Raw genomic sequence first — 548,161 nt, 5'->3', positions numbered from 1 at the left:
AGAAGAGAAAATTAGACCCTGTGTGATGACGCATGCTCAGTGACCCACTAGCCAAGTCCCAGTCTCCCGTGCCCAGTCGATGATGCTTGACATGTTGGTAAAAGTCAGCATCCTGCTGGGGAGCCAGCTGAGCAGAGTATCCTCTCCTTGGGGCTCCCACGGAAGCCTCTTCACCTCCTTCACTGTGGGCCCTGGGCACACCGTTACCAGCTCTGTCCTGCTCACTGCTGTTAGCCTTCAAACATTGTATCCCCTGACTTCGAACAGGGCCCTTCTTTATTGTATAAAATCCCATCTCGTCTGAGAGTGGCAAAACCAAGAGAAGGAATGACATCCACTCTGTAGCCCCAGTGCCTCACTCCATAGCTCCTGTAATGGGGAGCCGTCCTCGGCGGATCCTTTCCAGTGTTTAATTCCAAACGTGTCCTCCTGTCCCTCCGTTCTGGGTTATCCTGCCCTGTAAGCACATTTTTGTCTGCATTCCAGGCTGACTGTGTCTCCATGGTGGGAGACGGCTCACCCTGGGTCGGTAATTGAGTAAAGGGCTGGACTAGAGACCCCTAGGAGGATACATGCTTCCTGGGCAGGACTGGGTTTGGAAAGTTCACGGTGATCACAGTTCTTGGCATGGTGCTAAGATGCTGAAGAATGTAAATTGGAGAAAAGGTGGATTATACCCACGGAGTGTCATTGCATTTTATTCAATGCAGGAAACAATGATATGCCACCGCTGCTCGACTCTAATGTGAGAGGGGAGTGCAAAATACAGAAAACGAGGAAGAGCCTAAAGGGAAAATTCTGAATCAGGATGTCATTCATAAGCATTTGTACGAACCACAAAGGCAACATTTAAATGCTGTACATAGGACGCCATTAGGAATTTTAGAAGAGAACGTAATACTTCACTTGCAAACCTTTTGTGAATCTGCAGAGAATACCCTTAACTAAATGCTAAACCTTAATACCCTTCACATTGTTTTTGTTCTTTTTCATATGAAGGATGAGTTTCAAAAATTGGAGCAGGTTTTGCCTCCCTGTCAGAAATGAAATGTAAGGGAGAGTGTCTTCTCCAGACTTTCTTTTTGTCACTGGCCAAGGGACAGATGCTGCCCTGGAGTCCTGAGGAAGGGGGAGCTGTGTCAGCCAGAGAACAGAGGCAGGGTCCCCTGGGGGCGGGATGAGGAAGTGAGAGGCTGGGCCAGAAGTGTCATTGGAACCCTCTAGTTGGAGGTGAGCAAGTGTGAAGTCAAAGTGAACACTAAAGAAGAGGATTCTGGGAAAAAAAAAAGAGGATTTGGAGTGAGCAGAGTATAAGCGGAAGGCTGGAAGTCCTGGGCAGGAGTCTTCTAGGCTGAGTTCTTAAGAATCCCACAGAACACCCGCAGGATAGAGAATCAGCGGAAAGCATTGTCCTTCATTGTGTGTGAATTTAAAGTCAGGCGTGTCCAGTAGGTATGTTGATTTCGGAGCAGGAGATATACTCAACGAACGGTAGCTCAGAGTAAGCATTAGCCTCCCCCAAATCAAAGGGACTACAGACCAAGGCACTGGAGCCGTCTCCCAAAGAATCTTAAAAAGAAACCCATGGGACAGATAAAGTTTGGCCCAAATAACTCCATTTATGAGTGGCTTCAGGAAAAAATGTTTAGGAATGTCTGGAAAACAGTCAGTCACGCTCATACGTCCTACAGACCAGCCTTACGTGCCTTTTAGGAAATGAATAAGGAGCTATTTGCAAATCTTGAGATGTCACGGTAACTGAAGTGGTCAATGCAAAATGTTTTTAACCCTTTAAAATTATCAGTAGCACACTGGCTTCTTACTAAAAGCAGCTAATATTTGCTCCAGAAAAGAGTTCATTTTAAATTGACACAAGCATGCATTGGAGGGCGATCATGGGATTATCTATCTCTCACGCAGAATTCAGTGAGCAGAATTTCCCAATTGCGTGGCATAGTGCATCCATTTGGTGATTTGCTGTTAAATCTTCCATGCTGAGGAGAGCTGTGATGAATCCCGATATCCTCAATTCAGGAAGGCAGTCAGTCCTTTTGGGATGTAGTTTCAGAAATGCATACATGGTCAACCAGATCCTGGGCAAAATGAGAAATAACCCTTCCTTAGAAAGCTGAAGTTGAAATAATACAGTATTTACCATTTACTTTATTCAACTGTGCCCAGTAAGATTTCAGATATGTGTCTTTAATACATTTAAAGTTTTCCATGTACTGATGTATTATTTTCCAAGAGTTTTACTTTATGAAAATTTGGTACATCCAAGCTTTCTGTATGAGGCAAAACATGAGATTGTTTGCTGAAGACAATATTCAAAACATCTCACTTATCTAATAATGTGCTGTCAGATAACCTCAGCTTTCTTTTTTTTTTTTTTTTTTTTTGCGGTACGCGGGCCTCTCACTGTTGTGGCCTCTCCCGACTCGGAGCACAGGCTCAGGACGCGCAGGCTCAGCAGCCATGGCTCACGGGCCCAGCCGCTCTGCGGCATGTGGGATCTTCCTGGACCGGGGCACGAACCCGTGTCCCCTGCACCGGCAGGCGGACTCTCAACCACTGCGCCACCGGGAAGCCCCAACCTCAGCTTTCTAAAATGCAATAATGAACCCAGAAGTAAATAAAAAGGATTTTAAGTATTTTTCCCAGCCTGACAGTCAAGTACGTTTAATAAATAAGCCCCCTCTTGGCTTCCCTCAGAGCTTATACTTACTTTGCACACAGGTCTCAAAAAATTACTGCTCTGATTTCCCAACCCACAGAAAATAAACGCGCGTGCTGCTTCCCAACAGTTCCTAGACTTTCCATGTTATAATTTTTGGTGGCAGAGTACAAAAAAAAAAAATTGTCTCAAGACGCAAGTTGGAAGTAATGACCATGTAGTTGCTTGGGCAGCTTTAAATGAGCAGTTTCTCTGTTCTGGTAAAAGCATCCATGGTGCCTGCACCATCCCCTTGGCCTCCTGTGCTCCGCATCGGGGAAGAAGAGTTTACTTCCTGACCCCTCTAGCGTACTCAGGAGGAAAATCGTGAGATGCTCCAGGAACGCAACAACTGTTATTCACAGCAAGCTGGATCCATTCTAAGCCAAACGGCAGGACATGCTCAGGTCGATATGATTGTAAAAGTATAAATTTGTGGCAAAAATGGACTTTCCACGTGGATAAAAATTTGCTTGGCCACTTGTGTGTGGTTTGTGGATCTGAGTGTATTGCCACCCCGGCTGAGAACCTTGTGTTAACCACTGGTAAGTCCACCAAGGAGAGCAGGCTTCTGGGAGCCTGACATGAGGGACAGACCCAGATGAAGAAGAAAAGACCTGCCCTCTGAAACCTTCACAGGCTGAGGCAAATAGTTCCCGGGATGGCACGGTATTTTTATTGATGTTATTTCAGTTACACAATTTTCATAACAATGTTAAACTCTGTTTGATATGCTCTGTTTAAGGAGATAAAAGAAAATGTATTTCCATACAAAATGATTAGAATTCGTTTTTAAGAGCCTTGCTTTTGAAGTGATCATTTCCACTGTCTAGGAAATTCCCTTAGACTAAGCATCTCACTTTCCAACAGGAGGTAGCGTGGTAACGAATGTATAGCCTCGCTGCCATTGACATGTGAAGATGAGACCACTGCTTACATCTTCTGTAAATAAATTATGTATCTATTATGTATTTTTAGTTGAAGAAACTGAGTTTTGAGAGTTTTTATATATAATTATATGTACATCTATCATATAACTCAGCACCTAATTTCCATTTCTTAGCAGTGGCTAGAAACCCAGAGCCCATCAGCCATGAGGTATTTAACCTTCTGATGAAGGTTAAATAGATGCTCAAAGACATCAGCATAATTTACCTGAAACTCCTGCGTTAACTTTGTTCGTGCTCTGTGTAAACACTGTTCCCTCAAATTGCTGCATTCTTGGGAAAAGTGTCCTTTTATTCATGTGCTCGTTGCATAATGAACGCTTTCCTCTGTGCAGGTGTTCCCAACTTGGCACATGGTGTAATGACTGCAGTTTAGGACAGTGTGACCTTAAAACTGGGACTAAGCTTATTTCCAGCCATTAAGCAGTGACCAAGCTAGATTTTAAGGGTCACTGTAATTATTTTTTTTTATTGGAGTATAGTCGATTTACAATGTTGTGTTAATTTCTGCTGTACAGCAAAGTGATTCAGTTGTACACATTCTTTTTCATATTCTTTTCGATTATGGTTTATCACAGGATATTGAATATAGTTCTCTGTGCTGTACAGTAGGACCTTGTTGTTTATCCACTCTATATATAATAGTTTGCATCTGCTCATCCCAAACTCCCAATCCTTCCCTCCCCAACCCCCTTCCCTTTGGGAACCACAGTCTGTTCTCTATGTCTGTGAATCTGTTTCGGTTTCATAGATGAGTTCATTTGTGTCCTATTTTAGATACCACATATAAGTGATATGGTATGCTATTTGTCTTTCTCTGTCTGACTTACTTCACTTAGCATGATCATCTCTAGGTCCATCCATGTTGCTACAAATGGCATTATTTCGTTCTTTTTTATGGCTGAGTAATAGTCCATTGTATATATGTACCACATCTTCTTTTTTTTTTTTTTGCGGTACGCGGGCCTCTCAGTGTTGTGGCCTCTCCCGTTGCGGAGCACAGACTCCAGACGCGCAGGCTCAGCGGCCATGGCTCACGGGCCCAGCCGCTCTGCGCCATGTGGGATCTTCCCGGACCGGGGCACGAACCCACGTCCCCTAGCATCAGCAAGCAGACTCTCAACCACTGCACCACCAGAGAAGCCCAGCCCTCTGTCAGCTTTTAAAACCACATCGTTTCCTTTCTATTGCAAGAACTTGGAATGGCTGTGGCATCTGCCAAAGGGTGTTTGATAAGGTCAGCCTGTAACCTCCACTCCTCGTGCTTCTGGAGACCTGGGGGCTAATCCTGGACGTTGTGAACCCACTTTGTTGGCCAACGGAGGGGACTCCAAACACTGCCTGGTCACTGCAGATTATTTCTGCAGCTCAGAGATGTAGAAATGGGGCTGTCAGACCACCTTCCCTTAACTCTGCTCCTGACTCAAGCCAAAGGGGCCTAAAGTGGGGGGCAAATCTCATCAAAATTATCAAAACCCAGAGAGGCCTTTTAGGACCAATGGGCAGACAAAGCCTGGGTGGAAGATATGCTTGTGCTGTGGATATAAGTAAGCTGAAAGGTTAGATGTAAGGGAGATGCTAAAGGCAGTCGGAGGGCTTTGAGATGCTGAATCGCTCCCCTCGTGACCTGTCTTCAGTGTTGGCTTCTGATTAAATAGAGCATTAACCGTAAGTTCGATTTCTTCAACATGGATGGAATCCATTTAGCAGCTCGGCTTCCTCAAAACTTTTGATGTGACTTTCTCTCCTCAAATTTAGGCTGTCTCACCACCTACTGAGAAGGTCTGACACTTTCACAATGACAAGAGTGACTTAATTCAAAATGAGGCAGAATCCTAAGACAATGTGAATTCTTGGCAGGCTCCACGGGGGGCCTTGGGCAATCAGTCTCACTATTTAAGTTTCATTTCCCTCATTGCCAGCTTTGCCTTCCCTTCTCCACCTTTTTTTTTAAATTGAAATATGTTTGACATATAACATTGTGTAAGTTTAAGGTGTGCAATGCGTTGATCTGATACATTTATAGGTTGCAATTTGATTGCAATTGTAGCGATAGTTGGAACTTCTATCATATCACATAATTATCATTTCTTTTTTTGTGGTGGGAATAATTAAGATCTAGCCTCTTCATATATCCAGACAAAACTATAATTCAAAAAGAAACATGCGCCCTATGTTCATAGCAGCACTATTTACAATAGCCAAGACATGGAAGCAACCTAAATGTCCATTGACAGAGGAATGGATAAAGAAGATGTGGTACATATATGCAGTGGAATATTACTCAGCCATAAAAAGAATGAAATAATGCCATTTGCAGCAACATGGTTGGACCTAGAGATGATCATACTAAGTGAAGTAAATCAGAAAGAGAAAGACAAATACCATATGACATCACTTATATGTGGAATCTAAAATAGGACACAAATGAACTGATCTACAAAACAGACCTCACAGACATAGAGAACAGACCTGTGGTTGCCAAGGGGGTGGGGGGACGGGGAAGGAAGGAGTGGGAGTTTGGGATTAGCAGATGCTAGTATATATAGGATGGATAAATGACAAGGTCCTATTGTATAGCACAGAGAACTATATTCAATATCCTGTGATAAACCATAATGGAAAAGAATATGTAAGAGAATATATATATACATATATATATGAATCACTTTGCTGTACAGCAGAAATTAACACAACATTGTAAATCAACTATACTTCAATAAAATTAAAAATAAAAAAGATCTAGCCTCTTGGCAAGTCAAAGTAATTAGAATTCTGCATCTTGAAAGATGGAGTAGAGGTACTTTCCCTACTCCTCCCGTTAATTCAACCCTGCACATTATGTGTAAGATAAACACGAGAAGAGTGAAAAGTGGAACAATGAAAGCCTACCAGCTATGGAACTCAGGGTCCAAGAAAGACACACCACAGAAAAAACTCGTCCCACCACATTCATGGCAGCAAAGACAGAGTGGGGAGCATAGACTTCTACCCTCGCTAGGCTATATAACAAGGCACCCCAATGCCCTGACTCAGGTGGTGTCAGAAAAAGCCAAGCAGGGGCTATGGACTGTCCGTCAAAGAGAGAAAGCCTCCACTTGTGCCCACTCACCCCGCCATACACACAGCATCAGCAGAACTAAGACACATCAGTTCTTCGGTGTTGGGAAATAACTCTCCGTGGGCATTTACATATCCATACACAAAGCCTTCTGAGCAAAGCTTATTGGCAACCTGGGTTAAAGGATGATTGAATGGCAAACATGCTTTGGAACTGAGATCCTGTTTATTGCTGTGGAGGAATTTGAAGTCTTATCTCATCTGGAGATATTTGCTTACATTCAAAAGAGTGAAAAAAAAAAAAAGCAGGGCGGGGGCAACTTCCTCTCCCTAGAGAGTATCTGTTTACAATGCAAAGCAAAGGCCTTTCTCTCTCTCCTCCCAACCCTCTTACCCTCACCCACGCTGCCCAGAGAGGAAAGGCAGGGCAGATGCGCCAGCCAACTATATAAGCTCCGAGTTTCATAGCTTGGAGGGTCCTCTCCTGTGGTACAACCCTGCACGTGCAGGTGTATCACTCCACAGAAGCCGGTCCTGCTGCAGCGCTCTGTGAGAGCAAAGGTCTATTCTGTGATCCAGAGACCTCGTGTTTCCTGTCCAAATAAATTAATATATATATATAAAAACTTGACAGACAGGTTCTCTTGCAAGGCAAGTCTTACCTTCCGAGAGCAAGGCTTTTTAAATTTTTTTTAAATTTTTTTCCAAAGTTGAGGGTTAGCAATGAAATTCCCTACCAAGTGGCACGTTCCCATTCATCATGCATTGCAGATTTCCTACCCTCCTCCCGTTTCTTTGAAGCTTTGACACACTTGTCTGTGATTCATCTCACACAACAGATCTGCCCCTAGAGAGCCCTGTTACCCATACAGAGCCATCCTATTACAGGGTTCTGCTGTTCCTATAGAAACTGCTCCGTGTCTGGCATCCCCAAAAGAACCGTCGTTTCATCTTTTGTTTACTCCTTCTAGGTATTTAGGGGAAGTATGTGCCTGATGATGCGGCAGGAAGAACAGGCCATGTAAACCCTTCAGCTCTATGTCTTATCAACAAAGTTCCGGGTCCCCTGCCTAGCTCGGTCCCTGCCACATAGGGAGGACTTGCTGCCACGTTACTATCGAATGCTTAGCTGCATGAATGAATGGGTCTAGGCTACATGTTCATCCTTCTAACTCGACTTTTACTGCCACTTCCGTTTCCTCTTGCTTCCCGTTTTATTTGCTGCCATCGCTGGCTCCAGCTCGGTGCCCATTTGTCCTGACCGCAATCCGCTGGTGTTCTAATGGCCTCATCCTGCGCTACTGCCAGCCTTCACCTCAGTGTCTGTGCCGGTGCCAGTTACAGCTCTGTCCCTGCAGTTTCTAATTTTCTCTTCCTCCTCTTTTCTACTTCACCCCCTGCTATGTACCAATATGGCATTCATTTCTAGATTCTTCTGTTGTTGTTTCAAAACTGTTCCCGTGAGCCATGCTGTTGAGTCCCAATATTTTCTCTTAGCCCCTTCCCCTCCATGGTTTGGCGACATGTCGCACTCTATCTTCTTTTTTCTCCCAGATGGATTAAGTGATTTTGTCAGGCCATTGGACGGGTGCCATGGCTAATTCTGCCTTATTTCTAGTGTCTTGCAGGCAAGTTACGTGGGGAGCAGAAACTTCTTAATGCTTCGTTTATAGTGAGTAAAAAAGTGGAAGTGAGGATAGGGAACTGACATTTATTTTATCAACACTTTTGTCTTCAGTTCTTACAATGCAGCAGGCACAGTTCTAGGTACTCGGGACACATCAAGGAACAGAAGACAAAAATATTGCCCCTCAAATACTTGCCCTTAAAAGAGCTAACATATAAGAAGTCACTTACTCAGCACCAGGCCCCATTGAGAGAATTACGTATATTATTTCATTTTATTCTCACAGCGACCCCGTAAGCCAGGTACCGTGCCCAAAATGGCATTGGGAATATCCTTTTGAATGTCTTTGTTCTCTCATCTGTGAAAAGTGGTGCATGCCCGTCTCATAAGGTAAATGTTAGGCGAGGACACTAATAATTGTTGAGCGCCTACTGTGTGCTGGGCATTTTTTTCTAGTTACTTTGTAAGCTTTTCCTCACCAACTCTATGAAATGAATAGTCATGTCTCAATTTCCAGATTAAAAACTCTCAATTTCCAGAATAATAGAACAATTTGCTTATGAAAAAGAATATATATACATATACATGTATAACTGAATCACTTTGCTGTACACCAGAAACTAACACAACATTGTAAATCAACTACACTTCTATACTATATGTCTATACAACTATAAAAAGAAAAAAAAGGAACTCAGGAGGAAGTTATTGTTTATTGAGTATCTTTTATGTAAAAAGTAATAATACAGTGCCAAGCTAGGTTAAAACTGCAGAAATTAAGTTCCTGCCATAAATAACTTTACAACCTATTGAGGAGATGTTTCATCAGCTGTTACAATTAAAGCAATTTATGAGACTACGGGAAGGTACGATAGAACCAGATAAGTTGATTTAGGACATGGGGAGATCTGTCTTCCATTCTGGGCCTGATGCGTCTTGGTTTTAGGGATCCTTGGGACATTTACTAGTCGATGGCCAAAAGGCATGCGGTTGTAGGTCTCAGACAGGAGATCTAGGCAGAGCTGTAGCTATGGGCATTGGAGCTGTGAAGTGGATGGAATTGTCCTGGACAAGACAGTACAGTAGTGAGAAAAGAGGCTGGCCCAGACTGGAGAACCCAAGGAACGCCTGCATTCAGGGCAGTGGTCCTCAAACTTGACGGTGCATACAGATTACTTTGGGCGCTGCTTCCCACTTCTGTCCCCTCTTGGCATCCACAGAAATGATTCTATTGATAAGAAACCTGGGATAAACGAATGAAGCCATTCATGTAGGAGGACAGCCAGCCCAGAGCCTATGCCTTCCTTTGCCACCAGCCCCTAGAAAGCTGGGGGCAGAGGCAGCACCTACATCTTGTTTAATTCATCTGTGGCTCACTGGTTGGGAAGTTCAGACTTACAATGCATGCTAAAATTTGAGATTCTCAACCCATCTCCCCTGCGATTCTGGTTTAGTAGGTCCGGCACTCTAGATTTTTCATTAGCACCTGCCATGATTCTGATCCAGGTAGGCTGACGATCTTTCTTTAAGAAACATGATTCTCAGGGTCACACGGACGGGGGATGGCCAGTTCTCTGAAAACCATGTCCAGAAAAGGAAGAAAAAAAAAAAAAGAAACAACTAGAGGGATGTGCTGTCATAAGAGCCAAGCAAAGAGTGTTCCAAAATGGAAGGAGAGGCCTGATGCTGCCAGGAAGCCCAGGAAGGTATGAGCTGGAAAGGTGCACTCAGTTAAAAGCCAAGGGTAGGGACGGTGCGTTTGGCGATCTCAAGGGGGCAGTGAGCCAAACGTAGAACAGAGAAGAAGAGACAGTGGAGGGAGGTGTAAGGTTGAGGAGACAGTTTTTTAATTGTCTTTAAAGATGGAAGACACTTGAACACATTAGATGCTTGAGAAGGAACCAGTAAAGGGGAAGAGGTTATCATTTATGAGAACGATGGGATAATTTGATCTCTACCAGTCTCCTAGGGGGATGAGAGATGGAGGCAGGTAAAGGGCCTTAATCTCAGAGAACAGCTATAATCATTTCAGGAGTGCTGTGTTCAAAGTTGGACTTTTCCCCAAATGCATAATCACCAGAATTACTAGGGAATGTAAAAAAGATCAAAGTTCTCCCCTTCTCCCCACCTCTGGAGAGCCTAATTTAATAAATACGGAGATTTCAGTATAACAAAAAACACAATAACTTATATTTTTTAAAAGCCCTCCAAGGAAATCTGATAATTAGCCAGGCTTTAAAACTACTGGCTTTTAATGTTCATTAACTCATGAAAAATCGCTTTCCCTTAGTCCTCCCCAGAAAATAAAGACTGGAACACTTCACTGAAGTAAAAACAAAATATTCTGGGTTTGAGTATTTGAAGGTTGAGAGCAGGTTCAGTTAACCATTCAAGCAACATGCAAAGACCAAGGTTAACCTCTTTCCAAAATATAGTAACAGCTTTTCATTATTTGGAGCGCCAAGGACCATGAGCATGTTTTTATTTGGTCATTTACAGCGGTGGGAGTGCAAGAGATTAGAAAACTCAGTCTCAGAAATTACAGCATGGGGATAGGTTTACCCTTAATTTCACTTTAGAAACACAAATGGGGCCTAGGGATTGGACAGTGACAATAGGGAAATCAAACAGCCAAGGGCTTGAGCATTTGGGGCAAAGGACCAGGGCTGCCACTGTAGAGAGCTGGTTCCATTGCCAGTTCTATCAGTATCTGCATGTGCCATTAGGTGCCACACATCAGTTTTCTGATCTACGAAACTGTGGGTAATAGTTCCAGCCCCTAACTGCCTTTTGGGAAGGTCCTAGCATTAAAATGACGTAATCGATGTAGTGGCATTTGGCATAAACATGCCGTATAGACACAGCTATTGTGCTGGTCAATGGTCTCATTGAAAAATGTGTCACTCTAAACAGTTTGTCTGAGAAACTGGGCTATAAATTGTGAAGGAACTTGGCTTTCTACATGACACACTAATTCCATCTACTTCCTACCAGAATGAAAATAAGGTAGCAGAATTTTCTGACACTTTAACAGTTTACTGATTATGGTGACATGATATACGTATGACATAAAAATATGTATAAAATTGCAATGTTAACCTTATTCAATTTTTTTTAAGCTATCAATTTCAGAGATCCCTGGTTCCCCGATAGACATGGAACAAAAGCCTTTTTATGTCTTGAGTTTTAAATGAGTATTAAATCCCCTTTTAACCCTCCTCCTCTTAGCTGCCACTTCAAATGTACGATAGGTCTAAAATGGACGTCTTGGCAACCCCAGAGCCTCTCCTATCTCAGTTCCAAAGCATGTTTGCCACTCAATCATCCTTTAATCCAGGTTGCCAGTAAGTCTTGCTCAGAAGGCTCTGACTGTGTATGGATGTAAAAATGCCCACGGAGAGTTATTTCCCAACACTGAAGAACTGATGGTCTCAATTCTGCCCGTACTCTGTGTTTGGCGGGTGAGTGGGCAGAAACGGAGGCTTATTTCCATATTGGATCTATTCCTTTAGCTCTAACTTTTGTTGCTGTTTTGTGCTCTGTTGTGCTGAGTCATGCTGGCTCTGCAGCTTTTATAAAAGAATGTTGCCTATAGCATGAAATATACACAATAGCCCTTTCTTAATGTTCTCCCTCCCAGGCTTGACCTTTAAAGGTAGTAAAATACTTTTCCATTCAACAGAGATAAAAAGTTGTAGAACAGAAAATATGAAGGTTTACAGGAACCTCGTGACCAGACATATAGGGACAGCTGCAAGAACAAAGGATTCAGGCACCAGGGAGTCTGCACCGACCAGTCACGCCGAGCCCCCGACCCCTTTTAGTATAAAAGAAGCCTGAATCCTAATTCAGGTAAGATGGTTCTTTAGGACACTAGTCCACCTTCTTCTCGGTCTGCTGGCTTTCTGAATAAAGTCGCTATTCCTTGTCCCAACAACTCATCTCTCCGTGTGTTTGCCTGTTGTACAGCAAGCAGTATGAGCTTGAACTCAGACTCAGTAACAGTGTGTTAGTGTAAAGAAAAAATATCACCCACCATTCCAGTTCTACAAGGATCAAGTCATTAGCCATTGCAACTGCCCACTGACACTGCACCCTGAGGGGAATTCAGTATAGAAAAGACAGGAAACATTCTGTGCTTTGGATAAATGGGCCCCTGGATGGTTAAGATGCTTATCTAAGGAAGAATTTCAATGACCTTAGATCCTTGCATCTTCCCATACGTAGAAGAGCACTAAAATCATTAACTTGACGTATTTGTTCTTTGTGATTATCAGTAATCTTTTTATGCTTGACTACATGTATTTCCCAGCCCCAAAACTCATATATATACTGGTTTTTCCCTTACTTCTGCAGAACAGTTCCTCAGAGCTATCTAAGAGACTGTCTCCCAGGCTATAATCCTCAGTAAGGTCCCCAAATAAAACTGAATCTCACTGCTCTTACATATGTTTTTAAATTCAGTAACAGTTTTGGTGACCATGAAGGGATGCAGGGCATCTTCCCCACCACCTGAACTCTACAAAGGTCTGGAGCCTTGGTACCAACAAGGGACCTCATGCCTGTTCACCTTCTCAGCAAGCCCTGACGAATTTGTTTGAGTCTCTCCCGGTCTCGGGTCACCCATCACTGGGTGACAATCTTGAGTTTTATTCAGTGGTGGATAAACTCCTCTCTGTGAGGATTAGGTTTTCTTTGAGATTACGTTCAAAAAGGGGTACCTGTATTCCTCAACTGGGAGACATTGGGAGATTTTTCTCAGTTGAGAGACACTGAGCTGGTTGGATTGGGTGATTAGGTAGGAGGCTGACCTGACATCTTTCCTCGGTTTGGATACCTTAAAAGAGTTTGTCAGAATAAAAGCAAAGGTACCATAGGAGACCTCTTAACTCCGAAGATAAGGGACACAGCTTTTCCCAGCTGGTAACGGCTTTCTCCGGCAACTAAGAAATTTACAAGAGTGGTGGAGGCGAGTTCTCATAACCGTGCAGTGGCCCCATAGGGAAAACCACTTATTGCTTTAAAGAAACTCATCCACCTGTGGACACACACACACACACACACACACACACACACACACACACACAGAGGTTTGGCCATCCAGGGCTCCGAGTGCCCTTGGCGGTGTCAGACTGCGTGAGGGAGAAACACAAAAGAGAGCTGAAATGACTCTATGGCGACACCTAGAGGAATTAAGCTCAAAAACAGTACACTGGCTCACCACACAATTTCATTAGCAATTTTACTGACAAACCAACTTTTAAATGGGTAACAGAGTTTCCCAAACAGAGAAACAAGGGATGTCAGCTAACCTCTGACAACACCCCAGATGGGTTTATGGAATTTACACTTGCAAGCACTTAATATTTGGAATTAAAGAAATCTCACCCTAAAAATGGCCAAGATGAGGGTCTTTGACATTCCAAAATTGGTTTTTGTGTATGCAGTTAGAGAAAACCAGATTGATAAAACATCTTTTCAAAATTCTGACCCTAAGGGAACAAAAGCCCTTCTAGGAGCAACTTGCATTTTTTTCCCTGTGCCTTTGAGATGTAAATGTTCTAACAGGGCTCTCTCAGGAACTCTTATCTTACTCTTATCTAGACCAGCTCCAATTCCTGAGACTGAGAAGAAAAAAAAGAGAAAAGAGGTCTTTTTAAATTCAAATGAGTAAACTTAATTTATTCCAACTGTTCTTTTTAAACTAGCAAGTTTTGTATTGTAATACCTGATTCATGACTAAATTTTAAAATGAAACTGAAAGATTTCTGGCTGTGTCTGTTTATAGCCCATGTGTATGTTTTAGATACCTCTGGATGGCATTTCCAAAATTAATTTGTAAAAGAGATCTATTTGGTTGGCTTAAAGAAAAATTAAGTGCTTACATAACTTCTCAGAAATAAAAATAAATAAATAAAAATTTTCAAAAACGAACCCAAATGAATTTCAGGTTCCTGTAATCTGGGAAATATTCAGTATTAAATTAATATCTGGTATTAAAGTTAGCTTAAATGTGTTGGTTCAGTTAATACAGACATGTCTTTAGAGTCATCAGCATTAAGTATAATACTTTTATTGTACCTAGGTTTACTGGAAGTCAAATAAGAGCCTATCTCTGTTACAAAATTTGTCAGCAAGAAAATGAAATTGGTATGATGGAATTTTTATAAGTAAATTAAATATAAATGAGATTTTTTAGGTGAACTCTTTAGGAGTAATTATGTTTCACGGCATGTCTACTTCAAAATAGTTGCCCCAGATTTTTAGTAACTTAAAACTTTGAAGTTTTGCTAAATTAAGTTAGACAATGAAAGTTTATTGATGATCTAGATCATTCTGAAACAGGAGGGAACGGGGCAGGGCACAACCTTTAAAAGAATGACATAGGCTGAGGACACGACATAAACTGATTAGAACCAAATGGGTCCAAGATGGCGGACGAGTCGACTTCCACTAGACCTTGAGCCTCAGTATACGCTCACTGTAACACATCAGCAAAGCTAAATGACACACCCACAGGCGCCATGACAGTTCCAAGAGCGACCACAAGGGTCAAAAAGAGGGCGGTGGCCCAGTTCCTGGAAATCCCCGCCCCTTCCCCCAAACAGCTGGAATACTCCTACCACTCATTAGCCTGTGAAATGACCCACCCCTATAAAAACGGACAACCCCAGACCCTGGTGCCACTCTCGCCTTCTGAGATGGCCAATGCTCTGTGGGTGGAGTGTGTGTCTCTCTGAATAAATCTACTTCTTACATATCACTTTGTCTCTCACTGAGTTCTTTCTGTGATGAGACATCCAGAACCTGTGCTTCGTTAAGTCCTGAGACCACATGTGTGATCTCGATTAAAAGACCATGGGTTCGGGCTTCCCTGGTGGCGCAGTGGTTGAGGGTCCGCCTGCCGATGCGGGGGACGTGGGTTCGTGCCCCGGTCTGGGAGGATTCCACATGCCGCGGAGCGGCTGGGCCCGTGAGCCGTGGCCGCTGAGCCTGCGCGTCCGGAGCCTGTGCTCTGCAACGGGAAAGACCACAACAGTGAGAGGCCCGCGTACCGCAAAAAGAAAAGAAAAAAAAAAAAAAAAGACCGTGGGTTCAAGTCCCAACCTGAGCTGCATGGCTTCAATTCCCAGCCAAACACATCCAGAATTCCTGAGAAGCAGGGTCCCAGCTACAAGGTGAAGTGTCGAGAAACTGGGAAGCAGGACCAGCCCTTGTGCAGACCGGCATTAAATGACTGGACTGGGGCTGAAGACGGAAGATCCAGGAAGGAAAGGAACATTCCTCGCTGTCTCAACTGAGGTAGGGAAGCCGAGAGGGGTGGAAATAAGGCCTCCTTATAAACCAGCAAAACGTGATGGCACAAGTGTCCTTCCTGCAAGGTTCATGAAGATGTCTCTTCCTCAAAAGAAAACTCAGTTTCCAAATTCCTTAGAGTGAGCGCTCCATGGAGACAAGGTTGCAGGCCTCTCATCCTTGCGGCTTTAACCCATGGTGTGGAGTCAGCCCTCCCCAGTTCCCTGTGTTCCACCAGCCACATGGACAGCTGCGAGCATCCCAGGACCCCCAGGCTGCAGCGGCTGCTGCCAGCCGAGAGATGCATGTTTCTTGCCTTGCTGACCTGTTTCTCTCTGAGTCATTTTGAGTCCTATGAAATGTGAACATATGTCACATTTGAAAGGAAAATGCCCTGGGAATCTTGCCACGTGTGAAGACCAGCAAATGGTGCCGAGCCTGTGTGAACCACCTGAGAACGCAGACCGTTGGCAGGTTACACCCCGAGTTTACTCACCGTCCATTCGCACCCCAACCCACCAAAGCCTGCTGCCGAGAAGTGCTGATTCTCACCCCCTAGGTCCCCTGCTTCAAGGGCTTCCAGCTCTTGGAGGTTTTCCTAACAAAACCACATGCCAAGAAGATGTAGCACATATATACAATGGAATATTACTCAGCCATTAAAAGAAACGAAATTGAGCTATTTGTAATGAGGTGGATGGACCTAGAGTCTGTCATACAGAGTGAAGTAAGTCAGAAAGAGAAAGACAAATACCGTATGCTAACACATATATATGGAATTTAAGAAAAAAAATGTCATGAAGAACCTAGGGGTAAGACAGGACTAAAGACACAGACCTACTAGAGAATGGACTTGAGGATATGGGGAGGGGGAAGGGTGAGCTGTGACAAAGCAAGAGAGAGGCATGGACATATATACACTACAAAACGTAAGGTAGATAGCTAGTGGGAAGCAGCCGCATAGCACAGGGAGATCAGCTCGGTGCTTTGCGACCGCCTGGAGGGGTGGGATAGGGAGGGTGGGAGGGAGGGAGACGCAAGAGGGAAGAGATATGGGAACATATGTATATGTATAACTGATTTACTTTGTTATAAAGCAGAAACTAACACACCATTGTAAAGCAATTATACCCCAATAAAGATGTTAAAAAAACAACAAAAAAACCCCCAAAAAAACACATGCCAATGTTGCCCTCTCTAAGTAGAGGAAAGCAACTCAAGCCTCATTTTTTTTTTTCAGGTGATGACATTTCTTCACACCCCATGAGCTATTCTGACTCAGTCTTTCACTCTCCTGTTTTACTCTGACATTTAAAGTAAAATGCTGTCATACTCACAGATGTGGAGAACAGGCTTGTGGTTGCCAAGGGGGAAGGGTTTGGGGGAGGGATAGACTGGGAGTTTGGGATTAGCAGCTGCAAACTATTACATAAAGGATGGATAAACAACAAGGTCCTACAGTATAGCACAGGGAACTGTATTCACTATCTTATGACAAACCATAATGGAAAAGAATATTAAAAAAAAAGACTGTATATATATATATATATATATATGTATAACTGAATCACTTTGCTGTACAGCAGAAATTAACATAACACTGTAAATCACCTATACTTCAATTAAAAAATAAATATGAATTTGTAAATGGAAAAAAAATTTTTTAAATAAAGTGAAAAATAAATTGCTGTGAAAACAAGTGGAGGCCCAGAATGGAGAAGGGAACAGTCATCTTGACCAGAAGTTTCACCCGAGGGTTGGCAGGGATGCAACAGCTGCTCTAGGCTCTGGCTACAGAGGATGTGTTTTTACATAAAATTGAACGGAGAACCTGCTCCTTGTGGCTGAATCCCAGCGCTGAAGGAAGCAGATGGAGTCCAGCGGTGCTGGGAGAAGCTCTGGCTCCTGTGGGATCCTTCACTTGGCCCTTAGCTCTGCCCTGCACGCAGCCCAAATGGGGTCTCCCCCGGTTACAGTGGTGCTGGCACTGCTGCGGCCCCAGCAAGATCTTTCATTACGTGGAATATAAAAACCTCGTGTTCCTGACTTCCCTGCCACGGCACTCCTGGTACCCAGGAGCCACTGGGCAGGACACCCTAAAGCCTGGATCCGGCACTGCTCTCCAGGCAGAGTGGCCCCTTAAAGGCAGGCTCTGACCAGCCTAGGTCCTGGATACTCATTAATAAATTGTACGGTTACTGTTTCGAATAAGTCATATGTGAATGAGTCATTTCTCTACAAAACTCATCACTCCCCTGTATCAGCAAGGCAGACGGCAGGAGGAGGGCTGGCCAAGGGCACAGAGCACTGGCTGATACGGGGCCTTTTGCTTAATGAAGAAGGTGGCCCAGGTGAGTCAGGAGCATAATAGTCTGCACTCCTGGCCTGGCTGCGTAACAAGAGGCCTCTCCAGGCACCAGTGACCGGCCAGGGGGACCGGGTGAGTGCACTGCTCTTCTGGCAGCCGCTCTGCAGCCGTGAACCAAGGTCACACCGCACAACCTAGATGTCCTGTGTAATTGTGAAAGGAAGTAGGAAGGCTGGGCAGATGCATCAGCCACCTGCACCTCCTGGTTTGTTTCCTGCTGCGTCTTCGATAGACTAAGATCACGAGAATAAGGAGGTTGGAGGTGTGTAAAGGGAAGGGTCTTGCTCTTGACAAAGAAGTGGAGTTGATTCCAGGACCAGACAGACAGCCTGTGAGGCCAGACAGAGTGCAGGGAGCACCTGGCCGTCCTGCCCTGGGACAACAGGCTGGCATTTTGGTGGCTTGTCACACACTGGTGGACCTATGCTCTAGATCACAAAGCTAACGGCCTCACAGGTGTGCCCACCTGGAGTCCTCTTGAACAGGTAACCCCCCTGCCCACGGGAGGGCTAGCTGCTCCTCTGGACGTGGTCCTGTCTTCAGCCAGATGAAGACCCCAGAATTGTCCTCGGAAACTTCCCATGAGTCTCCAATTACTCTGGCTGTTGTTCTCCAGACCAGACAATGCCTTCGGCAGGTCTTTTCTCGGAGTCCTGTCCCTCCTCATTCCCCAACCTTAAAATGCAAATTTTAAGATGTTACCCTCCAGCTCAGAAGACCTCTGGGCTCGGGACTTTCCTGGTGACACAGTGGTTAAGAATCCACCTGCCAATGAAGGGGACATGGGTTCGAGCCCTGGTCCGGGAAGATCCCACATGCCGTGGAGCAACTAAGCCCGTGTGCCACAACTACTGAGCCTGCGCTCTAGAGCCCGAGAGCCACAACTACTGAGCCCGTGTGCCGCAACTACTGAAGCCCGCGAGCCTAGAGCCCCTGCTCCACAACAATAGAAGCCACCGCAATGAGAAGCCCGCGCACCGAAATGAAGAGTAGCCCCTGCTCGCTGCAACTAGAGAAAGCCCGTGCACAGCACTGAAGGCCCAACGCAGCCAAAAAATAAATATATTTTTAAAAATTAAAATTAAAAATAAATTAATTAATTTAAAAAAAAAAGAAAAAGAAAACCTCTGGGCTCCGCAGACCCTGGTGCACAAGCCTGCTGAGAGCTCAGACCACCTAGCCTCACCTCCTCAGGTCTGCTGCCCACCCACCATAACCAACGACAGCAGGCGTCCAGGCACAGCAAAGGACAGACCCGTCCCTCCACGTGGGTTCTCGAACCTGGATGACGAGGCCTCTGATGGAGCTGAATCTGTGGTTGTGCTCTGGTAAACTGGGAACCAGGAAGATGCCCAAAGATCTCTTCTCTCCCTGACACACAGGAAACATGTACTGTCTCCAGTGTCGACAGCTTCGTTTGTGTAACAAACCCAGTCTCCTTTTTTGAGCCCTGAGCTCCTGAATTGTTTTTCCCCTACTGTCCAAAGAGCGGGAAAAATCCTTCCAGGGACTTCCACATTGAAACCCAACATGAGGTGACCAGTTCTGTCAGTCATGAAGAAATGGCTTTCTACTGCTCGGAAACAAATTATTGGAAGTCTCCCAGTAATGAGGTATCAATGGAATGATACTATTTTTGGAAACAGAAGTTTGCTGTAACAATACCACTCTTACTTAAACCTGGTTCAGATGGAAAATCCATCCCTGAAATGGATTATATAAGTACAGAAAAAATTAGTTGATACGGAAATGAAATATACTTTTGAATATATATATATATATATATAATGGTTTCAACCAAGTTGTTAAGTAGGAAACTTTCCTCATGATGCGTTCTTATTCTAATTCCTTCTTTAAAATCTTAAATTCTTCAAAATTTTAAATTTCAATTTAATTATTTTCCAAAAGATCCCAAATGTTTGTGGCTTGAGGTGTTCTGTGCTTGCTGTTTTTACAATGCTTCAAAATTGAAACTTAAAAAGTAATATCCTAGCATTGAAAACCCCCAAATGGATGCGTCTTGATATTACAAGGTGGGATTCTCAAAGCTCATTCATCTAGAAATTCCTGGAATGTAGATTTGAAAATGCAAAACCATTTAAGTGAAGCCCCAGAGAAATGGTAGTTTCCTTATAAACATTAATCATTTCCTGTACAAGATGTAAACCTGGAGCGGAGTTCAGCAGAAGGAACACAGCAGGGCAAGAGGCGTCCGCTTGGCTGCAGTCATCCTGGGAGCCCTGTGGAGCTTCCTGATCTGTCCAGAGACTGAAGCCAGGGTGGTGTGATTCTGAAGTCACTCGTTAGAGCTTTGGCTTCCTGATTCCCCAGCTTCCTGGCTGTGGCAGAGTTAGCAATTATCTGGGGTGTTGTTCTGAGGGTCCTGCCAGCAATTCTGTAAGCACTTTGCTACTTGTATTAAACCCCTTTTGATTAAAATACCTGGAGTGGTTTGGAATTGCCTTGTGACTAACACAATGCTAATCCTTCCCTTTATATCATAAGGTAGATATTATTTCCCTTTTTTTTTTTTTTTTTGCGGTACGCGGGCCTCTCACCATCGTGGCCTCTCCCGCTGCGGAGCACAGGCTCCGGACGCACAGGCTCAGCGGCCATGGCTCACGGGCCCAGCCGCTCCGCGGCATGTGGGATCTTCCCGGACCGGGGCACGAACCCGTGTTCCCTGCATCGGCAGGCGGACTCTCAACCACTGCGCCCCCAGGGAAGCCCTATGTCCCCTATTTTATAGGTGAGGAATGTGAGGTTTCCTGATCATTTGTTTCAAAGTGTTATTCTTGCTTCTCTTACCCTCTTACCTTAAGGAAAAGTACTCATGGTTATATGAGACATTATGGCTTATCACTGTGGGAAGTATACTTAATCACGGTTAAGAAAATATGTGAGATGCTTATTAAATAAATTGAAGAAAGCAGCCTTGGACTTCAAAAAAGATTGGCAACAGAAGGCATAAACTACTCCAAAGAAGGTAAATTAGAGACATTCCGAGGGCCAGGCTCAGATACAGTCATTAAAATAGCAAGATTAGAGTGTGCATTTAAATACTAAATACTAATGGTGTTCCTAAGAAATGCATCTCCTTTATTAAGCTTAAGATCTACATATTTGTAAGATAATCATACCTGCCAAAGCCATGATGCAGGAATCGTTTTTGCTATATGTTGAGGCAGAGCAATTGTACATAGCACGGGCCGTGAGAATACATGTCGCAGATCTCCAATCACAGGGAGTTTAACTGAGCAAAGGCTCTGGCTGTGGTGCTCTGAAATCTATCACGGCATTTGCCCTGAAGCCGTGATGAAGTCAATGAGTGAGAGCAACAGGGTCCATAAAGCGGGCCATTCCCAGGAGCCCCTGGACTTCCTGACATCTGATTTGGCTTGAGGGCCTCCTGATGGTCCAGCAGAACCTTCCTCACGTGGCACCCGGCACCTGTGATGGACGCTTCCATGAACCATGCCCTTCTCTCTCCTTCTCTTGTTCTTGACTGTCCTAGGCCTGCAGCGGCTTGAAGCAGGATTTCAGGTCCCCATCCATAGACTGACGTCAGGCCCTGGCAGCGAGAGCACCGAATCCTAGTCACTAGACCACCAGGGACCAGCGGCCAGTGACAAGAGCCCTGGCCCGTCGACTTTGTAGAAATGAATTCCCACAAAGAGGCGAAAGAAGTGAAACAAGTAAAGTGTTTCTTAGGAGGAAAAAGGGTTCATGTGAATAGACTTACACGGGCAGACGCAGAGAAAGAGTCGTGCCCCCATGGTAGTTTGAATCACTTATATGGGACATGTCTTCCGGGTATCCTCTGGCCAATCATCTTGCTTTGCCTGGCTCTGAGTCTGTATTTGGTTTGTCTCAGGGTCCTCCCCTGGGTGTGCACACATCTCGTAGCCAAGATGGATTCTAGCGAAGAGGCCTGTGGGTAGGTTGACATCACCTCCTATGGAGTGGCGCGCCCTCCCTTTTTGACCTCCCAGGAGCTTTTCTGTGCATGTGTAGTCGGGAAGGTCTCCTTGACCTCGAGAATGAGAAATATGTGGTCTCTCTATCTCTTATCTGGGCAGAGCTCAGCTTCTCCTCCCTCCTGCTATTCTGGAGTATCCGTCCACAGGGGACGAACTCCAGCAGCTCAGCCTGGGGCCCATCTATCTCCTGCCTCGTACTCAGCGTCAGCTTTGCATCAAGGTCCAGCAGCCTTCCTGGACCTCCCCATTTACTCTTTATTAGAAGCTATAGCAGAGGTATAGCTTCTAATAAAGTCATTGGTGTTTAATCCCACCCTGGCATCAGCTTCCCAAAGGACCTGGATTAACACAAACGCGAAGTACCAAAGGAATACAATCTCATTCTCTGCAGCTGAGCCCAGGGAGTAAGGACACACTCCTACAATGAACTATATTTCATGGGCCATACGTACTCGTGGGAGGCACCTTAAAATGCCTTATACTTGGCACCAGGCACCGAGATAAAATGTTTTTTAATATTTGTAGTGAGGTCATAGTTTCACTAAGGCTGCAATTCAGATAGGCAGAATCCCTCTACTATTTTAGTCTTTCTATTGAGCCCTACATACCAAGCATAAATAAAAATTTAACTTTCTTCATGTTTTAAAGCTTAGACTGATCTGACACTAGTATAGTCCCATAAGTGCCTAATTTTTCTTGCATTAAAAGAATGTTCTTTCTCTAATAGCGTGTCCCATTCCCTGCCTCCGGGCCTGAAATGGTGGCCAGGCACACGGAAGGGATGTCGTAAGGGAGCCTGTGGAGGAGGCATAGACTATGGGTTCTCAGCTGTCTGATCTCTCCCTGCTTGTTCAGAATCCCACGGTGCCAGCAGTGGCCGGTTTGTCCTCATCTTGGTTTCTGCAGTGCTGGTTCCGAAGTCTCTGTCACATCCTCCATCCAGCCCCTGAGCCTGACAGTCCGTTGCCAGTGTCTGCCATGGGGTCCCCTGGCCCCGCCACTGCTGGCATCACGGTCAGACATCTGGCTCTCATCTCACTGTCTGTACTCTCTGTGGGGACTGAGAGTGGCTGCAGCAGGTAATACTCCCATGGTGACGTGGCCATGCCCCAGCGGGTGAAGAGGCACTTTGAGAGATGATGACTTAGCAGAGCTTGAGTGGGGACAGAGGCATCAATACCTCCATTCCCACCCTCTGCGTAAGTTTCACCTCCCTGAAACCCCCCACCCTCACACAGACACACACACACACACACACAGTTTCCCAAGGCCCCGAGGGGGAATGTCTACCTTTCCTCCTCCTTTGTTCCCTTCTTTCACTATCTCCCCAAGCTTTCTCTCACATTATATCCTTTTCAGACCTCACTGAAGTTCCACTAAGCCTTAATGGAGAGCAGGGAACCCCGACTTCAGAATGTACATGCTGGGGAAGCAGGGTGCAGGGTGTCCATTCTGCTGTGCAGGTCAGGGCAGAGGTAGAGTGTTTGTGGAACCAGCAACCGCTAATTCCTCAATTCCTCAGACAGCCTCCTGGTTCTTACAGCTCCCTACTATGTCAGGGGACACTCTTCACAGAAGCTCAGGTAGAGTCAGTTCTTCCACCAGTGATTTTGTAAACCACGTAACGCCCTGAAATAAGTCTCCTCCCACTTAAGGTAGCAGTAGTGGATTCTGTTATCTGCTGCCGAACACTGACCAGAGCAGCACCACACGGAAACTGCTTACTTGTCCGTCTTCCTCACTTCGCTGTGGAGTTCCTTGAAGACAAGGACAGTGCTGGCATTTCTGCAGCCCCAGGGATGAGCACCACACCTGGGCCCTAGTAGGAACAAGAAACAATTCTTCCTAAGGGGGCGATACCATGCGGATGTGGAGTGCAGTCAACTAGCAACTTTGCATCAGTCTTGAACTTTTCATTCTTCATTCCGGGCCACCGGGATCACTGGGCCTCCTGTTCATACTTTTCCTTTAGCACTTTATCATTAACTGTCTTTGTTCTGGCCATCGTCTTGTGGGTAAAAAATCTAATAAACTGTGTTATTTGCATGCGATGTATTTTGCCTATCATATTTCCTTAGTTTTGTGAATGTATGGTGCTTGTAAATAGATACTTCATGTCTTTATATGAACTCATTTTGTCTTCTTTCATGTCTTTTGTGGATTTGTTCAACTTGTCTGTATCAAATATTGATCATTCTCCCAAGAAACGTCAAACTCAGATGAACAAACATGGTAAGAATTTCATATGATGTAGATTTCTACAGAAACAGTCTGATACATTCTGAATTGTTATTAGTATCAAATGAAGTTGTTCTCAAGTTTTCTTGGAACGAGAGAGTTGCTTTCCTAGAGATTTTCTCTTTCTTAGTGAAGGATACAAAGGTCAGTCTTCTAAGGGGTGGTCTAGTGTAATGTTTTCAAAACACTCAGTCTTGAAGAAGAACGTTTATTTGTTCTAAAGCTCTATAACAATAATCTTATAACTTTAATCCTAAATCACTAGCTTTTAATCAAGAAAAAATTCTCTGCCCAGAGGGCAATATTAAACCACCTTTCATGCTGCAATTTCAGATTTCTCCATTGTCTTGGGATTAAATCCGTGTTACTGTGCTAATGGATTTAAAGGTTTTAGAAGAGGGAGAGAAAAAGGAAAACGTATTATAAAATTATTAATAACTTCTTGGTCTCCTTGACCACACAATTCATGGTGCTAATCCCCTGACTACAAGCATAGTGGTCGCTAGAATGGTCTTATTGATACCTGCCTAATGTCAAGGAGGATAACTGAGTTTGCTGTGTTTCTGTAGAGGAATTGATGATACTTGTGTCAGATTACACACAATATGTTTACACACTCAGTCACGGAACATCCACAGCCCTCTCCCCTCCTTCCCTCCCTCTTCTCTGCCCACCTCCTCTTCCTTGCTTTCTTTTTTCTTTCTAGCCTATTTTTATTACAAAATACGATTTTACTAAACCCCCTTAGGTCCTCAAACTCAGCAAGTTAAATTTTGTCATCTTCATAATTTTGCTTACTCTCTGCCATTGATCAACAAAAAACTTTATAAAAAGGCATATTTGCATGTATATTAAAAACTAAACCCATAGAAGAGTGTTCAGTGAAAAAAACCCCAAGTCTTTCTCCATGCTTCCTGGCTCTCTCAATATCACTTACCAGAAATACCATTATTCACTTAAAAAAATATATTGTATATATATATATGTATAGATTAGATATATATTTGTGTGTTTGTATATGTCTATGTAGGTAAGGATAGATTTCAATTGTGTGTGTGTATATAGATAGGTACAGATATAGATGTAGATCTACCATGTGTATGTTAAGGATAGATGTATATTTTAAATAGTCATGATTGTTATTATATAGCCTTGATGTTTTCATCTAGCACTACATTTTGGACTCCTTTTAATTCTTCATAATTGCTACATAGTATCATTGTATAAATATACCATAATATGGGCTTCTCTTTTTTTTTAATTAAGTGTTTTTTCCTGTTTTCAAAAGTCATTTAAGTTTATTATTGAAAATTATTAACAATTTTTAGCTATCAAAGACATTTTCTTCAAACTCTCAGAATTATGCTTGATTGCATTCATTATTAATTCATTGCAGAGGTTATATCCCAGTTAATGATCTATTATTCTGAGTGCTGCAGGGGTTATACTTTGTTCTTTTCATGCAGTGGACTGTATCGAACAGAAATTCTATCACCTGCTTAGTAAGTAACCTGTATGCTACTAGTGAAATCAAATCTATAAATCCTGTAACTATGTTATTTTAGAACTTACTCTTGATTTGTGAAGGATATTATCCAGGCTGAAATTGTACAACATCATGATATTTTGGCTTGTATGTCAATGTGCTTTCAAATTAATAGACCAATTTTGAGAGTGCCTTATATTTTCTGCAGGCTGGCTGAACACACAGTATGCGGAAGAGAAGAGCTACAGGAGACCCACGTCCACACACATCATGCCTGAGTTATTTTACAACAGTGTCATATGAGACAATAGACTCCTTTTCTTCTTTCCTGGCCCACCGTCCTTCCCAACCCAATTATCAGATGTGGGAAAGAGGAGGAGGAAGTTGTTAAGCTTAAGAAGACGAGGGACTTCCTCGGTGGTCTGGTGGTTAAGACTCCACGTTTCCAATGCAGGTAGTGCAGGTTCTATCCCTGGTCAGGGAACTAAGATCCCACATGCTGCGTGGCGTGGCCAAATAAATAAATTAATTTTAAAAAAAGAAGATGGGGGCTTCTGGGGGCTTCCCTGGTGGCGCAGTGGTTGAGAGTCCGCCTGCCGATGCAGGGGACGCAGGTTTGTGCCCCGGTCCGGGAGGATCCCACATGCCGCGGAGCGGCTGGGCCCGTGAGCCATGGCTGCTGAGCCTGCGCGTCCGGAGCCTGTGCTCTGCAACGGGAGAGGCCACAACAGTGAGAGGCCCACGTACCGCAAAAAAAAAAAAAAAAAAAAAAAAAATGCAGCAGAACTGATATCCCAGCTCCAAGTTAGATCTCAAAAGGCCTCGTGTGCTCTGTTCTCTCTCTCACAACTCTGCCGGCTGCCACGTGAGCCAGTTTGGGTGGACCTGCTGGAGGATGAGAGTACATGGACCACAGATGAGCCTTTCCAACTGAGGCCCACCTTGACCGGTCATCTCTAGCTGAGCCACCAGCTGATCAGAGATATAGGAGTGAGTCCAGCCAAGACCAGCTGAGCCCAGCCCAGATCACCAGAACTGCCCAGTTGCCACACAGACCCATGAACTCAGTATGCTTGGTCCTTCACCCACTAATTTTGGTGGTGGTTTGTTACGCAGAAATAACTAGCTGATACAAAAACTGGTACCTAGAAGTAAGGTGCTGCCGTGATAAAAATCTAGATTGGCTTGGCTACTGAGGGACAGGCCAATGATCACATTGTAACTCTTGGTATGTGGCAGTAGAAGAGGCTGGGCCCTGGAAATTGGAAAAATAAGTTACTGCCTCTGCATCCCTAACTGTCCTCAACAAAATCTTCTTCTAGAACTTATTATGATCACCGATAACTCATACTTCAAAGGAATCAGGAGTTGGGAGGATGAATTAAAAAAAAAAAAAACCTTTGGAGTCACAAAGTTTAAAAGCAGCTACCTTTGAGACTTCCCTGGTGGTCCAGTGGCTAAGACTCTGTGCTCCCAACGCAGGGAGCCCAGATTCAATTTCTGGTCAGGGAACTAGATCCCACCTGCCGCAACTCAAGATCTCACGTGCCACAGTGAAGATCCCATGTGCTGCAACTAAGACCCGGTGCAGCCAAATAAATAAATAAATATGTTAACAAATGAATAAAAGCAACTACTTTTTCAGGATACTGTAACAATGGATTTTGATTACATTATTTTCCTAACATATAATATAAAGATGCAGTGTGGCTAGGTCAGACCTGGACGGGACGCGGCAGTGAAAGGAGGAAGAGGTTGAACAGCCAGAGAGCGACGGTACTGCACCAGCGGTAAGTAAGGAGGAGTGTATTGAGGTGACCAGGAAACGGGGAACTCCGGAATGGCACACTTGCATGTGTGTACACACGTGCACACACCCTTGGGGGGACATGCCATAGATTCAGGCATTTTTCGCATCCCACCTGCTCTCCCTGAACCATCTAGCCCTGCTTATTCCATCTGGACCGGTGAGATGCCCATATGGGGACTACGGACCGTCCTTGGAGAGCTGTCTACGTGATGCTATTTAACCGGAAGCCAGACTGGTAGACAAAGAGAAACCATGAGCCCAGGAATTCTTCGTGCAACTCTGCACACTATAGGTTGGCAGAACTTGTGCTTAGAGGAATTTACTTTAAAATGAGGTCATCAGAAATAAATTTTCTCTGATAGCAAGAATTGCTTTGCTCTCCTAAAAGTGTTATCATGGGAATCACCCTCTAAGCTGCTTATTTGCTCTTCCTTGAGGTTTTCATTAAAAAATTTTAGATTCATCTCTGTAATCTACAAAAAAGTATGACTCAATTTTGTCAAATGTGCGTCTGTGGAATCTATCCTTTGAGGAGAGTCCTGAACGACTGGCAACTAACTTTGTCCATGTGCCCCGAAGCCCTTCAAGATAGGAAAGGAATTAAGACCTTCCACTGAAACAGCATCAGCTAGGGAACAAAACTGTTCGATTCCAATCACGTATTTCTTGTGTCTGGCCTCTGGGCACGTCTTGCAGCAATCTCTGCTATGACTTCGTGCTTCACTTACTTGAATGAAATTGGCCATTTCCAAGAGAGAGCTAAGCCCAAGGCTGGCTCAGAGCTTTAAGAATGAACCTGCAATGACATACCAGGCAAAACTCAGCAAAAATGAAGCATCCTGCTGGTCTGTTTTTCACTGACTGCATTTTTAATTACTTCCATTTTGCATCTGGTCCAAGTGGAGAGGAGATGAAAATAAAATATAAATCACACGAGCGTAGTTTCAGGAATTAGAAGAAATAGCAGCAGTAGACCTCTGTGTCTGTAAGAAGAGCAAATTCTCCCAGACCAGAGACATTGTGATGGCTTTGACGCTGTCAAATGATAAATGATAATGACCTAGAGAAAAATTTGAGTGAAGCTCAGTTATGCTGTTCTTGCTAGAGGATCAATGTGTCAGAGTAAAACTATAAAATGGATTTAAAATGATAAAAATCTATGTGAAAAAACTTAGTTCGGTGTTGTTATTTTAAATGTAATACTTCTTTGAATTCCTATCAATTCAAATGGACAAATCCACAAACCAGCCAAAGTCCAAATTTGTGTTTAAAAATCTACCCTCATTCTAATGATGGCTGGTTTCTGAAGGTTTTTTTTTTATGCGGTACGCGGGCCTCTCACTGTTGTGGCCTCTCCCGTTGCGGAGCACAGGCTCCGGACGCGCAGGCTCAGCGGCCATGGCTCACGGGCCCAGCCGCTCCGCGACATGTGGGATCTTCCCGGACCGGGGCACGAACCCGTGTCCCCTGCATCGGCAGGCGGACTCTCAACCACTGCGCCACCAGGGAAGGGAAGCCCCTGTGAAGGTTTTTAAACATGGAATGCTTGACGTATTTACCCCTAATACTTTGTTCCTAATAATGGGAATAAATACAAGTTACATTTATTATGTTAATATTCTCAGACAGTACTATCTTAATACTTAACAGCTTTACTGAGATATAATTCACATACCATACAATTCACCCATCTGAAGTACGTCAGTCAATGATTTTTAGTATGGTCACAGCTTTGCGACCATCGCTGCGATCTAATTTTAGAATGTTTTTATCAGCCAGAAAGAAACTCAGTACCCAGGAGCAGCCAGTCCACGGCGTCATCTCCGATCCTCCCCACTCTGGTCCTAGGCAGTCGCTAATCTGCTTTCTGTCGCTATAGATTTGCCTGTTCTGGACATTTCGTGTAAAAGGAATCATATAACATGTGGTCTTTTGTGACTTGTTTCTTTCACATAGCATCATTTATTGAAGGTTCATCCATGTTGTAGCGTAAATCAGTGCTTGATTCCATTGTCTGGCTGAATAATCTTCTGTTGTTTTGATGTACCATATTTTATTTATCCATTCATCAGCTGATGGACATTTGGGTTGTTTCCAGTTTTTGGCTATTAGGAATAAATGTGCCATGAACATTATCATTTGAACATGCTTTTTATCTTTTGGTATACGCCTAGGAGTGGAACTGCTGGATCATACGGTCCCTCCATGTTTCACATTGCGAGGACCTGCCAAAATGTTTTTCACAACAGCTGCACCATTTTACAGTTCCACCAACAGTGTATGAAGGTTCTGATTTCTCCATAGCCTGGCCAACACTATTGTCTGTCTTTTAATTATAGGCCTTCTAAAGGGAGCAAAATGATATCTAATTATGCTTTTGATTTGTGGTTCCCTAATGTCTAATGATGCTAAGTATTTTTTCATGTGTTTATTGGCCATTTGTATATCTTCTTTGAAGAAATGTCTGTTGATACACTTTACCCACTTTTTTGTATACTAGTCTTTTTTATAATTTATTTATTTTTTAATTGAAGTATAGTTGATATGCAATGCTGGGTTAATTTCTATTGCACAGCAAATTGGGTTATCCTTTTGTTATTGAGTTTTATAAGTTTTTTACGTATTCTGGATACAAATCCCTTATCAGAAACATAGTTAGCAAATATTTTCCCTCATTCTGTGAGCTGTCCTTTCACTTTCTTGATGATATCATTTGCAGAAAAGTTTTTAATTTTTATAAAGTCTAACTTGTCTATTTTTTTCTTTCATTACTTCTGTTTTTGTTTACTTGTGCCTGTTTCAAGTTCATGAAGGTTTACTTCTATATTTTTGTCAGAGTTTTAAGTTTTAACTCTTACATGATGTCTGTGATCCATTTTGAGTTAATTTTTGTGTACGGTGTGAGGAAAGTGTCCAATGTTATTCTTTCGCATGTAGATATCCACTTGTCCCAGAATAACTTGCTTGAATGACTATTCGTTCCCCATTGAATTGTCTTGGCATCCTTGTCAAAAATCAATTGACCACAAATGTAAGGGTATATTTCTGGACTCTCAATTCTATTACAATGGTCTATGTTTCTATTCTTAGGCCACACCATGTAATCTTGGTAACTGTAGTTTTGTAGTAAGTTTTGAAATCCGGAAGTGTGAGTCCTCCAAATTTGTTCTTTTTAAAGGTAGTTTTGGCTTTCCTGGGTCCCTTAAATTTCTACATGAAATTGAGGATCCTATATGAAACTTAGGATCAGCTTGTGTCCATCAACAGGATGGACACAATTTTAGAAATTCTTATTTGATTTCACTGTATTATGTAATTCACATTCCTGCTAGAGTTAAGATATCGACAGAATAGACTGGATTATGTAGAATGCATCTATAGGATGTTGAGCTAGTTTTCTAAAATTATGGAAATTTTCTATCCATGCTGACAGCTTGTGGAATATCACTGTAGTCAAAATATTACCTAAGAGTGCATTTCGTACACTAAATTTATTGTTACTGCTAGATCTATTAACATATTACAATATAAAGTCGTTGAGGACCTTGCCGTTGATTTCCTGAAAAAATCTAACAAGATGGTTTTTTGCATGTATATAAATTTTGACTTAATTGGTTTTCTTTTAAGTAGTACTTGTGGATGTGCATTTGTATACAATTGATATTACTCTCTAAAGGGCTCTAATGGTGGAAAATTTTGAGAGCTTTTCTTTTGGGTTTAGATCAGAAATTTAGTTGAATAAATCTAGCCCTTTGAGCCTATTAACAAAACAAAAAACAGGAGATTTGTTGTAAATTCACACTGTGGAACACTGCTTACCATAAATTGGAAGGGACTGCTACGTGCAACAATAGGATGAATGTCAGAAACTTTCTGAGCGAAACAGTGCTTCCTGTATGATTCTATTTGTATGAATTTCTAGAATAGGCAAAACTATTGTATGAAAAAAATCAGAACTTTGAGGGAATGGAGACGTTGAGTTACTTGGAAGGGGTACAAATGACCTTTCCGAGGTGAAGATAATGCACTGTATCTTACAGGGGTTTGAGTTTCAAGTGATATATTTAAAAGATTTGTACATTTTATTTACTTCAGTTTAACTCGAAAGAAAAAATCTATCAGCAAATACGGAATTCTAATTGTATACAGCATGCATGCTGGAGTTTTTTCAGGTGTGTCTGATGTCTTCAACTTACTTTGAAATGCATAAAAATAAGATGGATGATGGTTGGATAGACTGATAGAGAGATGGATACACATGTAATAAGTCAAGTACAGAAACTGTAATGGTTCAGTCTAGGCGGTAGGTATATGCGTGTTCAATGTGAAGTTATTTCACCTTTTCTGTATGTTTAAACTTTTTATAATACAATAGAAGACATTGGGTGAGGGTATCACACCACTCTGGTATTTAATATAAAAGGTAAATGTAACTGTTTTGTCTTAAAATGACAATATGTACAATACTCAGAAATTATCATCTTTGCAACCGTATAAACTTAAGATAAAAAATTTTGTCGTCAACCTCACAACATGCTAGGTGATAGATTTTACATATCTTTCGGGAGCCCGCAGGCAAAAGAACTTTGAAGACAGGTGCACTAATATTCCCCGAGGCTAACAGTCTGTGTGGCATTGCACCTGGACCTGCTTATTCTCTGCGGGCTTTCATATTGGGGTGTCTCTCACTTCCTCCCCATTTCCACCTCAGATCTGACCATTTCTGCCCAATTTCTATTACGTCAGGGATGCGTGCTCTAATATAGCAGTTCATGTGTTCAATACATGAATTCGTGCCAAGCTGTTCGTTCTCCGTCATTTCCAGGTAACGTGTCAGTTTTGCAGTGATGCTCTGAAGAAAGTATATTAATTCAAGCTAGTGATTCTAAGGGTGAACAGTTAAGGTCTCTTGGAATCCAGTTGGGGAGATCCTTTGGGCCAGATGGGCAAATATTGTTGATAAAAAATCCAATTAATGTATACAATGGGCACAGACAGGGCTGCGATGGCTGTGCTCCTCAGCGTGGTGACCGGGAGGTGCCCAAGGCTTCAGGTAGGGACAGCAAGGTCAGGGAAACTCACTGCACTCTGCACCTCTGTCCCGACCACAGCTGAACGGAACCTCTGCTTACACAGTCCCCTGCCCCTCTCCTCTACTCCAGACTTGACCATGCCTATCGATATCATATTTGAATATCCAGAAGTAAATGAATCCCTTGAAAGTTTGATAGAAGTTAAGCTTCTCACAGAGATATACTATTTTGAATATAATGGCAGAGGTTTCCCCAGAAGGTCATCTGTGCACCCCTGGAAGGTCATGTGGAACCCCAGATCTAAACTTCCCTTCCATCTGAGTGTGGCTGCCTGCCTATCAAATACACATGCGGGGCTTCCCTGGTGGCACAGTTGTTGAGAGTCCGCCTGCCGATGCAGGGGACGCGGGTTCGTGCCCTGGTCCGGGAGGATCCCACATGCCACGGAGCGGCTGGGTCCATGAGCCATGGCCGCTGAGCCTGCGCGTCCGGAGCCTGTGCTCCGCAACGGGAGAGGCCACAATAGTGAGAGGCTCGCGTACCGCAAAACAAAACAAAACAAAACAAAACAAAACAAAACAAAACAAGAAATACACATGCGAACACTTACTGTTCCCCAAGTGTCAAATCCTCCTGATTATCTTGACCCTAAAACTGATCACCAGATGGATTGAATTGCAAGGTTTTATTTTTGAAGGTTTTATAATAATAATAATTTATTATTATTATATATTTTATTTATTTATATTTATTATATTTGTTTAATATTATATTTATCCTTATTTAATTATTATGCTTATTTAATGCTATTATATTTATTATTATTTAGTTATTCTATTGTTTAATGTTATATTTATTTAATATATATATTTATTATTATTTTATTATTTTATTTATTATTATTAATTTTTTATTTTATTTTTGAAGGTTTTGTTTTTGTCATTTCACACTGTGATTCTCTATTTCCACAGGTTCGTTAGGGGAAATTAAGAGTAATTATGCAGAAGTTCAGCCCGGAAATACACGACAGCTTGTAATCAGATGTAGTCCTAGCAGTCAGAGCCTTGAACTTAATAACCGTTCTCTTATTATGAATTTTTATAATGTGCATTTGGACATCCTTTTAAAAACACCTATGCTCTAAGGTTATATGTGTTTTTACCCTTTCTTCAGCAATAGTATATCTCAGGATTGATCTCAAAGGCATATTGATAAAAACTGCTAAAGATGTCACAAGTCTATTCATTGCAGCTGTATCTGTAATAGCAAGAGTAGGTACAACCAAAGTGTCCGTCAACAGAAGATTAGTTGACTAAATGGTGGCACATCCACACAATGGCGTACTCTGTAGCTATTGAAAGGAGTGAGAGCTATCTCTAGAAAGCCCTGTGGAGTGATCTCAAGGGTACTGTTCTTTCAGCTTTTTTGAAGTATAATTTGTATACAAAACCTTCCTGTATTAATGTATACAATGTGATGAGTTTGGACAAGTGCGTACATCCATGTTACCATCTCCACAATCAAGGTAATAAACATATCCAACACCTCCAAATAAAAATAATAAAAATAAATAAAAAATAATAACATCTGCGCTTTACTTTTGTGCTACTTGTATTGAGTTGGGTTTTTCTTTACTGCATCTGTCACTAGTATTAGTAACCAGGGCACACGAACTACTGATCTTCTAAGAATTTATTTACTGCGATAATATACTAACGTAACTGTGTTACTGTGCCTGAATAATGATCACATTGCCAAAATGCATGCTAAAGGCAGGCTGCTCCTCAATTTCTCTATTTGTACCTCTAGACAAACAAGGTTGACTCAACTTTCAGGAGAATTGATTAAATCACGGTTTAACGTCCAGACTTCACTTTCTGGCCAAATCAAGGAAAGTCTAATTTACAGAAACGAACTAATTATGATAAAGTAAAACCTTAATCATTTTCCATGTTATACATCTGTCTCGAAAGTTGAAAGTTATACATCTCTCTTGAAAGTTTTTCTCTATGAGCACATTGGGAACTGCAGAGAAACAAGAGACTAAATGAATTCATTTTCCATGTTATACATCTCTCTTGAAAGTTGAGAGTTATACATCTCTCTTGAAAATTTTTCTCTGTGAGCACATTGGGAACTGCAGAGAAACAAGAGACTAAATGAATTCTGTCTGAACACTGTAAAGCAACGCAGAGCCAGATGGTGTTCAGACTTCAATATGGGGTTTGCCTTAGGAACAGAGGCAGAACAAAGACTCTACCGTTTACTGACCAGCCTTCTAAGGTGATTACGTAAAGTTGGGGAGGAGCAGGGACAGGTGTGGGAGTGGATGCTACCGTGATTGGTGCTATGGAAGGTTCAACGTTTTTCCTTCTGTCCTCCCTTTCTTTGGAAATACAAGAATTTCAAGAGTCACAGTAATAATATGCTTTGAAGGATATGGAATAGATAACGATAACCTTTCTAGAACTGAAATGTGTCTTTCACATGAAAAAGGAAGAGGGGACTTCCCTAGCGGTCCAGTGGTTAGGACTCCGCGCTTCCGCTGCAGGGGGCATGGGTTCGATCCCTGGTTGGGTAACTGAGATCTCACATGCTGTGCGGCACAGCCAAAAAAAGAAAGAAAGAAAGAAAGAATCCCCTTGTAGACTACACAATGTGCAACGTGTATCCTCAAGAGTTCAATTGGCAACACCGACAACTCTTTCTCACAGAAGAATGAATCCAGAGAAAAAGTGTAATTGTTGTCAATGGTCTCTTAAAACATACCTCACAGGATGTATTCCTGGAGCGTTTAGAGAAAAGCTTTGGTTCTTTTTCACTTTCAAAACAACAAAACTACTCTCATTGTATAATATGAGTCACCACAAAATTGTTAGACAAGGAAAAACTTTAGCTTCAGTTCATGAATACCAATGAGTACGTGCTTTACATGCTAAAATCTAAAGGAAATAACAGTAGATTAAGTTTTGGCCTTCATACAAGCGCTTGGTCCATGCACGGACTGTTCTAAGACCTATCAAGTGTTTGCCTTGTTAATATTTTTTAGGTGCAAAAATGACATTGTGGTTAGGTTCTCTTTTTTGAAAAAAATCTTATCTTTTAGAGGTATACACTGAAATGTTGAAAGATGAACTAATACAACATCTAGGATTTGGTTCCAAATACTCTGAAGGGGAGGGCAGACAGCGTTGATGGGGGACACTTTGGCCATGAGTTGATAACTGTCAAAGCAGGGTGATGTGCACATGGGGTTCATTATACTGTTTTCTCTACTTCTGCTTATATTTGAAATTTTCCATAATCAGAAGATTTTCTTTAGAGTATTTTCTTGGAGACCTATAACTAGTAACAACTAACTCATAAAGCACATACAGAATGTCAAGCATTGTTCTAAGCACATCATCTATTTAATATTTACAGGGACCCCAGTGAGATAAGTACTGTTATTAGGCCCATGTTATATCTGGGGAACTGTAGGCGCAGAAAGCTATATAATTTGCCAAGGGCAGCATAGTTATTAAGTGGAAGAGCAGAGGTTGGAATCTTGGCCGTCCAGCTCCAGAGTCTGAGTGTTTTAGCCACTTGGTAAAGAAACACGTCTTATTTGGGCCCATGATGGAGAGGCAAAGAGCCCAGCTGTAGACGTTACAGTCTGCTAGGCAAGTCCATGCCCGAAGTTTTCCCCCTGAGGTTTTCCACTCCCGAATCCCTCCTTGTGATAAACTTCTAGTTTAAGAAAACATTTTGAAATGCTCATTTCCAAGGATTTTGTATTTTTATGGGTTTTCTGCTTATTTTCTTTACTATGAATTTTTTGATAAATAAATCTTCTATAGCCTTGGGTTTGTGTTTGGGTTGGTACATTCTCTACTTATCCAACCTTACCATATATCTGTCTCATCTTCATGATTCCTAATTTTAAAAAAATTTTGCCTTTTTGGTTATCATGTTCTGCCTTTGCCCTTTTAAAGTTTATTTGTAAAGTTTAAATTTCTTCTTTTATTTCATTATTATTATTATTTTTTCCTATTCTGCTTAGGAGGTTTTGCCATTCTTCTCCTTTATTTTTAAATTCTAGGGAATTCCCTAGCAGTCCAGTGGTTAGACTCCGGGCTTCCATGGCAGGGGGCCCAAGTTTGATCCTAGGCTGGGGAGCTAAGACCCCACAAGTTGCAGCGTGGCCAAAAAAAAAAAAAATCTATTTATAGAAATAATACTGACTTTGAATTTCTTTATGTAAAATAATATTTATTTTAAATTTTATTCATTTTGAAAATTTCGAAGACTCCGTTTTTTAAACTTTTATTTATTATTCTACTTTCTTAATCGTTTTATTGTTCTGGACATCATGGGAAACTAAGTTTGCTGACTTTCCTGGATCTAAACCCTGAAGATGACAGAAACAACAGGCATGTAAATACAGACCTGAGAAATGGATGCAGAGACTGGGAGAAACCCCGGGGGCACAGGAGGTGGCCGGTGAGAACTTTGTCCACAAAGCCCTTACTCACTCTCTGACACTGCATGGGGAGGTACACGGTCACCCCGCTGTTACTGAAATACAGCATCTACACCAGCCGGCAGAGAGATGCGTGAGACCAGCCCCTGTGCTTTTCTGTGATAAGCAGAAAATCATTGCCATAGGCAGCCGAGTGCGGGCTTGGGGAAAATATGAGTCACCCAGTTAGACCTAAATTTTCCTTTTTTGTGGAGTCTGTTGAGTATCTGAGGTGTAACTCTTTTAGGTCACGGCTGGCTAAGCTCTTAAAACAAACATCTCAATTGTTGGCCTTTTAGATGTGAAGGGTGATGAGAAGTTGTCAAAGACAGTTCTGAAGTCTGAAGTCTGGATGATTAAAGGAAATGAAGAAAGAGTCCTACAAGAGCCTAGGGTTTTGTTTTGTTTTGTTTTGTCTTGTTTTTGAGGGTGGGAGATGTCGTGTATGAGCTCAGTATTGAATTTGAGGAGATGCTGGCCATCAGGTGTGGTCCCGAGGGGGCAAGGCAAATCTGGGACTCAGGGGAGACAGTGCCAGGCTGCAGATGCAGAGGAGGAGGGATGGCGGGCAGAGGTAGAGAAAGGATGCCTTACAGCCCAAAGATGGGGAAAAGGCACCGTGATGAGGACGAAATGGAGAAGACAGGGCAAAGGTTAGGTTCAAGGAGAAGCCAGAGTGTTTATTACAGAGAGAGAGGCTGGTGGACAACAGACCACAAAGGGAGCCTGTGTCAGGTGACCTTAGTGATTTAGGAAATTCCATGTGGAAATTGTCAGCTTAGAGGCAGAGTTGATACTGGGGACTTAAAGGGTGAGGGGCTCGTGTACAGCAGCCCCTGTGACAGCTTCAGTAGAAACAAGCAATAAATCGAAGAGAACCAAATGGAAGCAAAGGCAACAAGATCAACAGAGAAAGGACTTCTTGAGTGTCCATCACAGCAGTGGCCACACTTCCTCTGCCCTTTGGATGTGTCTCATCTTTGGCTCTCCTGGTCCTGCGAAGCATCTGATGAGATTTCACTGATGTCTGCCTCCAGCGTTTCTTTCTGCCTTTATGCCCCGCGGTTTGAGCCATTTCAGAATCTCTTGTCCGATGATCTAGCCTCCGTTGTAGGCAGAATAATCACAGCCTCTGCTCCCTCTTCCTCCACACAATCGCCTCCAGCCAGCATTTCCTCTTCTGATGACTCTCCGCCCTCACTTGCAGCCATCCTCAACTGTCCTAGCATCCTCCAACATCTGACAGATTTGGAGCAAACTCACAGGTGCAGTTTGGAGAGATGCTGTTAGTTAGGATGATACAAAGGGAGTGAAAAGCCCCATCATGTCCTGTGTGGTTCCACAGCCATTACCTGCCCTGATCCACAAATTAGTAGAAAGAAGTGATACTGCTGTAAATGAAAAAACGACACCTCCCAAAGCCCAAGTCACATAACCACTTAGCAATAGATCGGAACCTAGAAACATCAGGTAGCCTGGCTCCTTGTGTTACGTCTTTGTTTTTATTTTATATTTTATTTTGTTGTCACACAAAAAGGACCATTTGAATTTGAGGTAGAGGAATCATGTTCACAAAAATCATTGCTCCCAGAGCCAAAATTTAACGTTTTTGAGCGTGAGCTGGATAGGAACGGTTAGATCCTATCCCGACCGGGAGCATCAGGGTTTGCTCTCCTCCAAGCTGCTAAAAATTATGATACACGACACAGCGCCGATTTGCATTTACACAGCTACCCCGTCCTCTGGGGACCTCAGAGTTCGTTGCAAACACTCAGTTACCTATTTCCATGTCGAGACAGACAATGCCCCTCTTCTGAGGTGCCCAACGCAGGTGGCATATATTCATCTGTCCAGCCAACACTGTAGCAGGTTTGGGAGTTAGGGAAATCGATCCCAAGCCGGCTCACAGGTAGGGGTCATCTGATCCTATAATATAAGCAGACTCTCAAGCCAAACATGGGGTAGATTTTTATAAATGGGGTTACCCAGGACCCAAGATTGTCATCCAGCTCCGTGTCACTCAAAGTGGGCTCAGGGAACCACCCAGCCGAGAACTACTTGGGTGCTTCGTAAAAATGCAGTTTCTTTGTCTCCAGCTCAGACCTACTGCATCAGGATCTCTCTAACTTTTAACAAGCTCGTCCTCGAGCTACTTCAACGAGAATGCATCCGGTTCATGATTCTACTCTGAAGGTGATAAAAACACTGCCCAGGGAGGTGAAAAGACCCACCTAAGGTCACACAGCCAGCTCACGGCAGAGCCGGGGCTGAATCCCAGGACCCTAAGCCAGCCAAACACTGTTTTCTTGCAAAATCCCCCACGAGCTTCAGAGCCGTGTCTTTGCGATCCCCCAGCTCTCATCTGACAGTCCTCGGTGGACATCCTCCACCCGACAAACAGGTGCGCTCTATTCTACAACTGTGCTCACACCTCAGGCGTTGAGCCTCACCACACTCTGGATGAGAAAAGGTTGGCAATCGAGGTTTATTCCAATTACGGGTAATTATTAGGACTTAGTATTGAGAGCTGTCTCCACTGGTGGTCTCCACTGGGCTTCCTCACTTTGTGTGTCTGATCCCACTTAAGGTTCACAAGAATTCACAAATCCCTTAATGAGGCAGGGAGAGGTTCATGGATTTACCCCAGGACATGTGACTGCTTAGGGAGCAGCTGGGGTTCCCATGCGGAAGGGAACCTCTGTACCTCTCAGACTCAGCATCACCCCGTAGGAGACCAGATCTGCCCACGAACCTGACCACTCCATTAGCAGGATCTCTCATCGGTGGCCACTGAGCACTTTGACTTTGTCACTGAGGTCATCCCTGATCCTCTAGCTAAAGCAGCCACCCCTACACACACACGCACACGCACACACACGCATGCACACGCACGCACACACACGCACACGCACACGCGCACACACACCCCAGCCCTCCTCATTTGCTTTTGTCTCCCTGTCTCATTTTCTTCCGGGAATCGGCCGCTAACAGGAATGCATTGGCTTATTCCCGTGCTCTCGTCTGTCTCCCACTGGAATTCAGGTACCAGGATGCAGGGATCTCGCAGTTCTTCCTCACCTAGGTATCGTCTACACCCAGGACAGTGCCAGGCACACACAAGGGCCTTGGTGAATATCTCTCCCATCAACCCATGAAAGAATGCTTCACCTTTGGTCTCAGCGTCTGCCCAGCGTTTGTAGAAAAACTTCGTCGTGCTGGACTCCATCTGCTACTTCTAAAAAGGTGTCTTTGGACCCACTTTTCATCCCTGATCCCCTAGGAGAAGTGTCGTGCGGCAGTTAAGAAAGCCCGTGTGCGTATGACCGTTACCAGCCCTTACTTCTGACCTCTAGTCTTCTGCCTCCTGGAACCCTTTGGTGAATCAGGTACAACTCCCTGTTCGTCCCTTGTCCCTGTGTTTACCAGGTCTACATAGGCTAGATGGCAGCATCCTTGCTGGGCTCTGGGACCACCTTTAGGTCTAGGTAAGAGGATTCCCTAGCTTGGGCCTCAAGGTAGAGAGGCCCCTTCACTCTGTCTCCTCTGGCTATGCCGCTCCCATTGAATGAGGAGTCTGCAGGGCCAGTGGGGCATGCCCTCTGGGACCCCCATGCCATCCCCTCTAGACTATGCTCCATGTATTTAAAACCTGGGAATTCCCCGCCCAAATGGCCCAACCCCACAGGGGTGATGGGACCTGCATAGGCCTCTACCCTGGGTCCACTCCACTGCTGCTGCATACACCCCCATGTGCACCCAGGCCCCAAGGTCAAGTCCCTGCCAGAGGGTGTGAATGGAACATGGCTGTGTTACCGAGGCAGGGGGTCTGCACGCACATGTAAGGACCTTGCAGGGCAGATCAGAACCACAGGTGGGAAGAAAAAGGGGTGGGTTTTCCCTGCCCTATCAGCTTCTAGCTGTGGGCGTTGAACATCCTCAGGACCAGCCTGGTCTTCAGATTACCATGAAGGTATATGTGGTGACTAGGATGAGAAAACGTATGTCAGTTAAGTTTGCTGACCTGGTTCTAAACAGTAGGTGGCCTCTACTGGTGCCCTTGCCTGGGTCCTGCCCTGAGCAATATTCAAGTGTTCCATGTATGTATCTCACCTCTCAGCTTAACTTTCAGGGTTTTTTTTTTTTTTTACGTCTCTTCTTGCCTTAGTTATGCCTAACACCTTCATACTTACGAACACTTCTGCAAAAAGAGCAGATCAATGTCCGGATAAACAAGAGAGTCAAACCCATGGTGATCTGGTGATCTGGAAACTGGCGTTCTCCTTTCCAGACTCCCAGCCCAGGGTGGACATGCTCCACTAGTGTGAATTTTTACACAACTTAAGGCAGAGCCTGCAAGAATCCAACAGTTCGCACGCCCAATGCACAGTGAGGCCAAACAATACCAAAACATCAGAGTTTGGAGCAGAGAAAGGTTTACTGCGGGGCTCAGCAGGGAGAATGGGTGGCTCGTGCCCCAGAAGCTCCAAACTCCTCAAAGGGTTTCAGCAAAGCATTTTTAAAGGCCAGGTGAGGGATGGGGGGTTGCAGGGTATGTGATCAGCTCATGCACAATTCTCTGATTGGCTGACGGTGAGGTAACAGGGTGGTGTCATGGGGGTCCTTAGGTGCCAGTAGGTCTGGGGGCTCCTGATCATCGAGTAGTGAATTTCTTCCATTTGGTGGTGTTTTTAGTATCTGTAAAACAACCCAGGAAATGTGCATCAAATACTGTTATCTAGGTACTTCAGAGAGAAGCTAAAGCAGAGGATATGGGGGACGGTCTGTCCCAGGGAGACCTCGTAGGGTCCCACTTGGTTACACAACCATGTTTGTGTGCTGCCTTTACTTACACCTGCTTAGACACCTGTGTCATTTGCAGCAAATTTCTTGTTCTAAACTTTTCAATCATTCTCATTATGTAGATGGAAGTGATTTCAAGAATTCATGTCCTAACTGCATATGCAGCCCTCTCAACACAGATACATTTGTTTTTTTTGTTTTTTTGGCCATGCTGTGCAGCTTGTGAGATTTTTAGTTCCCTGATCAGGGATCGAATCTGGGCCCTCAGCAATGAGAGCATGGAACTCTAACCACTGGACTGTCAGGGAATTCCCTCTACTTATTTTTAAATGTTTTAAAGGGTATTTTTGCGTTGACAAATCAAGCAGTTTAAGGAACATCATGCAGGTGTCTACTTACAAACCCTCAGGTGCTGCTATACAGCAATGCTGTTTGGAAGAAAAAGGTGGTTATCTAGGAGGAGCCGTATCACCTCTAACTGGACCAAGTTTGCTTTAAAAGTTTATGTGTCAGTGACCGATAGAGATCAAAACATAAATAGTCCGCCCCCCTCTGGGAATGTGCTGATGCCTTATTTACCACTGAAATAGCTTTTGGGGATGGAAAAATGTTCCATTAACCTTTAGATTTATAATATCGTAAAGACATTATAATCTTTTAAATTTATTATTCAGAAAAGTGAGATAAAACCAAACTGAACCCTTAGATACAGAGAACAGATGAGTGGTTGCCAGAGGCGGGGGAGAGGGTATGAAATGGATCTAGGGGGTCAGAAGGAACAAACTCCCAGTTATAAAATAAATAAGTCCTGAGGATGTAATGTACAGCCCGGTGACTATAGTTAACAATTCTCTATTGCATATTTGAAAGTTGTTAAGAGAGTTGATCTTAAAAGTTCTCATCACAAGACAAAAAAACCTGTAACAATGATGATGGATGTTAACTAGACTTACTGCGGTGATCATTTTGCTACATACAAATATTGAATCATTATGTTATACACCTGAAACTAATATAATGTTATATGTCAATAATATCTCAATAAAAAAAGAAAAGGAAAGAGATATGAAAAGAGGGTTAAACAGTCTCAAACACAAAGAGGCTGCTTTCTCTGGGATTTATAATTTATGTCATTTCTGGCCCAGCCGGACCTGTGACTGGTTCCTTCTCAACCTCTCAGAAATAACTTGTTATTTCCCATATAAGTTTCCTAAAGCGGTGGAAATATAAGTGATTCCTTAGTGGATATCCCAGAACACAAAACAATAATTGTTACACCTTTAAATATGTAAAATCTCATCGACAGGAGTTTGAAAGCAATGACCAGAACTGAGGTGATCAACATTTACTGAGGACCTACAAAATAGATAAAATTCTGCCCCATTGCCCTCTGCTACGTTTTGTCTGGATTTGGAGAAACGAGGCCTGGACACAGGCTTGTGAGTCCTGACCATGGAAGACACACATGCAGTTAATTGACTGATCTGATGCTCTCTAGCCACCGAGACAAGCTCTCTGCAATACTTGAATCTCTGGAGCAGTCCAAGCTTTCTCTGCTTTTATTTTTACTAGCTTTATTGAGATATAATTTACATACAGTAAAATTCAACTACTTTAAGCATTAAGTTTGATGAATTTAGAAAATATATAGAGTCATGTTATCACCACCATAATCCAAATACACAATGTTTCTGTCACCCCTAAAAGTTGCCCTGGGCCCCTTGCTTTCCTCTGTTGAAAGACAAGATAACCATTCAGCCTTAATCAGTGTTAAGGTTCAAATGAAGCCACAGACCGCCATTGCTGGTTATTTGCACATCTTGCCAGCGAGAAAGGAGATATCACTTCTTTACACTCAAAATTTCTTTCTTTTCTTTGATAAAATAAACATTAAAATCCCAGAAAGCTAACATTTGGTTGTTGTGTGTGGATATCAAAGTTCACTTGCAGCGCCTGAAATTGAACATTCCCGAGGTGATCTGAAGCCACGTGTATGCAGTAGGCCCACGGGATGCTTTACTGCTTGAAGCAGAGTTATTTACATCAGCTCGGTCCCTCCAGAGCACACTGGGGATGAGGTTTAGAGGCGGCAGACTGAGCACAGACCTCTGGAGTCGGACAGATCTGGATTTCAATCCAAGGCGTCCAGTTTCCTCTCTCTGTGACCTTGAGAAACGTACTTAACCCCTCGGTTTTCTCCTCTGTAAAGCAATAATAAAAACGTCATCTCATGGGAATACTGAGGGTTAAAAACAATTGATGTGGGGTTTCCCTGGTAGTGCAGTGGTTAAGAATCCACCTGCCAATGCAGGGGACACGGGTTCGAGCCCTGGTCCGGGAAGATCCCACATGCCACGGAGCAACTAAGCCCGTGTGCCACAACTACTGAGCCCGCGAGCCACAACTACTGAAGCCTGCTCGCCTAGAGCCTGTGCTCTGCAACAAGAGAAGCCACTGCAATGAGAAGCCCGCACAGTGCAACGAAGAGTAGCCCCTGTTCGCCGCAAATGGAGAAAGCCCGCGTAGCAACGAAGACCCAACGCAGCCAAAAATAAATAAATAAAATAAATAAATGTATAAAAAAGGAAGAAGAGTGTGACAATTCTGGGGGCAGTTTTGCAACATGGCAGTTACTTTATTAAGAGAGTCACCTGAAGATGCGCTATGTTCACCTCATCAACTGGCGATGTCAGAGGAGACATTCCAAAAAACACTTTGATCCAGAGCAATTACTGTGAGCACGTTTATACATGAAGGATATTATCCTGTGGACAGAGCACGCATAAGAAATCACAGCTTGGTATTCACACCGCTGTGTAATTAATGGGTAAAACATCATAGAGGCAGACAGAAAGTGCATGTTACGGGCAGGTCAGAGGGGAGGTCCATGTTCACATGAGAACTAGTAATAAAACAGAACTCCATGTGGTGACGACAGCATTCTACCCTCACCTGTGTCTCCTATTCTGTATTTTTTTTACATTCTTTTTTTTATATTGTTTTCTGTTACGGTTTATCACAGGATATTGAATATAGTTCCCTGTGCTCTACAGTAGGACCTTGTTGTTTATCCATCCTATATATCATAGTTTGCATCTGCTAATCCCAAACTCCCAATCCATCCCCCCCTCCCCCCCGCTTGGCAACCACAAGTCTGTTCTCTATGTCTGTGAGTCTGTTTCTGTTTCCTAGATATGGTCATTTGTGTCCTATTTTAGATTCCATATGTAAGTGATATCATATGGTATTTGTCTTTCTCTTTCTGACTTACTTCACTTAGTATGATAATGTCTAGTTGCATCCATGTTGCTGCAAATGGCATTATTTCATTCTTTTTTACGGCTGAGCAATATTCCATTGTATATATGTAGCACATCTTCCTTATCCATTCCTCTGTCGATGGACATTTAGGTTGTTTCCATGTCTGGGCTGTTGTGAACAGTGCTGCTATGAACATGGGGTGCGTTATAGTTTTGTCCATCTCCTATCCTGCATTTTTTAATGTCCCATTGCCTGACAGTTATGACGGTACTACATCTCCAAGCGTGTCACGTAGCCTTCATTTTTTTCTTCTCTCACCTTATTATTCTATTACAGTGTTTCTCAGCCTTTTTCCATTATTGCTCCAACTAAAGGGAAAAAAATTAATTGAACTTAAATTTTAATGACATATTTATTGATTATATTTATTTAAATTTAATTTCCTTGTAATGAGAGAAATTAAATACTAAAGAATAAGACTCTGTTGGGTAGAGGGGAGCTTTGGAGGGCCACAGACTATTATAATATATAAGACCTTTTAACCCTCCAAGCACCAGTTTTCATCCCGTTGGTGGTGATATCATCCCCAATGAGAATGCATATTCTCTTGAGTGTATGTGGGTATATAAATAAATGCATGCATATTTTATCATAAGCCATCCTGAATCTGTCTAGGAGTAACTTCAGTATAAATTATAAACACCATTTATGACACAGATGCAGTAAGCTTTCATAAAGTAGAAACTGAATAGGAGATACTAAACCTAGCCTAGGAACTCATTTAAAAGGGGAACATCAGTCTGTGAATGATTGATTACCCAAGGGGGAATGTGGACCTTTATTTTTTAATTGCTCCTATACAAAATGTTCTGGGCCTTCCAAAGAGTATCACATAAAAATTTTAAATGGCAGTGCCATTTAATAGAGAAACCTGGAATGATGTGTACAAGCCATAGGGCAACAGGAGCTGCTGATTCCAGGCGTTGGCCTGAAATTTAGTAAAGAGAAAGAAGAGAAATAATGACTTAATGAGAAATTCCAAGGCGTTATAATAGATGAAATTTGAGTTGAGATTATTCAACTCCAAGAAAAAAACAAATGAAGCTTCTCTGCCATATGAAATCCAAGACATAATTTAGTCCCAAAGTCCCTGGACATGATACTTGGGGACTTTAACCAAAGAGCCTCAGTGAAGAGATTTTTCTCTGCAGACTAAAGGAAGTCTGCTTCGCTTATTTTCCTTTTCTTTTTTTCATAATTAGCCTTCAGTTTTCTTTGAAAATTAAAAAAAAAAGCACACAGCCTCTGTAGTTTTATGAAAAAAGAATATTATACGTATAGAAGAAACTTAAACATAATTTTGAATTGGCCTCTTATAGACAACTACTACAAACATCTTGTTAGATTTGCTTCCCTCTTTTCTTATATTTAAATGTATAGATTTTCAAAATAAAACTGGGATAATACTGGTAGAGTTTTGAACTCTATTTTAAACAATCATGTTGTCAGCATTTCCTCATGGATTTAAACAATGTTTAATCAAGATTTTCAGTGGTTGCATAGTAATCTGTCATCTAGAGGTACAATATTTTACGTTTGTACATTTATTTTGTTTCTAGTTTTTTATTAGGATAGATAACACTAAAATAAATATCCTTGCAATAAATATTCGTTTGCATGCCTGATTCATTCCCTTAGAAATGAAATTTTATGTCAAAAACATGTGGATGAACTTTTAAAAATGTCTTTGATATGAGATAGAAATCAAACTTGATGCTTTCCGATCTTTCTTCCTCATTCTCTTACATTTACACACACACACACACACACACACACACACACACACACACACACGGGGAACTATCTACATTGCATTTCCAACATTTTATATAGCATTTACAATGTATTACATTGTATTAGTAATCTAGATTTAAAGTATTCGGGGAATGGCGAATACTATGCCATTTTATATAAGGGGTTTAGGGACTTGAACATCTTCAGATTTTGGTATCCCCAGGGGGTGGGTCCTGGATCCTTCGATATTTTAGTGTAAATATTCCAAATTTTCCTTCAAAAATTTTAAACCAATTTGCTCTCTTACTAATGAAGTATTAAAGCAGCTATTTCACAGGGTAACTGGTTGCGGATCACAGGCTCCGGATGCGCAGGCTCAGCGGCCATGGCTCACGGGCCCAGCCGCTCCGCGGCATGTGGGATCTTCCCGGACCGGGGCACGAACCCGTGTCCCCTGCATCGGCTGGCAGACTCTCAACCACTGTGCCACCAGGGAAGCCCGGGGTAACATATTTTAATTGGAGCTTCTTTTATTCCTAGTGAGTTTATTCTTTCAGATCATTAATTCCTTATATTACTCTTTCTTTGAAGCATTTGGATGTAATATTTTTTCTTATTTATTTTTAAAATGTCAAACAGGTTGCAAATGTTCTTTCTCGGTTTTTTGCACACATATACAGTTTGACCAAATTTTTCTTATTGTGGTAAAATATGCATAACATGACATTTACCATCGTAACCATTTTAAAGTGTACAGTTCAGCGATACTAAGCATCTTCATATTGTGCAACCATCACCACCATCCATCCCAGAGCTCTTTCCATCTTGCAAAACTGAAACTTTGTCTCCATTAAACAATAATTCCCCTTCCCCCTTTCCCTCAGCCCCTGGAAACCACCATTCTACTCTGTTACTATGAGTTCATGGTGTATGTAGATATCACCTACCAATGAGGTCACCCAGGATTTGTCTTCTGTATCTATAATGTCCAGGTCAATCCATGTTGTCACAAGTAGCAGGATTTTCTTCTTTTTTAAGGCTGAACAGTATTCCACTGTGTGTATATATAACTCATTCATCTGCCTAGAGACATTTAGTTTATCATTTCCATAAATTGGTTATTGTGAATAACACTGTAATGAACATGGGGGTGCAGATGTCTCTTCAAGATAGTGATTTTATTTCCTTTTCATGTATATCCAGAAGTGGGATTGCTGATTTTTTGAGGAACTGTTTTCCATAGTGGCTGCACCAATGGGCATTCACACCAACAGTGCACAGGGGTTCCCTTTTCTTTGCATCCTCACCAACACTTGTTATTTCTGGTCTTTTTTATAATAGCCGTCCTAATAGTGTGAGGCGATATCTCATTGTGGTTTTGATTTGCATTTCCCCGATGATGAGTGACGTTGAGCATATTTTCACGTATTTATTGGTCATCTCTATGTCTGCTTTGGAAATATGAACTGTTTTTTAACATAGAAAATTTAGATACTTTTCATTAATTTTATTAATCTTTACCTCTATGCTTTCTTTCCCCTAAGATAATATATATATATACTTTTTCTGCATATTTTCATTTTTTAATGTTAAATACTGACTTATTTGGAAATTTATTTTTTTTAATTATGTGAGCTGGACTCTAATTTTATATTATATTAATGCAAATACTTTCTGTAAAAAGTAAGCATTTCCCCTAAATCTAACTATTCTCTTTCCCAACTCTGCTCTTTCAACTGTCAAGATTTTTAGTTCTGTTACTTTTCGAATTGGCTATTAGTATTTGTAATTGAGTAAATTAAGTTCTATGTAATGTTATACCTCTCCCATTTAAGATTCGAGCTCCAGATAATGGTTTAACCTATGATGTAGATGTCTTCTTTGTTTGAAATGACTTGTATTATTTTTCTCCAGGTAAATATCAAGAAAACCAGACTTGGCCAAACCAGTGGTCCATTCACTTCATCCTTGAAAATCTTTCCAAGGGGTAGCTTTGAAAGACTATAGCCTTTAAAGGTTGTGTGATTAAAAAGTATAGTCTTTATCATATAGTCCTTCTAAGTTGTTGGGTTTCTGGAGAAAAATTTCAGTACCTCCTAATAACACATTAGATCCATGTGACTTGGCGCATGTTTCTTAACTACTCTGCACCTCAGTTTTTTCACTTGCGAAATGGGGATAATAAGAAATAAGAATACCTACCTTATACTGTTGTGACGACTAAGTGTGTTAACATGCAGAAAGCATTTAGTACTGGGTCTGGTTGTTAGCCATTATTATTATTAATGCTTATCAAATTTCAAAATTACCTATAAATTAATCTTTATGCTTAATTAAGGTCTTTGTAATCTCTATGTTCCCATGATACTAAGCTACCTGCAATTTCTCCAATGTATTCATTCTTTCACATCTCACTCAGCATCTTTGGACATGCTCCTCCCTTTGCCTACAATGTTCCATCCTACTGCCACCTCATCTTCCCTAATCCCCTGCCTTCCAGCCATCCTTCAGGCCTCCTCCTCCCCAAATCCCCCCAACACCTTCTCTCTCCACCCCTCCTTTCATGATTCTTCAGCACCCTGTACTTTCTTCTATCATAACATTCATTCACTCACTCACTCTTTCATTTATTCATTTATTAAACATTTGTTGAGTGGTTACCACACACCAAAAACTTCCTACACTACTGAATTATCAGGGCATGGTTTCCAACAGGCATATAGTAAAATCTCAATAAATAATGATGAAATTAAGAAATGCCTTCCAATGTGTGTGCTGCCCTTAACCTTTATTTTCTGGGCTCCTTTCTCAAGCCTCAAAATCCTTCTGGGGAATTCTAAAGTAGTCAGCAGTATAATCTGAGTCTAAGAAAGGAAGGATCCTCCTTACTAGAAAACAGATCAGAAAGTGATAATGTACCTTGGACATTCTCTTTTCTTCCTGGGAGAAATAAATTACTTACCAGTTTTACCACATGAGTGTGGACTGTATTTTCTATGAGCTGAGTTAAAATAAAATTAAAAAGGCTTTCCTGCTGCTACCCTCACTGGAAAACACTTTCTGGTTATTAGGATTCAGATGTTTCCCAGCTCCTGATCTAGTAGGATACCTTGGAAAGATTTTGCACAGAGAATCTGCCTATGGCCCTACACACACACACACACACACACACACACACACACACACACCTCTCTATACCACCCCTCTCTCCATGGGGGCTTGCCTGGATTCCTCGTCAGAGAACCCACAACCCGACCCCACCCAAGGAAGGCAAGTTGGAAACTGACTGAGGGCTTCTTGCGGTCTGTGCATTTCTGGATGCCCTTGTCCTAAAGCTCTTTAACCAGGATCAAGATGCTCTCTCCTGTCTGCTCTTGGTGTTCCTGGAGTTTCCAGGAACAAAGGACACTCGGACAGTGAAACGCTGCTCTCCCGTATTATGATTTTGTTTCCAGTTCATTCAGTATTTTTGCAGAACAGATACCAAGATGGAAGCATGGATATCGTGTCCTAAATTCCGCTGCAAGCGTCCTCAAAGGTGCCAGAGTTCTGGGGACCAGGCACGTTCGTTAGCTTGTGCGCCCTCTAGTGGCCGTGCAGGAGCACAACACAGAAATTCAGATAGAGCCATAGGTGACAGGCTTCAGGGTTCCGCACTTTGTTTTCCTTAAGAGTTAGGGGTGGGCCTCTTTTAAATTGTCATTTATTTCAAATATTCGGGACAATAGTCGGAAAACCCTACTTTGCTATTTAACATGAAAGAAGAGTCAAATTTGGTGTTTAATCTTCCTTCTTGTATTTTAAAGAATATTTCACTTGAAAAAAAAAAGTTGTAATTGGAACATAATGCAAACGGGAATGCAAAACTCGAATTCATACCCTTATCTTTGAATTTCCAGTTGATCCAAACTAGAGTAGAATATAACAGGCTTACGTTTTAAGCTTCTGAATAAAACATGACAAGCGGGGCGGCGGCTGCCCTTTTGTGCCTTGGTTGGTGCTGTAATTTTCAGCGCGGCCGGCAGAACGAGAGCACATCACATACGGACAGTGAAGTTTCAATCTGTGCTTGGCCAGAGCTGCGCTAATGCTCTGCAGAGTCCGGCAGCAAGTTTTGTGTCTCTCCACACGTCACATGCTGCAGAATCTATATTGCCTTAAAGGCAGCCTGGCCACGTGTCCTGGAGGCCTCCTGGCACGGACGGTTATCAGCCAGCAAGGCCAGCAACGGCGCCACGCCATGAGGTGGCTTATGTTACAGGCTCAGCCCTCCTCGCTGCAGTGTGATTCCTTCAGCTCCATGCACTGTGGAGTGGCTTGCGCCTTCGTTACTTAGCAGAGGTTTGAAAATGATCTCCGCCCCGAGCCGTTTGCCACTGCACAGATGGCTAACCCAATCGTGTGCCTTTTGGCAGGGTTTAAGCCGTGCTCACACCACCTATGGGAGGGCTAATTTTATGTGTCAACTGGACTGGGTTGGGATGCCCAGACAGCTGGTGAAACCTGATTGCTGAGTATGACGGCGAGGGTGTTTCCAGAGGAGATTAGCGTTTGAATGGGTAGATTGAGTAAAGAAGATCGCCCTCACCAATGTGAGGGAGCATCACCCCAATCCACTGAGGCCCCAGTAGAACAAGAAGGCAGAGGAAGGGTGAATTACAGTAAGTCCCCTACATACGAGCCTTCCAGTTGCGCACTTTCAAAGATGCGAACGTGTGTTCGCATGTCCAATCACGTAAGTTAGTTCACGTGTCTGGTGTACATTGTCACGTGTGTGCAGCCTCTACAAGTGGTTGTGCTTTTGTGTACTTTACTACAGTACTGTGGAGAGTACGGCAGTACAGTATCTTTATTTCTTGCTTGTTCACTCGATGCCAGCCCCTGTATGCCAGCTGTTGTCCTGGACTACTGCACTTTTCAAGGTACTGTACTGTAAGATTAAAAACGTTTTCTTTATTTTTTTGTGTTTGTTTTTTAATGTATTATTTGTGTGAAAAGTATTATAAACCTATTACAGTACAGTCCTGGGTAGCCGATTGTGTCATTGGGTACCTAGGCTAACTTTGTTGGACTTACAAACAAATTGGACTTACGAAAGCGCTCTTGTAGCAGAACTCATTCGTATATAGGGGACTTACTGTATCTCTCTTGCTTCTTGAGATGAGATGACTGTTTTCTCCTGTCCTCAGATATCAGGGCTCCTGGCTCTTGGGCCTTGGGGCTCAGACTGGGACTCACACCATTGCCCCCCCCCCCTTGTTCTCAGGACTTCAGACTCAAACTGAATTACACCACAGCTTTTCTGGGTCTCCCACTTTCGGACGGTAGATGGTGGGACGTCTCAGCCCTTATAATCATGTGAGCCAATTCTTGTAATCCATCTCATTTTATCTGGATCTCTCTGTACCTTATTGGTTCTGTTCCTCTGGAGGACCCTGGCTGATACACCCCACAACATCCATATTTTCCGGGTGTCCTGAGTCCTTCCTTAAATGTCTTGTGTTGGGGTCCCTCTTTAAGGTACTTTCTAAAGAAATAGATCAGGTAATTGAGCAAAGACATCAGGCAATGGGACCAGTTTGCCAAAAAGCATCTATTGAAATCCAGTCAAAAACAACAAAAACTGGGGAAACTGGGGTTTTGAGAAATTGGACCTAAGAGAGTTGGGTCAGGGAAGGCCCGTTCAGGGCAGCTAAAAGGACACAGGTGACAGAGATAAAGGGACCTGTCTCATGAGTTCTGAGATGCTAGAGCAATGCCCACTTCCTCACCTGCTTCCTCTCATACCCTCAGCCTCTTTCTGAATCACAAACTGAAATTAGGCCTGAATGGAAGACAGTGAGAGTTGTTTTATTTAATTATTCATCATCATCATTGTTTTGTTCTCAGCCAGCTTCCCCTCTCCTCCAGCACTCACCTCCAACATAGCTGTTTCTTCTTCTGTGGACTTAGTGGGATACCAGGGGCTGAGAGAGCCCAGTCAACAGTTTAGAGGGTCCTAAAAAGTATGGAAATATTATCAGATATAAAATATGAAAGTATTATAATATTCATTAAAAACTTTTCTTTACAAAGCAGCAGTGACTTTGGTAATTTAGCCTAAGCCCTTTGGAAAAGGTGAGTGTCACTTTGTAGAATAGAATGTCTTAGACACACTGGGTTGTCTTCTAAGACTTGCTGGTATTGGTGGTGTTGTAACTAGACAGGACCTTATGGGCTCTTCCCAGAACAAACCACCCCCCCCCCATGTCCTCTGCCTGCCTCTTGTCTGTAGAGAAACTTTAGCCTCTGGGTCCTTCCCCTAGTTCCAAAGGTAAATTTAATCAGAGAAGTGAGAAAATGCAGAAAGAAAGGAAAACAGTCAAGGAATACAAAATAATAAGAGTTCAGCCATTAAACAAAATCAAGGACCTTTCGTTCCTCCTCAAGGGATACAGATAATATTCTGAGCCACGTCCTTTGAGCACTTTGGCAGAGACTGAAACCCTCACCAGGTGGAAGAAGTTAACTGTTTGCTGCTGACAAGCACCTAGACCCCAGACCGGTTGGAACTAGAAGGATGATGAGGCTGACCTCCGATTACCTCACCACCAACCAATCAGAAGAATGTCCACGAGCTGATCACACACCCCATAAGCCCTCTCCCTCCCCCTGTCTTTATAAACCTTCCCCTGAAAGCCTCGGGGGGTTCAGGCCTTTTAAGCACTAGGCTACCTCAGCTCCTTGCTTGGCGCCTGCAATAGACGCTGCGCTTCCCTTCACCACCACCAGGTGTCAGTAGACTGGCTTTACTTCTTGGGCAAGCGGACCCAAGCCTGGTTTGGGAACAGTGTCGGTGGCCTCTTATTCAAATCCCTGTGTGAAAGGGTCAGTTAGAACGAAAGCCCGTGTTGGTAGTAGCAGTATTAGCAGCACTTGCTGAGAGCTTACACTCTGCCTGACGCTGCTTTCAGTGCATTAACCAATGCAGTTAACAGGCCCACAAGCTGGGGACTGTTACTGGCCTCATTTCACAGGAGGAACCTGAGGCTCCGAGGCGTTGGCCTCAAGGTCACACGGGGGCAGATCCTGAGTTTTTTTGGGTTTTTTTTTAATATATATATATTTTTTAAATTTATTTATTTATTTTTGGCTGTGCTGGGTCTTCGTGTCTGTGCGAGGGCTTTCTCCAGTTGCGGCGAGCGGGGGCCACTCTTCATCGCGGTGCGCGGGCCTCTCACTATCGCGGCCTCTTGTTACGGAGCACAGGCTCCAGACGCGCAGGCTCAGTAGCTGTGGCTCACGGGACTAGTTGCTCCACGGCATGTGGGATCCTCCCAGACCAGAGCTCGAACCCACGTCCCCTGCATCGGCAGGCGGACTCTCAACCACTGTGCCACCAGGGAAGCCCAGGTTCTGAGTTTTGAATACAGGCTGTCTGATCCCAGATCCTGTGCTCTGAACCACAGCCCGCCTCTCCACCACCGTGTGCCCTCTCACAGGACAGGGCGGAAATCACCGGACTGGGTGCGGTGAGGGCATGCAGTCCACTTTCTCAGAGACCAGGGCAAGAATTATTTTCAGTTTACTCCCCAATATCGTCAGGTCTTGGTTTGTGAGCCCCACTGTCTGGGCTTCTGCAATTTTTCTTCTTGATGTTGGTACTAGGAAAATCTTAAAGCATTTTCTCACTCAATTATGGCTCTTTTCTCATGTGTGGCAGAGAGCAATAGATGGGTAATGGTACATGCAGGAATCTGCGGGCTTGTCCAGGTTGCATCGTCCAGGGAACTGAGACATCGTGACTGCCAGGTGAGTGTAGACTTCATCCAGCAGACATGGCACAGAATAAGATGTGTCCGGCCTTGGTCCATTTCATTCCTCTGTGAAGAAAAGAGCTATAGTAGATGTGTTCTCAGAGCAAGACGTAGCCTGAGAGAGTGAAAAGGACTTTGAAGTTAGTCAGTCTTTGGTCCACATTTCAACCCTTCCATCTGCAGGACTAGGCGACACCAGCAAAAGTGTTAGCCTCTGTGAGCCCAAGTTCCTCAGAACCGGGTATTACCGTGGCCCTGGTTGCTCTATATGGGCCTGGGCCTCACACATGGGAGGTGCTCAGTGAATATTTGCAGAAGGAAGGAAGGGAGGGGGCCACGGAGGAAGGACATGGTCAGTATAAGATGCTTGGCAGGAACAGGGGGCAGTCAGCAGACCTTCCGTCCTCCCCCTCTCTGGTGTCGCCTTCCCCGGGCACCTGAGGCCACCTGCCCCTGTCGGGGGTTGGTAGCGGCTGCACAGACATTCAGAGGTGCTCATTCCTACTGAAAGGGTGGGTCAGGCACAGGGACCCACCATCCTAGCTGAGGAGCTACAGAGAGGCCAAAGACAGGCGCTACCATCCCTGTCCTTTAGCAGGTCACCCAGGCTCCTGGTTTGGGTAAGGATTTGTCTGCCGAGAAGATGAAAACCATCCCTGAGTCCCTGCTAGGCAGCTCTCCCAACAAGGACACCGAAAGCTGTGTTTCCACCCCACAGAAGAAGTGGCCTGGGAGGGCCATGCTTGCAGGGTGTCCAGTGAAGGGGCGGGAGTGAGATCTCTGCTGGGCAGCTTTCATGCCCTCCAGCACCCCCCCCAGCAGCACCTGGACTGGCTCCGAAGGCTGCTGCTGCCTTTGGAGAGCGCACGTCTGCTCTGACTTCCTTCCAAGCTGGTGCATCGTCCCAAGAAGACAGAGCACGGCGAGGCCCGTGGTTGGTGTGGAGGAAACACTGTGAGCAGTTGTGGGATGAATGGCGGGTGAGTCAGGATCCCCGATGCCCCATCTCCACCCTCCATCAATGCCACTGGTCACAATATGCACAGTGAAGAAAGGAAAAGAGCCATGCTCGCCCAGATAGCTCCTCTGTGTCTCCAGGAATGTCAGAGACACGCCTTACAAAATACTCAGGGCTGCTTTAGGGAAATGCGCCCGGGGCTCTTTCCACATAACTGTAGGATTTGGGAGAATTTATTTCAGCGATGCAAATTTCAACATCTCACGCCCACCCTGGCCCCAGGGCCAATAAGTTAGAAGAGCCTCAGACGGAATCATTGAAATTCGAAATAAAACACCTCCCGGGTTTTTCTCAGACTTCTGCTGCCCTTCCTGCCACATCTGTCTTCTGTACATCACTCTTTAGGGCCACCATCGCAGTGGCTGCTCCCAGAGGTGGGGTGACGCCCATGGCAGCATCTGAAATCACCTGCACGTTTCCGCAGCTCAATCCTGAGTCCCTCCTTGACCTTTTTTTCCTTCTTCCTTTCAAGTCTTCCTGTCACACGTAGCATCAAAGAAAAGGTACCTTCACTTCCTCAGCTTTGAAAATGCTTCTCTCTCTAATGTGTTCTCTCCTGCCCTTTTTCTCCCTTTTTCCAGGTTCTTTAATCATCCCAAAGGGCAAGACTGGCCGTATGTAGCTTTGCCAGGGTTGGTGCCTTTCATATAAGGGTAGAACCTAAAGGTCTAAGAGTGAGATTTTGCGCTGCCTAGAGTGATCACGAGATGGGCTGCGAGATGGACAGATCCCATCATGGGGGCAATTCCTGCGTCTTCTAAGGCTGGATGACTTCCCAGGAAAGGGGATAGCTGGTTCAGGGCTCCACAACTGTTCTCGCTCTCCATGTGTTTCCCTGTACCAACCACAGGTACATGGGCTCTTCAGAACCTGTGATGTTGGACACCAACCCCATACTCTGGTTCATAATACTTCCCGTTATCTGCAGTGACATCATAAAACCACAACAGCCAGAGTAATTCTCTCAGCGAATTAGAGCAGTGGTTGGTAAATGGGCTCCAGGTCTTAGACAAAAGGGACCGCAGTTTGGCAAATCTGAGAGTCAGCCCATTTTCGGGGAGCAACCCTGAGTTCACTCAAAGCTCTGCGTGGTCACGGGAGCGAAGTGGGATGTGATTGCCCTGTGACTGGGATCAAGACAGATTTATTAGTCCACTGAGTTTTAGAACATTAAGAATACTAGGCCTTCCTCTGAATTACATAATATATTTGGTTCTTTGTGGGAGTAAGGAGCATATAATAAATTCCACAGTAAGATGGGTTGTTTAGGGGAAGTTTTCATGCAAAATTGCTATTTTCTTCTTTCTTAGGTAAATAAGGCAAAAGAATATCAGAACGGGCTGATTTGCCTTGTAACAGTGATATCAAGATAGTGAAAGGCCCCCTTCCCGACATCCCTACCTCTGCAGGGGTACAGCTTACATGAGAAAGTGTTCATGTTTCAGAAACAGGCATGTACTTACGGTTTGTGTAGAAACCAAACTTATGGCACCAAAAGGGAAAGGGGGGCTTCCCTGGTGGCGCAGTGGTTGAGAGTCCGCCTGCCGATGCAGGGGACACGGGTTCGTGCCCCGGTCCGGGAGGATCCCACATGCCGCGGAGCGGCTGGGCCCGTGAGCCATGGCCGCTGAGCCTGCACGTCCGGAGCCTGTGCTCCGCAACGGGAGAGGCCGCAACAGTGAGAGGCCCCCGTACCTCAAAAAAAAAAAAAAAAGAGGGAAAGGGGATGGGGGAGGGATAAATTAGGAGTTTGGGATTAGCAGATACAAACTACTGTATATAAAATAAACAGCAGGGACCTACTGTAGAGCACAGGGAACTATGCTCAATATCCTGTAAGAAACCATGAAAAAGAATGTATAGATATGTTTAACTGAATCACTTTGCTGTACACCCGAAACTAACATTATAAATCAACTGTACCTCAGTTAAAAAAAGAAAGTGTTAAAAAAAGACACGATCAGTACAATTGTTGAGTGAGAACCTTGTCAGCGTTTCTGGCATCTTCCCCAAAGCATCTGTCAGAAGCACATGTATTGACTCATACTAGCTTTTCAGTCTCAAAGCCAAGTCTTAATTATCTGCTTCAAGGGGGAAGATGGATTATCGAGAGGGTTGGTACGTAATCCAACGTTCCTCTCTTTTTTTTTTAATTCTCCTTAAGGAAATCCCCACCTACCCTTCAATATGCAGTTCAACTGTCACTTTCTCTGTGAAACTCTCTCAGATCTCAAGGCAAAGAATTTTTTTTTTGCACACCTATTCTCAAATGCAACTTTGTCCTCGCACTTTTAATATTCCATTGAAATTATGTGTGTTCAGGTTGTCCCCCATCAAAGGCAAAGATGCTGCATTGTTCATATCTACGGCTCTACCAGCTTGGCACGAGTAGAAACTGACTTAGATTAATGAGTAAAACAGTACAAATTATTATGAGGGCCTAGGTAACAGATTTTATCCTCATCTGACCATTCTCTTCTCTTTACGCCTCAGTTACAAACTATGCCTCTGTCCCTCGTCACATGCTTAAGCTTAGCAAGTGTCCAATAGGCAAGTCATCCTTCGTAAGAGACTGAGGACCTTTCACTTGAGAATCTGTCATCGCTGCTAAAAAGCATCACAACAGACAGACAACAACAATAACCACAAAACCCAATAACAACAGCAACCACAAAAATGCCAAGTGAATGTCCTCTAATGACAGATCCACAGCCCCCTCCTTATAGAAGCAGAAGAGGTTGTATTATTTATTTAAACGGTCAAGTAATATTTCCTCAGTCTGAGTGATCCTGGGTTTTTCGGGATCCCCGCCTGTGCATAAATTATTCATTGACATTTGACTACCTTCTGCCTAACTCACACACCTGGACAGCCCTCTTCTCAAAGTCCCACGAGGCAGGAATTGAGGTCTCTAAACGCATCTCCCCCTTCAGGCCCCTTGCTTAGGTCCACATAGGTAGAGACCCTGAGAGCCATCTACAGGCTGCACTGCTGCAGGGCCGTTCGTGGGGTGGGTGCTGACTCTCCAGCCAAGGGCTGGTCCTCTGAGGCCACCAGCGGCAAACCCAGTGTCCAGGCAAGGCCACACTCACCGTGGGGGGCCGCACCCAACGGAGAGTCTTCCCCCTTGCTGCATGAAGCATCCCACCTCGGTCCCTGTGACCTTGACTGCCTGCTCCCCTCTCCCCACCGGGCGCATGAAAGAGTTCGCGGAGGGGATTAGCACATGCAGAGAGAGGTACGTTTCCTCCCCAGGTCTCACCTCTGCCAATGAGACTCACATCCAACCCTCATTTTGACAAGACTTCTAATGCCAAAAAATAAACAGATTTCTTTGGGCTGCTGCCATGTCTGAATCCCAGTGTTGTCTCTATAAAAACTCCCATGACAGACAGAAAGCTTACTGAGTGTTTCCATTTGAACATATGGATCTGATAGTCTTAATCATCATAACCCATACGGAAGCAGCTTAGAGCTGGTCCAGCCTGGAGACAAGGGTCTCCATGGGAAGCACCTAGAAAAACCCCACAAAACAGACTTGAGAAGATCACCGAGGACGGACCCTCACCCACGATACTTCACGAGGATGAAAGAGAGCGTTTCTGTTGCACGTCACCCAACAAGACTTCCAGGGAATCCTCCTGAGGCCTCTCCCCGTCCCCCAACGTTCTCTTCCAAGCAGAAGCAGTTTTCTTCCCCGAAGTTTCCAGTCGCTTGGTGAGGGTGCTGAGGTTGCGGGGGGGGGGGGGGGCGGGGGGGGAGCGCCACCCAGCGCAGACTGGCTCTTTCAGCAGGCTCATGTGCTTTGACATCAGCAAATGAGGGGAACCAAATTCCCCTTTCCAAAGAAATCTTGGTAAGACAATCCATCTCTTAAAACGATTCATTTGTTCTCGTAAACTCCACCACTTAAGTGGAAAGCTGGTGAATTTTTTTTAATCCTAAATTTCAATAACACAAAGTATGGTGTGACTACTCTATATAAAATAGGTAATCCAGGGCTTCCCTAGTGGCGCAGTGGTTGAGAGTCCGCCTGCCGATGCAGGGGACACGGGTTCGTGCCCCGGTCCGGGAAGATCCCACATGCCGTGGAGCGGCTGGGCCTGTGAGCCATGGCTGCTGAGCCTGCGCGTCCGGAGCCTGTGCTCCGCAATGGGAGAGGCCACAACAGTGAGAGGCCCCCGTACCACACACAAAAAAGGTAATCCACAAGGACCTACTATATAGCACAGGGAACTCTACCCAATACTTTGTAAAAAGCTATATGGGAAAAGAATCTGAAAAAAGAATAGATATATGTATATGTATAACTGAATCCCTTTGCTGTACACCTGAAACTAACACAACCTTGTTAATCAACCATACTCCAATATAAAATTAAAAAAATGTTTACAAATAATAATTTAAAAAGGGATGGGGTATGCCATCCCTATCCAAGATATCCAAACAATGTTCACATATAACGAACATGAACTAATACAAATTTACATACCAACGCTGGATGGCTGTCTTGGGAATAAAACACCGTGGGAGTTTCCACGGGGTACTGTGGGTGTCTCTCCCAGGTCCCAGGGTCTAATGTTTCTGTTAGAGGAGAAAGATGGGGTTTTCACAGAGTTCTCTCCTCATGGGCACAGACTGCCCCCAGGTGTTTCTCATCATCAAAACCCTGCCCAGTGCAAGGATATATGGATTGCTTCAAGTCCTAAGTGGTGTTCAGGTTTTCTAACCACTTCCATCACCTGAAAGCAAATCAGAGGCATCCTATATGATCCAAACCAGATGACTGAGGGGCAGGATACAGGTGGGGGGAGGCCCTGATGAGGGTTAGGAAACACATTTATGACCACTTACTGGGTCCCTACTTGCAGCAGACTGAGTCACGTATACGGCGCTTCCCGCCCCCTCCCACGTCTCCAATGCCAATTTTGGTCCTGGCGTTATTTGGTCTTGTTTTCTGAGCACAGGCATTGCCACATCCTTCTAAATTAGTTTTGCTAGTTTCTAGAATTCATATGGCTTCTGGAGAAGTTTAAGTTTTTAAAGTAACTCCCGGCTACAAATTCCTCCTACAGTGACGCAATGGAGCCACATAGGTTCTACACCCGCGTGAGCCTATGACACCAGGGCAGCGCAGCAATTGTCCCGTAGGGACATCTCTCCCCTTCCTACAGAACTGTATCTCCCCAGAATTCGAGCCAAACACTCATTCCCAGCCTGCGAACTTGTGAGAAACTTTCTCAGGCTTTCCCTCTCACAGAGGGGGAGATCCATGCAAAGGTTGGGTTTCCATGGGATAGATACAGACTCCCAGTGCTTTCTCCCCAAAACCGTAATTCTGAACTCAAGAGTCATTTCCTTCACTTCTGTTCATCACAGATGGTGCTTGTTACACCCTGAGCCCCTCACAGCACCGGTCCAGTACCTTGGCAGTTGTGGTGAAATCACTCTGATGACCCAGTTCTAGGCTGGGATTTCAACCAAGGTATGGTTGGGTACATTGGCCTCCATTCCCAGTTGGCAGTCCACCAGACAAACAAAACCATGAAACAGGCCCCTTTGCTCCTACCTTGAATAGCACAGCACCCAGCAGACGCAAAACCCAGCACCACAAAAGCGCTGCAAAGCAATGCAGGTCTTTTCTGAAAGTTTACTGGGGAAGTGTAGAGAGCGTGAGGGAGAGGTGGGCGTTTACATCCTACAGCACATGGAAAGACTTACGAAAAACCTGTTTTGGACATCTCTCTTTCCCAAAGCATCACTTGTCCCCAGGACTGTCCCCAAGTCCTGCTGCCTGCTGCCTCCAGACATTCCCAAGTCACGTCACTGTCTTCTCACTGCCCTTCTACTTTGGCCAAGCTCTCTCAGCCCTCCACACCTTTCAAGTTGTTGTTGTTGTTGTTATTATTATTTGCTCCAGGAATCTGTCTTGATGACCTTCCTCTTACAGACCATTCAGCCTTCCTCATTTTCTCCAGATCTGTATCTCCACATCTAACACTATTCAGGGAAAACCGTTCACCCACCCTAGTTGGGGAATGGGGAAACCATGGGTTCTCCTTTGAAAGACTGGTTGGGGATGGGGGAGAAGCCACCAACAACCAGCATTTCTGTTCCTGTTACACTGAGTTAAGCATTGAAGACCCAGTGGAAGGTTTATAAAAAAACACTCACTGGGGCTTTCCTAGTGGCGCAGTGGTTAAGAATCTGCCTGCCAATGCAGGGGACGCGGGTTCGAGCCCTGGTCCGGGAAGATCCCATGTGCCGCGGAGCAACTAAGCCCGTGCACCACAACTACAGAAGCCTGTGTGCCTAGAGCCCGTGCACCGCAACAAAGAGTGGCCCCCGCTCGCCGCAGCTAGAGAAAATCCTGTGCACAGCAACGAAGACCCAACACAGCCAAAAAAAAAACAAGTAGACATGTCAATCTAACTTTAAAAAAACAAAACAAAACACTCGCAAGCTTTTCGTTCCTGGGCTGCTGAGTCTCTCTGGCTCTGTTTAGCAGATGAGAAGTACCATCTTTCCCACACTAATGAGAGAAACTTGCCGAAACGGGCACACTTAGCAGCTCCCAGCTTGCTTCCCGCTGCACACAGTACCTGTCGATGAAGGACATAATTAAGTGTTTTGGTTGAGAGATGGATTGTGGAAACGCCTTCCTCTCTCTTTTCCACAGGGATGGAAACATCCGTGCTCCTTGAGAAGCGGAGTTGGTAAAGTCACATGGGAGCTGAGAACAGAGGCGAGGGAAGAAATTGTAGGAGTGGAGAGTTGCATATTTCAGTCAGTGCAGCTGGGAGGCTGGAGGGATCCCTTTAATGAGGGCTCATTGGGTATTCGTTTGGGACGTCTTCGTGGAAGAGCGTTTTGATCAGCATTTCAAAGAAAGCAAGGTCGTGTTTTTAAAGAAAGAGGTAGAAAACAAGTTTCCAGGATACATGCACCCCCCCTACCCCCAGGAATACTCTGTGTGAAAGCTCCCCACCTCACAGAATGACTGACACACCGCAGATGCAAGGGGGCGATCATAAAGGGAAATGATGCAGTACCTGAGATTACACGTGGCTTCCTGAGCGTTCAAAGCTGCTTCTGGAGCTGACAGGGTCACACGAGGGAAAGAAGAGCAACCCGGTATGGGGACAAATGAAGAGGTGTTTGTGGAGGGACTTCTGATAACCGTTATTGGGTCCAATCCTGTGTCAGGGAGCTTCTAAATTAAACACGGGACCTGTTTGTTCACCTCAGAGGGATATGGACACTTCCTTGCTCTTGTCTGTAACTACTGAATTCTTAATTTTCTAGGTTTCAAGACAAATATTTTTTAAAGGAATACTGTTTAAGAGGTACATAACAGAGATGGGGGTTCGTGCCCCGGTCCGGGAAGATCCCACGTGCCGCGTTGCGGCTGGGCCCGTGAGCCATGGCCGCTGAGCCTGCGCGTCCGGAGCCTGTGCTCCGCAACGGGAGAGGCCACAACAGTGACAGGCCCGCGTACTAAAAAAAACAAAAAAACAAAAAAACAGAGATGGAAATGAGTGAAAGATCGTTGGGAGGGGGTGGGCTTGGGTGGGAGCAGAGCATAGGGGGAGTTAGGTAAGAAAGACCATATGGGTGTCTCATGTAGAAACTCAAAATTATAAGCTACTTGTACGTTTCCTCCTGGCTCCCTCTGGAATTTTAGTGTAAGCGCTGTGTGAATACAGCTACTACTTTATAAAGAGCAGAAGAAGAAAGTGTTTGTTTAGACCAATTTTGTTTGTCTTCGTTTCCTTTGCTGCGCTCTAACATCTAGAATATTTCAAGCATTGATAAGGTGATTGATAATGTTACACTTCCGTGCATATAATAATTTTAGAGGCAATTATAAAGGATCATAAGATTGCCTATGGGTAAGGGAGAAGAGAAGTAAAAGATGTATTGCTAGACGTTAAACTAGAATCTGTGTGTGTGTGTGTGTGTGTGTGTGTGTGTGTGTAGTTTATAAATGCACACGCATGTCAGCTGACATGTGGCTAATTTTCAAGGAGAAATATTATTCCTGTGGTTAGAGTGGTCAGTGACTGGTTTTCCTTTTCTTTCCACTTTCTTATTCACTTATTGCTTAACAGGGGATAAAATTCTTTCCCCTTCACCTCATCCTTTATACCAAATAGAGAACAAAAATCTACGTCTATACCTATACTATCTACATCTATACCTATACTACCTATACCTTGCTGCTATGCCTCACAAGAAAAACTTTTTTTCAAAGATGAGAATGCTATCTTGTCTTCTCCTATTTCTAAAGAGTTATCCAAAACCAATCGTCTTGCCCTAACTCAGTCCTTTTAAACAAATTAAGCTATTTATTGTTCACTCTCAAGACCATGCCAAGGGAAGAGCTAAGAAGACAAAATCTGGAGCTGAGCGCTTGAGGCCACAGATTGAAGCTGGTGGGTCTGAACAGCAGGGTGGCGATGAATGGAGACCCACCAGATGGAAAAGTGAAGGCTGTTTGTCATTCAGAGCTTGCTGGAGCAAAGGAGTCAGACACCATCACTGGGAGACGCTGAAGGGCCGACAGAGGAGAGGGAAAGCTTCACAGCGGAACAAAGGAAGGTTCCAGGTGTGACTGGAGGCTCTTGGCCTGGAGAAGCTGGAGGCGGGGTAACTAGAGCATCCGATGTGATTGGTTAGGGGAGCATATCTGGCTTCTTCTGATTGGTTAGATTTCTCTGGTTGGAAACAGGGACAAAAATTAGGGAAGCTGTTTTTTTGTTGTTGTTGTTTTGGTTTTGGGGTTTTTTTTTTTGCGGTACGCGGACCTCTCACTGTTGTGGCCTCTCCCGTTGCAGAGCACAGGCTCCAGACGCGCAGGCTCAGCGGCCATGGCTCACGGGCCCAGCCGCTCCGTGGCATGTGGGATCTTCCCGGACCGGGGCACGAACCCGTGTCCCCTGCATCGGCAGGCGGACTCTCAACCACCGCGCCACCAGGGAAGCCCCAAATTAATTTTAAAAAAACTGCTAGATCATTTCCACCAGCCTCACAGTTAGAATGCTCTTTATTTCATGATTGCTTGATAAGGCTTTGGATCATAAAACAGAGGCAGTTTTAGAGTTAGAAACGTGCTTAGTTGTAAATAAGGACATAGTAAATGTGTGCTGACTTCCCAGATACTTCTGAGTTTTCCCCAAATTTGTAGTCTTCAACATGGTTTTGTATAAATACATGTGTATGCACACGTGTCAGTGTGTAGTACTGAACACAGCCCATGATGTAATTCTGACCCCCAAACTTCCCCACGGACAACCACTATTACGAAATGTATAACCAAAAAAGTCCTAAGATGTATATTTTGAATATATATATGTATCAGTGACATGTGTAAAGTCCCTCAATAAGTGGTAATTGAGTAAATTGCAGTGTAAAATGCAGCATCATAGAAAATAATTTCAATGTTCATGAAAACATTCATTTTTATAGCTCCTCCTACTGGAGGAGCTACTGGAGGTCCCATCATGCTCATCACCAGCTTGACACTTCGTTAGCTCTGTGATGCAAGGGACCAGGTCTCTACTGACAAGTATGTACCCAGAGCCTAGCCCTGCATCTGGCCTGTCCAGCATGACTGCCAGGTTTCTGGTTTGGGAGTCTAATTGGATGGTGATGACAAATAAGAATAGAAAGTGTACTCTAGGGACAGAAAGAGTGAGGAAAAAGCCATGAATCTGAGACAGCTATGGGAATATAAAGAATGGAGTATTCCACAGAGTTGAATGCCGTCAAGAGAGCAAATATGAAAGGGCTACAGAGTGAAGGTCATCACTCTGGTGATCTTCATCAGAAGAGATTGTTGGTTACCATGGCAGGAACAATTTCAGGGGAGTGATGAAACGGAATCCAGCTCCACACTGTCCCCCGAGATTCAGGCACAACCTAAATGTTCTCCCAAGATGTACTTTCCTCCACAGCGCTTATCACCTTCTAGCCCACTATATGCCTTTTTCTCTATTTTGTTTATTGCTTGTCCCTCAATGGAGTCCAGCGGAACTGTGAATGGCTATGTGAGCTAGCTCTTCGTTGCCTGGACACAAGCCAGCTGGGACCAGAGGCTACTCATTCCCCTAGCTGGAGGGACTACACATGAACTCATCTCTTTAGGGGACCAGGGATCCCAAGGTCTTGAAGTGCAGAGCAGCAGGCGTTTTCCAGTCCTCACCTAAATAGCTGGTAGCTAAGCTCAGATGCTTATTCTCTTGTGCAAGGTTACTCTCATTTCTACCTGATAAAAAGGAGATCAACGAGGGTTGGGGTGTCTCTGTTGGAACACAGTCCCATATCACATCAGCTGTGATCTGTCTAGAAATACCTGTCTGTAGATGCTGTGAGGATGAGGGAGGGGGTGACTATGGCCCTTCTGCCTGTGAGTTCCAGATGGTACCAAGCGATAGCTCAAGTCACAGTATGACAGAGGGGCTGCTGAAGGGGGGACAGAAGCCACTGTGCCCCCAGAGCCTGGCAGAAGACTGACTAGACCACCTCAAGATGCTTTCATCACACACATCCCATTGGTGGCAAGGGGAGGTCGCTGGGAAGGTCAGCTGTTGGCAGGGGAGATCTCATTGACTACGTCTGCAGGCTCTCCTGGCTAAGCTTGGTGATGTGGTTTCCAGGGGCCACTAAGAGCCTGGGAGTGAAGAGGTCCCTGGGGGACCAGGAGTCCATGATTACCTTGTCTCATGAAGTGAAGTGGCCACTATGGAAGCCTCAGGGTAGGGGAGCTACTGAGCAGGTTCTTGGGCCACTAAAGCCCAAAGGCAACTGGATCCCTCAGAAACGTGAGAGCAGCACTTTCTCCGTGGAAAAGGAATCTGGGCTGAAGAGGAGACTGACGATTAGGAGGGGCAGGTGTACCGAGCCTGTTCTTGAGTTGGGGAATCTGAGTTCATTAGGAACAAGGAGAGGAGACCGTCAGGCGGTCCTAACTACAGGGTGAAGGCCCCCTGTAGCGCCTGCAGCAGGGGACGCCCCTGGTACTCCCTTCAAAGCTGTTGTAAGACAATTAGACCATCAGCTCCATGACAACAGCAGGGACTGTGTCTTTGTGTCACCACTGCATCTCCGGTATCTAGAACACGTCCTGGCACGTGGTAACTGCCCGATAAATATTGGTTGAATGAAATGAATGAATGAGGTTCTGTGTTGAGGAACAAGCGAGGCATAGAGAGGTGAAGTTATAGAGACGTTCAGCCCCTGCACAAGAAAAGGAACACAGTTCCTTTGGCTGACCACGCTATTGGCTTAGCAGTGGGGTTGTAAGGCTGTATAGTGGGTGTGTCACTCAACAGTGTCACTTTGTGGTTCCTTCTCAGAGTTCACCTTCTCCTTTTCGTGACCTGACCTTACAGAATGGAGCTGAGTATATCCCTTACTCCATGGAAGTCCTCCACTTCCTTCTGTATTACCTGTTCAGCTCTCATTCCCTCCCCAGCTAGACCCACTCAGGGATGAGCATGGAATGTCCTCACCATACACTTCTAGGTGTCTATTGGTATGTTTATCTGGGCTGACACACAATTGGCACACATGGGCTCAGAACCTCAGAAGAAGCTCATTCTGATTGGGTGGGGCCCATGCCACACCTATTTTTTTAAATAGATTTTAATGAGTTATTTTATTTTTTATTTATTTTTGGCTGCGTTGGGTCTTCGTTGCTGCCACGGGCTTTCTCTAGTTGTGGCGAGCGGGGGCTACTCTTCATTGTGGTGCGCTGGCTTCTCATCGTGGTGGCTTCTCTTGTTGCAGAGCATGGGCTCTAGGCGCGCGGGCTTCAGGAGTTGTGGCACGCGGGCTCAGTAGTTGTGGCTTGTGGGCTCTAGAGCACAGGCTCAGTAGTTATGGCGCACGGGCTTAGTTGCTCCCCGGCATGTGGGATCTTCCCGGGCCAGGGCTTGAACCCGTGTCCCCTGCATTGGTAGGCGGATTCTTAACCACTGTGCCACCAGGGAAGCCCCCATCATAGCTTTTAAACCGATTTATTCTAGCAGTGCACTGTGTCTCCACGCAGGAGGAGGGCAGTTTGGGGATGTAGAAGGAGCCTCTGCTGACTGTGGTCATTCACTGGTTGGCTGTCCTTGGACAAGACGCATCAGCTCTCCCAGCCCCACTTCTTCATCTACAGATTAGGGGGTTGTACTGTTCAGATCTGCACACTTTGCTCTCTAGGGCCCCCTGGAGAGAGGGAGGTGGGGTCCAGGTCCTCCCTCTGCCTCAACCCAAGAAGCTACATTTTGGGCCCCCATGCCAGCTTAGATATGCTTGCATAGCGTGTTTGGGGCTTAAATTTAAAAAAATAGGGGACTTCCCTGCTGGCACAATGGTTAGGAACCCTCCTGCCAATGCAGGGGATGTGGGTTTGAGCCCTGGTCCGGGAAGATCCCACATGTCATGGAGCAACTAAGCCCCTGCGCTATAGAGCCCGTGAGCCACAACTACTGAGCCCACATGCCTAGAGCCTGTACTCCATAACAAGAGAAGCCACTGCAATAAGAAGCCTTGGCTCACCGCAACTAGAGAAAGCCTGCGCAGCAAAGAAGACCCAACGTGACCAAAAATAAATAAATAAATTTATTTTTAGAAATTTAAAAATAAAAATTAAAAAAAATCACAAGCCATCACTGTGGACATTCCTAAGGCTCTCTCGCCCCAGTTCTAAATGTTACAGGAGTCTAAGGGGTACTGCAGAGAAAAGGGAAGGGTGGGTCTCAAAAGTCAGAGAAAAACTCAGAAAATCAAGCAAGTACTGACGCTGACCATCAGATTCTGCCCACGAAGCCTTATTTGCTCCTCTTTCCACGAGCTTTATTTTCCTCTTGTGGGTATAATAGGATGTGCTTCCTTTCCAAGTGGTGAAATATTCTGCCAAAAGAAAGTGCTCTGGGAATGCTAATGAAGTTTTATGAGAGCAGATTTGGGGGTAGAGGCTGGACAGAGAAGAGAGAATTTACAGGCAGCCCAGGGCAGAGCTTAGCTGGAGCCCGAGACATTTTTTCAAACAGCATTTCTGTGTCCAGGTTATTGAATGCTTTGCTACTTCAAATATGAAAGGCTCATCAGCTACAGAAGTTTCCTTTCTTGTTTTCTACACTCAGTGCATTTTCAGGAGCTAGAATTCTGTTCCTCAAAGCTGGATCCACATGCCAATTTCCTGGGAAGCTTCTAAACGATACTGATGCAAAGCCCTTGTTCCTAGGGGTTGTGATTTGATTGATGTGAGGTGAGGTCTAGGCATTAGGTTTTTTTTAAGCTTCCAGGTTCTTCTAATGTGCAGCTCCAACTGAGGACCACCTAGGATGTGTGCAGATCTATCCTGGTGCTGAGGAAGAACTGCCAACCTGCTCCATGTGCCCCAGGGGTGCCATGCACTCACACCTCCCTCCTGAGATGGAGGAGAATGGCCTCCGCTCAGCACCAAGGCCAGTTGCAACAGTGTGCAGTGGGTTCCATCCCTCCCTCCTTTACAGCATCATACTTTCTCCCCTGGTTCCATCTACATGCGAGCATGCTGATACCAGTCCCCATCAGCATGAGGTTGATTCCACGTCCCGCGATGGACCAGTTGGTCCCACATCCAAGTTTAACTGCTGCCCAAGTTCCCTGCAGTCTCTTAGATTCAAGTTTAAGAGTTCTCTCAACTTGAGATTATATATCTTTACCTCCCAGTCCTTTTTTTCATTTTTCTTATGATATATGTCATACCCAAAAAGAACAAATGCAACGTATGTGTAATTTATGAAACCTCGTAAGATGAATACTTGTGATCCTACCGTCAAATTAAAGATTATGATATTACAACACCATGTTTGCTTACCATTCACTCGTTTTTATTTTTAAATTAATTTGAAAGAAGTTGAGTAGGGACAAAAGATTGTCTATAATATTGTGCCAGGTAAAGAGATATAAAGAATAACAAGAAAGTGAGCATTCATGGACCTGCTCTCCTCTGAGCTCCAATATGAGTATCCAACAGCCTCTTTGACATCTCACTTTGATATCTAATTTAATATTAGCATATAATTCTTTGTTTTTCTTACCCAACTGCTTCTCTCCAAGTCTCTCCTATCTCAGGAAATGGCAACAGCATTCTGCCAGTTACTTAAGCCAAAATTCCTGGAGTCATTCTCAAATCCTCTTTTTCTCTCAAATATCACATCTATGGCGGACCCTGTGAGCTCGGTCTTTGGAATCCATCCTGAGTCCGCCCACTTCTCACTTCCTTCACCATCATCCTAGTGAGAGCACCTTTCGTGTCTTGCCTGGATCCTGCAAGAGCAGCCCATCTGGTCTCTTTTTTCCCCATCTCGCTTGTCCTCTGCCCACTCCCACCCCAGTTAATTCTCTACACCCCAAGTAGAATGATCACTTAAAAGCATCTATCAGACGAGGCTCTCCCCTACTCTAAGCCCTCCATGGCTTCCCATCACCCTACAATCCGAATCCAGGCCCTATGGGACATGGCACCAGGTTTCCTTACCAACCCCACTGCCACCTCACTTTTCCTTGCTTACTCCAGAGTGAGGAAGGGCTCACTCCCGGACACTCTGGGTTCACTCCCAGCCACTCTGGCTTCTGTTCCTCACACGCCAAACACGTTCCCATCTCAGAAACTTTGCCTTTATCATTCTTTTGCCTTCGGCATCAATGTCTACTCCCTAACCTCTGTCAGGTTTCTATTTAAATATCTTCTTCTCAGAGAGCCCTTCCCTGACCATCCTGTCTATTGTAGCACATTCTGACATAAGCATTTTCAATATCGTGTTCACTATGGTGTTCTAGGCTCCTACACCAGTGTTTGGTACATAGTAGGTGCTTATTAAATATTAGTTGAATGAATGAATGAATGAAATAAAGTGACATATTTCTTACTGTTAAGGTCTTGCAATGGAGTTGGGGGAAGGAGCCATGCCTTCATTCTACTTATTAGGAATTCTGTTTCAAAGCTACATAAACATATTAGAGCCAATTTACACAGAAAAGGGGAGCTCATCACAGATGTAGGACTATATCTTTGAAGCCAGTGTTTTGAAATATCTCGATAAATAGGGTATACCTGGACTTTGTTTGATTTGTAAGCCAATTTTAATATGAAATTTTAATTTCTTCACATATAGTTTCATTGATAAGCTTTAACTTATTCCTCTCATTTTATTTTTTCTATTTTCTTATCTATTATCTTTTTTTGTTTGTTTGTTTATTTTTTGCGGTACGCGGGCCTCTCACTGTTGTGGCCTCTCCCGTTGCGGAGCACAGGCTCCGGACGCGCAGGCTCAGCGGCCATGGCTCACGGGCCCAGCCGCTCTGCGGCATGTGGGATCTTCCCGGACCAGGGCACGAACCCGCGTCCCCTGCATCGGCAGGCGGACTCTCAACCACTGCGCCACCAGGGAAGCCCAGCATTTTTTTTTTTTGTAGCTCTCTTTTGTCATTTAAAAAATTTTCAGATGGTACCAGTGACATGTGCAAATCTAAATGCTCGTTTTATCCAATCTTACGTCTATTTTATGAAACAAAATGTATCCTTGACTCGGGCAGAACACTTGGAATATGATTTAGTAAGATATCAACTATTTCTTAATAATTAACATGTATTTTAGTGGAAAATTCAGTTGATTTTCCATAAGAGTTCAGGGTTTTGTATACGGTTATTCTTTGATATTTTCTTTGATACTCTTAAACTACCTCATTTCATGAACTGCTTTAAACTCTCTGCTTCTTATAGGGATGAACTGTAGTCACGTTTGCCCTAAATACTCATTTCAGGATTACTCATGCTTTTTCTTCCCTTTAAACACACATCCTAATTCCAAAATAATTGGTCACAACTATTTTTCCTCTCTCCATACGCCTGTGTATAATGTGGTCTTCAAAGGGAAATAACCATGTACATAAAATGTTTATTGTCATTGTTTTCATATTATAGCTGTTCAATAAATATTTGTTGCCTAAAAAAGTACAATTCTCTGCTTTTGTCTAAACCCCTGCTTTACAAGGTTAAAATATATATACAGTTGATTCTCGAACAATACATGTTTGAACTACGTGGGTCCACTTACATGCAGATTTTTTAAATACTACAGTACTGTACAACCTGGGGTTGGTTGAATCCATGGATGAAGAACTGCTGATACAGAGGAACTTCATAGAGGGCTGACTCTACACAGATTTTCAACTGCACAAAGGGTCAGCACCCCTAACCTCTGCGTTGTTCAAGGGCACAAAGATTTGAGGTTTTCATAACGCAATAAAAGCATTTTCCTGGGAGACACGCATGAGCATTAAGCTGTGTTGCTGTCCCACTCTCATGGAGATCACCATGGTAAGAAAGAAGAGAAACAGGACTTCCCTGGCGGTCCAGTGGCTAAGACTCCACACTCCCAACGCAGGGGGCCCGGGTTTGATTCCCGGTCAGGGAACTAGATCCCGCACGCGCGAAAACGAAGATCCCGCAAGCCACAGCTAAGACCTGACGCAGCCAAGTAAATAAATATTTTTAAAAAAAGAAGAAAGAAGAGAAAGGATTTCCCAATTCTCATCCAAGGAAGCGGAAATCATTTTGTTATTCTTCTTTCTCAGGCAGTCAGCAGAAGGATGTTTGGCTATAGTTAACAACTGAGCATAGAGTTATAGCAGATAGATCATTGGAACAGTGAATTTGTCGAGCAAGTGTGTTTAAACCTGGTGAGGATGTGCGATGCTGTGTATACCTGTAGTAATGTCGGCTGAATAGGAAAGCCGTGGCCTTCACTTATCATTGGAACCACACTGAAGAGGCATGGTGACGTGCATGTGGGTCACAGCCTTTGCCCCCAGATTGCCCTCCGTAATGTGGGTGGGCCTTGTCCAATCAGTTGAAGGCCTGTGTAAAACAAAAGGTTGACCCTACCCCTAGTAAGGGAGAATTCTTCAGCCTGCCAGCTTTCGGACTCAAACTGGATGTCTATATGCTATATATACGTATAGGCTCTCTCTATATATGACCTTAAGTCATTACGCTTTCATGTCTGTTTTGTGGTGAAATCAGACTTGAGGCTCCAGAGCAGTGGGTAACAATAATGAAGGTAGGATGTCTGTACAACATTCCTCCTAGTGGGCATGAAACAGCGGCACCCTAGGGAAGCAGTATGTGAAGATCCGTCCCAGTGTAACCAAGCAGGATGCCATGGGGCCTTCTCGAGACAGACCGTTGCCCTCCACGTCCTTCCTCTTGTCTGTAGAGAAACTTCCGCCTCTTAGGCCTTCCCGAGCTGCAAAGAATAAACTTAATCATAGAGGTGAAAAAAGAAAGAAAGAAAGAAAAACTGTTAAGCAAGACAAAATAATAATAGTTTAGCCATTAAACAAAGTCAAGGACCTTTAGTTCTTCCTCAAGGGCTATGGATAATATTCTGAGCCATGTCCTTTGAGCTGTTTTGCAGAGACTGAAACCCTCACCAGGTGGAAGAAGTTAACTGCCCACAAGCATGGAGGCCCCAAGCCAGTTGGAACCAGAAAGTTGATGATGCTGACTTCCAATTACCTCACCACCAACCAATCAGAAGAAGGTCCACGAGCTGATCACACACCCCACAAGCCCCCTCCCTCACCCCGTCTTTATAAACCTTTCCCCGAAAACCATCGGGGAGTTTTGGCCTTTTGAGCAGTAGCTGCCTGGACTCTTTGCTTGATACCTGCAATGAACACTGCATTTTCCTTCACCACGACTGGGTGTCAGTAGATTGGCTTTACTGGGCGTGGGCAAGCAGACCCAAACTTTGTTCCATAACACCAGTGTCCCAGTGCCCCAGGATGGGGCGTTTAGTCTTGCAATGAGAGTATAAATAGCTTTTAAGTAATGGAGGACGTTGTTCAGGTGCCACCCATAAGCTCTTCCTCTTCCACTATCGGCCATGGGACTTCTTGACTGCTTCCCGTATAGAGAAGGAGAGAGGCTTGTTCCAGAAAATTGGGTCAGATATAGGAACAGAAATAGATGGGGATCTCGCAATGCAATTAACCATAGACTTGGTACTGGAAAGTCTAAACGTTCGGTCATTGCACAAATTCTCCCAGAAATCTCTGTAATTAATTAGCATATGGGAAATGACACCAGAGTGACCAGACAGAGGTGGACTCGTGAGGATTAGCAGGAAACGTGGACTGGAGTAGGGTTCAGAAAAGGATTCTGGAAGCACGTGCAAAGAGGGAGAGGCTTGGGCGGGATCATTTTTCTGGACACTCTTGGCTGCAGGTTTCATCAGTGCCTGATAACATATGATACAGAGTTAGAACTTAAAATATTTTAATTCGATGCACAGGTATAAATATATATTAATGTATGTTTATATCCTTAAATTAACAGTTACGTTATGCCATTCTCAAGTTATCCTTCTTTTCCTTGCCTCTATGAGGTCTAGAATAACAAGAACCCCTTTTGCTGTTATTAGATGTTCCAAATCCAAGCGGGCTCAGGAGACAATGGCAGGAGGGCGGAGGTGGTTGAGTGAGCAGCGCCCCTTGTGGCGAAGTGCTGGAGCACATGAAGAGGACTGAAGGCTGCGCTAATATGGTCCTCCAGCTGCGACCTCAGGACTGTCACAGGTGATAAAGCTGCTTGAGCTGGTGGGACCCAGACAGGAAGACGAAGTTGCCTCCTTTGAAATTCCCTTTTTTTGAAATATTCATTTTATTTACTTACTTATTCATTTCTTTATTTTGGCTGCGTTGGTTCTTCATTGCTGCGCATGGGCTTTCTCTAGTTACAGCGAGCGGGGCTGCTCTTCATTGCAGTGCACGGGCTTCTCATTGCAGTGGCTTCTCTTGTTGTGGAGCACAGGCTCTAGGTGCACGGACTTCAGTAGTTGTGGCACGCGGGCTCAGTAGTCGTGGAGCACGGGCTTAGTTGCTCCGTGGTATGTGGGAATCTTCCCGGACCAGGGCTCGAACCCGTGTCACCTGCATTGGCAGGCGGATTCTTAACCACTGTGCCACCCTGAAATTCCCTTTTATCTATTCCTTTTACAGAAGTCAGAGTCAAGAATGACAGGACCTCTGTGGCCTTGAATAGATGCTACCCTGGGGGATGCTTCCGCTTGTGAAGCAACTTTAAGAAAATTCTCTGGGATAATTCTAATTGTTAATCCTTCTCAAGGTTATCTTCCTTTCCAGAACCTGACCCTCTTCTCCACGCTTGGTATTTGCATTCTAAGAGTGTGATGTGCAGAGATCTTTCTCTACAGCTACCCTCGGGCAGGATGAATCATTACTATTGCCAATTCTGTGCAACTCCCAGCAACTTTACCAAAGTTCCCCGACCTTCTGTCAACTTTGAAAATGAGATCGACTCACAGTGTTAGCTCTATAGCCAGAGTCACCCAAACGTCATGCCATTGTAAGACGAAAGCTACTCTGAGAAATACCGTTGAGCCCTGGTTCCATAGAGCGGAGGGTCTATGACCCAGTGTGAAATGCAAACCCAGCAGTACGTTCTCCTACCTTCTGACTGGTGCCAGTTCGTATCATTCACGTCAGTTGTTTACTGATCCTCAGCCTTTCCGTCCAGGCCATGGACATAAAGACACATTACATAAAAATCAGTTAATGTGTGTGAAGATATTTAATGAGATTAAAGATTGGGCTCAATGTTTGTGAATTCTAACCCGAGCTCTGCAGCTAAGGTGTGACTGTCTCCAGGCAACTTGTTTACCCTCTGGAAATGAGTCTTTTTCTTTATAAGGGTAATGGACGTTCTGTTCATCAAAAGGTCTTAATTATTCAGAAGCTAATTATTCTGCCTCTGCACTGTCTTGGTTATTCTTCCTCTTCGCTGACTGTCTCTGGCAGTCTTTTCTCTCATGATTAGTAGGGTTTTCCATTCTGCCCTCAGTGGTGCAAAGAAAATTGGCTTTTGCAATTATCTACCCTCTTTTCCAACTCACTGGATAGTGGGGAAACTTCAACGAGCCCATTAACAACATATCTGTCTTTTTCCAGTTTAAAGGGTCTCCTTTCGTATTAAAACAATTGCTTTCATAATTGTATACCTTCTCCTTCTCCTCCAAGGAAGTATCTTAGTGTTGACAGTTGAGACTGTCCTGGATCAATGCAGGGTTCCCTGGATCCCTTCTGGTCTCTGTTGTGGAGTAGTTGGTTGGGCTGGGAACAGTATCTTCTGAAGTGCAACTGGTCCCTCTGGCCTTTTGGTGTGTGATGGCATCTGTTGCCACTGACCACTGGCTTGCCTTGCCCCTAACCATTGGGAGTCCCCTGCACAGTGGTTTTGTCTGGCAGACCTTAGGATTGTGCCAATACTGTGGTCTTCTCATCAGTGGGGCATGTGGCCAAAACTGGGAAGGAAGAGGCTAATGCACTCTCTGTCTCTGTCCCTGTCCCTGTCCCTGTCTGTCTGTCTCTCTCTGGCTCCTTTATCGAGAAGTAGCTTCTAAGTCTGGAAGTAGCACACATACCTTCTACCCACCTTCTCACTGGCTGCCAGAAGGACCAAAGTCATGTCATCTCCTCTATCAGGAATCCACAGCCTGTCTTTCTTCTGCCCAGGGAAACACGCCACAAGCCCCGATGTTCTGGGTGTCCTCGAGACTTACCAAGAAGTTTCTACAGCACCTTGACCCCGCCCTTGGAGATGTAGCCTCAACTCTGGGACAAATGGGAAACTTGCCTTCCAACTTCTTGGCTCTAATTTGGTCTCTGTCTCTCATCTCCCACAATCCAGATGGGAGTTTCCTTTCTTCTCTCTATTTAGGCAAGACGTCCCTGACAGCACACTCTCCCCCTCCTGCCCTCGGCAACGTCAGCCCTCACCCCCATCCCCAGAGCTCTGGCACAATGGCTGCCAGAGAGTAGTCACTTACAGAGAGAGGAATGTGCAACACACTGGTTAAAGTTATCAAAGGGTCATCTTTACTACATCAAATTTCTATCAGACACAAGGGAAGAGGAAAAGAGATAAGACCCCCAAATTTGGTTATTTACTGGCAGTTCTGTTGAATGATTTGATGAGGTATTAATCAAAACTGTTGGTTTAAATGAATGATGTGGGAATCCTATTATATACGCATGATCTATTTCCTCTCCTCTGGATCACTGAGGGTTGGTTACAACGGCTGTTCTAAAGAAATCATTATTAAAATAGATCCTTGGGAGGCTGGAAGATGACTCGTCAATGACGGTAGCAAGGAAGTGGAAGCAGAAGTGGACAAAGGGGTGTGCCTAACGCTGAGCCAACCCCTGGATTTAAGTGGATTCGGCCCACGGAGAACATACTGCTGTGACACAGGAAAAGCCCATCACAGCAACGCTCTTAATTCCTGTTATTTGCCCGGACACCCTCCCGCTTTTCTGTGCGAATCCACTGACGTTTGAATCTTTGCCCTTACGGTTCTGCATCTTAACTTCAGAAACGTGCCTCGGTTCCCTTCCTCGGAAGCTCCCTTTTGGTCCTCTTCTCTGACACTCAGAGGCTTTTCTCTCTGGGACGTGACTTTGCTTTCATCCACCTACACCTGCGTTCAAGAATAAGAGCTTCCTCCCCACGCCATGCCAGCTGGACCAGCTGCCTGGCCTTTACAGCAGTTGGTAGAACGGAAAAAAATTACAAAGTCAAGTGCCGATCAACTCCAGCAGTGACAAACTATCTCCAATGAAAAACATTCCAGACGTTCTTGCCGGTCTCCTAACTACCAAGAAACTTTGAATAAGCAAGCAGGAAACGCACACAAAATTCAAATCACTTCGCGTAGCATCATAAAAAGAAAATTGGAATAGATCTTAAAGTCCTCTAGTACAATGCTCCCTTCTGTTTAAGAGGACACTGAGACGTTTTTAGAAGTTAATGGAATTTCCACCGAAGATCACACAGCTATTTATCATGTATCAATCTCATTAACTTCATCACGTACAGGGTGGCAAGGATGTGATGATGAAAGACTGAACGTAACAGCCTTGCTGTTGCGGGATGTTTTCACAGAGCCCCTCAATAGTCACAATGAAGACCGCTTGGCTGCAATCCATCTCGTCTCACTAGAAGCACATTTAACCACCATTATACATCAGAGACTTCTCTATATTACTACCGTATAATCCAGCAATCTCACTCCTGGCTATATATCCAGAAAAGACAAAAACACTAATTTGAAAAGATACATGTGCCCCAATGTTCATAGTAGCACTATTCACCATAGCCAAGACATGGGAGCAACCCAAGTGTCCTTCAATACACCATCGGCTTAAGAAGATGTAATACATATATACAATGGAATAGTACTCAGCCATAAAAGAGAATGAAATATTGCCATTTGCAGCAACACAGATGGACCCAGAGAATAGCATACTTAGTGAAGTAAGTCAGACAAAGACAAATATCATATGATATCACTTATATGTGAAATCTAGAAAAATAATATGAATGAATCTATGTACAAAACAGAAACAGGCTCACAGACATAGAAAACAAACTTCTGGTTACCAAAGGGGGGGAGGTGGATAAATTAGGAGTATGGGATTAACAGATACGAACTACTATACATAAAATAGACAAGCAACAAGGATTCACTATACAGCACAGGGAACTATATTCGACAGCTTGTAATAACCTATAATGGAAGGTGATCTGAAAAAAAAGTCTCTCTCTCTATAACTGAATCACTTTGCTGCACACCTGAAACTAACACCATATTGTAAATCAACTATACTTTAATAAAAAAGAAGAAAACTTGCTCTATTAAAATTGAGTGTGTGTCTACTTCCCCTTGAGGGAGTGTGTCCTTGTGTGTACCGTGCTTTCTTCTCGTCTGACTAATGCCCAGTGCTGTGTTTGACCAGAGTCCGTGCTCAGTAAGTTCTTGGTAATTTGAACTGCATGCTAGGAGTCAGTCACTCAGCTCTGTAGTAAGGCTCAGAGTCTTAACTTGAGGTGCATAGGTCCTCTTCAGGTCTGTGAATTTCTTAAAGTGATACTCAAAATCATATGGATGTGTGTTCGTGCCCCCCTACACATCCCCCCAGACCCCTGGGGGATATTTCAGTGTTTGGCAGCAGCATCTTAAAGAGATTAAAGGGCCAGTGTAACAGAGGACAAACTGTGCTGTGCTGAGCGCATCGGTCACCAGTCCCCCCTTGGGTCTCCACCTCCCTGGAAGGGCACGTGGGTCTGAGCAGATAGAAACTGGAAACGCTTCAAACAGAGCTTTGGCATCACTGGAAGAGTATGAAATGGTTCAGGGTGATCATCATGGAGTGGATGTAACGCCCCAGGACCTACTGGATAAAAAAACAAAGATAAATCAAGAGCAAAGCCACGAGTAGGAGGCACCAGGGTCAAGCACCTCTATCCTTGAGCAGAGGGGCTGTGGACAAATATCTATAGCTTCCCTCATTCCTTTGTGGTTTTTTTTCTATGTAGGTATTCTTTTCTTTCAACTCCATATAACAACCCTTTCTCAATGAAGAAGTATTAGAAATAACAAAAGAGTTGAAGAACCAATGAATCAATGAAGAATTATTTGAAGTAAAAGCAAAGAAGAGTGGACTGGAGTTCAAAATGAAAGTGATCTATCTGCTTAGATTGATAAAAGTGGAGCTGGGTTTTAAGTTGTCCATCAGCAGGAAAACCTTCTTTGGAAGTCACGAGATCCCAGACACTGGGGATACTTAAGCAGAGACTAGATTTCTCCCTCTTAGAGATGTCACAGAAGAGATTTCTCACTGAAAAGGCAGCAGAAGTAGCTAATTACTCAAGTCTTTTTAGAAAACTTAAATTTATTTAGTTGTTAGGAATCTTACATTGATTACCAGCGCATATAGAGGGCAAAGTCACTAAGTATGTAATACCTAAAGAACTTATGTTTGTCTGTGGGCTCTGTTTTTGAAATCAGTTTTCTGTACCCACCAATATCTGTCTTGGTTAAAACTGGAATTGATTTAATCCCCAAAGCTCACATACACTGACAGGAGTTGACAGTTCTCATGTATGCTGGGTGAAGAATTTAAAATCTGAAGCAGATAAACTGTATGTCCAGGTGATAAATAATTAGGAATGGAGGGAGGGGCATATTCATCATTTCTTAAAAATCAGGGCCATGGGTTTATCTGCATTTAATTTGCAGTATAGGAAGTAATCACTGGTTCCTCCAAATTCTTACAGAACTCTGTGTCTAACTTAAGCAGCTTGTACTTTTTACCTTTTATTTTAGGCATCTGTGCATGTGTCTTGTTTCCTACTGCTCTGACATTCCTTGAGGGCATAGCTTTCAACTGTACATCATTCAGAGTGCCTAAAAATCTTGGAAAGATACAAGTGGGTTATGTTTCTCCGGAAGCTAATCTTTTTTTCTTTTTGGTTTTCTGTGATTAAACAAAGGTGCCAAATGCAAGAACTCTGTAGCTAAGAGGAAGTATAGGGCCAAGTAAAAGGGGAGAGGAGAACCAGTGAATTCGTGGTGGTGCACTGTATTTGCCAAGGCAAGCAAGTCAGGACGATTCTTCTATGCTGCGGTGACAGAGACACGCGCAAATGTCCATGGGTTAGCACACATACAACGTTTATGCTTATTTTTATTTTAATACAATTAAAGTTTTGCTTTTTGCTCATGAAATGTCCCAAAGGGATGTTGCTGGTTGGGTGGTTCTCCACGACAGCTCTCCTCCAACTGGACACTCTGAGACCCAGGCTTCTTGTACCTAGTGGCACCATCATTCCCTAGCGCCAAAGCAAATAGAGAACTCGTAAAGTATTTCTCAAGAAATTTTAGGGGTCAAGTCTGGAAGTAGTACACATGACTTCTACCTACATTCCATTAAGAAGAACGTACCAGATGGCTTCACTTTTAAAGGAGGCTGAGACATGTGGTCTTTCTATATGCCCTTGTTAGGGCATAAAGTGTCGGCGAAATAGGTTTGGCAAACGTGAAGCACTGTCTCTGCCACAGTGACCAAATATCCATTTCATCACTCTGTGAGCGTCTAGAATATGCTCACCCTTTCCCTTAAGAAAACAACTCAAAGTTCCATCAAGTCACTGCCTGTAGATGTCCAGGACCTCCCAGTGATGTATGAATTTTAAAATTTTCCTCTTCCTCAAATTCAAATGTGACTGTTTAAAGCAATCTTTGAGTAGAAAGACAAGTTATCTGGTTCCCTAAGTGCACTCAAGACACAGTAGCGGAATAGGGACAGGATGACAGTAACACATACTTCCTGGAGAAAGGGAAAGGACGGGTAATATACAGAAGTCATTGGTCCACAGCAGTAATGAAATCCTATAGGGCAGGCATTGGGATGGCTTCCTACCCTATTGGGGCGAGGCAGGGAAAATTCTTTGATTAAATCCTGATTCTGATTTTCAGGAGGGAATCACTTCTCCATTGTTTCCTTTAATATAGGGATGGTGTCTTCCATTTATTTCTCTTATAGTTCAATGATTAAGTGAATCCTGTTGTTGGATTAACCAATAACAGGCAGAAAGACAAGTAGATTTCTAACGTTGTACAATGTGCAGTAGGAAGGAGGTCTTTACTCTGATCCCGCAGACATCTGACCAGACCAGCTAAGATATCCTTAGCCAGGATTATGACACTTTGACTGTAGTAAAGACAATGTGCTGTGTTTCAAAGTATTCCTCTGCGTTAGCTACTATCATCTGTGTTGGGCAAGGCGTTATAGAAAGAGATGAACTCAAGAGAGAAAGTTTGTTTATAAGAGGAAAAGAAACACAACAGATGCAGTCCAGAAATTTGGAGCCTTGCAGGACTGGAAAAGTCAATTGCCGCTAGACCCCGAAGAAGAATAAATGGGACTTTACAGGCTCTGGAAAAAGAAGACTGAGTGAATCTTCTCAGATTAACATATGTGGTATTCCCAACTCTGAGAGCCTCAGGGTAGTTGCCATTAAGTAGAGAGAGAGAAAGATGTGGATGAAGAAGCAAAGATGCAAGGGAGACATGAAAACTATGTTTAGGAAAGAATTCTAGGCATGGTATACACTCAATACATGTTTAATTAATTGTAAAATAAACATATACCTTAATATCATAAGTATTTCAAGGTACTTGGACCTTTTGTGAAGAATACATCTTTCTCATGTCAAACAGCATGCTTTTAGTAAAGTAATATTTAAAAGTTAATGAGGCCGACTTCATTTACTGATTGAACAGTTAAGCTATAGAAACATATTTGCAGAATATATCCCTTACTAACAAGCAGCAGTTGATTAGCTTGGCTTGTAACGCACCACCCATTTTGATGAACTTACTAACTGAGGTTTTATTATGGGCAGAAAATGAAAAATACATAACCTCGCTCAGGTTAAAAAATTAGTAGGATTTCTTCTGACACAGCATGCAGATATACAGACTCCCATTTCAGTCACAGAACTGAAATTATTCAGAAACGAATAAAATACCAACTAAGCAAGATGAAGCCAGCACACGATCATTTCCGTCCCTGACCGCTTTCCTTCAAATTAACCCAGGAGCCAAAGGGAAGCCAACTGAAAAAAAAAAAAAAAAGAGAATGTTAACATAGCAAATTTATGAGGGTAGCTTGATAAAATGTGTTAGCTTTGATATAAGTACATGATTGCTTTAAAAAATGAAAAATACCCATCTATAAAAATAAGTATCAGGAAGACATCTACATTCAGGTAGGATGTACCGGGTGTTGGCAGATCACCAGTTTCATTGCAACAACTTGAAAAGTAAATAATGTTGGTGGGGCAGCAGGTGACAATCATTGCTATTGCTACTATTTATTGAGTACCAAGCCCAGGCTCTCCACTGAGCTAAATTCTCAATATACTTGAATTTAGTTAATCTTTGTAATAACTATTTGAGGTAGATATGAAAAAATGAAGCTTGGAGGAGTTAAATTAGGTTCCCAAGGTTATCTGGCTGGTGAGTGGAGAAGCCAGTATTTAAGGCATTTTATCTGACTCTAAATCCCACGCTAGGGGCTTCCCTGGTGGCTCAGTGGTTAAGAATCTGCCAATGCAGGGGACACGGGTTCAAGCCCTGGTCCGGGAAGATCCCACATGCCGTGGAGCAACTAAGCCTGTGTGCCACAACTACTGAGCCCGCGTCCCACAACTACTGAAGCCTGTGTGCCTAGAGCCTGTGCTCCGCAACAAGAGAAGCCGCCGCAATGAGAAGCCCGTGCGCTGCAACGAAGAGTAGCCTCTGCTCGCTGCAACTAGAGAGAGCCCGTGCACAGCAACGAAGACCCAATGCAGCCAAAAATAAATAAATAAATAAATTTAAAAAATAAAATAAATTCCATGCTATTTATTTAAAAAAAAAAAAGAGGGGAGTGATGTGGCTTAGCAACTGCACGTGTAAAAATTATGTAGACAATTTAGGCAATAAACGTGGATATGAGTCAACAGTATGATGTGGCTGTCAAAAAAATATAATCAATTCAACCTTTTGCTGCATTGCTAATAATAGTAGCTCATATCTTTTAAGTGCTGGCCCTGGCCATGTGCTAGGCCTTATTCTAAATACCTTACATGCATTAACTCATTTTATCTTCACAACGATCTTACAAGGTCATCTCTTTTATACAGTTGAAGGGACTGAGGCTCAGGAAGGTCAAAGACCTTGCGCAGGGTTACAGTAGCCAGAATGTGGTGACTGAATGAAGAGAGACCCCGCTTTTCTTCTGGCTGTGCCCAGATCTTTCCTTGGGGTTAGTATTTGTGTCTGTAAAAGCAAGGTGCAGGATTCTGAGTTCATGAAACTTCACCTCCTATTTACATGAGTGGTTCTGAGCGTGCCTAGGGCCCATCCAGGGAATCGGTGGCATGGAGAGCTCCATGCCCACACTCAGAGGCGATCATTCAGAATCAGCATTTTAAACAACATTCCTGAGTGATTCTGACATCACATGGTCCTCTGAGGATGCTCCAGAAACACCAGTTCATGGCAGTCCAAGACCAGCTTAAGATGAGATAGGTCAGGTACAAGGGAAAAAGAAGGGTTGTTTCAAGTCTCAGAAGAAGAGATTAAGAAGAAAGTCTTCAGGGACTTCCCTGGTGGTCCTGTGGTTAAGACTTCACCTTCCAATGCAGGGGGTGTGGGTTCCATCCCTGGTTGGAGAGCTAAGATCCCACATGTCTCACAGCCAAGAAACCATAACATAAAACAGAAGCAATAGTGTAACAAATTCAATAAAGACTTTAAAAATAAATGGTCCACATCAAAAAAATCTTTAAAAAAATAAAAAAAGAAGAAAGTCTTCACACACAAACACACGGGGTGTGGGGGGAGGGAGAGAGAAGTGTCTCGTTCCTAAGTCTCTCACACACACAGATTAAAAAATATGTACAAAGATAGTAACTTTTAAAATTTATATACCTGATATTACTTGTTACTTTATTTTATTATGGCTTTGTTGCTTTTATGATCATAACAGTCATAAAAGTTAAAATGCATCCAGTAAATCAATCTTTTAGAAGAATATTATGACACTGGAAAGCTGAAAAATACAAATTTTAATTCAATAGACTTTGTTTCTTAGAGCAATTTTGGGTTCACAGCAAAATTGAGAGGCAAATAAAGAGAGGTCCCAAATTCCTGCCACCCCCATGTACACACACAGCCTCCCCACCAATGATCAACGTCCTGCGTTAGTGTGGTATGTTTCTTACAGTCAGGGAACTGACACTGACACATCATTATCAACCAAAGTCTATATTAGGGTTTACTCTTGGTTTTGTATAATCTATGGATTTTGACAAATGTCAAATGACATGGATCCACCATTATAGTATCATACAAAAGAGTTTCACTGCTCTAAAAATCCCCTGTGCTCACTGTTTCATTCCCCCGCCACCCTACTTATCCCTGCACATGCCAGGAACCCCTGGCAACCACTGATCTTTTAACTGTCTCCGTAACTTTGCCTCTTCCACAATGCCATATAAGTGGAATCATATACTATATAGCCTTTAAGATTGGCTCCTTTCACTTCGCAGCATACATTGAAGGTCCCCTCTTGTCTTTTCATGACTTGATAGTTCATTAGTTTTTGTCACTGAATAATATATCATTATATGGATGCATCATCCTTTATCCATTCACCTATTGAAGAACATATTGGTTGTTTCCATATTTTGGCAATTATGAATAAAGCTTCTATAAATATTTGTGTGCAGGTTTTTGTGTGGACCTAAGTTTTCAACTCAATGTAGATAATACCAAGTTATGCAACTGGTGGATTATGTGGTAAAAATATATCTGGTTGTGTAAGAAACTGCAACTCTGTCTTCCAAAGTGACTGTACCGTTTTGCATTTCCACTGGCCATGAATGAGAGTTCCTGTGGCTCCACACCCTCGTCAGCATTTGATGTTGTCAGTGTGTTGTGACTGTATCCATTCTAGCAGGTGTGTAGTGGTATCTCACTCATTGTTTTAATTTGTAACCCCCTAAAGACATATGATGTTGAACATTGTTTCACATGCTTTTTGATGGTCCTTATATCATCTCTGGTGATATATCTGTGTTATCTTGCCAATTTTTTAATTGGATTGTTCACTTTCTTATAGTTGAGTTCAAGAGTTCTTACTTTGTATATTAGCCCTTTATCAGAGATGTCTTTCACTCATATTTTCTGTCAGGCTGTGGCTTTTCATCTCATCATCTTGGCAGAAGTTTTTACTTTTAATGAAGTCCAACTTACCGATTTTTTCTACCATGGAACATACTTTTGGTCTTCTATCTAAAAAGACATCACCAAATCCAAAGTTATCTAGATTTTCTCCTATGTTATATTCCAGAGTTTTCTGGTTTTGTGTTTTATATTTAGGCCTATGATCATTTTTTTGCAAATGGATGTCCAGTTGTTCCAGCACCATTTATTGAAAATACTATCCTTTCTCCATTGAATTGACTTTGCTCATTTGTCAAAGATCACATGACTATATTTGTATGACTATTTCTGGGCTCTCTATTCTGTTCCATTTACCTATTTGTTTATTCTTTCCCCAATACCACACTGTATTGTTTACTGTAACTTTATAGTAAGTCTTGAAGTCTAGTAGTGTCGGTCCTCCAACTTTGTTCTTCTCCTTCAATATTGTGTTGCCTATTCCGGGTCTTTTGCCTCTTCATATAAACTTTAGAATCACTTACTTGATAGCCACAAAATAGCTTGCTGAGGTTTTGATTGGGATTACAATGAACCTATACATTAAGTTGGAAAAAACTACATCCTAAAAATATTGAGTCTTCCTACCAATGAACCTGAACTATCTCTCCATTTATCTAGTTCATCTACGATTTCTTTCCTCAAAGTTTTGTAGTTTTCCTCATACAGATCTCGTATCTATTATATTCTATTCATACCTGAATACTTCATTTTTGTGTGCTAATGTAGGTGGTATTACATTTTCTGTTTCAAATTACAATGGCCTATTGCTGATGTATGGGAAGTTGACTGACTTTTGTATATTTACGTTGTATACTGCAACCTTGCTATGATTCATATCTGTTCCAGGTCAAGTTTGGGCCGATTCTTCGAGGTTTTCTACTTAGACGATCATGTCATCTGTGAACAAAGATAGTTTTATTTCTTTCTCCCCAGTAGATAAACTTTTTTTTTTTTTTTTTTTTTTTTTTTTTTTTTTTTTGCTGTACGCGGGCCTCACACTGTTGTGGCCTCTCCCGTTGCGGAGCACAGGCTCCGGACGCGCAGGCTCAGCGGCCATGGCTCACGGGCCCAGCCGCTCCGCGGCATGTGGGATCTTCCCAGACCGGGCAACGAACCCGTGTCCCCTGCATCGGCAGGCGGACTCTCAACCACTGCGCCACCAGGGAAGCCCCGGGTAGATAAACTTTTAAATTTCCTTTTCTTATCTGATTGCATTAGCTAGGACTTGCAGTAGAATATTGAAAAGGAGTGGTGAGAGAGACATCCTTGCCTTGCTTCTGACCTAAGTAAGGAAGTTTCTAGTTTCTTTCCATTCAGTATGAATGTAGGTTTTTGTAGATGTCTTTTTATTAATATGAGGAAGTCCCCTCTATTCCTAGTTTGCTTAGACACAATATAATTTTAATATAAACAAGTACCCAAAATAGTGTGTACAGTTTGATCCTGATTTCGTGAAAAAGGTATTTTACATTGAAAAAAAAGAGAAAAAAAAAAGAGTGGAAGGACTACTTTGTGGACTACTTAATTCAAAGTAGTCATTTTTGGCTGGAAAATGGGTATTTTCTTTATATATTTCTGTATTTTCTAAATTCTCCCCAATTCACCTATATGTATTTTGTATAACAGAAAAATAACATTATGAAAAATGATTAAGTGTTCTAGAAAGAATGACTTGCAGACAGAAAAAAAAATTAGAGGCCAAATAAAATGGAAATCTAAGAGAGAACTGATGTAGTGACCAGGTCAGCAACGAGAATGTAAGCTCTCTGAGGGCCAGGTGTGACCGAAGTACGCCCACAGCGCAATAAATCAAGTCACCTTGCGTCTCAGCTTTGACTATGAAATGCCGTTTATGTATTTGGCATTCTGAGCATGGTTTTGGAACCAGGTTTGGAACCAGGTTTCTGTCTTTCCAGGTGGTTTTGCTCATTATTTTAGAATGTGGAGACAGAGGAGGAGAGAGAGAGAGAGAGAGAGAGAGAGAAACTGAACTGAACTACTGAACCAGGAACAGAATGATCTGATAGGTCCTAAGAGAGGGGAGGAGGAGCGCGCCCACAGCCCCAGGGTCGCGGGGCGGAGCGCGGGTGCCGCGTGCCGCACGCTGGCGGCGGGAAGGGGGCAGCAGCGACCCCGCCTGGTTCCCGCGCTCGGGGTCCGGGCAAGTCCCGCCCGCCCAGGTGCCTCGAGAGCGCACTCCGCGGCCGGCGTTCTACCGGATTCGGCGGCTCCCGCGCCTGCCGTGTGCCGGGGCGGCGGCGGCGGCGGCGGCGGCGGCGGCGGCGGCGGCGGCGGCGGCGGCGCAGGCGAGGGGCGTGGCGCCCACTGACCTGCGGCCGGCAGGCTGCAGCGAGCGCCGCGGACCGGCTGGAGCCGGGCTGAGCCGCCGCGCCGGCCTCCCGCCGCACACCGCGGGGGCGCTCGGGGACCGCCGCGCGGGCGCGCACGGGCGGCGCGGGGACCCTCGCCCGGCCTCGCGCCCACCTTCCTAGGGGCCGCGGCCGCGGGCAGCTAAGGCCCGCAGCCCCTCCGCCTCCAGTCTGGGAGCTCCCGGTCCCACTCTGCCATTGCCTATGGGGATCCGAGAGTTTCCCGGCGGCGCACCCGGGGGCAAAAGCATCGCCATGTGAGTAGCGCCCCGCGTGCGGGTGCGCGAGCGGGCGGCCGGGGGCTCTCGGCAGCCGGGACGCCGGGCGGTCTGGGGCTCGGGAGGGGGCGGCGCGCGCGGTGGAGCTGCTCGGGAAGTTTAGGGCATCCTCTCCCTTTCCACTCGTCCCAACCTGCTCTGCCCCGAAGCTCCCGGCGCCGGGCTCCGGAGACGGGACCCGACGCCCAGGGTGCGGAGGGAGCTGGGGTGCGGTGGGAGCGGGGAAGCGCCGGCCCTGCGGCCGCACCTGACCCTGACGGGACCAGGCTGCGCCCCTGCTCGCCCTCCGATCTCACTGTCCTTCTCTCCCTCCCCGCCCACCTGCCCGCGGCCTCAGTGGTATGAGGAGGTCACCGGACGTCAGCCCCAGGAGACTGTCCGACATCAGCCCCCAGCTCCGGCAGCTCAAGTATTTGGTGGTGGACGAGGCGATTAAGGAGGATCTGAAATGGTCGCGCTCGGTGGAGGACCTCACCAGCGGGCCCGTGGGGCTCACGTCCATCGAGGAGCGGATCCTGCGCATCACCGGCTACTACGGCTACCAGCCCTGGGCGGCGAGCTACAAAAGTAAGACCCCCTCGCCTCATTTCCCCGGTCCGCCGGCGCATCTCCCCCTGCGGCTGGCACGGCGGCCTCGGGGAGCGCGCGCAGCCCCGCGACCAGCCGCCCCGCTCCCACCCGCTGCCCTGACCGCAGACACCGACCCGGGCTTGCACGTTTTAGGAATAGGCCCGGAGACGGTTCTCCGGGACCTTTGGGAATATCTGATCCATTTTCTTAAATCCCCTTTCCTTCCCACAGACACCTCTCTGTCTTTATCCCCTTGCGTTTGAGATGTCACAATAAGGAGACAGATTGGGAACTCAGTGTATCCTGCACTGTGTGACTTCTCTGTGGCTACGAACGTGTCAGTCGCCCCGGGTCGGGGCTCAGCTGGCTTGGTTAGAGACGACAGACTTAGCACGCCTGGATTTTAACTCTTCCCTGGGTCCCCTAGGCCCCGATGATGGAGGACGATTCTCGGGGCCTTCATTTTAGATGTCATTCACTCCCTTTGCCCCAGGTCTTTAGCTGTCCTCACTGTGGAGGTTCTATATGGATCATTCTAGCTATTGGCATTTGGTCCCTGAGAGATAAACGGTCGGTGCCAGGTGGAACAGCTGAGACTTTTCTTTGCCAGTGGGCCCCAGCGGATGGCTCTGGCAATGCTGTGATCAGTTATACAGATATTACCTGTGTGACCAGGACTAATGTGGTGGACATTTCTTTCTCTCATTTTGGAAGGGAGAAGTTGGCTATAACAAATTCCAGAACCTATAACTGTAAGCCACAATTCGGTGGCCTCACCACTGTCGTTTGACAAGCAGAAAGAGAGCCGTTTATCACCTCAGTCAGTCAAAGAATTGAGTATTGCTTCGTTCCATATGTAATCAAGACTAACAGCTTAATGATTTTGAGATATGGTTTCACCCTTCATGGCTTGAAATTGGAGCATATTTTATTGGTCCTTAGGAACAAAAAATCAGGCTTTTGTAAATTAGTCATATTGAGTTCTAAAAATACGTCTCCCTTTAGTTTTTTTATAAAACCCTGGATTCCAAGCCGAAGGTCAGTGGTATGCTAGCAGTTAGCTGGTTACTTTTATTTGCAGGAAGAAACATTAGATTTTAGTGTTTTGTTTCATGCCTTTACTTGTTTTTAAAGGACGGTGGTGATTGCCTTTAACTCTGTATCAACCTTTAAAAGGTTATCTGCCTTTCCTCTAATCTGTTTCTGCTGCTAAAATTGTAGCTGATAAATTGGCGTTGGATCCCGGAAGGGAGACAAGGGACCGTGTTTTCTTTTCAGCTGAGAAACGTCAGGTATAGGATAAAAGAATGAAAACCCATTGGAAACCATTTCTCTTATAGATAGGGGTAGGACACTCAGTTTCTATTTACACTTTCTAAATTTCGTTTAGAAATGGTCTGTTTCTTATTTCTCTTCTTAGCTTTCTTAGTAAGAAATTAGAATTGTCTAAAGACAGTTGTACAAATTACAGCCTTCATAGAGTCGTCTGTTTAGCCCCTGGAATCATAAGGTTTATCATTGTATAATTCTGAATATTTGCAACTGGCCCCATGAGCTTTATAGAAATTTTCACCAAGGCTTGTGACTCTGCAGGGTTGGCGGGGAGCTTTCAGCAGTGATTGACTGTGTTTGCTACAAACACACTTTATAATTAAGGCAGGGGGAAGGCCTGGAAAATGAGTCCCTTGTACCACCAGTGGTATTCTTAAATACCCTCTCTCTGAGGCTTCATTGAAGGAATAAAGAGCAGTAGGCAAGGGTACAGTGGTCATTGTAATCAGAAGAAAATCATCTCACTCCCCCCTCTATTCCTGTGAAGATTCTTCTTTATTCCAAGAGATTTCCTTTTTACTAAGATGCTTTAGGTGACACCTGACGTTTTGATGAATGAATTGGACTTTAAATTTAGAGAAGCTTATGTTTTATTAATGTAGCCAAAGATGTTTTAAGGTAGTACTTTGGCTGTTTGCTATTTCTACCCAAGTAGAAAAAAATAATAAAGAGGCTTATCTATCTGTTGGTATCAGTGAGTTATTTTGTTTGTCGGTTACTAATCACACTCAGGTAACTGGGAGAGATGATGATTATGAAATAAATATTCTTCTCAGGGTCTCCAGAGTAAGTTACGAGATGTTCCAAGCTTCATCCTTGACATCGTTGTGTCACCTTTGAGTCATCTTTCAAAGTGGCTTCTCTGTGTCCCCACTGAGGGAGTTGACAGTGAGAGTGTCTGGATTAGTTGAGAGTGTAAGTTAGCTGCCTTTGTAGCAGCAGAAATTATTTGAATGACCAAATACTCACTGTTATCCTCTTAAGTTTTAGACTTTGTTTGGGGTGGTGAAGATAAATGAGGTAATTGCAAACAGTGCAGAAATGATCTTTGTTTGGGATTCTCAGCCCAATCAGTGAGTTGAACAGATTTTACGCTCGACAAGTGACTTCTTGTGAGGAATTGTTTTAAAAAATCCTAAAGACCCCTGGGTCTGAGAGAGGGTCGGTTTGTATGTAACATTCAACTGAGAATTAAGCTGTTGGTACAAACAAGCAGGTGGGAGGGTTGAATTCCTCTTCTCAGTAGCCACAGTCCTCCGATTCCACATTGCCTGTTTTTGAACCAAACCCCTGGGCAGTTTTCCTGCAGATTCCTTGGCTTCCCAGCTGCGAGTGTACCCAGAGCCCAGGAGGCACATGGTCCACGGTAGTTGCTCAGTTAATATTGGGTTTTTTAAAAAATAGATTAAAAATTTTTTTTTATTGTGGTAAAAATCCCGTAACATAAAACATTACTTTAACCCTATTTAACTGTACATTTCAGTGGCACTAAGTACATTCATTGTTGTGCAACTCTCACCGTCATTCATCTCCCAAATTTTTCACCTTCCTGAACTGAAACTCTGTTCCCATTAAACACTAACTCCCTATTTCCCCTGCCCACCTCCACCCCCGGCCCCTGGCATCTACCAGTGTACCTTCCGAGTCTATGAATTTGACCGTTCTAGGTATCTCGTATAACTGGAATCAAACAGTATTTGTCTGCACCTAATGTATATTGGAATTCATTTTTAAAGTTAACTTTAATAAATGTCCTGCAAACAGATTGTACCTTCCTTTTTTTCCCCCCCGCTGTACTGTAAGTTGGCCCTCATCAGCCATCTACTTGTACATAGTAGTGTACATACGTCAATCCATCCTACCTGCCCCTACCCCCTTGGTGTCCATATGTTTCTTTCCTACGTCTGTGTCTCTATTTCTGCTTTGCAACTAGGTTCATCTGTACCATTTTTCTAAATTCCACATATATGCATTAATATAGGATATTTGTTTTTCTCTTTCTGACTCACTGCGCTCTGTATGAGAGTCTCTAGGTCTATCCACGTCTCTGCAGATAGCGAAGTTTTGTTCCTTTTTATGGCCGAGTGATATTCCATTGTATATATGTACACCACGTATTCTTTATCCATTCCTCCGTTGATGGACATTTAGGTTGCTTCCATATCCTGGCTAGTTGCTCAGTTAATATTTGTTGAATGAGTGAGTGGATGTGGCCTGAAACATCGACCTCTGGAAGAGAGAACCTTTGAAGGTACCTTCATAGGGATCTGTATTATTTAATTCTCTTTTTTGGCTGCTCTGCACGGCTTGCAGGATATTAGTTTCCCGACCAGGGATTGAACCCGGGCCCTCGGCAGTGAAAGCGTGGAGTCCTAACCACTGGACAACCAGGGAATTCCCTATTACTGAATTCTTTATGCAGACTTATGTTAGGTTGGAATTGCTTTGCCCTTTCCTTATTCTTCCATGGTAAGTGTCATCCTTGGCTTTCTGAACCATAGACTACACCAGAATCCTTTTTATTTTTTGAATTGTCTAATTTATTTAAATATAATGAATTACGTTGACTGATTTTCTAATATTAAATAATCGGGCATGCCTACAGCAAACCCTTATGATGTTTTTGTGTGTTTTTTTTTTTAATTGAAGTATAGTTGATTTACAATGTTGTGTTAGTTTCTGGTGTATAGTAAAGGGATTCAGTTATACATATATCCTTTTTCATATTCTTTTCCATTATGGTTTATTACAGGATATTGAATAGAGTTCCCTGTGCTATACAGTAGGACCTTGTTGTTTATCCATCTTATGTATAATAGTTTGCATCTGCTAATCCCAAACTCCCACTCCAGTCCAACCCTCCCCCCCTCCCCTTCCTCCTTGGCAACCACAATAGGCCAGAATTCTCCATGGCAAGCTTTGAGTTAGCTCAGGGTTTCTCACCTTCAGCATTACTGACACTTTTTTTTTTTTTTTAACATCTTTATTGGAGTATAATTGCTTTACAGTGGTGTGTTAGTTTCTGCTTTATAACAAAGTGAATCAGTTATACATATACATATGTTCCCATATCTCTTCCCTCTTAAGTCTCCCTCCCTCCCACCCTCCCTACCCCACCCCTCTAGGTGGTCACAAAGCACCGAGGTGATCTCCCTGTGCTATGCGGCTGCTTCCCACTAGCTATCTACCTTACGTTTGGTAGTGTATATATGTCCATGCCTCTCTCGCTTTGTCACAGCTTACCCTTCCCCCTCCCCATGTCCTCAAGTGCATTCTCTAGTAGGTCTGTGTCTTTATTCCTGTCTTGCCTCTAGGTCCTTCATGACATTTTTTTTCTTAAATTCCATATATATGTGTTAGCATGCGGTATTCGCCTTTCTCTTCCTGACTTAAATCCTTTATTATGGGGAGAGGGGATCCTCAACGTGGGAGGGTGTTTAGCAGCACCCCTGGCCTCTAGTTCACACCCCCCCAAGTTGTGACAACCAAAAGTGTTTTCAAACAATGCCAGATGTCCCGTAGGAGTGATGAGAAGCCTTCATTTAGGCTCACCCCAAATTTCTGCTGCAAATGAACTGTCTTCCGTGGAGCAGTAGTGCTAACTGAGCAGGCCTGCCTTTGAATTCTGGGCCTTCTCTTCTCTTCCTTCTTCCTGAACCGCTGATTGGGTTTCCAGGAGGGGCCAGGCTAGAATAAACAGCTTTCTGAAAGAGCCCGGTTGCTTGTGCAGTGAACATGATTCCACACCCACTCACTGTAAATTGATAGAAGGTGCTTCAGAACTCAGAAGAGTTTGGAAAGCTTTTCTAGTGATTTCCTTTCCCCTCCCACCTGTGCCACAGCAGAAGAGAAATGACTGGCTGGAATCTCTTCTGCCTCCCCCTTCCTTTCTTATTCCTCTGGGATAGATCGCAGTTGGGGAGGAGATGGCTGTGGAGAGGAAGGGATGCTTGAAGTAGTGGGTCTTGGAGATCCCAGACACAGGTTCTTATGCAGGATGAAAGGACATCTATATATGCTCCTTTATTTTCATTTATTCATTTAGCAAAGTTTTTGAGAACATTTATGATGCCCATGGCTGAGGAGTGCCCTTGCCGAGAAACAGAAATCCACAGACACATTGTTCACAGTTAGCAGGGATGCGTTACTTAGCAAAAGGTTTCCCTAAAGGACGTTTTCAAACAGTGAGCTCACAAACTTCTCTAGTAAAGAAACTTCCTAGGAATAGCTTTTGGAGCTATACACTTGACTCCTGAGTGGGCTTACTAGTACTTCATGGTGCTGGTATGTGCAAATACAAATGATTTTTTTTTTTTTTTAAATGCTGATGGGTTTCGTTTGTAAGTCACTTTTAGAGTAGACGGTAGGCTAATCCCAAATGGCCACCCCATCTCCAGCCTATCCCACCGGGCCTGCCGTTGGCGACTTGAATCAAGGTTAAGAGCCTGAGGATTACTGAGCAAAACCCAGTTTATTTCGGGGGAGGTTTCATAGTTCAAGCGGAGAAAACGGGAGGGCATTGAATAGCTCACCTAGTGACAAGGAAATCGCATGTTTCAGGATCCTCCAGGTTGCCAGTGTTAGGAAGGGTTTGTGAGGTGAGGGGGGGAGGTTTATGGAGAAGGACAGTCTTGCTACTTCTGTGTGCCCTTTCAGACCAGACCATGAGTAGATGTTGCTTATGTGGTTTCCAGTGATAACTGGAACAGTGGCTCGTAGTATAATTGAATTCATGGTGAGCAACTTCTGTTTGATCCTCCCAAGATAGTAAAGGTCAGGTCAGCAATTCAAAAATGACCCACTTGGAAGAGCTGTATAATTTGGTTGTAAAAGTTTATTCTAGAATGGAATTCTTTTTCATAATCTTTTGCATTATGGTTTATTACAGGATATTGAATATAGTTCCCTGATATTGAATATAGTTTATTATAGGATATTGAATATAGTTTCTGTTACGGTTTATTATAGGATATTGAATATAGTAAGACCTTGTTGTTTATCCATCCTATATATAATAGTTTGCATCTTCTAATCCCAAACTCCCAATCCATCCCTCTTCCACCCCCTCTCCTCCTTGGCAACCACAAGTCTGTTCTCTATGTCTGTGAATCTGTTTCTGTTTCATAGATAAGTTCATTTGTGTCATATTTTAGGTTCCACATGTAAGTGATATCATATGATATTTGTCCCTTTCTGTCTGACTTACTCCACTTAGTATGATAATCTCTAGGTCCATCCATGTTGCTGCAAATGGCATTATAGATTGAAAAGATTTTAAAAGGAAAAACGTTGGAGGGGGTGGGGGTAGGGTGGGGAAGGCATAGAGCATAACATTTTCTGATGTCTCAGAGCATCAGTTTTATTCATGAATATGAATCCGTGCTAACAATTTAGTAAATAGCTTTCTGAGATTTGAGAAGATTACAATGCAGAACTCTTCTTTTTGAAGGGAGCACATTTCTCCCCAGTACACTCAGATCATTGACCGGGAGTTATAAGCCCTTTGCAAATGGTCCAGATTCTCACCTCCAGGAAAAGCCTAGTCTTCCTGGCTTTGGAAGAGGCTTGGGCAAAGAGATGTCTCACTGTTCTTCACAAGTCTATCCTGAGTGTCTACAAAGTGCCTAGTCTGAAATAAAACACTCCAGTGTTGAGTGTTTCTCCTTTTCTTAAGCAGCTGGAAAAAATCAGGTGAGTTGCATTAAAACAATGAATCCACATGTGTATGAGCCATTGAACTCTGTTAAGTGTTTCACTGAGCGTTGATAAGGATGCTGACTGAATCGTAGCCTCTCATGAAGGAGGGGACCACTGCAGTTTTTTTCTGTGTTGTCGGGAGAAGCAGAGGGAATAGAATCCACACGGGGAGCTCTCTTCACATCCCAGCAATGTCTCTGCTGGCAAGTTACTCACCTCTGTGAGCCTCTGTTTTCTCATCTACAAAATGGGGGCGAATATAACTGCTTTTCAGGATGGTCATGAGGATGAAATGAAATAATGAATATCTAGCATCTAGCCCTTTGCCTGGCATCCATAAATGCGCCTTTATTTTCATTTATTCACTTTGCAAACTTTTTGAGCATGTACCAGGTGCCAGAATATACAGATAAGTGATGGGGGACAAGACTTCTTTTTTTTTTTCTTTATTAAGTAGGAAATGTGGAGTAATCTGTTATTCATAAATTTCAGTATTTATAAGACATTCTAAAAAAGAAAAGCAAGAATAGAAAGACAAGAAGATTCTTAAAAATTTCTTAGCCGGGCTTCCCTGGTGGCACAGTGGTTGAGAGTCCGCCTGCCGATGCAGGGGACACGGGTTCGTGCCCCGGTCCGGGAAGATCCCACGTGCCGCGGAGCGGCTGTGCCCGTGAGCCATGGCTGCTGAGCCTGCGCGTCTGGAGCCTGTGCTCCGCAATGGGAGGGGCCACATCAGTGAGAGGCCCGCGTACCGCAAAAAAAAAAAAAAATTTCTTAGCCTACTTTTTAATAGGATTGAATCTTCTGAATCTGCAGGAAAACACAGAAGAAATTAATAATAAACTTCAGTCTGACATATTTTCTAATTCTATGCAAAAATGAGAAAAGTCTAAAATACCATTTGATACTGTGCATGAATTACTACAAGACAGTGTACAAATTATTTGTATTGGGAAACGGGTTCTTGCCTTCAAGTCTTACAGACTGGAGGGAGAGGAAAGTGAAATAATATGGCTCTGGAGTGGTGAGTTTCAGGTCAGAAGCTGGAGGAGTAATAAACCACAGGAAGTGGGTGGAGGGGAGGTTTGCATTTCAGGCAAAGGCACAGTATAAGCACAGCAATGTACACGAGCTGTTACTGGAAGGTCATCCAGCTTGACTGGAACATAGCGTCATAGAAATGTACAAGATGAAGTTGGACTGTGAATGGAAACTGACATTATGCTCTGGTCATTTGACGTGTGTCATCAGGAGGGCCATTAATGCAGAAATGCCACCTTACTCATCCAAGGCCCAGTCTGAGCGTCACTTCTCCCAGGGAGCCTCCCTGACCGCGTTGGATCCGGTGAGGTGTCCTTGCTTGGGCTCCCATGGTGCTGTCACTTCCCATACATATTGTCATGGCTGGTTTAATCGTGTGGCTGAAACCTACAGGTGGAAAGCTCTGCGAGGGCAGGGCTCTTTCCCATGTCGCCAGCCCCTCAGTGTGGTTCTTGGAACGTAGAACTGTGATGATTCTATCCCCAGATCACAGAGTGTCCCTGGCACCTAAATCGATAAACATTTGTTAAATGTACTAACGGAAGGCCATTTACACGCACACAGAAACAGTTCCTAAGCATCTCCATTTCTGTGGGGGTCTTCCAGAATTATCCTGCATAGAATACTTCTGATTGCCTTTCGCAGTCAAGAAGTGGGACGCCCACTGCTTGGTCACCTAAAAACACTGACAAGCAATCTCACTGCTAGAGCTTAATTCGTCAGTCTCACGTCAGAGTGTTTTGCCTCATTCTGATAACCTCACTTTAAAAGCAGTTTGGGGGCTTCCCTGGTGGTGCAGTGGTTGAGAGTCCGCCTGCCGATGCAGGGGACACGGGTTCGTGCCCCGGTCCAGAAAGATCCCACATGCCACGGAGTGGCTGGGCCCGTGAGCCATGGCCGCTGAGCCTGCGCGTCCGGAGCCTGTGCTCCGCAACGGGAGAGGCCACAACAGTGAGAGGCCAGCGTACTGCAAAAAAAAAAAAAGCAATTTGGAATAAATGAACAGGGAAGAAGAGAAAATGGATCAGTGGGATTTAAAAACATGTTCTATAGGCAAGGTTTAAATATTGGGGGAGAGAGAGGTGAATCAGGCAACAGCATGTCTTTATGAGAACAATTGGAGTGGACGCCTTCCCAGCTCACTGTAACCCCCTTAACTGCCCTGCACCGTGTCTTCAGGGTGTGCCCTTAGCATCACCTTCCTCCTGGACACCATAGATTAGATTGGGGTGGACCCTTGACCCACAGTCACTTGATCAATATCTCCCTCCTGGAATTTGAGATTAAAACCAGGAGATTGTGGTCTAGTTGGTGTGGTCTTTTAAGTGGAGGAGAAGCTATGAGGGAGCTAGCCTGGCTTTCGTGTGGAGGGAGAGGCAGAGAAAGCTGGTCCACGTAGAGGGAAGAATAGAGCAGGTGTGTAAGCAACCCAGAGAGGGCCTTGACGTTTTCCTGCACTCCACGCTGGGTACCGTTTCCCTCCAACGTCAAGATCTTGCTGTAGTGCCTCCTCCGAGCTCCAGGAGACACCACTGTTGCAAGGGAACAGTCCCTTCCTGTGAAGTGAGCGGAAGCTAAGTTTTGTCCCGTGCAACTGCAGACTCCTAGCTGAGGAAGATTTCTGAGCCACTTCTGCTCAGGCCCACGTAGGACAGAACAAGGATGTACATAAACAAAGAATTTTTCATTGGAAATGAGAAATCCCTTCCTGACTGCTGAGATAAAGAAGGTCCTGGAGCCTCCGTCACTGGGGAGCTGCAAAAAGAGGTGGACACCCAGCACCCCAGGTGCATTGAGTATTTCCTTACCCTGTGTCAGGGAATTGAAGTCAATTTTTTTTAAATACATGATGTCTTTTGGTTCAATTCTTCGGTGAATGTGCATTGATCAGTAGAGTAATAGACCAGTTTTGTTTTCTTATCTTATTGCAAAGCCTAGAAAGGGACTGGGGCAATTAGGAATCTGGTCAGTTCTTTTGGTTAATGATGGTGACAAGCCCTTGAACAATTGCCTGGGACGTGGGCACATTTTTCTCTTATGCAGCTGGAGGTAGCCTTAATTTATGACAGCCTTCGAGATGGTAGGAAATAAATTGCTTCTCTCAGGTGATTTGCAGCCCCGAAGGCTCAAGGCTGTTACGGAGCCCTGAGACAGAGAGAGATTCAGTGTAACCTCTCAGAACCGTTTTCCAGTTGTGATACGTGTTTTCTGTGACGTTCACGTTTGCTGCTTGTCAGTCTGCTGCACATCACCCATAGTACTTGACTAGATAAGAATTTCTTAGGAGAGTTATTTTTATCCTTTTTCATCATCGAGTTTGTACCCATGTAGTGTTGTAAAAACTTGCATATATCCTCAGAGTTTTATTCAGAAGGGCCAGAAGAAAGATGCTACTTAATGAATACCATCTTTCCTTCCTTCATTTTCTTTTTAGAAATTGTTTGCTCATTTTCAGTGAATGTATATGAAGATGTCCTGTCCTTAAAGAAAATATATAATTATGATCGTAGGTATGAAACAGTTCGGTTTTGTTTGTGCAGTGTTCGTCTCACGCCATGCACGTGTGAGAGTTTAAGAAACACTCTTTATCGACAAGTGCGTTATGCTGGCGTTCGATACCGAGGAAGGACTTGAACTTCCCACCTCTATACCATTTTTTTAAGAGAAAGAATGAAATCGTTTGAAGACCGTTTAAATGCCATAACCCAGAGCAACAGATTTCAAGGGTTTATCCAAACTCTTTCCTTTGAAGTCAGCATTTGGTTTTATTAAATCTTTAACGTGAACATTTTTGGTAGGTGTATCTGATTTTATGCTGTCGGTGTGTTTTCAGTTCCATGTCAGTGAAATTTATGTAATTCGAATTTATTCTAAAAACACTAGGAAAACTAGTAGTGGTGCATGTGTCATTGCGTTTGTTCTGTCTGTAATCTGCATGTGTCTTGTGTTTCTCTCAGAATACATGGAAGAGTTTCAGTATGGTGGCTGGAAGGTAGAGAGAGGAACACCTTCAGACCAGACCCCACTGCCACAATTCTCTCTCTTGAGGAGCCTGTAGGCCAGGCAGGGGCTTCAGAAAACACCGTATGAAGTTTCAAACACTACTCATGGAAGGGTTCATTGGCCAGTGGTTTGGAAACAGATCAAACAATGGAACCTGCTGTGAGTGCATATTTGTTGATTCATTCATCCACCCATCCATCCCTCCAGTCACTCACTCGCTCACTCATTCATTCAAATAGTTCACTGCTTCTAATAGGCAGTAAATATTTTCACTGCTAAGATAAACATACACTCCATATATGGCGTATTTCCTAGGAAATTACAGAGCAGGGAGACAAGACAGACATCTCCTCCTCCATGAAGTCCCATACTTTCCTTGTTTCGGGGCCATCTCACAGGTGGATGACATGTTTCTTTTTGGTGCCTCCCCAGCTAAACATCTTGGGGTATTTTGGGTGCACGTTGACCAGCCTTACACTAAACTCTATTATATACGTATTATTGTGTAATATTTTATGACAGGCACCGTGAACAGCTAGTTAGCGTCAGGATAGGGTCTGAGCCTCAGGGAAGTTGTTTTTCTCTTCCTTTGGAAACTTGAGTTCTGCTGTTGTAGTGAGAGTTCTAATTTGTTCTTTTGTTTTAGCCCAGGCATGAAACATTTTTTCTTTTTCTTGTAATCATGCAACAACAAAGATTTTTGACTGAGTTGATGAGATTAAGCTACTAAGCCCACACGTTGTTTTTTCCCTAATGTTTTCTGCTGCAGGCATTCCGTTTCTTTCCAGCTCTGAACAAAGCTAGCCTGAGACCTGAGACGTTTTTCTTCCTCTCACTAGGGTCCTAACAGAAATAGCAGTAGACTGGATTTCAAGGGAGTGGGGATTTGCTTCCAGCTCTGCGTGTTCTATCCCGTGTTGCTGCCTGTTCTGCTTATATGCTGTTGCTCCAGTTCCTTTAAGAGAAGATCCCCGTGTCCGTAGAAATACTCCTTTAAAGCTGTTCTCTTGGTTGTTCAGCTTAAGAGTCATAACACTGTCCAGTTCTTCTAGATGTGAAGGGAGTGATATTTCTAAGAGGCATCTCTACTTTTCTCTGTTAATAAAAATCAAAACGGGGCTTCCCTGGTGGCGCAGTGGTTGGGAGTCTGCCTGCCGATGCAGGGGACGCGGGTTCGTGCCCCGGTCCGGGAAGATCCCACATGCTGCGGAGCGGCTGGGCCCGTGGGCCATGGCCGCTGAGCCTGTGCGTCTGGAGCCTGTGCTCCGCAACAGGAGAGGCCACAGCAGTGAGAGGCCCGCGTACAGCAAAAAAAAAAAAAAAAAAATCAAAACGTCCTGATTTACGTGCCTGTTACTTTGAATATACATATATGTATATATGTATTTTATTGAAATATAGTTGATTTACAATGTTGTGATAGTTTCAGGTGTCCAGCAAAGTGATTCAATCATATATATTATATATATATATATATATATATATATTTTTTGTTTTGTTTTGTTTTCAGATTCTTTTCCCTTATAGGCTATTACAAAACATTGAGTATAGTTCTATGTGCTATACAGTAGGTCCTTGTCGGCTATCTGTTTTATACATAGTAGTGTGTTTATGTCAATTCCAAATTCCTAATCTGTCCCCTGATCCAGTCGTAAGTTTGTCCTCTATGTCTGTGGGTCTGTCTCTATTCTGTATACAAGTTCATCTGCATCATTTTTTTTTTAGATTCCACATATAAGTGACATCATACGATATTTGTCTTTCTCTATCTGGCTTACTTCACTCAGTATGATAATCTCTAGGTCCATCCACTCTGCTGCAAATGGCATTATTTCATTCCTTTTTATGGCTGAGTAGTATTCTGTTGTATAAATATACCACATCTTCTTTATCCATTCATCTGTCAATGAACTAAATTTAGGTTGCTTCCATGTCCTGGCTATTGTGAATGGTCTGCAGCGAATGTTGGGGTGCATGTATCTTTTCGAATTATGGCTTTCTCCAGATATATGCCCAGGAGTGGGATTGCTGGATCATATGGTAGCTCTGTTTTCAGTTTCTTAAGGAACCTCCATGCTGTTCTCCATAGCGGCTACACCAACTTACATTCCCACCAACGGTGTATGAGGGTTCCTTTTTCTCCACACCCTCTCCGGCACTCATTATCTGTAGACTTTTTGATGATGGCCATTCTGGCTGGTGCTAGGTGATCCTGGAACCACTTCCCCGTGTGTGGATGAGTCTAAGACTCAGGGATGAGTTTGCACTAAAATATAGGATGAGGTTGAGTTGTTGGAGGACAGTGTCTAGCTCCCTCCTCCTTTCCTGTCTTGCTCGCCTCCTTCCTAGGCCCCCACCTTCTCTTTGAACTGCACACATGGAAGTCTGAGCGTGGACAGGAGGCTGTGCGTCTTTGAACTGATGCTTCCTAATGGTCAGCAGGTGACCAAAAGTCCCTCGAATCAGTGCCTGGGGACCTGGATTTCTCTACTGTTTTCTGTTGCTGTGGCTTCTGTAGGGGAGGGAGGTGGCTCAGTCAGCCGGGGTCCCTTGGCCACCTTGTCCTTGATGAAAGGCCAGGAGGTGACAAGATAATAGTTATCTTCTAGTGGCTTCCATCTCTGGTCCCAAGGCCTCAGCAGCATACTGAGACTGCCTCATTTTCTGTGTAGAGGTGTCTGTGTTGCTTTGGGGGAAACAGAATAAAGAGAAAACACACTGTTGTTTTCCTTTACAGTTTACTCTCTGAATAGTACCTCACTTCTGACATTTCTGGTCGCCCAATGTGTGGTAGTTTTTCCCACACCAGACAATTCTGTGACACCAACTGGGTGTGCTACAATTTAGCTCATTTCTGACACTGTCTATCTGGAGATGGCATCAGATCCCACAGGCTAAGGGCTCTGTCCCACAAGACTGCCCCTCACTTCAGATGCCAATCACTAGTAGAGGTTCCTACAGTCCCCTCCTTGGGTTCATTTAAGTTGCTAAAGTGGCTCACAGAACTCAGGAAAACAATTTACCTACTAGAGCATCTGTGTATCATGAAAGGATGTAACTTAAGAACAGCCCAGAGGAAAGATGCTTAGAGCAAGGGATGTGGGAAGGGGCACAGAGCTTCCATGCCCGCTCTGGGTGCACCACCCTCCCAGCATCTCCACATGCTATGTCCGTCAGTCTGGAACTTGCCAAACTCCCTCCTCTCGGGTTATTTTGGAAGCCCCATTACCTAGGTGTGACTGATTAAATCATTGGCCAGTGGTGGTTGATTCACCCTCCAGTCCCTCTCCTCTCCTGGAGATGGGGGTAGGTGGGACAGAAAGTAAGAACCCTCTAATGAATTGGTTCCCCTGGCAACCAGCCCCCATCCTTAGGGGCTTTCCAAAAGTCACTTCATTAACATAAACTCAGGTGTGGTTGAAAGAGGCTTGCTGTGAATAACAAAAACATGTTTCCTGTTTTCATCACTTAGGAAATTCCAAGGGGTTTAGGAGCTCAGTGCCAGAAATGGGGATGAAAACCAAATACATATTTTTTACTATAAATCACAATATCACCCATAGGTATGAAAGACATTTTGGAGGCAATTGGAGGAAATTTGAATGCCTACAGTTTATTAAATTATTTTATGGAATATTGTTATTTTTCTTGGGCTTAATAATATTAGCGTGGTCACATAGGAGGATGTCCTTATTCCTAAGAGATACTGAAGTATTTAGGGATAGAGTGTTGTTATGTTTGTCATGTACTTTAAGTAGTTCAACAAAATCAATTATAGATCGATAGTTAGATTGAATGACAGATGAACAGAATGTGGCGAAATTGTAATTTTTGGTGAATCTGAATAATAGATATATGTGTGTTCATTGGACTGTTTTCTCAGCCTTTCGGTAAATGTGAACATTTTTGAAATAAAAATGTCGTTGTTTCAGCCAATGGCATAGCATAGCCCAGGCCTTAAAGGGTTAGTTATTGTAACCGAGACCGTACCTTACGGGGCCTCCCCAGGACAGACCCCTCCCCCATATCCTCTGCTGTAGCTCCTCTCTGAAGCACCCAAATAATACTACCTCATGCATATTTCCTGAGTAGTTCTACAGATGCTAAAACCACCACCAAATGGAAGAAATTCACTACTCAATGATCAGGAGCCCCCAGACCTACTGGCACCTAAAGACCCCTGTGACACCACCCTGTTACCTCACCATCAGCCAATCAGAGAATTGTGCACAAGCTGATCACATACCCTGCAACCCCCCATTCCTTCACCTGGCCTTCAAAAATGCTTTGCTGAAACCCTTTGGGGAGCTTGGGGCTTTTGGGGCGTGAGCCATCCGTTCTCCTTGCTCGGCCCTGCTACAGACCTTTCTCTGCTCCAAACTCTGATGTTTCGGTTTTTTTAGCCTTGCTGTGCATTGGGCACAGGGACTTGTAACATTATTATATCAGAATTTATCCAAAAAGCAGGGAGAATTGTGTGCACTCTGACACGTTGTCTCAGGGAAGGTGGAGGTTCTACACTTCCCAGGCAGCGCTGTCACTGGTTCCCTCCAGCATTTCAGTGCTTGTGCCGTCTTCCAGGTAGGACTGAACCCAAGTGTTATGGTCTGAGTGTTTTTGTCCCCGGAAAATGTGCATGTTGAAGTCCTAACCCCCAGTGTGATGGAATAAGGAGGTGGGCCTTTGGGAGGTCATTAGGTCATGAGGTGGTGCCTTCATGAATAGGGTTAGTGCCTTTCTAAGAAGAGTGCAGAGAGCTAGGTCACTCTCTTTCTACCATGTGAGGACACAATGAGAAGATGGCCATCTACAGCCCGGAAGAGGGCTTTCACCAGAACCCAACTGTGCTGGCATCCTCATGTCAGACTTCCAGCCTCCAGAACCGTGGGAAATGAATTTCTGCCGCTTAGTCTGTGGCACCTGTGATAGCAGCCCGAACTGACCAAGACCCTCAGGGGCATCTGCCTTGGTCCCCATCCCCCACCTCTGGCCACATCAGTGTCCCCCAAACATGCTCTTCAGCGGGATGTGTTTGTGGCATAGATCGTTTTCATCAATGTATACCTATCCCCAAACTCATCCATTTGTATACGTGAAATATGTGTGGCTTTTTGTATGTTAATCATACCTCAATATAAAGTGTGTTTTTTTTAACCTTTAATTTAATTTTAAAAATTTTTTGGCTGCACTGGGTCTTCATTGCTGTGTGCGGGCTTTCTCTAGTTGTGGTGAGCGGGGGCTGCTCTTCGTTGAGGTGCTCGGGCTTCTCCTTGGGGTGGCTTATCTTGTTGCAGAGCACGGGCTCTAGGCCCGCGGGCTCAGTAGTTGTGGTGCACGGGCTTAGTTGCTTTGCGGCATGTGGGATCTTCCTGGACCAGGGATTGAACCCATGTCCCCTGCATTGGCAGACTGATTCTTAATCACTGCACCAGAGAAGTCCTGCGCTCTTGTTTCTTGACTCTTCCGCCCTTGTCTCTGCATTCCCTCTCTTCCCTGATTAGCAACTGTTTGAACCTGCTCCTTGGAACTCAGAGAAGGTCTTAGAGGCGGAATGAAGCCTATTTCCTGTAATCAAGAAATGGGGGACACAGAAAGGCTTTTGTGCCCAGGAGCCCCCCAGGGTTCTGTTCGGTTTCAGCCACTCAGGGATCATATTACTTCTGCCTCAAGGTGAATGCATGAGAATTAAAGGCATTATTATAAGTTATGGGGGGGGGTTCCCTTGTTAAAAAAGGGAAGATCTTCTCCTTAAGAATAAGAAAAAGGGAGACTTTTGGAATCCTCAATGGAACAGAGAAAGCAGAAATGCTAAAGTGTATTAAGGCCAAGGCTCCTTGAGCTGGGGGTGGGAGAGATTGATTGGTTTCAGAATCAAGTCTGCTTGCGAGGTTGCAGGAAGAGTATTGAGTGGGAGGCAAGAGTGGGGTTTGAATCTCAAACAGTTTTTATGAGAAGAAGCCTGTGTGAAGGTGCTAAGCTGAGGGAGGAGCGGTGACAGGTACCTTATAGAGCTGCTGCGGACATCTTTGTAGTTGTGTTAGAAGAATACTGGCCCCCATTTCTTTTGGATATATATCCAGGAGGGGAATCCCAGGGTTGTAGTGTCATGGCAGACAAACTTGAAGATGTTCCGCATTGATGCCCGCTTCTGATGTTCAGCCCTTGAGTAATTCCCTCCTTCTGAGTGTGGGTGGGACCTGTGACTTGGTTCTAACCAATAGAATGTGACAGGTGATGGGATATCCCTTCTGTGATCATGTTGTGTTACGTGAGATTCCATTTTGCCAGCAAACTTGCTTTAGATCTTCTCTCTCCAGCCTTGATGAAAGGATTGGCCATATTGGGAGGCCTGTGTGACAAAGAACTGCAGGTGACCTTTAATACTAGAGGATGGCCTCTGGCTGGCAAAATGGAAGCTCTCAGCCTTACAGCCACAAGGAGCTGAAGGCTGCCCTACAGCCATACGAGTGGAAAAGCAAATCTTTCCCCTAGCTGAGCCTTGAGGTGAGAACCAGTCCTGGACCAAATCTTTGATTAATTATGTTGAACACTCAACCATGGTAGATTCAGCGTTTGCATTTCAAAGCTTGGCAGATAAGAGAAAAAGCAATTCCAGTTTCTAACGCAGCTTTTAAAGAAAATGAGGATTTCCTTTTGGGCCACAGGAGTACCCAGTCCTGGGGTCACACTTCTTAGGGAGCAGAATAGGTGACCAGGAGACTTAACGTGGCTTTCACTGCATTGTTTCTGTAAGACAGTTTTTAGGGCTTTTTTCCTTGCAGCCTTTGTGATGAGCAGCTCTGCAGAGATGGTGCCGACAGATTAAATCTGGTGGGGAGCTTTTCTTGGGGGTGAGAGAGGAAATAGAAGTGGAGAAAATTTGAGAGGTTGTTGAGAGGACCAGCTCTGGGGAGTCGCCCCTTTAAGAGCAATTGATAAGGGAAGCTCCTGCCCCCCAGACAGAAAGTGCTTTATTCTACCACTGCCAGTTTCTCCTGTACGCAGTCGTCCCTGGGAGCAGCTGATCAGAGGGGGAAGGACCCAGCTGTCCTTGGTCTTCATCCCCCTCTGCCAGGGCAGCAAGAGTTTCCTTTGATTTCTGGCGGGAAAGTGAGGTATGATTGGCTTTTCGATTTTTTTTTTTCTCTTCTCGCTGCAAAGAGGTGTTATAATTTCCCACCTGGCCAGCTGTGGAAGCCAGAAGTCTGGGACAAGGACCGTTGAACAACCCACTCATAGAACCCTCGTACTTTTATGTGGTTCTCTGAGTACCTTTGAAATTGGTAAGCTTTGCAACAGAGGATTATTCCAACACGTACTGTATGATTCCATCTATATAAAGTTCAAAAGCTGGCACAGCTACTCTGTGGCGATGAAGTTTGGAAGAGTGGTTACACTTAGGGTTTATGGGCTGGGAAGGGGCGTTAGGGAGCCTTCTTTCTGGTGTGGTGCAAATACTCCAAGTGGGAATCTGGGTGGCAGGGTATATGTGTGTAAAAGGGTCTATGGGTGTAAAAGTGTATCACGTGCTTTGCCGTTTGTGTTATAACACCGTAAACATCTCTTTTAAAAAGGTGGTCACTGGGGGGAGGGGACTAGTCTCTATGGAGACGTTGGTGCCTGGATGGATCAGGTTGTCTATAGGGGATGGTGACCGTTGAGGACCTCTGGAAATCAGAACTGGAAATTACAGCTCTGGCTCTGCTGTTGTCATTGTCATGGTTCCACTGAAATCCTGAATAGCAGGGCCGCTCTAAAACATAGTCCCACTTGTCTTGGACATCTAGATGTTTGTAAATAGAAGCAGGTCTCATTTTTCCCTTCTTAAAGGAAGGCCACTTTTCTTCTCTTCTTTGCAAAGTCAGCTCACAGATTTAGATACTGCTTTAGTGCAGTGGAAGTTCTGAAGAAGTGTGTGCCTAAGGAAAACCATAGGTTTTGACTCTTTTTTTTTTTTTTTTTTTTTCCTGTACGCAGGCCTCTCACTGCTGTGGCCTCTCTCGTTGCGGAGCACAGGCTCCGGACGCTCAGGCTCAGCGGCCATGGCTCACGGGCCTAGCGGCTCCGCGGCACGTGGGATCCTCCCGGACCGGGGCATGAACCCGTGTCCCCTGCATCGGCAGGCGGACTCTCAGCCACTGCGCCACCAGGGAAGCCCTGGCTCTTTAAGTAATGGCGAGGCCATAGTAAAAATAATTGGGACTTTGGATATGACCCTTTGTGCCGTACCTCACCATCATTTTACTACTTACTAGTTTTCCCCGAGGAGATGACAGAGGTTGGTGAAGCACAAATTGCTTCCCTTAAAAGTTTTATCCATGTTAATTGCGAATTGTTTATAGAAGAAGCAGCTAAAGCTAAGGGTTGAGGGCTTTTCTTTGTTTAAATTTCTGTGCTTCAGTTAACTCCAGCCAACTTATTGTTGGCTATAATTTTGGATACCATTTTCTCTGTGAATTCTGGTCTTCAGAAAATTGCACACGCAAAGTGGAAGTTTGCAAAATGTAGTCTAAACGCCTGTTATCGAAAGAATCAGGTCCTGTTGCTCACCGCTTACAAAATTAATACGCACAGAAAGGAAAAGTGCCTTTAATCGGAATGTCGGCAATCTGGGGAGGTGGTGGACTCGGTGTCCCCCCAAAGCTACCTCCCAAGATTCTGCTCGGCCATGAAAGCTTTTAAAGGGAAACAGGGAGGTCATCTCAGTGGATCATTGAGAATAGGGGGTCAGAGTCGTCGCCATACCCCACTGCATGCAGGCGTGTGTGCAGGCTTGTTGACGTCTTGTGATTTTCCCTAGATGTTATCTTGTTCACACAGTTTGGCGACACAGTTTGTTCGCAACATTACTGAAGGGGAAGCTAGGGAAGAGATCCGGCCATCTGTTCATTACTTATTCTTCATTTCCACTTTGACCTGCAGAAAGAACCGACAAGTTAGGCAAAGTAACGTGTGATTTAAAGATTTGAAAGCTGTGCTTGGGCAGGAGATGAGTAGAGCATGGGGGTGCCGTGTTTAAAAGTTAGTTACCATATAGCTTTGCTAAAGTGACAAGAAAAGGGGCTTCCTGCTGAGGGTGGTTTCCTGCAAAGAGCTGCTAACAAGCCTGTGATTTTTTAAAAAATTGCAAAATATACTCAATATACTTAGAGCCATACTTTTAATACTATTCTTTACATGTTAAGAAGGATGATAGAGGATATCAATTATTCATCTAAGGAGTTGAAGTATGTCCTCAGGTTCAGATGTGCCCAGGCTATAGAATGGATACATATTTTATCCTGTGAATCACAAGTGGCCTCTATCCATGGGAGCTTCCCTGAGTAAAGTTTTTTTGCGGTACGCGGGCCTCTCACTGCTGTGGTCTCTCCCGTTGCGGAGCACAGGCTCCGGCCGCGCAGGCTCAGCGGCCATGGCTCACGGGCCCAGCCGCTCCGCGGCATGTGGGATCTTCCCGGACTGGGGCACGAACCCCTGTCCCCTGCATCGGCAGGCGGACTCTCAACCACTGCGCCTCCAGGGAAGCTCCCCAAGACATTTTTGCTGCTTGTGTTTCCATTACGTTTGCTACTAGATCTTTTCTATGCACTTGACTTCCTTATTCTTTTATTTATTTATTTATTTATTTATTTGTGGTACGCGGGCCTCACACAGTTGTGGCCTCTCCCGTTGCGGAGCACAGGCTCCGGACGCGCAGGCTCAGCGGCCATGGCTCACAGGCCCAGCCGCTCCGCGGCATGTGGGATCTTCCCGGACTGGGGCACGAACCCGTGTCCCCTGCATCGGCAGGCAGATTCTCAACCACTGCGCCACCAGGGAAGCCCGACTTCCTTATTCTTAAAAGAAGTCTTTATAAAGCCACTTATGTCATCCAGATAATTTCCCTGATACTAACTGGTCAGCTAGATGGGTTACACTATTGAGTTACACAGCCCATATGTATTTAAGTTGCTTTTAAAAAAACTACCATCAGGCAAGATAAAAATTAAAATTCTACCAGGAATATTTTAATGAGCTGTTTAAAAAAGTTTTTAAAATTTTTTATCTTATATTGGAGTCTAGTTGATTTACAGTGTTGTGTTAGTTTCAGGTGTACAGCAGAGTGATTCAGTTATACATATACATGTATCTGTTCTTTTTCAGATTCTTTTCCCATATAGATGATTACAGAACATTGAGTAGAGTTCCCTGTGCTCTACTGAAAATGAGCTATTTTAAAAAGACATTCTCTGGAATTCCCTGGTGGTCCAGTGGTTAGGACTCCGCGTTTTCACTGCCTAGGGCCCGGGTTCGATCTCTCTTCTGGGAGCTAAGATGTCACAAGCCGCGCAGTCAAAAAAAAAAAAAAAAAAAGGCATTCTCATTGAAGCAACATATCCATAATGACATGAGTGTCAGTTTCAAGTGTATAGCTCGATGGATGAATCTTTACCAAACGAATATACTCGTGTTTTCCGTATCCGGATCAAGACACAGAATGTTATAGGCACGTAGACTGTTTATTTTTGTGACACCTGCATGGGTGCTCTCCTCAATTTTAAAGTGATCAAAAAAGCCACAAGCTTTCATTCTGTTGCGAAGGTGGCTTCCTGCAGACGTGAAAGATGTTTTGATGAAAATCTGGCTGTATCCTGTCCTTTATAAGGAAGCCTTTTGTCTAGCACTGATATTTGCTGCAATGATCAAGGAAGGCATCTTTCATACATTGTAATATGAGCATCATATGAAAAACGGGATCCCATCACGCTCCTTGGAAGCTCTAGGTTTACTTTGTAATGTTAATGCCCCTTTGGAAGTGCTGTCATCCAGGCACATCTCTCTGCTGAAATTCCTATCTGTTCATGCATGTTTGCCCACCTGTTCCATTAGATGCCTTGACATTTTAATCATAGTTATTGAAACAAAGTTCCTCTCTGACAGAACCAGTGTCTGGTAGTCTTTGTATCTGGTTCTATTGATTGCTTTATTTCTTGATAGCGGGTTGTTTTTCCCTTGCTTTTTTGTGTATCTGGTAATAGCTGATTGAATACTAAATACTGTGTGGATGAGGACAAAAGAGCCCGGGTTATAGATGATGGACGTCCAGAAACGTGCACACATTTTCCTGTGTCAGGCCATGAGCATGGGGAGTTGAGCCAATCTGGCTGGGAACTGATCTGGGTTTGGGTTTTTTTGCGGGGGCGGGGGTTCCATTTTAACCCTCTCTCTCCCCCTGTGGCAGTGGCAGTGGATCTTTGCTTGTGTCCTGGGGTCCAGAGGATTTCCTACGTCACCCCCAGAGTGAGCTGGCTTTGTTCCTCCTTCTGCCCTAGAAGCAAGAGATTGTTTTTCTTGGCGCTGGCATAAGAGAGTTTGCTGCCCAGTGGCTTAAGACTTTTTCTTTGTATGAGAGGAGGGATGGGGAAGTGGACAGGGGGCTTCGTGCCTGTCTCCCGGTAGCCCCTGGTCGCCTCCTAGGAGCCATTGCTGCCCTGAAAGGCTCTCTCTGTCTCCTGCCTGCCCCTAGTGCTTCTAGAGAGCTACTTGGTAGAGGCTCAGGGAACAAACTCCCCTTGTGTCTGAGACTCCCAGCTCTTCCAAATTGATACACCAGTCTGTGTTTTTCCTTTAAGAATTCATTAAACATTGAGGTGATTTCTTGTTACCCACTGGTATGGAAGCCTCCTCTTTCTTCCATGCTGTGCAAAAGGTGAAACAGGTGGTGTTTTCATGTCAGCTTTGAGGCACTTGTCCCCCTTCGGAAATCAGTTTACCTGCTTCCTACCTCTGCTGTCTGCTGGGCTCAATAAATAGTATAATTTGTATATTATCCAACTCTTTGTTGTTGTTTGGTTAGAATAACGTTCTCTTGAATCTTTCTGCATTTTGAGGAGAAGTAAAACTTAGTTCTAAGTTTTAAATGAATATTAATTATGTATTTTCCATCTTTCGAAGATTTTTTTTTGATGTGGACCACTTTTAAAGTCTATTGAATTTGTTACAGTATTGCTTCTGTTTTATGTTTTTTGTGTTTTTGGCCACGAGGCATGTGGGATCTTAGCTCTCCGACCAGGGATCGAACCTGCGCCCCCTGCATTGGAAGGTGAAGTTTTAACCACTGGACTGCCGGGGAAGTCCCTATATAGTTTGTGTTTGGTCTTGGTGAATATCACCAACTTACCGAGAGGTGAGGGATGATGAGTATTACTACACATCCTTCCTTCTAGGTTGCTGTGACCTCTCTGCAGTCCCTAGTGTTAGCCTAGTGAAGACAGAGATACATCTTAGGAAACGTTATTGACCTTTTGATAATTGTTTGTAAAAGGGGAGCAGACAAAGTGACATCTTCAGCTCAGGTCAAAGGAGTAAGCTTTTCCTGGGTTGGTAAATTTTTATAGGTTACTTACTGTCTGGTCTGTATCCTGTCTTTGCTACATGTCTTGTAGTCCATGCCTGTCATTATCAAAACTTACATCTCAGACCAAGACAGGAAGGGCTGGGGGGGCATTTGGTGCTTTCTTTCCTGATTCCCATCCAGAGCCTTGTTGTAGAGTTTTGTGAGAGCAAGACTTGCCGCTTAGCACTGAATGATCCCTCTCTCTCCTCCCATCTACCCCCATGAAGCCAGCAGTTCACAACGTTTGGCACCAAATGCTTCCGCCACATCAAAATGAGACACTCCCAGAAGTTTCATAGAAAGGGAAAAAGATAAAGAACACCACCTTCACGCAGTAGGAGGCAAGGAAAAGCCTTTCGGTGAATTAGAAGGCCGTGTATGTGAGGACCTAGCCTTAGAAAAGGAGATGAAGGGCATTTTAGAAAGTGATTATCTTTGATAAAGGCTTTAGCCAGGATACAAAATGATCTGAACGTAAACTGAGTGGGTAAAGAGGGTTTAAACATTCAAGATGGGATATACCTTTTTGATTTAAAAAAAAAAGAAAGAGTAAGGAGAAAAATTGTCCAGGGCTGTCTGTCCGTAGATCTCCGCCCAGTAAAGATAATCCCAGCCCGTCGGATCAGCTCTCTGTTTATGCTTGCCCATTATTATGAAAATTAAGACTTTTCCTATGAATTTCAAGATATCAGTTATTTTATATTAACACTAAAGTGCCCTGTTGCAATCGTCTAACGTTTGGAAAAACAGGTTTGAGGTTCTCTGATGTCGGCAAAGAAGAGCCTTTGAAGTGTTTGGAAAAGGGAAGTGATAGGATCCTATGTGCGTTTAAGAAAGTCCACTTAACCAGCACGGAGACTGGGCTGAAAGCATTGCCCGGTTAGGAAGCTTACAATGCTGTAATTTAGGCAGAAGAAAATAAACATCACAACTAAGGCCAGGTCACTAGGGATGAGGAGAGGCTGACGTTCAAATTTCTGACTGGGGTGACCGGGTGATCTTCAGGTAATGAACAGCCATTAATTAGTTGGAGGTAGTTTGCAGAATTCAGAAGAGAGGTTTGGGTCGACTCTTGTTACCAAACTACAGGTGACTAGAGATAAATGAAGTGTATCAGTGCCACTGCTCTTATGGATTAGTTGGTGTTCTTGGTCACAAGCAACAGATATCCAATCTGTCAATCATATGCAAAGAGGTACTTTCTGGAAGAGCACTGAAGACTCATATAAACCAAAGGTGATCAAATGGCCAAGCCTGAAAAACGGAAGTGATGCTGGGTCTCCAGATACTAGGAAGCAGAGACCACAGCAAAGTCCATACCCAAGAAGAAGGCCTGCAACTGATAAATCTGATCTCCAGTTGGTCCCTCTGTCTTTGCTTCACTTGCGCAAGATTTACAGACATCTGATTGGCTGAATCTGGGTCAGGGCATCTTCCTCTGGCTGTACCAGGAGGTAAGATGTTGAAGAATCTTGGGGCCCTAGCTTAGGTGGTTGGAAGATGCATCGAGAGTCACGCTCAGAATATTGCCTTCTGTCAAGATGATAGGCACTGAGAATTTCCCCCCAAATGGATTTTGGGATACTAATAGAGGGAATGGCTTTCAGAAAACAACAAAAGGGCCATTATAACTAAGGAAGGTACGGCCAAAGAGGAAAGAAAAGCTAAAACCAGGGTGGATGGATGGATGGATGGATGGAAGGATGGATGGATGGATGGGTGGCTGGGTGGGTGGCTGGACCGATGGATGTATAGACATACCGAGGTAAAGGAACTCATGTAGGCAAATGGAGTCAGAAAGACGGAAGGAGAACAGATAAAAGAATATAGGCTCATGGAAGCCAGGAAAGGAAAAGGTGATAAGGAGGCAGGACTGGTTAATAACATTAAATGCAATGTGGCATTGAAGGAAGATGAGGGCTAAAAAGCATCCGTTTGGTTTATTAGTAGATTATGGAACCTCAGAGCACCCACTCGCCGTTATCGACTGTAGGATTTGGAATGGCAAAGCCTATCTCTTCTTCCCAGTCTTTTTTAGGATGCTTCAGTTTCTTTCAAGTTACCAGGATCTCAAAAGTGGTAGCTAGTGCTTGGAACACTGAGCTAAGTGCATAAATCCTACTTCACATCTAATTGGCTTCGATAATAGTACAAGTTAAGTATTGTTGGGAACTTTGGGAATCTCTATTTGCAAAGACGAGGTGATGTCTCAGGTTGTGTTGGAAATGTCTTTATAACATCGAAGAGTAATGAGATGCGTGTGTCACAGAGAGTTGAAGAGCATCATTGCCACAGCTGGGAGGTGTCAGAGTGCCTGAATCACAGTCATGGCTCAGTCCTGCTCTGACACTTACGGCTTCACTTGTGGGAGAACCACTTACAGAAATCAGCGTGAATCCCATTTAGAAGAATGGTTCTTCACTTAGACTCTCTTGGGACCGAACATTTTTTGAAGCAAGGCCGAGCATGACATTCAGGGAGGAAGAAGCTGAGGAGTTCTAGAAACCACCAAAAGCTCAGAGGTCAAAGGCCACAGTGGCCTGTTTCCATATTTTAAAAATATTTTAGGGCTTCCCTGGTGGCGCAGTGGTTGAAAGTCCGCCTGCCGATGCAGGGCACACGGGTTCGTGCCCCGGTCCGGGAAGATCCCACGTGCCGTGGAGCGGCTGGGCCCGTGAGCCATGGCCGCTGAGCCTGCGTGTCCAGAGCCTGTGCTCCGCAACGGGAGAGGCCACAACGGCGAGAGGCCCGTGTACCGAAAAAAAAAAAAAAAAATTTTAAAGACCATCAAAGTATTCTATTAAATTTAAGCAGTGCACACAAGGAATAACATAAATAAGTTCCCTGCCCAATTTTCTGAAACTGCTCCCAAGAGGTGACCACTGTTTATATATTGATGGGAGCCTAACTCATTTATCATAGGCGTTTACACTCATATGCATGTATTCACACCTGTATTTTTTTAGAATGGGATCATAATTGGCACATTGTTGTGCTTTTTGTTCACCTAATAACACACACACACACACACACACACACACACACACACACACACACACACACACACACACACACACACACGATAACGCTAGTACCTATCAACCATATGGTGAAAGAGCATCCTGTGCATACTGAACTTATTTCCATTTAATTGTTTGGGCTTAACAGAAGGAGACCCAGAAAAAGACAAAGAGGTGCAGAGATGCCTGCACGGAGATTTAGGTGGTTGGGCTGATGCTTCCCCGCTGCTCTATCCGCTCTCCACTCTCCCCCCCCCCCCCCACCCTACCCGCCATGCCCACCAGGGCTCAGGCCCCGCATCCCTGCTGCGGGCGTTCGGCCACACTGAGCCCGAGTCTCCCTTCCTGAGGATCCCTAAGCAGGATCCCTAAGCAGGCTTCCTAAGCACAGACCAACTCCTGCCTTTCCTACTCACCCGAGGAAACAGCCATCAGAGATCATTTTGACTAAGTCAAACCTCACTCCTATGGAAGGTGTATTGCCTCGGTCCCCCTGTTGGCAGGGGACTGTCGTTGATTTAAGCCTGTCCCCGGTGAGGGACAGTCGTTTCCAGTTGTTGTTTTTTTGTTAACTATTATTAAAATTTCTGCAGTCACCATCCTTGCACGTTTATCTTGTGGATTTGTCTTTGGTGTTTGCATGAGACAGATACATAGGAACGCAATTACTGGGTTGAAGGGAATGCATGTTAATATTTACCAATAAGATGCTATCACTGCGGAATGCCTTCCAGAAAGCGTGTCCAGATTTACAATGCTTGCACTAAGTGTCCATGAGGATGCCCAGTTCCTTGGGTACTGGATAGGCCATAGCTTCTTTTTCTTTCTTTTTCCTCCATAAGGATTCTTGCCACCATAACAATCGCTCGACTGGCTGCTGCACCGTGCCTGCATTTAGCGTAGGTGGCTGGAGCAGTTAAGGGAATGAGCTGTTCTCTTTCCACGCACCTTGTATGGATGTAGCTAAGGTGCCGAGTCCCAGGAAGCACGCCTTTCTCTCATCTTTGTAACTACGGTATTTCTGTCCCTCCGTGATTCTACTGATGTTTTCATTATTCTTCACAGCACATCAGGGCCTTTTTCTGGAAAACTATTTAATTGGAGCTGTTGTGATCTTAACCTCATAACTCTGTTACTGGAATAAGTACAAGCTTTAAAATCTCATAACAGTTTGCTGGGAAGAGGGAAGAGGTGTGTCTTTAAAGCTACTATAGAAAAACTGCTGCTGAATGACTGTTTATTTGATGTGACTCTCTCCCATTAGACCAGCCCCATTTGAGGACCCTCCGGAAAGGCAGGGATCACCTTGCTGTGCATTTTTGTACCCCGGCAGCTAGAACAGTGCTTGACAGATGGTCTGTGCTCACAGCATCTTGGTGGAATAAATTAATCAAATCAATTAAAGCGTTGTGGGTTTTGAAAAACCAATTATTCTACAAATTGGACACCCAGATGACTATCACAGCTACATGGTGGTCAAGTTGAGATCCACCCCTAATTATATCTGTGCTGCCAGTACTCAGACTATTTTTAGAACCCTTTGAAGGGAATTTCCTTGATAAATTGCATCACAGGAATACTCTTCTTTTGATTATCCTCGGGATGGCAAATCATTAACCTTTGAGGGTAGATTTTTTTTGACAGCTTTACTGAGGTATAGTTGATATTCAAAAAATTGCGCACATCTAGTGTGTACAATCTGATGGGTTTGGATATATGCATATAGCTATGAAACCATCCCCTTATCAAGGTACTGGACATAATCCATCACCCCCAAAAGCTTCCTTGTGCCTCTTTGTTTTGTTTTGTGATTAGAACCCTTAATATGAAATCTACTCTCTTAAATTTTTTAAAAAAATTTATTTATTTATTGCTGTGCTGGGTCTTCATTTCTGTGCGAGGGCTTTCTCTAGTTGTGGCAAGCGGGGGCCACTCTTCATCGCGGTGCGCGGGCCTCTCACTATCGCGGCCTCTCTTGTTGCGGAGCACAGGCTCCAGACGCGCAGGCTCAGTAGTTGTGGGTCACGGGCCTAGTTGCTCCGCGGCATGTGGGATCTTCCCGGACCAGGGCTCGAACCCGTGTCCCCTGCATCGGCAGGCGGACTCTCAACCACAGCGCCACCAGGGAAGCCCCTCTCTTAAATTTTTAAGTGCACCATACAGTATTGTTAACCGTAGATACTGTGTTGTACAGCAGACCTCTAGATCTTACTAATCTTGTATAACTGAGACTTGAACAACCTCTAATTTCTTTCCCCTTCCAGCTCCGGGCAACCACCATTCTATTCTTTGCTTCTATAAGTACTATTTCAGGTACTTCATATAAGTGGAATCATATAGTATTTGCCCTTCTGTGTCTGGCTTATTTCTCTTAGCATAATGTCCTCCTAGTTCATCCATGTAGTTACAATTGGCAGGATTTCCTGTTATTCACAGAAGCCATCATATGGAAACAACCCAAATGTCCATTGACAGGAGAATGGAGGCTAAATTTGGTTTTAGAAAATAGCCAAACATTGTTCTGAGGTAATTCAGGTGACGAAAATGGGAGACCATAGTGGATAAGGCTCTTTGACATTTGAAACAGACCTTGCTTACAAAGCTAGAAGACTATTGATCTCATTTGGAGTCTATAGATCTCTATCAATCATCAGTAGTCCAAGGGGAATTTGGTAGTTATCTGAGTGAAAAATGGTGAAATAATCTTTTTCACAGATATTTTCCCAATTTGAAGAGTAAGATTGCACATGATTTTTCCATGGTCTCATTAAATGATTAATTATTTTGTTTTTTAAAGCTTGGTTAGCTGATAACACAAATCATGTTTAGTTAACAGAATGAAAGTAGATTTGGCTAGTATGTTTATGTGTCATTTTCCTGTTACTATTTCTACTAAGTTTGCATTTTTCATTGTTTCAGTTGTATCCCTGATACTAAAAAACGGATAAGTGATGCAACTCTGGTTCATCGAAGTGTAAAAGCATGGTTAAAGGAATAACATAAATACTATGGTTTTAGGATAATCTGTTGAATTTAAAGAATGCAGAAGACCCCAGTGCAAATGTAGAACAAATTTATATGGGCTGGGCCATGTATATCTGTTAAGGTGATAACTTTACATAAGCAAATGAAAGGAAAAGTGTAAAAAGATGAACCTTGATGAATAGCTAAAAATTGAAATTTGTTGGATAACCAATCCATTTGCCTCTAGGCTGAAGTGTGTCATGATAAAACTTTACAAATATTGGGATACATACATTTTTTAAAAATTCAGCATCAATTTTAATTGCTTCCTTAATTTGGGGGAGGTTCCTGCCATAGTTGTTTTATAGTTGTTTTTTGTTTTTGTTTCAGCTTCCTGGGTTGAACACTTGCTTCATCTATTTCTAAAAGTGATTCTGTTTAAAAATATGTATCTAAGGCGCTAAGTACCAATCTAATTACATTCTGTGTTTTGCTCTATGATGCTTATGTGGGCATTCAGTTGTAAATATTAGCCAATTACCTAATTTCTGTTGTGATTTCCAGTTTTCACTTTAGTTTCTGGGTCAGGGCTTCCACATTGAGTAGGAAGCGTGACACCTTGAACCTCACGTCTGGGAAAGAGCAGGTTCCAGTCCTTGGGGTTGACTTTGGTGACACCCAGGGTCTGGGGCAGGCATCTAGAGTCTGTTGTTGGTCAGTTTCAAGCAAAGTCCATTGACCTGCTGTAAATCAGTCCTTTCCAGAGAAGCACAGAGTACGTTTTTTCCACCGCGAGAGGGTTGAATTTTGTTGCTAATGGCAGAGAGCTAAGGAAGGAAGCATCCATCGTTAGTGGCCTCCTCATGGCAGAAACACATACAAGTCGTCCCACTGCCGAGGAGCTTGTAAAACCAGCTACAAAGCTAGTGATAAATTATGTTTTTATGACTGTGGCGAGAATAGAAGGAACTATGCCAGAACTCCTTAGTTAAAGGACACCGTTGGAACTTGGATGATACGCACCACATCTAATTGGAAGAACAGTTGCTATTGGTTGTGTATCCTTGGAGGTATTTTGCTTTCACTGGGATGAAACCACGTATATGCAGAGTATGAGTTAATATACTCGCACACGTATAGGAGGGGCAAAGGCTTGGTGGGATTTGGTGGTTCTGTTCAAAATTGAAAACCTATACAAGTAGAAGAGGTTTGGGGGGTATAAATTAGGAGTCTGGGATTAACATATGTATAAAACAGATAAGCAACAAGGACCTACTGTATAGCCCAGGGAACTGTACTCCATATCTTGTAATAACCTATAATGGAAAAGAATCTGAAAAAGAATCTATGTATGTATAACTGAATCACTTTGCTGTGCAGTAGAAATTAACACAACATTGTAAATCAACTATATTTCAATACAAATTTTAGAAAAAGAAGAGGAGGTTTCCATTTGGTTAGTGATTACGTTGCGAACTCTGATGTAGACCTGAGAAGGCGGTTCAAGGTCAGTACTGATGTAGCGCCGCTGAAATGCGCAAGCTGCAAGGGCACTGCTGTAAAAGCCGGTTACCCGCCCGTTACCCCTCCCTGTCCCGCCCCCCGGCAGCCTGGCTTCACGCAGCCTTATTCATAAGAGCACAGACTGTGGTCCACAGAAGGCCTCTGGAATGTGATTCAGCAAGAAGGAAAGAGGGAAAATGACCAGTTCAGTTACCTCATGAGCAGTAAGTGTACTGCTTTTCTGAGGATGTGTAGGAAGAAATAGGAAGCAGGTACAAAACTATTCTTCCATGATGAGGGCTGGGCTATCCTTCCAGTACACAGGCAAGATGGGTGGTATTGAGACTCTCGGGACTGTCCATGGCATTGTGAGTAAAAACTCTTCAACTTTAATATTTGCAACTAATGAAGGCTTTTAAAAAATACTATAAAAAACTTAGCCGAAAAGAACACTTCCGTGAGCTGGATGCTTCTGGAGATCTGCCAACTTCTGTTTTTTGGTAAGTAATTTAACGTCTGTTCCAACACAAATAAATATTTAATCTATGAAAATTGATCTGCTTAGTCAACTAGGCCTCATGTGACCTGAATTTTAACGTGTCCCATGGGGTGTGTGTCCACACTCCTTTGAGCAGTAAAAAAAAAAAACAAAAAAAAAACTAAGAGAATATGAAGATCTGCCACTTGATTCTTCCAGCTCCATTTTTCTTTCTCGGGATTCCTTTGGTTATTCGGGGTCTTTTGTGTTTCCATACAAAGTAAAAAATTTTTTGTTCTAGTTCTGTGGAAAATGCCATTGGTGATTTGATAGGGATTGCATTGAGTCTGTAGATTGCCTTGGGTAGTACAGTCATTTTGACAAGATTGATTCTTCCAATCCAAGAACGTGGTATATCTTTTCATCAGTTTGTGTCATTTTCGATTTCTCTCATCAGCGTCCTATACTTTTTGGAGTGCAGGTCTTTTGCCTCCTTAGGTAGGTTTATTCCTAGGTATTTTATTCTTTTTGATGCGATGGTAAATGGGAGTGTTTCCTTAATTTCTCTTTCTGATTTTCGTTGTCAGTGTGGAAATGCAGCAGATTTCTGTGTATTAATTTTGTATCCTCAAGATTCTGTAATAACCTATATGGCAAAAGAATCTGAAAAGATCTGTCGCTTGAAAACAAGTATAAACAAGTAGCAAGATGACATATTCTCAGGGCGAAGAGCCAAACAAAGAGAAATCTTAGTGCATCACTCTCTGAATGTGTTCTTCCTCCAGTGCCATCTTAGGTTCTCTTTGCCCCCCCATCCCCTGAGGAAGGGGCCATTTCCGTGTTAACCTCTGTGGTTTGCAGTCGAGGTCAGTGTCTTGGGAAGTCAACAGCTCAGATGGGCATCACAGTAGTTAAAATGTAAAGGAAGAAACTTTAGAGGAACGATTGCAGCCTAGGCTAGGAAGAGGCAGAAATTTAGTTAAGGCGCTTCCCAGTTAGTCTTGCCTGAATACAAATACAGCCCCAGCTTAGATGCTTTCTCAGAGGGGAGGAGCTGGCTGAGGACACCCAGCTCGTGGTGGAACCAGCCCTAGAGCCTTCAACCCACCCCCCCCGCGGCTCCAGGACCCCTTCCATTGGCGTTAATGTGACCCTCATCCAGAAATTCTGCCCTTTACCCCACTCTGCCCTGTAGACCCGCTGATGGCTGGCTTGTTTTCTCATAATCTGTGTTTCAGACTAAACTTAACGAGAACCAAGAAGGTCCAACATCAGGGAACCTAAGCTGCTGCTCGTGGTGAGGCAGCCCCCAACCAGATGTTGCCAAGGAAGCACTGTAAGACCCAAAGGGCACACAGCAGTCCCCAGGCAGAGGTGCAGACAGCAAGGCTGTTCTTCAGAAGCAGAGGCGGTCTCTAGTCAGACCTGGTTGGAAACAGTCTGTTAGTCCCAAGTTGGTTTTCTCAGACACCTCTGCACACGAGGTACGAAAGCCTGTGAACATCAGACAGCCAGCCGTCTGGTTCCATTGTATTGATCAGTTCTCAGAGGGAACACTCCACGGAGGGAAAGGAGAAAATAAGCTAGAAAACGGACACCAGTCAAGAAATGTTTCCTTCCGTCCCTCCCTCCTTGTGTTAAAGGGCACCTCAAACCAAAAACTGCACAGAAAACAGGTTTTTCTAGGAAAAAAAAAAGTCTAAAAGAGCATCCCCTATTATGCTCTATCCCTTTACCTCGCCTTATTTTTTCCTCATTGGACTTTGCCCTTGATGTTATATATTTTTAGTTGTTTATCTGTCGTCTACCTTACCTCCCTAGAATGGTAACTTTTGTTTGTTCTCTGCAGTATCTAGAATAGTGTCTGATTTTAAGGACACTCTGGACAAACCTAGCTTTTAGAGTAGTAAGCTCTAACGATAGTAACCCCAAATGAGGAAATAGGAAAGATTTCTTTTTAAAAAATTTTTATTGAAATATAGTTGATTTACCATATCGTGTGAATTTCTGCTGTGCAGCAGAGTGATTCAGGTGTACACATACAAACACACACACATATTCTTGTCCATTATGGTTTATCACAGGATACTGAATATAGTTCCCTGTGCTCCACAGTAGGACCTTGCTGTTTATCCATTTTCTGTAAAATAGTTTGCATCTGCTAATCCCAAAGTCCCAATCCTTCCCTCCCCGCAACTCCCACCCCCCGGCAACCGCAAGTCAGTTCTCTATGTCTGTGAGTCTGTTTCTGTTTCATAGATGAGTTCACTTGTGTTATATTTTAGGTTCCACATATCACTGATATATGGCATTTGTCTTTCTCTTTCTGAGTTACTTCACTTAGTATGATCATCTCTAGGTCCATCCCTGTTGCTGCAGATGGCATTATTTCGTTCTTTTTATGGCTGAGTAATAGTCCATTGTATATATGTACCGCATCTTCTTTATCCATTCATCTGTCGATGGACATCCAGGTTGCTTCCATGTCTTGGCTATTGTGAATAGTGCTGCTGTGAACACAGGGGTCCATGTAGCTTTTTGAATTATAGTTTTGTCTGGATATATGCCCAGGAGTTGGATTGCTCGATCATATGGTAGCTCTATTTTTAGTTCTTTTGAGGAACCTCCATACTGTCTTCCATAGTGGCTGCACCAGTTTACATTCCCACCAACAGTATAGGAGGGTTCCCTTTTAGAAAAGATTTCTAATAGACACATTTCTCCCTGGACAGTTTGAGGTGGGAGGAAGAAGGGAGAGTTGAGGCAGAGAAATGCTTTTCTTTTCTTTTCTTTTTTTTTTTTTTTTGCGGTACGCGGGCCTCTCACTGTTGTGGCCTCTCCCGTTGCGGAGCACAGGCTCCGGACGCACAGGCTCAGTGGCCATGGCTCACGGGCCCAGCAGTTCCACGGCATGTGGGATCTTCCCGGACCGGGGCACGAACCCGCGTCCCCTGCATCGGCAGGCGGACTCTCAACCACTGCGCCACCGGGGAAGCCCGAGAAATGCTTTTCATGTACAGTGTACATCCTTGTTCTTGGCAATATGTGATGCCATGTCTCTTAGAGCAGGTGTGTCTAGCTGTGGTAGCTGAGGGCTTTGAAGGAATATAGTTCTGAAAGACAAGGCATCCATTAGCGTAAGCACGAGGTATAAGGTGTTTCATGCTGCAGCATGCCCTGGGTATCTGAGCAGGGACTTTTGTGGCGCTACTTCTAAAATGCCCCATTGTGAATGGGGCATTCCCTGTTCCATAAAAACAGTGAACTCTCAAAGTATAGGAAGACATGGGCTGTTAAGGTCATCGTTTCCAAGAGGGGGGTAATCAAGAGGGGCAGCTCCATCACACAGGACAAGTTGGCCTTGCTTCCATCTTCTCCAAATCCTAGGAGAAGGATGGGCTCTAGGATTACACACTGCACGAGTCTGAGGGGTTGAGACAGAGTCACGAAAAACCTTGGACTGCGTGTCAGGAGACCTGGGTTCTGATTCTGTCTGTGCTCATTCAGGGTCTGACCTGGAGCAGGTCACCTGGCTTCACTATCTCTGTTACCTTGACTGTCCTGTACCTGTCCCTCTGTGGTACCACAGTTTAGCGCTAGGTGTGTTCGTTTCCTGTGGCTGCCATAACAGGTGACCACAAACCTGGTGGCATAAAACAACAGAAATGGATTCTCTCGCAGTTCCGGAGGCCGGAAGATCAACATGCGTTTCACTGGGCTGGAATCAAGGTGCTGGCACAGCTGTGCTCCGTCTGTGCTCAAGGGGAAAGTCTGTTCCTTCCTTCTTCCAGCCTCTGGTGGCTGCTGGCAGTCCTTGGCTTGTTGCACTACTCCAGTGTCTGCCTCTGTGGTCACATTGTCTTGTCTTGTGTGTGGTATCTCATCTCCTTCCACGTCTCTTATAAGGACACACAGGGCTCACCCAGATCATTTAGCATAACTTCTTCATCTTAGAATTCTTAATTTAATCACATGTGCAGAATCTTTACTATAAAAGGGAACATTCAGAGGTTCCAGGACTTTGGGAGCTATTAACGGCCCCGCCCACCAGGATCATCTCAGTCTCAAACTAGGAAACATTTTTGATGTTCTGCTCCATGCAAGGTACTGTGCTGGGTTTAATGGAGAAACAAAGGTATATGAATACAGTCCCACCCTCAAGAGAATACAGTGCGGTTGGGGAACAAAGACATGTATAAACGACTAAGAAGAAGGAGAGAATGAAAAAATGATTGTAAGTGCTAAGGGTGAATCAGAACAGACAGTAGAGCTTCAGGAGTTTATAAAGGAGGGAGCTCTGAGGCTGAGGTGGTCAGTGAAAGCTTCAGGGATCATTGAGATGAATCTGGGAGGCTGGGTACCTTCACATAGACAAAGGAGAGGAAATCACAGCTTAGAGAAAGATACCCAGAAGCTTGGAAGCCAGATTCTAGGTAAGTTAAGAGGGCAGTAATTAGAGCATCCTGGTGCAAGCCAGTGTACCATAAAGCAGGGTGGAGAGAAGTAATTCTAGGCAGGAAACCTGTAGCCAGAGTGGAGATGGCTTTCCATTTCAGAGTGAGCACTTGAAAAAATGAGTTATTAATCGAATACGTAATACATTCATGTAGCTCAAAAATTTTTTTTTGTTTAAATTTATATTTTTTTTATTGAAGTATAGTTGAGTTACAGTGTTATGTTAGTTTCTGGTGTATAACAAAGTGATTCATATATATATATATTCTTTTTCATATTCTTTTCCATTATGGTTCATTACAGGATATTGAATATAGTTCCCTGTGCTCTACAGTAAGACCTTGTTGCTTGTCTATTTTATATATGGTAGTTTGTATCTCACATAGCTCAAAATTTTAAACGAACAAGAGAGCATACAGTACTGTTAATGTTACCTGGTTTTTATTTAGCCTACCAAAGAAATGGTTGTGTGTATACCTCTCTCTCTCTCGCGCGCTCTCTCTCTCTCTCTCTCTCTCTCTCTCTCTCTCTCTCTCTCTCTCTCTCTCACACACGCACACACAGTGGTACATGCATCTGTACGTAATTAATCCCCCCATTCGTTTTTATCGCCGGATCATATTTGCTGTATGCCAGAACCATAATCTGTTGAACCAGCCCGTACTGAAGAACAGTTGGACCATTTACAATCTTGCGTTAACGCAAGCGAGGCTGTAAAGAATAGCCAGTACACACCCTGTTCCCACGTTTCTATCTGTTAAGATGTATTCCTAGAAGTGAGATTGCTGGTCAAAGAGTATGCGTTGGTGGTGGCGATAGGTACTGCCAGATTGTTCTCAATAAAGGTTATATCAGTTGGCACTCCTACTAGAAGTGTATGAGAGTGCCTTTCCCCCATACCACTGTCAAAGTAGTGATATCTAACTATTTTTTTTCTTTTTCTTTCTTTCTTTATTTTTCATTAATTTATTTATTTTTGGCTGTGTTGGGTCTTGGTTTCTGTGCAAGGGCTTTCTCTAGTTGCGGCGAGCGGGGGCCACTCTTCATCGCGGTGCGCGGGCCTCTCACTATCGCCGCCTCTCTTGTTGCGGAGCACAGGCTCCAGACGCGCAGGCTCAGTAATTGTGGCTCACAGGCCCAGTTGCTCCACGGCATGTGGGATCCTCCCAGACCAGGGCTCGAACCCGTGTCCCCTGCATTAGCAGGCAGATTCTCAACCACTGTACTACCAGGGAAGCCCCTAACTAAATTTTGACAATCTGGTGAAACATAGAACCTTTGGTGGAATTTAATCTTCTTTTCTCCCTTGATGATTGAGTTTAAGTATGTTTTTATATATTTAAGAGCTATTTGAATTTCCTTTCTGCGAGTTCTTTCTTTGTATCTATTGCCCTTTCAGTCGATTGCTTTTTTAAAATTTGATTCACAGGCATTATTAAAGTTATCTATCAAATGTGTGATGGGATTAAAAATGCCTCCATGGGCTTCCCTGGTGGCGCAGTGGTTGAGAGTCCGCCTGCCGATGCAGGGGACACGAGTTCGTGCCCCGGTCCGGGAGGATCCCACATGCCGCGGAGCGGCTGGGCCCGTGAGCCATGGCTGCTGAGCCTGCGCATCCGGAGCCTGTGCTCCGCAACGGGAGAGGCCACAGCGGTGAGAGGCCCGCGAACCGCAAAAAAACAAAACAAAACAAAACAAAACAAAACAAAAAATGCCTCCACGTTCCATGCAGCGTTTTCCATCTGTTTCCATGCTTTGAACTGGGCCTGGTTTTGTGACTTGCTCTGACCAGTGGATTGTGGAAGGAAGTGATATTGTTTGAATTCTAAGCAAGGCCTCAAGAGAACTTCTCTCTCATCCCTTGCTGCCTTCAGAGAGAACTGGGCTAGCTTCTTCCAGGACGAGCGATGACAAGGTACTGCCAACTATGAGGCCTGTGAGTGAGGTCACCTTGGCCATCCAGCCATTCTCCCCACCAGCTGACTGTGATTGTGTATAAGTGAACCCAGAAGACACCAGCAGGAGAACTGCTTAGCTGAGCCCAGCCTGAATTGCCAACTCAAGGAAAGCGAGCAAATAAATGGTTAACGGCTAAGCCATTAATTTGTGGCCTTTCCCACTCCTCCCCCACAAAAAAAGAAACAAAACCCCCAAAATACTAATTTGTAATAAAAATAATAAATAATTTTCTCAGTTGGTCATTTGCTTTTGACTATATTTTGGTGCTTTGGCCATGAAGACTTTTTTAAAAATTTTATTTTATTTATTTATTTTTGGCTGCATTGGGTCTTCATTGCTGCGCGAGACTTTCTCTCGTTGCAGCGCACGGGCTTCTCATCAGTGGCTTCTCTTGTTGCGGAGCAAGGGCTCTAGGCACGCAGGCTTCAGAAGTTGTGGCTCTCGGGCTCTGGAGCACAGGCTCAGTAGTTGTGGCTCACGGGCTTAACTGCTCCGCGGCATGTGGGATCTTCCCAGACCAGGGCTCGAACCCGTGTCCCCTGCATTGGCAGGCGGATTCTTAACCACCACGCCACCAGGGAAGCCCAGCAGTGTGGTTTTTCACAGTGAAGTGTCTCTTTTCCCCACTGCAGCCTCATTCCTGTGTCTTCTCCTTTGACCTGCCCATTTCCACGCCTGGCCCAGGGTCTGCCATACGCCACACCGCTGCTGCAGCACACACAGCCTTTAGGTTTTGCACCTCCAGAAACGCCCCTTGACGTTGAGAATGATGCCTTCTCAGCTCTTTTTAGTCCTCAGCCTCTGATTCTTCTCTCCTCTTCTTCTCACGTGGACTCCTGTTCATTTGCCATTGATTCGAGGTAGACTTTCCACCAGTTTTTGGAATTGGGGATGTTAACTCTTCATTTCACCAGAAATGGAGTTTTGTCCTCATTTGGGGGGGCTGCTTTTGGATGATTTCCAGGAGGATAAGGAGAAAGCACTAACTTTATGCCACCCAAAACAGTGGTCCTCACAAGTGGAGGGCTTTGCCCTTTAGCCCGTGATGATGGATAGCCATTAAAACACTTGAATAGTGAAACAAAATGGAAGAAAAGCTTGAGGATGAACGCTGTGGTTGGATTGTGAAGTATCAGTTCAAAGTAAGAAACACTAGAGCCTGGGCGAGAAGCCTGAAATCTAAGGTAGCAGCATCCTGGTGTGAGACGGTAATGGCCGAGCCGAGTCAGGGGTGATGGGATTGCCACGGAGAGAAAAATACAAGAAATAGCGAGACGGAAACATCAATAATGCTTGAAGGCGTATTAGGTTTGATGGGGGAAAGAGGAGTTAAGAATGATTTCAAGTTTGAACCTAAGGGAGAAATAGAATAAATGAGCCTGTGGCATAATCGCTGGGATTTCACTGAGGCTTAGTACTTTTGGATAAAAGAAATAAGATTACCCTCTGAGAGTGGAGTTAAAGTCAACACAAAAGTAATCATCGTGGAGCCGTACAATTACCTTAAAATGATAGATCAGAGAGACACAGATGTCCTTCAGTCGCATTCCAGAGGAGAGCAGTCTTGGTGGGCCATCCATCGTGGCTCTGTTGGCACTGTCATCCCTGTGGAGGAGATCGATGCCCTGCACTGCCTTGGCTGGTGGCCTCTGTCTCAGCAGGAGCGAGATTTAGGAGAGAGGCGACAACGGCACAAATACAGGTGATGAGGAATCCATGAAGTTTCACAGGCTAGGATGAGAGAGAAAATCAGCGACTAATGATAGCTCTTTTCGGAGCAATGATATTTGCAGAATGGCAGGAGGAAGAGGACCTGGATCAGAGCCAAGTCAGAGAGGCAGGAACAGTATTAGAAAGGTGCAACATCAAAAAGAGAAAGAAGTGCAAACCACGTGAGCCAGTTGGAAGATGCATCTTGCTGAGAAAGCTAAGGCAGGGCCAGGCTGCATCACTGAAGGTGGCATTTCCAGGCAATCATGATAGATAGTAAACCCATTGTATTTCTTCAGTGCTAGGCTGCATCTGAACATAGCTCCAAAACTTAGAACCTCTTTTAAAGAAAGGCACTGAAATTCTGACCACATAGGGTGTGCCAGAAAGGGGTAGGAGCAGGGACCAGACGGTGAGCCCTGCCCTGTGCAGAAGTTAGGTCAGGAGAAGAGAGTATCAGGGAAGAGGTGCTAGAAGGAGTCTCAGAAAACTGAAGGGCCTTTCTGGCTGACCTGGCTCTTTTCCATACTGGCAAGCAACTCAATCTCTAAGCATCCTTTGTGGCTCAGGGTGGCTGCCGTAGTTTTGGGCAGTGAAATACCCATGGGAATGCCTGGGAGGGGAGTCCCTTACCAGATAAAAAGAAGCCTTTCTAAGAGAAAGTGCTGTGTCCTTTGCCCTCCCACCTCCATCCACCCTGCTGAGATTTGGACCCAGTGCAGTAGCCCTCTTGCAACCACGAGGATGAAAGCTCCCTGAGGATGATGCATACTGGGAAGGTGGAAGCAGTCTGGGTCTTTGCTGACATCCATAAACAGCCACACCAGCCTGGGACTGTGCATCTCCAGTCCTATTCCTACCTGAGAAAAATCGACCATGTCTGTTTCAGCCAATGTTGGCTGGCTTTCTGTTATTTGCGACTGAATTCATTTTTAACTGAGACAGGTATCCTATTCTGAATTGCAGGAAGAAAGATTTAAGTTCAATCAAGAAGGCCTTTCTATTGATTGGGGTAGTTCAGCGATCGAATGGACTTCCTGTATCTTTTTCTCTGAAACAGCTCTTCCCCCCCTGTAACTCCCACCTTGTATCCCCACTTGATGAATGTCCCCACCAGCTATCTGGTCGACCAGGCCAGAAACTAGGAGTCAACCATCGCTCCCTCTCCTACAACCTGCAAATCTAATTGTGGACTTAGGTTGAACTTATCTCTGTAATGTTTGCGAGGTTGTGATGGAAAGTATACACACGATGATGACATGTATGAAGTGCATGACATTATTTTCAGGTCACCCCGTTGTCCCTCTTCTCGCTGCCTTGGTCCAGGCTCTTACCATCTCTTACGTGTGCGACTAAAGGACATTTCTAACTGACTCCCAGCCTCTAATCCTTCACATTAATGTTAAGAAACTTCCACATCTGTTTCTGTTATATCTCTGCTTAAAAATCCTACAGAGTACATCTCCCCCACCCAAACTATTAAGTTTGTTTAAAAGTCAAAAGTTGAGTATAACTTTTTGTGTTTCCCTGGAATTGGCAGCAGAGTCTGTACTTTAAACAAAGTCAGCAAACATTGGAGCCAGAGCACCCCGCTTGCCCACACGCAGCCAACCAGGTGTCACTAAGGAAGCAACAGAAGTGGCCCTGCTACCATCACGTCCCCCCAGCCCACAGCAGTTATAGAGGAAGAGGAGAAGGCTGTGCCTTGTAGATGTAGCTGTTATTGGGCCCGGGGGAAGGGCGGTGTTTGTATCGAGACTTCCCTTCCCTCCTTCGGGTTCTTCCTCTCTCCGGAGGCCACAGGAGGGGAGACAAGTGCCAGTAGAAGAGGAGAGTGGACATCTACTCATGCACTGGGCCCATCTGAGCAGGAAGATGAATCGGAAGGAAGTGGCAGGGCAGAGAGAGAGGGCGGCAGGGAACAGCCCTCATGCACCACACACAGAGTTGATGATGTGTGAGTTTTCCACGGAAGGTAACTAGATTGGAGACCTCTTACCAGTGCCCCACCAAGGAGGCTGCCCACCAGGGAGGGCACTCCAGCAGCAAGCTGTGGGTGAAATGCCTGGGGGATGGAGTGTGGAAGCGATGGAGAGAAGCCTGAACTTCCCCATCAGGGGTATTTGCAGTGGGGAGGCTTCCAGGGCCCCCAGGGACCCTCGTGTACGGAGGGCATCACCCACCTCTGTCAGCTGTGGTCACTAACCAGGAATGGAGGACAACTGCCCCCAGTTAAATGAAGGGGCCTTTGCCTGTTCCGCTGTCCTGTTGTTACCCCGAAGAACCAAGAAGCTCAGAGCGTCAGGTGGGAGGGGCATAAAAGAGCCCCCATGCCTGCTCCAAGACTTCCTGTCCACAGTCTGGCCTCCTGAGCAGGTAGAGATGGTGTTGTATCCGATATGAAATTGGAGTTTTAAGCCGGACTAGTTCACTAATGAAAGGAGGCTGAAGGGTAAAGGAAGATTAAGCACACACAGCTAGGAGTGACAGGCGGAAGTGAGACCACTGTGTCTTCATTCCACTAACTGGTGTTCTCGGTCCTGCTAGATCTGGGCTTGTCCCCCTCTAGCCTCCATACTTTCCTTCTTTCAGGATACTCCATATTCTAGCCTTACTATATAGTGTGAAGTTTTCTGAACATCTCAGTTATCTATTGCTGCATGACCGGCCCGGCCACATCTAAACCGCGTGGCATGAAAGCAGCCACCGTTTGATTGTTGTTTGTGGCTTATGGGTTGACTGGGCTCTGCTGGGTGGTTCTTCTGGTGGTAGTTCTCGAGTCTCTTGCGGTTGTGGTCAGGTGGAGGCTGGGACTAAACACATCTGGAAGCTCAGCTAGGATGCTGGGGAGACCGGATCTCTTCCAATTTGAGGACCTCTCACTCCACGTGGCCTCTTCATGGAGCATCTCCACATGGCTCTTCCAGTATCCCAAAGGGAGGAAATAGAAACTGCCGCTTAGAGGCTAGTTCACGATGGGCACAGTATCCCTACTGCTGAATTCCTCCTGCTGAGGACCCTCCTCTATTTTAGGTTTCTGAGTTTTGGCTTGTAATAATCCTTCTGGCTGACACATCCTACCTGGTCCCTAAGTCTTCTCTGAATAACACTTATCAACTCAACTCAGGTCTGGTAACCTTTTTTTTTTTTTTAATTTTTTTTTTTTTACATCTTTATTGGAGTATAATTGCTTTACAATGGTGTGTTAGTTTCTGCTTTATAACAAAGTGAATCAGTTATGCATATACATATGTTCCCATATCTCTTCCCTCTTGTGTCTTCCTCCCTCCCACCTCCCTATCCCACGCCTCCAGGCGGTCACAAAGCACCGAGCTGATCTCCCTGTGCTATGCGGCTGCTTCCCACTGGCTATCTGCCTTACGTTTGGTAGTGTATATATGTCCATGCCTCTCTCTCGCTTTGTCACAGCTTACCCTTCCCCCTCCCCATAACCTTTTGTGCCCTGAACATAGATTTTGGTTTCATTGCCACTTTCTCCCTGGTTAGACTATAATCTCCCGAATGGTTCTGACTTTCTCACTCTGGACACACTGTAGGCATGTATTAAGTGTTGAATGAATGAGTGAATGAGCCCATTCATACCTGTGAGGCCTGTTCCAGTAGGGGAGATAGGACCATCACGAGGGTTTTTTGTAGGATGTACCCCTGCATGTTTGACCAAGTGACGTTTGAGGTCCTTTCCAACTTAAAGATTTCATGGATCTTGGTCAAGAGAGAGTTTCAAGACAAGAGTGAGGCAATATATTACATGTAATAATACAGGAGGAAATACTTTTAAAATTACACAATATAAAAGCAAAATGCTCTGTGGTTGTGAATTTCAGTATACCCATTGATAGCTATACTCCAGGGCATAAATCCAAAGTTACTCCAGAATTTTTGGATGGGGAGAGAGTTAAAGATTAGTTCCAAGTTACAACATATAAAATAAGAAAATACAAGCAGGTTCTTTCAAACTGGCTCACGTTTTACTTGACCTTTGAAGACTCAAGAAACGCATGAGCTCTTGCCCCAGCCCTTACCCTTTTTTCCATGGTAGAAAGTAGAAAAACATCTCAAACAACTGTTTATATTGTTTTTTTATTTTTGAACTATGGATATGATCAGGTACCTCCAAAATGAACAAAAATAATGAGAAAAAAAAAAAGCAACCTTGCTTCCCAAGGGAGCACGGTTTACTTTCCATTTGCCAGACATCTCTAGAGGCTATTATAAAATTATAATACACATTTGAACAGCCAGTTAAATGGTTTTTAATGGCATTTGCATGTACGGCTAACGCTAATGGTTATTCTTATTTTCTAATGACCTAAGTTATTCCCCAATACAGTAGTTATGCATCAGTTACTTATCACTTATTTAGGTTTTTGTTTTTGTTTTTAAGAAGGCAGCTTAGTCTTATCTGCAGTTCCAGCATTGAATATTTTGACAGCCAGATATTTCAAAATACTTAAGGACTTTTTGCCTGCAGCTGTTGCGGAGAAGAAAAACATGCAGTAAGTACACATAATGGAAATCTCTCCCCAGTGGCCTTTCCATTTCCTCTCTGCCCAGGAGGGAAGTCACTGGGGAGCAGAAATAGGGAGGGTTTGCAGCCAGCAGTATTAAAGGGTGAAAAAAGATACAATTTTTTTCAGTAAAGGGTCACCCTGGGAAACTAATGGAATTCTGTGGTTTGATCCCTGTAAGTACTATGGGTGTCAGTCAAATTTTAAGACTAAATGAGTAGAAATAACTGCAAGCTTTAAAAGTTTCGTGGAACAATGGAATGTTTATTGCTGAAGGAGACCCTACAGATGGGTCTTTCTTGGGTCCAGCGACTTGACCTGGGTTGTTTAGTTGGTAGCGGGGCTAGATCCACACGTCCCACCTCTGCCTGCACCTTGCAGTCAAGTGGGAGTTTCAGCAGTCCTGATGCCTGGGTCCACCCCAGACATTCTTAGTTAGTTGGTCGGGGGTGACCTGCACATTGGGGGACCTGCATCACCAGCCTTCCTTTGCAGTTTGTTTTCCTGGCATCGTCTGTTCTGTGCAGGATTTTGTGGTTGGCAGGACGTATATTTCTTCCCTTCATACAGACACATGTCTGCTCCCATATCCCGTTTTCATATCCCTACAGACTCGTCTCTGGGTCTCAGGCCTGAACAAGATCATTAAAATTGGGATCACAGCTGGTCTTTCTGGGGGTGGGTCCCCCTATTTATTTATTTTTTAGCTGTACGCGGGCCTCTCACTGTTGTGGCCTCTCCTGTTGCGGAGCACAGGCTCCGGACGCGCAGGCTCAGCGGCCATGGCTCACGGGCCCAGCCGCTCCACAGCATGTGGGATCTTCCCGGACCGGGGCACGAACCCGCGTCCCCTGCATCGGCAGGCGGACTCTCAACCACTGCGCCACCAGGGAAGCCCCCAAACTGTGTATTTTGTGTGCTGATTGGTACCTGCAGCTTCACTCTTGCTCTCCTTCCCTCACCTGTGTGAACAGCCGTACCTTCTTACTACTTCCCCCTCACCCGCGACCTTGCCAGGAGATGACGGAGTACGGAAGTGCCTCTGCGACCTTCAGGTGAGGCAGTTAAACGCCTGTCTCTTTTTTCTTTATGTTCCAGTACAGAGGACCATTTTTCTCCCCAGGCAGGTAACCCCGTGTCCCTTTGAAACCCAGAATTTAGAGTTGGAAAGGGCTTTGAAGATCATTGATGTCTTGCTGGGCAGAAGTTCTCTCTCTGCACGCCTGGCGGATAGCTCTCCGGCTCAGGCTTGGATGCCCGCAGAGAAAGGAGTCGTTTCTCCCAGCGCGGCCTAGTCAGCTGTTGGATGACGCTAGTTATCAGTGGTCCTTCTTAGGTTAGATCATTTCTCACGTTGCCCCAGCAGACTCCCCTCGTTATAAATTCCACATTAGGTCCTAGTTCGCTCTGTTTCCTGAGGGAAGGCATGTTTGGAAAAGCGGCCAGAACAGAGACCCACTGCTGGCATCCCCTTAAGGCACGGGTACAGTGGGCTGCTTGATAAGCTCTAAGTTCCTTCGACCTTGACCTCGGGTAAAACTCACTTTCTCCATCCGCCTGGCCTGGGAGCAACAGCTGCTTCCTGTCCCAGGGCCAGCTTGCTAGAAGGCTGAAGGGAGCTCTGTGCCCCCCGGGTCTTCCATGCCGCCTCGTCGCTATCTTAGCCTGGACCAGAGTGAGATTTTCACTGATTGTGTTACTGCTCACCCATGTCGTCGTTGCTGGAAATTCAGTGTTTTTCTTTCCAGCCCTCCTCCCGTATAAGTAACACTGTGTTCATCATTCATGTCCGCGAATCTCTGGGAACACGGCACGTGGATCGAGTTCCTACTGAACCTGAAGCTGCTAATTACTTATTGGCAGAGAGTTCGTAGTAAAATGAATTGAGTGCTTTGGTAGTTTCTACAGAGGGTCGGAGTTGGTATGCTGATATTCTACCCTGTGTGTTTGTGTGTGTTTTTCTTCCTTGAGAAGCTGCTTCTTCTGAGGTTTCACAGGTGACACAGCCCTTCATTGCTAAAGTAGACAACATTGATAACAATTTATCCTTGAGCATCCAATGGTTAATGACTCAGACAGAACCTAAACATTACGTTTTCAGGATGTTCTCAGACCTCTCCAGCGCATCCCTTTTCATAGTTGAGCCTAGTGACTTAGAAGGCCCTGGAAGAGGAATATGGCATCTGGGGGCCTGGCGGTGAAGAATTCATTGACACTGCTCTCACAGGACTCATAACAAAGAAAGCTGTTACTTGCATAGTAAAATAGCTTAGCATTTTGGAAGAGTGAATTTTGTGCGTAACTGCAAGGTGTTTCAACAGCGATGAGGATGTTGTCCGAATTCCTCAACTGTGAGCCCTCCTGGGGCACAGAGGCAGACATCAGGCAGATGGCTCTTGGGAGCTCTCTGTGGCCGTCTCCACTTTTGCTCTTGCAAACTTGCATTGGTATCACTGGGACTTCTCTCTCCACATCTTAAGTGATGGACAGCTCAGCTCATAACAGTGTCTTTCACGTACCCGACTCACTTTGCCCACTCTGTCTGTCCCCAGTGTGGAGAGCCTTTTGGGATGGTGAGGGCTCCTGCCAGCTGCTTGGGCACCCTTTAATCCATGTCAGCTCCTATCAGAGAAAGTGCAGAGAAAGTGCAGAGTTTCACAGGCTAACAGAGGCACCTTGTAAGCTGTCTGACCTTGTAGATTCAGGAGGTGAAGGTCTTACTCTGCCACTTGCCGGTGACAAATCTAGAACCGTGTTGGAATATCTTACTGCAAAGCTGTATTCGGTCATTTACTGTAACCCAGTTACTACCCCAGCTTTGCGCTTAAGGTTTGCTCTCCAGGTCAGCTGGAGATGCTCCGGGTTTGAACCTCATTTCCTCCCGGAATCAGGTTGGCTGATACCCATGTGGACCCGTACCCCAGATCTGGGCTTCCCTACCCTGAGGAGGGCTTTACCCACTCAGAGCAGGTTGAAAGAGTTGTCATCATTTCTAAAGAGTTCAACACAAACCAAGGCCACTTTCTATATAAATATGGCAGTTAAAACTTATCAGACTGCTCCTGGACACATCTGTGTCACCAAAACTTTCTAACGTTCTGAGTTATTGCCCCCGACTTTCACATCTAGTAAAGCTGGGCTCCAGCCCCGTGAGCTAAGAAGAGATTTGCCTTGGACCGCACTTGGGCCACTATGAACTGTTTCACGTTTTGTTAAAGGGCGAAAATCATGTTTCTCATCTCCCAGAGGAGAAAACCACGTCAGAAGACAGATGTGGGATGTGACTTGAAGCAGGTGCATCGACCCTTAGAAGCTGCTATCGGCCCTTCTTTCTGAAGTGGCCAGGAGTGGAACGAAGGCTCTGGTCCACTTGTTCATTCATCCAAAAATACTCACCGGAGCCTCCGAAGTGCCAGGCGCGTCGTCAGCATCAAGGACCCGATCGTGCATGAGGCAATGTGGAGTGAGTCCAATGACGTATGACAGCGTAAATGAGGGAGGAGATTGCTTCCAGGACCAAGGTCAGTGCTGTGAAGGAAGCGAACCAGGGGGATGAGACTGACCAGAGGGCTGCTTTGGCGCATGTGTTCAGGGAAACCTCTCCAAGGAGCTGAATTCAAGTCAAGACCTGGACAACAAGAGAAGCCAGCCAGTTGTACCCAGGGTCAGAGGACATGTTCCAGACAGAGGGGCCAACAAGTGAAACAGCTGTGCAGGAGGCAGCAGCTTGATGTGGTCCTGATGGTGCGCCCTGTGTCGTGCTCACGAGCTCCTCCCAGCCTGGCTGCCACCATTGCTTGTCCTGCCGTTGCCCCGACCGTGATGTTTCCCCACTGAGGACATGGTACCCACCACTGCCGTGGAGAATTAGGAAGACCACACCATCGTTAGAGGAGCTCAGGGTACACCACCCTCTTGTGGAAGTGGAAGGAAATTGATCTGGACCAAGATTTTTATCAGTAAAATTGTCCCCAGCCCTCTGCCTTCCTGATGTCACCAAGTTGATATTACTGTTAGACTCTGAACACTGGGGTCTAAAGAAAAGTAATTCCAGTAATTGTTTTTGATAAAACCTTTACCTATAGCCTGGTTCCTTTTAAACCAATTTAGGCTTTGGGTCTGTGGTCCTTCTGAAAATGTGCAACTAAAGAAGTTCTCTAAGAGTTGGTACTTTTAGAGGGACAGTACATGGTGGTTGTTCAGATATGTGACTCAGAGAAGCAAGACACCAAAGATATACACACACTCTTTAGAATTGCTACTTGTGCTTGGGATCCACAGTGAGATGTCTCAGCAGCTCCCCAGGCTCACAGCTTGAGGGCTGAGCACCTCATTCTTCCTGTTTCTCATCCCTTCGTCTGGTCCCCTCCCCTGAGTCTGGGTGAGAGCTGTGCCTTGCTTCTAACCAGTACAGTATGGCAGACATGATGGGCTCTCACTCCTGCGGTCACGTTACATTATATGAAACTCTGTTTTGCTTGCAGACGCTAGAGAGGCTGTCCTTGTTGATGTGATGAAGCAAGTGACCATGTTGAGAAGCCCACATGACAAGGAACTAAAGGTGGCCTCTAGGAGCTGAGGACAGCCTCCAGCCACAGCCAGCCAGAAGCCAGGGCCCTCATTCTTCCAACCCCAGGGAAATAAAGTCTGCCAATAACCTGAGTGAGCTTGGGAGTGGATTCTAACCCAGTCGAGTCTCCAGATGAGCACATGCCCTGGACCCAAGCCCTGGACCCCAGCTGGGTTGCAATGGAAGATCCCATTAAGCTGTGCCCAGATTCCTGACCCATAGAACTGTGCTAATAAATGTACGAACCTTTAAATACGTAGTAGTTTGTTTAGTTTGTTATGCAGTAGCAGGAAGAGTTGGGGAAGTTTTCAGTAAACAGAAATGGATCTGGACTCCGTCAGACCTAATCTGGATGGGGGTGCTCACTTGGTACCACTATTTGACCAGCAAAATAGCCTCAAGACTGCCCACATCAAGAATCTCTAAGGATTCTTTGAAAAAAACAACAAAAGTAGAGAAACAGTCTCTGGTACTCTTAGAAGAGAACCAGAAGTCATCCATTTAAAGAATGACTTTAGCGTTTCCTAAGTCATAGAAAGCCTTCCTCCTCTCACATGCTAATTTTGCTGAGGGTCAAAGACAGATTTATGGGGGTGGTTCTAGGAATTTGATAGAAAAGCAAAGGAAACTCTTGATTATATTTTAGTTCCTTTGTTTTCTTTGGAGAGAAATCATCAATGCCGGCCTTGAATGAACAAGGATCAACAGACCTCCAGCTCTGTATGACGTGGTACTGAGATTGGCTTTTCCTGGATTAAAAGCTCCTTTCCATCAGTGGAATTTGCCTATGGCAGGGACTCAGCTTTCCATCTATACTTTCAAAGTAGGGTTGCTCGATTTAGCATATAAAAATATAAGACACCCAGGTGTATTTGAATTTCAGATCAACAGCAAATCATGTCTTCGTATAATGGTGTCAGATATTACGTGGGACATCCTTATTCTGAAAAAAACTCACTGTCGATCTGAAATTCAAATTTCATTGAGCATCCTGTATTTGATCTGGCAATCCTATTGTAGAGTCATTTCATCTGAAAATTGGAGCCCTGCCTCAGACATATATTTTAAGCAACCTTTTAGAAATACCATTCCACTTTAAAGGCTGTAAAAAGGGAAGCAGGATCATTGGTAAGGAATTCTGTGTATCCATATGTAGTTTTAATTTTATTTTATTAGGTAAGAATGATTTTAAAAAAATTTATTTATATTTATTTTTGGCTGTGTTGGGTCTTCGTTGCAGCGCACAGGCTTTCTCTAGTTGCGGCGAGCAGGGGCTACTCTTCGTTGTGGTGCGCGGGCTTCTCGTTGCGGTGGCTTCTCTTGTTGCCGAGGCTTCTCTTGTTGCGGAGCACGGACTCTAGGTGCACGGGCTTCAGTAGTTGTGGCGCCCGGGCTTAGTTGCTCTGCTGCATGTGGGATCTTCTGGGACCAGGGCCTGAACCCGTATCCCCTGCATTGTCAGGCGGATTCTTAACCTCTGCGCCACCAGGGAAGCCCGAGAATGATTCATAATATCTTTTCCTCAATCTTTGTTTACATAAGAAGGAAATGTAAAATTTGACGTTGAACTTCAGTATTACTGCATTCTGTACAATATGGGAACCTTGTTTTAATGATCATGTTTATGCTAATTAGTTAATGTGATAGCATCTTATGAGGAGACCAATATGGAACCGAATCAGAAGAAATTTTATACTAGAAACTACATGCAGGTGACTTTTCATTAAAAGAATCGTTTTAAAGCAGATTTAAGTGAGTCTGAAAAACTCCAGCCCATGCCTCCATCAGTTTTTCTGCTCTGGAGTATTGAAAGGCATTTATTTATTCTGAAGCCTAAGATAGATTTAATTACCATCGGGAAAAAACTAAGTTCTTTGATGTTTTAATGTTAAATTAGGTCTTTTGATTTAAAAAGGGGGAAAAAAAAGAGAAAACCTTGCCTCCAAACTGAAGCTACAATTTCTCCACTGAATGGAAAGTTTTAGGAATATAGGATGAATTTTTTCCCCTAGGGCTGCTGCAACAAAGTACAGCAAACAAGGTGGCTTAAAATAGCACAAATTTATTTTCTCATTCATCTGGTGGTTAGACGACTCAAATCAAGGTGTCGGCAGGGTGGGTTCCTTCTGGAGGCTCTGAGAAGAATCTGTGCCAGACCTCCCTTGTAGACCCTGCAGGGGTTGCCAGCAATCCTTGGTGGTCTCGGCTTCTAGACGCATCACTCCAGCCCTGCCCCCATCTTCCCATGGCGTCCTCCCTGTGTTGCTGTGTCTTCACATGGCTGTCTTCTCATAAGGACACCAGGCATGTTGGATTAGGGGCCCACCCTACTCCAGTATGACCTTACCTTCAATAATTCATCTGCACAATGACCCTACCTCCAAATAAGGTCACATTCTGAGGTTCTGGGGTTTAGGACCTCAATGTATCTTTTGTGTGTGTGTGTGTGTGTGTGTGTGTGTGTGTGTATATATATATATATACACACACACACACACACACACACACACATATACATATATATGTGTATATATATTATTTATTTATTTGTTTATTTATTTATTTATGGCTGCGTTGGGTCCTCGTTGCTGCGTGCGGGCTTTTTCTAGTTGTAGCGAGCGGGAGTTACTCTTCGTTGCAGTGCGCGGGCTTCTCATTGCGGTGGCTTCTCTTGTTGCATAAGCACAGGCTCTAGGCATGTGGGCTTCAGTAGTTATGGCTCACGGGCTCAGTAGTTGCAGCTTGCAGGCTCTAGAGTGCAGGCTCAGTAGTTATGGCGCATGGGCTTAGTTGCTCCGTGACGTGTGGGATCTTCCTGGACCGTTGCTTGAACCCGTATGCCCTGTGTTGGCAGGCGGATTCTCAGTCACCGCACCACCAGGGAGGTCCTGACGTATCTTTCTTGGGGACACATTTCAACCCATCACATAGAGTATGCATGTTGCAATCAGAGAAAACTTAGGCAATGTTATCACATTTTCCCTTCTTTCTGCAATTCTCAGGTTTTCAGATGGCTGTGTATGTGGCTCTCCTGTGCTCTCCTGGAATGTTTACCCTTCCGTGAGCGTTGTCAATTCAGAGGGGCTGTAGGGAGGGCTGGTTTTCAGTGGCCCACTCTCTCCTGCACTAGGACAGAGTTCCTTGTGGCAGCCATGAGTGTGGTCATCAGTGGCGCTGCCCACAGAGAGGTGATCTGGTTTCCATCAGGAGGCCTGACTCGAAGGCTGGCCTGGACGCCGGTGTGGTCAGGCCCCCCAGCATGGCTGTTCTCTTGCTCTCTGTACAACCCCTGCTTGGACAGTCCGTGCCTCACCCACACCCCACTCCCATGACTGACCTTCTTAATCAGTAAATGCGTCCAGCCCCTCCAGTTATTGTTCTGACCTCTAGATCGGAATGGCTCCACCATCAGAGGGGTGGTGTGAGGGGCGTGCTCCTCTGCTGGTCTCCCTGGTAACTGATGAGCCAACCTGACATCAGTTCCCCTATAACTGGTAACCTCCCTCTCCCCCTGGTAGCAAAGACTGCCACACCCTGCCCGCCGTCTGCTGTACGTGGTGGCACGGCGTGTTCCCCCAGGGCTTTGCTTCAGACCTGTAAGCTCCCCCATCCTCTAAGGCAGTGATGTCTCTGTTGCTGACTCGAGCGCTTCCTTTGGTCTCAAGGCTGGGCAGGTATAGGGCTCGAAGGCCTGTGGGTGCTGCCCAACAACGCTGCCTCCTACATGTGGCATTGCTCTCTGGTTGCCCTTCCTCCTTCCTTTCTCCTCCCCTGTGCCCTTCCTGCCGCTCTGCTCTCCTGGTGTCCCTGCACCCCACGTTTGACAGTGAGAGGCAGATTAACTGGGTGAGGCTTCTCTCTGCAGCATCCCTGATTCTTCAGAGACAAACTGTCACATGAAAGCCACAACTAATTAAGTCCTGAGTGTGGACTGTGGCGCACGCCTAGTGTCAGAGGCAAGTTCTCTTTAACGGCTTTGTTAAGAGACCAGAAATAGTCCCTAAAAAAAAAAAAAAAAAGATAGGTATCTGTCTTCTGTTACTTAACGTGAGTTCCAGAAATACACAGAGCTAGTGAGATGGTGCACAAACGGAGCAGGACCCGGTGGGGCTCCTGGGCACAGAAGGCTTTCCGTGTCGCCTGTTTCTTGTTTGTAGGGAACAGACTCCAGCCTCCATGACCTTCCCTGAGTCCCAAGGGCAGATTCAAACAGTTGCTAATCAGGGAAGGGAGGGGTTGCAGAGACAAGGGAGAAGCGTCCAGAAACAATAGTGCAGCCTTGGGGCAGGGTCCTGGTTCCCCCTCAAGGCGACACACATAACAATATCTTTGAGCTCTTTATAGAACTAAAACTCCCAACAAAAGGAAGATGTCAGCATTCTTCATTCCAGAGAAGCCACCTGAGGCCAGATGAAAGGAACCAGAGGAGCTCATCAAGAGATTACCTGAGACCAGATTAAAGGAGTGCAGGCCTTGCACACACCTTAATCTTAGCAGCAGCCCTACCCTTGAACCATTGCTATAAAACTCACCAAATCCTCCTGGGTTGGGACACACAGTTTTGAGGGGCAGGATCCCACTGTGTCCCCCTTTGCCCAGCAAAACAATAAAGCTTTTCTCTTCTACTTCACCCAAAACTCTTGTCTCTGAGATTTGATTTGGCACTGGTGCACAGAGGCCAAGTTTTTGGCATCAGTGCCATGAGACCATGAGAGACTTGGGTCCTCTTGCTTTTCTGCTCCACCTTCATTGAGGCTGGCTTCTGTTATCAAGTCATGGGATCTTTGCTCGAAGCAGGAGCAATGAAGGAGGTGGAGGGGAAGGGGACTCTCTCCTCCCCGAGGTTGACCCCCTTACAGAGCTCTCCTGGGCTTCCAATCTCATTGAACACCCCCCCTCCCCTTACAGGAAGCTTGGAAATATATTTCTTGTGGAGCAGGTTACTACCTTTCACCAACACAGGGGTCCTGTTAGTGAGAAGAGGGGAGAGGAGGTGATGGGTAGATGCTGGTGGCCTCTGCCACAGCGAGCATGGCCCAGGCTTGCAGTGACCCTGGGGACCAGCTGTACCACAGAGCCTCTTCCTTCTCCTGTCTGCTGAGTGTACATCATAGTTAGAACCCAGCCACCCTCTAGGGGTGTTGGAAAGGGGCTAGTGGCGAACAATCAGTAAGAGCTTTCTAAGAAGCTACACGCTTCCAGGGTCTATGACGCAAAGAAAGATAAGACCTGTGGCCTTAGGATGAACCATACCGCAAGTCTCCCCCAGATCTGATTTAGATGAGATTTAGATGCGATTTAGTTGATGCTGCAATGGATGAAGACTTTGGGGCTTTGGGGATGGGACTGAAAGCTTTTTGCATGTGAGAAGGACATGAATTTTGCGGGCACAATGGGCAGTGTTTTGGGCTAAATTGTGGCCTCCCGCAAATTCATACGTTGAAGTCCTAACCCCCAGTACCTCGGAGTGTGATGGTATTTGGAGATGAGGTCTTTAAAGAGTAAGTTCAAATGAGGTTAGTAGGGTGGGCCCTAACCCAATCTAGCCCAAGAAGAGGGGTTTGTACTATATTCAGTTCCTAAACTTGCCTGATAATCTTCAGCTGGGCTTGTTCAATGGCACATGAACAGCAAGAGTGGTTTTGTTTTTCTTTTTATGTCTGTGGCTATTCTCTTCACTCATATCTAGACCCTGGTTCAGAGGCAGCATGTCTAAATCCAGGGCACTTCCAGATACAGGGCACTCGAAGCTGACATGCAGAATTTGACTGCTGAGCACGTTTGAATAACACTGGTGTCCATGGCACCTTCTCCAGTCACAGACTTGTTAGCTGTATGGAGGAAGGATTGGATGCCCAGAGAGAAGAGATGCCCCTTTCCCATACCCACCTCGTCAGAGTTCTCTCTGACCAAAACTCAACATCGTTACAAAGAGGAAAGACCATTTCCAAGAGACATTGGCAAACAAAAGTTTAATGTATCATCTGGTGACAGCAATAAAAGAATGGAGAAAAAAATCATCATTCAGGTCAAATCCTACGATAATGAGTAGGGTTATCAGAAGATGTCCAGGTCTCTTCTGCTGGCTCGCTTGTTGTAAGCAAGGAGGCCACAGTTAGTCTTGGACCAGGCCTCGTTGGTGTGGGTACCGGCTGGATGAGAAGAGACACAGAGCCATCCTGGAAAGGACCAAACATCCACATAAGCCCTGGGTGTCCCAGGTCTGTCACCTGGTGGGAATGGATATCTCCCGCGGCCCCAAGGGCTTGGCCGGGGCCCCTTGGCCACGCAAGCCTCACCCTGAGTCAGTGGCCTTCAGGGAGTAGTGACCGTAAATACAAGATGCTCCCGACATCCATCACTCTCCTCCCAGCCGTGCCTCCAGACGTGTTGGGGAGGTATTTGAAGCATTGCGTTAAGGCAGTTTGGCCGTTAATTGCCAACATTGCTGGCTCCAAATGTGTGGCTGAGCATTTGCTGTGGAGGCAGTGTGGGGGGTGGTAAAGCCCAGGAGCTTTGGCCCTTGACTGCTAGGCTTCACATACTGCCTTGGCTTCCCCAGGATCATGCTGGTAAATTTAAAGGACTTGTCTGAGTCTTAAACAGCATAACATTTCTAAAAGCATTTTACACAATGTCTGACACATTATAAACAGTCATTGTGAGCTCTTTGTTATGATTTTACTTCCCCCTTTTTCCAAGGAGGGGGTAAAAATGAAGGTAGTGATTAAGGGCACAGTCAGGTTTGAATTCCGGCTCCCCCACCTGTAGCTGTGCGACCTTCTCTACACCTCAGCTTCCTCGTCTTGAAAACGCGGGTGATGCTCATAACTATCTCATGGCTGTTTAGAGGAGTAAACGGGCCAAACATGCAGAGCTTGGTGAGCTCAAGACATCATGCTTGTCACCATCATTGTCATCATCACCATCACCATTACTGTCATCATCATCATCATCATCATCATCACTATCATCACCATCACCATCATTATCATCACCATCATCACTATCATCATGACCATCATCATCATCATCATGACTGTCACCATCATCATCATCACTGTCATCACCATCATTATCATCACCATTACCATCATCATCATCACTATCATCATGACCATCATCATCATCATCACTGTCACCATCACCATCATTATCATCATCATCATCTTCATCATCACTATCATCACCATTACCATCATCATCATGACCATCTCTATCATCACCATCACCATTACCATCATCACCACCATCATCATGACCATCATCATCATCATCACTATCATCATCACCATCATTATCATCATCATCATCACTGTCATCACCACCATCATGATCATAATCACCATCATTGTTGTCACAAAAGAGTAACAGGAGAGGTCAAGATGTACAGCGACCATTTTTTTCTTGTTTCTACGTTCAAATGCGTTACTGGGGTTATTGAACAAGGCATCCTGGTGACTTACACAGCTGGTATGATTGCATCGCTGCTAAATGGTTAGCTGTTGGCTACCTTATTTTAGAGAAGAGAGAAGTAAGATTCAGGTGTGTCACAAATTGACAGAGCGACCTGCCTCACTGCCCCGTGAGCTGCCCTGACACCTTGGTCTCCACTGTGACCGCAAGACAGATCTTGGACTCATCATGTCTCCGTGTCCAGACCTCACCATTCTTGTCCCTGGCAATGAATGGATGTCCGTTAGGGCCTAAAGACATGGTCACCATGGGTAACAATAGAGCTGTGTGGCTCGGGGCCACATCTGCAGTCCCCTCTGTCATTGGAGACGTGACTCCAATGTCTCCTGTGAAGTCTAGAGTAATATCTTCTCTTGGTGCTGAAACTGACCATCCTGATAGTGCCAGGTTGAGAAGCAGAGCCGTAGGACTTGAGGTCACAGTCGGGGCACCTCCAACTGAGGGGAGGTGCCGTGGAGAAGTGAGCAGTTACCAGGAGAAGTTACAGATGCTCTGTATCCCCTGAGCATGGTCCTGGGGCACCACGTCGGTGCAGGTGAGGTGGACCACCAACCCCTCCAACTTGCACATCACGGGGTCGACCCTGATTATAAACTGACCTTCAGAAGTGCTCAGACATTTATAGATCTTCTCTTACATCCCAGGGTCTTGGGAGGAGTTGAGGATTCAAATTCCTGTTTGGAATGTGTGTTTCCTGTTGTTGAGAAGCTTGTGATATAGAAGGGAGACTGAGGACAAAGGACATGGTTGTTATGCAGACAGGGAAGCCCAGAAGGATGGAGCGCAGGCCGCCGTAGCCACGTGGATGGGGAAGCAGGGTGGAGGCCCTCCTCCCCTGGATGCGGAAAGAGGGTGGGTTCAAATGCACGTAGGCAAACTGGCTTCATGGAAGAGCTAAGGCAGTTTTTGCTTTGGCTCTTTTTCTTTTCTTTTTTTTTAAACCAGTGCAGACTGTCCTTTTATTACAAGGCTGATGGCTGGTACAACATTTTTCAGAAGTCTGAACAGACCTGGCTAGACAGTCGACTCTGAAGAAACCTTTTAATCCCTCTAACACCTTCATACTGATTTTTAATTTTTTTCCAGGCCTCTGGCTAAACTGAAATCCTTGCTGATGACTTGGTGTGTTTGCTCATTATAGAGACCCTCTCTGACGGCAGTTTTCTCTTAGAAAGCTAGTTTTTCAGGAAAAAGCTAAATACATTCCAGAGGCAGGTGATTATAACTTTGCAGGATCTATTTCCATTTGGTTTCGAATAAAGCTAATTTGATTGGTGACCCTATGACCATGTTGGGTTCTTCCCCTTTACACAAAATCAGGGTGCCTCAGAAGAGTTCAGTCCCTTTATTTGATCTACCATCCCCCTTTACTCAGTGTTCAGTTCTAATAAAAAGTATGCATGCATTTGCTGTTTCGTATTGCTTTGCTCTCCTTGATTTCTGGAATTACTTTCCGTATTTTTTGAGCACTGACTTTGTTTTCTAGCAACAGGGCAGTGACAGTAACAGATTGAACATCCAGCAAAGGCCCCTGAGTTTCCTCAGAAGCCACAGTTTAGTTCATTCTGTGTCTCAGATAAATGTGATGACACAGATAGGGGTTTGTACTACGCACAAGAGTTGTAGAGCTTAATTATTTTGAGACTGTAATACTTGAGGAGACATAACTACATAAAATAACTAGTGTCAGAGACATCCGTGTCATCAGATCCTAATCTGTGCATTACAGATGCACATGCCAGACAGTTCAGAGAGGAGGACAGACACCAGGAGGGGCTGCGGAAGCTGTGGACAGAGCCCAGAGGCGTGGAAGGCGAGCCAGGCTGCGAGCAGAGGCTTTGAACATGTGAAGCACATCATTTATAGAAAAGCTGAAATGAAGATTTCCAGGCCCCATTCCCAGAGATTGGGAGTCAGGAAGTCAGGGCTGGGACCTAAGAATCTGCATTGTAATGCCTGCCCCCTGTCCTTCTGCTATAGGTGGTCCATAAACCGTAGTTTGAGAAATAATGCTTTAAAAAACAGTGAGAGAGTCTCTGTAAATGAAGAAGGTAGAGGAAGGCACTTTGATGTTAAAAGCAAAGCACTCTGCTGGGAAATCGTAGCTACCTGGCAGTTGTGCCGGCCTGTGTCTGCGTCATTGGGGATGTCACCTGCTGATGGGACCCTCCGGGTTGTGAGTTGGGATCTTGTAAAAATGATCTTACCGTGTAATATCTGTGCCGTGCACCGCCTCTAAGAAGCTAGAATAACCTTTGCAGGTCACAGTCCCGTGCGTTTGGAGGATTGCTGGCAGAGAATGAAGGCAGAAGTTTCTCTCTCTCCCATTTGACAAACGAGGAAATCACCGTGCCAGAAGGGGCCACCATTACTGTCCATTAGTGATGGACTCGGCGTCAGTAATGGGACCCAGAAAGAGCCCGGCCATGGAAGGGCCCCAGGCTCTTCCTCTTGAGCCGCCGTGGGCAGGGTGACGGTTGGAAGGGGAACCAGAAGCCATCCGTCGAGGATGTAGTCAGCCAGAAACTCGAGCAGACGCATGAAGGATTGGGGGTTCTCCCTGGCCAAGCTCACATGTTCATTTGGGGGTACACGTTGCTGGCATGGAGGAGGGCTGTGGCATCTTTTATCCCTGGGTATCCCGGCTTCTGCCTTGTGTATGGTAGTCCTGTCTCTTTCCAAAAAGGCTTTGGGGTGTGCGTGGATAAATGACATGGATGTGTCGTGTTCATGGTGAGTGTTTCCAATGTGTGTGGTATAGAGATAGACTGTCAGAGTCATGGGAAAGGGAAGAAAATCAGGTAACTGTGAGAGCTCAGGCCTTTACCGTAAAGGAGCCAGGGGCAAAGAAGAAAATATCTTGGTTGTGTAATTTTTCTTATCTTAAAACAAAATGAGAGAAGGAGAAGGGGAGAGGGGAAGGGAGAAGAAGAAAAAAATGTATAACAGTACTTCAAAATCTAGGTTTGTGGCACACATTTTTAAAGTAGCCTGGTTTCTTCTTATAGAACATAATAGTCTTGTAGAAAATTTTGAAACTGCATATAAACAAGAAAAAATAGAAATCATCACTAATCCTACTACCCAATATTAAACACAGTTGGCATTTCATTGCATGGCAGATTACTTTGTTCTTTTTAACTTTTTATTCTGGAAAATTTCAGACGTAAGGCAGAAATAGAGAGCAGAGTAGTGATTTCTCATGTATCATTACCGGTGTTCTGCTGTGCTCTGACAGCTTTTTAAGCTCCAGACTATATATCAAGATGCAAAAAAAAAAAAAAAAAAAAAAGATGCACCTCTTGTTTTCTCAATTGATTTCCGATTGTGAGTTTATTTTTACTGCCATGTCATTGAAAAATTTTTTTAAAACATAATGTGTAATGTTGTGCCTTATTTCATGGTATGGTTGGCATTAAATTTTAAAAACAAGGTATCACCCAGGTGTGATCCTGGTAACGTTTTGACAGTTGATCTGACAGTGGGTTTACAGCAAATGCAGGAGCCACCTCCCTGAGACCTTTCCCAAAGCATCCTTGTTGAAGGCAAAGGCGATAACATTCAAATATCGCTTGGCGGACGGGATCCTGTGCCCGCCCCGTGGTTAGCCCGGCTGTGTCTCGTCCACCTCCTCCCTGCCGGTCTGAGAGCTGGGCTTCTACTTGGCATCCTGGAGCCAGGCATCCCTCTGGGCTTGTGTTTCGCAGCCTTACGTAGTTGCAAGGATTCTTTTCTCTTCCCACAATAGCTGTTCCTGGCAAGTAACTTCATTGGAGGTTTGAGCAAATCACCCACCTCCATGTGCCCATGGAATTACAAAGTTGCGGTTTTGGCTTTAGAGGAGAAAATTCACAGTGAAGATAGACCTTCCTAGGGAAGTACGCTACACGGTAGGGCCGCTGCTGGTGGATTTCTTTTTCTGCTGCAATAATGACCTGCCTGCATTCATAATACTGACTGAGGGCTGCTCCCTATCGTATATGTCCGGCACTGTGGCTCTGTGCTGATAATCACATGAATAGCATCATCAGTCGTGAAGCCTTTTGGGCCAGTTGCCTGTGTAAGTTACGGCACCAAGCCTGTCCTTGCTTTACACTCACTATAGCAGTTCGGTTCCTCCGTCACTGAGTGCCCACCGTTTTGCGGGCACTGGATGCAGGTACAGGTCTTACCACACTAGGCAAGATCTGCGATGGTCAAGCCAGGATGCTTAGGCTGGGTCAGTGAATGCTGTCCGTTTCACAGTGAAAACGAGAAGGGACTCTGATGACCTCAGTTGGCAGGAAGGGGCTGCACGTGTGCGTTCTGCAGGTTCAGAGACGAGAAATGATAGTGACCCTTAGGTCCCCTTCTCAGCTGTAAGTCAGGGGTCCCACAGGACGTGGACACGTCTAGTCACTGTTTCTGCAGGTGGCTGAGAGGTCGCAGGTGCTAGGTTCCAGGGAGGCTGATCACAGTGACTAGAGGCTAGGAGGTGTCTGCCAGCCAACAAGCTAAACCTCTGAAGCAGGAGAGAGGTGGGGAAGGGAGGGGCCGGGACAGAGCAGAGGAGCTGGGTGCACGGTGGTTGGTTGGACCAAGCACACCTCGCTCCTTCTCGGCCACTGTCCATCTGCGTGACCCCTCCCATAGAGATTGGAGGTGGCTTGTGTATTTGGAAGCACGGCTTCCTTCATCAATGCAGAGATGGCAGCCTTCTTATTTTGAAAAGAAGCCTTCCTAAAAAAAATATGTAAGGGGATGAGGGCATGAGTGGTCGTCTTCTGCATAGATTGTGGCTAGAATAGATTCGTCTTCAAAAGAACCTGGTTATTACCTAAAGCCATTCCTTAGTGCAAGACAGTGAGACACAGAATGACTCTGTAAATAGCTAGGCTTCCTGGACAAAACCTCAGTGATGCAGGGACTGCAGCTGCACAGAGATCAGGGGCCCTGTGGAGGGAGCATCTAGGGCTCCTGAGCGTGGGTGTGTGAATTACTTTACGTCACTGCTCAGCGCCCGGGGTCTCACCTCGTCGTTCTGTCCGTGACGGAGTGTGGTATCCGTGATGTTTATGGAACATCGCCTCTGTTGACTTCATGCAGGAGGTAGAGGGAAGAGGGCCGATCTGTGTGGTGTGGTTAGTAAGAAATAAATGAAGTGGATGGTGTGATTCAGGGCAGAGATCACAGGGCGCAGTTTCGGAGGACTTGGGTTTGAATCCTGACTCACCTGTTCCACCCTGAGTGCCAGAAGATCCGACCTTCCAGCCTCAGTGTTCTCATCTGTAAAGTGGAGGAAGTGATTCCACATGGACTTCAAGTCTCCCTGCCCAGTAGGAGGTTTTTAACTCCCCCAAATGATTAGAAAAGCAACTTGAGTCAGAAAGCCCACGGGAATAATAACAACAAACATATGGTGAATTATTCAGGCCACACAGGACCCACGCCTGTCAGGCAGCGTGACTGGAAGAAGGTCGTTGTGTCCTGATGTCTGGCAGCCTGTCTTTGCTCCCTGACTTCGACAAATGACCGCAGAGGCTCATTCATCTTGCGGAGGCCTGACCAAGGTGGCCCGATGTTAAATAGCTCGTGCTCTGTGCCCAGATGCGCTGTCTTGTCATCGGTGAGCTGGCCGAGGTACCAGAGCAGAAAGGAGCAGCCTGGCTCGATGCACTGAGATGCTGACTGTCATGCTTTGCTTGTGGGGGTGATACATCTGGACCACCTGCTCCTGTGGGTGGGTCGTCGTGGGTTCTGCATGGGCCGCGCCATCTAAAATGGAAGGATAATGAGAAGATTGAGGGAATCTCATCGACAGGGTCTTGTTCTGTAGTTTGACAGGTGAGGAATCTAGTGGCAGCAGGGGCTGTCTTGTCACCATCAACTTCTGCTGACCCAGCGAGGCTTAGGTGGGCTCACAGAGCAAGCAGGAGTGTCACCTGCACACCTGGTCCGCACCAGCTGTGCCTTCTACCATGTAGCTCAGCTTCCTGGCAGGGACAGGGAGGGCGTGTGTGTGTGTGCGTGTGTGTGTGTGTGTGTGTGTGTGTGTGAGAGAGTTCCAGCTCCATGATTTACCTTTAAGGATGGGTAGGACTTCGCCAGTTGGAAGCAACACGGGCGGCATTACCCAGCCTCGATTCAGCCAGTGTTTACTTTGTACTCACTACATGCCAGACCCTCTGTTGGGTTCTAGGGATTCAAGAGTGGCCAGCCTAGCCCACAGGACAGCAGCGGGGCGGGCGGGGGGGGGGGGGGCGCTTAGAAGTAGGATAGATCAGCGGCCAGCTGGGACTTGGCCTTGGTCTCTTTTCACCACATCATGCTACCCGCTGAGGGCCTGTGGCTCCCAAGCCTGCATCCCCTGAAGATTCTTTCTGACCTTCCTGAGGGGAGGAAAGGGACAAGACCAAAGACTGAGGGCGGGCGGTGGATTCCCAGCCTATTTCAGCCCAGAATTTCCAAATGGAATGAAATGGTATTTTCATCATCGTACTTTTGTGAAACCACATTTTTTCGTAATGACTGTGATTTGGGGTAATATACTGAAATAAGGTGGAAATTTGAGCTCCCTTCACGTTGTACCATCAACTGTAATAATGATAATTCTGATTATTATCATCAAATGATAGCAGCTGGCATTCACTGGCACTTAGTTTGTGCCAAGCATTGTCTTAGCATCTTCTTACGCATTAGCCAGTAGGTCATATTATTTCCCCCATTTCAAAAGTGAAGAAAGGATCGCATAGATCAGTCATTTTTTCCCCCTCTCCTAAACTCACATAGCTGGAAGGGGGCAGAGATAGGATTTGAACCCAGGCAGTCTGGGGAATCCTGTCTTGTCTTCTTTTAGGTCTGGCCGGAGATAAATTTAAGAACAGAGAAACACTTTATGCTATCGCTTATATGTGGAATCTAAAAAATACAGAAAACTAATGAATATAATGAAACAGCAACAGACTCACAGATACAAACTAGTGCTTACCAGTGGGGAGAGGGAAGGAGGGAGGGACGAGATAAGGGGTATGGGAGTGAGAGGTGTACATACTGCTATATATAAAATAAATAAGCTACAAGGATATATTGTACAGCACAGGGAATATAACCAATGTTTTATAGTAACTATGAATGGAATATAACCTTTAAAAATTGTGAATCACTATGTTGTACCCCTGAAACTTGTATAATATTGTCCATCAGCTATACCTCAATTTAAAAAAAAGATGACCTCACTCTAAATATTGAAACTGACAGAAGTCAAGAAAAAATGTAACATGGAAAGTAATATTCTGAAATAAAATTTTATTTTGCCTGCATCTTTTAAAATCATATCCTTTAAAACAATGTAAAATTGCTAACTGTCTTTTTTGGAGAAGGGCTATCCTTTCTTCTGAGATCTTGTCCTTCCCACATTTTTTATGTTAATTTTTTTTCTTTTGTTAATGTATAGTCATTGTAGATGGTCCTGGGTATTTCAGATATCTTACTTGGCCTAATGAAATGATGGAGAACATAGTTTTTAAAAAATTTTATTGAAGTGTAGTTGATTTACAATGTTGTTAATTTCTGCTGTACAGCAAAGTGATTCAGTTATACATATGTAGATATTCTTTTCCATTATGGTTTATCACAGGATATTGAATATAGTCCCCTGTGTTATACAGTAGGACCTTGTTTATCCATCCTATAGATAATAGTTTGTATCTGCTAACCCCAAACTCCCAATCCATCCCTCCCTCCGCCCCCCCCTTGGCAGCCACAAATCTGTTCTCTATATTTGTGAGTCTGTTTTTTTTTCGTAGGTATGTTCATTTCTGTCGTATTTTAGATTCTACATATAAGTGATATCATATGATATTTGTCTTTCTGTTTCGAACTTACTTCACTTAGTATGATAATCTCTAGGTCCATCCATGTTGCTGTGAATAGCATTATTTCATTCTTTTTTTAGAATGAGTAATATTCCATTGTGTATATGTACCACATCTTCTTTATCCATTCATCTGTCAATGGACATTTAGACTGTTTCCATGTCTTGGCTATTGTGAATAGTGCTGCTATGAACATAGGGGTGCATGTATCTTTTTGAATTGTAGCGTTGTTTGGATATATGCCTAGGAGTGGGATTATAGGATCATTTGGTAGCTCTGTTTTTAGTTTTCTGAGGAACCTCCGTACTGTTCTCCATAGTGGCTGCACCAATTTACATTCCCACCAACAGTGTAAGAGAGTCCCTTTTCATTGAGAGCATATGTTGATACCCAACATTTTGGGAGAAATTTGGTCTGGGAACCCTAAGCCATGGGTCTCCATCATGGGGGCTAAGGTTGGTGTACCAGTAATCAAGATCAATAATACAGTCAATTCTTGTTACTCACAGTAATTATGTTCTATAAAGTTGCTGCGAACACTGAGTCTGTGAATAGTGAACGATGTTCCCAGGGGAAGTATAGGGTTAGGCCCCTGAGAGCCTCTGGTCACAGTACATTTATCCATCAATACATAATCCCGTTCTGTGTGTGTTTCTCTTTAATGACACCTTATTTAATGTATTACGTTTATTCATTAACACTGAACTCACAGCCAACAGCTCTGGAACTCATGCCTGAGTAAAGCTTATCTAACATGTATTTTTTCCATAAGGCACATTGCAGCCTTTTGCACTTAGGAACACCAGACAGCACTTTAAGATCATGCTGGGGACTATTTTGAACAGCAAAATCACCGTTACAGAACACAAAAATGTGAAAAATGTGGCACTGAGTAGATCACAAAGAGGACACCTGAGAACCAAAGTTTCATCCCCAGCTGGGAACCTGAGCCTTTGGGGCTTTCAATCTGTCGCCCCCTGCACGTGCCCACAAATGACCCTGAAACTTGCAGGTTTTGATTTTGAGGTTTCACATACATTTAGTAAGTAGGCAAACTCACAAATGTGTAATCTGCAAATAATGAGGATGGACTGTATTTTGATGCAATATTTTAAAGAATCAGAGTTAATACCAAAAAATCCAGGATGAATAAAATAGAAAATTTTCAGTCAAGAGAGGATTAGAGTGACTGAGTTCTCCTCTTGCCCTAGACTCCCATGTGGCTCATATGGCCCCTGCTTATTGACTCTGCCCCCAGCCATCTCCTGAGTCCCTGCCAGGCCCTCTTTTCTAGGGCCTGGCATGTCCTCACCCTCATCCTGCTTTAAAGTTTTTTATCCTTATAAAACCATGATGGGGTCACCTCTAAGGGTGTCCAAATAATTTGCCACGCCCCCGGGCCCTCCTAAATGTGAAAGATGTTGCTAAACATCGTTACAGGTGTTAATTGATGTTCCCTTGAAGTACGCTGAGGTGCACTGAGGTATGGGGCCACCTTACTTAGCCTGAGCCCTTGGGCTTTGACTGCCTCTACCCAGAGGTACTGGTGCCCGTGCCGGTTGAGCCCAAGCTCAGCACATCCTTGGGAGCACGTTTAATCTCATGGTAAAGCCTGTGTCCTCATCTGCATTCATGCTCCCACCAGCTTCCTGCTTCACCCAGGAAACCCTGTTTTGTGTACCCTCGCATGCAAGCCCCCGTGGCTCACCAGGGATACTGCTTTCCCTCTGAGCCTGCGGTTTCCCTCTCTACGTTCATTGTGCTCAGCTCTTTTTACCTTTTTATTTTGAAATAGTTAAACATGGACAGGAAGGTGCAGAAGGAGAACAGAGAGATCCTGTACAACCTTTGCCCAGTTTCCCATGCTGGTAACATCATGCATAACTATAGTACTGTATCATAACCAGGAAATGGACATTGATACCATCCCCAGACCTTAATCAGATCCCACCAGTTTTGTGTGTGTGTGTGTGTGTGTGTGTGTGTGTGTAGATCTGTGTAATCACCACCACACTTAAGATACAGAACAAGTCCCTCACCACAAAGGTCTCCCTCATGCTACCACTTCCTAATCATATTCAGTCATATCCACCTCCTGCCATCCCTAACCCCTGACCATCACTGACCTCTGCCGCATCTCTGTAATTCTGTCATTTCGGGAATGCGGTACAAATGGCCTTCATGACCTTTTGAGATCAGCTTCTTTCACTCATCAGAATGCGCTGGAGATGCATCCAGGTGGCTGTGTGTTGCATGTTCGTTCCTTTTTCTCGCTGAGTAAGACTCCGTGGTATGGCTGTGTCAGGTCATCTGACCTTTCACCTGCTTGAGAACGTTTGAGTCATTATCCGTTTGGGGCTGTTATGAATAAAGCCGCTGTGAACATTAATGTACAGGGTTTTATGTGGACAGATTTTTTTCTTTTCAGAAAAATGCAGAAATGCAAATGTTGGGTTATATGGCAAATACATATTTAGTTGTTGAAGAAACTACCAAACCATCTTCCAGAGTGGCAGTATCCTTTTATATTCCCAGCAGCAATGTGTGAGTGATCCGATTTCTTTTTTTTTGCGGTACGCGGGCCTCTCACCATTGCGGCCTCTCCCGTTGCGGAGCACAGGCTCCGGACGCGCAGGCTCAGTGGCCATGGCTTATGGGCCCAGCCGCTCCGCGGCATGTGGGATCTTCCCGGACCGGGGCGCGAACCCGTGTCCCCTGCATCGGCAGGCGGACTCTCAACCACTGTGCCACCAGGGGAGCCCGAGTGATTGATTTCTTTGCATCTTCATCAGCATTTGATGTAAAGTCACCTTTTTAAACAGTTGTTCTGATAGGTACATAGTAATACTCATCATGGTTTTACTTTGCATTTTCCTGATGACAATGATGTTGAACATCTTCTCATGTGCTTAGTTGGATTCAGATATCCTCTTTGAGGAAGTATGTGTTCATCTCTTTTGTCCATCTTCTAATTGGATTGTTTTCTTTCTTTCTTGTTTTTAGTGTTCAGTTTGAGAGCTCTTTATATAGTCTAGATATGAGTCCTTTGTCAGGTACCCACATTCATTTTTATTGAGAGCTGACTACATGTAAGGACCTGGGGATTCAGCAATGAACAGATGGTCTTTCTCTCTGCCCACGGAGAGCTTCTACTCTAGTGGGGAGGGAGACATTAACAACTGCTTATTACACTGTTAGAGATTTTTAGCTGTGGTCATGAAGGGTCACGAAGGGGTACCTGAGAACGGGAAGTGGCTAGAGGGACGTCACCTGACCTGGGGGCTGGGGAGTCCAGGAACTGAACCAAGAACTGAAGGAGGAGGAGGTGACCTGGAACAGGTGTGAGTTGGGTAGGTAGGGGTGGGGTTCCTCCAGGTGACTTTGCATCTTCCCCTGCTCTTGCCTGGAACTGATTTTTAGTCCCCAGTGAAGAAATGCATACACAGCAGTAAAGAAACCCCAGAACTATGTCTTCCTTCACCTCTGAGATCAGATCGCCCTTCCCCCTCCCTGTCTGTAACTGCTCAGCCATCAGAAAGTACACTTCACATCTTTTGCCATCGTGAAACTTGCGATACTAAGATAAAAAATGTGACAACAGGCTGACCAAGCCAAAAGAACTACTGTTTTGTTCTTTTTACGACCCGGTCCTTAGTTGAATTTGGGAGCAAGTGCCCTAGTACAGGGGAAAGGTGATCATTTCCTGTAGAACAGAACTGGATTCATAAATAATATACCTCATGCAACTTTAGTGTTTGAAAATTGAGTGATTTCACCAAACATCTAGAGTCTACTTCTGCTCAGTACCTCCACAGAAGCTTAGCGAGCTTCAGGAGTGTAAAATTTGAAGAACTTTGACCTCGATGCACACTATTTCTTAACTTATCTCTTTGTTTACAGGTAGAATTGCTCACAGCGTGTTCTCTCTTGTCTCCAGGGTTGCTGACTTCATACTCCCCTTGCTAGCAATCCTCACCAACTGACTCCTTTAGAAACCACTTCAACAGCATTTAAGAGGGTCTGGATCCAATATGCGTAGTTTCAAATTAAAGTGAAAACCCCCCACTGGTTCCCTCACAGTCATAAGCGATACACAGGGCCCATTTCTCGCAATTGGAATTTTAGAAGCAAGTAGAAGAATCCCAGAGGTGGAATATCTAAGCATGTGTGGATTTCCTTTAGATTTGGAGACAGCGCTTCCTGAGCTGAAATCAGACCGCGTGGCCTGACACCAAGACACAATACAGGCAGACCTTGGAGATATTGTGCGTTGGGTCGCAGACCATCGCAGTAGAATGAATATTGCAATACAGCGAGTCACACGAAATTTTGGTTTCCCAGTGCATAAAGAAGTTAGGTTTGCTGTAGTCTATTAAGTGTGCAGTAGCATTCTGTTTCAACAGTGTACACACTTTAATTAAAAATACTTTATTGCCAAAAAATGCTGTCATCTGACAATGCAGGGTTGCCACAAACCTTCAATTTGTATAAAACACAGTATCTGTGAAATGCAGTCAGTCAGTGCAGTAGAAGGAGGTTTGTCTGTGACAGTTCAGGAAACGGGGTGCCCGTACTCAAGGCCTTTGACGTGCTCTTCTCTGTTACTCTGATGCACCCTGCATTGTCCCCCCCTTGCCTCCGCTCGGGCCCTTCCCCTTCCATGTCCCCAAGAGAAGTTAGATCGAGAGCTGGTCCCCGGATGCTTGGTGGCTAAGCCGTGGTGCTCTCTTTCCTGAGGTCAGGAGTTCAGAAAGCCCCGTGACTCTCTCTCCTGGGCTGCTGAGCAGACTCACGGTGGGCATTTCTCTGTGTCCCTGCCACCGCTCTGTAGAACTGCACAAGAACCCAAGAAGAGCAACACGTATTTTGAAAAGTGTACAGTGGGGTGTGAAAGCCTGTTAATGATGACGGCTCTCCTGGTATGAGGCCCACTCAGAGGCGCTTGAAGGATAGGAAGAATTCCCGTGAATTCATCCAGCTCCCTCTCCTAGCAAATCAATAAGACCCCGCAATGACATATGACATCATGATTCCAGAGGAGCCTCTGCCTCTCCGAAATAACAACATTTACCAAACAGCGCTCAGGATGGTTTACAGAGAAAAATCGACCCAGTGAGGCTTTTCATGCCATTTCTCTTTGTGCTCCGTGAGGATTCTTTGAGTCATGTCAGTTAAATATTATATTAATCATGCAGTCATGTTTGCTTTTCTCTGGTCGTCCCACCATGATTGAATCTGTATTGGAAGAATCTATCAGCTGCTTCCAAACCTAGACATATGGAAGACTGATTTGTCTGTATTTTCTTAATATTTCGTGTGGGTGTGCAGTGCTTTTGAGACCACACAGTTTTTCTTCCCCTTCGTTCTCTTTACAATTACTGGTACGTCGTGTAAGTTAATGAGGGTGTGTGTTGAGCACAGCCCTTAGCAGTCTGCCTTTCTGTAGATATTCTAGGGGTGCTTTATTAGGTCTTTTTATTTATTTATTTTTATATAGTTTTTATTTTTTGGCTGTGTTGGGTCTTCGTTTCTGCGCGAGGGCTTTCTCTAGTTGTGGCAAGTGGGGGCCACTCTTCATCGCGGTGCGCGGGCCTCTCACTATCGCGGCCTCTCTTGTTGCGGAGCACAGGCTCCAGACACGCAGGCTCAGTAGTTGTGGCTCACGGGCCTAGTTGTTCCGCGGCACGTGGGATCTTCCCGGACCAGGGCTCGAACCCGTGTCCCCTGCATCGGCAGGCGGATTCTCAGCCACTGCGCCACCAGGGAAGCCCCTGTTAGGCCTTTTACATGGCTGTGTTGGATAATTCACTAAGCTAAAATCATGCATAAAAGTATAAGGCAGAGAATATTGGAACCACAGCTGCTCACCCATCTATGTGTGGGCACAGACCCAGAACCGTTCTCGGAGAAAACTCCGGCTTGCAGGAACCCCTTGCAGAGGTGGATGGACTTGTAATCAGACAAACGTTCACAGTCTGCCTTTTAAATATCTTGCACTTCAGTATAGCAGAGTGGTTACCAGTGCAGGCACTGGAGCCATGCTGTGTGGGTTAAAGTTCTGCTTTTACTGCTTCCTAACTGGGCAACCTTGGGCAAGTCACTTAGGATCTGTAAGCCTTAGTGTCCTGGTCTGAAAATGGGTCTTATGATAATAAGGCTTTCCTCATTGGGTGGTGGGGCTTAGAAAATACGTAAATATCTGAAAAGTGCTTCAAAGATGTGTGCGGTATATGTTAGCTATTATCCTTTCATATAGCCCTTAATATTCTTTTTGCTTTTCTTTTGATTTAATTTTTATTATCAAAATAATACAAGTACCTTAAATCCGTGGAAGTTTTTGAGGCTTATGTTTCACCCACCTTCTCTCCACCTCAAGTTTCCCACTTATGAGAGGCGGCCGCCTTCAACTCTTGTCTTTTTGTCTTGTTAATTACTTCCATTCTGAACATTTTCCCAGTTTTTAAAATGACTGTTTGATTTCCAAATATAGAAAATAAGGAGTTGGCTTCATAGTCCTTGCATCCCCTAGATATTAAATCAGTATTTAGAGTAGCTTTTGTGTTGGTTGGCTATCATATACATATGTCCGAGTCATCTTTTTTTTTTTAAAGATTTAATTTTATTTTAATGTTTTTGGCTGCGTTGGGTCTTCGTCGCTGCCTGCGGGCTTCAGTAGTTGGGACGCACAGGCTTACTTGCTCTGTGGCATGTGGGATCTTCCCCGACCGGGGACCGGACCCATGTCCTCTGCATTGGCAGGCAGATTCTTATCCACTGCACCACCCGGGAAGTCCCCGAGTCATCTTGTGTAATATGGGTGTATTTTCTTTTTCCCTTGAGGTTTATAATTGAATAATTTTAATGGTTACTTATTTTTTGTTTACATATTACTAACTGAGCCCACACTCTCCAACAGACATGAAAATCTCCCCTTGATGGGTTCAAACGTCTAGAATTATCTCTTGGTTTTACCTTTTTTCTTGCAGACTTCCCTTCCAGAGCCCTTGTTTTGCTCCAGCCTGGGCCGATTACTCTCCAGGCCTCCTGGAATTCTCCATCATCATCCTCCTCCTGGGAATTCCCTATATCTCCCTTGTTCTTCTTTTTTTTTTTTTAAAATAAGTTTATTTATTTATTTGTTTTTATTTTTGGCTGTGTTGGGTCTTCGTTGCTACACATGGGCTTTCTCTAGTTGCACTGAGCGGGGGCTACTCTTCGTTGCAGTGCGCGGGCTTCTCATTGTCGTGGCTTCTCTTGTTGCGGAGCACGGGCTCTAGGCGTGCGGGCCTCAGTAGTTGTGGCACACGGCCTCAGTAGTTGTGGCTCGCGGGTTCTAGAGTGCAGGCTCAGTAGCTGTGGCGCATGGGCTTAGTTGCTCCGCGGCATGTGGGATCTTCCCGGACCAGGGCTCGAACCCGTGTCCCCTGCATTGGCAGGCAGATTCTTAACCACTGCGCCACTAGGGAAGCCCTGTACCTCCCTTCTGTATTGGATCCCCTGTTTCCTGGGCTCATTTTTCCCTTTCTCTTTTCTTCCTTATTTTGTTGAACCATGTCCTTTAGTAGCTTCTTGAGAAATCATGTGAGATTGGTACAATTTTTGTGAACTTGGGTGTATGAAAATGCCTTTCTGTGAACCTCTTCTTGACTGAAAGATTCGCTAAGGATGGGATTCTAGGTAGCATACCATTTTCTGCCTGAATTTTGAAGGCATTGTCCATTGTGTTTTAGTTGGATTTCACTGTTGCTAATGGGATGTCTGAAACTATTGTGACACCCCCATCTTTTGATTTTTTAAAAATTGAAGTGTAGTTGATTTACAATGTTGTGTTGGTTTCAGGTGTACAGCAGAGTGATTCAGTTATACACACACACACACACACACATATACACTCCATACTTTGATTTACATTTTCTCTCTGGCAGCTTTTAGGATATTACTTTTATCTCTGATACTTTGACACCTTTCAATAATATGTCTTGGTTGTAAGATTTTTAAAAATTTATTTCAGATTTGGGAAATAATCTTAGTAGTATTTTTGATAATTTCTCCCCCTGTAATTTTCTCTCTTTTCTTCTTTTGGGTCACCTGTTACTCAGATGTTAGACCTCCTGGGTTAATCTTATAATCTAATCTTTTTACATTTTATCTCATTTTCCAAATATCTATCTTTTATGAAGGTATCTGCAAATTTATCTTTTAACTCTCCTATTAATTTCTTTCCTCCTGAGATCATATTTTAATTTTAAAGAGCTCTTTTATATTGTTGCTTCAGTTTCTTCCCGTCTCTCAAGTGTTGAAGCTTTCTAGTTATAGAAATAGCTTTTAAGCTTTCTTCTGCTCCTCCATTGATTCTGTTTCTTCCAAATTCTTTGTTGGTTTGATCTAATCTCTGTCTTTTAGGTCAGAATATGTCCTCTCATGTTTGATGACTTGCTGGTCATTCAGATTAAAGCAGAAGCACACAAAGTCTGTGTACAAGGAGCTCCAAGTGCAAGGGTCGTCTTTTAGCAAGCGGTGAGCTTCATTTTGGGGTTAGTAGCTAAGGATCAGGTGGTGTCATTGGAGGACTCCAAGCTGTCAGTAGCTGGGAATTTCATCTCTTGATTGTATCAGTTTCTCCAGAGAGCAGTCATTCAGTTCTTTGCCTGAAAAATACGGATCCGGCTGCTGTTTTTTAAGGAAATGAGTGGGGAGGGAGGCCGAGCAGGGTCTTACCGTTGGATATGTAAACTTGAACTTCATTGCATACTTCCAGTTGAGCAAGCTGAACTTGGCATCCAGAGGTCTTGCCTAGCTGCACGATGATCTAGGGTCTGACTGCTTCTTATACAGAGTTTCTACCAGTTCCCCTGTTTTCTTTGCCATCTGTATGTACCCTTGCTGATAAAGATGGAGCTCTTCAGAGGTCCTGTCACTCAAACATACTTGCTTCCTGGTTTACTTCCCTCCCTACACACACTTTGTTGGGTCTGCTAAGTCAGTTACCATTTATCCATCTGCTTTTCTGCTTCTAAAATTATATGGCCGTCTCTTGACCGTTACGGGTGTCTCTCCTATTCTCTCTGTCCTTGTGGACTTCTGCCCTTGTTATCCTGTTACTATCATTTAAGTGTGATTCCAGAGTAATTGAGGTTGAACAGGGATTTACTCTGCCAATTCTTACCAGAAGTCTCCCTTTAATTTTCACAGGAGAATTTCAGCTCTGCCCTTTGCCTGGTTGATGGTCAGAGTAGGCTGTAGTGGTGCTTGGGGGGCTGTAAGACATCATGGTCTAGAGCAGTGGTCTCCGATCGTATCATTGGCATTAGGAAGATATTAGAATTTCCATTTATATTTTTAATCGAAAAATGAAAAGAATTTAAGCTTTGCTAATACTGTTAATATTATAAACTTTTTCTGATTTGATGTATTTGTCAAGATGGTCATGAATTACCCGTGGTGCACAGGACTTCCTTATAACAAAGGAGTCTAGGCAAAGTGGACAGTGGGCCCCTTTCATTCTCATTTGGAATATCGAAATATATTGCCCTTATAGTGCTACAGGTTTTCTGGATCTGGTTAATTTTATAAAAACAGGACTGGCATAGTATATTTACACTGCACTTTATAATGAGGTTGAGAATCACTATGGAAATCTTTTGTTCCATACTAAGAGTCTTTGGTCATAACAAAGTACTTAAAAATATTACTGAACTTAAGGATGTTGTACATTTTTTTGTTTTACAAGAAGGCAAAAAATATAAACGGTGGCCTTCTCTGTTACAAGAGGCGCTGTGGGAATACAATGCTAAGCAAATATTGCAAACAAACAAACACAGGCATCTGTCTCTAAGGCAGAGGTGATGTTTTAACACTGAGTGAGAAAATAATATAATTTTAAAAGGAACTGGTGGTCTTTAGTGAGCATTTTGAAACTCAGTGTTTTATTTATTTTTGGATTCTTTTCTTATTTTATTTTTAATTGAAGTATAGTTGATTTACAATGTCGCATTAGTTTCAGGTGTACAGTGCAGTGATTCAGAGAAATATATATATATATATATATATATATATTCTTTTGCAGATTCTTTTCCCTTATAGGTTGTTACAAAATATATATATATATTTTTTTGGTACGCGGGCCTCTCACTGTTGTGGCCTCTCCCGTTGGGGAGTACAGGCTCCGGACGCGCAGGCTCAGTGGCCATGGCTCACGGGCCCAGCCACTCTGCGGCATGTGGGATCTTCCCGGACCAGGGCACGAACCCGTGTCCCCAGCATCGGCAGGCGGACTCTCAACCACTGCGCCACCAGGGAAGCCCTGTTACAAAATATTTAGTTTAGTTCCTTGTGCTATACAGTAGGTCCTTGTTGGTTATGAAACTCAATGTTTTAAATGTGTCTGGAATTATGTAAATGTTTTTGTTGAAAACAATATTTCACATGTTTAAACTCATGCCTACATACTTTAAAAAAAAAACTTGGTAACAGATTTTCTAACCAGTTTAAGGATATTCCAAATGAAGAGTGTCAGTAGCTTTTGAAACTATGAAAAATACAAAAACATCTTTCCTTGTGATTAGTTCACAGCTGAGTTCAAGAAAAAATGGAAATTTTCTAGTTGAATTATGGCAAAAGTCTTTCCCTAGTTGGTGGCAAAGATTGAAAAATGAATGTCATTTAATAAGAACAAAGACGTACTGCATTTTTATCACCATATTTTAGTGGTGAGTATCTGTCAAAGTAAACTCGTAATCAGATCTTGGATTATGGCGTCATAAAGTAGTAAACCAACACTTAAAAAAAAATGATATATTGTTCACAATGTTAGTGACAGCGAAATATTGTACTGGTAATAAATTTTTGAAAACTTAAATGTTTATTTCATCTTTAGCCTTAAAATATATGTTTTAGCAGTTTTACAATGGACATAATTATTCATTTATTAACATATAAATTTGTAAGTGATATGCATATCATGGGAGGGCATGCTCAAATTGCATTTTTAGTGTTAGGGGTATCTGAACTGAATTAAAAAATGAAGACTGAGTTTAAAGCCAAGGGTTGGGAGGAGACTGACCTAGATTCAGATCTCAGCTCTGTTACTTACTAGCAGTGTGAAGGTGGGAAAATTAGCATGCAGTTTTCTGTTTCCTCAACCCAAATAATATATACACAGTATATTAAAGTATTTAATTAAATGCCTAGAAAAGTGCTCAGTAACTGACATCTATTAATAATTATGAAATGTTGATGGTGATAATGGTGACATGGCATGTGGACCCGGTTACATGTGGTAAAACTGGACACCTGGTAGCTTGAACTCTCGGATGCCCTACTTTTTCAAAAGCTGAGTTGTGTTAAATAATGTGGCTCTCCCAAAGAGAGAAGACAAATGTCCCACCTCTTACCCTAAACTCATGTTGGAGAGCTGTGCCCTTCTTTCTTGGGAACAGAGCCCTATCATGGCCTTGGAATCCTCTGGGAACCACTAGAGTGAGCTGAAGAGGTAGAATTTTGTTGCCAACTTTGACCCAAAGAGTATTCAGTTGCTCTTTCATCCCTGGGTTGTGCTCTCCCGTCGGAAAGCTATGGACTTTGCCACACCATTCAGCTTCCTTATAAATAGAATATCTTTAAGGAAACGTTGGGCTGACTTGTTTTTTACTTTTAGACTCTATGAATCTTTTAACTAATTATACTTTCTCCTTTTGCTCTGGCCACCAGGAAGCTCAGCAACTAACGTCATCCATATTTTATAACCCTCTGGGAACCTTCTTTCAGCATGCATTTGGAGGAATAAACCTTGCCTGTAGCTACTTAAAAAATATATTATTACTATTTTCTCATTGCTTTAATCACCATATCTATCTAATATTATACTACTGCATTATATATTTTAATGAAATACTTCAAATTCTTTTTTTGGAGAACCAGATTGAAGGAAATAAAGTCTATCTGTTCATTCTCCCGATAGGAAGAAAAACAACAGCTCTTCCCTTTAAATGTTTAATGGCTAATTGCTAAAGCTTTCATTGTACTGATAAGAGCTGGGACTACTGAGGAGAGTAAAGGAAGGAATTGGTAAAGTCTAGGGAAGACCAGAAGTGGACATTTCACTCACAGGAAGGTGAGGGACCTTCCTGACACAGGAGGCCAGGGTGCTTTTTGGACAAAAATGTGAAAGGACTGGTCTGTGGACAAAAGGCAGAGGGCAGGAGGAAGGTCCCCTCTTCCACTCACTTCCCTCGAGAATTGTTCACTGCATCACTTTGTAAAAACAATAAGTAAAATACTGTTTTATTTGGTATAGGAGCCCATCTTGGACAATCCAGTTATGCAGCTATTCTTACAAGAGTCTGGATAGGTGGACAGCATAGCAAGGGGGTTGCAAGAGCTTCTTAGAAAACAGGGCATGTGGGGTGGGGCTGGGGCAACGGAGAGAAGAGAAGGAAGGAAGGAAGGTGAGAGGGAGGCTTGTCTGGGCTCCTGTGGAAGCGCCGAGAATATTTCCCACAGCTTCGCTCCCCGTGCAGTAGGGGTGTTCACTAATACACTTCGACATTCGAGCACGTTTGACATGCCCGTGCCCTGTCTGCTGCGCCCTTTGCTATTCACCCGGGGAGTTGTTAGCTCGTCAAAGCCTGCCACTAACTTCAAAGGAAAGAAAAAGAAAGTCCAGAGGATACAATTGATCCTGTCACCCAACTCGAGTGAGCGCAGCTTGATCCGTCTTTCTGGACTGGTGGTAGAGGTCAGAGTCCGCCCTGGAAGAGGACGAAATGTGATGGATTTGAAGATCTCCCATCTTCAACCTTGTGGGGAACCTGCTTTGAAGCCCCGACCCACTAGCTAAAAGTCATGCGTTTGTTTATAATAGGTTGATCAAAAATCTCTTTTAAATCTGAAGGGCATCCTTTGTAAGGGAATGGGTTTTTCCCATGCAAATAGTCGTTGTTATTTAATCACAGAGATCGAGGGCTAAGAGGCTCTTTGAGAGGTTCTCTGCCTTTTTTGGTAGCTTACTTTACTTTTATTTTTTTATGATTATTTTTTTTTTTGCCGCACCATGTGGCATGTGGGATCTTAGTTCCCTGAGCAGGGATCGAACCTGGGCCCCCAGCACTGGGAGCACGAGGTCTTAACCACTGGACTGCCAGGGAAGTCCCAAGAGGTTCTCTACTTTAACACCCTTGTTTCACAGGTAAGGAAACGGAGACCGAGGCCATTAAATGACTTGTCTAGGACCATATGTCTCGGTGTGGGGCAGAGCCAGTCTTTTGAAGTTTGGTCCAGCGTTCATTCTCAAAAACACACCACCTCCTGAAAAGCTCTACTCCTAGGCCCCGGGACCGCGTGGAGTTCATGTGCACTGGGCATTCTGCCTCTGTTCTCAGCTTAGCCTAATACCTGGGGAATGATGAGTGGTTCTGCTAAAAACCATGGTCCCTAATTGTACCTCTGAGGAAGTACAGATGACTCAGCTGCCCAACTGGCTGCCTGCTAAAATGAATCAGAGTGAAGCATTTGCAACATGTTTATTGTGTAAAAAGACTGTCAGTTGCCTGGTTACCAGAGTGACAAACGCAAAGTAATTGTGCTTCTCTGTGGCCATGGGGGCGCAGGGTATTTAATTGTCACCATGAATTTGGGGAAGTGGAGTCAGAGGCCACATCCCTGACAGATGGGAAACACTTGCTGCTTCCGGTGGGTTTATCTTGCCGCGGTATCAGCACCTATTCCCAGTGCCATTGCAGAGACAGGCCACCGAGACAGGACTAAGTGAGAGACAGGCCAGTGGAGAAGTTAGTAGTAATGCTATTCATAGTAATGATGGATAAACTTTGATGGGCCCTCACTGTGGACCAGGCCTGATCTTTGAAACTTTATAAGAGCGTTTTGTGGCATGTACTCTTATATCCCCATTTTACAGACGAGAAAACTGAGGACGAGGACGGTTATCCAAGATGGCAGATGTCATAAGAGGTAGGGTAAGAATTTACACTCAGGTTGATGTAACTCTGGCATGCAAACCCTTAACCACAATACTCGTCAGCCTCTCTATAAATATAGCAGAATGTGGTGTGGATTAGTTAACCCTCATGGGCACACGGCCCATTTTCTGAGACCACTAGACACTGGTTAAGTTGTGATCCGGAACAGAAACAGTCTGCCTTACTCCTTTCTTGGCTTTCGTTTGAAGAGACGGCTCAGCCCCAAGGGGAATTCATCAGACCTCTTTAGCTTTCTTTCTCTTCTTCCCACGATGCAGTCAAATAGTGTGGCTGGAGAGTCTTCCTGGTATAAAGTAAAAAGTACCTCGTGGGAACCAAGTGACTGGGTTGTAGCCCAGGCTCGACCACTGCCTCCCTTGTGACTTTGGAAAAGACAGTTCCCTGGGCCTCAATTTCCTTATCTCTGAAATGGAAGATTTTCAAAGAGGTGATTTCTAAGGTCCTTCAAGCTCTTACAAAAACCCTCCAATTATAAAAGCACTTCAAGCTAACGGGAAGAAAGCCAGCTCTGGAGACAGCTCCCCTTGGTTTGGGTCCCTGTGCTTTCACTTTCTAATGTGTGCTCTTGTGCAGATTCCTTCATCTCTACAGACCTCACATGTGTAAGAATAGAGGGGTCTACCTCACAGAGTCCTTGGGGGGATTAAACAAGCTAATACGCATAGCACAGTACCAGCCACACAATAAACGCCCAATAAATATTACCCATTATCGCTATCATCATCATCGTTACCATCACCATCACCATCATCACCACTGTCATCATCACGACTAATGGACAATGTTAGATAAAAAATAGTGTAGCGCTCAATACTAAAAATATATCTAAAACATTCCCATGTACACATTTTTTTCTACAGGACAGAGCCAGATACACAGGTTAGTGTAGTAAGGATTTGCAACTAGCGTTTCTGACAACAGAGGATGGTTTGGTGAGAAGGAGACGGAGGGAGAATCAGGCAGTGGGTCACAGTGTGCTTGAAAACTGTGGGCATAGGAGCGGGGAGCCCCTGATGAGAAGGGTGAAGCTGTGCCTGGCTGGAGCAGCAGCCTGCATATACATGAACGCTGTTTATTTGAGATGAGCTGTTGGCAGTGCCCGGACCCTCCACTTGTGTGAAGACTGATCACCGATCTTTAATGGGGAAGCTGCTTTGGTCTGATAAAGCCAGCCAGGCAGTCATCACCTGAGTTGCTTTTAAATACTTTGTGATGCCCTGAGAATGGAGGCTTTGCTTAGACAAGTCTCGGGGTACCAACAGCAGAAGAGAAGGGAACGTGAAGCCTCCCTGCTCATCCCTGGTGAGTAGCACACGTGTAACGGCAAGCAGCCGGGCACGCCATTGCTCACATGCTCACCAGCCTCACAGAGTCTAGAAGTCACGGGAGGGGCCTTGTGTGTGACCGGCATCCCCCCGCCCCCAGCAAGGAGGCAGGGCTGGGATTCAGGAGGCAGATGGGACCCCTGCCTCTGCTGACATCCAGCATCTGCAGCCTCTTGGTAAAAGCCCATTGTAGTACATTTTTCTAGTACGTCTTTCTGGGTACTTTAGGAAGAGCATAGCCTGAGAGACGGGGTAGGTGAACGAAGTTTTTCTTATCTGGACTCTACTGTGGATGCCTGCACAGAGTTTCAGCGAACTAAATTGAATTGTCTTCACTTGCGGGCATTTTACTGTCATCTTTGAGCACGTGGAACATTTTATCAGAGATACACACACACACACACACACACACACACACACACACACACACACTTTCTGTTCTAATGCTGAACTCATCAAGGGTGAATTTGGAAGGATAGTTCAGCTGACAAACAGTGAGCTAGGAGAGGTCCTCTGGGAGGACAAGGACTTGGTGGACTCCCCGGAGCCCTCACACTGGTTATCAAAACGTTCCCTTTCTGGGGCTTCCCTGGTGACGCAGTGGTTGGGAGTCCGCCTGCCGATGCAGGGGACGCGGGTTCGTGCCCAGGTCTGGGAAGATCCCACATGCCGTGGAGCGGCTGGGCCCGTGAGCCATGGCCGCTGAGCCTGCGCGTCCGGAGCCTGTGCTCCGCAACGGGAGAGGCCACTGCAGTGAGAGGCCCGTGTACCGCAAAAAAAAAAAAAAAAAAAGAAATTCCCTTTCTGGCAAGTGCCGCTGAAGGCATTTATCGGCTCCTGTGATGAGCATCTCAGTGCCCTGCACTGTGTTCATCCACATGTGGAGTGTGTCTGAGGACACCCCATGCTACAGTGATTAATACGGATTCACATCACTAGGGGCTGGTGGGGGTCCATGCCCTGTGCCGAGTGGTACTTCTTTGCATCCTCTCATTTGATACTGACAGCAAGCAGGTAATCGCATCCCCTTTCCATAAGGTGAAGAAACTGAAGCTTGACTTCGTTAAGACACTTGTCAAAACTTGGTAAGCGGTGGAATGAGCTGTGACCCTCTGTGGGGTAACCCTGCAATCCAGGGTCATACGTCTAAGTCCTCCTGCTTTTCTGGGTTGTGGCTCTGCTTCTCCTGGCCATGATTATTCCCTAATCTTTGGGGGCTTCAGGGTTTTTTTTTCCCAGTGAAATACAAAGGCTGTGTGTTTTTAACATGTAAACTCACAGAACACCATGTAAATGCTAAGCTTCCGGAGAGCAAGGCCCACACTTGCATTCAGTTACTTAGCTTCCCAGGGATGTCTGTTCCTAGGGAAGCCCTGGGACTTCATATAAAGACCCAGGGCATGTTTTTCATAATTCCTCTATTTTAACTACTTGGGAAGGACATGATTCCATCCCATGTAAAGCACTCTGTTTGCCACAAAGCTCTATTAAACATTTGCTATGAACGAGGTGCTGAATGAGACTCACTGCATCCGAAGATGAATAAGAAAACAGCAGAGGAGGATAAATTGCTCCCGGGGTAAATGAGTGCGTTGGTACCCTCTCTCCTGACTGCTGCACAGGGATGCATTTTGCCAAAACTCGTGTCCTTATGGTGCCTCTTTTGACACCTGGGACCCCCCTTCCCCCTTCCCTTTGTTGTGTTCCTGGAGTAAAAGATGGTCCTTGCCCCCAGGGAGCTCACCGCCTAGTAGATAGACAGATGGCATCAGAATAGCAAATGTGATATAAGTACAATTTTAAAGATACCGTTATCAGTCTGGTGCAGTCAGGAGATGGAAACCACACAGTGATTTCAACAGAGAAGTTTAATGTAAGCATTTATTAAGCTGTGATGAAAGAGTAAGTATAAGGTGTAAGAGAGCTCTACAGGGTACCTTGGGGCTGAGAGAGACTACCCAGGGAAGGACAAACTTGGATGGAGGCCCCCTCTCCAAGGCTGGAAGGCTCACCCTACTGGAAAAGGTTTGGTAGCCTCCCCCCAGGCAGCAGAGAAGTGTCCTGGTTTGCTAGGGCTAGAGGTGGTCTGCAAGCAAAAAGCAGCCCTGCAAGGCTCAGGTGAATGGAGCTTGTGTGGTGTGCAGAGGTTGTGAGGGCACCAGGGTGGGCGGGAGGCCTGGGGCACCCAGTGTCTGTGCAGGTAGGGCCATGGGAGACCGACTTCCTGGATGGGGGCAGGTGGACACAGGGAGTCAGGGCGCTGGTACAGGTGGGTCTGCACTGAGCGGTCTGCGGGAAAGGTCCCCAGGCTGGGCCAGTGCCGTGAGGTTTCAGGGGGACCTTGAGTTCTGGGGTACGCCTGGGACAGAGCACCCCGACCCTCCGTGTCCTCATGGCCACATCGCTGGCTGCTGGCACAGCCCTGGAATCAGGCAGAGAAGTCCCTGCTTCCTGCAGGCTCCCTTAGCATCCTCCACTGGGAAACTGTAACCTTGTGCTCATGCCAACAGACAGATACCTAAATGAATCCATTCCGCTCACTGCCACGGAGCAGAGGAAGGGGGCATTTGGAGCTGAGAGGTCATACCTGGCCTAACCATCTGGAGGTGCATTCAGAAACAGCTTGGCAGTAACATTTGAGAGGAGCCTTGAAGAACTCTCTGAGCACATCCACCAGTGCCTCGCAGCTTTGCTCTCCTTGCCGGTCGGCTCTGGCCTTTCTGACTCTCTTTCTGACTCTCCAGTTGGCTAGACTGTCCTGTGACTGCTCACAGGAGCAGAGAGGGACTCTCTCAATAGTCTTTCTAGAAAGACCCTGCAGCAGATGGTCTTCAGTGTAACGGTCCTGCCATCCTACAGCCCCAAATGCCTCAGTGGCTCCCCACTGCCCGCAGGGGAAGGGACTGGATGGTTAGTGGTGTGTTTAAGCTCTCCAGTGACCCAGCTGCTACGTGCCTCTGCAATGTCTGTCTCCACCGCCCAGCTCTCTGCTTTGCTTCCATCCAGACCAAACTGCTTTGGGGTTTCCCGAAACACCACTGCCTCTTCCTACGCCTCATTTTTGTCCTGGTGTTTGTTCCCACGTGACTTATCTTCAGCGATTCATCCCTCGTGTCACCTCCCCTTCAAGCCTCTCTGGATGCCCCTGCTCTCCCCTCCTGTTCTGCACGTGCTCCCTCCTTCATTCACCGGAACACTGATTCTTTTCTTTTCTCTTTTTTCTGTGCTCCTTCGCTTCCTTCTTTGATTTTGTGTCATGTAATAAGTAGTCTCAGTTGGGATGCACAACTGCTCACATGTTCGTATTTGCTTCAGGGCTATCTTTAATGAAACACAAAAACATTCTGGGTAGATGAGTATATCTACAAACATCATATGCTATTGCTCTGTGTCTTTAAATTTTATTAATTTATTATTTTATTAATATTATTTTATTATTAATATTTATTTTATTAAAATTTAATTTAAAATTTTATAGATTCTATTAACCTTATTTAAAATGGATTCATGTCTCCACCACAGCAGAAATATTGTTCCGTGATTTAATTATTCCCCTCCATGTTTTGATTGTATGACCTACCCATGTTGACGTGTGTCATTCTGGTTCAGTCATGTACACTGCTCCTGTGGTATTCTGTGCTATGAATATGCCACGATTCAGTCATTCTCTGACGGAGGTGGTTTCCATATTTCAGATATCAATCGTTTGTCATGTATGTTGGAACTATGACAACATCTAATTATATTTCGTCAAGCTCTTCTTCTTCTTTTAGGCTGTAACTCCTTCAGGGCAGAAATCATGTTGGACTTTGGTTTGTGTCCTCTGCACTTAATGAGTATTATACCTGATGGAGAAGAGATGCAGAACAATTGCTTGTTGAAATTCTACAGTGTCACTGGGGTGTAGAATGTGGAGGGCTCTTCAGAGGAGGTGGTCTGCCTGACTAGGGCAATGACTTTCTACCTGGGAAGGTTTTTCTCCTAGGAAATCGTCTGAGGTTATAGAGCAGTGCTGTCTAAAAGAACTTTCTGCAGTAATGAAAGTGTTCCCTATCTGCACTGCCCAGCTCGGCAGTCACTGGTCGTATGTGACTACCGAACACTTAAAATGTGGCTGGTTTTATTGAGAAACTGAGTTTTAAATTTAATTTCATCTTAATGACTTTCAATAGCCCCATACGGCTAGCGGCTATTGTATTGGACAGTTTTAGAAGCAGGACTTAAAGGAACATCTAATCACAGGAAGACGAATACTGAGTGGTATCGCTTATACGTAGAATCTAAGAGAGCTGAACTTGGAAAAGCAGAGAGTAGAATGGTTATTGTAGGGGGGCTGGGTGGTGTGGGACATGGGGGGACGTCGGTCAGAGGGGACGAAGTTTTCGTTCTGCAGGCTAAGTTCTGCAGATCTGATCTACAGCGTGGTGACTATAGTTAATAATACTGTATCATATACTTGAAATTTGCTAGGAGAGTAGTTCTTAAGTGTTCTCCACACACACACACACAGGTAGCTATGTGAGGTGATCAAAATGTTAATTAACTTGGTTGTGGTAATCATTTCACAATGTACACATATGACAAAACATCTGCATCTTCAATATATACAGTTTTTGTCAGTGATATATCTCAGTAGAGCTGGAAAAAATAAATAAAAATTTTAACTCAATATTTGCTGATAGTGGAAAAGACTGTGTTTTTGTTGATGTGTCCCTAAATGACCAGTTTTGCTGACCGCTGAGTAATTTGACAGATATTTAGCAAGTGTCAGCCTACTGGATGCCAGGTAGATTCTTTGTCTGTAGAACAGGGCCTGTGATGCCTGCTTTCTAGGACTATGATAGAGGCAAAGCCTTTCAGCCTGGTGTCCATGAAAGATGCAGCTCTTCGTCTTCTTGTCATTCCATTATTACCTTACAGTGGGCACTAGAGATTTGGATGTGACTTATAGTTCCTGGCCTCAGGTCTGGGAGGGAAGACAGATGGGGTAGACACGAGCCATGGTTCCCCCTTGGTCTGTGTTCCTGCACAAGTTGGGGTGATGTCACTTTTTCCATTCTGCGTCCTGTGTACCCACTGGCTTAGAGTGTGGACCCCAGGGTACTTTAACACCAATTCCTATTTATTTTGAAGTACAGTTGATTTACAGTGTTGTGTTACAGCTATACAGCAGTGATTCAGATACACACACACACACACACACACACACACACACACACACATTTTTTCTTTACATGCTTTTCCATTACGTTTTATCACAGGATAGTGAATATAGTTCTCTGTGCTGTACAGTAGGACCTTGTTGTTTATCCATCCTATATATAATAGTTTGCATCTGCTAATCCCAAACTCCCAATCCTTCCCTCCCCCAGGCCCCTCCCACTTGGCAAGCACAAGTCTGTTCTCTATGTCTGTGAGTCTGTTTCTGTTTCATAGGTAAGGTTCGTTTGTGTCCTATTTTAGATTCCATATATAAGTGATCTCATATGGTATTTGTCTTTCTCTGTCTGACTGAGCTCACTTAGTCTGATAATCTCTAGGTGCGTCCATGTTGCTGCAGATGGCATTATTTCATTCTCTTTTTATGGCTGAGTAGTATGCCATTGTATGTATGTACCGCATCTTCTTTATCCGTTCATCTGTCCATAGACCCTTAGGTTGCTTCCATGTCTTGGCTCTTGTAAACAGTGCTGCAGTGAACATAGGGGTTTAGCACCAATTCTGGATGCCCATTCATAGCAGAGATTCGGGACAGTCTTCCTCTTCTCTGCCTTCTTTTTCATGCGTTTTGGGACTTGTTGCCCTGTGTGCCTCTCTCACCTGCCCCCACCCATCCTTTAGACATTTTGCAAGAACAGCAGCTATGACCGTGTTCCTTCATGCTCCTCTCCCCCCTTTGCTTACTCTGCTTCTTGTCTGCAGCACCTGTTCTGTTCTGGCTGCCACAGTGCCCGTCTCTCTCCTGCCTACTGAGACTCTGTGCCCCTGTGCCCAGCTCGGAGGCTGCCCCTGAGAGGCAGGTGCTGGGACCTCATATGCTCCCCTCCCACGCGCCTTCATACCTCTGTTTGTGTGTCTGTACTGCCTCACAGCATTTGTATTTGCATACATTTCCTTTCTAGACTTTAAAATCCACAAAGACAGGGCTGATGTCTTTATCTCTCTGTGTTCCTCACAGTATCACCATACCAAACCCAAAAGATGTTAAAGATTAATGAAAATGAATGAATAAATGAATGAGGATAGTTCAACATTTACGATATGATATGATTCCTCTTCTAAAGCAGTCCTTTTATAATGAGAATTACCCCAGGCACTCACTCACAGTGGGACCCTCTTCCTAGGAAAGCCCTTTGTTTATAAAATCACAAAGTACATCCTCTTCATCACAGGAAGTCTGATCTCTATGTAGTTAGGATATTTGAAGATTTTTAAAATGAATATGAACACTGCCGGTGAATGACAAAGGGTCTAACTCAGGGAGGAATTCATGTATGCATTTAGTAGAAAACATGGACTGCTTTCATTTCTTTGGTGAATAACCAGCTTCCTATTCCTGGTGTAATAAGCATATATGTAGTTAATTAGGAGTGCATGCAGTTAGAAAAACCATTTCTAACTCAGAAGCTAGAGATGGATTCAAAGTCTTTGCCTTTCACTTTGATTTAGATTTAGGTTTGGTTTTGTCATTAATGTGAAAATAGCCTACTTTTGTTCCCAATTTTAGGCCTGGCAGGGGGACATATTGCTGGTTAGCAAGCCTATCTGAAATTGACAGTGTATTCATGACATCCTGGTGGGTGTGACCTGGTACTAGGGGCCATAAAGAATCGTTAAGAAAGACCCAGGAGCACCCATCATGTCAGACAGGAGATGGTTTTATAAGCCATTGTTACGTCTGAGGGTGCTGTTGATAGCTGGATTAGAGTCCAGAAGCAACTGTGGAGTGCCCCTCTGTGACCAAAACCAGTAATGGAACAGAAGCCAAGAAAGATCTGAATTCACTGCAAATGGAAATTTAAAAATCCAGCTGTTTCTGATTTTTAGAGTGGAAAGGGAATTAGCACATGATCGAGCTTAGAAATGAAGCTTCTCAGTTAGACCTTTGCCAGAGCCTGGAGGGGGGGGCCAGGCCAGAATGGATGTGTTGTCGTGGAAGCTAATTTCTTTATTCAGGGTGAGCTCTGCTTCCTCGGGCGATTTTTGCTGTAAGTGGCATCTAGAGAGGGTGGCTGCTACTGCTTAACGGTGACAGGGACATTCCCCTTGAGGGGCTAATACTTGAATTTAGGGAGAGACAAAAGGAGCAAGTCTTAAGCCTGGAGGCAGGAGTTCAGAGAATTTGATCCTTGCAGAGGCTGGTTTCTTGAAAATCAAACCCAGATTGGAGAGTTGGACCCTAAAACGTGTGGCCACGTGACAAAGCCCTGGATAAAACCATTTTCTTTGGGGTGATGCCTGCGGTTGGCCTGTTCGATCAAGATGGGCAGCAAGGAAGAAATCTGCCAACCTCAAAGGGTTTTGCACTATCAGAGGTGGAATCCTGCTTGGCGACATAGCAGGATCTTAAATTCATGATCATTTTCTTAATGAAACGGGGAAGCCAGTAATGCATGTGGTATCCCTCTCCTCAGACACCACTTGCTAAACAAGCAACACTTTCTGGATAAGCTCCAGGAAATATAGATAAGGCAGGACTACATGCTGTTCCTCTATCAAGCCACAGGTATTGGAAATTGGATTTCCAGTATTGAATGAATGGCTCTTGGCATCATTTTTGCCAGTCACGCCATTGAAAGTTTTCATTTGTTTTGTACTTTATCAGACTCCAGTGTCTTTACCTCAATAGTCCCTCTTTTCTCACAGTCACCATGGCAGATAAACGAGGTGGGTACCATCCCCATTTTACACTCAAGAGAATTGAGCCTTACAGAGGTTTTCACGAGTATGACTGATGCAATAAAGATATTATTACTTCTGGTAGTCAGTTTTCTCTAGGTCCTACAGTTTAAGAAATCTTTCTTCCATTCAGTGGAAAAGAAAAGAGTTTAGCAAGGAAGATGGCAGAACCATAGCTTGGTTACATTCTGCGTGCGGCTGTATGTATTGAAATGTCCTGAATCAATCCCCTGATCCCCCATCGTGGGGGAGATAATCCCTGCCTGATTGTCCGTTTTGGTGTGTCCATCATCTGCCCTGCTGGCTGTCATCAATCATCAAGCTGTCCTAAATTTCTAAAGGCTTGGTAAGAGCAGTGGGAGGGTGGCAAACCACTTTAAATGAGTTTGCTCCAAGTGCAGAGAAGCAGGCATTGTCTCTTTCTGTAGGAGGACCAGCCTCTGCCTGGGGACCAGTTGGGCTCCTGGCCGTAGGGTTTTCAGACCTGCCTGTCAGTGACGTCTGCATGAAAAGATAGTCTCGTATCTCTCCATCTTACTTACATAAGCATTTTATTTTGGAAGAGTTTGAGATTTACAGAAAAATTGTGCAGTATACAGAGTTCTAATAGCCCCCGTTTCTCCTATGAGTAACACCCTACATTAGTGTGTTACGTCAGTCACAATGATGAACCAGTACAGACACTTTATTATTAATATTAAGTCCATACTTTATTCATGTTTCCTTAGTTCTACTCAAATGTCCTTTTTCTGTCCTGGGATCCCATCCAAGACACCACGTTACCTTTAGTTGTCACGTCTCCTTAAGACTCTTCTTGGCTGTGACAGTTTCTTGAACCTTCCTTGTTTTTGGTGACCTGCACAGTTTTGAGGACGACCAGGCAGGTATTTTGTAGACTGCCCCTCAGTGGGAATCTCTCTAATGTTTTTCTCATGATTAGACTGGGGCTGTGGGTTTGGAGAAGACCATACATGCCATTTCCATCACATCATGAGGACATGCCACCAACATAACATTGCCCTGTATATATTGGCCTTGGTCACCTGGCCGAGGTAGTGTTGATCACATTTCCCCTGTGCAGAGTTGCCCCTCACCCCATCTCCGTACCAGCCTCTTTGGAAAGACATCACCATGCTTAGCCCTCACGTATGTAGTGGGGAGTTGTGTTCCATCTCCCTGAAGGCTGAGTGTCTGCATAAATCATTTGGGTTTCTTCTTCAAGGCAGAATGGTCTCTCGTCCCCTGTTTGTTTATTTATTCAGTCAGTTATGAATGGACTCGGATATTTATTTTATCCTTTGGGTTACAATCCAGCACTCTATAGGCTTGCCCAGATTGTTGCACTTGGTCCATCAGGAGTTCCTTCAGGCAGTCTCTGTGTCACTTTGACTCACCTCCGTCTTGTGGGTGGGATTTTTGTTATTGTTTTGTTTTGACTGTTTCCTTCCTTCCTGATACTACAAGACACCCCAGGGCACATTTCATATGTTTCCTGCCCTAGTCCTAGAATTAGCCATTTCCTCAGACAGGTGCTGAGGAAGTTTCCAGCCTAACTTGGAGGAGTGGCTGGCAGTGCCACCTTTGCCCACTCCTGTGAGCTCCCGAGGATGGCCCTGGCTTCTGCAACCACTGCTGGCTGTCACCCAGCACCTGTAGGAGTCCTTCTGTCAGATCTGCTCCCAGCCATCTCCCAACTCTGACTCCAGACTCCTGAAATCTGCCTGGTAAATTTCTCTTCCCAGTTTCTGATGACAAGATGGGGAGGGGATAGGAAGAAAACCTTCATTTAGTTCTTAACGGAGGTAAAAGGGTAAAAGTTTATTTTTGAATATCATATCACTTGCCTATACTGTTTACCTAAGGTAAATATTCTAAACAGTATTTGTCTTTGTTTTAACATCACTGTTGTCTATGTGCTACTGAAATTCACTGAAACATGGGTCTCTTTCTGTAGGGGTCCCCACATTCCTGTCTGTTGAACAAAAGCACCCCAGAACCATTCCATTTAATTTTTGAAGGAAGGGGAGGCATTTGAATAGGAAATGACACAGGTTTCCTCTCTTTTATTTTTTTAGATGTGTTTTGCAAAACACTCCAGCCTTCCAAGCTAGATGCCACTGGCGACTCTGTGCTTGCAGATGCTTGTGGAATTTAATTTTCTTAGATACTTGTTATCAATTTAGTTCACCTTCAAGTTGATTCAAGCGGCACACTCATAATTCCATTCAGTTGGTGACTGTTCCCACACCGGCTAAGAGCGGAGCATGCCATCATCCTGGGCTCCTCTAAACCAGAATTTTCTTTCAATTTGCTTATCCCAATCTAAAATTGCTTTCTGCCCTTTTCATCAGGGCAAAGAAATTAACACTCACTCCCTGGTCTGCCTCTGGGGGGTGTAACGTCCTTCCCAGCTGCCTTCTCCAGCTTTGCTGAATAATTATACACATGAGCACCAGAATTGTGCAATTTACTGACCAGCCCTCCCTTTTAGGGGTTCAGCTACATGAGGAATTCGTGGTACTCTGTGAGATTTCTGTTAATTTCATATGCGAGGCAGTTCACAGAAACGGCTGCCCTTCACAAATCAGTCTTCATTGTGAGAAATTGATAAGAAATTGGAGTTACCATAGTGAGCTGAGATCATTGGCACAAATGTTTGTTTGTTTATGAGTTTGCGTACAGATACGGTCAACCCTCTGAACTGTGTGTGTATAGCCTGAGGTGCTTTTCTTCCCTTACATCCAGAAGGAAGGATGTAGTGACTTTTGGCTTCCTTCCTGCTGCATACTTGCTGCTATTCCAGAAATACTTCTCAGATCCTACAAGTCAAATATCTATGAAATCCCACCAAGCCCACTCGCTCAATCCATTTTATTCTTTCACACCTTGTGCTGTAAATGAAGGGGCAGAGGATTGAGAGGGCGCTAGACAGAAACTATTCTATTACCTGACGGACTAGTAAAGATAGAAGAAATGATTTCTAAGCCAAAAAAACTTCCATACACTGCCGGCTGTTAGCCACCTTCCTCAATCAGATCTGACTTTGGCTGGTGCAGGGAACCTCAACCAAGGCATCCGTGGAAAGAATTCATGGGAAAAGGGAACCTGCATTGGGCGGGAGTTGGAAGACAGGATCTATTTTGCCAAATTCAGACTAAAATTTAGTATTTCCTTCATTTTGGTTGTTTGCAGACACTACATTGGAATGCACAGCGGCCATGGCTTTGTTACCAACAGAAATAACGTTTTCATATCACATTATATTAGTTGAAGGTATTTTTTATATTAATCAATACTCCAAAATTGGAGTCCTTATGGGGGCCTCTGCAAGACCTTATTGTTGAATGCATTCATAAATAAGTACATATATGATTGTGCTCTAGAACTTTTTAGTAATTTGATCAGTGAATTTCAATAAGATGGATTTCTTTTATACTCCTATGTGCTTTCTTTCAAGAGGTTAAAAACTTTATTCCAGAAAGGAGTCCATAGGCTTTCTCAGTCTGCCAAAGGCGTCTGTGGCACAGGAGTTAAGAAGCCCCAGCCTGGTGTCTCTGAAGCCACAACTACTCCACCTCGTCTGTTCCGCTGGCTCTCAGGGGTGTGTGGCCAGAAACACAGGAAACAGTAGTGGAAGAGATCCTCCTGATTTCTCTTTGCTGGCTGTCTCCCGTCTCTCCTACCCGTGTATTCTCGCTCTTCTCCTTCTTCTTTCTTTCCTTGCCTCCACACTTCTTACCATGTGCAAGGGTCAGCTTAGTGTGATAGTGGATGCAAAGACCCCACGACATTGCCCCTTCCGTCCAGGGATTACTGTACCAGGTACTGGGAAGGTAGAGAAATACCAGCAGCCATGGGACTGGTGCAAACACACCACTGAATCTGGTCAGAGATCTCTAGATCCATCCTTGCGACCTCGCCTTTCCGTGTCTGTTCATAAGGTCAGTCATAAGAAGCAGTGATACAGCATCTCTGCCCAAAATTCATTTTAGTTCACCTTTCCTTGACACAGAACTTACGCTGGCAGTACGGTCCAGGGTGTCATTTGGGAAATAAAATTTTTTTCTGTCCATTTATTTAAGGTTCTATTGTTTTTCTTTCTAATATAATTTCCTCATTGGCCTACAGTGATTACATGCTGTCTTTCTGGAGAGGGGTCAGTTGCATGCATCAGTTCCATTGGTCATTCAAGGAATAGCAGCTAGATCTTTGAAGATGAAAGAAGATCAGAATCGGCTTCCATCTGGTTCATGTTCCAACCTGACCAGGTGGGAGCAGGCTTCCACTTGGCCCAGAGGAACTGCCCGGCGCGCGTCTGCCAGAACTGGAATCGAGACCAAATGACAGGGAGGTACTTCACCAAGTCTAAGAGGAAACCTTCTTGACAGCTCCTCCAGAATTCATGAGGTGGTGACTTCTCTGTTACTAGGGTTTTCAGGCAGAGGTCAAGATGGTCAGGAAAGATGTAGTTTCCTAAACTGTTTAGTTACAAGATTGAGGGGATGAGGTGTGGTTATTCCCTGTATTAGTCAAGGTTCTCTAGAGAAACAGAACCAATAGGATATGCATATGTAAGGATGTGTGTGTATCTGTGTGTGTGTGTGTGTGTGTAGAGAGAGAGAGACAGAGACTGACAGAGAGACAGAGACAGATTTAATTTAAGGAGCTGGCTCCTGAGATTATGGAAGCTGACAAGTCCCAAATCTACAGGACACAGACGGGCAGACTGGAGGCCCAGGGAAGAGTGGTTGTTCAAGTCCAAAGGCCATCTGCTGGCAGAATTCCTGCTTGCTCAGGGGAGCTCAGTCTTTTTTCTACTAAAGCTTTCAGCTGCTTGGATGAGACCCACCCATATTGTGGAGGGCAATCTACTTGACTCAGAGTCTACAGATAAAAGTTAATCACATCTGAAAAATACTTCACAGCAACATCTAGACTGGTGTTTGACTGAACAACTGGGTACCATAGCCTAGTCAAGTGGGCACTTAACCATCATATTTCCTCCCTCACTAGATGTCTTCAGACCCATCTGTAGCTCAGCAAATGTGATGAAAATTCAAGCCTCAGGGGAAAAAAAAAAGCCATGCATTTCCACCGTCTTAAGCATTTAGGAACTCCTGCTGGATTGGGTGGCTAAAATGACAACTGTGAAATCCGTAAATGCCGAGAGCCAGGGGTTAATCCGTTGACACATTCTGATGGTCCATTCAAGGGCAGTCTGAGATGCAGCGTGGCCTCGTAACTATTGCTCCGAGAAGCTCAGGAGCGAGAAGATGTATGTTTAGGTTGGTGATAGCAAGTTAGACAACAGGGTTGAAAATGGGACTCTGGATCGTTGCAGGGATTCCTGAGGCCACGTGGGTAAGCTCTTGCATACCATTCTGTCTCCCGCAGAAGTTTGGAAAACCGGTTTTGAAGAAGTAGTTACTCTATTGTTATCTTAGGGGATTGCGTCCTGTTGTAGCGTCAACCATTCTGACCAATTTTTTAAATGTTTTTGGTTCCTATTCATTATTTATTGGCTTTAAAAGATTTCGCCTTCCTCTGTAGTTAGTTATTTACCCTTGGGTGGATTCTCTAGTATGATACATTTCCATTCTCATTGTAACAAAGTGCTCTCTTTGTCCTTAGAAATCTAGCTAAATCCATGGGCAGAAGCAGGCTGTTCCTGTAACCTTGTTCTTCCTGAAGTTAGCAGTCAGATATTCTGGCCGTAGGATACCCTCCCTTTCTTTCTTCCCCTCCCTTCCTTCCTTTTCTCTTTTAGATTGTGCGTTATGTGTGTTCTAAACTGGCAGTAGGAGGACTAGCTTGCTAGAAGTTGGCTTGAATCCAGACTGCTCTTTCGAAGTTCATTCTTTCTCTTAGTAACGCCCAGGAACATTAGGTTGTAGAAGATTGTCATTAGCAGAGGAATTCATTGGGTGCTACATAATTTTTTCTATTGTGAGTTATTTTCTTTCTTCTGAAGAAAGAAAGAGCCCAACATGGTAGGCTGGGAAATGACTTCGGAAGTTGAGCACAGGTCTCCGACCCTCCCTGAACCCTGCAAATTCACCACACTGTTCCTAGGTTTGGGCTCCTTTCAGAGTTCGCTCCTCAGAGGTCCCATTAGCACATGGCCCCAGGGTATTCAGCTGCTGCTTCAGGATCCTAGGAATGCAAGCTGGCTGCAGTAAAGGAGCAGCTCGTTCTCAGAAAGCCTCCTAAAGGCATAGCTATGGAGAATTTAGATTTGGGAAAGACCCCCTATCCATCCTTTACTTTTGTAGCGAGGAAGTTGAGGTTGCCCGTGGGATACATCAGGCCACCTGGCCTGCAAGGCAGAATGGGTCTTGTACACAGGTCTTCTGATGCCAAGACAGAGCTTGTGACCCTACAAGATACTGCCCCGTCCACAGTATCCCCAGGACTTTGAACACGAAGATCACCTCTGGGGCCGGCAAATCACCCTAAGTTGGTGCTCTGATAAGATGTGTTCTGGTACTGCGCAGTAATGTAAGGAAGCAGACAGCAAGGGTGAAGGAAGCGATTCTGCTGTTGGATTCTAGAATAGGCTTCTTGTCTTCTAGATGGGCGTACCCACCATCACTCATGCAAAATCGTTAATCCCACATATTATCATTTCTTTGAAAGGAAAAAGTAGAAGAGCTTCCCAAGGGCTCTCTACATTTTGAAATAGTTTTATCTACCCACTGGATTTATTGAGTGACTAGTTATTGCCTCACTGTTCATCCGTCAAAGCCATACGTAACTGTGTTTAACAACTATTGACCAGTGTGATATCCAGGCCTGCCACCCAGAGCGTTATAACCTGGCAAGATGCAGACACTTAATGATGTAATGAGGCTATGCTGTCTGCCAGGTTGTTGAAACTACGGGAAAGAGCTTGAGGACTCTCATGCTGCCTTTGGGAATCTTGTCAGGTCCGGAACCACCTGTTGGTCACCACTGGCCTTGCTCTTTCATACACCATTCAGACTTTTATTCTTGGTTAAGTGTCATTTTCTCAAACTTTTATCTACCAGAAAAATTAAAAAAGAAAACTGTTGCTGGTGACATGTAGTGGGATTCGCCTCAGATTTGTACCGTCCGAAGAGGATGTTTTATGCCCAGCTTTCCTCCCATCATACAGCACCCTGGCTTGATTCTTAGTTTAAGCAAATTCATTAGTTCGTAGCTCAGGCATTTCTGGGACGTGCTTCTAGGGATGACGTTGTTCACTAGTCTCAACAAGGTCCATGAAGAGCATCAAAGTATTTAGTTAGGCATTTATGAATGCATTTGCCAAAAGAAATATCTAGTGGTAGGGCCTTTCTGAGTCGGACTCTTTCTTAGAAGCTGAAAACAGAGTCTGTGCCCAAAGGCAGCTCAGCCAGTGGAGGAGTCAAACAAATGGACTTCAGTACAATGCAGTGCAAAAGGGGCTCGTGTGACAGCAGAGCAGGACCCAACCCTCCACCTTGGAGGGAAGGCAGAGAGGTTTCCCTGTTAAAAGAGGTACCTGCACTGAGCCTTGAAGATAATGAAGACTTATTTCGCAGGGAAGAGGGACGGAGCAGGGAGTAGGGGTTCCGAGAGAGGCGGCCCGCGAAGGAAGCACGGAGGAAGAAGACCACTGGGTGGGCGCAGTGCACGCGTCTTCATTTCCAGTACCCTTCTCCAGTAAGAGGAACCAAGACTCCCTGGAGACATGCTGGGTTTAGGGCTGGGGCAGCAATATGCAGCTGAGCCTGGAATGTCTTGTCACGCCAAGAACATGAACTAAGGATGTGCTTAACAAAATGATGGGGGTATGGCTTAGGGGCAGAGGAACCCATGGAAAGAGCTTCCAGTGGACAAAGTTGCAGCAAGTGAACAACGGAATAAACAAAGCAGTATTTGATCATAACACAAAGTATAAAATAAATATGCACGAATTCCTACTGATACAGATAAACAGTTGAATAAATTAATAAATGAGGGAGAAGGCAAATCTCCCTTGGAGAAAAATTCCAGATAATTTTTGTAGACACTCTGCCTTAAGGAGGTGTCTTAGTGATGTCCACAGTGATGTCCTTCTGAAGAGGAGAGTTAAGGAGGAGAGGAGAGTGGAGTAGTGACTTTACAGTAGAGAAACCACACAAACACGACCTTAGCCAAGTGATCAGGGTCATTATCACAGTAAGTCATGTTGGTAGCATGTACCCTTGATAAGATGTGATGAGAAGGGCACTTTATCTCTGTGGTCTTCCTTCCCCAAACCCATAACCCCAGTCTAATCATGAGAAAAACATCAGACAGGTCCCAGCTGAGAGACACTGCAACACCTGGCCAGTACATCTTAAGATCATCAAAACCTAGGAAAGCCTGAGAAACTATTACAGCCAAGAGTTGTCTAAGGAGACGTGAAAACTAATTGTACTCTGGGATCTGGATGGGATCCTGAAGCAGAAAAAGGACGTTAGGTAAAACGAAGGAAACCTGAATAATGCGTGGATGTTAGTTAGTAATATATCAGTATGGATTCATTAACTGTGATAAATGTATCCAAGTAATGTAAGATGTTAATAGTTAGAGAAACTATGTGAAGCCTGTGTGCAGATATACAGATATATCTGTACTATCTTTTCAACTTTTCTGTAAATTGAAACTATTCTCAAGTAAAAAGTTAATTTTTTAAAAAAGAAGCATGGAATATTTGAGCAATGCAGATCGTTCGATTTAACTGGAGCAGAGAGAGGATGAGGTAGAAAGTGGTGCGGGAGGGTGCCGAGAAAAAGAACAGGCCCAGGTCACAGAGGACCTTTCTCTTTTTCTTACATCTTTATTGGAGTATAATTGCTTTACAGTGTTATGTTAGCTTCTGCTGTATGACAAAGTGAATCAGCTATACGTATACATATATCCCCATATCCCCTCCCTCTTGCATCTCCCTCCCTCCCACGCTCCCTATCCCACCCCTCTAGGTGGTCACAAAGCACTGAGCTGATCTCCCTGTGCTATGCGGCTGCTTCCCACTAGCTAGCTGTTTTATGTTTGATAGTGTATATATGTCAGTGCTACTGTCTCACTTCATCCCAGCTTCCCCGCCCGTGTCCTCAAGTCCTCTCTCTACGTCTGCATCTTTATTCCTGTCCTGCCCCTAGGTTCATTAGAACCATTTTTCAGAGGGCCTTTTATACCACGTTCAGGGCATCAGATCTTGCCTAGTATAGACCATGGGGAGTCCTGGGAAAGCTCTAAGCAGAGCAGTGACATGGTTAGTTTTGTGTTTCAGTCCATCTGGTGGTGATGTAGAGAAGGGAGGATAGAGTGTTAGGGCAGCCATAGGTAGACCAGAAGGCTGTTTTCTCACCTAAGCAAGAAAAAGTGTGGGCTGGAACTAATGTGGTCACAGATGACGGAGAGGAAGGAACACGTGGGAGAGATATTTAAGAAATACAGTTGGTACAACTTGCTGACCAGTTCTTTGGATGAAGAGAAGGACATTTTGTTTGTTTGTTCATTTATTCACTCATTTAACAAAATTTTATTGGGAACCTACCATGTTTTAGCACTAGGTATTTAGCAGGAGAGAAAAAAGCTAGTATTCCCACACTCAGAGCTTGCATTCTAAGGAGAAGAGACAGATAATAAAAGAATAAGCTAATATAAAAGCAAGATAATTTCGGATGGTGAAAGCAAGCGGGTTGATTAGCAAAGCAGCATCAGGTAGCAGGTGGGAAGGAGAAAGTGCCTGCAGGTACCCATGGGAAAACACCACAACTTCTGTAATAATAACCCCCAATTCTCAATGGCTTACTGCATTAAAGGTTGGTTTCTTACTCTTATCACTGTCTGATGTGAATCCAGTGGGTCTACTTGGTCTTTCTCCTCCATGTTCTTTGGGGATCCATGCTTCTTCCATCTTGAACTGAAGACCTTTGGCACATGGTCTACACGGAAGGGAAAGAAGAATGTTTTTCCAGACCTTGAAATGGCATACATCCCTGTCACCTAATTTCACTGGCCAGAATCCAGTAACATGCTCCCAGCTTAACTGCAAAGGAGACTGAAGGTGCAATGTAATCTTGCTTGTCCAGGAAGAGAAAATGAGATTTGAAAGCATATATTGAGCTATCCATCCAGTCTGTCTATCTGCCTATCTATCTATCTGTCTGTCTATCTATCATCTGTCTACATACACACACACACACGCACACACACAGCAGACTAAACGGTAGCGTGTTTTACAGTTATTCTTGTAAATGCTCTTCTAGTCCTGTGCCCATTTTATAGCAGAAGTTTTGTTTGCAAACCAAAGCACCATTACAGCTTATCTGAAGGTGAATGAGGTTATATTCTGTTACAACTAAATGATTCCTGTGAAGCCTCGGTTTCCAGTACAAGTACATCGTACCCAGCACAGTGCAAAAACATACAGGTGTTCAGTAATCATATTGATGAGTAGATCCTTGGATGGGATGATGAGTAGACTGAACAAAGCAGAATATTTTTTTTTTTGCTTTGGAGGAGTTAAAGGACTTTCCCTGCGGTGAGTGTTGTTAATACAGAGTTCTGTCAAACGGCCTGTCTTTCATCAGTTTCCCTTCACTGGCGACAAGAATTGGATTCAGTGCACATGTGCCTTTAACACTTTTATTTTGCCTGGCTCCTTCGAGTAGATTGCGTACTATACCCCCAAACTCATGTCTACTTGGAATCTCAGAATGTGATCTGATTTGGAAATACCATCTCTGCAGATACAGTTAATTAAGGATCTTGAGATGAAATCATCCTCGATTTAGTGTGGACCGTATGTCCAATGACTACTAGTGTCCTTATAGGAAAAGAGGACACAGAGAAAAAGGTCAGGGGACAAAGGAGGCAGAGATTGAAGTGATGCAGCTATAAGCCAAGGAATGCTGGCAGCAATAGAAGCCAGGAGAGGGTGGAACGGATTCTCCCTCGGAACCTCCAGAAGGAGCCAACCTTGCTGACACCTGGATTTTGGACTTTTCACCTCTGGAACTTAAGAGAATAATTTCTGTTATTTTAAGCTACCTAATTAGTGGTAATTTGTCTTGACAGTCCTAGGAAACTGATACACCCCTGGATCACCCACTGAATGTTCCTTTTTCCTCAAAAAGTATTTACTTATGATTCCATATGTAGAAATTCTTTTCTTCATTTTTTCATCTAACCTGGCCGCAGCATAGGCATGGTCCTTTCAACTTTGCCCAAATAGAGCCTTTGTCTCCACCTTTTGGGAGACTTCCGTGAAACTGCCTTCCCTTAGTTTATCTCCTACCCTGGAAGTTGTTCTTTAGATGCTCCATACTAAAGACAAAGCAAAACCTCCTAGACCCTTCCTTGGTCACTGCTTCTCATGATGCACGGGAAGGGGTGCTGGTCAGTGCGCTCTGTGCTCAAGCCATCATCTTTACGGACATGCGTGTCCACCTTGACTGCTTCGGTCCAGCCCGTGAATATAGAGCCAGGCCAGCTGCCTGGTAAATTCCTCTCTCTCACTGCCAGACTCCAGGGATTCTGCTTTTATCCAGCAAACAACTGTTAGACTGACAGAGTCAGAGGAAGTGGTACGCCATAAAAAGCACAGTAGGGCTTCCCTGGTGGCGCAGTGGTTGAGAGTCCACCTGCCGATGGAGGGGACACGGGTTCGTGCCCCGGTCCGGGAAGATCCCACATGCCGCGGAGCGGCTGGGCCCGTGAGCCATGGCCGCTGAGCCTGCGCGTCCGGAGCCTGTGCTCCGCAACGGGAGAGGCCACAACAGTGAGAGGCCCGCGTACCGAAAAAAAAGAAAAAAAAAAAAAAAGTATTCCCAATGACCCATATCTTACTATCTAATTATCAAGCTAGATACATCTAACAATTACTATCTCCAAAGTGTTTATACCTATCTGAGTTTACACTGGAAATATGTAAAAGGAGTATAAGGGTGAATGTAGAGGATTATTCTATATCCTTACTAATATTTGATATTGAAGACTGGATATTTTGCCAATCTGATGCTTATGAAATAGATGGTATTTTATAGATTTAATTAGCAATTTCTTCCTTACTAGTGAGGGTGACTGTATTTCATATGCTTATTGGCCATTTGGATGTCCTCTTTGGCAAATTGCTATGTTTACTTTTCAATTAAGTTGTCTTTTCTGTATTGATTTGTAATTCTTTATATAGTCTGGGTAAGTCCTTTGTCAGTTATCTGCATTGCAAAATAATTTTTTGTATTGTGAGGTTTTTGTGGGTTTTATTTGTACTTTGTTTATAGGGTCTTTTTTTTTTTTTTTTTTGCGGTACGTGGGCCTCTCACTGTTGTGGCCCCTCCCGTTGCGGAGCAACAGCCTCCGGACGCGCAGGCTCAGCGGCCATGGCTCACGGGCCCAGCCGCTCCGCGGCATGTGGGACCCTCCCGGACCGGGGCACGAACCCGCGTCCCCTGCATCAGCAGGCGAGCTCTCAACCACTGCGCCACCAGGGAAGCCCTATAGGGTCTTTTTTATTTGTATACGTTCACATTTATGAATACTTTCATTTGTGGTTTATCAATACATGTTTCTTGTCTAAGAAATAATTCAGTCCCCTGAGATTATAAAAATATGCTTCTACATATTTTGAAAATGTTAAGCACTTCTCTGGCCATGAACCTGCATCATAATGCTGTTACTGCTGCAATAGATGTTTCTCTTTTTCTATTCTCAGCTTTTAGCATCAGTGTGTACAAAGAGCTAGAGAGGCATGGCTGTACCTGCAGGTCAGAATGTAAATGTCACTAGACTTGACATGTTAATAGTACAAGTGTGGTCTGGCAGAGGGGGGTGGGAAAGAGGGAGCAAAGGATGGGGGCTTGAATGTCCTCATCCTACATGGTAGGAATCAGGAAGTCAGACGAAAACTGACGGGATCAAATGTAAGTGTGGGTATATTATTTAAAATTAATAAAGAAATCATTATTTATATATATGTATAAATAATTTATGTACATATATATATATACACACACACATATATACATTGAAAGAAGAAAGGGGAAGTATAAATGAATCAGACGCCCATCTTTCAAATTGAAGGAACAATAGATAATCTAAGGCTGATTACTCTAGAAACAGAATTTTGGCCAGGACAAATCTGTGAGTTCATGCTTTGAAACACTTCCTATATTAATCATGTTTCTGTTTTCTGTATGATGTTTTGACATCTTAAAACACCTTTCTGGGGGCTTCCGTGGTGGCGCAGTGGTTAAGAATCTGCCTGCCAATTCAGGGACATGGGTTCGAGCCCTGGCTCGGGAAGATCCCACATGCCGCGGAGCAACTAAGCCCGTGTGCCACAACTACTGAGCATGTGTTCTAGAGCCCACGAGCCTCAACTACTGAGCCCACGTGCCACAACTACTGAAGCCTGCGCACCTAGAGCCTGTGCTCCGCAACAAGAGAAGCCACCGCAATGGGAAGCCCACGCACCGCAACGAAGACCCAACACAGACAAAAAAATAAAAATAAACCTTTCTGGCTGGGCAGAGACTGGCCAGCCAGTCTTCAGAGATTGCGGAGGGCTCAGCCCCAGCGGGTCCTTGGTCTGCAGACTCACCAATCCAGAGTCACACCTCCTCAACCTGGTGCCAACAGCAGAAGAGGCACTGTTCTTTTATTTATTTGTTTTTAATGTATTTTATTGCAGTACAGTTGATTTACAAGGTTGTGTTAATTTCTCCTGTACAGCAGTGTGATTCCGTTATACATACATATACATTCTTTTTCATACTCTTTTCCATTATGGTTTATCACAGGATATTGAATCTAGTTCCCTGTGTTATCCAGTAAGACCTTGTTGTTTATCCATCCTATATACAATAGTTTGCACCTGCTGACCCCAAACTCCCAATCCATCCCTTCCCCACGGCCCTCCCCCCTGGCAACCACAAGTCTGTTCTCTGTCTCTGTGAGTCTGTTTCTGTTTTGTAGATGAGTTCATTTGTGTCCTATTTTAGATTCCACATAGAAGTGATCTCATATGGTATTTGTCTTTCTCTGACTGACTTCACTTAGTATGATCATCTCTAGGTCCATCCACGTTGCTGCAGATGGCATTATTTCGTCCTTTTTGATGGCTGAGTAGTACTCCATTGTGTATATGTACCACACCTTCTTTGTCCATTCCTCTGTGGACGGACACCTAAGTTGTCACTACTGTGAATAGAGGAGTCAACTGTTCTTAATCATCCCTGGACCAGGGACCAGGCAACTGAGGACACCCCCCAGAGCTTAGAGCCTTCAAAATTGTTCAAACGAGCCAGTCCTAAACCATTTACTCTGCCCTGCCCTGCCTTTCCCACAGAGACCCCAGTAAAGGCTCTGCCTAAACCAGTCGCTCACTCCTGCTTCTGCTTCCTGACCAAAACCTGGTGCCCTCCCATGGCCCTGCCTGGTGACCTGTTCCTCCCGTGCCAAGGGGACTGTGAGTGATGTAAACTTTCCTTTCGATGCCATTGACCTCACTGTTCTCATTCGGTGGCCTTCATAAATGAAGACCCAGCTACAGAACATTCCTTTGCTCCAAAGTCATGCCAGCAACAGCTGAAATTGGAAAGAGCTGGCTGAAATAGGAAGATTGCGCTCAGAATGTGCTAAACAGCTCTGTGGTCCAGAAATGGAATGGAAACTCAAGGTGATGGGTGGAACTGATGCCACAGGTACACGGTGCACAGAGCCCAGTGCAGGACCCAGGGCGGGCAGTGAGAGAGGGATCTTGGCTTTTGCGGGGTGAGGAAGAAGAAACTGTTTTGCTCAATAAGGAAGAAAAGAGTAAGGCTTACAGCTTAAAGCCAGATCCTGGGTAAAGAAGATATTATATTATATTTTATATATATATATATATATATATATATATGGTGATGTAGTGTATGTGTGTATATATGTGTGTGTGTGTATAGTGAACTCATAGAAACAGAATGGTAGGTACCAGAGGTTGGGGGTGAGGAAAGTGGGGAGATGTTGATCAGTGAGTACAGACTTCCAGCTGTGAGATTAAGTTCTGGGGATCTGACACACAGCATTGTGATTGTAGTTAACAATGTTGTATTAAATACTTGAAAGGTGCTAAGAGAGTAGAGCTTAAATCTCACTATGGAAAAGAAATGGTAATTACGTAAAGTGTTGAAGGTGTTAGCTAACACGATGCTGGTAATCATATTGTAGTACGTCAGTGTATCAGATCACCACATCGTACACCTTAAACTCACACAATATTGTGTGTCAATTATATCTCAGTAAATCTGGAAAAAGAAAAGCAAGATACTGGGATGGGGAGGTTCAACCCCTTGCCCATGAAAGGAAAAACAAGGTAGTAAACTTATTGCCAAGAGCTGAGTCAGAAAATGTGTGGGCCAGCGGCTGGGAGGGGTGGTGGTCAGATACTTAACCTCCTGACAAGGAGCTGCATCAGGCCACATGTTGGCTGGTAATAAAATACACTGGAGCAGAAAACTCTGAAAAGTCATTATAAGATCTGATTATGGATTAAATGCCAAAGGGCCACACAGAACATCTCACTAAAATACAGGAAAGAAGAAAGTGAAAATAGTGCAAAAACTAAACAAACAAGGAAAAACCCTTCCCTTTCTAAGTTGGCATGCCAATCGAAAGAGCAAAATACATGGGCAAATCTAATGGTACAAGAGCAAAGACAGCGATAAGAATATGAATTCACTCCAAATGGAATTAATTTTCTAGAGTAGAAAAACAAAGACTTTAAAATAAATTTAAAGTTGCTAAAGATAAAGACAGAAGCTCCATCTAAAAAGCACAAGAGGGCTTCCTTGGTGGCACAGTGGTTAAGAATCTGCCTGCCAATCCAGGGGACAGGGGACATGGGTTTGAGCCCTGGTCCAGGAAGATCCCACGTGCCACAGAGCAACTAAGCCCGTGTGCCACAACTACTGAAGCCCGTGTGCCACAACTACTGAAGCCCATGTGCCACAGCTACTGAAGCCCGCATGCCACAACTACTGAAACCCATGCACCGAGAGCCCGTGCTCAAGAGAAGCCACCGCAATGAGAAGCCCACTCGCTGCAACTAGAGAAAGCCCGTGCTCAGCAAGAAGACCTAACGCAGCCAAAAATAAATAAAATAAATTTATTAAAAAAATAAATAAAAAGCCCAAGAAATTATAGGGAAAATAGGAAGAGAGAAAATAAGAACAGGTAGATATCTAATTATAAATTTTAGAAAAAATTCTGTCATTGCGATAGGTAAATGCTATAGATGAGAAGTTCTCTCGACTAGATACAACTGAAGATGATTAGTAATATGAAGGTAGTACTGAAAAGCACCTGAAAAGCAGAAAGAAAAAACAATTTTTTAAAAACTAGAAATAATAGTTAAAAGACAAGGAGAACAGATCAAGGAGAAAATTCACCATTCAATTATAACAGAAGTTCCAGAAGAATAGAATAAAGGGAATAACAGAGGAACAATATTTAAAGAGAAAATAGCTGAGAGTTGTTCAGAGTTGAAGACAGAGGAGTTCTCAGATTGGAAATGCACCCTAAGTAGTGAACAGACCCACGTGGAGATGGATCAAAGCAAAGCTGCAGAGGATAATGTCTCAGCTGCCAGAAAGAAAACACAGATTTTTCTTGTCTAAAAATATATATATTTTTATTTTACATTAACAGATATTTGGATATAGAATTTAGGTTAGGAAATTATTTTTCTTCAGACTTTGAAGGGAGTTGTCCATTTTTCGTCTGTCATTCAGTTCTGTAGATTCCAGGATGATATGTCTCCTTCTGAAGTGACTTTTTTTTTAATCTCTGTGGCAGCTTTTTAGGATCTTTCTCCTGACATAAGATTACGTAGACTTACAGGTTTTGTCTTCTGAGTCTTGTTTTGTTTATTTCTTTGAATTCTTTGTGCTAGGAATTCGGTGAGCCTGTTACTCTGAAAGGCTGTGTACTTTAGCTCTGGGGAAAATGTTCTTCTTTCTTTCTTTCTCCCCCTATTTCCTCTGTTCTTTCACTTGCTGACCCCTATTAGTTCAAAATTGGGTCTCCTGAATTGATTCACGTATCTCTTTTATTATTTTTTTTAATGTTTTCTTTCCCTTGTGTTTTGCCCAAGACTCTAAGTATTAATTTATTCTCCACTTTATTGATTCATTTTATTTTTAAAAACTTTTTCATCCATTCTCTTTTATTACAGTATATTCTTATTTAACAGATATATAATATTTATGAATCCCCAGAGTTTATTAAATCTCTTTGAGCACATTGATCACAATTAATTTTTAAAATTTTCTGTTTCTTGAAACATCTGGGTTTTCTTTTAACAGTTTTTTGAGATATAATTCACATATACAATTTGCCAAAGGGTATAATGCAGTAGTTTTTAGTACATTCACAGATATATGCAACCACCACTACAGTCCATTTTAGAACATTTTCATGACCTCAGAAAGAACACTTTACCCTTTAGCCTTACCCTCTTCCCCACTCTATCTACCAGCACTAAGCAAACACTGTTTTCTGTCTCTATAGATTTGAGTGTTGTGGAAGTTTCATTTAAATGGAATCAAGTAATACGTGATGTTTTATGAGTGACTTCTTTCACTTAGCATAATGTTTTAAAGTTTCATCCAATGTATGTTTTTTCTTTTGCTGCTCATGCTTTTGGTGTCAAATCTAAGAATGCTTTGCCAAATTCAGAGTCATGAAGATTTACTCCTATGTTTTCTTCTAAAAGTTTTATAGTTTTAGCTCTTATATTTTGGTCTTTGATCCATTTTGATTTAATGTCATATATGGTGTGAGGTAAGGGTCCAGCATCATCCTTTTTCATGTGGCTATCCAGTTATCCTGGTACCTTTCTCTGTTGGATGATCTGGGCACGCTTGTTGAAAAGCAGTCAATCGTAGACGTATGGGTTTCTGTCTGGACTCCCAATTCTATTCCTTTTTTTTGGCCACCCTGCGCGGCATGTGGGACCTTAGTTCCCCGACCAGGGATCGAACCAGTGCCCCCTGCATTAGAAGCGCAGAGTCTTAACCACTGGACCACCAGGGAAGTCCCATTGATTCTATTCCCTTGATTGATATGTTTATTGTAATGCCATTACCATGATGTCTTGGTGATAGTTTCTTCGTAGTAACCTCTGACATCAGGAAGTCTGACTTTTAAAATTTTGTTCTTCTTTTTGAAGATTATTTTGAGCATTTGGGTTCCTGCTATTCAATCTGAATTTTATAATCAGTTTGTCAATATCTGTAAAGAGGTCAGCAGGGATTACTATAGGAATTACATTGAATACGTGGATCCATTTAGGGAATGTTGCCATTTAACGATATTAAGATTTCTGATCCAGGAACATGGGATGTCTTTCTATTTAGGTGTTCTTGAATTTCTTTCAACAGTGTTTTGTAGTTTTCAGAGTATAACTTTTGGATGTATTTTGTTAAATTTATTACTGAGTATTTTTTGTGCTACTGCAAAAGGATGTGTTTTCTTTTTTTTTGCGGTACGCAGGCCTCTCACTGTTGTGGCCTCTCCCGTTGCGGAGCACAGGCTCCGGACACGCATGCTCAGCGGCCATGGCTCACGGGCCCAGCCGCTGTGCAGCATGTGGGATCTTCCCAGACCGGGGCACGAACCCGTGTCCCCTGCATCGGCAGGTGGACTCTCAACCACTGCGCCACCAGGGAAGCCCCAAGGATGTGTTTTCTTAATTTCATTTTCTGATTATTGTTTACAAGTGCAAAAAAAGATTTTTATGTATAGGGCTTATATCCTGCAAAACTGCTGAACTCATTTATTAGATCTAATAGTTTATTTTTAAGGACTTAATTTTTTTAGAGCGGTTTTAGGTTCCCAACAAAAGTGAGAGTTAGGCTCAGGGATTTCCCATATAACCCCTGCCGCACTGCCACACGCACAGTCTCTCCCATTATTAACATCCCTCACCAGAATGGTGCCTTTGTTACAATTGATGAACCTATATTGGCAGATCATAATCGCCCAAAGTCCATAGTTTATTATATTAGGGTTCACGCTTGGTGTTGTATGTTCTATGGGTTTGGACAAATGTATAAAGACATATATCCATCAATTATAATATTACATGGACTATTCTCACTGCCCTTAAAAAAAAAGTGGCTGTACTATTTTGTACTCCTACCAGCAGTTACTGAGAGTCCCTGTTGTTCCGCACGCTCTCCACCCCTTGGTTTTGTCAGTGCTCCAGATTTTGGCAGTTCCAGTAGGTGTGCAGTGGCATCTCATTGTTGTTTTAGTTTGCATTTCCCTGATGACATATGATGTGGAGCATCTTTTCATATGTTTCTTTGCCATCTGTGTATCTTCATCGGTGAGATGTCTGTTAAAGTCTTTGACCCATTTTTTAATCATTTTTGCTTGTTTTCTTAGTGTGGAGTTTTAAGAGGTTTTTGTATATTTTGGATAACAGTCCTTTATCAGATATGTCGTTTGCAAATATTTTTTCTCAGTCCTTGGATTGTCTTCTAATTCTCTTGACATTGTCTCTGACAGAGAAATTTTAAATTTTAATGAAGTCCAGCTTATTGACTATATTTTTCCTGGATTGTGCCTTCGGTGTTGTAACTAAAAAGTCATTGCTATAATCAAGTCATGTAAGTTTTCTAGTGTATTACCTTCTAGGAGTGTTACAGTTTTGCATTTTACACTTAGGTGTACGATTCACTTTGAGTTTATTTTTGGGAAGGATGTAGGGTCTGTGTCTAGATTCATTTTCTTGCATACGGATGTCCAGTTGTTCCAGCACCGTTTGTTGAAAAACCTATCTTTGCTCTATTGTATTGCCTTTGCTCCTTTATAAAAAATTAGTGACAATATTTATGGGTCTGTTTCTGGGCTCTGTGTTCAGTTCCATTTATCCATTCTTCTGTCAGTACCGTACTACCTTGATTACTGTAGCTTTATAGTACGTCTTGAAGTCAATTAGTGTCAGACCTCCAACTTTGTTATTTTCCTTCAGTATTGTGTTGGCTATACTGCCTCTTTTGCCTCTTTATAAAAACTGTAGAATCAGTTTGTCCATATCTACAAAACAGTTTTGCTGTGATTTTGATTGGGATTGCATGAAAGCTATAGATATTGTTGGGAAGAATGACATGTTGACAATATTGAGTCTTCTTAACTACAATCATGGAGTCTCTCTCAATTTATTTATCTAACTTATCCATATTTTTTGGTGGATTTCTCAGGATTTTCGGTAGACAAGCTCAAATCATCTGTGAATAGAGATAGTTTTACCTCTTCCTTCCCCAGTATGGATGCCTTTTGTTTCTTTTTCTTACCTAATTGCCTTGGCTAAAACCTCCAGTGTGATGTTAACTAGAAGTGGTGAGAGTGATCTGGATCTGTGTCCTGTGTCTGATCATAGCCAGAAAGCATCCATTTTTTTCACCATTAAATATGACGTTAGCGATGGAATTTCATGGGTGCCTTTATGAGGATGAGGAAGTTCCCTTGTATTTCTAGTTTACTGAGTGCTTTTATCATGAAAGAGTATTAGATTTTGTGAATTTTTTTTCACCTATTGAGATGATCATGTGGTTTTTGTTTTTTATTCCATCGATATGGTATATTATAGCAATTACTTTTGATATTAAACTAACCTTGCATTCCCAGACTAAATCCCACTTAGCAATGGTGTATGATGCTTTTTGTATCTACTGCTGAATTTCGTTTCCTAGTATTTTGTTGACTCTTTTGCCCTCATCTTCACTAGAAGTATTCGTCTGTAGTTGTCTTGTGATGTATTTGTCCTGTTTTAGTATGAGGGGGTAATGCTGGCCTCATGGAATGAGTTGGGAAGTGTTCCTCCCCTTCTGTTTTTGGAAGAATTTGTGAATAATTGTATTTAGTAGAATTCAGCAGTTAAGCTATTTGGTCCTGAGCTTTTCTTTGTGGATAGTTTTTAGGGTTTTTTGTTTCTTTTTACTCATTCAGTCTCTTTATTCCTTATAGTTCTATTCAGATCGTCTGTTTCTTCTTAAGTCAGTTTCAGTAGTTTTTGTCTTTCTGGGAATTTTTCCATTTCATCTAAGTTACCTAATTTATTGACATACAACTGTTCATAGTATATTTTATGATCTTTTTTCCTGTAAGTTTATTTGTAATGTGCCTTCTTTCATTTCTAATTCTACTAATTGAGTTTTCTCTCCTTTTCTTCTTGGACAATCTAGCTAAATGTTTGTCAGTTTTGTTGGCCTCTTCAAAGAAACAGCTTTTGGTTTCATTGATTTTTCTCTATCTTTTTTTTGTTCTGTATATCATTAAATTTCACTCTCATCTTTTTTATTCCCTTCCTTCTGCTTGTTTTAGGTTTAGTTTGTTCAGCTCTGCCCACTGTCTCATGGTGGAAGGTTAGGTTACTGATTTGATATCTGTCTTCTTCCTTAACAAAGGCATTTACAACTATCAACTTCCTTCTAGACACTGCTTTACCTGCGTCCTATACAGTTTTGTAAGTTGCGTCTTACAAAATTGTCATTCATCTCAAAGTATTTTCTAATTTCCCTTTTGATTGCTTCTTTGACTTATGGTTATATAGAAGTGTTTTAACTTCCATTTATTTGTGAGTTTCCCCAATTCATTTTTTGTTATTGATTTCTGATTTATAACTTCATTCCACTGTGTTTAGAGAATATACTTTGTATTATTTCAATACTTTAAACTTTGTTAAGATTTATTTTATAGCCTAGCATGTGGTCTGTCCTGGAAATGTTCCATGTGTACTTGAGAAGAATGTGTATTGTGTTACTGTTGGACATCCTATAGATATCTTAGGTGTAGCTGGTTTTCAGAGTTCATTTCTTCTGCTTCCTTGTTTTCGTTTGCCTAGTTTTTGTATCTATTATTAAAAGTGGGGTATTGAGGTCTCCACTTATTATTGTTGAATTGTCTGTTTCTCCCTCCATTTCTTTCAGTGTCTCCATCACGTATTAATATTCTGGTGCTCTGTGGTTGGGTGGGACTTTTTACTGGGAAATTGTTGGGGTTTGGAGCTCCAAGTGTTCGCCTGAGAGGGGCTTTATTCAGAGGTTAGTTTAACATTCAACAGATCAAAAAAAAGTATCTTGTTCTAATTTTCATTTATTTTTCGGGGTTTTAGAAAGTTCTTCTGAGCTCTTTTACAGCTATTATATTCCACGATTCAGTAAAGTCGTCATGATTCTGCTCCAAGATTGTAAGTAAGTCCTACATGTTTTCTCCCAGCAGGTTGTGTCACATGACAAAACTGCAGATACTCCCCCGGGGACCCAAGGCTCACCGTGACACACTTAGTCACATGTGATATCTTTCTGTGTAATTGTGGTGCTGTGGCTAATTCTGTTCATTTTACAGAATTAATTCCATAGGATTTTCACGTGTGCTCTTAAATCAAGTTAAAACATGAAAATTGTTTGACCTAACTGTCTGAAAATACCGTGTCCAAACAAACCCCAGGGTGAGTCATGTATAGTTTAGGCATTGTAGTATCTGGGGACATGGATTCTTTATTACCAAAGCTGCTTCTTCTCTTAGGGGATCCTGGTGCCTTTATCCCTGAGAGTTTGGGAAGCAGACCCTCAAAGCCAGAGTAGGATATATTAGAAGATTCAGCATCAAAACACTGAAGCCTTTATTTTTGTAAAATTTTACTTTATTTTATTTTAGAATAACTTAAAAAGAAGACAAGGAAAAAGAATGCCAGTTGCCTCAAGTAACCTGAAAGCAACAAAAAACATGGAGCATTTCTATGATGAGAGAAAGAATAGTAGCGCACTTGGCGTGTGTCTTTGAAAGGGTTGATTGTGTGATCCCAGTGCTTGCAGTCTTGGGTGTGGGAAGGGAGAATGTGAAAGGGATATGAGATCTGCTGATAAAATGTGCTTCTTTTTAAAAGAAATAGGCTCCTGGTTTGACATTTACATTTTCAGGTCTCGGAAGATTCAGGACTTGAGGATGGAAAATGGGTTTTTATAGACATCTCCTTTCATTGTTGTTTTAGAATAAGGTTTATGTATCGTAATATATAAGTCTACTGTGAGTGCTGTGAAGAAAATAGACCATGTCCTCCTTTGATGGGTGTGTAAATTTAACATAAACGTTTAAGAACTCTAGGTATGACCTTCTGGGTGTTTTGGCTTGACCACACCTTCACTATAGTCCGTTTCCTGCGGCTCTCCACGAGCATAACTTTTTACTTCCAAAACTGACCGTTCCTCTTGATGAATGAGAGTTTAGCTAAGTGCGCTCCTGTTTCAGGAAATCCAGTGAATGAAAAATTAAAACAAATTAATACAGTCAAGATTCACCATCTGTGGGGTCCAGGAATTTCAGTGACGTAAGACGTGCGCTTGCATTATTAAGAGGTCAATGAAACCACCTAGCGAGCCCAGCTCCTGCAGCAAAGCCGTGATGGGCGGTCCCGGGTCCTCTGAGGCCAGAGCTAGATCCATCCCGACCTGGTGGCAATCTCCTGCTTTGCTTAAATGTCAGTGGGAATGATTTCGGGGTGGGTCCTGTATCGGGCTGCTTAAGGACTTAGAAAGAGAAACATTGTGAGTTGCTGGGACCATGGTTTTACCTCCAGCTACCAGTTCCCCAGGCCTTTCCTCATCACTGCGGCTGTCAGGTAAGGTCCATCCTCTACCGTGGCTCCCATCTCACTGCCGCAGAGTCTCCAAGGCTTTCAGATCTGCCTCCCCGACTCCTGGGACAAGGGTGGGAAGTCTGCTCTCCCATCTCCAGCCCTGGGCCTCACCAGCACACCTTCCACCCGGCTCAAGAGGGAGAACCCAACCAGCTGAGGAACAAGGACATGCCGGCCTCTTCAGTGTGCTCTGAGCAGGTGTAAAGAGTCCCTCTGGACTGGCCAGTTCCCCTGTGCCTGTGGTACCCAGATGATCGAAACAGGCTGAGGAGGGCCAGAAAAACTGGAATGCTGCCGGAGGAGGTATCTGCAGCTGAGGGATGTTTTTGCCAGATGCAAACATGTTAGCTAAGGCCGATGCTCGCTCCACCAGCTCTGTGCAAGCGGTGGACCACCCAGGCGACAGGCGGGCGGGGCAGCAGAGTTTCCTGTGCACAGACCTGCAGTCATGTGCGTTCAGCTGTCAGGTCAGACTCCCAGGAGGGCCGGTCAAGCTGGGGTCTCCTCTGTCTCATTTCCTGCAGTGCGAACTTGCGTTTGCCTCTCGGAGCTGAGTCTTTGCCCAGAATTTGGTTCTCTCTGTTAATAGCAGCAACTTCCACTTCAGAGAACTTATTAGAAGCCTATTATTTTTTAAAATTAATTAATTAATTAATTTATTTTTGGCTGCGTTGGGTCTTTGTTGCTGTGCGCGGGCTCTCTCTAGTGGCGGCCAGCAGGGGCTACTCTTCGTTGCGGTGCGCAGGCTTCTCACTGCAGTGGCTTCTCTTGTTGCGGAGCATGGGCTCTAGGCTCGTGGGCTCAGTAGTTGTGGCTTGTGGGCTTCAGTAGTTTTGGTGCGTGGGCTTCAGTAGTTGTGGCATTCAGGTTCAGTAGTTGTGGCACACGGGCCTCAGTAGTTCTGGCTCGTGGGCTCAGTAGTTGTGGTTTGCAGGCTCTAGAGCACAGGCTCAGTAGTTGTGGCGCATGGGCTTAGTTGCTCTGCGGCATGTGGGATCTTCCCAGACCAGGGCTCGAACCCGTGTCCCCTGCATTGGCAGACGGATTCTTAACCACTGTCCCACCAGGGAAGCCCCCAGAAGCCTGTTATTTTTAAGACAAATGAAGGAGTCTATGCTCATCCCTCCTCTGCCTCCATTTTTAGAGGGAGGCCAGCTAAATGATACTCAGCTTCAGAATCCAACTGGAACTGGTAGGAAATTGATTTGCCTTTTAAATCCTCTGAGTCCGTGCTTCATGCAGTGATTTGAAGCTGGGCCTCAGATGGTAGAAGCACCAAGTGCTCATGGCTGAGTTTCTTAAGCCTGCTCTGCATCAGAGGAAAGATGCCCTGCTATCAGAGAGGCTGTTTGGGTGCTACAGGCAATTCTCAGTTGATGCCTGACTGTGTTAGTAGTTTCCATAGAAACAGCATGTAACTGATGGTCGTTTATGGGGACAGCGCTACCTAACCCTTAAAGGAACTGTGCACTGATCCAGAGCCCCAGGGTTTGAGGGCCACTAATTTCCAAATGCCTCTCTGTTTCATCCGTTTCTGAATCTCATGGCAGCATGGGAGTTGGGGGTGATGGAACATCAGGGAGGCTTGGTGGTGAAACCGAGTGGGACCCTGTGGGGCTCCTGGGCACAGATGCCTTTTCCGTGTCGCCTGTTTCTTCTTTGTAGGGAACAGACTCCAGCCTCCATGAACTTCCCAGAGTTCCAAAGGGCAGATTTGAACAGTGGCTAATCAGAGAAGGGAGGGGATGCAGAGACAAGGGAGAAACAGCCGAGAAACAATAGCGCAGCCTTGGGGCAGGTCCTGGTTCCGCCTCAAGGGATACACAGAACAATATCTTTGAGCTCTTTATAGAACTAAAACCCTCAACAAATTGAAGATGTCAGCATTCTTCATTCCAGAGAAGCCGCCTGAGGTCAGCTTAAAGGAACCAGAGAAGCTCATCAAGAGATTACCTGAGACCAGATTAAAGGAGTGCAGGCTCTGCACATGCCCTGATCTTATCAGCAAGCCCACTGTTGCTATAAAAACTCCTCACCAAATCCCCCCAGGTTGGGACACACAGTTTTGAGGGCCCGAGCTCCCTGTGTCCCCCTTTGCCTGGCAAAGCAATAAAGCAGTTCTTTTCTACTTCACCCAGAACTCTGTCTCTGAGATTTGATCTGACACAGGTGCACAGAGGCCGCGTTTTCGACAGCCTCAGGGACTCTGGTGGCTCCAGTGGCAATTGTGGAAGTAGATTTTTATCTAAAGGGGCAGGTATGGCAAGTGATGGCTTAAAATGGCAGGGGGGTGAACAGCTCTTTCACTCTATCTATCTACATGGATATACACACCTGTACATTTATGTAACCGTATGTATCTCCATCCATACATGAAAGAGACAGGGAAGAAGCATGCCTGCTTACCTGCTACACTAACTGGTCAGAAGGCCATTGTTGGTGTTACAACTTCCTCCTTACACTGTACGTCATGACCTTTACCCTCAGCCAGGTACTTGGCTGGTTGGGGTGTTTTATCTGATGGCGTATCTTAAACCTTCATTCCTGAAAGGCCTGCATTGTCAGTGGTGCCGCCTTTTTCAGGTATCATTTTCCATGAATTTTACTATTGGACCTGAAATTACCCCCAGAGAAGGGAGCAAACCATCTAAGCTTAGCAAACTATAGCAAGATTGCAGGAAAGCACCAAGGGCCCACATGAAGTTGATGGTCATTCACTTCAAGCAGGCCAGCCAGTATGGCCGTGTACTGTGTGATTAACCAGATTGGGGCTTTTCCTTGGTGAGTGTGAAGGTGGGACTATATCTAAGAACACGTGCATATGATGACGAGCCGTGTGGTCCAAGCTGGATGAGGGGAGGGCAGGCGTGAAAAGGGAACAGAGTGTGAATTAGTTAAGACTGATTGACTCAAAGCCAGGAGAAGCGATGTGACTTGACGTGTGTTATTCTGCAGGTGGCTTGCACTCCTTATAAGTCAGTACTAGTGATTTGGAGACCATATGAATTTCTTAGGCACACTCTATTTAAATGAGAGAGGATTTGATGTGTCAGAACGTGGGAATCGGTATTCTGAAGGGAAGCAAGTTGTCATAAGTTGATAAGGGCTTTCCCTGGAGCCCAGCTGCCTGGAGGCCAGTGATGGATCTGCCACTTACCCACTGGAGGAATTTGGCAGGTTGTTCAACTTCTCTGCGCGTTAGTCTTCTTATCTGTGAAATGGGAATAGTAACAGTAACTCTCATAGGGAGGTGGTGAGGACGAAGGAGTTTATGGGTGTAAAGCACTTAGAAACGTGCTTGGTACATCATGAATACTCAGGAAGTATTAGCTATCACTCTTGTAATCAGAGGATCCTTTTTTTTTTTTTTTTTTTTTTTTTGCGGTACGCGGGCCTCTCACTGTTGTGGCCTCTCCCGTTGCGGAGCGCAGGCTCAGCGGCCATAGCTCACGGGCCCAGCCTCTCCGCGGCATGTGGGATCTTCCCGGACCAGGGCACGAACCCGTGTCCCCTGCATCGGCAGGCGGACTCTCAACCACTGCGCCACCAGGGAAGCCCCAGAGGATACTTTGATACCGTGTAATGAGGGAGTAGATTTAATCCTAGTGTGTGGAACAAAGCTGATGTCCAGTAACTGTTGGATGACCAAAGGAACAAATAGGGAAACATCCGAGCGGAATGTAAAATGGAAACGTTTTGCACCTTTGAGTTGATGTGAATTTGTTATCACAAACCTGATTTAGAAATAGCCACTGAGTTCACAGCCCAGAGCATCCTACAACGCTATTAACAGAGTTAATACAAAGAAAGTTCTTAGAGTGTCAGTGTGCTTTGACTGACAGTTGCTTTCTGTAATACACAGCAGTCGTAGGACATGAAGACCCAGTGTATTCTAAATGATTGGGTGCGTGGATCTTACTTCTTAATGAAGTAAATATAAACTAGGTTTTGTGGTGTTCATGAAACATGGCAGCTAAATAACACTCAAAAGAAGAGAAAGAAACAAAATGAGAACAAGGGAACGGCATGATCACCACCATCGCACGCTAGCTTTCCCTAAACAACGGTTACCTTTGGGTCACAGTTCCGAATAAAACCTTCCTGGAAAGAAGCAGACCTTCTCAGATACTTCTTCCTGCAGCACCCCTCAAAGGAAGCAGCCCCTCCGCCTCTGCTGCAGCATCTCCAGTAACGGTTACAATGGATAGCGTTATGTATATGCACCCACAGTACCCTCTCGTTTTCTCTATGTTGTTCCTCAAGGGGTATTTTTGTGTGAAACCCACTCTGAAAAGTAAAAGGGCTCCCAGGAAGCTGGTGTCGCCTAATAGATAATTAAAGAGGATTGCTGAGTCGTCCCCTTTGGAATCCCTGGGAGATTTTGGTCAATCCCTCTATATGTTTCTCAAAGAAATGTTCGGAATCTTCCCTAAATCTGTTTGTCGTTCTAATGCATCCAAACAGCCCTGGAGCAACTTGGTGCTCTAACTTGGAAATAAATAGAGTGAAAGTGTGGACACATGTGCACATTCCTACTCTGTGGGAGGGAGACAAGAAGTGGGGAGAAGGAGGGGGGGGTCCTTTCATCTCTGCCTGACACGATGAACTCTAAGTCAAGTGCGGTCTTCCCAGGGAGCCCAAAATTGGTGCCTTGGACTATGGATGTGTTTCTTCCTCCAGAACATGTAACTTCTGCCAGAAAGGGCACTGCCAGGATGGGGCAGGGACCTGAGCTAAGCCACTCTGTTATTCATGCCCTTTGTTACATATCCTCAGAGTTTTCTAGAGCTCTTCTTTGGTGGTGACCAGTCTCGTGAGCCTCCCTTCTTATCCCTCTTCATTTCACCAACTATACTTCAACCTCTTGGGTCTTCTTTTAGTCCCCAGAGCATGAGCAACTTCCCATCAGAAGGTCTCCACCCATGCCTTGCCCTCTGCTGGGAATGCTTTTTAGTCTAACCTTTCCATCGCAGATGAGCTAAACTCCTCCTGCCCTGGAAGGGCTCAGAGAAGACATCCATCCCCGAGCCACCAAGGCAGCCAGGTACCCTTGGGACAGCCTCAGCCTCGGAACTTCCCAGCAACTCCCTGCAGTGGTCATTCATTCAGCAGTTGGGTGTGCCTTCCTTCGCACACTCTGAGCTCCACGTGGGCAGACAGCCTCCCTTTCTCACTCAGTAAATGCTCTTATTCAGTGAATACTGCCTGTTGATTGCCTGTGTACAAGAAACATGCAGAGTCGATTAACTGGGCAAAGCATTTGATTTTTGTTGTGGCAATACCTAGATAAGCTTACAATTGGCCACATGCATTTTCTGCCTCGGATTCAAGAAGCCAGTGGTTGAGAGTCCGCCTGCCGATGCAGGGGACACGGGTTCGTGCCCCGGTCCGGGAAGATCCCACATGCCGCGGAGCAGCTGGGCCCGTGAGCCATGGCCGCTGAGCCTGCGCGTCTGGAGCCTGTGCTCCGCAACGGGAGAGGCCACAACGGTGAGGAAAAAAAAAAAAAAAAAAAAAAAGCCTAAAACATAGGTTGGAGGAGGCCCCTTCTGCTCACCAGAGAGGAGAATGCCTTAACGCCACATGGCTTTTCACCGGAGGAGTGCGGGACTGCCATGCCACACGTAACTGCTGTGGAAGTTTCTGGGTCCAGCTTCCAGCCCTTCAGAAAGCATCAGTACCGAATCTGAAAAAGCATGGATATGTGTACATGTATAATTGAATCACTTTGCTGTACACCTGAAACTAACACAATATTGTACATCAACTATACTCCGATATAAAATAAAAAGAAAAAAAAAGAGAAAGTATCAGTACCAATAGTTATGTAGAATGAATTTATGACTCTTCCCTTCTTCATGTGGGAAGAAAAGAGGAACCTCATAGCTTCTGTTTCCTGGGAACGCTTCAGAAAAGAGATGCCCTGTCTGTCGAATAAAAGCTTGAGGTTTTTTTTTTAAATTTTTATTTAAAAAAAATTTTTATTGGAATACAGTTGATTTACAATGTTGTGTTAATATGATGTTTATAATGTTGTATTAATATATATTCTTTTATTACCTTCTCTTTCATTATAGGTTATTACAAGATTTTGAGTAGAGTTCCCTGTGCTGTACAGTAGGTCCCTGTTGGTTATTTATTTTATATAGAATAGTGTGTATATAGAAGCTTGTGTTTTGAGGCCAGATCTGCCCTTGCATTCTTGGAAGCTTGAGAACAGGATCTCAGCCCAGATTCTTATATGGCTCAGTTTTGTTTGGGAAGATTTGTCGTTATTGTTGCTGTTGTTTGTTTCTTATCTTGATTCCTTGTTTGGGAGAAGACAGAAAAGCAAGGTTAGGGTTGTGTCTTGGATTGTCTGAGCGGGGAAGGGGATGGAAGGCCTTTTCTAGAAGAATCCAGCCTTATGCAAGATCCAGCCTTTCAGCACATGTGCTAATTTCCTAGTCTGTAAACTGTGAACATTACATCCTCCCCAGGGTGGATAAAAGACGAGAGAGTGAGTGAGGGCCTGGGCTGCGACATGTTTCGTTGCCTGGGAGTTGAGAATCAAACTGGGGTGAAAAACACAGAAACCCAAGATGTCGGCCCAGCTGTGACTGCTGCCTGTGACGTAACATCTTCAGGTCCCTCCATGTCCCCTCTCATTCCGTCTGCAATTAGACACCCCAGTAAACACGCCCAAGAGTCAGGCTGCTCGAGCAGCTGTCGGCTTTCCACGCGAAGGTTCCAAACCACAGCAGCTGAAGTCTGAACTTCTGAAAAAGTTTGGCAGGAAACACCCACAGATGGCTCAACAAGCCCATTTATTTGCTTGTAACTGAAACAGAAGCCAGACACATGGGAGAGAAGCAAGAGTGGACGGGGCAGAGCCTGGGAAACTCACTGATGGCAGTGTTATCTGCCTAAATCCACATCGTGCAAAGTGACATGTCACTCTCTACACGCATTCAAGTGCTTTGGGAGAATAAAAACAAACAAAATATACATGTAAGATTAGACTCACCATAAAATACATGGAAGTTGGAGGAGAAGGCACAAAAGATGAATGCAGCTTTCTGGGCAACATTTGTAACCCAGCCTTCTGGTTAATATGTGAGAGAGACAGCAGTGCGTTATTTCAGCCTGCCTGTCCGTGTGTCTGTGGAAAGGTGACGCAGGAAAGGATGTGCATTCATCTGCCTTGGTAACTTCTCACTCCCACCCCTTCTCAACGCTTCCCCGATGTTGCCTTGGCAATTCCATTTCATTATTATTCATGAGAGAAATGCACTGCATCTGAGAGCATCTGCCTCTGATCACAGCTACATCTGGCCCTCAAGGCCACCCTCGGAGGCCGAGGATCGTAGAGCTTGTGGGTAGGGGGAGAGGGGGCCCGATCTTCAGGGCTGTACTTAAGCAAAAGTTATCAAGGACTGTGTCTTCCGAGTGATGGGCTATGGAACGGTTACTCACACGCATCAGCAGGCTTGGTCATGGCCACAGGTGTGTAGGTACAACATGGGATGTCCGACACCATAGCAGCAGACTTTCCACTTGGGGAAGTTTTAGTAATAGCTCTTAGAATGATCAAATCCAAGCTGAAATACTGAGTCCAGTGTCTCTGTTTAGGCAAGACCCTCCGATCTGGGGCAGATTCCACTTGCCCAACAGCTGTTCCCTCTTTGTTAACAGAAACATCCTGCTAGGCTGCATGATTGTTTCCAGATATGCACTGTCCTTCCTTTGGGAGAGGACTCTACTTCCCCGCTCATTGACGGCAGCTTGGCCGTGGACCTGCTCTAGCCAGTGAAGTGTGAGCAGAAGTGATGGGTGTCACTTCTGAACAGAAGCGAGGAAAGCACACGTGTGGGCCACCATGTCACTTTCCCTCAGCCATGAGATTGGCAACATTTCAGAGAGAGAAGTTCCATCAGCCGAGGTTACAGAATGAAGTCAACACGGAGCCCAGTCACAGCTGACCCACCAGAAACATGTAACTTGGTTTTTTTTTAGCCACTGACATTTGGCTGTAACCTTGCCTACCCCAATAACTGGCCCCGGACATGGACAGCGTTGGCTTTGGTTCTGGGAAGTGGGTACAGAGGGAACTAACTGTAAGAAGGTGGAAGGATGACAACCTGTGTTGTGCAGTGGGGAAAAATTAGGTCAAGTTCTCACCTGAAATACCTTGGAAGGCAGATAATGTCCTTAATGTGTCTGTGGCTTTAGGCGAAAAGGTGGGAAAACAACGTTAATAGCAAATTTTCACGGCTCTTGGGTGTAGTTAGCAAAGTACAAGAAAGAAACGATCAGAAAAGGACGAACTGCTCTGTCTGCAAACGGGATTGAAAGGGAATAGAGTGCCCGGAAGTTCAGGGACGTGTACCGTGAAATGATGCAAATGATAAATGGTCAGACTGGGTAGGCTTTCAAATGACAATGGCCAGTTAAAAGTCAGCCTTGAGCTGAGGCCCACATCAGTGAGTAGCCATGGTGCCCTTGGGTAAAACACCTGAATTCATCGAGATGACCTCTAGTAAATATATTCCTTTGAGCAAAATGGTTCAAGTGAAAGGGACTAAGGGCACGGCTGTGCCAGTCTCAGGGCACGATCCGTTACGTCTAGGGAGACCGCACATCTCAAAAAACAAAATGTAGGCATGGTGACCAGCGTGTGGCGTTGACTAAGACTCAGATTGGTATAATACAGACACTGGAATACTGCTCAGCCATAAAAGAAGAGTGAAATGATGCCATTTGCAGCAACATGGATGGACCTAGAGGTGATCATACTACGTGAAGTGAGTCAGACAAATATCCTATGATATCACTTCTATGTGGAATCTAAAAAAGGATACAAATGAACTTATTTACAAACCAGAAAGAGAGTCACAGATGTAGAAAGCGAACTTACGGTTACCAAGGGGGAAAGCAGGGGAGGGATAAATTGGGAAATTTGGACTGACATATACACACTACTATATATAAAATAGATTACTAATAAGGACCTACTGTGTAGCACAGGGAACTCTACTCAATACTCTGTAATGGCCTATATGGGAAAAGAATCTAAAAAAGAGCGGATGTATGTATATGTATAACTGATTCACTTTGCTGTGCAGCAGAAACTAACACGACATTGTAAATCAACTGTACTCCAATAAAAAACTTTTTAAAAGAATCAAATTGGTACAAATATGACTAAGTGCTGAGAAAGTGACACTGACCAATGAACCACCAGCCTGGACTGCGGAGTTCGTGTCATTCCAAATTTAAAACAACCCTTGGGCAGGGCGTGATATAAGCATGACTGTGGCATAGGACACCCCAAATTTTCCCCCCTTCGACAGCAAAAATTTGGCATCCATCCACAAACAGAAACGTTTGAGAGTCGTGGGGACCCAGCAACATGTGCCAAGGGGCCCAGGACGAATCTCGCCCACCAGTGCACTGGGTGATGGGCAGATGGATTTTGTTATGGGCTGTGGTCCCTGCAGGAGACTGTGAACCAGCTCCGGCCCCTCTGGGCTGTGGTCCAGGAGCGCCTGCAGAGCACTGAGTTGGGCGGTCACCTGTGGACGAGTGAGCCTTTGTGGAAGCCCAGGTTCCCAGAGAAGTCCCAGCACCTCACTGGAGGAAAAAAAAGAAGAGTTTGGACACAGCGTGAATGTACCAGCAGCACCTCCCTCCCAAGACAGCACACTTAGGGCTAATAAACGAGACAGCCTGTGACTCTCCTGCGGGAGGAAGGGAGGGCCAGTGAGAAAGCCCCGCTCCTCCAGTTTGGCAGGATGCTGCCAGAGGGACTCATTTCTATCTCTCACAGCGTCGCTATTGAATTAGGAGCTCTGTGGCTGCGGAGAGGGAGGACATTGGGAGAGCAGCATTTAAGATTTCTGGAGGGCAATAAAGGAAATGGTTCCTGCTGACAGCCTTCTGGGTACCATCAGGAAGCCAGCTCATGAGCTGTGGGGAAAATCTCACCCACACATCTCCCCAGCTGGCCTTGCGCACCCCCAGCACACCATGTGCCAAGCCCACAGCTCCCCACTTCGCAGCCCGGCTCCCTGTGTGAGGGCCCCAGGGCAGCGGCAGGAATGAGCCCTGGTGGACCTGGAACACAGGCAGAAAGCTGGCGGAGTCCTCCGGCAAGGGAGAAGCCACAAACTTGAGTCGCAGCGCCACCTTCAGGAAGACAAAGGAAAGGCGGCCAGCAGCCCACCTGGTGCATTGTAGGAGGGAGAGAAGACCCTCAAGCTTACGAATTCTGCCGGAGAGGGAGCGGAAACTTGGAGCAGGTGTATGCATACGCGGTCTGAGAAAGCCTCAGCATCTGGAGCAGGGCTGACAAAAGGTATTTTACCCCGAAGGCACTTAGTACAAATTAGACGACGTGACTGCTACCCCAAATATGAAAACAAGGGGACTTCCCTGGCGGGCCAGTGGCTAGGACTCGGGGCTCTCACTGCCCAGGGCCTGGGTTCAGGCCCTGGTCGGGGAGCTAAGATCCCACAAGCCAAGTGGCGCAGACAGCAAAAACAGCAACAAAATGAAAACAACAACGCAAAACTCCAAGGACGGTGAAAAACCAAGGAAACGTGACATCACCAAAAGATCACAGTAATCTTCCAGTCATCGAACCCAAAGACATGCAGGTCTGCAATTTACCCAATAAAGAATTTGCAGCAGCTCTTTTCAGGAAACTCGGTGAGCTACAAGAAAACACAGAAAGACAGGTCAATGAGATCAGGAAAACAATACACAATCAAAATGAGAAATTTAACAAAGAAACGGTAATCAGGATAAAGAACCAAACAGATTCCAGAGCTGAAGAATTTAGTGAATGAAGTGAAAAATGCGATAGAAGGAATCAACATTACGTAGATTAAATAGAAGAAAACAGGCAGTGACGTAGAGAATGGGGGCTTTGAAATAACCCTGTTTGAGGAGAAAGAAGGATGAAGAGCAGGGAAGAAAGCCTACGTGATCTACCAGACAATATTAAGAAAACCAATAACTAAATCATTGGAATTCCAGAAGAGATGGAGAAGGGGATAGGGCACTAATTCAAAGAAGTAATGGCCGGGTGCTTCCCAAACCCAGGAACAGGTTTGTATTCCAAGTTCATGAAGCTAATAGATCATCCTATTATTTCAAACCAAAACAATCTTTTCTAAGACACATTATAATAAAACTGTCAAAAATCAAAGACGAAGAGAGAACCCTAAAGGCGGTAATAGAAAAGGTTATAATGTACGAAGAAACCCCTCCTAGGCTATCAGCAGATTTCTCAGCAGAAACCTGAGAAGATGATATTTTCAAAGGGCTGAAAGAAAAAAATGGCAAGCAAGAATACTCTGTTCAGCAAAGTTATCTTTCAGAAATAAAGGATAAAGACTTTTCAAACAAAAGCTGAAGGAATCCATCACCACTAGACCTGCCTTAAGAGAAATGCTAATTCAAAAAGACACATGCACCCCTATGTTCATAGCTGCACTATTTACAATAGCCAAGACATGGAAACAACCTAAATGTCCATCAACAGAGGAATGGCTAAAGAAGATGTGGTACATATATACAATGGAATATTACTCAGCTGTAAAAAAGAATGAAATAATGCCAATTGCAGTAACCTGGATGGACCTAGAGATGATCGTACTAAGTGAAGTAACTCAGAAAGAGAAAGACAAATATCATATGATATCACTTACATGTGGAATCTAAAATAGGACACAAATGAACTTATCTACAAAACAGAAACAGACTCACAGACATAAAAAAGAAACTTATGGTTACCAAAGGGGAGAAGCAGGGGGAAGGATAAATAAGCAATTTGTGATTAAAAAATACACACTACTATATATAAAATATATAAACAATAAGGACCTCCTGTATAGCACAAGGAACTATATTCAATATCTTGTAATGAACTGTAATATAAAAGAATCTGAAAAAGAATATATGTATAACTGAATTACTTCACTATACAGCAGAAATTAACACAACATTGTAAATCAACTATACTTCAATAAAATACATTTGAAAAAGAAAAGGGAAAAAAGACTCTTTTTTAAAAATAGAGGAGACAATAAAATGGGGCTTCCAAGACATAGTGAGACATTTAGGGAGAGGCTGACCTTGTCTCTCTGTGTCCTATGGAACCCCTGTCAGGACTCTGGGGGAATCGGTAGTCACTCACCCTTGCAGTGGAGCGGGGAGAGTTCAATGCAGGCCATCCTTTCTGCAGCACCTCGGGTCTGCTCCGATCCTTGCCATGGCTGCCTGGTTTAATCTGTGCTGAGACACACAGAAGTGTATTCTTACCATTAAAGCAATGCTCAGGGCTTCCCTGGTGGCGCAGTGGTTGAGAGTCCGCCTGCCGATGCAGGGGACACGGGTTCGTGCCCCGGTCCGGGAAGATCCCACATGCTGCGGAGCGGCTAGGCCCGTGAGCCATGGCCGCTGAGCCTGCGCGTCCGGAGCCTGTGCTCCGCAACGGGAGAGGCCACAGCAGTGAGAGGCCCGTGTACCACAAAAAAAAAAAAAAAGAAAAAAGCAATGCTCAGAACACCCTGCTCCCCCTCTTCTCTCAGAAAAATCATATATCAGAATTTATCTTCTACCCCCTATTTCCAAAAGAAATCTCAAACAACCACTCTTTTTTAAAAAAAATTTATTTTATTGTAGCATAGTTGATTGACAACGCTGCATTAATTTCTTCTGTACAGCAAAGTGATTCATCTATATATCTCTATATATCTCTATCTCTATCTCTATATCTATATATACTTTCTTTTTTTATATTCTTTTCCATTGTGGTTTATCATAGGATATTGAATATAGTTCCCTGTGCTCTACAGTAGGACCTTGTTGTTTATCCATCCTATACGTAATAGTTTGCATCTGCTAACCCCAAACTCCTAATCCATCCCTCCCCCACCCCCTCTCCCCCTTGGCAACCACAAGTCTGTTTTCTATGTCAGCGAGTCTGTTTCTGTTTTGTAGATAAGTTCATTTGTGTCCTATTTTAGATTCCACATATAAGTGATATCATATGATATTTGTCTTTCTCTTTCTGAGTTACTTCACTTAGTACGATCATCTCTAGGTCCATCCAGGTTACTGCAATTGGCATTATTTCATTCTTTTTTAGAGCTGAGTAATATTCCATTGTATATATGTACCACATCTTCTTTAGCCATTCATCTGTTGATGGACATTTAGGTTGTTTCCATGTTTTGGCTATTGTGAATAGTGCTGCTATGAACACTGGGGTGCATGTATCTGTTTGAATTATAGTTTTGTCCAGATATATGCCCAGGAGTGGGATTGCTGGGTCATATGGTAATTCTGTTTTTAGCTCTTTTGAGGAACCTCCATACTGTTCTCCACAGTGGCCTCACCAATTTACATTCCCACCAGCAGTGTAGGAGGGTTCCCTTTTCTCCACACCCCCTCCAGCATTAAACAGCAACTCCTTTGCACCGTACTACTTGGGAATTCTACCCAGTCTTAGGGAGAAGTTTATAACTTGCCTTCTTAATGGCTGGTTCCAGGAATAATGATATCAAAATAAAGTTTCTCAGGGAAGCAAAGACGTCTTGTAAGCCTCTGCTGGTTCCCACATGTATCCTCTGTGCCCAGCTACAGGTATAATTGCCATGGTCATGAAAACAAGCTCTGGGACTGAGGCCCAGGACACAAAAGAAGTAGGATGGGACCAGTGAAAACCTCGGAGCCCTTCAGGAGATCCCTGGAACATTTGCTTTTTGCTTGCCTTTCCAGGATATTTGATTTTGGGGGGAAAGCTCTGAATATACTTGCTACAGGTTGATACTTATGGTCTTTTATGATTCACGTTGAGAAAAGATGATAGAGGAGGAGGGAGCTGATCTGTGTAGATACAGTGTTGGAGGGTATCATTGGGATTAAAGATATTTAACTGTTTGATTATAATATACCCTGGCATGAAGTCTTTCTCTTTTCCTTGGCTTTATTAATTCGTGGCACATGGTGACATGTAAGATGACTTCTCGCCAGAGCACGCAGGCTGGTGCGGGTGTTCTCTTGCCCGCCTGGTGCAGTGACGCATTGGTAAATGTTTCACAGCCAGATCTCCCCGAGTGGAGGGGGAGCTCTGCTTCGTAGCGTTCGGCAATTTCCGCAGCAGCAATGCTGCCACCATAGATGATTTCAAACGTCCAGTGTGACGTCGCCAAATGTGTGTTTGGGAAAAGCTGTACACAGTGGTCTCACGAACCAGCAGGAATTAGCTCGAACACATCACTGCAAACCATTAATAGATGTCTACTGTTATGTGGAAGGTTATAGGGTGTGTCTTCATTGCTGATAGAAATATACTGAGTTTTTGCTTAAGTATGGAAGAAAACAAATTTGAAAATGTGCACTTGAATCACTTGAATTTCTGTGAAAGGCTTATAATTCTTTTTTTTTTTAAGATTACTTATTTGCTCCTTTAGATGTGAGAAAAGGAAAGTGAACAAAACTACATATTTAATGTGGCTGATTTATCTCTAATTATAAACTGACATATTTAGGAGAGGTTCCGTTTTAATGGAGGACTCTTAGTTTAAGGGGAGAATTGCAAAATACTGTATGGTAGTTAAAATATTTGTGAGGCATGAATGATTTTGTTTTGTTATCCTGCTTTGTACAGAACCATCAATCTCTCCTTGGTTTCATGTACACTTGACATTGAAAATGATGTCCTTGTTTATTGAGAATATAGATCTGATTGTTTTTAATCTGTTTTTTTTTTTTTTTTCCTAATTCAGCCTCAGAACAAGAGATTTAAACACCTAGCAGAATTTTAGGTTGGCCTGAGAAGGAATGTCCTTTCTTGGACCTTTCGGGGGAGAATTGGGAAGAGAAATTTTTCGTCACGTAAATGCAGACACAAGATGGTGCTAAAGGAGTGTCTTTAAGCATGGTTCTCTTGTTTTAAAAGAGTATTTAGAAATGAGTAGTTTTAAGATGTGATCTACGTGTCACTGTGTGTGTGTGTGTTTTAAGGATCTTTAAAGAGGAGATTGGTACTGGGTCAATATAAAAATTGCTGGAAAAGAATTCATAAAGTCTGTGAAATGAGCAGATGAATGTGAGGAGGGCTAAAGGCTCTGCTTCTGTCCCCCGACTTCCCTTCCCTGCAGAGAAGCACATTCATCTTTCCTGCTATTGCTTGCAGTTGACTAAGAGCTCAGGTTGGTTTCTGCTCCAGGAAGGAAGCGTGTCAGAATCTCCTGGAAGGACCTTGATGTGCAAGGTTTCTCTCTGCCTTGGGGAGGACTTCTTAGTCTGACCACCCATCCCGTCTTTACTTGTTCATATCTCTGCCCCTTTTGCCCACTGCTGCCCATATGTCTGTTTATGTGGATGCCTGCACTTGAGGTGCTTTGGGAATCTGTGGTTTTCATTTCTGTCTCTCTTTGTCATCTGGTCCCTGTATGCACTTACATATGCGCTGCTCAGAGGACCAAACGTCCTGGCTGCTTTCTGATTGCCAACCCAAAGCCTTTCCCTGGGACTGTTCTACTCCCGTGTTTACCCTGTGCTTCGCTTTCAGTTTTGTCTCAGGGCTTAGGACCCCAATTTGTTGCCCTAAATTACAACCCATTTCTGAAGCCCAAATGATGGAGAATAAGGTAAACCCAAGATCTAGTTACTAAACCCCACTTTACATGTCAAATTATTTTGAGATAATTTGAGACTTAGAAAAGAAGTTGCAGGGCTTCCCTGGTGGCGCAGTGGTTGAGAGTCCGCCTGCCGATGCAGGGGACACGGGTTCGTGCCCCGGCCCGGGAGGATCCCACGTGCCGCGGAGCGGCTGGGCCCATGAGCCATGGCCGCTGAGCCTGCGCGTCCGGAGCCTGTGCTCCGCAACGGGAGAGGCCACAACAGTGAGAGGCCCGCGTACCGCAAATAAAAAAAAAAAAAAAAAATGCTGCATAGAGGGAACCATACAAGATGCAACCGTCTGGGATTGGCTTTTTTCTCTCAGCATAATTCCCGGGAGACTCGTCCAAGTTGTTGTGGGTATTCATACTTTGTTCCCTTTTATTGCTGCCTACTCATCGTTGAAGGCTTCATGACCCCATCTCAGGGCCCCCGAGTGGAATTAATCACTTGTTCTGTGCTCGCTTCCCAACCTTGAATACTTCTCTGTGATTCAAAGCTCTATAATAGCCAGGTTTTATATTTGCATGACTCTTCAGGGTTTTAGAGGTATTTCTGCATTTCGCGTCATTTCCTATAAAAGCCTCTCTCGTGCCATTGTGCGCGTCTTGATACAGAAGAGCTGTGCCCTCTCCTGGCTTTGTGAATGTCAAGGGCAGCGCCTCTCCTGGTAGGCCCCCAGTAACTGCTAATGGTGAGACTCTTTGAGACGTATTTTGTGTATGAAGCCATCTCCTGGTATGATTCAAGAAGACTCAATAATCCTGTCATTCGGGTACAGCTGAAGGAGCAGATGTTTTTTAAAAAAGGAAGCTGATATCATAAATACACTGATTTAAAAGCTCCTTTGGGGGATGACAGCTTAGGTGTTGTGATGTACAAGTATTACCATAGTGAAAGCAGAGTATTAAAAATACGACGCCCCAGGTTGTCTTTGAAGGGAATCAATTGAACACCGGTTTAGAGCAGAAGAGATTAGTAAGCGTGGCCGTGTTCCTTTTTAGCATACATCTGGAACGATGATATGTTGCCTACGAATGCACTGGAAGTGTCAACATGAAAATATACTTAAACATCATGTATGCATACATAACCCCCCCACACACACATTTAGGGCTGAGGTCCTCACAGGGCATGAGTCAGCTATGCCTGGTGATTTACCACATGCATTCGAGCACCATCTGTCCATTGCTCCATCTAGAGGACCAGGGCACACTGTGCAGGCCGGACATCAGGTTGGGGTCCCGGGAGGGCTCAGAGAGGCAAGATGGTTAACAGAAGTCAGCAGAGCCAAAGGGCAAGTGCTAGCCAGCTGTTTCCTCAAAGTGGCGAGAGCAAAACCGGAGAAAATGAATTGGCATCATGATCGTAAAGGAGAGTCAAGTCTAGAAAGGTCAGGAAGGAAGTGTGTTCAGAAACACAGTAGGAGTCAGGAAGAAAGCGAGAAGATTCAAGGAACTGACTCTTCAGGGAGCCGTTGTGTCTGGGGTGCGTCGTGATTTCATTTCCAACTGTTGGATGCAAATGCACAGCAGGGCCATGTTCTACCCTTCACTCTCTCTCTCCACCTGGCTAAGGAGATCGGAAAGGCCAGCCCTGAAAGCCACCATCATTGTGGATTGAGTTCTCCAGGAGGAGGCTAGTCAGGGGAGAGGCACATCCTCGGGGTCTCTGGGGTGGAAGGTGCTGACTCCGAAAGTCAGGACCTTGGATGGTGGGATGAGGGATGAGAATCAGGGTAGACTTAACAGAGAGCTGGAGAAAAACTGTAAATGGACAAGAGATACAGCTGAGAACCTACTTCAGTGGGGAAATATACGAAGAAGAGGGGATATTTGAGCTTAATTTTGAAAGATAAGTAGAGATCAAGTGGAAAGGGCATTCTAGACAAAGAAGGAACTTCCGAAAAGACGGTATGGAAAAGGCAGGTTATGTTCAGGGCATTATAATAGTTCCTTGGTGCTGTAATGTGGAATCTGTTTCCTTACCTAAATTTTGAGAGTCTGGAGATCAAGGATTGCACCTCACACCTTTTTTGTTTTATCATAAACTCTGGGACATCTCAGTAGACTCATAACGTAGGGGACGGGCTCCGAAGGCAGTGTGCAAGGGAAAAATTAGAGGTTAAAGTTGCTCTTGAAAAACTCTCTGAAGATGTCCATAAAATGCTGTGAATTCAGCACAAACATGTTTTCCTCCAGCCTTGGAAGATGTCAGTATTTCTGCAGCTGAACACGGAGTGAAGTGGTGGGTTTGAACTGCTGCTCGTCAGGAGAGTAAAGAGGTAAGCGACAGAGCAGAAGAAGATATTTGCAACATGTATACCCTAAAAATGGCCTGTGTTCAGAATATATAAAGAATCCCTGCAAATAAAGAAGAAAAACGCAGACCGTTTTTGTTGACATGACCTAAAAACATCAACAAGCACTTTGCAAGAGGAGCTCCATTGGTTAATACACATGAAAAGGTGCCCAACCTCAACTGGTCATCAGGGGAATACAAGTCAAAACCAAAATGATATACCAGTACCTCCATCCAGTGGTCATAGTTTAAAAGAAAGTAATAATACAACAGACCCCCAAGCCACCAAATACGTAGGCATAAATAGAGCAAATAAAAGATGTACAAGACTTTCTGATGAAAACCATAAGACATTGCTGAGAAGTACTAGAGAAGACCTAAATAAATGGAAAGATAACATCATGTTTCTGTTATGACATCAACATTAAGATGTCGGTTCCCCAAAATTGCTTCATAGAGTCGGTGAAATCTCAATCAAAGTCCTTGAGAACTTTTTAGAAATTGACAGACATTATAAAATTTATAGCAGAAAATCTAGACCAGCAAAGAACAACTTTAGAAAACTAGACCACCAGATTCTAAAAATTATGATGCTACACTGATTAAGAGTATAGAATTGGTATTAGGATAAACAAATAGATAATAGAAAAGAACACAGAGGTCATAAATACAGCCAACCCCCAAAGCTGCTTGATTTTTCATGAAGACGCCAATGGCACAATAATATGAAAAAGAGGGTCTTCTCAATAAATGATGCTGAAACAACTGAATACCCATGAGGGGGGAAAAATAAACTTTGACCTGTACCTCTCACCATAAACAAAAATTCCTTCTAGATGAATCCTAGGCTTAAACGAAAAAGCTAAAACTATAAAACCTCTAGAAGAAAGGATAGAAAAATATCTTTATTACCTTGAGGTAATGTTTCTCAGAAAGGGCACAAAAAGCACTAACATGAAAGAAAAAAGTGATAAATTCATGTCACCAAATATAAAAACTTGACGACCATTAAGCGAAACCAACCACAAACTGCAAAATATATTTACAGTGTGTCCATCTGAACAAGAAATTCCCCGGTATATAAATAAGGCTTTAAATTAATGATAAGAATTCAAACAACCTGGTTTTTTTAAATGGGCAAGAGACTTGAATAGGCATTTTACAAAATTACGTAAATGGACAGTAAACGTATGAAAAGTTGTTCGGCGTCATTGCTCTCAGATAACCGTGTATTAAAGTCACAGTTTATAAGAAAAAGGCTCACAGACGTAGAAGACAAACTAGGGTTACCAGAGAGGATAGTGGGAGGGGCGGGGGAGATAAATTAGGAGCTGGGGTTTATCATGTACGCACTGCTATATATAAAATAGGTGAACAACAAGGACCTACTGTACAGCACAGGGAACTATACTCAATGTCTTGTAATAATCTATAATGGAAAAGAATCTGAAAAAGAATATATATGTATATAAAACTATATATAACTGAATCACTGTGTTGTACACCTGCAACTAACACGACATTGTAACCTATACCTCAATAATAATAATAAAAAAACACAGCTTATACCACCTAGCGATTCTGCACCCAAATCCAGTGTGGTTTTTTTTTTTTTTTTTTTTGCGGTACGCGGGCCTCTCACTGCTGTGGCCTCTCCCGTTGCGGAGCACAGGCTCCGGACGCGCAGGCTCAGCGGCCATGGCTCACGGGCCCAGCCGCTCCGCGGCATGTGGGATCTTCCCGGACCGGGGCACGAACCCGTGTCCCCTGCCTCGGCAAGGGACTCTCAACCACTGTGCCACCAGGGAAGCCCCGGTGTGGTTTTTTTTTTACACACCACCAAGCAATAAACTCAATTCTGACACTATCTACCTGGAGAAAGCATCATACCCAACAGGTTAAGGGCTCAGTCCTACCAAACTGTCCCCCAACCCCCCTACTTGAAGACACCAATCACAAGTCCAGGTTGTCACCCATGCTTCTGACTGACTGGCTATAGATGGGAAGTTTCAGTGACCCCCTCTTAGGTTTAATTTGCTAGAGTGGTTCACAGAACCTGGAAAAATATGAGTATTTTGCCAACTAGATCACCAGTTCACATCCACACACACCCACTCAATAATTTAAATTATTAAAATTTAATTTAATTTTTATTTTATATTGGAGTATAATCCATTTACAATGTGGTGTTAGTTTCAGGTGTACAGCAAAGTGATGCGGTTATACATACATATATATTTTTCAGATTCTTTTCCCTTATAGGTTATTACAGAATATTGAGTATAGGTCCCTGTGCTCTACAGTAGGTCCTTGTTGGTTATCTGTTTTACATATAGTAGTGCGTATGTGTTAATCCCAACCTTCTAATTTACCTCTCCCCCCCACCTTTCCCTTTTGGTAACAATAAGTTTGTTTTCAAAGTCTGTGAGTCTGTTTTATAAATAAGTTCATTAGTATCATTTCTTTTTGGATTCCACATGTAAGTGATATCGTATGATATTTGTCTTTCTCTGTCTGACTTACTTCACATAGTATGATCATCTGTAGGTCTACCCATCTTGCTGCAAATGGCATTATTTCCTTCTTTTTATGGCTGAGTAATATTCCATTGTATATTACCTACCACGTCTTCTTTATCCATTTGTCTGTTGATGGACATTTAGTTTGCTTCCGTGTCTTGGCTATTGTGTTAAAGGACGCATTTAAACTCTCTTTTTCTAAGTATCTTACCAGGTATTTAAAATTTAATTCAAATTTTCAAAGATTCTCAATACCAAGTGTTGGCAAGCCTGTGGAGCAAGTGAAACTCACATACTGCTGGTGGGAGTGTCAGTTGATAACAGTCACTTTGTAAAAAATGTGGGACAGTATCACAAACGTTGAAGATGCCAAATGACCCAGCACTTCCATTCTGAAGCTTAATCCACTAGAGATGCAGGCGCAAGTGGACCAAAAAACCTATGTAAAAGGCAGTACTCATGACAGCTGAAACATGGAAGCCACCCAAATGTTTAGCAACAATCTAATGGGTAAATAAATTGTGGTCTATTCATACACTGGAATACCACACATGAAAATGAAGAAACATGGTTAAATGAAACATGAAAAAAAAAATCTCTCGGACAAAAGCATGTGGTACCATTTTATGTTTATATAGTTCAAAAAGAGGCAAAACGAATCTCTAGGCTTAGAAACTGTGGGAAATAGTTAACTGAATATTTTCATGTCCTTTGTTTTTTTTATCACAGATTCGCTCTTGATTAATTTTATTTATTTTTCTATACAGCAGGTTCTTATTAGTTATCCATTTTATACATATTAGTGTAGACATGTCAATCCCAATCTCCCAATTCATCCCACCACCACCACCGCCATCCCCGCCGCTTTCCCCCCTTGGTGTCCATACGTCTGTTCTCTACTTCTGTGTCTCTGTTTCTGCCCTGCAAACCGGTTCATGCATGTCTTATTTGCACATCTATCTTTCTGGTTTTCCACTGTGGGAGGAGAGTCAGAAAGGCTGTTTGCTGCTCCCACCACCTATCTGGCTTCAAGCACGTGAACCATCCTCCCCTGCCCTGTCTCAGCAGCAGCTATTCCCTTGCTTGACATCCTCATGGAGTATTTATGGACACCGTGTGAATTCATAAATTAAGCCAAGGTCAAAAGCAAGCCAGATCTGGAACTAGGGTTGAAGACTATCAGCGTCATACATCACATCGGTCTAAGCTCATGGTTGTGGAGAGAAGGGATCCAGCCCGACATCCATCAGCGTCCGTGTTGGCGGGCACATCATTTCCCAACTGGAATCTGTAACAGATTCAACCATGCCGTCTTCCTTCTGATTGGAGAGAGGAGTCTGGAGGGGAAGAGCTTTTAATAGACCCCAGACTAGAAAGCAGTTGGCAGGTGGCTGTGTTGCTGAGAGCCAGGCACTTATTAGTCAGCCTAATTTAGAACAGATCGCTCGTCTCTTTTTATAAAGAACTGTTTTTTGGGTTTTTTTACATCTTTATTGGAGTATAATTGCTTTATAATGGTGTGTTAGTTTCTGCTTTATAACAAAGTGAATCAGTTATACATATACATATGTTCCCATATCCCCTCCCTCTTGCGTCTCCCTCCCTCCCACCCTCCCTATCCCACCCCTCCAGGCGGTCACAAAGCACCGAGCTGATCTCCCTGTGCTATGCGGCTGCTTCCCACTAGCTATCTACCTTACGTTTTGTAGTGTATATATGTCCATGCCTCTCTCTCGCTTTGTCACAGCTTACCCTTCCCCCTCCCCATAACCTCAAGTCCATTCTCTAGTAGGTCTGTGTCTTTAGTCCTGTCTTACCCTTAGGTTCTTCATGACATTTTTTTTCTTAAATTCCATATATATGTGTTAGCATACGGTATCTGTCTTTCTCTTTCTGACTTACTTCACTCTGTATGACGGACTCTAGGTCTATCCACCTCATTACAAACAACTCAATTTCGTTTCTTTTTATGGCTGAGTAATATTCCATTGTATATATGTGCCACATCTTCTTTATCCATTCATCCGATGATGGACACTTAGGTTGTTTCCATCTCCGGGCTATTGTAAATAGAGCTGCAGTGTTGATGTTTAGCAAATAATAAGTAATAATAATAAGGCTGTCTTGTGCAAACAACTTTTTTGTTTATTCTAGACTATAGATCAGCTCGGGGGATTGAGGCGGAGGAGAGGCTGCCCCCCTAGTTCTTTTTCCCTAGAAGCAGCTGAGATTGGGAACATCACAAACATTGCCAGGACACAGAGGTCAGAAAGAAAATACTAGGAAGGGGTTTTGGAGCGCGTGGAGCATGAACTTACTTCATCTAACAAGGTGGGGGTCAGAGAGGACTGCTGTCCTGCTGCCTTCCTGTCTCTGTCTGTCTGTCTCTCTTTCCCTCTCTCTCTGGGGGTGTGCATCTTGTTACTTCTTGCCTATCACAAAATTAATTCATGCCCACTAGAGAACATTTAAGACAAACAAAAAGAAAAAAGGCACCTACCATGTGATTGCTCAGAGAGCACCACTGTTTGTTTTTCCAGTATTTCTTTCTGTTTGCATATGCCTTTTAAGAAAAATTTGCTGTTGTGTAATCCTGTCTTTTAATTGCGTTCATTACTGAAAAATATGTTTTGAACATCTCACATTGTAGCATAACCCACTTCAACACCATTTGTAATTGCTGTCTAATAAATTGCTAATTTAAACAATCTCCCTTTGTTATATATTTAGGTTATTTAAACTGTTTCATTGCACTTAGCAGTGCTGTGATGAGTATACATTGGTATACGTCCATAGTTATTTTCCTAAGACACTTTCTGGAAGTGGATTTGTTAACTCTAAGAATATGCAGATTTAAAAAATTTTTGGCCTTATGGCCAAGTTGGCATCTGAGGTTGTAATTCCTAACAGCAGTGTGTGAGCACGCCAGTTTCCTTGCCCTCTTGACAACATTGTAAATTAACGTTTCATCTGATCTTTGCAATTTGATTTGATGGAGGAAATATTGTATGTTGTGATGTAAATATTTATCTTTTTATGATACTTTTTCACATTTTGACCACAGTTTTCATTTAAGAATTAAGTTTCTCAATCTTTTACCCATTTTATCATGGTGTTAATTTTTTTATTATTATTGATAGGTTGGAGCTTTTTACATATTAAGAATCTCATCCTATGCTACAAATTTTTTTCTTTACTTTGCATTTGTCTTTGAATTTTATTCATGGTGGTTCATGATTTCAATCTGTTTTGTCATACTTAGAAACAGTAATCCCATTCTAATATTATATGACTATTCACACATATTTCTTTTAGAACTTTTATGTTTTAATTTTCACACTAAATTTCTAGTGATAGCCAACAGCTATTAAGTGCTAACTTTGTGCTGGGCACTGTTGGGAGTGCTTTACATGTACGTAATCATTTAACCCTCCTTACTATCTATGAGGTAGTCTATTATTATTGTGCCCATTTTATAGATGAGTAAACTGTGGCAGAGAATGGTTAAGTAACTTGTCTAGGGTCCAAAGCTAGTAAGTAACGAAGCTGGAATTTTAATGTAGTAAGTCTGCGCATGATATTCTCTCTTTCAGTTTTTTCCTGGGAGTGCCTTTTCAAAGAATTATAGCAACTTCCTTTTGTATTTAATGAAAACTCATCCCAAAATAGCTGGAATAATTTGGAATAAGGTCATTTTTTTTGAAAGCATAAAAATCTCCAAATCCACTCTACAACAAGAAAAACAATGTAAATTTTTGAGACGCAGAGAAGTGAAATGTCACTTGGATTCCTGAGGCAGCTTTCCTTTGACTCGTCTGAAGAGGCATCCGGAGACCTAAGGGAAGATCTTCCACGCTCTGGAGGACCAGCTGCACTGAGGAAACATCCTCCACCAAAGGGTCCCCAGCTCTTCAGAATTCAGATTCCCTGTTGCACGTGAAACACAGAGAAATTTGTCACGGGATTAGTGTTGGAACTACCACTAAGACCTCTTGGAAGACTCATAATTTTCCATTTTCTACACCAGGGTCTCAAACCTGGCCCAGCTGATCAAGAGTTGAATGTAGGAGGGCTTCCCTGGTGGTGCAGTGGTTGAGAGTCTGCCTGCCGATGCAGGGGACGCGGGTTCGTGCCCCCGTCCGGGAAGATCCCACATGCCGCGGAGCGGCTGGGCCCGTGAGCCATGGCCGCTGAGCCTGCGCGTCCGGAGCCTGTGCTCCGCAACGGCAGAGGCCACGACAGTGAGAGGCCCGCGTACCGCAAAAAAAAAAAAAAAAAAGTTGAATGTAGGAGAAAAGAAAGCAGGCATTGGACAGGGATGTCAGGCATGTAGCAATCGATCGGGGTTCCAAGTTAGGAATAAGATAGTGGCTGTAACCTTCTCTTCTGGTAAGCTGTTCCTTCAGCGGCTTAATTGAAACCAGTGGCTTAATCCAGTGGCTGAATTGTCCTTTCTCTGAAATGTCATTGACTTTCTGGATCCAGAACACATTCAGTGCAATCCACAGGCGGGACCCCTGCTTTGAACAAGGCAGCATCCTCAGTGAGCCGTGGGAGACGGATCTCCTGTCTCGTGGAGGAGGTGGATGGGTATGTGCCCAGGTGGGTCCAGTGTGGAGAGACCGGGATGAATATGAAAAATGAGGGGAGCCAATATAGCCCATGATACATGGAGTATATTTGAGAGAAGAGAATGAGAAAGGCGGGATAAGCTGGCTTTTTCAGATCACAGAGAGCTCTGAATGCCACACCAGAGGATAATTTATTCTTTAAGATATTTATTATTCTTAATAAATTAAGATATTTATTCTTACTTTATTCTTTCATTTGAAAACTATTTACTGAGCATTCACTGGATGACAGATACCATTCTAGGCACCAAGGAAATAGCAGTGAAAAAAAAAAAAAAGACCAAATTTCTGCTCTTACAAAAAGTATTTTCTAGTGGGGAAGACAGACAAAATTTTTTAAAATTATAAATATAATTTATCAGGTAACACAAAGTACGATGAAGGAAAATAAAATAGGATAAAGAGAGAGAGCCGTGGTCCTCAGCCTCAACCCTGCCCGCACACTGGAATCTTCCAGAGAGGTTTGGAAAACAGTGATGCCCAGATCCCTGCCTGAGGACAAGGGGATTAAAACCTCCGGGGTGGACCCTGGAGGTGACATTTTCTAATGTGCAGCCAGGGTGAGAAGCACCAAGTCAGAGAATGAGGACAGTGCCCTTTAGAAGGGCTGGTCAGAGAGGGCCTCTCTGTTTGAGCAGAGACTAGGGTGGAGGAACAGGCCACGCGGATATCCAGGAAAGCTGTGTTGCCAGCATCCGGCCCGACATCCGGCACTTAGGAGTCATGGAAGAGTGAATGAACGAATGGACAGACTGCATCAGTATATGGGGTGGTGTCAGCGAAGCTTGTTTGGAGAGGATTAAATTAACTGGGCACCTTAGGTTGGGGGTTGCCAAGTCCACCCCAAGATTCCATGATTTCCTAGGAGGACTCACTGTATGGTCGTACGCAGGACTGAGGTTTCTTACAGCAAAAGGATACAAAGCAAAATCAGCAAAGGGGGAAAACACATGGTGTGAGATCTAGGGGAACTGGCTGCAAGTTTCTGAGAGGCTTCCCTCCGTGGAGTCACACAGGACACGCTTAAGACCTGGAGGGACAAGTCGTGACAACACGTGTGAAATGCCATCCACCAGGGAATCTCGTGCGACACAGTGCCCGGGGTCTTTCTTGGGGGCTGGTCCTGTAGGCGCCCTCGCCTGACATACCAAGATTCCAGACTCCCAGAAGGAAAGCAGGTGTTCAGTAGAAACCACTTGTTTGTGATCTCTCTGAAACCTGAGTCCCCAGACGCCGGCCTTTCTCAGGAGAGCAGTCTCAGGCCTGCTGTGTTAACCCTTTTTCTGCACGGTGCCAGGTACCAAGGGTCAGATGGGTTCTCTGTGTCTTATAACAACCCTATGTAATTCCCAGAGGGACCATTTTTCAAAGTTTCACAAGACTGAAATCCGTTACCGCATGGCTACGTACAGTTCCAAATTTTTCCCTCCTTGAGATATTAGGACAGTTTTAGAGAAATGTGATATGTCACCTCTGATATCTATTCCAGTTCAGGGTCTGATTCAGGTTCCTGTGTAAGACGTAGGAGCCTCAAATGGACAGCGAACCATAGTTCTTCTTCTTGCGGAAACAGTGCTGTATGGTCCCCAAAGATAGGTACGTTACCCTTAAAAAAACCCAGCCCTCCAGGTAAAGGCACTCTGTAATATTCTATAGAAATATCATATAGGACATACAGCTTTTATATCACCCTTTTATATTAATTCATCCTTTTTTCAATGAATAAAAAGATAAATGAATAAAAAGCTAATAGATAAATAAAAATTTAAAAAAAAGAAAAATGAGATACTGCCCTCAGAAATACTTGTAAGAGAACGAAATGAGTCCACTCCACTGAATTGCTTTTCCCCGTCCTTTCTAGAATGTAGGCTTTAGTAAATCATACAGAAGTTCAGAAATGACAGGTGAGCCCTCAGTAAGATGTTCATAGTAGAAATTCAGCCGTGGAAACAATCTGATGTGTTGGCATACTCGTTCCTCCTTTATCTCTGCTTTGGGTTCAGGGAGCATTACTGAGCCATCTTGCTTTATCTAAAAAATAAGATTAATAAGATTGACCTGGTCTGTCTCACATCCTTTTCCCTGTCGGTTTTGCCCAAAGGCAATTTGATTTACGCCTGGAGCTGTTGCCCAGGGATCCCAGTTCTCCTGGGTCGACAGAACGTTTCACTGCAGGGTAATTAGCTCCTTAGAATCCTTGACGGGTGGGCCTGAAACTTCAAAGAGGGAAGGATGACAAGGGATGTGGCAGCTATTAATGGGACTAGATGGAATTTATCACGGGGCATTTTGCACAGGGTGGCAGTTCAATTATGCAGTGGCCGTGCGGTTCACAGAAGCCATTTTTCAGGGCAGTCACTGAGGCTGGGCCTGGCAGGACAGTCAGCGTCCTCTTGTTTGATATGTTGGTGGTGTCACTTCCCTGGCTTCTTCCTGGATAATGTACTGCCAAAAGAAGGCCTCTAATAAATGAAGAAGTAAAACTCGAGATAATAACAGAGCATTATAAGCTGTTGAGCGACGTCCTTTCTAAAGCCTTTCGGGTGTTCATTGCGTCTCCTGCTGCATCTGGTGTAGGTGGAAACCCAGGTCCTGGGCCCGGCACTGCCCCTTTGCTGGTCCCACGTGATGAGCAGCTCACCTCACCTCTGTTTGTCCTTCGGTGGCCCCACGATGCCTTTCAGATCAATTCCAAACCAGTCCACGAGGGTCTTTACACCCGCCAGCTCTTCTCTGAAGAAACCCCTCTTTGTATCCAAGTTCCACGCAGTGAACCACTTGCTAAATTCTCTGGAATTCCCAGACCATCGGCCATGGTGAGCCCTTGCCTGAAACACTGCTCTCTAGCTCCCCCCTCCATCCTGTCAGCCCCAGGATAACACCTACTCATCCTTCAGACGTGTGCCGGGTACCATTTCCTCCCATCCCCATCCTCCTGGGAGCCCCTGCAGCGGCCTCAGCCCCTCTCTATCCTAGCACTTGCTTCACCGTATCGTGGTGATCTTCGCCCCCATCAGACGTAAGCCAAATCACTTCAAAGACCACATCTGGGGCTTCCCTGGTGGCGCAGTGGTTGAGAGTCCACCTGCCATTGCAGGGGATGCGGGTTCGTGCCCCGGTCCGGGAAGATCCCACATGCCGCGGAGCGGCTGGGCCCATGAGCCATGGCCGCTGAGCCTGCGCGTCCAGAGCCTGTGCTCCGCAACGGGAGAGGCCACAACAGTGAGAGGCCCGCGAACCACACACACACACACACACACACAAAAGACCACATCTGCCTTACTCACCACTCTGTCCCTCACAGCCTTCCACAGAGCCTGGTCACAGTCACCCCTCAGCAAATATGTAGTGAATAAAGGTAGCTAATCAAGAATAAGCTGACGCTACTAGAAGGCAGCCTTAAGAAATGCTTGCACCTGTGACTCTGTTTCTGTTTTGTAGATAAGTTCATTTGTACCCTTTTTTAGATTGCATATGTAAGCGATAGCGTATGATATTTGTCTTTCTCTCTCTGACTTACAGATGTAAAAAACGAACTTATGGTTACCAGCGGGTGGCAGGGAGGGATACATTGGGAGATTGGGATTGACATATACACACTACTATATATAAAGTAGATAAATAATAAGGACCTACTGTATAGCACAGGGAACTCTCCTCAATATTATGTAATAACCTATATGGGAAAAGAATCTGAAAAAGAATGGGTATACATATATATGTATTCTTTCAAGTTTCAGCTAATTGTCTGCATTTAAATTTCGCTCAAACCTAAGGGGTAATTATCTGTACTTCCTGAGGCAGAATATGTGTGAATGGAAACTCACTGTAAATAGATCAACCAATTTTCTTTGAGTTTCTTAAGGGCTAGCCTTATTTGATGACCTAGCTGGAGGGAAAGATGCTATTGGTCTTCAGACTGTGGGGTAGGAAGGACTGGTGACCGTGGCTTTCTCTGGGCTTCTCTTTATCTCCCGACAGTGCTGTACCACCATCTTATACATTTTTGTCAGGTCCATGAGTCGATACTTTGTCTGCTCCTGTGCTGTCTAGGCATACTTAAAGACCTCTATGCGATCCCAAGATTATTTTTCTAGATGCGTGTTCACCTTCTTTTTCATCCTTCTCCCCTCCCATATCTTACCTTGTTGGATAATCTCATCAGAATATATCCCATTGAAATCTGCCAGTGATTATCTAAAGGTTGGCCAGGTGTGGAGAAGATTCCAGGAAGATGGTAGCAGTGACAGTGTAGTTTTTCTGTCTGTCTGCATCCCTGACAGAGGAATGGATAAAGAAGATGTGGTACATATATACAATGGAATACTACTCAGCCATAAAAAAGAATGCCATGCCATTTGCAGCAATATGGATGGACCTAGAGATGATCATACTAAGTGAAGTAAGTCAGGAAGAGAAAGACAAATACCACAGGGTATCACTTACATGTGGAATCTAAAAAAATGGTACAAATGGACTTATTTACGAAACAGAAACAGACTCACAGACTTTGAAAACAGACTTATGGCTACCAGAGGGGAAAGGTGGTGGGAGGGATAAGCTAGGAGTTTGGGATTAACACATACACACAACTATATATGAAATAGATAACCAACAGGGACCTACTGTAGAGCACAGGGAACTCTGCTCAATATTCTGTGATAACCTCTATGGGAAAAGAATCTGAAAAAGAATGGGTATATGTATATGTATAACTGAATCACTTTGCTGTACACCTGAAGCTAATACAACACTGTAAATCAACTAGACTCCAATATAAAATAAAAATTAAATTAAACTTTTAAAATAAATAAAATAAAATAACTAGATAGCAAAGACAAAAGCCCATGGGAATTTGTAACAAAACGAAATGAAAAGATATCCCAGGTCCCCAGAATACAGGTGGGTAGAGACCGACGATCAACAAGCCACGGGTCCTGCCTGGTCCTGGCACCTGTGACGGGAAGAAAGAAGCGATGGGCAGCTGCTGCTGAATGCGAGAACAAGGGGACTGCAAATAGCCAACAGGCATTCTCCGGAAGGAGCAGGCCATTTTAAGAACCTCCCTAACACTGAATGGGGCTTTGCCTTTTCTGATACCAAGTCAGTGTAGGGGGCCCAGGGCCAGGAAGACTGAAGGGGCTGGAGCCAGAGCCCCTGTGGATACTGGAGACGACCCCCCTCAGCTCCCTCCTAAGACGAAACTCACAAGGAGGGGCTGCTGGGAGGGGTCAAGATTGAACACGATGGGGACAAACAGGAAGGAAGAAAAGAAATTCCAGAGCACAGCCGGGGAGGGGGACAGAGCCAGGACAACCCAGAGACGAGCTGCCATATATATAAACTACACACAAAAACGAAGCCCTGTAGAGCTAGAGAAGCTTTTCCAAATCCCATCTCATTCTAAAAGTTCAGGGAACAGGGCTTCCCTGGTGGCGCATTGGTTAAAAATCCGCCTGTCATTGCAGGGGACATGGGTTGGGGCCCTGGCTCGGGAAGATCCCACATGCTGCAGAGCAACTAAGTCCGTGCGCCACAACTACTGAGCCTGCGCTCTAGAGTCCACGAGCCACAACTACTGAAGCCCACGCACCTAGGGCCCGTGCTCCGCAACAAGAGAAGCCACCACAATGAGAAGCCTACTCGCCACAACTAGAGAAAACCCATGCAGCAACGAAGACCCAATGCAGCCAAAAATAAATAAAAGTAAATAAATTTATTTTTTAAAAAGTTCAGGGAACAAAAAACAATTTCACATCAAAATGAACAACAGAAAAATAATCAAATCCCACACAGAGTTATTATAAGAAAAAAAGAGACTAAGGAGCAGAATAAAAACCCTACACAATAAAAGCATGATGGAAAGACATGCTCACAAACAGAATAACAGTGTCACCTAGAATTTCAAAATAGTGGGAAATTCTATAAGATATGAAAGAAATAACATAAGTCAGAATTAGCCAAACTCAGAAAGGAGGTGACACACAACTCAGGAAAGAATGAGAAATAAAAGGAAAAGTCATTTCAGAGATTACCATCAATCTAGAAGGAACACAGGAACAAACAAACCTAACACGATGCCGTAAAAGGAATAGAAGGTAAAAAAGGGAAAAATGTTACAATCAAAAAGAAATGAAGAGACGAAAAGAATTTGAAAATTGCAGGTATGGAAGATGGACAAAAAAAGATCAAACTTATGGCTAACAGGAGTTCCTTAAGAGAAAAACCAAAGCGATGGAACAAAGTATTTCAGAACAAATACTGAAGATTATAATTGAAGAAAACTTTCCCAAAATAAAGAAAAATTGAAACTACATGTGAAAAAAGCATGATGTGTGTCTAAGAAGAATGATCCCAGAATGGCCAACACCAAGACTTTGTCTTGTATCAATAAAACAACTGGATTTTAGACACAAAGAAAATAAATCCCTTGGCACTTAGGAGAAAAAGAATACATAATGTAAGAGGGAAAGAAAAATTGCTTATCACCAGTTTTTCAACAGAAATCCCAGAAAAAAATGGAATAACATATTTATCTACTCAAGTGAAAAAAAGTGTGACCCAAGGGTTTTATATCACGTATAAAGGACAAAAACTCTTATCAGCATGAGAGAACTCAGGGCACATTGTTTCCATGAACACTTCCTGTGGAATCTTCTAGAACACTGGCTTCAGACAACCAAATGACGAGCAAGACGTTGATGTAAGGACTGGTGTGGAGCGTTAATCTAAGTTGAGGTGAGCTCAGAGTGTTGGGGTGATGCTCTGACAGTGCAGGTAGAACCCAACTAAGAAAAGGGGGAAGGCTGGGAAGAACACATTCAAAACCTGAGTATTTTCAGCAATCACGTGGGAGGTCGTATCAGACCGTTATTCAGAGACTGTTGTGTGTGTACTATTAGATGAAACAAGTGAGTGATTATGATAGGCTGTATTTTAATTCTGTCATCCCCTGTAGTCTTGGAAAGCCCACCTTCTGTGTGTGCAAGAAGGGACATCAGGTACAGCAGGGGATGGTAAGTAAGAGCCCTGAATCTTGCACGTGACTTGGAAGTCTCAGTAAGAACTCATGAGGTATTTCACAGATGTGTTGTCCAGTATGTCTCCATATGGATACTTACCAGTTCACTGGCCAACCCACGAGCAGTGAGCATCTCTCACTCATTAATAGAAACCAGGGATTCTTGCAGGAATAGCCGATTCCAGGTCTGGGCAGGAAAGATACAGAATGAACCTGGATTCTCTTGGAATAGCAGATAGTGAGGAAGCCGTCAGAAATCACAGTCATACTCTGCTGTCACTAAAAGCATAAAAACCATCAATGAGAATGAATATGGGTGGCAGTAAATGGACTTTATTTCATTTTCTGGACAATCAAGGTTTCACTGAGAAAGCATGAAGCAAAGCATGGTCATGCAGGGGCACCTAAAGCAAATTCGAGGAGAACAAATTAGATGTTTGACATTGTTCCCCCCGCTGCCCCCAAATCAAAGTAGCCATCAAAACTAAAATTTTAAAAATCAGATCTTTGTCAGATTTCCTTACACTTCCTTTCATGTCAGCAAAATTTATTTAATACATGGGCACAGAATGCCCTCATAAGCATTTTTAGTGCTTGGTATTCTAAAGGTTTTAATCCAGCCTCCTTCAGCCTGCCAAGAGCCCTGATCCACCGCTTAGAGGGGCCCCTGCCTGCTGTAATGACAAAAGAAATCCAGCAGGGGGCAATATAAGCAAGTACAGGCAGAATTCGTTTCCTTGTTTTTGTTTCTTTGGTTTTGCTTTAAGGCAACTTTACTTCAGGGAGAAATATTACTTGGGGACAGATTGTCTACTGAAGGTTTCTGTCATGACTAGTTCCTTGTCCCCTTCTTTTAAAGAGTCTTGATAAATGTCCCTGTCTTTCTAAGTGAAAACTGCTGTTCGCTTGATTATTAGCTTACATGTTGAATCAGATAGCTGGCTGACCCCTAGGCTTTATCAATTACGAACACAAACACTCCCAAAACATCCAAGGCAACTGATCGGAATTTAAATTGGAGTCATTTCATTGGAAGCACGTTCCATCACCGATATTAACAGATTTTGAAAATTGTTAGTTTCTCATTCTTATGCCGAGTCAGTTCTTCATTGTAAGGTTTCAAAGGATTTCCTTTCTTTTTATTAGCAGTCCCCCCAAACCTCGTTCATGTCCTTCTGTCTACTTTAAGAGGTCAGATCTTCATATCCACATAGTTGATTGACCTTGGGCCTGCATGCCGTTCTGCAGCCTGCTTTGTCCTGAGTACCAGGGGGTCAAGAGCACATCTTCCCACCATGTGAGGTTGTCATCCATCTCTTTAGAAGTAAGGCCTAAAATTATGTGTTTTCAGAAGTTCTCCAGGCAGTGAACCCGAGGCACAGCCAGATTTAGAGACCCCTGACCAGGTTCCATGTCTGGGCTGGAGGATGCCATGAACGTCTTAGTCGGCTGTTGACGTGTGTGTATGCGCATGTGCACAGCTTTTCAGGCAGCAGGAGCCGTGGTTGGCAACACATGCTCAAGAGAGCCTGCAGCCCACAAAGGGGCACCAGCCACTGCTGTAGCAGGAGTGCCTCGATCGTGGAGTCCCCGCGCCTGCAGCAGAGGATCAGTCACCATGGCGATGACAAAGTGCTTCCCTCTTCAATTGAATTCTACCAATTAAAGTTTCAGTGCCTCATGCAGGACCCTTGAGTGGACACAGGCTTCCGGTTAATAAAGGCTGCAGCCAAACAGGCACTCTTGATGGCAGAAAACCAGGAGGCGTGAAGAGGTTTGCCAGCCTCTGGCCTGGGGCATGCTCTCTGGGGGGCTTGCCTGACTCCAGAAGATGCTTCAAGAAAACATCGAGCGTTCGCATGTCTGCATTTCATACTCATTCAGCTGAGCAGCTCGTGTACTCTGAGGAGTCGACAGGTTCTTGATTGTAATTAATCTGTGAATATCAATGAGGTGCCTAGCTTGGACAGGGTTTGGTAATGATTTTGACTGTGTTAATAACTGTCAGAAAGCTGATGGTAATGAATAGGAGTCCAGTTTCTGAGTGGCTAAGGTGGTCTAGAATCCCAGCTTCATCCAGATTACTTTTCCTGGGCACACGGGATCTGTAAGTCTCGGTTCTAAATTACGGCAAATGCTGCTGGACGGCGCTGGCTTGCGATGAATGTCACTTCCCTTCTCCTCCAGACAGCTGAGCTGTAGACCAAGGCCTCTCCTCATGGGGCAGGAAATGCCAGGGTTAGAATGGACTGGGACAGTGGAAAGGGCACAACTACCTAAGCCACCACCCATCCTGATGAGCCTAGCCTGAGAGAGAAAACATAAAACAAACCTGTGAGAAAGATAGATGTAAACAGCAAGAGGTCCCACCTCATGCCATTCATGGAAGGCAGCTGTGCTCACCACTGTACCACCAATGCCGATTCACACCAGTCAGAATGGCCGTTATTAAAAAGTCTACAATAATAAGTGCTGGAGACGGTGTGGAGAAAAGGGAACCCTGCTACACTGTTGGTGGGAATGTAAATTGATACAGCCACTATGGAGAACAGTATGGAGATTCCTCAAAAAACGAAAAATAGAGCTACCATGTGATCCAGCAATCCCACTCCTGGGCATACACCCAGAAAAAACCTGTAATTCGAAAAGATACAGGCGCCCCTGTGTTCATAGCAGCACTATTTATAATAGCCAAGACGTGGAAACAACCTAAATGTGTATTGACAGCTGAATGGGTAAAGAAGATGTGGTATATATACAATGGAATATTACTCAGCCATAAAAAGGAATGACGTGGGACGTCCCTGGTGGCGCAGTGGTTAATAATCCGCCTGCCAATGCAGGAGACACAGGTTTGATCCCACATGCCACAGAGCAGCTAAGCCCATGCGCCACGACTACTGAGCCTGTGCTCTAGAGCCCGCGAGCCACAACTACTGAGCCTACGTGACACAGCTACTGAAGCCTGCGCACCTAGAGCCCGTGCTCCACAATAAGGGAAACCGCTGCAATGAGAAGCCTGTGCACCTCAACGAAGAGTAGCCCCCACTGATCGAAACTAGAGAAAGCCCGCGCGCAGCAACAAGGACTCAACGCAGCCAAAAGTAAATAAATTTATTTAAAAAAAAGAAAAAGAATGACATAATGCCATTTGCAGCTACACGGATAAACCTAGAGATATCGTACTAAGTGAAGTAAGTCAGAAAGAGAAAGACAAATACCATATGATATCACTTACATGTGGAATCTAAAATAGGACACAAATGAACTTATCTATGAAACAGAAACAGATTCACAGACATAGAGAACAGACTTGTGGTTGCCAAGGGGGAGGGGGATGGGGGAGGGAAAGATTGGGAATTTGGGATTAGTAGATGCAAACTATTGGGTTGGCCAAAAACTTCGTTCACGTTTTTCCGTACCATCTTACGAAAAACCTGAACGAATTTTTTGGCCAGCCCAATATTTATATATAGGATGGATAAACAAGGACTTACTGTGAAGCACAGGGAACTATACTCAGTACTCTGTGATAAACCATAATGGAAAAGAATATGAAAACGAATATATAGGTGTATAACTGAATCACTTTGCTGTACAGCAGAAATTAACACAACATTGTAAATCAACTGTACTTCAAAAAAATTTAAAGGAAAAGATAGATGTAGAAATTCTAAACAAAAGACTGGCAAATCCAACCCAGCAGTATAATAAAAAGGGTAATGTAATGTGAACGAGTAGGGCTGATCCAAAAATGCAGGAATCATTTGATAATTAGGAAAGCTGTTCATGATGGTTATATTAATGTATCAACAGTGACGATCCGTAGGGTTCTCTTGTTAGATGCTTAAAATGCTTTCACTGTAAGAGCTGATTCCCAATTTTAACTAAAACAGTTCTCATTAAACTAGGAATTAACAGATACTTCTTCCATCCAATGAAAATGTGTGTGTCTCAGACCCAAGGCCCACACTGGGACCTTATGGGGAACGGTAGAGGAATTCCTACTCCTACTGAAGAAAAAGCAGCCAAGCACGCCCACTAGGATCGTCCTTATTTACTGTTGTCCTGAAACCTGTGGCCAGTACAGAAATAAGAGCTAGGTGTTGGAGAGGAAGCTGAAGGACTACCATTTGTGGGTGTTAAGGACTCTCTACCTGGAACCCAAGGGAATCAACTAAAATCTATTAGCATAATAGGTAGTGTAGTAATATAGCTGATGACATAAGAAATTGGAAAAAAAAATCAATGTTTTCCTACCTACTAAAAATAACCAGTACGAAATACATTAATTTTAAATCCTGTTCAAAGTAGACACAAATGCAAAGGTTTAAACTTAGCAAGAGGAGTGTAAGATCTATGACCATAAAAGAACAAGACATCTAAGAACCATAAAAGAAAACATGAGTAAATAGAAAGTTCTCTCATCCTTGCACTGGCAAATTCCATGTTATAAAGATGGCCGTGCTTCCCTAAGTTAGTCTGATTTAAGTAGTGTTTAACTTATAGATTATGACTGGATTTTTTAGGTAGGAGCCTAAAAAATATCAAAATTCACTTGATAACAAAAACAGAAGATAATCAGGAAACTCTGGAGAGGGGAAAATACGAAGGGGATATTTGCCTTAACAGATGTTAAAATATCCTTTATAAAATACAGCAATTAAAATACTGTGGAACTGTCTGAACATATATATTTTAATAGAAAAGAATAGAAAGTAAAGGGTTTCATGAACATGTAAGAATTAAGTAAATGCTAACAATTACTGAAAAAAAATGGTGAGAAAAGGATGGATTATTCAGAGATGAACGAGAGCTCTATTTCATCCAAAAAATAAATAAATAAAAGAATGAGGGTGGAATAATTTTTAAATGTGAAAAAGAGAACTTAAAATTACTATAAGAAAATAGTTTTATATTTGTGTATTCTTGCGGGAAGTAAGACTTTTCTAAGCGTGATATCAAATGTAGAAACAATAAAAATGATATTGGGGCTTCCCTGGTGGCGCAGTGGTTGAGAGTCCGCCTGCCGATGCAGGGGACGCGGGTTCGTGCCTCGGTCCGGGAGGATCCCGCATGCCGCGGAGCGGCTGGGCCCGTGAGCCATGGCCGCTGAGCCTGCGCGTCCGGAGCCTGTGCTCCGCAATGGGAGAGGCCACAACAGTGAGAGGCCCGCGTACCAAAAAAAAAAAAAAAAAAATGATATTGATAAATATATCTACCTAAAAGTTTAAACTTCTGTTTGGTGAAGAATACCATGGGGAAAATTAAAAGGTAAACAACAAATTGGAAAAATGACTTCTAACTTATACAATAAAAAGTTTCTGTCCTTAATATATGGAAAATATTATTTAAAATAAGGTAAAGAGCAACCCAAACGAACACATTAAAATATATTTTAAATTAACAATAAGTCAAAGAAATATAACAGAAACAGAGATTGCATGTTTTCATACTGGATTCGAAAAGATTAAAAAGAATAGTATTGCTCATTGTTGTTGAGAATGTGTGAAATTGTCAATTATATACTGTCTGTGCCATTACAGATTGGTACAACATCTCTGAAAGATAATTTTGCAGTATATATCTGATGTCTTTGAAAAGTGCACACTCCCTAACCCAGCAGTGCTACGGAGACTTGAACCCGGTTTCCGCATGTCTCAGTGTCTCTGAAAAACCTTCTTCCCTGCCAAGGAAAACAACCAATAAAAAGAACTGCTGGTACTTCCAGTACTGAAGAACCATCAGATCTACAGAGAGAAGAAAGTTTTAGAAATAAATAAAGCATTAAGATGACATTACCTTAGGAATTGTCCGATATGCTTTACAAACTAGGACCATCATTTCTCCCTAGGCGTCATCTCACCCCTTTGATGACCTGCTTTTCCATCTAAGCAGATTTTGGTCCAGTTCTAGAATTTTCCTTCTAGAATTGACTTTGTAGACCTCTGATTCATTCCTTCCTTCGTTCCTTTAGTCAGTCACATATCTGCCCTCACAGTCTGGTTGGTAAGGTTAACAGTAATCACCATACAGGGTCATGGCCAGAAATGGGCATGAGGGTGACAAGGGTGTACGCTGTTGTCTGGACTGATTTCTCTTAAAGTTCTAGACCAGGATGGGCCTCAGGAATTCCAAGATCCCTATTATCAACCAGGAGTTAGATTCAAGGATAAAGCCTTCTATTTCTGTATCAAGGGCCCAGCCTCATGCCATATGGGCTAAGGAGAATTGCCATGGAAACTCAGGAGCCTCATTAAGCAAACATGATTATCTTTTAGAGTTGAAATATATAGCACGCCCATACATAACAACTTTGAAAATATGACCCCTGCCCCTCTGCCCGCTGCCTACGGTCCTGGAGTAGACAGACCAACACAAATACAGAAACCACGAAGGACCCAGGCCCGTACTTTGAAGGGAAGTCGGAGAGACCTGACAGCAGTCACTGATGATGGGAATTGCTGGGCACAAGACTGTTGCCAGCTCTGGCAGTCGGAGGGACAGCAGCTTTGAAGGCTGGTACCCCAACTCCAGAGGTGAAGCTCACAGCTCCATCCTGCCCAGAGCGAGCATGGGGGCTTCACGTGTAGTCTTTCCCTTTAGAGTTAGATTAAACATGGGTCATCCAAACCGGGATGCAAGAGAGAGCAAAGGAGACACCATCAGTATTCACCAGGGCAATTGGAAAAAGAATAGATACGTGTATATGCATAACTGAATTACTTTGCTGTACACCTGAAATCAACACAACACTGTAAATCAACTGTACTCCAATATAAAATAAAAAAAAATATTCACCAGGACAATAGCATAGACCAGGACTGTCCCAGGAGGACCAGGGCATATGGTCATCTTCCTTATAATAATTCCCAAATCTTCTCCCTCGTCCCAGCCAACCAAGAACGTCAAGATGCTCTTAGCTCCTTGTTAACGAGAATTCCTCACCAGGTTTCTCTGCAGCTGTTCCCTGCTCAGTGATAAAACTTTAACCCAAGTTTATGTGGTATATACATCGAAGCTGGAATACATCTGTGACATATACAAACGGGCATTCTTTCTCTGTGTGTATGAGCATTTATCTCTGTCAAACTCCAGGTTATTCCTCCATCTCTCGTGGCTTCCGTCTTCCTTGCTTCTCTCCATTTCTGTAGCCCCAGTGGTCCAGGCCCCAGACCTTGCGCTTGACAGTCACCTCCCACGTCTACCATCTAGTCTACGATCGGCAAGAAGAATCACCAGCTTCTGTTCAATTATTTTTTTATTTTTTAAATTTTTTTTGCGGTACGCGGGCCTCTCACTGTTGGGGCCTCTCCCGTTGCGGAGCACAGGCTCCGGACGCGCAGGCTCAGCAGCCATGGCTCACGGGCCCAGCCACTCCGCGGCATGTGGGATCTTCCCAGACCAGGGCACGAACTCGCATCCCCTGCATCGGCAGGCGGACTCCCAACCACTGCGCCACCAGGGAAGCCCGACAGGTAGCATTTTTATCGCGATTTTACAAATGGAGAAACAGGGATAGAGGTGTTAAGTAACTTGTCCAAGATCAAACTGATAGTAAATTGAGAGGCTGTCTTTCTCCAGAGGTGGAGCTCTTTGTGCTACGCTACCCTGTTTCCCATCATCTGGCAAATTCTGCCTCTTCCTGGGAACCTAGAGTGACTCTCACTGGCTCTCCCATCAAACCTAGACACGTTGGTTTGTACATAAACTCCTGGTCTGTGACCCCTGTGTATCCTTTCTGGACCTGCTGGGGTTTTTTTTTGGCCACACCCCGCAGCATGCGGGAATCTTAGTTCCCTGACCAGGGATGGAACCTGCACCCCCTGCAGTGGAAGCGTGGAGTCTTAACCACCGGACCGCCAGGAAAGTGCCTGGACCTGCCTTTGAGCCGAGGCTTTGATGTGCGCCCTCCTCTGTCCGCACCCACTTACTGCCTCCGAGTAATCGCAGGCTAACACCTCCGCTCTGATCAGTACCTGCACCCAGCATCCCCCCAGCCCCTGCCGCCCTGGACTTGTGTGCGCAGTGCCTGTGCTCTGTCTGTCCCGGTGCCGTCCTTGTCTAATTGTCCCTGCTGTCTGGGGCTCCCACCTGCCTCTTTACTTTATTTTCCCTGGGGGCAGGGTTTGTCATTCCTGGAAGGCAAGCTTTGAAACCCTCCTCAGTGGCAACCCAGGAGCCCTCAGAGCTCCTGGGGGCCAGCCTGGCCCGAGGTGTAGACTCAGTGAAATGCCAGCTGCCAGAGTGAGAGGAGCTTGGGAGCGCTGGCACCTGCCCTCCCTCCCGTGAGTGCTCAAGGTGTTTTCTCCTACCCACCGCCTCTCACCCCTGCTGCCAGCTCACCGCACCCCCAAGAGGGGAGGGGTACCCAGGGATTTCAGGAATCCACGCCAGGAGGAGAAGAGCGTCAGAAGGGGAACCTGGGCGACACCCTCTTGAGTCTTGTCCTTTTTGGTGGAAGGCTGTCTATCCTGTGGGACAGGGCCACCACCTCCTTGCGCCCCTTGCCTGGCACTCCTCTGCTCTCCCCCCTCAACCCCTTCCCCCAACTTCCGCCAAAGGCCAGCAAAGCTGAGATGGAGCCAGGAAAAGGATGCTCGGAGTAAGCGGCTGAGGCCACCTCTGCCTGCCCTGGACCATCTCACGTGGGGTTCCTCTTCACTTGCCCTTTCCAGCTACTGAAGCCTTCATACCTCAAGGCCTTAGAAAAAGGGACCAGGGACGTGAGAGCAGGAAAGTCACAGGAATCATGACGGCTCTGTGCGGCTTGCTGGGAGGATAGCAGGAGATAAGGAGCCACAGCCCTATGTAACAAGCCAGGTCTGCTGGCCTGAGGTTCCCGTGGCATAATTCTCTTGGGAACCCGACGTGCGAAGGTGGCTTCCGCTGGCCGTGTTTCTCCTAATTAAGAGTGAGGTGTCCCGTGTGCTACTTCTCTTGGATTTCCATACAGTGCTGAGTGTGCTAACACTGGAAAGGTAGGAGGTAATCAGAACAGTGACCTAGGTTTCATGCTGTACGTCTGTAAACTTCGGGTCCCCATCACAGCTGCTGTAGCTGTTTGCAGACAGCTTTGCCCCTTGGGGAATATCTCTCTGCCTTGCAGTTTGCTTTTGATGCCTTTGCCCCAAAAGACTGTCTTATTTCTAAGGCCTCACGACATTTTGAACTTAAATCATTTTTTTTTTCTGGCAGTATTCGATATTTCTACCACAGATTGCCGCATATACTAATATATTCCTTCTCGCCTACACGCCAGCGGGTGTTGGGAACGCAGCACACCTCTTATCTGCTGATGTTCGGGGGAAAGTGGAGAAGAACAGTGTGGTGGGTGGCACAGGAGTGATTGCAGGCAGGATGGAAAGTAGGACCAGGCAAGACAGGAGGAGGTGTCCTGCAGGACAGGGTCTGCTCTGCTGAGGCAGAGGGGGTGAGGGGGAGTGTTCGGGGCGGGGCAACAGGACGCTGACTGTGCTGGTGATGGAGGGACGGGCAAGGAAAGCAAATGGGCCGGTGAAAGGGATGCACTTGCCAAGAGGAAGGGCGGCCTGGAGCCTCTGTCCATCCTTAGGAAACTCTCTCATCTTGACAGGTTTCCCATAGGAGATTCTTTCTAGAGGGGAGGAGACCACGAACCAAACAGATTTGTCTGCGCTCCATCCAAGAGCTGGCCATGCTTTTAAGTGCATTGACCAGACTGGGCAAGGCCCTTTCTCTCCCGAGCCACCTCTGAACTGAACTTTGATTGTCCTCCGGCTCTGCCAGGCCTTCCTCCTCAGAGGGTTCTCTTTTGCCCTCCAGTGTCCTCAGAATCATTTATCTTCTTCCCTTTGCTCAGTTCCCCGGGGGAAAGAGCTTATTCAGAGACTGTCAGCTTTCTTCTCTCTGTTTCAAAAGTCAAACTAATATTCCTCCTCAAAAAGAAAGGGGGGGAAAAAATCTCTCCTTAATAATACCAAAAAAGGGCTTCCCTGGTGGCGCAGTGGTTAAGAATCCGCCTGCCAGTGCAGGGGACACGGGTTCGAGCCCTGGTTCGGGAAGATCCCACGTGCCGTGGAGCAACTAAGCCCGTGCGTCACAGGCACTACTGAGCCTGTGCTCTAGAGCCCGTGAGCCACAACTACTGAGCCTGCGAGCTGCAGCTACTGAGCCTGCAAACCACAGCTACTGAGCCCGCGAGCTGCAACTACTGAGCCCACGGCCACAACTACTGAGCCCGCGAGCCGCAACTACTGAGCCCGCGAGCTGCAACTACTGAAGGCCACACACCTCAACAAAGAGTAGCCCCCTGCTCCCTGCAACTAGAGAAAGCCTGCACTCAACAATGAAGACCCAACGCAGCCAAAAGAAAAAAAAACGCCACACACACAAAAAAGTCTGATTAAAATGCAGGAGAAACGGTAGAGAAGGGATCTCACTTGTAGAAATTTTCCTCTCTCTTCCCCCTCCTCTGTTTCTCTTTACCGGTCCGTCCTCCCATCTTTCTCCCCCTCCCCTCCCCTCCTCTTGTCCCCCTCCCCCAGGCTGTGAGTGACAGCTGAGCCTCTCACTACCTCTGTCACCCCAGGCACAGTGATTAGAACCCTGGTTCATGCGGTTTAAGCAGTCAGGCTTTAAATACAGGTGCCCAGGCTTTTCCAGTTGTCGTTTTGCCTTCTCGTTCAGCAAAGTGCAGGGTTGCCTCACTCCTGCTGGCCCATCCCGGGCAGCAGAGATGAAGAAAGAATCCTCCCTTCGGAATGGAACATCTGGTGGGGCAGTTCACCTTTGCCCTCTGTAGGAACATCGCAAGGTTATCGCTGGCGCTTTTCTCAAGCGCAGTTGTACTCAGCACGCCTGAGACACTGAGAAAGATATTTTGTTGACATTTCTCAAGAAGATGCTGTGATATTTTGAGGCCATCTTTATTTTATGAAAATAATGTCAGAAAAAGTGGCGATGTCTTTCTGAAAAAGGCTCCTAATTAAAAAAACAAAAACAACCACAATCCCATCGTATTATCTGTAAAGAGATGAGCATCTGAGCTGTTGACTGAACTCCACCGAGAGGAGGAGGTCCCCAAATACTGCGACTAGGACGGCCTCCTGGTGGGGGGTTGCTGGTTTCATTTTGTGGTCAGCTTGTCTCTAGCTTCGATTTTTTTTAAAAAAACAAGAGGCTTTATTTTTTGGAGCAGTTTTAGGCTCACAGCAGAATTAAGAAGAAGTTACAGAAAGTTCCTAGACACCCCCTGCCCCCCATCAACCCTCAAAAAACCATCATAGCCCAAAGCCATGGCTTACCTTAGGTTCACTCTTGGCGTTGTACATTCCATGGGTTTTGACAAATGTGAAATGATGTGTGTCCATCACGATCGTGCCATGAGGAAGCCTCAGTTTTTTGTTTTTTTGTTTAAATTTTATTTGTTTATTTAATTTTGGCTGAGTTGAGTCTTTTGTTGCTGCGCGCGGGCTTTCTCTAGTTGCGGCGAGCGGGGGCCACTCTCCGTTGCGGTGCGCGGGCTTCTCATTGCGGTGGCTTCTCTTGTTGCAGAGCACGGGCTCTAGGCGCGTGGGCTTCAGTAGTAGTGGCACGTGGGCACAGCAGTTGTGGCTCATGGGCTCTACAGTGCAGGCTCAGTCGTTGTGGCGCACGGGCTCAGCCGCTCCGCGGCATGTGGGATCCCCCCAGAGCAGGGCTCGAACCTGTGTGCCCTGCATTGGCAGGCGGACTCCCAACCACTGCGCCACCAGGGAAGCCCCGAAGCCTCAGTTTTAATAAAAGAAGAAATAGGAAAGTCCATTTCCATGCCCTCGTCTTGTCCTGGCAGGGAGAGCAGCCCTGTCCTGAGTGGGGCTGTGTGACTGACTGCCTGTCCCATGCGGGCGGGGGCTTCTCTCCAGGGATGAGTCAGGCAGGAGAGGCTGGGGGAGCCCTGGGAATCTGAAGGGGGGATCGGGTGGCCCTGGGGCCGCAGCTCCTGGGTTTCTGTATCCCTCCAAGGCAGGAGGGGGCAGGGGAAGCCCCTCTGACCTTGATCAGACAGAGCATCATGTCAGTGGCACTCAAATCAGGGACCCTTGAACAGTTTTGGATGAGGGAAGGCCTCCTGGCTCACGCCGAGGCATTTTATGGTCTTTTTATGAAGCTGAAAAATCCTCCTTGAGGCTCCCGTCTGAATTTGCGGTTCTTCAGTGTTGGTCTCAGGGGATTAAGAAATATCCCCGACGACCAGCAAAGACTTAAAACCTGCCTGGCTCCCCACTCCAATTCCATGGGGGCAGGATTGTAAAGGCTTTTTCACCTCCTCTTACTGGTGTTGGCCGCCCCTAGTGTGTGGGAGGATCACTTAGGGTCCCCGGTCGCTCAGGGGTCCACCCAGAGATGGAGAGATGGCGCCTGTCCCTCGGGGTCGAACCCACTGCAAGGGCCGCATCAGGACCACGTACCTTTGTGGGTGGAGGATCCTTCATCATTCTCTCCCTCCATCTCAGGCCCCGTGCAGATCACTCCCACTCTGCCAGCTGTTCGCTGCCACTGTGGCTAGAATGACAATGAAAATAATAACTAACATTTTACAACTTCCTGTCTGGAGTTCTTTGTGTGTCATTACATCTTACTATGTCCTTACTGCACTTCTTTGAGAAAAGTGTGATGGACATCACTGTTTTTCAAGTGAGAAACTGAGGTTCGGAGAGGCAAAGGAAATGCCCATGGCCTCGCAGCTCACAAGGGCTGGAGCCCTGGTGGGAAGGCAGGCCGCCTCCAGGAAGCCCCGTGAGGATGCAAGTGAACAAGTAATACAAAGGGGCTTCGAGTCCACGTCCACGGCTGGCCAGGTTTCTCACTGACATGTTAATCGACACAGAACTATTTAGATCCACCTTGGCGTGCAGCTCCAGACTTCTCATCTCAAGAATAATACTCGTAATGGGGTCTTACAAGTACAGAACACTTTTAACTTTTCAGAGCGCTTTCACATCCGTGATAAACTAATAACCACTTCTGAAGCGGATCGGGCCGCCATCAGCAGCCCCGTTTCGTAGCAAGCAGAGGGAAAGGTGACTGTTGAGAACGTCCCTTGTGCCAGCAAAGCACAGCATCTAATCCCCCCACGTATGACTTGGTGAAGTGGATATCATGATCCCATTATACAGATGAGAAAGCTGGGGCCGTGGTGAGGCTAATTTGGCTAAGGTTCCCTGAAGGAGCTGACCTGCTGCCCAGCCCATGTTCTGTCCCCCAGTCCAGAGGACAGCAAACTTTTTCTGGAAAGCGTCAGATAGTCAATATATTAGGCTTTGTGGGCCGCGTGGTCCCCAGTGACAGCGACTCAGCTCTGCACTTGCAGCCCAGAGAAGCCATTGACAATACTTAAGCAAGAAGGTATGGCTGTGTCTGAAGAAACGGCACCGACCAAACAAACGGCGAGCCAGACCCTGGTCCGCATAGCTGTTTGGAGTCCAGAACCTCTGATGTAGCTGAGCTGCCCTCAGGCTGTCCTGAAGCCACGGCACCAGAACCCTGCACCTTAGGGCCAGAATATGACTTTCAGATGATCTGAAGATTTGCTGCGGCTTCATGTCATCGAGCCTCTCAGAGAACCGATGGTGGCCAACATGCTCCCTCGGGGGTCCCTCCAGGTCACCCCACACAGCCCAGCCAGGCTGCAGTCACCTCTCCAGGGACATCCAGAGACCTGCATCCTCACTTCCCGTGATGAATGAGGCAGAGGTGCCGGGCTGTGGCTCAGCCCATCCTGGAAGTGTTCGTGCCGTTCCGGTCACAGGCATTCTAAGTGGACAGGACAGGACAGCTGGCCGGAGGGTGGGTCACCGTTACTTACCGCAGTGGCTGTTAATGGCTCTTGGCCTGTGGAGCACAGCATCTGTGATTCTGCTGCTGGCTGCCTAACAGGAAATGCAGGGGGCGGGTTCAGGGCTGCGATTTACCATTCCCGGTGCGGCGCGTGGTAAGGGTGGGACGGCTGCAGGGGGAGCCTCTGGGGTATCAGGAGCTTGACCCACCCCCTAGGGACGCCCTCCAACCAGATGACTCGGGGCTGGAGCAGACACCCTGCCAAAGGCCCTACCCCTGCCTCTGAGGGACTCAGGGTTCGTCCACACGGAGGAGGCACACGCCTGCCCAGCTGCCTCCAGTGGCTCAGGGGCCAGGGCTGTGGGTACCACACCTGCACACGCAGCATCGGGACGTGGGCTGGGCTTCCGGCTGCCCTAAGCACAAAGGAAAGTCTGGAAGAGGACCTGAGGTGTTTCCCCGGAGTCCACAGAATTAGGGGACAGACAGGCCAGGGAGCAGAGGACAGGACCGCTGTGATGCGTGACCCGCAGCGTGATGGCATCGCACGGCCGCCTTCAGGAACCCGGCCCCAGGACTCCCAGTCTGTGTGTCTCGGCCCATGTTCTAGTCCCGCAGAGAGGGAATTTGATTGGCCTGGCTTTGGTCAGGTATCTCTCCTGGACCACCAGCTAGAGCTGGTACGGATGCCCATGTAGACAGGCCCCAGGGGAGGCCCTCCCCCAGGAGGTGTGGCTGCCTCTGGGGGGCTCCCCACCTGTGGCTGCAGCGGGTATAGGAGCTGTAGTCACGGGGCCTGGGCTCTCACACCAGCTTTGTAACCAGTTAGTGACATCACCTTGGAAAAGCTGTTCCCTGATCCCCACCGGGCCTCAGTGTTCGCATCAGGGCCTCTGGGCGCTGACATTCTGTGGTTCTATAGCATTGGGCCGCCAGAGGGCTGCTGGCCTCTGCCTGGAAGCTCTGTTGGGTTCGCAGGTGGTCCTGGCTGTGACTGTCTGAGAATAATGCCCTGAACAGGGGCATCCTTCCTGCTCCCAGATGCCTTGTTAACTACGGGACTGACAGTCCCACCATGGGAGGCAGCCACCCACCTGCCCCACAGGGAGTCCGTGCTCAGAGGCTGCCAGTCTCTGGTCCAGAGGATGGGTGCAGAGCCCCCAGGTGCCCAGCAATAAAGGAGAAGTACATTATCCCTGAGTGAGCATCACTTTATGTCGTCAGCCTTTTGTGTCTTCTCCAGCCCTGCCCTCAGTCTCTATGATGGTTAATTTATGTGTCCACTTGCCTAGTCACAGTACCCAGCTGTTTGGTCAAACACCAGTGTATATGTTGCTGTGAAGGTACTTTTGAAAAAAAAATTTATTGAAATATAATTTATTTACAATGTTGTGTTAGTTTCAGGTGTACAGCAAAATGATTCAGTTATACATGTTATATATATACACATATATATTCTTTTTCAGATGATTTTCCATTATAGGTTATTACAAGACATTGAATATAGTTCCCTGTGCTATACAGTAGGTCCTTACTGTTTACTTATTTTATATATAGTAGCGTGCATATTTTCATCCCAAACTCCTAATTTATCCCTCCCCCTGCTTTCCCCTTTAGTAACCATAAGTTTGTTTTCTATGTCTGTGAGTCTATTTCTGTTTTGTAAATAAGTTCATTTGTATCCTTTTTTTAGATTCCACATATAAGGGTTAACGTATGGTATTTGTCTTTCTCTGTCTGACTTAATTCACTAAATATGCTAGGCCCATCCAAGTTGCTGTAAATGACATTACTTCATTCTTTTTTATGGCTGAGTAGTATTCCATTGTGTATATGTACCACATCTTCTTTATCCATTCCTCTGTCGGTGGACATTTAGGTTGTCTCCATGTCTTGGCTATTGTAAATAGTGCTGCTATGAACACTGAGGTGCATGGATCTTTTCGAATTAGAGTTTTCTCCAGGTACATGCCCAAGAGTGGGACGGCTGGGTCATATGGTAACTCTGTTTTTAGTTTTTTTAAGGAATCTCCATAGAGTGAAAGCTTTTTTTTAAGGTGAGCTTAATATTTAAATCAGTAGACTGCGGAAAAAGCAGATTTCCCTCCATAATGTGTGTGGACACCATCAAATCAGCTGAAGGTCTTAAGAGAAAAAAACTGACCTCCCGCAAGAAAGTGGGCATTCTGCCTCCAGGCTGCCTTTAGATTCAAACTGTAGCGTCAGCTCTCCCCTGGGTCTCCGTCTGTTGGCCTGGCCTGGCAAATTTTGGACGGGCCAGGCTTCACAATCACGTGAGCCAGTTCTTTAAAATAGCCCTAGGCAGACATGAGGCCCCTATGTGTCGGGCCCTGTGCTGGGGACGTCACATGCATCCCCATCTCATTTCATCCTCAGCAGACCTTGAGAGGCAGGTAGCCTGCTCCCATCACAGAGGAGGACACTGTGGATCCCAGAGGATGAATCACGTGCTGGGAAGGGAAGGTGCTTGGGCTCAGGCTTAATCTAACTGATGCCCAGAACAAAGCTGTTTCTCCCTCACCATGCCGCCTTCCGAGTAGGGGCTGAAGCCCAGGGACCGGCACAAAGGTGACACTTCAGGCACTGCAGCTGGTGGTCCTTAGGGGACTCCGTGGTGGTTAGGCCACCCACTGGCAGGCAGACACCAGGGTAGGGAGCGCCCATTCCAACCCGAGTCCAGCCCCAAGTAGACAGCGGACCCTGCCCAGGTGCCCACCCCTTCCTGGGCGTAGAGGCGAAAGCTCCGGCTCCCGTGGCGTCCTCCACCCTCTCGCTGCAGCCCTGTGTGTGTCCTGGCTCCTAGGAGCCCCAGAATCCAGCTTTATAGTGGCAGGATCCACGGCATGTACAGAGGCGTCCAGGGAGTGTTCCAGGAAGTGCATTTACAGCAAGTACTTACATTGCAATAAAGCAGCATTTCCTTTCCTCCCAAGTCACTCTGACGTGGCCCTGCCGTGGGGACAGTCGCCCTCTCAGGATCTTGGCAAGCCAAACTGGTCCTTGTTGGGTGACACCAAGAGTATAATTAAGGAATTTAATTTGCACATTCATGCTTAGCTCACTTCAGAGTCGTTCCCGTACATCCTGTGATGATGTAAGTCGGTTAAGTATCTCAGCCGCGAGACTACTCTTTCTGCGCAGTGGTTCTCAAAGGGTGGTCCTCGAACCGGCAGCCTCAGGATGTCCTGGGAGCTTGGTAGAAACACCCATTGCCAGGCCTCCCTCCAGACATCCTGAGTCAGAAACCCCAGGGCTGGGGCCCAGGAATCCGGATTGCAGAGAGCCTTCTAGGGGACTCTGATGCACGCCGCCCAAACGTGGCTGCGCGTGGGATCACCGAGTGACCTCTGAAGAGCATCTAACGCCCCAGCCCCGGTCTCAGAGGTCCTGTTTACTTGGTCTTGGGGGCACCCGGACACAGCAAGGGATTCTCAGACTACGATGTATGTATGTAAAAATCACCTGGAAGGCCTATAATGCATGTCTATTCCAGGGCTGGACCCTCGGGGATTCTGATTCTGGGCAGCAGGGATGGTCCCAGGAATCCGTATTCAGAATACACTCTGTAGAATGATTTTGACGTTGATGGTCTGCCAGCCTTAATCTGAGAAACACAGGCTCAGAACACCCAGCTGTGCTTATGCTCACTTTGATTTACAGACTATGGAACACGAATGTATTCATTTCCTAGGGCTGCTGTAAAAAATAGCACAAACCTGGTGGCTTAAAACAAGAGAAATTTTTTCCTCTCACAATTTTGGAGGCCAGAAGTTAGAAATCAAGGTGTTCTCAGGGCCACGCTCTCTTCATAGTCTCTAGGGAGGATCCTTTCTTGCGTCTTCCAGCTTCCGGCGGCTCCAGGTATTTCTTGACTTGCGGCCGTGAAACTCTAGTCTCTGCCTCAGTTGAATCACCTGGCTGTCTCCCTCCTGTGTGTGTCTCTGTGTCTCTCCTCCTCATTTTATGAAGATGCCAGGATTATTGAATTAAGGGCTTCTGACTCCGGTATGACTGCATCTTAACTAATTGTACCTGCGAGGACCCTGTTTCTAAATCAAGTCACGTTTCTTTTTTGTTTTTAATTTAATTTTTATTTCATGTTGGACTACAGTTGATTTACAATGTTGCATTAATTTCAGGTATACTGTAAAGTGATTCAGTTATACATATACATATATCCATTCTTTTTCAGATTCTTTTCCCATGTAGGTTATAACAGAATCTTGAGTAGAGTTCCCTGTGCTGTACAGTAGGTCCTTGCTGATTATCTATTTTATATATAATGGTGTGTATCTGTTAACCCCAAACTCCTAATTTATCCCTCCCCCGACACCTTTCCCCTTTGGTAACCAGAAGTTTGTTTTTGAAGTCTGTGAGTCTGTTTCTGTTCTGTAAGTAAGCTCATTTGTATTATCTTTTTAGATTCCACAGATAAGTGATATCATATGATATTTGTCTTTCTCTCTCTGACTTACTTCACTTAGTATGATAATCTTTAGGTCCATCCATGTTGCTGCAAATGGCATTATTTCATTCTTTTTGATAGCTGAGTCATATTCCATTGTGTATATGTACCACATCTTCTTTATCCATTCCTCTGTCGATGGACACTTAGGTTGCTTCCATGTCTTGACTATTGTAAATAGTGCTGCTGTGAACACTGGGGTGCATGTGTCTTTTCGAATTAGAGTTTTCTCCAGATATATACCCAGTAGTGGGATTGCTGGATCATATTGTAGTTCTATTTTTAGTTTTTTAAGGAACCTCCATAATGTTCTCCATAGTGGTTGTACCATAAATCAAGTCACGTGTTGAGGTGCTGAGGGATAGGATTTCAGCATGTCTTTTGGGGGAAACAATTCAACCCCAGCCGTGGGCCAGGTTTGAGTGAATTCCAAATGTTTAGATGGCGGAGGGCATGGGAGAGGTGGGGTGGGAGGTGTGGGGAGTGTGAAGGCCCCAGAGTAAGAGTGCGTCACTCCTGCCTTGTGTAAGCACTGGCCTGGTGAGTGCCGGGCCCTCCCTACCCACACTCCTCTGCGTTCTCTCCAGCCCTGTTTGCTCCTGTGAAATCTCCTGGCACTTACGTCCTATCTGCAGAGCAGACAGTCCTGCCAAGCAAGAGAACAGAATGACACAGCGCTCTTGTCTGGTCTGGTTCTTCTCAAACAAACCCAGGCCACTCGTGTTCCTCACGTCATTACATTTGGATGAGAGGACACCGAAAGCCATTCCTTACAGAGCTGGGGCAGAGCTGGCCCATGAGGAAGGCCTCAGCACCCCCTGACTGATGCCCATCTCTCTCCAGTGCAAAGCAATCAGGAGTGTCTGGGTCATCTCTGCGTGATCACAGGTTTGCACCTGACGGTGGCCTGCGTGGATTTCTGCGTCCTGACCTTTTCCTGACCTCCAGCCTTGAGCCATACTGCTTCCTAGGTTTCAAGCGGCCACTTGCCCTTCTAACTAGTTCCTGACCTGAAATCTCAGGATGCCTTGCAATGCGGTCAGTGTCGCAGCCCCAAGAACCTACCTATCATTTTGGTAACGATCACTTTTGAAATCACTTAGACTCACAGGATGTCGTGAAAATGGGATGAAGAGGTACCGAGTGGCCTCCATCCAGCTGCCCCAGTGGTCGCATCTTACCTGCCTGTAGCTGAGTCATATAGGTACAAGAGTGTTAACTAGATTCGAGACCTTATTCCCATTTCCCCAAACAGTCATTTTTTTTGGTGTGCTTTCGTAGTGCCTGTGTCCCATTTCCTAAGGGTTCTGATAGCTAGCTTACCGAGGAGTGGATTTCCCAGTCCAGCCTTACATCGAGAGCTAGTGGAGGGGCTGAAATAGAAACTATGATCTTCTGCTTCCCACTTAAAAGCTCGTGAACGAGAATCATGAAAATATCAAACACTTTCATGATATCATTACTTGCCAGGCATGGTTCTCAGTACTTCATGTATATTGATTCGTTAGTCCTTACAGAAGTCCTGTAAGGTAGATACTCTTGCTGTCATCCCAGGATCACAGATGAGGAACGAGAGGCACAGAACTGTTAAGTGATGGACCCTGAGTCACAGAGCAGTAAGGAGCGGGGAGCTGGAATCTCAGCCGGGCAGCCTGGCTGCGGGGTCTTTGCCCTTCAACCCTTTGCCCTTCTCCTTCTCACACTGTTAAATCCACATTTCCCAACCTGGGGGACACACAACCCCTGGGGTCACAGAGTGGAAAGCCACGGGTGGGGAAACAAAAGCACTGTTTACCGCAGGGCCAGATTTGGGGAGGGTGGAATATCGGATATTACTCCAAAAGTAGTCGTCCTGAGGAGGAGAATGCAAAGTCCTTGGGAACTTTGAGGATAGGGTGTGGGATTTTTAAATACATTTTGCCTTGACCGAGGGTCATTCTGAGCATAGCGTCTGCCTTTAGGGGCTGTACAGCCACCCGCTAGGCCATTGGGACTTTCTCCGTGGGAAGCAAGGGCTTCCTCTTCGCCCTGACAGATGCATCAGACGTAAGAGTGAGACGATGGGCTTGTGAGTGTTTTTTTTTTTGCCCTGGACACTGGGCAAGGTGCCCGTGGGCGCTGAAGAAGGGGAGGCTTCCCTCCTGTTCTCACAGCTGCTGCAGGCATCTGGATCCTTCCTGTCAAGTAGCAGAGGGCTCCCTGGGTAATTAGACCGAGACCTGGGCTGGGGTTGTAGGGGTGGCTTGGCCAGCAGAGCCTGGGCAGGCGCAGCCCCCATGCATCCTCGCCTGGTGCCACGGATGCCTTGTCCCTGTGCGGGCGGCCTCCGTGTGGCCACCTGCTCTGCTACTTCACTGCACATCTGTGACAAGAGTGTAGGACCAATCAAGGGAGGCTCCTGCGGCCCCTGCTCGCCCTGTGCTCACGCCGAGGGCAAGCAGACAAGACCTCTAACAAGACCCAGTGGAGATGGAGTCCCTAGCACTCCCAGTACCCGCCATCCCGCCTCCTCCTGTTAGCTTATGACAACCTGACCTTGCATCAGTGGATTAAGAAAACGGTAGTTTTAGCCATTTTGGATGCATAATGATTATAATAGCTGCTGTTTATTGAGCACCTACTATGTGCCAGACATTGTGTGGATGTGTTACAGACACCATTTTTAAACATTTATTTTATTGAAGTATGGTTGACCTACAGTGTTGTGTTAATTTCTGCTGTACAGCAAAGTGATTCATTTATACACAGATATACATTCTTTTTCATATTCTTTTCCATTATGGTTTATCCCAGGTTACTGGATATAGTTCCTTGTGCTATACGGTAGGACCTTGTTGTTTATCCATCCTCTATATAATAACTTGTTTGCATCTGCTAATCCCAAGCTCCCAATCTAGCCCCCCACCCCGCCCACCTTGGCAACCGCAAGTCTGTTCTCTATGTACAGACATCATCTTATTTAACCGCCCAGTGTCTCTAGGAGAGAGGTGATTATGGTCCCCATCTTGCACGCGAGGAACCTGAGATTCAGAGCATCAGCGACCTGCCTGAGGCCAGGTAGCAGGTGCTGAAATAGATTCCACTCCACCGTGTGCATGTACATGAGCGTCTGTGCGGATGCAAAAACTCATACCTCCCAGCCAGAGGCCCCAGGGAAACCCCATCATCGAAGAAAACCCAAAAGGTCCACAACAGGAGGGTATAAGTTCCCCTTTTTGAACAGGCAGTCTTGGAAAACGTTTGTAGGAAATGTCATCCTTGATAACCTGTCAACCTGACACAGGGAACAGCCCCGATGCCTGCCCACCAAGAGCAATGTTCTCACCTTAGCCGCAGGGGAAAAGCTTTTGCTGTCAGGGAATGTCAGGCAGGGAATGAGGGAGAGAAGGCTGAGGTCCTTTTCCAACAAAGATTTCAGTCCCAGTGGGGACTGAAAGATCCTATTATCTTATATGCTGGTGGACCAGCAGATTTTTTATTAACCTCTTTATTGGAGTATAATTGCTTTACAATGGTGTGTTAGTTTCTGCTTCATAACAAAGTGAATCAGTTATACATATGTTCCCATATCTCTTCCCTCTTGCGTCTCCCTCCCTCCCACCCTCCCTATCCCACCCCTCTAGGTGGTCACAAAGCACTGAGCTGATCTCCCTGTGCCATGTGGCTGCTTCCCACTAGCTATCTACCTTACGTTTGGTAGTGTATATATGTCCATGCCTCTCTCTCGCTTGGACCAGCAGATTTGAAGGTGGGTTTTGCTACTGCTCACCATCCTCTATTTTTTGTTTTTAGATCTCTTGTGAATTTCAGAATTTTCTTGGGCTCAGAAACAAGCCTACAGGTTCTGTATCTCAAGTGGAGATGTCACCATCGTTAACCTGTCCAGTAAACTTTTTCATTCTATGCCTCTCAACTTCCATGTATTATTTTATTCAAATCTCTAATCAAGAAGCTCCGGTAGTATCTACCCTGGGAAAATCCTCTTCATATGGATCAAAAAGAACAATATTAGCTAATTTTTTCCCCTCACCTTGTTTAGAAGGAGGACAATTAATTATTTTTCATTCTTAAAAACCATCTTGGGGGCTTCCCTGGTGGCGCAGTGGTTGAGAGTCCGCCTGCCGATGCAGGGGACACGGGTTCGTGCCCCGGTCCGGGAGGATCCCACATGCCGTGGAGCGGCTGGGCCCGTGAGCCATGGCCGCTGAGCCTGCGCGTCCGGAGCCTGTGCTCCGCAACGGGAGAGGCCACAACAGTGAGAGGCCCGCGTACCAAAAAACAAAACAAAACAGAACAAAAGTAACCAAGACTTTTTTCCCAAGTATTTTTATAAACTCATGGTTTCAAACGCATTTGGTGTGTTTGAATCCATTATAGTTATTACCCTTATTGATATTCCAGTTGTATTCACAGACCCCAGTCACCGTGCTGGGAGTGCTTGTTGCTTTCTTTAGCCGCTTCAGACTCTGCCAGGTGATCATGCCCTGGTTTACTCTCCATCCCCTCTTGGTGAACATGTGTGTTCTTTCCAGTCCTTTGCTGTTAAAAATAGCGCGGCAACAAATACCGTGTACAGATGTCTTTAGGTACCTCTCTTGAGATTGATGGCTAGAAGAGGGATTATTGGAGCACAAGGTGAATTGCATAATTCTTCCGCATCAGCCTGATCTCGAATATTCTGTTGACACAACTCGCATCCAATGAATCTGCCGTTTCAGCAATTATTTTCAATAACCGTGGAAATAGTGACTCACTGTGTGCAAAGTGCTGGGCTAGGCGCTTCGTGAGCACGCCTCACCTAATCCTCACGGCATCCTTTTGCAAGGTCATAATCTCTGTTATTATCAGGATGATGATGGGACACCATGGCAGGAGGCCAGTCGTGAGCCTGGCTCTTGAAAAACGCTCGGGGCTGTGGAGCCTCTTCCCTTTCCCTTGGTCTCTGGCCTGGCTCTGAACCCTCCTTCCTCATCTTAGCTACCCCAGCTTTCCTACCCTCCCCTGTATGCCCAGCCAGGGAAATTGGTCTGATACACATGGCAACTTTTCTATCGGGAGGGGAAAATTGACGGTAGTTCCCTAGGTTCTTAACTCTGGGGCTCTTGTCACTTTCCATCAGCACCTCTGCAGGGGCCCCAGTTATTACCCAGTGATCCCACCTTGTGTGAAAGATTTTTAAATCAGATGCTCTACCTAAAGGTTCCTACCTCCTAGATAAACGGAGAACCAGCCAGGCTTGCCCATACAAACACAGGGCTGTCAGGAAGTGACTCAGGTGGGGAGGAGAGAGGATCCCAGACACAGGAAGTGAGGATAAGCGACTCCTGGATACACAGAGGGTCAGCAGGACCCCTTAAGGGCTAAGGAACAGACGTGAGCACTTACATAAGAGACCCTGGGCATCTCCAGACTCTCTCTGTGATAGGAGGTGACTTGTCTATGTGCATCCTGGGTCCCAGAATGTTCCGATTCTGGTGATTTTCAACCCATTTCCCTGTTTCCTACCATGCCCAGTTCTGCAGAAGAGCAGTTAGAAAGACAGACAAGAGGGTCTTCTCTGGCAGCCCAGTGGTTACGACTCCGTGCTTTCAATGCAGAGGGGGGCAGGTTCGATCCCTGGTCGGGGAACTAAGAGCCCACGTGCCTCATGTCGCAGCCAAAAAAAAAAACAGGTGTCTGCATGTTTGGAAAGAGCACATATGCCTGGAACCTTGTGAGCATCCTTCCTGCCAGCCTTTCCGTGAGCTTGGAGACACTCCTCTCTAAGCAGGGGATAAAACAACAGCTCAGCATTCCTGCCTCTTAAAACTGCACGCGGCTCTGAGAAGGGCAAGGAAGACCAACCACAAGCAAGTGGACCAGTGGAAAGGGAAGGAGCAACCAGAGGGCACGTGTGGTCAACGCCCCTCTGCTCTCTGCTGCTTTCTCTGCCCCGCGGCTGTCCCGGCCAGGCCTTCCAGGGAGCAGTTGCTAAGATGGTCTTTGTCAAAGAACTCACGTACCATCCCAGCACCCCCTTCACTCCAGCCTCCCCCAGGCATGCGATGACCCTATTACACTGCAGATTTGCCTCTTGCCTTATTTCCATCCCGTTCCCACGGTACAACGTCTTGATTCAAATTTGACTTTATTCCACCTGGTTTCCCACACTTTTGGCTTCCCACCGTGACCCTGGCCGGGGGCAGAAGGAGATAAAGGAACATTTTAATAGTCCGGAGGTATCGAGGCCTCAAGACCAGGTGGGTTGGGTCCCTACCTGCTTTTTCAGCCTCACCCCTTGACGCATGTCCTGCTCGCTCTGTTCTTGGGACGTGCACCTCCTTTCCTCGTGTCTCCTTTGGCTGGAATGTTCTCCTCCCAGCTCTTAGCTTATTCTTCCTCCAGGTTTCAGCTAAGTTTTCACATTCTCAAAGGGAGCCTCCCTGACCCCCACAGACCTAGCACATCACCCCGCTTCCTGCTCTGCTTCTTCACTGTCTCCCGCTGAAGTGTAAGCCCCACGAGGGCAGATGCTTGATCTTGTCCAACACGAACACAGCTGCATGTCAGTAAAAGCAGGAAAACGGGTTTGATTCAGTGACCGCTGATGGTAGGGGAAAGCACTGAGCTCCACTCGGATAGTACAGATGTCGACTGAAAAAAAAAAAGCACAACCTAAAAGTTGAGAGTTATGTTCTATTCGGCAGACATTCTGAGGACTTTAAGCCCGGACACAGCATCTCAGATAATGCTGAGAAACTCTTCCGAAGAGGCAAGTGGGGGAGCCAGGATATATAGGAATTTTTGCAACAAAAGACCAGGCAGTCGGAACATCAAAAGATGACTGTTAATAAAAGAAAACCAGAAATCTCAAGTTATGGAATTTAGCACTTTCCTATGTATGGGAAGGTGCAAAGTCTGGGCTCACTGAAATCATCCCTTTGACATGCACCTCGGCTACCTGGGGCCCATATCCTGTGCTTTCCCATCCTGAGCTTTCACAGAGTGCACTGTTCGGGGTGGCCGTAGTATCTGATGGTTTTATGGGGGAGCATCCTGTTTCCATGCTGGGTTCCCTCAGGGCTCACGGTCAGGGAGGCTGTAATGTGACGGCTTGGTGGCTGCAACATCCTTTCTTTTACTGATATGGCACGTGGCATTCTTAGTTCACACCGAGGTGACTGGAAAGGGGTGGGTGTGGGACTCAGCAGCGTCAAGCACAGTAGACAGCAGAGGCAGGGAAGTGAAGAATTAGAAAATGCAGGACAGGGGTGGTTCCTAAGAAACCCGTCTGGGTGTGTTACCTGGCACTTATTGAAATCTGACTCCTACCCTCCCACAGAGACCAGGAGACGCGGTATCATCGGGTTGGCTGGAGCAAACAGTAAATTCTTTGGGCAGCCTTCAGTTTTTGAAGACAGGCTCTTTAAGGGAAGGGGCGTCATCCCAGGGATGTGCCTTGGAGCTGTTAGAAAGTATACATAGGGAACAATACTCAATATCCTGTGATAAACCTCAGTGGAAAAGAATATGAAGAAGAGGGGACTTCCATGGCGGTCCAGTGGTTAAGACTTCGGCTTCTAATGCAGGGGGTGTGGATTCAATCCCTGGTCAGGGAGCTGAGATCCCACATGCCTCGCGGCCAAAAAACCAAAACGTAAAACAGAAGCAGTATTGTAAGAAATTCAATAAAGACTTTAAAAATGGTCCACGTTAAAAAAATCTTTTAAAAAAAGAATATGAAAAATAATATATATATGTATGACTGAGTCACTTTGCTGTACAGCAGAAATCAACACAACATTGTATATCAACTATACTTCAATAAAAAAAAAATTTTTAAAGTATGTTAGTGTTTGTTCTAGTCTTTTTTTTTTTTGCGGTACACGGGCCTCTCACTGCTGTGGCCTCTCCCGTTGCGGAGCACAGGCTCCGGACGCACAGGCTCAGCGGCCATGGCTCACGGGCCCAGCCACTCCGTGGCACGTGGGATCCTCCTGGACCAGGGCACAAACCCGTGTCCCCTGCATCGGCAGGCAGACTCTCAACCACTGCGCCACCAGGGAAGCCCTGTTCTAGTCTTTATGGGCCCAATTGAGAAGTGGGCTCAGAGGAGCTGGGCTGGACTTCGGTCAGGGACAGTCTTTGTCTAGCTCCAGCCACCAGCACAGTGCCTGATGTGTGAGCTAAAATCCTGCCTGCCGTATCAGTAAACAAGGATATTGCAGCCATCGAGCCATCACATCACAGCCGCCCTGACCGTGAGCCCTGGGGGAACCCAGGATGGAAACAGGATATGCTCCCCCATCTAGCAGGCAGCTGCTGCTGTCACCCCCACGGTGCACCCTTTGGAGACTCAGAATGAGAAGCATCGGATGCTGGCCCCAGGTAGCTGAGGTGCCTATCAAAGGAGGGATTTCAGTGAACCCAGACTCTTGTATCTGCCCATAAAGAGAAAAGCACTAAATTCTTTACCTTAAGCTATCTGGTTTTCTTTTATTAACGGTAATCTTTTGAGGTTCCGACTACCTGGTCTTTGTTGCAAAAACTCCTCTATATCCTGGCTTCTCCCTGCCCCCGCACCCTGCACCCTTTGCCTCTTCCGAACAGTTTCCCAGAGTTCTCTGAGATGCCATGTCCTGGGCTTAAGTCCTCAGAACGTTCACTGAATGAGACATAGCTCTCAACTTTCAGGTTGTACATATTTCTTTTCAGTCGACAAGTAAGTGCTCAGTAAACATTCATTGAATCAAGGAACAAAGGAGTGAACGAGTAACAGCCTGGTGTAGGTTGGCAGGTGGGTGCAGGGAGAAATGTAGGGCATTCTCTTACCCATGAAGAGCCCCAGGGAGGAGGGTGACATCTCTGAAGACTCCAGGCTGTGAAATCAGGCCACGTGCCTCCTGTTGCTCCCCCAGAGAGCATTGCAGTCCTTGTTCAAGAGCATCTGCAGAGATGCTTCCAAATCTTCATTGACCTTGACTCAATATCACTGATTCCAGAGAACAGAAGTTTTAAAAGAACCAACGTCAGGTTGTAATGGGAGCGTATTTGCAGTAATAACACATCTGTTGTGATGAAAGACCAACCAGAAAAACGCAGGCAGCTGAACGACACCCACATTTTTTATTCTTAACAAGATTAAATAGATTTACTTCTCTGATATCCTGTACACACCATGATCATCATTAACAATGAGCTGTTAGAAATGCCCTCCAGGTTTTCCCCTCAGCTGTATCACACTGTAAATATAAACATAGGAAGATGTATTGACACATGGATACCAACTCACACCCCAGAGGCACTGGAGAGATTTTTAGTAGACGGTTAACTCTCTTGAGTATCAACTCTGGCAGCTGAGCAATTTCAGAGGAAAAAGAAAGTAAATATCTTTTCCTTTCAAAGGAAAAAGAGAGGAAATAGAAGAGCCCTCAATCGGTGTTCTAATGTATTGAGTAACACCTTTTGCTGAAGTAAGAAATGAGTTCCTGTGAAGGCGTTTTGCTCATTTTCCTGTTGATAACCAGGATTATGTATTTCTTTTAAAAGATGAAACTGTTCCCAGGAAACTGTGATGGATAAGAGAATAAAACATTCATGACAGTTGGATGGAGGAGGCAAGAATTACACTCCAGTTTCTAAATTGCCGTGGAGTTGGTCTTTGTAGGAACGGAGCAGAAACTCAGCATCCCCGTTCTGAGCAAATATTTTGAAAAAGCAAATGCCGGAAATCCTGAGAGTTGAGATTTTCAGAGAAAAGTCACGAGAGGTAACAAGGTATTCAACAATTTGTTCAAGAAACGCATGCTGATGCTCAAAGTTTGCCAAGTAGCAAAGATGGAAAGCTAAATAGACATGACCCCTGTCCTCCAGGAGCTCGGAGACCAGTCCAGAAGAGAACTGTGTTTAAACAAATAATTACAGTAACTCCTGAGGAATTTTCCTAAGTGTTGGGCTGAGGAAAATGGGCCCATGATCAAATAAGTGTAAGAGACAACGGGTTAAATCAATTTCAGCGGGTTTTTGTTTTGTGTTAATTGTTTTTATTGCAGATCTTCTCAGAGCCTTTAATAAGCTAATGTACACTGTGGATCTTCTGGGGGGCGGTGGATATGTGTTGTGCAGCCCTTCCCGTCTCCCATAGTCCCCACCCCTAGAAGCTAGAGTTCCAAGGAACACACTTTGGGAACTGCACATGCAACACAGTGTTGCTGGAAGCATGCAAGAGAGCGGCTCTACCTGGAAGCATCAGGAAGGGCTTCTCAGAGAAGAGAGCATCTGATCTGGGTCTTCAAAAGTGCGGAGGAGGAATTTTCCATCCAGAGGGTGGTGGAGGTGGAAGAAAGGCATCTCCAAGGTCATACAGCTGGTTCTAGAAGTCAGGGATGTGAAAGGTGGGTGTGGAGTCTGGGGAAGGCTGAGGTGTAGGGGTTTATCTGCTAGGTGCGTGGTCCTGTGTCCTCATTCTGCAGCAGGGTCACCTGGGATGCTCTTTAGGGGTGCAGATGCCTAGGCATGCCTTATCCCTCCCTCCCTGAGATTATTTAGTTGGTCCGAGATAGGAGTCTGAGTACCTGTATTTTCACGTGATCCAGTGAGCAGACAGAGTTGCAAACTCCTGCTGCAGATGATGGAGAGCCATCAGGGGGGTTAAGTGGACAAGTTCAGAGTCCTTTCTCAGTGCCTCGCACCTGTCCTCATGCCAGTGACTGAACAGCTCCCCCTGTGCCCTGCATCATCGAAGCCCTAGAGATGAGGCTGGACAGACTCCTGCCCTCCTGGAGCTCACTCAAATCAGGAAGAACCGAGGCTCGAAGAATCCGTGCATAGCGGCCTATTTGGGGAAAGGGTGACGGATGCTGCAGAACGCGGCCGACCACCACGAGTGTGTGTGTGAGACATGGCCCAGAGGGCCGAGGGCCAGCGGAGGCATCCCGGTAGAAGTGACACTGAAGCTGAGCGCAGAGGAGTAGAAAGCAACAGACAGGAAGGAAAGGTGCGCAGGGAAGGTGAGCATGTCTGCAGGGAGAAGGCAGGTGGGTGATGGTTGGCATGGATCGTCTGAGCCTGGAGCTCTTCCGTTTCCGAAAGACCCCTCTGGTGACAGCGAGCGGCCATGAGAGGCTAGGACTCAATGCCAGGGGACCAGTTAAGAAACCAGCAACCGTGCCGGCCAGGGCGCTTTGGAAAATGAATGAGAGTGGAGACGGAGGAGGGACAAGACAGTTTAAAATATATCCGTGAGAATCAGCAGAATTTAGTGAAAAGCTACATCAGAAAGGAAGAACGTTGAAGCTACGATAGACTGGGTTTCGATATAGCTGTCAAAGGACTGGGCTTCCCCAGTCCTCGCCGTTGCAGCCAGCCAGCCCAGGGCGAGTTAAAATGTGATGGATAACTGGGGTCATGAGAGCATCAGAGTCCATGACGGGCAGTTAAGATTGAAGATGTACATGCTTTAGTTGATTCGCTCACCCCCCTTACTGACAGGTGCTCAGACTGTGGTGCTGTAATCACTGAACTGGGTGGCCTAAAATTTTATTATCGTTCACGTGCTCTTAAATAACACCTAGTGGTATGCCGAAGCGGGCTCGTGCCAGTTCACAAGAGGCAACTGTACACATCTCCCAATTTCAAGTCCAGTGACATCATATTGGTAGCCTGAAATGGACCGTATCATCCGTGCTTACATCAGGGCAGTTGGAAAATGCTGCACATCGGGGCTTTTATTTTTGGAGAGCTGGTTTAGCACTTCCCAGGATATAGAGTAAATCGTCTGGATTGGACTGTGTGTGGCCTTCAAGGATTTTGAAAAAGGGAAACATACGAGACTCACTGTAAGGTGTTCTCTGTGCTTGGTCGGTATAACCTTGTCCTGAGCGGCTCTGATAAACCAGTTCCCTTGGGAAGCCTCCTGCTTGGTTGGTAGAAGGCATGCGTCCAGCCTAGTTTGATCGCCTTTGTGAAGGGGGTAGATATTCTGATTTCCTGGAAAGAAAAAGAAGTAATTATACTGTAGAAAATCATGCACTGTAGAAGAAAGGGAAGAATGGGTCCCTATTTTTTGGCATTATTTTCCCTATATTGGCCTTCAGGGAAAACATACATAGAAAAGGGGGAAAATAAAGTCTGGGATAAGCACTGATGAGAGAACTTTTGTTGGAAATCTACAGCAGCCCTTGGCATTCCTAGACTTAACTCTTGCATTGGGGCCATTTGTAAGCACCCTTGACACCTATGATGTGGGCGGCTTGTACTTTGCTGAGGGACAGAGCTGAAACAGTCACGTGGGGAGCCAGGCCAGCACCTGGCGACCTTGCCCAGCCCATGAGTGGATGAAGTAGTTGGCTCCAGGCCACATCGCTGCACTGCTGGGCAGTTTTGATTGATGCAGGGTCCTACTCAGTCCCCACCACCACCGTGCCAGGAAGATAGGGACAGGCCCGCTTCACAGAGGCAGGAGCTGAAATATTTAGGTACGGATTATAATCATCTCTAGTGACTTAATGGGCTCTGAGGACAAACGCTTAAGGATGTCAAAGGCCTGGGACTTCCCTGGTGGTCCAGCGGGTAAGACTCCGCGCTCCCAATGCAGGGGACCCAGGTTCAATCCCTGGTTGGGGAACTAGATCCAGCACGCATGACGCAACGAAGAGTTCACATGCCGCAACTGAAAAAAGATCCTGCAGCCGAAATGAAGATCCTGTGTGCCGCAGCTAAGCCACAGTGCAGCCAAAATAATTAATTAACTGAACTAAAAAAATATTAAAAAACAAAAATGTCAAAGGCCTAAGGAGTATACGGGTAGTGAGTAGATGTACTGAATATTTGGTGTGAAGGCTGTATGTAGTCAGTTTTAAAACCTGACCAATCTTTTGTTTGTTTTCATGACAACATGTTTAGCACATATTTGCTTAAGAAAAATCAGTCCCAAAAAATGGAACAAGAGAAATGATTTTCAAAGTCACCTCGCAATGCCACCGAACACAGTAAACTACGGTTGATATTTTTGTGAAAAAACCTTACTATTTAATAATAGATACCAATAGATATGTGTGACCATAGTTCAGAATAAATTTTTATATTAGATTTTAAGAAGCATTTTTAAAGATTTTAAGTTTTTTCAATAAGTTTTATTGAGATGTAACTCGCAAACCACACAATTCACCTGAAGTGTGCGATTCAGTGACTTCTAGTGTATTCACAGAATTATGTAACCATCACCACCTGTAATGTTAGTACATTTTTATCACCCCCCAAAGAAACTTCTTACCCATGAGCAGTCCCCCCAGTTGTCCCCCCACCCCAGCCCCCTAGGAACCACTAGTCCACTCTCTGTCTCTATAAATTTGCTTGTTCTGGACGTTTCATATAAATGGGGTCATACACGATGTAGTCTTTTACTTAGCATGTTGTTTTCAGGCTCATCGATGTTGTAGAATGTATCAGCACGTCATTGCTTTTTACGGTTGAATGCTGTTCCTTTCTGTGGATACACCCACGTTTTCGGTATTCATTCATCAGTTGGTGGCCATTTGGGATGTTTCCATGTGGGGCTATTATGAACAATGTTGCTGTGAACATGCATGTACATGTCATTGTATGGACACGTGTTTTCATTCTCTTGGGTACATACCTAGAGGTGGGATTTCTGGGTAATAATAATAACTCTATGTTGAACCTTTTGAGGAAGGACAGGTTGTTTTCTGAAAGTGTCTGCACATTTTACAATTCTACCAGAGTGTATGAGGTTTTCCTCTCAATTCCTCTACCTCCTCTCCAACCCTTGTTGTCGTCTGACTTTTTGGTTCTAGCCATCCGAATGGGTGTGAAGTCGTATCTCCTTGTGGTTTTGATTTGCATTTCCCTGAGGTCCGTTGATGTTGTGCATCTTTTCATGTGCGTCCGTTGGCCATTTGTATATCTTTTTCAGAGAAATGGATGTTCAGATCTTCTGCCCTTTTTTATTTTTCAATTTTTAAAGATTGAATTGTTTTGGAGCAGTTTCAGGTTTATAACAGAATTGAGAGAAAGGTACACAGATTTCTCATACACCCCCGACCCTGACACATAAATAGCCTCCATTATCAACATCACTTACCAAAGTGGTACATGTTTTACCAAGAATGAACCTACACTGACACATCATAATCACTCACCGTCCATAGTTTACCTTAGGGTTCACTCTCGGTGCTGGACAAATGGGTAACGACATCTCTCCATCATTATAATGTCATACAGGATATTTTCACTGCCCTAAAATTCCTCTGTACTCTGCATATTCATTTTTCCCCCCTTCTACCACACCCCCTCTCTGGCAACCACTGATCTTTTTGATCTTTTTACTGTCTCCATAGTTTTGCCTTTTCCATAATATCATATGGTTGGAATCCTATCATCCTTTTCACATCAGATTCTTGCACTTAGTAATATTCCATTGTCTGGATAGACCAGTTTATTTACCCATTCACCTACTGAAGGACATCTTGGTTGGTTCCAGGTTTTGGCAGTTATCAACGTAGCTGCTGTCAACATCCGTGTGCAGGCTTTTGTGTGGGCATAAGTTTTCAGCTTCTTTCAGTAAATACCAAGGAGCACGATGGCCAGATCATATGGTAAGAGTAGGTGCCGTTTTGAAAGACACTGCCAAACTGTCTCCCAGAGTGGTTGCACCATTTTGCATTTCCACCAAGAATATGGCAGAGTCTCTGTTGCTACACATCCTCGCCAGTATTTGGTGTTGTCAGTGTTTCAGATTTTGGCCCTTCTAATGGATGTGTAAGGGTATTTCATCGTTGTCTTAATTTGCATTTCCCTGATGACATATGATGTGGAGCATCTCTTCACCTGCTTATTTGCCATCTGTACATCTTCTTTGGTGAGGCATCTGTTTGGTGAGGTATTCTTTGGCCCATTTTCAGCTTTTTTTTTTTTGCGGTACGCGGGCCTCTCACTGTTGTGGCCTCTCCCGTTGCGGAGCACAGGCTCCGGACGCGCAGGCTCAGCGGCCATGGCTCACGGGCCCAGCCGCTCCGCGGCATGTGGGATCTTCCCGGACCGGGGCACGAACCCGTGTCCCCTGCATCGGCAGGCGGACTCTCAACCACTGTGCCACCAGGGAAGCCCTCACCTTTACTTATTTTTAAATTGAATTGCCTTTTTATTATTGAGTCATCAGAGTTCTTACATATTTTGGATAAAAATCCCTAGTCAGATATGTGGTCTGGGAATATTTTCTCCCATTCTAGTTGTTATCTTTTCACTTTCTTGCTGGTGAGAAGCATATGAGTTTGCTATTTTTCCTGTGTCTTCCTTTCTGACAAAACGCCTTACCAGATGCTCTAATTCACCTAACTTCACCTTGTGAAACCCCCATCTCCCAGAAAACTTCCATATGGAGCTAGGAAGCACTCATATTGTCTTTTCTTTCTTCAGATTGAATTTTTTTTTTCCTAGAGGCACAACTTCCTTTCCTAAAAACGAGTCATTTTAAAGGCATTAGAATTTTCCTGAATCTCGTCCAAAGTTTAAAATTGAAGTCCAAGAAAGAATAGCCTCTTTATTTTACCTGCAGAAGAGTCTCTGAAATGCAGGTGGGTCCCATCGATCTACAATACTCTCAGCTTCCTAGCAGCAGCAGCTGCAAGACAGACCTCCTCATTTTGGCCGTTGTGCACTTCTGGAGGTATATTTAGGTTGCCTCTGTTTAGTGTTCCCAGAATAGCCATAGTCTTTTGTTTCTCTGCATTCCTTTTAGTTTTATTCCTTCCTGGCCCAAATTAAGAGTGATGCACTAGATGATTTCCAAAACCCTTTCTACCTCAGAAGGTCCGTGCTCTTAACCACTTGGACTGGCCACAGGGTATCATCTGTAAGCCATACCCAAAGCCCAGGCAGGACTGAACTTTTGCCAAAGTCCAAGCGAGGCCCCAGCTGTGGATCAGATTAGGTACATGCTTTCCACATCCCAGCTTGATACTGTCACGACCATTCAGATTCATAGAGAGGTTTCCTACAAATATGTATCTGAGTGGAGACAAATTATGTTTACCTATATCATTTCTGGACGGGGTTGTGGATGCATATTTTGCAATGAAAGTGACTTTTTTTTAATTCCATTTTAGGCTAACACCTTAAATTATCTTTTTGGTTTTGTTTTTGGTTTTTTGTTTGTTTGTTATCTTCAATGAGCTCCAAGGATAGTTGAATGGAAGCCTCTGTGGTTTATTTTTCCCATCTCATGAATGAACCAAATAATGCTTCCAGGGCCACGGGTGAAGTGTGCCTTGAACTCTGAGAATGCCACTGCCGGGGACAGATTTTCAAGCATAGTCATCATGTCTTAGATGTTTTAGGCTGCTTCTCATCCCAAATTAGAATACCGCTGTCAATAGAGCATTTGATGCCAGCCCGCTTTAAATAAGCAGTCAAGGTGAAAACAAAAATCGATGAGCTGCTCTCATGTTTCCCATAAGCTGGGCCCCTCACAGAGCTGCACCAGGCTTGGTTCTCACCGCCAAAAGCAGGGAATTCAAGACTTGAATGCAAGTGTCCATGACAGTTTCCTTTTTTAATCATTTTATTTATTTTTTTAAATTAAAACAAAGTTTTTTTATTGAAGTATAGTTGATTTACAATGTTGTGTTAGTGTCAGGTATCCAGCAAAGTGATTCATATATATATATATTCTTTTTCATATTCTTTTCCATTATGGTTTATCACAGGATATTGAGTACAGTTCCCTGTGCTATACAGTAGGACCTTGTTGTTTATCCATTCTATAGAGAATAATAGCTTGCATCTGCTAATCCAAAACTCCCACTCCATCCCTCCCCTGTCCCCCCTCCCCCTTGGCAACCACAGGTCTGTTCTCTATGTCTGTGGGTCTGTTTTGTAGATGAGTTCATTTGTGTCCTATTTTAGATCCCACATATAAGTGATATCGTATGCTATTTGTCTTTCTCTGTCTGACTTACTTCACTTAGCATGATCATCTCTAGGTCCATCCATGTTGCTACAAATGGCGTTATTTCGTTCTTTTTTATGGCTGAGTAGTATTCCATTGTGTATATGTACCACATCTTCTTTATCCATTCATCTGTCGATGGACATTTAGGTTGCTTCCATGTCTTGGCTATTGTGAATACTGCTGCTATGAACATTGGGGTGCACGTATCTTTTTGGATTATAGTTTTGCATGATGGTTTCCTTTTGATGGTCTGGTTTTTTGTTTCCATTTTTATAGTTTTCCAAGAAGACTGGGCTTAAAGGAGGGGTAAGGTGGAGATGGAAAGGGGGCATGTTTTAGACAGCATCAGGGAAAGAAATCAAGCTTGAGAGAAAGAGGGGATCGTGAATTGTGTGACACTTTGTACATTTGAGCTTTCAGGAGGTAGAGAGAATGGATCAGACCAAATAAATCCAAGCTGAGAAGTATTTGTATTAATAAACAATATGTAATGGGTATACACAAATCCATGAATAAAATAATGTCTAATAATAATTTCTACCCCAGGCCCTGAAACTGAGGTCATGGGGCAGCAAGGAGCCCAGCCAGGACGCAAGGCGATGGCCATCCTCCCGTCTAAGACAGATGCTGACCCATTAGCCTTTTCACTCATGTACACTCAAGGGCAAAATCTAAAGCTACATTGAAGCGGGAATGAAAAGGTGAAGGAGACAGAGGACAGGGAAAGATTTCACTGAGATTGGAGCAAAGGCAGAAGCAGTCAGGTCAAGCCAACTGGTCATTGCTGAGCCCAGGAGATCCCCACCCAGGTAGGAGGGCGACCAATGCCTCTCACCAACTCAAGAGCTTTCAAGGTCTGCACTCCTTCCCTCCTGCATGAAGAAGTCAATGCTCTTATGAAAGCACCTTTCTCACTCCTACCTTCTCTTTGCTCATTACTAGCATGTTCTGAAAATTTATACAGCAAGGATATAAAAAGGATGTGAGAAAGCAAAATATTTAAAATACAGAGAACAGAACTGTATATTTATTTTTGATATTATAATAGACACTTCTGCAAAGACAGAGGCACAATGGCTCTAAAAGCACGGATGTAAAAAGATTTTCTATAAAAAAGAAGAGAAATTGTCTAAATATTTTAGAAGAAAGACCAACCACACCATTATTTTATGCACTCCTGTACATGAAGACGTTTCCTGTTATTATTAGCATTTGTGTGTTTACAAGAGACATATTTTTAGACCCTTTAAGCTATTCTTAAGCATCAAGATTGGTCTCAAGCCCCTCCTCTACTGAACAACCTTCTCCTTTAGAGAAGTGTCGCGGAGAAAGTGAGTGAATCACTGTTTTTATTTGTGGTGGTTAGAAAAAAATGGGGAAAAAGTGGTAGCCTATTTAGTATTTCTCTGAATATATATAACATATATATTATATGTATAACGTATATGTTATATATATAATGTATATTATTATATATATGTTATATATATATATATGAATGACATGGTCTACAGATGAAGGAACTATGTAGTGTATGTGAAGATCATATTGGATAAAATGTATAGCTTGTTTTTTCTCTAGAACTTTCCCTTTGTTGTGTTATTGAACTTGTTTTATCAGCTGTGTTAAACGTAAACTCTTTTGTGTAAGTACACCATACGTTATTTCTCATTTCCCTGTGGTTGAACATTTAGGTTGTTTCCAACTTTTTACTTATTAAGACGAAAACTTGGATGAACATCTTTGTAATATATCTCTATTCACATCAGGTGATTTCTTGGGAGAAATTCCTAAAAATGGAAATAGTGGGTAATAAGCCGTAAAAGCTTTTATTTTGTAGGAATTTCAATAGATTCTGCCAACTTTCAGATAGGGTATATTTTTGCTCCCATCGGTAGTACACGAAACTTCCCAAGACAATCATCTTAAAAGCAAAATGGGGACTGACAAAAATCCAAGAACAAATTTTGGGTAGATAATTTCAAAACGTTCCCATTGGCTAGAAAATCATACTTGTGTTGACGTGCTCTAGCGAACGTAAACCAAGCCTAGTGGTCTCACCAACGAGTGCTCTGGGCTGGTCCCTGATCCATTGCCTCAGATGTGCCCTTGAAGCACTGAGAAGCTCACCTTTGTCAAAGTGACAAGGAGTTATTCATTGGAACATATTTCTGGAATCCACAAGACAGAAATACTCTAATACCAGCAAGATAATTTTAGGAACAGCCATGCATGCCTTTAACCCTCCAAACCCCACCGGAGCTTTAGGGAAACCTTGAGGCTTGTCCCCTTGTTCTACATTAGCCACTCATTTGGGCGGGAAGGCGTAACCAACTGCCTCAGTCAGGAGGAGGTTGTAACCTCCAGACCTCTGGCCTCTTCTTGCTTTTGTCCAGAATTGGTGGGACCTTCTCTTTCAGCCCCCAAGCAAAGAACAGACTTGGCCTTAAGCAGGAATTTGGTTTGTTTGCTTTTGCCAAAAAAAAAAAAAAAAAAAAGAGGTGCGTTCCTTGTATCTGATTAAATCGTGGAACATCTTTCTTCCTTTGTCCTGCACCTGTTTGTCTGGTGACTGCTGCAACCAGTCCCCCATATGCCCAGTACAGGTCAATAGATACCTTATGCAAAACAAGGGAGAAAAGGGCCATTCTCAGTGCTTTGGGGGAAGACACAATTGTTTCTTTGGAGCACTTTATACTTTTGGGCCAGTGGATCATTTGGTAATCATCTCTGACAGGCACAGTTGTCACTCTCACGCAGGGCGTTCACAGAGTTCCACTGGACTCGGTCAGCTGTGCTCTGAGATATGGCCTCAGCATGTCATGCGTGGGGTATCACTGTTCAGAACTCACCTTCACTGTCACCGAGCAGGGAGCACACCCCCAGGAACAGAATATGCGCTTCATTGAAGCCTTTCAGCGAAGTGATTGGTAAGCGTGAGTTCCAGAGAGCAGGAATGCTAGAGCCACACTCGGGTCCCTCCCCCACCAAGAACCTGGCTTTCCTGGCCTCCACCAGGGCGCCCCTTTCTCTGAAACCAGAGACTGAGGTGGCAGAAAACAGCCAGAGGCCAGGGCAGGGCCTGAGGGCTTCTGAAGACAGCAGCTTGGCCAAGAGTGAAACCTTCTGCTGGGAGCAACGTGCTTTGTTCTTTGGGTGGAAGCAGGGGGCACCAGTAGCCAGAGGAAAGTTTGTCCTCAGGGAAAAAAAGAGCCAGACCAAGACTTCGGGGAAAGCAGTCTAGCAAGGAGGAGGGTTTTAGGCACAGGAATTCCGGGGTCAGGTCAACAGAAGACACTTCCCAGGACGTTTTGCTTGGCAAGGAGGATGGTGGACCTGGAGCCGGGGGTGGGGGTAGAGGAAGAGGCAGGTGAGGGGCCTGTAGCAGCTGCTGGCACTGGGAAAATGCGGCGGCGGGGGGCTGAGCTCTTTCCTGGATCCACCAGCCTAAACGAGGAACCGAAGAGGAGAGCCAGGTCCTCAGGAGAGGAAAGAAGCCAGCGGGGGTCAGGGATGGCGTGAAGAGCACACAGGAAGTTGTGCTGCCTGGAGGTCCTCGGACGAAGGGGCAGGACTTCCCTGATTCCTGCAGGGGCTGCTTCAGGACACGCATCCTGACCGAACCTGCCTCTTGCAGTCTGCTGCTCTGGACTCAGCTTCTTGTCCTTCTCCACCACTGGCAGGTTCCAGCTCTTTCTGCCCTGGTGATTTTTCATTCCTTCCCTCAATGATGCTTACGTAGGCCCTGTTCGTGGGCAAGGTCCCTGCCTCCCAGGGTTTACAGCCCAGCAGGAAGCTGAAGAGTATACAGCTAACTGCAGGGCGGGGCAGAGGTGATCACCGCCTCGGACAAATGCAAAGGGCGTTCTGAGTCAGAGTGGGCCCCGAGCTCAGAAATCAGAACTTCCGAACTTCTGTCCGCCCAACTTGAATGGTCCTCAGGGAACGGCACCCTTGCCTGTGGGCGCTGCCCTGTCCTGTGCTTAGTAACTCGTGAGTGGAGTGGCTCCTTCCCAAACCCACACATCTTTCCTCTTTTCAAGCCGAGTCTGAAGGCCAGTCGCTTTGTTTCACCCTTGGAAACAAACACCAGCCAAGGGAGTCTGCCCCGGGTGTTGACAGGGATGTGAGGTAGGTCAGTATCCTGGCTCCCACCCCGCAGAGGAGGAAGAGCAGGGGGATCGGACGGGAGGCCAGCTGGGTTGGATGAATCATCCGGAACACGGCAGGCAGCTGTTTCTGAGCTAAATGCCATCTGATCGGGCTCCGCACCTTGAGTCCACTGTCCTGGTCTCTAAAGCACTTCCTCTGAGATGAAGCCAGTGAGGGCCAGAGAGCCCTGGGCACGGGGGAATCAGCCAGCGCGGTTAGTCACCCCTGGTACCACGCGGGCGGAAGGCACGGTCCTGGAGGAGGGTGAAGCCGACAATTCTAGAAGAACTCTGGGTCCTGTGAATTTCCCCCCTCCCTCCTCCATCCTCCCTCCTCCTTCCCTCCCTCTCTCCCTTGTTTCCTTCCTGCCTTCCTTCCTGCTTTGAGCACCTACTACAGAAGCCATACACTGTGTTCGGCCCTGGAGATAACAACAAAACAGAGATGGCCCCTCCCCATTAAAGAACCTAGTGGGAGAGACTGAAAATAGCGCCTGATGTGTTCTGAGTGCCTGCCATCCGCCACATGCTATTGTAATCACTTACCATAGTGTCAGTTCCTTTACTCTTCACAACAACACCATAGGGTATCTACCAGTACTATCTCCATTTTAAGGATGAAATGGCTGAGCCTGGAGAGATTGAACAACTTGCCCTAATGAAAACATTTATAAGCAGTGCCCCTTTCTCTACTGACTCAGGGTGTTGGAAGGAATTCGTGGCAGCTGGCATGTCCATTTCCCAAGGTGGAAGAGAACAGTCATTTCTTGAGTACCTACTGGGGACCAGACACTGTGTGGTCCCTCTACACCCCTCAACTGTGTTGGCACCTGGCTAGGTCTCCGAAGTCCCAGGAGGGGGACCCCCAGGCTAATCCAGGCGTCCACCTAGGAGCGCCCCCGGCTGTGCTGCTCTCCCTGAGCACAGGACAGCCTAGGAGCCACAAAGGAAACTACCGGACATCCTGTTCCCACCTCTGTGCCTCCCCCATCGTTCATCATGATCCCAGCTCTGGGCCCGGCATGACCACAGGGCCAGCTGTTGTCTAATCACCATGGAGAAAGCTTGGAGGTGCCTGGACAGGATGTGTCTGGAAGCCCACTGGTGACATCCAGTGATCTGGCCTCTTGATGTCCTGCCTGGAGTTATCCAACCTTGACATTTCTCCTTAGAGAAAGAGGAGAAATCCTACGGAACCGCAGTGAGTCTGGGTTCATCCTGGTCATACACATGGCTGAAGAAGAGAAGGGAGATGTGAAGATGGGGAAGGCCACCCTCTTGTTTCCTGCACTTGCACTTGAAGTTACTGAAAAAGGTTATCAATTATTCCTGCCGGATCAGGGCAATGAGCTGCCCAGTGCATGAGAGTTAATTTCTTTTAATCATGAGACTTTCTCTCCTGTTGGAAATACCAATGCTTGCTCCACTCTGAATGCTGCAGACCGACTTATTTGGGTAAAAGTCCATTTCTGGTTCCTGGAACGACTTTAAGTGATTATTTTTAAATGCTGGTAACCACAAAAATAATTTATTACTCTTCTACTTAATACTGTAGGAGGACGATGAAACAGTGTTAATAGTTCAGAGTGAATTAATTGAAGTGGTCTGCTCTCTGGCTATTGAAAATCTTAGCTGGATTTTACATTTTTATTAATTATTTTGAACCGATTAAGTAAAGATCTTCACATACAAAGAATATTATTGTTAACAATATTTTTCAAATCACGTGGATTATGACCCATGAGGAAGGTATAAAACCAACTAAGGTGATCACAGTCGGCATTTTTTTGCAATGAAAGAACACAAAAGAATAGAACAAGATGAATAGAAAAAACAGAATAGAATAACAGCCAAAACATGGTAAAAGGTATATTTTATTAAATATTAAAGTCAGTTATATATATGTTTGTATATGTAAAACATATTTTCCCAATTGTAAAGATGATATATAATTTACAAACAGTAACGTTCATCCTTTTTACTGTACAACTTTATGAATTTTGACAAAAGTAAATGTGTTTCTAACTTTGTCCAAAGAGTGAGAAAACCACGTAAAGCAAGAGTCTACTTAACTAAGTGGAGATATTCACAAAGAATAAGATCCTTTTAAGGCCTTTGGAGGCAGTGACCATTGTCTTATCTAAGAAGATAATTTCACACACCCCAAATTTTAAAGCCAGACAGGATCTTGGAAGCTATAGAGTCAGTGGTTTTCAGAACTTTCTTTTTACAGTGACAGCATTTTTATAAACCAGGTCTACCATGGAACCCCGACAGGTCAAACTAGAGTTGCTTTGCGTAGAGACCAGGAAACACAGTTCGAAAACCCTCTCGGGCCCCAATTAGGAAACCGAGGCCGAGATAGGCTGAGTGACCACTCAAGGTTGGCCCCTCCGATTGGCAAGGCTGGAGTTCAAACTCCAGCTCCTGGCTGTTGGTCAAGACATTTTCCATGCTGTCTTGGCCTCAAGAGAATCATAAGTACCACTTAACCCCACCAAAGAGATTGGATGCCTTCTTGGAATAGTACAGTTGGACTGTAGGTATTCATATACCAGCACAGAGGAAAGAACAGGCCAGTGACCCCCATGGATGTCAGAAGCACGAGTCTGCTCAGGAAGGCAGGACAGGGTATTTGGGCAACGCGAGTTGTTTCGGGAGGCTGGAGCCTGAGTGTAAGCCCAGAGCTGGGAGCCCAGTGCCAGGAGGAAGCATGGTGAGCCTCCAGAGTTTGAGGAATCAGCCAGGCCCTGCATAGCAGCCCCTTCCTGGTGATTCACCCCTCAAGGGTCATGGGTGGATCCCCACCGCTGGGTTGCAATTGAAATAGAGCCACTTGGTGGTAGGAAAACCTGGCTGTTTCACCTCCTTTCTTCTCTGGGCCCCCTCTTTTTACTTCTTCCTCTCTGGTTTGCAAGTGGGAAGTGGGGAGACGGTAGAGACGCTGTTGGGGGCAGGCCAGGGAGTGTCACAGTCAGGCTTGTGGTGTGTAAGTTCTGCGTCAAAGCCTTGTTACCCTCGTATCTATTCAGTGAACTTAACTTCAGTGATCGGGCTATAATACTAAGGACACAAAGACCATGTCGTCTTTATGAGCGCACCGTACCAGGCAGCCACAAACTTCCATTAAATATCCCCCCTCCTCAACTGCACTGATGAAAAGAGAAAAACAAACGAGGGAGTGGGGTTAGTGACAAAGAACAGGCTTCTGTCCGAACAGCTGCCATCTTATGTAGAGCTAAGGGAAGGCTTGGCTTTGCTGGGCGAACCACCATACCATACGTTTTCAGAAGATGACAGGGAAGATCTGGTAATGAATATGACCCGAAAAGTCACCCCAGATCTCCTTTCAGATAAATCCCTGTAATACTAAATTTAAGACAGGTGGATGCCCAATGATATCCTTCAGTTATTAGCTCACACTCCTACCCTCCAAAGAGAAATGGAGGTAAGAGGTCAAATGCTCCATCCTCTGGCCTGGATATTACTTATACAAAGTTGTTTCCATTGATATTTCAGGGATCATGTCTCTCTCTTTGTTGAAAGAATTATTAGCACCTTTTTTTGGTAATTTGAGATTTAGGTGTTAAGTGGGGAACTTGGTGATTTTCTAGATATCCCTGAGTTAGATCATCATAGCCTAACTCCAGCATAGAGTTTTAACTTGTTGGAATTCTCAAAATACTAGTGTGTACTCATACACCAGTACACAGTTAACTTTCTAGAATAATTTTATGTATGTAAGTTTTTAAATTGCATCCGCATCACACCTACTCCCAAAAAAGATGTATGCTGAGGGGTAGCAGTACTCATATGGAAATCAGCAGGGACTCCTGATTTAAAGTGGAGTGCAGGAAGTTTGTTTTTTATTTCAGGAGGGAGAGTAAGTTTTTTTGTTTGTTTGTTTGGAACACAAGGTGAGGGAGTACCCAAGGCTGATCGAGTTGAATATAGAAAAAAAAGAACAGCACTGAGTACTTAAAATTAAGGGGAGGAAATTGAGAATTGGTACCGCCTCTTTGGTAAGCAGAAATTGACAGCCATGAAGAGGTGATGATCTCTCAGGTATCATAAGGTCCTGGGGTATCCTGCAGGGGGAAAAGAAGTTTAGGTAACAGTTAGTTAATGAGTGAAATTAATGACAGGGGTATTTAATATTGATAACATTTACTTACCTATTTGGCTTGTACATAACATTGCGATAAATAGAAAGTAGATAACCTAAAAAACAATCAGACAGATATTTATTGGACAGTTTGGCTGTGACCTGTGCAGTAGAATGAGTGTGGAGAGTTCAGACAAGCGTGAGCATGATGAGCTTTTCCAAAACCACATTCAAATGAAAGGAAATGTCTCCCACCTCAGCTGGAATAGTTACGTGGAATTTTTGCATTTTACATTTATAATGTAAGAGAAGAGCAGAGCAGTGGTAAGTGTAGGCTTTTGATTCGTTCAGACTTGGATTGAAATCCCTGCTCAGCCTTGACCTTTGACCTGGGACATTTTAGTTAACCTCTCCTCACCTCAGTTTCCCCATCTGTAAAACAAGGTAACAGTGATTTTTACAGAGCTTTTGTGAGTAGAAGATGAAATGCTTTATGTAAAACACTTAGCACAGTACTTGAAACATAGTGCTCAAAAATTGGGTGCTGTTATGATGTGATATTTATTTTAGTTACTGGGTATATAGTAAATGTTGATTGATGAACTTGATGAAATAACACATAAGAATATTATAGAAGAGGTTTGTTTTTTGGTTTGTTTTTGTTTTTTGCTTTAAGCTTATTTGTGCTTAATATTTACGAGGAAAGGAATGGCTTAGTGACTTACTGTAATGTCATCTCGGGATCTGGGGACAAGCTCCCTGTGAGAGGCGCACAGCGTGGAGGCTACCACTAGAGGGCTCTGAGGAGACCCCAAAAACCTTTCCTTGGCTATAATGATGAGGCAGCAACCCTGGGAAGCCCTGGCTTTTTGGAGACCCAGGAGCCATTATATTCATCACGGCTGTTCAAGAGGGCAAGTAATAACAAGAAGCCTACAAGAGCAGCTTGTAGCAACCACTTTTACCAGAGACCTGGGAGCATGCAGGTGGATGTCACCAGAGACAGCTGGTAGGTGCCAGGCTAGGGAAACCCTGTAGCTCTGAGGTCATTCTCCGCCTCCGCCATGCCACTGAGTCACCCTGATGGGTGCTGAGAATATGCCGTCACAGAGTAGAACGTCAACTTTGAGACAGGAAACCAGGTGGGGGGGGGGGGTGTCCGAAAGTCTGGGTAAGGACTTAACAATAACAACGAAACCCACCTTGAGTCGCTACGGAGCCTTCAGATTCCCAGTGGAGACTGAGACCAAAGCGGATCACTGATGGCTGCGCGTGCGTGAATGAGATGCCCATAAAACCCTTGGAGTTTGGGGGCCACACAAGTCCTGTGCATCCTACCTGCAGAGATGATGGCAGGGTGTTTTTGATGGTGCATTATCATGGGATAAACGTCCTGGGTACCAGGGAGTCACTCAGGGATCGCCCAGCTAGTGATGCAAGAGGTATGTCATTGCTTTTTATCAAGCATCATTGGTCAGTGGCTTACAGGTGGGTCTGAGTGGGAGCAGTGAGACCAGTGCCTGCAGAGGCAAAAGCTGCAGCGAAAACCTGGGATCTGGGCGGAAATGAAGCTTTCCCCGCTTCCCAGGGAGTTTGGCCTCTCCGGACTGGGGCAGGGGCAGAAATCTCAAGCCTTGGTTTTCTTGTGGCTGCCCTGCTTCTCTGGACTTGGCATCGTCTCCAAAAGAAAAAAGAGCTGGCCGCCGGGGTCAGGCAGAAAATGTGCCCTAGACTCATTCAAAGACGTTAATGCCAGCCGCGGGAAGCTTCGCTCCGTAAACCAATAATTCAGGAATTTGCGCAGGGAGGAGGCAGCTCTCCGTCCGAAGTCGAACAACTCCCCGTTTAAACTTGTGAAGCGCTGAGGCTAAGTTTGCAGGGCCTCCCTCCCCTGCGCTGGTCACAGGAAAGGGCAGGGGCTGCCGGGGAGCTGCGGGCCGGCCCGCTGCCCGGAGGCTGCACCCGGCGCCGGGCTCCGAGGGAGGAAGCCGGGCTGCGGGGCTGGGCGGCCCGGGGCGGGGGGCGGAGCAGGTGAGCCCGCGGGGTGGGAGCGGGGAGCGCACTTGTACGTGACGTTGGAGTTTGCGGCAACCTCGGAGCGGGAGGCTGTGCGCGCGGGTGCGGAGTGGCTGCGCGGCCGGAGGCGATGCGCTCCGCGGGGCGGCCGCCGCAGTGAGCCCCGCGCGGACACGGCAGCCCGGGAAGGCAGGGCCGGGGCGGCCAGCCGCTCGCGCTCCTCCCCGGAGGAGGCCCCCGGGCCCGCGAGGCGCTCTCCAGCCGGCCCCAGCATGTAGGCGATCGGCGGCGGCGCTCCTGCAGGCGGACGGCTCATCATGAAGAAGCACTCGGCCCGGGTGGCCCCGCTCAGCGCCTGCAACAGTCCGGTCCTGACCCTCACCAAAGTGGAAGGTAACGGCCCGGGGCGGCGGGGCCTGGAACGGGAGCCCGGCACCCTGTTACCTGTGGCCCCTGGGCAGCGCCGCGCGCCTGCGGGGCTGGCGACTCGGCCGCCCGGCTGCCCCGAGATGCCGCGGGCTGCCCACCCGGCTGCCTCATTCCCGGGCTCCTCGGCTCCTTCCAGGCCTGTCCTGAGCCCCCTGGGTCTGGAGCATCCCGCCGCCGCCCCCCATGCCCGCAGGCTGACCAGAGGCGTTGCTCAGCTGCCGGAGGCGAGGCGGGAGAGGGTTGGCTGCCGCAGGCTGAGACATCCGCCCCCCCCCACGCCCCGCCTCGCCTCGGCTCGCTCTGAGGCTTCCCCAGCCCACCAGCCCAGTGATGCCCCGCTCCGTGGCAGGGCCAGCAGGTGAGCGCAAAGCCACCAGCAGCCTGGAAACGTCTTCTTTCCCCCCAGTCCGGGAACTTGAGGCAGAACCCAGGGCAAGGAAGAGACCCCCGGCCCCGGCGGCCCCGGAGAGCTGTGCCTTACTCAGACCCAGCGGGCATCCCGCAGGAGCACAGAAGACCTTGCTTTCCCATGGCAAGCATGGGACGGGCAGCAGAGAGAGCCAGCCTCAGCCCCGGACTCCTCCTCCCAGGAAGCAGAGGCGAAGTGGCCGAGTCTCCCTAGAGCTGGCCCGGTTGGCCAGGTGGGGGGCTGGGAAGGGACCGGCAGCAGGGAGAGGAAAGCAGACCCCCCCTCAGTTCCAGGCCCTCACTTTTCCTGAACTAAGGAGCCCAGTCAAACAGGAGCCCGTGGGCTCTGAGAGTGAGCCCGGCTTCTGCTATGTCCCTGGGACGGCATCCTGGAGCTGGGACCTCTGTGTGATGGTCTCCGAGGACCCTGTATCCCCTCGCGAGTTCATGTCTGTTACAGTGAGACTGAGAACCAGTGAGAGGAAGACGGAAGCTAGCAGGGCAGTTGTGTGCTCTGCACTCGGCGGGTCCACGGAAGTCCGCCAGTAGCGGGCCTGGTACCATTACCCCGCATCCTAGAGATGAGGACTCTAAGGCCCAGAAAGGTGGATGGACTTGTGCAAGACCTACAGCTAGTAGGTGGGGAAGCAGGAGTGGAACCCCGGGCTGTTGGACACATGCCTTTCAGAACATCACTTCGCACTAACCTGCAACTACTTACCTGTTTCTCATTTCCTACCTTTAGGAGGTTGATTTTTTTTTTTCCTTCGAGTGGCTGTCTCCTCCCTTCCCCATATCCCAGTCTGAGGAAAGACTTGGTATCAGTGAGCTACACCTGGATTCAGTGCATGTGCTACCTGTGGGGTCGGGGTGAGGCACTGCATTTTCAAGCCTTTTCAGGGACCTTGCCTAGATATATGCGCAGGTTGGGAAGGGGAAGGGTTGGATATTCGCTTCCCTCGGGGAAACTGGAAATGTCTGCTCGTTCATGCGGTCTTCATAGGAAGTTGCTCTGCCCGCACTGTTTAAGTCAGCCAGGTCAGCTCTGCTCTTCAGCAGCGGGTACCTTCCCCGGGCAGCCCCCGGCCCACCTCGGGCAGGACCGGTCTCAGGAGCCCTCGGAATCAGGCTGGGCATGTATGACGGGCCTCCGAGGCTGGGCACTGTGACCTCATGTGCTGCAGGGGTCGGGGGGGGGGGGTGACATGCCAAGCACAGGTGCTTCCCTCTAGCCAGGCCTGGGGTTTGCCATCAGGGGGTGAAAATGGGGATACCCTCCCCCAAGTCTCTCAGGGCTACTGCCGGTGAGCTTTGAGCCTCCTGTTCGCAGGGACAATCATGGCAAACCACGAGCTTGGTTTTGTTTTGTTTTTTTTAATAAATTTATTTGTTTATTTTTGGCTGCATTGGGTCTTCGTTTCTGTGCGTGGGCTTTCTCTAGTTGCGGCAAGTGGGGGCTACTCTTCGTTGCGGTGCGCGGGCTTCTCATTGCGGTGGCTTCTCTTGTTGCGGAGCACGGGCTCTAGGCGCATGGGCTTCAGTAGTTGTGGCACGTGGGCTCAGTAGTTGTGGCGCACGGGCTCTAGAGCCCAGGCTCAGTAGTAGTGGTGCACGGGCTTAGTTGCTCTGTGGCATGTGGGATCTTCCCGGACCAGGGATTGAACCCGTGTCCCCTGCCTTGGCAGGCGGATTCTTAACCACTGTGCCAGCAGGGAAGTCCACGAGCTTGGTTGTTAAACCAACATTTGCATGTAAATGTCTGTGGATAGTGGAAAGTGTATTAAACTAAGAATCAGACAGATCTGGGGATGAAGACTCCCCTTCTGCAGTGTGATGTGTATAAATCATAAACACTGAGCCTCGGTTTCCTCAGCTGTAGACGAGAACTAACAATCTACCTCAGCAGAATTTGGGGAACGAATGCAGTGAGGAAGGTAGGTAGGTGACAATACCTAGCACATGGCCTGGCACACAGTAGGTGCTTAATAAATATCTGGCAATCCTCCAGTCACAGACTGTCTCGCACCTTCAGCAAACCTTCTTGCTGTTCTCAAAGAGTGCGCGTGTGGGGTATCTAGAAGTATCTACAAGCGTCTAGAAGTATCTAGAAGCAGCGTTCCAGTGATACTAGAAAGTCTCCAATGGCCTTTTTGTATAGGATACCTGTGTGTGTCAGCAAGAGTCTGCAGGGCAAGGCTGATTAAACCTGCCCTGGGTGTGCCTAGACTTTCATATAGCTCTTTCTCTCTGCCTGCATTTTTTCCCTTGGTATTTGTGTTCAGTTTGGCTTTGGGTCTATTTTTTGAAACCATTTGCATCTTGCATGCTTGTTTTGGAAGTGTTGAATCATTTTGTTTTGCTTTGGATGCACAGGATAAGGTGGTCCCCATACTGTGGCTGTTTCTGTGTGGATGGCAGGCAGGCTTCAGGAACGGAACACAGCCAGCAAGGAATATTTATTAGCTTGTGCGGTGTGTCTTCTAAGGGGAGGCAAGAAGGCACCAGCATGTGGTACATATAAAACCAAAATAGAAAATACAGCGCTTAGTGGAACTCAAACACAGGAAGGTGGACAAGATGACTTCATTTACCCAACAAATACCTCCTCCGAGCCTGCTCTGTGTCCTTTGTCTACTTAGCTAAGCCCTGGAAATGCAAAGAGGAGCAACGCTAGCTTCATTCTCTTAAGGGAGTTTCAGTCTAGTGGGAAAGAGACCTACAGATAAATAAATTATCCGGCACAAGGTAGTAAGTTGTGCTTCAGAACTGGGGACAGAGTATTACGGGGAGACTGATAACTGGGTAATCTGAGGTAGAGGCATTGCAATGGGAGTGAGAAAACGTGTCAGGCAAGGAGGGGAGAGGACGCTTTTTCGGGCAGAGGGAATGGCGTGTGCACAGGTCTGGCCAGAAAGCACGAGGCGTCTGCAGCTGGGCCTCAGGTAGGAGTCGAGGCTTGAAAAGGGACTTCCGGCCCAGGTGATGGCATCTGTCCTGTCGGACAGCACATCTTGTTTTCATATTCCTTTCCTGGCATTCCCACTGGACTCAGACCCTGAATATTGATCAGTAACACATCTTTAGTAGAGTATTTACTTGCATCATCTATATTCACAACCAGCTAATTCATGTTCAGTAAAATTACGTGCACTGGAATTAACGGTTGAGAACAAGACAGTAAATTCCCCCAAGAGGCCGGCCACATGTAGAATTGCGGAAAGAATGAGGGCTTTGGAGTTAGATGGAGTAGGTTTGGGGCCCGCCACTCCTGCTGAAGCAGGTAACTTTGGTTTAATGATTAGAGCTCTCTGGGAATCCGTTTTTTGGTATGGAAATGACAGTTACAATATATCCCTCTTGATAATGAGAGTAGGGAATTCCCTGGCTGTCTGGTGGTTAGAACTCTGCGGCTCCACTGCAGGGGGCGCGGGTTCGATCCCTGGTTGGGGAACTCGGATCCCACAAGCTGCACGGCGCGGCCAAAAAAAATAAAATTAAAAAAAAAATGATAAAGATTAAGATGCCATTGGCAGTCACAGCAAGGGAGACAGGGGACGTCCAATTGAGACAAGTTGAAGGGGAGGCTTTGGCGGTTCCTTCAAGGGCAGGTGTGGCATGTAGGAGACAAGGACCTGGGAGGAAGAGGCGGTGGCGGCCGAGTGACAGCTCAGGTGGGAGGTGGCCCCGTGGAGGTGAACAGGCTGGCCCAGAAGCCTGCTGGCCACAGACGCCAGGGAGATAGGAGGCAGAACCCAGAGCCTAGGGCATCGTGGAGACTCCAGGAAGAAAGCCAAGTAAGAGGAAGCATGGTGGAGCATCAGGTACGGCCAAAGGATGTGGTTGTGTAGAAACAGTTTTAAGTGGGTGCTGGTCCCCCAGCCAGATGGCAAGGGGTGAGTGTTTGGGGAAGGAGAAGAAAAGCAGGTAAAGGTGTCCAGCAGGGAGAGAGGTGGGGGGAGTTATGCTCTCTTTAGGGGGCAGGGGAGGGACTTGGGGAGAGCAGGCAGTTCTGGAAACCAGAGGAAGGAGGCTGGTGCCGGGACAGGTCTGTGGTGGCCCCAGGAGAATGTGATTGACGCAGCCAGAGGCGGGGGAGGGGAGGGGGGCCCTGGGAGAGCAGAATGGACCAGAGAAGGGGTGGTTAGCCCAGCAAAGGAGAAGGGAAGAGATGAGGGCAAAGACACAGAGAAATGTGGGCTGCGGGGGAGGGAAGCCGAGGACCTGCGCTGCTGACTTGGATCTTCTTTGTCATGTGTGAAGTGGCACTGTCTCCCAGAAGTGATGGATGGAAGGCTCGCAGAGGTGGGACAGTGTTCGCAGGCACTGTATGGGAGAGGCAAGAAGAGATGTAGTTCTTAAAAGCCTTTTAGGCGAGTGACCCGTTCTCACTGGTGAAGACACCGTGTCACTTGGGGGGAGCGTGCAGGGGAAGAGCCCCGCCTGGGGGCAGGACACTTTTTGTGTCCTGCTCCGCCACTAGCTGATTCATGTATGGGACGTGTCTCCTCACCTCCTGGAGCCCAGGCTTCTCTTTTCTGAAAAGAAAGGGGATTAGAGTAGATCTTCCATTGGCTCTTTCAGCAGGAACAGTCTATGAGTCTAGTAAGTAGCTTACTCATTACCAGAGCTTGGTTTATTTGATTAAACCCTTTACTAGCTCTAACCAGAGAGCAGAGTTCTGAGGGAATTAGACCCAGGACAAGTCAGAAATTTGGCGTGTGTGTGCACACGTGTATGTGCATGTGTGTGCTTGTGCATGTGAGTAGGTGTGTGTTTGTGCTTATGTATGTGCATGTGTCTATGTGTGTGCATGCGTGTATATATGTGCCTGTGTGCTTGTGTGTGTACATATGCTTGTGTGTGTGCATGTGTGTGCTTGTGCGTGTGTGTAGGTGTGTGTGCATGTGTGTGTGCATGTGTGTATATATGTGCCTGTGTGCTTGTGTGTGTGCATGTGTGTATATATGCTTGTGTGTGTATATGTGTGCTTGTGTGTATGTGTGTGCGTGCGCATGTGTGCATATGCGTGTGCATGTGTGTAGGTGTGTGTGCACGTGTGTATATATGTGCCTATGTGCTTGTGTGTGTATGTGTGCTCGTGCATGTGTGCATATGCGTGTGCATGTGCATGTGTGTAGGTTGTGTGTGCACGTGTGTGCATGTGTGTATATATGTGCCTATGTGCTTGTATGTGTGTATATGTGTGCTTATGTGTGCATATGCGTGTGCATGTGTGTGTGTGTTTCAGGGGTGGGATTTGCCGCTGGAGCAGGAAGAGGAAAGCCCAGCTAGGTGAGCACTTAGATTCTGTGACTCTTCAGCAGCAGGAAAGCACGGGACTCCAGACAGTGGCCCCCCGATGACGGGGGTACAAAAAGCCGTCTAGAAAGATCCCAGAGAGGAGCATGCTGCTTCTCAGCTTTGCCTGAGGCTGGCCCAGGCGTTTCCACAGCAAAGCCCCTCTGCCCGGGATGAGCTCAGCCCATCACCCTCAGCCCATGCAGAGGGCCTGCCCTCGGGGAGGAGTGAAGCCGAGGACGACACCTGTCATACCTCACGCAAGCTCAGTCCTGCCTTACAGATGTACGTTACACGACTCCACTGAGAACAGGATGTATTAGAAGACAATGCTTCATGCATCAAGATGAGTTGTGTAACCCCCCAGGCCACCAGTTAAAATATCACCCTTGTTCCCCTGCTCCCCTCCGGGGGGAAGGCTCCACGCACCCCTTGCTTCCTGGGGGGCCGTGCTGCACGCAGTCTGCCCTCCTGAGCCCCGCTCTCCCCGTGAGACGTGGCAGCCAGATTCCCACCACATGGATGTGAGGGCGTATCCTCTGATAGATAGAAATGGCAGAGAAGAGGGGTGTGTGCTTGTGTCGGTGTTTGTGTGCGGGTCACCAGCAGCGCTGGAATATCTGCTGATCGGTCCCTGGTGAGCGTCTGCTGTGTGCAGAGGTGTCATGTGCCCGGGCGGGCGGTGGAAATGGTGAGACTTCTGGAGGCTGAACAGGCCACGACTGGCAGGCACGGGGATTAAAACTGATCCCCTCCAGCCCAGGTGTCTTCAGACCACGGGTCCAAACAGGCCCTTGCTCCCCTCCCAAGTGGCCTCTTCCCGCCCTCAAGGCGCAAAGGGCATTATTTCAAGCTTACCCGTATCCAGTCACGTTCTCACGTGCGCCTTGGGCTGTGAACATTCCAGAATTGTCTTAAATCCACTGCAAGAGGCACTGTGATTTGGACATTGGGAGTTATTCGGGGACCTCTAAGGATGTGAGGAGTGGGGCAGAAAGGCCGGTACAAGTGTCTGTTCACTAGAGTGGTGGTGATGGCAGGAGAGTGGACCAGATCTAGGCCTGATTCAGACTAGCTCTGCAGCCGGGTGGAACTTCCGGGGAATCTCGGACAAACCTCCCATCATCCCACTCCACCCCGCAAAAAGCAGCCTTCATTCACCTCCCAATTCTGTATCCACACCAGGGAAAGAATTTGGGTTTTTAAAAACAACTTTGCAGCTGCCAGGTTTTCTTCTGTCTCAACACACTGATCTCCAGGAATGACAACAAAGGCTTAAGCAATTCAGAGAAGGCAGACAAATATAAGGTGGTACCTGATATTTCTAATCTAGTCATCTGCGGCAGTTCTTTCTTTCTTTTCTTTAATATATCTTTTATTTTAGAATAGTTTAGACTTACAGAAAAGTTGCAGAGACACTGCAAAGAGTTGTTAACTACTTCACACCCAGTTTCCTCTACTATTAACATCTTCTCTCAGTATGGTACATTTGTCACAATTAATGAACCAATATTGGCGCATTCTTATTAACTAAAGTTCGTACTTTATTTGGGTTTCTTTGGTTTTTAACCATATGTCCTTTTTCTGTTCTAGGATCCGATCTAGGATCGCACATTGCATGTCGTTCTAGTCTTCTCTTGGCTATGATATGGTAATTATTTCTTCTCTTAAGAGGTTGTCACAGTAAATAGTCATCCACAGCTCGTCACCTCACCCTGTCCAGCACAGTGACAGCTCTCGGTCTGTGCCTCACACCTTCACAGACACAGCACAGTCCCTTCTGTAATACCCTCAGGTCAGTCTGCTCAGGTTGCCATGACAAAGTACCGCAGCTTGGATGACTTAACAGACATTTATTTTCTCACAGTTCTGCAGGCTGGAGGTCCAAGATCAAGGTGTGGGCAAATTTGGTTTCTGGTGGGGACTCTCTTCCTGGTTTGTAGATGGCCACCTCCTTGCTGTGCCCTCACGTGCTTCCCCTCTATGGGCACAAAGAGAAGAGAGGAGAATATAAGTCCACCAACCCTATCAGATCAGGGCCCCACCCTTATGACCTCATTTAACCTTCATTATTTCCTTAGAGGCTCCATCTGCAAATACAGACATACCGGAGGTTATAGTCTTAGCATATAAACTGAGGGAGGACACAGACACTCATCTCATAACAGCCCTCATTCCGTGCTGCTGAGTCCCAGCCCAGAGTTCCATACATACTCAGGATGTTCCAAATTTAAAAACAGAGTCTGTCCTCTTGGAATCTTGAAGTCCCTCTTTAGTGATCGGCAGTTCTGACTGGGGTGTTCAGCACCATGGCCCGGATCAACTTCCAAAGGGAAGACTAAGGATGCTCTGTATTCCTCTGGTTGCTTTGGAGTCAGACAGATGCTTGGAACCTCATTCAGCCCCTCACTAGTCTGTGACCTTGGGAGAGTAACTGTCAGACCCTCAGCTGTCCCATCCGCAAAGCAAGGATAGTCACACTCCAACATTAAGACAGGTTTTTTAAAAAAGGTATATCATCTCCTGGCACTTGGGGGATTCCCTGGCCATCCAGTGGTTAGTACTTGGCGCTTTCACCGCTGTGGGCCCAGGTTCAGTTCCCTGGTTGGGGAACTAATATCCTGCAAGCCACACGGCACGGCCTAAAAAAATCAAAAAATAACTGTCACTTGTCTTTTACGTCCCTGTGCCCTCCTTCTTCTCCCTTACTCAGAGTCAAGTTTAATTATCTGTGGATTCTATCTTTTCCCAGGGACAGGTGCCAGTTAGGAGCACGGCTGAGGTCTCAGCATGTATGAATAGTGGGAACATTTTCTGACCCAAAGTCCGAGAATCCACACAGATGGTCTGGCAACTACAGGTGGACATCATTGGTCGGGATATGTAAAATCAGGATTGCTTTGGGGACACCCAGGGCCCATGGTGGCCTGATACACGAGAGAGCCTTTTCTTCCCTTTCCTCCAAACCACTGCCTGAGAAAAAACAATCACCCGTAAATTCACTGAGCAAGTATTTAATGAGTAGATGAGACAAACAGAACCTGAACTGCATTTTTGGGAGATGAATTACACTTGCAAATGGCCATAAACAAAAGCTTTCTTCCAAGCTCCTGATTTTATAAAAGCTATTTAGTTGGGTGGCTGGGCCCTGAACGGGTATATGCATCAGTGATCAACAAATGGGAAAATTGTTCATCAAGCCCTCTTCCCCTGGGCAATCCAGAAAAATAAAAGGGTGGTGGCTGTATTCCCAGAGCAGCCGTCAACTGTGTTTGTTTGGGTTGGATTTGGAGACACAGAACCATCTATGACGTGGACATTGTAAGCCCCTCCACTCAGGCTGAGCAGTCTCTCCTAGGGAAGGGGGTGTCTGCCTTATGCCCCACAGTAGGTGTCAATAAATGTTTGTGAGCTGAGTGGCCTAAAAATTTAACTAGTCCACCCAAGAGAGACGAAAACATATCCACACAAAGACTTATATATGAGTGTTCATAGCAGCCTTATTCACAGTAGCCAAAAAACTGGAAACTATACCCCTGTCCATCAACTGATGACTGGATAAACAAAATATGGGACTTCCCTGGTGGTGCAGTGGTTAAGAATCTGCCTGCCAATGCAGGGGACACAGGTTCGAGCCCTGGTCAGGGAAGATCCCACATGCCGCGGAGCAACTAAGCCCGTGTGCCACAACTATGGAGCCTGCGCTCTAGAGCCCACGAGCCACAACTGCTGAGCCCTCGTGCCACAACTACTGAAGCCCGCACCCCTAGAGCCCGTGCTCTGCCCACTGTGATGAGAACCCCTCGCACCGCAACGAAGAGTAGCCCCCACTCGCCGCAACTAGAGAAAGCCCGTGTGCAGCAATGAAGACCCAATGCAGCCAAAAATAAATAAGTTAAAAACAAAAACAAAATATGGAATATCCTTATAGACTACTGCCCAGACGTAGAAAGAATGAACTCCTGACGCATGCTGTGTATGCCGTGGAGGAACCCCAAATACATTATGCTGAGTGAAAGAAGTCACATGTGAAAGTTTACAAAGTCATATGAAATATACAAAGGAGGGAAATCTGTGCACATGGAAAGCAGATTTGTTGTTGGCTGGGGTTGAGGCGGGGGGAATGGGGAGCAACTACAGATGTGCGTGAGGACCCAGTTTGTGGTGATGGAAATGTTCTAAGACTGGATGGTGGGATATAGTTTCACGATTCTGTAGATTTACTGAGGGTCATGAATTGCAATCCTGAAACAAGTGAAGTTTATGGTTATGAAAATTAAGCCTCAAAAAAGCTTTGAGGGGCTTCCCTGGTGGCGCAGTGGCTGAGAGTCCGCCTGCCGATGCAGGGGACGCGGGTCCGTGCCCCGGTCCGGGAGGATCCCACATGCCGCGGAGCGGCTGGACCCGTGAGCCATGGCCGCTGAGCCTGCGCGTCCGGAGCCTGTGCTCTGCAACGGGAGAGGCCACAACAGTGAGAGGCCCGCGTACGGCAAAAAAAAAAAAAAGCTGTGAAAAATTAACTGTGTAGATCTTACTGATGGAGGTGTCATTGGGAGGTGTCTTCTCCTGGTCTCTACACAATGCTATCTCTCTGCTTTCAGGAGGCTGGGACCAGGCCAGCCAGTGGGTGGTCTTTGAGCCCAGCACTGGGTCCCTCATCCCTAAGACATGACTCTTGCACTTTCTAAGTGCAAAACTTCCTGGACACTTCTTCAGAGAGCGTCACCAAGGGTCTCCCTATTCTCAGGGGACCTCGAAAAAGAAACATTTGTGTTCTGTTGGAGGTTTGCAAGAGCCATTTTATGGGAACTCGAAGTTGAGAGTGAGTGATTTTTCCAATTGTTCTAGCTTTCTCATTGGAGAAATGGCTTTCACTAAATAAACTTAAAAAGCCCCCAGGTCATCATTTGCTCAGCAGAAAGCAATGGACAGCTCGTGAGAGAGACAGAGGGCTTGCCTGGGTCCCAGAATGAGTGAGCGGCTAAACCAGACCTCCAGCTCACCCATTAGGACCTAGAGTTTCCTTCCGCTGAGCAGACATTGCCTCTAGGTACTGCTTGACCGAAGAGTGCATGTGTTTTATAGATTCCTGGTAGGAGAGAAGTATCAGGTGTGATTCTGCAGGTAGGACTAATACATGGTTTCAGTAAATTGCCTGACTCAGAGCAGAGCTCAGGATGGAAGTTCACGCACAGGTACGGTTATATCTTGGCACGCTGTGGAGTACACATTGTATACTGGAGAACACTCCCCTTACACACACACACACACCCCCCTTTCTCCAAAATGCTCAGTGGAGGCAGCTCTGGCAATAGAACTGGGGAGAGCCCGCCTGTCCCCCAGCGCTTCCGAGTGAATTAAGTGGCGTAAACTAAGCCTTCAGAGGCAGCAGTGACCGCTTCTGTCAGCACAACCACTGGGCCAGAGAATATAATCTACTTTGCGCTGAGCCCAGAACTCTTGGCTCAAGTGCAAGGTTAAGATGGAAAGTTCAAGATCATAAATAGAGGGGTTGTTAGTGGGGAGGGGATGTTAGTGAGTGAGGGTGACATAAACAGTATTTCCGGTTGTGTGATAAGAGTCAGAGGAGCTGGGACAGGACACAGCGTGAGGCTCACTCAGTACTGAATTCTTCGAGGCACTCTGTACTGCCTCTTTCAGGGGTGATACAAGAGAGATACCAGGCACAGAGGAATCCCTCGACTTGTTAATTTAGGAGGGGAGAGAAAGTAAACCAAAGTTTCTTGCACGGGAAGATATGCGAGGCTTTTGAGAGTGGATATTCCGCCCCCCCCCCCCCCCGGGGTAATTCCTTCTCTCTGAAATCTGAGCATCAGTTGGACAGCTTGTTGAAAATGACCTTGAGAATGGTAGGGTGGGATGCATTTGTTGCGTTTCAAATCGCGGAGAATAAACGCGTCTGCTAACCAAATTCATTATGTCATTCTATACCTATGCTTCAACTAATTTTATCTGTTTGTTATGGACACTGGGGCATGTACAATGTATATTTACTTCCTAGAGAATGTAAATTCCAAAATCAACTTGCTGAAGTCCCTTCCACCAGCCTGGCAACTTCTCCTACTGCGTGTCTGACCAAAGCAAGATTGAGCATCACAGTGGGCCAAGGAAACGGTGGATTTCAGATCTCACCACCTTCCTCACCGCTCCTGGGGCAGACCAGGCGTGTTCCTGACCCTGAACTTTGCTTCTCTTGTTCCTCAGCCTTTCTATACTGCAAGGCCCAGGCCAAGCTTCCGCTTTCTCCGGCCCTTCTTGCTGTGATCACAGCCCACACTGGTTGCGCTGTCTTCAGAATTTGTGTTACAGTCAGATCACTCCATTTGTAGTTGTTCTGTAATTCTTTCATAGATCCATTTTGTCACTCCCAGATAGACTGTAAGTTCCTGAAGAGCGGGACGTAATCGTGTTTTATATTTATTTATTGACCACCCTGAGTTCTTGGCACACGGCAGATGGAGACTTCATGGCAACTTCCTAGCGGATTGAAACGCTCCTAGGATGCGTCGTACTGTACAGAGCCCTGTGAGATTTATAAAGTCCATGCTCTTATGCATCAGGGTGAATGACTGCTGGCCGAAAATACAGCATGCTCCCAGTTTTGCTGTGTGTGTGTGTGTGCGCGTGTGTGTTTCGTGCAAAGATACAAAAAGACTGGGAAAAGTGCAGCAAAATGTCCAGCGATAGCTCTGGGTACTAAAATTAGTATACAGTGCATTGCTTTTTATTTATTCCATGCAGTACTTTTCTAAAGATTCTGTAAAGAATATTTTTAGTTTACATGAAGTAGGTCTAGTTTAAAAGAATTCTTAGGCATGAGCGGGTATTGAAATTGGTAAGTGATTATTACTATAGGAGACTCGCTGTGGGGAAACGGAAAGTTTGCAGTGAATTAGGTTTGGATATCTCTGATTCTTTATGGGTCTAGTCCAGTGTTTCCCAAAGTGTGTTCCAAGGGACCCCAGTCCTATCACAGGTGTTACCTTTAGATAATATGGGAAGCACACATTCTCTAGCTGCCTTTTGGAAATCCACCACATCCATTAGCCCTGAATACTCCTACAGCAAAGGAACTTGTCTGACTTACCTGGCGTTTCCCAAGCTTTTCTGATTGTGGGATCCTTTTTTTCTTATAATACCTGTTAACTGCGTTACACTTTGGGAAACATCGTTCTATCTTATTTTTAAATAATAGCGCGCAAAACGTCTTTATTTTGTTTGTGTATTATCAGTATTCCCCTGGTCAAATAAGCCAGAGAGCTTACAAAGTTAGAGAATAACTTCTTTTATCCAAATCTGTAAAAGCATTTGAACAGTACAATCTTACATGATTTGGTGATTTTCCTCTTTCATTGTAACAGCAACATAGCATCAGTCTCCGCTTCATCCTTTAAGTTTTAAAACTTAAAACTTAATCTGCCATAATGCAAAACTAGATGAAAAAACATGCTGTGAGCCTGAATTGTTTTCAACCTCCTCCAGACTCCCTTCTTAAATGGCCAGTTAGTACCGTGAAACTGCATTGCCTTTCTAGGTGGACTTTTTTTTCATCTCCGTAATTATCTTTTCAGTAGGACTTTCTGATAGTTGATGCTGGCAGTCGAGGAATCTGCCAGCCCACAACACTGCTTGAAAATTATCCCAGTAGTGAAGGGTTGCAGAGGCTCACCCCAAACGTCAGAGAACCAGTGTATAAATTGAAACGTGCATGCTTTTGTCTGAAAATGAATTTGCCATAAGTTGTAGGGATTCCTTGTGAACAAAATCAAGACGTCCTGGTGGGAGGGCATCAAACAAAAGGGGAGGAATCTGCCTTGCTTTTGCCCCCTCTGCTTCTCCCTGCCCTGCAGCCCATGCCAGAAACAGACAACTTGTTGGAAGTTCAGAGGTGGTCAGCCACTTGGTTTTCCAAGGGCTTTCTGACTCAGGTAAATACACACATGGAAAGAAAGAGGAAGAGGGAGATTAAATATTAATAAAGCAGGTAAAGAAGCACAGTACAGATGGGGTCAAGGATTTTGGGTCAGTAAAGACATTATCTCTCCTTGGCCAGCCACGAAGGCTTAGGATGACCTTCGGCTAAAAGAGATACAACCAGGGAATTCCCTGGTGGTCTAGTGGTTGGGACTCAGCGCTTTCACGGCCAAAGGCCGGGTTCGATCCCTGGTCGGGGAACTAAGATCCCACAAGCCACGAGGTGAGGCCAAAAAAAGAAAAGAGATAAAACCAGACCTGTCAATTAATGATAGGATTAGCTAATCCCTATATAATAGGCTACCTTGAATCAGGATTTTTTCCTCGTAGGATTATTATACTTCAGACAGTATGATGTACAAAACTTGGTTTCATGGTATTAGAGCTGTTTAAGTTACTGCTAAGTTTAAACAAAATCCATAGGGTACATTTGACGCCATTATGTTTTGTACCCATCTCCTGTACCCCTATACTGTGTGCCCTCATTCAGCTAAGTGCCTGGCTGAACATATAAAAGGCAAGTAGGCTGTCGCCTGGAAATTCACATCCATGCACCGTCACATCTGATACAAGTTACAGCTCTGTTTAAATTTCCAGAGGACTGACCTGCACACAATCATGAATGAAAACCAAACAGTGGAAAATAACGCCTTTTCCACCCTTCTCATGGTCTGTGGGAACAGTGCTGCTGCACAGCCGTGCTCTGGCCTGTAGCCTGGTTTCCAGGAGTCACACAATTCTCAGATGGAGCGTCTGAGGCCTTGCACAGCACCAGCTGCCAGAGGCTGTGGTTTTTAAGTAACACTTCAAAGTGGGACTGACGGCCATCAGCTGGAAGTCAGTAAGAGCAAATAGAGAAATAAGAGAGACAGATCTTTTTTGGCTCTCCGTGCAAAAGAAGATGAGACTCTTGGCATCCCTGCCCTTAAGTAACAGGTGGGGAGGAGCTTCTCTCAATGTCCTGGGAGCTCTTAGAGGTCAAGACCTATGACCTCCTCAGGGGGGGAACCTGCAGCCCCTAGCACTGCCCAGGCCAGGTAGCACATCACTCCGTGTGAGCTGACACTTGGTGAACTATTTGAGCCACTCCGTGGGTTCTGGAGAAATGCTTCCACTTCTCCAGATGGGCCCAGAGAGCACCTCTCGAAGTAAAGATTCTGACGCCAGGGTTCCTGAGATTCTCCATTGCCAACAGGCTGGGGATGGTCCTGATGCTGCCAGCCCATGCACCATCTTTTGAGGGTCAAGATTCTAGAGGAGAAGGAAACCACTGAAAATGTCTTTAAGTTTTGTTTCAGGAAGCTGCGTCCTCGCCCCTATCCCCATCTCCACTTCCCTCCCCCGGGTGGCTGGCCATGACAATGACAGTTGGTTGCTCTCTTGCTCCTGGCCACGGTGGACGTGTGGAGGCCCCGGTTAACCGTGCCCCTCTCTTCCCCCAGGGGAGGAGCGCCCCCGGGACCCCCCGGGCCCGGCAGAGGCCCAGGCGCCGGTGGGGACCGACACGGGCGGGAGACCGAGCCCTCGCTGCTGGAGATGTTCCCAGGCGCAGCTCAAGAAGATCTTCTGGGGCGTGGCAGTGGTGCTGTGCGTGTGTTCCTCCTGGGCCGGTGCCACCCAGCTCGCCAAGCTGACCTTCAGGAAGTTCGATGCTCCCTTCACCCTGACGTGGTTTGCCACCAACTGGAACTTTTTATTCTTCCCGTTGTACTACGCGGGCCACGTCTGCAAGTCGGCAGAGAAACAGTCGGTGAAGCAGAGATACAGGTAGGTGGCTCCGGGATGCCAGGAGGCCGGCCCGGCGCTGGGCTGCTCTCCCGATCGCTGATGCTACCGGGCTGCCCTAGTGGCGGTCACTGGGAGGGGCCAGTGGGCACCGTGGTGAGAAGTCACCGTGTCACCTGCTGTCTTAGTGAGGTTGCAGGCTCGTCATCCTCTCCCCTCAGAGTGGTAACACCTCTCCTCTGCCTCGAGCCCCTCAACGCTAGGAACTGCTTTATAGTAGACAGGAGAAGGCAGCATCTTCCGGAGGTGTGCTGTGGTAGGTGCCCAGAAAGGGTAGAAATGGGAAAACCCTGTAGCTCTTTTATCCCTCCTCAGACTGGGCTGGGGACAGGTCCATGGAGCCAGGGGACCCGGCTGCTTCCTGTAACTTACCTTCCCACGTGGCGATGTTCGTGGTGAAGATTTCTCCTCTCCTCTCCAACCCAAGCCTTTTCCTCCTTTGGTTATGTGGTTGCATGGGTCTGAACGTCTGGCAGACCCATGGGGTCGTCAAAGTCAAGGTACTCTTTGAGCTCTGTTGACTGTATTTTCTCGTTGATATGCGATGTTCGTGGTGAAGATTTCTCCTCTCCTCTCCAACTCAAGCCTTTTCCTCCTTTGGTTATGTGGTTGCATGGGTCTGAACATCTGGCAGACCCATGGGGTCGTCAAAGTCAAGGTACTCTTTGAGCTCTGTTGACTGTATTTTCTCGTTGATATGATCTCACGGTATTTCCTCATTGATATGACCTCCCTTTAAAAGAGGACAGAAACCCTGACACCAGCCCTCTGCCACAACGTACAGCAGGGCTCCCCCAGCCTCCTTGGGGGTCGGATGGTCAGTGTTGGCCTCGGGGTCCCATCTGTGCCAGTCCCTGGATCTCATGGTCACCCAAAGCTGAGGTCTTCTGTGGCTACGTCAAGGACCCACTGTTGGCCCAAATCAGATCTACTCAGAAAAAAAAACCCCAGGGGAAGCATGCTGGCCAAGGTGCCAGATAGGCCCTGGGAATGTATCTTTCGTCAGCCCCAGAGGTGGGAACAAATTTGAAAGCTGAGGGCTGTATTACTCTTTCAGTACCGCCTTCTTCCCCACTTCACCGCCACCCCACCAGGCACCCCCCGCATACAATCACCACATCCCATTTACCATCTGCTTCAGACTTCAGCCGCATTCTGAAAAGTTACCCTTAGAAGTTGCAAGCTAGCTAAAAACGTCATTGGGTCCAAGGAGCAAGGAGGTTTGGGAATGGAGGTTACACTCCGATCAGAATTTTTTCTGAGATTCTACTGTTTTGTCGCTGTAAAGTTAGACTTGGAGCTGTAGTGTTCAGAGGGAATTTGGACCGGCTCCTTTAAAAGTTGTAAGTCAGAGCGCTCATGCTGGAAGAAGAGGCACTGCTGGAGCTCAGATTGAGTCACAAGACCGGCGTCACAGGTCCCCGTGCTGGAAGGGACTCAGAGGGGATTCTCAAAGCAAAGCACGTGGCAGCCTGGAGCCTGGAACCGTTGCCCAGGCCTGGGGCATTGCCAGCGTTGACTTAAACCAGTGGCTTCATGGACCAGCCAGAAATTGCTCAAGAGACACTTGCTGTACCTCTTCTGAGCAGCAGCGGAAAGCAGGCTGAAACAAATCGGTTTAGGAACGTTGACAGGGCCCCAGATTGTCCCAAAGGCAAGGGAGAAATAACGGCCTGCTTTTAGTCCCAGAGAAAAGCAAGTATTCAGTAAATGATGTATCTAACAGTAGAGGAGCCCTGAGTGTATTCAGTTTGTAATTAGGAGTCTGCCTTTCTTGAAACAGAGTAGAATATTTTGCTGCTGCCTCTCATAAAGTGAGCTCATGTGCCCTTTCTTGATGGAGAATTACTGGAGGGAAGATGAAATGGTCTTTCGCTGCTCCCTTCAAACATGGCAGCTCAAAGAGGGCCTCCCCTGAGGAGCAGGACCCTCTACTCCCCTAAAGATGTATCCTCAATGTGACACTTACCTTGGGACCAGACTAGCATTGCTGGCCACTTAGGGCAGGCCTGGCACCATTAACCAATTGTGCTGAAAACAACGCGGAAGGAAGGAAGCTCTTTTAGCAACGAAGTTGGGTAGAAGGTCAAGGGAGGAAAAAATGAAAGGTCATTGAAGCAGATTAAACATAGAAAGACATCACACCTTGACTGCCTTGATTTCCTTGATAAGGAAGCTTATTGTCTTCCTGTAAAAAGTATCTGGGAAGAATCATGAGAGGAGGATGGTGACTGGTGTGTCAACTGGAGAACAGTGGGGGGCAGGGGGCAAAAGCATCACTTGATTAGAGAAGCCAGTTCAAACCTTGCCCAATTTCTGTAATAAAGCTTAGCTCACCACTTAAAAAAATCTTCGATTGTAAACTGTGTTCTCCCTGTGGCTAAACAGAGCTGCTAATTTAGCAACCAATTTTTGGGTATGTCGGTTAAGCCATGCACACCACTGGAGGAGTGAAGGGGCATTCTTTCTCAAAAAAAGGAGAGAAAAATGTGTCACTGTGTCACAGCTCAAACTGGGAGTTCTTTTTTTTGGGGGCTGGGTTTTTTTTTTAAATTGAAGTATAGTCGATGTACAGTATTATGTAAGTTGCAGGTGTGCAATATAGTGATCCACCACTTTTAAAGGTTATGCTCCATTTATAGTTATTGTAAAATATTGGCTATTTTCCCTGTATCGTACCGTATAGCCTTGTAGCTTGTTTTATACCTAGTAGTGAAGCCGAATCAGGCGTCTGTACCCCAACACCGAACTGAATCTCAGAGACAGAATTTTGGGTGAAGTAGAAAAGAAGAGCTTTATTGCTTTGCCAGGCAAAGGGGGACACAGCGGGCTAATGCCCTCAGTACTGTGTGTCCCGACCTGGAGGGAGTAGTGAGGAGTTTTATAGCAGTGGTTCAAAGAGGGTGTGATCAGCTCGTGGACCTTCTTCTGATTGGTTGGTGGCGAGGTAAGCGGGAGTCTGCATCGTCAACCTTCTGGTTCCAACCAGTCTGGGGTCTAGTGCTTGTGGGCAGCAAACAGTTAGCTTCTTCCACCTGGTGAGGGTTTCAGTGTCTGCAAAACAGCTCAAAGATACTGTTCTGTGTATCCCTTGAGGGAGAACCTGGACCCTGCCCCAAGGCTGCCTATTGTTTCCTGACTGTTTCTCTCTTGTCTGTGTATCCCCTCCCTTCCCTAATTTGCAACGGTCTGAACCTGCCCCTTGGAACTCACGGAAGGTCTTGGAGGCTGAATGAAGCCTATTTCCTGTAATCAACAAATGGGGGACACAGAAAGGCTTTTGTGCCCAGGAGCCCCACAGGGTCCTGCTTGGTATCAGTAACTTGTACCTTTTCATCCCCTACCGAATTGGGAGTTCTTTAAACAGACTTTAGGAATCCCAGAAGTCAAGGCAAACTGAAATCACATCTTCCATGTTTGTGCTTGTATCAAAGTGAATGGAGAAGATGGAGAGTCAACTGAGGAGATGTGTCTTTGGGTGAAAGTGTTGCAGCAGGGAGCTGGGGAGAAAAGGGAAAAGGTAGAGACCGTTTTCAGAGAGGGAAGCTGGCCCAATAAGCCAGCTTTTCTTGTGGTTTTCAAAAAGCAATCAGGTAGAAGTTTTTCTCTGAGCCCTCCCCGCCGAGGCTACTTCCCCAACGTGAAGCTAGAAGAGTCACCCAAAGCACAGGGAGGAAAGCAGGTGGTGCCTCACACAGGGCTCCTCAAACCCTAGGTGTCTCCGAGATCTTGTTGAAGAGCCGACGATGATTCCGTAGGTCTGTGTGGACCCGAGGCTCTGCTTTCCTAAGGAGATTCCAGGAGATGCTAATGCGGCTGACCCACGGGCTGGGCTTGGACTGTAAAGGCCCTGGAGTTGTTGAGTCTCCGCTGCACGGTGTTTAAAAGGTTGCTGATCTGCCCAAGCAGGTAGGAAGCAGGACTCACCGTACCACGAGTGACTGGCTTCAGGCCCCAGGGCTGTTTTGAGTCCTGCTCCGCTGCCACTTGCAAGGGAGGGGAGGCTCCATGGGCAAGTCTTTTAAGCTCCGGGAGCCTCAGATGCTCATTTGTAAACGGAGGGTGATGACACACGCACTGCCCAGCACAAAAGGTTGTCGTGTGATCGTATGAGACCCCGTACGTGCACTGTGAAATGCCATAAAAATGCCAGAAACCCTATTGTGATATTCTCCACGGGGTGCGAGGCAGCCGCTGGTCAGTTCATCGGCCGCCTCGTGGTGGCCTGTTTACACTGCAGGGGTGGGTCTTACAGGGAGTGGCCAACCCCTGCAGGGTCATGCAGGTGTTACACCTTGCAGAAATCAGCTTGCAGGTCTGCTGGCTGCACAGGGCATTCTGGAATGATCGGGGTGATGATGGGGCACTATTGTCAGGAATGAGAGTGTGCATTGAAAACCTCTCAAGCCCAGCTGTCCTGGGTTTTCAGCCTCAAGCCTGTGGTCTCCCCAGTGACACCACCCCAGACCTCAGGGAGTAAAGTGAGCTCTTCTCTTTCCTCAGACCATCAACACCCCTCCCTCACCTTCCCTGTTTCTCACTGACAGCCAGTCTCAGGGATGCCCTGAGGAAGCAGTAGTGTCCAGGACCCAAGGAGGGCTCTGGCCACAGAGATGCGTGTGGGCGCTGCAGAAACTGTAGGCGTGACTTGAGAGGGGGTTCAGCTCCCAGGAGTCTGTGCAAAGCCAGGCGCCAGAGGGAGGCACACGGGGGAGGCCGTGTCAGGTTCATGGCCCTGGGGAGACTGTCAAGGGCAGGTGTGATGACACACAGCCTCCCAGCCCCTCTGACCCTGGGACAGGAGGACAGCGTCTCGGATCCCAGGCCTGCCACGGCCAGCAGAAATCAGCCAGAGCAGATGTGGGGCACTTGCCGGCTCGTCAGAAGGCCTTCCAGGAACTTCTCCCAGTACTGACCTCTTTTCATGAGCAAACACTAGAAGCTTCTGCTCTCCTGCGGCTGCCAGAGAAGTGAACGAACGATACAGTGGTGACAGATGTTTCCCTCGGTCTTTTGTAGTTCCAGGCTTCTGGAAGCTAGCCAGTTGATTCCGTTTCAGAAACGCCCGCAGACGTTCTGAGCCAAGAAGGGGCAGTTTTGATGCCACTCGTTTGTCTTCAATCCCCCGAGGGCCGGCTGTGCGTTCGTAGTGGCACAGACTTACGCGGGCTCCATGAGGGGTCTCTCCGCTGAAACTTCCAGAGTCTCAGGGGCAGAGCAGAGCGGTCACCATCTGGAGCTCACTCCTTCTGGAAGTGGTTACCGCACCTCTTCTCAGGGACGGAAGCATAGCTGGTCCTTGTCTTCAAGGAGCCCGCAGCCCGGTAAGGGAGTCAGATAGCCAGGCAAGGTGAGGGTGTGTGCAGGGGGCCCAAGGGAGGGGCCCAGGTGCGTGGCTCCTGGGACAGACGGAAAGCGTTCTTAGAGGAAATGACCGAGGAGCAGTCTCTTGGAAGACAAGCAGATGGTCCTGTAGGCGCTGAGTCCCAGGCAGGCAGAGTAGCGTGGGAATGGCACAGAGACTGAGAGAGCACGGCCCATGGGAAGCTCTGATGGGGGGTGGAAAGCAGGTGGAGAGCCGCAGAGGAGCGGAAGGGCAGGTGGCAGCAGACCCCCTGACTCCTACACGCATATGCAGAGAAGGTTGGCTTCTGGTGCGAATGTGGGCAGGCGGTGGGAGTGGGGAGCAGAGAAGCCATCAGACTGGACCTTCAGCAGTGCCACCATCCCTCTGTTAAGGACGGAACGGAGGGCACACGGGGGCCGGGCCCGTAGAACAGGCGTGGGCTTGATGTCTGTGTGTCGGGGCGTCGACTGAAAACAATGCACAACCTAAAAGTTGACAGTTATGTTTTATTCCGTGGACGTTCTGAGGGCTTAAGCCCGGGACACAGCCTCCCAGATCGCTCTGAGGGACTGTTCCGAAGAGGTAAGGGGGGAGCCAGGATATACAGGAGTTTTTGCAACAAAGACCAGGTAGTCGGAACATCAGAAGATTACTGTTCATTAAAGAAAACCAGATATCTCAAAGTTAAGGAATTCAGCGCTTTTCTATGCATGGGAAGATGCAAGAGTCTGCGCTCACAGAAATCAGCCCTTCGATATGCACCTCAGCTATCTGGGGCCAGCGTCCTGTGCTTCCCCATCCTGAGTCCTCTCAGGGCATAGGGTTGGGGGTGGCTGCAGCGGCTGAGGGCTTGGTGGTGGGCGTCCTGCTTCCGTCCTGAGTTCCCTCCGGGCGTGCCGTCGGGGCAGCTGTGATGTGATGGCTCGGTGGCTGCCACATCCTTTGTCTACTGGTATGGCAGGTGGCACTTTTCATCCGTGGGGGCATGTGGGCACGTGTGAGTGACACAGATGTTGTTCCCGACCTTAGGAGCTCACATCCAAGTGGGAGAGAGACCCGTATGAAAAACAGAGTGGGGTGTAATGGCAGGCAACCGTGGGGGCAGGCTGGCTGGGCTGCAGCTTGGATTCGAGGACAGGGCCAAGTGGAGTGCGGGACTAAACGGTCAGAGGCCGGGGTGGAGGGCCCTGTGGGTGCTGGCTTAAGGGGCTGGGGCTTTAGTCCCCAGGCAGTGGGAGCCTCTGAAAGTTGTTGAATCCAGGACTGATATAATCAGAGCTGCTTTCAAAAGCAGGAGAGTGCTAATCACATAACTGGTTACAGAACATGTGCCCGTTTCACGTCAGAGGTAGAATGACTCAGTATTTTGGGGTTTTGTTTGTTTCTTTGTTTTGGGTGTAGACCTTGAAGTATTACGAGGCCAGGTCTCTTGCTCTGAATTGTCAGCTACTTCTTCAGTTGAAAGCAAACTCCTGTGTTGGTGAAAAGCATTTCAGTGGTTATTTTCTCACTCAACTCAAGCATTCTGGAAATTGACGAGGGAAACCTCCTTTCTGGGAAACACCAGTACATGTTTTTCAGGCCCGATGTGAGTATGAACGCGTGGCCGAGGCCGCCGTAAATAGCAATGCCCCAGCACACCCTGCCCTCCTGGCACTGCCGGGCCTCCTAGCTGATGCGCGCTGATGGGACCTCTTGCTTGCTTTTTCTTCCCTGAGCCCTGGACGTGCTCTGGCCCGTTGCTGCCATCAACAGTTGTTCTGCAGAGGGTGAGGGCGCTCTGTAAACAAGTCCACAGGGACCCTCCATTCTAAGAAGACAGAGATAGCCCTTCACTCCTTCCACAGAATCTGCCAAGGGTTTTCTGTATGTCAGGCATTGTTTTCTTTTTTAATTATTTTTTAAATAAATAAATTTATTTATTTATGGCTGTGTTGGGTCTTCGCTGCTGCACGTGGGCTTTCTCTAGTTGCAGCGAACGGGGGCTACTCTTCGTTGCGGTGCGCGGGCTTCTCATTGCAGTGGCTTCTCTTGTTGTGGAGCACGGGCTCTAGGCACGTGGGCTTCAGTAGTTGTGGCGCAGGGGCTTAGTTGCTCTGCAGCATGTGACCAAGGCTCGAACCCCTGTCCCCTGCATTGGCAGGTGGATTCTTAACCACTGTGCCACCAGGGAAGTCCCTCAGGCACTGTTTTAGGTGCTAGGGAAACAGCAGTGACCCAAGCAAATGAAAATTCCCGCCTTCATGGAGCTTACCTTTTAGTGGGGAGACAAACAGCAAACAACTAGAATACAGTAGGTCAGAGGGTGCCGAGCGCTGTGAAGAAAGATGGGGCAGGGCTGGAGTGGAGGTGCTGGGCAGAGAAACATGGATGTCAGGCTGGGGACCTGTCTGTCTGCCCTTCTGAAGGTGCTTGTGGTTATACCAGCATCTCCTCACCCCGTCCACACCCAAAAGCCTGGGTTAGCCCCCGTTACTCACTCATTCATTCATTCTCTATTCGTTGCTACAGTAATGTACACTCATGACTGTCAACTCTGAACATGCGCCACAGGACCCTGCCCTTGAGATGTCCAGAGCCCAAGGGTTAAGCCCCACTTAGAGCACAGGATACAGGAGTCCCGTGGCAAGGAGGTCTCACCAGCATGGCCTCCATGGGGTCCAAGAGCCCTGTGTGGCCACCAGCTTCAGGCCCAGGGACAGAGGCGTTTCCTGGGCTCAGCCATCTCTTTGCCTTTTCCCTTCCTCCTGACTCGTAGCCTTCTTGTTTCCTGTCTTATTTCCAAGAATCAGCCCCCCGAGGAGCACAGGCTGCATCCGGAGCCCTTGCAGTTGATGTTGTTGTTTGTTTTTGTAACTGGTTTAAAAGAAATGGGCAAAATATCGGGGAACTGCAGCTGTTCACTGGGCCCGTGTTTTCTGTTTGCTGGTAAATAATGGTAATTATGCATAAACATCTTCAACGGGAACGGGGAGAAAGGGATAAATTGGGAGGTTGGAATTAACAGATACAAACTACTGTATAAAAAATAGGTAGCTAACAAGGACCTACTGTATAGCACAGGGAACTATACTCAATATTTTAAAATAACCTATAAGGGAAAAGAATCTGAAAGAGAAAATACGTGTGTGTGTGTGTGTGTGTGTGTGTGTAACTGAATCACTGTGCTGTATACCTGAAACTAACACGGCATTATAAATCAACTACACTTCAAATAAAATAAAACATTTTTAAAAATATCTTCATACCAGGAGATTTTGGTCAGATTTGCTATTGAGGCAGAGCACCTTCCCCCAAACACAGACACATACATACACATGCACACACACAAACACACGTACACATAGCCATCTGTGCATCAGAACCTGTGGTACAGCCACAGGACGGCCCATAGTCAGTGCTCTGAATCTAAGTAGGATGTCATAAGGCATCATGATGGGTCCCAATGTCAGCCAAGGCAGAAATGAGATGAGGGTGGCTGACAAAGGCTTAGCTAGTCTCTGCCTGTCTTAAGACAGCATTTGAAATATTCAAGGATGCGTCAGTGGAGACGCGAAACACAGAGCATCAATCCTGTGCCCTATGTGGTGACGCTGACCTCGCCCATTTACGCCAGGTCCCCGCTGCTCTGTCCTGTCATCACGGTACTTGTAGTTTCCCCGTGGATGTCACCCCCGTCCCACCTCCACATCTCAGTTCAACAGCTGCTGGCCTCATCCCAGGGAAGTTCAGTGACAGCCAGACACCCACAAGGATGAGTCCAGAACATTCTACGGGTAACTCTTCAGCTTTCACTCAGGCAAATCGGAGGTGTCATATTAACTCCCAGTCTCCTCTGTCCTCAGGCGCTTCAGCCCCCATTCAGCCCCCAGTTACCTGAGCTCTCTGTCCATCCTTGAACAGATATCAAGGATGGGTCTTTGCAGTGCAGCACTTTAAGGGTTATGCTAATGAACCCTTGTAATGTCGGAGCAGGTCTAATTCAGCTGCAGCCATGTGGTTTCCCCACGCAGTTTCATTGAAATTTTGCCAAAGGTCGGTTCCAATGATCTGTTTGTGGGCTTGAAGAATGCCAGCCACTGAGATAATTGCCATATCAGGGTGATTATGGCTCTTTGAGGGTCAAGTTACCCTAGGCTGTGCTTATTAACAAGAGATTTAGTAACAGTTTTAGCACAAATCACCATGGTCCCTGTGAACCTTTGCAAGATCGGTGTTGCAGTGGCGTAAGAGGTGGAGAGCGGGGGATCCCCAGATCCCAGAGGGGGATCCTTCAGCCAGCGGGTCCTGAGGGGCAGTTAACATTGCACAGGTCAGGCGATGGAAAAGGGCTCCTGTGCGTGGCGTGCGGGAAGGTGCAGAGGGGCATGTGCAGATGCGTATGGGCTACAGGAAGAGGGGGTGCCACCGATGTGACTAGGAGGCACAGACCCCGCCCATCCCACCAGCTCACGCTGAGCCATTTTTTACTTCCCCTGTGCTTCCTAATCAGAGAATCAGGACTAGCAAGTCAGCTCATAGGTGCATTGGAATTTTAAAATCTCACTACATTTGGGAAGAAGATAGCTGCATAGAGATCCCAAAGATGAAAAAGGGACTTTGACAGCTCTCTAATCCAAACCATCCATGCTGATCTGATCCATACTAAAGAGGCCACAGATGCTCAGAGAAAGGGCGTGAGACCTTTGTTAGCTCCAACCCCAGACCTCTCCGGAAATGCTAGCAGGGAAGAAATGGTCAAAACTGTTCCTCATAGGAAGGAACGTGGAGGTGGTGCCTGGGCAGGATAAATGACGGGAGGAGAATGCTGCTAGCCCTTGCTTGGGGCACTGTGATCAGATGATAAGAAGGCAGGCTTGCCATCAGTCAGCTCACGTTTGAAACCCAGCTTTGCCTTCATTTGGCTATATTGCCGTAGCTTAGTCATTAAAAGCTCTAAGCCTCACTCCTTATCCATAAAGTGGAGACCCTAATACCTACATCTGAGTGTTGCAATTGGCATTTCCCTCCTTCCAGGCTTTCCCAGTTTCTGCAGAGATCTTGTGTTTGAACTGAACAGAATTAAATATGATAGTGCCTATAAAGCCCCAAACCTTGCTTGGTCCAGAGGTTGGCTACCCATCTTTGGTTGACTCCAAATGTGAATCCCCAGACTCACACAAACACTGGCTCCTGCTCTTTGCAGATCATAAGATGATGGTGATGGTGATGGTGATGAATCTGAGGATGGTGATGATGGTGATGGTGATGATGATGGTGATGATGATGATGATGGTGATGAATCTGAGGATGGTGATGATGGTGATGGTGATGGTGGTCATGGTGATGTTGGTAATGGTGATGAGGAAGGTGATGATGGTGATGGTGATAGTAATGATGATGGTGATGGTGATGAATCTGATGATGATGGTGATGATGATGGTGATGAATCTGAGGATGGTGATGATGGTGATGATGGTGGTCATGGTGATGGTGGTAATGGTGATGATGATGGCGATGATGGTGATGATGAAGGTGATGATGGTGTTGGTGACAGTAATGATGATGGTGATGATAATGATGGTGATGGAGAACATTCCAACCACACATGACTGAGTCTTTCTCCTCATGAAGATTCAGATAAGTCATGTAACTGGTGTGGAGCCCACAGTAGAGAGGGCAGCTTCTTGCCTTGTCATTCTTTTGGGGTGTTGGGAAGGGGGCATTTCTTGGCAGAAGTGAGCTTTGAGACAAGTTTGCCAGGAAAAGGGCAGAGAACTCATGTGGTACATGCCATGTGTCATTCTAGAATGAGCTGAAAGCAAGCCCGAAATGCGAGGTGATTCATATGTCTAGAAAGCGATGTCCTGTCAAGCTCTTGATGTTCTTTTTGGTTTTTTGAAAGCTAAAAAAGAAAAAGGGAGCGGAAATGCTGGGACAGTGCAGAACGTTAAAGGAGACACGGCTTATCGTGTCATTTTTCTTCCACGGCCACCACTCTAGCCTTGATTGTATACAACTCAGGGCTAAATTGGAGGGGTCACCCCTGACGTGGGAACAGCCATTATCATGGCTTCCACAGCCTTCACCCTGCTTACCGCCCCATACAGCATTTGCACACCGACTAGTGTGACGCTCGCACCAGACCCCAAGGATGCAGAGAAGAACGAGGCCACGTGGTGGGGGAAGGGACCCCAGGCATTGGAGTCCAGCTGATTCAGGTTCCCAAATCTACTGCTTACAAATCTGCACAGCTCCAAAGTTTTCCTTCACTTCAGTGATCTGACATTTAACAATGGGCCAGTACTGCCTATTTCCACAGGCTGGCTGCAAGATTCGGGGTACTTGTCTGAACGTGGCTATTGGTTGGTACTGAATTAATAGTGGTCACGGCGCCTCCCACTGCTGAAACAGTGACCCCTGTGGTGGTGATTGTTAATTTGTATACTCTGCCGTAACAGCCGTACTGCGCACACATATTTCTCTGAGCAATTTCATTTCTAACTGAGCCACAGAGCAAATGGACCTTTTGGTACGTGCATTCTTTCCTACGTTATTTCATTATATTACATTCCACATAGGCCTTCCTCAGCTAAGGAACTGGGAGCCTGCGGGGAGAGCAATCGCAAGAAATTGTTATGCCTGATTTTGTGTTTTCTTTTGTGGTTCTACATTTTTTTTACATTTTTTTAAAATATTCTTTTCCATTATGGTTTATCATAGGATATTGAATACAGGTCTCTGTGCTATACACTAGGACCTTGTTGTTTATCCATCCTATGTATAAAAGCTTACATCTGCTAACCCCAAAATCCCACTCCATCCTTCCCCCACCCCCTCCCCCATGTGTTATGCCTTATTTATTTATTTATTTTTTTGCGGTACGCGGGCCTCTCACTGTTGTGGCCCCTCCCGTTGCGGAGCACAGGCTCCGGACGCGCAGGCTCAGTGGCCATGGCTCATGGGCTCAGCCGCTCCGTGGCATGTGGGATCCTCCCGGACCGGGGCACGACCCGCGTCCCCTGCATCGGCAGGCGGACTCTCAACCACTGCACCACCAGGGAAGCCCTCTGATTTTTAAAGCAAAATCCAATCACATTCCCTTATATAGCCAGTGTCCATGCCAAGTGCTTCAGAGAGTCAGTTCTCCTTTCACCAAATCACATTTTCTTTTTTTTTTTTTTTGGCCTTGCCACACCTTACAGGATCTTAGTTCCCTGACCAGGGATTGAACCTGGGCCCGCGGCGGTGAAAGCGCAGAGTCCTAACCACTGGATCACCAGTGAACTCCCAAAACATGTGTTATCCACTTCAAGCATGAGCCAGAGCAGACCAGGCTCCCTCAGGCCAATCTTCCCCTCCACCCATCACCCAGGTCTGGACCTGAAAGCTTGGCGAGGGGCAGGGGGCGGGTCTCCAGCTGAGGGTCCCTGAGACCCTTCAGCTGCATTTCCCAGCCTGGGCGTCATGTTCTAAGAGAGACCCCAGCTGTTGGTGGGTCTCCTGTGCCTCAGAGCCCGTGAACCTGGCCCTGGCAAGCTCTCTGTCATGGAAACTGCATATTGGTTTGATGGCCACACCCCATACCATCTCGTTGAGTTTGTCACAAAAGATGACAAATCCGATTGCCTTTTCGATGTTTATGCAAATTCTATTCTCGTGCTTCCTGGATATTTTAAAATAGAATCATAGTCATTACATTTACCTCCTCAGCTGTTTTCTACTTCAAGTAGAGAGGAAACAAAATGATTTATGTGCTTAGATCCTTTCTCGCTTTTCTTATCTAAGTGCCTGACTCCGTGACACTTAACGTTTAATGACTTACTCTCTACCATACATACATTATTAATTTATAACATAAACGAAATTAAAAGCACTGGAAACTAAAGCTCCCTCATTGCAGGAACATGTTAGAACCCTTATGTGGGATATTTTGCTGTGTGTTTCTCTGCAGGGGGGTGGGAAATGGAAGTGAATTTTTTCAGTGACGGGCTTTAGATGCTCCACCTGCAGGATGGAGACCGGCTTGTTAATATTTTATTATGGATTAAAGTTGGGGGGATTGGGTCTTTTCAATGCTTTATTGGTTATTTTTCAAGTGTTTGGTTTTATGAAAGTTAGATCACAGCTGGTATGTTTAAGTCCAGCTCAGAGAGAGCCCTTGTTTCTTGGTGAAGATGTTTTCTCCCATGGAGGGAGCAGGGGGAACTGACAAGGAGCACTGAGAGGCATGTGTACACATGCATTTTACAGAATCCTTTTGCGGGGCTTGTGAGGCTTCGTAGATCTCCCCTGGAGAGGAGGGACGGAGCTGGGCAAGCTTCCTGGGCAAGCCCCCAGGTCTCGGGGGCAGCCAAGCGCCTGGCATTCCGTAGTGCGCTGGCACCATGGAGAACTTTGCAGTCATCCTGCAGCAGAGATGGGGAAATCCATGATGAGATCCCTACTCTTCCTACCACATTGTGGGGTTATTGCCAAGAGGGGGTGTCCAGCCAGGGACTATATCTCCCAGCCTCCCTTGGCTTCTGTGTTGGGCCGAGTGACTTCCTCCCAGAGACCACTTGGGGGTGTCAAGCAAGACAGATTAGGGCCAGGCAGGCATCGCCCACCCTCCTCTTCTCTGCTCCACTGGCCGCACACACGGGATTCCCAGGTTCCCAAAGATGGCAGAGCCTCTGGTTCCCGAATGTGGTGAGATTTTAAGGGACTGAGGTTAAAGCAGAACAAAAGACTCCTCAAAAGAGCTGTCTCTGCTTGCTGTCTCCGTTTTTTCTTCCTGGGTTCTTTTCTTGAACACACTACTTTTCATCCCCACCACTCGGTGAAAATGGATCATGGCAAAACCACCGGTGATCTCCACGTCGCCGGTGTCAGTGACCAAAATCAGCCTTCACCTTCTTCAGCCTGGATGGAATGGGACCCGCATCCTGTGGTCTGTTTCTGAAATGCCAAGGGTAGAAACAGCAGGATGTGTGTACACTTTTGGCGAAGCACATAGGAGAAGCGCCAAGTGGTAAAATACCGCCTGTCTTCCGATACCGTGACTCAGAACCGAACTTCTGTTGTGCTCAGCCTCCAGATTAGCGGGGTAGACGCAGCAGCCAATATGCTAATTAGCACAGTCCCCGTCCTTCTACCCCAACCCGCAGAGTTGCGGTCCCTCTGAAAACCTACTTCCTCCACAACGTGCACTTGGGCATCCTCCCTACCCAGGAGCTTCCATGGGGTTTTATTTTTATTCTCAATGTGATAGAAATTGTGAAAGTGCACCTGGGCAGAAAACGACAGCGTCTGAACACAAGGAGAGGGTCTCCCCTGTGTGTCTCTAGCACCTAGCTCAGGGCCTGGCACGGAGCAGACACAGAACAGGTGCTGGTAGGAGGGAGGGCAGGAGGGGGAGGAAGAAATAATCACGTGGGCAGTGTCAGTATCATCATCCTCATACTCACTGGCAGAGCAGATGCTGAGACCAGCTCTCGCAAGGCGCTTTGCTAGGCGGCAGCTCTGGGAGACACCCTCTATCCTTACAGCAAGCCGTTCCCTTCCCAGCCAGAATGATAACCTGACCCCATTCTGAAAGAGCTCTTTAATGATGAAACAATTTTAGATAAAGAAGGGTTTGATTATCGGCCACTTTTTGGAAATGAGGTCTGAAATTAGGACGCTCCAGTTCAGCGGATGCCCCTTTAACTGTCGGATTAAAGCCAGAGTAAACACCCATCCTCATGTAAGTTCAATGTGGCCTTTTTACTGGCTAGAATTTCACATTCTTTTAAAACTACACGCTCATTGTATCCCAGAACAGAGGATTTGTGTATTCAGGGTCTTAAACGTCTTGCAGACATTTTAACCAGCTGTGAGATTTGAGATTTGACATCTGTTCCAGTTACTGTTGCAGTTTAACAAGCTACCCCCAAACTTCATGGCACCAGCACCCCTTTCATTATGGTCTTGGGTGAGGAATTCTGACAGGGCACGAGGGATGGGTTTTCCCTTCTCCGTGATGTCAGAAGCCTCCACTGGGAAGATTTGCTGGGTGGGTAACTGGTAGCTGGGGCCATAATCCTCTGGGCGTCTCCCCTCCAGGTCTGGTGGTTGATGCTGGCTGTCACCTGCTACCTCTGCTGGGGCTGTCAACCTGAGCACCTACACCTGGCCTCTTCGGGTGACCTGGGCTTCCCCACGACATGGTAGAGTCAGACTGTGTTCGTGATGACTCAGAGCCCCGACAGTGAGTGTCCCAGGGAAAAGGGATCTCATTCCTTTTAGGACTTAGCCCCGGAAGCCACAGTGACCTTTCCACTGTACTTTTTCTGTCACAAGCCCGCCCAGTTTCAAAGGGAACATAGACCCCACCCCTCAGCTGGAGGACGCTGAGATCCCCGGAGGAAGAGTGCATGGAATGGAAGCTTTGTCGCCACCACCTTTAGAGAATACACAACATCTAAAGCCGGTGTGGGGCATGGGGGAGGGTGGTGACCTCCCTCTGTCAGAAAAAGGTGCGTCTGGGCTACAAAACGCAGGCCGGAGGCTTGGGGAGGGGCGGCAAAGGACGTGACTCTGGAGGAGGATTCTATCAGGGAGGCAGCAGGGCCTCAAGGCACCTCTGTCCCCTGACCTGGGGGGAGACGTCAGAGCCCTGCTATCCTCCTGAAGCCGGTGAGCGTGGCCAGACCACCTCCCAGCCCATCTGGGCACCTGGGGCATCTCCAGGTCAGATTCTGCTCCAGCTTCACCCCAGATTTCCACCGCCGCCTTCTGTCTTTGAGAATTAGCACCTTTATCAGTAAAGCAGAAAATAATATCACCCTGGGTAGAGAAGGCTAATAAAAGTGATAATAACTGATTCACAGAGGGTAAAACTACTCTGGAACTGCTGAATTACAAGAACAGACACATGATGTGTTTACCGTCCAGGTATCTCCTTGCTACCTTTTTCTGTACTGATTTTTCCCCTGCTAAAGATGTGGTTTGTTTTTATGCAAATAATGTAAGGACTGCAGTGTTACAGGCCCTTGCCAACACAGGAATTTATAACTCAAGTCACGTCCTCTTATGCACTGAGCTGCCAGAAAAACTCTCATTAACTAAAGCCACACGTCAGACAAAAAAAGCCGTGTGATGGGTTAGAGCGTGACTAGGAATTTGCCCCCAGAAGCGGCCAGGACGGCGGAGCAGAGTGTCCTTGTGGCTCTGTGGACCGAAAGCTCTGAGAGCCGGGAGCCTTTGTTGGCTGCCACGTGTGCTCAGGTCAGATGGTACAGATGAGTGATAAGGCCAGACCGTGCGCTGTCCCAGGAGTCTGGGGGGCCACCAGAAAGGCGACAGACATGGCAGGATATGGTGGTCTCGAAGAAGGGAAAACCACAGCCGAGTCCGAGACCTGGCAGAGTTCATGGGGCAGCAGACTAAGGTGTGGAACCACCGTAGTGGGTGGGCTGGAGCGCAGGTACTAAGCAGTTCCAGGCTAAGGGCACGAGCATACTGGGTGCTCCTTGCTGCAAAGAGAGAAGGACGGGGGTGGAGGAAGGGGCAGACAGAATAATGGCTTTTTTTTTTTAATAGTAATCTTTATTTCCATTTAAGCTTTGGCAAATCTCTCTCTCTCTCTCTCTCTTTCTCTCTCTCTCTCTCTCTCTCTCTCTCTCTCTCTCTCTGTTTTTTTGGCCGTGCTGCGAGGCATGTGGGATTCTTGGTTCCCCGATCAGGGATCCAGCCTGAGGCCCCCGCAGTAAAAGTGCGGAGTGCTAATCACTGGACCGCCAGGGAAGTCCCATAACAATGGTTTTAAACTTTGTTGTTTGATAGGTTGGTTAGTTGGTTGGTTGGTTGATTGGTTTGGTTGATTGGTTGGCTAGTTAGTTTTTGGTTTGCGGGTGTTTAGCAGAGAAATACTTTCTTCTGGTTCAAAGAAAATCACACAGGGAGATGCTATATAGAAAACAAGATTCAAGAATCGCTGCTCCTCTAACCGGGTTACAGTTCGTAAGTGACCTTGACACTTTAGCCCAGGTAGATAATTGCTGTCACAGGTGTGCCCAGGAGAGGGACTCAGGAAGACCTGGGTGCTTCTTCTCTTGAGGCTGCATCCCCCAAAATGTGTTTCCCGAATGTGAGGAGTGCAGGGTGTTAATTAAGCTTCTGTGGGCAAATCCACTTGCGAAATGCATAGTGTTTACTCCAGAAATTCTCGGTCCTTAAAGTGTTAACATGCACTGGGACCTTACACGTGACATACAACACGGGCTGTCTCCCAACACAGCGAATTATCAAGCCCTTTCTCTACTGAATGTAACGCAGGTCCTAGCATTCTAAGAAGCATGTTTTTGAAGATAATTTTTGAAATAATTATTCCAAATAGAAGAAGGAGAAATGGATGGAACTCTTAATTTAAAAGAGATGTAATATGTGGCAGTTGGTAGAGAGAGCGTTTGGTTGAGACAGAAGCAGAGGCAGAGAGCAGAGTAGCTGGGACATGGTCCCCAGCAGAGGGAGGCCAGAGATGACTCCTGCTTTGTAGAGATGACAATGCCAGCAAATTCCAACCGGAACATGCAAGAGGAATGGGTTATTCTTGACCACTGCTGGATGCCTCGTTGAGCTAAACTCTGGTCCTCTCATAAACCTTTGACCTTCTTTAGAGTAATTTCATTGCTCAAGAGGTAAAGGAAATAACGAGGAATGGTGTTATTTGACCAATAAGGAAAAACAACTTAGCGAGTGAAGATTACAGGGACACAAGAGAAAGTGACCGTGGCATCCTAAAGTTTATGAAAGGGAAGCACATATTTGTAGGCGTGGAGAGATCTTAAAATAAGAGATCATTTGAGTTTGACCCTTTGGCCCTATAGGCTGATAATGGGAATAACCACCAGATGGAAACTATATGGAAGAAAGCAACCCATTTACAAGTTCAGCCAAAACAATTTGAAATCCCTGGTAATAAACATAACACAATTTTATAGGACCTCCATGAAGAAGGCTTCAAAATGCTGGAGACTCAACAACATAAAAATGTCAGTCCTCCCTCCATTCATTTCTGAGTGTAATGGTATCCCAATTAAAATACCAAAAGGTTTGTCTTAGGAAATGGACAAGAAAGCCCTGAGAAAGAAAAGCGGTAAGGGGGACTCGCTGTTCTCGAGGTTAAAACATGGTAGGAGGCCATGTTTTGGAGGAATTAAAGCAGTGTGATGCTGGTACACGATTAAACAGAGGACTGAGCAAATGTAACAGAACGTCCACAAGTAGATCTAAATACATAAAGAAGAACTTTAGTATATGTTGTGTGCTGTCTCATGTAAGCAAAGGAAAGATGAACTACTTAGTGAGTGATGTTGGGACAACTGGAAAGACATCTAGGAAAAAATTAATTTGACTGCTCAAAGCCTAGAGAAATTCCAAATGGAATTTAATTGTAAAACCTGAAATTTTATGAGTGCTAGATAAAACATAGATAAAACATGAGGTAATCCTGTTACTACTTTTCTTTTATTACCTTTCTCACTGTGATTCAAAGCCTAGAAATCATCAAAAGAAGATTAATACATTATAAATTAAACTACATTTTGAAAAATGTTTAAAGACTACTGCTTGGCAAAAAAATAATAATCACCATAAGCAAAGTGAGAAAAACAAACTGATAAACCGGGGAAAATGTTTGCAATTCATTTAACAAACAAAGGGTTAAGCTGTCTAATAAATAAAGAGCTCTTACAAATCAATATAAAAATGACCAACTCAATAGAAAAACATGCAAAAGATGTGACAAGTAGTTCTTAGGAAAGGAAATGAAAACATCTTATACATGTATGAAAAAATGCTTAATCTTACTCATGAGAGAAATGTAAATTAAAATTTTTTTTACCTGTGTTACTACAAAACAAAAACAAAAAGGTTTGATAATATGCTGTGTTGGCAAAATTGTGAGAAACAAGTACTTTAGTACATTGCTGATGGGGTGCAAATTAGTAAACCTTACGTAGGGCAGTTTGTATAGTAGTACCTATCAAAATCACAAATATATCCACTTTGACTAGGACTTACCTTCTAGGAATTTACATTACAAGATGTACAAGAAAGCCCGGATCATGAAGTATAAACAAAGTAGCTCTGCAGCATTGTTTGTAATTGGCTAAATATTTCTCCCCAAATATTCATCAGTGGGAGACTGGCTAAAGAGATTATGGTCCAGGCTTATAGTGGATGCTATTCAGCTGTAAATAAAGAGAGGATGCTTTCGGTCAGTGTCAGCTAAAACCACTTGCCACCCCATTTTGACCCATCTACCACCTTTCTGACCTCAGTTCCCATCCTCAACTCTTACACGTTCCATAAAATACCATCACGAATGCTGTATGAACATGACACTTATTTTTAAAGTTTTCACAGATATTAGCCCTACTTCTGTCTGCCAACATGGTGAGAACCGCTGTGACCCTTATACTGCAAAGATCAAGCAGTTTAATGATACCCAGTGTAAGTGAAGGCAAGCAGAATTTGGCCTTCTCACATCCTGCGGAGGGAGGATAAATTGGTACAATGGTTTTGGAGGTCAATGTGACACTGTCTATTAAAGTTTTAAATGCCCATTAACCCACCGATTCCACTTTGAGAAATTTATCGTATTGACACCTGCATATATAAGGATGCTCACTGTATGTTTTACAGTTTGGCTTCAGGTTTTTGGGTCAATGTTGAATGGCGGTCAGAAAACACTAATGCCTACTAGTGTCAGGGTCTCATCTTCCTACCTTCTATGCAGGTTAGTCTGTGTAGCTATTATTGCCACCACATGACTGATTTTACAGCAATAAGGAAAATGTCCACTACTGGTCAGTCAGGAAAAAAGAAGGACCCTATAGGTAGAAACCAAAACCTGTTACCTCAAATGCAATCATGTCTCCTGTCTTTCAGACCATAGCCTAGAACATTAGTTTCCCAGTGATGATAATTGGATGCCCAGAATATTAAACTCATCTCATGACTGTAGCCAAGAGATTAATCATGGGTATATTCTGTGTAACCTAAATAACCAAAGACATGTACTCAAGAAAAACTAACTGAAAAAAAAATTAGTTTTTTGCTTTAAAAAAACAAAGGTAAAAAGTAAAAGGCTACTAGAGACAAGGAAGCATGGAGTGCGTGGTTGTTTCAGAATATACCCCCAAATTCTTTGATGTTCCTCCCTTCAAGTGGTGGAGGTTAATTTTCCTCCCTTTAAGTATGCGCTGGATGTAATGAGTCTTCTAATGAACGAAATATGGTGGATGTGATGGTGGGTGACAAGGTCATCAGAGACATCGTGGCGTCTTCCTTGCTTTCTCTTGGATTGTTTGCTCTGGGGGAGGCCTGCTGTGTGAGAACACTCAGGTAGCCTGTAGCGAAGACCCCTTAGTGAGGGATTGAGGCCTGCTGCCAGCCCCTGCTGACATCTTGACAGCAACTACATGCAACACCTGCTAAAATTCCTGTCTCTCCGAAATTCCTCACAAATTCCTGTCTCTCCGAAATTGTAAAATGATAAATGCATTTTCCTTTAAGCTGTTAAATTTGGGGAAAATTTGTTACGCAGCAAAAGCTAGCCAATACAAAGAGGAAAAAGCAGTCTGTGGTTAATAAAGATGAACGTTCCCCGAAATTGTGCCCTTTGCAGAGATGTAGCTAGACCCAGAGACTGTCAAACAGAGTGAAGTAAGTCAGAAAGAGAAAAACAAATACCGTAAAATATCACTTATATGTGGAATCTAGAAAAATGATACAGACGAACTTATTTGCAAAGCAGAAACAGAGACACAGACGTAGAGAACAAACATATAGATACCAAGGTGGGGGGTGGTGGGATGAATTGGGAGATTGGGATTGACACATATACACACTACTATATATAAAATAGATGACTAACACATATACACTACTATGTATAAAACAGATGACTAATGAGAACCTACTGTATAGCACAGGGAACTCTCCTCAGTGCTCTGTGGTGACCTAAATGGGAAGGAAATCCAAAAAAGAGGGGATATAGGTATGCCTATAGCTGATTCACCTTGCTGTACAGCAGAAACTAACACAACATTGTAAAGCAACTATATTCCAATAAAAATTAATTTAAAAAAATAAATGAAACAAATTACCACCGGCATCTTCCGGGAAAAAAAAAAAAAAAAAAAGATAGACGGTCCCACTATGTCAGGCTCAGGATATGACTTTATTAAGCCCCATTATCCAAGCCTCCATGTCATACAGGATCCACGCACCAAGAAATACCATTACTATGGCTGAGGTTGGATATTAGCTTATGGTATATCATTGTTTGAATAATCGGAAGAAATTTAAGTTATAAGAATCTTTTGATGCTTTTTGAATAGCATTTGATTACCCTGTGTTTTACCTCAAATTTTCATCTCTTATATTTTCATCACCCAAGACATGTGCTTTTGACACTTTGTATACAATTCCTAGTGAAAACTGGTCAATGTAAATAAAAATCTCAAAGCTTTAGCAGATGAATAAGTAAATAGCAGTTGCATATGCAGTGATAAGGAAAGCTCTCCAAGAAATATTGTACAGTGAAAAAGAAAAGTATACCAGTACTTGTATTTTTTTAATGAAAAGAAGGAGAAAAGAATAGTTATTGGTATTGTTTTTGAATATGCATTAAAGGAAGGATAAGCAATAAATTAAAAACTGTGGCCACCTATTAGTGGGATTGGAACAGAGAAAATAGTTTACTGCATTATGTAGTCAAAGAGGAATACGTAATTTTTTTTAAATTAAACAAATTTTAAAAGTGAGGGGCACCAAGAACATTAGTATGGACCATCCAGGTTGCTCTCTGATGAGTTCAGAGTTTTTTAAAAGTACTGATATGTACAGAAAATAGGAGAGGGACATACCCAAGGCTGAATGGCAAGTAAGGGCAAGAATAACCCCCAGGATGAGCTAAGCCTTGTGAAACATGCCAGGAACAAGGGACATTTTTGGATATTTGCAGCGAAAACAGAACACAAAAGGCTAACACAACCACTGCCAGGGGAAGGTGTCAGGGTGCTCCTTGGCAGGACACAGAAAGTAGAAGTGCTCTCCTGTTTGACCCTATTACTTCTTACATGTGGAACCTTTAAGCCCTGTTTGTACAGGTTGTTCGCTCCCGTGTAGCTATCTGGGTCATTGACTTATGCCAATGGCCTTGGTTGTTTGGGGGTTGTCTTGGGGTGTTTTGTTTTGTGTTGGTGTTTTGCTCACTGACCTGGGAGCACAGTGCTTGGCTCGACCTTGTTCTCGTGGGCTGATTATCCCCTTTACGGTCTTGTCTCCTTCAGAGCCAACATGGGCACTCACGTTTTGTATCCTTGAGTAGTGTTCACACTCTCCTCTGTTCTCAAAACTCATTCTGGAATCCACTTCAGCCTCCAGACAGCTGCTAACTCAGCCAAGAATGCTTCCACCAGGCCATGGCCTCTTTGTCCCAGAGGCCACTAGCGGTGCAGACGTGGGCTTCGCTCTTTGGGTACCAAGCCATTGGAGAGAAGCACTGCCATCTTCTCTAATCCAAGAAGGATAACCTTCAAATGGAGGAAGGAAAATGAAGCACAGACTTTACTAAGAAGGAGTTAAAATCTACAAAAGGAGGCGAGATGGAAGAAGTACACTTAGCCACTCTAACTATCTTCAAGTCTTCAGGCCCAAGTTAATACTATCCCAGGATAATGAGAAAGCATTCAGACAAGACTGGGAAAGGTATTATAAGAAAAGGAAGGATATTGGAGGATCACTTCTCCGTTTTCCAAATGGTAGGAAAAAATACTCTCCACCAAATAACATGGATTCGTAGTAAGACTCACGAATGAATTATTAAGCAGCTCGTGAGCACGGACTGAAGAAATGCAGAAGCCAGGGTGGTTCGTTTATTAAAAATTATGCCAAATTAGCTGTGAAATCTTTGTCAGCTTCTTTTGATATTGTCAAGCTGGAGGGAGGTATCCAATGTTTAACATCTTTGAACTGTCCTATTCGATACTTTTGTCAGGAACTAAGATGCGCATATGTAGTAGAGGGCTTTGTTTTCCAATGATAACGCTGTTTTACATAATGTATTTTAAAATTTCATAACTAATTAAACTTGGACTTTGTGAAAGATACTGTTAAGGGAATGAAAAGGCAAGCCACAGGCTGGAAGAAAATATTTGCAAAACACCTTTAAAACTTAACGATACGGGGCTTCCCTGGTGGCGCAGTGGTTGAGAGTCTGCCTGCCGATGCAGGGGACACGGGTTCGCGCCCCGGTCCGGAAGGATCCCGCATGCCGCGGAGCGGCTGTGCCTGTGAGCCATGGCCGCTGAGCCTGCGCGTCCGGAGCCTGTGCTCCGCAATGGGAGAGGCCACAACAGTGAGAGGCCCGCGTACTGCAAAAAAAATAAATAAATAAAAATAAAAAATAATAAAATTACTGTATCATCCATCAATTCTGAGTATATACACCAAATTCGAATTGAAAGTAGGATCTGAAAGAGACATGAACACCTATTTTCACAGCAGTATTATTCACAATAGCCAAGAGGTGGAAGCAATCCAAATGTCTCTTGATGAATGAATGGATAGGCAAAATGTGGTTTATACATACAATGGAATATTTTTCAGCCTTAGGAGGAAAGAAATTCTGACATATTTTACAACATGGATGAACCTTGAGGACATTATTCTAAGTGAAATAAGCCAATCACAAAAGACAAATACAGTATGATTCCACTTATATTAGGTACTTAGTGTAGTCAGAATCATAGAGACAGAAGGTAAAATGTTGGTTGCCAGAGTCTAGGAAAGGGGGAAATGGGAAGTTATTATTTAATGGGCACAGAGTTTTAGTTTTACAAGATGAAAGAACTATAGAGATGGATGACTGAACTGTATACTTAAAAATGGTTAAATGGCAAATTTTATGCCACGGATATTTTATTACCACAATAAAAAATAAATTGAAAAAGAAGGAAAAAAATAATAGGAAAATACAATTTGAAAGTGGGCAAAATACATGAACAGACACCTCACTAAAGAAGATATACAGATGGCAAATAAGTGTATGAAAAGCTGCTCAACGTCATATCATCGTGGAATTGCAGATCAAAACAACAATAAGATACCACTCTACACCTATTAGAATGGCTAAAATTCAAAACACTGACAACACCAAATGCTGATGAGGATATTGAGGTACAGGAACTCTCATTCATTGCTGGTGAAAATGCAAAATAGGACAGCCCCTTTGGAAGGCAGGTTGGTGGTTTCTTAAAAAACCAAACATACTCTCACCGTATGAGCTGGCAGCTGCGCTCTTTGGTATTTACCCATAAGATGAAAACTTATGTCCACACAACAGCCTTCACAGCGATGTTTGTAACAGCTTTATTCATAATTGCCGAAATATGGAAGCAACCAAGATGTCCTTGAAGGAACCTTAAATGCATACTGCTCAGTGAAAGAAACCAACCTAAAAAGGCTGTATCCCATGATTCCAACTATATGACGTCTGGGAAAGGCAAAAACCATACACAGGGTAAAAAACAGATCAGTGATGGAGAGGGGAAGGGAAGAGGCAAACAGGTGACGCACAGGGGAATTTTAGAGCAGTGAAACTATTTTGTATGGTACTGTAATGGTGGATGCATGACATTATGCATCTGTCAAAACCAAAACCAAAAACGAAAAACTGTACAACGCAAAGCGTGAACCCTAATTTAAATGATAGACTTTAGTTAATGATAATGTATCAATATTGGTTCATCAATTGTGACAAACGTACCTCCAATGCAAGATAATTAGTAGTGAGGGGGTAGAGTATATAGGCTCTCCCTGGACCTTCTGCTCAGTTTTTCTGTAAACCTAAAACTGCTCTTAAAAAAAAGAGCAGTCTATCTATTTTTTAAGTGTGAAAATTAAAAGTAGAAAAAAATACTCGGTTGGGAACTTTTCTTAAAATGAAACTAAAAATTAAGAAATAAACCTTTTAAAAATTTAGTTTATAGGGCTTCCCTGGTGGCGCAGTGGTTGAGAGTCCGCCTGCCGATGCAGGGGACATGGGTTCGTGCCCCGGTCTGAGAAGATCCCACATGCCGCGGAGCGGCTGGGCCCGTGAGCCATGGCCGCTGAGCCTGCGCTTCCGGAGCCTGCGCTCCGCAACGAGAGAGGCCACAACAGTGAGAGGCCCATGTACCGCAAAAAAAAAAAAAAAAAATTTAGTTTATAAATGCAACAGTGAATTCTTAGAATGAATAAAAAGTGAGTCAAGTAACTTTTAGGGATGATGGAAATGTTCTACCTTGACAGTAGTAATAGTGTCATGATTGTATAAATGTATCAAAACTCATGGATTTTTACACGTTAAAATAATTCCTTGTGTTGTATGTAACTTATACCTTACTGAAGAATTTTTTTTAATGAGGTGAGTGAGTTGGGGCTATAATTTTTATGCCAAAATTGTATGAAAGCACAAAATACCATCCTTCACTGTGTGGCTTTTACTGCATGATTCTAAAGAGAATTATTTTTACAAGGGCTTTATCTGTTTTTTTCCAAGTCTCCTTTAAATACTTTCATATTTAGACCATTCTCTTTTAAACCTTCTTTGAAGTCATCATCCTTGTTAAATGCCTCTTCTTTAGTTGGTAACTCTTCTAAATCCCCTGACCTCTACTGGTCAGTGGTTTTATATATGACTTGATCTGTTCTCCAACATCAGTGCCATGGATTACTGGTTTGGTTTGGGTTTTTTTTTTGTTTTGGCAAGATTTGCCATATACTTCGCAACGAATTGCCCTGTATTTGCACTCAGCAAAAGAAGATGGACAAGGATGTAGAAACAAAGGATGAGCATAGATGCTAGTGTTGAATGGGGAAAGAGAATTTGAGTAGGAAATACTTTTACACTGCAGTAGAGTTGCTTCACTAGAGAATAATTTCGTGTTAGGATGATTTTTGCTTTCCTATGCAGTTTTGTAACTACAGAGACCACAATCATAAAGGTGTGAGAATGCCTTGGAGAAACAGGATACATTTTTAAAATCACATAATGTAGATGAAACCAAACTGAACTAATGGGGTAAAGAGTGGATGGTCCTACCAGGATTCAAAAAGATGTTGACAAGATGGAAATGATCAGCCTAAACCAGCAAGGGGAGATTTAACACACATGACCTTTAATACATCATCTATTTGAGTTTAAGAGACTAATTTCATTTTTTTTAACTTTCTTTATTAAAATATTTATTTATTTGGTTGCACTGGGTCTTAGTTGCGGCAGGTGGGCTCCTTAGTTGTGTCTCATGGGCTCCTTTGTTGTGGCATGCGAACTCTTAGTTGCAGCACGCATGTGGGATCCAGTTCCCTGACCAGGGATCGAACCCAGGCCCTCTGCATTGGGGGCGTGGAGTCTTATCCACTGCACCACCTGGGAAGTCCCAAGAGGCTAATTCCAGATGTTCAGTGTAGATTGCCCCTGTGGCTTGTTGCACCTTTGCTTACAAGTCATGGTTTTAGTTCCTGTCCAGATGAAGGCAAGCCAACAGCATCAGACAGCTACTTAAGAAGCTAATGTCATTCTTGTCTGGGTTAATTAAACGACACCATCCTGACTGGAGATGAGTCACCCTGCATTCTGCACTGATGGGACCATGTGGGGTAATGTGTCCTATTCTGAGCTCCACACTCTTAGAAGGGTTTTGATAAATCGTGTTCAGAGGAAGGTTTATGGGATAATTTAGGAGTGGGAGTGGGGAGACTAAAAGCCATTTCATATAAAGAATGATTGAGAGGGCTTTCCTGGTGGCGCAGTGGTTGAGAGTCCGCCTGCCGATGCAGGGGACGCAGGTTTGTGCCCCGGTCCGAGAAGATCCCACATGCCGCGGAGCGGCTGGGCCCGTGAGCCATGGCCGCTGAGCCTGCGCGTCCGGAGCCTGTGCTCCGCAACGGGAGAGGCCACAACAGTGAGAGGCCCGTGTACCGCAAAAAAAAAAAAAAAAAAAGACAAATACCATATGATATCGCTTATATGTGAAATCTAAAATATGACACAGATGAACCTATGAAACAGAAACAGACTCGTAGACATAGAGAACAGACTTGTGGTTGCCAAGGGGGAGGGGGTTGAGGGAGGGATGGAGTGGGAGGCTGGGTTAGCAGATGTAAACTATTACATATAGAATGGATAAACAAGGAACGAAATTGGGTCATTTGTAGAGACGTGGATGGACCTAGAGACTGTCATACAGAATGACGTAGGTCAGAAAGAGAAAAACAAATATCCTATATTAATGCATATATGTGGAATCTAGAAAAATGGTACAGATGAACCGGTTTGCAAGGCAGAAACAGAGACACAGATGTAGAGAACGAACATATGGACACCAAGGGGGGAATGGGGGGGTGGGATGAATTGGGAGATTGGGATTGACATATATACACTAATATGTATAAAATAGATAACTAATGAGAACCTGCTGTATAGCACAGGGAATTCCACTTTGTGGTACAGTAGAAATTAACACCACATTGTAAAATAACTATACCCCAATTAAAAAAAGAAAAAAAAAACGATGGATAAACAACAAGGTCCTACGGTACAGCACAGGGAACTGTATTCAGTATCCTGTGATAAACCATAATGGAAAAGAATCTGAAAAAAAGAATGTATATATGTGTAGAACTGAGTCAGTTTGCTGTACAGCAGAACTGAACACAACACTGTAAATCAACTATACTGCAACAAAAATTAATTAACATCTCAATAGTAAGACTAATAGGATTAGATGCGATGAGCCATTTCACAGGTGACCACGTGGCTCATGGGAGAAGCCAGCAAACCTTAGTCCCTCCTTTCTCCCTCACTTCCTGTCTACCGGGGTCATTAATTATCCAGGAGCAGCAGGAAGGAGATGCTTGACTGGACTTCTCTGTGCTCGCCTCCCTCAGTTGTAGCCCCAAGTATACACAGCACAGTGCCCATTAGAGGGAAGAAGTTAAAAATCAATACTTCAATATGGACAACTTTTTTTTTTTTTTTACATAAAGCCAAATGAAGAAAAGCAGAAAGTTTACAGACTGAAATTCTTTTTCTCTTAAAGATGAAAATAATTTGATCAAGTCCAGTTTGGGCTAACACAGTGCCAACCAGGGTTTGCTGCAGCGACACCATCCAGCTTGTCTCCCTCACTCACCCTCTTCTGGGCAGGACAAGGGGCTGTGGCAGGCCTGGCATCCTCTTGATGGTCCTGCTGGTAGGACATTGTTTGGGGACACTCTTGCACCTCCCCTGAAGGAGATCCATGGATAAGGAAACTGAGAAAAACTAAGACTTCATTAGTGTCCTGTCATCAGCAGGTTGAAGACTCACATCTGGGTTTGTAGGCAAGAAATCCTGTGCCCTTATATCCTCATGAGATTGACATCTCTCCACCCTCTAAGTCACCCCCAGGACTATTACCTGGCAAGGTACAGAGAAGGCTCTTGGTGGTCAACAGATAATTAATTACTATTCACTATGTGCCAAGCTCTGTGTTGAGTGCTGGATGGAGGGCAAAATTATGACTAAGACGTAGCCTCAACTCTCAAGGCACCCCATAATGGGCTAGGACAGGCACAGACCTGCTGTGGCACTGACTCTGTGTGTATCCGGGTAAGGTGTTTATTCTTCTGAGCCTTAGTTTTCTCACCTGTATGACGGGGCTGATAAGACTGACCTTACCGTGTTGTTTGCAATGACTGTACGAAATAATTTGAGAATAAACGCATTAATAAAGAGTGCATGTACTATAGTTATATAAGATGTTAACATTTGGGAAAGCCTGGTAAGGCATATAAGGAAACTCTTTGTACTATTTTTGCAACTTTTCTCTAAGTCTAAAATTAGTTCAAACTGAAATGTTAAAAAAAAAAAAAGAGTGCATGTAAAAGTCTTAGCGCAGTGCCTGGCACAGGATTGGCACTCGAGAAATGGTGGTGATGGCTGTGGTGGCAGCTTTCGTGTCTGGCTCTTCTTACAGGAGAAGGAAACAGCTCCACTTCCTTCCAGGAGCGCTTTCCTCATTTTTCCCCTTCCTGGTCCTCGAGAGGTCCTCTGGCATCTGATTTCAGCAGAATCAGGACCCGAGTGTACCAAAGGAAGCCTCTCTCCTGCCTATTCGATCAGCGTGTTTCCTGTGGGTAAACTGTGACCTGCAGCAGCTTCAGGGTGACATGTCGCTGGCTGCAGAATGAGGTTCTGGTTGTAGCCTCAGGGCAGGTACCAGGGGTCTGGTCCCCTCCTTCTCACTCCTCCCTAACCAGCCCCCAGCTGGGGGTTCCTGGAATACCGTCTGCTTTAGGGAAACTGGACTGTTTGTGTTCTAACATTGTTAGCCAGACAGAGCTGAGTTTTTATTAGGCAAACAGCTATTTGACTAATGGGTTTGGCCCTGGAACGAGAGCAGGCTGCTTACGTGTCCAGGTTGTTGCCATTCTGGGTTACGGTTCATATTCGGAGCAGGTGTGCCCGTTGTCATGGGGCTCTGCGTTTGGTTACCTTGCTAATGGGATCAAACACGCACACACAAGACGGCTGATGAAAGAAAAGAGTTGCTATGTACAGTAACTCAAATGTTTGACCCTGGTAACACGGCTCACTGCGCCAGCTGCTGTGGAGACCAGAGGTGCCCTGTCTGAGACAGGGAGAGATGTGCAGAGGTACAGAGGGAAAATCTGGGGGCTAGGGATAGACTCCGTTCTGATGAGAGTAAGAAGTAGGCGTGCTTAAAGAAAAATTTTTAAAGAAGAATATCTAAGAGAGCTGGAAGAACTTTAAAGGAAAACAGATATTTCTCATGAGAATTTTAATTCTTATAAAGAATAGTGTTTCACATGCAAAATAAATCCTCTCTTCCACCTCCCATGTGAAACCTTAAGTAAAATTTATCCCGCTTAGTTCTCTGTTCCGGGCTCTGTCACTGGGCAGGGGTGCGGGGGGAGCTCTGGGTGAGCCTTGGACCCAGCCTTCACCTTGGGGACATGTGCCCCACCCTGAGATTGGGAGCTTCCATCCTGACAGCCCTGGGGGGCTCAGGGGCTCGGTGATGAAGTGAAGAGTGGTCAGGTCGACCACATGAAAATGAAGAATACCTTTCAGAAAAAAGGCACCTTACATTGAGAGAAGACATTAGCAACACAGATTGCTGACAAAGGATTAATATCCTGAGTACCGTCTGCCACGCTCCTCTCTGAGAGCCACTTTGTCTCCAGAGGGACAACACTCCAGCAGCAGCCCTCGCTCTCTCCTGCTCACCAGCGTTCACCTCTTGGTGTATCATTCCCATCAGCTAACTGTAACAGCATAGCTCCAAGAATTTACCAAGTACCTTTGCCCCAGGGCCACCTTGTTCATCTCTCTGAATACAGACAGCGAAACTCACCAGCAGAGTAGGTTTTCCTCTTTGGCTCCTTTTTCCCTCTTAAACCCTCACTACCACCAAGAAGCCCTTATCAGAGTCATAGGTGCCAAGTCCAGGGTCATTCTCAGTTCCGGTCTTACTTAACCTCTCACGTGGTCACGCCTCCCTTCTGGAAACACTTTCTTGGCCTGGCTCCTGGGACACCTCATTCTCTGTGCTGGCCCTTGCCACCCTGGCTCTTCCTTCCCACCTGCTTTACCGGTTCCTGCCTCTTCCGTGACCTCCGAACAGTCCAGGGCATCCAAGCCCTGCCCTTTGTTTCCCTTCTTTCTAGAAGTCTCTCCCCCTGTATCTGCAGAGCTCAGTCAGGTCTCAAATGCTGCTTCCCCCGCTTCAGTGAGGCTTTTCCCGACACCACAGTTCAGCGTGCCCTCTCTCTCTTTCTCTCTCACCCACCCTGCTCTCTTTTTCTCGACAGTACTTAGGGGCATCTGGGCCACTCTTTATTTACACGTGTGTTTGCTTGTGTCCTCTCTCTTCTAGGATGTATGTTTGCTTTGTTCACTGCCATATCCCAGAACCTAGAAGGCAGAGAATAGGCATTTAATTTTTTTTTTAAGAAAATGTTTTTATTTAGCCTTTAAATTTGAAAGATATTTCTACTGGATATAGAATTTTATCCTGACGGTTATTTTTTTCTTTCAGTATCTGAAAGATATCTCTCCATTATTTTCTGGCTTGCATAGTTTCTGACAAGAAGTCTAATGTAATTCCTTTGTATGTTACGTTTATTTTTATTTATATTGGAGTACAGTCGATTTACAATGCTGTGTTGACTTTTTTAATTGTAGTAAAATACACGTGACATCAGGTTTACCGTCTTAACCGGTCTTAGTTGTACAATTCAATGGCATTAAGTGCTTGACACTGTTGTACCACCATCACCTCCATCTGGCTCCAGAACTTTTTCCTCTTCCCAAACTGAAGCTCTGTCCCCATGAAGCAACAGCATCCCATTTCCCCTCTTCCCCAAGCCCCTGGGAACCACCATACTGAAGCTCTGTCCCCATGAAGCAACAGCATCCCATTTCCCCTCTTCCCCAAGCCCCTGGGAACCACCATACTGAAGCTCTGTCCCCATGAAGCAACAGCATCCCATTTCCCCTCTTCCCCAAGCCCCTGGGAACCACCATACTGAAGCTCTGTCCCCATGAAGCAACAGCATCCCATTTCCCCTCTTCCCCAAGCCCCTGGGAACCACCATTCTACTCTCTGTTTCTATGTATCTGATTATTCTAGAGACCTTGTACAGTATTTGTCTTTTTGTGACTGACATTTCACTTATTATGTCACTTATTATGCCTCTTAGCACTATGCTTAATTAACGTTATGTCCTCCAGATTCATCACGTTGTATCCTCTGTCAGAATCGCCTTCCTTTTTGAGGTTGAATAATATTCCTTTTTGTGTTGATGCCACATTTTGTTTATCTATTCATCCATTAATGTACGCTTGGCTCGCTTCCATGTCTTGGCTATTGTGAATAATGCTGCTATGAACATGGGTGTACAGATACTTCTTTGAGACGGTGTTTCAGTTCTTTCGCATATATACTCAGAAGTGGGTTTGCTGAATCATCCGATGATTCTACTTTTAGTTTTTTGAGGAACCATCCTACTGTTTTGCATCATGGTGACCACACCATTTTCCATTCCACCAAAAGTACACAAGGATTCTAATTTCTTCACATCCTCATCAACACTTGTTATTTTCTGCTTTTTTTTTTTATGTTAGCCATTGTAATGGATGTGAGGTGATAGCTCACTATGGTTTTGGTTTGCATTTCCCTAATGATTAGTGATGTTGAGCATCTTTTCATGTGCTTGTTGGCCATCTTTTTAAAAAACGTATTTATTTATTTATTTGGCTGTACCAGGTCTTAGTGGCGGCACATGGGATCTTCATTGCTGCATGCGGGATCTAGTTCCCTGACCAGGGATGGGACCTGGGCCCCCTGCATTGGGAGCGTGAAGTCTTAACCATTGGACCACCAGGGAAGTCCCGCTTGTTGGCCATCTTATGTCATCTTTGGAGAAACATCTATTCAAGTCCTTTGCCTATTTGTTCATCAGGTTATTTGATCTTTTTGTTGCTGTAGGAGTTTTGTTAATATATCCTGGATATTAACCCACAATCAGATAAATGATCTACAAATATTTTTTCCCATTGCATAGGTTGTCTTTTCACTCTGTTGATTGTGTTTTTCGTTGCATGAAGTTTTAAACTTTGATGTAATCCGGTTTATCTACGTTTGCGTTTGTTGCCTGTGCTTCTGGTGTCGCATCCAAGGAACCGTTGTCAAATCCAGCATCATGAGGTTTTCCTCTGTGTTTTCTTCTATGAGTTGTATAGTGTTAGGTCTTATGTTTAGATCTTTGATCCTTTTTGAGTTAATTCTTGTATACAGTGTAAGGTAAGGCTACAAATTCATTCTTTGGCATGTTGTTTCCCACCACTGCTTGTCGAAGAGACTCTCATTTCCCCCATTGAACGGTCTTGGCACCCTTGTCGGAAATCACGTGACTATATATTCGTATTGGAATAAACTCTGTATACTTGCCAGAGGATGGTCAGCAGGATGATAAAAGAGCAGTGGATCGCTATCAATGAAACTTTTACAGGAAGATGGGAAATAGGACATAAGGGCTTTTAGAAGCAGAACAACTCACATCAGCTGTAGACTGCAGGATCAGGAAAGTTAAGAAGTAGCACGTCAAGGGAATCTTCAGCACTACCTTTGCGTACGTAGTTGTTGGAGCACTGTTCTCCCTGTGACCTCCTTATTCGTGGTCCTCCCCTGCACGTGAAGCTGTCCTGAGACAGAGTGGGCTGGAGGGTAGGCAGAGGGTGGTGCGAGCATTGGCCAATCCAACCATCATCAGACTGGCTGTGAAGGAAGTCAGGAGATGGATGTGAGGCTGGCCTTGGTGCTCTTAAGATCTCTTCCACCCGTGCGAGTCTGTGTCTTACGACTTAATCAGAGCTTTATTGCTCTTTCTGAAGATGTGTGAAAGGCATATCAAATCTTTCTTAAATCCCACATGTTTTCCCATCCTTCTCCCCTGTTATAATGGTGACCATTGCTTCAGCACAGTACCAGAAGTATTAGATGGACTTTGAAGTCCTCACAGGATGGCCGCTGCCCTGGGATGTATTAACAAGAAGGGGCTGAGTCTAGACCACACGGCTTGAAGTGACTCTGTGCTCTTCCCTTAGCCTCTTCCCTCCATTATTTAATCGTGTGACCATTATGTTATCATTGGACACCTCCTGTGTTCCAGAGATCTACCAGTATTGACTCACTCTAGCTATCCTGTCTGTTTTTCTGTAGGTGAAACTCCCTCCTTCAATGCACTGATTTTTTTAGATCGAAGTATAGTTAATCTACAAGGTTTCAGGTGTACAGCAAAGTGATTCAGGTTCATACACACACACACACACACACACACACACACACATACACACAGTGTGCTTTCCATTATGGGTTATTACAGGATATTGAGTATAGTTCCCTGTGCTATACAGTAGGTCCTTGTTGTTTATGTGCTTTATATATAGTGGTATGTATCTGTTATTCCCAAATTCCTAATTTACACCCCCCCACTCTCTCCCCTTTGGTGAACTGCAAGTTTGTTTTACACATCTGTGAGTCTATTTCATAGACTGTTTTATAAATAAGTTCATTTGTAGCATTTTTTTTAGATTCCACATATAAGCGATATCCTATATTTGTCTTTCTCTGACTTATTCCACTAAGCATAATATTCTCTAGGTCCATCCATGTTGCTGCAAATGGCAGTGTTTCATCCTTTTTTGTGGCTAACTAGTATTCCATTGTATATATGTACCGCATCTTCTTTATCCCTTCATCTGTTGGTGGACGTTTAGGTTTTCAGGTCTTGGCTGTTGTAAATAGTGCTCCTGCGTACATTGGGGTGCGTGTACCTTTTTGAATTAGAGTTTTCATCTTTCCCAAATATATGCCCAGGAGCAGGATCAATGCATTGATTTTTACTTGACTCATTTCCAAAGCCAGACATCGGACTTCTGCTGTGCCTTTACTTATTTTTTCTACCCGTTACGTAGGCTGTTGCCTGTGAGACTTCAGAGTGTCAGCGATGGATTCCCTTAGACTCATCCTTTATCAGTGATGCCCAGAAGGGCCAACACAGGTGTAAAGGAATCATCAATTATGTGATACAGAGCGTAAATGATATAGGATTTCGGGACAGGTCATGGGAAGGCTTGGAGTGGCTAGGAAGGCTTTCAGAAGGGTCACTGCAGTAATCCACGCATAAAGTGTGAGCGTCTGGAATCAGGTAGGAATGGGTCCGGGGGGTACTTGAAGGAACACACGGAAACTTGGTGAAGGATGGCAAACTCGTGAAATGACATCTAGAGCAGTTGGAGGTGTGAGGGAAGTAGAGAGCAGTCTGGGAAGTCCCTGAGCCCAGGGGTGTCAGGAAACAGCGCCTGGAGGCATCCAAGTCTAGGAAAAGTTAAGACTGACCAGTCAGAGGGATTTTGAACCTCTCTTTCTTATCACATACCGTTTAGTAACATTTGTGTATAGAATAGGTCGTACTCTAGGACATAGCATTTTGGTTAAAAATTTATTCATGGGGCTTCCCTGGTGGCGCAGTGGTTGAGAGTCCGCCTGCTGATGCAGGGGACGCGGGTTCGTGCCCCAGTCCGAGAAGATCCCACATGCCGCGGAGCGGCTGGGCCCGTGAGCCATGGCCGCTGAGCCTGCGCGTCCGGAGCCTGTGCTCCGCAAAGGGAGAGGCCACAACAGTGAGAGGCCAGCGTACTGGAAAAAAAAAAATTATTGAAGTCCACTTAAAAGAGAGATGAAATACGTAACTTATGATACAGCTCAACTCCTAGGCTTGTTGGCAGTAAAATTTTGATAGCTCTCAGGGGACTACTGTTTCTAATTAAAGGTATCTTGTTGGAGTTTCTGGGCATTCAAAGAGGCAAAAGTCTTAATAAAGGCTTAGTATGTGCTATGACACATAGAGGCGTGGGTGGAGGCATCAGGGAAATGGGAATAGATACGAAAAAGACATGGTCTGGTGCTCCCAGGGAAATTATAATCTATTTAGGAAAACAAGTACACATAACATGTTAAAAAGAAACCCAGGAAGCTTCACAAGAGACAGCACAAAATCAAATGCCAAGTGAGATAACTAGGCAGTCATTTCGGGAGAGGGGACAAGCGTAGGAACAAGCCCAGGTGGAGCCCTGGGCGAGAGACCCAGGTGCTTCCTGCTGGCCGTCGGTGATGCCCTGCTCTGCACATCTCCAAACCAACGGGGAAGAGCCGTCCGAGCCAGGGAAGGTGTAGTGGTACAGACGACATTCATGCAGGGGGAACTCCCTGACTGGTGGCTTTGCTTCCAGTTGGCGTCTGTCTCGTCCTCACAGACGTTACTCTTCAATGCTGCAGACTGAGAATTCCGCATTACCTCTCGTTAGTTCAGTAAGATTCCAATTGCGTTTCCCTACATTTCTCATCTTACATCATTCCTAGTTAAGGGGACACAGATGCTCTTTTCAACGTTGCAGAGACAGAGGGATGTTTAAAACTCCTATGTAAGCTAAATAAATGTATACCTATGTACACACGCACATAGGTACCTAGATACAGAAATACATAGATAGACATAGGTGGTAGGTAGACAGATGAAAGGATGGATGGATGGCTAGATGGACGGACCAATGGACAGTTAGATGGATGGATATATACAGTACTCAAATATAGATGAGTATGTGTGTGTAAGTATACTTACACACATACATGGGTGCACCACACACAAACACAGAGGTTACTCGTGTCTTAATCTCAGTCAGTTTGGCTATGGTATGTTCTCTGATCAAGTTAACTCAACTCTGATGGCTGAAACATCATTGATGCACAATGCAACACTAGATATAGATATATACACACAAAAGATAATAATGACAACTAACACTTCTGTAACATTCGTTATGTGCTAGGTACTCTTCTAAGGACTGCGCCTCTACTAAATAATGTAAACCTACCGAGAGCCCCGCGGAATCAGTGCCTTGATTGTTTTCATTTTCCACGTAACGCTGAGGCACCGGCAGCTCTCACCGCTCACCTGCCCGAGACACATGTCTGTAAGATGAAGAGTGGGAAGCTGAGCTTGGCGGTCTCAGCCCAGAGCCCACGCTTACGTGTCCCCGAGGCAACGCTGGGGCAGGTGGCTCCTGGGAGACCTGGTCGTGGTCATTGATCTGACATTTTCTTATTCCTCTTCACGGCCGATGAAGTGGAATATTTTTTTACAGCAGAAATCAGCAACAGTCCTCACACAGGCAGTCCAAGTCTCTTCTCTTTCAGAATCACAGCATATGTTCCAGGTTCTCAGGCACGACGTGGCCTTGGACTTGAGCTCAGCCCTCCAGGCCTGACTTTTCTCGTCCACCATGAGACATGCCAGCAGAGTCTGCAAGTGCTCAAGAGCAGAGCCTTGGGGTGGGAGGGACGGTGGACGACGGGGCCCTGGAGGGCGGTGCCAATAGCCTCCGGCATCTGTGTGGGTCTGTCTCCACTCTGCCTGAAGCATGATACACATAGAATGTGACACCACAGCTTATGGTACGTGCTTCCTAACCAACTGAGTGGACACCTCCGTGAAGGCAGGACCCATGTCCATTGATCTAAATACATCATCAGGGCCTAGCCCAGTGCCTGAGATGGGAGAACCCTAACCCTACCCCAAACCCTAACCTGAGGTGGGAGATGGTTAAAAACACAGTGGGAGTGCACGGAGGGCCGGGTGGAATGAGCCCCAGGCCACATCATGACAGCTTTCCTTCTGGCAGATTCTTTCTCGAGATGGGTCACTTTCTGTGCCTCTGTTTCTGTTTTATAATGGCCTGCAGGCCTGGAGGAAACCAAAAAGGAAAAGTATCATGCAGAATAATAGGTAGGAATTATAGTTGAATTAAATGAAAAATGAGGACAAATCTTGCCTTGGATGTCAGTGGACTCCAGTGAGGGCCTTGTTATAAATAACACTTGGTGCCCACAAAGGCCGACAGCTGGCCGCTCGCCACCAGCATCTATGGTGAAGGCAGATGGGAAGCACAGAGGGGCCCACTCGGAACTGTCGGGGCAGCTTCGGGGTGTCTCTCCTGCGTGCTGGGCTCTGAACACCGGGGACTTAAAATAGCAATTTCTCTTGCTTAAGATTTCAATTGCTTAAGAGGAAAAGGAGAAAGACCAGAGCCATTCTAACAGGGAGGATGCTGCCTTCTCTGACATCATCGGGGAGGAGGGAGGGAGGTCTTTACAAAATCCATCATCATACACTGTGCAACAGGAGGTAACGAAATCCGGCCTCCAGGACGCCATGGCTGGGAGGGTCCATGTGAGCGGGTGTAACTGGGGCACATGTGGATGTTGGGGACCGCATCAGTATCAGCTCAGGGAAGAAGAGGTAACTGAGCATGAACTTGAAAGTGATCCTTTTTAATAAAATGCCCCATTCAGCGCAGTACTGTATCCCCCACAGTGGGCCTTATACCACCCCTAGATCCAGAGCTTGGTCCAAGCGCCCACCTACCAGGGCTGGAGAAGAAGGAAGAGACAGAGGAGCCTGGGCTGGGGCTTCCCTTTCCCCGATCGTTGCTGGCTTTTCTGTGATCTTGAGCAAATCACTTAGTCCTTCTCTTAGCGGCAGCCTCACCTGCAAAATGGGAGGAGATTCCTAACACCCGCCTTGTTTCTTTTCTGCTTTATTTTGTAGTCACTGATTTATTCAACTACTTACTTGTTCTTTTTTGCCCCCCAGTTTTATTGAGTTTTCATTGACACCTAACTTATTTGTTTTTTCAACAAACATTGATTATTTAAGATGTACCAAGCCCTGTCCTAGTCGCTGGTGGTAGCACAGCCATCAAGACCCAGTGTCTGTCCTCGTGGGGCGTGTGTTCTTGGGAAGGTGGCAGACAGTAAACACACGTGCACACACATGCATACACACACACGAGCATACACACGCACACACATGCATATACACACACGCACACACATGCATATACACACACGCACACACGAGCATACACACGCACACACAAGCATACACGCACACACGAGCATACACACGCACGCACATGCATATACACACATGCACACATGAGCATACACATGCATGCACACGCATATACACACGTGTACGTGCACATGTGTGCACACATGCACCACACCCAAACACACATGCACACCTTTATGTGCTGGCACATGTACGCATGCTTCTATACACGATGTACATAAAGATATGTACAGGCATATAGAGTACATACGTTCATGCAGGTTCATGTGATGCGGGTCCTCTGGAGAAAATTATTTTTGTCCAGACTCTGGGCTGATGAGAAGTGTGAAAGTGAGAAGGACCAAAGCAGTGCCGTGTGATTGGGGAGCGTGGAGCCGGGGTGAGCGAAATACGTGGCCTTGACACCTGTGGGAAGGAGCTCAGGTTCTAGTCAAGCTTTGATGGGAGGCTGTAGGCAGAGGAGGGCTCGCAGAGCTCTCTGTGACCTTGTCAGCCTTTCCTAGCATGTTATGTTAGAGACTGTATAGCTAGTGCCGTTCCCAGTTTTAATGATGGGGAAGTAAAATCCAAGTCAGTTCAGACTGCCTGAGCCACACAGCCAGAACTGGGACCCAGCCTGCACACCCCCCACGGGAGTTCTTTCACTGCAGATTCCTCTGCTCCTGTGGGAACGGCTGGTTCTTTTCCCCGCCCACCCCAAGCTCCCCAAGCCACCAGCCAGTCTGCTCTCCCTGGCTGGGCTCCCTCCACCCCTAGGACCACCAGCTTCCCCAGCTCTAGGAAGAGCTGCGGCTCTTGGAAAGGGGGCAGACAGTAAAGGCTGTGGCTGCCCAGAGGTGTTCCGCCAATGTGGACCCAGCCCATCTTTCCGCTGGGGTAAACTGAGTCATCGCAGCCGAGCTGCGCTCCCCAGCCAAGCGTCAAGTGGCAGATAGCTCTCTGGCATTGCCCTTCCCTGCTGCAGCTTCCCCCTCCCCAAATAGAATCTGGAGGTGCTGACAAAGTCACTAGGCTCCAAGGGTGACCCAGGCAAAAAGAGGGTCATTGCTGGGCTTCCCTGGTGGCGCAGTGGTTGAGAGTCCACCTGCCAATGCAGGGGATGCGAGTTCGTGCCCCGGTCCGGGAAGATCCCACATGCCGCGGAGCGGCTGGGCCTGTGAGCCATGGCCGCTGAGCCTGTGCGTCCGGAGCCTGCGCTCCGCAGCAGGAGAGGCCACAGCAGTGAGGGGCCCGCGTACCGCAAAAAAAAAAATTTTATTGAAATAAAGTTGTTTCACAATGTTGTGTTAGTTTCAGGTGTATGGTAAAGTGATTCAGGTTATATGTATATATGAATACATATATTTTTTACATTCTGTTCCGTTGTAGGTTATTATAAGATATTGAGTAGAGTTCCCTGTGCTATACAGTAGGTCCTTGTTGGTTATTTATTTTATATACAGTAGTGTGTATACTTTAATCCCAAATGCCAGATTTATCCATCTGCCCCCCTCCCCTTTGGTAACCATACGTTTGTGTTTTATGTCTGTGAGTCTGCTTCTGTTTTGTAAATAAGTTCATTTGTATCATTTTTTAGATTCCACGTACAAGTGATATCATATGATATCTGTCTTTCTCTGTCTGGCTTACTTCACTTAGTATGATAATCTCTGGTTCCATCCATGTTGCTGCAAATGGCGTTATTTCATTCTTGTTTATGGCTGAGTAATATTCCATTGTCTATATGTAGCACATCTTCTTTATCCATTCCTCTGTTGATGGACACTTAGGTTGGTTCCATGTCTTAACTATTGTAAATAGTACTGCATTGAACATTGGGGTGCATGTATCTTTTCGAATTATGGTTTTCTCTGGATATCTGCCCAAGACTGGGATTGCTGTACCATATGGTAGCTCTATTTTTAGTTTTTTAAGGAACCTCCATATTGTTCTCCAAAGTGGCCACACCAATTTATATTCCCACCAACAGTGTAGGAGGTTCTTTTTATATTTTTTCAATTTTTTTATTGACGTGTAGATGATTTACAATGTTGTGTTAGTTTCTGGTGTACAGCAAAGTGATCTGTCTGTCTATAAATATATACATATATATTCAGATTCTTTTCCATTATGGTTTATCACAGGGCACTGAGCAAAAAAGTTCCTTGTGCTGCACGGTAGGACCTTGTTGTTTATCTCCCTTATATACAGTGGTGCGTATCTGCTAAGCCTGGAGCCTAATTTCTTGAGTTCAAATCCTGTTCCACACTTCATAGATTGTGGCTCCCATGTCCGTCAGCTGTGATTGTTAACACTGCATTGTTGCTACACAGACACTCAATAAAGAAAGAATGTCTAAGTCTTGGAGCTGTGCAATAGTGGATTGGCCTTCCCCTCAGTTCCTGGAGGGGTCTCTGAGCTTCTGAAGCTCCAGACTGGGGCTGCTGGAGGTGAAAGAGGGTGGGACGAGAGGCAGGTCAGCCCAGATGGCCTCTAAGAGCAGTGATACTTAAGGCTAAAAGGGTCTGAGAGCAGAGAGGAGCGGAGGTGGGAGCCTTCCCAGATGGAATTCTCTGAGGTGGGTGTGGGTGCCAGCAGAGAAGAGTCTGGGAGGAGATGAACAGGGACAGAGGAGCGACTCCGATTGCTGGCAAGGACGTTGGGGCCTCCAGCAGAAGAGCTTCTGGGACCTTGTTGTTAGATCCGCAGACAGTACTAAGCCAGGGCCACAGAGCTACAGGAATAAACAGCACGGTGCTCTGTAGGGCACAGGGAGCTATACTCAATATCCTGGGATAACCATAATGGAAAAGAATCTGAAAAAGAATGTGTATATATATACATATATATATATATATGTGTGTGTGTGTGTGTGTGCGTATAATTGAATCACTTTTCTGTACAGCAGAAATTAACACAATGGTGTAAACTAACACGACATTGTAAATCAACTATACTGCAGTAAAATTAAAAAAAAAGAAAAGAAAAAGAAAGCTATGGGAGAGTAATTTGGACCCTCACTCCCAGGACTGAGGACCCAAAGAGAAAGCTGCCTGCTTTCTTGACAATTGAGGGATTAAAAAGGATGCCTCTTATACCCGGAGAAAACCATAATTCAAAAAGAGTCATGTACCACAATGTTCATTGCAGCACTATTTACAATAGCTAGGACATGAAATCAACCTAAGTGTCCATCGACAGATGAATGGATAAAGAAGATGTGGCACGTATATACAATGGAATATTACTCAGCCATAAAAAGAAACGAAATTGAGTTATTTGTAGTGAGGTGGATGGACCTAGAGTCTGTCATACAGAGTGAAGTAAGTCAGAAAGAGAAAAACAGATACCGTATGCTAACACATCTATATGGAATCTAAAAAAAAAAAGGTCCTGATGAACCTAGGGGCAGGACAGGGATAAAGATGGAGACGTAGAGAATGGACTTGAGAACACGGGGAGGGGGAAGGGTAAACTGGGACGAAGTAAGCGAGTGGCATGGACATACATACACTACCAAACGTAAAATAGATAGACAGCGGGAAGCAGCCGCATAGCACAGGGAGATCAGCTCGGTGCTTTGTGACCACCTAGAGGGGTGGGATAAGGAGGGTGGGAGGGAGACGCTAGAGGGAGGGAATATGGGGATATACGTATGCATACAGCTGATTCACTTTGTTATGCAGCAGCAACTAACACAACACTGTGAAGCAATTATATTCCATTAAAGATGTTTAAAAAAATTAAAATAAAATAAAATAATTTTTAAAATGCATGCATGCAAAACGACAATACATATTTTGTAAGAACCTATTCAAATAAAAAGAAACCCACTCGAAGAAAAAAAAGAAAAGAGAATGCCTCTTATGTGGTGCGGAGGAGATGGTGGCAAAGATGAAGCAGCAGGGGGAATAGACCCTCCATATGATCTGGTCAAAGGAGGAGCTTGGATATAAAACTAGGGATGCTTGGAAGAGATTTTCAGCCAAGTTCAGTTGACCTGCGTTGCCTGACATGTGCCATGGAACCCAAACCTATCTGTTCGGTAGATAGCTCGTGCCCTCAAAGACGCAGGGATTCAGTGTCATTGGAACACCACCCATGGGTTTCTGTACTGCAGGCAGGGCTGGGGCGGGTAGTGTAGCAGAAAACAGAAGAAGAAGGACCCTGTGTCCCAGGGGCTTGACCTCCGGAGGAGGAACGTCCTGTCCCTGTGGGTGAAGGTCATGCACAGGGGCCAGAGGGCAGCAGAGGCAGCAAAGCGGAGACAGGACTCCTTCCCATATGGTTTGGAGGCTGCTTGAAGCACATTTGTCAGATGTTATTTTCTGATTAGGGAGCTTTAGAGCGAAGGCAGCTCACCCAACAGCCATGTTTTGTCTTGCTGTGATTTTGTAAGGAGAAGAGAAGGTTGGGTGAGACATTGAACGTGGAGGCAAGCACTTCGTGCTCTAACCAAAATATCTAGGAATAGGGCGGGTCCCTTATACCCAGACACACAGGACCTCTCAGCCGGATTTACATCAGTGCTGCGTAGGTGGGAAAAGAATATCTACACTTAGGGCCCTTTGATACTCTTCTAAACTACCAGCTTTGGAATGGGTTTGTGTTCTAGCCTGAAGTCTCATTAAATGCTGATCTCACTTTTCTAAAGAAGAAACAATGAAGGGGGCTCCCTCTCGCCCCCCCGTAGCTCCTTCACTGTGGATTTCTCTTGTTCTTTTCATCCTCATCAAGTGACCGTGGCCTTCTGCAAAAGGCAGTGGTAGACTCCGGCTAGGAATTAGAACGAACAAGATTTATGGTTTTAAATTGGTTTTCTGGGAGGCAAAACGCACTGCAGGATGAGAGCGGGAGAGGCTGAGAAGGAGTTACTAACTCCAGAAGGGGGGCACTGCAGCATTTGGGAGAGAGGGGGCCAAAGCTGGAACGTTGTCGTTCGGGTGTCTTTCTCCTAAGATGACTTTACGCAAGGCTTGCTCGGACTCCTGTGGTTTTTATTGGTTTTTTTTTTGCGGTACGCGGGCCTCTCACTGTTGCGGCCTCTCCCGCTGTGGAGCACAGGCTCCGGACGCGCAGGCTCAGCGGCCATGGCTCACGGGCACAGCCGCTCCGCCGCATGTGGGATCTTCCCGGACCGGGGCATGAACCCGTGTCCCCTGCATCGGCAGGCGGACTCTCAACCACTGCGCCACCAGGGAAGCCCTCCTGTGGTTTTTAAAAACAGAGGTGGGAAGGCAGAGATGAGAGGAGCAGGGACCTTCCAACTTTCAAGCCCCTCCCTAGACTGGGGGCCTGAGAGTCAGGCGGGCAGGCAGGGCCAGCAGGTCCCAGCAGAGTGGTCGTGGGGTGCCCAGAGACCGCAGACAGAGCAGGGTGGGGAACAGAGCCCTGGGAAAGCGAGCGCCGGGAGCCCAGCATGGAAGTGCAAGCGGGCAGGACATTGCGGAAATGGCCAGGCTACTCGAGCAGTGGGTCTGGGGGGTCGGCTTCCCTTACACAAAAAAGACCAAAAATGCTAACCTGGGAATTGGTCCCATTTACAGCTGTGTTATCAGAGGTTGGCTTTGCTCCATTATGTAAATGGAGGAGGTAATACTTACCTCCTAGGAGGTTAAGTATTACTACCATTTCCCCTTCAAAGATGGAGAGGCTCAGAGCGGTTGAGTAGCTTGTCAGGTGTCACAGGCAGGGTTTGAGCCCAACAGTGCGTCCAGATGCTGCTTTGCTGACAGCATCCTCATCGTGTCTGCGACGGCTGGGTCGCTTGGGACGCCAAGATGAAGTGCGTGCAGATTCTGCATAGCAGCTGCGGTCAGGGCCGGATGTCCTCCTGAAGGCAACGGCCAGCAGGGTCACAGTGGGGCTGGCACAGCCTTACCTGAGTTCTGTGGGCTCAGTTGTATACCCCTAAAATACATATGCTGAAACCCTAACCTCCAGTACCTCGGAATGTGACTTTTTTTTTTTTGGAGACATGGCCTTTAAAGGTGTGATTAAATCAAAATGAGGTCATTGGGGGAGTGGGCGGGGAGGTCCAAGAGGGAGGGGATACAGGTGTACATGTAGCTGATTCCCTTCGTTGTACAGCAGAAACTAACACAACACTGTAAAGCAATTATACTCCAATCAATCACTAAATAAAATGAGGTCATTAGGATGGGCCCTAGTGACTGGTGTCCCTGTAAGAAGAGGAGATTAGGACACAGACACACACAGAAGGAAACCATGTGAAGGCAGGGGGAGAAGACGGCCGTCTGCCAGCCAAGGAGAGAGGCCTCAGAAGGAACCAGCCCTGCTGACACCTTGATCTCAGACTTCTAGCCTCCAGAGCTGTGAGGACATAAATGTCTGTTGTCTCAGCCACCCAGCCTGTGGTACTTCATTACGGCAGCCCTTGCAGAAAAATACACGTGGTCTGAGGCTTCTGTTTCCTGTTTGTCCACAGTTGGCAGAGAAGAGAACGGACATAAAGTCAATCTACATCAATCTCTGGAGAAACAGAGATTTAATGAGGTGTTAAAACAGGCTTTTTTGAAGCCTCAGAACAACAACCCAAAAGATAGCTGGTGGTTTAAAATACGATCCGCAGACACACATCATAGAACAAGTATATGTAAACAGAGTAGGCAGCTCAGGTCTTCTCTTGAACCGGAAACGGGTCCAAGATCAGAGGTAAAATAACGCCCGCCTCCAAGGTGACCTTCCAAATGGCTTGGCCTTTCACTTGGAAAGAGATGCCCTGTGTTGTCAGCCCCTGGGAATCAATCGTATCCAGCTTGTGTGAAGGCTTCTGTGTACTTTGTCTCGGGATTACAGCGCATCGTGAAGCCCCCAACCAACCACTTGCTCATCTATTATGCATCATGTCAGATTACTGTCAGAGCCGCAGCCCTGCCCGGGGAGCAAGGAGCGAGCTGGGACTGCTGACTGCAGCTGAGCTAAGCGATCTGTCCTCTTCCAGAGCGTCCGTTTCCCCTGGTGCAGGACGGAGAGGGGATCCCGGCCTCACACCCCTGTGCGGTGAGCGGCCAGGCAGAACGAAGGCGCCTCCCAACACCTGTGGACGTGGTTGTGTCTGGATGCGCACAGACACTCTCTACAGGAGAGAAACAATCCTAAATTCTTCACCAGGCAGTTTCTGCTGTGCTCAGGTCTGGAGGAAAAAAATGTTCAGCGGACCCGCCACACTGACGCACAGTGCCTGATGTTAACCAGGGCTGCAGCATCTGAGGCTTGTCTGGTCCACGAGCCTGACAATACGCTGTGGGCCCCTGCTGGACCTTTAATTCATGATCCAGGTGGGTGAAGCTGCTGGTTTCTCCCACTCCTGCCCTTGACCTGGGTCTGACCCAGAGGAGAACCCCTTTCCGCGGTTTAGAACAGAGCCTTCCCAGGGGCCTCCTGTTGGAGGACTGACTCCACGGCCCTCTCCCATCAGGCCGGCCCACACCCAAGTGCACGTGACCATAAGGCAAGGCTTCATTTGGCAGGAACTGTTCTGAGCAGACGGTCTCACTTCCTTACGCCCTATCCAGCAAATATTCTTAAAACGCAAAGGACGGTATTTTCTACTAATTACTGTCATTTTCTCACAAATCACAAACAATGAACAATTGTGCAATTCATGGCGAATTAGTAGCCGGGAGTTTAGGTCTACTTGAAGCTTCATTGAAAGTACTGGCAAATACGAAATAGCACCGCTGGCCAAAAGGAAATTGGATTGGACCAGTTGTCCCTAAGATAGACCCTAATAATGTTGAGAGTAAAAGGATTCCGTAATGTGAGGCACCGCTGGAACACAGGCAAATTCTGGACTGCTTGAAAGGGCAGAAATCTTTGAAGGCAGACGAATCCAGCCTCCCAGGGACTATGGACCTGGAGGATCGAGCCTCACGACTCTACGGGCAATGACGTGCAGACACTCTGCAGTAGAAGTGTTGACGGGTGGTAAAAAAAAGTGTGGTGCCCGGGCATTTACAGCAAGAGAATGGTCACCTTCAGAGCCTGGAATTTTTAAGAACACACTCATTATTAGGAGGATGGTAGTGATTGAAATCAAGAACAGATTTCAGGACAGATACCACTTTTGGAGCATTTACTGCAAGTCAGGAAGCTTTAGATGCAATATCTAATGAAATATTGATCATAACTCTTTTGATAGGTATTATTATCCCCATTTGATAGAGGACAGATACGAGGCTCAGAGAGCGAAATTAACTTTCCCAAGATCACACAGCTAGGAGGTGACAAGAATTCGTATCTTGGTGTGTCTGACTTTTACGTTTGTGCACAAAACAGCTGTTTGCTGTAGGGCACACGTCTGCTCCTCCCTTTGCTCCTGTTCATGTTCCACATAAATGTTTACCTTAAACTCTTCATCACCGCCCTTCTCCCCCGTGAGTTGTTACTGGAACCGTTGGTTCACTTTCAGATAGAATTCATACACCTAGCAAATGTTCGTTGAGCTGCTTCTACGTTCCTGGTTCTGTTCTAGTGGCTTGGGGAATGTGGGAAGATGTAGAAGAGAAGGCAGAAAGCCTTTCACTGGAACTCAGCCTCCTGTGTTAAAGAATTCAAAAGAATAGGAGGCAAAATTAGAGGCCACCCAAGGCCCAGAAAGAGGAGGAGGGGGTTAGAGTGCGCCTGGCTTCTCTAAATGCAGGGGTCCGGGTTACTTGATCCAGATGGTGGCATTCCAAGGTGTCAAAGGAACTAGCAAGTGAGAAAACTGACTCACAGCTCCTGGTCTTTGAGGAGAAAGGAGAGCAGAAGAATAGAGATGGGCAAGGGAAGAAGAAAGACTCCGCAAATTCCAGCTTGCATGCAAGGTTTGATCCCAGGCCAAGTGCTAGGCTGGATTACTTACAGGATGTTTTGTGAGCCCTTAAGTTAACACAAGAGGTGTTCATTGCAGCACTATTAACAACTGCCAAGGTGTGGAAGCAACTAAGTGTCCATCGACAGATGAATGGATAAAGAAGATGTGGTACATATATACAGTGGAATATTACTCAGCCATAAAAAAGACTGAAATAATGCCATTTGCAGCAACATGGATGGACTTGGAGGGCATTATGCTAAGTGAAATAAGTCAGACAGAGAGGGACAAATACTGTATGTCCACTTATATGTGGAATCTAAAAACTACCACAAACTAGTGAATAAAACAAAAAAGAAGCAGGCTCACAGATGTAGAGAACAAACTAGTGGTAACCTGTGGGGAGAGGGAAGGGTTATTATGAGACTCTATGAAATCATAGGTGTGAAACTTTTGAAAATTACAAAGCACTATAGAATTTAAAGAATCTTTCACTCAATTAAAAGAAAACAACTAAAAAAATTAACGTAAGTGATGATCACTAGGGGGACAGCTGACGTTCTCCAAGGATATGTCATGTCAGTTGAGCACTGTTTCCTTTCATGGTGAGAACTCCTTAGTGGTAGCTCAAGGGTATATGGTAGACCCTATATAGGCGAACTTCAGCAAAGCGTCCAACCTCATCTCATAAGAAGCTTGAGTGGAGAAACAAGGGTTGAAAGCGAGGCATGTAGGTGCTAGAGTAACTGCCCCCAAAGATGTGTGTCAAATATCAATGTCAACCCCAAGGGAAATTTCTCAGGACCTCTAACTGGGCTTAGTCTGGTAGGTATTTTTAGCAATGACTTTGGTAAAATCATGAAAGTTACATTTGTCAAAATTGTAAATGGCCCAAATTGTAGGAGGGATAACGCCGTCGTATGTTAAAACCAGGATCCAAAAAGATCTGGCTGGCCAGAAAGCAGGGCCAGATACAATAAGAAATGTAATAGGAATAAGTGTAAGGTGTCCACATGGATCCACAAACTACAGGACCAGGCTGGATGGCGGGGAGGGACAACCTGACGGCCGCACCTGTGAAAAGGACGTCAGTGGATTATAACTGTAACATGAGTCATTTGCGTGATGGAGCCATCAAAAACTTCTAATTTAATCTGGGTTACGTGATAAACTACAGTCATTTGAATGTAGGAACTGACAGTTTTGTCCTTTTCTGCAGTGACCAGCTTATACCCGTAATGTTGTACGGGACCACATTTTAAGAGAGACAGGGATGAGCGGCAATGAGGGTGGCAAGAAGACCCCAAATCAAGTCCCACGAGAAGTGATAGAAAGTCGGGGATAAATAGTCTGGAGAAAAGGAACTTCCAAATATTTGATTGTCCATATAAATAGGAAAGGTATGAAATTGTTTTTAAGAGGTAGAACTCGGACCACTGTGTAGTAGTTTTATGAAGCTAGATCATACATCAGGATAAAAAGAGAGCGTTCACTCAGAGCTCTCCAAAGAGCTGTGGACTTCAGCAAAAGTAGTGAATTTTGCATTAGTAGAAAAAGTAACTAATATTCGTGAAGCACCAGCCAGACACTGCACTTTTTCACATACTCTCTTATTTTACCTGCACAATAATTCTGAAAATTCTGCCTTCCACCCATATTGGATGTAAGGAAACAGATTCACACAAAGCACGTAGCTAATAATAGAAGAATGAAGGTCTGCCCAACACCCAAATCCATGCTCTACTGGGATATGTTGCCTGGTGAGCCTTCTTAAGGAGGGATTCACGTACCTAAAATCACTCATGATAATAATAAAAATAATAGTAAGAAGAGCTAATGTTCATTGAATGCTTCCTTTATGCAGGCACTATCTAGGCAGCTTCTACAAAGCAATTCATTTAACAGCTGTATGAAGTGGATATTGTTATTATCCGCATTTTACAGATGATGAAACTGAAGCACAGAGAGGCTGTGGAACTGGCTCTAGAGCCTGTGCCTTTAAACACATTTCCTGTTGCCTGTCTGCGTTGTCAGCATCAATGAAGGGCCGCCGCAGTGTAGTAAAAACTTTTGCCCAAGGACGTGAGACTTCAGTATCTGAATGGGATCATTTACTTTGGCTCTAAGCTTAAATTCCCTTTGCTTCATTTGCATTGACTTTGGGTTGAAAGACGGTTGTCTCCGTGTTGAGGTTGGTATAGGGCAAGCCTTTGTGTTACCCAGATGTTCAAGGGCAGGGTCTGTACCACATTGTAGACTCCCCGTCCCCCAAGCCAGAGCACTGCACCTGTGAAAAACAAGAACGGCAGTAAAACCCACAGCCTTAGGAAGCTGAGATGGTTGAAAACCATCTAGAATTTGGTAGAACTTTAATTAAATGCTCAAAATATAAATCATTATACATTTAGTACTTTTCAAAAAAAAAAAAACCCTCGGGTTTCCCTGGTGGCGCAGTGGTTAAGAATCTGCCTGCCGATGCAGGGGACATGGGTTCGAGCCCTGGTCCGGGAAGATCCCATGTGCCGCGGAGCAACTAAGCCCGTGCGCCACAACTACTGAGCCCGCGCTCTAGAGACTGCGCTCCACAACTACTGAAGCCCGCACGCCTAGGGCCTGTGCTCTGCAACAAGAGAAGCCACCACAGTGAGAAGTCTGCTCTCTGCAACTAGAGAAAGCCCACTTGCAGCAAACAAGACACAACACAGCCAAAAATAAAATAAATACATTTATTTTTTTAAAAAAACCCTCATTACTCTTGCAGTGTAGCAACTATTAATAAAAGTTTCAGAAATGCAGTCAGACTAATCCCTGTGTCTACTGTGATTTGGTACAAAATGCTAAGGACATTTTTAGTCTGTTCTGTTGGCACCATGAAAGATTAGACTCAAACCTCCAAGTATTTTCCTTAAATTGAAGTCTGTCCTTTTAAAACGAAGGAATGGGAACGGTGGTGAGGATAATATATAAGGTGTTTCTACAATGGCAGCCACTTCGGTGATTGCTAAACTCATTTTATCTCATTTAACCTTGGTCCTCCAAGGCTGCTATTAAAATGTCCATTTTCCTGATGAAGAAATTAAGGATCCCAGAGATTCCACAAGTTGTTTACAACCCCACCACTTCAAGTAGTGAAGCAATGTTTAATCTTTGTCTCTCGGGTTTCAGAAGTTATTGTCTTATACACTGACCCATGCTGCCCCCTGGTCGAGGCAGTAGGAACCAAAGGCTAAGGGATGACCTTAACTGTGGTGCTACTCGTTTCAAATGCGATTGTTCCCTACGGAGGTCATCAGAAGCCTCTGGCTGCCCCAGTTGTTTGACCGGAGAATTATGAGCATCACAGTGGGAGAACTCAGAGGGAGAATGGAGAAAGAGAAAGCGTATGTATGATGAGCACAATTCTTTAAGTGAGACGTGGTGCCTAGGACCTTGAAAGGCTAATTAACGGGTACCCAGTGATGATGTATTAAGCTTGCATGGGAGAGGACCACCCTTCCTGGGATTCTGGGGGGCCTTTGTCACCAGAACTTCCAGTCAATACGCAGACCGAGTTGATGGGAGAAACATCAAGATATGGTCTTCAACTTCAGATGTTGCACTTAGGAAGAATAGACCCTTCTCCACCAGGGGTTTGAAAAAGCCAAGGGCTGATTGCTGTAGCTGTTGTGGGTGACGGCCTGGAGCCCAGCTTGGGTCACTTGCCCGATCCTGTCCACCACACACACGCACACTGTGGCCAGAGGGCACTAGGCAGCACCTGCCGTTCAATCCCGATGGCTGGCGGAGCGCCTGTCAAATGCTCGTGTGCACACAGATCGCCCGGAGAGCTTGTTCAAATGCAGATTCTGACGTCGAGAAGAAGGTCTGGGGTGAAGTCGGAGAGTCTGTGTTCCTGACAAGCTCCCAGGCAGTGCTGACGGGGCTGGTCCCTGGACCACACCATGAGGACCTTGGCTGGAGCTGGCGGGGAGTCGGGGTGTGCCAGGAGGAGTTGCGATTTCCCCAAAAAAACGAGAGTTAGCGCAGAGCTGGCCACTTAGAGGGATTTTTGCGATTAGAGAAACCACCACAATCTGTGTTCATCACAGTCAGGGTGTTCTTGCGTTCGGAAAGCAAAAACAACTATAGCTGGACCTGGTACTTTCCAAATACATGTAAAGGCAAAAGGCAAAAATCATCCACGAGCTGGTGGAGGTCCTTGATGCGTGGAGGACAGAAAAAGAGCCCTGGGCTCTGAGATGGGATGAGAGTGACAGGGGAACGTGAGGTGGAGAGTGGCAGAGGGTGGCACCCAGCTGTCCTGGCTTCAGGGAAACCGTAGCTCACCAATCTTGAGTTGTCTCGGGATGAAGTGGGCAGAGATTTGTGAGAGCTTGATGTATCCATCCCTGTAAGTGTTGTTCTGATGCCTGTCTACTGCCTTTTGTGCTGAGTTTTGACCACTTGGAACATTTAGAACCATGACCGGCAGAGCAATGGTTGAGGCAGTTGTTCCCTTCCAGGTCTACTGAGGACAGCCGGGAAGCCATGTGGCTTCTGAGCTGTGGCCCTCTGCGGGCCAGCGGGGTCTCCATTCAGGGCTTTCATAGAGAACATGCTCAGGGAAGATTCTGACTCCCTAAATCATCTCCTTTCTGAAATGTTACCAAGAAATGATGAAAACAATTGTGACGCTTGGTGGAGCCTTCTGGGAGGCTAGACTTAGAACCCCGACACTCCCAAATGCCCTGCCTTAGATGGGAAAGGGCCCTGCAAGTTTGCAGTGTGGGACTCAGGCCCCACTGGGCTGGTGTTTTTTGTTTTTTTTTTTAATTGAAGTCTAGTTGATTTACAATGTTGCGTTCATTTGTGCTGTACAGTAAAGTGATTCAGTTATACATATATAACTGGGCCGGGCCTCTGCTCCAGGGTATTACTTCGAATTTTAAACTACTAGAATATGAATCACGTATTCATAGATTATTGACTATAAATGGATCTCGAACGGGTCCTGCATTTCACAGATGAAAAAACTGAGGCCTGGGGACATACAGCTAGTTGATTTTTAGATTTAAGACTCCTACAGCTCATTTTCAGATTCCCAGAAAGGGCACTCGGGCAACGTCTTGCCTCCAGACACTTCTACTGCCCCCAGGCAGATGGGGGTCACTTTACTCTGGAAACCTCCACTTTCCTAGAAAACACAGACAGCCTCTCTCACCGCCAGAGCTGGCTGTACTAGGTGTTTGTAGGTGCTGAGCAAACAGAAAGGAACCATAAAGGGGAATTGTGGTGAGATGGGAAATAGGAAGGCCCATCAGGGGCCTCAGGGAGTAAACAGGACCCCTGAGAACGACAGCTCCTGGGGTGCAGGCCAGAGTCTAGGATGGGAGGAAGCGACAGCAGGAACTCAGGTGTGCCCTGCAGTTTTCTCTGAGCTAGGGAACACCCCAAAGCAAGGGCAGCTCTCTCTCTCAGCCATTTTTTAGTCCTTGAATCTCGGGAAATCACCAGAATCTTTTTCAAGGGTGTACAATGTTGTCTGCAGTCAGTAGTCAGGGCCAAGCAGTCTGTATCTAGACAGTTCCTAGGGTCCAATCTAATTTATTTTTAAAAGGAGCTGTTGGTATGTGCCATGGAGTCCACGCAGCTCTGAAGAACTCACTGCTGGTAGTTCAGATTAAGGCGGTCCTGGCTGTGTGTGAAGGACACACAGGGAAACTGCCTTCAGACATCAGCGGGCAGGGCTTCCCTGGGGGCGCTGGGGTTGGGAACCCGCCTGCCAGTGCAGGGGACACGGGTTTGAGCCCTGGTCCGGGAAGATCCCACATGCCGCGGAGCAACTAATCCCGTGCGCCACAACTACTGAGCCTGCCCTCTAGAGCCCGTGAGCCACAACTACTGAGCCCGTGTGCCACAACTACTGAAGCCCGTGCGCCTAGAGCCCATGATCTGCAACAAGAGAAGCCACCGCAGTGAGAAGCCCGCGCACTGCAATGAAGAGGAGCCCCTGCTCTCTGCAACTAGAGAAAAGCCCACGCCTAGCAACAAAGACCCAACACAGCCAAAAATAAATAAATAAAAACAAATAAATTTATAAAAAAAAAATCAGCGGACACATAGCCACACACCAGTCTCCAGCCTTGAAAAGCTTTACAGCTGATATAAATCAGTTCCAAAATGGCACGTTATGGAATTGGCCTCGTCCATAAACACTTCTGTCCTTAAAACACAACAAAATTTCATTTTAACTTTTGTAAAATTGTTCTCCTGATTTAACAACCCTGATTTTTTATCCCCCGTTGAGTTTGTGGCATCTTTGTTTTACTCCAGGTTCAAGGTCAGGAGAACACAGACTGTTCATCTGACACTGAGTTACACAAATCTTTACATCTCTTCAGTTTGAAGGAAGCTGTTTTTTAAAGGCAAAAATCCATTGATAAGCCAGAGGTAGAGCCTTTAGGATAACTTCCCTGAATTTTTCTTTCTGAAGACAAAGTATGCCCATGGTTTTAAATAGTTTGGGCACAGCTCCTGAAAATAGCAAAGAGCATTGCCCACACATCTGTATAATTAGTTGCAGGGAATATACCCTAAATCCACATGACCATTTCTGCAAAATCCAGGGAAGCAGATTCTTCATGGTCAGCACTCCACACAGGCCCTTTGCACAATCACTGAGCATGAAGGGACAAGGGAACCATTGCAACAAGCTGTGCTTGGTTTCCTCATTCTGTCCCGGCCGGTCAAGTGGGAGAGCACCTACTCTCTCCGTGATAAAGATATTCCACTTTACCTGGCACATCAGACACCAGTAAGGTTTCACCAAAATAAATCCAGACAGTGGAGAAGTGAATTGGGAGCCCCTAGTTCTACACTCAGCCCTGCCACTAACTAGCTCTGCAACCCTGGACAGAGCTCTTCACCTCTGTGCCTGGGCTTCCCTATGTGCAAACAGGGAAGTCGGGTCTCCCACATCCCTGCCAGCATGGGTAGTCCGGTTTTACGATATCCACTTGCTAAACTTTCTGCAGTATAAACATGCTGATGCGGCCAAATCTGCCTAGATAGCAAGAGCCGAGTGGCGGTCAGTTATTCACCGAGGACAGTCAGGTGCTCTCCCAGGTCCTGGCAGGTACAAAGGTGACTAAGACCCCTTCATCCAGGAAGAGACTGGTAGTCAACTGGAAGAGACATGGATGCAAACAGTAATTATGAAACTCTGGGGAGGTGTGAGGGAGCTGACACAGAGTATTGCAGGGGCAGATTTGCAGGGTGCTGGGAGGAGAAGGGAGGTCGAAGAGGAAGCCCTGGTGGAGGAGATGCCCGGGAGCTCTGTGCAGGGGATAGCAGTGGAGGGGTGTCTTCAAAGTTCTGAAGCCCATGAGAACCAAGTTCAGCCCAGTACAGAGAACTGCCCGGATCCCTAATGAGGCAGGACCCCACCTCCGTGCTCTGCAGTCCTGGCTGGCTCTTGTGACAGCGGCTCTGATATCCTGTGGGCAGCTTAAGAGGACAGGCCATCAGGACAAGTATTGTTCATTCTCCTCTGAGAAAGGCCCAGGACAGCAGAAGATACAACATGAGTGACGAAGGGACTATAAAGTCAAGCTAAAAGTCTTTTGGAATCCGCATAGCAGAATTTAACTATCCCATTATACCATTGTTGCCTGTCTGTGGGTGGATCTATGAAACAGCTGTATGAAACAGCTCACTGTACATTGCATTACTCCCTTCAGAGCTTGGGCTTTGAAGATGCCTTTCTGGCCACTGACCAAATGCCACTGCCTTTCATTGTGACAGAAGCAGAGAGCATCCCGGTCATTGGTCCAGGCCTCAGTCTCAAGCCTTGGACTTTGCATTGCAAAAATGGGAGACGGGCTGGGACAGAGAGGGAGGGCTGTTTACCCAAGGTCTTCAGGAAATTCGACCAGAGTTTTGGAATTTCTGCTGGTCATCTTGCTGCATGGATAGAATCCCAGGTCCCTGAAAGGTGGTGTGGGAGGACGAAAGTGAGCACACAGGCTCGGTGGTTGAACGAGGCTCTTCTCTTGTTGAACAATTATTAGAAAGTTCTTCCTCGCAGTGAGCTAAATAGGCCCCTTTCTCCCACTCCAAAGCCCCAAACAAATAACCACCCACTGGAGAAAGGCAGTCCAGCCAGCAGGTGAATACAGGCACGCGCTGTAGCTGTGGGTTCCAGTTCCAGGACTCTGGTGGGCACCGTCAGATCCCATATCACCCTATCCTTACGAAGGCTGAGCTCTAGCTTTCTTTAGATGGCCAAGGAAGGGTCCACAGATCAGACATGACTTTTCCACTGTGATAAAAATGCTGTTGGGTCCTGTGTTGTAAAAATGTATTCCTGGTTCAAATCTTGACAGCTTAGTGAAACTCAAAACGAATCCTTGCTGAAAGGCAGCAAAGTCGATGCAACAGCTCAGCAGATGTAATTTTCTGGGACCCACGGATCCAGCGCCGGGTGCTCTGTCCCTCTGCTCTGTAGCGGAATGTGCTTCCTTAACGCAGTAGACGGACTCTTCCTGAAGCACCAGTCCCATCTCAGGGCTAACAGCTCTCATTAGAGCCCATCTGCAGCTTGTCTCCTACCTGCACAGGAGAGGAATCCCATCTTGCAGCAGATGGTCCTGTGATGTCTTCTGCTACAGGAAACCTCGTGTCCAATCTCATTGGGTTGAGCGGACCACAAGCCAGGGTTCCCAGAGCGGCTTTATTCTGAGCGGCAGATATTTGAAGGAACTCCCTAGAACAGGAAGAATGGTTTCTGATATCAAGCGGCTGTTTCAGATTGGGACGAAATGCACAGCAGTTCTGGGGACCCACCCTTCTTACGTGGCCAGAGGACTTCAGCTGGCGCTTGAGCCTCCACATATACATGGAAGCTGTTCTTCCCTGTCTGCTGCTTCGATCTTCACCTTTGGATGGAGCACAGAAGTACTTACAGTGACCGGCAGGTTAGCCAGCAGCCCTATGGACAGGACGCTCTCTCTGCACTTTTCAGACATTTCTGCTGTTTGATTACGCGTGCAAAACCAGCTGAGCCCCAAAGAGCAAACAGATTCCTGTGGAGCAGGCTGTGAAATTCCCAGTTAGTGGGACACGTATGCAATCTGTGCTTCTCTGAGACACGGTTAAGGCTCGACCATTCCTGGGGGAACATCTCAGGGAACAGAATTCTTTGTACGCTATGCATGCCCTTCACTTCTCTCAGATCCCTTTCCAAAAAGGTCATCACCACTAACATCATGGAAGACCTATCTTTTTCTGCCTCTAAATGTCTCAGGTATCTGTTTTAGGAACAGACCAATAACAAGATAGATGGTGGATAGATAGGTAGAGATGCATGCAGTTTCAGACAGACACAATTTTTGGACTCACAGCTAACAGAGCACTCGGCTAGTTGCTCAGAAAACCTACAGTGCAGGGAACCAAGCTAATAAAATGATTCAGTATTTTTGCTGTGCTGTAAAACTTAATCTTTTAGATTGTTTAAGCAAGTCTTTACAACTTGATTTTAAGATACAAGGATACTTGGCTAAGCCTGGGTCTGCTGGGGGGAGGGAAGATGTGTAACATTATAACATATTCATGGGGGCTTCCCTGGTGGCGCAGTGGTTGAGAGTCCGCCTGCCAGTGCAGGGGACGCGGGTTCGTGCCCCGGTCTGGGAAGATCCCACATGCCGCGGAGCGGCTGGGCCCGTGAGCCATGGCCACTGAGCCTGCGCGTCCGGAGCCTGTGCTCCGTAACGGGAGAGGCCACAACAGTGACAGGCCCGCGTACTGAAAAAAAAAAAAAACATATTCATGGGAAATACAAACACATTTTCACCTACTTATGACAAGAGTGGCTTACTTGGGAAAACCCATTTTACTTAAAACTCGCCCAGCAATGTCTTAAAATGTTCAAAATAAACTAAAGCCTGATTCATAACTCTGGTTAACTGCTCTCTGCTTCTTCTGTCAACCTAAAGCTCTAAATTAATGCAAACGCCAAAAGGGGGGCGATATAAACATTTACCCCAGTGTAACTGGATGCCACTCTGACTTTTGCCCTTTAAAAAGGTTTCATTTTCTAATCGCAGAATCTCAAAGATGAAAAGCATTCAGGACGATGGAGTCCAACCCCCTGCAATGCTGGAGTGATATCTTTTACGACCGCCTTACAGCCTGCTCATTGGTACTCTGAATGAAGATGCCAAGTGGCACAGGGCTGTATAAATACGCTGTGCTTCTAGGCCATTCCGCCATCTACCTTCCAATAAAGTCCTTCAGTGTGTGCTGACGTCTAAAGAACTGCCCCTTGGATGCTAAGCGAGCATCCAAATACCCCCCCAGGGGCTGGAAGCTAGTTCTCTCCAAGACACCTGTTTTCTTTATAATACAGTTAGGTATCAGATATGCCCTAATGGGAGTCGGTAGTGAATTTTAAAGTAACACTTGGGTCATCATTAAACCCCCTAACATTCTATTATGAATGCAGTTATTCCTCAGGAAAATTTCCTAAAATGTACAGAAAACTATAAGAATGAAGATATTTGTCACCTTTTCATTATCATAGGAAAAAATGGGTGTAATATAGTGTCCAGTAATAGGGGAATAGCTGAGACTCTCACAATGTAATCCACCAGCCCCAGTTCTGTGCAGACTATCACAGAATGTCCATGCAGGTATCCCTGTGGAATCTCACTGCCCCAGAGCTACACAGATGAAACAAAAAATAATCCAGTAAGTAGAAAACCGTGTCACATCAAGGGAACATTCTTAGGAGATGTCATCAGTTAAAAAGCACGATCTGGGCTAACGTGACACAGTGATCACACCTGTGTAAACACATCTCTGGGGGAAAGACGGGAAGCATCATCTCAGTCTGTTACCGAGCAATACTTCGGGAATTTATCGTGTATCTCTGTGCCTCTGCCTTTCCCCAAACCCCCAATTACTGCCCTGTTGATTTACTATTTTGCTTTTTCAGAAACTATTTTCATTTCTTCCATTACATTCTTTTACTTCTCCCATTTTCTTATTCCTTTTAACGTCTTCTGAGCCAGAACCCACACATTTAACTTTCTTTTGCGTATCCAAATGTACTTAAATGACATTTCATGTTTTTTCTTTTTTTTCTCTTTGGCCGGGCGGCTTGCAGGATCTTAGTTCCCTGACCGGGATCAAACCTGCCCCCACTACAGTGGAAGCGCGGAGTCTTAACCACTGGACTGCCAGGGAAGTCCCATTAAATGACATTTTGTCTTAACCGACTGTAGGCCTTAAGACCTATGAAAGGAAGGAGATCAAAGGGTATCACTGTGATTACGGTTCTAATTTTTGCAATGCTAATATTTCCAGTCATGATTTTTATTTTCAATAGTAGTTTGTATTTGCAGCCAAAGGGAAGCCCAAATTAGTCATTCAGTAATTCATAATTCATTTAATTCTATTTTTTATTTCATACATAATTCAGTCTTTTTCAATCTATCTACCTAAATCTATGTAGTTTTGATCTTCGACTCTGTGTGTGTGTGTGTGTCCCTGAAATAGGATAACATATTCTGTCACCATCAATACATACTAACATTATTGCAAGCTTATTTCAGTACAAGCTGTGGACAGGGTTGGTGGGGGTCCAAAACACTGGCTGATTGAATTATTCCAATGACCCTGAGTCATTGAGTAAAAGAAACCAGACACAAAAGAGTACGTGATGTACAGTTCCATCTTTATAAAGGAAAAAATAAACCATGGAGACAGAGCTCTCCATACTGATTATATTTAAGGGGATAAATAATGACTAGGAGACGGCACAGAGGAAGCTTCTGGAGTGTTGGTATATATTCTGTATCTTGGTAGAGATGGTGTTACATGTATGATTTTACTTTACAGAAATTAAACTGTACATTTTAATCTTTGTGCACATAAAGACACACGTGTTATACTCCGATTTTTAAAAAAGTAAAATAATTCCATTTACAATATGATCAAAAAGAATCAAATACTTAGGAGTAAACTTAACTGAGGAGGTGAAAGACTTGTATATGGAAAACTACAAAACATTCCTGAAAGAAATTAAAGACGCAGACAAATAGAAAGACATCCAGTGTTCGTGGAGGGGAAGACTTAATGTTGATAAGATAGCAATAATACCCAAAGCTATCTACAAATTTAATGCAATCCCTATCAAAATCCCAACAGCATTTCTTTTCAGAAATAGGAAATTCCATCCTAAAATTCATATAGAATCTCAAGGGATATCAAATAGCCAAAATGATCTTGAACAAAAGAGAACAAAATTAGAGGTCTCACACTTCCTGATTACAAAACTTATTATAAAGTTACAGTAATGAAAACTGGCGTGAAGGGTGAAACTGGCATGAAGACATATAGACCAATGGAACAGAATCGAGAACCCAGAAATAAACCCTCACATGTGTGGTCAAATGATGTTGACAAGGGTGCCAAGACCATTCAGTGGGGGAAGGGACAGCCTTTCTACAAATAGCGCTAGGAAAACTGGATATCCACATGCAAAAGAAGGAAGTTGGATCCTAACTTTACAACATACGCAAAAATTAACTCAAGATGAATCAAATATCTAAATGTAAGAGATAACACTATAAAACTCTTAGGAGAAAGCATAGGGGCTTTATGGCATCGTATTTGGAAATGATCTCTTGGATAAGACACCAAAAACACAGGCAACAAAAGTAAAAATAGATAAATTGGATTACATCAAAATGTAAAACTCTTGTGCATCAAAGGACACAATCAACAGAGTGAAAAGGCAACCTGTGGAATGGGAAAAATATTTGCAAATCATATATCTGATAAGAGGTTAATATCCAGAATATATGAAGAACTCCTATAACTCAACAACAGCAATAAAAAGAAACACTGGAAAAATAAGTAAAGGACTCGAATAGACATTCTTCAAAGATGATATATAAATGTCCAACAAGCTCATGAAAAGATGCTCAACATCACTAATCACGACAGAAATGCAAATCAAAACCACAATGAGATATCACCTCACATCCATTACAATGGCTAAAATTTAAATTTAAATTAAAAAAACCCAGAAAATAATAAGTGTTGATGAGGATGTAAAAAAATGGGAACCCTTGTGCACTTTTGGTGGAATGTAAAATGGTACGACCACTATGCAAAACAGTGTGATGATTCCTCAAAAAATTAAGCATAGAATTATCATATGATCCCGTAATTCCACTTCCGGGTATATGTACAAAAGAATTGAAATCAGGGTCTCAGAGAGGTATTTGTATATCCATGTCCATAGCGGCATTATTCACAATAGCCAAGGGGTAGAAGCAACCCACATGTCCATCAGTGGATGAGCGGGTACACAAAATGTGATATGTACAACGGGATATTATTCAGCCTTAAATGGAAGGAAATTCTGACACATGACACAATATGGGTGAACCTTGAGGGCATTATGCTTAGTGACGTAAGCTAGTCACAAAGGGACAAATACTGTATGATCCCCCTTATATGAGGTGCCTGCAGTAGACAGATGCATAGAGACAAAGTAGAGTGGCAGTTGCGAGCAGCTGTAGGGAGGGAAGAGTGGGGAATTGTTGTTTAATTTAGAGTAAGTACTAAGTTTCAGTTTTGCAAGATGAAAAGAATTCTAGAGATTGGTTACACAGCATTGCGAATGTTTTTAACACCACTGAACTGTATACTTAAAAATGGTTAAGATGGTAACTTTTATGTTATGTGGATTTTACTATGACATTTTAAATTTTTTTAAAGAAATAAAGCAAACAGAGAGAGAGAGAGACAGCGTGAACTTTTGGATCCAAACTTAGCTGCACTTGAGAATCATTTGGAAATTGTTTAAAATACAGTGCAGTCGCATTTTAATGCAAATTTGCAGTCACAAAATACAGGTATGACTAATGTTTCATTTATGCATAAAATTTCAAATAATGTGACTCCCTCGAGATTTTAAAAGTTAAACAAGAATCACAGTGTCAACTCGGAGAGGCCAAGGGAACTAGAAATGCTAGGTGGCAGTGTTCACATGAGCTGGCAAATAGAAACGTGGTGCTACTGTGGGAAAACAAGTCAAGATGTGTAAATGTTGAATTATGGAATGCTGTCAGGAATGACACCCTCATACAAACTCATACAAACCATTCTCTACAGAATCCTAGGCCCCTCACAGGAAAGTATGATTGAATATGTCTGAGCTGAATCGAAGCAATTCGTAGTTTTAAAAGTTCCCTGAGATTTCCAAGACTGATGGTCTGTGCATCACTGTTTGAAAACCAGTGGTCCCCCGTAAAGCAATTAGCACATTCATTCTGTAAAAATAAATTATTTATTAACACACATCACGAGCCAAGCTCGGGGGATATAAGATGAAGCAGAAATATACTGACCACCCGGAGCTTACGTTCTAGTGAAGTCAGATGATTAAATTAGCAGTTACAATAAAGGGTCCTATACGTATGATGGGGCGTCCAGGGCGTTTGGGGAGCACATATCAGGGCACTTCACTGAAGGGAGTATATGAGCTGATACCCAACGGACGGAAAGAAACCAACTAAAGAAGGAGGAAGAGTGTCTCAGGGGAATAGGGGATCCGATGAGACCCAGAGCGGAGAAAGAAGGAACACTGAATCCAAGTGACTGAAATGAGTTCCAGGTGGCTTAACTTCAGAGTAGGGGTGGAGAAGTGATGGATAAAGGCTACAGGATGGGCAGAGGCCAGGTCGGAAAGGACCTGGTGAGTCTGTGGGGAGCTTGACCCTCATCCTAAGGGAAAGTGAGGGAAGAGAAGGATCTCTCTGACTGCAGCGTGGAGTATGGAATGGATTGAATTGGAGGAGAGGCAACCGTGGAGAGAAGCTCAGATTCCAGTGACCGTAGTCCAAGTGAGAGGAGACAGAGGCATGGGCCAGGTGGTGGTCATGGCAATGAGATACTTAGGAGAAGTAACCTGTAAGCCTTGTTGATGAATGAGATGTGAAGAGGAAAAAGGAGACGTTAAGAATGATTCCAGAGTATCTAGCCAGTAGAAGAAATATGAATCGTGGTACCTTACGGTGATTGAGGATTGAGGGGAATTTGGGGAGTTCACTTGGGGAGGCTGAATTTTTGGTGTCTGGGAATGTCCAGGATGCAGATGGTACCAGACAGGAGAAGCATCCTGACTACAGAGTCACTGGCTGGGCTTTGAAACTCTGACAGTAGATTAGACTGCTCAGTGACTGTTTGTAGGGTCAAAAGAGGGGGACCTAGAAGAGAACCCTAGGAAAATACCAAGGAAGTCTTGGGAGGGTGTGGACAGGTAGGAGGAAACCCAGGGGAGTGTGCTGAGTTGTAAGCCAAGAAGGTTGGTTAAAGGACGAACAGTCAACAATGTCAAAGGCTCCCAAAAGTAAGACCGGGAAGCACCCATGGGATTCAGCAACTGGGAGGTCATTGGTAATCAGTCTAGGAGTTTGGGTGAGTGGTGGGGACAGACACTGGATCAGAGAGAGCTGAAGAGTGAGAGAGGTGGTCACGGGGACATGAATGCAGCTGACGGTTCTAAAATCTTGCCTCTGAAAGAGGGGAAGAGAGAGGAAAAGGGGCTGAAGGTGCTTGCTCTTGCTCTGGGGGCGTCTTTTAAGGTTGGCGAGGCTTAGACATGTTGAAATGGTGATGGAAAGGATCCAGAAGAGAGAGAAAGATGTTGCTAACACCATTGATATCATAGCAAAAAAAAAAAAAAAGAAGAAAAAGAAAAAGAAAATTACACGGCAAACAGAAATATCAACACGTCAGTTAGATGAAAGTTCCATTCATAGACAGCCAAAAGGGAATCAATTCAGTTGAATTGGTTTCATGGTAAATTTAGTGATTTGAATGTTTTATATTTACCTGCTGCTGGTTTAGAAGCAACGTAAGACTCTGGGTTCAGCAAGGATCCATTGGGAGTGTTCACTGAGGAGTGAGCACAGGCTGCAGGTCTGGCTCCGCCACTGTCTGATTGAACTTGAACGTGAGCGCGTCATTTAATCTGTCTGAGCTACAGCATCCTTATCTGTAACTAGTAGGGTTTCTCTGTATCTGTGGCTTTCAAACTGCACCCCTCAAAGCTATCTCAGGGTACTCACTTTGCAGCTTCAGTCACAGCAACTTGACCTCTCGTGTTTTTAAATAATTTTTATTTTTAGCATTTTAATACTTGCACATACGTTGGAAAAGCAAATGAATAATAAAAGAATTATCATTAAAAAATGGTAACTCCTGTTCCACACCCACTCACTCTCAGTCACTCCCAATTCTCCCTATTTTGTTTTATTTCTCTTGGGAGCCTTAAGTCTTATCTTTATCCCTTTTTGCTACAAGTATATGTCTTGTCGTGGCTCTCCATTTTGCTTGGTACTTGGTGAGTCCTTTCATTATGAAGACCCATGTCCTATAGTTCTAAAAAACTTTCTTGAATTATTTATTTTGTAATTTCCTCCATTTCATTTTTTCATTTTCTCTTTCTGGTGTTTCTTTTTAAGTTCAATATTGGACCTTCTGGCTTGACCTTCTCATATTAGCTTTTCTTTCTATCTGTCTCGCTCTCACTTTCACTCTCTCCCCCTCCTCAAGTTTATCTTGACTGTATATTCTAACTCTTCTATTAATTTTTAAAATTTGCCTATTCTGTATTTAATTTGCAAGATTATTTCCATTTTTATAGCCATTTGTTCTTGTGTCATGGGTGCAATTTCTTCTCTCTCTAAGGATATTATATCTTTCCCAACCCCGACTGTATAAATCCTAGCTATCCTTAAAGGTTTAACTCAAAATCTTATCTTTTATGAGACCTTTTCCAATCAGTCCAACTCTCTCCACTTGATGGGAATTCTATAGCATTATTATATTCCACACCACCTAATAGGTGATTTTATTTAAACTTGCATTACTTCCTATTGAAGAATCAGTCTTATCTTCCCAATTTTACCATAATTTTTTCGAGAGGAGGGACTATTCACTTGTTTTGTATCAGCTACAGTGTCTGGAATTGTGACTATAACAAGTGATAAACAGGTGCTTGTTGATTTGAATTAAATGGCAAGCCATCCTAATCCCATCAAGCCAGCCTGTCCCAGTCAGAGTTCTTTAAAGAGCACTGAGAACATAGGTTTTTGTTAAATAATATGAGTGAGATTTTTACGGTTTTCCCTATCTTTCACATTGTTTCATTCACACAATTCGGTAGCAATATTTTAGCGACTTGCTTTTTAAGTCTTCCTTGAAGCTCTCAATTTAGATTTCATAGGAGAAGCACAACTTTCTTTTCTCAGTCATACTTCATTGGTTTAGGAAATATTTAATTGAATTACACGCTTGAAACAACCAAGAACAGTTGACACAAGCAGGACTGGAAACAAAGACATTGAAATCTTGGCCAACACATGATTCAGTCAGTAGGAACCGCAGGGCTTGGGCATGCTGGGCAGTAACCTGCCAGCCTCAGGCCTTTATTGTGCCAGGAATGAAGGGCATTAGACTGTCGCGTCAGCCAAGTGGAAATCAGGCAAGAGAGTATCTATTGTCCTCTATTCTTGATACACTTGGGTCCCCTTGCCATCAAGGGTATATGTGGGCCATATACCCAAGCCAGCTGACATGGATTAGTGCACAGTGTTTGGTCTTAAAACAGCACTAGGCTCACTGGCTCAGGGATCAATCATCTTGGTCTCATTAGAACCAAGATCTGCCCACCTGGCCTGTAATCCCCTGACCGTGAGTCCTCAAAGGGCCAACAGAGCTCTGCGGGGCCCAGAAATCTTGCCTTTTCCATCTCCAGGATGGGTCCCCACTCTCCTCCCCACTTCTGGTCAACAGCTTGGGCCATTCACTACCCAGCCATGTCTGTACCCCACCCATCACTTCTACAACCATCACACGTTGGATGAATCAAACGTAGATTCTCAGAGAGGACGTAAGGTGTCCCAGTTGACTTTGTATGGCCCCTGCAACAACATGAATCATTTTTTATCATAGTCAGGAGAAACTTGGAAATCCTCCTTGTGTTATGTTCCCTTAAGTAGGGTAACAACCTCTAAGTTTGGTTAAAATAGGTTGACATTAATGACAAGAAAGAATACTTGGATTTCCTGTTGATCATTCTCATCACTTTATAGCCGCCATAATCACAAACATGAAGGAAGCTGCCCCTGGTCACTGTCCCTGGGGGCAAGAAGACTGCCCTGTAAATAGGGGCTGCAGAAAGACCCATGGAAAATGCAGCTGAACTATTGTATGAAAATTACATGGCAGGGCTTCCCTGGTGGCGCAGTGGTTGGGAGTCCGCCTGCCGATGCAGGGGACGCGGGTTCGTGCCCCGGTCCGGGAGGCTCCCACATGCCGCGGAGCTGCTGGGCCCGTGAGCCATGGCCGCTAAGCCTGCGCATCCTGAGCCTGTGCTCCGCAACGGGAGAGGCCACAACAGTGAGAGGCCCGCGCACCGCAAAAAAAAAAAAAGAAAATTACACGGCAAACAGAAATATCAACACGTCAGTTAGATGAAAGTTCCATTCATAGACAGCCAAAAGGGAATCAATTCAGTTGAATTGGTTTCATGGTAAATTTAGTGATTTGAATGTTTTATATTTACCTGCTGCTGGTTTAGAAGCAACGTAAGACTCAGGGTTCAGCCAACGGTGATGAGTTTTCTGTTTCTTCTATTGATATCCCATAGTGGAGCAATGAACAAAGGCAGATTGCATCTGAGATTGATGAAAAGAACAAACAAGATTAAATTTAAAATCACATCACATCCCCTTTGACTCTTGTTTTCCGTTTTCCTCCGTGACTGCTGCATTTTCATGCCGAGTGGCATGGGCTGCAGCTCTTCCCCACCTTAGCGCATATGGCTCATTCTCGTTCCATCTTTTCTCTCCCTGACTGCTCACTCGCTGGTACGTGGGCCACCCTGGGCCCTGTCGTGAGCCTGGACAGTGATGGCTGTGGGGCAGCATGTCCTCACTCATCCCTGTCCTTGGCCGGGCTCGTGGGGCCCGGCAGAACGATGCTCTCCACTCCCACCCAGGGCAGTGGACAGCTGTCTATAGAGCCAGCCCCCTCAGCCCTCTCTCCACACCCTCTGCCCACAGCCTCCTCTTCCCATCTTCTTCTGCCTGGGCAAGGTTGGCTTTCTTTTTCTTTTCGTTTTTAAATTTATTTATATTACTTATTTTATTTTTGGCTGCGTTGGGTCTTCGTTGCTGTGTGCGGGCTTTCTCTAGTTGCGGCGAGCGGGAGCTACCCTTCGTTGTGGTGCGTGGGCTTCTCACTGTGGTGGCTTCTCTTGTTGCGGAGCACAGGCTCTAGGCGTGCAGGCTTCAGTAGTTGTGGCACGCGGGCTCAGTAGTTGTGGCTCGCGAGCTCTAGAGCACAGGCTCAGTAGTTGTGCGCACGGGCTTAGTTGCTCCGCAGCATGTGGGATCTTCCCGGACCAGGGCTCGAACCCGTGTCCCCTGCATCGGCAGGCGGATTCTTAACCACTGCACCACCAGGGAAGCCCGGCTTTCTTTTTCTTAAGCAGCTTTTCAGATATCAGTGATCCTTCCCCTAGAATCTGGAATGATGGCATTGGAAAACTTTCTTCTACAGGCATTTCCTCACCTCTTCCTCTCTTAAGATGCTGAGCTGTTGGACCTGCTCGTTCCTCCTGTGCTCACCTCTCAGATGGCGCGGGGACAGGCCCTCGCACTTGGTGAAATGACAAACTCTAGAAAGGGCCTCGTGGAGAAAATGTATAGACAGTTAACACCATTGATATCATAGCCAAAATATATTAGATGTGCCCAGGGAATGACTGCCACTGCCTGATCACCATTTCACTTGGGGGCAAATTTGTTAAAAATATGTTTCAGTGAATTCTCTTCACTATCCAGCCCCCTGAGAAGAAAAGGTCTAGAGACGTCCTTCTCTTACTAACCAAGTGGCAGAATCCTTTAGGCAGTCACCGTGGAATTGGGGCTTCTTCAGATCCGATGGTCCCAACATTACCTTCTGCCAGCACCATCCGTTCCAAACCCAACATGGACAGAAGGAATAATCCATGACAGCAGATCCTTGTGCGACGCTTTCTTCAATGGACTAAAGCATAGATTGAAGGGCTTTGATAGAAAGATGTTGCTAAAACATAATAATAAACAAAAGGACCCCACCCCGTCCTGCATCTGCTAAAAGAAAATAAATAAATAAACTGGGTAGAGGGGGAAAAATGGTCTGTCTCAACCCAAGAATATAATAACACTGACTCTCTTTCCTTGTTTTAGGGAATGCTGTCGATTTTTTGGAGACAATGGCTTGACTTTGAAGGTGTTTTTTACCAAGGCAGCACCCTTTGGTGTTCTTTGGACACTCACAAACTACCTGTACTTACATGCAATAAAGAAAATAAACACTACGGACGTGTCCGTATTGTTCTGCTGCAACAAAGCCTTTGTGTTTTTGCTCTCGTGGATCGTTCTCAGGGACAGGTTCATGGGAGTGAGGGTAAGTTCCTTATTCTCTGTCTTCCTCCCTCACTCAGTCATGCCAGCCAAAACCTGCCCATCGGCTTGCTTAGCCCCCTGTGCTGGGCCGTTAAGCATAAGCTGCTGTAACCACTTTCCTTCTCATTTGCAGCGGAAAAGGAGCCCGGCTCTCGGGGTGCCTTGCCAACCTTCTTGCTTGCGAACCATTCTAGACAAGCGTTCATTAAAGCACCTTTCATTTCAAGCATTTCAACAAGCATTCTCTAAAGTGTGTGCTGCTCGGGGACCCCCCCCGGGAGGAGTGATGTGCTCACCCCGCCTCTCAGGGGTCCTGCGGCCTGGAGCCCTCTGCTAACACTGCCACTGTCTGCTTAGGAGGTATCTGAAAGCCAAAGGTCCTTCTGCATCCACACGGACGTGCAGTCTTGGCGGCCCTTTGTCTGGACCGTGGGTTCAATGCCCAAGTGGGCCGGACACGCTTATGCTAAGTCCAAACTTTGGAGGGACAGTTTCACTCCCTTCAACCCCAGAGCAAGGGAGAATGGAATGATACCCCCGAATTACCTCTGGTTGTTACATCTGAGACTGCGTGCCTTCCCTTAAAATCAAGTCAGATTTAGCTAGTCACATTTCAGAACAGTTGTGTGAAATATGACAAGTGCGCTATCAAACAGGAGCCGAAATATAGATAAAAGGAACAGGTGACATTTAGCCTTGACAGAATCCTGCCGGCTTCTGCTTGTCTCCCTCTGCTGGCCAGGACCTGCCACTGCACCACCATCACCTTGTCACAAACGAGGACAAAAAGGATTCGAGCAGGCAGCTGGTAGTCCTGTAGTCAGAGCGCCTCGCTTACTCCTTCCTGCACCCTCAGGCCGTGTAGGAAGCCCACGAAGCTCAGAGTCCTTTTGAAGGGCAGTCCCTTTAGAGCAGCGGTCCCCAACCTTTTGGGCACCGGGGTCGGGTTTCGTGGAAGACAGTTTTTCCAGGGACGGGGGTGGGGAGGTGGACGGTGGGAATGGTCAGACGGTAATGGGAGCGATGGGAGCGGCTGTAACCACAGATGAAGCTTCGCTCGCTCGCCCGTCCGCCACTCACCTCCTGCTCTGCGGCCCAGTTCCTAATGGGCCGCGGACCGGTACCGGTCCACAGCCCAGGGGCTGGGGACCTCTGCTTTAGAGTGAACCCTGCTGGGAACCCAGCAAGGGGCAGACTCCAGGCGCTTGTGTCCTTCGCTAATTGTCCTGGGGACAGGGGCATCACCTTCATGGTGGATTCACGCCCACCTAGTTTCTCAAACAGCAGAGGGGACGGGAGTCAACTGCTGAGTCGGAGTTTTGGCTTGCAGTAGGGGGAAAATTTGTTTTGAGGCTTCGTGTTAATTTTGGAATAAGAACTCAGCTCGCTGTGCTACCACCCAGAAAAGCTTTGAGCCAATAGACCATCGAGTACACCTCCACTAGAAACGAGGTACGGCCAGAGGCCATCGGTCCAGTCGCCCGGACGCTAAAGATTCGGATGTCCTAGGACCCACTGCGGCTTTATTTTGAGGTCAAAAGCCAGGGGGATGCATGGAGCATTTGGAGGCGTGACTCTGATGTCCAAAACAAATTCCGGATGAGATTGTTACTGTGAAGAGAGGCTTCGAGGTTCATTCTGCATCTAAGCAGAAGCAAACAGAAAGTTTTTGAGGTTAAAAGAAGGAGGTGCGAAAACACTGAAACCCACTTGGACTCACAGAGAACAGAGTGGCACACCCAGATCTTCTCTTCGTTGCTATTCATGGGTAAAGAGGGTTTCCGCTAACATCCCTGACCTGTGATTCAGTCCTGCCATCCTGGCCGCTTGCTCAGCTTGGGCTGTGCCGACCCCTGTAGACTGAACAGATTTTCGTGTTGAAGCCTTTGGCACGAGGCCAGCGCTGAAATGAAGATCCAGGAGCCGGTGTCGGTGATGGAACATCGTAATCTGTAAAGCACCACGCAGTTGTGAGTCTCTCCAATAATCATCACCCCTCTTCGAAGTACGTGACCTGTCCTCTAAGGTCGTCCCACTCCGAGATTTTACTAGAGAGCTAGATGTCGGCAGCTGGCCGGTGTGACTGAAAGGCCCCCCTTGAGAAACAGATGGAGATTTGAGCCCAAGATGAGACCTAACCAGTACACAGGTTCTCTGAGACTCTCCTCGGAATGCTGGGTTAGCTGGCATCTTCTCCTGGGTCATTGCCAGAGATTGAAGGCAACTGACACTCTTTTCCATCCTGGAGGGCTGAGCAGACTGGCCTGAGAGTCACACAGATGTAGAGGACAGATGTTTGTGGAACAGGTGACGTAGAGGGCCTGAGTTATTAAGGCAGGGACTCAAATCACAAGGGCTGTGGTTCCTAGAAAACATCAACAGGGCCGAGTCATGCAGACAGACCAGAGAGAAGAAAATGTTTATCTTCGAATGCTGGGGAGATCGTAGCCACATGTGGCATCAGAGGCGAGTGTATGAGAGGAGCCCACGTTGGCCCCCATATCACCCCTTGACTGTGTACTTAGATGTGCGTTTCACGTGTCTTCCAGGCTTGGGGTCATGATGGATCCTCTAACCTAGAGTCGAGCGATGAGAGTTTGGGTCCACTCTCATGAGCTGTTGGACCTTGAGCTAGTTACTTAACATCTCTGAGCCTTAATTACCCGACGTTAAAATAGAATGTTAGTACTCAGAGAACAGTTGTAAGAATACAATAAGGTATGCGTGCCCGACACGTGAAACCCAATAAATGTCATCTTTCCTCAGTGTTGTTATTCTTCTTATTCCTTCTCAATAAGAGGCGTTCGACGGACCTGCCCAGTCTTTGGCTGACAGTGTCAGAGGCTGGCAGCTGTTTAGGGAGGCGGTTTGGTGTAGCAGAAGCAGCAGGAGAATGACAGCGAGTAGAATTCTGGGGGCAGGAGGTACGGCCCCTCCCAGGCCAAAGCCCGCCCGGCTGTGGCCCGCAGCTGGATGAAGGAGGGGTTGACCAGCTGCACTGCCCGCAGCCCGCATCTCAGAGGAGGTGGCAGATGGGACCCTCCGCTCTTCACAATCACCCACTGCAGCTAGAGCGTTCACACCAGGAGGACTGGAGGAAGAGCAAGGAGACAAGCTGAGGGATCATCTGGGCGGCATCCAACCACCGCAGCTCGGTCCTGGGGAGCCTGGACTTCTTCCAAGAGCAGTTCCCATCTCAGTAAGATCCCAGCTGATGTCTTCCATAGTGACACGCTGGCAGCCTCTCCCACGGGGCCATCCCTGAACGGTAACCCCAGCTGCTGATCCCGGCTCCGACTTCTGTTTGGGCGGCTGTCCCTTGCCACCTGAGCACGGCCTGGGGGAGGAGGGCACAGGGCACACAGAGCGTAGGGGAACCCGGGGCGGGGGGTTCACGGCTCAGACCCCTTCCCAGCCTCCGACACGAGAGGGGTGAACTAGAGCATCTGGAAATTCCTCCGGATTCTCTTGGAGTCAATGAGGGCAGCACAGCGGTCGGGAGGGGAAATGTTGAGGGGAGGTATATTTAAAAATTAGCCTGTCCTCTCCCTTTTTTAAACTGCCCCAGACTGTGCAGATCTGAAATGCATCGCAGACGGCGCTCTGTCTGGCAGAGAACGTGCAGCCCGTCACATCTTTAGCAGGAGTGAGAAGTGGCGCTGGTCTGAGAGGCGGGCAGACTCCACTGAGGGCTACACCTTCCCTCTCGGCCTGACAGCTGATGGGGAACAGTGCGCCGTGGGGGGGACGGGGGCATCGGTGGGTTGCTGGGGCCCTGAATCCAGAGCCCTGGGGGCCGGGCAGGTTATAACCACACGGGCAAGGCCCCCATTAAGAGGTTAAACGGCAGCGTGCTGGCCTCAGCGTCCCCCTTGCCCATGTTTCTTCCTCTTCCCCGGGAAGATTTTCCCCAGCCGAAGTGGAGATGGTGGCTGTCACCCCTGTTGGTCTCAGGCCACTGTCACCCATCTGTGTGGATCCCCAAGTTCTTGTTCAGTGGGATACATTGGGGTTGGGGGCAACAGGAAAGTGTGAGAAAGGAGGGGTGGGGGGAAGGAGGGAAATTCACTCGATTCCATCCTGAGACTCGCCGTTCTCCCCCAGGGAGGCCCGGATCTAGAAGGTGAGGACCACGTGAAACCACAGGACACGCAGGACCGGCCTTCCCGGAGAGTTCATCTGAGTGCAGGAAACAGGCAGGGAACCTTTCCAAATGTAAACCAAGAAACCAGACATGTTAGGGTGAAAATGGAAACTCTGCACTTATTTTTTCAAGAGATCTGGTATCTATCTTCAAGGGAATGGCAGGTTTGGGGGAAGGATGCTCAGGCTCTGCCCCCCAGACCTGCAGGGTATGTTTCAACTCTGCTCTGCTATTAGGGGTGTTGGACGCGAGGTGAGCGCCAGCTTCCCCTCCAGCACGGCGGTCAGGGCCTCAGGCTCCGGGTCGGGGCTTCCAGGGGAACTCTTGATGCCCAGAGAGTGAGCCCTGTAATCGGGTGGGTCAAGCCTGTGACGTGTGGCGGGGACCCCCAAGAGGGGAAGCCTGGAGGCGTGAACGGGGAGAGCACTGTCCCCGGTGCCACCTGTCGGAATGAACCCACCGGCCTGGACTTGGCAAATGTTGGCCAGGAAGCCTGTGGCCACCCACGCTTTCTATTTCTTGCCTCTTCCCTCAGCTCTTCTGCACAGCACAGCTCAGGCGGAAGCTTTTAGCTGTTTGTGATTTAATCAATAGAGAAAAGAGAGTAAGGAGATCCAAAATCTTCCTTGTAAACCTTCAGGGAAAAATAACCCTTGTTCTCCTTCATCCCCTCAAACTTCATCTTTATGTTTGGAAAGACTTAAGTACCTTTGGAGATGCGCCGCATCATCTGCAATGTAGCTGTATTCTTCCCTCTCTCTGTCTCCTTCCCTTCTTTTTCTAATTAGTTCCCTCTCTCTGTTTACCTGGCTGCCTAGCCCGGTCCAGCTGCTGGGGGCAGCATCTTTGCACCGTGCGTGTCCTCTGGAGCAGAACCCACACCCCTTGCCCTGCCTGCTTTTTCATTAGCCCCTTGTTCTCCTGGAGGGAAAAAAGGTCACTTATTGTCTTGTGCCTCTGTTTCTTTCTCTGAATGAAGAGTCGTACACAGTACGTGTAGCATTTGAATATAAAATATGGGTGTGATGTGATCATGAGAGATAAAGGTGAATCACTAAACCAGAAAGAGCAAGTAGACAGAGCAGGGATGGTACTTCTCTCGGAAATGATGGTCTCCTGCTCTCTCAAGGGCCTCTGTGTGCGGGTGTATGTGTCTCTGTATGAAAATACCGCATGAGGAACGCACACCTCAAGCTGCTGAGACCCAAGCACGTCACCTCTCACTGACCTGAGCATGGCGTGCTTCAACCTGCAGGAAACCTCACTTTAGATCTCAGAGTAGAATTGGCAGTGGCCTATTATGTGAATCCTACTTTCTGTGTTTATATATATAAAACACTGACTTTGCAATGAGACCCGAAATGTGTGTCCCTGCTCTGCCACACAGCAGCTCTGTGACTTTGGGCAAGTTGCTGAACCTCTCTGAGCCTAAGTGTCCGTGCCTATAAAATGAAATGAATGATAATGTCTACCTAGTTTGAGGATTAAATGAGAAGATACACAGAAAACATGTATCCCGTGACCACTCAGTAAATGTCAGCTACTCGATGTTGCTACAGAGAGCGGAGGGAATTTTGAGCAAATCCGTAAGAGAGAGAGACTCCCAGTAGATCCAGTGGTCAGAACTTGTGCTGTGCTCGTTTGTCCTGCCCTCCCCGGGTTCTGCCTACAGCGGCCCCTTAGCACTTGCCACCCAGCAACGTCTCTGCAGCTCCACGATCACCTCTGACTAGAACTTACGCGTATTCTGGGTGCTAATGCATTTCTCCTTTGCGAAGTGTTATCCCAAGTCAGTGGATCTCCTGTGCACTCTGACAGTTTGACTTTGCACAGCAGGAACGTGTATGTGTCCCTGGAGTGTCCACTCCACCTGAGTAGAACAGGATTGGAGGGGGTGGGCCGTGGAGGTCAGGCCCTGCAGCAGCCAGGGAAAGGAACTGCAGCGCCAGGGTTAGGACACTGTTTGTAGCCCTGATTGGCCCATGACACACGCTCCCTCAGAAGGTCCTACTGCTGGCGTGTAGAATGGGGCCAAGGCCTGTGGTCGTCACTGTGCCTTCTCTGTTGAGACATGAGATACCTAAAAGCGGGACCCTATGAGGTGCTTACAGAGGGGTGCGAGGGAACTAAGAGGTGGTCATCACCAGGCCTTGTCACGACCCAATAGCCTGTGGTTGGGATTATGACCGCCTCCTCTCGGGTGCCCGGGAATCACGTGGCTGCCCCCCTCCCACGTGATGCCAAGCTACGGTGCCACTCCTTGCTGCCAACCGTTTCCGGTTCCTGGGTCATGCCGGGCTTTGCCGAGTGCCCCCTTGCAAGCAGGGGCAAATATTTAGACAGGAAAGCAGCCTCTGCTTGGTCCCCAAAGAAGGACTGAAAAGGAGCCTCCCCGCCATCGCACCCCCATGAACACGCCTACCCCTTGGCCCTTAGGGGCCCCTCCGATTCCCCACCGCTGTCCTAACCACCGTGTCTTCCTTCCACGCAGATCGTGGCCGCCATCCTCGCCATCGCTGGGATCGTGATGATGACCTACGCGGATGGCTTCCACAGCCACTCTGTCATCGGCATAGCCCTGGTGGTGGGCTCGGCCTCCGTGTCCGCACTCTACAAGGTAGACGCGGGGAGCAGGCTCTCTGGGCCCTCCTGGGAGGGAAGGGCAGCCTCGGCGTGGCCGGCCCGTTGCTTTTGGGGAGGCTGTTGTTTTCCAGGGGCACCGGGCACACGAAGCCTCGTGGTGATGAGACACACGGCAGCTCTTAGCCCTGCTTTCTAGACCTTTCCACCAATGGCTGCACATTTGCAGCATTTGGGATAAAACGGGTGGAACCGTGGACTGGCTGAGTCCGATTGGTGACTTCCTTGTTTGGATCCAGGGCCCTAACCGGCTGGCTCAGTGTCTGCTCAGGTGCTTTCCTACCAGACTGGACATGAAAATTTGAATACCTGCTACAGCTTCGAAATCTTTTATCCCATGGTTTTTGAGGCCACTAGTATTCAACATGAATCCGTGTGCATTTCAAGCGTTGCCTGTAGACTGAACGAATAAAAGCACAGCTATTATCATGTGGGGAATTATAAAATATTTTTGACAGAATGTTGGGAACTGTTGGGAGGCGTGGCCAACTGCAAGTCTCGAGAGAACAACTGTTATCCCCACACTCGCCCCTCACTCTCTCCCCTGCTCCATTATGCCTCTCAGCCACTCTCTCCCCTCACTTGCCCTTCTCTTTGGATCCAAAGTCAAGAATGCAAATATTTTGTGGTCTCCAGGGTTGGGGAAACTGAACTGGAGGATTCAGTGAGAAATGAGATTTTAGCTTTGAGACTTATTGGCCCTTTGTGGATCCAGACGGTTGGACACAGAACATAAAGGATTGTAGAAAGTTCTAAGAAAAGGAACTTTTTTCCAGCACTGGGAGGAAGACACTTTTGGAAAGTGAAACATCTGTACCATCTTACCTTTCATCAGCTCCCTGGCCTCACTGCCCCACCATACACGGGCCATCTGCCCCCTCTGGGGCACATCTCGCTCAGAGGATGTGATACTCTAGCCCCATTCTGGGACTCCAGAACCATGGTCCAAATGCAGAAAATACTGAGAGGCCACACTCCGCCCTCTTCAATGAGCTGCATGCTAACGGGAAGCCGAGAGCGGATAGAAACACGATCCACGATGAACACAGATATTCTGATTTAGACTTACATTTCCATCTCCTACACTGCCTGATCTTTACCCAGAGAGGCCGGTAGGTGGAAGGGTGAAAGCAATTGACTGTATTTCCCTTTCCGTGCTTCCTGCCCAGAAATGCCCAGAGATACCTGAGAGAGATGTGAAATGGCTGGAAGAGGAAGAAGGAGGAAAGTAGGAAGGACAGCAAGGCAGAGACTGAAATTGGACCATCAGGTCCGTAACTGTGGACGGTTCAGTAAACATGCGGGCTGGACGGTGGCCTCTGGGAGCTCAGCTTCCCGGCCTCTCCAGTCACCTTTGTCCCTCTCCTGGCTTTTCATGCATCTCAGATATGTACAAACAGGAACAGGTGCACGAAACCAAAGTCAGGTGTGTTCCGCTAAAACCCATGCCATGTCGGCAACAGGGGTGGTGAGCTGGAGCAGAGAGCTGTGAGTGTTATAATCCCTCTCCCTTTGATTTATAGGAAATGTCTTTGCAGCCAAAGCCCTTTTGTTTGGGGGCACTGGTTTTCAAACCGTGTTGTTCAAGGTCGGAGATTAATGTTAGGGTCCCCGAGAGGAATGTGTAATCACGGCAGATGCTTCTAATTTAAGTGGCTTCTAATTTAAGTGGCTTCTAATTTAAGTGGCTTCCTCGTCTTCAGTGCTCTGAAGCGGGGATGTGGTGTCGCGAATACAGCACAGAGGAATCAAGCCTAGTGTGACAACCTATGGTTTCTGAAGTTGCTCTCTGTGTACCTGGAGAGTAACTCTCCATCGTGTTGCTACTGGGCATAGGTAAAGCCCACCACCCTTCACTGAAGGCCATATGAGGTAGGATTTACCTGTCACATGGCTGTCGGTCCCGTGGTCCAGCCCCAGCTTGCCAAGTGCACTCGCTTCCCCGTGGCAAGTTGGAGTCTTAGGTGAGCCATCACCCCTCCTCCTCTGCTCTCTCCGTCAGGTCCTGTTCAAGCTCCTCCTGGGCAGTGCTAAGTTTGGAGAAGCCGCCTTATTTCTGTCCATTCTGGGTGTGTTTAACATCCTCTTCATCACCTGTATTCCTGTCATCCTCTACTTTACCAAAGTGGAACACTGGAGCTCTTTCGATGACATTCCATGGGGAAACCTTTGTGGATTTTCCGTCCTCTTATTGAGTAAGTGGCGATCACGCTGTCAGAATCACCAGAAAGCAGGGACTGACAGAGCGGCATCCAGGCAGCTCAAGGGGAGTCTTTGGAAACCCGTGTCCTGAAGGAGAAAAACGAGTCTGTTATTATCCTTAAGTTCCTCGTGCTTTTCTAGGTCATTGTGTCGCGAAAAGGAAAGCCTTTGAAATGGTGACACTGGATTCTAATTCCAGGACTACGGTCGCTGCAGTAGTGGCCATGGTCATTTGGCGCTCTGAAGAGTGAACTAGTAGCCCAGTATGCTGCGTGTTATCTACTAATAATAGTACATTCCTTACATAGGGCTGGTAAGAAGTTAGTAAATTAGTGCATGCAGAGAGCTCTTAGAACACTGCCTGATAATGTTCAGTAAATACTACCGATTATCATTAACGTTAGTGTCATCATCACCATTAGTTGATATAAGGCTGGTCCTAAGCAGGAAAGTAACCAAGGAGGTGCCTCATCCCTTTTCCATCAAAAACTGTACATACCACTTAAAAACGATTAGGATAATAAAATTTATGCTATATGCATTTTACCACAATTTAAAAAATTCAAAAAGAAATAAAACTAAATTTAAATAAATTTAAAAATAAAAACGTACATTCCAAAGCTCCTATTCATAGTCATCCCAGAATCATTGCCAGCAACAGAGAAAAGCAAAGTTAGTAGGATGCATAGGGGGCCCCAATCCTCTTTTCTAGTGCCTGCTCGCTGGTTACCTTTTCCAAATTTCTTTTCCCTTCTTCAAAGCTCAGGAAAGAGAGGAGAGCTGAGTCAGCAGGATGTTTGGCCCTGATCCCACAGTTCTGGAGCCCTTGCAGGAACCCGGAATTCACTGAGTCAGAGTAAAGGGCAAAACACCTGCGACTCCAGCCTCATCAGAGAAGCTGGGGTCCGACGGACCAGGGGAAAGTCCAGGGCCAGTCGTGATTAACACCTGTTTTTTTTTAATTCTGTATTTCAGCATTCAATATTGTATTAAATTTTGGAATTGCTGTTACATATCCCACTCTGATGTCTCTTGGAATCGTCCTCAGTGTACCTGTGAATGCAGGTAAACCTATATGGCTTTCTGTATCTGCTTGTAAACACACACACACACGCAAACACACACAAACACGCATGTGCGCACACACACGTGTATTCTGGCTGTGTCTGGCGTAGCAGGCATGTTTAACCTTCTCTGTAGAAAGAAAGCGCTTCGGTAAAACGTTGACGTTTGTGACCCATGCAATATTTTCTCCAGGGCGGCTTGATTTTCGCATACCACACCAAGATACAGAAAGTCTAAAGCCATCTCCCTTCAGACTGGCGTGGGGGGATCAGATGTATATCATGAATACTATTGCTAAGTATAGACAAATATGTAGCAGAGGAAATTTTTACTTTTTGTTAAGTGGCTTTCCAGAAGAGACCGCTAGCTCCGGTTATGGAAGGCCTGAGGTAGAGGCATGTCTGCAAACTGCAGAAGCGTAAACACTGTTCCCCGAGTCCCAGGAGACAGCCCTTCCCCCAGCTGCTCAGGACCTGCTCTTTCTTTCACTGGGGACTCGCCGACACGCTCAGCCGGCAGCTCTTCCAAAGCCTGCCATCACCTGCCCCTCACCTCCTTCCTTTTCCTGGCTTCTTCTGCAATGAATTTCAGATTTTCCTCCCGGAACGCCCCCGCCTCACACCTGCCCTCCCTGTAGAACCTGTTTGTGAATCACTTCTCCCCAGAGCATTCACCCCCTTGGGCTTCGCACAGCTCCCGCCAAAGCCATCTCCCGACCCTCCCGCTTCTGGGCCGTTAGAGGATTAGGCCCCCAGGGGATGGCAACCCCTTATCCCGTTCAGTCTGGCGTTAGTAAGCCTGGAAGCACAGGCAAAGCCGCGATCAGCTTCCTAAACCTCTTCCTGCTGTCCCATTCCACACGTTCTGTATATGCCTCACCCTGGCCCCCAGACTCCTTGGGCCCGGCACCATCCCTGCCCAGAGGGAGGATGGCGGTCCCCACGCATCACCTCTCTGGGCCTTTGCTTGTCCCCTAAAAGTGAAGGTCGTCCCCACGTCATCACCTTGGTTGATACGAGAACCACATGAGATGACCTATGAGGCAGAACTTCCAAAGGCAGGAAAGCCCCTGAGCTCCTGGAAAACTGGTAAAAACGTGGTCCAGCTTGTCAGTTTCCATACACTACAGGCTTCTGAAAAATAACGCATCAACTTACCCCCGCTGCATCTTGGTGTGTCTTTATAGCCCACAGTGTTCTTATTTCAAGGAGGCATATTCCAGGCGGCCCTGGTATAGAAGCTACTTTGACCGTATCATACAGCCAGGTGTGTGAGAGGTTAATCAGAATTCTCTTACTACTTACCTGCAACGTAAGAGGGTCCGTAACGTGTCAGGGGAAGGAATTACCTTCAGTTCTCCAGGGGAGGAGAGAAGCCGAGGAGGCGGCTGTTGCCCGACTGTCAGAGCAGAGCCCTTGCTGGGCTTTCTGACTTTCCCTGACGCCCTTGTATGGCTTGCTAATTGACTCTCCCCATCTGTGGATTAACAGGCCATGCTGCCAATATTAAAAATCAAACTGCTTCTGAATTAGAGTGAGATAAAAGCGGCACTTTAATTCCACAAAAGGGCTACTAATAAAGTGCCTTTTTTTGTGTGTGTGTTTTTTGCGGTACGCGGGCCTTTCACTGTTGTGGCCTCTCCTGTTGCGGAGCACAGGCTCCGGACGCGCAGGCTCAGCGGCCATGGCTCACGGGCCCAGCTGCTCCGCGGCATGTGGGATCCTCCCGGACCGGGGCACGAACCCGTGTCCCCTACATCGGCAGGGGGACTCTCAACCACTGCGCCACCAGGGAAGCCCACAAAGTCCTTTTTTCAGGTTTAACTTTTACCTCTCTACCCACCCTCCAGACAGAGGTGAGAGTCAGGCTCAAGGGTAGGGGGCGGGGCAGGAGGATGTGGCGGGACATGGCGGAGATGACAGAGCAGCCCCCTTATGCGGCGGGCGAGCTGTGGGGGGACAGCGGTCCAGCACGTCAGGCTTCAGAAGCGGCACATGCAAGTCAGAAAACCCTCTTTCACAAAATGCGTTCAAAAAAAGCAATCTAGGGCTTCCCTGGTGGCGCAGTGGCTGAGAGTCCGCCTGCCGATGCAGGGGACACGGGTTCGTGCCCCGGTCCGGGAAGATCCCACATGCCGCAGAGCGGCTGGGCCCGTGAACCATGGCCGCTGAGCCTGTGCGTCCGGAGCCTGTGCTCCGCAACGGGAGAGGCCACAACAGTGAGAGGCCCGCGTACCGCAAAAAAAAAAAAAAAAAAGCAATCTAATTCTCCCTTGTGGAGAGGCAGGCCCCAAATTTTCTTTGTTTGATTTAGTTAGGAAAAGAGAACAAGAAAGCAAAAAAAGAAAAAAGAAAACCAACATTTGAAACGCTTTTGATCTTTAGTTCTGAAGAGAATGATGATCTAGATTTGTACGAACCGACGTGAATCCTGTTCTCATTTTGTTCCCTCACCTGATGTGGGTCAGGAATGAGCTTCTTGGGCCTTTAATAAACTTTCATAATCGGTGGTGACACAGGTGGCATTAGAGCCTCACACTAATAATATCCTGGGGTGGAACAAAAGTTTGTATTTATTATCTTCAAAGAACCAGGTCAAGTTTGGTCTTCAGAATGTATATTATATATATCATGCTCTTAAATTATAAAAATAAAGTATGTCACTGTAGAAAATGTGAAAAGTACCAAGAATATAAAGAAAGCAGTAACGTTTGAATTATCCTGCCAACCCGGAGGTGGCCACGATTAACTTCGGTGGATGTACATATTAATACACACGCACATCTCCAACCGCCCCAGGTGTTTCGTTTTGTCTCTCGCACAGATCAATGTGGGAACTAAGGTACCAGGTCAATTGGGGAAAGTGAAACAGCGCAAGGCCTCGCAGCAGACAGGGTTTGTAAAGTTAACGGGGGATTTCTGGGAGGCAGCCCCTGCCCGCCTGGTCAAGGGAGAACAGCTCCGGCCCCGCGGAAGGGGGCGCCCCAGGCCCTGGCCTGGCCGGGGCCCCGCCCTCCTGATGGCCTGGCACGATCGCCCCCGCGGTAACCCACGCTCTCCATCCCCTACAGTTGTTGATCGCTACACCAGTAAGATCGTCTTCAACGGGGTCCGGGTCATCGCCATGGTCATCATCGGCCTGGGCTTCCTCCTCCTGCTTCTGCCCGAGGAGTGGGACGTCTGGTTGATGAAGCTGCTCACCCGCCTGAAAGTGAGGAAAAAGGAGGAGGCGGCGGAGGGCGGCGCGGACCTGGGCTCGGGACCTCAGAACAAGGGCGGGAGGGCCCGGCCCTCCTTCGCCCGCTGACGGTCTGCCCGAGAACTCTGTGTGACGCTCGCGTGGGTGATTTGGAATCTCTTCCCCGCAGGGGAACCTCGGTTTGGTGAGGTGTACATACCTGTACAGTTTTGGTAATCTGCGGTAAGTTATATGGTATTTATTGGCATGTCCAATTTGCTTGCACTTTTTTTCACATCAGACCTTTCACTTAAGGGTACCAGTTAAATACGGGAGAGAAGAGACCCTCTCCGCTCTTTTTAAATGAATGTAAAGCAGCATAGAGTGTTGCTTGCCTAGATTGTTTGGGATGACAGACGTTCTTGACAAGGCAGGGCAGATGTTTTGACTCTTCCCAACTGAAAATTACATTGCACACTGTGATTACTTTGCAGCTATGGTAGGTCATACCTTGTTTTATACCAGAGCTGTACTCTTAATTTTAAGGGATTTCAATGAACCAAAAGATCATTCTGAGTTAATCTGGATAAACGGATTGTTGGATGGATGGGTTGATGTGATGTGAAAAGCTGGAGCAGAAAAGGATAATGGACATGGAAAACCATTGACTGTGGCTAACTGGGGGTGGCGATCGGAGGAGAACAGGCCCGAGCCGGGTAACAGAAAGGGAAGGTTAAGTCCCAGCCCCAGCTGGCTCGCTCTCACGTGTCTATGTAAGATCATGGAAGAGAAATTACAGTGCCTTCTACAGAATTTTTGTCTTTACCTATGTGAAGCGAGGTGACATTATAGGTCACTGGTGCCGTCTTATCATTTAGATGTAGAAATCTTTAGAAACAAAAGACTATACATTGTGTGTGTGTGTGTGTGTGTGTGTGTGTGTGTATACAAAAGTGGCAAAGCTGATGACCGGTGTAGTAGAACACGGGTCACGGTGCGCATATAAGGTAGACTCCGCAGAAGATGAATCGCTGGTTGCTTTTACTTCCCGACCAAGACCGCAAGATTTACTGAATCTGCAAACCTTTTTATGAAACTTTTAAGCACCACGGTGTTTACTTCCACAGTTTAGGTCTGCCAGAAAATTCTATCTGTGATAGATCTGTAAAGAGGGACAAGGGGGTTAGAGTTTCCTATTTTTGAAGTTTACATTGTTACATAACGAATTGGAAACCTTATTTTGAAACGGCGTCATAACCCAGTGGTGTGCTCTGTAACCATGGAGTCTTTCGTTTCCTAGGGGAAAGGGCATTCGTGACCTGAACTTTTTAAGCAAATTATTATTCTCAGTTTCCATTCCCTGTTTAACCAAACAGATTAATAAACGATTTAAGAAAGAAGCATTCGGTGCCGTCTTGGTGGCCACTCTGTTCTTTCCCACTAGGCTAGATCTGACTTTCCAGCTTCCTCACCTCATACTTTTGTCCCAGCGAGCCCCACTCTCCTGCACCTTCAAGGCACAGGAAGCCATTCAGCCGTCTCAAGGGAAGAAAGTTCTTATTGCAGACAGAGTTGACGTTCACAAAAGAGAAATGCAGGACACAGAGGCGGCCTCGAAGGAAAGGTCTCCGGGCAGTGTTCCCCTCCCGTCCTGTCTCCTCTCCTCAGATGCCGCCCTCTGTGCAGCTCTGGGGTTGCAGCCCTTTCCTGTGCAGCCCGGTTCCCTGGCTCCCTTACACTCGGGCCTCAGAGTGGCAGCCTCAGTCCCTAAACTGACCTGGTCTTCCAGCTCAGCTCCCACACCTGACTTCTGCCTTAGGTGCCCTGACCTGTTCTGGCTCTAGAGGGAATTTGATGTAACGTGTTTGTCACTGTTGCAGGCAGCTGTGGCCAGGCGCTCTGAGGTCCAATGTCTCTCATCCTCTGGCCACAAAGGGCTGGGTTCTCTAAGAGGGCGTGTGAATGGAGAGGAGATGACAGCCTCTTTGGGACAGTTTGCCCCGCCACCCATCCCTAGAGCATCTGTACACCATGCACCACTTGCTGTGTGGGGTTGTAACCTGGGGAGTGTAGTCGTCCAGATCAAAGGGCTCCCCTGCCCATGTCTCCCGTGTACGCCGGGAGCCCTACAGTGGAGCCCGAGCCCGTCACCTCCATGACTGTCTGGGCTTCCAACCTCTCGAGTTACCCCAAGGTGCCAAACAGATATTTCCTTTGTAAGCCATAACCTGAAAAATTGGGAAACCCTACACGAGAGCAGATTTACCTTCTTCTCCCATGGGCATAAAAGACTATGAAGACCCAAAAGAATTAAGAGTAGGAACTCAGAGAGATATTTATACGCCTATAATCGGAGCAACATTAATTACAGTAGCCAAGGGGTGGAAGCCACCCAGGTGTCCATGGATGGATGAATGGATACACAACACGTGGTAAACACGTACAATGGAATAGTATTCAACCTCAGAAAGGAATGCAATTCTGACCCAGGCTACAACACGGAGGAACCTTGAAGACACTACACTAAGTGAAATAAGCCACTCACAGAGGACAAATATTAGCTGATTCCACTAGTATGAGGTACCTGGAGTAGTGGAACTCACAGAGACAGAAAGTAGGATGCTGGTTACTGGGGGCTGGGAATGAGGAGTTATTGTTCAATGGGTACAGAGTTTCAGTTTTATAAGATAAGAAACGTTCTGGAGGTCAGTGGTGGTGACGGTTGCACAATAGTGTGAAGGTACTTCCTGTCTCTGAGCTATGCGCTTAGAAAGGGTCCAAATGGTAACTTTTTATGTTATGTATGTTTTACTCCAATTACAAAAAAGACTATGAAGGGTAAGGTATGTGAAATAGAAAGGTTAAAACTTGCAGGAGAGGTTAATGCCCCTTTCAGGACATTATAAACCTGAGTTGGGGTGAGGGTTGGAGATGTAAGAGATTTCTTTCCAAGAATACAAACCACAACTCCTCTGACCCCCTCTATCCCTACCATGTAGATTTCGAGAATTGGGAGGAGCTATGGCAAACCAGGAAGGACCCATGAACAGAAAATCTCAGGAAGGGGTTCCTTCTGATGGAACCTTGGGGGTGGCTTTGGGAAACAGGCTCCATTTTTGCTCCCCCTGGGGGATTGTCTGCCCCCTAGAGGCCAGTCTGGAAAACAGTTAAAGGATTTCTCTATTTTTGCTCCTTTAAGGAATAAAAGTAAAATGAAGATGGAAGGTACAAAGAGGCTATGGGGTCTCTGCTGCTCCAGCCCGCCCCTCTCAGAATGTGGACGTTTGGGGCCAGAGGATACAAAGTGATCAGCCAGCGCCCCCCTGCCACACTGAGTCAGCGCTGTCTCTAGGAACCCACCCACTGTGCAGACCCTGAGCTCCTCCTTACTTGGGCTGACAAGGGTAAAGAGACTCCAGAGGCAGGAAGCTGTGGTCAGAGACCTACCTCCTTACAGAACAGAGGCGTTTCCGAATGTAGGCAACGATGTGTCACATGGAGTTCTTTATCTTCAATTTTGAATATAAATGATTTGTTCTAAAATTAGAATATAGTGGTAGTTGCACAGTCCTATAAATATGCTAACACTTTTTTAAATTGTACACTTCACGTGGGTGAATTTTATGGTCCGTGGATTATTGATCTATCTCAGTCAAGTGGTTTAATGAATAAATAGTTGCCTCACAAAATGATTGAAAATTCTTTTGCCCAAATCTCACCAGTAGGAAGGACGTCTGTGGGATTGTTGGCTTGTTTTTGGCTGCCCAGCATCTGATCTCTGTTGGAAAGACTATCTTGCTGTTGTTGCAGAAGCTGAAGTGAATGGAGTCTCCATTTCAGACCCCAGCGTCCGGGGGAGAAGGGGAGGGTGTGAAATGGACTTGGCCAGTGGGCCAGTCTCCCAGGACTTAACCAGACCCCACGGAACACCCCAGGAAGACCATGCTGACCGGCCAGTCCTCCAGGGTCCTGCTGTGGCTCCGGCCTCCTCCCACCATGGAGGTTCGCATTCCTCCCTTTTCCAAACAGATCCTTCAGACACATACAGTCCCAAAGAGGCTTCCAAAAAATGTTTTTCTGTTTAAGACATAAGAAGCCACTGCTATTGCTTGAATCCAAGAACTCTGAATAATATGTGGGAGAAAACTGGAATGTTCAAAGAAAAAAGTTGGACTCTTTTTTGGGGGTTGGTTTGTTTTTACTTTCTGGTACTCACACTTCTTGAATCTGGGCTCCTTATGGCCTAGCAGGACTCCTTGGTCAAACTGCTTTAAAGAGTGGAGGAGACTGATTCATAAGAAATACACCCATGATATATAAATAGAGAGGGTTTAAAACTTTTTCACAGTGCTTAAAATACATTTAAAAATTTTTTAAAGAATAATATTTTCCCTTACATAATTTTTCATGTATTCAGCATTGTCCAAATCTTGAGAAAGTCATTTTCTTGAGTTAAAATGGTAAGCTTCAGCTAAGGGAAATCTGTAAGTTATCCAAAAATGTGGAGTTACTAGAATCGTAACAGATGAGATTTTTATGTAATGTAATGTATTATGTATTGTAAATTTTAACTCAAAACATTGTGAATTTGTTTCTCTTATTGAAAAAAGAATAGGTTTCCTGTAAAAAAATGGGAAATACCCATCAAGCCACAAGCCAGCAAGAAGTGCGTTTGTACCCAGAGCAGCAGTAGCAGTAATAGCAGTGGCCTCTGACACCGGAGAGGGAGCCCAGAATCTCACCAAGAATATCTGGAGGGAGCCCCCAGGCTCTTCCTCTCTGAGGGTGACAGAAGAGGCTCTCTGCCATAAGGAAAAAATTAGAGGGACTTAAAAACCTCCAGATGGAAATTTCAGGAGTCCCCAGTGTTTAATCCCCATTGGAAACAAGACCTGCTGGCCCCCTAAAGCATTCAGTTTGTTAGGAATCTATGCTATGCTAACGACGACGTGGGGAATCTCAGAGGCTAGGAAGAGACAAGGGTTAAAGGGCCCTGCTTATGCCCACATACAGCAGTACCTGTGAAGGGGAAATTTGGGTATAAATAAAGAAAAGCAGTTAGCATATCACTATGGTGTTCTTTTTCAACATACACCTATGTATCGGGGACTAGAGTTTGATGTTTTTTATGCCCCTGGCCACCCTCTTGTGACACCTCCATTTATGGGAACTGTAAATTCAGTTACACCGAGTAGATGTACTTATTCAGCCAGTGTTCCCTCACTCTCCCTGTTACCCGATTTTATCCCCATAGTGAGAAAACTGCATTTATGACGTACTTTCCTTTATAATCTGGAGGGTGCAGAGCAGGCAGCCTTGTGGGGATGCTGGTAGCCTAGCGCTCTTCAAGGATTTTGCAAATGTCTATACTTTGTAGACAGCCCTGCTGAATGGTACTGCACCAGATGTTGGATTTCCTCAAGGACCTCATGTGTGAGTGTGTGTGCATGCGTTTGCCACATGTGCTGTGGGCATATAATTAGCACATCTTTCCAATCAATTAGGCTATTTCTACTTTTTTAAAATTTTGTTTAAGTAAATCATTCATGCAAACCAATCACTACATAATAATCACTAATTTTTTAAATGATACCATTTAGAGTTAGACGTATACTTATCCAGCTACAACCTAGTGACTGTCTTTAACCCCTTATCCCATGCAATCATCATTTAGGGACCTGGTGTTTTTCTCCAAAGCTTAACTTTTAAAACCAAGTCTTACCATTAGCACCAATTTAAAGTCCAAAGTACATTTGGACATTTAGCTGCCCCCCAGATCTGGCTTTCCTGAGAGCGTTATTGCGTCAAAAGTTTAACATGTTACTTTTGTCTAGATTTTCTTATATTTTCTGATAGCATTTAATTTCCTTTCTTTTCTTTAAGCAGAGAGAAGGTGCTGAGTTACTGTTTGGCAGTCTCAACTACTTTTCTGAATTCTCTGTCAGATCCTTTGCTCTCTCTTACCAATGACCATTTAGTAAGATGAAATTCTAGTGAATTCTAGGTTTTACCTGTTGCAGAGCATTTTTGCTTGGTGTTTCTCAGAAATTAAGAGAATAAGCCATGTTCTGCTATCTTTTCCCATACAGGACAAATGCTGTTAGAACTTTAGATGCCAAGAGATCACTTAAAAAACATTTGTCCAGGACTTCTGAGTATAAGAGGAATGAAAAGATTTTGAGGCCAGGGACAATAGAGGGCCACCTGCTTCTTAAATGTCAACTGCTAAAATCAATCATAATACATAAAATGCAATGAAACCTGGTCCCCAGAGTTGTCAAGGATATGTTTGTGAAAGTAACTTACAATCTGCAGAATGTTCTATGGCTCTGTTAAGTAATTATCAAGGGACTTGCACAAGGCCACATGGCTGGGAGAGGCCAAGCAGATTGCCCCGTCCCCCAGGCCCTGTTTGTGGGGAGACTGCACAAAGGGAAAAGGTCTTAGGACAAGCTTCCCTGCTGAGTGATCTTGTCTAGGGCCCTTCTGAAAGAAAAGTCTCCTGGGACATTGAAAGATTTCAATTATCATGAAATCTCTGTAAGCTGGAAGTTTTCTACAAATACCATTATGCCCATAAGTTCCCCTCTGTTATTTCTTTCTAACTAAAGTCAGTGGTAGGTTTTTTGTCCTATCTCCAGATACAGTCACTCCACCTAACAATAGCAGAATATATGTTCTTCTCCAATGTACATGGTCCATTCTCCAAGATAGACCACATGTTGGCCACACAACAAGTCTCCATAAATTTAAAAGATTGAAATCATACAAACTATCCTTTCCAATCACAGTGGAATGAAACTAGAAATCAATAACAGAAGGAAACTGGAAAACTCGCGAATTTGTGGAAATTAAACAACATATTCCCAATCAACCAACAGATTGAAGGAGAAATCATAAAGAAAACTACCAAATACTGAGAGAAAAATTAAAACAAAACATACCATACCAAAACATATGGGATGCAGCAAAGGTAGTATGCAGAGGAAAATTAATAGCTGCACATGCATACATTTAAAAAAGAAAAAAGATCTCAAATCTCAAAATCTAACTTTACACCTTGGGGAACAATAAAAAGAAGAGCAAACTAAACCCAAAGCTAATAGAAGGAAGGAATAATTAAGATTAGAGTGGAAATAAATAAAGTAGAGATAGTTTATTAGCTATTTATTAGCTAATAAACTAATTCAACAAAGTTGCAGGGGACAAGATCAATGCACAAAAATCAGTTGTGTTCTGTATATATGCAATAAACAATCCAAGAGAGAAATTTAGGAAGAAAAAATCTTCTACTTACAATAGCACCGAAAAGAATAAAATGCCTAGGAATAACTTTAACCAAGGAGGTGAAAGATTTGTACACTGAAAACTACAAACATTGCCAAAAAAAAAAAAAAAAAATTAAAGAGCCCTAAATAAATGGAAAGATATCCTATGTTCATGAATTGGAAGACTTAGCATTGTTTAAGATATCAGTACTATCCAAAGTGATATACGGATTCAAACCAATCCCTATCAAAATTCCAACAGCCATTTTTGCAGAATTGGAAAAACTGATCTTCAAATTCTTACGGAATTTCGAGAGACTCAAATAGCGAAAACAATCTTGAAAAAGAAGAACAAAATCAGAGGACTCACACCTCCTGATTTCAAAACTTACTTCAAAGCTATGGTAATTAAAATGGTGTGGTACTGGCATGAGGATTAACAGACCAATGGAATAAAAATGAGATTCAGAAATAAACCCATATATCTATGGTCAATTGATTTTCTACAAGGATGCCAAGTACACTCAATGAGGAAAGATCAATCTCTTTAACAAATAGTGCTGGGACAACTGGATCTCCACATGCAAAAGAATGAAGTTCAAACCCTACCTTATGCCATATACAAAAATTAACTCAGAATGGATCAGAGACCTAAATAAAAGAGCAAAAAACTCTTAAAACTCTTAGAAGACAAGATAGGAGTAAATCTTCATGACTTGACTTTGGCAATGATACCAGAAGCATGAGAAACAAAAGAAAATATAGTAAGTTGAACGTCATCAAAATTAAAAATTTTGTGCATCAAAGTACATTATCGAGAAAGTAAAAAATACAATCTACAGAATGGGAGAAAATATTTGAAAATCATATATCTGATAAGGGTTGAATAATCAGAATATATAAAAACTTCTAATGCTCAACAATAAAAAGACAAACAACCCATTAAAAATAAGCAAAGAACTTGAATAAACATTTCTCTAATGAAGATATGCAAACAGCCAATAAGCACAGAAGAAGATGCTCAACATCACTAATCATTGGGGAAAAGCAAGTCAAAACCACAGCAAGATACCACTTCATACCTACTAGGATGGCAATGTTTATATGTATATATATATTTTTTTTAATTAAAATTTTGGTTTGCCCCAATGCCTCTCTGTTGAATAAATGAGTGGGTGAAGTGAGTATTTAATTTCGCTTTATACTCTTAGTTTCTAGGACATGCCTGCTACATGGTGGGTGCTCAATAAATATTGAATTATTTATGACTTTTTACTTGGATATTAACTTACAACTGCAACTGAAATGTCAAATCCCAACCTTTGCCTGAATTTGGGAACAGTCAAGTTTTGATCTGAAAAACCTAAAGAGCTGCCTCACTTCCCATTTTTGATTGGTTGGTGGGGCCCTGTAATATATATATATATATAGTATTTTTAAACAGAAAACAAAAAGTGTTTGTGAGGATGTGGGAAAATTGGAACTCATACATTGCTGGTGGGAATGTAAAATGGTACAACTACTGTGGAAAAGTTTCCCATTTCCCCAAAAAGCTAAACATAGAATTACCATATGACCCAGCAGTTCCACTCCTAGGTATAGACCCCAAAGAATCAAAAACAGGAATGTGAACTGATATTTGCACACAGATATTTGAACATTTGTACAATGTTCACTCCAACATTATTCACAACAGCCAAAAGGTAGAAACAACCCAAGTGTCCATCAAAAGATGAATGGATAAACAACATAAAATATAGACATACACTGGAATACTATTCAGCCATAAAACGGATGAAGTTCTGATGCACGCTACAACATGGATAAATTTGGGAAATATTAAGCTAAGTGAAATAAGCTGGTCACTAAAGGACAAATACTGTATGATTCCACTTTTACAACGTACCTAGAATATTAGGTACTCCACAAACTTACTGTCATAGGCTTAGGAGGTGGATGAGAGGTTACCAGGGCCCAGGAGGGAGAGAAGGAAATGGGGGGTTATTGCTTAATGGGTACAGAGTTTCTGTATGCAGTGAAAAGTTTTGGAAATACATAGTGACAATGGTTACATAGCAGTTTGAATGTTAATTAATGACACTGATTTATATGGTTAAAGTTGCAAATTTTATGTTACCTTTATTTTACTACAATTTTTTTTTTAAAGCATGGGCTATGGATGGAGACAGAAAATAGAATGTGGTAAGTACTATGATGGTCATATATCCAAGGACAGATGGGGTGGGACTGGAACTGACTAATGGCCTAGGAAAGGAAGAGCCCAGGAAGACTTTATACATGACGTACCACTTAAGTGAGCATTTTCAAGGTAAATAAAGTGGGAGAGGAGTACTAAAAACAGGGGGAAGAGCAATATTTATGGCAGAAGATGATGCTAGAGAGACACGTAGGGTGCAATCATGAGTATCAATCCTTTCAAATACCTGCCTTTTCCTGACTGATGCATAAACTGTGACTAAAAAGAGCTTAGGCCAAAAGGACCATTGGGGAGGTGTCCTGTCCTCACAAAGCACACCATGATGGAACTCCAGCAGGGAGCAGGGAGCAGGCATCTGCCTCAAAATTTACAAAGAGCAGAGCCAGGGGCGATCACACGCTGTCAGAGCAGGTGGAGGCAGGCTGGCCCTAGAATCCCATCTGGGACTGTACATGGGTGCCATGCTGATAAGATCAGCTAATGGAATCAAGAGTGGCTGCTTTCAACAGAGATGCGACCAGATCAGTCAAGCAAGCAAAGAATCAATAAGGAGGGCACTTTAGTTCCCCAGCCAAGGTCTGGCAGAGAGAGTTCTGCGTGGATTTCTGACGAAGAGTCAGCAAGCGGAAAAGTCAACTAAAAATAGAAACTCTTTTAACTTTTATGGGAACTCATAAGTGTATACTACACGATTTTATTAACATTAGAATTAATAATAGATGTTTGCAGGAAACACTACATGTTTCCAAACAACTCAACCATAGGGAATCCTAAGACTCTTTTAGGCTGTTGCCAGGTTATTTTATACGTCACTTACGATGAAGAAATCGATTCTAAAAATTCTGTGTATACTAAAGAACATATTTACTCTTTCATCTGTAGTAGTCACTCTCGTGTATGAATCTGGGAATTGTTCTAAACAATTCATACTAACAACTAGAAACTAAAGTGATTTCTTCAGCATCTATGATGTTTTGCTTTAGTGCATTACTTTTGAGGTTCTATTAATTAAATTCAATATTTGATACAGTTCCAGCTGTACAGCAACAGCGAGAAAAAGCAGCAGTCATTATATTCAGTGGCTTGCAGTTTCTGTCCAGTCTACACCAGGCCCCTGAGCACCCTCGGGAGTGGGGAAGCAGAAAAGAGTCCTTAGATCTGCTCTGGCTACGTGTCTGCAGCTATTAACTCACTACCTCGGTCACTGGAAAATAACTATGGAGCCACTTTTTTGAGGCAAAGCACACCATTTCCAGAAAGGCCTTTTTGAAATTCAGAGTCAGAATCTGGAAAGAGCCATCCGCCATCCACTGAGCTCATGGAGCCTGTTACTTAGAATTCGCTTCAGTGACCGGCCAAGTCACCCCTTACACCCCTGAGAGAATGTGACACAGGGCAGCTAGGCTCTTTTTCTTACTCAGATAGTGCCACAATGATGCCGCATTAAAAGTCCACCTGGAACTCAGTGGCTTAAACATGCATGTGTGTGCCTAGGTTCACGGGTCTGCAAGGGATTGCGCTGTGGCTGCCAGGCCTGGCTCAGCTGAGCGGCCCAGCTGCAGGTGAGGGTCTGCCTGGGCCGGCTGCCAGGCTGGTGCAGGGCTCAGCTGAAGGGGATGCACACGTCTCTTCTACTATGCAGCTGCCCTTGTTCTTTGTTCTTATTTTTGTCTTTCACTCTTTTTCTGCCTTTTGTGGTTTTAATATTGAGCACTTTATATGATTCTATTTTCTCTCCTTTCTTAGAATATAAATTATACTTATTTTTTTTAACTGTTGTTAGTGGTTGCCCTAGAGTTTGCAATATACATTTACAACTAATCCAAATAACACTATACCACGTCATGTGTAGTGTGAGTACCTTATAATAACAAAATAATCCTAATTTCCCCCATGCCTTGTTATCATTGCTGTCATTCATTTTATTTATATATAAGTGTACATATTACACACATATGAAAAAGATGCAGAAGCGTACATAATTGCATACATTGTTGCTATTGTCATTCTTAATAAACTGTTATCCACTAAGTCAGTTAGAAATAAGAAAAATAAAAATTTTAATTTTACCTTTACTTACTCCTTTTTCAAAGCTCTTCCTTTCTTTATGTAGACCCAAGTTTCTGACCTATTTTTTATTCTCGCTAAAGAATTTGTTTAAACATTGCTTGCAAGGCAGGTCTACTGGCAACAAATTTCCTTGATTTTTGTTTGTTTATTTCTCCATTTTTGAAGGATAATTTTGTGGGATAAGGAATTCTAGATTGGTGGGGGTTTTCTCTCAACACTTTAAGTGTTTCACTCCTTTATTTTGAATTTATTTATTTATTTTTATTTTATGGTTGCATTGTGTATTTGTTGCTGCGCGTGAGCTTTCTTTAGTTGCGGCGAGCAGGGGCTACTCTTCATTGTGGTTCACGGGCTTCTTATTGCGGTGGCTTCTCTTGTTGCAGAGCACAGGCTCTATGTGCGTGGGCTTCAGTAGTTGTGGCACACGGGCTCAGTAGTTGTGTCTCACAGGCTCTAGAGCACAGGCTCAGTAGTTGTGGTGCACGGGCTTAGTTGCTCCACGGCATGTGGGATCTTCCCGGACCAGGGCTCGAACGCATGTCCCCTGCATTGGCAGGTAGATTCCTAACCACCGTGTCACCAGGGAAGTCATTTTCACTCCTTCTATTGCCTGCCTGGTTTCTGAGCAGAAGCCACCTTTAATTCTTATCTTTGTTTCTCTGTAGATATAGGATTTTTTCCCTATCTTTGATTTTCTATAGTTTGAAAACAATATGCCTGAGTTATTTTGTTTTTGCATTCATTTATATTATCGTGTTCTCTGAGCTTCCTGGAGTTGTGTTTTGGTGTCTGACATTAATTTGGTAGAAATTATCAGCCATTATTGTTTCAAATATTTCTTCTGTTTCTTTCTCCCTTTCTTCTCCTTCTGGGTATTCCCATTTTTGGTGTGTTACCTGTAAGTGTTGTCTCACTGTCCTTGCATATTCTGTTCTGTTTTTCCAGTCTTTGTTTCTTTGCTTTTCAGTTAGGGAGGTTTCTATTGATACGTCCTCCAGCTCAGAGATTCTCTCCTCAACTGTATCTAGTCTACTAAGAAGCCCATCAAAGGCATTCTTCATTTCTATGACAGTGTTTTTTATCTCTAGCATTTCTTTTTGGTTCTTTCTTAGGATTTCCATCTCTCCCCACTTACATTGCCCATCTGCTCTTGCCTGCTGTCTCTTTTACCCCTTAACACATGAATTATAGTTGTAATAAATTCCCAATCTGAAGATTCCAACATCCCTGTCATGCCTGCTTCTGATGCTTGCTCTGTCTCTTCAAGTTATGGGTTTTTTTGCCTTTTGGTATGCCTTGTAAATTTTTTCTTGATAACCGGACATGCTGTACCAGCTAAAAGGAACTGCTGTAAATAGGTCTTTAGTAACGTGGTAAGGTATAAGGGGAGGGGAACCATTCTGTAGTCCTATGATTAGGTCTCTTTCAGTGAGCCTGTGCTCTGGACTGTAGACTTCTCAAATGAGTCTTATTTTTTTCCTCCTCTCTTAGGTGGGAGAGGATGGCTAGAGTGGGCTAGAGTTGGGTATTTCCCTTTTCCCACGTGGAAGGCTGTTGCTGTCTGGAGTTGGGTATTTCCCTTGCCCAGGTCTCTTGGGGTCTGATAATACCCCCAGCAGGTTCGGCTCTGGTTAACTAGTTTCTTCTGATGGAAGGCTTTGTTAAGAAGAACAGAGTGCACCAGCATATTTCAGAATGGCTCCTTTTCCCCTCCCCCTGCTAGAAGCATGAGGGAATTTTTCTCCGATATTTACCGTGGGAACCTGGTTGAGCTCCTGGAGGTAAGTTTCACAGTCGTGGAGGCCCCTTATGACTGGGTCCCCCTGGAGTTTTTAACTCTCAGAGTCGTCCACACTGAGCCTCCGGCATTTGTCAATTACAGTTCTGGCTTTCCTACCTTGGCACTCGTTCCCACGTAGTTTCTGTTTGTTTGTCTCTGCTCTGCTAAGTTTTCTCTGTGTTCATCTGTCTGTCTCTCCAGTCTTGGGGGCAGTGGTTTGCCTTCTGTCCTAGAAGAGTTGATTTTCTAGTCTGTTCAGCTTTTTACTTGTTAGGATGGAGTGGCAAATTCTAAGCTCCCTGCATGCAGAGCTGGAAACCAGAAGGGCTTTCCTTACTCTTTCAACATACTCTAAGAAGTAATGAGGTGGACCAAAGCAGAAATGATTACAGAAGCACAGACTGCCCAGACATAGATGCCGCTCCCATCCGACCCTCTGATCCTTCAGCGAAAGGGCTGCTCCACTCTGCAGGCTGCCGGCTGCCCCTCCCCTTTCTCCAGTGGTCACTTCCCTCAGGGCTCTTGGCTTGACACGCACGTTTTCAGCCTAACTCCTGCAGCGGTCATCCTTCTTGGGCTCCCATGCTGATTCGTGATTCTCAGCCTGTCCCTTATTTCCCACCATAAGATAAACCCATTCCTTTTTGGCCAGTGTGTCCCCATTCCAGCCATGGCCACAGACATAGGATTCAAGCGTCTTCGTCTCCGTAGGGCTGAGAATGTGGAGAGATTTACTCCGGTCCCAGGGTGAGGAATATGCTGTTATTGGCAAGGTAAACGATATTTCACCACCCTGCAGGTGAAGCCCTTTCCACCATAAGCACACCGTCTAGCAATTCTCTAAGCATTCGATAATCAGAGGCCACATAGAATGATAATTGCCTCACATCTCGTAACACGACAGTTGTTCACTCACCTGGAGCATGTAGCCTATGTTTACATTAGCTTTTAGTGCCCACAGTAACTGTACTTATTTAACTTACAGTCAACTAGACCCCTAAGATTTAGTTAGATGTTCATTCCGTCCTGTTCCCCTGAAATTGTTTTGTTTTGGACACAAACAGGATTTCACACTTACCATTTATTTGTTTGTCCCATAAATACCGTAAAAATGGAATCTGCGTAACTGAACGAGCTCCTGTCTTTAAGAAACTTTGAAATTAATAAGAGGACTGACCAAGGTCACCAGGACCTCTGATATAAGGCAGCGTGAGACGATTGACTCTCAGGGGCAGACTTTGTGCTGTTTGGATCGGGAGGGATTGCGAACTACTTCACGAAGGAAATAACTTTTTGAGTTGGGCCTAATAGGATGAATAGGGTTTTCAGAAACAGGTGGGTGGCTGGGCAGTTCAGATGACTGGAAGAGCAGGAAGAGAGGCAGAATGTTAGAGGCAAGATCTGGGAACAGCAAATAGCTAAGATAAAGAGATGGGCATCTGTAGGGAGTGGTAGGAGATAAAGTCAGAAGACAGGCTAAGTCCTAATGTGAGGGTCTTCAGTGCCATGCTGGGATATCAGGGCATTTGTTGGTCAGCAATAGAAAGCCACTAGAACTAAGTAAGCCACTAGAACTAATTAACTAATTAAGTAGCATGATTAAATCTTCTTTATGCCAGCCCATCATCCTAACCTGTTGAGTTCCTTGAGTCTTTCAGTAAAACTATGAGCTACCTCCTCCATCCCCAGACCCTATGCAGGTTTGATAAGTATCCTTGATTATGCTTCTCTAATTCCACTACAAAATATATAAAAGTTATAACCCTAGTCACAACTCTAAAAGTGACGTTCCTTCAGGGTGATTACTCAGATTCTTTGGGCTATGCTTATCCAACCATGTGTCACTCACTATAGCAGCATCTAGTCCACAGATGCTATACTCACGTATAGCAGCATCCAGTCCACAGTCCTCAAGAGCAGATATTATTGATGGCTTATTTCAGTACACAGGATTTACACTCATTCTCTTTTTTAAACCTTTCACCAGCCCTCTGAGATGAAGCTATTCAAGTGTACTGTGCATTCTTTTAAACTGCAAAATCTTTCCCATCCCAGACGCTTGAATCTCAACCTTGAATGGATTGGTCTTCAATCAATCTTCTAAGAAAGTATGGATTTTATCAAATAGATCCTTCATAAAACCTTTGGTGAACTGTAACTCCTTTAATATCTACCTGGTTAATATAAAGAATTGTAGAATTCACAAGATCAATTAGAAACTTCATTATTGTTTGTGTTTATTGAGGCTAACTAGAAAGTTTCAAGTCTGGCACGGGGAATAATGAAATAGAGTTTCAACCTAGCCAAGAAGCGCAGTAGACCTGAATTTCCTGACAATTTTTAAATAATCTAACAGTACCAGCATGAGCCCTTAGTTGCCTAGGTAATAAAGCAGGTTTCCATGGAAACCCATTGGCCTGTATCAAAGAAACGCTTTGAATTTTAATGGGGTGAAAGAGCATCATCTAAGAAAGACCAAATAGTTATTGCTAACTTAACTGTTCTTGGTGGTGACGGCCTTTTATGTTCATATTTGTTAATAGCGGTGGTTGTTTTTGCCAGAAAAACAAGCTTTAGATATGCAAATAATCGTAATAGCTAATGCTGTCTTCTCTCCTCTACACACCACAAGAGAGTTTCTTTTTTTTTACAGAAATATTTATTTATTTATTTATTTTTGGCTGCACTGGGTCTTCGTTGCTGCGCGCGGGCTTTCTCTAGTTGAGGCGAGCGGGGGCTACTCTTCGTTGCGGTGCGCAGGCTTCTCATTGTGGTGGGTTCTCTTGTTGCAGAGCACAGGCTGTAGGTGTGTGGGCTTCAGTAGATGTGGTACGTGGGCTCAGTAGTTGTGGCTCGCGTGCTCTAGAGTGCAGGCTCAGTAGTTGTGGCGCACGGGCTCAGTTGCTCCACGGCATGTGGGATCTTCCCGAACCAGGGCTCGAATCCATGTCCCCTGCATTGGCAGGCGGATTCTTAACCACTGCACCACCAGGGAAGCCCTACCAGTATACTTTATATACTTAAACTATATACATACACACAAACACACACTCATTTTATCCTTACAGTAACTGAGGTTGAATTCCCTGGAGATCCAGCGGTTAGGACTCCGTGCTTTCACTGCTGAGGGCCCGGGTTCAATCCCTGGTCGGGGAACTAAGATCTCGCAAGCTGAGTGGTGCAGCCAAAAAACAAAACAAAACAAAAAACAACAACTGAGGTAAGTGGTATTATTATCCTCATTTTACAGATGAGGAAACTCAGAGATAAGAAATTGAATAACTTACCTAACATCATACAACCAGTAAGAAGACAGCTGTGATGTGAAGTAAGGCAATCTCGCTACTCCACACTAAGCCTTTATTCTGTTAGCTCTCTATACCCCCCTTGCCATCCCAGCTTGTATTCCCTCCATCCCCCTAACTTAATTTTATTATGATGTTTTTGTTTTAAGATTTTTTGATGTGGACCATTTTTAAAGCCTTTATTGAATTTGTTACAATATTGCTTCTGTTTTTGGTTTTGGTTTTTTGGCCCTGAGGCATGTGGGACCTTAGTTCCCCGGCCAGGGATTGAACCCATGCCCCCAGCAGTGGAAGGTGAAGTCTCAACCACTGGACCACCAAAGAAGTCCCGATTATGATTTTTAAATGAATAGTTAGTATTTACATTATTGTGGCTATGCCAACTTTGCTAATTGCTGAGCCAAGTAATATACTATTTACATATTTCTTTTCTTTTTTCTCCTTCCTTTTTACTGAGGCTTGATACTAGCCCTTTTGGGGAGTCTGAAATTCTACCTACCTATTGTTAATGTTTTTCTCAAATGTGCCAGTGTTTCTGCCATATGCACATTAACAGTTTGTGTGTTTATTTCCTGAGAACACTTTCCTTCCTTCCTTCTGCTACGATACCTATTGGTTGCTCTCTGCAAAGATTTCATTGTGAGATTTCCCTTTGTGCCACAGATCCTCTTTCCTGGATCCTGTGCCATGTCTTTCTTTTGATTTCTTGGTTTTGGTGGAAGGTATTCTCCATAGCCCGTTACAGGAAAGTGTATGAGAGGTTTTCGAAAATCTGAAAATGTCTCTATCCTGCCCTCACATTTGATTGATAGTTTAGCTGGCTCTCGAATTCTAAGCTGCAAATAATTCTCCCTCAGAATCTTGAAGGTATTTGATTTGCTGTCATTTGGCTTCTGATGCCACTTGAGAAAGACAAGGCCATTCTGATTGCTAGTAATTTGTAAGTAGTCTTTATTTAGCTTAATAGAAGTTTCCAGGGGCATCTCTGGTGTTCTGAACTTTCACAACATGACTCGATTTGGGTCTCTTCCACACCTTTTGCTAGGCACACGGTGAGCCTTTTCCATCTAGAGTCTTGTGTCCTTTGGTTCTGGGAAATTTCCTCCCCTCTCTTTTCTCTCTTCCCTGAACTATTAGTAGGATGTTGGATTTAAAGGACTGATTGCCTAATTTTCTTTCTTTCTCTTATATTCCATCTTACTCTTATTTTGTTTGTCTTTCAGGAAGATTGTATCAAGTTCTTTTTATTTCTGCACCTCAAGTAACAAAGACTTAAAGTCATGCCTTCAGCAAGATAGGAGTTTAAGTATCTCTCATGCGAAAGTCCAGAGGTAGGCTGCCCGTGTTGGCATGACAGCTCTGCTCTATGAAGAGGTCCCATCGGGCTCCTTCTATGCCCACATTTGCATCACGGATCACACCAGTTATCTTTTTAGGGAAGTTTCCTTAGTTGCAAGAAAATACTTTTACTCACATGTCAAGAATTAGTCACATAGCTATATCTACATCTCGGTTGGAGAATCCACCCGGCCACATATTTTATGCGTGTCTTGGACAACTGGAATCCTCTTGTCATCTATAAGTACATTGTCTAATCTGGTAGCTGCTACCTACATGTGGCCGCTGAGGACTTGAAATGTGATTAGTCCAGATTAACATGTGTTTTAAGTTAAAATACACACTGGATTTAGAATAGTATGAAAAAAGGAAAATCAAATATTTTAGGTTGATTATAGGATAAAATGATAATATTTTTAATATATTGGGTTAAAAGAAATATATTATTATAATTCATCCCGCCTGCTTCTGTTTTCTATTTTACTTTTTTTAATGTGGCTACTAGAAAATTTTAAACTACATATGTGGCTTGCCTTATATTTCTATTGGATAACGCAGCTGTATAAAATGGGAATAATAGAGTGCCTACCTCAGTGGCGCTCTATTATTAAATGAGAAAGATTAAATGAGATCCTAAGTGTAAAATGTTTAGCCCAGTGCCTGACAAAGAGTAAATACTCGGAAAAAGGAAAATAGACTAGTTAATAACGTAGTGTTTCATTGACTCTAACACGTCCATTCTTGTTCCTGCATTTTCACACCTCGGACTCATCTTACCGGGGATGACACCCAACTGTCGCCAGACCCCAGTCATAACATAGTTGTCACCGCCTGTGTGTGCATACACATCGAAAGCACTAGCGTTCCGTACTTGCAGAGTGAGTGTCCGTGGCCTAGAAGACAATCTAGGAGATCAAGAAGGGGGCACTCTTAACCTCTAAGAATCAAAATGTTAAGGAGACAGGTGGAGGGTCATTCTGATGTGTTTAAGCAACATTCCCCAAATAGGAGTGAAGAGTAAGCTCCCTGTACCTAATTACCAAGTTGGCTGAATTGTTCAGCACCAATGGCTTTTAGCTCTTTAGTGGATCTGGAAAGACAAGAGGAGGGGAGGGGAGAAGATACGGTAAGAGGACTCGCTCAAAGTGCCTAATGCCATTGATGCTAAGATTGGTGGAAAAACACAGACATTGGTGACCGAATCAAAAAGTGGTTCTGATGACTGGAACTCGAAATGTAATGAAGTTTCATGAATACCTTAATCAATTTCTGCTCTTATTTTCCTTCTTCTGTATGTATTACTGTGATATGATTTTTTTAAATTCATGCCTAAATATGTCTAAGTAAGTTTAAGATAAGAATCTTAGGTAATGAAAAAGCATTGTGTTACAGTTTAATTGGCAGCGCTTTTTCCTTTCTTAGGGGTATGTAAAACAATGGGGGCAAATTCTAATTAATGCATTTTAGATTTGATGAAACATAGCATTATTCCCTTTAAAGGACTTCTAAGTCCAAGATCAAGTGACCTCTAAAATATAGTAATACTAATAACTAACATTTATGTTTTTCTTTTTCCTATGACACTTTTCTAACATACTAATATAGAATTTATTGTTTATGGTTATTGCTTATTGTCTCCCTGCTAGGTAGAGCAGCAGTTTTCATCTGTATTGTTCTCTGATGTCTCCCAAGCCCCTAAAACAGTGCCTGGCACAGAGTAAGTTCTCAATAAATATTTGTTGAGTGAATGAATGAAACCTTTGTAAGTGCTGTTCTAAGTGCTCTGCTTGGATTATTCCATTTAACTTTCACAAGAAACCTCGGTAGATATTACAATCATCAACATTTTCAGTTAAGGAAACCCATGTATGTAAAAGTTCAGGAACCTGTCCAAGGTCACACAGCTTGACATCACTGGCGGGGGAGGGGGGCAGGATTCAAGCCCAGTCTGGTTCTGAACCTACACTCTTATCCACTGAACTTTGCTGCCTCTAATAGTGCCTGTGTTTCCCTTCTTGATTTAACTCCTGCTGGGCTCCCGCTGCATTCGGTGCGTGCCTCTCTCATAGGTCTTATTACTCTTTATTAGAGGAGAGTATGGCCTGTGTCCTCCATAAGACTGAGCTTCTCAAGGACCAAGATCTATCCGTCTTCATCTTTATTTCCCCAAGGCTGACCACAGTGCCTGGCACTGTGCAAGCTATGTAAGTACAGAGCAAGAAGCATGAAAGAAGGATCAAAGGTTCCCAACTGGCAGCTGAAGCATTAGTAGATCCGATGAAAAGGAACAGCTTAGAAAGAGAAGCTTTCCTGGAGAAAGAATACTACGAGTTCCAGTTTTGAACTTATTGGAGTGATGGAAGGACAAACAAATGGAGATAGCCGTCAAGGGACGGAAAGAGAAAATGGGCACAAAGGTTCCATTAGGACTAAAACATAGACTTCCAAGTCTTTTTGAAAGAAGTGCTAACTGAAGCTCCGGGGGTGAATCAGCTCACCATGGAAAACAGAATGCAAAGAAAAGAAAAAGAGAGAAAAAAAGGCAGCATCTTGGAGCGTACCTATAGTTAATAGGAGGAAAAAGGGCAAGGAGTCAGCATAGAGATCTAGAAGAAATTCAGAAGGATCTCTGCAGCAACACTGAAGTCAAAGGAATCTTTCTTGTTTGTGTCCCTGAGTAGGTGTCTGTGATGACTGCTTTGTACAACAGTACAGATTATAAATAAAAAAGTCCGTGGGCAGCAACAGAAAAACAACACATACGTTTTCAGTGCTACTGGGTCTGTCTGGCCCTGCCCACCATTGGTTTGGGGAGCAACTTAGTTCAGACCGGAGAACACCCACATGAAACTCCTCTCGATGGTAACACGACATGTCTTCCACCTCTTCACACTGACTTCTCTCTTCGCCTCCTCTCTCCTCCAAACATAGGTTGGAGATTACACCCTCTCTGTATCAAAACAGCACATCTGAAATCATCTCATGGCACCCACATTCTTTTACTTGCCCCATAGTCTTCCAAATTTTGTAAGGTGAATGTGGCCTCTCCAACTCTTATCCTGCATTATTGCTGTTGTTATTAACATATATATATACACATACATATATATATATATATATATATATATATATATTTTTTTTTTTACCATATCTACACCTCAAAATTTCTCTCTTCTAGTTGTTTTTGCTCTGTTGGCTAGACCACAGAGCTCCTTGAGAGTAAGCGGGTGGGGGAAGGGGCATTATTGCAATTCATTGAATCTCTTTGGTAATACTTTCCTTATCTCTGCCCTAGGCCTACTACTGACCAGTAGGAATTGCTTAGCTGCCCAAGTGACAGTTAGCACTAGAGACTACTGACTTTTGACCTTGAAGGCCACAGAATATGGTAAATCCATTAAAAACTTAGTCATCACACTATAAATATTCTGAATGACCATTATTTTTACCTTTCTGTGAATCAAATGTACTAAAGATGACCTTTCTCAGGCCAACTACTCTACTTTACTCAAAAATTATGACACGTATCATGCATATATGTGACATATATTCATTCTCATTCACAGAAGAGTGTATAAGATGTACTTGTACAGTTCATTTAAAGAATAATTATAAAACAAATACCCAGTTTCAGAAACAGAACATTGTCAGCCCCTCAGAAGCCCTCCCTGGTCATATCCCATTTCTCTTTTCTTAATAGTTTTGCTATTGAATGTATGTATCCTTAACAGGAGAGTTGAGTTTTGCATTTCTGAACCTTATGTAAGTGGAAACACATGGTATCTATTCTTTGATTGACTTGCTTCTTCACTCAATACTGAGACTCATCATATTATTATAAATGGTTATAGTTGTTGTTCATTTTCATTGGTGCATTATACTTCACCTTATGACATCATAATTTATCCATTCTATTGTTGATATAAGTTTGGACTGTATGTTGTTTTTAGCTATTACAAACTTGCAGATATACAAGAGATTCTGAATAGAATTGCTGAGTGACAGCAAATGTGTATCTTCAACTTTACTAAAGTCACAGTTTTCCAAAGTGACTGTGTCAATTTATACTACCATTAGAGTATCTCTTGTTGCGGAGCATGGACTCTAGGTGCGTGGGCTTCAGTAGTTGTAGTTGTGGCTCACGGGCTCTGGCGCACAGGCTTAGTTGTTCGGTGGCATGTGGGATCTTTCTGGACCGGGGATCAAACCCATGTCCTCTAGATTGGCAGGTGGATTCTTAACCACTGCGCCACCAGGGAAGCCTGATGTAGGTGTTTTTTATATATTCTGGGTACTAATTCCTCGTTATATGCTTTGCAAACTTCTTCTTCCATATTGTGACTCTTCCACTCACTTTATGGTGTTATTTGGTAAACAAAAGTCCTTAATTTTAATGTAGTTGAATTTATTGATCTTTTCCTTTATGGCTAAAAAAAAAATTATTCTCAATCCTAAAGTCATAAAATCATTCTTCCATACAGGTCCACAAAATTTATCTGAAATACTTGGAGACAGATGTGTTCTGGAATACAGACTTTTTTGGATATTGGAAAAGTACCATGGAACATACAATGTATACTATGTAACAAGAACTGGGACAGTACCTATAATCAAAAATACCAGTATTTCTACAGTAAAACATATAGTCAACTAAGTGATATATAAATAATGACTATCGTGGCACTAAGTTACATTTTTCAACAAATGAGTTCCAAAGAGTTTGATGTTTCAAGGTTTGGGGATTTTGTAATTAGTACAAAAGTTATGGTAGTCTCATACAATAAAAATGGAATTATTTCAAAGTTTGAAGGAACTTACCAGTGGAGCCATTGACCTGGAATTTATGTGTGAACCTTCATTACTACTGATTCAAATTTTTAATGGTTTGGGACTATTCATATTTTCTTCTCTTTAGTCAGCTAGTTGTTTTTCTTGAGATTTGTATAATCATCTACATTTTATTTGCATCAAATTGTTTACAAGATGTTGTGTTTTGATTTCTAAAGTATAGTTTTTGTTATTGACATAGGTTGTTAACATCTCTCTTTTTATTGCTCAATACTGTTAAATATTTGTCAATTTTATTAGTCTTTTCCAAAAAAAAAAAATCAACTTCTGGATTTTTACAATCTACTCTATGCAGTGGTGTGCTAGTTAATTAGCTCTGAACATAACAAAAGAAAACACGACCAGAAGAGGTGTGCACAGTTGGCTCTCCTGAGCCAGTACAAGGCAGTGTCTGGCACACCACTACTTTCATTTCCCCTTTCATTCATTTCTGCTTTCAGCATTATGTCTCTCCTTCCCCTTTCCTTAATTTTGCTCTCCTTTTTCTAACTTCTTGAAAGGGAATGTTTAGCTAAAGACCTTTCAGCCTCTTTTCTAATGTACTTACTTAAGGCTATAAACTTCCCTCCACGTATTATACGTTAACTTTATTCCACAGGTGTTGCTATTGTATTTTATTATTCAGCTCAAAAAATTTTCTCATTACCATTATGACTCTTTGGCTGTGGGTTACATGGACTTGTTTTTATAGTTCTTTATTGATTTCTAGCTTAACAGCACTGTGCTCAAAAAACACGTGCCGAATGATTTCAATCTTTAAAATTCGTTGAGAGTTGCTTTACAGCTAAGTATGCAGTTGATTTTGGTAATACGTCATGTTTGCGTTCCAAAAAACATGTTCTGATTTTGGTTGTGTTTTTCTGTGTATATTCATTAGGTCAAGTTTGTACATCATGTTATTCAAATTTTCTATACCCTTACTGATTTTCCTTTTGTTTGTCTTAACAATGACTGGGAAAGGCCTGTTAAAATCACCCACTATGGCCATATATTTTTTTCTTTATAATTTCATCGATTCCCTTTATATATTATATATATATATATATATTATTAAGTGCATAAAAATTTTTAACTTTAAATATATTTTTTTCAACTCATAAGTCATTCAAGACTCCTTCCATCCTTTTTGTGTCTCATTAGTCATACTTAAAAGATACTATCTTTATATAAACTGCCCTTGATAGACACAGTATAAAATAATTGGTGGCCCTGGTAAAGCTAAAGCAATCCACTTATTAGACTCCATTAACTATTACAGAAATCCTTCCCATATTGTAGAACATATGTTTGGTGGTACTTAGGCTTCACACAGCCAACCTGAAAATCTGCGTATGTTTATTTGTAAAGGATTAAATACCAGCACTGAGTGCAGAGCTCTAAACTGCTTGTGAGTTTTATAAGCACTTAGAATTCAACAGGACTAGATGATGGCGCAGATGGGATCTTTAAGAGACCTGGACGACTGACCTGTATCTACAAACGTGCTTTCAAATAAAGATTCTGCTGACATATTCACTAAAATATTAAAAAGAGCATCTTTCAAAATATCTGGAGCAGCGCTTTTCATTCCTTTTGAAAAACACCTCGGCGTTTAGGGAGTAAAAAAAGCCACAAGTAAGATTAAAACAATAATACAGGTATTAACTTTACCCACTCTCCTGACCAATTTGTATTACCTCCGGCAACTTTCAGATCCAAGTCCAAAGATCTTAGCTGTAAACCCTAATCAGGCTCACATTTTAATCCCACGAACTATCAGATCTCAGCCGACTGGAACTTGGCTTTCATATTCTTTCACTAGATGTCTCCCAATACCAACTAAAAGGATCTTGTCCATCTACAGAAGAAAGCCGCAAGGGTTCAAGCAAGGGAAAGGTGATAATGTTGGTAAATGTAACAGGATCAAATGTGAATCAGGAAACTGGGAGCTTGGTGCCCTGGATTCTCAGCTCAGTCACTTATTTGCCATGTGTCCTGGGGTGTCACCCGCCTCTTTCTGGGATCGCTTCTTTCTTTTTTTCCCTTTAATTTAAAAAGCGAGGAGTTAAGCCTTCACGGCCCTTTAACGCTTCGTCCCGCTCTCATCTCAGGTGCCAACTTCCACACAAAGCCGCCGTTTCCGGCAGGGCTCGCACGTTAAGCTTTCCGAACGGCGCTTGGCGAGATATATGCAGAAATTTAGATTCATGAAAGAAGCACAGTTCGTTAAAATGACGAAAAACTGCAGGGAGAGAGGCACCGAGACGTTAACAAAGCCAAGACCGCTCTGAGGAGTGCCTGGATCCCACCCACTTCCCACCCCCACGGCCCCAGGACCCGCCTCCCTCGCCCCAGCAGGCCCGGAAGTCACTGCGACAGGTAAGAGAACGGAACAGGAAGTCCCGCCCTCCTGGAACAGCGAACGGTAGCCCGTAAGGTTCATTCCAAGGCCAGCGCGTTCGCCGCGTGAATTGTTTCCTTGAGGGGGCGGGGTTCTACGACGCTTGAGCTCCAGCGGGCGAGGAGGCAGTGCGCCGCCAGTCTTCGGCACCGCGTCCTTCTTTCTCGGTTGTTGGGCTGCGTGCCTCTCCTCCAGTCGGCGCCGAAGGGAGCCTGGTTCTGGGCGGGCGGAGAGGTGGGCTTGCTGGCGGGGCTGGCGGGGCTGGCGGGGCGGGCCGGGGAGGGTATGGACCCCGGAGGTCGCTGACTTTCTGCGAGCCTCGGGCTCCTCTTCTGCAAGACGCAGCAGCACTCCGTGTCCTGCCTGGTGATTTTGCCCTCGTGCATTTATTTGTATAGCACTTTGGTTCGAACAGCAACCTCGTAAAATGGGCACCGCTCCCCTGTTTTACCGAAGGGGAAACAGGCTCGAGAGAATAAGTGAAGTGTCTTAAGTGGCAGACCGTGTGAGAGCCGTAATTCTAACTCCGGCTTTTTTTTTTTTTTTTTTTGCGGTACGCGGGCCTCTCACAGCTGTGGCCTCTCCCGTTGCGGAGCGCAGGCTCCGGACGCGCAGTCTCCGGACGCGCAGGCTCAGCGGCCATGGCTCACGGGCCCAGCCGCTCCGCGGCATGTGGGATCCTCCCGGACGGGGGAACAAACCTGCGTCCCCTTCATCGGCAGGCGGACTCTCAACCACTGCGCCCCCAGGGAAGCCCCTAACTCCGGCTTTCTGAGACCAAGCTGCCACTCCAGCAATGGAGCAAATTACCTGGTGTAAGGGATAAGCGTCAAACGCGAGTGCTCTTACGATACCGTTAATGTAATAGAACTGATTGGTTTCAGTCACATCGTTAAAAAGCGGAGGCATAACTTTAAAAAAAGAGGGGTTTGGAGGGAACAACAGTATTTTTTCTTTGGCTAACCTTCTCTCGAATTACAAGTTCCTTGCTAATATCACATGTTTTGGTTGGCAGCTTGAGCCCACTAGGAATGGCAGCCCCATCTATGAAAGAAAGGCAGGCTTGCTGGGGAGCCCGGGATGAGTATTGGAAGTGTTTAGATGAGAACACAGAGGACGCTTCTCGGTGCAAGAAGTTAAGAAGCTCATTTGAATCAAGCTGTCCCCAACAGTGGGTAAGTCACACTGGGACGTGTTTCTGTTTGCTGTCAAAATACATAGAGCTTACGGTGAGTGGTGGGCTATGAAATGAGGCACCGTTTGAGGCATGTCAAATGAGCGGTTTCCGTGAGCAGCAGAGAAAACCTTGTCTCGTAATCCAGGCTTGTTTTATGTACGTAGCAGGCACACCTTTGGAAAACGTCACCTGACACTTTAAAGATGATTGAAAAGCAAAACATACGCACACTAACCAAAAAATTCCAGCCTTCTAAATTGGTAGATTTCTCCTGGATCTTCTGAGGGGATAGTATTTACTCTTGGGCAAGAGTTGGCAAATTCATTGGCCTGGAGCTGCTATCAGAAATAAAGCATTCCCAGTTGCCCGCCCCAAATCGTATGGTCATATACCCAAAATGTAAATACAAAGGAGTTTAGAAAGTGGAAGAAACTAAATGATCACATGGTGGATTCTGCCACCAGCTGCTCCAAGTGCCTCGCCGACATGGGCTCTTGCTCTGTATTGCCAGTCCTTAGAATGGGAGGGGTTGGAAAAGGGAACTAACATCACTGGGCTCAGTAAGTGCCCCGGTGTGAGTGCCTGATGCTCCTTCATCAGTACCCTTTGAGATGGGTGGTGTTGCCGTCAATTTCCAGAGGAGGCGACTGAAGCCCAGAGCATTGAAATAACTTGCTTTTTCACTATTGGGGCTGGAGAATGGGATGCTCGGAATTGAGATTACGGCAGGGCTGTGTTTGTTGGTAAGGACGAGGCCTAGGCTTTGATCCTGGCAGTAAGGTAGGTTGGAGGACAAGATCATTGAAGAAAGAGGCCAAGGACCTGAGAGGCCAGGGTCTGGCAGGATCAACCACTTGGATACTGAACCACCCAAGAGTTATGACATGAACATTGTTAGAGAAACTGACAGTAACCTACAAAGTTATAGATTACGCCAACAAAGAAGGGAGCAGTAGAGCAAAGCAATCAGAATAACTGCTGCCGCATCTGACAGTGACAGCTGTGCTCCCAGGGAAAACCGTTTTCATCTGCAGACTATTCTTAGTCTGTAACTGAGCTCCCTTTCCCAGCCTGCGCCCTCAGCCCTTTGCTCCCTTTTCACCCGTGCTCTCTACTCAGGAGTCGTACCCAGTGGCCATAGAATAAAAGCAAACGATATTTACAGAGATTTGTGTGAGAAGGTGGGGAAGGAGACAGGGAGAAGTGATGGGAGTGTTCTCTGAGTGCATTCTGTGTGAGAAATTGTGTTTTCATTAGCTTTAATTTTCATTCAGTTTTGTGAGGTACTATTGTATCTCTTTTATGTAATAGAAACTAAGGCTCAGAAAGGTGAAATGATTTGTTCAAGATCGGCTAACCAGCAAAGTAGTAGAGAGGGGATTTGAAAGTAGGTCTCTCTGATTGCAAAGTTTGGATTCTTCTACTTAGCTGAAGCCACAGCCAGAGAATAAAGGTAAAAATAAAAGCCCCAAATAGAGATTCACAATGAATACTTCCATGATAAAACACTAAAAATAAAAATTTCTTACATAATAAATATGCCATAAAACTGTGCTGTCACAAAACCAAATTACTCTTCTCTGCCCCTTTGCTTATCCCTTTTATAGCGCTCATCAGTCGGCCTTGCATAATGGCCCGATTTAAAGCCTCCTATTGGTTCGCAACTTAGGAAGAAGCAGGGATCACGTCTGTCATTGTAACATCATCCAACGCAGGCTTCCACAAATAGAGCAACCGGACAGCCAAGATACTTGATCCTAACATCAATTTCAGATACTGTCTTTTCCCTGTGAACCTTTGAAATGTCTCAGAAATTCCAGTATTTTGGCATTCATGCTACTATCCTGCATCTCATCTAATGGCTTAGAGGACACTAGCATTATACATACACAGTGCTTCTCAATAATTGCTTGTTGGTTTATTGGCCTTTTGGACATTAGCCTCTTCGAGGTGCCACATGTCGAGGGTCCTCAGCTGTTAATTGAATGGAAAAGACTATGGAGCAGAGCTTTTCAAGTAGAGAGTACGGTGTATGCAAAGGCATGGAAGCGAGATGCATGAGAAATCAGCACATTCAGGAAATGGGGTATCTCTGGACGGGTAGCATTTCAGGGACTGGTGGTAAACCCAGAAGATAGACAGGTGGGCAGAGATTAAGCCATGAATGACCTGATTTGTCTTACTGAGGAGTTCGGATGTTGACCTTGAAGGCAATAGGGATACCTTGAAAGACCTTTAAACAAGCAGTGCCGTGATCAAATTGGAATTTCAAAAAGATTATTCTGGGCAGTGGTGTGATGGATGGATGAAGGAGGGTAGAGAAACCAGTTAAAGAGCTATTAAAACAATCCAAGTACGGAATGATGTGGGCCTGTACTGTCGCGATCAAGAGGGGGAAAGAGATCGGAGCATTTGGGTGGACGGTGACGCGGTCACTGAAATAGGTGACGGGGGAAGAAACATGTCTGGAGAGGAGCTGAGTTCTGGACAAGTTGGGACTGAAGTATAAGTAGGACCACTAAATGGCATTGTCATTTAGGCAGTTGGAGATGTGACAAGAGATGCAAAGATCTGTTGATTTGCCACAAAAACGTTAAGAGCATTCCCCACTTCTTCATCTGGTGCCCTTTCCATATAGCACCCGTCCCAGCTCAGTCAGCCTAAGGACACCAGGGGCGTGGAGTCTGACAGTGAGATTTATTAACGTGCTCTAACCAGGGAGCCCCACGCACTGGAGCTGCTGTGGGCGTTTCACCAGCCAAGGGAAAGGAGCTGTCAGAGGGTTTGGGGAAGGGTGGAGCTTAGGTGAAACTGAAATGAAGTGGTGCTCTGATGGGCTCAGAGCAAAGCAGGGCTGTGTATAAGCAGGTCGTCAACTCTGGACTGAGAAGTGGACCCAGGGTCTTATTTTCCACAAAGATAAATGCTTCCATGTCGGCATGCTCAGAAATCCTTATGTGAAGTCCTGCACCTGAGTTGAAAATCAAGACTGCTTCTTTTTGTCAAAGTGCCTATCAGATCCCCCCCAGGCAAAAGTGGGGTGTTTCATTCTTTTTTTTTTTTTTTTTTTAATTCTTGGTTTATTTATTTATTTATTTTTGGCTGTGTTGGGTCTTCATTTCTGTGCGAGGGCTTTCTCTAGTTGTGGCAAGTGAGGGGGGGGCACTCTTCATCGCGGTGCGCGGGCCTCTCCTCCCCTGTTGCGGAGCACAGGCTCCAGACGCGCAGGCTCAGTAGTTGTGGCTCACAGGCCTAGTTGCTCCGCGGCATGTGGGATCTTCCCAGACCAGGGCTCGAACCCGTGCCCCCTGCATTAAGCAGACAGATTCTCAACCACTGCGCCACCAGGGAAGCCCCTGGGTGTTTCATTCTTACCGAAAGAACTTCAAAGGGCAAATTTCTGATAGTTTGATTTTAGAGAACAGAGTTTCTTGGTGAATAAGAAAGCAGTAGGGACTTCCCTGGTGGCGCAGTGGTTAAGAATCCACCTGCCAGTGCAGGGGACACAGGTTCCAGCCCTGGTCCGGGAAGATCCCACATGCCGCGGACCAACTAAGCCCGTGTGCCACAACTACTGAGCCTGCGCTCTACAGTCCACAAGCCACAACTACTGAGCCTGCGTGCCGCAGCTCCTAAAGCCCGCACGCCTAGAGCCTGTGCTCCACAACAAGAGAAGTCACCGCAATGAGAAGCCCGTGCACCGCAACAAAGAGTAGCCCCTGCTCGCTGCAGCTAGAGAAAGCCCGCGCGCAGCAACGAACACCCAACACAGCCCCCCACCCCCAAAAAAAAGCATTAGTCACTCAAAGGGGTCTCTTAGGACAGTGTCTGGCTGCGGTGTGTCCTACAGAGGAACGTGAACTTTGTAGCTGGCTTTACCTGAGTCTCTTATCCCAGCTTGAGACAGGGCAGGCACAGTTTTACATTCTTAACTCAGGCTCTACTGAAATATTTAAGAATTAAATCCTAAGAAAAGCTTTTCTGTTCTGACAGTGAAAACGTGTGTGGTATCATGCCTTTGTCTTGTCTGCAAAGCAGCTCAGGTGCAGATGCTATGGGGATTTGCTGGTTGGCCTTGATTTTCTACTTCTGTGATTTTACGGTTTCAGGATATGGGGCCTTAAGATACTCCAAATTCCCTATGGCAAGAGGAGGATGAAATAGAAATAATAAAATGAAATATTTAGTGTATTAAAGTTTTACCATCAGTTTACTTATTCATAGTTCATGAATATAATTTTTAACTATGTGTCTGTCTCCTTAAATGTATGTTCCGGATAAGATAGACTTAATACAAATATGATGGCTGGTGAATTGAAAAACTTGTTGAACTTACAGTGGACAGGAAAAACTTGTACAATGTCTTTAAATCATGAAGTCTTTTTTTTTTCTTAACATCTTTATTGGAGTATAATTGCTTTACAATGGTGTGTTAGTTTCTGCTTTACAACAAAATGAATCAGTTATATATATATACATGTTCCCATATCTCTTCCCTCTTGCGTCTCCCTCCCTCCCACCCTCCCTATCCCACCCCTCTAGGTGGTCACAAAGCACCGAGCTTATCTCTCTGTGCTATGCGGCTGCTTCCCACTACCTCTCTGCCTTACCTTTGGTAGCACATATATGTCCATGCCTCTCTCTCGCTTTGTCACAGCTTACCCTTCCCCCTCCCCATATCCTCAAGTCCATTCTCTAGTAGGTCTGTGTCTTTATTCCTGTCTTACCCCTAGGTTCTTCATGACTTATTTTCCTTAAATTCCATATATATGTGTTAGCGTACGGTATTTGTCTCTCTCTTTCTGACTTACTTCACTCTGTATGACAGAATCTAGGTCTATCCACCACATTACAAATAGCTCAATTTCATTACTATTTACGGCTGAGTAATATTCCATTGTATATATATGCCACATCTTCTTTATCCATTCATCCGATGATGGACACTTAGGGTGTTTCCATCTCCGGGCTATTGTAAATAGAGCTGCAATAAATATTTTGGTACATGACTCTTTTTGAATTTTGGTTTTCTCATGGTATATGCCCAGTAGTGGGATTGCTGGGTCATATGGTAGTTCTATTTGTAGTTTTTTAAGGAACCTCCATCCTGTTCTCCACAGTGGCTGTATCAATATACATTCCCACCGACAGTGTAAGAGGGTTCCCTTTTCTCCACACCCTCTCCAGCATTTATTGTTTCTAGATTTTTTGATGATGGCCATTCTGACTGGTGTGAGATGATATCTCATTGTAGTTTTGATTTGCATTTCTCTAATGATTAGTGATGTTGAGCATTCTTTCATGTGTTTGTTGGCAGTCTGTATATCTTCTTTGGAGAAATGTCTATTTAGGTCTTCTGCCCATTTTTGGATTGGGTTGTTTGTTTTTCTGCTGTTGAGCTGCATGAGCTGCTTGTAAATTTTTGAGATTAATCCTTTGTCAGTTGCTTCATTTGCAAATATTTTCTCCCATTCTGAGGGTTGTCTTTTGGTCTTGTTTATGGTTTCCTTTGCTGTGCAAAAGCTTTGAAGTTTCGTTAGGTCCCATTTGTTGATTTTTGTTTTTATTTCCATTACTCTCGGAGGTGGGTCAGAAAGGATGTTGCTGTGCTTTATGTCATAGAGTGTCCTGCCTATGTTTTCCTCTAAGAGTTTGATAGTTTCTGGCCTTACATTTAGGCCTTTAATCCATTTTGAGCTTATTTTTGTGTATGGTGTTAGGGAGTGATCTAATCTCATACTTTTACATGTATCTGTCCAGTTTTCCCAGCACCCCTTATTGAAGAGGCTGTCCTTTCTCCAGTGTACATTCCTGCCACCTTATCAAAGATAAGGTGTCCATATGTGCGTGGGTTTATCTCTGGGCTTTCTATCCTGTTCCATTGATCTATCTTTCTGTTTTTGTGCCAGTACCATACTGTTGATTACTGTAGCTTTGTAGTATAGTCTGAAGTCAGGGAGCCTGATTCCTCCAGCTCCTTTTTTCGTTCTCAAGGTTGCTTTGGCTATTCGGGGTCTTTTGTGTTTCCATACAAATTGCGAAATTTTTTGTTCTAGTTCTGTGAAAAATGCCAGTGGTAGTTGGATAGGGATTGCATTGAATCTATAGATGGCTTTGCATAGTAGAGTCATTTTCACAATGTTGATTCTTCCAATCCAAGAACATGGTATATCTCTCCATCTATTTGTATCATCTTTAATTTCTTTCTTCAGTGTCTTATAATTTCCTGCATACAGGTCTTTTGTCTCCTTAGGTAGGTTTATTCCTAGATATTTTATTCTTTTTGTTGCAATGGTAAATGGGAGTGTTTTCTTGAGTTCACTTTCAGATTTTTCATCATTAGTATATAGGAATGCCAGAGATTTCTGTGCCTTAATTTTGTATCCTGCTACGTTACCAAATTCATTGCTAGGCTCTAGTAGTTTTCTGGTGGCATCTTTAGGATTTTCTATGTATAGTATCGTGTCATCTGCAAACAGTGACAGCTTTACGTCTTCTCTTCCGATTTGGATTCCTTTTATTTCCTTTTCTTCTCTGATTGCTGTGGCTAAAACTTCCAAAACTATGTTGAAAAAGAGTGGTGAGAGTGGGCAACCTTGTCTTGTTCGTGATCTTAGTGGAAATGCTTTCAGTTTTTCACCATTGAGGATGATGTTGGCTGTGGGCTTGTCATATATGGCCTTTATTATGTTGAGGAAAGTTCCCTCTGTGCCTCCTTTCTGCAGGGTTTTTATCACAAATGGGTGTTGAATTTTGTCAAAAGCTTTCTCTGCATCTATTGAGATGATCATATGGTTTTTCTCCTTCAATTTGTTAATATGGTTTATCACATTGATAGATTTGCGTATATTGAAGAATCCTTGCATTCCGGGAATAAACCCCACTTGATCATGGTGTATGGTCCTTTTAATGTGCTGTTAGATTCTGTTTGCTAGTATTTTGTTGACGATTTTTGCATCTATGTTCATCAGTGATATTGGCCTGTAGTTTTCTTTCTTTGTGACATCCTTGTCTGGTTTTGGTATCAAGGTGCACGGTGGCCTCGCAGAAGGAATTTGGGAGTGTTCCTCCCTCTGCTATATTTTGGAAGAGTTTGAGAAGGACAGGTGTTAGCTCTTCTCTAAATGTTTGATAGAATTCACCTGTGAAGCCACCTGGTCCTGGGCTTTTGTTTGTTGGAAGATTTGTAATCACAGTTTCAATTTCAGTGCTTGTGATTGGTCTGTTCATATTTTCTGTTTCTTCCTGATTCAGTCTTGGTAGGTTGTGCATTTCTAAGAATTTGTCCATTTCTTCCAGATTGTCCATTTTATTGGCATAGAGTTGCTTGTAGTAATCTGTCATGATCTTTTGTATTTCTGCAGTGTCAGTTGTTACTTCTCCTTTTTCATTTCTAATTCTATTGATTTGAGTCTTCTCGCTTTTTTTCTTGATGAGTCTGGCTAGTGGGTTATCTATTTTGTTTATCTTCTCAAAGAACCAGCTTTTAGTTTTATTGATCTTTGCTATTGTTTCCTTCATTTCTTTTTCATTTATTTCTGATCTGATTTTTATGATTTCTTTCCTTCTGCTAAATTTGGTTTTTTTTTTGGTTCTTTCTCTAACTGCTTGAGGTGCAAGGTTAGGTTGTTTATTCGAGATGCTTCCTGTTTCTTAAGGCAGGGTTGTATTGCTATAAACTTCCCTCTTAGAACTGCTTTTGCTGCATCCCATAGATTTTGGGTCGTCGTGTCTCCATTGTCATTTGTTTGTAGGTATTTTTTAATTTCCTCTTTGATTTCTTCCGTGATCACTTGGTTATTAATAAGTAGTGTATTGTTTAGCCTCCATGTGTTTGTATTTTTTACAGATCTTTTCCTGTAATTGATATCTAGTCTCATAGCGTTGTGGTCGGAAAAGATACTTGATATAATTTCGATTTTCTTAAATTTACCAAGACTTGATTTGTGACCCAAGATATGATCGATCTGTCCTGGAGAATGTTCCGTGAGCACTATAGAAAAATGTGTATTCTGTTGTTTTTGGATGTAATGTCCTATAAATATCAATTAAGTCCATCTTGTTTAATGTATCATTTAAAGCTTGTGTTTCCTTATTTATTTTCATTTTGGATGATCTGTCCATTGGTGAAAGTGGGGTGTTAAAGTCCCCTAGTATGAATGTGTTACTGTCGATTTCCCCTTTTATGGCTGTTAGTATTTGCCTTATGTATTGAGGTGCTCCTACGTTGGGTGCATAAATACTTACAATTGTTATATCTTCTTCTTGGATCGATCCCTTGATCATTATGTAGTGTCCTTCTTTGTCTCTTCTAATAGTCTTTATTTTGAAGTCTATTTTGTCTGTTATGAGAATTGCTACTCCAGCTTTCTTTTGGTTTCCATTTGCATGCAATATCTTTTTCCATCCCCTTACTTTCAGTCTGTATGTGTCTCTAGGTCTGAAGTGGGTCTCTTGTAGACAGCAAATATGTGGGTCTTGTTTTTGTATCCATTCAGCCAATCTGTGTCTTTTGGTGGGAGCGTTTAGTCCATTTACATTTAAGGTAATTATCGATATGTATGTTCCTGTTGCCATTTTCTTAACTGTTTTGGGTTCGTTATTGTAGGTCTTTTCCTTCTCTTGTGTTTCTTGCCTAGAGAGGTTCCTTTAGCCGTTGTTATAGAGCTGGTTTGGAAGTGCTGAACTCTCTCAGCTTTTTCTTGTCTGTAAAGGTTTTAATTTCTCCATCAAATCTGAATGAGATCCTTGCTGGGTAGAGTAATCTTGGTTGCAGGTTTTCCTCCTTCATCACTTTAAATATGTCCTGCCAGTCCCTTCTGGCTTGCAGAGTTTCTGCCGAAAGATCAGCTGTTAACCTTATGGGGATTCCCTGGTGTGTTATTTGTTGTTTTTCCCTTGCTGCTTTTAATGTTTTCTTTGTATTTAATTTTTTTTAACATCTTTATTGGGGTATAATTGCTTTACAATGGTGTGTTAGTTTCTGCTTTATACCAAAGTGAATCAGTTATACATACACATATGTTCTCATATCTCTTCCCTCTTGCGTCTCCCTCCCTCCCACCCTCCCTATCCCACCCCTCCAGGCGGTCACAAAGCACCGAGCCGATATCCCTGTGCCATGCGGCTGCTTCCCACTAGCTATCTACCTTACGTTTGTTAGTGTATATATGTCCATGCCTCTCTCTCTCTCGCCCTGTCACAGCTCACCCTTCCCCCTCCCCATATCCTCAAGTCCGTTCTCCAGTATGTCTGTGTCTTTATTCCTGTCTTACCCCTAGGTTCTTCATGACATTTTTTTTAAATTCCATATATATGTGTTAGCATACGGTATTTGTCTTTTTCTTTCTGACTTACTTCACTCTGTATGACAGACTCTAGGTCTATCCACCTCATGCCAAATAGCTCAATTTCTTTTCTTTTTATGGCTGAGTAATAGTTCATTGTATATATGTGCCACATCTTCTTTATCCATTCATCCGATGATGGACACTTAGGTTGTTTCCATCTCCGGGCTATTGTAAATAGAGCTGCAGTGAACATTTTGGTACATGACTCTTTTTGAATTTTGGTTTTCTCAGGGTATATGCCCAGTAGTGGGATTGCTGGGTCATATGGTAGTTCTATTTGTAGTTTTTTAAGGAACCTCCATACTGTTCTCCATAGTGGCTGAACCAATTCACATTCCCACCAGCAGTGCAAGAGTGTTCCCTTTTCTCCACACCCTCTCCAGCAAGTATTGTTTCTAGATTTTTTCTTTTTTTTTTCCCATTATATATATTTTTTTATTTTTTATTTCATTTTAACATCTTTATTGGAGTATAATTGCTTTACAATGGTATGTTAGTTTCAGCTTCACAACAAAATGAATCAGTTATATATATACATATGTTCCCATATCTCTTCCCGCTTGTGTCTCCTTCCCTCCCACCCTCCGTATCCCACCCCTCCAGGCGGTCACAAAGCACCGAGCTGATCTCCCTGTGCTATGCGGCTGCTTCCCACTAGCTATCTACCTTACGTTTGTTATTGCGTATATGTCCGTGCCTCTCTCTCGCTTTGTCACCGTTTACCCTTTCCCCTCCCCATAGCCTCAAGTCCATTCTCTAGTAGTAAGTCTGTGTCTTTATTCCTGTTTCACCCCTAGGTTTTTCATGACATTTTTTTTTCTTAAATTCCATATATATGTGTTAGCATACGGTATTAGTCTCTCTCTTTCTGACTTACTTCACTCTGTATGACAGACTCTAGGTCTATCCACCACATTACAAATAGCTCAATTTCGTTTCTTTTTATGGCTGAGTAATATTTCATTGTATATATATGCCACATCTTCTTTATCCATTCATCCGATGATGGACACTTAGGGTGTTTCCATCTCTGGGCTATTGTAAATAGAGCTGCAATGAACATTTTGGTACATGACTCTTTTTGAATTATGGTTTTCTCAGGGTATATGCCCAGTAGTGGGATTGCTGGGTCATATGGTAGTTCTATTTGTAGTTTTTTAAGGAACCTCCATCCTGTTCTCCACAGTGGCTGTATCAATATACATTCCCACCAACAGTGTAAGAGGGTTTCCCTTTTCTCCACACCCTCTCCAGCATTTATTGTTTCTAGATTTTTTGATGATGGCCATTCTGACTGGTGTGAGATGATATCTCACTGTAGTTTTGATTTGCATTTCTCTAATGATTAGTGATGTTGAGCATTCTTTCATGTGTTTGTTGGCAGTCTGTATATCTTCTTTGGAGAAATGTCTATTTAGGTCTTCTGCCCATTTTTGGATTGGGTTGTTTGTTTTTCTGCTGTTGAGCTGCATGAGCTGCTTGTAAATTTTTGAGATTAATCCTTTGTCAGTTGCTTCATTTGCAAATATTTTCTCCCATTCTGAGGGTTGTCTTTTGGTCTTGTTTATGGTTTCCTTTGCTGTGCAAAAGCTTTGAAGTTTCGTTAGGTCCCATTTGTTGATTTTTGTTTTTATTTCCATTACTCTCGGAGGTGGGTCAGAAAGGATGTTGCTGTGCTTTATGTCATAGAGTGTCCTGCCTATGTTTTCCTCTAAGAGTTTGATAGTTTCTGGCCTTACATTTAGGCCTTTAATCCATTTTGAGCTTATTTTTGTGTATGGTGTTAGGGAGTGATCTAATCTCATACTTTTACATGTATCTGTCCAGTTTTCCCAGCACCCCTTATTGAAGAGGCTGTCCTTTCTCCAGTGTACATTCCTGCCACCTTATCAAAGATAAGGTGTCCATATGTGCGTGGGTTTATCTCTGGGCTTTCTATCCTGTTCCATTGATCTATCTTTCTGTTTTTGTGCCAGTACCATACTGTTGATTACTGTAGCTTTGTAGTATAGTCTGAAGTCAGGGAGCCTGATTCCTCCAGCTCCTTTTTTCGTTCTCAAGGTTGCTTTGGCTATTCGGGGTCTTTTGTGTTTCCATACAAATTGCGAAATTTTTTGTTCTAGTTCTGTGAAAAATGCCAGTGGTAGTTGGATAGGGATTGCATTGAATCTATAGATTGCTTTGCATAGTAGAGTCATTTTCACAATGTTGATTCTTCCAATCCAAGAACATGGTATATATCTCTCCATCTATTTGTATCATCTTTAATTTCTTTCTTCAGTGTCTTATAATTTCCTGCATACAGGTCTTTTGTCTCCTTAGGTAGGTTTATTCCTAGATATTTTATTCTTTTTGTTGCAATGGTAAATGGGAGTGTTTTCTTGAGTTCACTTTCAGATTTTTCATCATTAGTATATAGGAATGCCAGAGATTTCTGTGCCTTAATTTTGTATCCTGCTACGTTACCAAATTCATTGCTAGGCTCTAGTAGTTTTCTGGTGGCATCTTTAGGATTTTCTATGTATAGTATCGTGTCATCTGCAAACAGTGACAGCTTTACGTCTTCTCTTCCGATTTGGATTCCTTTTATTTCCTTTTCTTCTCTGATTGCTGTGGCTAAAACTTCCAAAACTATGTTGAAAAAGAGTGGTGAGAGTGGGCAACCTTGTCTTGTTCGTGATCTTAGTGGAAATGCTTTCAGTTTTTCACCATTGAGGATGATGTTGGCTGTGGGCTTGTCATATATGGCCTTTATTATGTTGAGGAAAGTTCCCTCTGTGCCTCCTTTCTGCAGGGTTTTTATCACAAATGGGTGTTGAATTTTGTCAAAAGCTTTCTCTGCATCTATTGAGATGATCATATGGTTTTTCTCCTTCAATTTGTTAATATGGTTTATCACATTGATAGATTTGCGTATATTGAAGAATCCTTGCATTCCGGGAATAAACCCCACTTGATCATGGTGTATGGTCCTTTTAATGTGCTGTTAGATTCTGTTTGCTAGTATTTTGTTGACGATTTTTGCATCTATGTTCATCAGTGATATTGGCCTGTAGTTTTCTTTCTTTGTGACATCCTTGTCTGGTTTTGGTATCAAGGTGCACGGTGGCCTCGCAGAAGGAATTTGGGAGTGTTCCTCCCTCTGCTATATTTTGGAAGAGTTTGAGAAGGACAGGTGTTAGCTCTTCTCTAAATGTTTGATAGAATTCACCTGTGAAGCCACCTGGTCCTGGGCTTTTGTTTGTTGGAAGATTTGTAATCACAGTTTCAATTTCAGTGCTTGTGATTGGTCTGTTCATATTTTCTGTTTCTTCCTGATTCAGTCTTGGTAGGTTGTGCATTTCTAAGAATTTGTCCATTTCTTCCAGATTGTCCATTTTATTGGCATAGAGTTGCTTGTAGTAATCTGTCATGATCTTTTGTATTTCTGCAGTGTCAGTTGTTACTTCTCCTTTTTCATTTCTAATTCTATTGATTTGAGTCTTCTCGCTTTTTTTCTTGATGAGTCTGGCTAGTGGGTTATCTATTTTGTTTATCTTCTCAAAGAACCAGCTTTTAGTTTTATTGATCTTTGCTATTGTTTCCTTCATTTCTTTTTCATTTATTTCTGATCTGATTTTTATGATTTCTTTCCTTCTGCTAAATTTGGTTTTTTTTTTGGTTCTTTCTCTAACTGCTTGAGGTGCAAGGTTAGGTTGTTTATTCGAGATGCTTCCTGTTTCTTAAGGCAGGGTTGTATTGCTATAAACTTCCCTCTTAGAACTGCTTTTGCTGCATCCCATAGATTTTGGGTCGTCGTGTCTCCATTGTCATTTGTTTGTAGGTATTTTTTAATTTCCTCTTTGATTTCTTCCGTGATCACTTGGTTATTAATAAGTAGTGTATTGTTTAGCCTCCATGTGTTTGTATTTTTTACAGATCTTTTCCTGTAATTGATATCTAGTCTCATAGCGTTGTGGTCGGAAAAGATACTTGATATAATTTCGATTTTCTTAAATTTACCAAGACTTGATTTGTGACCCAAGATATGATCGATCTGTCCTGGAGAATGTTCCGTGAGCACTATAGAAAAATGTGTATTCTGTTGTTTTTGGATGTAATGTCCTATAAATATCAATTAAGTCCATCTTGTTTAATGTATCATTTAAAGCTTGTGTTTCCTTATTTATTTTCATTTTGGATGATCTGTCCATTGGTGAAAGTGGGGTGTTAAAGTCCCCTAGTATGAATGTGTTACTGTCGATTTCCCCTTTTATGGCTGTTAGTATTTGCCTTATGTATTGAGGTGCTCCTACGTTGGGTGCATAAATACTTACAATTGTTATATCTTCTTCTTGGATCGATCCCTTGATCATTATGTAGTGTCCTTCTTTGTCTCTTCTAATAGTCTTTATTTTGAAGTCTATTTTGTCTGTTATGAGAATTGCTACTCCAGCTTTCTTTTGGTTTCCATTTGCATGCAATATCTTTTTCCATCCCCTTACTTTCAGTCTGTATGTGTCTCTAGGTCTGAAGTGGGTCTCTTGTAGACAGCAAATATGTGGGTCTTGTTTTTGTATCCATTCAGCCAATCTGTGTCTTTTGGTGGGAGCGTTTAGTCCATTTACATTTAAGGTAATTATCGATATGTATGTTCCTGTTGCCATTTTCTTAACTGTTTTGGGTTCGTTATTGTAGGTCTTTTCCTTCTCTTGTGTTTCTTGCCTAGAGAGGTTCCTTTAGCCGTTGTTATAGAGCTGGTTTGGAAGTGCTGAACTCTCTCAGCTTTTTCTTGTCTGTAAAGGTTTTAATTTCTCCATCAAATCTGAATGAGATCCTTGCTGGGTAGAGTAATCTTGGTTGCAGGTTTTCCTCCTTCATCACTTTAAATATGTCCTGCCAGTCCCTTCTGGCTTGCAGAGTTTCTGCCGAAAGATCAGCTGTTAACCTTATGGGGATTCCCTGGTGTGTTATTTGTTGTTTTTCCCTTGCTGCTTTTAATGTTTTCTTTGTATTTAATTTTTTTTAACATCTTTATTGGGGTATAATTGCTTTACAATGGTGTGTTAGTTTCTGCTTTATACCAAAGTGAATCAGTTATACATACACATATGTTCTCATATCTCTTCCCTCTTGCGTCTCCCTCCCTCCCACCCTCCCTATCCCACCCCTCCAGGCGGTCACAAAGCACCGAGCCGATATCCCTGTGCCATGCGGCTGCTTCCCACTAGCTATCTACCTTACGTTTGTTAGTGTATATATGTCCATGCCTCTCTCTCTCTCGCCCTGTCACAGCTCACCCTTCCCCCTCCCCATATCCTCAAGTCCGTTCTCCAGTATGTCTGTGTCTTTATTCCTGTCTTACCCCTAGGTTCTTCATGACATTTTTTTTAAATTCCATATATATGTGTTAGCATACGGTATTTGTCTTTTTCTTTCTGACTTACTTCACTCTGTATGACAGACTCTAGGTCTATCCACCTCATGCCAAATAGCTCAATTTCTTTTCTTTTTATGGCTGAGTAATAGTTCATTGTATATATGTGCCACATCTTCTTTATCCATTCATCCGATGATGGACACTTAGGTTGTTTCCATCTCCGGGCTATTGTAAATAGAGCTGCAGTGAACATTTTGGTACATGACTCTTTTTGAATTTTGGTTTTCTCAGGGTATATGCCCAGTAGTGGGATTGCTGGGTCATATGGTAGTTCTATTTGTAGTTTTTTAAGGAACCTCCATACTGTTCTCCATAGTGGCTGAACCAATTCACATTCCCACCAGCAGTGCAAGAGTGTTCCCTTTTCTCCACACCCTCTCCAGCAAGTATTGTTTCTAGATTTTTTCTTTTTTTTTTCCCATTATATATATTTTTTTATTTTTTATTTCATTTTAACATCTTTATTGGAGTATAATTGCTTTACAATGGTATGTTAGTTTCAGCTTCACAACAAAATGAATCAGTTATATATATACATATGTTCCCATATCTCTTCCCGCTTGTGTCTCCTTCCCTCCCACCCTCCGTATCCCACCCCTCCAGGCGGTCACAAAGCACCGAGCTGATCTCCCTGTGCTATGCGGCTGCTTCCCACTAGCTATCTACCTTACGTTTGTTATTGCGTATATGTCCGTGCCTCTCTCTCGCTTTGTCACCGTTTACCCTTTCCCCTCCCCATAGCCTCAAGTCCATTCTCTAGTAGTAAGTCTGTGTCTTTATTCCTGTTTCACCCCTAGGTTTTTCATGACATTTTTTTTTCTTAAATTCCATATATATGTGTTAGCATACGGTATTAGTCTCTCTCTTTCTGACTTACTTCACTCTGTATGACAGACTCTAGGTCTATCCACCACATTACAAATAGCTCAATTTCGTTTCTTTTTATGGCTGAGTAATATTTCATTGTATATATATGCCACATCTTCTTTATCCATTCATCCGATGATGGACACTTAGGGTGTTTCCATCTCTGGGCTATTGTAAATAGAGCTGCAATGAACATTTTGGTACATGACTCTTTTTGAATTATGGTTTTCTCAGGGTATATGCCCAGTAGTGGGATTGCTGGGTCATATGGTAGTTCTATTTGTAGTTTTTTAAGGAACCTCCATCCTGTTCTCCACAGTGGCTGTATCAATATACATTCCCACCGACAGTGTAAGAGGGTTTCCCTTTTCTCCACACCCTCTCCAGCATTTATTGTTTCTAGATTTTTTGATGATGGCCATTCTGACTGGTGTGAGATGATATCTCACTGTAGTTTTGATTTGCATTTCTCTAATGATTAGTGATGTTGAGCATTCTTTCATGTGTTTGTTGGCAGTCTGTATATCTTCTTTGGAGAAATGTCTATTTAGGTCTTCTGCCCATTTTTGGATTGGGTTGTTTGTTTTTCTGCTGTTGAGCTGCATGAGCTGCTTGTAAATTTTTGAGATTAATCCTTTGTCAGTTGCTTCATTTGCAAATATTTTCTCCCATTCTGAGGGTTGTCTTTTGGTCTTGTTTATGGTTTCCTTTGCTGTGCAAAAGCTTTGAAGTTTCGTTAGGTCCCATTTGTTGATTTTTGTTTTTATTTCCATTACTCTCGGAGGTGGGTCAGAAAGGATGTTGCTGTGCTTTATGTCATAGAGTGTCCTGCCTATGTTTTCCTCTAAGAGTTTGATAGTTTCTGGCCTTACATTTAGGCCTTTAATCCATTTTGAGCTTATTTTTGTGTATGGTGTTAGGGAGTGATCTAATCTCATACTTTTACATGTATCTGTCCAGTTTTCCCAGCACCCCTTATTGAAGAGGCTGTCCTTTCTCCAGTGTACATTCCTGCCACCTTATCAAAGATAAGGTGTCCATATGTGCGTGGGTTTATCTCTGGGCTTTCTATCCTGTTCCATTGATCTATCTTTCTGTTTTTGTGCCAGTACCATACTGTTGATTACTGTAGCTTTGTAGTATAGTCTGAAGTCAGGGAGCCTGATTCCTCCAGCTCCTTTTTTCGTTCTCAAGGTTGCTTTGGCTATTCGGGGTCTTTTGTGTTTCCATACAAATTGCGAAATTTTTTGTTCTAGTTCTGTGAAAAATGCCAGTGGTAGTTGGATAGGGATTGCATTGAATCTATAGATTGCTTTGCATAGTAGAGTCATTTTCACAATGTTGATTCTTCCAATCCAAGAACATGGTATATATCTCTCCATCTATTTGTATCATCTTTAATTTCTTTCTTCAGTGTCTTATAATTTCCTGCATACAGGTCTTTTGTCTCCTTAGGTAGGTTTATTCCTAGATATTTTATTCTTTTTGTTGCAATGGTAAATGGGAGTGTTTTCTTGAGTTCACTTTCAGATTTTTCATCATTAGTATATAGGAATGCCAGAGATTTCTGTGCCTTAATTTTGTATCCTGCTACGTTACCAAATTCATTGCTAGGCTCTAGTAGTTTTCTGGTGGCATCTTTAGGATTTTCTATGTATAGTATCGTGTCATCTGCAAACAGTGACAGCTTTACGTCTTCTCTTCCGATTTGGATTCCTTTTATTTCCTTTTCTTCTCTGATTGCTGTGGCTAAAACTTCCAAAACTATGTTGAAAAAGAGTGGTGAGAGTGGGCAACCTTGTCTTGTTCGTGATCTTAGTGGAAATGCTTTCAGTTTTTCACCATTGAGGATGATGTTGGCTGTGGGCTTGTCATATATGGCCTTTATTATGTTGAGGAAAGTTCCCTCTGTGCCTCCTTTCTGCAGGGTTTTTATCACAAATGGGTGTTGAATTTTGTCAAAAGCTTTCTCTGCATCTATTGAGATGATCATATGGTTTTTCTCCTTCAATTTGTTAATATGGTTTATCACATTGATAGATTTGCGTATATTGAAGAATCCTTGCATTCCGGGAATAAACCCCACTTGATCATGGTGTATGGTCCTTTTAATGTGCTGTTAGATTCTGTTTGCTAGTATTTTGTTGACGATTTTTGCATCTATGTTCATCAGTGATATTGGCCTGTAGTTTTCTTTCTTTGTGACATCCTTGTCTGGTTTTGGTATCAAGGTGCACGGTGGCCTCGCAGAAGGAATTTGGGAGTGTTCCTCCCTCTGCTATATTTTGGAAGAGTTTGAGAAGGACAGGTGTTAGCTCTTCTCTAAATGTTTGATAGAATTCACCTGTGAAGCCACCTGGTCCTGGGCTTTTGTTTGTTGGAAGATTTGTAATCACAGTTTCAATTTCAGTGCTTGTGATTGGTCTGTTCATATTTTCTGTTTCTTCCTGATTCAGTCTTGGTAGGTTGTGCATTTCTAAGAATTTGTCCATTTCTTCCAGATTGTCCATTTTATTGGCATAGAGTTGCTTGTAGTAATCTGTCATGATCTTTTGTATTTCTGCAGTGTCAGTTGTTACTTCTCCTTTTTCATTTCTAATTCTATTGATTTGAGTCTTCTCGCTTTTTTTCTTGATGAGTCTGGCTAGTGGGTTATCTATTTTGTTTATCTTCTCAAAGAACCAGCTTTTAGTTTTATTGATCTTTGCTATTGTTTCCTTCATTTCTTTTTCATTTATTTCTGATCTGATTTTTATGATTTCTTTCCTTCTGCTAAATTTGGTTTTTTTTTTGGTTCTTTCTCTAACTGCTTGAGGTGCAAGGTTAGGTTGTTTATTCGAGATGCTTCCTGTTTCTTAAGGCAGGGTTGTATTGCTATAAACTTCCCTCTTAGAACTGCTTTTGCTGCATCCCATAGATTTTGGGTCGTCGTGTCTCCATTGTCATTTGTTTGTAGGTATTTTTTAATTTCCTCTTTGATTTCTTCCGTGATCACTTGGTTATTAATAAGTAGTGTATTGTTTAGCCTCCATGTGTTTGTATTTTTTACAGATCTTTTCCTGTAATTGATATCTAGTCTCATAGCGTTGTGGTCGGAAAAGATACTTGATATAATTTCGATTTTCTTAAATTTACCAAGACTTGATTTGTGACCCAAGATATGATCGATCTGTCCTGGAGAATGTTCCGTGAGCACTATAGAAAAATGTGTATTCTGTTGTTTTTGGATGTAATGTCCTATAAATATCAATTAAGTCCATCTTGTTTAATGTATCATTTAAAGCTTGTGTTTCCTTATTTATTTTCATTTTGGATGATCTGTCCATTGGTGAAAGTGGGGTGTTAAAGTCCCCTAGTATGAATGTGTTACTGTCGATTTCCCCTTTTATGGCTGTTAGTATTTGCCTTATGTATTGAGGTGCTCCTACGTTGGGTGCATAAATACTTACAATTGTTATATCTTCTTCTTGGATCGATCCCTTGATCATTATGTAGTGTCCTTCTTTGTCTCTTCTAATAGTCTTTATTTTGAAGTCTATTTTGTCTGTTATGAGAATTGCTACTCCAGCTTTCTTTTGGTTTCCATTTGCATGCAATATCTTTTTCCATCCCCTTACTTTCAGTCTGTATGTGTCTCTAGGTCTGAAGTGGGTCTCTTGTAGACAGCAAATATGTGGGTCTTGTTTTTGTATCCATTCAGCCAATCTGTGTCTTTTGGTGGGAGCGTTTAGTCCATTTACATTTAAGGTAATTATCGATATGTATGTTCCTGTTGCCATTTTCTTAACTGTTTTGGGTTCGTTATTGTAGGTCTTTTCCTTCTCTTGTGTTTCTTGCCTAGAGAGGTTCCTTTAGCCGTTGTTATAGAGCTGGTTTGGAAGTGCTGAACTCTCTCAGCTTTTTCTTGTCTGTAAAGGTTTTAATTTCTCCATCAAATCTGAATGAGATCCTTGCTGGGTAGAGTAATCTTGGTTGCAGGTTTTCCTCCTTCATCACTTTAAATATGTCCTGCCAGTCCCTTCTGGCTTGCAGAGTTTCTGCCGAAAGATCAGCTGTTAACCTTATGGGGATTCCCTGGTGTGTTATTTGTTGTTTTTCCCTTGCTGCTTTTAATGTTTTCTTTGTATTTAATTTTTTTTAACATCTTTATTGGGGTATAATTGCTTTACAATGGTGTGTTAGTTTCTGCTTTATACCAAAGTGAATCAGTTATACATACACATATGTTCTCATATCTCTTCCCTCTTGCGTCTCCCTCCCTCCCACCCTCCCTATCCCACCCCTCCAGGCGGTCACAAAGCACCGAGCCGATATCCCTGTGCCATGCGGCTGCTTCCCACTAGCTATCTACCTTACGTTTGTTAGTGTATATATGTCCATGCCTCTCTCTCTCTCGCCCTGTCACAGCTCACCCTTCCCCCTCCCCATATCCTCAAGTCCGTTCTCCAGTATGTCTGTGTCTTTATTCCTGTCTTACCCCTAGGTTCTTCATGACATTTTTTTTAAATTCCATATATATGTGTTAGCATACGGTATTTGTCTTTTTCTTTCTGACTTACTTCACTCTGTATGACAGACTCTAGGTCTATCCACCTCATGCCAAATAGCTCAATTTCTTTTCTTTTTATGGCTGAGTAATAGTTCATTGTATATATGTGCCACATCTTCTTTATCCATTCATCCGATGATGGACACTTAGGTTGTTTCCATCTCCGGGCTATTGTAAATAGAGCTGCAGTGAACATTTTGGTACATGACTCTTTTTGAATTTTGGTTTTCTCAGGGTATATGCCCAGTAGTGGGATTGCTGGGTCATATGGTAGTTCTATTTGTAGTTTTTTAAGGAACCTCCATACTGTTCTCCATAGTGGCTGAACCAATTCACATTCCCACCAGCAGTGCAAGAGTGTTCCCTTTTCTCCACACCCTCTCCAGCAAGTATTGTTTCTAGATTTTTTCTTTTTTTTTTCCCATTATATATATTTTTTTATTTTTTATTTCATTTTAACATCTTTATTGGAGTATAATTGCTTTACAATGGTATGTTAGTTTCAGCTTCACAACAAAATGAATCAGTTATATATATACATATGTTCCCATATCTCTTCCCGCTTGTGTCTCCTTCCCTCCCACCCTCCGTATCCCACCCCTCCAGGCGGTCACAAAGCACCGAGCTGATCTCCCTGTGCTATGCGGCTGCTTCCCACTAGCTATCTACCTTACGTTTGTTATTGCGTATATGTCCGTGCCTCTCTCTCGCTTTGTCACCGTTTACCCTTTCCCCTCCCCATAGCCTCAAGTCCATTCTCTAGTAGTAAGTCTGTGTCTTTATTCCTGTTTCACCCCTAGGTTTTTCATGACATTTTTTTTTCTTAAATTCCATATATATGTGTTAGCATACGGTATTAGTCTCTCTCTTTCTGACTTACTTCACTCTGTATGACAGACTCTAGGTCTATCCACCACATTACAAATAGCTCAATTTCGTTTCTTTTTATGGCTGAGTAATATTTCATTGTATATATATGCCACATCTTCTTTATCCATTCATCCGATGATGGACACTTAGGGTGTTTCCATCTCTGGGCTATTGTAAATAGAGCTGCAATGAACATTTTGGTACATGACTCTTTTTGAATTATGGTTTTCTCAGGGTATATGCCCAGTAGTGGGATTGCTGGGTCATATGGTAGTTCTATTTGTAGTTTTTTAAGGAACCTCCATCCTGTTCTCCACAGTGGCTGTATCAATATACATTCCCACCAACAGTGTAAGAGGGTTTCCCTTTTCTCCACACCCTCTCCAGCATTTATTGTTTCTAGATTTTTTGATGATGGCCATTCTGACTGGTGTGAGATGATATCTCACTGTAGTTTTGATTTGCATTTCTCTAATGATTAGTGATGTTGAGCATTCTTTCATGTGTTTGTTGGCAGTCTGTATATCTTCTTTGGAGAAATGTCTATTTAGGTCTTCTGCCCATTTTTGGATTGGGTTGTTTGTTTTTCTGCTGTTGAGCTGCATGAGCTGCTTGTAAATTTTTGAGATTAATCCTTTGTCAGTTGCTTCATTTGCAAATATTTTCTCCCATTCTGAGGGTTGTCTTTTGGTCTTGTTTATGGTTTCCTTTGCTGTGCAAAAGCTTTGAAGTTTCGTTAGGTCCCATTTGTTGATTTTTGTTTTTATTTCCATTACTCTCGGAGGTGGGTCAGAAAGGATGTTGCTGTGCTTTATGTCATAGAGTGTCCTGCCTATGTTTTCCTCTAAGAGTTTGATAGTTTCTGGCCTTACATTTAGGCCTTTAATCCATTTTGAGCTTATTTTTGTGTATGGTGTTAGGGAGTGATCTAATCTCATACTTTTACATGTATCTGTCCAGTTTTCCCAGCACCCCTTATTGAAGAGGCTGTCCTTTCTCCAGTGTACATTCCTGCCACCTTATCAAAGATAAGGTGTCCATATGTGCGTGGGTTTATCTCTGGGCTTTCTATCCTGTTCCATTGATCTATCTTTCTGTTTTTGTGCCAGTACCATACTGTTGATTACTGTAGCTTTGTAGTATAGTCTGAAGTCAGGGAGCCTGATTCCTCCAGCTCCTTTTTTCGTTCTCAAGGTTGCTTTGGCTATTCGGGGTCTTTTGTGTTTCCATACAAATTGCGAAATTTTTTGTTCTAGTTCTGTGAAAAATGCCAGTGGTAGTTGGATAGGGATTGCATTGAATCTATAGATTGCTTTGCATAGTAGAGTCATTTTCACAATGTTGATTCTTCCAATCCAAGAACATGGTATATATCTCTCCATCTATTTGTATCATCTTTAATTTCTTTCTTCAGTGTCTTATAATTTCCTGCATACAGGTCTTTTGTCTCCTTAGGTAGGTTTATTCCTAGATATTTTATTCTTTTTGTTGCAATGGTAAATGGGAGTGTTTTCTTGAGTTCACTTTCAGATTTTTCATCATTAGTATATAGGAATGCCAGAGATTTCTGTGCCTTAATTTTGTATCCTGCTACGTTACCAAATTCATTGCTAGGCTCTAGTAGTTTTCTGGTGGCATCTTTAGGATTTTCTATGTATAGTATCGTGTCATCTGCAAACAGTGACAGCTTTACGTCTTCTCTTCCGATTTGGATTCCTTTTATTTCCTTTTCTTCTCTGATTGCTGTGGCTAAAACTTCCAAAACTATGTTGAAAAAGAGTGGTGAGAGTGGGCAACCTTGTCTTGTTCGTGATCTTAGTGGAAATGCTTTCAGTTTTTCACCATTGAGGATGATGTTGGCTGTGGGCTTGTCATATATGGCCTTTATTATGTTGAGGAAAGTTCCCTCTGTGCCTCCTTTCTGCAGGGTTTTTATCACAAATGGGTGTTGAATTTTGTCAAAAGCTTTCTCTGCATCTATTGAGATGATCATATGGTTTTTCTCCTTCAATTTGTTAATATGGTTTATCACATTGATAGATTTGCGTATATTGAAGAATCCTTGCATTCCGGGAATAAACCCCACTTGATCATGGTGTATGGTCCTTTTAATGTGCTGTTAGATTCTGTTTGCTAGTATTTTGTTGACGATTTTTGCATCTATGTTCATCAGTGATATTGGCCTGTAGTTTTCTTTCTTTGTGACATCCTTGTCTGGTTTTGGTATCAAGGTGCACGGTGGCCTCGCAGAAGGAATTTGGGAGTGTTCCTCCCTCTGCTATATTTTGGAAGAGTTTGAGAAGGACAGGTGTTAGCTCTTCTCTAAATGTTTGATAGAATTCACCTGTGAAGCCACCTGGTCCTGGGCTTTTGTTTGTTGGAAGATTTGTAATCACAGTTTCAATTTCAGTGCTTGTGATTGGTCTGTTCATATTTTCTGTTTCTTCCTGATTCAGTCTTGGTAGGTTGTGCATTTCTAAGAATTTGTCCATTTCTTCCAGATTGTCCATTTTATTGGCATAGAGTTGCTTGTAGTAATCTGTCATGATCTTTTGTATTTCTGCAGTGTCAGTTGTTACTTCTCCTTTTTCATTTCTAATTCTATTGATTTGAGTCTTCTCGCTTTTTTTCTTGATGAGTCTGGCTAGTGGGTTATCTATTTTGTTTATCTTCTCAAAGAACCAGCTTTTAGTTTTATTGATCTTTGCTATTGTTTCCTTCATTTCTTTTTCATTTATTTCTGATCTGATTTTTATGATTTCTTTCCTTCTGCTAAATTTGGTTTTTTTTTTGGTTCTTTCTCTAACTGCTTGAGGTGCAAGGTTAGGTTGTTTATTCGAGATGCTTCCTGTTTCTTAAGGCAGGGTTGTATTGCTATAAACTTCCCTCTTAGAACTGCTTTTGCTGCATCCCATAGATTTTGGGTCGTCGTGTCTCCATTGTCATTTGTTTGTAGGTATTTTTTAATTTCCTCTTTGATTTCTTCCGTGATCACTTGGTTATTAATAAGTAGTGTATTGTTTAGCCTCCATGTGTTTGTATTTTTTACAGATCTTTTCCTGTAATTGATATCTAGTCTCATAGCGTTGTGGTCGGAAAAGATACTTGATATAATTTCGATTTTCTTAAATTTACCAAGACTTGATTTGTGACCCAAGATATGATCGATCTGTCCTGGAGAATGTTCCGTGAGCACTATAGAAAAATGTGTATTCTGTTGTTTTTGGATGTAATGTCCTATAAATATCAATTAAGTCCATCTTGTTTAATGTATCATTTAAAGCTTGTGTTTCCTTATTTATTTTCATTTTGGATGATCTGTCCATTGGTGAAAGTGGGGTGTTAAAGTCCCCTAGTATGAATGTGTTACTGTCGATTTCCCCTTTTATGGCTGTTAGTATTTGCCTTATGTATTGAGGTGCTCCTACGTTGGGTGCATAAATACTTACAATTGTTATATCTTCTTCTTGGATCGATCCCTTGATCATTATGTAGTGTCCTTCTTTGTCTCTTCTAATAGTCTTTATTTTGAAGTCTATTTTGTCTGTTATGAGAATTGCTACTCCAGCTTTCTTTTGGTTTCCATTTGCATGCAATATCTTTTTCCATCCCCTTACTTTCAGTCTGTATGTGTCTCTAGGTCTGAAGTGGGTCTCTTGTAGACAGCAAATATGTGGGTCTTGTTTTTGTATCCATTCAGCCAATCTGTGTCTTTTGGTGGGAGCGTTTAGTCCATTTACATTTAAGGTAATTATCGATATGTATGTTCCTGTTGCCATTTTCTTAACTGTTTTGGGTTCGTTATTGTAGGTCTTTTCCTTCTCTTGTGTTTCTTGCCTAGAGAGGTTCCTTTAGCCGTTGTTATAGAGCTGGTTTGGAAGTGCTGAACTCTCTCAGCTTTTTCTTGTCTGTAAAGGTTTTAATTTCTCCATCAAATCTGAATGAGATCCTTGCTGGGTAGAGTAATCTTGGTTGCAGGTTTTCCTCCTTCATCACTTTAAATATGTCCTGCCAGTCCCTTCTGGCTTGCAGAGTTTCTGCCGAAAGATCAGCTGTTAACCTTATGGGGATTCCCTGGTGTGTTATTTGTTGTTTTTCCCTTGCTGCTTTTAATGTTTTCTTTGTATTTAATTTTTTTAACATCTTTATTGGGGTATAATTGCTTTACAATGGTGTGTTAGTTTCTGCTTTATACCAAAGTGAATCAGTTATACATACACATATGTTCTCATATCTCTTCCCTCTTGCGTCTCCCTCCCTCCCACCCTCCCTATCCCACCCCTCCAGGCGGTCACAAAGCACCGAGCCGATATCCCTGTGCCATGCGGCTGCTTCCCACTAGCTATCTACCTTACGTTTGTTAGTGTATATATGTCCATGCCTCTCTCTCTCTCGCCCTGTCACAGCTCACCCTTCCCCCTCCCCATATCCTCAAGTCCGTTCTCCAGTATGTCTGTGTCTTTATTCCTGTCTTACCCTAGGTTCTTCATGACATTTTTTTAAATTCCATATATATGTGTTAGCATACGGTATTTGTCTTTTTCTTTCTGACTTACTTCACTCTGTATGACAGACTCTAGGTCTATCCACCTCATGCCAAATAGCTCAATTTCTTTTCTTTTTATGGCTGAGTAATAGTTCATTGTATATATGTGCCACATCTTCTTTATCCATTCATCCGATGATGACACTTAGGTTGTTTCCATCTCCGGGCTATTGTAAATAGAGCTGCAGTGAACATTTTGGTACATGACTCTTTTTGAATTTTGGTTTTCTCAGGGTATATGCCCAGTAGTGGGATTGCTGGGTCATATGGTAGTTCTATTTGTAGTTTTTTAAGGAACCTCCATACTGTTCTCCATAGTGGCTGAACCAATTCACATTCCCACCAGCAGTGCAAGAGTGTTCCCTTTTCTCCACACCCTCTCCAGCAAGTATTGTTTCTAGATTTTTTCTTTTTTTTTTCCCATTATATATATTTTTTATTTTTTATTTCATTTTAACATCTTTATTGGAGTATAATTGCTTTACAATGGTATGTTAGTTTCAGCTTCACAACAAAATGAATCAGTTATATATATACATATGTTCCCATATCTCTTCCCGCTTGTGTCTCCTTCCCTCCCACCCTCCGTATCCCACCCCTCCAGGCGGTCACAAAGCACCGAGCTGATCTCCCTGTGCTATGCGGCTGCTTCCCACTAGCTATCTACCTTACGTTTGTTATTGCGTATATGTCCGTGCCTCTCTCTCGCTTTGTCACCGTTTACCCTTTCCCTCCCCATAGCCTCAAGTCCATTCTCTAGTAGTAAGTCTGTGTCTTTATTCCTGTTTCACCCCTAGGTTTTTCATGACATTTTTTTTTCTTAAATTCCATATATATGTGTTAGCATACGGTATTAGTCTCTCTCTTTCTGACTTACTTCACTCTGTATGACAGACTCTAGGTCTATCCACCACATTACAAATAGCTCAATTTCGTTTCTTTTTATGGCTGAGTAATATTTCATTGTATATATATGCCACATCTTCTTTATCCATTCATCCGATGATGGACACTTAGGGTGTTTCCATCTCTGGGCTATTGTAAATAGAGCTGCAATGAACATTTTGGTACATGACTCTTTTTGAATTATGGTTTTCTCAGGGTATATGCCCAGTAGTGGGATTGCTGGGTCATATGGTAGTTCTATTTGTAGTTTTTAAGGAACCTCCATCCTGTTCTCCACAGTGGCTGTATCAATATACATTCCCACCAACAGTGTAAGAGGGTTTCCCTTTTCTCCACACCCTCTCCAGCATTTATTGTTTCTAGATTTTTTGATGATGGCCATTCTGACTGGTGTGAGATGATATCTCACTGTAGTTTTGATTTGCATTTCTCTAATGATTAGTGATGTTGAGCATTCTTTCATGTGTTTGTTGGCAGTCTGTATATCTTCTTTGGAGAAATGTCTATTTAGGTCTTCTGCCCATTTTTGGATTGGTTGTTTGTTTTTCTGCTGTTGAGCTGCATGAGCTGCTTGTAAAATTTTTGAGATTAATCCTTTGTCAGTTGCTTCATTTGCAAATATTTTCTCCCATTCTGAGGGTTGTCTTTTGGTCTTGTTTATGGTTTCCTTTGCTGTGCAAAAGCTTTGAAGTTTCGTTAGGTCCCATTTGTTGATTTTTTGTTTTTATTTCCATTACTCTCGGAGGTGGGTCAGAAAGGATGTTGCTGTGCTTTATGTCATAGAGTGTCCTGCCTATGTTTTCCTCTAAGAGTTTGATAGTTTCTGGCCTTACATTTAGGCCTTTAATCCATTTTGAGCTTATTTTTGTGTATGGTGTTAGGGAGTGATCTAATCTCATACTTTTACATGTATCTGTCCAGTTTTCCCAGCACCCCTTATTGAAGAGGCTGTCCTTCTCCAGTGTACATTCCTGCCACCTTATCAAAGATAAGGTGTCCATATGTGCGTGGGTTTATCTTCTGGGCTTTCTATTCCTGTTCCATTGATCTATCTTTCTGTTTTTGTGCCAGTACCATACTGTTGATTACTGTAGCTTTGTAGTATAGTCTGAAGTCAGGGAGCCTGATTCCTCCAGCTCCTTTTTTCGTTCTCAAGGTTGCTTTGGCTATTCGGGGTCTTTTGTGTTTCCATACAAATTGCGAAATTTTTTGTTCTAGTTCTGTGAAAAATGCCAGTGGTAGTATAGGGATTGCATTGAATCTATAGATTGCTTTGCATAGTAGAGTCATTTTCACAATGTTGATTCTTCCAATCCAAGAACATGGTATATATCTCTCCATCTATTTGTATCATCTTTAATTTCTTTCTTCAGTGTCTTATAATTTCCTGCATACAGGTCTTTTGTCTCCTTAGGTAGGTTTATTCCTAGATATTTTATTCTTTTTGTTGCAATGGTAAATGGGAGTGTTTTCTTGAGTTCACTTTCAGATTTTTCATCATTAGTATATAGGAATGCCAGAGATTTCTGTGCCTTAATTTTGTATCCTGCTACGTTACCAAATTCATTGCTAGGCTCTAGTAGTTTTCTGGTGGCATCTTTAGGATTTTCTATGTATAGTATCGTGTCATCTGCAAACAGTGACAGCTTTACGTCTTCTCTTCCGATTTGGATTCCTTTTATTTCCTTTTCTTCTCTGATTGCTGTGGCTAAAACTTCCAAAACTATGTTGAAAAAGAGTGGTGAGAGTGGGCAACCTTGTCTTGTTCGTGATCTTAGTGGAAATGCTTTCAGTTTTTCACCATTGAGGATGATGTTGGCTGTGGGCTTGTCATATATGGCCTTTATTATGTTGAGGAAAGTTCCCTCTGTGCCTCCTTTCTGCAGGGTTTTTATCACAAATGGGTGTTGAATTTTGTCAAAAGCTTTCTCTGCATCTATTGAGATGATCATATGGTTTTTCTCCTTCAATTTGTTAATATGGTTTATCACATTGATAGATTTGCGTATATTGAAGAATCCTTGCATTCCGGGAATAAACCCCACTTGATCATGGTGTATGGTCCTTTTAATGTGCTGTTAGATTCTGTTTGCTAGTATTTTGTTGACGATTTTTGCATCTATGTTCATCAGTGATATTGGCCTGTAGTTTTCTTTCTTTGTGACATCCTTGTCTGGTTTTGGTATCAAGGTGCACGGTGGCCTCGCAGAAGGAATTTGGGAGTGTTCCTCCCTCTGCTATATTTTGGAAGAGTTTGAGAAGGACAGGTGTTAGCTCTTCTCTAAATGTTTGATAGAATTCACCTGTGAAGCCACCTGGTCCTGGGCTTTTGTTTGTTGGAAGATTTGTAATCACAGTTTCAATTTCAGTGCTTGTGATTGGTCTGTTCATATTTTCTGTTTCTTCCTGATTCAGTCTTGGTAGGTTGTGCATTTCTAAGAATTTGTCCATTTCTTCCAGATTGTCCATTTTATTGGCATAGAGTTGCTTGTAGTAATCTGTCATGATCTTTTGTATTTCTGCAGTGTCAGTTGTTACTTCTCCTTTTTCATTTCTAATTCTATTGATTTGAGTCTTCTCGCTTTTTTTCTTGATGAGTCTGGCTAGTGGGTTATCTATTTTGTTTATCTTCTCAAAGAACCAGCTTTTAGTTTTATTGATCTTTGCTATTGTTTCCTTCATTTCTTTTTCATTTATTTCTGATCTGATTTTTATGATTTCTTTCCTTCTGCTAAATTTGGTTTTTTTTTTTGGTTCTTTCTCTAACTGCTTGAGGTGCAAGGTTAGGTTGTTTATTCGAGATGCTTCCTGTTTCTTAAGGCAGGGTTATATTGCTATAAACTTCCCTCTTAGAACTGCTTTTGCTGCATCCCATAGATTTTGGGTCGTCGTGTCTCCATTGTCATTTGTTTGTAGGTATTTTTTAATTTCCTCTTTGATTTCTTCCGTGATCACTTGGTTATTAATAAGTAGTGTATTGTTTAGCCTCCATGTGTTTGTATTTTTTACAGATCTTTTCCTGTAATTGTTATCTAGTCTCATAGCGTTGTGGTCGGAAAAGATACTTGATATAATTTCGATTTTCTTAAATTTACCAAGACTTGATTTGTGACCCAAGATATGATCGATCTGTCCTGGAGAATGTTCCGTGAGCACTATAGAAAAATGTGTATTCTGTTGTTTTTGGATGTAATGTCCTATAAATATCAATTAAGTCCATCTTGTTTAATGTATCATTTAAAGCTTGTGTTTCCTTATTTATTTTCATTTTGGATGATCTGTCCATTGGTGAAAGTGGGGTGTTAAAGTCCCCTAGTATGAATGTGTTACTGTCGATTTCCCCTTTTATGGCTGTTAGTATTTGCCTTATGTATTGAGGTGCTCCTACGTTGGGTGCATAAATACTTACAATTGTTATATCTTCTTCTTGGATCGATCCCTTGATCATTATGTAGTGTCCTTCTTTGTCTCTTCTAATAGTCTTTATTTTGAAGTCTATTTTGTCTGTTATGAGAATTGCTACTCCAGCTTTCTTTTGGTTTCCATTTGCATGCAATATCTTTTTCCATCCCCTTACTTTCAGTCTGTATGTGTCTCTAGGTCTGAAGTGGGTCTCTTGTAGACAGCAAATATGTGGGTCTTGTTTTTGTATCCATTCAGCCAATCTGTGTCTTTTGGTGGGAGCGTTTAGTCCATTTACATTTAAGGTAATTATCGATATGTATGTTCCTGTTGCCATTTTCTTAACTGTTTTGGGTTCGTTATTGTAGGTCTTTTCCTTCTCTTGTGTTTCTTGCCTAGAGAGGTTCCTTTAGCCGTTGTTATAGAGCTGGTTTGGAAGTGCTGAACTCTCTCAGCTTTTTCTTGTCTGTAAAGGTTTTAATTTCTCCATCAAATCTGAATGAGATCCTTGCTGGGTAGAGTAATCTTGGTTGCAGGTTTTCCTCCTTCATCACTTTAAATATGTCCTGCCAGTCCCTTCTGGCTTGCAGAGTTTCTGCCGAAAGATCAGCTGTTAACCTTATGGGGATTCCCTGGTGTGTTATTTGTTGTTTTTCCCTTGCTGCTTTTAATGTTTTCTTTGTATTTAATTTTTTTTAACATCTTTATTGGGGTATAATTGCTTTACAATGGTGTGTTAGTTTCTGCTTTATACCAAAGTGAATCAGTTATACATACACATATGTTCTCATATCTCTTCCCTCTTGCGTCTCCCTCCCTCCCACCCTCCCTATCCCACCCCTCCAGGCGGTCACAAAGCACCGAGCCGATATCCCTGTGCCATGCGGCTGCTTCCCACTAGCTATCTACCTTACGTTTGTTAGTGTATATATGTCCATGCCTCTCTCTCTCTCGCCCTGTCACAGCTCACCCTTCCCCCTCCCCATATCCTCAAGTCCGTTCTCCAGTATGTCTGTGTCTTTATTCCTGTCTTACCCCTAGGTTCTTCATGACATTTTTTTTAAATTCCATATATATGTGTTAGCATACGGTATTTGTCTTTTTCTTTCTGACTTACTTCACTCTGTATGACAGACTCTAGGTCTATCCACCTCATGCCAAATAGCTCAATTTCTTTTCTTTTTATGGCTGAGTAATAGTTCATTGTATATATGTGCCACATCTTCTTTATCCATTCATCCGATGATGGACACTTAGGTTGTTTCCATCTCCGGGCTATTGTAAATAGAGCTGCAGTGAACATTTTGGTACATGACTCTTTTTGAATTTTGGTTTTCTCAGGGTATATGCCCAGTAGTGGGATTGCTGGGTCATATGGTAGTTCTATTTGTAGTTTTTTAAGGAACCTCCATACTGTTCTCCATAGTGGCTGAACCAATTCACATTCCCACCAGCAGTGCAAGAGTGTTCCCTTTTCTCCACACCCTCTCCAGCAAGTATTGTTTCTAGATTTTTTCTTTTTTTTTTCCCATTATATATATTTTTTTATTTTTTATTTCATTTTAACATCTTTATTGGAGTATAATTGCTTTACAATGGTATGTTAGTTTCAGCTTCACAACAAAATGAATCAGTTATATATATACATATGTTCCCATATCTCTTCCCGCTTGTGTCTCCTTCCCTCCCACCCTCCGTATCCCACCCCTCCAGGCGGTCACAAAGCACCGAGCTGATCTCCCTGTGCTATGCGGCTGCTTCCCACTAGCTATCTACCTTACGTTTGTTATTGCGTATATGTCCGTGCCTCTCTCTCGCTTTGTCACCGTTTACCCTTTCCCCTCCCCATAGCCTCAAGTCCATTCTCTAGTAGTAAGTCTGTGTCTTTATTCCTGTTTCACCCCTAGGTTTTTCATGACATTTTTTTTTCTTAAATTCCATATATATGTGTTAGCATACGGTATTAGTCTCTCTCTTTCTGACTTACTTCACTCTGTATGACAGACTCTAGGTCTATCCACCACATTACAAATAGCTCAATTTCGTTTCTTTTTATGGCTGAGTAATATTTCATTGTATATATATGCCACATCTTCTTTATCCATTCATCCGATGATGGACACTTAGGGTGTTTCCATCTCTGGGCTATTGTAAATAGAGCTGCAATGAACATTTTGGTACATGACTCTTTTTGAATTATGGTTTTCTCAGGGTATATGCCCAGTAGTGGGATTGCTGGGTCATATGGTAGTTCTATTTGTAGTTTTTTAAGGAACCTCCATCCTGTTCTCCACAGTGGCTGTATCAATATACATTCCCACCAACAGTGTAAGAGGGTTTCCCTTTTCTCCACACCCTCTCCAGCATTTATTGTTTCTAGATTTTTTGATGATGGCCATTCTGACTGGTGTGAGATGATATCTCACTGTAGTTTTGATTTGCATTTCTCTAATGATTAGTGATGTTGAGCATTCTTTCATGTGTTTGTTGGCAGTCTGTATATCTTCTTTGGAGAAATGTCTATTTAGGTCTTCTGCCCATTTTTGGATTGGGTTGTTTGTTTTTCTGCTGTTGAGCTGCATGAGCTGCTTGTAAATTTTTGAGATTAATCCTTTGTCAGTTGCTTCATTTGCAAATATTTTCTCCCATTCTGAGGGTTGTCTTTTGGTCTTGTTTATGGTTTCCTTTGCTGTGCAAAAGCTTTGAAGTTTCGTTAGGTCCCATTTGTTGATTTTTGTTTTTATTTCCATTACTCTCGGAGGTGGGTCAGAAAGGATGTTGCTGTGCTTTATGTCATAGAGTGTCCTGCCTATGTTTTCCTCTAAGAGTTTGATAGTTTCTGGCCTTACATTTAGGCCTTTAATCCATTTTGAGCTTATTTTTGTGTATGGTGTTAGGGAGTGATCTAATCTCATACTTTTACATGTATCTGTCCAGTTTTCCCAGCACCCCTTATTGAAGAGGCTGTCCTTTCTCCAGTGTACATTCCTGCCACCTTATCAAAGATAAGGTGTCCATATGTGCGTGGGTTTATCTCTGGGCTTTCTATCCTGTTCCATTGATCTATCTTTCTGTTTTTGTGCCAGTACCATACTGTTGATTACTGTAGCTTTGTAGTATAGTCTGAAGTCAGGGAGCCTGATTCCTCCAGCTCCTTTTTTCGTTCTCAAGGTTGCTTTGGCTATTCGGGGTCTTTTGTGTTTCCATACAAATTGCGAAATTTTTTGTTCTAGTTCTGTGAAAAATGCCAGTGGTAGTTGGATAGGGATTGCATTGAATCTATAGATGGCTTTGCATAGTAGAGTCATTTTCACAATGTTGATTCTTCCAATCCAAGAACATGGTATATCTCTCCATCTATTTGTATCATCTTTAATTTCTTTCTTCAGTGTCTTATAATTTCCTGCATACAGGTCTTTTGTCTCCTTAGGTAGGTTTATTCCTAGATATTTTATTCTTTTTGTTGCAATGGTAAATGGGAGTGTTTTCTTGAGTTCACTTTCAGATTTTTCATCATTAGTATATAGGAATGCCAGAGATTTCTGTGCCTTAATTTTGTATCCTGCTACGTTACCAAATTCATTGCTAGGCTCTAGTAGTTTTCTGGTGGCATCTTTAGGATTTTCTATGTATAGTATCGTGTCATCTGCAAACAGTGACAGCTTTACGTCTTCTCTTCCGATTTGGATTCCTTTTATTTCCTTTTCTTCTCTGATTGCTGTGGCTAAAACTTCCAAAACTATGTTGAAAAAGAGTGGTGAGAGTGGGCAACCTTGTCTTGTTCGTGATCTTAGTGGAAATGCTTTCAGTTTTTCACCATTGAGGATGATGTTGGCTGTGGGCTTGTCATATATGGCCTTTATTATGTTGAGGAAAGTTCCCTCTGTGCCTCCTTTCTGCAGGGTTTTTATCACAAATGGGTGTTGAATTTTGTCAAAAGCTTTCTCTGCATCTATTGAGATGATCATATGGTTTTTCTCCTTCAATTTGTTAATATGGTTTATCACATTGATAGATTTGCGTATATTGAAGAATCCTTGCATTCCGGGAATAAACCCCACTTGATCATGGTGTATGGTCCTTTTAATGTGCTGTTAGATTCTGTTTGCTAGTATTTTGTTGACGATTTTTGCATCTATGTTCATCAGTGATATTGGCCTGTAGTTTTCTTTCTTTGTGACATCCTTGTCTGGTTTTGGTATCAAGGTGCACGGTGGCCTCGCAGAAGGAATTTGGGAGTGTTCCTCCCTCTGCTATATTTTGGAAGAGTTTGAGAAGGACAGGTGTTAGCTCTTCTCTAAATGTTTGATAGAATTCACCTGTGAAGCCACCTGGTCCTGGGCTTTTGTTTGTTGGAAGATTTGTAATCACAGTTTCAATTTCAGTGCTTGTGATTGGTCTGTTCATATTTTCTGTTTCTTCCTGATTCAGTCTTGGTAGGTTGTGCATTTCTAAGAATTTGTCCATTTCTTCCAGATTGTCCATTTTATTGGCATAGAGTTGCTTGTAGTAATCTGTCATGATCTTTTGTATTTCTGCAGTGTCAGTTGTTACTTCTCCTTTTTCATTTCTAATTCTATTGATTTGAGTCTTCTCGCTTTTTTTCTTGATGAGTCTGGCTAGTGGGTTATCTATTTTGTTTATCTTCTCAAAGAACCAGCTTTTAGTTTTATTGATCTTTGCTATTGTTTCCTTCATTTCTTTTTCATTTATTTCTGATCTGATTTTTATGATTTCTTTCCTTCTGCTAAATTTGGTTTTTTTTTTGGTTCTTTCTCTAACTGCTTGAGGTGCAAGGTTAGGTTGTTTATTCGAGATGCTTCCTGTTTCTTAAGGCAGGGTTGTATTGCTATAAACTTCCCTCTTAGAACTGCTTTTGCTGCATCCCATAGATTTTGGGTCGTCGTGTCTCCATTGTCATTTGTTTGTAGGTATTTTTTAATTTCCTCTTTGATTTCTTCCGTGATCACTTGGTTATTAATAAGTAGTGTATTGTTTAGCCTCCATGTGTTTGTATTTTTTACAGATCTTTTCCTGTAATTGATATCTAGTCTCATAGCGTTGTGGTCGGAAAAGATACTTGATATAATTTCGATTTTCTTAAATTTACCAAGACTTGATTTGTGACCCAAGATATGATCGATCTGTCCTGGAGAATGTTCCGTGAGCACTATAGAAAAATGTGTATTCTGTTGTTTTTGGATGTAATGTCCTATAAATATCAATTAAGTCCATCTTGTTTAATGTATCATTTAAAGCTTGTGTTTCCTTATTTATTTTCATTTTGGATGATCTGTCCATTGGTGAAAGTGGGGTGTTAAAGTCCCCTAGTATGAATGTGTTACTGTCGATTTCCCCTTTTATGGCTGTTAGTATTTGCCTTATGTATTGAGGTGCTCCTACGTTGGGTGCATAAATACTTACAATTGTTATATCTTCTTCTTGGATCGATCCCTTGATCATTATGTAGTGTCCTTCTTTGTCTCTTCTAATAGTCTTTATTTTGAAGTCTATTTTGTCTGTTATGAGAATTGCTACTCCAGCTTTCTTTTGGTTTCCATTTGCATGCAATATCTTTTTCCATCCCCTTACTTTCAGTCTGTATGTGTCTCTAGGTCTGAAGTGGGTCTCTTGTAGACAGCAAATATGTGGGTCTTGTTTTTGTATCCATTCAGCCAATCTGTGTCTTTTGGTGGGAGCGTTTAGTCCATTTACATTTAAGGTAATTATCGATATGTATGTTCCTGTTGCCATTTTCTTAACTGTTTTGGGTTCGTTATTGTAGGTCTTTTCCTTCTCTTGTGTTTCTTGCCTAGAGAGGTTCCTTTAGCCGTTGTTATAGAGCTGGTTTGGAAGTGCTGAACTCTCTCAGCTTTTTCTTGTCTGTAAAGGTTTTAATTTCTCCATCAAATCTGAATGAGATCCTTGCTGGGTAGAGTAATCTTGGTTGCAGGTTTTCCTCCTTCATCACTTTAAATATGTCCTGCCAGTCCCTTCTGGCTTGCAGAGTTTCTGCCGAAAGATCAGCTGTTAACCTTATGGGGATTCCCTGGTGTGTTATTTGTTGTTTTTCCCTTGCTGCTTTTAATGTTTTCTTTGTATTTAATTTTTTTTAACATCTTTATTGGGGTATAATTGCTTTACAATGGTGTGTTAGTTTCTGCTTTATACCAAAGTGAATCAGTTATACATACACATATGTTCTCATATCTCTTCCCTCTTGCGTCTCCCTCCCTCCCACCCTCCCTATCCCACCCCTCCAGGCGGTCACAAAGCACCGAGCCGATATCCCTGTGCCATGCGGCTGCTTCCCACTAGCTATCTACCTTACGTTTGTTAGTGTATATATGTCCATGCCTCTCTCTCTCTCGCCCTGTCACAGCTCACCCTTCCCCCTCCCCATATCCTCAAGTCCGTTCTCCAGTATGTCTGTGTCTTTATTCCTGTCTTACCCCTAGGTTCTTCATGACATTTTTTTTAAATTCCATATATATGTGTTAGCATACGGTATTTGTCTTTTTCTTTCTGACTTACTTCACTCTGTATGACAGACTCTAGGTCTATCCACCTCATGCCAAATAGCTCAATTTCTTTTCTTTTTATGGCTGAGTAATAGTTCATTGTATATATGTGCCACATCTTCTTTATCCATTCATCCGATGATGGACACTTAGGTTGTTTCCATCTCCGGGCTATTGTAAATAGAGCTGCAGTGAACATTTTGGTACATGACTCTTTTTGAATTTTGGTTTTCTCAGGGTATATGCCCAGTAGTGGGATTGCTGGGTCATATGGTAGTTCTATTTGTAGTTTTTTAAGGAACCTCCATACTGTTCTCCATAGTGGCTGAACCAATTCACATTCCCACCAGCAGTGCAAGAGTGTTCCCTTTTCTCCACACCCTCTCCAGCAAGTATTGTTTCTAGATTTTTTCTTTTTTTTTTCCCATTATATATATTTTTTTATTTTTTATTTCATTTTAACATCTTTATTGGAGTATAATTGCTTTACAATGGTATGTTAGTTTCAGCTTCACAACAAAATGAATCAGTTATATATATACATATGTTCCCATATCTCTTCCCGCTTGTGTCTCCTTCCCTCCCACCCTCCGTATCCCACCCCTCCAGGCGGTCACAAAGCACCGAGCTGATCTCCCTGTGCTATGCGGCTGCTTCCCACTAGCTATCTACCTTACGTTTGTTATTGCGTATATGTCCGTGCCTCTCTCTCGCTTTGTCACCGTTTACCCTTTCCCCTCCCCATAGCCTCAAGTCCATTCTCTAGTAGTAAGTCTGTGTCTTTATTCCTGTTTCACCCCTAGGTTTTTCATGACATTTTTTTTTCTTAAATTCCATATATATGTGTTAGCATACGGTATTAGTCTCTCTCTTTCTGACTTACTTCACTCTGTATGACAGACTCTAGGTCTATCCACCACATTACAAATAGCTCAATTTCGTTTCTTTTTATGGCTGAGTAATATTTCATTGTATATATATGCCACATCTTCTTTATCCATTCATCCGATGATGGACACTTAGGGTGTTTCCATCTCTGGGCTATTGTAAATAGAGCTGCAATGAACATTTTGGTACATGACTCTTTTTGAATTATGGTTTTCTCAGGGTATATGCCCAGTAGTGGGATTGCTGGGTCATATGGTAGTTCTATTTGTAGTTTTTTAAGGAACCTCCATCCTGTTCTCCACAGTGGCTGTATCAATATACATTCCCACCGACAGTGTAAGAGGGTTTCCCTTTTCTCCACACCCTCTCCAGCATTTATTGTTTCTAGATTTTTTGATGATGGCCATTCTGACTGGTGTGAGATGATATCTCACTGTAGTTTTGATTTGCATTTCTCTAATGATTAGTGATGTTGAGCATTCTTTCATGTGTTTGTTGGCAGTCTGTATATCTTCTTTGGAGAAATGTCTATTTAGGTCTTCTGCCCATTTTTGGATTGGGTTGTTTGTTTTTCTGCTGTTGAGCTGCATGAGCTGCTTGTAAATTTTTGAGATTAATCCTTTGTCAGTTGCTTCATTTGCAAATATTTTCTCCCATTCTGAGGGTTGTCTTTTGGTCTTGTTTATGGTTTCCTTTGCTGTGCAAAAGCTTTGAAGTTTCGTTAGGTCCCATTTGTTGATTTTTGTTTTTATTTCCATTACTCTCGGAGGTGGGTCAGAAAGGATGTTGCTGTGCTTTATGTCATAGAGTGTCCTGCCTATGTTTTCCTCTAAGAGTTTGATAGTTTCTGGCCTTACATTTAGGCCTTTAATCCATTTTGAGCTTATTTTTGTGTATGGTGTTAGGGAGTGATCTAATCTCATACTTTTACATGTATCTGTCCAGTTTTCCCAGCACCCCTTATTGAAGAGGCTGTCCTTTCTCCAGTGTACATTCCTGCCACCTTATCAAAGATAAGGTGTCCATATGTGCGTGGGTTTATCTCTGGGCTTTCTATCCTGTTCCATTGATCTATCTTTCTGTTTTTGTGCCAGTACCATACTGTTGATTACTGTAGCTTTGTAGTATAGTCTGAAGTCAGGGAGCCTGATTCCTCCAGCTCCTTTTTTCGTTCTCAAGGTTGCTTTGGCTATTCGGGGTCTTTTGTGTTTCCATACAAATTGCGAAATTTTTTGTTCTAGTTCTGTGAAAAATGCCAGTGGTAGTTGGATAGGGATTGCATTGAATCTATAGATGGCTTTGCATAGTAGAGTCATTTTCACAATGTTGATTCTTCCAATCCAAGAACATGGTATATCTCTCCATCTATTTGTATCATCTTTAATTTCTTTCTTCAGTGTCTTATAATTTCCTGCATACAGGTCTTTTGTCTCCTTAGGTAGGTTTATTCCTAGATATTTTATTCTTTTTGTTGCAATGGTAAATGGGAGTGTTTTCTTGAGTTCACTTTCAGATTTTTCATCATTAGTATATAGGAATGCCAGAGATTTCTGTGCCTTAATTTTGTATCCTGCTACGTTACCAAATTCATTGCTAGGCTCTAGTAGTTTTCTGGTGGCATCTTTAGGATTTTCTATGTATAGTATCGTGTCATCTGCAAACAGTGACAGCTTTACGTCTTCTCTTCCGATTTGGATTCCTTTTATTTCCTTTTCTTCTCTGATTGCTGTGGCTAAAACTTCCAAAACTATGTTGAAAAAGAGTGGTGAGAGTGGGCAACCTTGTCTTGTTCGTGATCTTAGTGGAAATGCTTTCAGTTTTTCACCATTGAGGATGATGTTGGCTGTGGGCTTGTCATATATGGCCTTTATTATGTTGAGGAAAGTTCCCTCTGTGCCTCCTTTCTGCAGGGTTTTTATCACAAATGGGTGTTGAATTTTGTCAAAAGCTTTCTCTGCATCTATTGAGATGATCATATGGTTTTTCTCCTTCAATTTGTTAATATGGTTTATCACATTGATAGATTTGCGTATATTGAAGAATCCTTGCATTCCGGGAATAAACCCCACTTGATCATGGTGTATGGTCCTTTTAATGTGCTGTTAGATTCTGTTTGCTAGTATTTTGTTGACGATTTTTGCATCTATGTTCATCAGTGATATTGGCCTGTAGTTTTCTTTCTTTGTGACATCCTTGTCTGGTTTTGGTATCAAGGTGCACGGTGGCCTCGCAGAAGGAATTTGGGAGTGTTCCTCCCTCTGCTATATTTTGGAAGAGTTTGAGAAGGACAGGTGTTAGCTCTTCTCTAAATGTTTGATAGAATTCACCTGTGAAGCCACCTGGTCCTGGGCTTTTGTTTGTTGGAAGATTTGTAATCACAGTTTCAATTTCAGTGCTTGTGATTGGTCTGTTCATATTTTCTGTTTCTTCCTGATTCAGTCTTGGTAGGTTGTGCATTTCTAAGAATTTGTCCATTTCTTCCAGATTGTCCATTTTATTGGCATAGAGTTGCTTGTAGTAATCTGTCATGATCTTTTGTATTTCTGCAGTGTCAGTTGTTACTTCTCCTTTTTCATTTCTAATTCTATTGATTTGAGTCTTCTCGCTTTTTTTCTTGATGAGTCTGGCTAGTGGGTTATCTATTTTGTTTATCTTCTCAAAGAACCAGCTTTTAGTTTTATTGATCTTTGCTATTGTTTCCTTCATTTCTTTTTCATTTATTTCTGATCTGATTTTTATGATTTCTTTCCTTCTGCTAAATTTGGTTTTTTTTTTTTGGTTCTTTCTCTAACTGCTTGAGGTGCAAGGTTAGGTTGTTTATTCGAGATGCTTCCTGTTTCTTAAGGCAGGGTTGTATTGCTATAAACTTCCCTCTTAGAACTGCTTTTGCTGCATCCCATAGATTTTGGGTCGTCGTGTCTCCATTGTCATTTGTTTGTAGGTATTTTTTAATTTCCTCTTTGATTTCTTCCGTGATCACTTGGTTATTAATAAGTAGTGTATTGTTTAGCCTCCATGTGTTTGTATTTTTTACAGATCTTTTCCTGTAATTGTTATCTAGTCTCATAGCGTTGTGGTCGGAAAAGATACTTGATATAATTTCGATTTTCTTAAATTTACCAAGACTTGATTTGTGACCCAAGATATGATCGATCTGTCCTGGAGAATGTTCCGTGAGCACTATAGAAAAATGTGTATTCTGTTGTTTTTGGATGTAATGTCCTATAAATATCAATTAAGTCCATCTTGTTTAATGTATCATTTAAAGCTTGTGTTTCCTTATTTATTTTCATTTTGGATGATCTGTCCATTGGTGAAAGTGGGGTGTTAAAGTCCCCTAGTATGAATGTGTTACTGTCGATTTCCCCTTTTATGGCTGTTAGTATTTGCCTTATGTATTGAGGTGCTCCTACGTTGGGTGCATAAATACTTACAATTGTTATATCTTCTTCTTGGATCGATCCCTTGATCATTATGTAGTGTCCTTCTTTGTCTCTTCTAATAGTCTTTATTTTGAAGTCTATTTTGTCTGTTATGAGAATTGCTACTCCAGCTTTCTTTTGGTTTCCATTTGCATGCAATATCTTTTTCCATCCCCTTACTTTCAGTCTGTATGTGTCTCTAGGTCTGAAGTGGGTCTCTTGTAGACAGCAAATATGTGGGTCTTGTTTTTGTATCCATTCAGCCAATCTGTGTCTTTTGGTGGGAGCGTTTAGTCCATTTACATTTAAGGTAATTATCGATATGTATGTTCCTGTTGCCATTTTCTTAACTGTTTTGGGTTCGTTATTGTAGGTCTTTTCCTTCTCTTGTGTTTCTTGCCTAGAGAGGTTCCTTTAGCCGTTGTTATAGAGCTGGTTTGGAAGTGCTGAACTCTCTCAGCTTTTTCTTGTCTGTAAAGGTTTTAATTTCTCCATCAAATCTGAATGAGATCCTTGCTGGGTAGAGTAATCTTGGTTGCAGGTTTTCCTCCTTCATCACTTTAAATATGTCCTGCCAGTCCCTTCTGGCTTGCAGAGTTTCTGCCGAAAGATCAGCTGTTAACCTTATGGGGATTCCCTGGTGTGTTATTTGTTGTTTTTCCCTTGCTGCTTTTAATGTTTTCTTTGTATTTAATTTTTTTTAACATCTTTATTGGGGTATAATTGCTTTACAATGGTGTGTTAGTTTCTGCTTTATACCAAAGTGAATCAGTTATACATACACATATGTTCTCATATCTCTTCCCTCTTGCGTCTCCCTCCCTCCCACCCTCCCTATCCCACCCCTCCAGGCGGTCACAAAGCACCGAGCCGATATCCCTGTGCCATGCGGCTGCTTCCCACTAGCTATCTACCTTACGTTTGTTAGTGTATATATGTCCATGCCTCTCTCTCTCTCGCCCTGTCACAGCTCACCCTTCCCCCTCCCCATATCCTCAAGTCCGTTCTCCAGTATGTCTGTGTCTTTATTCCTGTCTTACCCCTAGGTTCTTCATGACATTTTTTTTAAATTCCATATATATGTGTTAGCATACGGTATTTGTCTTTTTCTTTCTGACTTACTTCACTCTGTATGACAGACTCTAGGTCTATCCACCTCATGCCAAATAGCTCAATTTCTTTTCTTTTTATGGCTGAGTAATAGTTCATTGTATATATGTGCCACATCTTCTTTATCCATTCATCCGATGATGGACACTTAGGTTGTTTCCATCTCCGGGCTATTGTAAATAGAGCTGCAGTGAACATTTTGGTACATGACTCTTTTTGAATTTTGGTTTTCTCAGGGTATATGCCCAGTAGTGGGATTGCTGGGTCATATGGTAGTTCTATTTGTAGTTTTTTAAGGAACCTCCATACTGTTCTCCATAGTGGCTGAACCAATTCACATTCCCACCAGCAGTGCAAGAGTGTTCCCTTTTCTCCACACCCTCTCCAGCAAGTATTGTTTCTAGATTTTTTCTTTTTTTTTTCCCATTATATATATTTTTTTATTTTTTATTTCATTTTAACATCTTTATTGGAGTATAATTGCTTTACAATGGTATGTTAGTTTCAGCTTCACAACAAAATGAATCAGTTATATATATACATATGTTCCCATATCTCTTCCCGCTTGTGTCTCCTTCCCTCCCACCCTCCGTATCCCACCCCTCCAGGCGGTCACAAAGCACCGAGCTGATCTCCCTGTGCTATGCGGCTGCTTCCCACTAGCTATCTACCTTACGTTTGTTATTGCGTATATGTCCGTGCCTCTCTCTCGCTTTGTCACCGTTTACCCTTTCCCCTCCCCATAGCCTCAAGTCCATTCTCTAGTAGTAAGTCTGTGTCTTTATTCCTGTTTCACCCCTAGGTTTTTCATGACATTTTTTTTTCTTAAATTCCATATATATGTGTTAGCATACGGTATTAGTCTCTCTCTTTCTGACTTACTTCACTCTGTATGACAGACTCTAGGTCTATCCACCACATTACAAATAGCTCAATTTCGTTTCTTTTTATGGCTGAGTAATATTTCATTGTATATATATGCCACATCTTCTTTATCCATTCATCCGATGATGGACACTTAGGGTGTTTCCATCTCTGGGCTATTGTAAATAGAGCTGCAATGAACATTTTGGTACATGACTCTTTTTGAATTATGGTTTTCTCAGGGTATATGCCCAGTAGTGGGATTGCTGGGTCATATGGTAGTTCTATTTGTAGTTTTTTAAGGAACCTCCATCCTGTTCTCCACAGTGGCTGTATCAATATACATTCCCACCGACAGTGTAAGAGGGTTTCCCTTTTCTCCACACCCTCTCCAGCATTTATTGTTTCTAGATTTTTTGATGATGGCCATTCTGACTGGTGTGAGATGATATCTCACTGTAGTTTTGATTTGCATTTCTCTAATGATTAGTGATGTTGAGCATTCTTTCATGTGTTTGTTGGCAGTCTGTATATCTTCTTTGGAGAAATGTCTATTTAGGTCTTCTGCCCATTTTTGGATTGGGTTGTTTGTTTTTCTGCTGTTGAGCTGCATGAGCTGCTTGTAAATTTTTGAGATTAATCCTTTGTCAGTTGCTTCATTTGCAAATATTTTCTCCCATTCTGAGGGTTGTCTTTTGGTCTTGTTTATGGTTTCCTTTGCTGTGCAAAAGCTTTGAAGTTTCGTTAGGTCCCATTTGTTGATTTTTGTTTTTATTTCCATTACTCTCGGAGGTGGGTCAGAAAGGATGTTGCTGTGCTTTATGTCATAGAGTGTCCTGCCTATGTTTTCCTCTAAGAGTTTGATAGTTTCTGGCCTTACATTTAGGCCTTTAATCCATTTTGAGCTTATTTTTGTGTATGGTGTTAGGGAGTGATCTAATCTCATACTTTTACATGTATCTGTCCAGTTTTCCCAGCACCCCTTATTGAAGAGGCTGTCCTTTCTCCAGTGTACATTCCTGCCACCTTATCAAAGATAAGGTGTCCATATGTGCGTGGGTTTATCTCTGGGCTTTCTATCCTGTTCCATTGATCTATCTTTCTGTTTTTGTGCCAGTACCATACTGTTGATTACTGTAGCTTTGTAGTATAGTCTGAAGTCAGGGAGCCTGATTCCTCCAGCTCCTTTTTTCGTTCTCAAGGTTGCTTTGGCTATTCGGGGTCTTTTGTGTTTCCATACAAATTGCGAAATTTTTTGTTCTAGTTCTGTGAAAAATGCCAGTGGTAGTTGGATAGGGATTGCATTGAATCTATAGATTGCTTTGCATAGTAGAGTCATTTTCACAATGTTGATTCTTCCAATCCAAGAACATGGTATATATCTCTCCATCTATTTGTATCATCTTTAATTTCTTTCTTCAGTGTCTTATAATTTCCTGCATACAGGTCTTTTGTCTCCTTAGGTAGGTTTATTCCTAGATATTTTATTCTTTTTGTTGCAATGGTAAATGGGAGTGTTTTCTTGAGTTCACTTTCAGATTTTTCATCATTAGTATATAGGAATGCCAGAGATTTCTGTGCCTTAATTTTGTATCCTGCTACGTTACCAAATTCATTGCTAGGCTCTAGTAGTTTTCTGGTGGCATCTTTAGGATTTTCTATGTATAGTATCGTGTCATCTGCAAACAGTGACAGCTTTACGTCTTCTCTTCCGATTTGGATTCCTTTTATTTCCTTTTCTTCTCTGATTGCTGTGGCTAAAACTTCCAAAACTATGTTGAAAAAGAGTGGTGAGAGTGGGCAACCTTGTCTTGTTCGTGATCTTAGTGGAAATGCTTTCAGTTTTTCACCATTGAGGATGATGTTGGCTGTGGGCTTGTCATATATGGCCTTTATTATGTTGAGGAAAGTTCCCTCTGTGCCTCCTTTCTGCAGGGTTTTTATCACAAATGGGTGTTGAATTTTGTCAAAAGCTTTCTCTGCATCTATTGAGATGATCATATGGTTTTTCTCCTTCAATTTGTTAATATGGTTTATCACATTGATAGATTTGCGTATATTGAAGAATCCTTGCATTCCGGGAATAAACCCCACTTGATCATGGTGTATGGTCCTTTTAATGTGCTGTTAGATTCTGTTTGCTAGTATTTTGTTGACGATTTTTGCATCTATGTTCATCAGTGATATTGGCCTGTAGTTTTCTTTCTTTGTGACATCCTTGTCTGGTTTTGGTATCAAGGTGCACGGTGGCCTCGCAGAAGGAATTTGGGAGTGTTCCTCCCTCTGCTATATTTTGGAAGAGTTTGAGAAGGACAGGTGTTAGCTCTTCTCTAAATGTTTGATAGAATTCACCTGTGAAGCCACCTGGTCCTGGGCTTTTGTTTGTTGGAAGATTTGTAATCACAGTTTCAATTTCAGTGCTTGTGATTGGTCTGTTCATATTTTCTGTTTCTTCCTGATTCAGTCTTGGTAGGTTGTGCATTTCTAAGAATTTGTCCATTTCTTCCAGATTGTCCATTTTATTGGCATAGAGTTGCTTGTAGTAATCTGTCATGATCTTTTGTATTTCTGCAGTGTCAGTTGTTACTTCTCCTTTTTCATTTCTAATTCTATTGATTTGAGTCTTCTCGCTTTTTTTCTTGATGAGTCTGGCTAGTGGGTTATCTATTTTGTTTATCTTCTCAAAGAACCAGCTTTTAGTTTTATTGATCTTTGCTATTGTTTCCTTCATTTCTTTTTCATTTATTTCTGATCTGATTTTTATGATTTCTTTCCTTCTGCTAAATTTGGTTTTTTTTTTTTGGTTCTTTCTCTAACTGCTTGAGGTGCAAGGTTAGGTTGTTTATTCGAGATGCTTCCTGTTTCTTAAGGCAGGGTTGTATTGCTATAAACTTCCCTCTTAGAACTGCTTTTGCTGCATCCCATAGATTTTGGGTCGTCGTGTCTCCATTGTCATTTGTTTGTAGGTATTTTTTAATTTCCTCTTTGATTTCTTCCGTGATCACTTGGTTATTAATAAGTAGTGTATTGTTTAGCCTCCATGTGTTTGTATTTTTTACAGATCTTTTCCTGTAATTGTTATCTAGTCTCATAGCGTTGTGGTCGGAAAAGATACTTGATATAATTTCGATTTTCTTAAATTTACCAAGACTTGATTTGTGACCCAAGATATGATCGATCTGTCCTGGAGAATGTTCCGTGAGCACTATAGAAAAATGTGTATTCTGTTGTTTTTGGATGTAATGTCCTATAAATATCAATTAAGTCCATCTTGTTTAATGTATCATTTAAAGCTTGTGTTTCCTTATTTATTTTCATTTTGGATGATCTGTCCATTGGTGAAAGTGGGGTGTTAAAGTCCCCTAGTATGAATGTGTTACTGTCGATTTCCCCTTTTATGGCTGTTAGTATTTGCCTTATGTATTGAGGTGCTCCTACGTTGGGTGCATAAATACTTACAATTGTTATATCTTCTTCTTGGATCGATCCCTTGATCATTATGTAGTGTCCTTCTTTGTCTCTTCTAATAGTCTTTATTTTGAAGTCTATTTTGTCTGTTATGAGAATTGCTACTCCAGCTTTCTTTTGGTTTCCATTTGCATGCAATATCTTTTTCCATCCCCTTACTTTCAGTCTGTATGTGTCTCTAGGTCTGAAGTGGGTCTCTTGTAGACAGCAAATATGTGGGTCTTGTTTTTGTATCCATTCAGCCAATCTGTGTCTTTTGGTGGGAGCGTTTAGTCCATTTACATTTAAGGTAATTATCGATATGTATGTTCCTGTTGCCATTTTCTTAACTGTTTTGGGTTCGTTATTGTAGGTCTTTTCCTTCTCTTGTGTTTCTTGCCTAGAGAGGTTCCTTTAGCCGTTGTTATAGAGCTGGTTTGGAAGTGCTGAACTCTCTCAGCTTTTTCTTGTCTGTAAAGGTTTTAATTTCTCCATCAAATCTGAATGAGATCCTTGCTGGGTAGAGTAATCTTGGTTGCAGGTTTTCCTCCTTCATCACTTTAAATATGTCCTGCCAGTCCCTTCTGGCTTGCAGAGTTTCTGCCGAAAGATCAGCTGTTAACCTTATGGGGATTCCCTGGTGTGTTATTTGTTGTTTTTCCCTTGCTGCTTTTAATGTTTTCTTTGTATTTAATTTTTTTTAACATCTTTATTGGGGTATAATTGCTTTACAATGGTGTGTTAGTTTCTGCTTTATACCAAAGTGAATCAGTTATACATACACATATGTTCTCATATCTCTTCCCTCTTGCGTCTCCCTCCCTCCCACCCTCCCTATCCCACCCCTCCAGGCGGTCACAAAGCACCGAGCCGATATCCCTGTGCCATGCGGCTGCTTCCCACTAGCTATCTACCTTACGTTTGTTAGTGTATATATGTCCATGCCTCTCTCTCTCTCGCCCTGTCACAGCTCACCCTTCCCCCTCCCCATATCCTCAAGTCCGTTCTCCAGTATGTCTGTGTCTTTATTCCTGTCTTACCCCTAGGTTCTTCATGACATTTTTTTTAAATTCCATATATATGTGTTAGCATACGGTATTTGTCTTTTTCTTTCTGACTTACTTCACTCTGTATGACAGACTCTAGGTCTATCCACCTCATGCCAAATAGCTCAATTTCTTTTCTTTTTATGGCTGAGTAATAGTTCATTGTATATATGTGCCACATCTTCTTTATCCATTCATCCGATGATGGACACTTAGGTTGTTTCCATCTCCGGGCTATTGTAAATAGAGCTGCAGTGAACATTTTGGTACATGACTCTTTTTGAATTTTGGTTTTCTCAGGGTATATGCCCAGTAGTGGGATTGCTGGGTCATATGGTAGTTCTATTTGTAGTTTTTTAAGGAACCTCCATACTGTTCTCCATAGTGGCTGAACCAATTCACATTCCCACCAGCAGTGCAAGAGTGTTCCCTTTTCTCCACACCCTCTCCAGCAAGTATTGTTTCTAGATTTTTTCTTTTTTTTTTCCCATTATATATATTTTTTTATTTTTTATTTCATTTTAACATCTTTATTGGAGTATAATTGCTTTACAATGGTATGTTAGTTTCAGCTTCACAACAAAATGAATCAGTTATATATATACATATGTTCCCATATCTCTTCCCGCTTGTGTCTCCTTCCCTCCCACCCTCCGTATCCCACCCCTCCAGGCGGTCACAAAGCACCGAGCTGATCTCCCTGTGCTATGCGGCTGCTTCCCACTAGCTATCTACCTTACGTTTGTTATTGCGTATATGTCCGTGCCTCTCTCTCGCTTTGTCACCGTTTACCCTTTCCCCTCCCCATAGCCTCAAGTCCATTCTCTAGTAGTAAGTCTGTGTCTTTATTCCTGTTTCACCCCTAGGTTTTTCATGACATTTTTTTTTCTTAAATTCCATATATATGTGTTAGCATACGGTATTAGTCTCTCTCTTTCTGACTTACTTCACTCTGTATGACAGACTCTAGGTCTATCCACCACATTACAAATAGCTCAATTTCGTTTCTTTTTATGGCTGAGTAATATTTCATTGTATATATATGCCACATCTTCTTTATCCATTCATCCGATGATGGACACTTAGGGTGTTTCCATCTCTGGGCTATTGTAAATAGAGCTGCAATGAACATTTTGGTACATGACTCTTTTTGAATTATGGTTTTCTCAGGGTATATGCCCAGTAGTGGGATTGCTGGGTCATATGGTAGTTCTATTTGTAGTTTTTTAAGGAACCTCCATCCTGTTCTCCACAGTGGCTGTATCAATATACATTCCCACCAACAGTGTAAGAGGGTTTCCCTTTTCTCCACACCCTCTCCAGCATTTATTGTTTCTAGATTTTTTGATGATGGCCATTCTGACTGGTGTGAGATGATATCTCACTGTAGTTTTGATTTGCATTTCTCTAATGATTAGTGATGTTGAGCATTCTTTCATGTGTTTGTTGGCAGTCTGTATATCTTCTTTGGAGAAATGTCTATTTAGGTCTTCTGCCCATTTTTGGATTGGGTTGTTTGTTTTTCTGCTGTTGAGCTGCATGAGCTGCTTGTAAATTTTTGAGATTAATCCTTTGTCAGTTGCTTCATTTGCAAATATTTTCTCCCATTCTGAGGGTTGTCTTTTGGTCTTGTTTATGGTTTCCTTTGCTGTGCAAAAGCTTTGAAGTTTCGTTAGGTCCCATTTGTTGATTTTTGTTTTTATTTCCATTACTCTCGGAGGTGGGTCAGAAAGGATGTTGCTGTGCTTTATGTCATAGAGTGTCCTGCCTATGTTTTCCTCTAAGAGTTTGATAGTTTCTGGCCTTACATTTAGGCCTTTAATCCATTTTGAGCTTATTTTTGTGTATGGTGTTAGGGAGTGATCTAATCTCATACTTTTACATGTATCTGTCCAGTTTTCCCAGCACCCCTTATTGAAGAGGCTGTCCTTTCTCCAGTGTACATTCCTGCCACCTTATCAAAGATAAGGTGTCCATATGTGCGTGGGTTTATCTCTGGGCTTTCTATCCTGTTCCATTGATCTATCTTTCTGTTTTTGTGCCAGTACCATACTGTTGATTACTGTAGCTTTGTAGTATAGTCTGAAGTCAGGGAGCCTGATTCCTCCAGCTCCTTTTTTCGTTCTCAAGGTTGCTTTGGCTATTCGGGGTCTTTTGTGTTTCCATACAAATTGCGAAATTTTTTGTTCTAGTTCTGTGAAAAATGCCAGTGGTAGTTGGATAGGGATTGCATTGAATCTATAGATGGCTTTGCATAGTAGAGTCATTTTCACAATGTTGATTCTTCCAATCCAAGAACATGGTATATCTCTCCATCTATTTGTATCATCTTTAATTTCTTTCTTCAGTGTCTTATAATTTCCTGCATACAGGTCTTTTGTCTCCTTAGGTAGGTTTATTCCTAGATATTTTATTCTTTTTGTTGCAATGGTAAATGGGAGTGTTTTCTTGAGTTCACTTTCAGATTTTTCATCATTAGTATATAGGAATGCCAGAGATTTCTGTGCCTTAATTTTGTATCCTGCTACGTTACCAAATTCATTGCTAGGCTCTAGTAGTTTTCTGGTGGCATCTTTAGGATTTTCTATGTATAGTATCGTGTCATCTGCAAACAGTGACAGCTTTACGTCTTCTCTTCCGATTTGGATTCCTTTTATTTCCTTTTCTTCTCTGATTGCTGTGGCTAAAACTTCCAAAACTATGTTGAAAAAGAGTGGTGAGAGTGGGCAACCTTGTCTTGTTCGTGATCTTAGTGGAAATGCTTTCAGTTTTTCACCATTGAGGATGATGTTGGCTGTGGGCTTGTCATATATGGCCTTTATTATGTTGAGGAAAGTTCCCTCTGTGCCTCCTTTCTGCAGGGTTTTTATCACAAATGGGTGTTGAATTTTGTCAAAAGCTTTCTCTGCATCTATTGAGATGATCATATGGTTTTTCTCCTTCAATTTGTTAATATGGTTTATCACATTGATAGATTTGCGTATATTGAAGAATCCTTGCATTCCGGGAATAAACCCCACTTGATCATGGTGTATGGTCCTTTTAATGTGCTGTTAGATTCTGTTTGCTAGTATTTTGTTGACGATTTTTGCATCTATGTTCATCAGTGATATTGGCCTGTAGTTTTCTTTCTTTGTGACATCCTTGTCTGGTTTTGGTATCAAGGTGCACGGTGGCCTCGCAGAAGGAATTTGGGAGTGTTCCTCCCTCTGCTATATTTTGGAAGAGTTTGAGAAGGACAGGTGTTAGCTCTTCTCTAAATGTTTGATAGAATTCACCTGTGAAGCCACCTGGTCCTGGGCTTTTGTTTGTTGGAAGATTTGTAATCACAGTTTCAATTTCAGTGCTTGTGATTGGTCTGTTCATATTTTCTGTTTCTTCCTGATTCAGTCTTGGTAGGTTGTGCATTTCTAAGAATTTGTCCATTTCTTCCAGATTGTCCATTTTATTGGCATAGAGTTGCTTGTAGTAATCTGTCATGATCTTTTGTATTTCTGCAGTGTCAGTTGTTACTTCTCCTTTTTCATTTCTAATTCTATTGATTTGAGTCTTCTCGCTTTTTTTCTTGATGAGTCTGGCTAGTGGGTTATCTATTTTGTTTATCTTCTCAAAGAACCAGCTTTTAGTTTTATTGATCTTTGCTATTGTTTCCTTCATTTCTTTTTCATTTATTTCTGATCTGATTTTTATGATTTCTTTCCTTCTGCTAAATTTGGTTTTTTTTTTTGGTTCTTTCTCTAATTGCTTGAGGTGCAAGGTTAGGTTGTTTATTCGAGATGCTTCCTGTTTCTTAAGGCAGGGTTGTATTGCTATAAACTTCCCTCTTAGAACTGCTTTTGCTGCATCCCATAGATTTTGGGTCGTCGTGTCTCCATTGTCATTTGTTTGTAGGTATTTTTTAATTTCCTCTTTGATTTCTTCCGTGATCACTTGGTTATTAATAAGTAGTGTATTGTTTAGCCTCCATGTGTTTGTATTTTTTACAGATCTTTTCCTGTAATTGTTATCTAGTCTCATAGCGTTGTGGTCGGAAAAGATACTTGATATAATTTCGATTTTCTTAAATTTACCAAGACTTGATTTGTGACCCAAGATATGATCGATCTGTCCTGGAGAATGTTCCGTGAGCACTATAGAAAAATGTGTATTCTGTTGTTTTTGGATGTAATGTCCTATAAATATCAATTAAGTCCATCTTGTTTAATGTATCATTTAAAGCTTGTGTTTCCTTATTTATTTTCATTTTGGATGATCTGTCCATTGGTGAAAGTGGGGTGTTAAAGTCCCCTAGTATGAATGTGTTACTGTCGATTTCCCCTTTTATGGCTGTTAGTATTTGCCTTATGTATTGAGGTGCTCCTACGTTGGGTGCATAAATACTTACAATTGTTATATCTTCTTCTTGGATCGATCCCTTGATCATTATGTAGTGTCCTTCTTTGTCTCTTCTAATAGTCTTTATTTTGAAGTCTATTTTGTCTGTTATGAGAATTGCTACTCCAGCTTTCTTTTGGTTTCCATTTGCATGCAATATCTTTTTCCATCCCCTTACTTTCAGTCTGTATGTGTCTCTAGGTCTGAAGTGGGTCTCTTGTAGACAGCAAATATGTGGGTCTTGTTTTTGTATCCATTCAGCCAATCTGTGTCTTTTGGTGGGAGCGTTTAGTCCATTTACATTTAAGGTAATTATCGATATGTATGTTCCTGTTGCCATTTTCTTAACTGTTTTGGGTTCGTTATTGTAGGTCTTTTCCTTCTCTTGTGTTTCTTGCCTAGAGAGGTTCCTTTAGCCGTTGTTATAGAGCTGGTTTGGAAGTGCTGAACTCTCTCAGCTTTTTCTTGTCTGTAAAGGTTTTAATTTCTCCATCAAATCTGAATGAGATCCTTGCTGGGTAGAGTAATCTTGGTTGCAGGTTTTCCTCCTTCATCACTTTAAATATGTCCTGCCAGTCCCTTCTGGCTTGCAGAGTTTCTGCCGAAAGATCAGCTGTTAACCTTATGGGGATTCCCTGGTGTGTTATTTGTTGTTTTTCCCTTGCTGCTTTTAATGTTTTCTTTGTATTTAATTTTTTTTAACATCTTTATTGGGGTATAATTGCTTTACAATGGTGTGTTAGTTTCTGCTTTATACCAAAGTGAATCAGTTATACATACACATATGTTCTCATATCTCTTCCCTCTTGCGTCTCCCTCCCTCCCACCCTCCCTATCCCACCCCTCCAGGCGGTCACAAAGCACCGAGCCGATATCCCTGTGCCATGCGGCTGCTTCCCACTAGCTATCTACCTTACGTTTGTTAGTGTATATATGTCCATGCCTCTCTCTCTCTCGCCCTGTCACAGCTCACCCTTCCCCCTCCCCATATCCTCAAGTCCGTTCTCCAGTATGTCTGTGTCTTTATTCCTGTCTTACCCCTAGGTTCTTCATGACATTTTTTTTAAATTCCATATATATGTGTTAGCATACGGTATTTGTCTTTTTCTTTCTGACTTACTTCACTCTGTATGACAGACTCTAGGTCTATCCACCTCATGCCAAATAGCTCAATTTCTTTTCTTTTTATGGCTGAGTAATAGTTCATTGTATATATGTGCCACATCTTCTTTATCCATTCATCCGATGATGGACACTTAGGTTGTTTCCATCTCCGGGCTATTGTAAATAGAGCTGCAGTGAACATTTTGGTACATGACTCTTTTTGAATTTTGGTTTTCTCAGGGTATATGCCCAGTAGTGGGATTGCTGGGTCATATGGTAGTTCTATTTGTAGTTTTTTAAGGAACCTCCATACTGTTCTCCATAGTGGCTGAACCAATTCACATTCCCACCAGCAGTGCAAGAGTGTTCCCTTTTCTCCACACCCTCTCCAGCAAGTATTGTTTCTAGATTTTTTCTTTTTTTTTTCCCATTATATATATTTTTTTATTTTTTATTTCATTTTAACATCTTTATTGGAGTATAATTGCTTTACAATGGTATGTTAGTTTCAGCTTCACAACAAAATGAATCAGTTATATATATACATATGTTCCCATATCTCTTCCCGCTTGTGTCTCCTTCCCTCCCACCCTCCGTATCCCACCCCTCCAGGCGGTCACAAAGCACCGAGCTGATCTCCCTGTGCTATGCGGCTGCTTCCCACTAGCTATCTACCTTACGTTTGTTATTGTGTATATGTCCGTGCCTCTCTCTCGCTTTGTCACCGTTTACCCTTTCCCCTCCCCATAGCCTCAAGTCCATTCTCTAGTAGTAAGTCTGTGTCTTTATTCCTGTTTCACCCCTAGGTTTTTCATGACATTTTTTTTTCTTAAATTCCATATATATGTGTTAGCATACGGTATTAGTCTCTCTCTTTCTGACTTACTTCACTCTGTATGACAGACTCTAGGTCTATCCACCACATTACAAATAGCTCAATTTCGTTTCTTTTTATGGCTGAGTAATATTTCATTGTATATATATGCCACATCTTCTTTATCCATTCATCCGATGATGGACACTTAGGGTGTTTCCATCTCTGGGCTATTGTAAATAGAGCTGCAATGAACATTTTGGTACATGACTCTTTTTGAATTATGGTTTTCTCAGGGTATATGCCCAGTAGTGGGATTGCTGGGTCATATGGTAGTTCTATTTGTAGTTTTTTAAGGAACCTCCATCCTGTTCTCCACAGTGGCTGTATCAATATACATTCCCACCAACAGTGTAAGAGGGTTTCCCTTTTCTCCACACCCTCTCCAGCATTTATTGTTTCTAGATTTTTTGATGATGGCCATTCTGACTGGTGTGAGATGATATCTCACTGTAGTTTTGATTTGCATTTCTCTAATGATTAGTGATGTTGAGCATTCTTTCATGTGTTTGTTGGCAGTCTGTATATCTTCTTTGGAGAAATGTCTATTTAGGTCTTCTGCCCATTTTTGGATTGGGTTGTTTGTTTTTCTGCTGTTGAGCTGCATGAGCTGCTTGTAAATTTTTGAGATTAATCCTTTGTCAGTTGCTTCATTTGCAAATATTTTCTCCCATTCTGAGGGTTGTCTTTTGGTCTTGTTTATGGTTTCCTTTGCTGTGCAAAAGCTTTGAAGTTTCGTTAGGTCCCATTTGTTGATTTTTGTTTTTATTTCCATTACTCTCGGAGGTGGGTCAGAAAGGATGTTGCTGTGCTTTATGTCATAGAGTGTCCTGCCTATGTTTTCCTCTAAGAGTTTGATAGTTTCTGGCCTTACATTTAGGCCTTTAATCCATTTTGAGCTTATTTTTGTGTATGGTGTTAGGGAGTGATCTAATCTCATACTTTTACATGTATCTGTCCAGTTTTCCCAGCACCCCTTATTGAAGAGGCTGTCCTTTCTCCAGTGTACATTCCTGCCACCTTATCAAAGATAAGGTGTCCATATGTGCGTGGGTTTATCTCTGGGCTTTCTATCCTGTTCCATTGATCTATCTTTCTGTTTTTGTGCCAGTACCATACTGTTGATTACTGTAGCTTTGTAGTATAGTCTGAAGTCAGGGAGCCTGATTCCTCCAGCTCCTTTTTTCGTTCTCAAGGTTGCTTTGGCTATTCGGGGTCTTTTGTGTTTCCATACAAATTGCGAAATTTTTTGTTCTAGTTCTGTGAAAAATGCCAGTGGTAGTTGGATAGGGATTGCATTGAATCTATAGATGGCTTTGCATAGTAGAGTCATTTTCACAATGTTGATTCTTCCAATCCAAGAACATGGTATATCTCTCCATCTATTTGTATCATCTTTAATTTCTTTCTTCAGTGTCTTATAATTTCCTGCATACAGGTCTTTTGTCTCCTTAGGTAGGTTTATTCCTAGATATTTTATTCTTTTTGTTGCAATGGTAAATGGGAGTGTTTTCTTGAGTTCACTTTCAGATTTTTCATCATTAGTATATAGGAATGCCAGAGATTTCTGTGCCTTAATTTTGTATCCTGCTACGTTACCAAATTCATTGCTAGGCTCTAGTAGTTTTCTGGTGGCATCTTTAGGATTTTCTATGTATAGTATCGTGTCATCTGCAAACAGTGACAGCTTTACGTCTTCTCTTCCGATTTGGATTCCTTTTATTTCCTTTTCTTCTCTGATTGCTGTGGCTAAAACTTCCAAAACTATGTTGAAAAAGAGTGGTGAGAGTGGGCAACCTTGTCTTGTTCGTGATCTTAGTGGAAATGCTTTCAGTTTTTCACCATTGAGGATGATGTTGGCTGTGGGCTTGTCATATATGGCCTTTATTATGTTGAGGAAAGTTCCCTCTGTGCCTCCTTTCTGCAGGGTTTTTATCACAAATGGGTGTTGAATTTTGTCAAAAGCTTTCTCTGCATCTATTGAGATGATCATATGGTTTTTCTCCTTCAATTTGTTAATATGGTTTATCACATTGATAGATTTGCGTATATTGAAGAATCCTTGCATTCCGGGAATAAACCCCACTTGATCATGGTGTATGGTCCTTTTAATGTGCTGTTAGATTCTGTTTGCTAGTATTTTGTTGACGATTTTTGCATCTATGTTCATCAGTGATATTGGCCTGTAGTTTTCTTTCTTTGTGACATCCTTGTCTGGTTTTGGTATCAAGGTGCACGGTGGCCTCGCAGAAGGAATTTGGGAGTGTTCCTCCCTCTGCTATATTTTGGAAGAGTTTGAGAAGGACAGGTGTTAGCTCTTCTCTAAATGTTTGATAGAATTCACCTGTGAAGCCACCTGGTCCTGGGCTTTTGTTTGTTGGAAGATTTGTAATCACAGTTTCAATTTCAGTGCTTGTGATTGGTCTGTTCATATTTTCTGTTTCTTCCTGATTCAGTCTTGGTAGGTTGTGCATTTCTAAGAATTTGTCCATTTCTTCCAGATTGTCCATTTTATTGGCATAGAGTTGCTTGTAGTAATCTGTCATGATCTTTTGTATTTCTGCAGTGTCAGTTGTTACTTCTCCTTTTTCATTTCTAATTCTATTGATTTGAGTCTTCTCGCTTTTTTTCTTGATGAGTCTGGCTAGTGGGTTATCTATTTTGTTTATCTTCTCAAAGAACCAGCTTTTAGTTTTATTGATCTTTGCTATTGTTTCCTTCATTTCTTTTTCATTTATTTCTGATCTGATTTTTATGATTTCTTTCCTTCTGCTAAATTTGGTTTTTTTTTTTTGGTTCTTTCTCTAATTGCTTGAGGTGCAAGGTTAGGTTGTTTATTCGAGATGCTTCCTGTTTCTTAAGGCAGGGTTGTATTGCTATAAACTTCCCTCTTAGAACTGCTTTTGCTGCATCCCATAGATTTTGGGTCGTCGTGTCTCCATTGTCATTTGTTTGTAGGTATTTTTTAATTTCCTCTTTGATTTCTTCCGTGATCACTTGGTTATTAATAAGTAGTGTATTGTTTAGCCTCCATGTGTTTGTATTTTTTACAGATCTTTTCCTGTAATTGTTATCTAGTCTCATAGCGTTGTGGTCGGAAAAGATACTTGATATAATTTCGATTTTCTTAAATTTACCAAGACTTGATTTGTGACCCAAGATATGATCGATCTGTCCTGGAGAATGTTCCGTGAGCACTATAGAAAAATGTGTATTCTGTTGTTTTTGGATGTAATGTCCTATAAATATCAATTAAGTCCATCTTGTTTAATGTATCATTTAAAGCTTGTGTTTCCTTATTTATTTTCATTTTGGATGATCTGTCCATTGGTGAAAGTGGGGTGTTAAAGTCCCCTAGTATGAATGTGTTACTGTCGATTTCCCCTTTTATGGCTGTTAGTATTTGCCTTATGTATTGAGGTGCTCCTACGTTGGGTGCATAAATACTTACAATTGTTATATCTTCTTCTTGGATCGATCCCTTGATCATTATGTAGTGTCCTTCTTTGTCTCTTCTAATAGTCTTTATTTTGAAGTCTATTTTGTCTGTTATGAGAATTGCTACTCCAGCTTTCTTTTGGTTTCCATTTGCATGCAATATCTTTTTCCATCCCCTTACTTTCAGTCTGTATGTGTCTCTAGGTCTGAAGTGGGTCTCTTGTAGACAGCAAATATGTGGGTCTTGTTTTTGTATCCATTCAGCCAATCTGTGTCTTTTGGTGGGAGCGTTTAGTCCATTTACATTTAAGGTAATTATCGATATGTATGTTCCTGTTGCCATTTTCTTAACTGTTTTGGGTTCGTTATTGTAGGTCTTTTCCTTCTCTTGTGTTTCTTGCCTAGAGAGGTTCCTTTAGCAGTTGTTATAGAGCTGGTTTGGAAGTGCTGAACTCTCTCAGCTTTTTCTTGTCTGTAAAGGTTTTAATTTCTCCATCAAATCTGAATGAGATCCTTGCTGGGTAGAGTAATCTTGGTTGCAGGTTTTCCTCCTTCATCACTTTAAATATGTCCTGCCAGTCCCTTCTGGCTTGCAGAGTTTCTGCCGAAAGATCAGCTGTTAACCTTATGGGGATTCCCTGGTGTGTTATTTGTTGTTTTTCCCTTGCTGCTTTTAATGTTTTCTTTGTATTTAATTTTTTTTAACATCTTTATTGGGGTATAATTGCTTTACAATGGTGTGTTAGTTTCTGCTTTATACCAAAGTGAATCAGTTATACATACACATATGTTCTCATATCTCTTCCCTCTTGCGTCTCCCTCCCTCCCACCCTCCCTATCCCACCCCTCCAGGCGGTCACAAAGCACCGAGCCGATATCCCTGTGCCATGCGGCTGCTTCCCACTAGCTATCTACCTTACGTTTGTTAGTGTATATATGTCCATGCCTCTCTCTCTCTCGCCCTGTCACAGCTCACCCTTCCCCCTCCCCATATCCTCAAGTCCGTTCTCCAGTATGTCTGTGTCTTTATTCCTGTCTTACCCCTAGGTTCTTCATGACATTTTTTTTAAATTCCATATATATGTGTTAGCATACGGTATTTGTCTTTTTCTTTCTGACTTACTTCACTCTGTATGACAGACTCTAGGTCTATCCACCTCATGCCAAATAGCTCAATTTCTTTTCTTTTTATGGCTGAGTAATAGTTCATTGTATATATGTGCCACATCTTCTTTATCCATTCATCCGATGATGGACACTTAGGTTGTTTCCATCTCCGGGCTATTGTAAATAGAGCTGCAGTGAACATTTTGGTACATGACTCTTTTTGAATTTTGGTTTTCTCAGGGTATATGCCCAGTAGTGGGATTGCTGGGTCATATGGTAGTTCTATTTGTAGTTTTTTAAGGAACCTCCATACTGTTCTCCATAGTGGCTGAACCAATTCACATTCCCACCAGCAGTGCAAGAGTGTTCCCTTTTCTCCACACCCTCTCCAGCAAGTATTGTTTCTAGATTTTTTCTTTTTTTTTTCCCATTATATATATTTTTTTATTTTTTATTTCATTTTAACATCTTTATTGGAGTATAATTGCTTTACAATGGTATGTTAGTTTCAGCTTCACAACAAAATGAATCAGTTATATATATACATATGTTCCCATATCTCTTCCCGCTTGTGTCTCCTTCCCTCCCACCCTCCGTATCCCACCCCTCCAGGCGGTCACAAAGCACCGAGCTGATCTCCCTGTGCTATGCGGCTGCTTCCCACTAGCTATCTACCTTACGTTTGTTATTGCGTATATGTCCGTGCCTCTCTCTCGCTTTGTCACCGTTTACCCTTTCCCCTCCCCATAGCCTCAAGTCCATTCTCTAGTAGTAAGTCTGTGTCTTTATTCCTGTTTCACCCCTAGGTTTTTCATGACATTTTTTTTTCTTAAATTCCATATATATGTGTTAGCATACGGTATTAGTCTCTCTCTTTCTGACTTACTTCACTCTGTATGACAGACTCTAGGTCTATCCACCACATTACAAATAGCTCAATTTCGTTTCTTTTTATGGCTGAGTAATATTTCATTGTATATATATGCCACATCTTCTTTATCCATTCATCCGATGATGGACACTTAGGGTGTTTCCATCTCTGGGCTATTGTAAATAGAGCTGCAATGAACATTTTGGTACATGACTCTTTTTGAATTATGGTTTTCTCAGGGTATATGCCCAGTAGTGGGATTGCTGGGTCATATGGTAGTTCTATTTGTAGTTTTTTAAGGAACCTCCATCCTGTTCTCCACAGTGGCTGTATCAATATACATTCCCACCAACAGTGTAAGAGGGTTTCCCTTTTCTCCACACCCTCTCCAGCATTTATTGTTTCTAGATTTTTTGATGATGGCCATTCTGACTGGTGTGAGATGATATCTCACTGTAGTTTTGATTTGCATTTCTCTAATGATTAGTGATGTTGAGCATTCTTTCATGTGTTTGTTGGCAGTCTGTATATCTTCTTTGGAGAAATGTCTATTTAGGTCTTCTGCCCATTTTTGGATTGGGTTGTTTGTTTTTCTGCTGTTGAGCTGCATGAGCTGCTTGTAAATTTTTGAGATTAATCCTTTGTCAGTTGCTTCATTTGCAAATATTTTCTCCCATTCTGAGGGTTGTCTTTTGGTCTTGTTTATGGTTTCCTTTGCTGTGCAAAAGCTTTGAAGTTTCGTTAGGTCCCATTTGTTGATTTTTGTTTTTATTTCCATTACTCTCGGAGGTGGGTCAGAAAGGATGTTGCTGTGCTTTATGTCATAGAGTGTCCTGCCTATGTTTTCCTCTAAGAGTTTGATAGTTTCTGGCCTTACATTTAGGCCTTTAATCCATTTTGAGCTTATTTTTGTGTATGGTGTTAGGGAGTGATCTAATCTCATACTTTTACATGTATCTGTCCAGTTTTCCCAGCACCCCTTATTGAAGAGGCTGTCCTTTCTCCAGTGTACATTCCTGCCACCTTATCAAAGATAAGGTGTCCATATGTGCGTGGGTTTATCTCTGGGCTTTCTATCCTGTTCCATTGATCTATCTTTCTGTTTTTGTGCCAGTACCATACTGTTGATTACTGTAGCTTTGTAGTATAGTCTGAAGTCAGGGAGCCTGATTCCTCCAGCTCCTTTTTTCGTTCTCAAGGTTGCTTTGGCTATTCGGGGTCTTTTGTGTTTCCATACAAATTGCGAAATTTTTTGTTCTAGTTCTGTGAAAAATGCCAGTGGTAGTTGGATAGGGATTGCATTGAATCTATAGATGGCTTTGCATAGTAGAGTCATTTTCACAATGTTGATTCTTCCAATCCAAGAACATGGTATATCTCTCCATCTATTTGTATCATCTTTAATTTCTTTCTTCAGTGTCTTATAATTTCCTGCATACAGGTCTTTTGTCTCCTTAGGTAGGTTTATTCCTAGATATTTTATTCTTTTTGTTGCAATGGTAAATGGGAGTGTTTTCTTGAGTTCACTTTCAGATTTTTCATCATTAGTATATAGGAATGCCAGAGATTTCTGTGCCTTAATTTTGTATCCTGCTACGTTACCAAATTCATTGCTAGGCTCTAGTAGTTTTCTGGTGGCATCTTTAGGATTTTCTATGTATAGTATCGTGTCATCTGCAAACAGTGACAGCTTTACGTCTTCTCTTCCGATTTGGATTCCTTTTATTTCCTTTTCTTCTCTGATTGCTGTGGCTAAAACTTCCAAAACTATGTTGAAAAAGAGTGGTGAGAGTGGGCAACCTTGTCTTGTTCGTGATCTTAGTGGAAATGCTTTCAGTTTTTCACCATTGAGGATGATGTTGGCTGTGGGCTTGTCATATATGGCCTTTATTATGTTGAGGAAAGTTCCCTCTGTGCCTCCTTTCTGCAGGGTTTTTATCACAAATGGGTGTTGAATTTTGTCAAAAGCTTTCTCTGCATCTATTGAGATGATCATATGGTTTTTCTCCTTCAATTTGTTAATATGGTTTATCACATTGATAGATTTGCGTATATTGAAGAATCCTTGCATTCCGGGAATAAACCCCACTTGATCATGGTGTATGGTCCTTTTAATGTGCTGTTAGATTCTGTTTGCTAGTATTTTGTTGACGATTTTTGCATCTATGTTCATCAGTGATATTGGCCTGTAGTTTTCTTTCTTTGTGACATCCTTGTCTGGTTTTGGTATCAAGGTGCACGGTGGCCTCGCAGAAGGAATTTGGGAGTGTTCCTCCCTCTGCTATATTTTGGAAGAGTTTGAGAAGGACAGGTGTTAGCTCTTCTCTAAATGTTTGATAGAATTCACCTGTGAAGCCACCTGGTCCTGGGCTTTTGTTTGTTGGAAGATTTGTAATCACAGTTTCAATTTCAGTGCTTGTGATTGGTCTGTTCATATTTTCTGTTTCTTCCTGATTCAGTCTTGGTAGGTTGTGCATTTCTAAGAATTTGTCCATTTCTTCCAGATTGTCCATTTTATTGGCATAGAGTTGCTTGTAGTAATCTGTCATGATCTTTTGTATTTCTGCAGTGTCAGTTGTTACTTCTCCTTTTTCATTTCTAATTCTATTGATTTGAGTCTTCTCGCTTTTTTTCTTGATGAGTCTGGCTAGTGGGTTATCTATTTTGTTTATCTTCTCAAAGAACCAGCTTTTAGTTTTATTGATCTTTGCTATTGTTTCCTTCATTTCTTTTTCATTTATTTCTGATCTGATTTTTATGATTTCTTTCCTTCTGCTAAATTTGGTTTTTTTTTTTGGTTCTTTCTCTAACTGCTTGAGGTGCAAGGTTAGGTTGTTTATTCGAGATGCTTCCTGTTTCTTAAGGCAGGGTTGTATTGCTATAAACTTCCCTCTTAGAACTGCTTTTGCTGCATCCCATAGATTTTGGGTCGTCGTGTCTCCATTGTCATTTGTTTGTAGGTATTTTTTAATTTCCTCTTTGATTTCTTCCGTGATCACTTGGTTATTAATAAGTAGTGTATTGTTTAGCCTCCATGTGTTTGTATTTTTTACAGATCTTTTCCTGTAATTGTTATCTAGTCTCATAGCGTTGTGGTCGGAAAAGATACTTGATATAATTTCGATTTTCTTAAATTTACCAAGACTTGATTTGTGACCCAAGATATGATCGATCTGTCCTGGAGAATGTTCCGTGAGCACTATAGAAAAATGTGTATTCTGTTGTTTTTGGATGTAATGTCCTATAAATATCAATTAAGTCCATCTTGTTTAATGTATCATTTAAAGCTTGTGTTTCCTTATTTATTTTCATTTTGGATGATCTGTCCATTGGTGAAAGTGGGGTGTTAAAGTCCCCTAGTATGAATGTGTTACTGTCGATTTCCCCTTTTATGGCTGTTAGTATTTGCCTTATGTATTGAGGTGCTCCTACGTTGGGTGCATAAATACTTACAATTGTTATATCTTCTTCTTGGATCGATCCCTTGATCATTATGTAGTGTCCTTCTTTGTCTCTTCTAATAGTCTTTATTTTGAAGTCTATTTTGTCTGTTATGAGAATTGCTACTCCAGCTTTCTTTTGGTTTCCATTTGCATGCAATATCTTTTTCCATCCCCTTACTTTCAGTCTGTATGTGTCTCTAGGTCTGAAGTGGGTCTCTTGTAGACAGCAAATATGTGGGTCTTGTTTTTGTATCCATTCAGCCAATCTGTGTCTTTTGGTGGGAGCGTTTAGTCCATTTACATTTAAGGTAATTATCGATATGTATGTTCCTGTTGCCATTTTCTTAACTGTTTTGGGTTCGTTATTGTAGGTCTTTTCCTTCTCTTGTGTTTCTTGCCTAGAGAGGTTCCTTTAGCAGTTGTTATAGAGCTGGTTTGGAAGTGCTGAACTCTCTCAGCTTTTTCTTGTCTGTAAAGGTTTTAATTTCTCCATCAAATCTGAATGAGATCCTTGCTGGGTAGAGTAATCTTGGTTGCAGGTTTTCCTCCTTCATCACTTTAAATATGTCCTGCCAGTCCCTTCTGGCTTGCAGAGTTTCTGCCGAAAGATCAGCTGTTAACCTTATGGGGATTCCCTGGTGTGTTATTTGTTGTTTTTCCCTTGCTGCTTTTAATGTTTTCTTTGTATTTAATTTTTTTTAACATCTTTATTGGGGTATAATTGCTTTACAATGGTGTGTTAGTTTCTGCTTTATACCAAAGTGAATCAGTTATACATACACATATGTTCTCATATCTCTTCCCTCTTGCGTCTCCCTCCCTCCCACCCTCCCTATCCCACCCCTCCAGGCGGTCACAAAGCACCGAGCCGATATCCCTGTGCCATGCGGCTGCTTCCCACTAGCTATCTACCTTACGTTTGTTAGTGTATATATGTCCATGCCTCTCTCTCTCTCGCCCTGTCACAGCTCACCCTTCCCCCTCCCCATATCCTCAAGTCCGTTCTCCAGTATGTCTGTGTCTTTATTCCTGTCTTACCCCTAGGTTCTTCATGACATTTTTTTTAAATTCCATATATATGTGTTAGCATACGGTATTTGTCTTTTTCTTTCTGACTTACTTCACTCTGTATGACAGACTCTAGGTCTATCCACCACATTACAAATAGCTCAATTTCTTTTCTTTTTATGGCTGAGTAATAGTTCATTGTATATATGTGCCACATCTTCTTTATCCATTCATCCGATGATGGACACTTAGGTTGTTTCCATCTCCGGGCTATTGTAAATAGAGCTGCAGTGAACATTTTGGTACATGACTCTTTTTGAATTTTGGTTTTCTCAGGGTATATGCCCAGTAGTGGGATTGCTGGGTCATATGGTAGTTCTATTTGTAGTTTTTTAAGGAACCTCCATACTGTTCTCCATAGTGGCTGAACCAATTCACATTCCCACCAGCAGTGCAAGAGTGTTCCCTTTTCTCCACACCCTCTCCAGCAAGTATTGTTTCTAGATTTTTTCTTTTTTTTTTCCCATTATATATATTTTTTTATTTTTTATTTCATTTTAACATCTTTATTGGAGTGTAATTGCTTTACAATGGTATGTTAGTTTCAGCTTCACAACAAAATGAATCAGTTATATATATACATATGTTCCCATATCTCTTCCCGCTTGTGTCTCCTTCCCTCCCACCCTCCGTATCCCACCCCTCCAGGCGGTCACAAAGCACCGAGCTGATCTCCCTGTGCTATGCGGCTGCTTCCCACTAGCTATCTACCTTACGTTTGTTATTGTGTATATGTCCGTGCCTCTCTCTCGCTTTGTCACCGTTTACCCTTTCCCCTCCCCATAGCCTCAAGTCCATTCTCTAGTAGTAAGTCTGTGTCTTTATTCCTGTTTCACCCCTAGGTTTTTCATGACATTTTTTTTTCTTAAATTCCATATATATGTGTTAGCATACGGTATTAGTCTCTCTCTTTCTGACTTACTTCACTCTGTATGACAGACTCTAGGTCTATCCACCACATTACAAATAGCTCAATTTCGTTTCTTTTTATGGCTGAGTAATATTTCATTGTATATATATGCCACATCTTCTTTATCCATTCATCCGATGATGGACACTTAGGGTGTTTCCATCTCTGGGCTATTGTAAATAGAGCTGCAATGAACATTTTGGTACATGACTCTTTTTGAATTATGGTTTTCTCAGGGTATATGCCCAGTAGTGGGATTGCTGGGTCATATGGTAGTTCTATTTGTAGTTTTTTAAGGAACCTCCATCCTGTTCTCCACAGTGGCTGTATCAATATACATTCCCACCAACAGTGTAAGAGGGTTTCCCTTTTCTCCACACCCTCTCCAGCATTTATTGTTTCTAGATTTTTTGATGATGGCCATTCTGACTGGTGTGAGATGATATCTCACTGTAGTTTTGATTTGCATTTCTCTAATGATTAGTGATGTTGAGCATTCTTTCATGTGTTTGTTGGCAGTCTGTATATCTTCTTTGGAGAAATGTCTATTTAGGTCTTCTGCCCATTTTTGGATTGGGTTGTTTGTTTTTCTGCTGTTGAGCTGCATGAGCTGCTTGTAAATTTTTGAGATTAATCCTTTGTCAGTTGCTTCATTTGCAAATATTTTCTCCCATTCTGAGGGTTGTCTTTTGGTCTTGTTTATGGTTTCCTTTGCTGTGCAAAAGCTTTGAAGTTTCGTTAGGTCCCATTTGTTGATTTTTGTTTTTATTTCCATTACTCTCGGAGGTGGGTCAGAAAGGATGTTGCTGTGCTTTATGTCATAGAGTGTCCTGCCTATGTTTTCCTCTAAGAGTTTGATAGTTTCTGGCCTTACATTTAGGCCTTTAATCCATTTTGAGCTTATTTTTGTGTATGGTGTTAGGGAGTGATCTAATCTCATACTTTTACATGTATCTGTCCAGTTTTCCCAGCACCCCTTATTGAAGAGGCTGTCCTTTCTCCAGTGTACATTCCTGCCACCTTATCAAAGATAAGGTGTCCATATGTGCGTGGGTTTATCTCTGGGCTTTCTATCCTGTTCCATTGATCTATCTTTCTGTTTTTGTGCCAGTACCATACTGTTGATTACTGTAGCTTTGTAGTATAGTCTGAAGTCAGGGAGCCTGATTCCTCCAGCTCCTTTTTTCGTTCTCAAGGTTGCTTTGGCTATTCGGGGTCTTTTGTGTTTCCATACAAATTGCGAAATTTTTTGTTCTAGTTCTGTGAAAAATGCCAGTGGTAGTTGGATAGGGATTGCATTGAATCTATAGATGGCTTTGCATAGTAGAGTCATTTTCACAATGTTGATTCTTCCAATCCAAGAACATGGTATATCTCTCCATCTATTTGTATCATCTTTAATTTCTTTCTTCAGTGTCTTATAATTTCCTGCATACAGGTCTTTTGTCTCCTTAGGTAGGTTTATTCCTAGATATTTTATTCTTTTTGTTGCAATGGTAAATGGGAGTGTTTTCTTGAGTTCACTTTCAGATTTTTCATCATTAGTATATAGGAATGCCAGAGATTTCTGTGCCTTAATTTTGTATCCTGCTACGTTACCAAATTCATTGCTAGGCTCTAGTAGTTTTCTGGTGGCATCTTTAGGATTTTCTATGTATAGTATCGTGTCATCTGCAAACAGTGACAGCTTTACGTCTTCTCTTCCGATTTGGATTCCTTTTATTTCCTTTTCTTCTCTGATTGCTGTGGCTAAAACTTCCAAAACTATGTTGAAAAAGAGTGGTGAGAGTGGGCAACCTTGTCTTGTTCGTGATCTTAGTGGAAATGCTTTCAGTTTTTCACCATTGAGGATGATGTTGGCTGTGGGCTTGTCATATATGGCCTTTATTATGTTGAGGAAAGTTCCCTCTGTGCCTCCTTTCTGCAGGGTTTTTATCACAAATGGGTGTTGAATTTTGTCAAAAGCTTTCTCTGCATCTATTGAGATGATCATATGGTTTTTCTCCTTCAATTTGTTAATATGGTTTATCACATTGATAGATTTGCGTATATTGAAGAATCCTTGCATTCCGGGAATAAACCCCACTTGATCATGGTGTATGGTCCTTTTAATGTGCTGTTAGATTCTGTTTGCTAGTATTTTGTTGACGATTTTTGCATCTATGTTCATCAGTGATATTGGCCTGTAGTTTTCTTTCTTTGTGACATCCTTGTCTGGTTTTGGTATCAAGGTGCACGGTGGCCTCGCAGAAGGAATTTGGGAGTGTTCCTCCCTCTGCTATATTTTGGAAGAGTTTGAGAAGGACAGGTGTTAGCTCTTCTCTAAATGTTTGATAGAATTCACCTGTGAAGCCACCTGGTCCTGGGCTTTTGTTTGTTGGAAGATTTGTAATCACAGTTTCAATTTCAGTGCTTGTGATTGGTCTGTTCATATTTTCTGTTTCTTCCTGATTCAGTCTTGGTAGGTTGTGCATTTCTAAGAATTTGTCCATTTCTTCCAGATTGTCCATTTTATTGGCATAGAGTTGCTTGTAGTAATCTGTCATGATCTTTTGTATTTCTGCAGTGTCAGTTGTTACTTCTCCTTTTTCATTTCTAATTCTATTGATTTGAGTCTTCTCGCTTTTTTTCTTGATGAGTCTGGCTAGTGGGTTATCTATTTTGTTTATCTTCTCAAAGAACCAGCTTTTAGTTTTATTGATCTTTGCTATTGTTTCCTTCATTTCTTTTTCATTTATTTCTGATCTGATTTTTATGATTTCTTTCCTTCTGCTAAATTTGGTTTTTTTTTTTGGTTCTTTCTCTAACTGCTTGAGGTGCAAGGTTAGGTTGTTTATTCGAGATGCTTCCTGTTTCTTAAGGCAGGGTTGTATTGCTATAAACTTCCCTCTTAGAACTGCTTTTGCTGCATCCCATAGATTTTGGGTCGTCGTGTCTCCATTGTCATTTGTTTGTAGGTATTTTTTAATTTCCTCTTTGATTTCTTCCGTGATCACTTGGTTATTAATAAGTAGTGTATTGTTTAGCCTCCATGTGTTTGTATTTTTTACAGATCTTTTCCTGTAATTGTTATCTAGTCTCATAGCGTTGTGGTCGGAAAAGATACTTGATATAATTTCGATTTTCTTAAATTTACCAAGACTTGATTTGTGACCCAAGATATGATCGATCTGTCCTGGAGAATGTTCCGTGAGCACTATAGAAAAATGTGTATTCTGTTGTTTTTGGATGTAATGTCCTATAAATATCAATTAAGTCCATCTTGTTTAATGTATCATTTAAAGCTTGTGTTTCCTTATTTATTTTCATTTTGGATGATCTGTCCATTGGTGAAAGTGGGGTGTTAAAGTCCCCTAGTATGAATGTGTTACTGTCGATTTCCCCTTTTATGGCTGTTAGTATTTGCCTTATGTATTGAGGTGCTCCTACGTTGGGTGCATAAATACTTACAATTGTTATATCTTCTTCTTGGATCGATCCCTTGATCATTATGTAGTGTCCTTCTTTGTCTCTTCTAATAGTCTTTATTTTGAAGTCTATTTTGTCTGTTATGAGAATTGCTACTCCAGCTTTCTTTTGGTTTCCATTTGCATGCAATATCTTTTTCCATCCCCTTACTTTCAGTCTGTATGTGTCTCTAGGTCTGAAGTGGGTCTCTTGTAGACAGCAAATATGTGGGTCTTGTTTTTGTATCCATTCAGCCAATCTGTGTCTTTTGGTGGGAGCGTTTAGTCCATTTACATTTAAGGTAATTATCGATATGTATGTTCCTGTTGCCATTTTCTTAACTGTTTTGGGTTCGTTATTGTAGGTCTTTTCCTTCTCTTGTGTTTCTTGCCTAGAGAGGTTCCTTTAGCAGTTGTTATAGAGCTGGTTTGGAAGTGCTGAACTCTCTCAGCTTTTTCTTGTCTGTAAAGGTTTTAATTTCTCCATCAAATCTGAATGAGATCCTTGCTGGGTAGAGTAATCTTGGTTGCAGGTTTTCCTCCTTCATCACTTTAAATATGTCCTGCCAGTCCCTTCTGGCTTGCAGAGTTTCTGCCGAAAGATCAGCTGTTAACCTTATGGGGATTCCCTGGTGTGTTATTTGTTGTTTTTCCCTTGCTGCTTTTAATGTTTTCTTTGTATTTAATTTTTTTTAACATCTTTATTGGGGTATAATTGCTTTACAATGGTGTGTTAGTTTCTGCTTTATACCAAAGTGAATCAGTTATACATACACATATGTTCTCATATCTCTTCCCTCTTGCGTCTCCCTCCCTCCCACCCTCCCTATCCCACCCCTCCAGGCGGTCACAAAGCACCGAGCCGATATCCCTGTGCCATGCGGCTGCTTCCCACTAGCTATCTACCTTACGTTTGTTAGTGTATATATGTCCATGCCTCTCTCTCTCTCGCCCTGTCACAGCTCACCCTTCCCCCTCCCCATATCCTCAAGTCCGTTCTCCAGTATGTCTGTGTCTTTATTCCTGTCTTACCCCTAGGTTCTTCATGACATTTTTTTTAAATTCCATATATATGTGTTAGCATACGGTATTTGTCTTTTTCTTTCTGACTTACTTCACTCTGTATGACAGACTCTAGGTCTATCCACCACATTACAAATAGCTCAATTTCTTTTCTTTTTATGGCTGAGTAATAGTTCATTGTATATATGTGCCACATCTTCTTTATCCATTCATCCGATGATGGACACTTAGGTTGTTTCCATCTCCGGGCTATTGTAAATAGAGCTGCAGTGAACATTTTGGTACATGACTCTTTTTGAATTTTGGTTTTCTCAGGGTATATGCCCAGTAGTGGGATTGCTGGGTCATATGGTAGTTCTATTTGTAGTTTTTTAAGGAACCTCCATACTGTTCTCCATAGTGGCTGAACCAATTCACATTCCCACCAGCAGTGCAAGAGTGTTCCCTTTTCTCCACACCCTCTCCAGCAAGTATTGTTTCTAGATTTTTTCTTTTTTTTTTCCCATTATATATATTTTTTTATTTTTTATTTCATTTTAACATCTTTATTGGAGTGTAATTGCTTTACAATGGTATGTTAGTTTCAGCTTCACAACAAAATGAATCAGTTATATATATACATATGTTCCCATATCTCTTCCCGCTTGTGTCTCCTTCCCTCCCACCCTCCGTATCCCACCCCTCCAGGCGGTCACAAAGCACCGAGCTGATCTCCCTGTGCTATGCGGCTGCTTCCCACTAGCTATCTACCTTACGTTTGTTATTGTGTATATGTCCGTGCCTCTCTCTCGCTTTGTCACCGTTTACCCTTTCCCCTCCCCATAGCCTCAAGTCCATTCTCTAGTAGTAAGTCTGTGTCTTTATTCCTGTTTCACCCCTAGGTTTTTCATGACATTTTTTTTTCTTAAATTCCATATATATGTGTTAGCATACGGTATTAGTCTCTCTCTTTCTGACTTACTTCACTCTGTATGACAGACTCTAGGTCTATCCACCACATTACAAATAGCTCAATTTCGTTTCTTTTTATGGCTGAGTAATATTTCATTGTATATATATGCCACATCTTCTTTATCCATTCATCCGATGATGGACACTTAGGGTGTTTCCATCTCTGGGCTATTGTAAATAGAGCTGCAATGAACATTTTGGTACATGACTCTTTTTGAATTATGGTTTTCTCAGGGTATATGCCCAGTAGTGGGATTGCTGGGTCATATGGTAGTTCTATTTGTAGTTTTTTAAGGAACCTCCATCCTGTTCTCCACAGTGGCTGTATCAATATACATTCCCACCAACAGTGTAAGAGGGTTTCCCTTTTCTCCACACCCTCTCCAGCATTTATTGTTTCTAGATTTTTTGATGATGGCCATTCTGACTGGTGTGAGATGATATCTCACTGTAGTTTTGATTTGCATTTCTCTAATGATTAGTGATGTTGAGCATTCTTTCATGTGTTTGTTGGCAGTCTGTATATCTTCTTTGGAGAAATGTCTATTTAGGTCTTCTGCCCATTTTTGGATTGGGTTGTTTGTTTTTCTGCTGTTGAGCTGCATGAGCTGCTTGTAAATTTTTGAGATTAATCCTTTGTCAGTTGCTTCATTTGCAAATATTTTCTCCCATTCTGAGGGTTGTCTTTTGGTCTTGTTTATGGTTTCCTTTGCTGTGCAAAAGCTTTGAAGTTTCGTTAGGTCCCATTTGTTGATTTTTGTTTTTATTTCCATTACTCTCGGAGGTGGGTCAGAAAGGATGTTGCTGTGCTTTATGTCATAGAGTGTCCTGCCTATGTTTTCCTCTAAGAGTTTGATAGTTTCTGGCCTTACATTTAGGCCTTTAATCCATTTTGAGCTTATTTTTGTGTATGGTGTTAGGGAGTGATCTAATCTCATACTTTTACATGTATCTGTCCAGTTTTCCCAGCACCCCTTATTGAAGAGGCTGTCCTTTCTCCAGTGTACATTCCTGCCACCTTATCAAAGATAAGGTGTCCATATGTGCGTGGGTTTATCTCTGGGCTTTCTATCCTGTTCCATTGATCTATCTTTCTGTTTTTGTGCCAGTACCATACTGTTGATTACTGTAGCTTTGTAGTATAGTCTGAAGTCAGGGAGCCTGATTCCTCCAGCTCCTTTTTTCGTTCTCAAGGTTGCTTTGGCTATTCGGGGTCTTTTGTGTTTCCATACAAATTGCGAAATTTTTTGTTCTAGTTCTGTGAAAAATGCCAGTGGTAGTTGGATAGGGATTGCATTGAATCTATAGATGGCTTTGCATAGTAGAGTCATTTTCACAATGTTGATTCTTCCAATCCAAGAACATGGTATATCTCTCCATCTATTTGTATCATCTTTAATTTCTTTCTTCAGTGTCTTATAATTTCCTGCATACAGGTCTTTTGTCTCCTTAGGTAGGTTTATTCCTAGATATTTTATTCTTTTTGTTGCAATGGTAAATGGGAGTGTTTTCTTGAGTTCACTTTCAGATTTTTCATCATTAGTATATAGGAATGCCAGAGATTTCTGTGCCTTAATTTTGTATCCTGCTACGTTACCAAATTCATTGCTAGGCTCTAGTAGTTTTCTGGTGGCATCTTTAGGATTTTCTATGTATAGTATCGTGTCATCTGCAAACAGTGACAGCTTTACGTCTTCTCTTCCGATTTGGATTCCTTTTATTTCCTTTTCTTCTCTGATTGCTGTGGCTAAAACTTCCAAAACTATGTTGAAAAAGAGTGGTGAGAGTGGGCAACCTTGTCTTGTTCGTGATCTTAGTGGAAATGCTTTCAGTTTTTCACCATTGAGGATGATGTTGGCTGTGGGCTTGTCATATATGGCCTTTATTATGTTGAGGAAAGTTCCCTCTGTGCCTCCTTTCTGCAGGGTTTTTATCACAAATGGGTGTTGAATTTTGTCAAAAGCTTTCTCTGCATCTATTGAGATGATCATATGGTTTTTCTCCTTCAATTTGTTAATATGGTTTATCACATTGATAGATTTGCGTATATTGAAGAATCCTTGCATTCCGGGAATAAACCCCACTTGATCATGGTGTATGGTCCTTTTAATGTGCTGTTAGATTCTGTTTGCTAGTATTTTGTTGACGATTTTTGCATCTATGTTCATCAGTGATATTGGCCTGTAGTTTTCTTTCTTTGTGACATCCTTGTCTGGTTTTGGTATCAAGGTGCACGGTGGCCTCGCAGAAGGAATTTGGGAGTGTTCCTCCCTCTGCTATATTTTGGAAGAGTTTGAGAAGGACAGGTGTTAGCTCTTCTCTAAATGTTTGATAGAATTCACCTGTGAAGCCACCTGGTCCTGGGCTTTTGTTTGTTGGAAGATTTGTAATCACAGTTTCAATTTCAGTGCTTGTGATTGGTCTGTTCATATTTTCTGTTTCTTCCTGATTCAGTCTTGGTAGGTTGTGCATTTCTAAGAATTTGTCCATTTCTTCCAGATTGTCCATTTTATTGGCATAGAGTTGCTTGTAGTAATCTGTCATGATCTTTTGTATTTCTGCAGTGTCAGTTGTTACTTCTCCTTTTTCATTTCTAATTCTATTGATTTGAGTCTTCTCGCTTTTTTTCTTGATGAGTCTGGCTAGTGGGTTATCTATTTTGTTTATCTTCTCAAAGAACCAGCTTTTAGTTTTATTGATCTTTGCTATTGTTTCCTTCATTTCTTTTTCATTTATTTCTGATCTGATTTTTATGATTTCTTTCCTTCTGCTAAATTTGGTTTTTTTTTTTTGGTTCTTTCTCTAATTGCTTGAGGTGCAAGGTTAGGTTGTTTATTCGAGATGCTTCCTGTTTCTTAAGGCAGGGTTGTATTGCTATAAACTTCCCTCTTAGAACTGCTTTTGCTGCATCCCATAGATTTTGGGTCGTCGTGTCTCCATTGTCATTTGTTTGTAGGTATTTTTTAATTTCCTCTTTGATTTCTTCCGTGATCACTTGGTTATTAATAAGTAGTGTATTGTTTAGCCTCCATGTGTTTGTATTTTTTACAGATCTTTTCCTGTAATTGTTATCTAGTCTCATAGCGTTGTGGTCGGAAAAGATACTTGATATAATTTCGATTTTCTTAAATTTACCAAGACTTGATTTGTGACCCAAGATATGATCGATCTGTCCTGGAGAATGTTCCGTGAGCACTATAGAAAAATGTGTATTCTGTTGTTTTTGGATGTAATGTCCTATAAATATCAATTAAGTCCATCTTGTTTAATGTATCATTTAAAGCTTGTGTTTCCTTATTTATTTTCATTTTGGATGATCTGTCCATTGGTGAAAGTGGGGTGTTAAAGTCCCCTAGTATGAATGTGTTACTGTCGATTTCCCCTTTTATGGCTGTTAGTATTTGCCTTATGTATTGAGGTGCTCCTACGTTGGGTGCATAAATACTTACAATTGTTATATCTTCTTCTTGGATCGATCCCTTGATCATTATGTAGTGTCCTTCTTTGTCTCTTCTAATAGTCTTTATTTTGAAGTCTATTTTGTCTGTTATGAGAATTGCTACTCCAGCTTTCTTTTGGTTTCCATTTGCATGCAATATCTTTTTCCATCCCCTTACTTTCAGTCTGTATGTGTCTCTAGGTCTGAAGTGGGTCTCTTGTAGACAGCAAATATGTGGGTCTTGTTTTTGTATCCATTCAGCCAATCTGTGTCTTTTGGTGGGAGCGTTTAGTCCATTTACATTTAAGGTAATTATCGATATGTATGTTCCTGTTGCCATTTTCTTAACTGTTTTGGGTTCGTTATTGTAGGTCTTTTCCTTCTCTTGTGTTTCTTGCCTAGAGAGGTTCCTTTAGCAGTTGTTATAGAGCTGGTTTGGAAGTGCTGAACTCTCTCAGCTTTTTCTTGTCTGTAAAGGTTTTAATTTCTCCATCAAATCTGAATGAGATCCTTGCTGGGTAGAGTAATCTTGGTTGCAGGTTTTCCTCCTTCATCACTTTAAATATGTCCTGCCAGTCCCTTCTGGCTTGCAGAGTTTCTGCCGAAAGATCAGCTGTTACTCTTATGGGGATTCTCTGGTGTGTTATTTTTTTTTCCTTGCTGCTTTTAATATGTTTTCTTTGTATTTAATTTTTGACAGTTTCATTAATATGTGTCTTGGCGTATATCTCCTTTGATTTATTGTGTATGGGACTCTCTGTGCTTCCTGGACCTGATTAACTATTTCCTTTCCCATATTAGGGAAGTTTTCAACTATAATCTCTTCAAATATTTTCTCAGTCCCTTTCTTTTCTCTTCTTCTTCTGAAACCCGTATAATTCGAAGTGTTGGTGCGTTTACTGTTGTCCCAGAGGTCTCTGAGACTGTCCTCAGTTCTTTTCATTCTTTTTTGTTTATTCTGCTCTGCAGTAGTTATTTCCACTATTTTATCTTCCAGGTCACTTATCCGTTCTTTTGCCTCCATTATTCTGCTATTGATCCCGTGCAGAGTATTTTTCATTTATTTATTGTGTTCATCATTGTTTCTTTCATCTTTAGTTCTTCTAGGTCGTTGTTAAATGTTTCTTGCATTTTGTCTCTTCTATTTCCAAGAATTTGGATCATCTTTACTATCATTATTCTTATTTCTTTTTCAGGTAAACTGCCTATTTTCTCTTCATTTGTTAGGTCTGGTGGGTTTTTATCTTGCTCCTTCATCTGCTGTGTGTTTTTCTGTCTTCTCATTTTGCTTAACTTACTGTGTTTGGGGTATTCTTTTTGCAGGCTGCAGGTTCGTAGTTTCCGTTGTTTTTGGTGTCTGTCCCCAGTGGCTAAGGTTGGTTCAGTGGGTTGTGTAGGCTTCTTGGTGGAGGGGACTAGTGCCTGTGTTCTGGTGAATGAGGCTGGATCTTGTCTTTCTGGTGGGCAGGTCCACGTCTGGCAGTGTGTTTTGGAGTGTCTGTGGACTTATGATTTTAGGCAGCCTCTCTGCTAATGGGTGGGGTTGTGTTCCTGTCTTGTTAGTTTGGCATAGCGTGTCCAGCACTGTAGCTTGCTTGTTGTTGGGTGAATCTGGGTCCTGGTGTTGAGATGGAGATCTCTGGGAGATTTTCGCCATTTGATATTATGTGGAGCTGGGAGGTCCCTTGTGGACCAGTGTCCTGAAGTTGGCTCTCCCACCTCAGAGGCACAGCACTGACTCGTGGCTGTAGCACCAAGAGCCTTTCATCCACACGGCTCAGAATAAAAGGGAGAAAAAGTAGAAAGAAAAAATTGGTAGAAGTAGAAAGAGAGAGAGAGAGAAAGAAAGACAGAAAGAAAGGAGGGAGGGAGGGAGGAAGGAAGGAGGGAAGGAAGGAAAAGAAGAAAGAATGAAGATAAAGTAAAATAAAATAAAGTAAGATAAAATATAATAAAGTTATTAAAGTAAAAAAATAATTAAGAGAAAAAAAATTTAAAAAAAAGGATGTATAGATCCCTAGGAGAAATGGTGGAAGCAAAGCTATACAGACAAACTCTCACACAGAAGCATACACATACACACTCACAAAAAGAGGAAAAGGGGAAAATATCATAAATCTTGCTCTCAAAGTCCACCTCCTCAATTTGTGATGATCCGTTGTCTTTTGGGAGGTCTGAGGTCTTCTGCCAGCGTTCAGTAGGTGTTCTGTAGGAGTTGTTCCACGTGTAGATGTATTTCTGGTGTATTACTTGTGGAAAAACTGCATTCCATGCTGGGCCTGGAAGTTCCAAAGCTCAGTTCTGTGAGTAAATTGCAACCAAGATTTATAAACTGCAAAAAAGGTAGTGGTTCACATGTACGTCTTTCGATAGACGGTATTTTATTACAGGATAAATCTCCGGCCCGCCGTCCACACGAGTGTCGCGGCTTTGGCCGCCGGGGCCCCTCCAGAACCGGCAGCCTCAGTGAGGCCGCCCTCCCCTTGGCCTCTGGGGAGTTCCGTGTCGGCGGAGGGAAGAGACCCCGAGCTGCAGGAGTTCTAAATCATGAAGTCTTATGACCTGAGAGCCCTATGGACTGTGCACTTGCATAGTACATTTCACATGTGTAAGCACGTATACTTCTTGAGAAGGTGCACAGGGCACTCAAATTCTCAACAGGGTCAGTAACCCAAAAAGGGTTAGGACTCACCGGTCTATAGTCTCTTTAGAGACTCTTATACATAAGATGCACTGATTCAAAATGGTTCTAAAATATAAATTACTTAGGCCACTTACATGATTTATATTGAATAATTAGTTACATTTAAGTCTGTGCTTTTGTTTAAGCTGCATAGCTTGCCCTTATCTCAGACCCTTTTTTCTCAACAGATAAAATATTTTGATAAAAGAAGAGACTACTTAAAATTCAAAGAAAAATTTGAAGCAGGAGAGTTCCAGCCTCCGAAAACAGCCGCAAAGTCCTAGGCTGTTCCTGAACATTTCAGAAAGGTTGAAATAATTTTTTCTGGACATTCAAAAATGCTCTGTGTGACAACCGTAGTTTGAATGATGGCAAACACCAATGCTTGTTCCATATATACAACTCTTAACTTAAATGGTCAAGTAACAAGATTCCATTTTTCAAAAGACAGATTTGAAATAAAATGGTATGAAATATGCTTAATTGAGTAAAAAACACATATTTTAAGAAAAAAATTAAAGCTTATGAAAACATGTACCTTTTTTGTTGTTGGAGGATGGGTAGTAGGCAAATACTATTATTGATAGAGATATGGATAACCACTGAAAAAAATAAGATTTGCCATTGTCCTGGGAGTTAGCATTTTAATACAGACAGAAAAAAATGAGGAATGGAAGAAGGTTCAACTTAAAATATACGGGTAAAATAATAAAAGCTATCTACAAAAAACCCTACAGCTAATAATGATAAGACAATGAATGCTTTTTCCCTCAAATCAGTAACAAGGGAAGGATATCCTCACTTCTCCTATTCAACATGGTACTGGATTCCTAGCTACCTCAAAAGAAAAAAAGCACACAAATGGGAAGGAACAAATAAAACTGGCTGTATTCATGGACAATATGATTATCTCTGTAGAAAATCCCAAAGAATCGACAAAAAGAGCACCTAGAATTAATAAGTGAATCTTAGAAAGGTGGCAGGAAACAAGGTCAATATACAAAAGAAAATCATATTTGTGTATACCAGCAATGAACAGCTGGAATCTAAAATAAAATTTAAAATGTACCATTTACAGTAGCATTAAAAAAACTAAAAATAAAAGGAATACTTAGATATAAATCTAACAGTATGTGCAGGACCTATATCCTGAGAACTACAAAACACTTGAAATCAGAGATCAACTTAATTGGGGAGAGGTACAGTGTTCATGGATTAGAAGACTCAGTGTTGTTAATTTACTGTTAAGTTCTCCCCAGTTTGTTCTATGGGTTCAAAACAACCCCAATCAAAATCTCAGGATTTTTGGTAGATTCTACCAAGCTGATTCTAAAATTTGTATGGAAAGTCAAAGGACCTAAGATAGCCAAAACAATTCTGAAAAGAACAAAATTGGAAGATTCATATTATATGATTTTAAAGCTTATTGTAAAGCTACAGTGATTAAGATAGTATGGTATTGGCAGAAGGATAGACACATAGTTCAGTAGAATAGATCAGAGCCCAGAAATATACCCACACAGTTAGAGTCAACTGAGTTTGGACAGGGTGAAAAGGCGATTCCGTAAAGGATAATCTTTTCAGCAAATGGTGCTGGAAAAATTGGATGTCCATGCACAACAAAAAGAGCCTTGACATAAACTGCACCTTGTTAAAAAAAAAAACAAAAAAAAAAACCTCGAAATGGAGCATAGACTTAAATGTAAAATATAAAACTATATAACTTCCAGAAGAAAATATGGAGAAATTCTGCATGATTTGGGGTTTGGAAGTGAATTTTTATAACGTCTTAACTTTTTAAAAAATTTGTTTTATTTATTTTATTTTTGGCTGCATTGGATCTCCTTTGTGGTGCGTGGGCTTCTCATTGCAGTGGCTTCTCTTGTTGCAGAGCACGGGCTGTAGGCACACAGACTTCAGCAGTTGTGGCTCGCGGGCTCTAGAGCACAGGCTCAGTAGTTGTGGCGCATGGGCTTAGTTGCCCCACGGCATCTGTGATCTTCCTGGACTAGGGATCGAACCTGTGTCCCCTGCATTGGCAGGTGGATTCTTAACCACTGCGCCACCAGGGAAGCCCTGGAAGTGAATTTTTAGATGATGACCTCAAAAGCACAATCCATAAGAGGAAAAAAAAAAGCTAAGTTGGACTTTATCAGTATTAAAAATTTCTGCTCTGTGAAAGATACAATTAAGAGAATGAAAAGATAAAACTGGGAGAAAATACTGCAAATCACATATCTCATTAAAGAACTTGTATCCAGAATAACAAACCCCTATTTTAAAAATAGCCCAAGTTAAAAAAATAGGCAAATTACGTGAATATTTTTACAACTCTATTCATAGTGTTAGAAATAATATTATATTATGAAAAGATGCTCCATATTATTTGTAGAGTAAATTAAAACCGTGATGACCTATCACTACGCACCTGTTAGAGTGCCTTAAATTAAAGAAAGTTGATAGTACCAAGTACTGATGAAGAGGCATAGCAACAGAAACCTGGCATTCACTGCTGGTGGGGAAAGGGGTCGACTCTGAAAGGGTTACACAAAGGGATTTTTAGCTGGAAGCTGTTTTCTATGGCACTGTGGTGGTGCCTCCATGTATGCACTTGTCAAAACCCACAGGACTGTACACAGTAGAGAGTAACTTTGTGTGCACATTAAAATCAAATCAACCAGGGGGACTTCCCTGGTGGTCCAGTGGTTAAGACTGCACTCCCAATGCAGGGGGCCCGGGTTCGATCCCTGGTCGGGGAACTAAGATCCCACGTACTGCAGCAAAGCCCGCATGCCACAACTACTGAGCCCACGCGCTCTAGAGCCTTTGGGCCGCAACTAGAGAAGCCTGTGCGTCTGCAGGAACGAAGAGCCCACACAGCCTAAAGAAAAAAAGAAAATATTAGTCCCATCCATCTCAAAATAAGTAAATAAATAAAAATGAAATCAACCAGGATTTTGGAGGAATTCTAGTTTGGAACGAAGAATGATAAATGAATCTAAGTATTATAAATATATGACAAACTCACTGAAAGGGATGGATAAGAAAGGGGCTGACCCACAATAACTTTGAAAAATGGAATTCTGACTGGATTCTGTAAGACTGAAGACAAAAAGGACTACGCACATCGCTAAATTTCACAGGGATGTGGTGCAGCAATTCTGAAACTACAGTCATGAGAACCAGGTTTGTGTTAGAAAAAGCAGTTAAAAATAAGAGGTGCATGTTAGAATGAACCCTGTGGTGTTGGATTGGTGTCAGAGACAGCGGGAAGAATTCCTGTTTATGTGAACATATCTGGACGTAGTACTTGTACACACATGGGCTGGTGGACACCCAGCTCTGTCCACTGAGAGGGCCTGCAGTGACAAGTCCAGGAGCAACGAGCACACCCAGCACCCAGATCTCGATTTCTAATAGTATTCACCAATAAATGGAACCAATGATCCTTGGTGAAATGTCTGACTCTAGAACTGGTATAGAGAGAGTAAAGATGAGCCTGGAGCATTGTGTATATAAGAATGTAAGAAAGTACTTAAAAAAAAAAAAAAAAAGGGCATGCCAAAGGACACAAGAGCCAACCATCCGCCCTGCCATAAACAGATGACTGACGAAAGGACAAGACTTCCTTACAGAGGAGTTCCAAGTAATAAAGGAGCAGCATCCTGGATGCCAAAGTCAGTGCTCCTGGAACAGAAAAAGTGTTATCAGTGGGAGATGGGAAGTCTGGATATAGATCAGGATTGTAGTCTGCTTAGTGAACAGCACCATTAGCAACGTTAACTTCTTAGTTTTGATAAATGTCCATGGTTATGTAAGATCCTATTAGAGGCATCTGGGTGAAGGGCATATGGAAACGATGCACTATCTTTGCAGCTCTCCTGCAAAACAAAAATTATTTTAATAAAGCTACAGACACGCCTCCCGGGAGGAGGCACCGCCCCGCCGCGCGGAATTCTTGGTCTGGGACTTGCTGGAGCTTGGTGGCTGCTCTGTCACTAGTCTGAGTCGGGAGTGCCTATATGGAACCCCAGAAATACGACTCAACAGTATGATTCAAAGCAGCGGAACGAGCAAGACCACGTCTGCGAGTCTTCACTGCAGCATCGTTTTCACTGGAAAGTGGAAACAATCCAGAATGTTCCGCGGCAAGCCCCCAAATGGTAATCTTACAACTTGAGAACTCTCCCTGGAAAAGTAAGAGCCCAGAAACTGCTGAGCCTCCCAGTCTGAATTTCCTTTCCCAGATTCATCGAGTAGGTCCTTGGGGATTACAAGAGAAAATGCACATAAACTGCTTAGCAGAGTGCCTGGAATGCAGAAACAATGAACGACAGTGAACTTGGCATCCGCCTTGACTAGCTTGGCCCTTGCTGCAACCTGCATTCTCACTGACAAATTCCAGCAGGTTATGTCTGGAATTTGTGATGAGTGACTTCAGAAGGGCCAAGGCTTTCGGTGCCGAACCGAGGATGTTCACATCCTTTTGTCTGGAAATCAGACAAATTATTACAAATCAGACAAATTATTACAAATTTGTCTGATTTTATTACAATAAAAAATATTTTTATTTATAATATATAATAATATATATATTATTATATATATTTTATATATATTATATATTATATATAATATATATTTTATATATAAAAATAAATATAAAAAATATATAAAAAAACAAAAAAATAAATATATATAAAAAATATAAAAAAATAAATATATATTTATTACAATAAATATTTTTATTTATAATATATAATAAAAATAAATAAAATAATAAAATAAATAAATAAATAATAAATAAATAAAATAATAAAATAAATAAAAATAAAAATAAATAAAATAATAAATATATATTACAATAATATTTTATTTATAATATATATTATATATATTATATATATATAAATATATATTATATATGTATTATATATTATATATATTATATATATATTATGTATGTATAATATATATAATATATATAATATATATAATATATATTATATATATTATATATAATATATATATATATAAATATATAATAATAAATTATTATTACAAATCAGACAAATTATTACACTGGTCTGATTTTTGAAGCCAACTGATGTGTGAGACTGTGAGAAAGTCACCTTATCACTTTGTTCCTATTTCCATCTCTGTCCCAGGTGATGGGGGTGGATTACTGTACCTGAAGTATAGAGAAGTAGGAGGAGAAATGTTGTTCTGGGGCTTCCAAATGATATAATTGTATTCAATCCCACCACTGAATATTCTACCCTGGATTTATGTGGCATCCACTTTTACTGTCCCCTCTCCATCCTTCACCAGACTTTAAATTTTTTCCTCATGAGAATGTATTATTCTTACAGTAACAACAAAGAGCTAATGTAAAATGACCAGCAACAAATTGACTCTATTTTAATTCTGACTTGAGCCTCCAAAGTGGAATGAAGAATGTGAGTGCAAAATTTGCTTTATGATATAATGGGTGGAAAACCCCACCTAATTCTAATTATTCTCTACATTTCTTTCTCTACATGTTTGTATAGTCTTGGCTATTTTATTTAAATGCAAGTTCTTTGTATTCATTTTCTTTTTTTTTTTAATTGAAGTATAGTTCATTTACAATATTGTTAGTTGCAGGTGTACAGCATAGTGATTCAGTGTTTTTACAGATTATATTCCATTATAGGTTATTTCAAGATACTGGGTATAGTTCACTGTGCTATACAGTATATCCTTGTTGCTTATCTATTTTATATATAGTAGCTTGTATCTGTTCATCTCATACCCCTAACTTGGCCCTCCCCCCTTCCTTCTCCCCTTTGGTAACCACTAGGTTTTTTGTTTTTTTTTCCGGTACGCGGGCCTCTCACTGTTGTGGCCTCTCCCGTTGCGGAGCACAGGCTCCAGACACGCAGGCTCAGCAGCCATGGCCCACGGGCCCAGCCGCTCCGCGGCACGTGGGATCCCCCTAGACCGGGACACGAACCCGCGTCCCCCGCACCGGCAGGCGGAGTCTCAACCACTGCGCCACCAGGGAAGCCCTCTGTATCTGTGAGTCTGTTTCGGTTTTGCATATAGATCCATTTGTATTATTTTTTAGATTCTACATATAAGTGATATTGTAGAGTAAAAATATAAATTAAAAAATAAAGCTACAGAAGAAAAAAGTACATAACAGGTAACGAACTCTGAAACTTAATTATTATTAAAAAAGGACCCAGACATGATTGAAGTGCACTGCTGGATGGTGACAGTTACCATTAAATAATAAAGTAATCCTAATATCAAACAAACAAAAAACCCTCAGAAGAAGAGAAACAGCACATCAACCCTCGTGGGTTCCATTCTCACTACTGGTAACGATGTGCAAGGGTGTCACCTCCTTTGGGTCCACGTTGACAACCGTCAGAAGGTAGACTATTTCTAATCACTATTTGAACCCTGAGCAAAGATGGCATATGAAAATTTCCTAAAAACTTCATATGAACGATTATGGCCTAGTTTATGGCTTTAAAAATAAGTTATGAACTTACTTACAGGGAAGCTGGTTTGGCACCTTGCCAAGCATGTTTCCTCCCTGCGCAGAAGTAGATACAAATCAGCAGAAAGAGGCCAGTGGCTCCTCCTCATGCTGAAGCTTTGCTCCCCGCCCCCCCCCCCCCCACCCCGCGCTCGCTCTTGACAGGGGTGTGGTATTCACAGATAATCAGAGCTGCCCTAATTCTGCCTTCCTCCTACCATGATCCACATTTCTGACAATACTAGTTTCTAGGAAAGAAATGATCTTTTTAAAATACATTGTTTTATTTCCACAATTGCTTAAAATATTTTATTAAAGCAGCAATACAACTCAGCTTTAAAAAAGGTTTATTAAAGGGGACAACATACAGCAATATAGTTAAGGCACACGACAAAGTTTTGGCATTAAACTGCAAATAAAGAAATGCAAATTATCCCAACCGATTTCAGAATCTATCTCATCAGTCCAAATAGTTCTAAAACAATGTTTCAACAGCACCGATAGATAACTCGATAACTTGATAACTCGTCTCAGACAAGGCACAAGCTTCAGGACCTGGGGTCCCCCTGCTTCAGCAGCTGCTGCCTGGTGTATTCCCAGATGAGCAGAGCTCCACTCACGTGGACGTTGAGGGAGCGGATGATGCCCTGTTGAGGAATTTCCACACACACGTCCAGTTGCTGGATCAGATTTGCTGGAATTCCTTCCCGTTCATTTCTGATTCAGAAAAATGGGAGAAGAAAGGTTAGTTTTCTTATAATAAACAATTTTTTTCTCAGATATCCTGGATGTTACTGGAAGAGACAGGTTAAGAGACAATGACACAAGTCTATGGTACCAGGAAAATAAAGAAGAGTGTAACAAGAAGGTTTATGGGTCAATTCTGTGTTCACCTGACCATCCCAAACGGGTGAAATAAAACGAAAACTTACGGGGGCTTTCCATAAACCTTGCAAGTCAAAAGCCAGGTACAGGTGTATGATCAAGAGTCCAGGTAAAACTGTAAACCTTCTGAAACGTTTTCTAGACAGACTCTCAAGACAGTGTTCTTACCCCAACAAGAGTAGAGACTTCTCAGGGAAGCAGTACTGGGTTAGGTCTAAACTTTTCACAGTCTGTTCCACACCCACGATGGTGTAACCTTCTGCTTTTTTCTGTTGCAGATAATCGATCAGCTGAGGTGGTTTTACCTTAATATTCGTTTACAAAGAGCAGAATATTAAATCATTCACTTACAGCCCTCCTGGGGGTAAAATCAGTTAAAGAAAAACACTTTCATGAAACTGAAATTTGTTAAAAGGAAAAGGACAGAATTATACACTATAAAAAAGAACGCTCCCAACATCTCATAAATTTATCAAACGAGAGTGACTTATAACAGGACACATTTTACTGAAAAGAATTCTACATTATTGATTTCTAAAAATACAACAGTGTGAAAGATAATAAGAACAGGAGAACAGAGTGGGCTGTAGTTTACTTTTCAGTATTATTTTTAAGCTATCAAAGGCTGGACTACTGCGAAAGGGCTGGTAACGTGAAGACAGAGTACTACAAAAGAGTCTAGCAAATGAAAATTTTAATAATACATCACTTTGCGCCCACCTCCACTAAAGGAAGCCACTGTTCCGCTGAAACGCTGAGGTGCTGAAACTGCTTGTCTCTGATGCACTGAAGGCTGCCAACCACGAGCGCCGAGGCCCCGAACACCTCACAGGTCCGGCACAGCCCTGCACAGGACAAGCCGGGGTTACTGCCGCCAGTCTAAGGCCAAGTTCACTAGGTCCCAGGCATTCCTCTGAAGCTCCCGGAGAGGGGGAAATGTGGAAGAGAGGCCACAAATGGCACTGGGTCAATTACAAATTTTCGGGATCAGAAGATGTTAAGCAAGCCCAGTGGAAACTCTAATTTTACCTCCTAAGTTGGTTGGTTTGTCAACGAGTGAGGCCACTACAATCAGTCTGCTGAGTGACTTCCCAAGTTTGGCCGCACGATCCTGAAATACCAGCTCCAGGTCTAAGTCGGGAACATTGTTTCTCCATGGGATAATCTTCTTCTGAACATCACTCCACTCTGACTCGTTATCTGCTTCGCCCGAGTTAGAACCTGGGAAAGAAAAAGAAAATATAAATCTTCCTCTCTATTGATTTACATGCATATATACTTTTTTAAGAGCTTAAAATGATAGTTTAGAATGAGATTCATTGACTAAAGAACTTTACTTGGATTCAGATACAATGGTCATTTTCGGTAACAGTTTAAAATGTTCAAATTCTACCCTGCTAACCAAAATACGACAATATTTCATGAAAATCAAAGCTGCACATTTCTTCCATTTTGGCATACCCCAAATTGGGAAGCATCTTAGAATCCATAAGGGTATCATGGGTTTGGCAGCATTCTTTTCTTAGAGTTACATAAAATGATGGCGTATCTTACAAACAATGGTGTTATTAGATTGGAATTTTCTGTAGAAATATTGTATGCCGGAAAACAACCAACAGGCTTTATCTTAAATTATCTTCCAAGTACTTGGGGGACCTTTTCTAAAAACGAGGACTGTTCTTTGGAGCAGTTATCTCTTGGCTACCGCGATGAGTACACGGATGTTACTGAGCTGTCTAATGTGCGTTGTGATCTCTAGTTCAGGACTGAGACTCTCCTTCCAGGCTCTCCTTCCCACTCCAGACCTGACTGAGCAAACGGGGGCACTTAGGTTACTGGGGAGGGAAGAGACACGCATGGAACCACGACCGACGCGGTACTATACTGAGGGTGTGCCCACACAGACAGGAGTTGCTAATGTCTGGGGGAGGGAGGGGCAAAAAAGCAAGACGCAGGAGGGCTCAGGGAAGGGAGTGTAAAAGTCTGCAAAGGAGAGCGTGTGGGAAGGGCGGGGCAGACTGTGGACGCGTTGCGCACGAGCAGACGCGGAAGGACACGGACTCAGGCATTGCTCACAGCCGGCAGTGGAGGGAGGGACGTGACTCAGACCAGGTCGTTAGGGCTTTGTGTATAAAATGATAAAGAATTTCTTCTACAGACAGGAGGCAGTACAGGGTTTTAAGAAGGGGGTAACAGTACTGGTTTTGTGTTGCAGAAAAAACCCCTCTTAAAAACGAATGTGGAGGATAAGTGGGGAGGGAAAACCACCGAGAGGCTTTCACACTAGCCCAAAAAAGACAAAAACAGTCTCTGCAAGAGGGGCTGAAGAGGAAGGGCATAATCGCCAAGATCTGATAACTGACGGATGTGGCTAGAGGGACCGCAGAAGAATGACTCCTGTGAGACCACTAACAGGAAGGGGATTAGAAGAGGCGCGTCTGGGCAGAAAGGTAACGTGGATTTGGATACTGAGTTTAAAGAGCTTATAGATGAGCTAGTGAAAGCGTCTAGAAGGCTCAGGAAGGAGGCTGGCCAGAGATAAGGATCTGAAAGTTGCAGTTACATAGGTGGTGGTTTCCAGTTGTGGAAATTAATAAAAACGTGCAGGGAGAGCAAACAGAATGAGAAGAAAACCAGGCCAATGAAAGCATTTAGCATTCACGTCTCAGCAGAGAAACCCTGTTGCAATATCCCCCTCTTTACCAAAAACAAACAAAGACCTCTGTAGCCTTCTCCCCATCCAGTAACTCCCCACTTCTCTGCCCCACTCACGCCATGGCAGAAGTCAGACAAGATGTGCAGATGTGCGGCTCCCCTCTCCTCCCCTCCCGGTCAGGCGGGCCCCTCCGCCCTGAGAAGGCTCCCGTCACTGTCTTTTGCCCCCAAATCCACATTTGCTCTTCCCCAGGCTTTGCCTGACTTGCTGTCACTTCAAGTAGCCTCTGCTCGATGTCAGCTCCTTAAAAAGGTCTTTTTAATCCTCCCTCACACTCCTTACTCTGCTTTCTTTTCTCCACACTACCTGACATCTTATCTGTTTAGGGTTGTCCCCCTGGAGGAATGTAAGCGCCCTGAGGGCAGGGCCTTTGTCTTTTGTTCAGCACAGAGGGGGCAATAAGTAAATCTTTGTTGACAAGGAGTAAATAAATTTAAGGTGATAGTCTTAAAATGAACCACCTAGAGTATTTGATCAAAAAAATGCACTTTCCTAGAACTCTCCTCCAGACAGAAACCTAAGGGTGGGACCCAAGAATCTGCACTTTCAACATGATGTCCAAGGGATTCCTGAAAACACTAAAATTTGAGAGAACTATAAATATAAGGGACGAGGGAGGGGAACTCAAAGGAGAGAAAAGCCAGACTGAGGAGAAGAATCAGGAGAGCAAGAAATGAGCAAGCAAATGCTACACAGGGTCAGGTATGGCAAGAAAGAGCATCTGTTTAGATTTTGTAAAGAAGTAGACAAAGACAGTTTCTGCTTTTCTGAAAGAAGTTTCCATGATGCTTATGGGCTGGGGAAGCCAGAAGGAGGACAAAATGTGAGTGACAGAAATGCTGAGAATGCAGATCGCTACTACACAGCTCTTAAGGTTAGCTGTGATTTTAAAAATGGGCGGGAGACTTGGTCCCCGGTTTTTTGGGGCAGCTGGACTGTGAAGGGAAGGAGGAGGACGGGAAGTAACAGGGAAAAGGGGGGGTCCTTGAGAAAGCTGCAGGGAAGGATGGGGGCGGGGGCACGTGAAAGGAGGGCTGGAGCCATAGGGAAAAGAGGGGTAAGAGATGAGTGATGTTCGGCCAGACCGAGCAGGGAATGCAGAGCTCTGCTTCACTCCCAAATAGGACAAGAAAAGAGATTTCTTAATTTGGCCCTTTTTTATATCTATATTTTTTCAGAAATATATAGTAGAAGAGCAATGAATATTAATTATCAATACTTCAAAGAAGACAGAAGCCTTTAGCTTTATATAGTAAAGCAGATTAAGCTCTCTTTGGCTATTAAGAGCAAAGCCAATGTCAACTGAAAGTACTAGTCAGAGTGACACCACGCCTTCTGTCTTTTCTCTAAGTGGAGCAGAATTCACCACATCCATGAAAAATGGTACTATCAAAGCACCTATTCTAAGTAACGTGAATCAATGAGCCTGACCGAGGCAACAGGCAGAACAAGTAAAACAGAAGTTTTTCTTACCTATGTCCTGCTGGGACCAGTCACCTGGTTTTAGTTCACAAAGTTGAGCTGGAGAAAGGTACCACTGAAATCTTGCATCTAAAGGAATGTCAGTGAACCTGGTGAATTTACCAATGGCAATCCACTCGTCCTCAACAAGGCCAGAAAGGCGTGGAAGGATATAAAATATGGTCTGAAAGGAGAATTGTAAACATCTAAATTTTCTTCCCTTAAAAATAACAAAGAAATACATGATAACATGTTTAAAGTACAACTTAATTATTATTACTGATGTGTTCTCCCAAACTATCACATCTGATCAAATGACATACTTTCATTTATATCTTGTAGCAACTGTCTATCTATACTTCTTATCTTCTCTAAGAAATTAAGAGATTAATTTAGGAAATCCTTGAGAGCGGGCAGATCTTCCACTCCAGTATTTCTAACTGTATGTAACATAGTATACACCATGCTCTTAATACAAGCAAGAAGTGTTTTGGAATTAATCAGCATTCATGTTGGACAACATTTGGATAAATGCTATTTATTGACAACCAGACACCTCCATAAGCGATCAGATTCAAGCTCCTGTGATGCCCGATCTTCACTCTCGCTGCCAATATACAAATTGAGAGTCTAGATTTTTGCCTCGACTGTATCTTAGCTGTGTGACGTTAGACAAGCCATTAGCCTCTCTCAGCTTCAACTTCCTCACTGGTAAAATGAGGGTAAAATCAGGTAAAAAAGAGCACATGAAAGTGATTTGTAAACTGCACAGGGTGACACCACTGTGAACAGCAGTTATTCAGTCACTACATGACAATCCTCCCCTTTTCTTACCTATGACAAGAAAACTGAGATCCAGATAACCCTCAAATGTGAAAAGGCACAGGAGTCAGAAGCACAGCAGGCAATTTAAAAATAAAGTAATAAACTTATAACAGTGTCCAAGTCTTCATAAAAGCTTTTAGAATGAATATGGTTTTCTCTTTATTAGCAATATTTGTGCAAATTGAAACTGGCATGATGAATGCAACTGTTCATTAAGTACGTACCAAGCATAGCTCCAAACGTGCAGAGAAACAGAGTTCTTGTGTGCCATTACTTTGATATGTACAGTTATGGTTCGTATAATTAATAGAGAATAAAATATATAAAACATATGAGGGTGAGGCAGTCAAAGTCAGGATGAAGGAAAAGTGGAAGCAAGGGACTTACTCCTGCTGGAGAACTGAATAGAAAAGGCTGACTTAGCACTAGAGAGTTATTAAGAGTCCTTCAGAAAGATGTCAAACAAAGCATTCTGGGCGCTAAAGGACACAGAACAGAGCACGTTAAAATATTTGAAAAATCCTAAATAATTTTTGCAATGAAGCAACAAAGTACACAGTAATGTTTTATGATGACTATCTCACAACATATAGATCTGTATTTTTTTTAAAGGCCAGCTTATTAGTAATCCACACACACACACACACAACCCAACAACAACAAAAAACTGCTTATGCATGGTAGCTGAAGTTTCTGATACTTCCAGATTCCTAGATCACGTTTTAAATTCCAAGGCTGTAACTGTAGTCGAAAAAGGGAGAAAGTAATATATGTACCAATTTTAATAATCTGTATATTAATTCACATGCTAACTGTAATAAGTTTAAAGGAATTATATAAGCACATTCTGTTAGGATCACTGAGATGGTGGGTCATCTGCTATACAATTCCAGCCATCCAGAACCTAAAACAGGCACTTAACAAAAGAGTAGATCTTCTCGCTCTTTCATAACAGTGGGCTTCGTTCGTTACAACAGATCTCACCTGCACAAATGTTCTCACTCATTTCCTTTTAATGTGAGAACAGATTTCTGTTCAGAGTTAAATATTCCCCCTTCCAGTGTTTACAAGCCAGACACTGCCTGAGAAACAGAAAGTGAAAATGACTAGCCAGTTTTCACTGCTGAAGAGTGAAGCGCAAGCAGCCGTGACAAAATTACACCGAGCACTTTACGACCGTGAAGGCGGTGCTGTAAGGACAGTTAACCTCAGTACACCTTCCACAACCGCGGCAGAAAGGAAGCACGGGGACTAAAGATACGGAAGAGAGTCGTTCGCAAATTAGACCCTCTGCTCACCTCCAGACAGTAGTCCTTAAGTGGGTGGAACGCTGCAAAAAAGAAATGCTCCTGGATCCGTTGCCAATTCTTCTTCGCGTTCCTAAGTGTTAAAGATACATGTGAGGTACAGACTAGTGAACCCACTCCGGTAAGGGGGCAAACCAAGTAGCTCTCTTAAAGAGGCACTGCAGAATTTAGAATGCATGGAAAATCTTGTGAATTTTATCCCAAGATTTATAACCCCTATCTCCCAAGATCAGCGTCCTTAAAAGCTGACCCTAAATCTGACGTTTTGAAGTGAAACTCAAAGACAGACAAAGAAATTAAATAACTCTCACAGTCCTACGTCAAACAATGACTCAACAAGAATGAAACTCAGGTCTCCACTCCATCGAGGAGACAGTCGTCAGTCAACAGACCACGATGGGAAAATCTCACAGGAACGGCTGCCGCAGGTACAACTCCCTTGCTTGGGCAAAAAGAATTCTAAAAGGGAACCATGTAAGAAATCTAGGCTGGGATCCTTATGTCTCTCTCTGGCCATAAATGCTTTTTTTTTTTTTTTTCCCAGGAGGGAAAATCGTTACATAAGTTCCTTTTTTGTTTCTGGCTGTGCCGCGCAGCATGTGGGATCTCAGTTCCCCGACCAGGGATTGCCCACTGCAGTGGAAGCGCGGAGTTTTAACCTCGGGACTGCCAGGGAAGTCCACGTGAGTCACGTTTTCTACCCTGAAGATCCACGACACGCAGCCAAACTGTACCAACTTTGTTAAGCCAGGTGAAAGTAAGAGGTTTTAAATACTTAGGTACATGCTCACAACAACAAAACCCAAAAATGTGTCAAGTTTTAGAAGGCAAAAGAGGGAGGAATAAAAGTGACAAAACATGGCCACCGGCAGGTTTCAGTTTAAATTCATGACCGACAACCCAAAAGCTGAGCAGCAATTTCAAGATGCCCTCCCGGTGAGATCATTCTCCTACTCTGGCCAGCGTACCTCCGTCACCCCTGAGTTCCCAGCCCCTCCTGTCACTGCCGGCTGGGCCTCAGCATCAGCGGGGTGAGGAGAGGAGACCTGAGATGAGAGACTGGCCCCTCCTTATGCACCTGTCTTCTCTGCCCCTTGGCTTTCAAGGGTCTCTTCAAAGGACAGCACCCCAACGTGTGTCCGAGCTCCCATCCCCCTGGGTTTTGCTATTGAGTCGTGCACCCCGACCTACTCCATCACAGCAGCGGTGTTGTATCTGTTTGATACTGAGCATCTGACTAGGATTTTGTTTGGGGGATAGAGAAGTTCTCTTAGAAAAGAAAAAGGCAAGAGCTTCCAGCTTTAACCCGGACATCTGAGGGGTTATGAGCATGGCTTTAGAGTCCGGTCATGCTACTTCTCAGCAGTTCTCTGACAACAGAGGATGAAAACATTTGGCTACGCTGAAGAGAAACGTCTGGAGGTCCCTAAATTAAAGATCAAGGATTAAAGAGCAAAAAAAAAGAAAAAGAAAAGAGGTCAATGACAGAGCTGACAGCACTTAGAACTGTAATTAAACTGCACATCAAATAGTGAGCTGCTTAAATGCTGCTTAATCCGAGCTCTGTGCACTGCAGCGTGATGGGTAAACAGGAGCTGCTGAAAGCTGGGCACCCTCTCTGCCCTCTCTGCACACAATGCTGGACCGAGGGGAAGGGGACAAGGCCTGCTTACCCTGCTCCATGCATGTTTTCCACTTGATTCAGACTGGATTCAATAACGGAAGTCAAAGCATCAAGTTCTTCAACGTGCAATGTCTTACACATGCTCCAGATTTTCTTAAGAGCAACTAAGGCATACAGTCGAATGCTAAAATTGTGATTAAAACACCAGTGCAGTACGACAATAAGGGCTTGCTTCAGAATGAGTTTCTGAAAAGGAGAAACATTCTTCAGATGTAAACATGGACCATTTTACCCTTGACTGTATGACCAAAAACAAGGAGTACAGGTGACAAAAATGCTACAAAGTAAAATCTTATTTCGCTGTTTTTGCATCGTCATTCTCAGACGGATACACTGGCAGGAGTGATTTCCTCAAGAAGGAGAAGTATCTTCCCAGCTTTTTAGTTTTTATTTACCATGCTGCCACACATGTTCTCCCCCATACTCCAGTACCTAGGTTAATCTGAATGAAGTATTTCATGCTAACCACTGTATGACCAGTGTTTTAAAGAAGTCTCCATCACTTACTACCTTACCATGGGCTGAAAAAGTTAGAAATATTAAGTGAACTTGAGCAAGGTACCTCATAAAATGCTGTTTTCCCCTGGTCTGAACTACTCTGTTTTCCCTAATAGTGACCTTGGACCCACACAGCACTGAGTGGTGGCAGGAAAATTAAGAAGTGGGGAGAAAAATAATAAGAGTTTAAACTTCCCTGTAGTCTTTTCCTGGGAATTCACAGTTTTTCACTTTCACGGCCAGGAGATTTTATGCAATGATAATCCTTGATTTCTAAAACCACACAGTTCAACAGATATTGAAAGGCAAAGGAAGTGACATGTATTAATGTGGAAACCAGATGGACTCAAACTTTTAATACAGGTATCAGGAGCTACCTTAATGCTCCTACAAACGGCTCATCTGTAAATGTTACTGGGCTGCACCAAGCTAAGAGCCCTGCAATAGTACAGTTTCCTGTCTATCTTACTTCTCTCAACAGATTGTAAGCAAATCTCTTCCCTGCACATATTTAAAACAGAAAGATAACAACTGCTATTACCTGATGCTAGAGCTTTCGTAACTCTTACCAGAAGGTGTTAACACAAGTTTTCACATAACTATAACTAACACACTGCCATCTGGCTGACAGACACTGTAACACACCATCAATTTTAAGATATTATCATGGTTTTTGAGGTTAAAATGCGGTGGGAAGAAAGACCTGTTCTTAGGATTGATGAAATAGGTTAACAACGAAATCTGATTGTTCCTGTGCTTAAAGACAACACTTTGAAAAGTTCTAGGAAACCTATCCCCCCAATATTTTTACCTCACTTTCAACACTAAACAACATTTCTTTCAGACAGCTGACCATTGAACAACAGGGGTTTGAACTGTGCAGGTCCACTTATACGTGGAATTTTTTTCCACTAAAGACGTACTACAGTGCTACAGGATCCTCGGGTGGTTGAATCCACAGATACAGATGAGGAACCTTGAATTACGGTGACTGTAAAGTTACATGTGGATTTCCCACTGCGCAGAGGGTCGGTACTCCCAACGCCTGTGTTGACCGAGGGTCGACTGTGTGAAGTTTCTCCCAGAATTTACAACATATAAGTACCCTCTATGTAGATTCAATAAAATAGAATCTTGCTCTAAATCTTTACCGGCAGGTTTTCCTGAATTCTTCACAGTTGCCATAGTGATTAACCAGAATTAGCTAAGATCTCTACTTATCTAGGGAAGATGCTTTAAACCTGAGAAAGATGAAGAACTGCCTTTCACACTCTGAATAATGACAGTCATTTTATATAAACCTTCAATAACACAATGGCTTTTAATACTCTGACCATGAGTTTCTTTGTACAAGCATTTGTTAAATAACTCTGCCAGCCAAGGAACAGTTAAATGCAATAAGGGAAGTCTTACTTAAATAATCTTACGTAAATACTTGCATAAAGTTAAGCGTCCTATCATTAAAAGTTGCCCATTAATTTGTCTAGAGATTTAACATGGGCTCAGGCGTTATCTCAGTGTGTGTGTGCCCATGGGTAACACCTTATTGTGCATTTGTGTCTAAGTGCGTGTGCCATTAGGAGGGGAGTGGAAGGGGAGAAACTGCAAAACACACAAGGACTACTCTAAATGAGAACAGTTAGCACAAATGTATAAGTTCTATTTTGACAGTCAAGTCTGAACTCTTCTCATAAACAATATAAACCTACCTTCTCTGGAATATTTTCAGTAATGATGTCCAAATGCGACAAAACTGATAAAAACGTACAAATGCTTGTTTTAACGTTTTCTTCGGCCTGAAAATAAATCAGATACACGAAACAGTCACTCAAGGCTGCCGCGAGCCCGTGCACATCAAGGCGCCGGGCTGCATGCTTGGGGCCGGGGCCATGAGGCCGGCTCTTCCCCGACGCAGCCACGGCCTGGGTGGGAGGAGAGGAGGAAAAGCGAGAAAGCACAGGAACGTCCCAGAGTCAAATGCCCGCACGCACAACACTCATCCGACACACGGCCGCTAACCACTCAGGCGAGGAGTACCTGGGGGAGACCAGGGTGAGCTCACTGCAGGGAGAGAAGGGCTGGCTGGAGAAAGCGGGGGTGGGCGGGGGAACAGCTGAAGATGACCAAGACGAACCAAGACAGGCAAGCGGGAGGCAAAGGCCCCCGTGCGGAGGGGAGAAGCAGAGGTTAAATGGGGCCCTGCAGCTGCTTAAAAAGAGCCTCAAGAGGGCTGCCCTGGTGGCGCAGTGGTTGAGAGTCTGCCTGCCGATGCGGGGGACACCGGTTCGTGCCCCGGTCCGGGAAGATCCCACATGCCGCGGAGCGGCTGGGCCCGTGAGCCATGGCCGCTGAGCCTGCGCGTCCGGAGCCTATGCTCCGCAATGGGAGAGGCCACAACAGTGAGAGGCCCGCGTACCGCAAAAAAAAAAAAAAAAAAAGACGACACAAACGACACATGAACTGCGATCTGAAGGAAGAGCAGCAGTTATGCAGGCAGAAAGGAAAAAGAACAGAAAAGGTCAGGGCGGTACTCGGCCAAATGGGGGCCCCCGATGAAGCAAGCTGTCCAGTAATCAGGCCCTAAGGCGGGCCCCGCCCCCTGGGGGGCTTGGTCACACCATCTGCCCTGGCCAATAAGCAGCACGCGATCAGAGGCTGGGAACGTGCGGGTTCACCAGGGCGCGTCCTCCTGGAACGCTCGTCCTCGGCACCCTGAGCGACCACACACACAGCTGCAGAACCAGTGGTGCTCCGCACCACGGCTGTCCCCACTACTGCAGCCAAGGTGATAAGCACGTGGCCGAAGAAGTCGTTTGCAGGTCCCAGCCCAGTGGACACCACATGCACAACAGCCCAGCCTGGTCCTGTCAATCCAGAAGCAGGAAAAATAGAGTGTTGTTCACACCCCTGGCCTTTGGAATGTTCCAGCAACAGAAAACTGAGCCCATGCATGCATCCATGACTCGACCGCAGAGGTGGGGACGTGGGGCACACGGACTGGATGGGGAAGAGGGCACAGGCCACGTGAGATCTGCAGGCCACGCACGGCTGAAAGTGGACGACCTGATCACTTTTTTTCTTTTGTTGTTTTTTTTACTTTTTGGCTGCACTCTGCAGCATGTGGGATCTTCGTTCCCCAACCAGGGATCGAACCTGCACCCCTGCATTGGAAGCACGGAGTCTTAACCACTGGACCACCAGGGAAGTGCCCAATTCCTCAGCATTCTTATCTCTAAGATCAAACAAAGACTTTGCTTGGTAAATAAAAATATAGAAGGCGCCTATTTCCCTTACTCCTTAACAACAGAAACCTTTTCCATCTTTGTTTTGTTGGAACAGAAGAACTCTCAAATAAAAATTATGCTATACTCAAGATAAACGCCAGGGCTTTCTGTCTCTGTCTAAATTAATTCAAATCCTGCAAAACACAATTTAGGGTGTCGGTACATCAGGGGCAGGGCAACTGACAGCCAGAAAACTATTAAAGTGAAACAATCTCCCAGCATAGCTAAGATCTTTTCTTCATTAAAAAAAATTATGAAAAACCTCCTTTACTTACGTAAGAAAAACAGTCCCAGAACTTCGGAAGAAATTGAGGGAATTTATGAAGAATCAGTATAATAATCCATTCTATAAAATATTTTATGGACGCTTGATTATTGATGAAACCAGCCTGGAAAATCTTGTCAGTAATTCTATTCAAGAAATTCTGAGAAAAATAAAGCACACAAATTAAACTGTTAGTTATTAATTTTAAAAAATGTATTTTTATTGAGATAGCACTGACATATAATGTATAAGTTTAGGTGTACAACATGATGTGATGATAATTTATTTATTTTTTAAACATCTTTATTGGAGTAGAATTGCTTTACATTGGTGTGTTAGTTTCTGCTTTATAACAAAGTGAATCAGCTATACATATACATATACCTATGTCCCCATATCTCTTCCCTCTTGCGTCTCCCTCCCTCCCACCCTCCCTATCCCACCCCTCTAGGTGGTCACAAAGCACCGAGCTGATCTCCCTGTGCTGTGCAGCTGCTTCCCACTAGCTATCTATTTTACGTTTGATAGTGTATATATCTCAGTGCCACTCTCTCACTTTGTGATGATACATTTATATGTCGCATTATGACTACCACCTTAGCAGCACTAGTCTCTATCATGTCCCATAGTGATTTCTCTTCTGTGGTGGGAAAAATTAAAATCTACTCCTTATCAACTTTGAAAATGGTTACTAATTTTAATTAAGAAATAGTCACTATTAAAAAAACAGCTTAAAGTTTTATCGTGGCATATGAGTCTTTAAAGAGCTAAAATATGACAATAAAATACTGAGGGGAAAAATATATTAAATGGGGCCATGTAAATCAGTTTCCAATTTATTTCTACAACACCTAATTGCCTTAGTATTCTATTAAAAAAACTTCTGAATAAACTTCAATTTTAAGAACTAAAGTATAAATTTTAAGCAGACGACTTTCTCAATTTTAAAGTAGCACATGACAATTTCTACTACATAGTTTATTCATATGAAAGCATTATGCTTAAAGGTACGAATGGAATAAATGTCATACCTGATCGAATCTGGGGAAAAGTACAAGCAGAGTCTGCCATATTCGGTTTTTCACTCTGTGTTGTTGAGAGTTCACATAGTATCGAGTTCTTGACTTGGACACCAATTCGTCCTTGGAGGGGGAGAGGGCGGGACCAATATTAAATTACCTACTGAATTCGTGATTAATGAAAATAAAATCAGTGACAACTTCAAGTTTAAAAAGTATAAACTGGGCATAGGAGCCTGTTATACTCTGAAAGGCAGAAGGATAAGAAAGACACTTTCTTATGATACTTTTCCCAAGTTTCCTTTCAAAACAATGAATTTCGTTCTTTTGTTTAACTTATCTTTTTTTTAAAAAAAAGTTTTATTATTCTTACTTAATTATTTATTTTTATTTCTGGGCCACGCCGTGCAGCATGTGGGATCTTAGTTGCCTGACCAGGGATCGAACCCATGCCCCCCCCACCGCATTGGAAGCGTGGAGTCTTAACCACTGGGCCACCAGGAAGTCTAAACGTATCTGCTTTTAAAATTAGAAAAGGAACCATACAAATTTACGTAGTAAAAAAAGTACCTGAAAATATACTTCTCCTTCCTTGTGCCCAGTTAAGGGGGAGACATGGGGTCACAGGGGTGGACTTTGCACTAAAAGTTTTTTTAAGTTTATCGTATTTTAGTAAATAGTGACAGATCTGAAGAATATATATTAGCAAGGGAATACAATGCCCCTTGATGGCGTTAAGTTTGGAATAATGGAATCTGCAATTTGATATAAACACCACTGAGACGGGGGCACCTCAGTAAACGGACAGTGCCGTCACCAGACACAAGGCAACGGCAGCACAGAGTCCTCCTACGTTAGCAGCACAGAGTCCTCCTACGTTAGCAGCGCTCTCCCCGGCTTTCACGGCCTGTGCTGTCTAACTTCAGCCAATTGGCAGGTTTACTTCTGGTACGTCACTGCGAGTGCTTGAACTGCTAGGTTAAGATACTTTAAGGTAAAAATAAAGCATATTTACTTTTTCTAATAGCTTGATTGCAAGATCTTCCATAAACAACTTATGAGACATATTTGAGTCATCTAATAAACACAGGAACTTGACAGCACAAATTCTCACGTAATGGTCCTCTCTTTTAGTACTAAAAAATATAAAATGATAGTTATGTTAATACATTTTCAAAATTAAAAAATACATTAGATATTAATTTCAAAATATCAAAACCTTCCAAAGTTTTCTAAAATTAAGGAGCTTCATATTTAATGACAATGCATTTTATTATTATGTTTTTACATCTTTATTGGAGTATAATTGCTTTACAGTGGTGTGTTAGTTTCTGCTTTATAACAAAGTGAATCAGTTATACATATACATATGTTTCCATATCTCTTCCCTCTTGCGTCTCCCTCCCTATCCCACCCCTCTAGGTGGTCACAAAGCACCCAGCTGATCTCCCTGTGCTATGTGGCTGCTTCCCACTAGCTATCTATTTTACGTTTGGTAGTGTATATGTGTCTATGCCACTCTCTCGCTTTGTCCCAGCTCACCCTTCCCCCTCCCCTGACAATGCATTTTAAATCAGGATAGACAGTGGACGGTAACGAATACATCAACAGGAGATCCTGTACACAAAGTCTGAATGAGCACAAATTCACCCAGACTTCTGGAAAAACAAGGCACACGCTACTGATACTGGGTCAATAATACCTTATCTGTGGACAAAACAGATCACAGCTCATGACACTGTTCCTGGAAGAGGACCACAGACACCTCCTGCTCAGGGGCAAGAACACACACCAACACCTCGATGCTGTCGTCACCGTGCACTCTAAGTGCACGTCTCTAAGCGAAGGGCAAACTCAGAGAGCACTCACTGTATGTGCTGAGCATCCCAGCATTTTCAGTATCCAAATGGGGAAAAATAAATTCACTGAAATTGTTCATTATTTCCAGGTTCATTAAAATGACTATAATGTGAATAAATGTCATTTTAATTTAACAATATCTGTCTAGTAGAAATCAAAATATTCTGGAAACGTCAACTAAATAAATGTCACTTATTGTTAATACTATAACCAGCCAAGAAAACAAAAAATTAAAATAATTAACAAGGAAAAATGTATATATTTAATGAAGAGTGGCAGATTTAAAACATAGCTATGACTCTTCGAATAATAAACTTTGTGGTAACTGTACACAACTGTCATTTGTTGTCCTAAACTCTAAAATCAAAGTGAATCATGACAACACAATTTATTATCTTCTTCATAAACACTTATGCGCAAAGTTTTGAAAATTATGTGAGAAAATAAAAGCTTTTAAAAAAGCTCCAAAAAAATTATTTCAGCGGTTAGATAAGAATAGGCTTATCCCAGACATCAAAACTTTAGGGCCTATTCCAACAGTAATTTTATTTTTGCGTGAGCATAGTGACTTGTTAAATAGTGGATTTTAGCCAAAAAAAAAATAAACTATGTGCACTGATGATCACCCCTCCACCCAAATAAAGAAGAGGGATAGGGATTGCATATTCCCCACAGTTATTTCCTTATTTATGCTGGAGTTGGCACTAAATTTTTTTTTTTTTTTGGTGGTACGCGGGCCTCTCACTGCTGTGGCCTCTCCCGTTGCGGAGCACAGGCTCCGGACGCGCAGGCTCAGCGGCCATGGCTCACGGGCCCAGCCGCTCCGCGGCATGTGGGATCCTCCCGGACCGTGGCATGAACCCGTGTCCCCTGCATCGGCAGGCGGACTCTCAACCACTGCGCCACCAGGGAAGCCCCACACTAAAGTTTTTTAAAGTTTATCATATTTCAGTAAATAGTGACAGATCTGAAGAAAATATATTAGCAAGGCAATATAATTTCTAACACAATTTGGAAGGCTCATGCAATATCTTATACAGAATGTTTCTCATGTGATGTTATGTTTTGAATGCCGCATTTATATCAAGATATGGAGGACCCACCATACTTACTTTTCAATAACTGTGTTCGCTGCACACTCATGCCCAAGATTTTCTATGAAGGTCTGTACATCCTGAATAAGTCTTTCCATAAAACACATGTGACAAAGAACAACAAGTTTTAGAAGAAAAAAATTAAAGTCCCAAATTAAAAATTAATCAATATTCTTCTAACTGAAAGCCTTAAAATAAAGATACAATTCTACCCAAATAGACACTTAATATAAGTTACGTGAGGCTGAAATAATGGCATCTTTTACCTTTGATCACGCCGAAACACCGTTCCAAATATACACGCCTCAAGGACAAGTTCGCTGTAATTTTTAGCAGTAGATAAAGACACATTTGAAGCAGAAACGATCCAAGATTTGCAGCAATAACTGATCAATACATTGAAGACTCCAGTTTTTATAGCAGACATTTCAATTATCCTGTACATAATCTGGAATGAAATACAATAGTTCCTTTATCCTTTGACCAATTAAGTTTTTTCAAAAAAGAGAAAAAAAAATTCATGTTGCTAACAACTGTTACTTGAATGCCTTCAAATGATAGTTTCAACATAACCATAAACAGAGTCTAAAAAATTAAAAACTCTTCCCTGTTTGCACGATGCGAACCAATCACAGAATGCTAATTTTTCATTTAATACTAAAAATAAATAAAATTTTACTGATACTGATATTCACCCAGAACTATCCCAGAGGAACAACTGCCCACAGTGATAGGGAGTGAGAGGGAGAAAAAACGCCCCACCCTTGACATTTTCAGTTTTCTTTGCACTTGCCAGGGGCCTCCCTTTCCTCAGAACAAAAGAGGCCCCCCTCTCTCAGTGTGTACCGTGGGTCAGGAAAGGACGCAGAGACGGCAGGGTAATAAATGGATTTATTTTCCATCTGCCCCTTTGGATAAGGAGCGTATGTGAATCTGAGGCATGATGTAATTCCATCACCTTATGTTCCCTACTACGTATCCGTGACTGTAAACACAAATGCCTCCAGAAACCAGAAAGACCTTTGGATAGGTTATATCCAGAGAAATATTTCCTTGAACAAGAAAAGCAACCGCACAGAGGCACTGGCAAATGGCACGTGACGTTTGCCCTCAGGGTCCAGGAGAAATCAAGCCACGGTCTGGAGTGGAGCAACAGAAAGGGTGTGCCCCACCTGGACGGGCCAGGGACCAGTGACCGCCGGGACACTGCTGTCACGTAGGAATGACCAGCGTTACCAGATCATACAATTTTCCAAGAGAAGAGGAAATACAGATTTTCATGCAAAGTTCCCAATCCTTAAAAGCTGGCAACTAATTCAAAAGATTTTAATTTTATTATATGAACCAAATATGTTTGTAAGGCAGGTGTGGTTCATGGGCTACCGCTGTGCACCTGCTTCTTTACATCTAGCAGATTTTGTTCTTACTCATGACACTGAAGAAGGTTCAAAATATTTACTGACTGAATAAATAAATAACGAATCTAATATGTAATTACAAATATAACTACTTCTTCATGTGCTACAGGTCACACAAATTAAAATGAAAACAAAAAGTTCCCTCTTTTTTCTAAAATCATCAGATTCACAGACATAAAGTAGAACGGTGCTTGCCAGGGGCTGGAAGGCGGGGTGGGGAAAGGGGAGATGCTTAATGGGGACAGAGCTTCAGTTCCACAAGATGAAAAAGTTCTGGGGGTCTTTCACAATTATGTAAATAATAGTTAACACTACTGAACAGTACACTTAAAAATGGTTAAGATGCCACATCTTATGTTACATGTTTTTTAATCCCAATTTTAAAAAAAGTTACCTCTTTGATTTTGAAATATGCCTGGCCCTTGATTTTGGCAGCAATGGTAAGAACTTTGGGATCAAAAACAAACTGAACAAAAGCTTTTAAGTTAGACCAGAATATCAGCTGAGTGTTGCTTAAAGAAGCTATGATTTTCCAAGCCATGTCAAAAGACACTATGCAGAGAGATTCAGAGGAGGTCAGAAGCTGGTAGGGAAAAAAAAAAAAAAGAAATACATAATTATCACCATTTCAGAAACTGATGGTCTGTTCTTATGGTTATTCTTTAATTCCGGTCTCACTGTATCTTACCTTGGGAACCAAAATTTTCATGCAGTGGAACACAGGTAAAACTTGATCAGAAGGAAGAATTGTGAGGGCTTCTAGTGCCGACTGCAAAGTCCTTATTGGCATTTGAACAGCAGGTAGAATGGGTTCCAGAATTTCGTCCTCTGAGGCTGGTATAAGGGTGTGATATTTTTTCAACAAGAAAGAGAGGCAGACCCACTGATCGTGAATATATTGTGCAACTATCTTCCCCCATCCTTGGGAAGATGATGACTCTTCAAAAAAACTGAGACAAAAAATAAAGTCACTACCCCATCCTTCTTGGAGTCTGTCTCAATTTCTTTTGCGTGTGGTAGTACACTACCCTTACAAGGGGAGAAATTAAACAGTCATTATTAAATATCCTGTCTACCAATAAACAAGGAAACAACACAAACCTCAATTTCCTAACTACACTGAAAGTAGGTACTTGCACTCACTTTAAATGATTCACTGAAAACTAAATGCAGAAAAGTTAATGGGTTTCCAGTAACAGGGATGAATAATTTGATGATATGTTATCCTGAATGAAGCCTCATCTCGAAGCTTCCATGACCCTCTACGTAAGGTTGAGCAGTCACTAATTATCTCAATGACTCAAACAAAAATGGATTTTTAAACACGAGCAAAAAAGATGCCTTTCACGTATATGCTTCTCTCCAAGGGGTGAACACACCTGCTGTCCTCCTCTGCGTGGGGCTTCTGCAGCGTCTGATTGAGCTGGAGAGAGGAGAGGAACCTTTCCGTGGCTCCCGCATCCCGAGAGTCCAGCTGTAGCTCTGGCTTCTGGTCAATGGCCTCACACACCATGGCCAAGGCAGCCATACTAACGACTCTCTGAATCTGTCTACCCAGTGTCGGTTCCTGGGGAGCAAATGGGACAATCTTTTATTGAACGTAAGCAAATCCTAACCAATAAGGACCTGAGCTCCCAGTCTATGGGAATCTCACGCCCTCCTTCCCCTCTTTGTGCCTGCTACTGAATATCAGAGGAAATAAAAGGAAATCCAATGTACGTCACTCTTTACCATTTCTGTACAGACCTGGTGGCAAACAAAGTGGCAATAAAAATTCAGCGATTCAGACTACAAGACAACTTGGACACAAAGTTCCTATGGGTGAGTCTTATTTCAGCTGTTTGGCTAAAGTAGACTTAAAAAAAAAAAAAAGACTCCTGGCATATCTATAAACACCTCCTTCAGTCGGCTGCACGCTGCTTCTGGCGACACAGCACAGCAGTTAAGGGCTGGACTCGAACCACGTGGCCTGGGTCTGGACCCTGGCTCTGCACTTACCACCAGCTGACTGTGGACACACTACACCCTGGTTTACTCGTCTGTAAGATGGGGACAGTAACAGAATCTACTTCACAGGATTATTGTGAAGGTTAAACAAATCGGTTATTTCACGTAAAGCACTTGGAACTCTACCGGGAGCAGCAGAAAGGAGGAAACCAAGACAGCCTGGCTTTGTTCTTACAGAGAGAAAGTCAATAATCTCAACCAAGGAGCCAGGAGTGCAGATAAGGACCTAGATAGGGAAAATACTTCCCTGAGAGACCAAAGCAGTTCTGCCAAATACCGCCCACCAGTAACATCTCTCCAGAAAGGAACCTTCTACTACTGATTTCATACCTTCCCTCACCACCACCACAGAAAATCAAGTATCTCTGCAGATGAATGTTACTTAGCAACACTGCCAATACAGGAAATAAAATTCAGGGCTACTTTTGAGCCAATACGTTCCCTATTAACCTTAAAGGAATTCAGTGAATTAGTAGAGACTAAGCCAGTCTTTAAAAATCACTGTGGTATGGTTCACAATTCTGGTCTACATTCAAAACTCACAGTGTCTTTTTGCAACGCTAATCCACTAATCCACTAATATGCGGTAGACAGGATGCTGAAATATTCATCGGTTCTCCTTATAATTTTCTTTTAATACGGTTCTCGAAAACTACTTTAAAAATCAGATTATTAAAGCAATCAAGTAGCTATTTTAATTAGCAGCCCAGACTAGACTAGGATTCAGCTCAAATTTTTAAAACCCTTACCGTGTGTGTTAAGGGAAAACAGCGAACATTTACTGAGGACTCTCTATGTGCCAGGCGCTGTTCTAAAGGTTCACCATGCATGAGCTTGCTTTAATTCTCACATCAACCTTATAACCCTTATTTCGCAGGTGCAGTAAATGAAGCACAGAGAGGTTAAGTAAGTTCCCCAAGGTCACACAGCCAGTAAAGATAAAGCCAGGATTCAGAACCAGGAAGTCTAACTCCAAAGCCTGTGCTCATAATCACTATGCCTTATTATATCATGTTTCAGAAATGCCTCTAGGTACTGAAATCTAGTGGAGAAGACATATATACATAAATTATTCCAAAAACAAGTAAGATGGAAAAAAACACAAAAATGGAGGCATAAAGAGCAACAGGTAAATGAAGAAAAGAATGAGACACTGATCAAATTTCATTTAAGAGAAAATGTAACTTGAGCTGGGACGAAAAGGAAGCACCAGATACTGACAAGTGTATGTTGAGGGGAGGGCGTTCTCAGTGGAAGGACGAGACACGATGAAAGCCCAGATGAGGCAGGATATGGCATGTGCTGTGATCTGTGAAGCTCCCTATGGTGGCCTAGCGTGACTGCAGCATAGGGGGCTCTGTGGAAAGGAAGGGGAGATGCTGTGAACTGGGCTAGAAAATGAGGTAGAAATCCAAGCATGGAGGCTCTGGACACTGGACTGGTGAATTTGGACACATCAAAATGTCCCTTACTGGTACCCAGGCAAAAGACCTAGTGAATATCCACTATCTGTATCTAAACGATTTTACGATTGCAGTCACCACACCTTTATTATGTACCTAATATTACGACAGGAGTCCCAATCTTCATCAAATATGATGAACGAGGGATATTGTTTTCAAAATTAAATTTCAGCAGATGCTTTTTATGTATCAAAATATTGTCCAACAGTCAAATATGTATTCTGTGTATGCCTTACTCAACATAATTACAAGCCTTGAAGCAAAGAGGATTACCTGTCCACGGTCCATCTCTTGAAGATGCCGAATGGATGCGTTCTTCAAAGGAGAAATAACTCTCCAAATAGGGTTGCCTCTTTTCCATCCAACCTTCAAGTGGAGATTTATAAGTTCAGTTAATACCATCAGGTACAAATGGCAACGTTCCAGATCTGAAACCTAAGAGAAACAATAAAACACTTAACAAGCAAGGTTCATGATTTTCACAAAGCTATGAGAGTTTAGGCAGGAAATAAATTAGTTTATCTAAAAGTACTGAAAGACGACACTGATGAGAGGAGAAGTCATCTCTTCCAGGAAGCCTTCCATCAACTCCCCAGGCAGAGCTAAGCACGTCCTCCTCTGTGCTTAGACGGTGACTCTGCAATCAGCGCGACTTACTCGGCTGGCTCCCCACCTTGATTATGAGACCCTGGAAGGCAGAAACTATGTTCTACCAATTCTTGCATCCCAGGCTAACACATCATAAATAATCACAGTAACAAGTATAGCAACTGCCACTGCCACTTCCTCTGCTTCAGGCAGTTGTAATACTCCATTCTCACGAGGAATGGTCACTGTCCCACTTTCCGAAGTTCAGAGAGGTTAAACAACTTACCCGGCATGTCAGAGCTAGTAAGCTGGATGGGGGGCAGGGAAGGGGACAGAATTAAAGGCAGGGCTTCTCGACTCACAGACACAGGCAGACTGGGTTCGGTCCAGCTCTGTCATCACCAGCTGTGACCTACTGCAAGAGACCTAACCTCTTTGGGCCTCAGATTCCTTACCCGTAAAATGGGGAGGGTAGTATCTCTCCGTCACAGGGTTTTTGTTGAAAGAATTAAGAGAGAAAGCATTCTGAAGGAACTGGCCCTGAGTGGTAGCCTTGCTTATTATCACTGTGCCAATCCCTCTATCCTCAGGCTTCCGTGGCACACAGGAAGCACAGAATTCATGCAGTGTAGCAGTTTTTACCGAGCAACGCTTAGATGCCAGGCGCTTTGCCGAGCTCTAGGATACAACGCAGAGAGAAGGAAACAACGCCAGCGCTTGGTGCCAAGACTGAACACAGGGGGTGAGCGTGAGGGATAAAGCTGCCAGGATTCCCAAGTTTTAGGCTTGAAGAAACCGGCTGGATCATGTACATCCACCGAGAAGGGAACCTGGGGCGGGGGAAGGCGGATAACCTCCTGCAGGAACGATAAGGAGTTCAGTTTTAAACAGCGTATATGGGGGAAATTCAACCTGAGTTGTCAAACAGCAACTCGCTGAATGGGCGTTCACCTCAGAAGGTCAGTCTGAGGTAGAAAGCAATGTGACGGGCCCTGGCATAACTAAAGCTGGGGATGCCGGTGAGGTCACCTAGACGGGAGAGAATGAGAAAAGGAGGGGCCCGGGCCAACCTGAGAAACTCTGACTTCCAAGGCTACGCCGCAGAGAATGGACATTCGTGGGAGTAACGGCCAGAGGGAGGGGAAACAGCAGGAGGATGATGTCATAAACGCCAGCGTCTCAAGGCGGAGGCGTCAACAGTGTCCACTGGGGCTGAGGGGGTCAAGAGAAACGTGGTCTGAAAAGCATCGCCAGGTGCAGGACAAAGGAGCCACTTCTACTCACAGGAGCTGAGGGGTCTGTTTACAGACCAGCTCACAAAGGGAAGGAAACAGGGCACCAGAAGGAACGCGGAACTGAGCGGGTCCTTGTTAGATGAGGGACCCTTACCCCTTACTTTACCCTGTTAATCAGCCTCTCTCTTTCCTCACGGAAAGAATCCAGGAGGAAAGGAGAGGTGAGAAATACAAGAAAGAGAGAGGCTGACCAACAGGGTAAAGTCGCTGAGCAAATGGGAGGGGATGAGGTCCAGACCACCTTCCTCTCCTGTCAGGGAGGGAAGGCAGGGAGGATGGATTCAGGGGTGGGTGAGGCAGACACCGGGCAGTCTGAAGCGGGGGCGACGCCGGCCAAGGCTGCTGTTTCCTCTGTGAAGTGAGGGGGACGGTTCATCTCTCCCTGATTCATGGCCCCGTGCGGGTAGCTTGAAATCAACCACAGGAACGAATAAACACTACAAATCAGGGCTTTTCCCCCAAGAGCCAGTTGTTAGATACTGACCATCACGCTGCTGAGGGGAAGGAAAATGGGGGAAGAGATTTTTATTAAACTCTAATAAGCTACCAAACAAATGTGCTTAATTGGGAATTCTAATACCTAATGTATGAAAGAGTGGATTTTTCAAAATAATTTTAAACTATTATATAATGAGTTTACTTTAAAAAATCTTTCCATCTGAAGGATAAAATCACATTAACCTTTCCCTTTTTTTTTTTTTTTTTTTTTTGCGGTACGCGGGCCTCTCACCGCCCAGCCTCTCCCGTTGCGGAGCACAGGCTCCGGACGCGCAGGGCCCAGCCGCTCCGCGGCATGTGGGATCTTCCCGGACCAGGGCACGAGCCTGCGTCCCCTGCATCGGCAGGCGGACTCTCAACCACTGCGCCACCAGGGAAGCCCTAAAGCTTATATCTTTTTCTGCTCCCAAAGGCCGCTTTTTGAGAAACTATCACGTTAATTTTCAACTTAATACAGTGCCTGCCAGTCAGTACTCACTCAAAATATTGATGAAAAGACTGAAAAGTTACTCCCATACATACATACCCTACTTAGTTCCTTCATAGTAAGTCTTCTGAGAATAAATTCCGAAACACTCTCCGTGGTAGACATGACAAAGTTCTGAAGGAGAGGAAACACCTCGTCTGTATGCGCAACTAAAAGGAGAGAAATAAGTTTATTTGGTACAAAGTACACACGGCGGTCTAGTAAAAGCTCACCTATGTTAAGCATAGACATGAATCACTTACCAAAAATGAATTCTAACAATAGAATAGTCATTGATACCATGGGGACCTCTACAATTAATCTTAAAAATCGTTTAGGCGTTTTAGTTCTGGATAAGATGCAACAAAGACACACTGTCCTCTCTCACTGAATTCAGCTACAAAACCTGGAGGGAATACTCAAAACAGCTGTTTGAAGACTCTGAAAGGCACAAAGCAGCAGATGGATTCAGAAAGAAGTAACCCTGAACAGAGGTGAGTTTGCGCCTGTCCTCCTACACACTGGACCCAGGTGGCAGAGCAGTCAAGAAAGCGGGCAGCAGACTGGGCGCCCACCTTCTGGGCAGGGAATGAAAAAGGAGAATCTCAGAGAACCGAACGGTGAGCACTTAGGAGAGTCCAGAGAGGGAGGCGCTCAGGAAAATGGCCCCAGCAAGTGCTGGGCTCACCCCTGAACTGCTAGGCCTGGATGTGATACTATTCAGCACGTCGAAGACTTTCAGAACGGAGCTAACAGACAACTGGACAGGTCCCAGCCTGACCATCAGATGGAACACATGGGGCACAGGTCAAGATAGCATTGCAAAGGACATGAAAACAAAACTGTGGAACCAGCACCCACAAAAGCCGGAACATCAGGAATTGAGGCCTAAACCAAGCCAGGCTGACTGTCTGTTACACAAAAATATCAACACTGTCTCAGGATCTGACCAAGATCCAGGGTCTCACAACACAATATTCAAAATATCTAGGATACAATCGGAAATAACTGGGTATATGAAGCGTGAGCTATTCCCTATCTCACATGGGAAAAGAATCTACGAATGAAAACACCAAGATGATGGTGATTTAAGAATAACCTGACCAAGACTTTAAAGCAGCTATTAAAAAATGCTTCAACAATCAATCAACACACACTCTTGAAACAAATGGAAAACCAGAAAGTCTCAAGAAAGCAAGAGAAGATATACACAAAAACCAAACAGAGATTTTTATCACTGAACGTACAATAACTGAAAATTTAAAAACTCAACTGGATGGGTTTAATAGAAAGGAGAGGCAAGAGAAAAGAATCAGTGGGCTTGAAAACAAATCAATAAAATATGCAATCAGACACGGTATAGCCAAACTGCTGACAACCGAAAATGAAGAAACAATCTTGAAAGCACAGAGAAACAACTTATTACCTGGGGGGAAAAACAATGTGAAGGACTACAGAGTTCTACTGAGAAACCATGGAGGCCAGAAGCAAATGGAACACTTTTAAATTGCTGAAAGGAAAGACCCATCAGACCAGAATTTTATATCCAACAAAAATATTACTCAGAAGGCAAAATCAAGACATTCTCAGAGGAAGGGAAACCATGAGAATTCATTGCCAAGAAACTTGCTACAAAAGCAATATTAAAAGACATTTTTCGAACAAACGGTATACAACGCCACAGGAAAACATGGAACGGCAGGGATGAAAGAGCAAAAGAAACCGTGAATATCTTAGTAAATACAACAGACTCTTCTCTTGAGTCTTTAAAATGTGTTTGATGGTTGACAGCAAAAAACACAACATTGTCCAGTAGGATTTTCAACAAGAGTAAATGTAAGATATCTGTAATAAATGGGGGGGAGGAGGTTAAGGGACCCATAAGGTAGTAACATTTCTATGTTAATTTTAAGTGGCAAAATATTAATTCTAAGCCGACTGTAAAAAGTATGTACATTATAATCCCTAGAGTAAGAGATTAGTCCATAATTATAGTGGGGTTCAACCATCCTAAAATCAGCAAGAATACAAACCTGAAAAACACCACGAAGCTCTTGAATACAACTGACATTTATAGAACACTCCCCCCAACGACAGCAGAACACATACTCTTTTCAAGTGTACGTGGAATAGTCACCAAAATAAACCATACCTAGATCATTAAAGAAACCTTAACAATTTTTTAAAAGTTGAAATTGTACAAAGTATGCTCTTTTGACTAGAACAGAATTAAATTAAAAAGCAATAACAGAGGGCTTCCCTGGTGGCGCAGTGGTTGAGAGTCCACCTGCCGATGCAGGGGACGCGGGTTCGTGCCCCGGTCTGGGAAGATCCCACATGCTGTGGAGCGGCTGGGCCCGTGAGCCATGGTCGCTGAGCCTGCGCTCCGCAACGGGAGAGGCCACAACAGTGAGAGGCCCGCGTACCGCCAAAAAAAAAAGAAAAAGCAATAACAGAAAGACAACAGAAAAATCTCTAAATACATTTGCAAATAATTCACGGGTAAAAGAGAAAAGTCTCCAAAAAAATATATTCTTAACTGAAAATACAATATACCAAAATTTGTGGGATGCAGTTACAACAAAACTTAAGAAAATCTAAATGTCATTTTAAAAAAGAAGACAGATCTAAAATCAGTGACCTAAGCTTCCACCTAAATGTCAATAACAAGGCAAAATAAACCAAAAGTAAGCACAGACGTAAACATAAAAACCCAGAAATCAATGAAATTGAAAAGAGAAAAATCAACAGAGAAAATTCAATGAAACCAAAAGTTGGTTCCTTGGAAAGGTCAATCAAATTGATAAACCACTAGCCAGTCTTAGAGAGACAGAGAGAGAGCACTGCCACTATCAGGGGTTAGAAAGGAATTATATCAGACCCCAGATCCTGCAGGCATTTAAAGCATAAGGGAGCACTACGCACAACTCTACAAATACAACTGTCCTCATTCACAAATGACACCACTGTCTACCAAAAAGTCCCAAGGACCTATTGAAAAAACTGCTACAACTAATAAGTGCTTCAGCAAGGTTACAGGATACAAGGTCAACACACAAAAATCAATCACATTTCTGTATACTAGCAATGCACAATTGAAAGCCAAAACATTTTAAAATATATCATTTACAATAATCTTCCTCCAAAAGATATAAATCTAACAAAACCTGCACAGGATCTATATGCTGAGAGCTAAAAAACTCTGATGAAAGAAATAAAAGACAGCCTAAATAAATCAAGAGACGTACCATATTCATGAATTAGAAGCCTCAATATAATAAAGCAAGCAATCCTAAAAAAACTGATCTGCAGACTTAATGCAATTCCAATCAATTCCAGCAGGATTTTTTTTTTTCGGTAAATGCAAACAAGCTGATTATAAAGTTTATATTGAAAGGCAAAGGAGCTAGAATAGCTAGAAATATTTTTGACAAAGAAGAATAAATTTGAAAGAATCACAATATCTATTTAGGGACTTACTGTAAATCTACAGTAACCAAAACAGTACAGTATTGGCAAAGGGCTAAAAATACAGATCAAAAGAATCCAGAAACAGATCCACATAAATACGGTCAATAAATTATGGAGCTATAAATCACATATCTTACAATTCACCCATTAAAAGTGTATAATTTAATCCTCTAGTACAGACACTCCCATTTACCACTGCAACAAAAAGAAAATACCTAGGAATAAACCTATCTAAGGAGACAAAAGATCTGTATGCAGAAAACTATAAGACACTGATGAAAAAAATTAAAGATGACACAAACAGATGGAGAGATATACCATGTTCTTGGATTGGAAGAATCAACATAGTGAAAATGACTATACCATCCAAAGCAATCTACAGATTCAACGCAATCCCTATCAAAACACCAATGGAATTTTTCACAGAACTCGAACAAAAAAACTGCACAATTTGTATGGAAATACAAAAGACCTTGAATAGCCAAAGCAATCTTGAGAAAGAAAAACGGAGCTGGAGGAATCAGGATCCCAGACTTCAGACTATACTACAAAGCTACAGTAATCAAGACAGTATGGTACTGGCACAAAAAACAGAAATAGAGATCAATGGAACAGGTTAGAAAGCCCAGAGATACACCCATGCACATATGGTCACCTTATCTTTGATAAAGGAGGCAAGAGTATACAATGGAGAAAAGACAGCCTCTTCCAGCTGGGAAAACTGGACAGCTACATGTAAAAGAATGAAATTAGAACACTTCCTAACACCATACACAAAAATAAACTCAAAATGGATTAAAGACCTAAATGTAAGGCCAGACACTATAAAACTCTTAGAGGAAAACATAGGCAGAACACTCTACGACATAAATCACAGCAAGACCCTTTTTGACCCACCTCCTAGAGAAATGGAAATAAAAACAAAAATCAACAAATGGGACCTAACAAAACTTCAAAGCTTTTGCACAGCAAAGGAAACCATAAACAAGACCAAAAGACAACCCTCAGAATGGGAGAAAATATTTTCAAATGAAGCAACTGACAAAGGATTAATCTCCAAAATATACAAGCAACTCATGCAGTTCAATATCAAAAAAACAACAACCTAATCCAAAAATGAGCAGAAGACCTCAATAGACATTTCTCCAAAGAAGATATACAGATTGCCAACAAACACATGAAAAGATGCTCAACATCACTAATCATTAGAGAAATGAAAATCAAAACTACAATAAGGTATCACCTCACACCGGTCAGAATGGCCATCATCAAAAAATCTACAAACAATAAATGCTGGAGAGGGTATGGAGAAAAGGGAACCCTCTGCACTGTCGGTGGGAATGTAAATTGATACAGCCTCTATGGAGAACAGTATGCAGGTTCCTTAAAAATTAAAAATAGAACTACCATATGACCCAGCAATCCCACTACTGGGCATATATCCTGAGAAAACGATAATTCAAAAAGAGTCATGTACTACAATGTTCACTGCAGCACTATTTACAATAGCCAGGACATGGAAGTGTCCATTGACAGATGAATGGCTAAAGAAGATGTGGCCCATATATATACGATGGAATATTACTCAGCCATGAAAAGAAATGAAATTGAGTTATTTGTAGTGAGGTGGATGGACCTAGAGTCTGTCATAGAGAGCGAAGTAAGTCAGAAAGAGAAAACCAAATACTGTATGCTAACACATATAGGTGGAATCTAAAAGAAAAAAAGGTCCTGATGAACCTAGGGGCAGGACAGGAATAAAGATGGAGACGTAGAGAATGGACTGGAGGACACGGGGAAGGGGAAGGGTAAGCCGGGACAAAGTGAGAGAGTAACATTGACATATATACACTACCAACTGTAAAACAGATAGCTAGTGGGAAGCAGCCGCATAGCACAGGGAGATCTGCTCAGTGCTTTGCTACCACCTAGGGGGTGGGATAAGGAGGGTCAGAGGAAGAAGCAAGAGGGAGGGAATATGGGGATATACATACGGCTGATTCACTCTGTTATACAGCAGAAACTAACACAACACCGTAAAGCAATTATAGTGCAGTAAAGATGCTAAAGAAAAAAAAATGGTTAACGTGTAAATTTTGTTATGTATATTTTACCACAATTTTTAAAAAATAAAAGCTACCCCAGGAAGAAAAGTTCAAAGAGACACAAAAGATCAAGGCCAGAAAACAAAAGCAACTCAGGAAAAAAGTGACAGCAACAAGGATTACAAGTGGATACTGTATGTGGATATATCCACATATATTGGGTTGGCCAAAAGTTCATTTGGGTTTTTCCATAAGATGGTATGGCAAAAACGGAACGAAATTTTTGGCCAACCCAATATATTATATGTAGATATTGTGACACATTCAGCAAGTAGTTAGGACAGAAGAAGTGTGATTAGGCCAGTTACTTTGACCATATAATCCAAAGCAACAAAGGGAGAGTTATAGTGTAACTGTAAGTACGTTTCCTCAAATATTAAAACAAACACTGTACAGTTATTCTGAATTAAAAAAAAATAACCACTGGAACATCATTTATTTAGAGCTTTAAGCTGACAGAAGCAGCAGAGACCATTTAACCAAAGTTATGAATTAGGCTTTAGTTTATTTTGAACATTTTAGGACATCTTTGGGGGAGTTTTAAGGAAAATGGGTTTTCCCACATAAGCCATTATTGCTCATAAGTAGGTGAAAATGTATCTGCATTTCCCAGGAGTATGTTTTAATTTTACACATCTTCCCTTCTGTAGCAGACCCAGGCTCAGCCCAGTATCCTTGTATATACTATATAAATAGCTGTAAATACAATGTAAATAGTTGCTGGAGCACGGCAAATTCAAGTTTTGCTTTTTGGAACTTTCTGGAATCTTTCCCCTGAATATTTTCAGCCCATGGTTGGTTGAATTCATAAATACAGACAGCTGACTGTACCTAGTTATTTCTGACTTTACCATTATGTGTTCATTGACCCTTGTACTAGTCGTTAATCCTAGATTATTTACTCATTTATAAAATGGAAAAACTCTTTTCCTCTTCCCCCATCAAAGAAATCCTTTCAGGATTTAGATCTATTTAAAGTTAGTTAAATAGATCTAAATTAGCAGACGTAAGCTATTATATATAGAATGGATAAACAACAAGGTCCTACCGTATAGCACAGAGAACTATATTCAATATCCTATGATAAACCATAATGGAAAAGAATATTAACGAAAGGTAAATAAATATATGTATAACTGAATCACTTTACTGTACAGCAGAAATTAACACAACAGTGGGAACAGCTATACTTCAATTAAGAAAACATTAAGTTAATTAAGCTTATTATGGTTTACCAATTATCTGGAAGTCAATTACTATCAAAACTACACACTGATTTCTTTGGCTCTTACTTGTCGTATAATGAGAGATGCAGGACCATCATTGGGAACTTACATTCTGCAGATGAGAACATAAAACGTGTACAAAACTGCTTAGAAAAACAATTTTCCATTATCTTAAAAGCTAGATATGCACATACTCTTAAGAACTGGTCACTTTGGCCCCAGGGGCACGCATGTGCCCTGGAGAGACACAGGCCTAGAAGAGACACGTAGACAAGTGTTCAAGGCAGCACTGTACACAACAGTAGTAGACGAAATGCAATCCAGTGTCCAGCAACAGAAGAACGCGTAACTGTGGTGTCATCACACAACGGGGAAAATGCGCAAGTGTAAGAAAGGACACGCACGGATGATTCTTAGAAACCTGCTAAGTGAAGAAGTTATACAGAAGGCTTCTTACAGTAAAGTAACGTTTCTATAAAGCTCAAAAGCAGGAAAATGAGACAATACATTGCTGAGGAGCATCGATGTATGTGGGAAAACCATTTTTTAAGTGCATGGAAGTGATACAGATAAAAGTCAAAATAAGGAGGCAAAAGGCAAGGATTGAGGAGTCATAGGTAAATTCCTTCTTAGCAACAAATGCCGTGGTGGTGCGTTCGTGGGTGTTTATTTAATTATTTTGCATCATAATTACATATAACCATCACACGTTCTTGTGTGTATCAAATATAACAATTTTCCAAAAGGTACCCGTAACCCAGTCCTGCACTTGCAGGCACTGAGTCTAGTGCTTTCAACAGTCAAGACATGTCAAATGAACCCAAATTTATGCCCTTAAAGGAGTTAAAAGTCTTATAAAAAGTTACTGTTACGTGTACAGCATTCGGTTCTGCTACCATTACCAAAAATACCAGAACTTGGAAACAAGCTTTAATATTTCACAAGCCTATATTAAAACCTAAACTTTCATATTATCCTCAGGTTTAACCTAATACCAATGCTTCTCTAGGATACTCTTTTCTAAATAGAAAATTTCTAAAATTCCAAATGAAACTGGTCAGAAAGATTGGGAATCAAGGCTTACCCATCGATATTCTCATATCTGATGTCCATGGGTTTTCAACTACTGTTTTACATAAATCTTAGTTTAAGGAACGAAGAAAGTGCTCAATGCTTCCATCTACCACCACTGTACTTCCTGGATGAAGTATTTTCTACTTAGAGGTGCTGAGGGATGAACATATTTCAAAACAAATAATTATAAAATTATTGCTATTCTCATGCTTTACTTTCTGCAACATCCAGCAGCACAGTGGCAATTAGGAATGGATCTTGGCTTAAAACGTATGAACTAGGGATCATTTTCAGTAGTCTGGAAATCAATGAGAGCCCATTGGGGAAAAAAAAAAAAAGCAAAAGCAAATGAAATCACATTCTAAAATCAACAGTGAGCAACAAATGTAAACATGAAAATGTCAGCTCGGTGAGGGCAGTCTGCTACTTTGCCTCTGCATCCCCAGCACCAGCAGGAGCTACTCAGTAAATATCTGGTGAATGCACGAAGTTAAAAGGTCAGGAATTTCCTCTCATTCTGAGTACCAACGATATATCCAGCAAAACACCAACAGAAACCAATGATCCTCACCATCTTGGGTACCGGAACCTTTCAACAAGCAAGTGTGCAGTAACTTCAACAGCAACTGCAGGCATCTGTCAGTTTTCAGCAAGGGCATGTAGGCATTTGTACCAAACTTCACAAGGGCATCCAGGAGAGGATCTAAGAATATCCTTAATACATTCTGTGTCCTCCGCTTTTCACTAGACATTAAAAGACACGCCCAAATCAAGCATTTCAAAAGCATAAAGAAACTGTTTTCCATCTACAGTCGTGGAACTGGTTAGCTAATGCTTCCATTGGACAGAATTACTATTAGGGATGATCCAAACACCTAGAACCTATTAGGATGGACCTTTCTGTGTGTGCTTTTTCAGTGAGTTCAGCGAGTCACTGGAGAAGAAAGCACAGGGAGCGACACAACTCTGTGCTCGACTCGGGGCACAGTATGAATGAAATCCTATATCCAATTTACTGGCAAATTAAAATGCTGAGACCTCGCTTCCATATTTCAAAAAAACCAAAAAACAAAACAAATCCATGCCAGCCAAGGAAATGAGACATGTTAACGAAAATATATATAAAGCACTAAAGATTTGTGAAAAACTGTTGTCACTAACTTTAGTACTAAAACTTTGTCTAGAAAAGAGATTTGACGTTAATCAATAATCAAATTAATTGCATTATCATGCAAATACGTACACTACCTAATGAAGCTGCTTACTGCAACAATTATAATCTGGTGACACGTTTCTCACGTTTCTCAAAATACAAATGAGATTGTTTTATCTTTATTACCTTTTAAAAAAATAACACATTTTACAAAAGGGTAAAATCCAGTAAATGTCTTTACCTAATCTTATGCTAGGACCTTACAACCCATTCTTCTAATATTCTTATACAAGACCTGTGATTCGTGTATACAGGTTTTTTTTTTTTTTGACCTTCTCTAGTTTAAACCTCTAATCCTATGAACTTATTGTTAATTTTAAACATTTTTAAAGTATACTGCCAATGTTCTAGTTCCTTCCTTGAATACACTGTGATCAATTCCATACCCATCATTGAAAAGTCTGAATATGTACCATAAATCTGATTAGCCTTTTTTAAAGAAAGTTTTCTTTTCAAGTTTAGAAACACTTACCTATACTGACTCTTCATTCCTTCCACATCTATGGCCAGCAAGACCATCACAGCAACAAGCTTGGCTTCAAGCCAATCAGGCATACAGCAGTCTTCTCCTCCTTAAATAACAATAGTTAAGGTTTGCAAAGCATTATCAAAATCCTTCCAGGATGATGTTTCAAAAATAACACAGCTAAATGATTATGTTTTATCCATATTAGAGAAACACAGCTGAGAAGAAATACAGTAGAACACCCCACAGCGTGGCTCACTGTTACACACTTAACTGTGAACACAAAGACATCTCTGCATGCGGACTACGTGCCATGCACTGGCCTCAGTGCTGCAGACACAATGGTTCCTGTCCTCACGATACTTACAGTGCAGGAGAAAAGAGCACTCATCAAAGAATATGCAGAGAAATGTAAAATGATAACTGTAGTGAGTGCTCTAAATGGTGCAAGTAGAGTGTATACTGGGAAGTAAGACAAAGTCACTCTGAAGCAATGACAGTTGAGCTGGGTATAAAAAGCTGGGAAAGAATGAGGTAGGTGAAGGGAGACATGACCTTTCCAGGCGGAAGGAAGTACATGTCAAGGGCCTCCAGCAGGGGAGAGCACACCATAGTCCAGGAAAGGGCTGAGGTAAACAATAGGAGGGAGCACCAAAGATGAGGTTACAGGACCAGGCGGGAGAGACCAGGGACTTCGTAGGCATGTAACGGGTTTCTGTCTTCATCCCAAAGGCAAGAGGAAGACACTAAAGGTCAACGTGAATGTGTATAAAGAAGTGGAGGAGACATCTGTTAGATCAAGGTTTGTATTTTAAAAAGATTTCTCTAGGTACAATGTGGAAAAGAGATTTTAGAGGAAGCAAGAGTAGATGCAAGGTGACCGGTTAAGAGGCAATTCTGGCATCTCAGTTGAGAGGTGAGAGTTCCCTGAAATGGAACCAGAAAGGGGATGGACTGGATACAGACACAAAGGCTTTGCTTCTTAGAACTGTGTTCAAACCCCAGTCCTACTGTTTGTTAGCTGTGGGAGTCTGGGACAGACGAATGTTCTCTCCGAAAGCTTAGGTCATCTTCTATGAAATCAAACTAAATAAACCTATGACTTTCCTTGGGTTTATTATAAAAATTAAATAATATATGCAGAGTTCCTAGAACAACTTTTGGAAGACAGAACTTGGTTAAGTGATAAAATTATTTTCCTATCACTGAAAGCCAGTTAAAGTAAAATAAATCATAGATAGAACATTTCATTTTCATTCTATTGTAAGATAATACTCTTCATCTCAACTCCCAAGAAAAATTAGTTAAGGGATCTAGTTTTCCAGCCCAGCGGTTCAGATACTTAAAACATATTTTTAAATATTCTAATAAATTTGGGGAGTAATTTAATATATTTTGATACAAATTAGAATAGTACAGAAGACAGACAATACTAAAAACATACTTGTATGGAGGGCAACTTAGTTTAAAAATGCAACAAAAGGATAAACTTTATTCTTTAAAATGTTATAAATATCATTTAGTTATCAGTAAGAAATCTGTATTTTTTAGAAAATCTAAAAGTTGGTGCTCTCCAAAATAGGTTAAGTTTATAGGTGTTTATAAAAGTGAATTATTGAAACTTGTTCTCTGAAACATTTTTACTCACATTAGCTTCATATCCCACATTTACATATAAAAACTCATTAATGAAGACTAAAATGAAATCAAATACCAATTCAGTATTCAGTTGCCTATAATTTCTAGCAATCACATAATCAGATATTTTTTGACCTTGTAGGAGGCAGGGGTCAGGTAGGGGTGCTATTTGAGAATGAAATGTTTCCAATCACAATGCCACTTTTTGAAGTCCTAAACAATTTTTCACTTTGGATACTGAAAGGGAAGGTTATAAATCAGAAGTTTAGTGGATTTTTAATGATTTCTGATTTCAAGGAGAGCCACAGGACCAGGCTGGTAACATTAGAGTGCCTGACCCAGTGGAGGACACTCCTGCAGAGATTTCTGCCAAGTCCTCTACCACCACACTAGGGAAATCCAGGCTACGGAACAGTGGGTCGCAAACCTCAGCATGTATTAGAGGTCCCCCAGAGGGTGAGCCCTACACTCAGAGTTTCTGATTCAGCAGGTGTGGGATAGAGTTTGAGAATTCACATTTCTAAAATGTTTCCAGGTGATGCTGCCTGTCTGGAAATCCTTCTCGGAGAACGACTGGCAGAGAATCCTTTATACACTCTCCCCCCTTTATCTCTCTGAGGCTAGAAAAGTGAAAGTAAGCAACAATGGTCTTAAAGAAACAAAAGGTCACTGGCTATCTTCAATCACCTTAATTTACCCCTAAATTATCACTCAAATCTTGCTACTACGAATTCTAAAAACTGAGTGTAATTCTAGAAAATGCAAAGTAATCTATAGTGTCAGAAAGCATACCAGGGTTGGTCTGGGGATGGAGAGGGACAGGTAGAAGTGGGAGACAGGGATTATAATACAAAGAGGTGTGAAAACATTTCGGGGGTGGGGGGTGATGGATGTATTCATTATCTTGTTATCCTGATGGTTTCGTGAGCATACACAGAGGTCAAACCCATTACACTGCATAGTTTAAATATGTGCAATTTAATGTATGCCAATCATACCTCAATAAAGCTGTTTCTAAAATTTGTTACACAGCTGCAGTATACTACTTTGGGATTATTACATATCTTCAGCTTGGTTACATTTTAAGTAGGCACATCATTTAACTACAAAATCTTTACTCAAAATATCCTTTCTGATGGACTCTCTAATTTAAGTATAAATTTCTTCAAATATATTTCACTTTTTGGTTGATCTTAACATTTCCAAGTTTTGACAAGCTTTTACTGCTGCTTCCAAACTATATCTCACTTTCTCTATTTCAGAAAGCCTTCTCTGAAAGCTCTCCAACATTTCTGCTTGTTGATGATGCTGGTTTTGTGTGGTTTTAGTTGTTGTTGCTTTGTTTTGCTATATATCACATATATGGTATGGTACATATATATCTACCTAACATGTATCCATCCTTATCTCTTAACCATTCCTACCTGGGGTCCATGCTATAGACAGAAACAGATGGATGCCTACCTACTTTCAGTTCCCTGGATGCAAGTTCATCCAAGCCTTGCAGGATACACCTTCTCCCTTTCCACCTTAATTTCTATTCACTCGTTAGCTGTCACCTCATCTGGTGACCTCTCCTGCCCCCACAGGTCTACCTGTTCTGGATCAGTATTGCTCACCCGGGTTCCCCATCCCAGTGCTTATGGCTTTCAGGGCATTGCGCTAAGATTATCTGCTTACTTATCAACTCCCTTGCTAGACCATGCTCTCTCTGAGGGTGGGAGACATACCTTTTATCTCTGTAACTCCAGTGTCTGGCACTTAGAACTAACATTTGATATATGGTTGCTGAATAATTAGTGTAAAATCTATCTGTACTGACCATGTCAAACCCAAAGAAAAAAGCTACTTCAGGTGTAGAATCTGATTAAAAACATTTGAGCTAATGAGTCTTTATATAAAAACAAATTTGAATGTTATATGTATTTTATGCTCAAAAACTCATTAAATAATGTTTGCTTTGGAATTTATTACCTTGTTCTGAAAACTGGCCAGTAATTGATAACTAAACTAAAATTTTATAAAGGCACTTAGCCAAGGGCATTAAGAGTCAAAAATATCACACACACACACACACACACACACACCTCCTTTGCACTTGAGATCAATTTTTTAAAAACTTAAAATAGCATATTATATAAATAGTATATTTTAAGTTCTAGAAATGTTAAGGAAGAAACTCTAAAAATCTTATTTTATCCAATTTTGAATTATTTAATCAGACTTTATGCTGTTATGCACTGAATTATAAGACAAGTTCTATAGATACTTCAGGGAGTTGAATCTATGTTTACTCTAGTAGGGACTAAAATTTATTTACTTTTTTAGGCCTTAGAAAAGGATCTCACAAGTAACAGTACAGAAAATTTACTAGACAACAGAGAGAATAAAACATAAAAGAGAAATGTTCTAAGAAGAACAAACAGATAAACTCATGTATTTTGGAAGGATAATTATCTAATCATTTAAGACCTATTCCATGATCAGATTAGAGAAATCGGGAGATGAAAATGACTTGGTCTGAGACAAAGCTAGGAAATTTAAGACACGTTAAATTCAAAGGTGCAATTTACCCCAATTATCACTAATGACTTTTAATGATGAGGAAGCATCAGAAAGCAGTCTTAACACATTTCCCTAAAGAGGAAGCAAAATTGATCTTTGCTAAGTATCTGGTAAAAAGAAGAAACTAACAAACATAATTTTTCTCTAAAATTACTTTTCATAATCAGTTCACACTAAATGTAATGCTTTGAAAACAAACAAAAGATGAACAGATTTATCTACAAATATTTCCACTACCGAGGCTTCAAAAACACATCTGCAGATCGAGCCAACAAAGATTCAGTACTTGTAGAATAAATTAATAAATGTATTTGTGTCCGAGTCCTACCCAGGTAACTTCTTAAAACATTTAAAATGTTTAAAATCTCAAGTTCTAGAACAAATAAAGTACAAGTTATGAAACAGTATTTTTACATTCTGTTTATTCACATTATTTGGCTGAAATACAAGCCTGGCATCCATAAATTGGCATATATTTGGTTAAGCCTGAATCTCGATCTGAAAAACTACTAAAAAGCTCTTTGAAAATGTTTTGGATATATCAGTCCATAAAAATGATTTCAGACTTACCTTCCCAGGCAGGTGACTTAATATACTCTTGGACTAGGTTCTTTACATAAGCATTTAAAGAGGATGTCTCGTGAAGTCCAATGGAGCTACAAGTTAAGGGTCGCCTAAAACAGCTTTCATTAACACGCAGCCAATCACAGAGCTAGAAAAGAAAAGTTATTACTTATTTTAAAAGCTTAACTGAACAAAGGGTTTCTAACTTCCCTAAGCCAATTTTCTTTCCTCCACAATAAACTGAATTTAAATGACTGAACACAACAAAGTAACAGAACATTTATTGTCATGATTGAGTTCCGCAGATAGCTCAGACAGAAAAGTGTTCGTATGTATGCGTGCATATACACATACGTGTGTGTGTGTGTGTGTGTGTGTGTGTTTTCTAACCTCTTCAAAGAACTTATAAACTTCATTAACAGGCAAGAATTTTTAAAGCACCTAATATAAAATGCACATTTTGATAAGGTGTTCTAACGAACATCTCTACGAAAAATAACTCATTATGCAAAACAAATCAGTCTTAAATTAAAATTTATTCCAGCTTCATATACTAAAACTAGGATTTATTTATGAGGGAACATAGAATTTGAGATATAAGTTACAATGAAAGTTCCTACCCTTCTTGCAAGTTTATTTTCTATGGTATGTGCATTTTAAAATACAGTTGATGCAAATGTAAGGCCAGGACTTCCCTGGTGGTGCAGGGGTTAAGAATCCACCTGCCAATGCAGGGGACACGGGTTCAATCCCTGGTCTGGGAAGATCCCACATGCTGCAGAGCAACTAAGCCTGTGTGCCACAACTACTAATCCTGCACTCTGCAGCCTGCAAACCACAACCAGTGAAGCCCGGGCACCTAGAGCCCATGATCTGCAACAAGAGAAGCCACCACAATGAGAAGCCCACGCACCACAACAAAGAGGAGCTCCCTCTTGACGCAACTAGAGAAAGCCCACGAGCAGCAACAAAGATCCAACACAACCAAAAACAAACAAACAAAAAGTTAGGTTTAAAAAAAAACCCCCCACACACAAATGTAAGGCCAGACACTGTAAAACTCTTAGAGGAAAACACAGGCAGAACACTCTATGACATACATCGAAGCAAGATCCTTTTTGACCCTCCTCCTACAGAAATGGAAATAAAAACAAAAATAAACAAATGGGACCAAATGAAACTTAAAAGCTTTTGCACAGCAAAGGAAACCATAAACAAGACCAAAAGACAACCCTCAGAATGGGAGAAAATATTTGCAAATGAAGCAACTGACAAAGGATTAATCTCAAAAATTTACAAGCAGCTCATGCAGCTCAACAGCAGAAAAACAAACAACCCAATCCAAAAATGGGCAGAAGACCTTAACAGACATTTCTCCAAAGAAGATATACAGACTGCCAACAAACACATGAAAGGATGCTCAACATCACTAATCATTAGAGAAATGCAAATCAAAACTACAATGAGGTATCACCTCACACCCGTGAGAATGGCCATCATCAAAAAATCTACAAACAATAAATGCTGGAGAGGGTGTGGAGAAAAGGGAACACTCTTGCACTGCTGGTGGGAATGTAAATTGATACAGCCACTATGGAGAACAGTGTGCAGCTTCCTTAAAAATAGAACTACCATATGACCCAGCAATCCCACTACTGGGCATATACCCTGAGAAAACCATAATTCAAAGAGTCATGTACCACAATGTTCACAGCAGCTCTATTTACAATAGCCAGGACATGGAAGCAACCTAAGTGTCCATCGAGAGATGAATGGATAAAGAAGATGTGGCACATATATACAATGGAATATTACTCAGCCGTAAAAAGAAACGAAATTGAGTTATTTGTAGTGAGGTGGATGGACCCAGGGTCCGTCACAGAGAGTGAAGGAAGTCAGAAAGAGAAAAACAAATACCGTATGCTAACACATATATATGGAATCTAAAAAAAATGGTTCTGATGAACCTAGGGGCAGGACAGGAATAAAGATGCAGATGTAGAGAATGGACTCGAGGACACGGGGAGGGGGAAGGGTAAGCTGGGACGAAGTGAGAGAGTAGCATTGACATATATACACCACCAAATGTAAAACAGATAGCTAGTGGGAAGCAGCCGCATAGCACAGGGAGATCTGCTCAGTGCCTTGTGACCACCTAGAGGGGTGGGATAGGGAGGGTGGGAGGGAGATGCAAGAAGGAGGGTATATACGTATGCATACAGCTGATTCACTTTGTTATACAGCAGAAACTAACACAACATTGTAATGCAATTATACTCCGATAAAGATGTTAAAAAAAAAATACAGTTGATCCTTAACGACACGGGTTTACACTGTGCAGGTCCACTTACATGTGGATTTTTTCAGTAGTAAATACTATACTTCATGATCCATGGTTGTACGCATCCTCAGACGAAGGGCAGTTTCTTAAGAAACCAAACATACTCTTGCCATAAAATCCAGCAACTGTGTTCCTCGGTATTTACTCTAATCAGCTGAAAAGTTATGTCCACACACAAACCTGTGATGTAAATGTTTATACCAACTTTACTCATAACTGCCAGGACTGAAAAGCAAACAAGATGTCCTTCAGTTGGTGAATGGATAAACAACGGCACACCCAGACAAAGGAATATTATTCAGTGCGAAAAAGAAACGTGCTACCAAGCCATGAAAAGACATGGAGGAACCTCAAAGGCATATTATAGCTTATTGAAAGAAGCCAATCTGAAAAGGCTTCGCAACGTATGATTCCAACTGCAGGACGTTCTGGAAACTATGAAGGCAGTGAAATACCTGGGGCTGCCAGGGGTTTGGGGGAGCAAGAGAAGACAGGAATTACTGGGTGAATTGGGGATTTTTCCAGCCGGGAAACTATTCTGTGTGATACTGCAATGGTGGATACATGCCAAAGCCCACAGAATGTACGGCACAAAGAGTGAACCCTAATGTAAATTATGAACAGTAGTTAATAATAATGTATCAGTATTGGCTCATCAATTGTAACAATGTACCATGTTTAATGCAAGATGTTAATAATAACAGCCACAGGTGTTGGATGCAGAGGGTACCCAGCGGGTATATGGGAACTCTCTGTACTTTCTGTTCATTTTTTTTCTGTAAACTTAAACCAAGCAGCTATCTGATCAAACCAAGGGGAAAAGACAATAGTAGCCGTAGATATTTACACTTAGCATGGGCCAAGCACAGTCTGAAACATGTTTACATGCATTTTTTCATTTAAACCTCACAGCTCACACCAGATATCAAAGTAAGTTCCAGGTGGATTAACCACCATTTACAAACTATACATATCGATCCAATGAATAGACCTGATTTGGGTACTTGAATAAAACTGACTACTTGAACAAACAAAATGCAAAAAACAAACAGAAAAACACATTTATTGAACATCTGGATAAATTAAACACCGAATATTTGAATCAAGAAATTAATAACATTTTTAGGCGTGATAAGGGCATATTTCTTAGCAGTATCTTCATCTTTTAGTAGTACATATTTCTACATGAAATAAGATGTGAAGCAAAAGTCCAACAAAAGGAACTGATTAAATAAATTCTAAAATATTTAATCAACCAAATTTTTAAATATCCCATATTGGGGAACTATTTAGCCGACATGCTATATAATATTCAAATGTAGGTAAAGATGAAAAATAAAATTCAAAACAGTATAATCTTAATTTGTTTAGAAATATCATATGTATTAATATATCATTTAAAATATACATATACACACACATATATATATATATATATAGTGAAAAAGCAAGAGTGAGAATAAATATATCTGAAAAATTAAGAGTTAAACCAAAAAATATGGATTTGATGGTTGGCATTACAGGTGATTTTTACTTGCTTTCCATGGTTCTGTATTTTTCAGATTCCACATAATTGGATGTATTCCACATAAACAGATGTATTAGGCCAAGAAAATAAAACAAAACTCGAATTTTCAAAGGCTCGAATTAGCCCCTTCCTCATTCCCTCTGCCATTACCTTACTCTATGCCCTCATTATTTTAACATAATCCAAGCTGATTTCTCTTGTTTCTCTCCAGGTGTACCTAGCTGGAATTTCTTTCTAAAGGAAACAATCACATCTCTAGCCTCAGTGATCTCTTAGGCACTGGAGAAATACAAAATTTAAAACAAAAAAAGGTTCCTGTCCTCAAAAAATATATATCCTACGAGCTTCCCTGGTGGCGCAGTGGTTGAGAGTCCACCTGCCGATGCAGGGGACGCAGGTTCGTGCCCCGGTCCGGGAAGATCCCACGTGCCGCAGAGCGGCTTGGCCCGTGAGCCATGGCAGCTGAGCCTGCGCGTCCAGAGCCTGTGCTCCGCAACGGGAGAGGCCACAACAGTGAGAGGTCCGCGTACCGCAAAAAAATAAAATAAAAATAAAAATATATATATATATAAACTAGAGAGGACACAGATTAGGATTCTGGGTAAGAGCTAACCGCAGTATGGATTGAGTCCCCTAGTTTAAAATAAAAAGGAGGAGGACACGGACGACTGAAGAACCCGCAGAGAAGGGCAGCCCATGAGACCACAGCAGGACCTCAGGGCGCTGCACACGGGGTGAGCAGAGAGTGCTCAGTGAGAAAGCAGTCATCGCAGGGGAAGGTCTCCACGAGCAGCGGCTGAAGAAGAAGGCAAGACACTTATGGTTTCACGGTGAACGAGATGCAAAAAGTCAGGAAGAATTATGGATTACCTACACGCCAGGCTGGGGAGCCTGAGTAGATGAAAGTGACAAGAACCGACAGAAGACGACAAAGAGGAGGTTTGTGTTACTGGCTTTGAGTCTAACGTCATCATCACTCCCAGGACATCTCATCCGGAATCGGGATCTGCCCACTAACACTGCCCCCCCAAACTGGTCCTTCTCTATTCCAGATACTTCCTGCCCCCGTTTCTCCACAGGAACCTCAGCAGCGTTACTGGTTACATCCACTCAAAGCAAATAAACAAGTTTTAAAAACCCCTGGTGACAGATAGCAAAGCAATCATATTTTACATAAAAGGCTAGTAACGAATTCAATTAGATAACAATTTTGCACAAAGTTTTCAAAGACCTTATCGTTAAATTATTTTCAGGCTCACCTCTGTCCACAATGAAGTTCCTCGTCCGAAGGACTCCTCTTGTCTCAGTGACATGACAAAAGATGATACATCAGAGAGGGACACTTTCTCCTGGGGGGGGGGGGCAGGGCAGTTTTAAAAAATTACTCATTTAAAAATGTTTGAATCAAACATCACTGAATCAAAATCACTGCAAAAGCAGTCTAGCAGACCACTTACGGTAGAATACTATTAGGTAAATCGAAAGCTACTTTTTAAAAAGAAAACATTATTCAACTTTTAACAGGAAGACACTGACTACAAACATGCAATTATATGCAATTATCTACGACCATTATAGAAAATGAAAGATCACTTCACAAATCTAGTTTCCTTAAAATTGAGGTTGCTATCTTAGAGGTAACACAGTCACAGATCTAAAAGCAAAAACAGAAACAGCCTATAAGAAATTCCTTATTACTTAAAAGTGAATCTGACTTTTCAACGCTGCAAAAACGACCCCGCCTTAAGAAAACCACCCGGGTCTTTTCATTCCCTGAAGGTTGCGCATCTTCAATTAAGATAGCTTGCTCTAAGCCGGGGGTCAGCAAAATCACTCACAGCCTGTTTTGTAATTAAAGTTTTACTGGAACACAGCCATGCCCATTTATTTATAAATGGTCTATGGCTGCTCTTGAGTAGTTGTGACAGAGACCGTATGACTCAAAAAGCCTAAAATATATACTAATCCAGCCCTTCACAAAAATGTTTGCTGACCCCTGTTTTCAGCAGTAGTGTTACTGGAGCTCTGTGAAAAACAGAGAATAAAGGTTTTCCTTGAATGTCAATTTCCTGGAAGACGTGCATAAAAAATACAGAGGAAACCAGGTGAAAGCTTCCAAGAGTCCTCTCCCGGTACGGTCACCCAGCTACCCCACCGACGTGTAAAATGCCTACCAGGGGAGCTCCTTAGAGATCCAGCACCCAGGGTTTTTACTGGAAGCTGGTCACACAGACACCCCCTGCATCGCACCTACAATTCCAGAACCCGGGAAGGAAAGCAGGTGTTCAGTAGAGACCACACTGTTTGTACGAGTACTGCAGGCACAGTAGGTAGGATGGTGGGAACCCTCCTGAAATCCAAGTTCCCAGGTGCCAGCCAAGGGCCAACCTTATAAGCAGGGCTTTCTAACGACAGCATCACAGGCCTGCTGTGTTAACTCTTTTATGAACATCCGCTCACTAAGAAAGACTAGGAAACTGGAGTTAACATTAGGAAGAAAGATAAACTCACCACGTCTACCAGATTCATGGCCGTCTGAAGGAGATAGCACTGCGCTGCCCCTCGCAGCAGGATCTGATGTGTGATCATGGTGCACTGAAGAACGTCCCTGACATCGGAGAAAACACATGCACTTCCATTGTCTCAGGACAATTCTGATAGTTTGTAGTAACTGACAACTTGATTTAATATATCTACACTTTCTAACGCAGACAGTCACTGCCAGGAGAATTTCAAAGCTAGTAAATAATTAAGGCCTCTAGTGGAGCTCAATTTTAATATGAAACAGATCTCCTTTTAAAAACAACAACATAAGGACTTCCCTGGTGGCGCAGGGGTTAAGAATCCGCCTGCCAATGCAGGGGACATGGGTTCAATCCCTGGTCCGGCAAGATCCCACATGCATGGAGCAACTAAGACCGTGCGCCACAACTACTGAGCCTGCGTGCCACAACTACTGAAGCTCGCGTGCCTAGAGTCCACGCGCCGCAGCAAGAGAAGCCACCGCAATGAGAAGCCCATGCACCGCAAAAAAGAATAGGCTCTGCTCGCCGCAACTAGAGAAAGCCCGCGCACAGCAATGAAGACCTAACGCAGCCAAAAATAAATTTATTAAAAAACAAAAGACAATTTCAAAGTAAGAATTTTACACTTTTTTGAAATACTTTGTAATCAATATTAATATTTGTTATTTTATCTCTAGTTTCCTACATATCAATGTAATAAAAACAACTTACTGGCCTTATTTTTAAAGTGACCATAATCCAATAGTATTTATTATGGCATATATTTAAATTAGTAATTCATAAAACAAAATAAGTTCAACTATATGAATAGATTTTTTTAATTTACTTTTTATTATATAAAATTAAGAGCAAAAAATCCTGATGCCAATATTAACTAAAACCACTCACTAGGGATTAAAGCAGAAGGAAAAACAAAATTTACTAACGGAAAGGTACGACAAATAACCGTATGTGAACATACTCAGAGTACATTACCTCAGGGCAAGAAGCCCTTCTATACCCAGGGCTTTACATCTTGGGATATTTGCCAAAGCCTTAGATAGAAACAAAATGGGAATAGCACACCAATGTCGGCTCGTCATCTTCTGAATAAACTTTAACAGGAAACTACCTGAAAGAAAAAGTTTTAAGACATCATTGTTGCCAGCAAGCACATGATAAGATGCTCAACGTCATCAGACTTTATGTAGGGAAATGCAAATCAAAAACCATAATGAGATACAACTTCACACCCATTAGGATGGCTACCGTCAAAAGGACAGACAATAACAAGTGTTAACCAGGATGTGGAGACATGAACGCTCAGACATTCTTGGTGGAAATGTAAAATGGTACAGCCAGTGTGGAAAAGAGTTTGGTGGCTCCTTTAAAAGTTAAACACAGGGCTTCCCTGGTGGTGCAGTGGTTGAGAGTCCGCCTGCCTATGCAGGGGACACGGGTTCGAGCCCCGGTCCGGGAGGATCCCACATGCCGCAGAGCGGTTGGGCCCGCGAGCCATGGCCGCTGAGCCTGCGCATCGGAGCCTGTGCTCCACAACGGGAGAGGCCACAACAGTGAAAGGCCCGCGTATCGCAAAAAAAAAAAAAAAAAAAAGTTAAACACAGAGTTACTATTTGACCTAATAATTCTACTCCTAGGTATATAATTAAGAGAAGTGAAAGATTACATTCATATAAAAACCTGTATGTGAATATTCATAGGAGTTATTCATAATAGTTAAAAGTGGAAACAATCTAAACATCTATCAACTGATGAATGGATAAACAGAATGTGAAGTATCAACACAGTGGAATATTATTCAGCTACAGAAAGGAATGGAATATTGATAAATGTTACAACATAGGTGAATCTCAAAAACATTATGCTAAGCAAAAGAAGCCAGACATAAAATAAAAGGCCACGTATTATATGATTCCATTTATATGAAATGTTTAGAATAGGCAAATCTAGAGAGACAGAAAGTAAATTAGTGGCTGACAGGAGCCAGGGGAAAGGAAAATGAGACTTGATTACTTATGGGCAAGGAATTTCTTTTGGGGATGATGAAAATATTCTGGAATTAGTGGTGATAGTTGTATAACTTTGTGACTATACTAAAAACCACTGAACTGAACAATTTAAAAGGGTGAATTTTATGGTGTGTGAATTATATCTCAATAAAGCTGTTGGGAACAAAAAAAAATCAATGTCATTTCAATTTCATTCCTTTTTAGTAAGGTAAGTATTCTAGTGCATTGTAGAAATTCTGATAACCATGTAGCTATATATTTAATAGTTAAGGTAAAAGATAAATTTTTTACTGTTGGAAACCATTCATCTGTTGGAGATATTAAAGAAACACAGGATAAGAAGTACCAATGGTAGCTGGCCTCTGGTATCTGCAAACAGTGATATCAGATCTTTCTCACAGGTTATTTTGTACCTACCCTGGATCTAATCACTGTAATTAATTTAAGTATTTTGAGATACAAAGGATGGTGCTCTATCCTGCTTTCTCCGCTAATATGTGACATCTTAAGGATCTTCAAGTCACAGTAGTTAATAAAAATGTCTGTTTCCGGAGATCATCACTTACAATGACTTTTGAGAAATCCCTGGACACTCCTGAAAGGGTATTACCCGTATTTTATATCTCCCAAAGTGCCTAGCTCAGAACTAGATACGCTTAGGATATTGTTGACAGAAAAAACTACAAAGTAAAAACTGTAAATAAACATTCTACCTGCCCTCCCTCCTGTTGGACTAATTAAGTTCCCATCTTCTGCCTCACAGCTCTCTCATGACACAAGGACGATGGCAACAGCCAAGCCTCTATTGCTTATTCACTCACTACACTGACAGGGTCACACGGCCACAAACTCTAGGTGCTCAAACTCTAGGGGGCACTGATCACCGTCACGTCACTCACACCGTGCTGTGGACATGAGATGTGCCAACGTGGTCGGCAACTGAATCCCCAGACTGTAAGCTTCCAAATTCTAGCAAACTAAAGAACGGCTCTGACAGTTATCTTCTCCAGTTTAACTTTTTAAAAAAGTAATCAAAACAATCCATTTTCTGTAAATGTAAAGTTGTGATATACAGGTGACCATCTTTTCTCTTTCTTCCCTGACTTTTGAATACATAGCACCACTGGTCACTGTTCACCCTATTTGCAGATTAAATACAAAAGAAAAAGTATATATATATATTTCATAGCCAGGGTCACTTTCTAAGTCACAAAGCCCAGAACAAAAAAAAAGACTCAGAAAGAAGAGTGGGCCCTGCTACTCAGCAAGGAAAATAACACTGGCTTTGTGCTTTGCTTACCAACATAGCCCATCAGGAAGAAAAGTACATCTCCAACCTGAAGAAGTGGGATATTTCTAGGATACAAGGTCTTACGAAAAGCAAGTATTTTTTCCTTTCTTATCTTTCTGAGTCAATATCTATAAAGGGACAACTTTGCCACAATAGATACTCTGTTTATAACTTTTTCCTAAGCCCAGGTTCTTTCTTTCTTCGACCTGTTTTGCTCATTTTTGAAACTGAATAGAGACAAGTGGCAAGAACGGCAAACTGCAGCACACATTGCAAAACTGCTTCCATGCTACGGATACCAATACTGGTATCACGTTATATACAAAGGTAAAATTGTGTACTCAGTTTCAATGGACATGTGTATAATTCTGACAAAATTTGCATATTCCGGAAAAAGGAACTATTTTGATAATACTGATTATAATAGTCATAGGTTGGTGCTTATAACCAACATACTAAAAATTTAAGCTAATAAATTAAAAAGAAACTCTTTACTGACACATACTCTTTATTTCTTCTGGAAGAAGAGAAATGTAAGTGACTAAGAACTTCTGTAATTTCAATCCCAGTGGAGAACCACTTCCTATCAGCTGGCCTGGGGACCTACAGACAAAGGGGAAAAAAAACAAATATTTTAAATCTATTTACAAATAAGTAGACTGAAACTAAATGGAATATGGCCCAAATGTCTTTCAACAATAAAACAATAAAACCATCTTCTTCTTCTAAACCTGCATTCTATTTTTCAGTAAAATCTTGAGGATTCTTCTGCTAAAAACATCAGAGATCTTCTAGGAAAACAGACGTGAGTCAGCAATGTGCGACACTAAGCAGGCATGGATTTCTTTTTTAATGACACTTTCTCTGACACACATATATGAATCTTGCCAAATAGTATCGTTTAAAAAAAAGTCTAAAAATGAAACTTTAAAATTATATTTTATTGTTCCCAACACCTAATCCAATGATTTTAAATCTTTAAGTATTAAATAAAATAACATTCACAGAAAGACATATGTTAGTAATAAGTAACTTTTGCAAGAGCATTTAATTAACATCTACAAAAGTCACATTGTTTTTTTTTTTTTTTTTTTGCTATATGCTTCGGCCAGGGACATTATCTGTTAATTGAACACATTAGGGTGCTAGGGAACTGAAGGCATTTCATAATTAATGTGTTTGTCAACTCTCAGAAAGCACCACGTTGGTTTTACTGCTTTCCAGCGGTCTAATTGCTTCAGAGAACTATTCAACAGTAATGATTACTTGAAAATCAAAAATAATTGGCAAATCTAGCGTTGCTCTGCTCTTTCGATATTAAATAGGACTAAATATTAATATAACTTAGCAGAGACTAACTTAAAAATTTTAAAGAAGTTGGTGGTGAGAGTTCTTTTCTATTAGAGGTATACCAAACAAAAGACTTGCAAGTATAAAAAAACTTAGTTTTCAAAATTAGACAACATAATTTCAAAAGCAAGGGGTATTTTTGAAGATATAATTCAAGAGTACAGGTAATGCTCAAAAGATGAGGATAAGGCATAATACTGACAAACTCTTCCCAGTATCAACCTTGACAAAGGGTGATGGTGTCAAATAAGCAATATGTCATGCAGAATGGCCTCCACCGTCAGATAGGGAAAGGGGGAAGTTAGAATGAACCCTGTGGTAGTGGACTAGAAATGGATGTGCTGGTGTGAACTGATGGTTTTTAATATGGATGGATGGATGGATGGACAGACAGACACTGAAATATAGATGGTAAGTCTGCTCAGCAGACAGAGCTAAGAAACAGAGGTATACACACACACACACACACACACACACACACACACACAATCGTCATGAGAGAGACGATGATTAAGCAAATATGGTTAGACAGTATCATTTAGGGAATGTGGATAAAAGATAAATGAGAATTCTTTGTATTATTCTCACAACTTTTCTATAAGTCAAGATCAAAAGTTAAAAGAAAAAGGAAAAAAAAAAAGTCTCAAGTGTTGGTTAGCCAAAGCCACTACAATTTCCAAGAGGGCAGAAATCAGGAGTAAGGGAAAAGAAGTAGCTATGTAAGATATCCTTCCCAAAAGGCCAAGAATGGATGGGTTCAAAGTAGGAAAGAAAAGAAAAAGAGAAACACCTGACACAACTACTGGAAGAAAGGCAAGAAGAATAACAAACACAGAAGGGATGACATGGTTAGAAAAAGCTGAATATCTACAAGGCAACATATATTTATGTAACAAATTCATTAAACAATCTGGTCACATTTCATAATCACATTAAATTTATATACCCAATACATATGACTGCATTGCTGCTAAATAACGATGTTTGTTTACCTGCTGTATAGAGAGCTCTGTGAAAGTGCATCCATTAATGCCCCAATAATAAACTAAAAAAAAAAGGAAAAAAGTTTTTGATGTTAAGTTGTAACTGTAATTTTGAACGGTCAGCTTGCTGTAACTGCACATGCTACACAGGGCTACAGAAGAGCTGTTACAAGCAAAGCTGATCTCTCATGCTGTAGGTTGGTCTATGATAGTCTTGGAGGATACCTTAATTCCACCAGAACGACAAAACAAATACCGAATTTTCCCACCTGATAAAAACATACGGAATACTGAGAGGAGAGTACATGCTGTGCTAAGAAGGAAGAAGAGAGTCCAAAGAAAGGACACATGGTGGAAAATAAAGGTAGTAACAAAGGAGAAACAAAAAGATACTCAAGAGAAAATTCAAGCCCCTATGCCTGGAAGATAAAGGGGGAAAAGTATATCTTCAAAAATATTACTAGACAAAAAAGCAAGCTTCCAGGAAGTGCAAGAAGGCTAGGAGAATGTAGAAAAATGATGCATATTAAAACACTATACATGTAGTTGGACAATCAGGAAAGTTTACTTCAGTTACCTCTAAATGAGAGGTACATTACCATACCAAAGTCAGTGATCACCTGACTCATGTGGCACCGTAATATAAAACTTTAAGTCACAGCTGAGGCTCTCACCATCTCTTTGCTTTACTGTGATTTCTGATAAATGGAAGCATAGATGCTGATAATATAGCTCTAAAGGCAACCTCCGCTCAGTACAGTCGATAGTAATTCATCGACTCAGAACTGGGGGACTAGCGTGACTAAACAAAGAGCGGTAATTCAGTGACTCAGAACTGTGGAAACAATATCACTAACACGCTTCTATACCAGTTTTCATGCTGTTGACTTTTGTTCAGAATACTGATACCAAAGAACTACTGGTAATGATGCAGGCAGCCTATCGACAAACTACATTACAGAAAGCGTTCTCCCAGTACGATAGCTAAGTTTAGAGAAATAGGATTTGTTGTATGCAAACCTCTAAAATGTTACTTGCGATTTTCAGGCCCTAGTATATATTTTTTGAAGATCACATAGGATAAAACAAATACCTTCGCCCCTCATCTTTTGACAAAGGGAAAAAGGAAAGGGAAAGGCTGTCATTACCTCAGAAAATTCTGCTGAAAACGGAAGAACCCTTGTTTCATAGAGCTCCAAAAAATGGGTAACGCCTTCTTTGGTCAGGATTTTATTTTCACTTTCAAACATTCTTTTATAAATACACAGATGCCAGGATGGGTGAAAGAGCCAACATCCTGTGGAAATAAACACCGAATGTTGACTTAAGATTTTCACATTATGTCGCCCCACGTAGACTACATATTCAAAACTAAACACAAACACATTAACTTCATTCCAACACCGCAAAAGTGAGTCTCTTTTTAATCGCATCTGAGGGTGTTTAATTACTGAATAACCAAAATAACTTCAGTATTTGGTATTCCATTTTCAGAGAGATTCATTTAGAAAGGCTGCAAGCGAGTGTCATAGTGGCTACAGCATACAGAAATTAAATATGACCCCACGCAGGTTGAAACTCTAGGTTTGGGGTGATTTCAACCAATTCTTCTCTCACCTTACTTCAATCCATTTTTCATACAGAAACATGAAACTGTCCCTGCTCTATTTAAAACCCTTGCGTGGCTTCTCAAAACTCAGACTAAAAAACAAGCGAGGCATGAACTGCTTCTGACAATTACTCCGACCTTAACCCGCCTTCTCACATCACTGTGCTGTGGCTTACTGGTCGGGTCCTCTACCCCACTGAGCTGTGCCCATCTCAGGGCTTCTGCACCCAGAGCTGTCTCCTCAACTTCTGTGTCACTCTTCAGGCAGGTCTTTCCTAGCTGCCCTCTCCAAGGTATGGCTTCACTCACTAGATAACTCCATTTCTGCCTCTTGTTTGTTGCCTGTCTAGAACTTATCATCAATGCTATTTTTTCCTGGAAAACAGACAAAAATCAAGTGAAAAAGAGTACATCTGTCTCACCACTTTATCCCAGCGCTTAGCGTGTATTGGACATTACGTAAACATCTATTAAGTAAATATACAAATGAGAAACAAAAAATGGAGTATGTACCTTGGACATACTTTAACTTTTTTTGAAATATCTTTTAACACTATTAGAAAAAAAACTCAGCATTTTTAACTCATGGCATTCTATAAATAAATCAGTCTTTTTTTTTTTTTTTTGTAATTTACACCAAGATGCTTGTTCAATCCTTTGGCAATGATTTTTCAAAATCTGTCACTGCCATTTGATTTGGTTTGCCAAGAGCTGTGGGCAAAACGTGGTAATAAGAGAATCATTTTAATAGTAAATGCATAAGTGAAGTCACAACAGGATTCAATTAAATTCTAGCCCCAGATGGGACTACAGATTCCTATGGTCTGTGAAAAATCCCAGTGTATCAGAAAACAACCATAGCAATCAGCTGAATAAAGCTCAATTCCTAAGGGGTCAAACTACTAAAGTTGTAATTATCTAAAGTAGGCACTAAAACCCATTTACCTAGGTTATTTCTCATGTGTAAACATGATAATGTAGCATTTTATCATTCATATGTATACAAAACACCATTAGCTTGCATTTAGCTGTCTCGTTGATCTAAACTTAATTTCATAAAATAATTTTAAGAAGCTCCAGCTTCATTTTATTTCTCCTAAGAAGCCCTCATAATATAGAACTGATACAGGACTTAAAAACCATATTTAAAATAGCATCTTGGAATTTTCTCTTCCTAAGAAGTCCAACCTACAGAACAGCTGAAACCCGAAGAAAATAACTCTAACAATGAAACAGATACATTAAGAGAATAAGGATGGAAAGCACTTAAAATATGTAATACCAAAGAGCTCTTATTAAAAATGAATAATACACCATGATTAAAACATTACCAAAGAGCCCTTATCTTTCAAGGATATATACTGAAAAAAATTACAGATGAAATGATATGCTGTCTAGGAATGGGCTTCAAATTCATTTGATGGGGAGGGCGCAGGAAAGGCCACATATGATGTGAGACAGAGACTGGCACAAGTTGATCACTGCTAAAGCCGGGTGGTGGGGTTCATCATACAAACTCTTCTCCTTCCGTGAATGTCTGAAATTTTCTATAATCAGAAGTTTATAAATTACCAGACCTCTAAATTATAGAAAACTCTGCAGCCATTTAAAATTAAATTCTCAAAGACTATTTAAGGACATAGGTAAATGCATTTGGTTATACTGCTGAGTGAGAAAAAAACATTATGAACAATCAATCCACAAGGTATGTCTCTGGAATGTCAGCAGCGGTCTCTTGGTAGCAGTAAATTCATATATTCCTGTAACATGCTCTATAATGAATAAGAGTTACTTATAAAATTAAGGAGGAAAAACTGTATGTGTTATAAAAAAGCAAAATAAAAGTAACTGTTACCATTTTCCTCTGACACTGCATATTCAAACAGATTGTTCAGCTTTGGTAAAACTGGCTTTATAACATGTATCTGAAAAAACAAAAGCAAAAAGCCACAGGAAATGAAAATTCACCGTTCAAAACTCAAAGGACTTTTCGTCTATCTATACAACAGTCACTCTGTTCCTCCTTGCCACCCTGGAGAAGAGGCAGGGCCTGTATGCCACTATGTCACAAAGAGGAAAAACTACTGCGATGCTTCATCTAGTTACTCACGTTGCTCAAGGCCACTCATTTAGAAGCAGAGTCAGTTCAGAGTTCAAGGCTCTTCATTCTTAGACTCTGCTACACATATCAGCATCTAATTTACATACCCTACAAACTAAAGGTAAATCACAGTTTCTCAATAGTGAGGGTCTTGAGGATATACTGATTCAGGAAAACCGTAAGTTTAGAAATGCTTTTCCTTTATTGCTCATCCTTGTATCTACATATATTTAGTACATATGAGTAATTCTTTATTTTAGTCCACAAACAACGCATCTGGACTGACACCTCCCAGTGGCTCCACGATGGCAGGCCCCACAGCTTACGGACTGAGAACCCCTACAACAGGGGTTCTCCAAGCGTGGTGCCCAGAATGGCAGCTTACGGATCTCCTAGGAACATGTAAAATACCTGAGTTCTCAGGCCCCACTGCAGACCTACTGAATCAGAAACTTTGCAGGCCAGACACTTTCATAAGCCATCTGGGCGATCCTAATGAATGTTAAAGTTGGAGAACACTGCACTAGAGTAGGTAATCTTAAGAGATTCTTCTCAACTGAAAAACTCTAAGAGCCTACAAAAATGAACTCAAAGTCGACTGCAAATGATTTTTCAAGTTTCCATTCTCAGGACCAAGAACGCAAAGATGGAAGAGAGAGAGGAAGGGAGGAAGAGAGAGAGAGAGAGAGAGAGAGAGGGAGAGAGAGAGAGAGAGAGAGAGAGAGAGAGAGAAGGACAGAGGGGGAGGGAGGGGGAGGGAGGAGGGTGGGAGGAGGGAAAGAAGGAAGGAAGGAGGGAAGGAAGGAAGGAGGGAAGGAAGGAAGGTAATCTACAAAATCGAAGGCCCATTATAGCATCATTATTTACTTAATAACAATTTACCTCAGACTTTAAGTAACATTTCCCTTAGTGTGCATTTCTTAGGAGATTATTCATAACATCAAGAAACTAAAAACTCATAAACATTTTAGAAGTAAGTGTCAAGGGAAGATCAAATAAGACTGAATTCTTTGAACGATAACTTAAGTCAACTGAAAGTATTCTTTAATTTCCTGAGTTTATATTCAATCTTAAATTGCACCTATGCCAGGAAACAAAGTACGCTTGGACTCCATTATGCTGTATCCAAGTTGGCCTTTCTGTATTGCTTTTACAGAATGTTTGGGGAAAAAACCCCAAGAACTGCATCTACATAGGATTTGTTAAAATATGAAAACACTTACCTGATTTCCTTCAAGAGTTTCCATAATTAATATATAGTTTTCCCAAAACTTTAGAAGCTCATCTTTTTTCTTCTCAGACCACCAAAACAGACTTGGGCCTGATATGGTTTAAAAAAGAAAATTAGTTCCTAGATTTAGTTCCTAAGTCAGAAACTTTCATAAGCTTCCAAATGATAACAGTTCTTAAAAGTATGCTACTCTTACCAAATGTCGTTTTCTCTAACAATGGCGGGTGCCCCTGTATTAGAGCCTAGGTAGCAGGCTTGGGCAAACAAGAATCTCAAAAGGAGGTTTTTTCAAAAAAAATTAAGGTTACTACCTTGGAACTCTGGGTAAGGATGACAGATTTGAACACATGTACTCTACTTTCTCTCCCTAAGAAACTCACTATAACAGTAAGATTTTTCAAAGGCAAAAACCCAAGAATTGGAGAAAACAGGGGAGCAGACAACAGCAATGAAATGAGGATCCGCAAATCAGATTAAAAGCGAGCAGAATCAAGACAAGTGACTCTTAAGTTGGCACAAGGAAAGCAAAGAAAAAAACCTGATTCACACTACAAAATGCCCCCAAGCCTAAGGAACTGGCAGAAGAAAATACTTCAGGAAGTAGAGGTGAAAATCAAGGCTAAACTAAAAAGGATTTGTTTAATGTGTTTAAGAAGCAGATCCCCAGATGCCCTTTCCTGTGTTCCGAACAGGAAAAAGACTGGGATTGATTCTCTGGGGAAGGTAAAAGAGTGGGTCTCCAGATTGAGGGGCACTGGACACGGCTGAGGTCAGGGTGAGTGCCACATGAAAATGGGAAGTGAACATGTATGCACCCTGGACGCTGAGACCCCCTTCCACCTGCCCCCATCGCCGTCTTGGCCTCTCAGGTCCCAGAGGACCTTCTCCATGGCATGTGGCCACCCCAAGAGGAAAGACCTGAAAATACTTTCACCAGAGATTACCTAACAAAATGCCCTGGCCAGATCGCCTTACAGCGAAGTGCACAGTCAACAAGCACCACTCATGTGTTTAGAGCTTGACTTTTCGTCCCACATTCTTACGTATATAAGCAGGTGTCTAAGGCTCACCAGACATCTAGGGAAACCTCTACACTAAAGATCAAGACCAAAACAAATAAACAAGGAAATCTGGAGAAAACAAAACTACACAGGAAAAAGAAAACCTGAAAAAGAAAAAACTTTCACTAATATTTTAAAGGGAGATAAGATAGTGTGGTTACGATATAAAAACAGGATACTATTAAAAAGGGGGCATTCCAAGAACAAAAAAGATCTCATGCGAATAAAAATCTGATAGCAAAAAGAAGAAACTCAAAGAAAGGACTGGAAATAAAGTTGAGGAAATCACCCAGGAAGTGGAGCACAAAGACAAAACCATAGAAAACAGGAGAGAAGAGATGTGTTAAAGGCCAGTCCAGGAGGTTCGATAACCAAAAAGAGAACAGAAAGCACAAAAGGAAGGGAGGAAATCAAAGTAATACGAGAGCAGTTCTCAGGACCGAAGGACATGATTTCCAGATTGAAAAGGTCTGAGTGCCCTACACCAGGATGTAAACAGGCCCTCAAAACTGAAATGGCAGAAAGCTGGGGACACAGTCTCTATAATCATCTGTGGAGAAGAAACGGCTCACATACAAACAAACAGGATTCAAATGGTTTCAGACTTCTCAACACTAACAATGGGAGCTCGAGCCTCTAAGACATCAGATGGATGGATGCCTTTAAAATTTTGAACAGAAATGTTTTCCAAGCCAGAATTCTACCCCAATCAAACCATCAGTTGAATGTGAGGGCAAAATAAAAGTGTCTAGATATGCTTGGTCTTGGCTTCCAAGAAAGCCACAAGAAAACATTACTGCCACACCAACAAAGAGAAGAAAGGCTGGATTATCAACAAAACCCTAAACTTTTTTTTTGTGGGGGGAGGTCCATCAGAGAGCTGAGGTCGCATTGCTCTCTGAATTCCAAAGGGCAAAGAGCGTCTCCAAGAATAAGACAGGACACACGAACTGCAGTTAAAAAATAAAATAAAAATTTGACAAGTTTTTAAAGGCCAAGTGTGGACAACTTAGAAACTCTGGGAACCCCAAGGGAGTCTACACCCACTCACCAGCTCTCTTCCTCAAGGCCTCCCCCATGTGTTCAAGAAAGACTGTGGGCAGGGCAGGGGACCCTGGAGGCGTGGGCATGCAGGGCCCACCGAGGTTTGAAAGGGCAGCCCATCCATGCCCTGCAGGAGTACAAGGTGGTGGTCAACTGAAGACGCCTGCCTGCACCCTGGACCCTTCCCTGACAGGAGGCCAAAGCTGTCGGCCGCCGGAGGAAACCCGCCCACAATCCCACCCTTGTCCCTGCTCTCACATCAGGCAAAGTTGGCTGCCCCTGGGAATGGCTAAACACTTGCTCTCCCCTCGACCCTGCACTGACACGAGGAACGCCTCTTATGTGTCCGGCACTCATATGAAGCAGGTCTGCTGCTGTGGAGGGGGGCAGAGTATCAGCCCTCAAGACCCACCACAGATACAAGCAGAATGCAGCCGCCACAGGAGAAGTTAAGGAAACTCTTAACCCCTCATGAAGTAGGAGGCAGAGGTTATGTGCCACTGGAGAGGGAGCAGAGATGGCTAAAGAGTTTGAACCCTGGGCTTCCCTGGTGGCGCAGTGGCTGAGAGTCCGCCTGCCGATGCAGGGGACACGGGTTCGTGCCCCGGTCCGGGAGGATCCCACGTGCCGCGGAGCGGCTGGGCCCGTGAGCCATGGCCGCTGAGCCTGCGCGTCCGGAGCCTGTGCTCCGCAACGGGAGAGGCCACAGCAGTGAGAGGCCCACGTACCAAAAAAGAAAAAAAAAGTTTGAACCCTAAGGATAGGGCACATGGGGCCTAAGAAGAGGCTGTTGTAGGAGAAATGAAAAGTTCCCTCCTTCCCCATCTCAACCTTTGCACCAGGTAACCAACACCAGCAGTCTACCCTCGAGGGAAGGACAAAGGCATGGAGGAAGCTCTCCATCCGTGGAGTCGGCATCGAGGGCTTGAGAAAAACTAGAACACTGAGAAAAACCTTATAGGCTTCACGCTAAACATTAGGAGGCAACAATCCACCACCAACAAAATCCAAAGCCAGCTCACCAGAGTGACTCAACCCAAATAGTCTAACAGAGAGGAGTGCCTATCATCGAAGGCATAAATATTTCAGTCTCTGCTGAAAAAAGTGATCCCATTGCCAAGAGATAAAACAGAAAACAAAACCAAACTCAGATATGGTCCAAGTACAGAACTTGTACATAACTATGATGAGTATGTTAAAGGATCTAATGGGAAAGGCAGACAACATGCATGAACAGTTGGGGATTTTCAGGAGATGGAAACTATAAAAAAGTGACAGAAATGATAGAAGTGAAAACATATCAGACATAAAGGATCCTTTGATTAAATTATCAGATATGCAAGGTCTTAAAAAGTTTTATCTGAAGGAACTATTAGAAAATACATTACAACAAATGAGTAAACCAAAAAAGAGGACGAACTCCAGGAAACAAGAGCTCCAACACAGAATCAGGTGAAGGGAATCCCCCAGATGATAGTGAAGGCAGATCTAAGAATGTCAGCTGTGCACCAGACTGAGCTTGTAAGAGGACTCTAGGAGACACTTCTTCAGGAAAATTGATAATGCCTGATGATCTGACTTTGTACAGGAAAGATTTAGACAATTAACTAAGAATCTGGGGTTGAATTAGTGATAAGAATGGAGACAACGAAACATAAATGACATTAATCTAGCAAAAACCTGCAGGAAGGAAAAAAAAACCCATCATATATACACAGATCACCTGTGAACAGTATTTTCCTAGTCATAATTTTGTTGAACTCACATTTAACCAAAATTACAAGAATGACATTGGACTTTATGACATTACTAGATCATTTCAAGATACGGGGGTAAATACCAAAATAATCAGCTAAAAGAGGTAAAAGTGGCTGCCCTCGGAAATGAAGGAAATGGGCAGGGGCACAAGCATGAGACCACTGCTTATCTTTAAAACTGCAGAATGACTGACTCTTTAAAATAAATGAGTGTTTAACTTTAGTAATTTAAAAAATGTTTTCCAGTGACAACTCTCATTGGATGATCACCAACTTTTGGGCTGTTAAAATATTTACTACCTGATGTTTTAAGCTTATATAAAAATCTAATCTACTCACAACTTCAGCCAAACAAAAATCCTTTACCAGTATAAATAAGTAGGCAGCTCCAGTTGAAAAAGTAGACATTTTCTATCTATTGAGGCAGTTTTGAATCAGTCCATCCATTTTTGACTTTGATACCTCAAAATTAATTTAAGGCGAGAATTGTACTTTCACATAATTTCAGTGAGCAAATCAATCAGTAGGAACATACCAAACTGAGGGGAGGCCTTGCTATTTCATCTACTCTTGTTCTGTAATAAAGCGGTAGGAAGCACAGGCTCAAAATGTAAAAAAATTGAAACCTCACTCAATTAAATCAATTTCAAAAATACTCTCCAAAGGTCGACTTAAGGCCCATATGCTTAACAAATATTTAAAAATCCTGCTAAGAGAACTACCAAGGGAAATTTCAAAAGAACGTGCTAGTTTCCATTACAAAATTCTAACACTCGAGACTCAATTCATCGCTCAGTACATGTAAATAATTTTCTTTTTAATTTGATGGGCGCTAACTCTTCTTTCCTGTTAGAACGGACCTACCACGATACAGTGCGAATTTGGTCTGTAAAATCCTGCCTGGGCTCGTTCCTAAATTATTCCCACGGATGCAGTATTCCACCTGCTCTGGGTCAGAAAGTTCAGGAGATGCAGACTCCTCTCGGCTGCAGTGATCTGTGTCAGTTCAGAAAACACCCTCGACATGAGGTTCCCAAGGTTTTTCAGGCTTTATGGGGACCATGAGAATAACCCAATTCATTACGGATCTCGGAGACTACCCCAGGAGCTGACTGCCGGAAGCAGGGGGCCTCCCTCCAAGAAAGCCAAGTAGGGATGGGCCCGGGGGCAAAGAAGCAAGTACCGGTTCCTTCCCGGGGGGCGCACGCGCAGTCGGTCCCCAGCTCCGCCGACACCTCCACAGCCCGCTGCAGCAGGTAGCGCGCCCGCTTGCGCGTGAGGGCGTCCTCGGCCCGGGTCAGCCCCGCCTGCACCGTCCTCCAGAAGCGCCAGCAGCGCCGGGCGTCCGGGTCCGCCTCGCGCGCCGCGCTGGCGCGCTCCGCGCCAGGCTCGGGCAGCAGCTTCTCCGCCAGGGCGCTCAGCACCAGCAGCTTCGGCCCGACTCGGCCCGGGCCCTCGGGAGCCCCGGGGGCGACCAGCCCGCCCCACAAGGCCCGCAGCGCCGCCCCGCCGCACCGGCCCAACGCCGGCAGCAGCCGGCCGGCCACCAGCGCCGCCGCGCCCTCGGCGGGCCCCGCCTCGTCCCCGCCTAGCGCCAGGGCGAGGGCGGCCCGCGCCACCGCCTCCAGCAGCGGCGCGTCCTCGCGGGGCCGCAGGCAGGGCCCCACGGCCGCCAACACCTCCACGGCCGCCTCGGCGGCCCCGTTGAGGCCGGGCGCGGGGCCCGCGGCGAGCAGGTCGCGCAGCGCCTCCTCGGCCAGCGCGGCCGCCAGCTGCGGGCCCCCGGCAAGGCGGGCGCACGAGCGCAGGGCCGCGCCCGCCGCTCTCAGCACGCGCCGGCGCTGGCGGGCCGCTGGGCCGGTGTCCGCGCCGCCCGCGGGGCGCCCGCGCAGGCCCCGCAGCAGCGGCACCAGGTACCCGGCGGCGACCTCGCGCGCCGCCTCCGGGAGCGCGCCCGCGCCGCCGCCGCGCGCCTCCTCGTCCTCCAGTCGCTGCAGAAGAAAGCGCAGCGTCTCCACGCGCTCCGCGGACGCCTCCTCGCAGCACAGCGCCCCAAGCAGGACCCGAGGGTCCCGGCTCTGCGAGAGCAGCGTATCCGCCAGCACCCACTCCATTTGACCCGAGCGCCCGCAGGAAGGCGCCGGCGTGCGCTAGTGCGTGCGCGTGCGCGGTGGGCCCGGGCGCGCACCCGCAGGTAGGGGGCTTGCAGCCCGGCCCTAGTCCTGCTAGGCGCGCTTTGGGCAGGTCTCACCAGAACTGCCTTGGATCTGATCCTCTCGCTTCTGCCCCTTACTTTTGTAAGAGGAAAAGAGGCCCTCGTTAAACGTTAATGTCGTATCTATACCAACTCCATCGATTCCTAATTGGAGATTGGCCTGCCCGAGGGCTTTAAATCATTCAGGTGCTGTGAGGATGGGCCAGAGGTACACCAGGAAGGTGTACTAACGATCACCTAGAAGCTCTTTTTTCAAAAAGGTGCAGCCTGGCACCACCCACACAGAGACTGACACAGTGGGTCCGAAATGGGTTCCCGATATCTGCATAAAAAATAAATAACGAAAACCCAAGAATGAGGTAGAGGCCCTGAAAAGTACTCTAGCTATGAGCCAGGGATAGGGCTGAAAACGAGATACCCACCACGACGCTGGCAGTCAAATGCCCAAGCGGACTCTTGCATGCAGCCCTTCGCACACAATGCTTATGCTCCCACATGTAGAGTCCCCCAAATAGTCCACGTGTCTGTATGTTCTGTATATCTGACAGCATCTACTGCTAAGTACAGAAACAGAAACCTCACCTTAGTATGCACGGTACTGGTTTGGTTTCTAGCTCAATCCTAGGCGAACTGAATCAATGACTTGGGTTTTCACTTTGCCTTTAACCATAGAGAAGTCCATGGAGAAGTCACAATCTCACCTTCAAAGAGCTTGCTGTGTAATAAGCATAATGGATAAAGTGTAATTTAAAGTTATTTAAGTTTATTTTATGTAATTTAAAATAATTTAATTTTTAGATTTTTGGTTTTATATAATTTAAAGTTATTTACAGTTATCTGACATCATATATGCAAGATTTTATTTCCGTATTTCAGGGTCATTCAGTTTTCCATTGACAGATGCGTAAAGGGTTCGGTTGTAAGCCTACTTAGAATGTGTCAGTAAATATCCATTGCCTTCAACATTTAATGTGCCAATAAACATCAGTTTCCTTCGACATATATTCTTCATATATCTATCAAACAAAAATATGCAAATGTCTTGAGCAGACACTTAACAAATGAAGATGTGCAAATGTAAGCATCTGAAAAGGTGTGAGTGTCATTATTCCTTAGAGAAATGCAAATTAAACCCTCAAAGAAATACCACTTCACACCCATCAGAATGGCTAAAATTGCAAAGATTGAAAACACCAAACGGCTGTTGAGGATTTCCTTTTCTTGAAACTCTGTCTTCCTCTAGTTTTCATCATATAGCTAATTCCTGTTTTTTTCTTTGTCCTGTTTCCCCAGCTGTTTCTTCTCCATCTCTTTGGGGGAAGAATCCTCTTTCTCTTCCTGACCTGACCTGTTCATATGGATGTTTCCAGAATTACAGCTTCAGATCCCTGCCTGTTCTTCTCACTCTAAATTTTCCCTGAATAACTTCATTAAAACTATAGATTCAACTATGATTTACACGCTAATGATGAAAAAAATCTAGATCTCCTGCACAGATCTCTCTCCCAAACTGCAAACTTATCTACCTACTGCCTACCAGATGTCTCCATTGAATATCACTCAGGGCGTCATTCTCAATCTCTACTTTTATGAAGGTCACCTCACTATCTTCATTCCCCCATCATCATTACTGCACCCCCCCCCACCACCAATATACTTCTTCCCAGGTATTTCCTATTTAGGGGAATGGCTGTCACTCACTGAGTTGCCCAAGTCAGAAAACCTGGGAGCCAATATGTTACCAAACCAACCTTGGGTCCCCTTGCCTGTGTGCAGCAAAGTCAATCTACTGACACGGGGTCGTGGCGAAGGAAAGTGCAGCATTTACTGCAGGGCGTCAAGTAAGGAGTCCAGGTAGCTAGTGCTGAAAAGGTCCAAACTCTCTGAAGGCTTTCAGGGAAAAGTTTTTAAAGACAAAGTGAGGGAGGAGCGTTGTGGGTGTGTGATCAGCTTGTGGACACTCTTCTGATTGGTAATGGGAGTCAGCTGGTCTGGGGTTTACGTGCTTGTGGGCAGCCTTCAGTTAACTTCTCCCACCTGATGGGGGTTTCAGTAGCTGCAAAACAGCTCAAAGACTATGGCTCAGAATATCATCCAAAGCCCTTGAGGAGGAACTAAAGGTCCTTGACTTTGTTTAATGGCTAAACTATTATTATTTTGTCTTGCGTGACTGCTTTTCTTTCTTTCTGCATTTTCTCACTTCTCTAATTAAATTTACTCTTTGTAACTCGGGGAAGGCCTAGGAGGCTAAAGGTTTTTTTACAGACAAGAGGCAGGCAGAGGACACTGGGGTAGGTGTGGTTTGTTCTAGGAAGGCCCCATAGGGTCTTGCTCAGTTACAAATAGACTTCGCACTCTCTTCTTTGATTCCTCAAATCTATCCATGAAACTTCCTAAATGTTTTGGTGTCCCCACCTCTCTGTCCCCCACGAACACCTTAGTTTTAGACTCTCCTCATTTCTTACTAAGATAACAGCAATAACTTCCTGCCTGATTTGCTCCCCACCCCAATACACATGCCTTATTACTACCAGGATGAGCTTCCTGAAATTAAACCACGACTATCCGTAGCCCCCATAATGATGGCTGAATTTCTTAGCATGACATCCCAGACGCCCCTTGAGGTGGTCCTGCCTACTTCTCCAGCCCCATCGTCCTCATGCCCCATATACACCTGGATTTTGAAGTCCCTAAAACATGCCATGTGCTCTCCCTTTGTCTTTTCAAAAGCCCTTTCATCTTCTGGAAAGCCCTTACCTCTACTCCACTTGTTCAAGACACATGGTCCAATGTCATCTCTCCAGAAAGTCATTTCTTACTACCTCGCTCCCACCACCAACACCCACCC

At 43.7% G+C, this 548,161-nt stretch overlaps 3 protein-coding genes, 1 long non-coding RNA gene and 1 other non-coding gene across 6 annotated transcripts; 2 read left to right on the top strand and 3 right to left on the bottom strand.

Annotated features, from left to right (window-relative positions):
* Positions 1 to 87,955: 87,955 nt before the first annotated feature.
* On the top strand, positions 87,956 to 375,854 carry SLC35F3 (solute carrier family 35 member F3). Of its 2 annotated transcripts, XM_060033780.1 has the most exons (8): positions 87,956 to 88,035; positions 88,394 to 88,623; positions 292,698 to 293,022; positions 361,016 to 361,235; positions 367,870 to 367,995; positions 370,021 to 370,213; positions 371,196 to 371,285; positions 374,356 to 375,854. In XM_060033780.1, the coding sequence occupies exons 1-8, from the start codon at positions 87,983 to 87,985 to the stop codon at positions 374,589 to 374,591; spliced, it is 1,473 nt and encodes a 490-aa protein (XP_059889763.1). In that variant the 5' UTR covers positions 87,956 to 87,982; the 3' UTR covers positions 374,592 to 375,854. The 2 variants fall into 2 exon arrangements, with proteins under 2 accessions (XP_059889763.1, XP_059889764.1); XM_060033781.1 differs by lacking the exons at positions 87,956 to 88,035; positions 88,394 to 88,623 and adding an exon at positions 277,204 to 277,518.
* On the bottom strand, positions 193,789 to 193,861 carry TRNAR-UCU (transfer RNA arginine (anticodon UCU)). The gene has a single exon. It is a non-coding gene; the product is annotated as a tRNA-Arg (tRNA).
* On the bottom strand, positions 275,003 to 276,415 carry LOC132439487 (uncharacterized). Its single transcript, XR_009522370.1, has 3 exons — positions 276,312 to 276,415; positions 275,180 to 275,225; positions 275,003 to 275,092 (listed from the first exon to the last, which is right to left on the bottom strand). It is a non-coding gene; the product is annotated as an uncharacterized lncRNA (long non-coding RNA).
* A 23,898-nt stretch (positions 375,855 to 399,752) lies between the features above and the next one.
* On the top strand, positions 399,753 to 480,947 carry COA6 (cytochrome c oxidase assembly factor 6). The gene is made up of 3 exons (XM_060033498.2): positions 399,753 to 399,903; positions 400,685 to 400,844; positions 476,973 to 480,947. The coding sequence occupies exons 2-3, from the start codon at positions 400,701 to 400,703 to the stop codon at positions 477,066 to 477,068; spliced, it is 240 nt and encodes a 79-aa protein (XP_059889481.2). The 5' UTR covers positions 399,753 to 399,903; positions 400,685 to 400,700; the 3' UTR covers positions 477,069 to 480,947.
* Positions 480,948 to 483,583: 2,636 nt separating this feature from the next.
* Positions 483,584 to 546,284, bottom strand: TARBP1 (TAR (HIV-1) RNA binding protein 1). Its single transcript, XM_060035050.1, has 30 exons — positions 544,282 to 546,284; positions 539,229 to 539,326; positions 537,760 to 537,829; positions 535,444 to 535,592; positions 534,305 to 534,357; positions 532,468 to 532,565; positions 529,638 to 529,773; positions 528,649 to 528,745; positions 527,397 to 527,486; positions 522,275 to 522,416; positions 517,508 to 517,607; positions 516,394 to 516,566; positions 508,007 to 508,116; positions 505,373 to 505,534; positions 503,009 to 503,196; positions 502,318 to 502,579; positions 502,024 to 502,212; positions 500,478 to 500,659; positions 500,230 to 500,301; positions 498,273 to 498,393; positions 497,270 to 497,380; positions 496,249 to 496,398; positions 494,399 to 494,485; positions 492,181 to 492,377; positions 490,499 to 490,580; positions 488,388 to 488,559; positions 485,228 to 485,419; positions 484,919 to 485,043; positions 484,367 to 484,503; positions 483,584 to 484,030 (listed from the first exon to the last, which is right to left on the bottom strand). The coding sequence occupies exons 1-30, from the start codon at positions 545,210 to 545,212 to the stop codon at positions 483,862 to 483,864; spliced, it is 4,845 nt and encodes a 1,614-aa protein (XP_059891033.1). The 5' UTR covers positions 545,213 to 546,284; the 3' UTR covers positions 483,584 to 483,861.
* Between the last annotated feature and the right edge of the window lie 1,877 nt (positions 546,285 to 548,161).

The sequence above is a fragment of the Delphinus delphis genome, chromosome 16 (assembly GCF_949987515.2).
Source record: "Delphinus delphis chromosome 16, mDelDel1.2, whole genome shotgun sequence".
Classification (NCBI taxonomy): domain Eukaryota; kingdom Metazoa; phylum Chordata; class Mammalia; order Artiodactyla; family Delphinidae; genus Delphinus; species Delphinus delphis.
This window is presented reverse-complemented; position numbering and strand designations above follow the sequence as displayed.

What these genes read in the sequence shown, in the direction of transcription:
- SLC35F3 (XM_060033780.1), top strand. Translation starts at nt 87,983, where the DNA reads ATGGGGATCCGAGAGTTTCCCGGCGGCGCACCCGGGGGCAAAAGCATC. An exon ending in ACAGGTTCATGGGAGTGAGG is followed by an intron (nt 361,236 to 367,869) that starts GTAAGTTCCTTA and finishes CCTTCCACGCAG; the next exon opens with ATCGTGGCCGCCATCCTCGC. An exon ending in CAGTGTACCTGTGAATGCAG is followed by an intron (nt 371,286 to 374,355) that starts GTAAACCTATAT and finishes CATCCCCTACAG; the next exon opens with TTGTTGATCGCTACACCAGT.
- COA6 (XM_060033498.2), top strand. Translation starts at nt 400,701, where the DNA reads ATGGCAGCCCCATCTATGAAAGAAAGGCAGGCTTGCTGGGGAGCCCGG. An exon ending in CAAGCTGTCCCCAACAGTGG is followed by an intron (nt 400,845 to 476,972) that starts GTAAGTCACACT and finishes TTTTCTCAACAG; the next exon opens with ATAAAATATTTTGATAAAAG.
- TARBP1 (XM_060035050.1), bottom strand. Translation starts at nt 545,212, where the DNA reads ATGGAGTGGGTGCTGGCGGATACGCTGCTCTCGCAGAGCCGGGACCCT. An exon ending in TGCAGTGTCAGAGGAAAATG is followed by an intron (nt 535,593 to 537,759) that starts GTAACAGTTACT and finishes TTATTTCCACAG; the next exon opens with GATGTTGGCTCTTTCACCCA. An exon ending in GAAAACATGCATGGAGCAGG is followed by an intron (nt 490,581 to 492,180) that starts GTAAGCAGGCCT and finishes TTTAACACTTAG; the next exon opens with GAACGCGAAGAAGAATTGGC.